At 41.3% G+C, this 576,716-nt stretch overlaps 2 protein-coding genes and 1 long non-coding RNA gene across 11 annotated transcripts; 1 reads left to right on the top strand and 2 right to left on the bottom strand.

Moving 5' to 3' along the window:
* Window positions 1-3,490: 3,490 nt before the first annotated feature.
* LOC130606340 (melatonin receptor type 1B) lies at window positions 3,491-32,613 on the bottom strand. The gene is made up of 2 exons (XM_057422595.1): window positions 32,279-32,613; window positions 3,491-5,640 (listed from the first exon to the last, which is right to left on the bottom strand). The coding sequence occupies exons 1-2, from the start codon at window positions 32,496-32,498 to the stop codon at window positions 4,772-4,774; spliced, it is 1,089 nt and encodes a 362-aa protein (XP_057278578.1). The 5' UTR covers window positions 32,499-32,613; the 3' UTR covers window positions 3,491-4,771.
* Window positions 32,614-32,663: 50 nt separating this feature from the next.
* LOC130606339 (uncharacterized) lies at window positions 32,664-36,102 on the top strand. Its single transcript, XR_008973953.1, has 3 exons — window positions 32,664-32,748; window positions 34,777-34,871; window positions 35,971-36,102. It is a non-coding gene; the product is annotated as an uncharacterized LOC130606339 (long non-coding RNA).
* Window positions 36,103-117,411: 81,309 nt separating this feature from the next.
* On the bottom strand, window positions 117,412-525,118 carry FAT3 (FAT atypical cadherin 3). 9 transcript variants are annotated; one of them, XM_057422594.1, is made up of 30 exons: window positions 457,479-458,052; window positions 433,313-436,624; window positions 337,425-337,739; window positions 251,594-251,655; window positions 224,974-225,288; window positions 222,874-223,084; window positions 222,386-222,454; window positions 213,103-213,242; window positions 203,274-203,549; window positions 201,733-201,943; window positions 194,313-198,386; window positions 187,014-187,210; window positions 185,888-186,041; window positions 183,780-184,013; window positions 169,590-169,979; window positions 166,903-167,117; window positions 165,736-165,873; window positions 162,417-162,560; window positions 161,690-161,887; window positions 158,408-159,206; window positions 150,524-150,658; window positions 149,388-149,545; window positions 141,330-141,798; window positions 131,425-131,578; window positions 129,719-130,374; window positions 127,509-127,622; window positions 124,199-124,258; window positions 122,132-122,207; window positions 121,702-121,737; window positions 120,976-121,078 (listed from the first exon to the last, which is right to left on the bottom strand). In XM_057422594.1, the coding sequence occupies exons 2-28, from the start codon at window positions 436,605-436,607 to the stop codon at window positions 122,137-122,139; spliced, it is 13,254 nt and encodes a 4,417-aa protein (XP_057278577.1). In that variant the 5' UTR covers window positions 436,608-436,624; window positions 457,479-458,052; the 3' UTR covers window positions 120,976-121,078; window positions 121,702-121,737; window positions 122,132-122,136. The 9 variants fall into 9 exon arrangements, with proteins under 9 accessions (XP_057278570.1, XP_057278568.1, XP_057278571.1 ...); XM_057422587.1 differs by lacking the exons at window positions 122,132-122,207; window positions 457,479-458,052 and adding an exon at window positions 525,055-525,118 and having other exon boundaries at window positions 117,412-121,078; XM_057422585.1 differs by lacking the exon at window positions 122,132-122,207 and having other exon boundaries at window positions 117,412-121,078; window positions 457,479-458,051.
* Between the last annotated feature and the right edge of the window lie 51,598 nt (window positions 525,119-576,716).

Here is a 576,716-nt window from a genome sequence, read left to right as displayed (position 1 = left end):
GCTAGGAATACTAATACTTGTAAGACACCACACTCTCTACTTTGAGTTTTCCATGGAGTCAAGAACAGTACTTCATGTTTTAGCTTTGTGTTATTAAACTATAAGGCATCCCATTCAAACTACTTATGAAAAATATCATCTAGGGAAAAAAAAGGAAACAAAATACTCCCATTTTATTCCAATTGTTTCTAACACGTGTCACATTAAAATTTACTGTAAAATCCTTTTCTGATTCCATGAAAATGAGCACATGAGGGAGAATCCTCAGGCTGCAAAGAATATGGGATGAGCGCCCTCTTGTAACAAAGCCTTGGGCCTCTGGGGTGGAGTAGGGATGACACAGAACTAAATACATCAGTAGCACAACAAATTCTTTCAAAGAGCACCGGGTTTGATTGAAAGGTTTCAGTTCAATCCATGCAATTTCTTTTTTTTTTTTCCATAGGAAAAGTTAAGAATGATGGCATGGGCTGTTCAGCAGGCAAGGGTATCTTCTGGAACAATAGATGGAGAATGAAATGGAGCAGAAAATTCCAGGATCTGTATACTTTTCCCCAAAGAAATGGTACTTGAGGCCTTCTAATCCCTTGCATGTAATGAATTTGAAAGATGGTCTCGATATACGGGACACTGTCACGTTGGGTTTTGGTTTTGTTTTCCTTTTTAATTGCTCTTCACACAAACAAAACTGGAAAAAAAAAATCTCCATATGCAGAATGTGCTTTAATACACATGAGTTGAGTGCCATAAAAATATATGATATACAGCAGAAAGGCCTGTTAGAGCCATTGCATTCACTTTTTACATTTCCGGCTGAAAACTGAGCATTGTAACCAGTGGCCCAAGTGTATCCAGAACAATTACCGCAGTAACTTTCTTATAGCTCATGTATGCCAATTATAAAATATACACTTAAATACTAAATATCTGCTTGAAATTTAGCAGCAGAACAGGCTTTTGTGGTGTTGCAATGACACCCAATTTAAGACTAGTGCCACTTCAAGGCAAAGGGAAATAAAGCCCATAAAATCTTTTGATGCACTATGTTTAATGATGTAATGTTGCTTGATATTCCTATTTCCTGCTGTGCTATTGGCTAAAACACTAGACTAAGACTAATTAACCCTTGCAAGAATCTAGCGCAAAACCACTGTATTTGCATTGATTCCAATGACAGCAATTAAAGCATGACAAAAAGGCTGCAGTTTGTTAAAGCCTGAATTAGGGTTTGCTATTTGAAAAGCATTGGGAAAACCAGTGCTTACACTCTTAAACTGTTATATTTACAATAAATACATGCAAACAAGTGGTTTGCCATGAGGTTTTTCTCCTAAGGACAAAACCTCACTGTTTGCAATTAAAAAACACAGCTGGCATCAACAGACCTCACTTATCACTGCTTATAATATCAGTTGTTATGATTTAGCTGGTTTTAATGCATGACTGTAGGTAAAAGGAAACCTCAGTAAACTGACAGATGAGTAAAATTATTTGGCTTGTATTTCAGACATGAAATATGATTTTAAAAAATGCTATTACTGTCAACAACTCTTCTTTGTTCTCCTAAAGAATGATTCTTTATATAGCACTTTCAAGGCTTTATTCTGAAGCCATTGAACTATTTGGAGTTTTGCCTGCTTAATGACATGAGATTAACTTGTTCTGTGAGAAGACACCAACAGTATTCCATAGGTTGTTCCCAACTATCCTCAAGGACTAAAGCAGTCAGGGTGAGCACAGAAATCTCTACAGCTAATGAATGTGACAATTCTACCTCTGTGACCGGGTCTGGTGGACCACACAGCAGGTCATATTCCTTGTGGTTTCCACCTCTAACTCCAGATGTTAAATTCAGAGTAGACACTTGTTGACAATGCATTTAGTGCAGTTCTTACCCCAGAGTAAAATTATGCCACAAAAATATTTATAAAAACAGAGTTTTAAAAAGTGCTTTTAGTCATTTTGTTTCTCACTACAGCTGGAGGTGTTACTAACAAGATGATGAACAGGAATCAGTTAAGTGTTCTGCAACCGACATCCACAGCAGTCTCATTGTATGCTTATTATATCTTGAGTCAAAATATTGATTATTATCATTATACATCAGTTAAAATAGCAGCGTATCAATAGATGACTGAAAGTAGTCGTCCACATTTTCCATTAAAATTTGCAAATACCTTTAAATGCAAGAAATTCTTCAGATAACCAAAATCTTTTTACATATGCATTAAGAATTATATACAATTTTCCGCAGCTGTTTATTCATTGGAAAATTCCCAGGCTTGTGAGGTTCTTTAAAAATACAATTGGGAAATAATAGTAATAATTTTTATCTAAATGTGTTCTTAAGTTTTGGGTTTTTTTCAATCAGGGCTCTACTGTAAGAACAATTCTAGAATAGATTTATTTCTTATAATAAACACAAAATACAACACTTTTTAATCAAGATAACTTTACATGCTTGAAAATGCTCCATATTTTCTGGAAACAGATTTTGTCCCAAGGCCCTAGATTTTTCTTTCTTCCTCATATTCTTAAAGTGTCTGTATTTGATATGCTGGTATAATTACTTTTCTATAATAGAAATAATAGTTATCTCCTCAAAGATGCATAAATCTACACAGAGCTGATATGTTGTTCCTGAATATACTTTAAACTCATGTTATAACCATATTACCTATTAATATGTAGGTTACATATTAATGTTGCTACTTTTAGCTACAATGCTTTTACTACCTACCATGAGCTTAAATTTGTCTCATGTCTTTCTTATCCCCATTCACAAAGTTTTCAGTTTTCCTCAGGCTAATACTCTATAAGTCCTAGGGTACTGAACTTCAGAGTTTATCAGAAATTATCTGAAGAGCAAGAAAGAAGCTTAGAAGAATTATCACGTTTGTTACTTTGCTGTGCTTTACACAGACTTTTGTCAAGCAAATAAAGCATTAAAAATACTGCGGTTCTTCATTTTTCTGTACGTGTAGCAACATAAGGGTGATGTTTCATGCATCTTTATGACTTCAGGAGCAGTATATTGGCTAACAAATAAACACTACTACAGAAATACTTTCCACAATAACCAGGTCAGGAAACCTAAACTGGAATGTAATATCGACCTGAATTTCTCCATTTCCTATTTTAGTACCTGACATGGATTTACCAGAAGCCCATCTCCTTTCCCATGAACAGCACTAGTAGGAATAATGTGCATTTCAGGTATAATTCTAAAATAACTTCACTGACTGTGTGTTTACACACAGATCCCTAATCTGATTTAGAGATAACACAAACTACACTGTGTAGACTACTATGATGCTGTGGAGTATAGCCCAGATTGGAATCTGCTCTATATGCTTACTATTACAATGTGTTACCAGAAAAAGAAGAAATTTGCTTTGAATTTGAACTGAGTTTGAAAAGAAAATGGGAAGTCATTGCTGTGGTTTAAGCCCATCCAGCAACCAAGTGCTGACTTCCCCTCAACCCTGCCCCATTGGGACGGGAAGGAGAATTTGCCTGTGTCAGATTCAAATTAACCATTTCCTAGAACGCCATGGATTAGAGTGGGAATTTAGAAAATACTTTGTGTGCAAACACCTACGCTGCAGACATTCCTAATCAGGCAAGGTAAATCCCTGTCCAGCTACCCAAAGTGAGATATTTAAACTCGAAATCAAAGCTCCTTCTAAAGCCAATGAAAGGAGACCAGCACCTCCACAAAGCAATTCATTTAATCCCTGGATGTGTGTTTATCATCACAGATGGAAGGAAACATATGTCCATTCTAAGGAACCTTGAAGGTTATCTTAGATTAGACACCAACTGTGGATTTTATTCAAGATTAGATGTAGACATGTAAAGTGAGTATCTCATCTACCATTATAGTCAAAAGGCCTTCTTTTTTTGGTTTAGCATAATGTCAGATGATCTAGGATATCCTGCCTGGTGACTAGTCGCTACTCCAGATAATTACAGGTCGTGCCATAATTTCTAGCCAGTTGCAAATGTGTAAAGTGTGCATCAGATGACATTGGATGTATACATTAAGGTAAATAAACGGAGCACAATGAAAATTCAATCCTCTCTAAAGGAAGAACACTGTGTAAAGTAAATATGTAAGAAATCAACCATTTGTACTATATTATCTACCATAAAATTGACCACAAAAGGTGAACAATGTAAATACACTGTATTCCCAATCTCAGGGTATGCAAATATGAAAAATCTGTGAGAAAAGGATCTAATGCTAATTGCTTTTACACAAATATTCTCTCCAATTTACAAGTTTGATTCAGAGATACTGCTACTGCCACCAGTACATGCACAGAAATGTGATGTTTGGTTTATGTGTGGAGAACAGACTGTATTTATCTGCTTCATCCTCTTTGTTCAAATACAGGAGGGTGGAAAATATCACTCCACAGCCTTGATGAGCTGCTGTGCCATAGACAAGTATCTGATGTTGTATAAAGAATGTAAAAGTCCCACTGAAGTAAAAAAATGACTCATTCATATGTCTGGGAGTAGGATACAGCTCCCAGAAGTCAAACAGCTTGTGTTCACCTGCTCCTTTAATTCTGAAGTGCATTTTAAGTTGATATCTTATATAAATCATGAGTTCAGAGCAATGTGCTTTATCAAGAAGGCAGTATTCCAGCCACAAAATGCCATCCAAATGGAAAGCCCCCAAAAGTTACCAAGAATGAACAGAACATAACAACTATATTCTTGGGTTTCTCCATAATCAACTCTTGCATTGACTATTACACGTTTACAAGGTTTCAGTTTTCACATGGTCATTGTTGTTTAAAGCAGGAGAAGGTTTGCTCTTCTGACCATCAGTTCCTCCTTTGGACGTGTCCTGGAAGAAAAGCCTTGGCATCCACAGTGACATTAAAATTCTTTTGTATTCATTCCGAAAATTCTGGTTAAGAAGTCCGTATATTATTGCATTAAGGCAACTGTTAAAATAGGCCATGAAGTAGCTTATAATGAATAACCATTCGGGAACTTTTGGTGCCATTTTCATAGGGTCAATGGCTACAGCCAGTCCAATGAAGTTTAGAGGTGCCCAGCAAAAGGCAAAAATCACAAAAACCACAAACATGGTAAGAAAGTTTCTGAAGTCACTTGGCTTCAGTCCTGGCTTTGTTTCTGACTTGACTCGTCTTCTAACTTGAAGCACTAAAACCCAGATTCGAAGGTAGCAGAAGCTCACAATGGTGATAGGGACGATGAAGTGTATTACCACAACAGCTATGGTGTAGTAGGAGCTTGCAGTCTGAACAAATGTGCATGAATAGATGCGTGGGTCATACTTTAAAGAGCCAAGAAAAAAATTTGGCACAGTTGCAATTACTGTTAATACCCAGATTAAGGAGACGTACAGCATCGTGTTCCAACAGCTGTACACTTTGTCATAGGCAAAACTATGACATATATAGCAATATCTGTTTATTGCAATTGCAGTGATGTTGAAAATAGAGCCTATTACACTCAGTCCCATCACAAAGCCACTCACTTTACAGTGAATTTCACCCAATGTCCATCCATTGTGGAAAATAGCAAAGAGCACCAGGGGGTATGGATACAAGGCCACCACCAGATCAGCCAGAGCTAGGCTCACCACAAATGCATTACCTGGGGGAGAGAAAAATGCAGAGATGTAAGTCTGAAAGCAAGCATAGCTTTGAATGAGAAGAAAATGTGATATTTTATTTCAGGTAGCTGTAATGCTAAATTATTGATAATGTCGGCAAGCAACAGGTATATAGAACTAATAGGTCTCTATGGAAAGTAATTTTACAGTTCAGCTTAGAACACCCCTCAGATGTCTGCAGCAACATGATGTTTCAAATCTGTTGGTGACCTAATTACAGCCTTCCTTCCTATTTTAATCTTTAATAAACATAACCATCAGCAAGCCATTGTATAGGCACGTGTTGATATGCTTCAGTGTAGCTAACTCCACAGCTGGATTGAATAAGGGGGAAAAGAAAACAAGTCTAAATTGTACCAGGTAGGCAAGCCATTATGCCTTTATAACCTGTAATGCTATCAGGCTTGACACGGGAAGGCTATACAAAGATTAGGTCTATAGGGATTGCAAGGATGTGTTGTTTCATGTATGTTCCAAATTGCTACACAATAGTCTATATTACAGATATTTTCTGGGTGAATGGCCTACCCATATTGCAGTTATTTTCCCACTGGATTGACTAAAGAAGGGTGAATTGTCTTCACCACCCTCTGTAGAAAGGCATATTTAATTATACAAAGGAAAAATGCATTCATGCAAGAAGAAGTATTTGAATTCATGGAAGGAGCCTTTAGATCCTTTGCAGTTGACGACATTTAAAGAAACTTTAGTGGTATGGTGGAGACTTATTGTCTCTCTTTAAACAGCATCCTTTTCATCAGTCTGCAATTTCTGGGTATTGTACCTATGGATAATTTACTAAAATAGTAGGATTGTCAACTATATTCCTGAAACATTAAATGTGAAATCACGCTTTAGGAACTTCCCAAGAGACAGAAAATAGAGGTACAAACTCTAGATTCTTAGAATTTAGTTAGCGTAAAACACACTTCTGGTTTGCTTATTAATTTTTTTTTTGCTTGAAATCCTTCACAGCATCAATAGATGTGCAAAATACCCAAGTAGCATTTAAAATCATGTGTGGAACATTGTTATTTTCTTAAAAGAGCAGTTAGAACCTCAATTCTACAAATTTTGAGCTTTCACATAGTATCACAGTATGCTAGAGATTGGAAGGGACCTCGAAAGATCATCTAGTCCAATCCCCCTGCCGGAGCAGGAACACCTAGATAATGTTACACAGGAATGTGTCCAGGCAGGTTTTGAATGTCTCCAGGGAAGGAGACTCCTGGGCAGCCTGTTCCAGTGTTCCGTCACCCTCACTGAGAAGAAGTTTCTTCTCAAGTTTAAGTGGAACCTCTTGTGTTCCAGTTTGTACCCATTACCCCTTGTCCTATCATTGTTTGCCACTGAGTAGAGCCTGGCTCCATACTCGTGACACTCCCCCTTTATATATTTATATACACTAATAAGGTCACCCCTCAGTCTTCTCTTCTCCAAACTATAGAGACCCAGCTCCCTCAGTCTTTCCTCATAAGGGAGATGCTCCACTCCCTTAATCATCTTAGCTCATGCCCTGCGCTGGACTCTCTCCATCAGGTCCCTGTCCTTCTTGAACTGAGGGGCCCAGAACTGGACACAATATTCCAGATGGGGTCTCACCAGGGCAGAGTAGAGGGGAAGGAGGACCTCTCTCGACCTACTAACCACCCCCCTTCTAATACGCCCCAGGATGCCATTGGCCTTCTTGGCCACAGTCCTCATCTAGGAAAGCAGTTCCCATTTAAGTACAGATATAGTGCTGTGGATAAAGACATCATTAGCTGGGAGCCATAAAACAAACGACCATGTATGATTTAACTCCTCAAAAAAATGACCTAAGTTCACCAGTGTACTGATGGCCCCTTCTGCTCTGCACCTGTAACTTGGTTAACCTGAATTAAGGAATGGGGAGCTCATCATCTCCCATTCACTTTAGGGGAAGACCTAAGTGTTTGCACAGCAGCTAGTGAACCTCAGGAACCTCACCAGGAAGTGTGATTGTCCATCTGTAGGTACAGAAACGTGGCTTATCTCAAGAGCTGTGTACAACTTATTTTAGACAGTTCCTTGTAATATACTTGTCAGCCTGTTTCACTTTTGTGCTACTTTAAAGGTCATACAAGTATTTTCATAGCTACAGTTTACTGACATGGTACTGAATGTAAGTCAATTCCATGTTATTTGTCTTAGAAGCAGGATGTAAGCCAATAGTACTATGCTGGGTTTTGTGCCCTCGCAGGCCACAGTCACTCCCTGTTTTAGGGTTGAAGGGGTCTATTTGAGTATGTTGTTAGAGCTACACAAAGAGATATTTCCTTCTGGCCTTATATGCCCTGTACTGAATACAGTTCAGGAATGCCATGATGTTGTGAAAAAAGTAAACGTAATTTCCAGTTGCAAAACCGCGTATTTTCTACTCAGGATTTCTAAGGCATTAGAAAAGTGTCTCCAGTTTGGGGCTTTGCACTTAAAGACAGCAGTGAACTTTGGTTAAACGTAATCTAGAGCAAAGCAAATATCTACCAGTTTCACGTTCTGTGAGGAAAGATTGAACAAATTAGGAAGACAATTGAGAGGAACATTCAGCTTTTTCAATCATATTTGAAAATTTACTGTAAATGCATTTGGCAAAAGGATTCCAAAATTTTGAGTGTAATTTAGTACTTCTTGAAAATTCCAGCTGCAGTGAATAAAGACAGTTAGCAATGAACTTGTCAAAACCATAAAATACCATTTTGCAACAGAAGAAGAATGGTGCAATATCTATAAAAGCCTCAAGCGATTTGTAACTTTTATGGCTTTTTCCAGAGTTGCATGTTCATATTGTGCACTGCAAAGTAAGGTCAAATGTTTTCTCCTTTCTACGTGGCTGACTGCAAAATGAAGTTTAATATTATATTAATGCAATGAATAATGTACAAAAGTAGAGAGAAACTTTTCTAATTCATATAAAATACATAAATACCATTTGAAGAAATAAAAGGTCTTTGATGTCAAGTGCTTGGAGAAAGGGAGTGTTCCTAGATACACCTGAGACATGGCATTTGGAGTGGTTATAATTACATCCATAAGATAACCAAAGAGGTAATTTTTTGTTGTCTGTGACAAAATAGAAACTACAGAACACTCATCTAGTTGGAATTATCATCATTATTTCCATAATTTACCTGATGGTATTTGTTCCTTGATTTTGGTTTCATCAGACCAAGATTATATTCATTTATAGGAAACAAATTTTCCAATTGGAATGAAAAGACCCCTTAATTACAAGTAGTAGCTACTAAAAGCAAGACATCTAGCCAGGAACTCAAAAGGATGCACAACTACTCTGTTTTAAACATTGATAGTTGGATGCTTGAAAGTCATGATATTGACTTTGGATGCAACAGAACTAGATCATTATTTCACGAAGCATTCTTGCACATTGGTTTGGTTACCCCAGTTAATAGAAAAAAGGGAACTTTCACACATTTTACGTGTCATGTAATTTTGATATGACTTAATATTGTACAATTTTAATCACAGAACAATCTTTTTGGTAAGTTCAGGACTTTTAAGGGCTAAGCGTCTGCCTTCTGAAAAGACAATTGACTTCTAGTATCTCTACCAAACCCAGAATTGCAATCACCAACCATTTTTCAAAGGTTTTGCTTCTTTCTTTGGTTTGCTAAAATGATTCATTATATATAATGGTGTTTTATTTGTTATTAGGTAGTGTTTTGGTTAGTACACATTAGTTTAACAAGTTATTATACATTGAATATAGGCACCACTCTCTTAGCTCTATTTCCTCCTGGCTAAAGTCATGTTTATCCTTGTGTACTCTTCTGCATACATTACTCTTGCTTTCTTTAGTATACAAAGGCCTAGCTTCACGACAGGAAAATTATTTCTACTCAGCCTATTTTGCAGACTGTTGCATTTTTATCTGCCCCCTCTTCTACTATAATGTGTTGGTAGATATTTCTAAATAGCAAGGCCTGATGACTCAGAATAGTTATTTTATTCTTCCATTTCCATATCCTAACCTTAAAGGAAACCATAAGGAGTTACGCTTGCAGATTTCTTAGTTCTTTATGTCTTCAGTTGGAATATAAATGGTAAAGATTTTTCTTTAGGCTTAAGGATTAAAACTCCTCTAAAAATCAGTACTGTTTATGATTAAATACCCTTTTATACTGACTCAGAATTATAAGAACTAGAGTTTTCTATGGTACCATTATGACAACTACCTGTAGATATCTGTATGAAAGGAAGAGGAGCAAGATCTTGACTTTAATGAAGTAAGTGCCCTGAGAGTCTGTAAAATGAAGACAATAATTCCTCAGCACAGTTCACAGTAACAGACATCCTCAAGATGTGAGACTGACAGACTGCCCGTACGCACTAGGCGTTTCTCTAGTGCTAACTCACACTTCAGTCCTCTGCCAGACTCCTGTAGACCCTGTATTCAAAAGGAATTTAAAAAAGAGAGTTCTAGAAGGCTTCTGATAGCTTTCTTATTGTGTTTGATGTACAAAGACAAAATCTGGGCTTAGCTTTAAACAGCCTTATAGTCAAAGACACAAGATATCTCTTCAGGGATGCATGGTATCACCCATTCTGTAAGGTACTTTTAGGTAAATACTAAACATACAAAATACTTTTTTTTCTCTAGTTTTTCAAATGTTCACAAAATACACAAGGAGGGTCTAATCTTTTAGCTCTTTCCTGCAAATCATTAAAGGAAGGAAAAAAAAGGTTTACAGCCTCAATCATAAAGGAAAAGAAAGAGGTTTACAGCCTCAATCATAATTCCAGATTTCTGTAAGTGATATGCAGCTTGCGTCCAAAATGCTCCCTCAGGTATGACATCACTTCTCTGTAATAAAGATAATCTTGATCCTGACACTAGGCTTGGTATGGAAGTTGCTGGAACCAGGCAGGCAGGGAGAACTAAAGACTGGTCAGGTTTTTGTTTCTCTTTCTAGAGTAGGTCAGTGAATATGGCTCAAATGGCACGCAGGAAGATGTTAGCTGCTCCTGGAGAAAGGCTGATGCTTCCTATTTCCTCAATACTAATTTTCATCTCAGTTTTGACTTCTTTGGTAAGTATTTTTTTATGGCATTTAAGCTCTTGTGCTTCTTGATTTTTTGCTGTAACAGGTAACTTTAAAAACAGTTTGAAATCACCTATATCAACTCTTTCCCCTCACAATCCATCAGAAAAACTAAAACCTGCTAGCTCAACTCAGATGAAACTCCATTCATTTCAGCAGGAATGAAACCATCAGAAATAGACACCAGTAGCAGGTGGAGCAGAGAATTGAGTCTTTCACACACTGACATTTGAATTCCCTGTGATACAAGCCAAGACCTAGGGTAATCTGGTTTACCGAGACACGATAATCTACTATAATGTTCAACAATGTGTTACTAACAGAAGGTTTAACATAACGCCTCAAACAAGTGCCAGATGGGTTTGTGTTTTCTTTGAATATGACAATTTGAAAGTGGTGATATGCTCTTTTGTAGTTATGTTTCATGATTTCAGATATTAGTAGGATATACTGCAGATGCTGATGTAATGGAAAGAGACAGGCAATATGTTTTCATTACAACTGCAGTATTTTAGGTACTCTAGTAAAAATAAAACAGACAATGAGCCAGGCTTCAATCTATAGAATGTTTAGGTTATTTCTTTTTAGGAAATGCATGTTCTGTGAAACTCTTTAAATATTAGTGAGTGTAATTATCCTATGGTATGTATAAGGAAAATTCTCTATCATCACTGAGAATAGAATCATAGAATCATTTATGCTAGAAAGGGCCTTCAAGATTGAGTACAACCATTAACTTAACACTGCCAAGCCCACCCCTAAACCATGTCCCTAAGCACTACACCTACACATCTTTTAAATACCTCCAGGAACAGTGATTTCACCACTTCCCTGGGCAGCCTGTTCCAGTGCCTGACCACCCTTTCAGGGGAGGAATTTTTCCTAACCTCCAATCTAAACTTCCCCTGGTGCATTTTCTCTTGTCCTTTCACTTGGTAAGTGGGAGAATACACCAGCACTTACCTCACTACAACGTCCTTTCAGGCAGCAGTACAGAGTGATAGGGTCTCCCCTGAGCCTCTTTTTCTCCAGCCTAAACAACCGCAGTTCCCTCAAACAGATCTGGTTTCCTCTGTCTCCAGATCCCTCTGCAGAGCCTTCCTACCCTCCCACCCAACTTGGTGTCATCTGCAAACTTACTGAGTGAGAGTGCACTCGATCACCTCATTCAGATCATTGATAAAGATATTAAATGAAAATGGCCCCAGTACTGAGCGTTTGGGAACACCACTTGTGACCGACCACCAGCTGGATTTAACTCCATTCACCACCACACTTTGGGCGCAGCCATCCAGCCAGTTTTTTACCCAGTGAAGAGTGCACCCATCTAAGCCACCAGCAGCCAGTTTCTCCTGGAGAATGCTGTCAGAAACGGTGTCAAAGGCCTTACTAAAGTCTGGGTAAACAGTATCCGCAGCCTTTTCCTCATCCACTAAGTGGGTCACCTTGTCATATAAGGAGATGTATTAGTCAAGCAGCACCTGCCTTTCATAAACCCATGTTGACTAGACTTGATCACCTGGTTGTCCTGTACGGGCCAGGTAATGGCACTCAAGATGATCTGCTCCATAGTGTTCCCCAGCTCTGAGGTCAGAACGACATGTCTGTAGCTCCCCAGATCCTCCTTCCAGCTCTTTCTGTAGGTGGGCATCACATTTGCCAACCTCCAGTCAAGTGGGACCTCCCTGGCTAGCCAGGACTGATGATCAATAATGGAAAGTGGCTTGGTGAGCACTTCTGCCAGCTCCCTCAGCACCCTTGCATGGATCCCATCTGGTCCCATCGTTTTATCTGAGTTTAAGTTATGTAGGAAGTCACTGACCATTTCCCTTTGGACTATGAGAGTCTCATTCCACTCCCAGAATCCTTGGATTCTACCTTCCAGCTCAGGGACTGGGTACTTGGAGAACAACTGGTCTTACTATTAAGGACTGAGGCAAAGAAGGCATTAAGTACCTCAGCCTTTTCCTTATCCTTTATTACTATGTTTTCCCTGCATCCAGTAAAGGATGGAGATTCTCCTTAACCCTCCTTTTGTTGTAATGTATTTATAGAAACCTTTTTTATTGTCTTTTACAGCAGTAGCCAGATTAATTTCTAGTTGGTCCTCGGCCCTTGTACTTTTCTCCCTGCATATCCTAAAGACATCCTTGTAGTCCTGCGTGGCCTGCCCCTTCTTCCAAAGGGCCTTTTTCTTTCCTGTGTTCCAGCCAAATTTCTCTGTTCAGCCAGGCCTGTCTTCTTCCCCACTGGCTTTTTTTGGCTCATGGGGACAGCCTGCTCCTGCACCTTCAAGAGTTCCTTCTTGAAGTAAGTCCAGCCTTCCTGGAATCATTTGCCTATCAGGACTGTTCTATATGCAGAGCAGAAGGGCAGTATCTACTGTTGCAGTTATTCTTGTATTGTGCAGCTTTGGGAGAGCTTTCTGTTGAGAAATAATCCAGGCCTAGGTACCGTGAAAGTTAGATTCCAGTGTTTTCACAGAATAGTCTGGAACCCAGACTAAATACGGGTTAAACCTTAGTCATCCACCTTCTGGATGAAAGCATTATGCTTTTATGTAGAAGATGACAATGGGAAGAGGAACTTTTCACTTTAAGACAAAACAAAGCGAACACCCCACTATGGGGTAGCTTATTGGAAGATGCTGTGTACACCCTTTTTTCAAGATGTGCTACAAAGCAAAGAATGCAGGGCTCACAGGAATAGAACTCAACATGCAAAAAGTAGCTTGAGTTTGTGGCTTAGTGACTTGCAGACTGCTAAGACTGGGACTGAGTTGCTGCTGAATTGGTTGCAGGAGCTGCGTAGCTCACAGATGTCAATATAGTCTTGCTGAAAAGAGGTGCCTAGGATGCACTTATTACTATTATTATGTTTTTGAGATCATGCTTGGCAGCTAGGTATGAATATAACCCAGTAAACAAAGCCTCCGGGTTTAGTATATGCTCAGGCATCTCTGGTTAAATGTGGGATCTTTGGTGCTTGCTGTGAGTTTGCTGCCGTGAGTTTTATGCTAGACTGGAGGAGCAAAAAAGTAGTTTTAGTGCTGTACTGTTAAAAACTTGGTAAAGGCTTGAGGTTTGTAACCCCTTGGTCTATGACTGCTCTCCTGTGGCTACTTCTGGCGCGAGTACGGACAGTGGTGACTCTCTATTGCCACCTAGTGCTCCAGCCACAACTGAGACAATACACCACACCGACTCGCAGGGCAGGAGGCAGAAAGCAAGGGGTTGGTTCTTCCCGAGCAAAAGCCTGATCACTAATCGGATAGTACGTTTGTGGTGTTCTTAATACTTTTCTAAACTTCTAATACTTTCTGAGATTAAAGGAACATTCCTGGTACTGGCTGTTTTCAGAGAAAAAGGGAAGTAGAAGAGACGAGACAGGCTCTTCTGGAGGATTCACCACCACCTAGTGATTTGAACACTTCCAGGATAGAAGAGCCTTTCCTGGGTAAAGGACTTGATCTTCTGTCTCCCATGGTCCCAAGAGAATGCCCTACTCACCAGCCCTGCTGCTCTTCTGGGGCTAGCATGCTTGTGTCTTTCTAGGTTATGTTCAAGCATTTCACCCTAGAACCAGACCACACAGGTTATCACTTCTATTGTGGAGTGTTCTTCATCAGTTTGTTTCAAAATAAAAACAAACAAACAAAAAAATCCTTCTCATGATTTAATAGGTGGGAAACTGAGATAGATGGGTGCAGGGACTCACCCAAGACACAGAGTAGGAAGAACACTCCAGGTTCATGAATCTTTCTCTTCTCTATTAGATAATACAACCTCTGTTAGGCACACTGGAGAAAATGATAATGCCTGTCCAGCTCACTGCTCCAAAATGACACCATAGTGTCATTCTAGTAGTGAGGGATGGAGCCAATAAAAGAGATAGAGCTATTAAGTGAAGCCAGTCAAATTCAAAGCAAACAAAAGGGGGTAGTTGCTGCAATAGGTAGTAAACAGATCTTACAGGTACAAGAAATTTTACCTGTAATTCAAGGGAAGGCTGGAAAAGTACTTGAAAGAGACATCAGTTGAAGGTTACCAGAGAGACATACTAATTTTAGGGAATAATCTGAGCTGGAAGGAATCACAAATTGAGAGGATGTAGAAATGTCATACAGGGTTGCTCTGTTCTCTTTTTTTCCCTGAGTGCCTGCTTACAACTACAGTTAAAGACAGAGTATGAGGCTATCTAAGTCCTTGGTCCCTACCAATATGACTGCTTTTGTGATGAGGACAGTTGGCTTCAGTGACACCATTCAGAAGCACAGCTCCTTCCTGGGCTCCGCCGTTGTGGTAATCTGAGTGGAACGATGTGACATTCTCCTTGCCAACACCTCCTCTACACAGCCAGCCCAATTTTGCTGATAAAATGTTCGAGTGGACAATAACCTTGTTCCGTATGTCCAGCTGAGCTGCGTTTTGCAGCAGGCACGCGGGTGAAGTTCCATTATGCCAGTGTCTTCACACTGAAATCAGGGTAGCCTAGGATGGCAAAAAGCCCCTCATGATGAGAGAATGTCTCTACTAAGACTGCTATTGCTTTTTGTGTACGGAATGAAGCCAAGACATATACTCTGAGCTCCTACCACTCTGGGCATTAGTGATGGCCCAGCTACAAACCTCCAGTTGCTGAGCACTATCACTAAATAACAAAAAAAAGACTCCTTTTTTTCACTAATTCAAGAAAGAAGTTGTATTTCCTGTATCTGTCAGTATATATCAGCTTAATTTTCTTCACTTGAAGTAATCACAGCTGTCGATTGCTTCAACCAAGAAAGAAAAGGAAACCTACATGAACAACTGCAACTGTGAAAACTCATTTACTTCAGATAAAGGGGCTAATATGAAAAGCTGCAAAACAGAACAGGCTCAATCTAGTCAGATCTTATAAATAGCTAGGCAACCTATTATTGCCAATAACATATTTCTTTTTCAATCTGCCAACAGTATATTACATTTCATAGAAAAAAAAGAGTAAAATATGTGGCATTTTGTAGGATGTTATTTTGTTAAAAAAAACAACAAACCCCCAACAACAACAGCAACAAAAACACCCAACAACATAAAACTTGGTTCAGAGCGACTATAAAAGACCGGAGTGTGGAAAGAAACAAAGTAAGTTAAAATCGCTGGACAAAACTTTATTGTGTCCTGACAGATATTAACTTCTGTTGTGTGCAAAGCTAGCTCATCTTCTATTACCATCACTATTACTTTCTATTACCTTCATCTTTACTACTCTCTTTAGCCTGAATTTGTTTCAAAGGAAATTATGTTGGTTTTTTTCTCTTTTAGAGCAACAAAACAACATTTGGGTCCTTAGAATAACTGATCTTCTGCCTTCTTTGAGAAAGCAAGACAGGAAATTGAAGAATGAAAATAAATTAATGCAAACAAAGAAACATGTTTTGTTTTGTTAAGCTTTTTTGTTTGTTTTGGTTTTGTTTCATATTCACCAGGAGATCAGTTGAATTAAAACTAATAAAACCCCCTAAAACACAAAGAAATGAACTGAAAAAAAACCAACCCAACCAAAATACCCAAGAGCAAACAACAAGGCACAGAACAGAAAAAAGCTCTATTTTGAAATGTAAGGCTCAAGATATTACAGAAGATACTAAAAATATCCAGCAGATATACCAAGTGAATAAAACTGGGACTGTTGCAGACTATGGGACATACTCAATGCCAGTTAGCCAGGAGATCTGATTAGCTACGACAAGATGCATCTTGTAGCTTTGCCCTGTACAGAATAAGGCATTTAAACAGAGCAGAACATTTTGAGCAGTACAAATGTTGAGATCTCCTCTTATGGAAATGCAGACACATAGGTCATAATTTCCACAGCGATTTACTCAACTGCTCTGTGGGGCTCCCGATGAAGGACGCAGCATGTGACAGCTACACAACCAGAAACAAGTACATGTAAAGCATGTAAACGCAAACTAGTTACAGATGCAAAACCAAATAAAATCTAAGCCCTTTATTGCTGCTATGTACACTTAGGGGCTCCTGTGCTCGATTCTGAAATATAGCAGGAGATCCTAAGACAGTCTTGGAGTTCTATAAAACTGGATCTGATGCACTGCAGTAAACACAGTATATGGGAACATCTAATATGGGGAACACTTATGTTGACAAGTTCCCAATGCTTCTAACGTTCTCTGGAGTCCCTTCATTATGATGTTCGTTTTCCTTCTCTTGTTTTCTGTTTCACCAAGGCAGAAAACAGATGATACTTGATGAAAATAGCCATTATAACCTCTCAGTGAGGAAGAGTCTTACCCCTTTTTTTCTGAGATTTTGGAAGGCCTCATCACTGTACATGCATAAGGAGATGAATGTCTTTAGAAGCTCTTGTCAGTCTGTGCCATCTGCTTCTTTTGGAAACAAGGTCTTAATGCAAAGCACACTGACATGATTCATCTTATAATGAAACTCACAGGTTTGTAAACAGCATGTAAACAGATAAGTAAATAAAATGCTTTTATAGGAAGCAATTGTGTATTTTCTTCTGAACTATTGGCTGGTTTGTGTTTCAGCTCACTACAGACAGTGTATAATGATCATTTCCTGGATTAAGGTATTTGCTGAGAGCCAGTAAAAGCCTTGCAAAATGACTAGACAAAAATCCTCTTTTCCGTCTGGGCCTGTGAGTCCAGCATTGTGATGTCCTGTGATGTCCAGCACTGAAAGTAGATTCTGAATTGTATAGTTAATGTTTCATGCCTGGGACCATAATCATGGTGAGATAATCAAAGGAAGGGTGGTAGGCATAGACATAACCAGTATAATCACAGGATCATTTATGTTGGAATTCATCTCTAGAGATCATCTAGTCCAACCCTCCTGTTTTTTCAAAGAGGGATCAACTACAGAAGGTTTTCAGGGCCATGTCCAGACAAGTTTTGACTGTCTCCAGCCCTGGAGACTCAACAGCCTCTCTGGGTGACCTGTTCTAATAAGAAATGAGTATACAAGATATTTATTAGGGAATAGGGGGAAGATGCTGATTTTACAACAGATGAGGGCTTTACTTGATCTAGTAAACAGCAGAAGGTATCTAAGATTGTACCTGCTACTATGTAGGTAGAGAAAAGACGTGCCCATTGACAGTAAGACAGAGGGTTTTTTTTGGTCAGAAGAGAAGGTCCCAGTGCAGATTAGAGTATGTGGGTCTTTGTTTTATTTATGTTTGTGTCTTCAGATTCCTTGTGGCAGCAGAATCTGAACAGTCATTGACTGGACATGATGGTCTGAGTCAAAGACAGAAACTGGACCAACAAACATTTACAGACCTGGGGGGCAGAGGCTGGAGTGTGGTGAGGGCTGCACAAAAAGAGGGAAGAGGCACTACATCCTAGCAAAAACAATGTTGGAAACTAACTGGCTTTAGCAAGGCCAGAATTTTTCTCCTTATCCACATACTCAAATACTAGCTTCAGCTTGCCCTTACCCAGGTTGCAGAATCCTTTTCCACATGCTGCTTTGATGATCTTTGAGAACTGTGATCTGCAACCAGCCATTCAGAATAACTCCTTGTGGAAGTACTAGCTGCAGCCCAAAGGAGCAATCTGGTAGTCCGTGATCCAGAAAGAGCAGTGGGTGACTTCCATCTGCATGAAGTACCGAGTCACATCTCTTCTACTGCATAAATAGACCAGCAAACTGGGTCAAACCAATGTCAGTTTTACTAAATCAGGATCAAATGGAAATCAGTTTTGTATATATTACATGAGAATGCTCTGTCTGAAGGTCATGTACTTCAATATCTTGTTTGTTCTCCATAAGCAGCCAGGTATTCTTGTTTTATATTTAACCAGGAAGCTGACCACGTAGCATGTTTTACAGTCTCTATGGTCCTAGCCTACCAGGTGTTTCATAAGAGTGACAAAGAGGATTACATTGTTTTGAGATTATCAAAATAAAGGTGTAATTACAGGATCTCAAATTAGCTCATTTTTGACGAGGTTGCAAGCTTTCTTCACTGCAAGGTCGCACTGGTAGCGCATGATCAGCTGCTTGTCTGCCAGGACTCATAAATCTTTTTCTGCCAAGCTGTTTTCCAGCTGCATGTACCCCAGCATATATCGGTGCCTGGAGTTGTCCCTCCCCAGGTACAAGACATAGAATCATAGAGTCGTAGATTAGTTAGGGTTGGAAAGGACCTTTAAGATCATCTAGTTCCAACTCCCCACACTTCCCTTTATTGAACTTCATGAGGTTCCCATCAGACCATTTCTCCAGCCTGGCCACATCCTTCTGAATGGCAACACGATCTGAGGCATTAGCTACTCAGTTTGTATCTTCTGTGAACTTGCTGAGGGTACACTCTGCTGCACCATCTGTGCAGTGAAACAGTACTGGTCCCGGTATTGACCTCCGAGGCACACTAGTAGTGGCTTGCCCTCCTACTGGACTTTGCACTACTGGTCACAAGTCCCCAGTCCCAGTCATTCAGCCAGTTTTCAGTCTACCTCACTCTCCACTTATCTAACCCCTACTTTGTCATGCGGATGTTAGAGGAGGTAGTGTCAAAAGCTTTACTAAAGTCAAAGTAAACAACATCCAGTGCTCTTCCGTCATGCTAATCATGTCATTGTAGAAGGCTATCGTGTTGGGTCGGCATGATTTTCCATCCACGCTGACTACTACCACTCACCTTCCTGTCTTCCATGTTTTTGAAAATGGTTTCCAGGATTAGTTACTCCATCAACTATTCACTACCTTATTAATGAATCAGAAGTAGTACCTTCTTATAACAGCCTGCAATTTTTTTGACTGCTTGTCTTCCAACCATTAATTAAGTTAAACTTTGCTTAGATTATGATATAATTAATCCAAAAGGCAATAGCCAAGAATAAGACACTAATTGGAAATCTGTCACATATTCTCATAGGCTGAGGCTATCCACAGACTTGTGATCCTGACTTGAAAATAATTTATACATGAAATTTCTGGAAATATTGTGGAAGGCATTTCAACTCTTCAGATAAGTTCATTTGGCCTCAGTGGCACTGGAAGCATGTGGGGTAAAAGAAGGAATACATAGCTGAATCTCTTATGGTACATATCTCCCAGTCCTTCCTTTGAAGACGATTTTTATTTATATTTCATGAGTGAAGCACTGACGATCTGAAAGACCATAACATTTTACTCAGAAAAGAATGCAAGATCAGCTCTGGTGAAGCTTTGAATAATGTAATTAGCTGATTCAGTGCAGTTACCATTTAGTTACCTGGTTAGTTACCTGGTTTAGTGTAGCTACCAATGAAGTTACCAATTTTATATGGCAGTTAGCTACATTTTAATAGTGTAGCTAGCTGGTTCCTGTAGGAAAGCTCCAGGAAAGTTCATCTCTGCTTTGGAACGTATACAAACACTCTTTGTGTAAAGCAATTCACATCTGTTTTTTGCGAATTCTAACTCTGTAGAAAATGGAATTCAGCAATTTTGCACATAGGTGTAAAGTGGGGGCTGTTTCTGAACAGCTTGATGCCCAGAAGATCCTTGGTGTGTGAACACTTTGGGAAATCTGTTATTTTCATTCCATGCTTATGTAGAAGTAATGGTGTGCTGACTCTTCCTGCATATCTCTGTATTCGGTATGGTGGGTAACACCCACTGCTCTTGGCAGATCTTGGATACGTGAAGGATGCAGTCCTTAAGCCTGAATTCAGAATTGTCAACAGTTTCAATGAATGAGAGCTAAAAATGCCCTCAGCAATGAATGGCTTCCCTTCAGAGCAGAGTAGTAGCATTTACTGTGTAGTTTAATAACATAATAAGGAAACAGAAGAATTTTATGTGAGAGGCTAAAAGGAGTGACAATCTATTTTAAAGGACAACATGGAAAGAAATACAAAGGTGTGTTAAAGTTGCATGTTGTTTCACATTTGCAAAATTTGGTTTGGCTGAGTGAAGATGGAAATTCCACCTGAGGTGCTTTGTGAAACTTCCTCTGTAACAATCCAGAAATTACACCCTGTGCATTCCAGTGAGTAACGCCTGATGTCAAACGAGTTGGCTTGAATGCATGGTCTTTTGAACATAGATTCCCAGGAGTCTTAAGAACCATAAGCTGTACTTCACAGAAAGGAAGGATGGGATAGCTCCCAGTTGGCATGTAGTCACTATGCCACCTGCGTGTCTTTGCTTGCCTTAAAGCAGTTTTAATATAACATCGTTCTACTTGTCAGTAGAAAAGCTGAATAGAGTTGTCAACTTCTAAGTATATCTTTAAAAAGTCCAAAAGACAATAACACTGATGCACTTCACCATGGGTAGATCTGCACAGCATGACTACCTTGAACAGACATTTTTTTAAAAGATATTTATTTAAATATATTTTAAATAATATTCAGTAAAAAGATTATTTTTACTTGAATAAAAAGTAGGAAGTAAAAATACTTTGATTGATTGGCTTACACATATTCATCAGTGATAGCCATCTGACATAAGGTCCTTTACCCTGTTTGAACTCAAATGAAATGCAGTGAGGTACTTAGAGAAATTGCACTGGCTTTAGAATGAGAGGACATTGAGAATTTCAGGCAGGACTTGAACAAATCTTAGAGTTGTGAGGGTACCATTTATAGATCCCTGTCTTTTTTGAGTGATGTATTTTACAATCCAATGATAGTTCCAACTTACAATTAGTTAACATAATTATGTTTACAAGGTTGATGTACTGAGCAGATATTTTTCCTGTTAGTCAGATTGCTAGCTCTAGTGGCTCTTGGTGGTATTTTCTGACTACAATTATTGCCCTCATTGTGCAAATATGGCAAGCTAAACCAACAGATGAACACATGTTGATCTACAGCAGAAAGATGATAATGTTTGTGGAAATGTCATGTTATATTATAATCTTCATAGAGGTAATCAACCATTGAAAATGAGCCAAGTCCATAAAAAAACACTGAATAATTGGTAACTGTGTAAGAAGGGTTGTTTTATCTTCAGATATAATTTAAGCAGCATTTATTAAAGAGTGTAACCAAATACCTCTGTAATTAATATGTAACTTTAAAAGAATCATAGCAATCAAGATCCTAGTCATATGATGAATGTGTTTAGGCTGTTGTTATCTGTTGTTATGTCAATACATGACTGTCCCACATGCAGCTGAAATGTCAGGAAAACGCTGTCTCTGTGATATAGCTCAGTCCTTATCAGTATTGAGACTGAAAATAAACCAGAACATTCCAAAGCACTTACTGTTGTTAAGGATGGCAATAAAGTTGCACCCAGAGCAATTAGACACATTTCTGTTGGCTTTTGCTGTCAGGAAATCTGTTTCTTGCCCATATCAAGGTGGGAGTTTAAAAACTAGAACAGCCACTCGGATTGATTTCTGGGTAGAAGAGAACTACCAGAGCATTTCTTCCTTTCAGCAAGGGAAAAAAAATGGTTTTGTTTTATCAGCTCAGGATAACATAGCTGTTCTCATGCATATTCTTGGGAAAAGGGCAATGTACTTGACAGTCTATATCAAGGTACCAATATGTGCTTATAAAGGATAACTTCTGAGAAGCTAAAATCTGGAGCATAAGTGAAGATACTGGCACTCAGAATAGATCCGAATTGGAGTAGGAGTAGAATTTACTCCTAGAGGCAAAGAACAGATTATCACTGATTCAATGAGATGAATGTAGTCTCCTATAACATCCTCAATAGAATGGTTCAAGCCATCTGGTGAATCTACATCTGCTAAAATAGTTTTTAAAAATAATCTTTTAAAACGAGCAGTCCTGTGAGTAGATCCAGTCTCTCTTAGCTCTTTGCCTGATTGTGAATCCTTGAATCAAGAATAGAACTCAAGAATAGGTCCACTCAAGAATAGAACTTTCCTGCAGAGAGGTTAGGCCTCATGCAGTCAGTGTGTCTTGCAAAATAAATTCCAGTCCAGAATCCAGGACAGAGCTGGCAGCAAAGGGAATGCTGCTAAGAAACATTAGAATTGCCATGCTACAGCTGCTAAAAGGTCCTTCTAATTTCCTGTATCAGGGGGTATGTTTTCTTTGGTTATTTGAGGGAGATGAAAGGAAACTTATTCATACTCTAAGCTGGGAAAAAAAAGAAAAGCTATTTGACTGTGTTAGTCTTGGACCTATGAAGAGCCTGGGTATGGTGGTGCAGGCAAAGCATCACACTAACATCATGCCTTGGTTTTCCTTTTGGATAGAGAGGACTTGTGCCAAATGAAACACACAATGTAAATATACCCTTGAATTCTTCCATTACAGGTTCAAGGAAACCTTTATACTTCTCCAGTCCTACTAAATGCTTATCATTTCATTTTCTGTCAAGATAAGCACAACCTGTGTAACTTGTCTGTTTAACAACATTATACTTTAAAATAAAAGGTTCTTGGAGTTGATCTTGGTGACATACTTCCTGTTTGCTTGTCAATATACTGATCACTTCTTCTACAGGATAAAAGAAAATTAAAATTTAGAGCTATTATTCAATATGATATTGCCAGGTGCTTCAAAGGAGGAACTTTATAGGTACCCTATAGCTGTAGAATAACCGGCTTCAGGTTACCATTTTACCCTAATCCTTAGTTACTAGAGTTTGTTTTACATCTGCCACTAATACATTCCATACTTTCTCCAGTTTTGGTAGCATTAACTATTATGACTGTGAACACTCTAAATATTTGCGGAAGAGCCAGTAATTCTTTAACTTTAGCAAATTCCTGGCTTCCACAGGTTATTTAGTGTTTGAGACAAAGTGACCTCCATTTTAGCATGCTCCATCTCCAGATTATGCTCAACATCTCCTTGGTCTCATGTCATGATTCTTTAGATGATGAGAAAATGGGTAATTCTAGTCTACATTCTCTAACACTATCCATTATCCTATATACAGTGTCATATAAAGCCATTTCTTATTGCTTTTGAAGAAACTATCTCCTCAGGATGCCGTGTGATACAGATTGATACAGAAGTTATTTTATTTTCCTTTATGATGTTTCTGTACTCCTAAATTCTTCTTTAAATTCCATTAGGCTGGTAATTTCCTTGCAAACTTTCTGCTTCCAAAATGTTTCAAAATCCGGTATTCTTTTCAATTTAGAACATTTTTAGGTCTCTGATTTTCACTTTTTCCAAACTTGCTTGTAAGGTTTACTTCCTTTTGCTGAGGGAGACTTTTTTTGGTCATTTTCCTGATTTGCAAATGAATAATGGTGGCTTTTCACTTTACTCTTTTACATTGGGAATTATTGAGAAGTTAACAAATTTTAACATTATTATTCTGTAAGTAACTTTGAAGATTTATTTTCTTGGCCGGTTACTTGGTTTGAACCAAGTCACACAGCAGAAGATGGAATTAGTGATGAACTTATTCTGTCTTCTCTCCAAGAAGAGAAGTGTAATTAGAAGTATGAGATGAGTCATGGGCACATGACTGAATAATTCTGGAAGTTATATAGAAAGACTTTGAGTATTGATCATTCGGAGATATTCTCTGAGAAGAGGTTTCATATGCTTCATGGACAGATTTCACCTAAGCATATGGGATACCAGCTTGCAATCCAAGCTGGCAGAATGAATAAAAAGAACTTGAAATTGAGAGATGGGAAAAGAGTCTGTGGAACAATCATTACATTTCTTCATTTAACACCAAGGCCAGGGGGAATTTTGGCTTCAGGAAGGTGGTGGCAACAAATATAGAAAAAAGGAGCTCAATGACAGAGGAGTTCAACTGGAGTAGTAATAAAAAATAGCAGTAGTTAGAAAAAGAACACCAGGAACCTATGCAACAAAATAGGGGATCTGAAATCAGTGAGAAATTAAAACCAAACTTCATGGAAATAATAATTATTAGAGTGGGATTGCACCAATAATCAAAGATGACAAATATGAGCTGAAAGATCATAGAGTCATAGAATCAAGAAGTATAATCTTCATTAAAAAATACTATAATATCCTCATATCCTGGTAAAAGCCAAAATTACTTTGGGAGAAGAATTTTCATAGAATCATAGCATAGTAGAATAGTTAGGATTGGAAAGGAATTCAAAATCATCTCGTTCCAACCCCACCACCTCACAGGGACACCTCACACTAAACCATGTCACCCAAGGCTCTGTCCAACCTGGCCTTGAACACTGTAGCTGTGCCAAAGGCACATAGTTTAAAGACAATGCTATGTTCAGGGATGTATGCAGAAATCTGTAGTAAGATATTACCTCTGTTTTAACAGGGAAATACTAATGGAAACAATTTAACTATGGGACATTACAGCTCTTTACATGCAAAGGAGATAATAAACACACTAATGGCTGTTGAGTTCTGGACATGTACCCTGTAGATTTCTCAATATAGACTCTATTTGTCAACATACCCTGGTCTTTGTTTTGATAAAGAACAGAGACATTCCTGAAGAGACTGTCATAGAAAATAAGGTTGTATTGAAAGCAGATGATACTATTTAGTTTAAATTAAATGGAAGAATAAACAAACCAGACATAACTTAGAAGAGGTTTTGAACACTTTGATAAATAGAAGAAGCTAATTAGGAAAGTTAAATCAACTGTATTGAGGAGCTTAGGGACTTAAATGAGGAATAAGCTTGGCATTTCTTCATATTAAAGATAGAAAAATATTCTCTGGAACTTGCTCCAAAGAGTGGGACAAAAAGCACTCAAAACAACAAAGTTCCTGATCTAACCAGAGAAAAAGTTGTCTTGGCAAGGATACCAGTGGCAAGAAATGAGGCTATGAGGAACCAGGAGAGATATGTCCACAAAAGAACACTGCTAGAGAAACCAAAACTGAATAAAGGGGGAACTGACAAAACCCCTAAACTTCATTGGCTTTGCAAAGACTTCTAAAATTAATCAAATGCCCTTTAACCACATTAACAAAATTAAAAAGGAATGAGGAGCTACAGGGGAAGGAGCCCTCTGAAAACAACTTAAAATGGCTGCTGGCCTGAAGAAAGATTTTGCTACAGTTTTTAATAAGGACAGTAATGCTGGGGACAAAGCAGGCTGGCAAGTGAGAAATTGACGTATCTGCAATAACTCATAAGGACCGGTAAAAAGGTCCCTGGTTCTGTGGTCCTCACTGCCAGTAGGGATGCGCTAATTTCTCTTAGGCTGTGTGGCACAGTGCTTGGCTTCCACATGCACAGTTTTGCCATGACTCACCTGCAGTTTTGGTGCTCTCACACTTTACTACTCATTCCTTCACTCTTGCTATGGCGCTGGCACAACTGCTGTTTCTTTTCGCATGAAAGGTGCTAGCAATAAATCAGAAAAATAATTAGTCAGGGAGTAATGACAAAACTAAAACAGTGTTGCCACCTCTGGAAGATTAATTTGCCTACCATAGAGTATGTGCTTTGGGTTGTATTTAAGGTGGCAAATCAGCTGCAAAGGAAGAATGTATTGAGAAATCTTCTGGCTTCTTAATTGTAGGCAAGGCCACAGGAAAAAAAATGGAAGAAAAATTAAAGATGCAGGTAAAAACAAATGGAATAAAATTCACTGTAAGCTTATACAAAGTGCCTGTACCAAGTAATCTGATCAGCTTTACTAAATAAAAGCTGGACTTGGACGTTCTGTACTTGGGAGGTTGCTCTAAACTGATCTAGCCTTGGAAGCACATATGCTAGGATACCACACACGGTCTGTTGCCACCACTGTCTGGATGGTGATGACAGAAAATTTTTGGACCAAAGGGAGATAACCTACATTGAATTAATTCTGTCTGGTTCAGAAGTATTATGTCACAAAACACAAAGAGAACTAATGAAAGTTTGGGATAATGCAAAGTTGAGAGCCCACACTGATATGGGGAAATGTCAAGATCTATTTTTCCTTAAGGACTAAAAGAGCAGAAGGTGGACAGCATATAACAGCATGAGGGGTGAGGTCAGGTACTGAAGGAATAATAATTGTGTGGACTGAAAAGACAAGAAAAAAAAGAGCTGCATTAGCAAGTGACTGCACCAAGAGAAGTCATCTACATGATTCTATCTCACTAAAGGAAAATGTAGCTTCAACGTATAACAAGTCTATTTTGTCCATCCAGGGAAGGAATGAACAGAATTGAATATTATTTTTCTTGAAGTTATTGGTGTTACTTCACCTGTATTACTATGAACAGTTCAGTTTTCTCTTGTCCAAGACAGATTAATTCAGCTGGGATTTAACTGAAAGGCATAAAACAATCAGGAAAATTAAGAGCCTTGTTAGTTACAGGGAACTAAAAGCGTTTGGCTTGTTCACCATGGAAAAACAAAGGTTGAGAGATAAATATGTGTTGATTCTTCATTAATATATCACAAGAGTTCTTACCAGATAGATAAATGATCCATCCAAGTTAAATGACAATTATAGGTCTACAAACAAAAATATCCACTATACATTAGCAACAAAGAAGTATGAAGTTCAAATAAAAAAAATGTTTGAACCACATTATTATTACAAAAGTATAGGAGAGCTTTATTTTAAGTGAAGTTCAATGAACTTCGTGAATGCTGAAGTAATGTTCGCATGTTCCATTTCTTAATACTAAGCAGCTTCAAGGCTCAATCCTGAACATGAGAGAGAACATGAAGGCCAAACCCACACAGTCCCAGGGTTGAGAATTCCACAGATCCAGGGTTCAAGAAGTCAGGAGTACAAAAGCTGAAACCATAACAGTGGGATCTCATGCTCTGCTCCTCAAAATATATTCTTGTCAGCACCACTACTGATATTAAAAGACAATTACATTGAGTGGTTTCCAGACCCAGGAAGCATATTGAACATTTAAGTTGTATCAGTAATGATTTTTCTTTTTCTCTCAATCTTATTTGAATCAATATGATCAGTTGGAGGACAGGCTGTGAGGAGGAGGAAAATATATACACTTAAAAATGCAAACTGACACGTTACTAGAAGAATGACATAATTCTGACTTCATATGTTGACTTCTTCTCACCCAAACATAGGTGATTATGTTGAGGTAGTCCCTCTTGATTCTCTTTGTTTTTAATGAAGAGGAATAAACACTTTCATGGGTTGAATCATGTCATCCTAATGTAGATGTCAAAAGTAAGTTAGATTAACTACTCCCTGAAAATGCTTATTTTTTTCAATTGATTATAAAAAAAGCCCAGGGGAAGAAGCTCAGAAACAGGTATCTCCACTGTAGTGTTCTGAGAGAAGAATTCCACCCCAGGAGACAGCTGTCCTCTACCCCAGAGGACAGGAATAATAGGGGAGGAATAAAGGAGAAAAAGAGAATTGATGCGGCCAAGGAGATGAAGAATAAGTGAAACCAGAGTATAGCAACGGAGGAAACATACCATTAGCTATATCACAGAGATGTGGAGTAAAGGTTATGGGAAGGGACATAGCATGGAAAAAGACTACTAGACTTGGTTATATTGCCCAACATGTTTATTTAGGAGACAGACAAATACTTTGTTACAATTCTATGTGCAGGAATGTTTTATGTTGTACAGATGTACATACGAGGAGTATTGTCCATCTCTGTAGCCATGCTCAAATTAGGTAGAAGCAAACATTAAACACAGTCATGTTCTTACAGGTAAAACAGAAAAAAAAACCAAACCCCAAATGATGAATTTTGACATATTTTGTGTTGCAACAACACATTGCCAAGGGAAATCAGGGTCTCATCCTGCTGTGTTAGCTGTTAGACATAGAAAGGAAAATAGTGAATAGAGTGAAAAGTCTTGATGCAATGCACTAAAAAGATCAGTTTCTGCATTCTTTGGCAGTGCACAAAGGTTAACATTAAGCCTTCTGATTAATGTTAAAGGATCTCAAGTCCTCACTGGTCTTTAAAATTATATTGAGTTAACGTGACTAATTTTCACCTCTCACCTGATTTTATCCTAGCTTTAAGGCAAATGAAATACAAAGAGTTTCCTTTATCTCCCACTTGCGGGAGATGCCCCACTTTCTGAAAAGCGTCCTACCTAGCTCTTACCCCAGCCCTTAATGTTATGCTTATAGGTATGGCTATACAAATGTATCCTAAAAAAATCTTAAAAGCATCTACTGGTTTTGATTGACTTGATGCACCTTCAGGATACTTGATCATCCAGCACTGGTTGTTGAGTACATGTAAACTTCAGCACTTCAAAAGTTTAGCGCTTTAAAAGCTGTCTTCAACTGGGCATACTCATTTGAAGACACCCAAAATCAATAGTTGCTTTCGAAAATTCATACCACATTTGACATTTCAAATAGAAAGACGGGCAAATTTATTTTATCATTTAGATATATAAAGTTTTATTTAATTTTATAGTGCTGGACAAAGTTACTCACCTCCCAGAATAGAAATTATGAAATCATTAATTTCTGTAAATTGAATCATTTTTAGAGATCAGAAAATTGCTCAGCCTCTCACAGAAAGACTGGGTGCAGTTGTGCAAGAGGACAAGCATGTTGATTCATACCAATTAGGCTATGCATTACTTGGAAGAACCTTCACAAATCTTCCCCTCCCCCTCCAAAAACAAATTTAGACGTGGGAAAGAAGATTCTGTATGCTATGAAACAATCCTTCCATTGGAAGGCTGGCAAAATTCCCACTGTTTGAGGAGTGAATGAGCAATCTTTAAAAGCACTAATCCTACCAATTCTGTTCTGCTGGGTTTAATACTTACCAGCATAAAGGCTAATGGGATATTTTATTTCACTCCATTCTTGTGCCTCTCATTATATAACAGCATTAAAATAGATTTACTTCTGATCGGGCTTTAATATTAAGGAGAGTGATGCATAATTACATTGTTTGCAATTATCAGATTTCTCTGTAAAGCTTACCTCAGAATAGTGTCGATAAATCCTGGAAACATCCAAAGAAAGCCCTGTTTTGCTTTCTTAAGGGAAAATTACTGCTTGTACTAGAGAAGTGGGCAGAGCTGCTTAATTTATTCCTTGTACACCTGTGGCTTACTTGAAGTCCCAAACTCTCATCCAAGAAAATCTCTCACTAGCTTCTTCAAGGAGAACTGAGTGTTTGTGGTGCTACAGCTCTTCCTTTTTTCTTTAGTCATCTGGACCTTGTCACAATCATTCCACTAGCTTCATCTTGTTCCTCTCTGACCCCCCTTATTACAAGTCTCCCTCCTTTCATGCCATAGTTCCTCATTATTTCACTTTCTACCACATCCACTCCTCCTATGAGTACAAACATGTTGTTTCTGGTTTGCTCAGAAAAGAGTCTCTGTAAGTCTACCGCCCTGTCCATCCTCTTTATCCTTATCAGAGGCTAAAGGCTCCCAAATGCTACCTTGGCTCCCCACCACCTCCCTATTCCCTCCTTCACTCTACCCACATCAGTTTACATTCCTCTCCCACTCTGATCCCTTCTTATGAAATTTTCTTATGAAAAATACTTCTGTGGACATTTACCAAACTGTCCTTTCAAGCTTCATCCCCAAGAGCCATCTCGCCCTGATGCAAAACTAAGAACTGGCAATTTAAATAGCATTTAAGTTTAGGAAGATTATTCAGAAGGACCTCCTGCTATCCTTCACAGTCCTTATCAAAGATGAAGAGATCCTAGGGTCAGTGACAGCACATTAAGGATGTTCCTAGCAGGAGATCAATTAATAGATATTTCAATTAGGCAAGACCACCACGTGTTATTTCAACAGCTTTTAGGACGCCACAGAGCACTTTGATCGGCATCCTGAAACATACACTTTGAGGCATTACTCCTCCAGTCCAAATTCTCCCCTCTGCTGCCGTTTGAACCAAGGAAACGGCTCAGATAAGAGCCCCACTCCGCCTCCCTTTTCTCCTGGGCAGAATTTGCTTCCTCAGGCTGATCGCGCTCTCCAGCGAGAGCCGGTTCCCTTGGCGATCGCCTCCGAAGCCCAGGAGCGAATCCCTCCGGGAACCCGCCTTCCCCCTGCCGGGAGGTGGGAGGCCCTGGTAACCCACATGGGTCCCGAAAGACGGAGGTTCCCCCCATCCCGCTGTGGCCGGCGGAGCTGAAGGCTCCGGCTCCCGCGTGTGCCGCTTTCCCCAGCTCGAACCTAGGAAGGCTTTACCGGCCCTTGTAGGGATGTCCTGCTCTCGTTAGCGCCTTGGTCCCTGGAATGTGCAGCCCAGGCACAAGCCAGAGGACTGTGCCCCTCACCGCTCCTTCCCCGTTTCTCCCCGGATTCCACTCGTAGCTCCCTCAAGCTGGTAGTTGCTCCGTGGGGTGCGATCGCTCACCCCCACGGATTTGTGACCCCCCGGCATCCCTGGCGTGCAGCGAGGCTTCTAATGACTAGGGGGAAGAAGTTCCATCCCTCTATAGACTGCTTCTGTTCCTAAGTATGATTTAATTTAAAACAAGGGCGAAAGAGTGCCTTCTGCTAACTGCCAGTTAGCTGGAGCTAGTCACTGCGCGGGAAACACGAAAGCACTCGGGAAGCGACACACGCACACACACACACACAAAACCCCAACCCAAAATAAACAGACAAACAAGAATGACCAGGGAAAGCCAAGTTCTACTCCCTCCCCTCCTGGGAGGAAGCAGCCCGCTGCCTTCGGGTGCGGAGCTGTGCCGGTACTGCTCGGAGCCCACTGGCTTCAAGCTCAGGGGACATTGCATGAGATTACTCTCATCTCTCAGCAAAGTTTGTTACCCCGACCTGCATGCGTGTCGCAAAACAGTGGCGTTCAGGATAGGAAGCAGCAGCAGCAGCTTCGGGAACTGCTTGGTGCTATGAGGACCTTAGTAGATACACCACTATTTCGAGAATAGCACATTACACCGAAGCGGTACCCAGCACCAGCCGAGCTCGGGGACGCGGGCAGTACCCGCCGAGCTGCGTGCATCAGATAAGAGCCAGCGGCATCAGCGGGACGGGGCGAGAAGTGAAAGCATCCCATGCAGCGGGACAGCCGGGAAGCGGAGCATAGGCTGACAGGGAGGCAGATCCGAGAAGATGGTGCTGACTACAGAGTTTTGTAGCTTGACGCACTTGTAACCAGCCCAGCAAAGACGAGAAGGGAAAGCAAATAAGTTTAGCAACTAAAAAACGCAGAGCCACATTGCAGCGCACAAATAAAAACTAAAGACACGGTTCAAGGGAAACACCCCCTTTATTTGCTGCTTTCTGGTTGAAGGATATTCGGTGAGGAATAAGGACAATTTTGTCAAAGACTATCGTAAACTCCGATGAAGAGCGGGCTGCGCCACTTTCCCACACAATCACAGCATCTTCAGAAGTACCTTAAGTTTTAAGTTCCTTCTTTCTTCCTCCGACCGTTCTCTTTGTCTCCGGGACTCTTACCGGATTGCACAGATTCCCCTCATCAGTAGCTCCACGGATACTCCCGGTGGCTCGTTAAGAGCCATTAGCAACCTGCACTCCCCATTCAAGAGCTGGGGCAGGGCAGAGGAGCAGCGTGCTAGGAAGTACCCTAAGTGCTGAGCGCTCGGAGCGTCCGCACACACAGCGGGGCACACTCCGACGGGGCCAGCCTCCTGAAGCGGGGCTCAGGACGCTCTTTACCGCTCAGGTGCGGGGCTCGGGCCCTTCCTTACCTGCGTTCCGGAGCTTGCGGTTCTTGAAGACAGAGACGATGACCAGCAGGTTGCCCAGGATGTCCACCACGGTGGTGAAGATCAGCACGCTGGAGAGCGCCGTCACCACCCAGGCCGGCCGCGGGGCTTCCCCCGCCGCCTCCTCCCCCCGCTCCGCCAAGCCGAAGCGGGCTCTCCCGCCCGGGTCGCAGCAGTTCCTCAGGGACCCATTCTCCAGCATCGCCGGTTCCCGCTCCCGGCGCGGCCGCCCCACTGACTGGGCGCGCGGTGAGGCGGGAACGCTTTTAACGGCCGCGCCGAGAGCGCTGCCCCTCCCGCTCCCCCGCGGGGCTGTGGGCGGGGCTAGCACCGCGGCGCCCCCCCCCCCCCCCCGAGGCGGTATGGGAGAGCCCAGGGGCGGGCACTGCACTTCGCCTTGGCCCCGCCTCCTCGGTGGCCGGTGTCGGTTGGCGGGAGCGGTGCCCCTCACGGTGAAGGGGGGGCCTGGCCGGCGGGAGGTGCTGGGGCCCGGACCAGGGGTGACGGCGGCCGCGGTGCTGGGTGATCCCCGGTGGCGGCGGGAGAGCCGCGGAGAGCGGCGAAAGGCCGGGCGGGGGCAGCGGCGGCGGCGTCCTCCTCCTTCAGTGCGGCTCCTCGTAGCTTCCCGCCTCCCTTCCCGCCTTCAGACGATCTGGGCGTCCAGAAGGGTTCTTCTGATTCGTTTCTGCCTTTAGTCCGTGCGATAGACAGGAAAAGGTTTGAAGGTCTCACGCTCACATTGCCGTGGTCTTGTGCTTGGCGATTGAGCAAAACGTTCTGTCAGATCCAGACTAAGGACAGCCCCTGCAGGGAGGTAACTGGAAAAGTCACGGGCAGGGCACGCTCCGAATGGATGTCAGCTTTGAAAACGTGTTTCAGAGGTTTCTCCTTTCCAGCTGCAGGAACATCGATAGACTTCTCTCTGGGATTAGGTTTGAAACACACAGCTTCATTTGGGATCACAAAGTGACAGATCCCATGTGCTCATTTGCATTAAATATATCAGATGCACACAACAAAGGACAGATCCTGCACGTCTCCATGCCTGGCTCCCAGCCTGGCTCCCATAGTTTCAGGTGCTGCTGGCAGCGTACCGGTGGGTTCACATAGCATGTGCTGACAATTAGGGCTGCTCATAGCAGACACAACTGAAAGGGTTTGTGTCCTACTCCACATTGTTTCCAGGCCAGCCAGGCCACACTGGATCATTATCCTGCTTCCAGGTTTTGCCCCCACTTCTGAGAGTGATGCAGGAGCCACATCCTACAGAAGAGGTTGCTGTGTACCTGTATTCTTTGTCTTTGTGGCTGTTCAACACAGAGAAAAGTATGCCTCATGGTTATCCAAGAATTAAATCTTGGAATAGGCTGCCTCGTTGAGTTAATTTATAAGAATGGGAAAGTTTCTGTGCTCTCTAGCAGTAAATAGTTTGCTATAGCACACTGATTCTTTGAGACTTTCCAACACACAATTGTGCACTGATGTAATGAAAATGCTGCATATTATTGTGTGTACTTCTTTTTCCAAATTAGAAATAGTTTATTGGTTTTCAATTTAAATGTATTCCTAATCAATTTTAGATACACTGAAGTAGTCCTGGTTGGAACTAACATAAAAGTGTGTATGTGGTTTTTTGCACCAGTCTTATTTACACTCATTAAAAAAAAAATCATACCTCAGATGCTTCTGATTAATGTAGGCAATATGTAAGGCATCATGATCCTTTTCAAGCTACAGATGGAGTTCTCATGGCTTCATGACTTGAACAAAAGAAGGACTTCTGAGAATTGTCACTCCTGAATACTTAATATACACAGTTAATATAATAGTAAATAAACTCCTGCCAATATTATGGCAGTTCTGCCGTAGGAAAGTAATAATTGCACACTTGACAGAATGGGCTTATTCTTTATGGAAGCAAAAGTTACTTGATTTTTCTTCTTTCTCCAGAAATTTGAAAGGGACTTTATCCAAGGAAATGCCGATCTTCTGTATTCATCAGTACAAAAAAAGGATTTTTCTCCAGTGAATAATAATCTACCTTTAAGAAGAGTGCGTTACAGTGTTGCCCTTTATCTACCCTGATCCAGTTTTCCTTTTCAGAAAGTTGGTATCCCCACTGCCCATTATCTATGTACTACTCTTGTCCTATCGCCTTATTATGGAAAGCTTATAGATATTATCATTTATTTTCATGCCTCAGGCTCTCTGGGCATCTTTCTAGTGTCTATATAAGTGCTTTTAGGAGAAATGTACCATTTTGCTGTCTGTTATTACTACAGGATTTATTATCTTTAACTGTTATTATCTTTAACTGTTTGTCAAAAGCTTAAACTGTCCCTGAGCACGAATTTGACTTTTTAAGTTAGGCTTTGCTCTTGGCATTCTCCAAGTTTGCAGTTCATCCATGCAAGAGGAACTCCATATATTTTCCCTGCCACACACAATTGTTATGTACCATCACTCATTTTGTTTTATAGCTCCCAAAAGTGTGCCAAGTGATTTAGGGAAAAATTAGACAGCTATGGCCTGAATTTGGCCTGAAGTGTGAGCCTGCTACAAAATGTGCAATACAGTAAGTGTTGCTGGCTTTGGAGGACTGTCTTTGGAAGCAGACTGTCTTTTGTGGCTGCACTGGCACTTCTCAGTGGGAAAACAAGTAGGTAGGGATCAGAATGGTAGTGTTATGCCTCAGCAACCTGTAAAGAGCAGGGTCTTCAACTGATCTGAATTCCCACTCTTCATCCATGTATCAGTAACATATGTCTGAATTTCTATTTAGTGTTATCTATTTAAGGATAAGTTATCAATGTTAAACTTTAAATAATCTGTAGATGTTCTTATTCAGGTTTTTAATAGCGTTATTTCAAATTAAGTGAATTCTCTTTGGACATAAAATGCATATTTAAACCTATTGCTTGTGACAGTTAATATGAAATAACTCATTGTTGCAGAAAACACTCCGCCTCAAAGAAAGGGTATATTAGAATCATAGAATCATAGAACCATAGAATAGTTAGGGTTGGAAAGGACCTTAAGATCATCTCATTCCTACCCCCCTGCCATGGGCAGGGACACCTCACACTAAACCGTGTCACCCAAGGCCTCATCCAACCTGGTCTTGAGCACTGCCAGGGATGGAGCATTCACAACCTCCCTGGGCAACCCATTCCAGTGCCTCACCACCCTAACAGGAAAGAATTTCCTCCTTATATCCAATCTAAACTTCCCCTGTTTAAGTTTGAACCCGTTACCCCTTGTCCTGTCACTACAGTCCCTAATGAAGAGTCCCTCTCCAGCATCCCTATAGGCCCCCTTCAGATACTGGAAGGCTGCTATGAGGTCTCCATGCAGCCTTCTCTTCTTCAGGCTGAACAGCCCCAACTTTCTCAGCCTATCTTCATATGGGAGGTGCTCCAGTCCCCTGATCGTCCTTGTGGCCCTTCTCTGGACTTGTTCCAACAGTTCCATGTCCTTTTTATGTTGAGGACACGACAACTGCACACAGTACTCCAGGTACATACTTCACAATACTCCAGGTATATACCTCACACTTGGATTGCTAAGACCTTTATATATTTAAGTTTGGGGAAATTTTATTCTGTTTCTAGGAAAAGTAACTGTTCTGTGTTTCTTTTTGAAAGCAATCTAAGTTTTCTATATTTGTATTGCAGGATAAGACCAGGAATTCCTGGATGGTGGAACAATCAAATATTCCATTCATCGCCCTGTTGCCGATGGCTGTACTCTCTTGTTTGCCTTTCTTTTTCTTTTATTTAATTTTCATTCTGAAGACAAATGGCTGCTTCCTACAGATACATTAATGTGCTTTGTTTTCTGTGTTTCACTGATTTGATTTTCTGAAGGGACTCATCTTTAATCAGTCACAGGTAAAAAATTTTCATGAGCTTGAATGACATTTCAGGACAGAAGCTCGTATTGGTGAAATCTCTTGAATTTGGGATATTACAGTAGATCAAAAGAAGAAATTCTGTCTCTTCTCTTTTTGTTATGGCAGCACACATTGCTACAAGGACCACATATTTCTGCAAGACCAAAGAGCAATTTGGTGACTAAGAGCTAAAATATAGAGTCTCCAAATCATGTTCCTAATTTTAACTGTCAGTGTTAGGTGCCTGTTTTCACAGTGTGCACCATGGCAGAGGCTGGAGTTTGGACTTCCATACCACTTCATTTCCTACCCAATTTTGATTTTAGTTTTTAAATAGCTCTCTATATTTTTGAGTCAACTTGAGCCCAACCACTGCTCAAACCTGTTTGGCTGTCCAATGCTGTCATGAGCCTGTACGGAAAAGTGTATCTCCTCTAATCAAGAAGAGTATCTTATCTATAGGAACAGAAGATTAATTTAGCAGCTTTTTCTGATCTGGTTTTCATTCTTTCCCATGCACTGTTAATATTTTTAAGTAAACACCAAAGCCTTAGTGTGGGAAGGGTTATTTTGCCCATAATTTTCCAACCATTTTTTCCTGCTGGTAATTGCCCATAAAATGAGATCTGTCATTCTATTCTCAATAATTTTTTGGTATTTCAGTAACATTGAATTTTCATGGTACATAACAGGATCCTTTTGCTGAGAACTGTCAATAAAAAAAGTCACCTGGTTTTCAATTTCAATAGATTGGGAAAAACAAAGATGGAGAGCAGGAAGGGATTTAGGTTGGGTATGTCTCAACCTCAGAGAGAGATATCTACTTCCAAAGGAAGGACTGTCATCACTGGATAGTTGTGAAAGGCAGGTGGAGTAGATAACCTTGTGCATGTCTTTCTGCTGAAACTGAAGAGGATCTTTGATGACTATCTTAAAGCAGATACTCCAATGTTAGTAATTAAAGGGGACCCTCGGTGGAAATTACTCTAAGGGGTTAAAACTAGACCTTAATCTCCTGATTTGGATTCAGTGTCAACATTTCAAAGCCAACCTATCTTTAAACATGCTCAGCTATTCCACCTTTCCTATTCTTTACAGTAGGTAGATATATGTATATATGTACTTTGTTTACTATATATATACACACACATTTTCTATGTATACTTTTATACAAGCTACTCTTGCTATTTTGCTTCTGGGACTGTTCTGCCTATTTGAATCATGGTTTTCTAACATATAAGTGCTAGGCTGGAGTGGAAGAAACAGGTTTTCATCCATGACCCAAACTAACATTTGAACGTACATTTTTCAGGGGTGAAAGGCTAATTCCATAATCATCATTTTTAAGGTGGAAATCAGAGCCAGCAGAAAACTGGTTTATACTATTGTCATGATTTAAGTCCAATCAGTAGCTCTCTCACTCCCCCCCCTCTTCCTCCCCCCACTTCTGGAGGGATGGGGAGGAGAATTGAAAGAATGTAACTCCCACAGGTTGAGATAAGAACAGTCCAGTAACTAAGGTATAACACAAATCACTGCTGCTACCACCAATAATAATACTGATAAGGGAAATAAAAAGGGAAGAGAATACAACCTCTCACCACCTGCCGACCGATATCCAGTCCGACCGAGCAGTGATCTAGCCCTTCCGGGTAACTGCCCCCCAGTTCTGCATCCTGGGCATGACGTGCTGTGGTATGGAATGCCTCTTTGGCTAGTTTGGGTCAGGTGTCCTGTTTCTGCTTCCTCCCGGCTTCCCCTCCTCCCTGGCAGAGCATGAGACTCAGAAAGTCCTTGGTCAGGGTAAACATTACTGAGCAGCAACTAAAAGCATCAGTGTTATCAGTGCTGCTCCCAGGCTGAAAAGTCAAAACTACAGCACTGCACCAGCTACTAAGAAGGAGAAAAATGGCTGCTACTGCTGAACCCAGGACAACTATTAAAGGGAGCTGCCACAATCCCTTGTTCATGTAGCATTAATATAGCTGTTACCTCTGTTCTTCAGCTTGTTTTCTCAAGCAGCTGCTAGTTTTGTCACAGCCAGAAAGCCAAGATGGGCTGGGGAGGGAGCGTTGAACTGACAATATAGTGGTGTCTGTCCCATGGATTTGCCACCACACTGGGGCTAACTAACTTAATTTGTTTGTCTCCTTTGTCACATTAAAGTGAGATAAAGGAAACTTATGCACTTCTTGGGAGAGAATTGAGAGTTAGTTAATAATTTAAAATATATTGAATTTTGCTGTGGAGCTTGTTGTCTTTTGTTTAAATTAATGCAAAGCTGTCCTGGATGGCCTGCATGGAAAACAGCCTGTAGTTCTCTGCCAATACCAGCCATAACAGATGGTCTGCTTCACAGGGTTAACCATGAGTTCAATGTGAGCTGAAATTTGGAATCAAGGTATAATTGGCTTTAGTGAGTCAAATGACTTCACATATTAAATGCAGCTTTTTTTTTTATAAAAGAGGGGGTCAAGTTTCTTTCTTCACTACCAGTTTCCACCAGTGTTATCCCAAACAGTATGAACTGCACTGTCTTGAGCTCTGTCACAGTGTCAAAGTATCAGCTGAGATATATCACTTGAGATCAGTCAGGTGGCAGTCACAACATGCACAAGACACAGAGTTACAGCTGCCTTTTTCCCAGAGGAGCAGAAGTCTGGTTCTGTCTCTTCTAGCCAGCTCCTGATTTTCACAAAGCTTCTAGAGTAACCTCAAAGCTTGAGGCCAGGCCATGACTCAAATTTGGTGGAATTTAACAGAAGTTTAAAATTGTTGGGAGAAACTAACAGAAGGACAGATGTGTTAATAGAAGGCCTGGTTATCTTCAGTCCCATTTCCATAGGAACCTTAGGTTACAGTGGCCCATTTCCTAGGGCGCTTCAATCTAAAACTACATGGTGTTGTACCCACTTGGTTCTTGTATGCCAAGGAAATAAGGACTGGGACTGGAGCTGGAAAGCAATGGACTCATGGGACTAAAAAGCTAGGTAGACTTGGTGATTGCTTGATTAGAATAGGTAATTTTCTGATAACCATCATCATGTGAACCACATCATGTTCTTAGCTGGATTTGTTTTTCCACTGTTACCTGTGATTTAGAGGCAGCAGTCTGGCCTTTTCACTTGGATAACTAGCAGGAGTACCAGTGAGTCAACAATGGTTGAGGGTGTGGTGCCATTTGGTGGCAATGTAAGGTGGATTATGTCTCTCAGGGGTGAGGAACAGCACAGTAGATCATGGTGTAAATTGGAACTTCTTGTCTGGATCCATTGCCTTGCCTGAATACACAAGTTGATCCACTGAATTATCAACCACCCTGAGTATAGCTGCTGTTTGGGGGTAATGCATTTAGAGCGACGTATCTCTTTTCAGTGATAGTCAACATGAATTCTAAACACCACTTCAATTAGTGTAAGAGTGTTTAAGAGAGAAACATCATTGTAGTACCTGAATGTGATGGTCTTCATTCCATGTGAGTTTCATCTATTAAACTCTTTGAAGTGAGGTGTGTTTTATGGGTATTAAATCAACCACTGCACTAGACTTTTCTACTTAATGTTGAAATTATGCATCTAGTTTAGGATTTTAGTTTAGTGTCAGTTTCAGAAAGGGTTCAAAAGAATCTTCAACTACTTTGTTGTGCAGTAATAATCATGCTTTTCTTCTGGCACTCTCCTAGCACAAAGGACAAAATCATATCAGAGGACAAAGTTATATTTATGGTAAATGTTAACCATTCATGCATAGACTAGAATTCATTAACTGGACAAAATGCCTGGAGGTATACTTGTGGAAATGGTTCAGAATTGTTTTTTTAACTCAGTATGATTATTAACTCAAACATTAAGAAATTAAATACTGCCAGACTTTGTTTTGCTGACATGAGGAAGTGACTGGAAGCAGAATGTCAAATGAAGAATTCAGGAAGCAATTTGGAACACGCTGTGGTTGCCCTATGTTTAAACCTGACATAGAGGAAAGAAGTAAGCTTATCTAGTTACATGCTGTTACATGCACTTGCTCTTTCAGTCTTCCACTTGGACTTTAGTTTTGCCTTGAAAAATACATCCCAACAGCGATGACCAGGCTAAGTGGCAGAAAGTGAGCAAAGAGGAATTACCATTTGATCTCAGAGAAGTGATGTAAATGTAAGCAAAGTGCTGTTTCTGTCTTCAGCAGGTTTCTGACCTGCTTCTTCCCTGTCAGTGAGGTCAGCAGTGAGCTGCCAGAGGGGATGTGTGTTGGGGAGTGCAACTGATGATAAATGGAATGTTTTCATGCATAAATATTTATGTGGCATTCCCACAAATTGCAAAGGAAGGTTCATTTTAGATTAAATTGTATTTCAGTGGAATACAAATCTGAAAAGGTGTTGTGAGACTTCAGTGGAATAACTGATATAAAAAAGTGAAGTTTTTGTCTGATCATGAGGCAAGGGAGTTTTATCACATTAAATCTATATGTTTTCATGAATGGCTGAAGACACATTTATTCCTCCATCAGTTTCAAAGCCTACTGCAGACGGGCACTGGTTACTGTGCTATTAATTATTAAATGATACTATAGTATCCCTAATGGGCTCGAACCATCACCAGAAATGTTTTAGCTTCATTTTTGCCCATGCTAATAAGTCTCACCTGCCTTATAGCATGCTAAAACTTTAATGTTTTACTTTCTGATGACTCTAGAAGCAGCAAAACTTATTTTGGTAACATAATGGTAGATATATATATACAGTTTTGATCTGTATTACCTTTTCAAGTGCCATTATACCAAATCCATTAAGTGCTTACAATAGATGAGCTGAAAACATGACTATCAGAATAATAAAGAGGTGCCATATTTCTGTCTCTCAGTGACTCAGCAGCAGCCTCTGCTGAGTTCACAAACAAATTTGAATTTTTAGTCCTGCCAACTCAGTTTCATCTCTGATGGTCAACTGGGCTCTTGACTGCTCAATGGTCACCATCCCTAATAAAGAAAACCCTTTGAAATGAACACCACCATGTTGCATTCTTTTTATTGCCTATAGAATTGCTCTGAGAGCCTCCTATCTGTCTTCTCTGCGAAGATATTTCTGAATGGATTGTGAGACTTTGGCCACCAAGGACAAATCTCACCTTGATTTTCAGAACCCCTGTTGGAAAAATAGGATTTGCAGTTAAAAAACCCCATAGTTTTAAAATTCAGAACTAAGCAAGTTGATACTGCAGCCAGTGAAAGAGTAAATTCAGAACTCCAATCACCGGGCAGGTTTCTGTAATACTTCAGTTGGTTTAGCACTGGTTCTAATCCAGAAAATCAGTGTTTACATTTGAATATGCTTTACTTTGACCATGTGGCTGAATACCTCAGCAAGAGGTAAGTGGAAATCTTGGTAGTGATGTGAATCCTTCAGAGCAGAGACATGAGCTCCAATGAGCAATTTTTTCCTCTAAATGAGCAAATTCATGAGGCTGTTTAATGGCACACTCCAAATTACATGTTCTGGATTGCTCTTTTGTATGCATTTTAGTATGCTAAAACGGTGATTTGTTTTAAATAAGCAAATTACCTTTAGGCAGGAGATCAGTATTGTTAATAGCAGAATTTATGCAATTCCTCTACATAATCACACATTTTTTCCCAGACTGATGCACTTACATGCAGTCTGTATAATAAAGCACATCCCCTATCTCCTAGCTGCAGAGGTTATACAGTAGCTGGTTCAGAAGAAAAATGTTTCTTCTAAAGCTTCTTTTCCTTTCAACAAAATGGTTAGGAGGATGGACACTGAAGGCTTTTAGTCAACCATAAGGTTAGGTTCATCATTACCAGAGTTACTGGACTTGTTAAGCTTTTTGAAGATAGTGTACAGATTCCATTAGAATGACAGCAACAATATCCTACAATTGCAATTGACAGATCTTTAGCTCAGAGGACACGTCAGACTTTGTGAGCTCCCAGCATTGTAGCATACTGCAGGTCCATAAACTACTGTTTAATATAGTTTTGCAGACTTCCTTAGACTACACACTACAGCTTCAAGTGTTTCAAAAAATTGCACTGCAATGTGTTGTCCAGAGAGGTTGTGGAGTCCAAGCATGGGGTTTCATAGAAGTTTTCAAGAGTCAAAGGTATAAAGGTCTGAATAACCAGGTCTGATCTTGTACCTGACCCTGCTGTGAGCAGGAGGTTGGAGTAGAAACTCAGTGAGGTCCCTGAATTATACTGTGATTCTATGAAGCTCTCATATATTTATTTTTAAGCCTCTCAGACATAATTCTTGGCTTTGTTGTTCTAACCCATGGCTACTTTCCCTGCGATGAAAATTTTTCAAGTACGAAAATGCACCCACGAGTAGTGCATTGCAGAACCAGGACAGCAACAAGCGTAAAACCCCAAACATATAATATGATAGTTACATGCTGTTCCACATTTGTCTTAGGCTTTCCAGATTTCAAAGATGTATCTGACAGCCAGAAACAAACTCAAAATCTTCAAAAAGAAGAAAAATGTTTCATTAGAATTTTGCTTTTAATCCATGAGAGCTGAGTGTGGGTCTCTCTTCATCAGCACACCAGAAACAATGCAGCTTAATTAGGAAAGGAAGATCTTTTGCCCAGTAAGTATTCTGCCATCTCAAAACCATGGGGGGAAGAACTCTGCAGTTGCAAAGTGATTTATTAGATATTTTCTTGTCTGACCTTGGTTACATTTTAAACATGCTAGAGATGCGTTTTAGATGGCTGATGTCCCGTTGTGATAACAAAGCTAGATTTAATTTTAAAAGGGAAGGTCAATCTGAGCCTTTGCTTGTTACCTGTATTGTGCATTTTCACCATAGAAGCAGTGAAAAAAAAAAAGGAACAGTGGAGAGATACTGATACTGCAGGAATGACTGAGGTATACAGTGTTTCATTTGAGTCAATGCAGAAAAGGTGGTGTCAACTATCATCGGGTACTTTATTTTAATGACAATGTAGAGGTGCGGAGCAAGATAGAGCAAGAAAGCATTAAAGACTTTTAGGTAAGTTAGATTCAATTTGTTCATAACTACTGAAATTCACTCTGAAGTCATTAAAGAGCTTAACCATTAAAAGTTGCGTGCAAGAATTTCTGTAGGTGAGGAGATACCAGCAGACTGCATGGAGCAAAATTTAAAATCAACAAGATTAAATTCAATAGAGGCAGTTGTGGAGAAAGAACATTAGGAAGGGGAGATCAAACACACAAGTATAAAAATAGTAACTCAGCTGAAGAGCTACAGAAGAAGGATTTAGGAGTGCAATAGGTCAGAAACAAACATATGAAAGAAATTGAGACAGTGCAATGCTTTTTTTTTCCTAAAATGCAAGAAATTCTGCATTAATAGAAAAGGAAATGATCAGATGGATATTTTTTCAGTCTATTAAGCATTTAGCTAAGCTAAGCCTTACTGAAATACTGTGTATAGGCTAAGCATCATAAATAAAATGCAGACAAGTTCTGATTGCTGTCAGAGTTCTGTCCAAGAATAATCAAGGATTAGATAGCATGACATAAGAGGAAGGTCTAAAAAAATTGAATATGTTAAGAAAAGAAACCATGAGAGAAAATATGAAGACAGAATTCTATTTGTGACAAGTTGCTATAAAATAGACAATGAGCAGCTGTTCTCCACGTTCACAATGATCAGGAGAGACAGGAAGCAGAAATCTGTTGTATTACAATGAAGAAAATTCAGTTCATATTCCAAGAAATGCTTTTAATTGGAGGTTAGACACAGATATTTGTGTCAAGATAATAAAAAATCTAGATTAGGAGAGGCAAACCAAGCTCAGGAAGAGGCTTACGGTTTTCTACCAGAGATCCAGGTTCTATGAACAAGTCAAGTTTGCACCCTAAAGCAGAATTTGTGGAGGCTCTTGAGTGTAAATCAAAGAAAGTCTTAACTCATTCATGTCCTCCCACAGACAGGCCTGCAAAATATGCAATTACTTATTCATGTGCCTGTCAGTGCTGATGTTAAAGAGAGTAACTATGATACTGTGTGACATGTGGGGTCTGATATGGAGCAGAATGAGCATTAAACCTTGAATGCACAATGAATGGAAATGCAGAATGCAGGATGGCACATCACTTCCAGCTGAAAATGGAAATATTTTAACATCTCTAATACTTTCTTCTGCATTGTAATTGTGTTCTCATTTTGTTCCATTTGCAGTTTACATGATAAGTCAGCCTGAGTAGGAAGGGATAAAGGCGGAAAAACAGGAAAGGAAACTGTTGAAGTTGACATTATATTTACGGTTGCACTTGATGGCAATGTGTGTGCCTGTCAAGGCAGGAAGGACTACGAAGCCATTACAGGGTCCTTTAATTTGAAATTATACTTTCTGTCAAATTGTCACCCATCCTCACCCCTTATGCCTGCCTATGATTGCATTTGGTATGAAATATTGCTATCAGGGAGGTTTACGTGACAAAAGATGCCCAGATTTATTGAGGAAAGAAGGGATCTAAGAGCAAAGGAAGGGACAGGCTCTCTATTTGCCCGAGTTAGCTGGTTTTGGTAATATCAGAACAGCAAGTGTTGGAAAAGATAATTAAGGCATGAAGTTTACAGTGTAGTGAAATACTGAAAACTGTGTTAGCAAAACACCTCTGATGTTCAGTGGGGAGCAACTCCATGCCAGAAGAATCTTCAGAAGTGTGAAATATGATGTATAAGTAAATCTAATGGATAAAATACCAATTAGCTCAAACTTTGCTTACATGAGGAAGACTGACATCCCTGTGAGAAAGGTATGTGGATCTCATATGCAGAAAGGATGCAGTTATGTTTGAAGAATTGCCAAGGTTTATGGAATCTTGTGTCTGATATAGTCAAAGGAAAATTTCCTCCAGAGTTGAAGCTGGTTTCTGTGTCTGTAAGTGTGCGTATGCGTATGTGTATGAGTACATTTTATTTCGTGAGTAGACTGCATTAAGAACAGTTGTAAAGAGCAGAGGAGTCTATCATTTAAAATCTCTTTGCATTAAAAAAAAGTCCAAGTTACTCATTTAAAGAAAAGGTAGTAGTGTATCTTTATGCACCACAGAACTCAATTCTTCCATCAACCAAATAATTTTTTCATATCAGTAAATTCATGAAATAATTTATGCTGATAAAGGAAATCATGTGTTTAAAACAAAGGGTGTTTTTTTTTATTCCATTTTGCTCTTAAAACAGATGTATCAACACAATTTTTCTTGGATTATTTCTTTAGTAATAGGTTGAGAAATGCTAAGAAGGGGTCTTTATTATCTTGTGAAGATGAGGCCTTGTGATTTCGGTGGAAGTTTACAATAGACTAGCGAGTCTGTATGTCCCAAAGTCTATCTACCACTGTCAACACGCCTGAATGCCCATGCATCCAGAATGGATGACCAGAAAATCTGAGGTCAGCATGATTAATCTCTTTCCTGAAGGATGAGTTTATGGACTCATAGTTAAGATGAGGAGCAGAATGATTCTTCAGTTTCATTTCATTCTTCTTTATTTTCCATCTGCTTTAACCTAAGTAGAGGTAACTGGTGCCAGGCTGTACACAGAGACCAAGCCAGGAGGGATTTCTGTTAATTCAATTTTGCTCATGCTAATTCTTTGATGCTTTGATTAGTTGTTCTTTCAGAATATCTGCAAGTTGATATGGAGTATTTATGAATACTTGCAGAAGTTATCTTGCTCATTGTAATTATGCTGATGCTAAAAGGCTGAAAGCAGCAGGTTCATTTGACATATCATTACTATGCTGATCAGTCAGTCTAGTACTATTCCAAAGGAGACTGCAACTTCTTTGCTGTCCCATTGTCTTGAAAAGGCTGTCAGTATTACACTGGGTCCTTTGAGCACTGACAGTGTTTAGTGTTAAGACATGAAATGTAGTTCCTCCTTCTAGAAATGAAAATTCTAACGGAAACTGGTATGCAATGAGCAAATCACTATGAAACACCAAAATAAAAATGATCACTATTTTCTATTATGCATTTCCATAGCTTTTATTGACCCTTTTCTTGAGGGCAATATGGATAAATATAATGAAACTAGGATAAAGCTTAAGGTAACTGTGTAATTCCACCTATCTACAGTTGTATAAGTTCATTCTTTAGCATAACAGGTGTCTTTTGCATTGAAAACAATGTGTCAGAGAAACCTAGGGCTGATTCATCTGATTAGAGTGATATTTTCAGCTATTGAACTGCATGTTCACATTCCCATTTACTGTAAATGACTGGAGTAGGCATTTCTTTGGTGAAATTCCTCTTTTTGCTAAAACAGATATTTAACATAACGCAAATGAACCACATATCAAGAGAGGCTTTCACCATAGACATCAGCAGTTGTGGTGGTCATTGATGGCCTGTTTATGATCCCTGGTGGCTTGCTCCAGTTGGGTGCAAGAAGAGGTATCCTGACATAGGATACCTTCAAAAAAAGAAGCACAAACCTTCAAAGAGCAGATAAATGGGAAAACTGTGAAGTAGACTGGCTTTTATAATAATGATTTCATACCAGATTTTGCTAACATTGATGATACATAATTAACTGCTTTCAAACTGTTGTGCAGGTACTAGAAATGAAGCCCAGAATAGCAGGTTTCTGATAGGACAGAAATACAGGGTGAAGAATATTTTGCCTAGTTTGACATCTACACCTGAAAAATCAGTTTCTCTCTTTAAAAGAAGCCTAATCCCACTAGCTGTAAAATTAGGCGAGATGAGTATGGCTCAGAGAGTGCTAAGAGATTATTGCAAACTTGTAAAACCTGTGTGACTGCGAAGATTAAATTCCAGTTAGATAAGGCATGAAGCAGAATAGGTGAGAAAGGAGGCATCTGGCCGAGCTGAGCAGGGAAGCAAATGTGCTGTGTGTGAAAAAATTGCATCTACCTTTGCTAGCTCTGCCCAGTGCTCTAGCTGCAGCTCTTCTGTGATCAAAGGGCACAACAGCCACCACCAAGGAGGCTTTTTTTCACTTCGCTCTTATTGCTGTTTCTTTCTGGAAAGGTATTACACATATCTTGCTTCCATATAAACACCACTTCTCCCCCCCCCCCAATACAGCATGTGACAAATATCACTCTTCACATATTTTTTTTTTCTATAAAAGAAATCAGCAACACAACTCTGCATGGTTCAGCTCTTTCCCATTTTAAAGACCTGTTCTGTTTTTTGCTGGGAAAGACTTAATTTTCTTCCTGGTAGCTGGTACAGTGCTGGATTTTGGCTTTAGTCTGGGGACAATGATGATAATACACCAATGTTTTAGTTGTTGCTCAGTATCACTTACCCCAGTCAAGGACTTTTCAGTCTCTCATGCTCTGCCAGTGAGGAGGGGCACAAGAAGCTGGGAGAGAGCAGAGACAGGACACCTGACCCAAACTAGCCAAAGGGGTATTCCATACCACAGCACGTTATGTCCAGGATATAAACTGGGGGAAGTCACCCTGAAGTGGGTGATCACTGCTTGGGTTGGGCTGGGTATCGGTCACCAGGTGGTAAGCAGTTGTATTGGGCATCACTTAGGTGTTTCCTTTCTTGGGTTTTACTCCTCTTACTCTTTTCCCTATTACTATTATTACTATTATTATTATTACTATTATATTTCCTTCATTTCAATTATTAAACTGTTCTTATCTCAGCCCGTGGGTTTCACCTTTTTCTGGTTCTCCTCCCCATCCCACTGGAGCAAAGGCAAGGGTAGAGCGAGCAGCTGCTTGGTACTTAGTTGCTGACTGGGGTTAAATCCTGACAAGACCACAGCCACAGTCTCAACCTTAGAGTATCTTTGTCAGACTGATGGCACATTGTCTTGCATTCAGGCATGCTCATACATGGAGCCTGTTTGTAGTTCTCAGGTCTCTCCAGAGCTTATTAGGGGTTTTGCTGGTATACCCTGTGAACTTAGGATAGAAGTTTTACAAAAGATTACGGCCAGTGTCCAGACATTGCTCAGTACACATGCATGGGTCCCTATACATATAGGAGCACAGGACTGGGGTTATCAAACTAAATCCCATCCTCTGTAACTGAGGTCAACCATGTAACATGTATTGAACACACAAGATCCCACGTGCCCTCTGGTCCATACTATTCCTCTCCCACAGTGCAAAAGTCCTTTAGTAGGCCAAATGCCCAGAAATAATGCAGTATGTCCAGGCTGATTCACCAGAGCAGGAATGGTTTGTCAGTACGTACCTGGCACAAATCAGTAAGCTTTTACACCACAGTCCATGTGATTTTGGCAGCTAGAGCCCCAGTAACATTTGTTCCTTGAAATGATGATGAGAAACATCTTCACATGACATACTGGGTTTATCACAAATAGAACTGAACTGAAGTCCATCCTGTCAAATTATAGTTATAATTCAAGCTATGTGGAAGGTGAAAAATCATTTTCTTTGATGACTTGCTAATTAACTTAGCTGACAGATATACACTGCAGTGAAGAGGGTGTCTGACTGGCAGTTTATTCTTGAAAACCAGAAATGTTTCTCACTGTCATTTTTCTTTTCTATTTTTCTTTTCATAGCTTTTAGTAGAAATGAGTTTTATAGTCAGAACAGCAACTAAACAATGCAGCTTGCAGCAGCTAGTGAATAAAAGTTAATGTAATGTCTTCTCCATTGTATAATGACTCATAGAAGTGTTAATGATGAGTGAGACACAACTCAAGATCTCTAGCTCACTGCGTTCATGTATTTCCCATTCTCTTTTTCAGAGTGTCACCAAGAGTGTGAGCGTGTAACGCAGTCACCACTGCTCATTACACTGCTTCTTATTATATCATATAATGGGCCTGAGTGTAATCTCATTGTCTCCTCTAAACACCTACTAGTTTTCCTTTCTTTTGCTTTAAGCATCATTGACTGTTCTAGGCCATCCTACGGTTTTCTGAAGTTGGCTAATCTTGTCCATGGCATGTGGGTACACCAAGCTTGGTAAAGTACACACCAGAGTTAAGACAAAACTGTGAAGGTTTCAGTTTGAAATTAAGTTCTTTAAATTAGGATATCTGCACAGAGATGTCTGTATGTGAACTATGTGAATTACTTAAAAATATTACCTTAGGTCTCCCTTAGGATATTTTAAAATACCCTAATGTTATTTGCGTTAATGTATTGCTTAATATCAATGAAATTGACTGGGTATTTACGAGGCTTAGTCACTGGAGTTGTTTTTAACGTTGATTTAATTAGGCTTTCTAAGTGCTTCAAGGTTTTAGTAACATTTTTGTTACTATATCCCAGCAAAAAAAAAAAATATATTCAAGCTCCAGAAACTGCAATAAAGCCATAAATAAAGAACAGCAGTAAACCAAATGGAATCCTCAGAGACTGGTACATATTTTAATGCCATTTGAAAATCACTTTTTCTTAAATTATAATTAATCACAATTAGTATTTTTCTCCAAAAAAGTGAGGATTTGCCAATGAGATATGAGAGGAGATTACTTTTAGCATTTAATCCACCAACATAATTTAAAACAACGATTATCATCTAGCATACAAATAACACTTATCTGATGAACCGTGTGTTGGTACTTAGTGTGCTTTTCTAGACTCTTCAGCGTTATGAAAATCTATAGTGTTGCAGAGGTTTTAAAGGCATTTAGCACTCAGCATTCAAAACAGCAGAAGCTTCTGTTAGCACATAATAACACTCAGAGCTATGAGATGATTCCACTTGTTTAATTTTTATTATCTCAGGAGGAATGCTAGATCATCTGCTGGCAAACTATTGGAGCTTAATTGACTTGTAATATATACCAGCTGGTGGTCTGCCCACTATTTTGGGTTTGTAGTGTTTAGGATTAGAGTATTCATATCTCAGTCCTAGACAACTTGAATAAACAAAAATTATGGCGTAGCTTTACAGTCTAGAATCATAGAATCATAGAATGGTTTCAGTTGGAAAGGACCTTAAGATCATCCAGTTCCAGCCCCCTGCCATGAACAAGGACACTTTGCACTGAACCATGTCACCCAAAGCTTTGTCCAGCCTGGCCTTTAACACGGCCGGGCTGGAGCATTCACAACCTTCCTGGGCAACCCATTCCAGTGCCTCACCACACCCTTACAGTAAAGAACTTCATCCTTATATCTGATCTAAACTTCTCCTGTTTGAGTTTGAACCCATTACTCCTTGTCCTATCACTACAGTCCCTAATGAAGAGTCCTCTGTTTTTAATAAGACTTAGCTCTTGGACTCATCAAGATTGATTCTGAAATGAAATTAAGGTGACTCTTAAAGTGTTCAGATTCAAGCTCTTTTTAATTCTAGGTCTCTTTTCCATGCTAAATTGTGCCAAAATCTTTCATTTAACTAAAGAATTTTTTGAGGAAGTTGAGCGTATCTATGTGTTGAGGGCCTCACTAAGTTCACTAGCATACTTAAGCACCAAAAGGCAATCAGCAGTTGTGTTCTCTGGACTCTAATAAGGGGAGCTGCAAGGTGCTTCTCAGGCACAGCATTTAATCAGTTATGAGATCATTAAAGAAACAGAAATGTTCTATGTTGAGTCATGCAGTCAGCTGAGAGTAGGATGCATAAGAAGGGGGGGTTGGAACTATATGATCTTAAGGTCCTTTCCAACCCTAACTATTCTATGATTCTATATATTCTTTAGCAATCTCCATAGGAGAAAATTAGCAATGTAGTAATGACAAAATTTAAAATAAAGACTGAAAGGAGCTTTGGAAAATAATGCACCTCGTGCAGAACTTTTATAAACTTGAGGTGTGCTAAGGCACAGATGTTTCATATGAGCTCACTAAACTGAAATATAGCTGTTGCCTCTTTTTGAACCTGCAGATCTGTAGAAAATTATATTAACCAGCTTTCATAATTGACAAGTGAACATCTTTTTCATAAACTGTCTTTCAAATTAAATATAAAAGGAATTGGCCTGGCTTATAAAAAAACTAAATTCAATAAGCGTTTTTTCCCATCGGTTGCTTTTAAGCAGACCTCAAGTTATGAGTAATACTGCTAGGCTGATTCTTTACTTCTGTGATCCTATCAGTGTCAGGCATTATCAACTTACACAAGTGCAGCTCAGACTGACAGATGTTTCAAAAATGGTTTTTAAATGGTGGGTCTTTTATTTATGTGTGTGTCCTTTCCCTTTATATGACACAGGTACTGGATTTGCTGCACTCTATTTCATAGGAAAAATTTGTTCAGAGAAAACAGGCTTGGTATAATTTCTGGTGTGAGCTCCATCAGGCCTTGCCCACTCAGATTCATTATTTAATGTATTCTTTCTGCATTCTAGCCCACATTCTTCTCCCTTTGTTGAAGTTCATATGAATCATTAGTAAGCATTTTTCCCCAAACAAAAATGTAAGAAACTTCTGAATACTTCAGCCTTCTCTGCATCATATGTTATTTTCCCTGCAAATAATAATAGGTTTTACTAGGCTTATGGTCTCCTTTATTTTTGGTATTTCACACATTTGTAAGAGCCTTTTGTTATTACTTTTATATAACCCACTAAGTGAAGCTGATTTTTTCTGATTTTTTGAGGGGGTTTGTTTTGGCTTTTTTTGATTTATAATTTTATGTAAGCTTATGGCATTCTTCATCCCTTGCCATAGTCATGCTCTCTAGTCACCATTTGGTGTGATTCTGTATTGATTTTCAAGTCCTTAAAGACCTCTAATGCACTCACAACAATCTCTATATTTTTCGTCTTCAGTACAATGTTTTTCTGTGGTATATCTATTTCAGTAACTTTCAGAACTTCTGCTGTCAGAAGTGGATTATCCCACCCAATTGTACCTCATAGCTCTATGAGTTTGACACAGACTGAAGTTGTTTGTTGACTGCAGGAAAACATGACAGCAGCAAAAGAAGCACAAAATCATTCTGGTTGTGAGGAACCTCAGGTGATCACTGGTCTACCCCTTGCCTAGAACGGTCAGCTAATGTATCAAACAAAGTTATTTAAGTTTTTCAGGTTTTTTTCCAGTTGGATCTTGAAAAACCATCAAGGATAGATATTCCTTTAACCTTTATTGACCACCATTTCCAGTACCTGACTGCCCAATAGTTGAAGATCTTATTGCATCCAGTTGGAATCTTTCCTCTTACAGTTTATGACCACTGTTTCTTGTCCTCACTCCATACACAGCTGTGAAAAGCCTGGCTCCATCTTAAAATCCTACTCACAGGTACTGGAAGGCTGCTGCTAGGCTGCCATGAAGCTGTTTCTTGTCCATCTGGAACAAGCCCAGCTTCCTCAGCCTCTCCTCACAGGTCAAGCGCTCTGTCTCCTCCTGACCATTTTAGTGACTCTATGCTGGAGTTCATCCAGTTTATTTCTATTTAGAGACCTGACAGCTTCCCTGAGTGTCTTTTCCCCTCAGTGCTGTCTCCCATGGGATCTCACTTCCCACCTTTCTGGACAAACTGAAGTCTGCTTGTCCAAAGTCCAGGATCTGTATTCAGCTCTTTGCCTTCCTCAGTCCCCTCAAGCCCTTGAAGCCCACTGGTTCATAGAATCATAGAATAGTTAGGGCTGGAAAGGACCTTAAGATCCCCCAGTTACAGCCCCCCTGCCATGGGCAAGGCCGCCTCACCCTAGGCCATGTCGCCCAAGGCTCTGTCCAACCTGGCCTTGAACACTGCCAGGGATGGAGCATTTACCACTTATTTGGGCAACCTGTTCCAGTGCCTCGCCAAAACTGTTCCAGTGCCTCACTGTCACTATAGCCAGGATTGCCAATGAGTGTCACATCCCCAGCCAGTTCTTCCTTGATAGTGAATAGCAGATCCAGTTACTCATCCTAGTAGGCTCATCCAGAGACCTGGCGCCCTCCAGAAATCTGGATTTCTTGCATCCCATTTCATTACTTTTCCATCAGATGTCAAGGAGATGAATGTTCCCATTAAGAAAAATGGGATCTCTGATCCAGAGACTTCTTCAGTTAGTTTCATAGTTCTTCCATAGGTGTAATGGTACTGATACAAAAATATATCTCTGTCATATTAATGACAAGTATCACTAAAAAGCTACAACCCTTCACTTACAAAAAGGTATATTACAGTTTAGATACTCTTTATATATCAACATTGTTTGCCTAAGTATATAAAAACAATGTTAACAGATTCTAGCTTATCTACATGCTCATATAATTTTGTTATGCTTAAATAAAGGCATGCATTTACATCTTCATCATCTTACTACAACTGGAAAATACATCAGTGTGTGAAAGATACATGGTATTACCTGAGCAATATTTATAATATTTATAGTTTTGGGGAAATTTAAACAAATGTATGTGTTAAGAAAAATACACAACAGCCTGATAAAACTGCATCTGTTCAATTTGTTAAATAACTTAAATGAGCCACATTTCAAAGGCTAAAAATGTATTTGGTAATAGCAAGATTAAAAGAGACCTGGGTTACTTAAACAAGATCTTGTTCAGCATCCATCTCTGAACATTCCCCTCACTGTTTCTCTTCTCTCTGTGGGTAACAGCATTACCATTTCTGACAGGGTAACATATGGCCATTCTGCAGAATTCCTGGAAGGAGATATCCAGAAAGATGACTAAGTATGGGCTTTCCCAGCTGCTCGTGTTTGAAACTGTAAAAAGGGACAGCACCATACAGTACCATTTGTCAGTGCAAATGTACAAGTGCATGAGCCAATGCAGCTAAATTGGAGACCTCACACAAAGCTGTCCTTCTCTAGTTACTTGTCCTCTATAAATACCCCATGTCAAGTTAATCTTACCACAGGCAGTCTTTTGCTTGATGACAGTCAAAGTCATTATGCAATCACAGGATTGTGGGATAATTCAGGACTGAAGGGAGCTCGGGAACACTATTTTGTGCACTGACGCCCCATGGGAGCAAATGACCTTTGGGAACACTGCTGACCCTTCTGCTGTCAGTGCAAGGGGCATTTCTGTGACCAGGCATTCTCCAAGAGAGCAGACACCAACACGCAGCACTGAATGACACATTACAAAGCAACTAAGCCTGCACACCTCAGCTGATAGAATTGCCTCAGATGGGAAGGCACTAAGAAATTACACTGATGAACACAGACTAAAAATTTGTCAGGAACCGGAAGAACTGAAATAGGACTTGTGTTTCTGCATTTATTTTGTCAGCATAGTAACTGTGTACTCAAAATCAAAAGAAATAAAACGTTCTTTTGCTGCTTTGTTTCAAAGTTCTGGCGTATCTTCTAGGAGATTGCTGATGTGGGGTGACGATATGCTATTTGTTACTGTGTTAGCTTTTAAAGTTCTATTTGGATAATTAAATTGACAACAGTTTAAGTGTTGCCACATTAAATCTCACCTGGTCAAAACAGCCATTAGATTGCTACAGCTCTTTTCTGTTACCTCATCTTAACACGCTTAAAAACACAGCCACCAACTAACCCCATTTCAACAGTGCGCCTCAGGAACTGGCTGGTGTACGGACCATATATCCTCTGGGTGCTGAAACCATGAAGATGGGACCTCAGTGTGGTAGTGAATTCTCTGGATTTCTCCTGAAGCTAAGAAGAAATACCAGTGACCTACAATTGGGCTTATGAAACCTAGGAAATAGAGCCAAACCACACAAGTTTGGGTCCACCGCAGATAATTTACATGTTTGCGTGGTATCACATGTTCAGAATCTCTGCTAGTTAACCTTGCCTTAAGAAGGTATCCAGGTGATTTTTACTTTGCTTTGTATTTCTGTTCATACTTCTGAATTATGTACTTATCACATAAGACTGCGTGATGGTCCTCTTCTTTTTCTTCTTTTACTAAGTCATAAAGCATTGCTGGTGTCTTTTTCTGCACCTTTTTATTAGCATACCTTTTTACAATGGGAATAGTAAAACATGGATTACACCTCCCCACTGTAGTGACAAACTGTACTGGTTTGGTATTCACACTTGTACTCACAAAACAATATGGGGTGAAGTCTGAGAAATGGCTGTACTTTAGAGCTTGGGTGATCTTTAGTCTAAAATTGTCTCTTAAAGAAGATGAGATAAATTACACTTTAGAAACACCAATTTTTCCCAGAAAATGGAAAATTTGTTCGCTGAGAGTTTAGCTCCTCTGTAGACTGGAAGCATGAGCAGTGAACTTGATCTCAGTGCTTCAAAATGAGCTAGTCAGCCAAAAGCTTGATGTCATGACACACAGAGCAATAGAGTGTTTTAGGTTGTAGAAGACCTCGGGAGATCACCTAGTCTGACCCAGCAGTCACTGCAGGGCTGAGTTCACAGTTAAATGAGGTTGTTAAAAGCCTTGTCCATAATTCAGTTTTTCTCATCTTCCCTTGCTTTTCCAGATTTTCTTGTGAGGAAAGACATGGAAGCAAAGTCCCAGCAACTGCAGACACCAAACCTGCTTCCACTTCTCTCAGCACAGGCTGCAGAAGGGTAACGTCAGTGCTCAGTCAGGATGAATGAATCACAGCTTGTAAGATCACTTATTGGGGATTATCTTCTTCCTTTCTCCATAATATTTGCATCAACTAAAATGCAAAGGTTTGGAGAGGTCAGAGCATTGATGTCTCATATCCAACTGCAGGCAGAAAGATTTTGGAAGAACAAAGGGTAATGATCACTTTCATGTACAAACCTGAAGAGGAAAAATATATGTACAGGCCCCATCAGAAGCTGAAAAAAGGAATTTTACAAAGGAGAAAGTACAACTGCAGAATGGCAGCAAATAAAGGAGTAGCCCCAAAGCAGTTCTGAGAAGCACAGGCTTCACAGGAGCAGTTACTACAAACAGTAGGAAAAGAATATAGGAGCAGTAAAACAGACTCACAAAGGCAGCAGCATACCCAGCTACAGCTCCAAAAAAACATTTAGCTGAAGACACACACAGGCTGGCCTGCGAAATTATATCATTTCCAGATAACATTATGTTTCAACATGAAAACATGAAGTACCCCTTCCTCAATGAGAGTATTTGAGCACTTCACTGCCTGGCAGGAAAGCAGCACTGCAGAACTGCTGAGGATGAGGGTGTCATGCTGTCTTAAGCAGTTACATCCACACCATAGGTACCACTTTGAGGGAACTTCCCCAAACAGTAAGTATGAGAGCTACATTATTGCAATTCAAATGCATCCAGGATTGGAGGGAGAGGAACTGGAAAGGCATTTTATGCAATCTCTGATCTTCCTTCACAGCTGCTCCAAATGTAGGGGTTGGGAACACCCAAAGATGGAGCCATGACTTCTAGCAAAGTTTAATTGATGCAAATGCCATTAATGACTGAAGAAACAAGGAGAAGCAATGAGAAACTGCAGCAAAACTCATCCAGAAAAGCAACCTGAGGTGAGCCATGTCCTTTGCTACCTAGTAAAAATTAGGTTAAGAATACATCAAATATGTCTGCATGTAAGGTATTTTAAGCAATAACAGATTGCACATTAATATCGAGGTTATGGAGCCACTCATTTGTGTGAACCCTCTTCTCTTTTGCATAAGCATGCACTCTGCAGCCATTCAGATTATATATAATAGACCAGAGTTCACCTCAGTTAAGATACAGCTAATTGCTGTATCTCTTTTCTGTGACTTGTTCAGAAGCAGTGGAACGAGGCCTTGTGTCACTTCTTTCATGCGCTATGGCACATTGCCCACTGCTCTGCAAGGTCATTGAGTTCTGCCAAAAGATTGAAGGCCTCAAATCAAAAGCACATTGCCAGACTTCCGCAGCAGACGATTAATTTATCTCAGCAGAGACACTTGATATTCAGTATTTGTTGACGGAATGGTTAGTACCACAGGGGGAAATACCTGTAGCATGTTTAACGTGCTCAAAGTCTTTCTCAAAATAGAGTTTGAACATAAAAGTGATAAGAAATAACCTATTGCTGAGTGGACTGGTGCGCTTAGCAAAATGCTGAGGCACATGTATTTGCTGCTTAAAATAGCATCTGAATGACATCCACCCTGGATTCCTGCCTTGTTTCCCTCCAGTTTCCCTTTTCTCCAGTTATTGTAGGTAATTCAGAGTTGTCTTTACAACTTCAAGGTATTGTGGAAGGGCAGCAAATGCATGAAGAACATTACCAGAGATTTGCACATCATCTTACCTTTACTTTGCATAATAGGAAATAATGACAGTCCAAAGAAAGCTCATTTAACACTTTCATGAAATTTTCAGTAAAATAGAAATAAAAGTAAGAATAACTAAGTCTCAGGATAGAGACCATTGTCCAGTTGACTATAAGCATTCATTTACATAGAGCTTTATAAGCTATATAAGCTACCTATGTATGTATATTCTACATACGAAATTCGGTATATTCTTTGAGTTGGATCTGCGTACACCATTCTCCCAAAGTTTACTATTTGGAGAAGTAAAGAAGAGTAGAAGACTGAGTTTTAGAAAGCTTATCGTGTCCTTGACTCTTGCTCTACTCATTCCTCCCTTATTATTTTGGGACATCTTGCCCTCTTTGTTCCTCCACTTGTTTTTGGGCAAGCAACTTCTTTTATGACACTGTGGAGGGGTATGACATAAATGGAGGTCCGTGAGCTACCCTGTTACAAAGAAATAGAGTGAAAACAAGTCTGACTAATCCAAGCCAAATAACAATTAAATAGACATTCTACAATACAAAAATACTTCCTGAGCACTAAGACACATCCAGGAGATGAGATTGTATAAGAAAAATCATATATAGCACTGGAAAAGTCACCTGGTGCTGTTTGCAATCATTTTTTATTTGTTCTAACATGGCAAGGTACCAGATCCAAATGTCACTGTGAAATTCCAGATTGTGGAATAGAGGCAGTTTGTATATACCACCTCCAAGAATGTCCAGGACATTTATAAGGCTCAGTGAAAGAAGAGCAGAGATATAGTATACACCAAAAAGAGTAATATATGTTCCTAAAAAAATAGATATAGCTTTAATATATGCAGGTATTAACTCCAGGACTAAAGAGGAGCTTAGTCATGTTTCATCTTCCTATGAGCAAAATAACAATTTCTCCTAAAATCTGGGATTCTTGTATATAATACATGTATTAGTTTTACATGTAAAGCTAATACATGTTCCAGAAGAGTAGCTAAAACCAGTGATTATTTTGTCAGAAATAAAGGCTTAAGAGAAATAGGTGCCAGTACATATTCATTCTGATGGAAAATATCCAAAATCTACTGTTCAATTGCTGTAACAATAGCCAGTTTAAAAGCATGACGTCATCGGCTTATGATTCATCTGTGTCCTTTGAGAGGTCAAAGTGTGGGACAGAACTGTCTGTGGATTTCATTTCTTCTTGGCAGGAATGGAGCCACAGGACATGATCAGCTGATACAACATTACAAATAATCTCCCAGACTTCATTAACAATTACTTACTACAAAGAGATAATGTCAGAAGAGTTGAAAACCCACTGAAACCTGGAAGAGGCAGATCATCAATGCTGGCACAAAAATATCATTGTAACTTTTTTCTTTGGCTTGATTTGGTATATTTCATTAGTATCACAGCATTTTCAAAAGGGAGCATGCCAATGAATAGCTGGACTACAACACGGACTTTATGGCTCTGTTGATATGCCTATGTAGAAAAGATATGCCAACAAAGTCAAGAAGTGATGACGAGCATTTACCACTTGGTCTAGAAGTGTGTATGCAGCCGAAGTGTGGTCTAATTTAACTTAAATATAAGGCATAATTTACACATTTCTTTAGTAAGTGTGAGAACATGATTAATGCTGTCAGCTCTGTGATCAAACACCCCTCAAAACCTTTTGGTGTCAAAGAATGATTTTGTTAATGGTCACTTTACTGAGTTCACTAAGTCTGTCTGGAATCCCCCATGTGAACACGACACACTTATACTCCCTCCTGGTTGTTTTCTTGCCCTGTGCTTAGAGTGCAAACTCTTCTGGTCTGTCTAGGCAGGACTCATCTGACCAAGTGTTTGCATTGCAGACATTCATATCTGAGTTAGTCACCCTGCTTTACCTCTACAGTCAATATTGAGGCACTTCTAGGGCATGATTCAAATCCAGAATCGGGATGCCTAAGCTATTACACAGTATTAAATGTTAGTTGTCATGGTTATACCTTATTCCTAAGAAGTTTATTCTTATTTTAATACTTGAAGCACTGGGTCATTATTCCTTTCAGAAAAAGGCAGTATTGATTCATGTCTATGGTGTCTTGGGTTTCTGCTGACCACAGACAGCAAAACTTTCTGCTTATTACTATAAAGGTGTTAGGGAAAGATTGCAGCTCTCCCTATTTTCAGACCAGTTCATTCTTAATTTGACTGTGTTCTCTTCTTCCTTCCAAAGAGGATCTTTTTCCAATTAAAATTTCGGCTAATTGCGACATTATTACTACAAGCCAAATATTTCCCTTCAAGCTTAATCTAAAAATACCATACAGTCTGTATGAAACCATATGATTGCAGTCTGACTAGATAATGCACGGACCCATCTTTGTGTGTGTCTGGGTACTCAGACCTTGTAATGTGAGCATTTTAGGTCAAAGGAGGTAATTCTGCTCTGGTGACACCACACCTGAAGTACTGTGTCCAGCCCTGGGGCCCCCAACGTAAGGACCTGTTGAAGCAAGTTCAGAGGAGGCCACAAAGATGATCAGGGGGCCGGAGCACCTCTGCTCTGGAGACAGGCTGAAAGAGCTGGGGTTGCTTAGCCTGGAGAAGAGAAGGCTTTGAGGAGACCTAGGAGCAGCTTCCAGTACCTAAAGGGGGTTTATAAGAAAGATGGGGACAGACTTTTTAGCAGGGCTGGTAGTGATAGGACAAGGAACAACAATTTTAAACTACAAAAGGATAGATTCAGACTAGACATAAGGAAGAAATTCATCACGATGAGGGTGGTGCAACACTGGCATAAGTTGCCCAGAGAAGTGATGATGGCCCATCCCTGGAAACCTTCAAGGGCAGGCTGGACAGAGCTTTGAGCAACCTGGTCCAGTTGAAAATGTCCCAATGTGCTCATTGCAGGGGGTTGGTCTAGATGACTTTTAAGAGTTCCTACTAACCCAAATCATTTTATGACTACGAATGTGGAAAGTTTTGTCTCCGTTGAATGAATAAACAATTTTCAGGCTGTATGAGTCTTCCTGTGGTGATTTTTTATCTCTTTCTCTTTCTTGTCATACCCAGGCAGAAAAAGAGCTACAAGATATCAAAAGGAGATTGCCTGAGAACCAGGCTAGGAAAATTGTCATGTCATTTTAACAATATCAGGAAACAACAAGAGTCTTGCAGCAGAAGATGACGGAAGTGCAATTAGGAAGGAATTTAATCTTCCCATTATATCAAATTTTCATGTCCTATTTCCTCCTTTAATTTAAGGGACTGAACCATGATGTTGTGATAAATGTAGAGAATCTTTCAGCAAAGAAACTTACTGAATAGTGTTCTGAGTGAAGAAAACCCCCTGGTTATGCTTCACATCCACAAAAACCTCCATCTGTCTGCTGTGATTGCATGGGAAGTATTACCCAACTGATCACAAGTCACAGTAGTGGGTTAGGATAGGGGGGTGTGACTGTACACGCTTCCACAAGTTAGCTGGCCAAGGGCTGGTGATTTCAGGAAATGGGGAATTGGAAACAGAAGACTGGATCTGATCTATCCCTAGTCCCATTCAATCCCGAGAAATGGATTCCAGTGACTTTGGTACATTACAGATATTTGTAGGTATCTCATCCTATGATGACTCTTGAACAGTGAACTTACCAAATACAAGTTGCTTAGATTAATTGCATTCTTCAGCTGCTCATGGGGCTGCAGTCATGGTACCACTACAGCAATACTTCTGGTGTGCTAATGAATCATAGAACCATAGAATCATAGAACAGTTAGGGTTGGAAAGGACCTTAAGATAGTCTAGTTCCAACCCCCCTGTCATAGGCAGGGACACCTCACACTAAACCAGGTCACCCAAGGCCTCGTCCAACCTGGCCTTGAACACTGCCAGGGATGGAGCATTCACAACCTCCCTGGACAACCCATTCCAGTGCCTCACCACCCTAACAGGAAAGAATTTCCTCCTTATATCCAATCTAAACTTCCCCTGTTTAAGTTTGAACCCATTACCCATTGTCCTATCACTACAGTCCCTAATGAAGAGTCCCTCCCCAGCATCCCTATAGCCCCCCTTCAGATACTGGAAGGCTGCTATGAGGTCTCCACGCAGCCTTCTCTTCTCCAGGCTGAACAGCCCCAACTTCCTCAGCCTATCTTCATACAGGAGGTGCTCCAGTCCCCTGATTGTCCTTGTGGCTTCCTCTGGACTTGTTCCAACAGTTCCATGTCCTTTTTATGTTGAGGACACCAGAACTGCACACAATACTCCAAGTGAGGTTTCAAGAGTGTTTCCCACAGTGCCACTGATAAAGGGCAGCTATTACTATCTTCATTTGTATGTGGGGAAGTGCAACATAGAAATTAAGTAAGACACAGGGCCAGAGGCAGAGATCCAAATGTATGTGTCTAGAGACAAGTTATGAGTCTGAGCTCCCACAGCAGTCCAAGAAGCTCAGAAAGCAGAGAAGCTCACCCTACCGCAGGCATCACTATATTCTTCTATAGCTTACATTCACTGTACTGTTCATTCACTGATTATTATTATTAGTTCATTCATTGGTTATAATGGGAATTTAGATGATTAAAATCGTTCAGTTATTTCCAAGCAGGTTTCTAGGGAAACCTGGAATTATCTTTGACCTCCAGCTGCTTTGCCAGCAGTACATGGTCCTATATGCCAGTTCTGTGCGAAAGTGTCAAGACTGTGCTTGAGAAGACTCATATCTGGGGGCAGAAAGATCAGGCCTAATAGAAGCAGATGGGGCATGTCATTTGGGGTTTGGTTTCTGTTTCTAGCAGCCTAAAGATAAATCACTGCAAACTGATATATTGGTTTATAGGAGCAGGCTCCACTTAGTGTTAGGAATCAGTTTAGCTTCCTAAACATCAACAGCTAGTAGAATGTGAGATGCTGTAGTCTTCTGACTAACTGCTGCCTTTTCCAGGTCCTGTGCCAGCCTTCATGGCTACACAGGTGCCCTGTCACATCCTAAATGACATTAGATGTCTCTGTGTGGGCAACTGAATAAAATGTTTCTTGTTGACTAAGACACTGGTTTGCCTTTTGTGTTGATAAGCATTTGGGCAACCACATATTGTGTTTGCTTATGTCCAGATCCCTGAGGTTCTGCTGCACTCTGCATGCTCATTAAATACAGTTTCATATTTCTACTCTAAATATTAAATAATAACTCACTGGAATTGGTGCTAGTGTTAAGCAGAGGCATTTCAGTTGGAAGCCACAACCCTGCAAATTCTTTTTACTTTCTCTGGCTGTTGCATTTATGCATAAGTGAGCCGGCCAAGCAGAACAAAAGTAACTTCTTCCTGCTTGTGAAATGTCAATGTGATATCGTGGGCATGGGGTATTGAAGTCCCAGGAGAAGCTAAGTGCTGTGAGTAACTTTATTCTCTCCAGAAGTAGAGCTGCACCCATTGGCTAGATGTGTATGACACACTTTCCACAGGCCTAACGTACGTGCTTACATTGGTGATGGGGCAAAAATGACTCATTACTGTGTGGGTTGGCTATCAGCTCAGCTGAGCCTTCTAACTTCAATGCAGCTACTTAATTCACTCTGACAAGTCCATATCTATCTTTTATATAATATTTTATAACGCCCTAAGGTTAAAGTTCTGCTCCTCTTGCTTTACCTTCTTTTACAGAACATTCAAAATATGGACTAAACCAGCTGGAACTAAATGTTATTTAGGTGAATGTACTGTACAGTAACATTTTGTTTCTTTGCTGACAAACAAACTCTGCAACAAATGGAATAACAAACTCTGTCAAAATCAGAAAACCTAAATTGCTTGTTAGGGAATCTAAAGCTGGTCAAATGTAATTTCCTGAGTGGATGGCAGGTGCTTTCATTACTGACTAGAGAAGTCACTGTTCCTATGTATGTATGTGAAACAACCAAAGTCAATGGCCACTGTTCTGTGGTGCATGGTTGCCCTAGCATTATGGAATACTGTAGCTATAAAGCGTGCTAAGGCTTAAGAGTTAGAGAGCAAACAAGTAGATTATGGTTCTAAAATAAAATCTTGTTTATTAATATGACACTCTTCAAGAGCTGGATGAACTAAGTAACTAGAAGCATTGTTTATCAGGAGCTCCTCCAATTTGTATTGCTCTGTTGCTCAGCCAGCAGGAGAAAGCTGTTTAGCAGAGAGCTTTCATGAGTACTCTCTTGATACTGAATTATGGGAAACACTAAATTCCACAGATGGAACATTATGAAAATAATAACCAGTGAAGGATAGGAATTGCAGATGCCCAGGCTCTTGAGATACTGTTCATCTATCTAACTTTACACATCTTGGTCTTGTGTGCCTCGGTCAGGCTAGTGATCTAGTCATCTATTATCCATGGGAAAGAGAGTGACTCATGTGGTACCTCGCAGTTAATTAAACTCTACTTAGACATCTCTTTTAGAATAGGATGAACCTCTCTTATAGGTTAGTCTAAGACTTAGCTTTTAGACAGCTAAAGTTAGAGAAGATTAATGCCATCCTCAGGTTTTATTTGAGAGGGCAGGTACGGGCCTTTTTCTTATGTTTGTGCAATGACTTGGTCACCAGTTTTGACAAGCAGGCAATGGTTTATGATGGAAACTCTCAAGTGCTATTGAACCCCACTCATTTTTCTAAAAATCTTACTAATTTCACTGGATATTGCTATACTTCAGTTCTTTTGGCTGATACTAAGTAGTGTCTAGCCCAAGATGAGGATATAGATAGATGATCAGACAGATAAAAGATTAGAAATGGTTTTAGGAACTTAAATAATGAAGATGCCTATATGTTATTCGCTGCAACATAGATAGATAGATAGATAGATAGATAGATAGATAGATAGATAGATAGATAGATAATGGAGGAGAGAGAGGTAATTTTTGTGTTACCAATGCATATTTATGATATGCTTCAGTTGCTGTGGCTCAAAAATGAAACCATTTATTTTAAAATAAGTAACATCAGAAAATTGCACCTGAAGCAAATGAGGCCCAAATTAAATTCTGTGAGACCACAGTGACATGTAAGTTTGAATGAGGAGAAAGAAACTGATCTGCTTTCTGGGAGTCTCCCACTAGCTTAATTTAAGGTTAATACAGTGCCATGCAGGCACCAAAATCCTGGAGGCTGTTTATTATTACTGTGCAGTGAAAGCAATGGCAAGCTTGAGAGCATGGCCAATAAACAGCTGGATAATGAGAGTTGCCTGCAGACCATTAAAGAACCAGTGGAAGACTGAAGTCTGCCACAAGGTTTTTGCAGCCTGACATGGATTAGGTTGTGAGGACTGGAGATATCCAGATCAGGCTTTAGCAGACAGGTAGTGAAAACTGAACACATGGATCTTGCATGCATATGTAGCCTGGAACTAATGATAGTCACCAATTAAAAATTTTATGATGAAAGATGGTGAGAGAAGGTGGAAAATGTGTGAGATAAGTACAGGGAGTAATTTAAGTGGCTGGGAATGTGCCAAAGATCATGAAAAAGTATTTCACTGCAGTGAGAGGTGAGAAGAAGCTCACAGGGGCTAAAATAAAGGCAACAGACCAGGGCAAATAAAGGGGCAGGGTGGGAAGGAGAATAGGGGGTACGGCTTTCAGTTAAGCAGAGGGAAACCACACTGAGAGGTGAACAGCCATGTGTGCTGGAGAGTTTATCAGACTTGGGGCTTGCTGTACCATCCCATCTGTACATCACCATCTGTGCAGATTAGGTGGGCTAATTCTGCTAAGAGCTTTACCAAATGGTATGGAGGGAACATGGAAAAGGACATGGGAGGGTTGGTGACACTGGGGAGTCAGTGGGAGATAAGCCTGCTTCTGGTGGTACATCTTTTTCTGGTTCCGGCTTTTAGTTCCCGTAAGGATATCACAGGTTTCATCTGCAGGATAAAAAGGAGACAGGGGGTAGTTCTGATCAAAACTTTGAATCCTGATGAGAGTAGAGGGGAAGAATGAAGTGCAGCACACAGGCTCAGTGATGATAGGGCACATGGTGGAGAGCATGAAGAAACTAATCACATGAATACAAGTTGCTTGCCCACTTCTCACCCATCTCCTTTTTGCCTGTTCTCCAAATGGACACCTTCAACCACTGCTTCCCAACCATTTCTTGACCTATTTGTCTGACTGCACTGGTGGTTTTTATTCTTAACTGTATGGAAAGACTGCTCTGACCATATAACCATATTTCAGGCTTTACTGGGCTACTCAAGTAATAATTAGCTTGCCACAGCTCTTCAGCACAGCACTTCTCCCATGGGGAAAGAGGATTGCTGGCTACTTCTTAGCCCCTTTAAGTGATTTAATAGGGGCCCCTAACATCCCTGCAGGACTGTGAGATGCTTTGCTGACACCAGTGAGGAACATGAGACAAGCCCAGAAATCTTCCTGCTTAGAGGCACCACCAGGATCAGAGCAGACAGTACTGTAATTCCATATATGATACATATGAAAATGATTGTCCAAATTCATTGTCCAAATGGTTCTGGTTCTGTTGGGTTGGTTTTGGTTTGTTTTTCATTTATTTGTTTACATTTTTGTTGGTTTGGTTTGTTTTTGTCTTTTATAACTGTATCAAGACTGTGTGAAGACAGATCCATGATAGATGAGGTCTCTGGCTGAGTAAGCTCCTCTAGTATGAAGATGACTGCCCCTAACTGACTGCTCCTTTCTGGGGCAAAAATTTTGCTCTTGTTTAAAAGTTACCATTTCCTCTGTTTAACTTAACAGATTTGTAATTACAGACAGATTTGGCTGTCTCACAGGAAATTTTGTTTTACGAACTCTTTTGTAACACAGGCTCTGTCTCCACAATGATGGACACAAGAAGTCTGTAATTTGAATATCATCTGATGGAAGAATTTTAAATCTGAAGTTGATGACAGTCATCCCTCCCAACAGGCAATAAAAGCACTGTTCTTTGTAACACACCTGGTAATCAAACATTAAAAACTCCCTCCCAGCCAGGCTGTGAGACCCAGGAGAACGTACCAGTAGGCAGTACAAGGGGTATTTAAAACATGAGATGACTGTATGAGACAAGAAGGCTTGTGTGGGCTGGCAAGTTTAATAAGCACTGCAATATTTGGTAAGTCTCCATGCTTAACAGCAGTTTCTTTATTGGAATAAGATATTCAGCAAAGTCTGTCATTACTCTGAAGTACACATTTATTTTAATCTGCTTCCATCCAATTGTGCGTTCTGAGTGCTCTGGAAACCCACTCTCTTACAGCATGCCTCTTTCGGAAGATCTCTGATTATTGCATGTTCAGCAGTTTCACCCTGGCAGTTCATGGTACAATGCCATTTGAAACCTGTGTTCTGTTTGTCCTCATGGATTAATGATTTCTCTCTACAATGAACTATTCCTTCAGTCAGCTTGACAACAAGATGATTAACATTCATTTCTGGGCCAGTAACTTGTTTCTAGTCTACCAGTTTCAAGGTCTGAAGCTTCATCGTCCTGTAAGACTGGAGACTGTATTGCATCATGGGGAATCACAGGCCTGGAGTTTCTGAAGGGGATGTATAATATATGTTAGAATTTTGAAGACATCAAACTACTGTCCTTCAAAGTGACATTTTCAATAGAGAAAAATCACTTTGGAGGAGATTTTATACATCCTTTGGAGCTTAACATCTTGGGTTAATGAAAACTGAGGCATCTGCACGTGTGAAAGGGCAAAAAATGTAAATATTTAAAGAATTAAAAATATTCTAAAATGTAAAATAATTTTTGTAACCTACGTAGCAAATGTATAACAGCTTCAATTCCATTTGCAGATTGCTTCCACAGACTTCAAACCTTTGTTTTCAAAATATTTGAGGGCAGAATTTCTCAGTGTGTGTTACTTGGCAAAATTTCTAAAACCTTCAGTTATCATCTTTCATGACAAAACTCTAACTTTCACCTGAATTAAATGGAGCTCTTCACGTGAAGAAGACAGGACCAAAAAAACCCCAATGAGAAGCAAGCAGACTGAGCAGGTACTTTCACAGGTCATTTATATATAGTATTTGCTTCACTGTAATTTTTCAAGGTAAGAACCAGCAACTGGCTACACAGAAGTTAATGTGGGTAATACGTCTGATAATAAAAATAAAACTGTCTTACAAGTAATCAGCTTTCAAAATCATGCACTTCAGGCTGTTTTATCAGGACAATCTTCTGAAATTCAGATAGTTACTGATTTAATATTTTGTTACTTTTTAATCTAATTAAAACTTTTTCTAGTGCTCATCTGTAGTGCACTTACTTAGTCTATGCAAGAATGACTTAAGTCCCAGGGAAAGTGCCAATAATTACACCTAGGTACATCACATTGTGGGGAAGTAGATACCTGTAAAACTAAAACTAAGATTCACAACTTCATAAAATACAGGGTTTATATGATATATACTGTAGGAATGAGGCCTGAGGCCTTGAAAGATGTGATGAAGAGAGTAATGAACTGCAAGATCCTGATACAGGTGATGAAAGCCAGATGGCCTGAATCAGCTGGGTGGAAGAGGGAGTGATGCTAATGTGCCATGATTCTGCTCTGTCCTTGGGTCTCATGGATGCAGTGCCTGGCGAGTCCTCGTCAGGACTCTCTTTACTTCTCATTTACACATCTAAATGCACCACAGTGAGAAAGTGGCTCCCCCCCCCGCCACCGCCTGTGATAGCAGTCAATAATTTTACTACAGTCTCACCTCCACTGCTCTAAAAGTATAAATTGGGCACTTTAACTTCTTCACGAAGGAGGGTGAGAATACAACCCCACACCTGGGACAATGGGCTTGCTCCTCTCTCCTCCCCAGACCAGGGATGCCTCTTTGGTAAGATTTGTGCCTCCAGCTGTGTCGGATGATACCCAGGTGAAACTAACTAATTAATTGCAACTTGGTTTATTTTGTTTTTCCATATGAGCTTAATTAATTGTTGCCTAGCTTTTGAATTGTAGTGCTAATGTGTTAGTGGGTTTATCAGTGAGTCTGTCTTTCTGTTGCTTCCATGAACCACGCTATTCATTAATCTGCAATAGTGATTGAACATAATCATTCATAGTGTCAAATTCATTTGAAATCAGAAATTAAGTCCAGACAACCCCAGTCCCTCTGATCTCTGAGGACCAGCTGGAACGAAAGGAGGTTTATTTTCTGCCACATCTCTATACTCTTAATGCAACACATGCATCTAGATACATCTAGAAAGACACTCTTGTCGGTATAAAATTTCCAAAACAATCTTGGTTATCTGTATGCACCACAACAACACTGATGGCATCTCATGGAACAGAGGTACTGTAACTGACTGGATGCCACTGCAAATGCATTTCCCCAGTAGAAGCTTCTGCTGCATCATCTTATGTGCAGTATATTGAAACAAATGGAAAACAAGGACCTTCCCAGTCACAATCTGTGCTTTATAAAAGCATGTAATGAAAGATGACTTCACTGTCCACACCACACCTGCTGCTGTGTTATCAGGTGAGATATAAAGGAAGGCAAGAAAGCATTTAGTTGAACACAATCTTTTGGAGCTCAAATACATTCAAATGTGCAAAATCTGGAAGAGCAGTTTGGGACAATTTACACCTTCAGGTAATCTAAGGAGGAGACCGGGAGTTCACTGAATTAAATGCTTGACAAAAAAACGAAGTTGTAAAGCCGGCTCTGTCATCCCTTATGAGTGTGGGATGTGTGGGAACTTGGAGTATAACTGGCTTTCGGCAAGCTGCAGTGTGGCTCTCTCCAAGCGCTGTGCTGGGAAGCTGCCCAGGGGATATTGACTTGTGGTTTTCTGGATCCAGGAAATAGTACTGTCAAGTCCTGAGGGGTAAAACTAATCCTTATTTAATTAAGAATTTTGATTAGCTGAGTTTGGGTAGACAGGATAGTAAAGTAACCAAAATATCTTGAAAGCAACATATTGGAACTGAGAGCCATATCCCTGTCCAGCCACTCATCAGTAAAGATACATCTTTTGTCTCCCTGCCCTTGCAGCTGCTGGGGATAAAAATCCAGCCTCCTGGCTGCAGAGGGATCAGTGTGAGCAGAGCTAGAAGATTTTGGTAGCATACATGAAAGGCATCTGTCAGCAGTGTTTTATAGCATTAATTGTGCTACTGACTATTAGAACGAAAGATGAACTTTCGTACTGGCTCTGCTTGGGATGGAGCTAATTTTCTTCATAGCAGCCTGCAGGCACTTTCTTTTGGTTTTGTGACCAAATCACTGTTGATAACACAGCAGGGTTTTATCTATTGATGAACAGTGTTTGCACAGTGTCAAGGCCTTTTCTTCTTTCCACTCTCCTCTTCCCAGTGAGTGGGCTGGTGGTGGGCAAGTGACTGGGAGGGGACACAACAAGGAAGCTGACCCCAACTGACCAAAGGGATATTCCACACCATATGATATCATGCTTGGCTATAAAAGCACAGAGAAAGACAGAGGAAGGGTGGATGCCTGTGGTTATGGCATTTGTCTTCCCAAGCAACCATTTCACACAATGGAGCTCTGCTTTCTGGAAGCAGCTGAACATTTGCCTGCTGATGGGAAGTAGTGAATGAATTCCTTGGTTTGCTTTGCTTGCATGTGCCACTTTGCCTTACTTATTAAACTCTTTATCGCTACCCATGAGTTTTTTGTTGCTTTTGCCTATTTGATTCTCCCATCCCACTGAGGGGGATTAGGTGGGCAATTGGGTGGGGGTTCACCTACTAGCTGGGGTCAGCCCCCCACAGCCTTGCAATGAGACCCTCACAACAAGTTCTTCCCCCACCTCTCCCTTTAGATCTTCAGCATTCAATGCTTTTCCCCTTTAACTTATACAAAAAATGCTCAAGTAATACCCAATAATGGGTAAAAGTAAGAAACATGTAAGCATGCTTCTTTCATGTGCACAACCGTGAGGACACATGCAAAGGAGTCACTCAGAAATGAAGACTTGTATCTCATGAGTGGGTTGCTCATTTGATTCTGAAACAATCATTTTCCAAATGTTATTTAATTTGAGTGATGTAACTGCTCTATTTCTGTGACTGACCTCCTGGAACACTATGCCAAAGGCTGTCCTCAAGTGTAGCCGTTCAAACGCATTGATTTCAGTGTGATTACACAGGCATGGCTGCAGAGAGCAGCTCACCTCGGTAGTGTACCTTCCTCTGCTTCGCAACCACCCATTGTGTAGGTCCTATTTTTGCTACCATAGCTTGCTTATGCTTGCATAATTAATGTGACAGTGTATGAGTGATTCTGTTTTCCAGCCTGTACAAAGGCACTTTGTCCTGAGCACACGCCAGGTCATCCTGGGAGAGCTTCCTTCTAAATTAGTTCCTTTGCTTCCTCGTTCATTAGCTTATCAGAATCCTCTTTGTATTTTACCAGATAAAATTGTACTATTATTTTGCTCTACAACAGTGTAAAAATGAATTGATTTAGAATAGCAATGATGGAGGAATATTTAGGTCACTACCAAAGCTCTCTGTCAAAATTAAAGGTGGATTTTTTTACGAGCTTAGTGTTGAGATTCTGCTATCAATACTGCTACTCTGTATTTCAAATGCAGATGAGACCATGATGGTGGAAGCAGACTCTCCAACTTTGCTAGCTCATTTTCTTAATTATCCTCACTGTTAAAAGTTGCCATCCCATTTCTAGTCCTAATATACCTATCCTCAACTTCCAGCTGTTGGATTCCATCACAGGCATGAATTTATTCCAGCAAGGTTATCTGATCAGGCACCTTGTCAACTAAGGGAAAAGGGGAAGCCAGAAACCAGAATATACAGAGACACAGATCTGACAAAGCAAACATGAAGATAATAACAAGAAACAAACCTTGCCAGTCATACTAATTGATGGGCTATCAGGAAAGTACAGGCAGCACTTCCAGGAAGATTAACCTGGACTTTGCAACTAAACTAGGACAGACAGCAGACACTGGGCTGGGAGGGCTGCAGGAATTCACAGGATAAATAAGTCCCTGCTCCAAGAAACTAATTGATTCTTAGAGAGAGTGACATCGGCCTCACTTCAAGCAGATGCATTCATTCATGGGGAGAGCTGAATAGGCTTCAGCTTATTCATTTGTATAGTGTGGCCAAACAATAGTATTTCATGCTCCTTTGTGGTAAGCGCTGCACAAAACCCAGGAAAAGGGAGGTTAGGAGTGTGAAACAAGCAGCACAGCTGGGGAGCAAAGTGAATTTCAAAGGTGTTTAAAAGACCTTTGCAGTCCAGTTTACACGCCATCAGTTATTGTTATCACAGTACGTGACCACTCTCAAGACTATGTCTCTTTCTTTTCCCTCTTGATGCTTCCTTATATCATACCAATGCAGTCTCATTTCCTGCTCCCGTTGATTCCTCCTGCAGTCAATCACCCATGTGAGGTACCATGCCATTGTATTTTTCATCTCTTTCCCACTTTCCTTTTTCAAAGCTTTCTGAGTAAGGATCCTATTCCAGAAACCCCCTTTTTTTTTAATCTTGGCAAAGTATGAAATTCTTCCCTCTTTGATACGTAACATGTGCAATCATTATACACAGCCATCACCTCAAAATGTCATTTCAGAATACACCTGAATGGTTTAGTTCACGGTCTGCAAAGAAGGACCAATTTTATAAATACCTTGATCTTTTCAGCCTTTATCTGTCACACCGTATGTCCTCAGCAACTTTAATGACCTGTTGGAGGCAGAAGGCAGAAGAATAAAAAACAACAGTGTGGTGATATGTTTGGTAGATAGACAATTCAAAGCCCATTTTGTCTGAGGCCATACATTAACATCTAACATCCACCTCATAACCCATGAGACACAATTTAAATGATGGATACTTTTATCTTGATCTTCATGGCTAGACTTCTTATGCACCCAGTTATGCAGAGTAGCAGAAATCAGTGCTGTCAGGAAGCTGGTTAATAGCATCTTGGTGTATTCATATGCTGGGACATAAAGTGCAGCAGACTGAAGGCTATTTTAATAAACTACTGGCACATTATAACTACACAATCTCATCTCCTTCAGCCCTGACAGTTTACTCCAGCAGGTATCAGGGGCAGAAGAATATTGGTACTGGCAATGCTGACTGTATGCATCAAAGCAATCAGCACCAGCCTCAAGGCCCTTCTGCCTGACAGGAGAAATGTGATCCTCTGTATAGCAGGATCTTAAAGGTGAGATGTGATTTGGTCACTTTGTCATCAAATCACTTCAATCAGGTTTTAGGGGGGTTTGGTGGGCTTCCTGCCTGCAGGATTCCTCAAGAGCACTCCCTTTTTCTCTCTGCCCCTGTATGTGCAAGTTAGGGTTTCTACAAACCTAGCTGAATACTGAAGAAATCAGATGCTGACTTTCAGTTAAAGTCACTGTAGATGAGGACAAAGACACCTTGTTCTCAGAGAGTAACGTGAACTGAGAGCTATATGAGAGTGCTGAAATTCCGTGGAAAAAAAAAAGAAGAAAAATAATGACTCTAACAGGTTTGTTGTTCAAAAAAGACTTGATGGTTTGAGTCAATTCAATCTGCCCAAAATCAGGATATTTATTCTTAGAAAAACATCTTTGTTAGATACTTAATCTAGGTGTCTACCATTTCACTTTTCAGAGGACCGTGGATGTCTCACTGGGGCTGGACAAGTCACTTTTAGGAAGTAGCCATAAGAAGAGAAGAAACCTGTCCTTGGAAGACAATAACTTGAAGATAAAGTTAGAGAATTTGCTCTGGTCGGAGTTAGGAAGACAAGTTTTACAAGACAAAAGTCAGGTGGCAGGTATTGTCTGTGTTTCTCCCGTGCTATGCTTAGCACTTGTGGATAATAGGTGGCAAAACTCCAAACTGCTCCAACATTCATGTCAACAAATGAAGCATAGGCACCTAGTGCATGACCCAGATGAACTAGGTCTCCAAGGATAATACTCAGAGCTAGTTACTGGCTCCTACCCTCAGCCTCCCCCCAACATGGAATGCACCTCTCTCTTCTTCCCCATCATCATAGGTTAAATCCACCCCTTTCTGTGGATTTGCATGGTCATAAAACTGTACCTGCATTCAGAAATTTGAAATAATCCAGATCATAAAAAAATCACAATTCTGAGAGAAGTCTATTTCAAGCCCAAGATCTTTTCACAGAAGCAGGAATGAAGGGGTGGGGATGGGCTGGGGGGTGGGAACTGTCTAAACTAGGTGTAATAAATTGAATAGGCTTTTTTTCTGTGTTCTCAGTCTTATTCCTTTGACTGAGACCTTGCCAGAATGTGCAGCTGGCTTTCTGTAAGAACAAGTCCTGTTTAAGATGCTGAGGTGAAGTATTTGCATGGGGTGGGGAGGAGGTGAAGAATTATAAGTAGCTGATCTCTGTTTACTATCCACATTAAACAACTGGGTATATAAAAGCAGCAGAAAGACAAGTTCCTGTCCCTGAAGAGGAATTTGGAAGACAAATACCAAAGTAATATGGGAGCTACATTTCATATGGCTGTGATTCTATTGCCTGAATAGGTGTTTAGGGACACATCAGTCACACAGGCTATTCTACTTGTCTTCCAGCTGCCCACCTAAAATAGCATGAGTCATATGTGTGCCTTATGCCATATTTATGTTGGTACAGATACGCTATAGCATCCTCATACCCTGTAGCATCTCCAGTGGACAAAAAGTAAGATATGAGTCACCAATGTGCACTTGCAACTCAGAGAGCCAATTATATTCTTGGATGCATCAAAAGAAGTGTGGTCAGGAGGTTGAGTGAGGTGATTCTTGCCCTCTATTCTGCTCTTGTAAAACCCCACCTGCAGTGCTACATTCGGCTCTGGAGTTTCTAGCACAAGCATGGACCTGTTGGAGTGGTCCAGAGGAGGACCACAAAAATGATCAGAGGGTTGGAGCACCTCTGCTATGAAGACAGGCTGAGAGAGTTGGGGTTGTTCAGCCTGGAGAAGGCACCAGGGAAGCCTCATTGCAGCCTTTCAGTACTTGAAGGGGGCTTACAAGAAAGAAAGTGGGGAGAGAATTCTTACCAAGGCCTGTAGTCAGAAGACAATGAGCAACAGTTGTAAACCAAAAGAGGTTAGATTTAGATTGGACACACAGAAGAATTTCTTCACTGGTGGTGAAACACTGGAACAGGTTGCCCAGGGAAGCTGTGGTTCATTGGAAGTGATCAAGGTCATGTTACATAGGGCTTTGAGCAACCTGATTTAGTGGAATGTGCTCCTGTCAGTGTCAGGGAGTTTGGACGAGGGGTGATCTTTAAAGATCCTTTCCAACCTAAGAAATTCTGTAATTCTATGATTCCTTCTAGTCCAATTCTCTTTAGGCAGCTAATACTGCCTTTAGTACAGATCCTGTGTTTTTTTTTGGTGGGGGAAGTGATTTAACCATAATTTGAGCCTTGGAAGAGTTATGAACACTGTAAAAGGAAAATACAAATTTGAGGACAGAGGAAGGGACACGACTATGAATGGAGTGATGCTTTCTGTGGATGCACATGGTGTGATTTCAATCATCTCACTTTAACAGATCCCATACTACACATGACACAGTTCAGCTGCCCCTCTATTCAATGCAATCACTTTTGGAACTGCTCCAGCAGGAAAACCAGAAAGGAGTTGCACCAGCTCTGTGTGTGGGGCATTAAGTTGTGTCTCAAAGGCAAGAATCAGTGACTACAGAAGAAACTTCATGTCTTCTATACCTCTGGAGAAAACTCTGTATGGAATTTCTTTATATGATCTCAGAATCTGGAAATCCTTTATCCTGAAAATGGACTTAAATGACTGTTGCCAGTGTGTTTAAGAATAAGGGTTATAAATGATCTGGTAGAAAGGGGGAATCAACTTGTATTTTACAATGAGAAAAAACTCTTCATTCTCTGTCTCAAGGCCAGTAGTCCAGCCCTTAGTGCAAACCCTTGTACCTCTCACTGCTGTATCACACAGGCATTTTACTGCTATTCATTACATGTAAATGTTTCTTTGTCCCAACACAAACTTGCAGCTGTCAACACAGCCAGCACTAACTACCAGGAAATGATCTGTCTGAGAAAGAAATGTTGCAAGCTATCAAGTCCCCACAATGTGCTAAAACATCCGTAGAGGCAGACTGCCAGGAGTTTATTATAAACTATGGACCATATGTTCTCTTGGCTTCCATAGGTTTGAACAAGGAAATGTGTCATCAAATAATCCTGAAGGGAAGGGAAGGGAGAATGAACTTTGCAGAAGGAGAATCATGATACTTCACTGAGATGGTACCCCAACATCTGCTTTCCTGAAGAGTGTGAAGGCTAAAAAGACCAATAGGGATATAAAAAGGGGGTTGCTACTAGAGTGTGGATAGGAATAAACTTGGCAAGAACTCCACCATATGGCAGCCTCAGGAGACGGGATAGATGCCTGAGAAAAACCTTCTGTCACTGATGTTGGTGTGAGAAACAATAACCTTCTAATGTATCTGTCTCTTTTGGCGGTAGTCAAGACAGGTATGTCAAGGCTCAAGGTGAAGCAGACATGTAACTCCACCATCCAGTCTTGCTGACCATGTTGTTGAACTAGCTCCACACATAGGCAGTGTAGATACGATTGGTGTAAAGTAAGAACTGAGTCTGGTAAGACAGACCACATAGGAAGGAAACAGAAGTGAAGCTACATCAGTCTTTACCAACCCAAGATGGTACCATTCCTTTCTAGGCTCATGTTTTTCTATGCTGATACATAGTGCAGGTAACACTACTTCTTCCACTCCTGACTCCTGCTATTGCAAAACACTGAGCTGCATTGGCTACAGCATATTTTTCTCTATTTACTTGATAGTTGATGTCACTAGCACCCAGAATGATTGTTACAGTTCAGTGCAGAGCCCTTCAGACCTTGGAAAGATATTGACAAGCAGGCGCCAAGGGTGAATCAACAGTGCCTGAGGTGGGGAGACCAATCGGTCCACTGGAAACAGATTGCAGGGCATGGTAGGTACCTTCAAACGTACGCTTCTTACAAGGCAAGGTTAGGGGAGAAGCTGAGTTTGTTCTTGCAAAGGAAGAGGTTGGCCAATTGATGACCTTTAAAGGTCCCTTCAAACCAAACTGCTTTATGATTCTACTATTCTATGTGAATCTCAGCTTTGTTCTTAGCTGCTCTGTAAGGAACAGCCTTGGCTGACTGTGCAGAGGAAGCAGCTCCAGCAGCACCTCCACACTCTGGGGAGATACTGACAGAACTGAAACTGGTTCTTTCTTCACTAAATATCTTTTAATCCCTTAACTGTCTTGAGGGGCTGGGCACTCTCTGTTTGCTTCCTAAGGTTAGTGAGAATTGCAGAAATTCTTATGTAGAGGATTACATATATGAAAGGCTCTTAAATATGAAGGAGTTCCCTTCTAGAAAAAACAGTTTCTATGAATTTTGGTATAATATACGTATTAGGGTTTATGCTAACTATGGCTGTCAGCACTTACATGTCCTTCACATTTAGCAGGGCCTGTTGTGATAAGACAAGGGGTAATGGTTTTAAACTAAAAGGGGAGATTCAGACTGGATGTGAGAAAAAAATTCTTTACAATGAGGGTGGTAAAATACTGGTACCGTGATCTGACCAGGACTTCCCTTGTCCTTTGGAACATACACTGAGTTCATGGATATAGTGACATGCCACACCTGGAAGTAACATGTACAGCTTGTAGTCAGGTGTTATCTGAATTTATAAGGTTCCTGTTTAAATTTTCTCAGTTCATAAACATAAAAATCACACATAGATGTTGTGTGGGGACAGTCCAACATGATGCTTTTATTTTAGCATTAAATGCCACAAGTTATGTATCTCCCAACTGGGACACAAGCACAACTATGCTGAGGAATTCCTTCCTGTGTCTTCACTCCCACTATACTCTGGCTGCGAAAAATGTGCTACTTCTTCATTTTTCTGAATTGGAACTAATAGAACTGACGTGGTGCAGCTGTGGGAGTGACTCAGCAGAATGTCTTTGCATCTTCATGCACATGACATCCTGCGACAAAAAAATCTCACATTTTCAAGGTAAAAAATGTCTTGGTTTCATTATTTTCTTCTTCAAAATTCTTTTGAAGGGGAAACAGTAAAACTGAGATTCCACTCCAGCAATCTGTCAAGATGGCAAACATGAGAATTAACTCAGGAATGTGTTGTACTTACGATTTTATTGGATTCATATTTCTTTTCATGCTTTCCAGGCAGAATTTAGGAGTATCTAAAGCAAAGCTTACAATGTGAAACATACGGCAGATGAAGTGATGCTGGATCAATGGGGACTAATGAGAAGGGAAATATTTTGCTAACAAGCACATTTTACCTCAGGATTAAGGAATAAACTTGGAATATGGTAGCTAGAGGAGAAATATGGTAGAAATCTTTCAGGATTTGAGTATTTGGCTTCTAAAAGTCCAGGGTGAATGGACTGTTATTTTCATTTAATAGAAAAAAAAACAGTAATGTGGGTCAATTAGTGGCTTGCAGTACCTGCTGTTGTTTCCAGCATGCAGATTGTGTATGAGAGAACCTTTGAATTGAAAACACATCTTGTGAAAGGTGAAGAACTGTCTCTGTGTATCCTCACAGTGAAAGCCAAGGGTAGGCTGAAGTAAAAGCATTTGCTTTGTGTGGGAAGAAACTTAGGCCAGTGATACAGAGTTACCTCCCACACTTTGGCTGGTATGTGTCACACTTTGAAAAGGGTATTAAACATTAGATGAGACAACAGAGAAACATTCAGTCAGCTGGCATTTTGTTCTGCTCTGTCTACACCCATCTGAATGCCATCCCAGTATTTCCCTTTTGGCAGAATTCTAAGTTTGTTGAATCTTCCACTTACCCATCGGAAGTTCCTGCAGGTCCTTTTTGCTTTCCAGGTGATGCCTGGATCACTCTGGTAGTGTCCTGTGAGACCACTGCTCTCCCCATCCCACCAGCTTCCCTTCGATGCCTGTCCTCCACCTTATCATGGATAGCTGGTGTGAGACGTGTATGCCAAGATCTTGTGATTGCAAACTTTACCTTAGCCTGCAGGTGAGTTCAGCCTTGAAACCAAAGTGCAATGTGTAAGGTAGAGAGTGTAAGGACATATGGACAGAGCCTTGGGTGACATGGTCTAGGGTGAAGCATCCCTGCCCATGGCAGGGAGGTTGGAACCGGATGATCTTAAGGTCCTTTCCAACCCAAACCATTCTGTGATTCTATGATTCTATAGTTCTATGACATAAGACATGCTCTACCTACATCTACATTCTGGTTTACTAATGCGCCTCAAGCAGCGCCAGTGAGAGATGATGATTAGGGAGAACATGTGTGCCTGGCATGTGCAGTCAGTTATTTAAGAGTAATCATCAAGATTCTTCATCTCGTTAAGTCCAAAGCTGAAAATTACAACAAGCTACTTCTTTTCTCAGAAAAACAAACTGTATCCCATCCCACAGGAAGAAAATGCACCCACACACCCTCCTTGCTTCTGAAATGACTAATTCTGTAAGCCCACAGCAGAGTACTGACCACGCTATATGGTTTTCTTTTTCTGGTTTTGGCTGGTCCTTTGGTTATTAAGAGAAAAGCAACAAAGAGAAATCTAAGCTGTCCAAAAGCAGAGAAAACTCACTTATGGTAGTGTAACTGAAAAAAATATTTGGACATATCCACCTATTTCTCCCAGCCTTATCTTTCCTCTACAACCAGCCTCCCACTTTTCTGTGTCATTTATCCTCTCTCTCCTCCTGCAAGGTTTTCCTTAAATAATGTCTTCCCTTAAGGCTTTGTTATGTGTCTTTCCCAAGAACATTTTTATGTTTGAATTCCTCTGGTGCATTATACTTTTCGGAACGAGGTACCACGTTTGTCAGGATACAGGTCCTGCTGCTTGTTATGAAGGGGAAATTTATAGCACTTTAGGAATTATTTACAAGTTTAAGCTTTGTGCTTCATTTTTCTCTTCCATAAAACCACTTTTTCTTCTCATTAGCATGTCACAGTTATAAACAATTATTGTACCTTCTGATTACACTTGCACAGCAGCACTTCCAAGCCAGGGGTCTCAAAAGAATTCTGCAGTCCTGTACTATTCCATTTAAGAGACAGATTGAGTTTATTATTGCTTTCAGACACTAAACTTTAGTGGTTTGCTCAAGATTTGCCAACAGCTGAACTAAACCCTAACCCAAACATCCACCACTTCTTTTTCTATGAGCAACATTCAGTAAGATTCAGCTCATCTCACACTAGTAATCGCATGATTGGAATGTGGCTTTTGCTGTTGAGCGCAGTGAGATGCTGTCATAGACTAAAGCCTAATATTTGTATCATAAAAGTCAGGTCTCTGATGAATTGTAGTGCTGGTTGCAATGTCATCAGTGAAACCTGGGAAGTTTATTAAGACAGAAAGAAAAATAAGACAGGATAAGGATCTGGTTCTGCCTATGTTATTGAAGTGGTCCAAGGTACAGGACTGATGCTGCACTGCTAGTGTGTCCACAGTCTGGTCTGGGGCTGTGCTCTCTGACATACTGCCCAAGTGCCTTAGGGGAGCAGCACATGGCCTGAGCCTATTAAACCACCTGAGCACGACTGCTTCAGTTTTGGTTCCCTCTGTCCTGCTCAGCCCTCCAACAGTGCCCCAGAGGCTTCCTTTGCAACACAAACCCTGGGCTTCCCATTGTGAAAACAGCTTCCTACAGGACCAAGACCCGCAGTCTCACATCATCTGTGGATCTGAACTTGGAAAAAACCTGCATGAGCAGGTAAGTAACAATTACCTGTTTAAGTAATAATTATTAAGTAACAATTATGGTAACAAGTAACAATTATGGTTAAAAAAAGTAACAATTATGGTTTAACACCTTCGAGGGAGACCTCACATTGAACCCAGAAGAGACTCAGGGCCTGGGGCTGTGCAGACTTTCTCCCTGGCCTCATGGCAATATAGTCTCTCAGCAAGATGCTCACTGGCTTCGGTTTAATATAGCAAGGAGGCCACGAAGATGATCAGAGGCTGGAGCACCTCTCATATGGAGACAGGCTGAGAGAGCTGGGCTTGTTCAGCCTGGAGAAGAGAAGGCTCTGGGAAGACCTTACAGCAGCTTCCAGTGCCTAAAGGGGCCTACAAGAAATCTGGAGAGGGGCTTTTTACAAAGGCATGCAGTGGTGGGACAAGGGGGAATGGCTTTAAACTGACAGAGGGGAGGTAGGAAGAAGTTTTTCACTAAGAAGGTGGTGAGATGTTTGAACAGGTTGCCCAGAGAAGATGTTGGAAGGGTTGCCCCATCTCTGGAAGTGTTCAAGGCCAAGTTAGGTGGGACTCTGTACAACCTGGTCTAGTGGAAGGTGTCCCTGCTCATAGGTGTTTGGAACTGGATGATCCTTAAAGTCCCTTTCAACCCAACCCATTCATGATTCTATGGTTCTATGATGAAGATGAAGTCTATGTTACAGCCCAGAGTATATAAGCAAGGCACAGAATTTCATACACTGATTCTTATGTCCTGAATGTAGCATCTCGTCAGAGGACCATGTGAAAACATGTTTGACTCAGCTCTGCTCTGCACCAAAGCTGCTGAAAATGACCAATATTTAACCACCCCAAACAGTAAAACTAAGGATATGAGAAGTAAAACATTCTCACAGTTTTAGAATAGTAATGTGCTATTTAAATTGAAATACTGTATTTTCATGCTTTCTGAGCTTTTCCTTCAATTTACAAGACATTTTCAGCCTGTACAAAAGTTATATGGATACTCAACCAAGAGCTGAACACTCAACAGTCTGAACCGGCATCGTTCCAGCTGAGTGAGTGGCATTATAGCAATTAAATTCAAGTACAAATCTATCCCAATAAACAAAAAAACCCCAAACATTAAATTGTGAAACTGTGTGGACTGGTAACTCATTAAACAGCATTCCATATTGTTAGGCCAGCACTAGCTGTAATGCAAATGAAATTGCAGGGTTCTTTAGAAATCACGTTAATGAATGAAGGATGTTGTTATCTCACACATGGATGATAATTCCGTGGCAAGGGAAAATTGCACATCCTTTCCCTCTGCCTCGCACTGCCAGCTAATCACTCTTAGCAGAGGGCACTGGGGATTCCCATGTGCTGGAGTGCCGCCAGCAGCAGGATAATGCAGATGAACTGGAATAGAAGGACAGGATTTGGGAAATTTCAGGAGGATATCCATTCTCAGCAAAATGTCAGCACTCATTGAAATTCAGGCAGGTCAAATCCTGTTCTCTAATGAGCCAAATGCTGATTGCTGCCATTGCCATAGCAGCACAATGATGTTCAGGCCCTTCCTTTGCTCCACATCAGATACTAAGTGAAAGACAGGCTCAATAGATTGTTAATATATTTGCTGTCCAGGCAGGTCAAATAGTAATTAGCCTCATGCTCATTGCTGCAACTTGGAGAGCTGATTCAGTATCTACCATGCACCTACAGTTTGATCTGGTAACTACCATGCAGGGGAGGTGATAAAGGTGTGCAGAGCATCCCAGGAAAGGAAGGAGACAGGTTGAACAGGCACCTCTGAATATGGTGGACCCTGCTGTAGGAAGCACCCTGCATACAGGAATTGCTGTGGGCAGTGAGGCAACCTAGGACAGATAAGGCAGACTCCAACACCAGCCCTGGCTTTGCAGTGTCAGCCAGACCTCATGTGCAGCTCCAGCCTTGCCTAATGGATGATTATAATTACTTCTTTCAGAGTTTCATTACTGCTATGGCAGCAATCCCATAGCAGTTTTCCTTTCCTTTTCTGGAAAGGTTGGAGTTGCCAGTTTGTTTTCTGCAGGGCTGCTTCTCTCTGGCAGAGACATGAAGATCCTCCGTGCCTTGGTACCATCCTTGATGCAGCACTATAAACTGGGAGAGAGAGGGAGGGCAACTTCCCCTCCAGGCAAAGCTGCTTTCTCTGTCCCCTTTTGTGTGGAAGATTTCTGTGCTTTTAAGGATGAGCTGATGGCAATTTTTGTTTGTGGAACAACTGGAGGCACTAAGAACATATTTCCCTCTTGCTCCAAGCACATTTTAGCCTTTAAGGTCTATGGTATTTTACAGACTGAGGGAGAGGAATTTGCAGCCCCATCCCCAGGCTGGCAAACCTGATACTCCTTTGTCATTTGAATGCCTGTTGAAAATCTGCTTGGCTGGCCTGCCTGTGGGATTAGGATTGGGAACTATCACTCTCCAGGGAGGCGAAAGGTGTGGAACAAAGGGCTTTTCCTACAGCCCTCCACAGGTCACTGTCTCAGTAACACTGGTTTGGCTGATTATATTATAATAATATAAAAGCAATTATATATATGAAGAGGCATTGAACATTAAGCTCTAGTACTGATCAACTTTAAAACTAGATACTCAAGGTAAATCTGGTCAAATTTTACCAAGAACATAGTGAAAAGCAAGCTTAGTTAACATGTGTAAATGTCAGTTAGTCAACCAGTAGTCAATGTTACATGTGATATTTTTGTTTTAAAACATACCATGTAACTGCAAAACACTGAAGAGCACTGGAGGGATTCTGGCACTAAGTTTTTCATGGTTTCTAACAGGAAGAACTGCCTCTCTTTTAAAATCTGTGTACAGGACTGAATGGGCACATTAAACATCTCTGTGAATGCTCCATGGGACGGGGTATAGGGCAGCAAAGCCATTGCATGCATTCTGAGCTGGAAAGGCTGCAGCTATATCTGGGCAAAGTACTTGGCTCTTTAGGCAGATATTCCTCCTCTGCCCTATGTTAGAAGATGCTTGCAAGATTTCATGGAAAATTCCAATAACTATTCCATGATTCTATGAATATTCTGCTGGCTTTCTCTTGCTGAATGTTTCTGTAAAGACAGGGACTATGTGCAGCAGGGGCCTGTTTTCCTTTGGCTTTGACAGCCCCTTGCTCTGCTGTCCCAGTCTCTTCAGGTGCTTGGTGGACCAAAGATGAACACTATGCTCTTAACTAATAACAATGGTTTTATGGTGACACGCTGGTGTTCACGCTGGCCAAAAAAGAAGAGAATGAAAACATGAGACTCGCTGCACTTTCATTCCCCACATCTCAATATGGATTATAATGATTTCCTTAGTGCACAAGGCTTCTCTTAATTTAACTCCACTTCTATTTTCTGAGGAGTTAACAAAATAAACAGCAGATTCAATAATAAACCTTCCTGCTCCCAGCTGTTGAAATGATCTGGCAGTCTGGAAGAGCACCAGTGGAACAGATTTATCTATTGCAAACTGAATTTCATCATACATACATAGGGTCTGGACTCTGTGATCAAGGACTCTCCTGATGCACAGGAGTTTAGGCACAGAGTTAGAGGCTGACAGCATAAATTGCACTTGACCAAACCTTGATCAAGACTGCAAACTGCCTCTCTGGACCCTGAGGCCCATATGTTTGGTCTGGATTCTTTATTATCTGCAAAAAACTCTCTTAAAGAAGAAAAGACAACCCTTGGAGTGATCCATGGTGGCTATTCAGTCATCATCTCCAAACCCATCACATATTGTCGTTCATTGAATGTTTGAAAAGCAATGTGTGTGAGTAGAGAATATTCATCAGTAAAGCAGCAAGTGGATTTTCCAGTCTTTCTTCCCCACCGCAGGTAGCTGGTATGCCTCATCATAAGAACAGCATATCTCCTCATTTTCTCTGTGTAATACATGTATTTTCTCTAATGTTTGAGACATGACAGTGGTCAACAAAGCAAATTTAGGTCACATGAGCTTACGTTAAGGTTTAACACATGGCCCTGTACCAGGTAAAAGCAATAGTGTCGCGCTGCAGAAAGCACCTCGGCATGTTTTGTGCAGTTAGGGAAGGAGCTGTACCCAGCCACAGGCAATCAGCAGGGCTCCTGCCCTCACTTTACATCGGTTCCAGTGAACAGCAATACTAATGTTCTGAGGCCACCTGCTGTTACTTTTAAAAGCTACATGTTAATGCATAGGGCACCGTCCAAGAGAGCAGTCTATTCCTAACGACCAGAAAGTATTCCTGGTGGTCCTTAAGGACGTCAAGATACATCACAAACAGAAATTCCTCTGCTTTGCCATTGCTTTATGCCTATAATAATCCCCAGCTTGTTAATATTATTTTTCATGGAAAATAATTATTACCATCTTGATAATTTTTTACTTCATTAACATCTTTTGGAATCTCTGTAAGAATGCTCTCACAAGCCCCAGATCCTCCCAGAGCTTCCACTTTCAAGTACTCAGGAGGAGTCTAGATGAACAGAGTGAAATCCTAGCTCCACTGACTCACAAGCAATTATTTGCCTTTGTATCAACAGAGCTAAGTTAGGTTTTTTTCTCTCAGTTCATCATAACTGGAATTTGCTGACTCCATGCTGTTAAACCCATCTGCTGCCTCAAGCCTGGGCTTTGAGCACAATGAATAAAAGAGGGAAAGGAAGAAAAAAAAGGAGGAAGAGAATCAGAAGCTGTTACCCACAATATGTCCTATGCTGAAAGCCTCAAGCTGAGCCTCTGGAGGTCAACCACTGCAGCACGAATGAAACAAAAGCTGAAACTCCAGGCAGGACAGTCTTCTGCCTGTTGCTAATAGCATATTTATATGTGTATATAAATATACATATGTATATAAATATATATATGTAAATATATGTGTATCTATATACGATATATACGTATTTACATATACTAATACCAGTGATTACTAATACTAATTCAGTTGGCTCTTACACAGTGACTTCCTTTCATTTACACATTTGTTAAACATTCTCAGCTGCTATTTGGGCATGGGCTCCCAGTTCTTGTGACACAGGTTTCATTTGTCTTCCCCTTAAACAGGGTCAGTTGGATGCTCACCCTTCTCTTTCAGTTTCATCTAGCAAGCAATGGGACACTGAAGTCTGCTAACACCAGTCCCTCTCACCAGCATCAGCTTATCAAGTCTCCAGTGAATCAATCGATCAATCAATCAATCAATTATCAATCAGTTAAGACATCTTTTTTTGTCCATTTTACTCCACTAAAGCACTCTTCTGCCTAAACCATACCCTTTAGAAACCTAATGGAATCTGTTTTCCCAAAGTTACCTCCCCTCAATTTGCTGTACCTCACTGGCAAGCTGTAGCTTGACTGATAGCAGGTCTTATACAGAACCTCTGCTGCTGGGTACAGCCTACAAATCCTAAGAGAGAAGTTATATAGCATGTTACACAGAGCTGCAATCACCCATCTCCAAGGAAGATGAATACAAACTGAGGCAGGTGTGTCGTCACATTCCTTTTAACATATGTAAAGTAATACAGATATAGAAAATAGTAATTTAAAACCTTATTGTAATGAGTAACCATATTTACTGAAGTCTGAGAAAGTCACTTTTAGGGACTGAAAATCTTAAGTTCTATATTGATTTCCTCACTGATTGTTAAACAATACCTTAATATGATGGTATAAGAGGCAGTGGTTAAGGAGTGGCTGGTTACTTTGATATATGCACTCACTTTCCTTACCATCAATGCAAAATGATCAGAAGCAGCTTGCCTTGAATCATTTTTCCCTTTTAGTAAAAATTGTTACAAACTTTCTCCCCACCTCAGCTGTGAGGATTTCCAGGATGATGCTGAATTCAGACAGGAATGGCATCTCGAGCGTGAATGACTGGTATTATCAAGTGTAAACCCATTGTGGTAGTTTAAGCCATTAAATTGCTTCATCCAGTCTCTGAACTCACTGCAGGGTGTCAAACTGAAGATCAACCTAGTCACCACAAACAAGAATATACAGACAGAATGATCAGGACTGCTTAGTATCCTTAACTCATCCAAGCTGCTTTTTAGCGCAGCCAACAGCAGAGTTACACATGTAAATCCAAGAACAAGGTGGTTACACCAGACAGGGAACACACAGAATGGGACAGTAACTCATAAGGAACAGTGGCTGGAAAAGTGTTTTACAGACTGCTTAGACAGACTGCTTGGACAAACAGATGGGGTGTTACAAAGAACCAACATCATGTCTGAATCTATAGTCAGGGCAATAATCAGTAGACATATTCAGACTGCATTTTTCCATTGCTTATTTGGGATACATTAACTCAGCACTGGAGTTCTGTACCCCTTCAGGATTACTTCTTACAATCTGTAAGTGATCAATAAAGAGCCACAGAAATATTTGAGGGCTGAAGGAAATTCTTCTCTGGGACCAAATTAATGAGCTCAGTATGTTTAGCTTGTTAAAACATAACCTGACAAATTTCTTATTTCCAATCTGTAAGACCATCACAGAGGAATACTGAGCTTTAAAGAATTAGAGAGAAAGTAATAAGAAGAATCAATGCCAGAAGATGGAAACGATCTTTGGCAAATAAAGTATTAGGCAGAACTTCTTATATTTTAGGTGATTAACAAAAGGAACGAACCAGCAAGGGAAGGAATGGGTTCTCTGTTCCCTGGTATCTTCATATTTGGACAAGCTGTCAGTCTGGAAGTTTTTCTTTAGTTTAGCACAAGGCTTGCCCATGCATACCTGGGTGAAATACAGTGGCCTGTGTTATGCAGGGCCTAGTGAATCACTGAGGATTTTGCCTTATACCCCTAGAATTGTGTCTTCTCTTTCCTCCATCTCCAGATTGCCTGCATAAACACTGAGTATAGGAAACATGAGCAATTCAGACCAGTCATCATTATTCATCTTGTCCACAGGCCCTCTCCTTGAGCGCAGGCTGCAGTGATCTATTTGAACATCAGGATGCAGCTAACAGACAAGATCTCCCTTATCTTACACTCATTTGGCATACACTTTTCACATGTTACAAAGATGCTGTGCAAGCGCTGTTGCAGACCTGAAAGGAAGCAACATTATAGTGGATGCACATTTCTTTACTGTTGTCCTTTATCCTCATTACACTGAAAAATTTAAACCATTTCATGATCACTGTGGTCAAGATATCCACCTACCATCATATCCCCGAGCAGTCCTTCCCTATTCACAAATAGCAAGTCTAGGAGGGCATCTTTCCTAGTTGGCTGAGTACTTCTGACAAGAAGTTACCTCCTATGATCTTCAAGAATTTCCAGGACCTGCTTATCACAGCAGCGTGATATTCCCAGATGATGTCTGAGAAGTTAAAATCTCCCATAAGGACAAAGGCTACTAATCCAGAATTTTCCCCTGTCTGTCTATAGAATAGCTCATCTGTGGTTACATCCTTGATGGGTGATCAGTAGTAGACACCCACTACCACACCTCCTTTGTTTTCTATCCCCACTAACTGTAAGGGCTGTGCAATCAAACTTCTCCCTCATGTATAATGCTACACCTTCTGCTTTGCCTGCCTTATCTATCCTTCCTGAACAGCCTGTAGCCCTCCATCCCAGCATTCCAATCATGGGGCTGGAGAAGACTCTCTTTTCCAATGGGAGGAGAATTTCCCATGTTTTTCTCATGGCTTTCTTCGTCTATTAACTCCAGAAGAAAGTAGAATGAAGGTTGCATCCATATATAGATTTAAATGCTTATACAAGTGTAACACAAATTACGTGTACGTACAGCCACATATTTTAAGTTCCTCTGTTACAGAAGGTCCAAATAAACCGCAATACACACAGTTGTGTTAACAGCCAAAATTTCATGACAAGCCATGTATAGATCATAAAGTTCTTTGATTGTCAGTTTCCTGCCTTGAAAACCAACTGTTGACTTATGGATGTCAAATTGTGCAAAGTTTGCAAGACAGCTAGTCTATTCAGTTTTCCATTTTAATTCTGCAGCAGTCTGCCAGTGAAGAGTCTTTATATCAGCTGTTGACGTAAGAACAATTGATGTTAATGAGAAATAACTTTCATCTCCTCATAATTAATACTCCCCAGTCATACACAATAGCACAACCAACAACCAGGCTGACATTTGCTTCAACCCATTTCCAAACTTTTTACCTATGATAATTATATCTAGAGAACAAACCTACTATCCATGGACAGTGTGTGTGCTATTTTACACAAGTCATTGCCAAACTAAGGGGGAAAAAAACCTATCAATCTAGCTTAGTTGTCAATTTACCATGCTCTTGTTTATTTTGTCAGCAGTTTAGTCTCTACTATAGTTAGTCTATGCATAAAAATAAACTTTTAATGTCAGTTCTTCTACAAGGAGGAATGCTGAAAAGAAATTTCACTTCTTTTTCAATCAGTTCGCATCTTTGTTAGAACATTTCCTAGGAAGCATTCATGCACAGTGTGCCTGGGTATGTGTGTGGCCTTTCAATATAAAAAATGAGCTTATAAGAAAGATAGAGACTTTTCACGAGGGCCTGCGGTGGCAGGATAAAGGGCATCGGTTTTAAACTGAAAGGGAGTGGATTTAGATTGGACATTAGGAAGACATTTTTTACAATGACGGTGGTGAGGCTACCCAGAGGAGTTGTGGATATTCCATCCCAGTCAGTGTTCAAGGTCAGGTTGGACAGGGCTTGGAGCAACCTGGTCTAGTGGAAGGTGTCCCTGCCCATGGCAAGGGGTTGGAACTACATGGTCTCTAAGGTTCCTTCCAGTCCAAACCCCTCTATGATTCTGCGGCACTCCATGTATGTGTGTATAAATAAACTAATCAAAACTACTTGCCAAGGGAATTGGTTGGGTCACCATCCCTGGAGATACTTAAAAGATGTGTAGATACAGCCCTTAGGGCCACAGTTTAGTGGTGGACCTAGCCTTGTTAGGTTTATGCTTGGACTTGATGATTTTAAAGGTATTTTCCAACCTAAATAATTCTATGAGTTTATGAATGCAGAATAAAGAGACAACAGAGCATTATTATTCTCTAAGAAAAGGGCAGTGTCTGTAAATGTGGGGGTGGTTAGGTGCAGCCTTTATATTCATGACTCCCACTAGTTTTTTTGCATGTTTATTTCAGCTTGAAAGTTGTATTCTTATTCTTAGAATGTGATAAAGTTCCCTTTCAGGTGAGTTGACCACTTGTATTCTGTGGTGATCATTACAGCAATTTTCTGCCCACTGCTGGTATTTTAACAGAGAAGGCCAAAACTGCTACCAATTACATCCTGTGCAACCCCTTTGACTTCAGTAAGATTGCAAGGACTATAAATTAGTGCAAAAATTGGTCCAACCTTTGTAGTCTTCTTTCGGGAGCATGTAATACATGCACCGGTACAAGAAAAAAGGCATGTATTTGGTAGAAGAGCAACCACCTGGACTCCTTAATAGCAGTATGAATACAATAAGTCACTTGAAAAATCAATGTCCTTGGATTTTCTTGCACAATTGAAAGTGTCATTGAAAGTGGCATGATTCATAACTACTCAAGTCCTGTAGTTCTGTAGTTTTACAAAGAGCCTTTATACATTAACTTGGAATAAGGGATGCTAAAAATGAATAAGTGCTGCTTAGGGTTATTTTTATTAGAATAGATCACAATAATTAGGCCTGATATGCAGGGGAGGAGAAGTTTCTCTTGAATGCTCCACTCTGCAGTGCATTATTAATTTTCTCATTCGTTCCTTTTTAGCTCATTAGCTTTCAAATGTTATAGTTTAATGCTGAGGAGAAGCTAGAAGTGTCTGTTCACTTTTCCATCCATTTCAAGCCATCTCACAATCATTGTCACGATTAATGCATATTGTCATGGTACCCACTCCATGGCTGGGGTGCTATTGCCACAGCTTGTGGTGATGAGAAAAAATGAACCCTTGAAGAGAGATTTCTTTCTGTACCATTTTAGGACATTTTAAGGTTAAAGTGAATTAAAAAAATTATTAAAACTCATGTAACATTCACTTTCTAAATGCAAACAGAGAGGATTGGGGAAGAAGTATGCAGTGGTGAGATTACAACATATGATGACTGACCTCAGTTCCCTCAGCTGGTCCTCATCACACTTGTGCTCCAGGCAGTCTCACCTTGTGAGATGGAGGAGCCCGACTTTTCATTCCTTTCCTCTGACAGCTAGTTATTATAGCACCAGGGCTTGGTTCACCAGGACCTTGAACCTTGTCCAGTGCTTTAGTCAACAAAAATGCATTAAAATGATAGAGTTTTAAATTTAATTGTTACATGAATGCATAACTAAAGGAAGAGCCAGACTGTGAATATCTTCATTGTCCAAATGCTGATATTTTATATGGAGCTCTTCATACTACAGTGCCATATTGTCTATGGAAAACACATGTTAGCAGATAAGACCTGCAATAAGCAACTGCATCTACTCTTTGTAGGCAGCAAACTCAAAAAGGAAGAGTATTGGAATACAAATGCAAGTATTGTGGGCTTGCATGCACAATACCAGATATCCCTTCAGGAACTTTGAGCTGTTACCTTCATTTTGCAGGATACCCCTTTGATTAAGGAATCACTAGGCTCACACTTTTGGAAGGGATCTCCCATATGAGATCGTACATTTTGTGGCCTGAGGCTGTAAACAATTTTTTATGCTGTTCTTTTGCTATACACCATGCACTGAATGTCACAGAGCTGTTGTCAACTGACATACAATTTCTTATGCATAATTTCTCAGCCTACCTGTAATACTCCCTACGTCAAAGAAGACTCTGTTAGAATCACAGCAGAAAGTGTCTCCCTCCACCACTGTGCTAAGGATTAGAAGTACCAGGAACTGTTTTTTTTTTTAAGGAGAAAGCTGAAATATGTCAATTGTCTGAGAGCACTGTGGCCCTGCGTTTATTTGTTAAGAGTGCACTGCTGAAAGTATTATACAGGATAAGGAAATATTTCCATGCAGGTAAGGTTTCTCCCACACGGTGAAAAGCGCATGACTCACTTCATGTTAATCACACAGTATTTTTGTAGCAGTACATGATGGCAATTTCTTCAGTTCTTGTCAGTAATTTACCTTCCTAATGATGTGAAGGTGTTGAAAGGGAACCAAGAATCAATAGATGTTGAAAGTCATTGAAATCTGAAATGTGAACCTAATGATGAATCTCTTCAGCTTTACACTTTCTGCCATGCTCTCCCCACCCACTCAAATCCCTTTTAGAAACCTCCAATTATTTTAATCCCTCCTTAACAGAGTTCTCATAAGGGCTTCTCTGCCACATCTACCTTGCTCACAAAGCACAACGCGAAGTATGGCTCTGCCCCTGATAACGCGTGGTGAGACACCACACTCAATGTATGGGATAGACACCATAGTGTCCTGTGCAGCACAGCAACTTTTTTCCCATCAAGACATAAACTTTACATGCACCGCATCGTACTGTTGGGGAAAACAGCTTATTTCCGCCTTGCTGAAAGCTGTGGAAAGTTGCAAAACTTTACACTTTTAGAAGAAGTTGGGGAGAAGGTCTGCTGCTTTTCTGGTCTACACCTTTCACTCCTCTTCATGTCTTCACAACAGCATTGCCGCCAGCAAGTACCCTCTTTTCCATGCCCAGGTTTTGGTTTTTATTTCTAATAAGAAAATATCTAACAAAATACCTTATCACCTGCTTCCCTGATCACAGACATCATGTCTGAAGTCCAGACTACTTGCCATATTGCACAAGTTGCCATAAAATCTGCACTCTATCCCTTTTCTCCAAAATAATGGAAAGCTTCTTAATGGTTCCTTTGGAGAGCTGATGATTTGGCTCCTGAGTCTGACTGTACCTGTGGTTTATCTGCTGGAAGCACAGTGGCCTCAGGTGCTGTATCAGATCAGATCAATATGCCTGTTGACAGAAACAAACCTGTAAGTATTGACATGGTTCTGTTGCCGGAGGCTTTCCTTACAATTTTATAAGCCGCACCTATTCATTGTCATCCTTTCTCTTCAACTACTGCTGCTTCAGCTTCATGGATCAGTCTTGAATAGAGCTATGTTTCCATCAGGCATAACAGTAACAGCTGATTGCTGCCAAAAAGGGGGAGACTCATTTCTTCCTCCTAGCCACATGTTTCTGCTGCTTACCTTCTGCTAGCCATTTCTGGAGCTCCTTAGCTTTTAATCACCCAGTAAACATGGTGGATATTCTTTTGCTGTCATGGCAAGCCGGGTGGATCACAGTGTACTCCAGTGAGCACACAGCCATTGTGCTCTCCTACAAGAGCGAGTACATGGTTTGGAGCAGAGGAGGTGAAACAAGGCTTGCCCTATTTGATGGATGTGTTTGAATCAGCTTGGACGTCTGCTGAACATCTTGCAAGTGTACTATGACTTCTCAACAGAGGCACCTTATTACATGACTTTGAGTCCACTACCTGGAGATGGTAGTCAGGATGTGTCTCTGGATACATCCTCGTTAGGAACTGGAATGCAATGCAGAGATACAGAGCAATGGATTTGCTACTCCATGCCAGGCACCAGCACAACCTTTCTTCCAGCATGCTGTGTGAACACCAGGGTACCTTGCTTCCTTAGAGTGACAGCGCATCTGTTTGCAAAGCAGCTGGCTTCAAAGAACACAGCTGAAGAACGAACTAGCTCCTACAAATATACAAATATACAAGGTCTGAACAAATCCTCCATGCTAAGAAGGCTGAGGTCCCACTCCTACCATAGATATGGCCTCTAGGAAGCTCTCAGTGTAGTATGATGACTTGCCAGCTCAAGTTCAGAAACAGGTCTGAATGGTGCCTCCCAGCTCAGTAGTTCAAGCATAGCATCACCCCAAAATACCTGTGCTGCTTCCAGTAATGAAACATTCCACAGACCTCAGCTTTGGGGTTAGCACTCAGCCACGGAGTTAGAGCTCTGTGTGCCTCTGACATAGGTGGTCTGAGTCATGTAACCATCGTGAACTGCTAGGTGACACTTGGAAAAGGAAACATTACACCTATTACAATGTTCCAGGGAACAAACTGTTCATTCATTTATATATGACCTTGTTAGCACAATTCTTGAATAATAATTATACTCTTTGTATGAAGATTTTTTTTGTCTCTTTGCTGTGATAAAAGTTTCAGTGAATTTCACTCTGGCCAATTAGAAATAAAAAGTTTTAATTAGAAATTAAAAGTTCAGCAGGTTTGTTTGAGAAATGTAGTGTGTGACATCCTAGGAAAACAGTGATTGTGAATCCATTAAGTTACCACTGTTACTGCCTAAAATAAATGGAAAAACACTATTTCCTTATAAGTTAAAACAGTGCATTTCTGTACCAACGGCTAGCTCAAGACAGATAAAAAAGGAGGTTGATGCAACAATGACACATAGGCCATGTGTCTCTGAACTCTCTTCCAGATCAGAAAGCCTCTTCGTTCTGAATGCTCTCTTACTCTCTTCCTGGAAATATCAGCTTAGTTTCTGAGTCAGCCGAGACCACACAGGTTGATTTAATCACCAAACCCAGTGCATCTCACTGACAATTTCCTCAGCACTGAAGGAGGCCAGAACCTCCAGCAGACCAATTGCTGCAGCCCCAGCTGCAAAATCTGGAAGGTGAGAGCTCGTCTCACAGTCAACAATATCTGGATGGTTCTCTTAATTGCACAAAAAATAAACCACTTATCTGAAATTCATACAACCTAGTGTTTGTAATATAATTTGAGATGTAACTGCTACAGCAAACCCTTGCATTTCCATGGCGTTGGCATGAATTCCTCCCTGTCCATCTGACCCCAGATCAGTAATCTGGTTCTTTTGATTCGTTTTTGGTTCTGTTTGGTTTTTGAAAGGAAATGTGTTTCTGAATTAAAATGAACACTGCTGAATTAAATGATGTACTATTTACCTGGAGGGCCAAATTCACACAACATGTTTCTTCTGAGATTTGTCTTTGCTGTGTGAAACAGGCATTCTTTCTATTTCGCAGCATATTGTCATTGAGTCTTCTTCACAATCATGTCCTCCTTATCTTGATTTAGAAAAGTGGTTGGAAGAACCCTACAGAAAGAAACTCTGCATTTGTAATAGACATAGAGAAATTCCTGGGTCATACAGCTGACTAGATGTTTAAGAGGTTTGGCCCATCTTGCTTTTGAACTGTGGCTTATTAGAGTTAATTGATGAGCAATCTGACACAGAATGAATCATGAAAATCCCTCCCTCTCTCTAAAGCTCTTCAGTTTTTATTCATTTATCTTCTTTTATATGGAAGACTCATCAGAGATATGTACTCTGAAGCAAGGTTAATGTGAATCATCACAGTAGCCACCCTGCGTGGTAGTAGTGGAAGTGGAAATAGAAAAGTGGAGGAAAAGACTTGAGAAACTGGAGCAGAAAGGAAACCCCCCTGAGGAACCTCAAATTGTCCAGAAATACTTCCAGCTGGAGACATCTCTGGCGACAGTTTTGTCCATTCATAAATGCAAATAGACCTTCTGGAAAGCAAAACATGCTAAAGGGAGCTATTTTAATTTTAATAGTAGTGGGTTGGACACACTAGATTTAATAGCTATATTTAAGTGAGGAACAGTATGACAGCTAGACAGTCATAGCTATTTAAAGAGTACTGTGTTTGGAGAAATAACAGTGCATTTGAAAGATAACAGCTTGATAGGAGAAGCTGAAAGAAAGGGGGGAACTCCTGCCTCATTTATAACAGATTTGAGAATGTGGAGACGAATACACAGTTCTGGATGCTTTTCAGAATCTGAGTCCAGATGGGGTATCAGGGACTTAAAAAGAGAAACAGAACTACCAAAGTTACATTTTTAAGCTGAGGAAAAGCAACCCGAATTTGTCAGGCAGCAAAAAATAGCTGCTCTGAAAGAAAACAGATTAATAATGAATATCTGAAGAGGGCCTACAAGGATGCTGGAGAGGGACTTTTCATCAGGGATTGTAGCAATAGGACAGGGGGTAATGGGTTTAAACTTAAACAGGGGAAGTTCAGGCTAGATATAGGAAGTTTTTTACGTTAGATAGAAGAAGTTTCTTACTGTGAGGGTGCTGAGACACTGGAACAGGTTGCCCAAAGAAGTGGTAAAAGCTCCATCCCTGGAAGTGCTCAAGGCCAGGTCAGATAGAGCCTTGTGTGACATGGTTTAGTGTGAGGCATTCTGCTGAAGGCAGGGGCTAGAACTCAATGATCTTAAGGTCTTATCCAGTCCGAACTATTCTATGATTCTATATATAGTGGACTGCAAGATCAGCAAGATCCTACAGAACGTGCAAAGGAAAACCAAACCCACATATTCTAGGAAAGGATTTGAAAGATTGAGCTTGGGTAGATTTGCAAGGAGATGCATGATAGCAAAGTGAGAGTTTACTTTGAGAAGAGCCAGCACGCCTCTGAGAAGCAGTTATTTTTCAAGACAGAAAAAAATGTACTTAAAGAAAAGGATCCCCAGTCTACTTGGAGAATCGGAAACCTTTGTGAGAGCTGTTCAAGATACATCAAGGTGCATCCAGTGTATAGATTTTACTTTAAGGACAAAGGAAACTCTCAAAGTAGGCTACTGGGGTTAAAATCTGTTGGGCATTGTGCAGAGAAAACTGCTCATGTTGGGATAAAGAGGTAAACCTCAGATCTTACAATGGGAAATCATTCTTTGTGATTGAAAGCCTCTTAGCTGTTAAAAAAAAGATAAAAGAAATAGTAAAAGCCTCTTAGCTGTTAAAAAAAAGATAAAAGAAATAGTAAAAGGCCAAAATTTGCAGTTCTTTCTGCAAACAGATTACCTGTTGATGAGTGGGAACACAGCCCACACCAGGGTTAGGAACAGTCTCACCCTGAGGTGCCTGCAGCGGACATATCTATACCTGAGTGATCCCACTGGGTCCCCTTCAGTGAAACAGAGAGGATTGCCTGAAAATAGTTTCCCAATAGGCTTTACCGTAAGTATTTAGGGTTCATTCCTCTAACAAGCCCCAGATAGGGTAAGGAGACATCAGGTATCCCTTTGTTCCTTCATGTGGCTGCCTATAACTGTATTCTATAGAGATGGGAGAATCTAGCTGTTAAGAAGCTGCTGTTTCTGTGTCAAAAATGTTTCGGCGTGAAAAAAAAAAACCCAAACAATTACTACCTTTAAATTTGAATGATAATTGAGGATCTAATTTTTTCTTTGTGAATGGAAATTATTTTGAGTATTCTCAGTCATCTCAAGGATTTTAGGCACATTTTAGTCCAAATTTTAATTCTAATTTGTAAAGTTTGTGGCTGAAATTAAACCTCTAAAGGAAAAGCTGTTTTTGCCTGATGAAAACCAAATCCAGCAACATTGAAATTAGATGTTTACATTGTCTAGATGTTCTCCTACAAGAAAAAACAAGTTTAGCTTCAGTAAATGGGCACATATTGATAAAAATACACTAATTTTCTGGCAATTCTTTTTTATTTTCATAAACAAAGTATTATGTATTTAATCTGACATTGACCATCTCAACTATCTTGGTAGAGTTTGGAGTGATGTTAAGCAGAGAAAGACCTGTCTAGCCTAACTTCCCTATTAGTGTTTTAGGAATAAGCAACTGGATATTTTGGCTCAATCCCAGTAGGAAAGACTGCAAAATCATTCAAGCTTATGATAAAATCTTTATTGTATGTCGGCACAGCATCCTGTCCGAAGGAGTTTTACTCTCAGCTGGGGTCTTGAAGCAGAATTCTGATAATAAAAGATAATGATTAACTGGAAAAGAAGGAAAGCAGAAATGCAAACTTTGGGCCTATGGGATCTCTCTCTTGCTCTGTTACACTGATGGAGGTGATTATCTGATTGGACATAGGAAATTTTTTCACTATGAGAACAATCAGCCACTGGAATAATCTCCCCAGGGAAGTGATGATTGCCCAGCACTGGCCACTTTTAAGATTCATCGGGACAGGATGCTGGGACTTCTAGTCTGAACCATGCTTTTGCCAAGAAAGGTAGGACCAGATGATCCTTGTAGTCCCTCCCAACCTGGTATTCTATGATTCTATGATCTGCCATGTATATTTTCAGGGAATAAAATGTGAAAGTATTCAGATAAAGAAATGCAAATTGTAAAGTTTAAGTAAGTCTTGTATCATCTTGTGCTGGATGCCAACTTTTTCCAGAACACATGGATGCCTTGGGAATGTCAAAAGGAGAGTCAGCGCATTTTAAATGGAAACACTTCTGCCTCAAAAGTGTCTTTTCAAAGTCCAAAATGTTCATGGAACACTTGAACTTGTTTTGAAACTGTGTGTTTTTCACCAAGGGGTTCATCAGAAGAATGATGATGAATTCTACCTGTACGTTTTCCCTCTAGCACAACAGATCTAATCCACAGTAGCTGTGCCAGTTTAGGTAAGCTAATTGCAAGTGAATTGGTGCAAATGATGAGCACTCACAACTGTTCAAGGCTAAGCAGTCACATGAGAATAACTGTTCCTGAAGAATTATCTGCATAAAGATGTTTACTTGGGAGTATGTATTCAAGCATGAAATAGCTACTGTCCTTTACCCTCATAACATATATTAATCTGACTTAACTGCTAGATGCAAAAGGACACACTATAAAATTCTCAATTTCCAGCCAAAGGTTGAATAGAGGATGGAGGCACAGTAAAGGCTTTAGTGAGAAAAGCAAAGCTTTCCCTTAAACTGAGCTGCTCCATCAGGTATATCCTCTGGCTTGTCCTTAGCTCAAACGTGCTGGTGAGTAAACTTGAAATCCCTGCAGAACCTCATCTCTGCTTTTTGTCTCTGGCCATTCTGCTTTGAACCTCCTATTGGTCTGGGCAACAAGACCACCCCTGTTCTGAATTGCGTGCTGCAGTCTTAGGGTAGAGCTCCAAAGCATTTTCCCCATCATCAGAGTCCCAAGAAAAGTGTTTTTTTCCTGATTCGTTTTAATCCCAGACCAAAGCATATTACAGACCCTCCTGATCCTTTTACAGCTCTGTTGGCACAACAGGGGGAAGGGAAACTGTGATGCTCAAGTGGCTACACCATGAGTGAGAGGAGGTTTAAAATTTGTAGGAACACTCATTTGAACCTCTAAAATCTTTTAAATATTTTTATCTCTATGGTCAAGGAATTTCTGTGTTCCCTAGACTGCAGGTTCTGCTGCTGTACATGGTTCATTGCTTTTTAGCCCAAGAAATGAAAATGGTCCCATTAGTAGAAAGTTATATTAATTTTATTAGATTGTTATTCAAGAACATTAGAAAATATTTATGTCTTTATATGGTTCTGATTCTTAAGATGCTTTCTATTTTATCTAACAAGGATCATTAACACTCAGAGAACAGTTCTGTTTTCTTGCGCATTGTGAAACAAGTCATAATATTTCAGGCATATTACACAGAACACATTAAAATGAAAGACCTCACCTTTAAAAACTCACAGTATTCTTATTGTAATACATGTCCAAATTGTGATAATTTTACTTACGATAAATATTAATTGAATATATTATTCTGGAAGCTGTACCATTAAAAAGAATCATAGAATCATAGAATAATGGGGCAGCTTACATAGTAATATACTGCTTGCCAGGAGTAGGGATACTTGCGTTGGTCCCTGCATGTTGGTGATAAAATAAAATGGGCTTATGCTAAAATAAAATATGCCATCAGACCTTATGTTTTGTGGGAAATAAGCCTGCTTTCTGCTCCTCCAGACTACTGTTAACCTTACCTTGTGGGACTAGCACATTTATCCTCACCTTTTCTTGCAATTTACCAAAGAGGTCACACTGCTCATCTGAGCAGGAATGGTAGAAGTCAGCCTGGTATTTAGGGCTAGGAAGGGATCTGAACAGAGATAAGTGGACACTTCATGAGGAGAAACATCCTGCTCTAGGCACATGTGTCACTTCTGTGCATGAATAAAAGAACCATAATTGCCAGCACTTTGTGTAATGGACTGTTTTCCATTCTGTCTTCAGCTTCAGAGACATTATTTTTCCTAAAGCTTCAACGATGTGAGAGGCCTTTGAGCTTCGGTGAGACTGAAGTGGTCCAGAGGCCAAGGTCTCCAGGGACAGTATTGTCTCTCTCCATTTTCCCTTTTCAAGCATGCAGAAGTCATATGCATATTATTGCTGTCCCTTCATTGCCTCCCAACCACGAGCTTCTTCTCATGCTGCCTTGAATTTCATAGTAAACCTCAAATGCCTTCAGCAAGTCCCTGTATAGACTCCCATGTGATCAGCAGCAGACCCAAATGTCCTTTGGCTGGAGAGGACTTTGCCTTAGTTAACCACCAAAGAATACAGGCTTTTTCAAACTGTACCCCGGGAATATGTGAAGAGATCTGTGGGTGACTCCACCTTCAGAAATACCAGCAGCAGGAGGCTAAAGAGAAACATGGATTGGGGAAAATTGTTGAATCATATTGTCATAGAATGGTTTGGGTTGGAAAGGACCTTAAAGATCATCCAGTTCCACACTGCAGGGACACCGCAGGTTGTGCAAGGCCGCATCTAACCTGGGCTTGAACACTGCCAGGGATGGAGCATTCAGTGTTAGAGCAAGCAATCTCTGCTACGGGAAGAACAGTTGGAAAGGGATTGCATTGAGAAATCTGAGCTAATACCTAATACCTAATAGCTGATACTGTTAGTCCTTACTGTAGTTGAGGTCAAAACCAGAGCCTGAATCACCAAGGGCATTATTAAAAGGGCTTTCTCCCCTGTTTTGAGATCGCTGCTTAATTCAACAGTAGAGCTTTAAACCCCAGTTACTTATTACTCATCCCCAGGTTCCCCCTCTCCTTGTTCAATGCAATTGCCTCACTCAAGTAGCCCTCTATGCCCAACCAGTGTGGAAGCCCAGCACCCCATGCTACGTGTAATGTGGGAGGGGGTCAGCACAAATGCCCTTCTCAGCAATTGAGATGCTGTCAGGAGCTCCTCTAATAACACACCTGATGTTTCAGCGTAAGCGTGGGCACAGTTGGCTCTTTTCCTGTAAGTGAGTGGGTTTTCGTCCACAATCAGAAGGTGACTTGACCTTTGATGAAGAGATCTGAGCTCTGTGCTTGAGAGCGGGACACAGGATGACACACTTGCTATTTTTATTCTGTGCTATGCTTGGTTTCTTTCTTTCTTTCACAGGTACATAAAAGAAGAGGAACTCACGGATTTGACTGACATGCTTTGTAATTGTTTTCAACCAGAGCTCACCAATATAGATATGCATTAAAAAACAAACAAAACCCTCCCTCTAGCCCTTACTGGTAAGCACACCTCCATGTCTGCCTTGTCCCCACTGTCCCCGTTGCCAAGGGCCAGTGCTGCTGGGGTGCTGGCAGTCTATGCAAGAGCAGGCACTAGACCCCAGCTTTCTTTTGTCATGGGTTCATGGCTTTCAGGTACTGCTAGCAGGTTCTTACAGTTTGCATCAGTTTTCTTTTAGGCACTGGAAACAAAGGGGGCTGCTGCATGCTGAGCATTGCCAATAAAATTATCAAACCTGATAGCATTTTGGTAAGTATTGCTCTTGATTGAAACAATCAAACACAAAACCAGAAACCTGCATGGTGGTTTTCAAACACAACTGGTCCTTTTCAGCAGAGAGCACAGAAAAGACAGGACCCACAGTGGAATGGATACTTGAAGGGGTTTTGGGAAGTCCCTGTCAGACTCATCATTATGACACTATCTGTACATGTTTGCTCAGACTATTCTTGTAAATATTGCAGTGATGGAGATCCATGGCTTCATTCTTCTACTGAATAACTCCTTAATATCTAACTCAAAATCTTTTGCAAACTCTAAATCCATAGATCTTGCTCAGAACACAAGCTTGCTTTCTTTGAACACATGTTGATGGAAAATAGGTACGTTATTGTGAAGCAGAACAAAAATATACAAATTAAAATACAAAGCCTGAAGAACAGAGGACCAGGTATGGTAGGAGCAGAAAATTGCCATTTTGATGTTTTCCAAATCACAGTCTCTTGTTTCTTTAGTAAAAATGACCACTTTCTGCATTTGTCTTGTTACTCTGTGGAACAGGTAACACCAATGAATCAGTCATATCTTTTCAGATGTAGTATGCTTAGACAATACCTTTCAAACAAGTCTTGGCAATTTTTGCAGTTTAGTTGTGAAGGAACCAAAATTCATTGTGTGCACACTTCTGACGTTATGTTGAGTCTTCTTTCATGTACATATGGTACATTCTTCCATTAAATGCTTTCTGAAAGTTGAGTTTTCCCCCTCTCAGTCACTTCCTTACAGAGAGATGGGCCTGAGATGGATGTGCATGTATCACTTGAGAGGAGAAATGACAATTTAGTCTGCTGGGAGGGACAGTATTACTCTTTGAGGCATCAGAATCATAGAATCACAGACTGGTTTGGGTTGGAAGGGACCTTAAAGATCATCTAGTTCCAACTCCCCTGCCATGGACAGGGACACCTTCCACTAGACCAGGCTGCTTGAAGCCCCATCAAACTTGTCCTTGAACACAATGGCATCTAAGTGGTTCAGTTCAGCTGTGACTATATATTGCTGTACAGAAAAACTCCTAGTTCTACATCTATCAGTCAATAAGTAGCTGTAAACCACCTCTTTGTGTCTGAACCCTGAATAAGATGTATCTCCACACATGTACTGCTCTTCCTTCCCTTCCCCTTTCAGTGAGTGCTCAGAAGCATATTGAAGAAGGAGGGTGAGGTAACTCAAGAGTCTCCTTTAGGAACTTTTCATAAACAAGCTTGAAAATGAAAGATTCTGGTTTTGTTTTTAAAGCAAGCTGATCCACTGGTGCAAACCCTTTAAGCATTCTTTTATTTTAGAATATTGTGCTGCCAAGAGAAAAAGAAATGAAGTGCATCCCTGCCTCCAGATACCTGCAGCATTTAATGAGTCATCTACTTAAATGTCAAAGCAGATGCTTGAAATCGGACTGTACTTGCATGCGGATGGGTGGCCTTGTAGCAGTCACCAATAGCACAGTGACTTGATACAGTAGCTGCCGAGTCTAAAATACCTTTCCTTTTGCACAAATAGCCAGACACCCTTGAGTAAAGTTCCCATTTTGTGTCTTTTCTGTCTTCGGATCCATCCTCTTATTTCTTTCAATGTGAAACTCAATGAACCTGTTTCAGACCCACCTTCCTGTGCATCTGCCACTAGTCCAGCAGCCTGATGTTTCCTTTCTTCTTTCAAAAAGAGATCCCTTCTCCTTGCACAAGTGCACAAGTACTCTATGCTCTGCTTCAAGGAGAGCTGGAACAGGTTCAATCAGCTGCTACTGCTAATTTTCCACAGCATCCTGATGCAGTGATACTTACTACTGGGGAAGTCCCCTCAGAAATACCTGAGAGTTTTCATCAAAAAATTTCATTTTAGCCATTTCATTAAAATTCATTAATAGCCATAGCGGGATCTATGAAACATTTCCTTTTTCAGCTTCATATGATTCTGTTCCTATTTTAATCTCCATTTATATTTTGGACTCCATGACTATTTAAGCAAAGAGTTTCAGAAGTTAACTACATGTAAAAAAAAATAAAATACTGCTTTCAGTTTGTTTCAAAATCACTGCTAAACTTCATGGGTCCCTGTAATTCTTTATATGTGGTAAAAAAACATAGTAAATCATTTTTTTCTAGGAATGTTCTCTGTACAATGTTCAATATTTCAAGTGTTTATAGATATATATCAGAAAACATTTTGCTATTTCTTTCTAAGATGAAATATCTTAATATACATTTTTTTTCCTGTATGGCAGAATACCATTAGTGCTAATCTTCTCCGCACCTTCTGCAGTTAAGTCTTGTGTGAGATGGAAGACCAGAACAATACACAAAATTGAAGATAAGGGCTCTGTATGGATTTAGATAGCAGCATATGTTTACCTGAGTTTTCAATTGCTTTCCTAATAATTCCTAATAAGAACTGTTTTTGAAAAATTTCTAAGCACTACGTTGATATTTTGAGAGAAAACCTCATTTTCACAATAACTGCTCACAATGACTCCCAGATTCCTTTTTCCTGAATAAAAATACACCATTAGAACTCATTATCCACATAGTTAGAGCTATTTTTTGTAATTTGCAGTACCTGGCATTTATTGACGTAAAATTTAATCTGACATTTTATTATACAGTTACCAAGAATTGCGATAACCTTCCACAACTGTTTGCAGTCAGCTTTGATTTTGACTATCCTGAACGACTTTGCAGCACTTGCACACTTTGATACACCACTTTTCTGGATAATTTGTGAATACGTCAAAGAGCTCAAGTAGATTTGTGAGAGATTACTTCAACCAACCAAATCAGTGCTAACTTTTCCCCAGTACTAGTCTCTGTCACACTTTCCAGTTACTTTAGTGCAGTGGTTGTTTTACTGGTCTGTATATACGGAGAGCTATTTATAAAATTTGGCATCACAGTTGCTGCCTTCCATTCCCCTGGTACTGTTATTAACTAAACCAATAAGTTTATCACAAGTGCAGCAAATTTATAACTGTTAGAACTCTTGAGGAAATTCTAACAAATTCAGATATCAATTCACAAGGGACAGTCCTGGCCCACCAGTAAATGTGTTCACCTTTAGCGGAAGTAAAACTTCACTTACTGACCATATCTAGGGCCATGAGAAATCACTGAAGAAACCTAAGTTGTTTTAAAGCCCCAATTAAATGAGTAGTTTTACCCCTGATTATATTTGCATGCTTTCAATAGAGTGGCACAAAGGAACTTCAGTTTTAATCCATCCCCTTACTACTTTGTTTATATTACACCACAAAGCAAAAGCTAAAGCTTTCCAAACTCTCTGTGATCAAATATTTTCATGATGAAAGAATGTAACCCAGGAGGATGAAGTGAACTACCAGACGCATCAGAGACAACACAAAGTGGCACCAGTATTTGTACAGCAATGTTGCCTCTGTACAAATAATACAGCTATAACCTTACTGAGGGTTACAAATGTCCAAACCACATCCAACTAAGTACATCTCCAGAGTTGAACATATTTAAAGGCCAAGACTACTAGTGGGAAGTGTCATACATGCTGTGGTGTTGTTGCTTTTCCCCGGGCAATCTGTATTGCCACTGAGGGTTTCTTTTCTTCTCCTCTGCACCACAAGTCCCTGCTCCCAAGAATTATCCCTCTTTTGCAGATGCTGGACAGAGGTTACGTCTTTTTGGTGACACTTATAATCTGGTGGCAACAGCCAGAGGTCAGTGTGCATTAGCCTTGTGTGGACTTCAAAACTAGAGCAGGTATCCATGTACCGGTGTTTACATTGGTGCTCCAAGTCCTCACACATCTGAGTCCAGATGCAGCTTTTACCGGAGTTATTAGAGCCTCTTCTACAGCCTTACATACCTAGGCAAAGCCCCAGGCAATAGAGTCTCTGAATGGACTCAAGTTTTACTCCCTTATTTCAGTCTATTTTTTCCTCTAGTGTATTGAATTTTATAACAATAGGTTTGTTGTCTTTTTTTTTTCTTTTGGAAAGAAAAACTCAAAACTTGATTTTTGGCTTTCGAGGGTAGCGTGCTGAACGGTAATACGTTTTTCAGCACTGGAATCTATCCCCAGCTTAGCTACAGACTTTTAGTATGCTCCTGAATTCCTGTTGTAAATAGATTGATTTGGTTCATTGAGAGTTAAGTATTTCCACGCTGAGCTAAATCCTAATTATCCCTTTACTGTAAGTACTTCATTTATTTTTGGGAGACAATGGTACTCAGCAAAAGGGCATCAAAATTATTGCAATATTAATAAAGATGCATCACAACAGTTGTGGAATATACTATTAGGCTTTAAATCAGAGAAGTAATTACAGGCCTATTATCCAATATGGCTGCAGCTGCTCTGTGTATTTATACACACAATTGCTTTCACATATACACCAGGAGGATTACAATGAAATAAAACCCATCAAAGAAAGTACTTATCCAGGGAATGAGAGTAAAAGCAAAGATTTCCTTTCCATACCAAGAAAAATGGAACCAAGCAGCTGTTCAGTTATTTTGGATTCTTGCTCTTGGTTGACAATGACTAAAGACATTAAGAGTACCAAAATGACATGTCAAGGTAATAAATGAGTTTTTCTTTGCAATCAGCCTCTGTCATCAGAATTTCTATTCCTCTCGTCAGTATTTGGCTACTTATCAGGAATTCCTTCTTCCAACAGAGATTGCATTCTATTTGTTGTTTCATGTCAATCTCCCCGTCTCCCAGGGAATATTGATATATTTTTCACCATAAAACTGGAAATCCAAGGAAAGAAATGAGAAAATGATCAGTAATAGGGGATCTCACAAATTGTCCATTTTAACTGAGGAAAATTTTCCCAAGAAGGCAAAATGTTCATAGGATTTTAGGAAATAACTACCAATACTGCCAGGAAGTCCATGTTGCCCTAGCAGCCAATTTCCTGTAATTCTGTTGTGGCCATGCACAAACATTTTTACCAGGTTTCTCTCTTCACTGTGGTATTCAATTGCCTTCTAGCCTAGTTCACAAGTTAAGTTTTCAAATGCTGCTTATTTACTGCTCACATTGCACTTTGTTTCGGGTCAGTTTCTGTGGGCAAAGGAGGATGTTGCAGCCACTCTAATCTGCTTTCAGAGAAAGCTTTAACAAAAGAAACTAACTTCTTTGAGGAGTCAAGTTTTTATGTTAGAGTCAGGAATTGAGAGAGGGCAAAAGATGAAAAGAGCCTGTATGTCTAGCGGCAGTTTCATCATCAGCCCACTGCAGAGTTATCCAGCTTTTGCTTGCTCTGCGTCCAGAGGATGGAGGAATCACCACCCTGTGCTTTGGGACGTGATGCAACATATACGTCTGGAATAACAAACCATGCTATCTCCTTAGGCAGAAAGAGCACAGGGAGGAGGAATGCCTCTGCTTATCACAGCCACCTCAGGCTCCTGACAGCACCATCTTATTATGTTCAGAGCAGTGGCTCCCAGGAAATTTGCTTCTCTCTCTGCCTAGATGATCAAAGTATCCTGGATGTGAAAATAGTTTGTAGGACAAAAGCAGGTGTTGTGGGATCCTGCCATGACAGAAAGTCATGCTATAACTGACACCATGAGCCTAGTCTGAAGACAAGAACAACCCCCTTGGCACGAGCAACAGAAACCGTAGCAATAGGTGGTGTTTTTTTGTTTTAGCAGAGGTTTTTCGTTAAGGGGAGAACTGAATGGAGAGGATGTGGGAGGGCATAAGGATGTCAAGGAAAGGGCATATTACAAGCAGTTCGCTGGTGAGCCACCTTGCATTTGTGCATTGGGCCCACATCAATGCCAACATCACTACCCTGGTTTGTACATAACAGCCCCCACTGCTATGACTCAGCCAGGTCATGGCCAGAATATCCAAGCAGCCAAAAAACTGCAGAGGAAAACAGCTCCTACAACTTGACTATTGTTTCCTCCTTGAATCTTATTTCAGTTAAAGCTGCCTTTTCATACGTAGCTTCAATGTGGTTTCCCTGGGCTATTCTCTGCCTTCATCTCATCCTACTTCTTTGTTTATATATTCTTCTGCTTCTTCATCCAAACAAGAAAGCAAAGGTTAGAAAGAGGATAACAAATGAAACAGGGACTGATGCAAGGTCCAGCCTTTCATGAGAAAAGGAACGAGAATACTGAGCAACAATAGACAGACACAAGTAACCACCGAAGCACAGAGATGTCTTAGTGTTGCATTGTACTGATGGCTTCTGCCTTGCTGCTTCCCTGGCTCCAGAGACTTGCTGTTTGCCTGTCAGTTTGCTCAGTGCTCCAGGTAGGAGGTCGGGATAATATGACAGCTCAATGATTTGCACCTTTCCTCACAGATAAAGAAAGAAGATGGAGTACTGTTTCTTCGTCTTCAGCCTTTGATATGATTCTATCACTTCAGAAGAATTCAGAAGGGATCTAAATCAACAGGGAGAAGGATGCTTTTGATTGCTACTGAGGCAGCTAACCAACAGAACAGCATTTCGTGGGAGACATTGCTTGGACTGGATAAGTTTGAGCTGAGTAAGTTCATGTATATTATTTTAGTGTTGCCTAACACATACTAGGTACTTGACTACACTTTCTGAAGGGTTTTACATAACTTTTCCGGTTGTGCATACTCCACAACTGGAAAGGGGTGTTAGCAACATGCTGAAAGACAGTTAAAAGGTCAGCTGAGAGATACTGACTCAGTTACAGTCAATTATAGAGCCATAAATTAAAATACACAGCTTGGATTTTTTTAAGTTTCTCAGGATGATTATGGAACCAGGATGAGTAACTCTGCATTATTTATCTGCAAGCCTTCAAGTGCTTATCAACACGTAAATGGATAGCTCCTCTTCTTCCAAATCCTTAAAGCCCACATTGACACTGAGCTTTTCAAGAGGCCATAACCTTGAAATTCAGTGACCTAACTTGATTCGTCTCTATGTAGAACTCAACTACTGGCATCGGTTGTTGAGGCCCACTAGGCTGTGGCAGTGTCTTTATGAGAGGTTACATAGCAGTTAGCACAATAGTTCTGTGAGAGGCAACAGGAACACCCAACAACAGTTTTCATTATGACAAATACAGAGATGTCATTGTCATATCACTTCAACACATTCTGATTTAAGGACCTAGCTGAAAGCCACTACGCTGTTGTCTTCTGTGCTGCCAAGAGCGTAGACATTATTCTTGCTCATCTATATGTGTATGGGAATATGCTGGAGACCTTTTTTGTTATCAAAACCATTCAGAGTCTGAGTTTCTAGTGAGTGCTTTTGACAATTTGAAGTTTTTGTCTTTTACTTAGTTCCTGTAAGCAATGAGTAATTCTCCTTAGCATGATAAACTCTACTGCCCCCTAAAATTCGTCTCCTGTGAAGAAACCACGTCAAAGCAGTGATCTAATGTCAAAATCATCTCTGGCTCAAGAAAACAGAGCAAACAAGACAGAGCAAAAAGAAGAGAAAGAAAAAAACACCTTCCTTGGCAATTTGGAAGACAATTTCTTTCTTCCTACAGAGTGCATGATGAGTAATTTCTTTGCAAATGCTAAATCCTCTCAGTAAGTGTTTCCGAGTGATACTGTTGAAGTTTCAGCCTTTCGATATTGCAGCCAATATAATGGAACATCCCTGGATTAAAAATACAGTTTAAAAAATTAAAAAAAGCAGGTGGTGAAGTAAGAATAAAATACTGCAAATGATGAATTAGTGCTCATAAATCACCCCCTTCTCCCTCAGGAGTTACCAGCAAAGTTCAGCATTGCTGCACCTCTTGTGCTCAGCTGCAGACCTTGGCCAAGCAGAGCAGGATGCTGCGGTGGTGTTCACAATGCAGACATGGCCCACGGGCTTCTCCAGACAGGGTTTGCTCAGCACCAAAGGGAATTTTATCTCAGACTTTTCATTTCCTATCTACGTGAATGAATGTTTGTTTTTAATAATAGAAGTGATCAATTCTGACCACATCGCCTGGCTTTGTGTTTACCACAGACCAAACAACTTTACCAGAGGTACTGTCAGTTTTGCAACTTTTACCTGAACCACTGGTCATTGGTTTATGGTTGGATGAAAACTGCTGAAAATTGAATTAATGTGACTTATGGAAATTGTAGAGAAGAAGGAAACAGAGAGATGACCGTGGCCTTCTTAGTCACCATGCACCTGCTTTCTTACCATGGTAAAAAGAAGAAAATACCAGGATCTCAGAGGGGAAGGAGCGAGAGGAGTTGCCAAGGATTGGCATTGCAGCCAAAGACAGTGTCTGCATGGAGGCGAGTAAGAGAGTAGGAAATGAAATGAGGGCGTTCTGATGGGGATAAATTTCGGGGTTTCAGTGGCATGGAGGTTCAGGGGTGATCTGTGTGGAAGGAGGTCAGTGTTAGGGTTTGCCCTGTGCTGGTAACAGCTGATGCCTTTCAGCTTTGAAGATGATGTGAACAACTGACCAGGTGCTAAAACTTCCTGCTCAAACATATTTAAGGAAAAGTGCTAGTTGTAAGGATTAAGGCACATGGGAAGAGACACAAAAGGAAACCTGTGGAAGATGCTGTTGAGGCATGACTGCAGATGGTTTTGGAACAAAGTGCTGAGGAACTGTGGCCATGGGCTGCCCATACAAGGACAGAGACACTCCTGCAGCTTGTGAAAGAGGTGTTTCCCTAGTTTTTTTGCTTAATTTGCTATGTTTTTCTCTCCTTTTTAAGCTTGCTACCCAAATCAATAATCAAAAGTTCTTATTAACTAACAATGAATTGAATTAAATAGAATTCCTGAAGCAGAGACTGCTTTGAAAATAACAGCCTCATTAGCATCACCAGCTGGAGCAAGGTAGCTCTCCACCCTCTCTGGACTCCCATTTGGGGAGTGCTGCCACCACACCTACCTCTGCGCAGCAAAGAGGATAACCTGACAGGGGGAGGCTGTAGCACAGTGGTGAACCATGCTTTGTAGAGGGTGACCAAGCTGCGGTATCCAACATTCAAGCTGAACAGGCCTTTGGGTACTTTTAAAGGTGAATGATTATGTTCCCCTGAATTTGTTTTTGTTTGCTATTACTTGCAAGTCAGTTTTTCATTAACTGGCTCCAATTCATCACTGAACAATAATAGAGATCAAAAGAATTAAACTAGCCTTACCTGTGGCCTAGGAAACAATGATGACATTTCCCAAAATGAAAGGGCTGTACAGCACAGACAAGCCCAGCACTGAACAGTATTATAGTGCTGTATTTTCCTGTGGTCTTGCAGAACTGCTGTCCTCCTGGTGCCTCTGTCTATGGCTCTGCTGTGTTCTGAAGAAGACCTGCATCTCTGGGAGGGCAAGGTAAGCTCACGTCCTCTTGTCATTCCAGAAGTTGCCCAATTTAGCTAATAGGAAACGATTATGGAAATTGTAAGAGGGTGCCAGTAGCTTTTAATATAAAAAAGGTGTGCATTCTTAGTTGCCTCCAGACCTTCTGTTCTTTGAATTAGACTCTCCACAGCTTAAGATTTCGTATGCTGACTCAGGACTTCTTGGTCCAGGATCTCCACTGTTTCATATTTGTACAGTAGCATCAGCTCTGTGAGTACATAAGCATACTACTTCTTGCGGTTACACTAGTTTAGGTTTGTGTAGATCCTTTATTCACAGGTGGAGGAAATACAGCTCTTTCCTGCTCTGGAAACATGAGATTTATGTAGTGAACGTCTGTCCAGGAACCCATACTACTTGGTTAACAACTGTAGGTCAGTGGAGAAAGAAACGTTCTTAAACACTTCCAGGTTTTTAAGAAAGGGAGGGAGGAAAAATTGACTAACCCTGACTGCTGAACAGGTCTCTCCTCATCAGCTTTATTGATGTACAGCTTTAGTATTGCTGGTTACATCAGGCTATGTGTAGATTCAAACAAAACCAGACAGAAAACCAGCATGTATTATCAAAACTTCGAAATGGAAATCAGGCCTTAATCAGAGCATTGCCTTCTTGCTTCAGGAATAACTTTTGGTTTTGTTAGTTTTGGTTTCTTTTTTCATAGAGTAACATGGTTTTGAGGTTTGCATTAATTAGCATTATGAAAAGTGAACAGTAAGCAGAGATAATGCAAGGTAATTTTCCCTGAGGATCTATTAAATAAGATTTCTGTTTACAGTAATGCATGAAAAGCAAATAATATTTATACATGGGCATGAAGGAATTTCAGTAAAATAGAAAACATACTTTATTTCTTAGCACAGAAATGGGTAGAACCACAGAACAGAGTAAGTTGGGTCCTTTAAATTCTTCCCATATGTCATATATTCCAGCCCCTTACCCTCTCGATGGCTCTCTTCTGACCTATCTCCAGTTTACTGATCTCTTTGTCTTGTAGCAGTAAATATACTTAAAACAATTGCATTAAAAAATTCCCAATAGAAAATTATGCACTGGGGGTGGAATCCATAGGACCCAAACAGAAGTTCATGACTGAGATTATCCTCTGGAATCCTTAAAGGTCACTGAAGACAAAAATCATCTCTTCCCAGATGGCGTCCTTCTAAAGTAGATATTAACAATAGGTATAGGTTAGATGACTTTGCATCCTAGATCCTTTCACTGAATATGAAGAAGCCAAGAATGACTGGCTTAGACGGAGGAACTATCACTGTGGATACCTGAGGGTAGATGTCAGGAATCCTTCCCCCATGACTGCATTTGGGCTTTACTGGGAAGGAAACACAAGGCACAGTTTTGCACTGGAAGCCCCACAGGCAGCAGCCCCAGTACTCCAGGTATTAATCTTTGACTACAAGATGTACATAAAGAGCTAACCCTGCTTTGCTCTAAGTGTGATGGAGAATGGCAGGAACTTGGTCTCCTTGTAACCTGTCAACTCACACCTAACTTCAAATAGCATATTTAAGTTTCCCGAACAAATAATTTCCAGGAGAAATCCTTCCTGCTTCTATTTAAGCAGTGGTAATGCCCCAGGTGCTGGGTTACAAGCATCCCATTCTCAGGGAGACCCTGTGAAATTAACTAAAGACAACAGGAGTGGACTTAAAACCAGCACATCAGCTTTTATGTGTTTCAAGGCTGAATTACTTGTGCTGCTTGTATTTAATTTTCTAAGTTATTTCAAGTAAGATAAATCCCTTAAAGTGACTCAGGGGGAAAAAAAAAGGCCTCTCACAGTTTCTTTTTTATTTGCCATATAAATGACCTTGCAAACCCTCCCACATAACTGCTTGGTAGGTTGCAGCAGGCAGCTGCTTTCTCTGTTTTCCCAATTTACAGCAATAATTTTCTCTTGGGAGCGATTCATGACATGTCTGAGCAAGCCAAGAACTAGCCAAGTGGGACATCTGGAATTAGGCTCTGTGCAGCTGATTCTTTGTACCTCCCTTCTTCACTAGGCAATAGCTTCAGAGTAGCTGTGTCCACAGAGATCTGTGGATTTACTCACAGCTTGTAAAGCGCATCTGATAGAGGTGCCTTTGGCTGTCCATTGCTCTAGTCGGAGCTCAAGTTAGGTGTGCTGTAGAAAGTTATTCCAAAGATGTTGGAAGCTAAAAGTCATATCAAGCTGGCAGCAGACTTACAATTCACATGCCTTTGAACTAAGACTCCCTTAACTGGCTTGGTTTTGATCATCCTTGGCCATACCTCACCTATAAACAACGTGGCAGCTGCCATGGCGACACTAGGGTTTTCCCTGCCAGGGCTGGTTATCACATCTTTGTGTGTCTGGCTCATTGAGTCCTATAAGGAGCCCTCCTAGATGACCTCTTTTCCAACCCCAGAACCAGGGGAGTGTGGGTTTCATATGCTGGAAGGAAGAAATTTAGGTAGTCTCTGGAAGCCTAGAAAAGCAAGTTTAACTGGGGATATAAGCTAAATATATGTATAGAAAGACCATTGCTACTGCTGGGGAGAATACACATCTGAAAGAGTTAAACTAAGAGCAGAAGAACTCAATGTTCACCTGCAGCTACATTTTCCTTGCCTCCTCTCCTATGAAACCATGCGTGTTCCCCTCTGCAGACAGGAGCCCTTTCTTCAGCAGGCTGACGTGCTGTCTAGAAAAGGCTTTCTTCCTTGCAGTGTATGACTGCAGGCTGAAAACAGGCAGAGGGGTTCTAAATCGTTTTCTTTGAACTTGAGAAAGTCACAGTCCTTGCACTGATTTTTTATCCTCACTGCATGATAACAGTGGAGGCAAGCAGGAGGAAAAGTGGAAGCAGGAAAGGTGTTACCAGCCAGGAAAGGTCTTTCTTTGATCTGAAAATGGAGATGCTCAGAAAGTTTGCAGATAGGAAGAACTGTCTCCCCTTCACATGCAGCAGGCTCATCCCTAGGATACTTCAGGAGTCTTACAAGGTTTTCAGAAGGGCTGGAAATGTCACAGCCAGGCACCTAACTCTGATTTTCACATTGTTTTGCATTACCGATGTTCTGTGCAATTAAAGAAATGGCTTCTGCATAAATAACTCCAGGTCCACTGAAACCACTGGAACTGTCATTTTTTTCTCATTAGATGTTTGGAGGTGGTTTCCACTGTGTTGGACAGGATACACTGCAAGTTTACACAACCTGTTACTGCAACATATTGAAGGAAGAGCGAGCTTATTTTTGGCCCAAGGGACAACCAGTGGCGGTGGTTCCATTTTGAGAAGTCACTTACATGCATTTTGACATGCTTGCCATCTCAATTCTCATCTTTTCCATCTTGAAAGACAAGCTGATGTCATTCCCTACCTCTAGTTTTGGATATTAACCAGACACAAGCATTTAAAGTCATTTATTCTTGACTGTTATCCAAGCTAACTTCCTTGTATAATGTTCTGCTCTGTCTCACTGTAACACTGAGCCTCACTGAACTGCTGTTCTCCTTCTGCTGCCACAAATATTACCCTAGGATTGTGTCAAAGTCAATTGAGGAAGGTGGAAAAGAAGAGCACCCCTACGATCAGGGAATACAGAAATAGAAAATGACACAGGAAACTGGCTAATGTAAGGGACCCATTCATTCTAGGAAAAAACCTTAGTATTCTTAAGGAAAGAGACATCTAATGTCGAGTTGATATTTTGCCTTCCTATAGCTTACACTTCTGTTTCAAGAATGTTTCTGTGATTCTATAATGTTGAGAAAGGGTGTTGGTGTCCCAGCTGGCAGTATGGCTCAAACACCGCTCTGAGTCCTACATGTTTTAATGGGATACTATGCTGTAGGCAGCATCCCTCCTCCCCAACAGCATGAAGCATGCTCCTGGCTGCATCATGGCAGGGTGTTCAAAGAGCTCTGGAAGGAAATTTCCCCTTCCTCTTACATGCAGCTAGGCACGCTTCAGTCCGGCCCAGCTGGGGCAGCTTGCACTGTGGAGCTGAACGGATGTGAGGAAGGAAAAGTAAATGGGGTATCCCTGAACGCAACCCCCTGAGCAGGCTAAGTATTATGCCTAGCCCAATGACAGCCCTTCCTTGGGGCAGTGCTTACACTTGAATTTGTCCCAGCTGGTCTCAGTGCAACAATGCTGAAGGATAGAGATGCCCATGGTAGGAGGCATATTTTCCCTGCTGCACTGTAGAGCAGGCTGCTGCTTTATGCACCCACCCCTTGTACCCCACTAGGCAGCTGGGCTGTCCCCATCAATGGAGCTGTCTATGGCTACACAATGTGATGACGCCTTCTGAATCATTTGAGTATGTCGATTTAATTAGGCAACTTCCTTAGCATACATACACCAGGTAAGCTCCTCTTGGTAAGAGAGCTCTGCAGTGCGAGTAGAGGCCCCTACGGAGAAATTGTCATGTAGTAATGAAATTAATTTGAAGAGTCCCAAAAAGTAACATTTTCTGCAGCCCTGTACATAGGGAGCCAACGTCACGCTACACTCCTTGCAGAACTGACGTGTCTCATCTTATTTGCTCCTTTGGAATTAGGAGAAAAGTCAAGAAATAGTCAACACAGCTGGGCTTTTCTTTTTGTTTACTTGGAAAACTTGTTTTAACCATCAACTTTAGCAAATTTTGGCAGTTACAAACCTGTACACTTTTTTTTTTGTTGTTTTGTTTTTATAGCAAAAGAACACAAGACAATACTGCCAACAGCAATTATGAAGGAACAATTAGTTTCTGAATGAAGGAATATACCCACTCAAAGTGATGAACCCTCCCTTTTGCATATGGTTGAATTTGTTGTCATTGGAGAAATGACATCTCTTAATACCTACTTGAAATGGCATAAAAATCATATCTCTTTTTTTTGTGCAAAACACATTCATTTAAAAAAAGTCAATAAAAACCATCTTCTTAAAAACAGAAAAAAGTTAAACAGAAAGAGCTGAACCCAAAGGAAAGTTACAGTACAGTCTGAAATGATTAAAAAGTTTTAAAATCTAAAACTTTTTTGTTTTATCTTTTTATTTTTTTTGCTGTTACCTTAAAAGTTTAAACCAACTTTGATGACTCTTTAGAATTATATCAAACAAACAAAAAGAAATTAAAGCGACCTGATTGGCATCAAATATCTACAAAAGCCTGGTAATTTGAAACCATTATATACATTATTTTATAAACTTCTTTTTAAACACCAAAACATACATCTTTTACAAACCAGCCTGCTTGCAACAGGTAAAATTTACAAGACAATCTTTCCGATACAGTGCTTTAAAGAGAACTGCTTTCACTCCTAAACATCTTTGTCACCTCCTGAAAAGCGGCAGTATGGGCTCCTTGCATTGTTAAGGAATAGCGATTCAGGTATTCCTATGACAGAAGAATGCTACAGTTCCAAGGGCTCCAATCTCTTTCCATAATACAGTTCAAGTGCACTCTTAACATTGGTAAAGATTACATATGGCCTTTTGTGTAACACGACATATTTGCAATTATTGCTTTTCATTATTACATAAAGAAATGAAGTTAATTTCATTTCCTCCCCATCCACCCATCCCTTGGATGATGCAGCTAATTTACTAACTGAATGGCCCCTCTGATAATGGAGATGTCAAATGTCAAGTTTATGAAACACAGGCTAAAAGCCATGGATAACGGGCAACAGTCTAAATTTCTAAGGCTCACATCACAGTTTGGTGTATTGAGAGGAACAGAGATGCAAACAGGCAAAAACCACAGTGTTACTGCATGATAAATGGTGGTAAACCATCAGAAAATGAACCTGAAGTTGTAGCTCTCTTGTTGGAAACTATGAAATGTCCATTATTAATTGACGAACATCTCCAAAAAAAAAACCCAACAAAGCACATAGGTACTTCAAATGGGTTTTAAATAGCTGTTTATCATCTCCATTATTAAGGATGCTTCCTTTTCAAATGAAGCTTGGCAGAACTGGCCCAGGGCAACTTCAACTCACTCTCCCATGACCACAATTATCGGCTGTAAGAATACACGATAGCATCCATTTAGCTTTTTCAAGCAGGAGTTCGATGAGGAGTAAAGCTTAAACATTTGTCCTGTCCAGCCCACGTTTCTCTTTACAACTGAATTTATATTGAACCATCAGCAACAATTTTTATGTCATGTTCTCATGCTTCCTCCCTGCCTGGCTCACAGGGGCAACAGGCTGCTGCCTCCCCGTTTATCAGCATCTCAGTGGCATACATTTTTTCACTGTGCTGCATCTATTCTGAGTGTCTGACTGGAGAGGGTAGCAGTCAAGGCTAAAAACATCAAGGCTAGTGCTACTTCAGTCTAGACTGCAGCATTTAGACACAGGGAGAAAACAATTCTGAGGACCAAAATTTAATGTGTCTGTGGGACATATAGAGGGAGAAAGCCCACTTGAGAGATGGAGCACACAGCTTTCTGACTTCAGGAAAACAGTGGTGCTGAGAAGCATTTGACTCCTTCCAGACTTTTACTGAAGCTGTAGGTTAAAGAAACCCGCGGGACAACTGAGGATCAAAGATGTCACTGAGCTTTAGGAAAATAGCTTGACTGCCTGGAATGGCAGTACTGCAATGAATCTCTGCGTTCCAACATCCTCCTGGTTCCCTTCATATTCTGTGCCCTATAGGGGGGTCCTAGAGGAAGGCAACTTTGTGATGGTCTTCTAGTGGGGTTGTCCATTTGCCCCCATGGTAGGGAAGTGATTCTGCAGCTCCCTGGTGTCATCTTTGGCCCTTTGCCCTGCTATACGATACTGGCTTAGGACAGCAATCACATCCAGTATCTAGGGTTTTGTGTTCTGGTTTGTGTTTTTTTTAACCTCTTTTTAGGATGTTTATAATACAAAGTCAAAAATTACCATATTTAATAATATAAGCCTAATTTTTCCTTTTGCACAAGGCCACTTAATGTGCTATTGGCAGCATAAATTGTATTGTCAGTCACTTCAAGGCTCTTTCCATTGCCCAAGTTATCCAAAAGGCTGTCAAATGTGCATGACATTCTCAACCTGATCACAACACAGAGAAGAAGCACCCTCAGACTCATACACCCCTGTTGAAGTTAGTGATTTCTGATACAAACATGTATTTGCATTTTAACAGGTTGCTTATTTCTTTTGTTGTTTCTTTACGAAAAACAAAGACTGTCTTGATCCTAAGAGTTATAATCCACTGATAACTCAAAAGTACTTTATTAAATCAATGAAACCTCTCCTACAGACGATTCCGAAAGGAAATACTGTGTAGTGGAGCCATCTACAGGAATATGAACTGAAATACAGACACGGGATAAGCGGATATGAGGGGAAGCTCTAACAGAACCAGGGACCAGGCAATGATAGCAGCACCGATATAAAAATCATCATAGTCAGAAAAAGAAATATATATGTGATGGATTAAACTGAACAATAATTCTTACAGTAGGTTAAGAATGTGTTGTTATCTTCCAGGTTAGATGATTATGACCTGTCCATGTTGAGCAGTAATTAAAAAGAAAAGAAAAGGGTCTGGATTAACAAGAAAGATTTTAATATGACAGCTTTACTCCTTAAGATGTATTTCACCTTGAGATCTGCATTTGGGTCTTATCATTATCAAAAATAGCCAGAACAAAACCAGAAAGGTCACAGAAGTGCCAGTAGTCACAGAGGGGCGTCTGCTTGAATATGGATTAGGCCCATTTGATTTGGAGGGGAGGAGATACTGAGGTATAGAAATCATGAGGGGGTCAGAGAAGGCGGAATGATCCTTGGCACCCTCCCACCAGCACTTTAATAAGTAGGTGTTCTGTGAAATGAAATGGCAACAACATCAAAACAGAAAAAGTACTATACATCGTATTTATGCATATTTTACTAGTAAAACTCACTACCAACAAGATATTATCGAGGCAACAAGCTTGGTAAGAAACATTGATTTTTCTTTTGTATGGCAATTGCTTGGTTCCCATGGTGTTCTTCCTCATGACACTTTTGATATGTCCCAGTAAAGTTTTGATATAGATGTCTCAGGCTTACTCAAGAACTTTCACTACAGAAAACAGATGACAGGTACGCATCCGAACTAGCTGGGGGCTGGACCAGAACTAATTGCACAGTGGATAAAAACATCTCACACCAAAAGTGAGTAGGAGCGAACCTCATGTAAACTGCAGCCCGATGCTAAGAGAGCTCTGAGACATTTTCAGAAAGTCATACCGGCTTTAAAAGTGCAGCTAAATTTGCAGCTTTGCTTTTCAAACTCAGGTGTTCCTACTCTTGAAGAGATATCAATCTAATTGCATCTGCTTCCCTGCAACATAGACTTCGTAAACAATGCAAGGCATCCTCTATCTGTGCCTCTAGGCTTGCCAAACCATTTCATGGCTTATTGGCAAATCCCTCAGTTCCTTGCAATCACAATGTAAATTCCCATATTTTTTCCTTCTTGAAAACACAGGGATAGTATCAGGGAAAAGGAGTCAAAACGTACCATGAGCACATTCAGAATATATCACTGTTACAGAAGCATGTTTACTTTGAGAAGACCGAGTGACATTCATAAATTCAATGGACAGGAACTATTTGCAGACAAGTACTTGATAATACTTGTATGTGCAGTACATTCTTTCTAAAAGTTCACTCAATTTATTCATGTACCTGTACAATGAGCTGTTTTTTAGTGAAGAATTGCTGTATGATCCCAAAGAAAATATCTGCAGTGATCTTTCACAGCTACATGAGCTATTGGAGGGAATCAGCAACATACGTTACCTACTCCGAGAACTTCAGAAATCCCGTTTTATTAAAAGTGTTACAAGCTGCAGTTATTTAAGATACATTCTATTAATAATTTGTGTTGGGGGGATTTGTGAATAAACACTTGCTGTATGTTAAGGAACGGCCCACATATTAATTTTGGGTGAAACTCAAGTCAGTCAAACACATGCCCTGGTATAGAACTGCTGAAACAATCCAGTTAAGATGTCTGACCAAGAGACAGGGCCTGGAAAGCAGCAGAGGAATGAATCTATTAATCTATAACAACAATTTATGCATTCAATAGCTTTTCAGAACAACTGAATTATGCCATGGAGGGAACGGATGAAACCCCAGCAGCAATGCAGACTGCAGACCCACATTTCACTATACAAGATACATAGATGCTGTAAAATGCAGTGGTAAAAACATTTTCATAGCACCAAACAACAGGTATGTATATTCTGCTTTAATACATTGAGTTAAACCCCCATATTTCCATATTGCACTTGGCTGATCAGGCCAAATTAGTGTGAAAGGCCATTTACTCCAATCAGATTGCATAAAAGCACAGAGATGCCGTGGTTTTCATCATCCCACCACAATATTCTGAAGTCTGCAAACAACTTTTGGAAGTCTTCAAATCCTATGAAATCACACATCCAGCAGAAAATCTAGGGCCAGATCTTTGGCTGCAGCCCATCTGTGCAGTTCCACCAACAGTCAGTCAGTTTACAGCAACTGAGAACTCATCCGGCAGACTAAGGATGAACATTTGCCAAATAACATTATGCTGACGATTTGAGGTTACAGCAGCATTATATGCAACTTAATTGCAACTAATTTCACTGCAATAATTGTAGCATGATGACTGCTGTTAAATAGGTGATTGCCCAAGCAAGGAATTTCAAGGAAGTCAGCAGCACTCTGTAGGTAGCTGGGTTTCCTGGTGTTTCCAGATACGTATTCACTTTGCATACTGAAGTCAAGGGAGGCTGTGCAAACACAGCTGGGGCAAAACTGGGCCACCGCTGAGCCAAAATCTGACATTTCTAGAAGTCCTCATGGGTGAAGTTATGCACATGTACCTGACATCAGGTTTTAAAAAACGGCAACCAAAACAGGCCAATTTGGAGTAAATATACGTTGTATATATGTTCCTCTATATGCATACAAAGTAGAATGAAATGCTATTATGTAACAAAGAAAACTATAGATAGATATTTATGGACAAATGAGTGGTCACTTGTCATTGATAGGTTAATTTGTAAGTGATGCTTTTTCAGCCATCTGACGTGTTGTTCACAGCAGCCTCAGCCATCAATCGCTTTCACTCTTTCGTTGACATAAAATGTCATGAACCAGGGTATCTTGGAATGATCCATACCAGTTCCTTAATACTGTGGGGAGATCATAACACTGTAACACTTTTAATAATACAATACAAAATAAAGATACAAATAATCAAACTTTAGGGGGAGAGAAAAATTATTTAGCAATTATTGTTTCCCCCTGCCTCAAAAGTGGAGTTTTACTCTTGGTAATAAATAGAAGGTACATATTCTCCAGATTGTCTGTAACAATTTTGTGATGTATAGTATTTAGCACAATTGGTCTCTTCTGTGTCTGCACATACAGTATCAATTCTGAACAAGTTAATAATGGGTTATACTGTATTTCTGCCTTGCCCAATATATATAGATACACCTTCAGGAAAATTTCTTCTCAATATTTATACTATTAATTGGACCAAATAGCAAAAAGAAAAACCCCAACAAAGACCCCAAACAAACAAAGAAGAGGAGGAAGAAGGGAGCTTCCTTTACACTTGTGTCTGATGCTGGGTCTCCACAAATGGAATGTGAACATTTTCTAGGTTGAGTTCCTCCACGCTTTCATAGTCACTCATGGCTACTTCAGAGTCATCAAAGCCGCAGCTGGCCGAGACATCAGAGGAGGACGCATCTAGAGAGTTGTGCAAGGATAAGGGCATCTTACCTGCACTAACGTTTTCTGTGTTCTGGTTTGGGCCAACAGCAAAAGTACTAAATTCGTTCCCGGTTTGAGACCCTGTGGTGTCCGCCTCATTGGGGAACTGATGAGGAGGGAGGTATTGGCTAGGGTGGAAGTGCGGCCGTCTCCTGCAGTCAGGGCTCAGTGTACTTGCCATTGAAACCGGCTGTGAGGGCGGCAGGGTTTCATATTGGTCTGGATAATCCCCTGGAAGAGGAGGTGGTAACTGGTCCTGGCTTAAAAACTCCTCTTCGTGGGGTGGAGGATAGTCACTGTCAATGTCATAGCCACCAAGGTAGTAATCTGTTTCCAGTTCTCTGGTACTGCCATGATGAGCCGAGCCTCCATCTGCCGTCTCAAAATTGGGCACTTCCTCAATGTCGGACAAGCGAGCACTTGGCATCCAGTCAGAGGTATCCCAATGATACGCTGCAGCAGGAAAGAGAACCACAGCCCTCCATTAGGATGGCACCATTAATGACAATGAAGTTTCCCGCATGCACTCGCCTCAGTCCTCACAGCACGTTCAAATCACAGCATGCGCCACAGGCCATCGCCACAGGTCAGCCATGCTCTAACTGGAAGGGTAGGGCAGGAGAAGTTGCATTATGATACAAATGCAAACAAGCAAAGAAACAAAGCACGGCCACTCTCAGGCATTGTGCTCTTTAGGATGCTACTGGGTTGTATTAGAAACTGTGAGTCCAAGAAATCAAAATGACAAAAAATCTCAGACTTCATGCTTTTCACAGTTAATTGAAAAAAACCTTAAGTGAAGTCAACATGCTTAAGGTATCACACCTAGTCTTCTCCCTTTCCACCTCCAATGACTTCATTTCAAGAAAGAAAGTGTGCAAGCAAATAATGTGATTGACTGAAAATTGGACCCTGAAACAAAAAAAAGTGGCTAGCCATTTTCATGCAGCATTTGAACCCAGCAGAATTCAAACAAAAGACGACACATAACACAGTTAAAGAAAAAAACCAGATCAAGTCAATGCCTTGCCCAGCCAGCCCAGTCCAACAGGCAGAAAGTGTCTCAGAAAAATCACCTCTGTTGTAGTTCTGTCCTTGATCCATAACAGACACTGTCAGATACAAAGTGAAAAGTAAAAACTGGTAACTTGGAGCTTGTTACCAGCACTGTATAACACGTGAAAATACAAAACTCTGCATGCATATTTCTAAAGTACAGCTGCCTTAGTGTCATTTTAATAGGATCTTTAATTGTCCTTTATTTTAGCGTACAAGATAAACTTGCCCAGCCAAATGCAGACATATATAAAGAAATCATTATGTCATGTCTATTATATTCCTTTTCTACCATATCTTAATTATTCACCCTCACTGAACAGATACGGAATTACATTAGAGCTGGAATTCTTAATACATAAAGGGCTATCCACCATCTCTACGGTTTATAATTGCAAAGTACATTTCTCTCTCACTTGTTCACTTTGAAACAGAAAAATAAGAATCTACCATTCTCAGGGCCGGTTCAAACAAATCTGGGCCCACCTGGGCTCAGATACCATGGTGATGGGCACGGTATAAGAACCTGAATAGAATAGAATACAAAGCCATTTAATGGGGCTGTCAGCTGCAATGCCCCACAACCCCATACCCACCTCCCACCTGCACTGCCATGCTAGCTGGTGGGGAGGGAGGCATTCCAGTATGGAGAGGGTGCAGGGGTGGGGGAGAGAGCAAGGAAAGAGGTTTTATGTGAGACAAGAGCGGGGGATAAGCTGCAGCATTTTCTAGATGAGATGCTCTTGTTCAGCCACATGTTACTGGGCTTCATGCAAGAAATCAGTGGGCAAGGTCTCTGGAGATAAATAAATAGGCCAGATAAATAGGCCTTTATGGCATTACAGCACGTAACCTCTGGGGCTCAGCCATAGATGAGGGCAGAGAAGACTGTTCTCCAGGCCCCCATCTACTAACACCACTCTTGCCCTTGCTTATCACCACGTGGCACATGTGGTGATGATGATTTCTTCATTAGCTCATTAGACAGACAGCACCTTTCTACCTGCTCTGAGTTAGGCTGGGGTGAGGAGGGTTGGGGCTACAGCTGGTTTAGCAGCAGTGTCTGAACCGGCCCTAACCACTCTTCTCCTTCAGTTCTTTCTTTGTAAAGCGGATTTTGCTGTCTTTTGGCCAGTAATGACACTGCACCCGAGATGCGTCAGGTCCCTCCGAGCTGTGTGGATTCGGGATCCAGGAGAACCTCGCTAACTTACTGACTCACACAACCCCTGGCAGCTACCTTGGGACCAAGCCTCGTTCTGCCCATCATACACTGGGATCTCCTGCTTTCACCAGCTCCACTGAAGATTCCTAAGTCGCATATAGGGAACTGGGAAGTGGGCAAAGCATTTTCAGTGAGAGCCTCTTGAAACTGCTGCCAGACTGGCTTTTTCTGCCTTGTAAAGCATGGTGGGGAGCCAGTGTGTTTGTTTAAGCTTTCCTTTAGGAAGGCAAGGCCATTTACTGTGTCTGTAGTTCCTTTTCAAGGTTATTTCCTTAGCTTTGAGTGGGACATTATTTTTGAATTAACCTTGGCTAGTATTGCATTGTAGTAGTTAAAGAAAAGAATGGCGCTCTTACTCTTCTGGAAATCAGTAAATACACTATAGACAAATACTCAGGAGCCATCACCTGGCAGGAGTAAAAGTGCTTTTCAAAATTACTGTGATATTGGCTCAAGAAAAAAATCAGTCATTTCACAGAATAATCTACTTGATCATATTTAAGCATTATGCAGACTGGATTAGATGAAGTCTGCAAAACCTGTCTTAAAACCTGAAGACAAATACAATTTTGGACTTGTGAATAACTGGAGTTGATGTTGAGTTGGCATTTTCCCATTTATAAATAAATAAAAGTAATGTTTACCTACAATACATCGCATTTCCTCAGTGCTTTATGGAAGAGGAAAATAGGTCACTGGCAGAGCTGAGTGTTGGGTCTCTGGACGGCCATGCTCTATTTAATGGGCACGTCAACCCCAGGGTAAGGTAGCGGCAGCAGGCTGCCTTGCTACATGGCACTCAGGGAGATGTGTCTACGCCTCTTCTATTTGACAGAGCTATGTGCGAGAAACCAGCCACTCGTTACCACCACTTTTCCATGTTGGCCTTTTGGAATGCCTAACCCAGCTCTACTACAGCCTGGGATACTTTACAACCTTCCTGTATCTTCTGTTTCCCACTCTCTGCAGCCAGGATAATCTCAATGATTTGACTCCATCATCAACATAATTCTTTTCTCTGAAAGCAATGGGAATAAGCAAGCAGGAATGTTGACTTGAACATAAGAGGATGAAGGCCTTGACACCTTTTCTACCACCTCAGATTACCCACAGATAGTTTGTGGTACAACCCTCTGGTGTTTTGGTGTTTGGTGGTGAACATGCTGATCTGCAAAACCCAATCCTTGCCACAGGTTTGCTGGTCAGTGTAGATTAGTGAGGTTCTACTGGAATGTTTCACAATGAAAACAGGAAGCATTGTTGCATAACAAGAAAGAAAAAAGTTTAAATACCTTCATTTTCTATAGTGTCAACTACATTGTTGACAAGCTGTATGACAGTCACTATGGAAGCTTTCAGGGGAGGGAAAGCAGAAAACAAAGGGAGGGGAAGGACAGCTTCAGGTTAGTATTTAAAACACACATCATATGTTACCACAATAAATTCTCTCAAACAGAACTGACATTGGGAAAAAAAAAAAAAGGCTGCTGACCAGTGCATGATTTATGTGGTGCCTTGCAGGACATTTCATTTCAGATAATCCCTTATGTTTTCACAGTGGTGATAAATTCCATACCAGCATTTCCAGAAAGGCACATGGGATGATGTGTATCACCTCATAAATTCAAGTGGACTGGCCAGCTGATTCAATTAACCAAAGCAGTATCTTGTCTACCTGACACTAATTTCTAATTCGTTCTGGTTTAAAGGTCTCCAGAGACTGTACCATGCGCTCCAAGGATCATTATCTTTTAGGCCATCACACCATCTGAAACGGCACTAAGCTCAGCCTATTTCCTACAAGGCATGTTTTACTTATTTACTGCTTGCGCTGTGCCATGTAATACCTCTGGGACATTAAGCAGTACTGTTATAATTAGGAGGACACATCCATGCAGGTTTGGTTCAAATTTTACTCTGTTTGACAGATCATTTTCACAAATGCAGGTGTTTTATTAAAACATACTTTTCCCTTAAAATAATTAATATAGACTGTGCAATTGTTTAACGTGGAGTCCAACAGGCCTAGAATGTGTGGTCCTCTAGATTATCTGCAATTTGCATCACATAACACCCATGTCCTTTCCCAGAGGGAAAGCTCTGGTTCAGCGGGTACTGGATCCATGCCTTTTCCTTTGTCTTTAATTATGAGAAAACCAATTGCTTTGGAGCAGGTTAAGAAAGGGATCAGAAATGTTGGTCCACACATACTTTTTTGCTTTGCACAGCCAATAGACTTAGAGGTCACAAGAAACAGCAGTAATAGTGCCTTTCAAACATATGTTAGATATTTTGACATCTTTGTTAAACCTGGGGCATGGGATCAAGGATCTCATCCAATTTCCTCAGTCCTTGTGAAGGCTTGGCAAAACCAGCCTTGATAAACCAAAGAAGCCATGTTCTATATCCATGTTGAGCATGTTTATGTCATCGACAGCATTGGTAATTGTACAAGGGAGGACTGTATTGGCCAATGCATAATAAACATTATGGAAAAATAAGTCACTCCATGTACTTAGCTACTCTATGGCTGGGAAAAGAGATGGAGGGCAGCTGTAAACTCTAAGAGGAGAACTGAAAGTGAAAAACAGGAGGTCAAAAATCAGGGCCAGCAGCGTCTTTACTGCAACTAAGGACTGGCTCTGTTGTGAGTTCATGGAAGGGAGGGAAACTTTACCCCAGGCAAGCTCTCCCCCAGCTCAGTGCAAGGCAATAACCAAATACAGCATTGCTCATGGGTAAAAACTGCTGTCATTGACAGGATTTCCCCGGACTTCCCAGCACAACCATCCACTGGCCCGAAGTGAAACAGTAACTTAAAAATATACCTTTGTCACATCTCCCCTTCAAAACAGGTTACCACAGAAACCTGTAACTTGCCTGTGAAGTGACTTCTCAAAATACTACTGCTGAAAGTGGACAACTTTTTTTTTTCTTTTTTTTCTTTTGGTATTTGCGACTAGTAAAAATTTTGCTTTTTGGTCACAAAAAATGTGGTTAGATACTCTCAGCAAGCCTAGGGGAGCAGAGTCATTTAAATGCAGTAGAAATAAGATGTCGCCCAAGGCTCTGTCCAGCCTGGCCTTGAACACTGCCAGGGATGGAGCATTCACAGCTTCCTTGGGCAACCCATTCCAGTGCCTCAGCACCCTCACAGTAAAGAACTTTTTCCTTATATCTAACCTGAACTTCCCCTGTTCAAGTTTACTCCTTGTCCTAATTTTAGGCTCTTTCACTGCAAACCTTCCCCGCTGCAGCAAGAAAACCAGAGGATGCAGACCTGCATTAACCTCAAACGACTCAGATAATTTAAGTTACTTCCCTTATTCTCCCTGAAGACAGAGATTTGTTTAGAGCCTGAACTAGAACTGTTATCTCTAAAGGCTGTGTTTTAAATGCAGCTTTCACAGAAAATGAGCAGGCACAGAAGGTCCAATCTACCTTTAGTGGGCACTGTGCCAGCAATTTAAATGGGGGCAGGATCAGATGCTTGTAAAGCCTAGTTAGAATTTGGGAGACAGAAAAAGTAACCATGTACAATAAATGACCACCTGGATAATTATTCTAAAGGTAATGTATCTAAGTATACATTATTATAATATAAATATATATTATTAAAATTATAATTGTAAAAAACTATTCTAAAAATCACTAAAGGCTTTGTTTTGAGTGTAGGGGCAGAAAAGCACTGAGAAGCTTGACAAAAATACTCATGATGTGTCAGCCACAGCTGAACCAAAAGGAACTGCAAGTACACTTTGCTTCAAGTGCTTTTTCCAACATTTAGGAGTACCTAGGGAAGAGCTGCATGGCATGACTGAGGAACTGAGTCTCCAGACAGTTCATTAACTGGCAACTGAGGAAACTAAATACAATTTCTTTGTGCTAATCTTTTTCTGTGTATCTGAATGAGGCCTCCCTGACATCCATCATCCCTTCCTGGCAGAAACATCTTGCCTTTTCTCAGACCCAGTGCTCAACATACATGGGCTGCAGGAACAAAGGTTTGCTCTGACTTTGCAGGCCTCTTTCAGGCTGTGCATGGCTCTGCCCATGTCACCCACTGAGATAATGATGTAGGACATGAAGAGCAGGAAACGAACATGCACTGAGCAAGGATTTAATGGTGCTCTATTATTTGATGAGCTGTGATTGCCAGGGAGAGGCCAAGCCACCAGGAACTGGCTCATCTGTTCAGTTGCTGCTGAGCACCAGCAGAGATTTGTGGGGATCATGAATGAAACCTGGCAAATGGCACAGACATTCCCTTCAATTTGACTGATGAAACATGAAAGACATCCTCTTCCAAGAGGCAAAATGACAGAAATTCTACAGTTTCACTTGCAGCCTATTAGTCAACTTACATCTTGGCAATGTGACTCTGCTGCATCATACCTCTAATCCACTGTAAAGACTGATACAATTCCAAGCATCAAGATTTTAATTACATTCCTATAACTCAGAACTTGGACACAAAGTAAAGACCCAGGACTAACTTCTAACTTCTAGCATCATTAAAAGGTGTCACCTAAATGTTTTTAATAATATTAGAGAGTTGAATGGCTTTTTCCTCAGCATAATAAACATAAACCCATTTCTTACCATTATCATCACCGGAATCAGACTGGAAGGAGCTGAGGGACTGTACTTCAGAGTTGCTGCCTTTATTACTTCCTGAAAAACAGGTCACTTCTTCAGCGTCATCAACCCCTTTACCTTCATTGACAGCAAAAACAAAGCAAAATGGTACTCTCTAGGTATGCACATTTGTCTATTTACACCACGGAGTCATTTAAAACTTGCTAACAAGTAGCCTTCTGTATTTTGTCTGAATAAAATGATTTTTTTCAGACAGAGAAAATGACCTATTCATCAAACAAGGTGATGAAGATACCTAGACTTCTGAGGTGTTTGAAGTCCAAAGAGTCTTTCAAGTGGCTGACACCACAGTAATCAAGGAAGAAACATCTGTACTCAATATTGCCTTTTTAGATGACACGGAGCAAAGAAAACGGTAACAAAAAATGTGGTAGAAACATCTTATACAAGATACTACAGTTACATTTACCTCTACTGTTTATTTCCTAAGTTGAGAGCCTCACTGAAGGCTCATTCAATGCTCAGTAAAGTTACTGTGCATCTTATATCAGTGGCCCTTAGATCAGATTTTAATGGCTCCACCACTGACATATAATAGATTATGCTTCAATTGCTTTTCATCAGGGGCATTCAGTCCTGACAGCTCTACAGTTCAGACACGTAACTGCAGCGCATGGTATAAATTCTCACATAATTAAACACGCATGAATAAACACATTCAGCTACACATTATATGAGTGATAATAAGGAACACAAAAAGTTATCCTCCTTAGTAATCACTGAGATAGATACCTGATGCTAATTATAAATGAACAAGCTCAGGTGCTGCAAACACATAAGGGCAGCTCTCCATCTGCTCGCTATAGATATTTCTACCCAGCATGGGGCACCCCCATACAGTAAGGGCTGATTTGCTCCTGCTGAGAAGCAGGGCATGTAGTAGGTGGAGTGAGTGCTGCAGTAATGATGCTGCACTGCTTCCCACTCCTTGATAGCTGAGGTCCATCTTCATGGCATGGCCTCATGCTGTGCAGAAAATCATACAGACACCAGCAGCGTCCGTGGCAGAAATAGGAGAATACAGAACAGAGCACGTATGGGGGATGGCATGCTGATGCATTTAATCAGCAAAACTATATTTAATAGTTAAAAAGGTCAAGCACAACACAACTTTGACATACAGCCCAAATACATGAAAAATAAGTCCTGTTTTTCACTAGCAGACCTAAGCCAGTGTGCTGCCATAGATAAAAATGTGCAGGTCAGGGCACTGGCATGGGGCAGTGCCAGATTCCTCTCTCTTTACATTCCTACGGCTTAAAACTACAGGACTGAAAGTTTCTGGATGATGTGGCTGTATTTGACAGTTTTGGTTCAAGATGAGTTGCAATGAGGTTGAAGATGCATTAAAAAAACTACTAAAAGATAAAATATCTTAACCCCCACAATATGCTAAAACATCTCCCAGTCCATATGACATATTCTAACTTGCAGGGATAGATGATGTAGGGCTGTAACTCTGTTCCAGCAAACTGATATTTCCTGCTATGACAGAATACGTGAAGTTTGCTGCATCTCCAGCAATTTGTTGTGGAATGGAGGGGGCACTGTGTGAAGAAACCAGGTGAGAAACCATCAGAGGACACATAGGGTAAGTGTGGGGATCAGAAATTTTGTGAACACTCTGATACTGAATGCAGACAGGACTGAAATGATCCTATAAGTACTACCTGATTTTCTGATTCATTTCATAGTCACTGGAAGTAGAGAATATTAGTTCATTTGTCCTTTGTTGCAAAACAGGACTGCATCTTGCAGGTGGTTTAAATGTTTTAACTCCCTCAGGACATAAACTGCCCAAACATAGCAGAGTTTATACCTGAGAATTCTGCCCCAAATTACTGTTTTTCCAATAGAAAGATTATTACAATACTTTAAGAATTAACACTCAGAGCACCTACTCATATGTGCTTTCTTAACAAGGGGAATAAATGCATTTAGTCATCCTTAATGCATAGAAGTAGAGATTCTTGTATACTTAGTTAATTACAGCCTTTCAAAATTAAACCAGATAATTTCTTGGAGAAATGTAACAATTGCAAATGTATTAAATTGGAGCATTAAGAGTACCTGTGCCGCTGTACCTGCTGCACCCTGAAGGCAACCCTTACTTATGGCAAGGAAGACTAAGACCAGCACACAGCAGTACTTACTTTCCATCCCGGTATCCCACGTGCTCTTCCTGATGGAGTCACAGTCGGAGCGACAGGGGGACACAGCGGGCAAGTTTGGAGCTACGCTGCACACCACCACCCCGCGCCTGGCTGTCAGGATTCGAGGGGACTCGGGATGAAATGTCGTCATCTCCTGGTGCTCCACACCAAGACCATCCACTATCTTGTCCAGGTTATTCCGTGAGTCGCTCTGGAAGCACGGGGTATAGGCCATTGGCCTCACTGGGACCTGCGGAGGCCCAACCTCTTGGTAGATATTTCGTCCGTCTCCACTGTTCCTGATGTTCTTGAACTGGACACCGTTGCTCTTGTTGAGCAGGGTGGCTGTAGCCGGGTCCTGTACCAGGGTGATGTTGTTGCGGGAATAGTTCTTCCTGAAAACTTTCTTGCGAAAAATGATAAAGAGGATGATCAACACGAATATGACAAACAGGACCCCGGCTATTCCTATCAGCTCCTCCTTGCCAACGTATGAATGCCCAGCTTGTATATTGGGCACCACCACAGGGCGAAGACCACAGTATTGCCCCACATAGCCAGGGGTGCAGTTACACAGAAATGAACCAAATATGTTGACGCAGGAGCCACCATTTTCACATTCTTCTCTTTCACACTCATTGATGTCTTCTTCACACCTTAAAAGAAAAGGAGAGTTTGGAATTAGGAGAACACCTAGGAAAAAAGCCCAGCTTGTACACAATGACTTATCTTGTCGAAGTGGTATCACCTTGCTGCTGCTTGGCAAATGATCTTAACATTATCATATAATTTAATAGCATTTATTTTTTCTACAGCATTTCCACGCCTTTTAAAGACAATAAAATAGAAACATCAAGAAGGAAGTAACATTTTTAAAGCATCTGATAGTAAAAAGATCCCTGGCCCTAATCAGGCTTACTGAATGTAATAAAGAATCTCAAACTTTTTATATTGTTTTTGGATGATCCCATGGGATTCAGTACAAAATGTTAGGAGGATTCAAGGAGAAAATAGTTGAGAAAAAATCAGAGTACTTATTTAAGAGGAAGATACACTGACTGTGTAAAATTATTTAGGCCTAGAGAAAAAAATGAGCAAATATTAGACAAGCAGGGGGAAAAAGAACAGGGACCTGAAAAAGAGGTGAATTGGAAAGAAGAAGGGGTGATAAAACAAGGCAGAACAGAAAATATAAACAGCAGACAAACTAGATGAGAAACAAGCACATTGATGGACAGGTCAGAGGATTTTCTGTTTCTACAACATGTCTACAACCAAGGCTGGGAGTTAAAATAAACACGAAGAAATGAATGCAATGAATTAGGCTTTTATGTTAGCACTCAAGTGATTAAATGACCCATTTAAAATACTCCCCCAAAACATTACATAGCAGTAATGTTTTGCTCAAATGCTCAAAAATGCTCAAAAAGCCTCTAACACTTACGTGCGCATATCTCAGTGAAAACTGTCTGCAGATAACATCCTGAAACAATAATTTAGGAGGCTGGGTTCAGAAATGCATTTCTGAATAGGCAAGTCTCATGCATTTCTCAGCTGTCATTAGCTTAGACTTGAAATAAGCACTAAGCCTTGGGTTATTCTTTTGCTAGGTGAATCATAGCTTTTTGGTACAAAATGTGCGATCAAAAAGCCCACCATCACGGAATTGAAAAGCTCCCACTGCCCTCCTGGGGAGGGTCACTTACGTTACTCCTGTCAAGCCATTTTTGCAGTTGCAGATGAAAGCATTGCCAATGGGATCGCATGAGCCTCCGTTCCGGCAGGGGTTTGGGAAGCAGGCTGTGATCTCTGACTCACAATTCCTTCCTGTAAACTGGGAGAGGCAGTTGCACTGGTAGCCTGGGAGGTGAGGGACACAGAGAAATAAATGAGAAGCCTACCACTGTATCTTTCTAGGAGCAAGGGGATCCATTTGGATACTTTACTCCAAAAAAAATATACTGTACTTTCAGGGAAGGCAGTATTTATACTCATTCTGGTATGTGTGGGAGGGGTCCCTGCCCATGGCAGGGGGGTTGGAACTAGATGATCTTAAGGTCCTTTCCAACCCTAACTATTCTATGATTCTATGATTTGATGTCTGTGTGGTCCACACTAATGCAAATTGCAAGTTCATTTATCTGGGATGTCTGGACAATTGGAGCTCATGTCTACAACTAGGGACCAGAGGAATCACTTCAGCCCAGACCACCCCAAATGCTACAGTCCAGGTAAGAATAAATGTCACCCATGAACAACTTTGGTTAAAAGAATTATTCTATATCAAGAATGCATCTCCCAGTGTTTCTGAAAATACAGAACATCTTTGCTGATAGTGGCAGCCCACGCTCCTTCTGGGGCTTTTCCAAGGAAAAATACATCAGCTGAGAGCTTTTCCACATCTGCTTTTCACAAGGACAAAACAGTAGGGATGTGACAGTGATAAAACACTTAATAGGAAAGTGATAAACCACTTTCATGAAGCGTATCATGCAGGCATGGACTATAAACTTCATAATACCAGCAGATCTGAGCAATGCTAGCCCTAGTCAGAGCTGTTTATATGCAGTGTGTACTATTAAAACACTGATTAATCACTGGCTGCAATACATCAGACATAACTCCAGTGAAGTGGAAGGGGACCCTATAGGGGATCAAAGTCCTACTGCCATGTTTCTTGCCAGCAGAAGAGCAACATCAACATAAAAAACAATTCTTTAACTCATCAGTTCACTCTGCCAAGTATCAAATGACAAATACCCCTCTCTCCCTCTTTTTTTCCTCTCCTTGTGATTTCATATGGCACAATGCCATTAATAAAAACTTTAAGGTCGAAAAGAAATCCTGTGAGGTAGTGAACTGGGTATCAAGACCTGACTGCTTTTTCACTCCAAAAGGGCAAGGAACATGTAGGCTGTGAAAGCCATGAGATAGCTAATGTAATCCCTGGGATGGAAGGACTCTTAGATTAGAGCTGTTGAGCTAGCAAAATTTTCCTGGACATCTGTAAAAACCTTTGACTGATTTTTAAAAGCAACTACTTACACAACCCAAATGTCCTAAACAGATGTTTAGGCAAGGCTCAAGCTCCAGTGATGGGGTTCACATAGTTACTGAACACAACGTATTAAGCAACTGGAGCAAGGAATCTTCCTGCCATTAATACTGCTGGAAGTTAAAACTGAAATGGTTGAATGCAACTCAGTTCAGTGTAAAAATTATTGAAGATCAAGCTGATGCAGCTGAAATACCATCCCTCAGTGGTGAGCCTTTTAAACATATTTTAAAAAACTTTCTATATCTATACATCTGAAAAAAATGAAAACTTATTTTAAAAGCCACTGTTGTAAGAACAAGGCAGGGATTTCCAGAACAGTTGGAAGGAGAAGAATTTAATGGAAACAATATGGGAAAACCCAGTGGAGGCAAGAAGCAAAAGCAATTCTGCATTGACTCCCACATCTTTCATGTCCTATGCATTCAAGTGTGCCTTGTTCTGTTACTCTAATTGAATTCTTTCATGAGGATGGGCTTTTGAGAATAAACTTGGAGCCAGACTTGCTGGCATATTCAGTCAAGAGTCCAATCCTATTTAATTGAAGATAAATGAAATAGATACTCAAATATCATGCTGTTTTGCTGTCTGCTACAAGAACAGAGATAGACGCACTGCTGTTTTCAAGGCTGCAGGGTTAAGAAGAGAAATGAGGATACGTAGAAAGCACGTTTGGTCAGGATCAGAAGATGGGACTATGTTTTGGTCACTCACAATGCAAACAACTTTCTGGACCTGCAGAGGTCAGGTTCTGAAGAAATACAGAACTGCCACTGTAGGTAGAAATCACAGCATGAATAAATAAGGCTGTTTCAGTGCTTCATTTTATGACTGAACAGTGACATCTATAGTTCAAAAATTTACTGTAATGTTTTATATATATTTTTATGGTTTCAATGAATTTAAGTGAAGTGAAAATGTTCAAGTATAAAACATTTTATTCATAAACAAATCTGTTCCCTTATATAATAGCAGAATAGGTATGTTCTTCTATTTGTTATCTGATGTTTTAAACCCTCATAACTTTAAAGGGACTCTAAAAGCCAACTTTCCGTACCTAAGTTGCTAGTTGCCAATCATTTGCAGGAGAAAGCCTTTGAGTTGCATTCTTTTCACGTCTTGTGTTTGTTTCAGCTGATTAATTCCTGGGTTCTCACTCTGTAACATATTCTGTTACGTTTATTACTGCAGAAAACTTGGGAAACATTGATTTGGTAAAAAGAAATAAAAATCCTTTTACCACCAAGTATAAAAGGAGCATGGATTTATTCATTATTATTATTGCCCAATGATTTTATTAAAGATGGAGTAACTTCAATTAACATTTTATGCTAAGAGCAGACGAAACTGAATGCTCCAGATGGGTTAGGCATCAACTGGGCAATGTATGAATAAGACCAAAATGAAAAGAGTGCTTTTGAGAGCCTGCATTTTTGACTGAATTTGATCTGGTGATGGTGGAACACAGATATTACAAGACTGAAGTATTCACTATAGACTCTAAGACTGCAGATCAAAGTTAGAAATAAAAAAGGCAACAAACCAAGGCAGTATTACATTACAATATTTATCGCTGACTTTTCCTGTCATTGGAAGCACTGCCATACACCTGCCAACTCTGAGCCTCTGGCAAAAGACAGAACTTCCCAACGACACACATGCTCAGAGCTGCAGAGCATTCACCCAGGAGGTCTCCAACACAGCAAAGCATATGTCAAAATTCATGGAGTAGGGATGTGGAGAGCTGATACAATGGCTCAGTACGCAGCTTACATCAACTGGGCCAGCAGATTTGCCAGACCTTTTTATGCTTGTCCAAACCTCTCAGAGGAGGCTGTAATTTTGCCTGCTTCTGCACATTGTAGCTACATTGCCATGAATTAAGCACAATCATAAAGAAAGCCCTTCTGGTCAGGAGTGCATTTTGGGTCCCACAAATAACTTTTAATTTAATTACACTTTTAATATCCTGCTTATGTATCATGCACTTCTTTGAACCCATTTAGCACAAGAATAACAAGCAAACTTCCACATCTGAGGACAGAGCTCTGTCCTCTCAGCAGGGGATGAAAAAACCCTTTCAAGCAACCTAGAGCTTGCTCCTGTGAACACTGGAGGTACTGGAAGTCTTGGAAATTCATCAACATTTAAGATCAATACAGTCCACCTGAGCTCCCTTCAAGAGACATGAATATTTCATTTTGCATAGTAATGCTGATCAAAATGTTGATCTGGCCAAGGCAGCAAATTTTGTGATATCATCATTGGATTTCTTCAGAGGGAACCAGTGGAAAAAGATAGATAGTGTGGTAAACTCATCTGCAGTGGTGCTGGGGTGGGACCACAACACCCTCAGCATGTGCCACAATAGTGTGTACCAACAGCTAACCTGAGAGCAACAACAAGCTATGGGGAATAGTATAGCCCTTTTAGGCTCTACATACATTAGCAAGCCCTGCAAAGCAATGGCAGTGGGTCTGTGGAGCAAAACAGATGGTGCTGAGAACCCAGCACCCCAGTGCACACGTTTCAGAGCTTTGGGATCATGTTAGATGTGCCCCTGGTGTCCATCTTCCAGCTCAGCACTGTCCAGAAAGAAACCTGGTCCTGACCTGACCTCTCCACAGTGGAAACCAAATCACTGCAAGGAGATGATCAGAAGATTCTCATAAAAGCTCATTTGTGACCTAAAACACTATGTAGACACAGTCCTTTCCTGCTTACACGCAGTCTTGGGCTTTCTGATTGTTTTATAAGGCTTCTCTCATTCTTCTCCACAAATTTGAGTCCCCTCTATGCAGCTGAGTCTCACCTTCTCTCTTTGAATCCAGCAGCTTCTCTTCCTGCCTTGTTGGCATGTCCCTGCTCAGAGCTAAAGGGACTTTTCAGCTCAGACCCTACTGAAGAGCAACATGCTGTAAGCAAGGACACTACACAGGCTTCCTGCCTATATCTATGTTTACTTGGCACTTAATAAGCAGAGACAGTGGCAAAAGGCAGGCATGGTGCCATCAGCAGATGGGATGCTGTTATGCAGCGAACGCTTCTGTTGGTAGCATTCCCAGCCTGAGCATCTGAATGTCTGTCTATCCTCAGGTTTACTTGGCTTTATTAAAGAGGATGCTCCGAACTGCTGCCAATTCTTTTTTTGAACATGTGTATGCTCCTGTTTGTATCTACTGCATGCAAAAGGAGCTGGCTTTTATCTGTTACGTGCTTTGGCCTTCTCATTTGATCTCCCCTTGTAGCTTCTTTCCCTGCTGTGTGCCTAGACCTGACAAACTCAATGTCCAGAAAGAAGCCTGGCCTTGGGCCTGCTAACAGCAACGGCAAGTTAACTGATGAAAAGAACTGAAGGTGAAAAGGACCTCTCCCAGCATTTGTATTTTGGTATGTTTATAGACATACCAGGCCTTCAAGAACTGTGTGATCATCAGCCATACATACTCCTGCCACTTCAGATTGAACTCATCCGTCTTCAAGAAGATGATTGCCTCTTGCCACTAGTTGGTAGGAAAATGAACCTCAGTCTTCATTAAACAGGTGCTTTCTATGAAAAGTATTGGCATGAATGTGCTTTGAAAGCGAGAATTTAGATCCAGATGTCTAAAAGCACAGCTATTAAAACGATTAAACCATCCCAACTTTCTAAAAAGCTTTTAAAAATTAACTGATGTGCATGTGGTGTTCTCACGTTACAGCATGCTGGTTTATTTGTGTGTGTGAGAAAGCGAGATCAAGAACATAAGTAAGAGCAGGTTAGTTTGTGACTATTAATACACCTATTTTTCCCTGATGTCATTCTTACAAACCACTTAATCCTCAAAACCACCCGTGTGTCGATTCTGCCAACATGCTTTAAAACATGTATTGAATCTGCCGTCTAAGTGCCATGTTGTGTTTTCTCCTCAGTTTGGATTTTAACTCTGTTCATTAAAAAAAAAAGGAAAAAAAGGAAAAAAAATGGGAAAAATGGGGAGAGGGAAAGCAATGACTTCCTGTCCTCACACTTTGCCCACAGTCCTTGACTCAGTAAATATTTCTGCTCAAATAAAATTGCCTACTCATACAAGCCATTTACTTCAATCAAAGCCAGATGTATATAGGACTGATCAAATTAAAAGGAAGTAACTATACTTACAATTGCAGGCTTTACAAGCACGAGGTTTCTCTCTGTGGTTGAAAACCTTGGCTCAGTGTTCGCATTTGATTACAGTAAAGCCTTCTATTGCTGTGATTGCTCATGTTGTTATTCATGCAGATAAACATACATTTACCATTGGCAGACGTGGTAACACCACTCTATTATTAAGATTGTGTGACATTTCCCATTCTAAGACCTCTTATTCAGCAGCTTATAGCTTAACCACACTTTAAACACTTGGTGGAATTTTCTTGGGAAAGTTCAGTCCGAAGAGCCAAGCTCTTTCTGAGAGTCATGCTGTTTGTCAGGTCTCAAAATGCTAACAGCTCTCTTTAAAAATAGCTTTACTGACCGTACTTATGGGTAGGTCTCCAAAAGTCTGGAAAAATGTGGCCTGTATGTCAGGGCTGTGGTTTCCAGTGTCTCTCAAGAAAATTGTCCTAAAGCTCTATGTAGTTCCTTCTGTCAGACCTAGTGAGTGCTCTTCTCCCTTTCCCAGCTTTTTTTAAGGATGCATGGGATCTCCCCATGGGGTCCCTGGATGCACAGTACCTCTCTTTAACTGCTGACAACTCTGGGCATACACTGCTGCCACAGAACTGGATTCTGTCCTGTGGGAACACACGAGTGCATGTCACAATCGCCCAGAAACCACATTTTAAAAGCAAGGAGTTTTTTCTGTGCTCTTGTGATTTCCCAGAGCATCTAAGTTATCCACGCTTTCCTACAGGCTGAGATCCTCAGACCAGGTTGGATAGGGCTTTCAGCAACCTGGTCTACTGGAAAGTACCTTGCCTGTGGCAGGGGGTTGAAGCTGGATGAGCTTTAAGGTCCCTTCCAACCCAAACCAGTCTGGGATTCTGTGACTGATTTTGTTCTCCCGTTCAGTAGGCAGAGGTCAGACAGAGTCAGCGTTACTAGCTCTGTGCCAACTCTCTTTTTGGGACAACACCTTTGCAATGAGTCCTGAGCTCTATGCAGCCCATGCACAGCACTGTCCCTGAGCCAGGTTACTTTGAAGATGTTCTGGATTTACCCATAGGAAACCTAACAGCAGGAGCATGGACGCACTCATAGTGCTTATGAAGCATCACTTTAGCAATTCTCCAAACAGAGTTGTAATATTGCCCTACTCCCATAACCACAGGATGAAGTGGAAGGTAATGAGAAGCAGCTTTTTATTGATGGTGAACAGGGCAGTAGGCACTTCTATTGAATGGAAGAACTCACAACAGGAATGCTACTACGGATCAATTTATGCAAATTACATGTAAATTAGATATGGCCCCTCTGATTTCTGGTATGTAGCCAGCAACTCTTTCCCATTATAATGTTGGGTAACCTTTGTTTGTTTTCTTTTAAAGTTAGCTATAAATCTGAGCTTTCTTTTTCTCTCTCTTAATTTTCTTATAAAGCACAGTAGGGTTTCTGTAAGAAACAGGGTGTTAACAGTATATGAAATCTGCTCAGTTAAATTCGAATTAGAGGCTTTATTTATTAAAATAAATCCTGTCAATATGCCAAATACTTTCTCTTTAGGAAGAGGAAACTTTATTCTCCAGAAACTTTAACAGAAGGATAATATCATGGAAGATATTAGTCAAGAGATCCTGATTCTACTGAATAGGACAAGGGGTAATGGGCTTAAACTTAAACAGGGGAAGTTCAAGTTAGATATAAGGAAGCAGTTCTTTACTGTGAGGGTGGTGAGGCACTGGAACAGGGTGCCCGAGGAAGTTGTGAATGTTCCATCCCTGGCAGCATTCAATGCCAGGTTGGACAGAGCCTTGGGCAACAGCGATATGGTCTTAATGTGAGGTGTCTCTGCCCACGGCAGGGGGGATGAAACTGGATGATCTTAAGGTCCTTTCTAACCATTCCATGGTTCTATGAATGCCTGGGATTGGGAAAAGGACCTCTGCACAGTATATTTTTGAATGCTTCCCCCAGAAAAAAAAAAAGCTGCCATTTTCTTTCTTAAGGTAAAAAATGAAGTGTAATTACTTTTTTTTTTAATATGTTAAATGAAAGTCAGCTGCCAATGTCTCTGTCAGCAAATACAGTGGCTGATGATTCTTAAATGCACGCTGCAATTTGTGGCTTCACAACTAACATGTGAAATGCTGTTGGGCTCTCAGCTCTATGGAATTTAATTACATGGCCTTTTTGCATATGGAGGACACTACCAACGGCATCGCTTTGCTGGTGGAAAGAAAAATGCCTTATCCTTGTGGGCTGGGCTGCAGAGCCACCAATGTACAGTCAGGGCCCACTGCCCTGGAATTATGGCTTTATAACAATCCTTTATTTACATATACTGCTGAGGCAGTAAAAACAGCAGACAGACTTTAGCGGCAGGCAGCTGAAACATCCCTGCAGGGCACGTGCCCCTCGCCGAGGCAGGAACGCAGGCAACTTAAATCAGTTCCGTGCCTGCTTTCCAGCAACGAATTATGTTGACATGAAAATGGTGCGTGCCATTCCGGTACTGAAATGGGTCCAATCTTCAGCACCGCCTGTTTCTCCCCCACCCCTCATCTCCCCTCAGTTTGAACTGGCATGTACGTGGCGCTGGGAAAGAAAGAATTACTGTAAAGCCTTTAGTTAGAAAGGTTTCAATTTACTCAACACGAGATTGCTGAGCAATACTGTAAATAGACTGAAATAAAATCAATAGAAAGAGCTGTTCTCATGCTTCCTAGGATGCCAGGCGAATGGTTAACCTCATTTATTAAGTATGGAGTCTGAATCAAAGCCATGTTGCATTCATGCACATATTACAGCTGTATTTCCTAGGGATTTAAATAATCTTGCTTAGCAATTCTCTCAGTGGCTGCAGCATCCTTCTGCCTCAGAAGGATTTACTTTTGCCCTTGCTGTGTATCACTCTCTTTTTAACTTCCTTTGGTAAATGAAGACCCTCAAAGACACACACAAACAGCAACATTTGTCCTTGTGCTGTGCATCAAATTCTGGCTTGCCAGTGCTGTGCTTCATTCCTCCCAATTGTCCTCCCATCTCCTTTCACCCACAGCAAAGCTGATAGCATTCCTGACGCACCATTTCCCTTGGCATGGGAGAAGATGTGGCTGGATGAAAGCCAAGGATCCAGACGAGATGCTAGCTGTGATAGCTCAGCATCAGAAAATCCACACTGTCAGGGTTTACCCTACAAGGGCTGGGTTATCCAAATGAGAAACTTCTGCCTGCCAGTTTTGCTCAGATCTCACTGGATTTCAGCCTGGAAAACTAAACTGTTCTCAAGTTTTAGGAAGTTCCTAAAGTTCAGAAAAATTTATGGGAGGAAGGGGGGTCAGAAAGAAAACGTGAGAGCAACACCTAAAACAAATAATATTTATGTGCAGAAGGGAACTGCATGGACACATTAAAGCAGAAAGCCCTGGGACAGTGGCTAAATGTTCCCTATAAATAAAAGAGCGTAGTAGGAACTTCCCTAGCGAGCCATGACCAAAACCATTGACAGTAAGATGGAAAGCTCTGTACTTGCAGAAGACTTCTCTGCTGAGCATCCTCCCTTTCAGAGGAATTTTCAGTCTATCAGAAAAGGTGAGCAATGCTGCTTGCTAATAAAATACAGAAAACTGGAAGGGAAACTTGTACACTGAACAGACAGAACAGCCCCAGAGGGAATCTCCCACAGGAATGCCATTTGCTTTTTTCCTGCTAAGATGCTGACTGTTATTACAGTCTGGTAACTTGTGCACTGAGTTACTGGGCAGCAAGTCACTCATACCAAATCACACAAGCCACTGCGTAACAACTGGATAGGAAACTCCAACACGAGCACAGTTTAAATCAATGTCCTTATAAACTCTGGATAATATTACTTAGACCTTGAAGCACTCAGGCCTCTGAGGAGGCCGTAAAATACACTTCTAGGGGGGGTTTATAATGGGGCTGATTCGCTATTTTCCATGTAGACATGTAATCAAATTACTCACTCACAAAAGGACCTAGGTGTTTGTGGACAGCTCAGTAATTATTTGTGACAGCTTCAGAACCAGAGAAAGGCAACAGTGCCATTGCATCTGTGATGGATGTTTGAAATCACCATCTTTGTGTACAGCCTTCGGTGCTGTAAATGAATCCTGAAAAATCCAAGTGAGCATTACAGTAATTTTAATTCTATTGGTTTCTATAGAAATAGGATTATCCTAACAGCCAATAAATCAATTTCCTCCTGGAACAGGAGAAGGGGTGCCATTCCACCGTTATTTATAGAGCAAACAGCTTTTACACAATTTGCAATACCTATCAGAGTTTTATGGACTTCATGAGATTTTTTCAAGCATGTTGCGGCATAAAACCATCTCCAGCAATAAATTATAGAGGAAAACGGGGACTGCGCGTGTGTGTGTGGGGAAATCCATAAAGTAATGCAAAATATTTACCACCAGATGGCACGCTGGTACAGGTGCCGCCGTTCTGGCAGGGATGCCTCTCGCAAGCATCAGGATACAGGACGCAGCCAAGCTTTAACTCGGTCAGGCCAACCACTTCTGCGAAGCTGCTGCGCTTGTTTTGGAGCGGCAGCTCGTTGTTATTGAGGACAACGGAATCCAGGCAGCCCTGAAAGCCGCTCAAGACCTGTGTCGTTCTCTTGTCAGTGAGGCTGCGGACGTTATCCACCTGGACCTGGGCGCCGAAGTAGATGGAGCTATCCGTGCTGAGAGTCTGGAAGTAGAGGGGGGCTTTGCGCCGCTCCACGTAGCTATCGTCCAGGGACAAGCTTGTGAAATTGCGGTTCAGCTCCAGGAAGACCGAATGCCAGCTTCCATCATTAACGGCCCTGCCAGAAATTCCCAGGATTCCCGGGCCACTTCCGCAGTCCAGCTGGAACCACAGTTTGCCATCGACAGTCTGTGGGGGGAGAAACAGAAACCAAAGTGCTTCAAGCACTATTACTTTTCCAGTAATATGTTGGCACAGAGAATGTGGACTTCTAGACAGTCTCTACACAGTGTTAAAGCTTCTCTCATACATGGCACTGAAATAGCGAAAAGCTGTGCCTTTATCATCACCAAAAAATACCTGAGAATATCAGCTTAGAATTCACCTAAAGCTGCTAAAGCAGGCAAACTGAAAATACAGGAAACATACAGATCCAGAACACAGGCAAGGACTGGGATATTGATATGTCTCACTGAACTGGGCATGAACTGCAAGACCCATGTTCAGCTCTTGGTTCTGCTGCTGAGCAGCTGCGTCTCTCTGAGCAAGTCCCACCATACAGCTGTGTGCTGTGATTCTCCTCCTGGCAGCTGATGCTACCAAAAGGCAAGGAACCACATCTGGGTGTTTGAGAAACGCTTGTAGCAAAGTCAGTGGCCACTGTTTTCAGATGGGGATGTTGGGTGCTCTGCTCGTGCACACATCCCGCGCCTCTGTAACCTCTTGGAGCACCTTAGTGAGGAGCAGATTTGTCCCTAAAATTAGTAAGTCCAGTTTCATTAAGTACAACAATAAGATTCTGCTTGGCCTTGAAGTCAGGTATTTTCCAAGTATGCTATACTTCATGCTCTGTGTGTATCTCACAGATGATATCAGATGGTTGTACTTTTCTTTCTTGCCTCATATTTATGCTGGGTTGATGACTTTAGGGATGATGTTAGAATTTCTCACACTCCCTCCTGTCCCTCACCCATCTGTAGTCTTCATAAAGGGAAAATCTGTGGTAGCCTGCTGGGGCAGGCAAAATACAGAGTGAGGGAATAGGTAAGAAGTGCTGCTTTCCTGATTAGCAGTTTTCTCAAAGATTTTAGGTTTCTCTAACAGATGGCAGATAAGTTTAAAATGGCTGACAAGGCTGGAAATAATTTCTTATGACACATTAACTGAATTCAAGCTCTCCGAAAGCTTGCAATTATTCTACCTTTATGTCATGCTCTAGGAACTATTTATTTCTGCAAACCCCATCTCGAGACAGTTCTGTCCCATTACTTATCCCCCTGAAAAGTTCAGGGGCTGTGTCCTTTCAAATCCCTCCCTGCAGCACACATTGTACACAACCCTACTGCTGTCCCCTAGCAGAGCAGAGTTGCCATAGCTGTCAGTGCAAGAACCCCTCCACTGAGCTTTGGTGGCCTGCTAAACTTGCATGGCTAATGCAGATGTGAGAAGGCTGCATTGCGTCCATTTCTCTTTGGCCCTTTTTGACCACTTCTGGCATGAATAGTCATTTGAAACTGTGTTAGGTAGAGACATCCCCTGGCATGTGTCTGAAATGGTGCTCAAACCATTCTCTGATGTGGCTCAAACTTCTCTGATGTGGCTTGAAGGTAAACGTTAACCTACAGAAGCAGACTGTGCTGTCGTGCCATTATTAACATTTTACTGTCCTCGGAGGTTCATAAAACTACTTGAAGAAAGGTTAAGGGTAAAATCTTGACTTCTGATGATCTCTGGACTTCCTTCTCCACTCCGAACCTCAGTCTCCTGACTGGCTATAACCTCAAGCCAAGTCACACTGGGCATGCAGGGTGTAAGCCACACTGCTCTGCAATCACTTGGATGGGGGAACACAGAGATTCCAAGCGTGTGATAAGGTCCTTATAAATGCCAGCTACCTACACATGGCATAGGGGGTGTTAGAGCGATATACATGAAGCCAGAAGAGCAAAAATTAGCCCCTGCTATGGACAGCTGGCTATTCTGAAGTCTTTGACCTGTAGGATGCACTGAAACCGGGAAGAAATTAAAACTATGGTTGTAATCCTACATGCTTGAGGGATGGATATTGCTTGGTACTGCTAGAGCTCAATCAAAAATGGCTAATGGATATATGGGAATATAACTTTGGCTTATTTTTCATTTGAAAATCTTCTCTTACAAGACCCAAATTGTTTACCCTCACCTGTAAACTATTTCTGTATATTGAAATTGGGCTATTAAAGCCTTGGCTCAGGAGGAAACAAGATGCCCTGACAAACTGAGCTGGTTTCTCTCCAGACATGGAGCAGTAGTTTCATTTCTCCCTGTGCAACAAAACAGTCCACAAACCTTGCAGGAGCTGCTCAGAAAATGTGGTCTGGCTCAACAGGAACACAAATCAATATTCTAGAAAAATATATGCCAACATATTACACTTTGAAAAGCAGCCATCTGATAAGCAATTAAACTGCTTCTTCCTCAAAAGGCTTTTTCCTATAGAAACTGCTGTACTGATTGTGTATAATATACATATACCTCCCCTAAGACTACTTATACCCTGAAGGACCTACAGCCTGCATGTGTGTTACCCTTACTCACAGAACATGCTTTTCCAATTATCTTTATAAAGACAACACTGCATGTGAGCACCTGGGGTAAATATTACACCATTTGTATGGGAAATGATGATCTAAAAGATGTGCCATTAAAATATGTTTTATCCATCTTTCTCACCCACTTTTATTTCTTTTTACCAGCAGATGATCTGCAATACACAGTAAATACAAACTGTCTGAAAGGCTTTGCTTCCTTCCTTTTATTAAAAAAGCACTAGGAACCCCACCTCAGGATGGAGTGAAAGATGGAAAGGATGGTCTGACGCTTACAGTACTAGCCTAAGGTATGATAGATATGCATAGGAATCCACACTCTGCAGCACTCTTCCTTTGAGATCTCAAGCAAGTCATTAGTTTCGGGTCTCCATCAGTAAAAGAAGGATAACGTCATTTCCCTACCTCAAATCAGTGCTTTATGGACACATACATTAAAGATTGTGACATGCCCAGATACCTCTAGCAATGGGACCATAAAAGTACTTTCATTAATCAGATGGTCACAGGCCTTGAGGTAATGGGGCAGGGAGGAAATATTTGCCCCTGATGGCCCCGTGCCTCTAGGAGGAAGAGGAAGGGCAGGAAAAGCTGGCAAAGAGAGGGTAGTGCAAAGGGCTGCTGTCCTTCCTCCTTAGGAGCAAGCCTGGCTGGGCAGGGAGAAGAAGGTTTCTCCACTCAACAGGTCAAAGCAATGTCTCTTTTCCTAAGCAAGGAGAATTCAAGCTTGGATCCCTGATTAATCCCTGGTGTTCCCGTCATTATTCATAACTGCTCTGATGTCAGGGACACTGTTCAATCCTCAGAGGGGGTTCTTCGACTATAGCCTGGCCGTTGGTACCGAGAAATGCTGAACATCAAGTTAAGCTCTTACTAAATGAGGTACATTTGAGCAAATAGTATGGGAATTCAATGAATGGTCAATGCTGTTGTCCAGACTCAGCAGTTATCTGGAAAGTAAACTCAGTGGGATGACTGGCTTGATTGAGGGCTGGTAGCATTGGACTCCTAGTTCAGGCACTGCTTTTTTTTCCATCTATGTGATGCAACACAGCAGAGAGCTTGAGTCACTCCATCTCACACCAGAGAGATCAAACTGCAACCCTTCACCAATGCAGCCAGAGACCTTCTGCACTAAGATGAAAGCAGAGAGATGCTGCTTCATCCTAGGGGGGGCAGAAAATTCCCACCAAGCTTCCACCTCTCAAAGCTTTCTGGGCTACACTATCTCTCATTGTAACTACTGGGACAGTGAGGTCAATGCATACCTAAGTGTGTCTGCTCTTACAGACACCAAATTCCTCACCTGCAGAGAAGTACAAAGAATGCAGAAGGCTCCAAAAGCTGATGCAATCTGTTACATTTCAACAGTTTCCATTCAATGAGAAAAATTGAGCCAAATACATATTGTAAATTACATTAGAATATTAGCCTGGCTAAGATGTTTGGCCAGCATCCATATTTGTGTATCAACACAGGTAATAAAATGATGAAATGTTCCTTCTGAGACCACGTTCGGCTCACACAGTCCATCTGCAGTCCCACACCATGGATACAGCATGCTGCCTACTAATCTATCTGGGGAAATATTTCGTTAGCTGAATTACATTTCAGGTTCGTTTGTGTAAAACGGTGTATTTAATTAAAATATTACTCGTTTCAACTCCAGCCATAACTGGGATCGTATCCAAACTTCAGTCTTATCCGGCATAAGCCATGCAGCAGTAATGCATTAAAATGTATAATACACACTTAACTAAACCATGCAAAGTTTCATGTTAACTGCCTGGACGGAGGAACATATGCTTTTTACCGTTTAACAGCTACATTTCTGGTTCGATAGGAAAGTCTTTCTTTTCCTATTTTTAATCCTCTACATTTCAAAAATCATATAATCATAGAATAGGTAGGGTTGGAAATGACCTTAAGTACATCTAGTTTCAACCCCCCTGCCATGGGCAGTGACACCTCACTCTAAATCAAAGTAAAATCTCCACTGTATTCCTTGAAAAAGAAATGAAATTAATTAAGGAATTCTCTTCTGCAATAGCTTTGTAATGCTTCGAATTGTCAAATCTTACTTTTCCCAGATAGATGCTACACAGGAAAAAGGAAATGGTGATACTGTTTTTTGACATACCTCATCTTTTCAAATAGAAAAAAAAGGCCATTGACCTGCATCTCATTTTGCTTCAATTGTCTTAAAAGCAAGAGCAAGCAACAAAAAAAATGGCCAACCTCTCAAAATCGATGGATGAGTTGCTTTATTTGAAACAGCTGAATAAATAACACCCTTATTATATTGTATTGCTGCAGTGTAGCTAGTACACTTTCAGCAAAGTAGTAGATGAGTGGTTTGCTCTGTGGAATTGATTATTCATCCAAGGAGGACATCGTGTTATGACTATGAAATATTTCCATCCCTGGAGTTATCACAAATGTATGAGCTCCCAAAATTAAGCTGGTCACTTAAAACACCGAAAACCATATTGCAGCATTAATTTCTAAATAGACTGCAATGGGAGACTTGCTTCAAAAAAAATCAATGCCACAATATGTCCCAATAGTGGTGGTGTTTTCTGCCTGTCCTTCTATAGGTGGGTCTAAATTTCTTCCACCTTTGCCTTTGTTTGATGCTCAGTGATGATGCTTGGCCCTCTGCTGCTAGTCCAGAAGATACTTAAGTATGTGCTTAAAATTAAGGTATATGAGTAGTTCCAATTGCCTTCAAATACGGGAAGTTAAGCAAGTGATTAAGTGCTTTGCTGGAGACATGCCAGAGTGCTCAAAAGAGCACAGGATCCCATCCTTTATCCTCTATTTGGAAAGCTTCTCCTCATGTTTAATTTAATTGAAAGCAATGCTCAAACGATAACAACTTCACATTTATAGACCTCTAAGTAATCTACTTAATGGCCTCAATTCCGAGTGCCTCCTTATCTCACAACATACGTACCTGGTTAAAAAAATAAAAAGCCCTACTTCTGGTTTACAAATGAGAAAACACATGCTTAGAAAGCCTAAGTGGAACTTGCTTGAAAACATCTGAGTTAGGGATACCTGAAGTACAGTTCATGAATCAGCTGCCATCCCTAAAGAGACCTGCTATGGCCACCTACATCTCTTGAGCATAACGCCATTCATCTGCCATAGAGCACTTTCATGAGACCTTAGTCTGATAATTTTCTGCTAAATGACCTTCACAAACAAAACTCTAGCAATTCCTGACCTTTTAAGTGATGCCATTTCTTCAAAAAAGCATGATGAATGTAACGAATTACTTTTCTTTAAGTAGAAGCAAAGGGCCAGACCTGGGGAGAGGACATATCCACTGCAACAGGAAATCCTGCCCTAACTAAAAGCTAAGTGTGAGGCTCAGGGAGGGAATTCCCTGTGTCCTTCCTTGCTCAACGCATGCAAGAAAACGGAGGCTTTGCATCCATTCACCACACTGGACCTCATTCATTGGACACATGAGTCTGAAGCTCTCTACTAAGTGCCTCTTGACATGGGTTCAGAGCTGGAAATCCTTTGGAGTTAGAAAACAAAACAGCATGAGCTGAAGGTTGGCCTTGGAGATCGGAGCAGAGCTGCCACAGCTCTTGTCACTGCTCCTTCAAGTATTATTTTTAGCTACTAGTATCTTTCAAGGCAAAATGGTTAAGATTGTGTGGAGCGCTGACTGAAAACACATAATTCCTACCCCAAAACTCAAAACTCAGCCTAAGTGACTGCAATGAGAACCTCTCTTACTTACAGTATTTTTCAAAGAGCATGTTTTTTTTTTTTCTCTTTTGGCAGCAAAATTTACCAGCTTCAACTGGAGTTTTCCACCCAGCAGCTGGTGACCTGACTTGCAGTACTTCTTAATCATGATAGTTTTATACACTAAACTCTAACAAAATAAATTCTATCATCATTCTAACTCCATTTCAGTCTGCCTCTGTATCAACTCCTATTGTTTTCAAGTGGCACCTTCCAGCAGGGCCATTTGTATTTTTTCCAAACTGAAGTTTTCCCTACTGATATATGCTAAAAGCAACCATGATGAAGACTTCAAAGGCCACCAAACCTCCAGTTTTGTTTTGCGTTTTTTGAACAACAAAAGTATACTGAAAAGTTCAAACCGTGCATTTCTATGTGCCTCAAAGCACAACTTAATCGTCTTGTACAAATCTGAACAACAGAGTCCCCAGTGAATGACAATACTCTTGTTCATGAAATATCTCAGTCTAACAGCTATAAAATTATTTCTTGCCCATTAATAACTCATCTAGCCATTTTAACATTATTTAAACGTTCAGCCAAAAGAACTCTGAAGATTGCAAATGCAGACACAAAAGGCTCTGTGCCATTTCTCCCACTGCTGAATTATAGGATATGGCTGAGTTACAAAAGTCAATGTCTTCATTTTGTACCTTAGAGGCTCTTGCAGAAATACTATATATCCAGGCTCTTGAATGAGCCTCACGCTCCCTTTCCATCCAGCAGATACTTGCCATTCCACAGAAATCCAACAAAGAACAAACATGGATGGAGAGCTTATCAATGAAATATCGATTAGGTATCAATCTCCAGCTACTCCATGCCTCTCTCAACAAATAATCTTAATTCACAGTGTGCGGAAATCATCACATTCAGTAGGAGACACGTTCTAAGCAGTCTGATAACAGTGAGGTATATCCTCTAACCATGGGCACAGACACAGAGGAAGAACAGCTGTCTCAGCAGGCATTATTTTGAAGATATGGTTAAGTGGACCATATAGTCGGTGAACCACAGCCTAGTAGAGGGTGTCCCTGCCCACTGCAAGAAGGTTGGAATGAGATGTCCCTTACAACCCAAACCAAAGGGATTCTATGATTCTGGGATTCTACGATTCTATGATACAAATGGCCAAATCTTAGATCTCCTGCAGACTGGCTCCTGCATGCAGACAAACATCATGTTTCTATAATGAACAGCACCCAATGGATCATTTTCCAAGTAAAGTACCATTAAAAATCTGCTTTTTTGATTGTTGTAGCTGCCATTGTTGAAACCATTCATTTTCCCTGTTAGCATGAAACAGATTAGACTTCATTTTCTCATCTGCAGCTGAAATGAGAACAGCATTCCCCAAATTAACAGCCAGCAGAATATACATAATCAAGAAAAACAACTGTGGAAAAAAAAAGTTATTTTAATTACCTTCAGAATTATACAGGGATTCGCTCTGGTGTACATTATAATTCCATTGCTTTGTAGGGTTCGCAGACGGAGAGCCAACTTGAATTCCTCTTTCTTGCTATTTTCAGAAACCCGGTATTTAATGTAGCTATTCCCAGCAAAGCTAAGGGAAGTGTGGCCTGAAATAACCATTTTCAAAAGACACACGTTCTTTTAGCGACACATGAAATAATTCCTCAACTGTTAAGTTAATTGCAGAATTTATGGAGCTAATGAAAACGTCTAGGAAGAAATAAATAAAACCCAACTGTGATGGGGAAGAAAGCTGGCACCTACTACAAAAACATATTGTACTTTTTTAAGAAATATTTTTTCATGGGATGGAGGAAAGTTCTATTTCTCCATACTTATAAAAAGAGAGGTTTCTCCAAGTGTTCAGCACCTTTAACACCCCTCTCACCTCATAACAGAGGGAGTCAGAAAAACCATGTCTCTACATCAGGCAGCTGACTTAAGGGTATGAAGTTAGGTGTGGGCAGATGCCAGCCAAAACCTTGCAATGAGTTCTCTTCAATCACTGCCCAGGACCACAGTTATACAGCTCAGTGTCTGCTGTGTTTTCATCAGGGAAATAGCACATGTCCTCTATCATGCAGCCCTGGATTCACTGAAGTCAACAGAAAGCTCCATTTCACTGGCTTTTGACCATATTTCAGGAACCACACAGCTGCAGAGGACTAACAAACATCCTCAAACTTTCTTTTGGGGGTGGTATAATGTTTTCATTAATAAAGATTGGAATTTCAGCAATCTAAATAGTAAGAAGAAGAGTTAATTATAGAGCTTTGCCCATGGCAGGAAAACATCTGGCATACCACTCTCTAGGAAAAGTCCTGTTTTCTCAGCAGCCTGTTTTACTGATCTGTGGTTCAATCAAGTCAGTGGGAATTTCCTAATGGAAACTGGAGCACTATCTTCATACAGCCCCATAAAGACAAGTATTGCACAGAGCTTATAAACAGATACACTGAGTGCCAGTGCTGAGAAAGGTTAAGTAGTACATCTTCTGTTGACTTCAGTGGCATCTCTACCGACAAAACGATAATGGCAGCATTTTGTTGCTCAAGTATATCCCCCTTTACTGCTGTAACAGGCACCTGAACATTCGCCAAGCTTCCCTGGTGGGCACTGACAGATGAAGGGTCTCCGGTTAGCTTCATACCCCACACATTGCATGTCCCCTGGGCACGGTTTTTCCAGACAGGGATCATTAGACCCTGGGCAGAGTCCTCCTGCAATAAGTTAAAATACTGTCAGGGATACACAGTGTAAAGCATGATTTGGAGCAATACAAGAGCAATGAAAGACATTTATTGATCTCACACTTCAGTACAAGCAAAGAACGGCTTAATAACAAAAACCCACCCCAATTTTCACAGAAAAGACATACTTTGAATAAGTATGTAGCAAAACCGATACAGTTCTTCAAAGGCTGCCCTAAAACCCATGGCAACATACTACGAAAAACAACTGTTATGAGCGGTAAGTGTCTTCTAATTGGTGTTGTGGCTCTTGGGCCATTCATTTTCTCACAAAGCCTCCTGGGTGGGGGATTTAGAGATATGAGGAAAAAATATTACTTGAAGATATGTACTCCTTTTGCTGCAGGACACCCACGAGAAGCAAATTTAAGGAGGTAGCGTTCCCTAGGAGACAGGAAAAAGGCATCCCTGAGCTACAGAATGATAGGTGGGCTGTTCATCCTCATACTGCACAGGACACACACACTACCAGCCTGACTGTACAGCTTAGTCAAACTTGCCCTGTTCCCATGTTCCTCCTGATATTTCTGAGGTCTCACATCCTATTGTGCATCTTGCCCAGGCTGCCAAAACCTATCCTCCTTTCTCTGTGTGTGACTGCACAAGTCCTGCTGTGTCTGGAATTGCATATATCCAGGGAAAAAAAAAAAAAAAAGAATCAAGTGGATGACTTGCTCTGGATGCTAAGAAATGAAAGTGAACAAATTCGGAAAATCTAGAATAAGTTGACTGTATTCCTTGACATTACCTAATAGAAGAAAGAAGCAGCTCAATATTCTAAATAGGCAGTTGCGGTCTATAATTATAAATAAGGTAAACCACCTGTCCTTTTGTATTTAGGGAAGAGCAGAATTTGGGTAAAATTATTTTGAATGCCAGTGTCAATTCTTTCCTAGAAATCTTTTATTACTATGGAATCTAATTTTACCCAAGAATAGGTGAATCAGAACTACTGCTAACTTCTGTAAGTAGAAGGAAGGAATCTGAAGGGATAGATGAATACTAAGTTTTAAATATGCTTAAAATATTTGCATGGCACAATTACATTAAGGTTCTTCAAAGCCTCCTAAATTCTAAACATCTATCAAGCTGAGTATGTTAAGGGCTTACTTTGAAGCTTGTTGGTATCAAAGGAACTTCTTTCATTCCATAGGGTTTGGCTGTAACTTCTATATAACTTCTCAGAGTGTCTAAATTAGTATGTTCTAAGTGCCCTAATCTGAAAATATCTGCAAAAAACAGTACAACTATTGCAGCTTAATATATGAACTTTCAGGAACAGATGACTTCCACAACAGTCAGACTTTTTTTGGTTGCTGTGTTTGGTCTATGTTGGGTCATCTTGTTGGACATCTGTGTGCAGCTGCTATGAGGGTAGCCTTTAAGTGCAGGAAAGAAGGCATTCCTGCCCTTGCTTCTGTTGATTTGCAGCCAGAGCTTCAGCAGTGAATGCCAGTTGCTGGGAATGGACAGGTGTCTCTCGCTTTGCTTATCAAATTCATTTACTTAATACATGCAGGTGATGATTTTAACAATGAAAAGTCAGCACCTTTCTAACCACCACTTTCTGAATATTGGCAGTACTTGTTTATTGCAGGACCGACCCTTATCATATTCAAAACTACTTTATGTTTTGAGCATATGTATTTTATTTACAATTTATAAAGGAGGAAATCAACCTGTCACAGAGTATATCTCCGAAAGTAATGAAAGAAAGAATCTTATTGCTCTCACACTTTCATACAAGCCAAGCAGGCTCATAGCAAGCATAGCTGAAATCACCTGGCACTGTATTTTCTGGAAAAAGAAAAATTACCACTTTAGGTTTCAAAGTGGACATGGGCTGACTACAAATATGGCAATGACTGTAAATGTCTTGCTTGATGTACAGCACAGTCAATTTAATCTTTAACATCCTCGCCTCCTTTGTCAAACATTTGTTTGAGAGGTCTATGCAGTAAACGATTTACAGTACTGCCTGTAGCGCTCTTAGAAAATGATGCATGGCAATCTTTATTAATCACTTTAGTAGGCAGCATTAACAGGAGTAACAGCTGCAATATGCAGTCACACTTTGAGCATTACAGAATCAAGAAACAAATGTCATTTAATAGGATTCTGCACTGCAGAACTATATTCTATTTAAATGTAAGATCAGCAGAATTTAACCAAGAATATGATGCCTTCTCCAGTTTGGTGGTTTTTTTTTCAAACAGGCTTTGCCCCCCAACATCCTTTGGAATTCAATGGCAAGTAAAAATTATTTATGAAATTGTAACAAGTGGTTAAATATCCTATAGGCTGCCTTGTATTTTCTATTTGTTTTCAGCTATTTTAATTCACTCTCGTGACAAATACGCATCATTCTGCCGTACAGATCTGAACACACTTAAGCCTTTTCTGAGGCTGTAATTCAAGTGAGCCTCTCCACAGCTGACAGATAAGTCATTGGACAAAAGTCCCACCGTTCATTAGTGTCGGAATGCAGAAAGGGACACTGAGATTTCCAAATGTGGCTTCACAAATCTTCACATCCCCTAACCTACGCCTGTATCTTTGACATTCAGCAATAAAGCAGCAGCTTACTTTGTTATCCATCTCTGCCAGGTTTTTTAGCTGATTCAAACTCTGATTTGCACTTCAGAGCTATCCTTCCACAGTCAAAAAAATATATGGAAAGGATCTAACATATTTAGTGCATCTGTGGAGATAGATACACTAAAGAACTGCTTATTCTGGCAAACCAAGAAAAGTTCTTTTGGTAAACTACAAGCAAATCAACTTTTTATTCATCCTGCTGCAGCAGGATTTCATAGCTGTCACAGACTCTTTTAAATATTCAGACTTGGGAGAAGAAATGCTTTATGTCTGCCTGCATGGCTGTAAGTGCAGAATCTGCGTTATTGCCTTGCCCAAGCTAACACACATTTTCAGGCTGATTTCACAACTACGTGGAGCAAAATTGTGAAATTGTTCAAGGTTACGTTGCCCACATCAAAGATTGATAGCGTGAGTTTAAATGCAATTATTCTAATGTCGCATTTCCACTCCAAAGAGCAGTCTATTTACCATCCAATAAGAGATTCAAGAAATACAGATTTGAATTGATATTTTTCTTCTTCTGCAGGCAAATCCAGGCAATCCATGGCATTCACTTGAAACTCACAGTATTAATAAAGCTGTTCTCTATCAGGTATCACAGAGACACATGAGGTAGCATCAATCAGTGCATGGCAAAAAAAGGTGGAATAGACCCACTTGATTGTGACGGATCATTGCCGTTTAATTCTCTAAAATAAGGTAAAAGTATTACAATCTTCCTACTAGTATACTAAGGAAGAAAACACTTTTCCCTTGCAAAATGAGACATTTCATTCCTGTCCATCCAAAGAAGGATCACTTACAGGACTACAAATATATTTTGAAAATGGGTGCTTCAAGAATTATAACTTCAACCTTGTGATACTCGGTGTTCTTCTCTAGGCCCATTCTCCTGAATCTGTATGAACACTTAACAAAGAGTCTGTTTCTCTTGCTTGCAGAAGAAAGTTTGAAAGATGACTCCTGAAGGCCAGTGTCCCAGAAAACACAAAAAGCAAACTCCAAACTGTTAATTTTAAACAATCTATTAACTAATTTAGTGGGGAGGGGACACTGTCAACTCATGAGCTGCAATTTGGAGCCTGGTGACCAGGTATTGTAAGCGATGATTACTGTATACATATCAGTGCAGATACCACAAACTTATTTCTGCACAGGTCAGTCATGGGCTTCAGTTAGCTGAAGTGCTCCTGGAAAACTGTGTCACACAGCATGTCCTAGTGAATCAGGTTCTCTCACAGTTTTAGAACTGAGACATTTGACCTCTTCCACCCATTCCCTGATCATAGCTTCCCTTAAGACCATTAAGTGATAGACAGCAATTCCCTCTTGCCCTGACTGTACTGTCATGCCCTCACTTCATGCTTCAGTTCTCCCATGTTTTATATGAGAGTGCTCACAGGCCTTAAAATGAGTGATATTCTAAGGGAGAAACATCTCTCCTTACACACGTGTAGTGTTGAACTATAGTGAAATCGGATCAGTCACATTTATCTGCAGATCTTTGGTCCCAAGCACAGGCACTTTTGTCTTCAGTTTTCCTGACTACCTTGCCAGGCCAACTTAAGGCCTAGGATGTAGACACATTCCTGAAAAGGTGAAAAGCAGTTTTGTACACAGAGGAATTGGGTTCCTGATATGCAATCCTGAAGAGCACCCAGGACTCTTTAAGAGGCAGTGTGCAGTTTGTGCTCTGTGGGGCTGAGTACACAAATGACCTCTGAAGGTTAAGTCCTGTATCAATAGCACATCATCACAGTCAGTGATGACACACGACAATGTTTTGTCAGAACATTCACAAAATGCTTGAAGTGGTTGCATAAAGTTAGAATTCCCTGGTTTCATAAGAAACTGGTCCAAGACTGCTAGGCTCTTGATTAAATAATGTGGATGTGAGTGTCTGCACTTTTGCTGAACACTTCTGTGTCTATTAGAAAAATTCTTTCAAACTATTAAGCCAGAACCATGTTAAACACTTGAAATGGAATTCATCTCATCTAACTTTAGGGCATGATTCATCCAACTGATTTTAGACATCTAGGGAGAGATGTATCACATCATTAAAAATACCTCATTCTTTCCACTGTCTGCAAATGGGGCCTGGAGTGACCAGCTCAGATGTAAATATATACCCACATTTGTCAAGATGATTTCAATCCAGCCCTTTCCTATAAACTTATTAACGTAACCTCATTTTTGTAAGATTATAAAACCAAACAACGCTACATCAAAGTAGCTCTGACAAGACCTGCTTCTTCCCTTCATCTTTGTCTCAATGCAAAAGAATTTACATCATGAAAAAAATAAAATCATGGAACAGATTTTTGCTTCTAAAAATTGAAAATGTCATGAGAACTATTTGTTATGAATACATTTCTTCCAGTCCTCCTACCTTTATTTCCCTCAAGCACTGAGAGATGTTGTGACAACTGCATAGCCGCTACAGCCACACTGAAACAAACCCCAGTTTGTTACAGTATTTTTCATACACACACAAGCAGATGAGCCAGAAATCGGAGAAACTCTGTTTTTGTAAAACTCTTCAGTTCAATTTTACTGATTTTAAAGGCTTAGACTGATGCATCTGAACTTTAGAACTTACCTGTCCAGACCTGAGCTGCTGAACCTCCCAAGTTCACCCACCGCCTGCTTTTACAGGCTGCCTGCGTTTTCACGTTAGATAACTCCGTTTGCTCACAAAGGTAATCTAGGTAAGTTATGCACAGCTGGCATGCATAAATTGTGCATATCTGTGACATCTGCCAGTGGGAAAACCACTCCAAGTATGATACATATTTCAAGAATGAGTGAATTAGTTCAAACTCAAGCTTTCTGGGTCATAATTGAATCAGATCTCTGGAAAACATATGCAATATTTAATGGCTTTCTCATGCAAGCTATGAATATTTACTGGACATAAAACTACTCTAGTAACAAAGGAAGTAGAATATTTTTATTATATTGATAATATACTGCTAATGCTGTCTTATTAAACAAGCCCAAATAGATTTATGCTAGTATTTTGTGCACTTTTTTCTGAGGTACTGCATTTATCTGCATGTGCAAGAACTACTGATCAAAGATTTGCATTTTTCTAACTTTTAGTGGGCCTAGTCTTTAGCCTTCATGAAAGCAAAACTATACACACATAATCTAATTAACATACCCTCAGAAGTCTGTTTTACATCCTATGTGATAAAACAGTGTGTGAATGTGTGTTTACCTAAATACCAAAACATTTCTTGTGGCTTCTTTAATTAAAAACAGTAGAAGAGGCTGAAGCATTAACTAATGCAGAGAAAGGCAAACCCCAGGGTATTTTACTTCCCACCAAGATCTCTTAGCTCCATGTAAGTAACAGGCATCAAGGCTTTCACCTCTTCAGTAGCTACACCAATCTGCACCTCTGGACAGGTTTTTATTACAGGCGGGATGATGCACAACCCCACCCTGCGTCCTGTGGATCACCCATGGGAAATCAGTATATAGTGGCTCAAACGGGACCTGTGGGAACCCTTCCAGTTTTCCAGCTGGACCAGGACAAGCTGCCTGTTGCAACTGCTCCCATACAGCAGTCTTGAAGGCCATGATAAATAGTCCAGAGGCCAGGGATCACAGGCAGTCTGCAGAAGCTCACTGCCTTCCGGCAGCCTGCCATGTGTTTTGTGGATTGGCTGGTACATGACGGGCAAATTTGGAAATCACTGTCCCAGCTGAACTGTTGGGCTTCCAGTGCAAACTTGCTGTGCAGGGAGGCAAAAGGGAGGGAGCTGCTGGATCAGAACTGTACTGCATTGCAAAGTCCCTGTTTTTTGAGTTAAGATAAGGGATTATGTGGCAGATCTACTATTAGTATCCGAAGGGAATAATACATCATTATTGACTTTAATAAGTAGTGAAATGAAATTATAAACAATGAAAATTTTGGCTGCCAAAACACCCATTTCTGACAGTGAGGGCTATCACTATCCCCATGGAGATGAAGATTTGTGATTTCTTGGTATGAAAATGAGACAAAGCTATGACTTGGGGAATATGAAAGTATTTTGCAGACAATGCTCCTGCACTGGCCCCTGAACTCAACTGAAAGATAGTGCATCACTGTCTCTTTAAGCTTGTGAAAATCCTTTATTTCAGAACCTTTCAGGTGTCACTTATTGTTGTTATACATCTGTTTGAAACGTGCAATGCTATTACTTAAAAATGGACCAGTCTGTTCCTGAACACACACGAAAATACCTCGAATACAGAAACCTGATACTTCTATAGGACTGAACATCTATGGCAGTATAGGTAGGACACCAAGTCCTGCTTGACTGCTGCAAAAACAAAGGTTGGTTACTGAGAGACATGGCTGTGGCATTCTTGTGCTGCTCTGTGTGTGTGTATGTGTGCATGTGCGCTTAAGATGAGGGAGACTTAGATGTATTGATTTTACAGCAGCTTTTCTCTCTGCTCTTAAATGAAGTGGAATGCGGAGCAAACAGCCTGGCAAACAAAAGAAACAGAACTATTATTGTAACTGCCTGAGGTTTTAAACTCCAAGTATGGAATCATGAGGAAGACTGGCTTTTGAGTCTATTTGTCATACATGCCCATGTGAAATCTCTGCCAAAATGTGGAGCAGCCTGAAACTCACCCTGTCACCTACTATAGCATAAATGGTCAGGCCTTTCACCCTGCATGGGTCAGGTCAGGTGTCCTTTTCCTTCGATACTGCTGGTGCATTGCTGCAGACCAGGATGTTCTGCTATGGTCACACTCCAAGGTTTATTCCAGTGGTGGCACCAACTGGGTGGGAAAACACATCTCTTCCTCTCCCCTCCCTTTCTCTCCCTTTCCTTCTTCCCTTCCCCTGAAGTTGGTTGATGTCTTTGATTACAGAGCCTCCAGCAAGGAGGTCTTTGTTGTAAAAGGCCAAAGTTCATCAACTTCCATTTACATTAGTAAACACGAACAATTCTTCCTGAGCCTGAGAAATCAATTCCCCCAGTACATCAGCCAGTCATGCTTTAACGGACTGAATTGAAATGCCCCTTCTAATCTGCATCAGAGGAATAAAACGGATCCTATCGCATAATGTGCAAAGATGGGAGGGGAAGAGGGAGCCGTACTCACCATTGCACATGCAGCGCACATTCCTGTAAAAGCGGGGGCACACAAAACTAATTCGTGCCGTGCTATAGGCCATCAGGGAATGTGAATCAATAGACAGACTTTGCTCACAGTGTTGCTCCTGACAATCCAGTCCAGAGCAATTCTTCTCCAAGATAGCAGAAATACGAATCACATTTTCCAAGTGTCTCCTTGCATTGGTAAGCTTCTGAATCAAATAGGCAGGCTTATAGAAACCACCGTTGTGCATCTGAACTGCAAACAGCATGTCAAGCTGATTGCTGCCTGCCACTGGCTGAATACTGATGATGTGTAGGCTGTCTTGTTTCTGGGAGAGCACTGCATTTCGCAAGGTGCGCCTGAACCCGTGCATGTGAAGGCCCACAAAGTCTTCTGGGGAAACGTTATCAAAACGGATGGTGACCGTGTTCTGCAGCATTTCTTGTAGCAATTGCTCAACATGGACCACAACATCAATGGGGACCTGGAACCGCCCATCACTGACAGAGACGTTCAGGACATACTTGCCGTTATCGAGCCCTCCAAGGGCAATGATCTTCCCATCATGGCTGTTGACCTTGAACAAACTTTTCTGTTCTGATTTTAATGTATATGTGAGGACATCATACACATCCTGATCTGTGGCATGAATTTTCCCAATGACTCCCCCAGGAAAATCATCTTCCATGGTGACAATGAAAATCTCCAGTGGAATGGCAGTTGGTTTGTGAATGCTCTCTTCAATGACCCTCACCTGAACATAGGTGTGGGAAACCTGCTGAGGCTTCCCAGAATCCTTTGCCTAATGTAATTTAGGAGAGAAAACACAAAACAAACAAACAATAAACCACACATCTAACACAGCCAGCAACCAGAACTTCTTGCTATACGTATCTTCACAGCATCAGTAATTCTGAAGACAGCTCAAAAGAACTTCCCAAATGGATTTGAAAAATATGTATGTAAAGAAAAATCTCAGTCATTTCTAGCAGCTGAACTTACAAATTCTTTAGGGAAGCACAGATATCTCATCTAAGTGGATTGCAGAGAGAAATGTGTCAGCAGAATGTCTCATTACTTAAACTGAAATGTTCCCAGGATCCCGCAGCTATCACCTGTCGTCTTCACAACAGAGAATATACCAACAGTGTGGTATATTCTGCACCAAATAGAGTCTGGGCTTGCTTCTACCCTGGAAAAGAGACTTCAGCCCAGTGAAATACCAGCATCAGTCTGTGCATTGCTTTGGTGTGCTCCAAGGTGCTTCAGACCCTGCCTAACTTGTGCGGATGTGAGAGACTTCAGATATTTTCAGAGCACTGTACTACTTTACCTGAAGCAGTCAAGAAATATACATGAAGTAAATGAAATTTATCACCCCCCAAAAACTAAATAGGGTGCTTGTGCTGTTACTAATGATAAAATATGAGAGCAGCACTGCACTTGGACAGATGACTGTACGACCAACAGCACATACGATAGCATCATCTGAACTTTTTTATAGAGAACAAAAGAGCAAGTATGACAGAAAAATGCAAGGCCATCTTGACAGAAAGGTGTGCAAACTTGAATCAGTACCCTTTCCTGCACTAAGGAAAATGCTTCATTGTAGTCACTATTAAGATATACTGCTTCACACATTCATTTGCTCTAGAGAAGAAAAGACCACTCCTACCACTGGGCTGAGATGTAGCACACATTCAAAGATCTTTGTATTTGGACATGGGGAGGAAAATTTACAAGCTGAATAACAAAACAAAAGCAGGATGGCATCAGTAATAAGGACATTACTAGGAAAGGATTAGTAACTCTAAGACATTCTAAAATCCATTCATCTTAACTCCTAAAAGGCCTGGCTGAAGTCCTTTAAAAACGATTTTATGTATACGCGGACACACATACACGCAAAGAGATTACTTCCCATTCCACTTTCAATTTTAACATTACTTTTTAATAAACCTAAGACAGAGGAGGATGAGAAGGTGAGATGGAGAAGGAGAAAGCAGCACTCCACATATGAATGGAAAGAAACATTTCTATGGTCTATACACAGCAGGAAACTATAAATTATATTTTCACTGCAGAAATCCCTAAAGAAAATAATATTGGGAATTAGGCCTCTGGAATCTAATAGCATGGTTTTCTGAACATGTTGGTGCATTTCGAATGCTGTGATCTAATATTTCATTTATATGACATACATACATCTATATAGCTAAAGGATGCGGCTTAAATGTAATTCTCATGCCAAATTTTGGCTGTACGGGAACTTTGGTTAGTAAGTTGCCCTGAAAGAAGGGTATTTCGGGATGAGGGCATGGTAAGAATGAAAGGTGAGGGTTGTTTTTATTTTCCTACAAGGCTCAAAAGATAGGTTTCAGGAATATTAAATGGCAAACTTGTAAAACTCACTTCAATTTCAACTGTTAATTAGTGTCAGAGCTTATAGTTTTTGAATTGCAGCTATCTGAGGATGTTGCTGGGATTAAATGCTGTTAATGCAAAGGAGCAGACAGGCTGTGTTTACAGAAATCAACTCTAGCAAAGCAAGTGGAGGAAGCCTGCATTTCAGACTTAGCTTATAGGACCATGTCCCATTTCAGCAAAGAGGTGTTGTTCATTCCTTAGACTTGCCTATTTAATGAACCCTAGTACATTTTCTCTGGCAGGCTTGAGAAACGTGGACAAATTCCTTTTGGATTTACAGTTTTCTGTAATCAAAATTACCCTGGTTACCAAGTTCCCCAACAATGACTCTAAAGGTAAGTTTGAGCTCGACTTCTATTGCATATCTTATTTTCACATTCTTTAAAAGCTAAGTTGACCTTGGAAATGTGATTTCATGAGTTCTTGGTAGGCATCCAAAATTTTATGATTGAATTTATGACTAAAAAGCAGAAGTGATTGTCCTTCCTAGAACAATATTTTGCTGTCGCTTGTTCTGTGGTGTATTTATCAGTATGGGATGCATTTTTGCTTATTTTCCTCACTTAGCTACAGAAAAAAAAAAAAAGATGAAAATCTTAAATCATAATGGCTGCTGCTCAGGAAATTCATTTCATGTGGAGGAAACTGGAAAGGTTGCTGGCTGCCTATTTATATTTATATGAAATTAGGTTTAAGGACTTCAAAGGAAATATACCATATTGTGTTCTTGTAAACTGGAATGCATGTTATTTACTCACAGAATACAGTCAATTAAAACCAACCCATATAGGCAATGTACAGATGAACTACCACGATGAGGGTTTTTCTTCCTATGCAGATGCAATAACCAAGCCATACCTGTACGCAGAGCACATATTCAGTTGCCACCATGTGCTTGAAGATGACTGCAGATCTTAAGACGCCGTGAGGGTCCAGCGTAAACTCCTCCTCTTCATTGCCAGTGAGGATGGTGAAGGTAAAAGGGGGGCCATTGTGAAAAGAGTCTTTGTCTGTCACTACCAGCTGCAAAATGCTTGTGCCCACTGGTTTATTTTCCTTTACACATATACACAGTGTATAAAGAAAAGGATTTAAATGACACATATATCACAATCATAAAATAACATGTTTCACTAGCAAGAATATTCAACTAAATGCTCTCTGCTCAATATGGCAGTTCTCAAGAAGCATTTATTTGACGCCTCTTGTGCCGCACGGATGGGCAGCAGAGACATCTCCAGGGACAGATGAGCTCTGCCTGATACTGTGTCTGATCACGACTGGCTAACCATTTAGTCTAACACCCTGAAGCAAGGTGTAAAAAGTGCAAACTCATCCCAGTTCAGACTTTTTGAGGCCAGAGTACCTGGCACAACAAGGATGAATGGTAAAATGCGTGACTGTTAAGAAGCCTCAGCAGACAGAAACTCACCAAAGACTTAAGAAAGACGTGTTTATACTTTCCTTTAGATAAGATCACTCAATGCATCTTTTGCAGATACATCATCAAAAGCTACTTAACTGAAACCAAATGCTTTTGTATTTTGAAATTCGGGGAAGTTTCTTATGTGCAGGATAAACTTACTTGAATTACAGCGGTATAGTTAGCTGGAGTAAATACAGGGCCATTATCATTCACATCGGAAATGTCCACATTGACCGTCACAGACGAAGACAAAGGAGGGGTGCCGCTGTCTCTTGCCTGGACAACTAATGAATAACCAGATATCTGCAAAAAGGTGAAAACACTAAATCATCGTGAAAGCAGTCTTAAATTTTAACTTATGTTCCTTACATCCAGCGCACCACCTACAACATTCTAAGTAAAGCTATTTGGCCTCATTACCTTCCCTGCCCTTAGTATAACATTATCCTGTTCATTGCTAGGGTGTCCCAACTTCTGTTTTATAAGGCTATCAATAAACAGAACAACTTTATGGTATTAAAATGACCATATCAGATGATGCATTCTTGAAACAGAGGCAGACAAAAAATAAATGATGGATAATATCCAAACTCAGCCATTACTACTGTAGCTAACATTTTCATCTCTCCTAGGTGTCAGCTGGGATATGTGACCTGATTCTATTTATCTTGTGGTTGGTTTCCAGGTTATTATACAAATTGCTTATTAGAGACAACCTCAGTTTGACACACAGTGTTTCTAACACCGCTATGGAGAACCAAGAAAAGTTCACAGGCAGTTGGCTTAAACACACACCGGAAAACATTTGGGACTACTAAGGGCAACAGTGTCTGTAAAAACAGGCTGTTATAAACCACTCAGTAGAAGATAAGGACTTGTTTGCAACCGACATAAACTACTCAGCATGGTGTGGGCAGTTCAGTGCATCACGCTTGGGCCCTCCACACACATATGTGCCTGAGCGTGAGGTGTGAGCATATGTGACAATTTGCTAAAGCTCGGTCTATGCACAGCTTATGGATGACAATTTGATTTTATGAACTGCATCCTTATGTTGGACTCCTTAGGTCTTACAACTGCTTCTTACTGTATATTGTTCCCATTTCCCAGGGATTGCTGCCGACATGTCTGCCTGGGAATACCTCCATGGGGGAGCAAGCAAAGGGCAAAACTTGTGCCAGATAAAATATCCAGCTCCAGCCTCGCCATGCAGAGCTGGTAAGGGGAAAAAGCACAACCCTGCAGAGGGGGACAGCATAATGCTAAAGTGTTAGAAAATCCAAAGCCATTAGATAAATAAAGGCCATTTGGGTAGGAGGCCAAGTGTACGAAACAAGGGGGCTCTGCTGGGATGTGAGACCGACCTAAAGAAAAGGGAAACAGGTTTTTCTTTTTGGTAATTGTAAGGAGGAGAAATACTGTGATTTGGTGGAGGCACAGTGATAGAGCAGGGAGGAAGAATCCTGAACTGTGGAAAGTTGAGAAACTGAGGCAGACAATACTCTTCCCCCTTCCCCCCAACTTTGGAGCAGCAATTTCTACTGCTAGCTAAGACTGACAGTTTAGTGGGATCTTTCCCCAATTTTGTGTGTGTTTGCTTTCATTTCAGTGTATCCCAGAAAGGTAGATGGCAAAAAGTCATGGTTTCTATGTGATTGCAGCTCTGGAAATGAGTTTCCTTAAACCGCTGAAACCTGAGAGTCAGCACTGCCTTTGGGGATCTACAGCAGATGGAGCATCATGTATCATTTTCCCTGAAGGGGTCAGAAACACCTGTGTCTAAGAAATGTGCCAAGGTAGCACAGAAAAAGGCAATATTTTATTTTAAACGAGGGAAACTTTGGAAAATGCAGATTTAACAGAGTTGGCATTAAACGTACACACGCTGGTGAGGGTAAACGTGTGTGTCTGAATGCAGTTGTACACGAGCACGCTTCAGAAACGAAATAAAATCATATTAAGAAATGAAGTCTCTACCATTTAAGAGGAATATATCAGAGCAATGTCACATGCACAGCCATTGTTACTTCCCTGTCCTTGTCAGTCTGTGGTAAAGTCATTCTCCAACCAAACCCTGAGAATTTAATCCTGCTTTTGTGATAATACAGAAAAGATATTTGCCACCGTATTAAGCAGTAGCCCTGCTTCCAGTAGAGAGCTTTTCCAGCTGAGCCCATATTCTGAAGACAGCAATCTTTAATGGATGTACTGGTCGGTGGCAGGAGGCATAGATGTTGCCCCCAAAGCCATGTAAAACTCTCCTGCCCTGCTAGTAGCACAGGCAATTGTGTTTGTTTTTTTTCCCCCCAAAAGCTGCTAATTGCTAGTTATGGCAAAACGGTGATAAATCACCCTGAATGAATAATCCAGGGAGCAAACAAAGCAGCAGAATCTGTTTAATGAAGCACTCCTTCACTTTTGGTACAGCCTGGACACTTCATAACATCACCTCCCCAGTGACATGTTTTGCAGTGCGCTAATTAATGGCTGAGGTCTCAGCTCGGTGCTTGGTGTATGTTCCAATGTGTATTGTCCTACAATCTGGAGTATGTTGTAATCACTGCGTTGCACACAGTGGTGCATGTGTGCGCTTGCACGCACAGGAGAGAGGAGGCAGCTCATTAACACAGCAATAGTGGCCTGTGGCAACACAGGAGAAATCCAGTGTTGCTTTTTTACCCCAGTCTGGCCTCTGCTGCTGTGTCGGTGCAGGATGGGAATGTTTGCAGAGCAGTTGGCTTGGAGATGCGGTCAGGATAGGTTTGGGGTGGGTAAGAAGTGGAACAACCATATCCTGGGCTGCATCAAAAGGAGCGTGACCAGCAGGTCGAAGGAGGTGATCCTGCCCCTCTACTCTGCTCTTGTGAGACCTCACCAGTTCTGGTGTCCTCAACATAAGAAGGACATGGACCTGTTGGAGCAAGTCCAGGAGGCTACGAGGATGATCAGGGGCTGGAGCACCTCCCATATGAAGATAGGCTGAGAGAGTTGGGGCTGTTCAGCCTGGAGAAGAGAAGCTGCGTGGAGAAGGGGGCCTACGAGAATTCTGGGAAGGGACTCTTCATCAGGGACTGTAGTGATAGAACAAGGGGTGATGGGTTCAAACTTCAACAGGGGAAGTTTAGGTTAACGAACAAGTTCTTTACTGTGAGGGTGCTGAGGTACTGCACAGGTTGCCCAGAGAACCTGTGGCTGTCCCATCCCTGGCAGTGTTCAAGTCCAGGTTGGACAGGGCCTTGAACAACCTGGTGTAGTGTGAGGTGTCCCTGCCCATGGCAGGGGGTTTGGAACTGGATGATCTTAGGTCCTTTCCAACCCAAACCATTCCAAGATTCTAACATTAGGAAGACCTGTTGGAGCATCTTAGCCTGATCACTGCAGAGTATACAAGACCCTTCTTCAAAACAAGCTAGCAGCGGAGTTGAGATCAATACACATCTGTAAGTCATTGCAAGTTAAGAAGTCCTGCATGTCTTACCCTTTCTCTGTCCAATTTCTTTTTAACCTTCACGAGTCCCAAAACAGGATCAACCGAAAATTCATTGTCTCGATCCCCACTGACAATGGAAAAATGAATCTGGCCATTGGATGGGCTGTCCAGATCTTCTGCTATCAACTTTATTGAGAAAAGAGTGAAAATCAGCAAAAATAATATTAAGCAATCTATATGATACATTAATTACTTAACACCCCCAAAAATAAGACTTTGTATTCCATCAGAATAGTTACAACTGAACTGCTACCTGTCCCTGTCCATGGCAGGGGGTTTTGGAACTAGATTATCTTAAGGTCCTTTCCAACCCTAATTATTCAATGATTCTATGATTCTACAGCATCAAGACAAGCATCAAGCCAATCAGTTTTTGACACAAGGCTCCCCTTGGGCCTTTTCAAAATTTGAGCCTTAAAAAATACACAATATTGCAACCTTAAGACTCTGTTTAATGCTTTCTTTTTGGATCCAAAAGTTCCAAGATAAGAGTATTGTGAGGTTTGGGTATAGCACGCTGCATGCCAGACTATGCAAATACTATGCATTTCACTGAAAAGCTGAATTTTCCCTTTCCAGTAAAATCCACTTGTTTCTAGATGACTCATGAAATGCAATTCCTTAAATATACCATTGCTCTTTGACAGCATATTGGGGTTAAAAAGAGACAGTTGGTACTACTACTACTTTATTTTGGGAGAAAACTGGTAGCAGCCTGGAAAGCAGTAGCATATGCAAAGTATTGGCTAGAGAACAGTTAGGGTAATTGAAGATGCAGTAGTTACCATTATTAACTAGTGTAGCAGTATTTTATTAAAGGTCAAGACTCTTATCCCAAGTAACAAGTGACAGGACAAGAGGCAACAGCCTCAAGTTGTGCCAGGGGGGATTTAGATTAGATATTAAGAAAAATTTCCTCACTGAAAGGGTGATCAAGCATTGGAACAGGCTGCCCAGGGAAGTGGTGGAGTCACCGTCCCTGGAAGTGTTCTAAAACCATGTAGACAAGCCCTTAGTGACATGGTTTGACTTGGCAGTCCTGGGGTACAGGCTGGACTTGTTGATCTTAAAGGTCTTTTCCAACCTAATTGATGCTATGATTCTGTGTGGCGGAGGCCTTCACCCCACCTAAGGGCTGGCCACAGCCTCACTCACCATTATCACTGACTCGCCAATGGCAGCGTCCTCGCTGATGACGGCGCTGTAGACCGCCTGGCTGAATTTCGGTGCGTTGTCATTGACATCTGTCACATTCACGTTTACAGTTGTAACGGCACTCAGGGCTGGAGTACCTCCATCTTTTGCTTCCACTACTAAGTAGAAATCCTTACACGTTTCATAATCCAAAGCATCCAAAATGGAAATCACTCCTTTGAAGCAAGGGAGGGAATGTCAACAGCCAGAGATAAACAAATAAGTGTTATGGACTAAGGAATTTGTAGTAAACAGTACACCATGCTATTTGTCACCATGGCACACATACTACACTAACACTGTCCAACACAGTAAAAATATTTGGTCAGGTTTCTACCTCTGTTGTTTGATTAAAGAATGATGCCAATTGCACTTGGGTTGCCTCTGCAGGAAAGACCATCACAAGCAATGAATTCATGAAGCAATGAATGGTTTCTCATGAAAACAGCTTTCACTGTATGAGTATTATCGATGGAGAAGTGGGGGCAAATCTACCCATTTAACTGGGCTTGTGCAGAGCTGTGGGAGAACTGGCTGCCAACTCTGGAAATCAGCCTTGATGAGTCAACAGAAATTCACTCCCATGTAATTAACTTCTCACAAATTAAATACAAATGAATGGGGTATGAATACCTTTGAGGAACCAGTTGTCTATCATTTATGTGATTAAACAGGGACTTCCCCACTCAACTAGGTTTTTAAATTTTGGGTTCCCTCACTACACAATCACAACTAAGATTCTGTGTAACTTGACCTGCTCCATGCACCTAGAGCCCCTGTAGGATAGAAACAATTTTTTGCAACCCTTCCACTTGTTTCCCATGTAACCTTAATAAGAAGAGGGAAGTGGGCTGTGTACAGATAATCAGTGATGCCTTGAAGGAGCTAGTGGTACTGGGCACGGCAGAAAAGACTTAAATGCAAATCCTTGACCCTGGCAAGCTAAATCCTTTCTGATATAGATCCATCAGGCTCAGGGGTGTAGGTGGCTTAAAGGTCAGTTAGTCCAACTGCTGCCCAACACAGGTCAGCTAAATGTAATCATTCTTGAATGTACTTGTATGTAATGTTCCCATAAACCTCCAATGATATCAGTTTCCTAACCTTCTTAGGAAATGCACTTCAATACTTAATAATCATTACAGTTAGGAATTTTTTCCTATCATTTAACTGAAATAATCCAAATGCAATTTAAGCCCACAAATGGGCAGGGAGCACAGTTTATTCTGCTCCTCTTCATTCACAGGCTTGAATACTAACAGCATGTCTTCTCTTTTCTAGCTTAAATAGCCCCAATTCTTTCAGTCTTTCCTGGTAAGCCATATTTTACACACCTCAGATCATTCTTAATCTTGTCTGGGCTCTCTCCAAATGAATCCTACCTTTCAGCATGACTTGCTGGAAGCAGAAGCCCTGAAGAGAAGCTTCCAAGTGGCTAGCAGAGAGTTCTCACTGGTAAATGGTGTGAAAGGCATTATTTTTCAAGCCCTGATCAGGCATGCTACATCAGCACCCGGCTGTCTGGAAACTGAGCTCCTGCCTCTAACCTGATAATAATGGAGCTGTCACAGATTAATGAATAATAAATAGTTTTGGTTTTTTTCTCTTTATGTGATTAAGCTTCATTATGTTTTTTTATTGATTTATCTCCTTGGCTTCACTGTTAAATGTGAAGTTAAGTATCGCTGTCTAGGCATATTTATGTTTAAATTTTGTTAGCACTAATCAACATTATGAAGATAACAGACAACACACAATTATGTTAAGTCCCTTACATGTAAGGCAGCGGCCTCTGCAGAGTGGAGAGAGATTTTTGCACACAGTAATATAAATGACACAATGCATCATTCTGAGATTTTGCAGGTTACTGGATATTACAGCTGCACTCAAACAAGTGACACCTCCAGCTTTCAAAATTCAGATTTGTACTGGCCGTCCTGAATGTTATGAAAGTAAGGGGATCCACTACAGGAAGCACAGAAGGATCACAGTTTACTGTTGATGGATTAAAACCTCAATAGGGATAAAGAATATATCCCACTAAGGCATTGCAAAAGAAACCGGAGAAGAATTGGAGCCATTTTCACCAAATAAGGTGGCTTTTCTTAGTATTTCTTAATAAGAAGCATCAGTACATTTTTAAAATTGTGATGTATAACCAAAAAAACCCAAAACCCAAACCATAGCTGAAGTCAACTGTTAGACAACACAAATCAGAATCATTGTAGTTGCATAAACAGCAATTACATGTTAGGACTGCCAGCTAATCATGTTAGGTCCTGATAGCACTGCCCTGATGCTTGCTGAGGTTGAGGCAATTGAGGCTGTACTTAGCTGGTAAGAGGGTAAATATTGCAAGTGTTCATAATGGTGAAGGTTACACAGTTTGGCTAATGGGTTGTCACATCTACATTGACTTCAACAGACATACTAATGGAGAAAAGTATTCTCTACTCGAGCTGGGGCAGCTGAGTGTGACTGCAGTTTACATCACCAACCTAAAATTGGTTTTTAACTGTGCAACTAATTCCACATTGACAAGCTCTAAGTCTGTTGTTGGAAATGTTTTGACCCAAGAGCTTTCCCCAAAGCATTCACACTTTTTGATGTTTTCATTTTGCATTACAGGCAAGGACCACCTTACAAACCTGTTTTTGAGTTAATCCTGAACTTCCCTTTCTCATTTCCCGATCTGATGAGATAGGCAATCTCAGCATTAGTACCAATGTCTTGGCTTGTAGCAAAAACAGAAAGGACTTCAGCGCCAGGCGAGGTGTCTTCAGGTACTGTAACAAGATAATCTCTTCTTTCAAACACAGGGGGGTTGTCATTAATGTCTAGCACTGTAATGGTAACGGTGGCAAACGAGGACAAGGTCAGCACAATGCTCTGATCTGAGGCCTTCACACTGATGTTATAGGAAGACTGAAGCTCTCTATCAAGTGGATGCTCCAAAATAATGATTCCTGATGACTGGTCAACTGAGAAGTAGCCACCTGCGGAGTCTGCCAGGGAATAGGTAACTTTTCTGTTCACACCTGAAAGAAAAGCATATGAAAGTGATAAAGTGAAGAAAAGAAAAACCTCTTCCTACCCAACAGAAACCCTAAGTAAAATCTGCTATCGCACTGATCATTTTCGGTGGGGTGCAGCACAGGGAGGCAGGCGTGCCTATAGGTACAGTAATGCTGAAAGTCTGGGAGACCAGGACCTGTTCTTCCAAATCCCTGCTCTTTCAAATCCCTTGCTTTTGTCAAATCCCTGTGGATAAGTTAAGTCCCTTCCCTCATCATGATATTTTTTTTTTGGAAAATCACCTTGCAGAACTGTTGTGTAATGAAACTGGAAAGCAGAATCCAGATATGGTCCTTGCCCAGAAAACCTACAATTGAATTAGATGAGACAGGCAGAATGCTGAAATTGGAAAAGTCTCAGAGCACATCTTGAAGGAATAGAAATGTACATAAGGGAAAAATAAACCCATAAAAATACATCAGGTGGCACATAATGTACTTTCTACCACTGCTGCCTTGATTCTACTGTTGAGCAGAAAAATATTATCATAAGACAGTATCTGTTAGACAAAATCTGCATCAAAGAACTCCTGCCATAATATGGACATTTCAGAAAGTCCCCTACTCCCCTGATTTGAGAGCAAAACTTGAGTTGTATGAAAGATGCCCTGTGTTTTTCAAATCCTGTCTGGATTGCCCAATACATAACACCTATCCACGCAGCTGCTGAATATGCAGCTCTATGCTAAGGTTGTTGTCAGTAATAAGGCTTGAGGGGAAGGTACTGACTTTGTTGCTTGCTGACTACAGTGGGATAGCCGTTTCAAATCTAATTAAAAGTGAACACAGATATGAGCTAATTCAGCTCCCTGGACGCTATTTGATTTTGTGATTTGGTCCTAGCTGCTTCACTAAGAGATTATAACTAAAACACAAAGATCTGCTAAAATGAAGAGTCTCTGCTTTTAACATCTCTCACTTGAGCATTTGCTGCCCTTTCTGTCTGAGAACCAACTTTACAACCCTGACATTAATCAGAAGAGCAAGAGCTACCAACCCCTGCTAGGCATATTTTGTTAATTTAGAATTAGTGGCAGTATTATTCTGCTTTCCAGCAGCAAAGCATTGTAGAAATATCTGATCAAAAGCAGCACAAATCACAGTTGTTTTCTGCTTGATGTAGCAGGAGTAGAGCATCCACACAAGGGGGAGCTGGGAGACTCTTTCTTCAATCACATGTACATAAAAGCTAGAACAACTACAAAGTTCCAGACCGTACTTGGAGAGCATTTGGAATTACTATTTGGCCCCTTCAGGGAGTAATGTTTTTATGCAGCACTTGAGACACCAGAGTGTATTTCATACATTTCATGTGTCTTTAAAATAAGGAAAATTTTAAATGGCAATATTGTAATGAACCAGGTGTTTTGCTTTGTTTTTATCACAGCAGAACCTCTCTATTCACCATGGCATCTCAAATGTGAAAAACACAGAGGCCCTCCTTCAGTAAAAACTGAGCAGCTGAGGAGGAGACTCCTATCCTACAGACAAGGAATTGAGCTCAGCCCATGAACTAGTCAGAGACTCTTTCATGTGTTGAAACACCTAGACTCTGAATACAGCCTGGTGGAGACCACACTCACCTCTTCATTTACTCTCTCTATAAGCTTTCAAATGCTCTGTGGGATGACAATCACCGAAACTGACAAAAGTGACAAAGGAGTAACACCTTGGTAAGTGGAAGGTTTTGAGGGACTAAATGGATGGAGGTGCGTCTACATTTCCAACAGGGGAACATCTCCTGCTGGAAATCCTCCTGAAACTTCCATTTATGAAGAGCGACAGACCTAACGAGAACAATTAAAGAGCTAGTAATTAGAACTGATCCCTAGCGATGCTGGAAAATGGGATTTTGCCTGATTCAGAGCATGCAGTTGATCACCCAACCTACATGAGTTTTAACTGTAAAGCTATTTAGTATTCTGTACTGGGCACTCTTGATGTTTGCCAGCTTCTACTCAGGATTAAATACTTCTCTGAGACAGGGACTTTGACACACACCTCCTTCACATATGTGTCTGTGACTGCAGAAGAGCCTTCGGGCTCTCTGGGTTCTAGTCTGGCACAAACACCCTATTTGATACTCACTGCAGCTTACCTGGGCACAAGACCAAATATTTAGATACCACAACATGTAAAGACATAAACTGCTAGAAGGGAGATGGCCTACTCATGACTTGTACTTTGAAATACCCCAAAACTTCAACAAGAGTACCTTGCAATGGAGAGTGTGCAAAGACAAAGCTGTTGCACCACATAGGGTGTGCTTACACAGAGGATGCAATAACTCTGGTGACTGCAATCTGATTGATCCATAATCTGACCACTCTCCTTGTATTCTACTTCTTAAAGTGATGTCCAGTAATTAACAAAATATTATTTTTTTTATAAGTGATTGCTAATGATCATACAGTGGGGACGGTTCAAAAAGAGATTGTGGTGTTTCAGTTTCTATGATCTCTAATATAAGGGACTTTTAGGCAGAAAAGGAGTTACTTCTTGAAGGGAAGTGCTTTTATTTTTCCTTCAAGGAAAACAAGAGAAGAATACAGAAGTTCCAGGGATGTGGGTTATCTTGTACTACTCTGGTTTGATGACAAAGCCAGTCTTATTTTTTTCACGGGACCTGAAGGAAATGCTCTTACAGGTGAAAATGCCATTTTATGCAAGGACAGAGAAGATGAGGGCAGAGGACCTGAGCTGAGACACTCGCAGATACCAGCCCTTGGTGGCTTTCAGCCTGAATGCAGCAGCAGAAGAGAAGGAGAAATACAGAAGCAGATCTCAGCTGCCTGCTAAACTTCTCCCACAGGCTGGAATTTAATGTTTGCTTGCTGGGAGGGAAATTAAACCACTGAAAAGGTGTGGCAAAACCAGCACTTTGAAGAAAGTGTTGTTATATCAATAGCTGTTTCCACTCAGCTTCCTGACCTGAGGCTGAAGACAAAATGGGCATGGGGCAAAGTTGAAGTAGGAAGTTATTTCGACAGAAATCCAAAATGCTTTAGTCCAGGGGCTACCATACGATGAGAGAGAAGTGTCCACCAGTGTGTGCCAATGGCATCCCTGGAGGCAATGGTAGATTCTGCTGTGGTTAAAAAGGAGAGGATTTCTGTTGAAAGGAAACAACTGCTTCAACACCATGGTTCCTGCCCTGGCAAAGAGAGCAATCCTCCCACATTGCTTGCCCACAGCTGTTCGGGGATTAATGTTTGCAAACTGCGTTGTATCTATTCACTTATCCACTTAAACTCCTCAGATTTCTAAGGTGCCAATCACAAACATAAGCTATTTGAACACGGAAAGCTTTGCAGGAATTACTATCACTATAAGAGGATTGCAGTACATTTTTTTTAAATAAAGGAATAAGCAAGCACATTTTCTATTTGGACTTGTATTAGCATATGATAGAATATTGCCCTTTGCCAAATCTCTGGTGTGAAGAGCTTGTACAACATACAGCCGTGTAGTACCTCAAATGCCAGCCTTCAAACAGGGGTTTTTCTTGTTTTCTTCTGTAATAAAACAAAGCGGCATGCACTGAATGTCACACACTGACATATTCTATGCCATTGCTTCTTTAAATAGCACTAGGGAAATAAAATAACTTCTCTTTATAATTCTGGAATATGAAATTTCTCTAACTCACAGAATCACTCAGGTTGGAAAGGAGCTTTAAGATTATCAAGTCCAACTATCAACCTAGGACTGCCAAGTCCACCACTAAACAATGTCCGAAAGTGCCACCTGTACATGTCTTTTAAATACCCCCTGGAATGGTGATTCCACCACTTCTGTGGGCAGACTGCTCCAATGCTCCACAACCCTTACAGTGAAGAAAGGTTAACTAATACCCAATCTATACCTCCCCTGGTGCAGCCTGAGGCCATTTCCTCTTGTCCTATCACTTGTTACATGGAGAAGAGACCAACACCCACTTCTCTCCATTCTCCTTTCAGGTAGTTGTAGAGAGTGATAAGGTCCCCGCTCTTTTTCTTCAGGCTGAACAACCCCAGTTCCCTCAGCCGTTACTCATCACACTTGTGCTCCAGACCCTTCACCAGCTTCGTTGCCCTTCTCTGGACCCACTCCAGCATTTCAATGTCCTTCTTGAAGGGCCCAAAACTAAACACAGTATTTGAAATGAAGTCGACTGAAAACAGTGGAGTTATAACACAGTTTGATCCAAACTGACACCAGTTAAAAGGCTGAGGTCACTAAACGCTGCCTGCATCACACACAAACAGCAATTTACATGTACCAAAGACCATACATAGTGTGTCTCTCCTTTCTCTTTTTATCTGCCTTCCTTAACTAATGATTTACTAGAGGGTAGATTTAGATTGGATATTAGGAAGAAATTCTTCCCTGTGATGGTGGTGAGGTGCTGGGGTAGGTTGCCCAGAGAAGCTGTGGCTGCTCCATCCCTGGCAGTGTTCAAGGCCAGGTTGGATGAGGCTTGGAGCAACCTGGTCCAGTGGAAGATGTCCCTGCCTGTGGCATGGGGTTGGAACTGGATGAGCCTTAAAGCCCCTTCCAACCCAAACCATTCTGTAATTCTATGATTTAATGTGTTTCCCCAAATATAGGTAGCCCACTCATCTGTGTTTATCTGGAAAATAATACTTAACTTTGTCATCTGCTCATTTTCATTTTGAAAACCTACAGAAAGAAAAATAATGGCAAGCATTAAAAATAAACAACCAAGAAATAAACTAGAAAGCTGTCCAGAGAGATTGCTGAAAAAAAAAAGCTATTTATCAATTTAGCAGTGATTTGCAAGCCTGGTATCTGATTACTGCGCTTCCTCTTGCCTCTGTCTTTCATGGTAAGACTCCTGACACTAGCGTGTGCCTATGGCACTTCCTGATTACCCAAATGTTAACCACACCAATTACTGGGAGTTAAAAGGCTTCATTAACAGGCTTTATTCACAACTTCATTAACAGAAAACAAGACGAAAGACGAATACGAAACCAGATTTTATAATACTCCATCATCTTGAAATGAAACAAAAAATTCTTGCCAGAAGTACCTTGCTGAACTGTAGAAGAATATATAGCCCAATAGGGAAAGATATTTCAAGTGATTTTTACAGCTTAAGCAGAATAGCTGGCCAAGTTCAATCCATAACACTGCTACCAAAACAGGCTTTCACTGCTGTGCCCCCTTTTCTGCTGGGACACTACAGCCTTAACCCCAAAGACTGTCACTCACACCACTGCTCCATGGTACCATGGGATGAAAGCAGGGGCACAGAGGACAGAGATGAAGATAACCAACCCCTTACTGAAGGGAAATGCTAGACAGAAATGGCAGGTGTAAGCTTTTAGTGGTGTGATCACTTCCTGCTTTCCATTTCAGCTGAGTCAGGTGTTGTCTTTTTTAGTGGGAAGATGAGACCTGGATAGTTGGCTCACCCTCCCTCACTCTTCTAGCAGATATTAACATAGCACAGGGTACTGGTTTACATGACTGGACTTGAATACTTGTTTCCATCAGTGCCCCTGAGTGATTCACTTCCTTATGCTGATCAGGCAGAAGATTATTTTTCTGCAGTGAGAAAGGCCACTTTGGGTACACCTGATCTAGGTTTACACACTGCACCTGAAAACATTGGTAATGTATCCTGAATCAATTGAATGAACACACAAGTAGATATATAAAAATAAATGCGTGTATGCGTGTATGCATATAAATATACACACACACACATATATGTATGTTTCAGTGATTCAGTTTAAATACAGGGCTTATTCAGCCAACATAATCCAAGAGGTACAATTCTCCTTGTCTAGTTCTTTGCCTCCATATTGTTAACAATGTCTTGGAAATCTCAAAAAATAAAGCAATGAATAGAAACGTCAGAGTATAACGACAGCAGGAATCTTGCGAGGTCATCTAACTTATCCCTGCACAAAGAAAGGATGGATGCAATTTATCCCCAAACACAGGCCTATCCTTTGATTGTGAACTTGTGTAACCTCTTCGGATAACACACTCCAGTGCCTCACTTTTCTTACAACTAGAAACCTTGTTCTAACTTTTTGTTGAGATTGAATAAGAAGAATAAAAGCCAAGGAGAGAAAAAGAACATAGGCTGACTTCCTTTCTCAGAGCTACTTGTCTGACATCTGAAGACTGTTATACTTTATCATCTCAGTTCTCTTTTCCTGGCACCCCCTCTCAACCATTTTAGCATTTCCTGGTAGCACATGTTTTCCAGACCTGTGATCTTTCTTTAAATCTCCATGTAGCTCACATCTTCCTGGAAGTGCTGTACCCAAAACCTGACACAGCCTTTCAGCTCAGGTTTTGCCAACACCAAGTAAACAGAAAGAGCTACTTCTGTTTTCCAGCATTACTCCTGTTTACTCATCTCATTCAAATATTTGACTTTTCACACTGCTATGAAAGTGTAAACATACATTCAGGCTGTGGTTCACCATAATACAGCTGCTTCTCTGCAGTTCTGCTGTCCAGCCAGTCGTTACCCAAACAACACGGATGCTCTTGGTTATTCTTGGCTAAACAAAGGATTTCACATTTATCTTGATGACTTGGATTTATTTTTCCATACCACTTTTCTTACTTTTCCATTGTTAAATCCCACAACTTTGACATTGACACTATCCAGGGTACTTGCAGCCCCATTCTGCTTTCTGACATGTAGCTATACAGATCTTATGCATACCGAACCATCCAGGAATGAAAGTAAGAGGAATGCTGAACCCATCACCTTTCTTAACTTATCCCTCCAGTGTAACAGTCATTACAGACTTACCTGACAACAGTTTCATGCAGACCATGTTTCCCTAGCTTGCTTATAAAAATAACATGTGGTACAATATCAAAAACCTCACTAAATCTAAGCCATACCACCCGTATTTCTTTCTGTACACCCTCTTTGCATGTTGCAGAAGGAAATGAGATTGGGTTGATGACTTCTGCTTGCTGAACTTGCTGAACACAGAATCTTAGTTATCTTGATACACATATACTCATTATTTCTATGCAAGTTGAGTGGCTAAGTTCCCCTGACTACCTATATGAAGCTTTAAAAATCTGGCCATTTGACATATCCTACAAGAGGGGTCATATAGACTGACTAATAGGATTAGGTCTCCTGCGTGCCTAGGCATGGGAAGCAAAATAAGCAATACGAAGCAGGGCTTGTTTAGGCAGAAACCTAAGCTTTCTATCACAATCCCCAAACACCTTGTTTGTTTACTTCCTAACACCAGGTAAATCTAAGACCTCACAGAGCCTATAAAATTTTATTTGGCAATTTTTCAGAGGCCCAGTGTGCTGTTTCTCCGCATTCCTAGGAGTGCTTCTGCTTTTATTGAGAAGGCAAAAGCTAGGTTTTCTCCTGAACAACTCACTGGGTGAACCTGCATCTCAGGAGTCCTCAGGACTAACCAGCCCACTGGGCGAAGTGGGGCATTGAACTCTCACGCTCTGTATGGAACAGAAGTCTGATGGTAAGGACACATTTCCAGGGAGAAGAAGTACAAGGGTACATTGACATAGACTATTACTTTTAATTGAGTAAGTCCTGGGGGACTTATCCACCAGGCTATGGAGCAACACAGCAATGCTTACTCCTGTCTTCTGCAAAAAAAGAAATTAATAATTCAGGTCGTTCATATCCTGCATTAGCAATCTAACCCCTGGACTATTTTAAAACTCAGTCAGGCAAAGATGTGTAAAGATATAGGAAGCTCTATGTGTGTTTTAAAGAGAATGAGCCATCCTATGCAAAGTATCTTGCAAATATTTATTTTAGAAGAACACAGACAATATCCAGAAATAACCTAGCCAGTGCTGGCATCATTGCCAATATTATCTGCCTATTAGCTGTTGGGTTTTAGTAAATCTTCTGCGCTATCATCTTTGTTACTCTTTTTATTCGTGTTTTGATCCCTGTTTTTGTCTTTTTCAGATCCTGAATGCCTCAGAAGTTTCTAAATCCATTTTAAGGGACCTGCCCAGCATAAATAAACATGCTAAGTGGAGGTTTGCTGTGTATTGGTTTTGCCAGCAAATGCCAGAATCAATATCTACTTCACCATTTCTATTATTCTGTTGCTTGCCATTATACATAATTCAGAGAACTGCTCCTTAATCAAGTTGTGACTGTCTTGCTTTCCTCTCAGACACTTCTGCAATCTCACTTGGCCCACCACTGAAGTCTGTACTCATTACTTGAATGCACAGGTTCTTGAAAGCAGTGACCCACTGAACAACCTAATGGAGTGATTTTCTTCTGAGCTGTGCTTACCAGCACTTTGATGCCACGTTCTACAAACAGTGATAAACCCTGGAGAATGACGCGTGTTCCTCAGCTGTTATTTCTGATAGATATTTAATTTTTATAGTTTTAATGGTTTCTTCATTTTTCCTACTGACACAAGGAGAGGACAAGAAGAAGAAGAAGATATAATATGCTTGCCTCACCACCCTCCTGGAGGTAGGTACAATCCAGACTGGATTGACTGAAACTTGAAAAAGTTATATTACCATCCTTCCCTAGAAAAGACATCTCTTATTTCCTGAGCACCTGCACATGAAAAGGGTTTGATTTTAGGAATTTTTTGACAAACCAAGTCTTTATTGAAAGATCAAAATCACTGAAGTCAAACCTCGCAGGGCAAATATCAGTTTTACCACAGATGTCTTTGAAATCCAACGTAAAAATTTCCATCAGAAGATGAAGGAAACCCTTCCCCACATTTGCCAGGTTCCCCATATGCTCACCAGGCCAATGATGTGCCACAGTTTGCTACCTTGTCCTTCTCTGGAGGAGTTAGGGAGATGATATCTGCTAGTGAGAAGGATAAACAGCTCCTCCAGAAGGCCTGAGTCTCTTTCACTGCGTCTCTACCACTCTGCGCTAGATGTGAGTAATTAGCCCCCCACACCAAGAACCAGACTGATTAGAGGCTTGATTGATTTAAACTCTCCACATTAAACACAAATGCACTAATCAGATGATTACAGAATCCTTCTCATAAATCTAGGTCCAAATACTATTTAACTCTATGCAACTCTTTAATAAACAACCAAATTTCAACCACAACTGACCTGTAAAACCTGGCTGTATAAACTTACCTGTAGGAGGGTCTCAAGTCTTATCCTGGCTCCCTGACTTAAGCTTTCAACACCCATTGTTTTCCTTCACACCATCTAAGCACCGAAGCTTCAGACACAGAGAGCAAAGAAGAGAAAAGCAGGGTCACCATTCAAATACCTCCACCCCCAAACTAGTTAAATAGGTTTTTTTTTGAACTGGCAAATAAACCTCTCACACTGTTGTCACTGTGCTGAGAGCCTACAGCAGAAGCTGGGAAGCTGCAGTTCTGGGCATCCTTGCACAAAAGTGACAAAATGCTTTGACAAAATAGCACACTGCTTCTTTTTCTAGGTTGCATTATCAGTGCTATTAAAACTGTTATGAGATATGGTTGGTAGAATGTTTCCCCAAACTAAATCTTGTCTGACAGTGATTCTTCTCTGAATTATGTCCAGCTTGGGAAAAACTGACAGTCAGAGAGGGCATCAAGTGTGGGTTTTCTGCCTGTCTGCACCGCTCTGCCAGTCACCAGGTCATGGTGAGGATGTTATGCTTTTGTCTGTATCCACAGCGTAGGTCTCTGGTTATTCAGAGGGCCCCTGTGGTGCCCACACTGCACAGCACTCAGGGAATATACCCAAAAGCCATCTGAACACAGTCCTAGACAGCATGCTGTAGGTGGCCCTGCTTGAGCAGGGTTGTTGGACAAGATGACCTTCCAGGGGTCCTGTCCAGTCTTAACCATTCTGTGACCGTGTGAACGCTGCAGCATCACACCTCTGTATCCACAAGCCCAGGAAACATGTTTCTAGCGAGGCCATCCAAACTGCATCACTTCTGCCTTGTCACCACACACAGCACTGTGGTCCTCACCTTCAGCCCACAGCAAGGGCTCTTCCTGACTCATTTGCTATTTGTACAGTCTGCAGAAATGTGGTAGGGGAACACATCATTCCTGTCAGGAAGCGGACTGTGAACTGTAACAGATACAAGGCATGGACAAAACTATGTCAAAGAACAGGGCAGGTGGCAAAAGAGGATGTCCTGGCTGGGCAAGGGAGCGGGTGCAGGCTTTTGCTATTTGGGGTGTGCTGCTATTCAAGGAAGAATCAGATCAGTCTCTGAGAAACTCCTAGATCTGGCTTGCCAGACATATCCTGTGCACCAGCTGGCTCCTTGCAGGCTGCACATCACCACACCTCCTCTACAATGTACTTCTATGAGCCCAGGGCTGAAGAAGTGGCGAGGCAATGAGGGATAGCTGGGGACAGAGGAGGGAGGTCTGCGTACAATAGGGAACTCTTTGCAACCAAATAATGGCCACTCCTACCAGTATGTGTCTTCTTACATGCCTGTGTTTTCCTGCACATTGGCTGCATGTAATACAAGGTGCTGGCTCCAAGACAACCTAGTCAATCTATATTGGTTGGTTGCACAGAAAGTGGGGAAAGGACCTGCAAGTGTAGGTACCAGTCATGGCTTTAACTATAGGATAATGCAGAGGCTGGAAGGCAGTCTCTCAGTGGCAGGCAAGAGAGAGCTGGCTGACAAGGTCGTCCCTTCTTTGAGCATAATTAGAACTCTATATTCATCATAAACCCAGAAAAAATCAATAAGTCAGTGAAATCACTAAACTGACAGCAAATGTGGATAGCGTAGAACTGCCAGTGCCCCAGTGGTGATGAAGAGGACTGCAGAAGGACAGGTGACGCACTGTTCATATTTAGTGCAGTGAATGCTCCTGCCTTTTGTAGACTAAACCATCAATCATCATGGAATCGGGCCTGAGTATGGAGGTCATTCGCAAGGCAAAGCTGGAAATAAGTCAGCACTTAACCATCACTTAAAGTGCTGCTGAGCTTGGACTATGCTGTCATTTATTCTTGTATTCTGTGAGCGAGGCCACAACACTGTGCAAGCAGAAACCATGAGCAGCACTGGAAATGAACATGCACCTGCAGCTCAGCTTTGGGCTCCAGGTTTATTTTGAAGTTCATAAATTTTTTAATGTTGTGCTAGCCACAAAGCCCTGTGTAGGTTTTCTCAGTGCTGCTGCTCTAGCACAACCCTAATTCTTTCGAAAGGGGCTGATGTTGCAGTTGCCTGATGGGTTTGCTCAGATAATTACACTCAGCATTCACTCAAACTCTTCTCATGCCTTAATTTGAAAAGGATGGAGTAATTTGGCACTTTGATTTGAAGACAGTGGGAGGTGGAAAATCCTGTGAACTTCTCTAAAAAAAATGTAAACCCAGCAATTTCCTTATATTTCTTAGTTTGTACATTTCCAATCCTAGTGATGAACTAGCAGGAAATACTACCTTCTGGAAATATTAAGAATTCTAAGCAGGGTGGGAGAAAAAACAGGTTGCCTAGAGGAGCTGTGGCTGCCTCATCCCTGGCAGTGCTCAAGGCCAGGTTGGACGGGGCTTGGAGCAACCTGGTCTAGTGGAAGGTGTCCCTGCCCATGGCAGGGGCTTGGAACTGGATGAGCTTTAAAGTCCCTTCCAGCGCAAAACATTCTATGATTCAATTTGTTTTATATTAAAGTTACTAATATATATCTTAACACAGGGACGTACATATATTCTCTGTCCTTCATGTGATCACTTAATGTGAGATACCTAACTATATGAAGAGGTTATGTAAAACGATCTTGTGTGCTACTACAGTTAAAGCCATTTCCTTCTGTTGAATACTGTGAAGAAGAATCACATCTCCCCTTCAGTGTCTCCATCTGTCACAGATAGTTTCTAAGCATGTATCCAAATTGCAAAGATATAAAACACCGATTTATGTTTCAGTCCTGAAATTCCCCAGGATGTTATGAGTTCAGGAATTTTGAGAGATATCAAAAGCACAAGGCAGATATAACACTATTTTCCTGTTAATTAGAAATGGTCTTAATTATCCAACAGCACCTGACCGCAAAATTTTCAGTTTTATGTTTAAATTGTGTTTAGTTTTAGACAACAAACTGACTTCTCTCAAGTTTGATCTCAGTGTCTTCTATACACATTCTTATCCTTACAGTACATGGCTCTTTAAAGTCCAAAGCAGAAGAATGGGAAGATTCTGAGACTGATTGCAAGATTTCTCATGAATGTTAAAAATTGATTTGTATGATGATTACTAGCTCCACTGATGTTTTCAGGATAACGCTCCACAAAACCTTACAGGAATATCATAGCCCACTGGGAATATCAATAATACATTTTTCTCTCTGATGGGAACATTACACTACCTGAACTCATTCAATATGCAATAGGGAATCAGTGGTTTTAGTATGGACTAACAAACAGAACAACAATGAATATAAAATCCAATTTTAGAGACCAGAGTTACTTTCATATGATATATATATATCAAAAGATATATGTCTTGCTTGATTTTCAGGTCTAATCATCAAGGAAGCACAGAGCTCCTTCCCATTCATCACAAACATCCCTTTAACTTATTTAGTTTCAGAAGGAAGATGTAGCCATTAGCTCATGTTATTTTAATCCTTTTTTTATTATTTTTTCCATTGTTAACCATATCATTATGTAGAGTTGGTATCAAGAACTTTTACTGACAACTTTTTATTCTAATTCTTTCTATCACCCCTCTCACCTTGAATGTCATCTCACCTATGAGGAAAATGACAATTAAGGCAACAGTGGAAAACAACACCACTGGGTCTTCACACTGTTCAGTAGTTTACTACCACTAATTGGCTTTTCACTGCATGACAGTATCATAATTTTAAATTTGATTTTTCAACCAAGGCGCTTAATCCCTCTTTTCATAGGTACATTGATGAATGCTTGCTGCTCCTTTACCGATTCCTGTATATTTACATTATCAGCCTTAGTAACAACTGAGACATCCAACATGCATTGTACTTAAAAAAAAAAAAAGATTTTAACGTTAAATATTTTTTCATTCAGTGAAGTTATTTTATGTGAAGTTATTCAGGCCACAGCTTTTACAAAACATCTCCAAAACCCCAGGAAGAAAAAATAAACTAAGGGATTTATTTATTCCAACTGAAGTGAATGTGCTAAAAAACCCCATCTGATATTCAGTAGGTTTTACCTCCCCCTTTAAATATTTATAATTGGGCCCAGATTTCAAGGCTAAGGTCCTCATATAATAAACTATCACACTTTAAAAGAATGCACAGTTAAATAACCAGAACATTTATAATGTACATTCACAGCGTACAACAATAGTTTTAAGCTAAGTTAACCAGCTGGAACAAATGGGAGTGATAGCGATATGAGACTCTGGAAAAGCTGTGATTAATCAGATATAGGTACCTATGGCACGTAACTGTATTATTTGCACAGATGCATGGGTATTCAAAATCATGGCTCAAGAAAAGAGATGAGACCACCGGAGTAAAAATGTTGGAATTTACCCCCAAAACTATCACATATCCCTAATCATAGCTATCGCCCATCAAGACAATAAAAGACTACATGTGGCAGCTATGATGCTTTTCTGTTTGTAATACCATTATGTCAAGCTCAGCCACAAGCATTTAGAATTAAAGAAATACTAGAGAAATACAAGAGAGAAAAGTGGGAAGGATGCAGTAGTAAAAGGAGGAAAGGCAGAAATAAAAAATATGATCTGTATTGCAATTCCATCAACCACAGAGTTTTCCTGAGCATTAATTATTGTTCACAGCGTTACTCACTTACCAACATCAGGATCCGTGGCTTGGACTCTTGTTAACAAAGCTTTAGTGGCTGTATTCTCATAGACACATGCGGTGTAGTGATCAGACGAAAACACTGGTGGGTTATCATTAACATCTTCCAAAATAAGATGGATTTCTGATTGGCAAAACCTGCCACCACCATCTGTGGCTCGGGCAACCAAGTTGTACGCAGGGATTTTCTCTCGGTCGAGAGGGGCCAAGGATTTCAGCTCACCTAAAATTAATTAAAAGCAGCATCATCATTACTACTGTAGCAGCATTGCTAATTCTAGATAATGTATCTCAAAAATATGTATTTCACAAGAGTAAAAAAGAGAAAAAAAATAACATTGCTTATTCCAACGAATGGATTAAAATCTCACAGCAGTGTCACTTCTCACTCTCTTTACCCAAGTGAGCTGCCAGTATGAGCGCATGGATAACAATGGTGGCTTTTGAAAGCCTGCACCTTCACCCGTATGAACACCACCATGTTTTTCTAAGACTGTCTTTTGATTACTCTAGAGTCCTAGGCACAGAAACATCCTGAATGTGGTGACAGCAGCCATAATGAACTCCGAAGTTTTCTAATGCTACTGTTCAAAAATAACATCAACACCCCTCCTCTTCCCCCCACAAAGCAATATCTAACTGGCTCTGAATTCCTATAGGTACCTCCAGCATCTCATTTGAAACAAACTTCTTATTCTCATACAGCGACAGGTATTGCAAAAAACATTAATAGCAACAAAAAGCCACCTTATTCAGACTGTGAGAGCTTTACCCTGATCCATTCTCCACTGTACAGATAACTGCCAGACTTTGTCATGTCAGCAAACAGCCAGTACTAGTCGGAAGATAAGTTTTGGATTAATTTTGTAAAAGGTGTAATTTGCAGTTAAATACAACTCTTGTTCTTGAAGAAGGCAATACTTCCCCTTCCACACACTGCATAGATCTCCAAACACCTCCTTTTTCATCAGTAACACTACAGAAATAGCAGGTCCTGTCTCCTGCTAGTCAGGCGGAGGAGGCATTGCACAGAGAAGGACTTAGTCTATCATTATGGAAAACAAATTCCCAAGAATAACAGGGGTGGGATTTTTATTCAGAGGAAAATGATTTTATTTAGCTTTGCTTCATAACAACCATAAAATCTAGATCTTAGTTGAGATCAGTATATTTTTCCAGACCAACTGCCAAATATGCAAGAACTGTGCCCACAAATACATTACAGACATCCTTTCTCCCCAGAAATATGTGTATACAATGAATGTCTTTTTTTTACAGGGTCTAAATACCTATATATATGGACCAAAGTGGAAGAAGTGAAGTCTAAAGTTGAAGGAGGACCATGTCAGCATCTTCCCCTCTTTTGTACCATAAAGATTCTTGGACATGCACATGGAGGGCAGAGACATGATTCAAGAAAGCCAGCATGGCTTCATCAAGGGCAAATCTTGCTTGAGCAACCCAGTGGCCTTCTATGATGGAGTGACTACATCAATGGACAAGGGAAAAGCTACAGATGTCATCTATATAGACCCTCAAAACATCCTTGTCTCTAAATTGCAGAGCTACAGATTTGATTTGTGGACCCATTCAGTGGATGAGGAATTAGACGCGTGGTCACAATCAGAGTAGTGGTCAACAGTTCCATGTCCACACAGAGATCAGTGATGAGTGGTGTCCCTCAGGGGTCCATATCTGGATGAGTACTTTTTAATAATTTCATCAGTGACACAGACAGTGTGATTGAGTGCACCCTGAGCAAATCTGGAGACACCAAGCTGAATGGTACAGCTGACATGCTTGGGGGACAGAATGCCATCCAAAAGGCCACAGACAAGCACGAGAAGTGGGTCCATGTGAACCTCATGAAGTTCAACAATGCCAAGTGCAAGGTCCTGCACCTGAGTTGGGGAAAACCCTAGTACCAATACAGGCTGTGGGATGAGCAGCCCTAACAAAAAAGTCTTGGTAGTCCTGGTGGATGAAAAGCTGGACATGAACCGGCAATGCGTAACACAACTCTAGTTAAGGAAACTAGCACCCACTGATTTTGAGGGATTAAGCGAACTATTCAAAAATGTTCAATTGTGTTCTTACCATTTTCTGGATCTAATAAAAATTTATTGTTCCCAGGACCATAGAGAGAATAGCGAATTTCACCGTTGGACCCAATGTCAGCATCTTTAGCACTGATTTTAAGAATGACTTTGTTTGATGGAATGTCTTCAGGAAACAGTGCTGTGTATGCAACCTAGAGACAGAAATAAATGTAAGCCATGCTATAACAGTATTTTATAGTCTTCGCACAACCTTCATTTAAACTTTCCATAGTTCATAATTCTACACAGAAAACAATTTTTCTTTACATAACCCTTTCCTAGAAATTCAAATCTCTGAGGTGTCAAAGCCAATGCCAAATTATGACTACCGAAAGGGCTCGTCTTAGGTGTTAAATGCAGTCTTGTTTTCTGTCTTCCATTTGTTTTATCAGCATCCATGAAATGGAAACTTTAGTGAGTGCGCTACCAAAAGGAACTGTTTTTATCACCTCACCCAGCAACGTCTTAGGGAGATACAGTCTGTGATTCCCCAGAGTGGTGCTTGAAGTGACAGTTGTCTATCAGTGACAATGTAGTGATGGGAATTATATGAGGATATATACACACACATATATATATAAAAGATACTGTGAGCAGTACTGTTAGGGGTTTCATAGTGACTCTTTCACACAGACCTTTCTATTGAAGTAATACCAATTCCCATCACAGAATAAGCTGTGGTCAGGCCACAGTGCATGCACACTGACAACATTAGAGCAAACTATATTCTCGCTTTTCCACTGGGTCTCTGGTATCTGCCAGGTTTAGGAAGGCTGGACTTAAACTAGATTGCAGACATTTCCACACTGGTTGTGAAGGGAAAGCACATCTCTTCTGCAAGGGAAGAGTGGCTATCCAGTGCCACTTCTCAATGCTTCATATTTTCCTAAAGCCAGCTAAGGCCACTGCAGACAAGACTCTTTTGTTGGCTTTATTAGACCATTATATTTCAGTCTTGGCTTTACAGGACTGCTTTATCTTGCAACTCACTCTGGATTCTTCAGTTAAGACCTTAAGGATGAAAATGGGCACCACCTGTGAATACCTGTAAACAGCAGGGACACCAATAGGGAAACTATCACTTTCAATGCAGTAGTTGGCTGCCATGAGTATTGCCAACTCACCTGTTCACAAACTGGACTGTTATCATTAACGTCAGTGACGGTCACTTCCACAGCAGCTTGGGTTACAAAGAGGCCATCCGTGGCGGTGATGTTCAAGTAATAAACATCTTGCTCTTCCCGATCTAGGGGCCTCTTAACATAAACCTTCCACTCATTCTGAACCAGTCCCAGAGCAAACTTCCCTTTGGGATTCCCTCCTGCAACAAGGCAAGCAACATGGAATGGGTTGGGTGTCCCATCAGAGCTCCCACCTACTTTAAACATCACAGAGGACCTGAAGTAAGCAGCTGTGATTTGTTTTACAGTGATCGGTGCTTTCAAACTCGCAGGCTCAGGAAATCTGTAATAAGATTACGCTCCGTGTGTTTATTGCCCCCCGAACGCCTTGTATGAAAGTGAACCAATAACTTTCGGTGGAAAGAAAATCCATTTAGCAGAGCTGAAGATGATCTCTTGTTTAGTTCCCCGTAAGGGCAATCAAATTCAAACTGTGAATAATCAATAGTCCTCTCAGGCTCGTACAATTGTCTTTCCACTTAGTCTCGGGAGAGGATGTAATACACCGTAGCTCTTGTTACCAAGACAATTTCATTAGCTGTTGATTATGCAATCAAGGACTGGAAGTGGGTTCTATTAAGGAATCCTCTAATGAAAGCTTTATCATACAGCTGTGTTGTTCTGTTCATTAAAATTCTAGTTTTAAAAAAAGTTTACATGACACAGGAAGACACATTAGTATTAAATAGTTCTAACAAGAGGTCATTTGAGGAGCAGTTGGAGGATAAGCAGTAGATCAAATGTATCTGAGAGTGAAAGCTGGTGAAAGAAGTGCAGGAGATGAAGCAGGACAGCTTTATATTGTGCTGTAACACTGACACTGAACCTGGCAATGCTGGTTTTCCACATTATTAAATTGCCTGGTGAAAAAAGCAGGGTGGAACAGAGTGAGTTCTGGTCCACATAATCCAAAGGAAAGAAGGAAGCAAGGACATGTTACATGCAGAAGGGTACAATAATCAAGGCGGACACAGTTAATGTTTCTAATAGGTCACTCTTTCATCTGAAATGCTACAGTCCCCTGACTGATTCATGAAGAAATCACCTTCAATCATCTTTCCCTGAACGCAGTCTCAACCCCCTGTCAGAGCAGACAGTAAAATCTTTTAAACCGACATTTAATGTGGCTTAATCCCAGTAGGCAGCTAAGCCCCACATGGCTGCTTGCTCATTTCCCCTTCCAGAGAGAAGGGGGAGAGAATTTGAATGGAAAAACTGTGGAAAGTTGTTGGTTGAGATAAAGTTGGTTTGATGGGTAAAGCAAAAGCCGTGCGTGTAAGCAAAGTAAAATGAGAAATTCAAGGCAGGTGTTCAGCCATCTCCAGGAAAGCAGGGCTCCACCACCTGCAACAGTTACTTGGGAAACAAAATGCCCTCACTCCGAACGTCCCTCCCTTCCTTCTTCCCCTGCTTTTATTGCTGCCCATGATGTCATACAATATGGATATCCCTTTGCGGTCAGCTGTCCTGGCTGTGTCCACTCCCAACTTCTTGTGCACACCCAACCTACTCACTGGTGGGGAGGGTGAAGAACAGGAAAGGCCTTGACTCTGTGTAAGCACTGCTCAGCAATAGCTAAAACATCCCCATGGAATTAATGCTGTTTTGGTTGCAAACCCAAAACACTGCCCCATGCCAGCTGCTATGAAGAAAATTAGTTCTACCCCAGCCAAAGCTGGTAAAGCCAACTACCCAGTATTCTGTGCCCAGCATCTAACATTACCTTGGTCTGTAAAAACATACCTGCACATTTAATTATTTCTAGCACTATAGTCATAGCAAACTACTGTGCTATAGAAACTTAGAAGAATAAAACATCACACTGCTCCACTGGGTGAACTTTCATTCCAGCTAACCCCATTTCCAGCTCTTTCCCCAGCTTATTAAGCTCTCTTATGCTCTCCCATGCAGAAATGCAATCTGGGAATTACTTTCCATGTTTCTCATGTTTAAAAATGGTATAAAAATATTAAGGGAATGCTTATTCTTTCTTGTAACAAGATCAAGAATGTAAGGCATGCTAGCATACTTTTGCTTAAAAACTTGTTCAGGGTTCTGACATGTGTCATAGGATCTATTCAAGTTCAATGGAAAGACCAGGTTCTTAACCTTGTTTTCTAGTACTTGTGTTGAATATTTGAGTAAATAAGTATTTAAAAATAAATCCAAAGCTGGATTTATTTGAGCTTCCTCTGCTGTCAAGTGATTAGGTGTCAATGTTGTTGCTTTTGCTGTCACAATTCTGTCAGTTCCCAGGGACCTTCTAACCCAGAAAGGCAGAAAAGATCTGAACTTGAAACTGATCTTAAAAACCAAGCAAGAAAGTCTAATTCTTTCTACATCAAAAAGCAGAAATGAGGTCAGAGGCTAATCTATGCCTTCTTCGCTAGCTACCAGTGACAAGATGCACTATTTTCTATTAATATGAAAACTAAGGCAGTTGAGACAGGCTGTGCAAATTTTTCTTGCAAAGTGTCACCATTTGTGCTATCTGTAGCTGTGTCAAAAAAACACATTGTGATTAGTAAGTTTCCGGAAAGTGTTCAGATATGCATTCTAATTATAAAAGACCCTCTAATCATACCAAGCATAAAACTGGTATCTCAAACATAGCTTTATTTTCTGATCGCAAAACCAAGCAGATCAGAGTTTTCCCACTGGTTTCTATGACATTCTGCAATAATCATCAGAGGACTCAGTTAAACTTGATTTAGTCCGTTGTGTGATAGAAACACACATTTCTCCTACAGAGGGTTTCACATTGTGTTGATGTGCACTACAGGACAGATCTGAATACAGTCCAAGGCAGTGAGAATCTGTCCACTGACTTGAATCTTAATGTGACTTCAAAGAAGGTAGAGCCCTTCTGACTGACATTAAATTCTCTCTATTCAGTTCAACACCCGCATAAAAAAGCTTAACTCTCTTTTATGAAAGGCTGTAATCTTGTCATAGTGAGTTTAATGTCGTAAACCATTAATATAAATGGTCTTAAATATTCTTATTTAGTTTCGTGATATCAATCAGTGCTTTCCTGCATATTAGTCCTTTTGTAAAAGGAAATGTTTAACTGTCACGAATAACTATGAAGCAATACACTCAAGGTATGGATATCCCATTGCTAAGAAAAGAGGAAAGGTAAAAGCTAATTAAAATCAGCTGGTGGCTTTTATAGCTGGCAGTAACACTAGCTTGGAGCAATTTTAAAATCACCATTGCTTTGTTGTTGTTGGAATGGCTTTTAAATCATACATAGGAATTTGGGGAATATGTATAAGAAAAGGGTCTTTGGGATCTCTTTTTCCACCCTTTTACTCCACTAGAAAAGGATCAATCTGAATGACCAATAAACCTGTGAAATAAGCAGCAAATGTGTAACTGTTTTACCTGCATGCATTATTCATCAGTGCTACCTCTCTATTTTTTTGCTTCTCAGGACTGGATGTACACTTTGTCAATGAAAGACAGAGGTGGAAGTTGTACTATAAAGTGTAACAGAAATAAGGAGATGTAAACACTAAAATACCATCAAGGAAATAGTCTTAAAAAAACCAGAAAGGCAAAAAAAATCCACACTGTGGCCCAGGGAACCATTTTCTAGCACTTATACATATGTCTTGACGCAGATCTCATTCTGCAGTGATTAATTAACTTTCTCACTAATATATGTAAGCAGATTCAGTTTCCTAGGGGCGTTCTAATTAATTAGTTTTTCACTCTGAATAATGTAGCTTTTCTAAATGGAAACCTCCTGACTCCATGTATTAATGGATTCTTTAAAATCTTCTGGCAGTTTTCTTATGCTCTGCTTTGAATGTCACAACAGTGAAGTGCTGGCTACAAAAAAAACACTCCAGTAACTTTTTAGAAAGGCTTTGAGGCTAAAAGAATCAGCATTATCTTTTATCTTTTGTTACTTCAAGTCTAAATAATGCTCGCCCTCCCTCCCTAGTCAGCAAATAGTACAAAGCCAAATCAAGCTCAAGTTGAAGTAAAGAAAGAAAACAGCCAGATACAAATGAAATGCAGAGACACACTGATCCAAAATAAACAAATCCTGACACACATCATTACTAAAGCACACACAGAGGGAATTATAACAGCTAAAAGGGAACTGAAAACTAGAAGACAACAGTATCAGTTTTCACTGCAATGTCCCGATCCGGGACGGTGAACTGAATATTTACTAACTTACTAATTTAGTTTCTCTCTTACATTTATGCATTTATTTAAGTACTTTTAATTCCCAATTTGCATTACATAAACCCAGTAGGTTTATCCACCACTCCCAGTTTCAGATATTGCATGTTTACTGAGCTGCTCAAAGGATAAACCCAATGCTCTAAGCTCTACTATCGTAAAATTGCAGACACTATACTTCAGCCTACACCACGAGTCCTCCCCAAACACTGAAACATCCATTTCTCCAAAAATCCAGGATTTCAGATATAAAATAAACAAAAACATTGCTCTATTCATACAGGAAAATCAACCCAGCAAAAAAACCTACTATGTTCAATACCAGTTCTTTCTTCCAAAACACACTATCATCTTCATTGTATTCAGCTGAATCAAGCTTAAACGCTATTGTCCGTACCTAGATTTATGTGCCTGATGGAGCCTAATTAACATCACTGAGGAGCACAAAACACTTTATGGTACCAAAGTCTTAGCAACTGACATTCTTCTGATGTCTTTTCCTAGTTTACCACTGTTAAAGCACAATAATATGTGGCTGGATCTAGACTGGTTGAATATTCCAGCAAAACATCAGCAGAGTCCTGGTTTTAGCCAATATGCCTCAAATGATATGGGCAATGACCTCAAATGAGCCTTCAAAAGAAAACTACTGTGCTCCCTAAGTGCATTTGTGTCATCTGCACTTCCTATTGATTTTCTATTAAGATTTATATATAATGCTTTTGCTTTGCGAACATCTGCAGCTGCTAGCAAACTACAAATAACAAAGGGTAAGTGCAAATTTCTCCCTCACCACCCATCCAATGCAGATGAAGGTGGATTTGAAAACGGTGACTACTTGGCAATAATCATGGAAACCAATCCTAAACGGAAAGAGTTAAAACCAGAATGTATTTATCCACCAAAATATATCTATGCCTTTCCAAAGTTAACCAGAAGACTGCAGTAAATGTATTTCTCAAAAGAATGCAAAGGACTCTTCAGTGATTACGCCTGACCCAGAATGTTTCTTTCTTTCATCTCCTAAATGATGATTTTTTCCATCTACCGTCTGCGTGCTACTTTTCTCCAGGTGCATTTGCAGAAAGCTCTTTTTTATGTATCCACCATGAGAATGATGTCATTCTCATAATTTATTTTCTTCTCCCTTTTTGTCAGCGTCCTGGTTTTCCTCTGAGTTTATTTATTATATTCACAGAAATTTCCATGGCACAAAATGCCTTCAGAAAACCACAGCACTTGAATAATCATCTCCCCAATCTGATTCCATGAAATATTCAAGAGCAGTTCCTGAGCTCAACTTCAGGTAAAGTGTGAATAGACTATTTCGTTAGTGAAACTATAATATGTTTTGACATTTTAATCAAAAGAACCTAATTTCTCCTTGTGTCCCCAAATTCAAAGGGTATATTCAAAGACAGTGGAATGTCTGAGCTCACACACTTTAGCAATTGTACAGAAGGCATTAGAGAAAGTTTTGAGCTTTGACATCTAATGTTTTCAGAAATTAAAATACCAGTGAAATACCTGACATATTTTGAACTATGACAGAAATTAAGGTACACAACGAGGTATCATTATTGAGACATGTGACAGTTATTATTCAAAAGTCCAGCTTTTGCTAAATTAATTGCACAGGGATGTGAAGAAAACATGATTAGGCAAATAAAAGCACAATTCATTGTAAGAGATGACTGAAAGACTTCAGAATACAGAGAAGAATATTACCTTCAGCTAATGATCATGGTACACCTTGTTACGAACATGAAGGGTCTGCATTTCCTTTAGTGCTTTCTATTCTGGGCTCCCCAAACTCCTTCAAATACTAAAAAATCTCTAGGATGAGGCATCGGCAGCTAATGCACCTTGCCTAAAGCCTTCAAATCCTGTGCTTTATCTACAAGACTATTTTTGTCTCTACTTCTAGTATCCTACAACACATCATACTATAAGCACATTGTCTTTGCAAACCTTTAAACTGACCCTAGACTTTCAAGTAAACAGTCAAAATGAATTTTTGGCTGCTTTGAAATGATGCTACTTCTGATGTGGAACACACGCAGTCTATTGCTGACCTCTCCCTACACACCACCCAACAGCTATTTCTAATCTGATAGCTAACAATGGGGTAGGAGACTTGTTTTCTAGAGCTAAATATAAAAACTGTCATCCTATTAGTTAAGTCCTTTTTGCCCATAGTCTGCTTCCTACATGCAGTTTTGTGTAATTCTAATTCTATCCAGTCAGAAAAAATGTGACTTTGTCCAATAAACCAGTTATTACTAGGTCGTTAATAGTAGCTCTTGGATTGTGCAGGTAGAAGGGAGTGACATAACTGTTCCCCAGTAAAATCTATTGAACAATGCAAACTGTAGGTAGAAAAATAACTGCAGCACCCCATCACTCATAACGTACACAAAAGCCAGTCTGAGTCTAGGAGAAAAGAATGATAATAAATATAGCACAACAGGAAAGAGCAATGTTACCACACTTTGAAAAATATGTTAGTCATGTAATCAAAACTGTTTTGTGCATGGCGCAATGCATGGCAGCTGACCAGTGCTTCTAAAGTGGGTCGCTATATCCATGGCTAAAAATCTCTGCTGATAAGAAATGACATTCCCTGCCCCCCACTCCTTCCAATGTAAAATTCATTCCTCCCCCCCCAGCCCCATAATGGTATTTTGGTTGAAACATTAAGTCATGATAGTTTCCAAGCTGAAACATGAATTATGATGGGCTGATGGGTCACACTACATTGCACTGAAGCAAATCATGAATCATTAATCTTGGAAAATAGAACATGACATAGACAGACACACACTCACGTCCATTCCCTCTTTTTAGCCTTGCAAGTTGCTGCACATTCTGTCCAAATTAAAAATAGATAAATAAATGAAATACATCAGAGAGATATGCAATTCTCTGATTTACAGTGATAATTTAGCTGAAACCCTTCTAAATGTTCACCTAAAACTGGACACAGGCACAGTTCTTCAGGAAAGCTTGTTTTGGGAAGAAAGCATGCAAGTGGCTTCTTACCTGTAATATGGTAGCTAACCTGCCGGTTGACATCAGATGTGTCTTCATCCCAGGTGCTAAGAACAGCCACGACTTCCCCTGGAGGGTCACTCTCCTTCACTGACCCCCTGTACACATCGTGCTCAAAGATGGGTGCGTTATCATTTATGTCTGTCACAGTAACTGAGACCAAGGTGGTTGATGACAAGGATAAAGCTTCCCCCAGATCTGAGGCCACCACTGCAAAGGTGAAAGCAGGATCCTTTTCGTGGTCCAGATCCTTCAATGTGCTGATCCAGCCACTGTTGCTATCAATGGTGAATGCTTCTGTGATCTTCTCCACCTCCGATTCCACTGCAAGCGTATAGGTGACCTGCCCATTGGCACTTGAGTCTGCATCAACAGCTTTAACTTGCATGAGTTTTGTTCCTATAGGCATCCCTTCCATTATTATAGCATCATAGCTAGAGGTTTCAAACATGGGCTTGTTGTCATTTACATCCAACACCTTAACCTCCACATCCACAGTCAACACAATGTCTACTCTGTCTAATTGAATGGTGGCTGCGACTTTGAAGTGAAAAGCAGAATTTGTCTCGTGGTCAAGTCTCTTATCCAGTTTTATGAGCCCTGTGTCCTGTTCTATGATGAAAACCCCATCTCTGTTGTTTTCAGTCAGCTCACCATTAACTGTGCTATACAAAGCACCTTGATTAGGCACCACATGCAGAATGTCAACAGTACTACCTATGAGGGTGTCTTCTGCTATGGTAAAAGAATACTGGGGTTGAGAAAAGGAAGGCAAAATAGTTTCTGGGGGTAAAACATGGATGTAGACAGGAATGAGGGAATGCTTTACAGGAATGCCACCATCAACTGCTTTGACAAAGAATGACAGAACTGTGTTTTTCAGCTGGTTAAAGCTACCCTTGGTGACCATCCATCCATTATCTGGATCTATTTCAAGCAGATCAGCTACTGAAACAGAGGCTTCACTATACAGAGAATAGGTAATTCTGGAATTCGCTCCATCATCTGAATCTACTGCTTGCACTTGGGTCACCAAGTAACCTTTCCCAACATCTGCTTTGACACTTGCTCTGTATTCGACCGTCATAAATTGAGGAGCATTGTCATTTTCATCCACTACTATGACTCTCACAGTACAAAACGTAGTCCTGCCACCTCCATCGAGGGCTCTCAAAAATATACCAATATCACTTTCCAGTGGGTTTTCCCGGTCTAACCTCTCAGTTGTCATAATCTGTCCATTGCTATCAACTAAAAATCGGTCCTTGGCAAAGTCGTTTATTATGGAGTAGCTTATCTGGCCATATACACCTGAATCCCCATCTGTTGCCTTCACATGGATTACCTTAGTTCCAGGAGCAGCATTTTCTCTGACCTCAGCAACATAAACACTCTGTGAAAAGACAGGACTGTAGAGGTTGGCCCCAAGGATCTGTATGTGCACCTGAGCTGTGCTAGTGAACAGCCCATCCGACACAGAGACATTTAAACTGTACATGGCCTCCATTCTCTGTTTGCGATGGTTGGAAAGGGTGATAATGCCACTCTTGCTGTCCATAATAAAACTGGTCCGATCATTTCCTGATAGAATGCTGTACTCCAGTCTGTCAAAATCAGAGCTGTCAGCATCAGAGGCTTGGACACAAGTCACAAAATGACCCCGAGGTGCCAGTTCACTCACATACGATTCATATATTAACTGGTTAAAAACTGGAGGGTTGTCATTCATATCTGTAATTGAGATACTAACAAGAACTTCGCTGCTTAGTGGTGGGAACCCATTATCAGTTGCTCGGACTTTCAAGGTGCACTGCTGTATGAGTTCATGATCCAGCATGCGGGCGGTCAGAATTAGGCCGCTGCTGCTGTCGATATGGAAATAATCTGTGCTGTTAAAGGTGTCCTGGACTATCTGATACTGCACAATTTTGTTATTCTCAGAGTCAGCATCAGTAGCAACAACTTGCAGTACAGGAGTCCCAATCAAAGATGCTTCAGACAAAGTAGCATTATAAGCTGTCTGATCGAAAACTGGAGGATTATCGTTAACATCATTAATGATCAAGTCCACAGTGACCTCAGCTCGAGCACCAGTGAGGGCATCACTGGCTCGCACCATCAGCTTGAAGAGAGAATTTATTTCATAGTCCAGTGGGCTGATGACACTAAGAACTCCAGTATCAAAGTCGATATTAAACTGGTTGTAGGGATCTCCATCGACAATTATATAAATTATACCCTGGCCTTCTGGACTGGTTGCATTTATACTTAAAATTGGTGTGTGCATTTCTACATCTTCATTCACGGAAGCTGTATAGAAAGGCTTGTCAAATACAGGCATTGCTTTGTTCACAATAGTAATGGGGAGCTCTACTGAAGCAGACAATGACGGGTTACCTCCATCTTTTGCAAGAATGACAACCACATACTCTATGTTAGACAAATCAGAATTGAAGGCTTCTTTTAAAGTGACACTACCAGATTCTCTATCAATTTCAAAATGTCCATAGTCTTCCTTCAGAAGATATGACACCTCACCATTTTCACCCTTATCTTTATCAATAGCTGTCACTCTATATATCATGGTACCAGGCTCAGCATCGACTTGCACAGCAGCATAGTATGGAAGCCCTATGAACACCGGGGCATTGTCATTTATGTCCTCAATGTAAACCCTCACCACCACTCGAGCTACACGAAGGTGATCCAGTTCACGGCTTGCTTCCACCACCAGCTCATATAGCTCTTGTTCCTCTCGATCAAAGGGGATGCCAGTTGTCTGAATGACTCCTGAGGTGGACTTTATTCTAAACTTGTTGCCTGGGTTTAATATACTGTATTTCAAAGGCTCATTGAGGCGGTTACCAACAGCATTCACCACAGCAACCTTTGTGATATTGGTACTGTTTTCTGAGATAGAAGTGGAATAAAAATTCTGCATGAAATGTAGCCCACTATCCATGGCTTCTTTGACCATTATTGTCACCATAGCAGTGCTGTAAAATTTCCCATCAGATACTCTTACTATTAGCATATAATGGTCTTTGGAGAGACTATTGTTTTTGATGGTGAGTACCCCTGTGGTTGAATCAATTAAAAAATGTTCCACATTGCCTTCAATTAGGCTGTATGTTAGTTCAGGAGGGATCTCTGAATCTGGGTCTGTAGCCTTGACTTTGAGAACCTCAACACCAACATATGTGGGCAGGAGCAAGACTGTCTCAAATACAGCCTGGCTGAAGACTGGTGGGTTGTCATTAACATCAGTTACCTCAATGGTCACTTCAACTGGGCTCTCTGCCGTAAGCTGGGGATTCCCACTGTCTCTGACATGCACGTGGAAGTGGAAGTGGGCTATTGTTTCATGATCTAAATTTGCAATTGTTCTGATTGCACCTGTGCTGGAATCTACAGTGAAATACTTTTTTGCAGTAGATTCAACAATCTGGTAGACAAGCAAAGCATTATGGTTGCTGTCAGCATCAGTGGCACGTATTACAAGGGGACTGTTACTTGCACTCCGGACTATGCTATTCACAGGAGCAGCTTCACTTATGCTGCCTGAATACTGAGAGAAGAGAAAAACTGGTGCGTAATCATTTTCATCCACAATCTGAATGTTCACAGTGGCATTTGATGCCATGCCTGCCATATTTGTTGCCTGTACGATGAGCTGATAGAAAGAAGAACGTTCATAATCAAGGGCCTTTTGACTGGTGATCACTCCGGAATATGGGTTTATAGTGAAGACTCCATCCACATTCCCATCTTTAACCTCATAAACTAACGTGGACTGACTGATTGCAGAAAGAGAGATGACAGAAGTACCGATATCCACATTTTCATTAACCTCTGCTTGGTATTCTTTGAGAGTGAACTTGGGGTGGGAATTATCTGCCATTGTCACAGATATCCGCACGATTGCTGTTGCAGATAGCGGTGGAGAACCTTGATCAGCCACTTTAACAGACAAAACAAACTGTCCCATTGTGGTTAAGTCTGGCTCCTTCATTAGTGTGATGATCCCTAAAACTGGTTCAATCTTGAAGGTGTTTCCTGTATTTCCTAAAACACAAATATTGGAAGCAAATTAGAAATAAAATACGATGCACTTGTTGGTATTTTGAACAAGGAGCAATTAGTTGCAATTTGTCAAAGGCAGTTAATGAAAAAAAAAAAGAAAAGGACAACAAAAGCCCAACACAAGGCCAAGGCCCTTCCAGCCTTCTTTTCTGAAAATCAAGTAACTCAGCACATGGTATAGGTGTTTAAAACTTCAGAATCTCAGGTGCTGCTATCTGTATCTTGATTCTGAATATCAACATCTGAGCAGCTGCTGCATGTACATTTTTCCTACTGAAGTGGGAAAAAACATTCCTAAATTACAGGAATTAGTCAAATACATGTACACCTAAGGCAAAGAAACTAGATCAGAAGCTAACAAGCCAATTACATGACAAATGGTTAACAACTCAGGCTCTTAATTGAAGTGGATATTAAGCAACTGTAGAGAAGATTACAGTAGTTCAAGACTCAAAGAACTGAATATAAGAAGGTTAAAGTGGCATTTAGAAAAATAAACCAGAGCAAATAGCATAGAAAAAGATTCAAGTATCTTGTGGCACAAAGGTTTATCACATGATCTCTGAGGAGGATGAATGAGATTTAGCAGAAAATGTCATGTGTTTGTTATAACATTAAAACAGGGATATCACTGAGTGCATAAAGGTGAAAACAGTGAGTCTGGATCATGGAACTTGTTTGGGGTCTTTTTTTCTTTACACTCTTTTTGCCAGCCTCTTCTTCAGCAAGACAGATTCAAAAGTTTTGATATGCATCCTTATCCTGAAATTAGAGATCACCTTTATTAGGCAATCTGTATTTTACTAGTTCGTTGTGTGCCTGCATAACATATAAGATGCTGCATGTATCTACAGCATGTATAAGCATACAGACTCTTTCTCTGAATTTGATTCTAAATACAATCAGCATGTATTGAGTTACAGTGATTCCAATAATTATAACGTGTTCTTGCTACTGTAATTTACATTTTAAAATCTAGAACTGCTTCCAATCTACAGTTAAGCATCCGTTCATGACCTGGAGAGAAATACAACTCAGGTAACTGTTGATAAACAAGAGATTTCTTTTAATGGTAATTGTTACAGGTGCTGTGCTCTGTACGTACCAACTGTGACAATCGTAACTGGAATACCAAATACACGGAAACCTAAATGCAAACTATTTTTAAGATATAATTCACTATACGCTGCAAATTCTGGGCTCGGAGGCTAACTTAAGCTACATACTACTGCATGTAGTTCAGTATATGACTGGTAATGCTTTTCTATTTATATCCATCCTTTCATATCAGTAAAGTTTACTAACTAAAACAAAGATTGTGCTATTCACTGAGGAGCTGAGACTCTGCCAGAGCTACAGCCTCTCATATAGATCACAGTATCTGCCATATTTACAGACACTACAAATGTTGCTGCAGTTATTTTGTCAGTGTATGCTAATGCAAATGATTTTTAGCCACTGAATGCCTCATGTAAGGCCAGAGCTGGTTCTTCTTAAGGGATTTCTTCTGAAATTACACAAAAGCTGCTTTCTTTACCAGTTGTTTCCTTCATACGTAAGGTGATGTAAGCAATTCCCTTGAATAAAAGGCCTGTGTACAATCTGAATGCTGCAGTTAAAATCAGTATCCTCAACTGCAGGTTTTATGGATCATAGAAACTACAGCAGCAGAAGACTGAATTTTTATGAATCTGGGATTGGAATACATGTGGATAATGAGACTGGGGGAATGTGTGGCTCACAGTAAATGGAAGTTTGAAGCCTGACACTGCAGGGAGAGCTCATGATGAAACAGAAACAGGCTGTAATGGAAGAGAGAGCCTCTAGAAATGAGAAAAAAATATAGATTAAAAAGGACTATCTAATAGCTAAAGCATCCTTTCTAATCACCATATTTTCTGTGTGCACCATGCATGATTCTATTAACAGTATACAGGAGCCATACTTCTAGCATGTCAGGTTGCTCTCTACATTGTGGTGGCACCTATAGGTAATTGGGTTGGAGCCCGTAATAGTAATAAGGTGTCAAGAAAAAGCTGGGAACAGTCTTGAAAAGCATTCCACCAGGAACCTGATCTGATCTGCTCTGAATCTGTTCTGTAAGGCACAGTGTTGTCCTGCATAGTCACGTGTAAAATTTCCCCTGATCTAAGTTAAAAGCCACTGGAGAATACTGAGAAATAACTGGTAAAACCAAATGCAGTGCACAAGGGAAACACTTGTTTTGTAGTGCTAAGGTCTTTACAGGACCACAAAGGTGCAAGTTCAGTTCAGCACTTTTAGATGTAAAAGACTTCACCTCCTGGTGTGCTTAATGGACTCTACTTCCTCAGAACATAAAGGATAATGACAAAAAATTTCTTCAGGTCTTCTGTTAGATTCTATATATATTACTTTGGCTTAACTTAAGGTGTAAGCTTGAAATATAGGAAGTTAAATCAATATGAGATGATGCAGATATTCTTGTTTCATTACTCATTTTTTGTCATTTAGCCTGTTTGTAATCGACCTAAACCATCCCACTGACAAGTCTTTAAAATAATATAGGGATAAATAATGATACTGTAGGACAAGAGCCTAATGCTTGAGGAAAGGCTTGTGATCTGATTAATATGGAGACAGTCTACAGTATATGAGACTGCAGATTTGTTAACAAAGGTTACAAATTTCTACTTCCTTCTCTCTTTTCCAGACACCATGTACATATGTTAATGGTTTATCTCAGAGATAACTCTTAACTTCAGATCCATACATGCTAGAGAAAGTTACATTCATTTGCATGTGTGGCAGAGATAATGCAAATTTCTTATGGCTATGCTATTGCACTTGCAGAAGAAAGCTTTTCGGTACAGATTATGTGCTGAATGTAAATACCCAGAGCTTAACAACAAAAGCGAGTTTAAGCTGGTATCACCATGACCTCCCTTAATTTCAAGACACCTTACTCCATTAAAATGCTATGGCTGTTCTGATTGAAGTGTTTAGCATAGCCCTGGCCTTAATCTCTATGTTGCTCTGATCTGAATATTGGCAAAGATGCCAGGATATACCAGCTGTGGTGGCATTTAATTATGGAGGGTCCACTGTGTACTGGACTGAAGCCAGCAACCTGAGAAGAAGTCACTGCTATAGCTTTCAATAACTATCACCTGTGATTGTTCTGAAGCAATGACTTAGCGGTAAAAGGCTCTGCAGCCATCTAGTGAATGCGAATGAGATTCTATTCTGGTAGGGTTTGGGTATAGTAGCTTCAAAATAACAAAACAGCCAACAGGAAGATTTCTCCTTTGCCCAGTTGCACAGTCTCATTTTCAGCCTCTGTTCTAACCTGCTTCAATCGTGTAGATAAGCTCTGCGTTTTCTCCTTTGTCTTTGTCCAAAGCTGTGACCTGCAAGACTGCTGATCCAACTGCTGCTGATTCAAACACTAAGGCTTCATACAATGGGCTGGTGAAGTATGGACTATGGTCGTTTGAGTCTTCCACATTTATGATGACTCTGGCCAGGTTTCTTCTGTAAGGGAATTCTTGATCTCGGACCTATAGAACAAATGCATAAGACACTTGATATCCATCTAGTGAAAATTTATAAATATTTCTTAATATTTGCTAAATGGTCATGCCTTTGCCTTGCCATCCCCTGCTTTATAGCAGAGAAAAAAAAACCTTACTCATTGTTCCTTCTTTTAAAGAGCCACAAACAATTCTATCCACTGTGATCAGTTGTGTGTCAGTCCAGTGCCTGTAGCTGACAACAGACTTATTCATCATTGTATATGCACATACCTTTTTGAAGAAGATGATACCAATAGTGAACAGAGTAGGAATTACTTCAAGAAGTGCTGAATATTCCTAACAGAGGTATCATTTACCCCAGCCCCCTCAATCCCATACAAAATATCTCAGCACCGCTATACTGATAATCTTGCCAACATGATCCCCAAAAGTTTGGGTCTTCTTCAATAGAACAAAATACCTGCTGTATCAGGTGGAGCACAAACCCAAGCATCAGGAAATGACCTCTGCCATCTATTTCTCTCTATGATTCAGTTATATTTATTTCTTAGCCTGCTTTGCAAAGGACTGGCAGCTTGTTACTCTGCAAGCCAAGACCCCCACTCAATTGCTGCTCACTGGATCTCACATTTCTAGGGTCCCTGCTCAAAGATGGTCCTGTACCTAACACATAATGAGCTATTCCTAAAAAAAGATCTCCTCTGGAGGTGTCTTAAAGCGATTAAATAGTGGATTACAATGTTTAATGTAACACAGACTCTTTTTTTTTTATTACCCTCCAGTCCATAATGCACAATCTTCACTTGAAAATACATGGATTTATGTTCTGTAATTTGTCCAGACTGAGCACAAAAGTGATAATTTTTTTTTCTGCATACCCAAACATTTGAAAATGTAGATGAAAGCTATTTTGTATATGAAGAGTTTATGTACTGAAATAAGTCCATAAAAGTAAACTACGAACAACGCTTCTTTCCAGAAAGGCTGCGCCACTCTCTATGGCCAGAAAGCAGTTTTCTCCCTATGAGTAACTTCTCAAATAACTTTCAGCCTCACTTTAGAAACTCTGAAAATTACCTTGAGTGAGAGCACCAGATGCCAAGAGATTAAATAATTTCCTGCTTGCTCTCCCTTGAGACAGCAAATCACATCATATTCCATGCAACGAGGTCACAGTAAGTTTCCCAAAAAACCCAAATTAAAAATGTAAAGTAAATACACAGCGGGGCAGGCAAGATGAAATTAATGAGTACTTACTGCACTAAGAGTCCTTTGCTTGTGCAAAGACATAAAGCATATATGCACCTGAAGCAGTAGTGGCTGTGTCTGTGCTAAGTGAATATTGCATTCTTACCATGATGTTAAGGATGTGCTTATCTTGAGCTTCGTGGTCTAGTCTCTCAGCAGTATAGAGTACCCCAGTGCTGGGATCAATTCTGAATTTTCTCATGCTGACTGTATCGATGCTGCTGTGAATAGTGTAGCTCAGCTTATGCTTTTCATCTCTGTCTATAGCTTCAATTTGCAGAATTTCAGTATCAGGGAGGATGTCCTCTGAAATGGTGACATCGTAACTTGGGTGAGAGAATTCTGGGCCATTATCATTGTTATCCAACACTTTTATAAGAACCTACAGTTAATAAAAGAAAAACATTTGAAGTTATTAAAGGCTAGTCAGAGTACTGAATAGGCACCCAGAGAAATGTAAGTTACTTTAGATGGCTGATGATGTTATGCTGCTGTATAGTGAGACTGAGAAACATAATTTAATATTAAGTGCTTACTGTTCAGATCAAAAGAAATAGGAAGGATATGACTTTGGAGGCAAAATGTTTCTAATTATAAGACCTCCTCAGACTCTGATGAAGTCCATATTTTCAGTATCTGTAGACTGGAAAACATTCCTACAGGAATGTTATAGGAAAGGTTTTCTCATCCATTGTAACTGCTCTGGTCTAGTAGACTTTTAGAGCTATTACGGGATTTCCTTTTCCCTTCACTATTAATAAGGCCATAAAAGAAACCTTTTAATGTTAAATCTGCTTTTTATACAATCAAGATTTGGCTAAATCCTGATTGTTTGCTGCCCAGTGTGTTGTGTCTGGACATATTAGCAATGTCAAGTCGTGCTAGCAGGGGAGACTTCAGGTTATGCTGTGTTATGAACTTTGACACTTGATGAAGCAAGAGCAGGAGACATGCCATCACAACCACGTAAGCCCACCCCACACAGATCAATACATACCACCAAGTACAGGTAATCCCAGGGCACTGGTGACTGGGAAGGATTATTTATATGGTTTCATCCTTACTCTTCCTTTGCCAGTGATGGCTGTCTTTATTGCCAACTAATTCACCTTCCCCTTGAACACCTATTTGCCTCCTTTCTGTTGCAATTTAACAGTAGAACTTCCACTAAAAATGTGAACGAATGAACAGTGCCATTTGCTTCTATAAAACCTCGGTATTTATCCTTACAGAAAATTGGAGAGGCAAAGGCAGCAAGGATGCCGCTGTTACTGCCTATTACACCCACTTCAATACACCACAATGTGACCCTGGTAACTAGTAAGAATCCCTGTTCTCCAATCTTTGCCTTTCAAAACTCATGTGACTATGCAATATTACATGTGTGTGGCTCTGATCAGGCTTTGTGTTTTTCACCACTGGAGGAGTCGTTCCCTGGAGAGAATTTACCTTCCAGACTTTGTATGCTATGGATTACTTAGGGCAGTGTGGCAGGAAACCCCTTGACAAACTACATCATACGTAATGCAAGCAGTTGCCTCTTTTTCAGCACTGGAAACAAAAAGTATCTTTGCAGAATAGGCCCGTGAAAGCACACACATAATTTTATAGTGAATGAAATGGAACGATTTTTATTCAAAGACTTTGACATGAGTAATATTCCAATGAATGACATTGGAAAGGCCATGCACAGGACTCTTCCCTCAGCTGAGGAGATGACCCATGTGCCATGGTATTTTCATTGTTTTTCTATAAAGTACTTGTTTCTTTTTTAACCAACTATTTTATGACTTTGCTTGATCAAGCCCTGTTCACCCATGCTTTCTTAAAAGAAGAAAAATGCAGTTATACTTTTACTGTAATGTTGCACAAACAGATGTTGGCCTCGGAGAGAAATGAAACTTTAGATTTCCATGATCTGTGGAAGTGTTTGCAGAACACATTACCAGAAGGAACATGAGCAATTCTAAGCAGCAGTTGTAATGATCTAGCCTGGGAACTGTTTAAAAGCTGAAATAAAATGCTCTGTAAGTTAAATGGTGGAGGACTTCAACTGTGCATTCCATATGATTTAATTTTCACCAGATTATGGTATGCCACAGTGAAGCAGGGCAAAGCCTATATTAAGTTATGCTTCAAACTTGGACAGATAGCAATAAAACTGGGAGGAAATATACACTGCTGAACCTGTAATAATGAAGAATAGTTACATAGCTTTTTATATTTTTGTTGTTGCTATACAATATATCAAGGCATGATTCTGATCTGACTGAGGGGAAAAAAAGCGCCGAAGCCATGGAAAAATATGTGAAGAAATGAGTTGTAATATATGAAAGAAAGCCTGAGGAAAAAATGAAAGACTTAAACTCTACTCTAGTGGGACACAGAGCCAGTGCTGAACCACATTTGTCGGTATAAGGAAGACACACTGAAGCAGTATGAGTTGCGGATAATCTGATTACCAGTTTTGATACCCTCAGTCCTTGCCATGTACTATTGTAACATGGCTGGATTATTTTACTGCTTGTTAACACAGACAACAACACAACTTATTTATTTTTTGTTAGTGGCCTAAAACTTCGTCATGTATCACTTTAGATAGTCTAATAGAAATAAAAACTTTTCAAATGGATTCAATTGAAAATACCAAGCATGCTTGACTCTGTTGATTCTGCTAGTACAGCACAAACTACCTTGAATACACAAGATGACGTGTGAAGGACAGGCTTGCTTTGTGAATTTAGCATTGCTGTGTGCAGGATCAAGCTATTCTGTAAGGAAATATAAAATATACAGATGCACAACAGTGTGACTTAAAGGTCCTCTACAGTGGTGATGTGCTGTTTGTTTGCGTGATGTGTGATTACCCCAGTGCTGGGGTTCACTTCCCATTATATTTAATGTGTTTTGGGATCACTGGCAAATTGGGAAAGCAGAGGAGTGCATAAAGCTTTATCCACAGCAAAGTTTGTACAGTGACTGTGCAAGCCTCAGCCCCATGATTTATGCCTTCACTAGACTGCAAAAAATAAGTAAAGTGGGTCTGGATCAGCATCAGAGACCAAGGGTAAGCCGTGGGGCTATGGAAATTACAGTGTGGATTCACAAAGCAGCATTTCCTCCTACTGAAAAAGGTATAACCTAATGCCCTGAGACACACTCAAAGATATGGATGATTTGGTGCTTGGGAAGTGGAAGGGATGGAAAGAGGAAAAGATAACAAAATTGAGGTCCTCACGCACTGTGGTTGTCAGACTTAGAGGGAACTACACACTTAAAATTGCTTTGATAGTTTCCAGAAAAGAACTTTTTTACTCTCCTTTTTGAATTCCTTTCACTTCATATCTACTGTAAAACTCTTCAAGCGCCTGTTAAAGTGGCAAGCATCCTCCCCAGAGATGACAGTATTTTAATGATTTGTCAAGTGATCCACGTTGAAATACGCATTATTTTATTACATACTCTGCATTTCAACAGCCACTTCCATCTGGAGATGGAAGACGGTGGGTTAGAGATGCTAATGAATAAAGAGGTCATTATTGATTCACAATTTCTTCTATTAAAGCAGTTAAGCTTATTTCTGATTTTTGTCATCTGTCCCTCAAAGTTCCCAAGAGTCAATTGTAATTTTAACATTATGGTCTCTCTTTTAACAGAGGGGGGTGGATTTTCCTTGCAAGAAAAGAAAGTTAGATTATATATGGGAATACTGATTATATGGAGCTCAGCTAAACCCAAAAGCTATAGAAAAGGAGAAAATGGAACTCTTCTGTGTTTTTAAAAATTTAACTGTCTTGGGAGCTACTTGAAACAAAATCAGGTAAAATAAAATGGAACTTGAATGCCATTTAAAATACATACTAGTCCTTCAATCCTTACAACATTTTTGAGGAGTAAATGACTATTATTATCCCCATCTTTTGCCCAGGAAAACACTCCCTTTCAGCAAGGTTAAATCACTTACCAAAGCCACAGGAGAAGTACAGTGGCAAAGCTGGGGAAGATGTTTTAGGTTTATTTTTGAGCCACCCCTATTTTATTAGATGACTTTAAAATGCCACCTTCCTATGCAGATTTCCTGCTCCAGATGATTTCTAGTAAGGTGTTACTTAAAAAGAGGGGGTCAACTTTTTCCTTTGATGACAGACAAATGTCACGCTGACACAAACACGAGGCTCATAGAAAACCTGATCCTACAAACATATGTAAAATAGAGTAAGCCAAATGCCACCAGATCATTAATATGAGGAAAGTTACTCAAATGCATTTAACGGCTGCCAAACTTAAGCATAAAATCTTGGTACTCCTGGCAAATTTCCCACTGACTTCAAAAGGACCAGCACTCTGCTTCTTGAAGCCTTAAGCTTTAGCCAGCCTGTAGCATGTCTTTGACCCAAAATGAAGTGCTATTATATTGAAGCAACTCAAAGACTCACAGCGTATTTGTAATTTAATACTTTCTTCTCATTTATTTCCAAAGGGAAGATATGGCAGGAATGAGCTGTGTTGCATAAATATCCTTTATTACTGTGTAGGTGTCTGGGGTGTTAAGCTGTGACAATGGCCATTGTGTAAAATCAAAGACAGGCTTTAAAAGTTTTCCAACACATCTCCAGAAGGTGATGAATGGGAAAGTTTACTATTTGGTCGCTGCTAAGTAGGGATTCCTCTGTGCTGAGGACTGTGCAAGGTTACTGACTAAACAACTTTTTATAGACAAACATTAGCTTGTAAGTATTTTTTCCACACTCATAAAGCAAACACGCAGCAAAGCAGTCTCTGCCTGGTTATCCTTGAAAGCTTGCATCTTTTCCTGCACGTTGCAGGCTTCAGAAAGGCAGCCTTGCCTCCTTCTGCTCCCATTGTGCAGAGCCTAATTTATAGTCCGAACAAGCACCCCGCTATAAAAGATCTGCTTCTCCCTGCTCACTTCCTATTTCCCACAGTTAAAGGAAATTTTAAATAAAGGATTCACGGGCCTCCAAGCTTACAAATTAGGCAAAGTAACACTCAGAGCATTAGCAAAGATTTTGCATTCAAAATAGTAAGTGAAAGGCCTAGAGAAATACAATCAAATCAAAGCAGAACAAAACCTAATGCAGGAAGTCTCTCCAAAGCTGTTTTTAATGTTGCCCATCACAAATACCTTTGGTTTAGGCACTAACTTATTTGAGTGAAAACTGGATAAATGCCAGGAACTGCTTTACAGACATTTGAAGCTGGAAGAATCTGCTTGGCTAATTGCTTGGTCTGGGCACAGTGTTGTAGTACAATCTATTAAGAGCCTGAATTGCTTAAACTCAGGTTACGCCTTTGTGCAGATTTTGAAAACCTATTTTGATTTAATATTGCTTTCAATAGTGTTACCACCCAGCTTTATTTGCTACTTCCTGACAGGTTTTTCTTGCTTCCAAACCCCAACCTTACCATAAAAATGCAAATAGTTTTCCTATCAACCTCCATGGCCTGTTATTTATACTTTACCATGCCTCTTGTGTTACATTAATATGGGGGGAAATTCTCCTTTTCACAGGCAAGACAGTGCTGAGATTGCTGTATGGGACAGAAAAAGATTCAAGGATTGGGTTGGTTCTAGTTTGGAGGAAATGTTCAACTAAGGAAACCTGAAAATTGAATTTAAATCCCATGTGCTTCGATCATCCTAGAATAATCCACAGCCCAGAACCTATTCTGGCAGGCTCTAATGTCTTTTCTACATTTTGGCCACAGTCCTTTAATAAAAGCTTTTTACCATTCATTTAAAAGAACCACCTGGGGTGATCTATCTGCTCCTTTTTGTTAAGAAACAATCTCATGAGGAAAAGGCGTTCTTTAAAAGGTGAGACCAAGCTTGGTATCCTGAAGCTCACAGCTAAAGGTCAGTTCTGAGCCACAGAATAAATGAAAGCCCACAGACAGACAGAGAAGGAGCAATGAGCAGTAACTTCTCCAGTCTGCTCTTCCAGCCTGGTTGGCTCCAGCTGAAGGTACTACAAGTGACACGTATTGATCAACAAAAGCTCAGAGGGAACCGCATGTTCCTCTCTGAGTGTTCACTCTACCAGGAAATATGAGATGATTTTGCAGTATGTGAAACTGAGGCATCTTTTGCCTTCTAGCTTGGAAACATCAGCCTTCATGTTTTAAAGCACCTTTTTATTGCAGTTAGGATGATGAGAAAGAAGGAGGAAATAAACAAGAAGAAAAACTGTCTTTTTCATATTAATGCCATGACTCCAGGAGTCTATTCTTAAAAAATTAATTATCCGCTAGTACAACATTCCCAATGGAAGTGAAAAATTATCATCATGTAGATGATTGCTCCCCACTGTACCCTACTTCTGTGGGTATTTTTTCTAAACTCAATAGTATGCACTACAAAGAAATAAGTCCTATGTTGTGCTTGCATGCAAAGGATCTGAGTTGTTCAGTAAAAAAAGGAGGCTCTGGGACAAACCTGACTCATATTCAAGAAAACCTCTTACATTACACAGTCAAAATTAGTCAAAATTGTGTCATTAATAGGTATTTAGCTGCCTTTACACTGACTTCTTGCTGGGAAAGTCCTTTTTATGTTCAAACAAGGGCAAAAGTCCCTTGTGATGGTGGCGAGGATCAGGGTTCCAACCCTAATTATTCTAGGATTCTATATGCAGAAGCCCCCTCCACTCCCCAAGGCCAACAGCTTGCCTGGCAGCTGTGGGAATCATGTTTCATAAGGATTTAGAGTCAACGTATGCCTTCAGCCTTTAATAAATTACCATGCGGCCTTAGGCAATCATGAGTTAAGCTAAGAGAAAAAACTAAAGCTCTCCCTGGCTAAGTCAGGAGGCAGTTTTCCTAGAAGCTTTATACCCACCCTCCAAATACATAAATCAAAGGAGCTAATATTTCTTTGTCTTTTGCCCCCTCCATCCCTCCCCATCATGGCTGGGGCTCCACGGGGTGGTCCAGCATGGTGAGTGGCAGTATCTCAACAAGTCCTAGTGCTTGGGTTCTTACTTTGGAGATTCCTTTCTGAACTCCTGATCATGCCCAAACCAAACAGGCTTTCAGTCACAGAGGAACTGTGTTGTTTTATTTGTTTTAAATATTTGTGATGCTCTTTTCACCACTAATACAACAGATGTAAATTTTACATCACAACGATTTCCTTCCTCTCACGGTAGGCTACTGAACCATGTGCACAGTAAGGCAAGAAGGAAGTGAGCAGTTCATCAGTCTGAGGCATGCAGAAATATTGCTGATGAAACTTCTGCAAGTCTGTGCCAGGAATCCTGTTACCGAAGCAAAAAATCTTTGGCATTTTTACGCTGCATTTTACCACCTCCAACTGTGTAACAGACAAAAACCCAGGAAGAAATAAAGGGAAACAGGTGGGATGGAATAAAAACCAAGACTATTCCATTTGGCATGGCAATGATCAGCTGTTTCATAACAAACTATCGCACTTTGAGGGAGGCTTTATATTATTTTATTGCTATACACAGGGATGAATTTATACATTTGCTTTCTACTCATTTCCTTTTCTACCATATCTTCTTGCAGTGATAGTTAAAAATGCAGGTGGTACTATGTGCATGAGACACAATACTTACAATGCATTTTATCAAAACTCAGAGCAAGTCTACTGAGAGCCATCAGTACATGCTTTTTTGACTCTATGACACGTTTTACTTAACCTATCGGTTTGATTTTTTAATCACTGTTCTAAAAAGGAATAAAAATTAATAAGGTAACCAAAGACTCCAAATACCATCAAAAATACAGTATGAAAGTTCTGTAAAAGGAAGAGATAATTAGGCAGGCCATACTTCTGGTAGCTTTGAGATAATGATCACTTTTGAAATCTCCATTGGGAAGACCAAAAAGAAACATATTCTCAGATGTTGTCTAGGCCACAATTAAAAACTTGAACAGTATCCACAAGGAAAGAAGGAGGTGGAGGAAAGAGGGTCTGTACCCATCAATGCGAACCTAATGCAATCTTAAATTACAATCTTACATTTTTAAATAGGGTCACATCACAGTTACAGAGAATGCTTACGCTTCTTTTAGAATGCAACAGCTGTACTGAAATGTGTTTTTACCATATGTTTTAATTAAAAATGTAGGATTTTCATCAAAATAGGCTTTGAAGACTGTCATGGGGGTCAATTTATTAAATCAAAAGCACCAAAAACAATAAACATAATATCCACAAGAAGAACATTTAGTTGTAGCTGTCATGTTTGAAATACTCTGTGCTTTTTAATATTTGTTTGGCTGATATGTTTGCAATAAAGAAAAGAAATGTTACGGATTCAACACCACATTTCTGAGATGTGGACTGAGAGTACCACCAAGATTAAAAACCAAAGCAAAACAAAAGAACTACTCAAGGGCTGAAGAAAATGCCTTATAGAAAGGGAACATGAAGAGGTCAATCATTCTCCTTCACTTGGCTTCCAGAAGACAGGGAGGTGATTTGACTATTCTGAGTAAGTGCCTTCCTGGACAGCAAATACTGTTTTTTTAAAGAGCTATTTAATTGAGTAGAGAAAATCATAACAGGAAATATAGGCAGATATAATCAAATTAAAAATAAGGGATGCTTTTAGCAGAGATGCAATTAATTACTGAAGCTAACAGGGAAAATAGCATATTTCCCACCACCTAACTTACTATCAATGGATATTTTCTTATCAGGAATGGATTATCAGGAGAAATTATCAGATAGGAATACTCAGGGAATTCAGGGAATAGGGATAAAGGAATTTTCAAAGGAAATTTCAAAGGAATTCAGACTGAGGAAGCACTCAATGCTTAACAGTCTTGTAGGAAAGCTGCTGTTGTGACTCACTAGTAGAGATTTACACCTGAGCCATTTGAGCAAAAAGGCAAAGTGAAACAGAAGCATCTGCATGTGCATGGATGTATGCAAGCATAAAAAATGTCCAGGCTTTCCTTCTGTATTATAAAGAAGCAAATAACATCACAGACCTATATTTTTCTCATTTCCTCTATAAACCACATTTAATCTGGGATTTGAGGCTGCACACAGGTGTCCTCTACCAGTATGTGTTTTTCCCTACGTGTCAAGTATCATCTAGGCATACTTTACACTTGGGCACTAATTCAGATGTAGGATTCCACGCCCTAGCAAATCCAAACCCCTTCAACTCCACCTCATATTGAAGGATTTTACTCTTTGGAGACTCCCTAGTGCCACCTGGACTGCACAGGCCCGCTCCCCTGAGTCAGGACCAGACTGGTTCCCACTGAACAGATAGCCAGGCTCCACATCAGGGTCTCTCTGACAATGATGTGTCAGAGCCAGCATTATCCCAGCTCTTCACATTTATCTGACCTGACTTTTTAATTGCTCAAAGGCACTGAGGCTGATAAGCAAGCCTAATTTTACAGGGTTCACAGGGGCTGTTCCCCTGAAGACAATGTAATTGCAAGCAGTGATACTAAAAGGAGAGATCCTCTGAATTTTAAGTTTTGCCTCAGAACAATTTCTTCTCTGAACAATTGATCCTGTGTCCCACATTTGGGTCGTAGGAGGATAAGAGGTATAAACTCCATTTAATACAATCAATAGCAATATTCCCCAATCCCACAGAAGCACTATTGTACTTTGGACCATTATGGGGTGGTACAATTGTCAAAATCTAAGCTTTACCGTCTGTGCTAGGGACTCCTTCAGCTGGAGAAAGGCAAATCGCTTTCACATGAGCACAAAGGGGACAAAAGGAGAAATAACACTTTGAAACCTTCGACATCAATTCTTCACAACCAGAAGGAAAGGCTTTGAAAAATATCCCTTCCATTAGTTAACAGTGGCCTCAAAGGATGAAGTTTTATTTGAATGGCAAAATTATGAATTTTTATAGCATATACGTTCCACTAACAAATGAAAAACTTGCCAAGAAAGGAATGTGATATTCTACCTGAGTCGTGGCAATGTTTGTTCCATCGGTGACTTCCACAGTCATATTATATATTGACCTCTGCTCTGCATCCAAGGGCTTTGCAATGACAATAGTGCCCACTCCCTTCTCCGCGTCGAAAGAACTATCGTAATTCCCTCCTAATTGTTGCACAAAAATACAATTATATTAGCCATCTCTGGAAAATGTCAATTGAAAATTTCCTAGAAGTGGGCATATCTCTTTCCTGGCATCCATCTTAACGGCTTGCCTTAGCATACACAGTACATCTAGTGATACTTCTTTGTTCATAACTCATTTATATTTCAAAGCACAGTTTGTATATTTGAAAGCAGATATCATTAAAATGCACTGCAAGAAAAAAAAGTCTAGCAGTATATTTAAGTGAACCATAACTGAACCTATAATAAGAATCAAATGGCTATAAGCCCATAAGATGTGTGCCCTTGTAGTACGGATAATGAACAAGCACAATTATCTTGTTGTACAAAAATCATTTTAAGAGGATTTAATTCTGCAAATTTTCTTTTCAGGAAATTCTCATGGATGCATGTGGGTACAAATACCATCAAGTGAATCTTTAAAAACCACAATTATAATCAATTAAAAAGAAATTGCAAATAGAGATTCGTCATGTTAATTTCAAGGACAATGATAATTACTGGCGGCAAAGGTCAAATTCTACTAGTCTTTTAGGAATTATTCAAATAGATCTGACAGGATACACATCCTAAATGCCATTAAAAAAACCCTCATAAAGCACTGTTCTGAAACCAATATCCCCTTATCCTATCACATGCCGAATGATGCAGCAGTGGGAAAACCCTCCTGAGTCTCAGGTGAAAGAAAAAAAAAAAGGAAAAATAAAATAGAAGTCTACTAAAAGTAAAAGAAAACCATGAATAATTTGAGATTAAAGGGTTACTGGATTTCTCAGCTACAGCTATAGTTTATAAATTACAACCACTTCTTATGTTCAAAAGTAAAGCACACACTCCCTGCTGCTAAGCTGCTTCCTACTCACTCATCTATAAGGTGGAATTTACTCTGAATTGAGTTTGCAATTTTTGGAGGCTGGTGACAGGGAGAGATGGAACACAACACTGCTGACAAACAAACTTAAGATATATTCATCACACAGCAATGCAATGGCACTAGCTATGGTCTCTAGCTAGAACTGTGTTCTAGCTAGAACAGTCCTACAAAGCAGAAAAAGGCTTTCAAACTACACTGGTTATAAAACTGGTGGAAGAGCTGCTCTCAAGACCTCTTATGATTAGATCCGCAGGTACAAAAACACCCGTTCCATTGACTTAGGTCATGTGTAATATAATATACATATATACATATTTAAAGGAGTGGTGTATTATCACAAAATGTCTCTCCTTTTAGGGCTGGGGACAGAGAAGCAAAGAGTATTCCTTGCTCTACCATCATCTTGCATCTGCATGGTTTGCTGACCAACAATAGGCATTATTCTCAGAAACAGCCATGTATATAGTGAGAGGAAAAAGGTCTTGGTATTCCAAGAAGTTGAAGATTAGGAGGAATCACAGTGCAATCACAGCCCCTGAATTTCTTGATGTGAAGAAACCCTCATTTCTCTCTACTTCTTGAATAAGGTATTGCAAAGAAAGGGTAAGCTAGAAGAAGCGCTGTTTTATACATATCTGCCTTGGAGGCCATTCAGGGATGAGGAGAAGAAAGAAGGAATAAGAGCGCAGGTGACCTACACCAAGGAAAAGCAGAATGGGTGAATTTATGCCCACTAGAATGATCCAAGGTTGCTTCTGATATGCCATCAGATTTCCCTATGCTGAATATATATACAGCTGTAAGCCTAATAGATGCAGCTGTAGTTTTCCAGGAAGACACTGGATCTGCTGTGAGTTATAGTGGATAGAAGCATTGCTTATTCCCTACCCTCATTTTGTAAGCTCAAACTGCATATTTTTCTCAATTGATACATATATATATATATATATGTATTTAACAGTATTTGACATTAGGAAAATAAAAGCACAACTGTCCTTGACATAGTAAGTAATAGCAAGGTATTTAGAATTTGATCATATCTTCAGTGATTCATTTATTTACTTAAAAGTTGGGCTGGAAGAAAAAGATGCCATCTCCAAATTAATGTTTTAAATTGATTTACTTGAGAAAACTCATACCATGAAAACCAACTCTGAAAAAAGCTTCCTTTGAAGAAAAGAGATGGAGATTCTTGCAAGGAAGTTCTCTGTTGGAATGAAGCTTAGCCTTGGGACAGCTGGTACTTGACAAAGAACGTTTCATACTGATAACCATGAAAACAAAATGAAAGCCTGTACTTCAAGATGCTTAATAACCATCTTAATGAGCAATCAAAAATTACATGCTATCAACTGGCATACACTTCCAAAGAAACCCTGCCCTTAAAACTTCCAAGAAGTTGCATGGAAGGAGTAGTAATAACTGCTTTAATTGCCCTTCCTCTTAGAGCTGGGTTTGCAGGGTACTATGTCGTGTATTGCAAATATGCTGAGTTCTTCAAGCCTTTTTCATTAAGTGAGATATGTTCTTCCCCTAAAATAAGAACTGAATGCACCATATGAGATTTTTTATGTTATTCACATCTTCCAAAATGGTCTAGTGACAAACAAATAAATCCTGGTTACCAGACATCGCAATCTAGCCTACACCTGTAACTAACCAGGCAACACACTTTATTTTACATTCCTTTTCTGTTAAACAAGGCAGAAACTGCATCAGACACTGAGAAAGAGATGGATCAGAGAACATCCTGCTGTGAGATTTGTGATTATAACCTTTTTTGGAGTGAAATCCTGATTTAATCTTGATTCAGTCTGGTACATTTCAACAGACCATGTACAGATGAGGAACCATTCAGACAGCTGAATGTCTGGGAATTCTGCCTGAGATACTGGGTTCTGCCTTTCACCTGGAGAACTATAAGCAGTTTGGAAATACTTTGTACTGCTCCTCAGCCTTCATATACCCTCAAAACAGGTCCTCATATGATGAATGCTTCTGAAGATGCACTTAAGCACTGAATAATAATTAATGAATTAGGTAAAAACTCTAAGAGTCTTATAAACATGTTATGTCTATGCAAGGCCTACTATCAAGCACCCAGAGAAGCACCCAAAGCACCTTTTATCTTTGAAAGGTGGGTGTTGGAGGGGTACAGGGAGAGAGAGAACATTCTTGTGTGAAAACAAACAGGATTCTTCTCTTAAAAACTCCTACAGCTGAACTACTCTGGGAACTCCTTGTGAAGTGAGCTCATCTGCAGTGCTGTAAGCTCCCACACTATCAGTTCTACAAATGTTACTATGGCCATTTAACATTTTCTTTGATCACGATCTTAGGATGAAAGGGGGCTAAGGATGATGAAATTTTGTTCAGCTGCTCAGTTTTATTAATGTGATTCCTTATTACTTATTCCATTTTCCAACATATGGCACACGCTTTCCTTTTTATTGTCTGCTAAAACCTGCTTTCAGATACAAGATATGTAGAAGCTGTCTTTGCTAATGTCCTTGCAATTGCATTAGGAAAGAAATATTTCAAATGAACCTAATACACTGTGAGTTCCTCAGGCACTTTGGGAAAATCAACAACAAAGAAGGCAAGATGATTGAATTGGCAGGTTGGCTAGATGGGTTGCCCTGATAAAGCATTTTACCATGAATGACCTCAGAGAGATGTGGATTAACTGTTGTTTGTAATACTATTGCAGGCTAAAATGTAATGCTGATAGATCTTCAATACAGATTAAATACTTCCTTTAAATTACTCTGATTAAACTGAATCACTTACAGTGGGATCTCATTAAGAGTCCAGGTCTACTTGCAATGCCATGTTTGTATTATGATGTTGGGAAGATAAAAATTCATAAACTCATTCAATTTTTCTCTCAAATTGACTCTTAATATTCCCAAGGACACCCAGCACAGGCCGTTATGTCTACACTTTGGGCATCTGAAGTTAAATGAGATGATTTCCACCCTTACTTTCTTGAGGTTGATCTTAATACTCCTGCCTAAGCCCTGCAAACATTATATTTCTACAATAGGATTTCTTTTTATGTTACCTGAAAGCATGTTATAGTTTGCATAGGATTTTTCAATGTAACTTTAGCCAATTCCAGCTGTTACCAAACAGGATGACTGTAGAAACAGCTCCTGATACAAAAGATCTTTTTAGTTGGGCCTCACTATAGCTTTGTGAGACATTTCTAGCATAGCCCTGATTTTCAATTTAACATATGTTATAGTATGATTGAGAAGGAGAACTCAGGAAAGTGAACCAAGGCACCTCGGAGCGAACGGACCATAGGTTGTGTTCTTAGTATGAAGTAGCATTGGTTACATTTTCTGGCTGAATTGCAAGTGCTACATTCATTCTTAACTTGTTTCATGGCTTTATGAACATATTTTTTCTCCTGAAAAAAGTCCTGACTGCTCTGAAAAAAAATAATTTTCTTTTAACAAAAAAGATACATATATATATATTAAAAAAAAAAAAAAAAAAGGGCACTGACCCTTGGAATCATAGAATGGTTTAGGTTGGAAAGGACCTTAAGATCCTCTAGTTCCAACCCCCCTGCCATGGGCAGGGACACCTCACACTGGACCATGTTGCCCAAGGCTCTGTTCAACCTGGCCTTGAACACTGACAGGGATGGAGCATTCACCACTTCCTTGGGCAACCCATTCCAGTGCCTCACCACCCTTACTGTAAAGAACTTCTTCCTTACATCTAATCCAAACTTCCCCTGTTTAAATTTGAACCTGTTACCCCTTGTCCTACCACTACAGTCCCTAATGAAGAGTCCCTCCCCAGCATCCTTAACAGGAGAGGATCTCCTGATGTAAAGCTTAACACTCATTTGGCTTAAAGGACAGGTCAAGGAAAACTTCCTGAACTGTTAGAAGGGGTTTCTAGATGTCAGCTGGAGAATTTGCCTAAGGCAAGATATAATGGAGGTCTTGCAGAATGTGGGCTCTGCATCTCTGTCGCTTTTCAATTTCATTTTGGTTTTGGGGTTTTCTGTTTATTTGTTGTTGTGTTTTTTTTGTTGTTGGTTTGGTTTGGTTTGGTTGTGGTTTTTTTTGTTGGTTGTGGTTTTTTTTGTTTTGTTTGGTTTTTTCCCCCAAACATATTCTGCTTACATTTTTGACTTTTGTATTTGCTGCAAGCAGAGATTTTTTTGTGTTTTTCCTAGATGGGGATCCTTTCTGGGAAGTTGCTGAGCCTCTCTATGTTCCCTATTAGCTGCTGATGCAGTTTAAGATTGGATTATGCTGCTGTGAGAACAGATATCCTCCTCTGAGAAGAAAATGTGTCAGCAAATCTGGAGGACTTATAGGCAAATGAGTCCCATGAGAAGGCCTTTCCCCCTCTTTTCCACTGGAACAATACAGTGGGATTGGACACACATCTCAGAAATATCTGACGACTGGAGAATGAGACTTGTTCAGTCTTAGATGCAAAGAAGGATCACACTGAACTCTGGAAGACATTTCCAAATCAAATACAGCTAAAACCCGGCAAGAGTCTTCCTTCAGTGCTAGACAGCAAAGAGCTGTTCAAACTTAATAAAGCCAAGACAGACTGAGATCATCTCACAAGTCTCATTTGGCCTACCAGGCCATGATGAATGAGTAGAGAAGAAGAGAAATACATTTAGAGAATGGTCCTCTAAAACATATTTTCTCACAGCAGAGACTTGTCTTGTCCCAGAGTAAACTAACAACACTAAGGACAGGGATGATAAATGGGGCCAATTGCTACAAGTCTCACATTGCTAAAAGCAGAGAATCAGAGGAAATGCAGAAAAGAAATTCACCCTAAAACTCCAAGACGAGTTTTCAGGATTTTCAGGAAAAGAAGCAAAGCCAAATTTCCAGGTTTTCTATTTTCAAAAAAGATGAAATAAACTTAATGTCTGCCTCAAGAAATACAAATTCAGCTACAGACTTTTGTTAATCATAACATAGTAAATATTAGTAATATGACATACAAATATTTATTCATTTATTTACTACATCATGCTATGAAGAAGTAATAACACAGACTAAATTTTCAGATAAAACTGTTGTAAGGGAGCCAAAGCTTTGAGTTTGCTGCTAAGAAGCTGAAAGTAAGGGCATAAAAAGCAGAAAAAAATCAGAAAGGTATTTTAGTTCTCAGAGAACGTAATTCAAACGAGGGCAGAAAGCTACAGGTTTTTGACATTAATGAATATTTGTAGCACTGTGAATTCAATGGACAATTAATTAAAATTAATAGATAGTAAAAGTATTGCCATTTAAACACCCTTGATAAAATGTTCTGATATGCTTTTAAGGTTTGGCTGCTATTATAAAGGCATAGGCTGGGGGAAGAAGGAAAGATAGAGGGAGGCCTGTTTGGAGAATAAGAGAGATGTTATGCAACATGCTACTTAAGCAAAAACTAGCACCATGCAGCTTAGCTCCAGTGTCAAAGTACTCATCACACCATTCCCACCACTAACAAAGAAAAGAGACAGTGAGGGCTCAATTTACCTGGGAGTAATAAAGATCTCTGACTTGTTTCAGATTTACCTTTGAATATTAGTTACCCATAAATGACTGAATAAATTTAAGACAACTGAAACCACCTATGTTCATGTCTTTCACATTGTGGGATCTGCATGAATTTAGAATCCTGCTGAATGCAGTCTGAAAACAGAAACCAGGTATGAAATCTCAACCACTCCCAATTAAACAAACAGGTAAGCATTCTGTTCCTCTCTAGCCCATGGAGGGAAGATGATCCTTCTGCCTGCAAGGCACCTTCCTCTCTTGGTGCTCAACAGCTGAGGAACTTACACAATTATTTAAAGTGCATATAATTTACGTGCAAATTAGATGCTGAAGTTAGGCAGACAGAATACTACATAGCCAAACTACATCCTCCCTCAGTCCTTTTTTTTTTAGCTGGGAGAAAGTGCATGTTATGCATTAAAACAGGGGTCCTTTGGAATTCCAATGCCCATTTAGTTTGAAAAGGTCATAAACATAAAGGTCAAGCTGCAAACTCTATATTAAACCATGCCTCTACATAAGCCTTCAGGGCTTTTGTTGACGTACTGTGAACTGTGCACACAGGTCCAAAATCACAAAATACAGGATCAGACCTAGGTTTTACAAGAGCACACAAACCATCTCTTGCATCAGCAGCTCCACACAGCTTTCCATACATGACAACTAACTTCTAATAAGCCAAGTCTCTCACTGGGCTTTTCAGCATTAGACCTCAATGTTCCCCCAAAGGAAAGTATTGGCATCTTTTCCCACATGATGATATTGAGGAACAAGGAGAAAAAGTGTTTTTTCATACTGACGTTGACTAATGGCAGCAAAGATAATCTAAATATACAGTGCTGTGTCAATATACTTCTTGGGGTGCACCTTGTATGCAGAGTGTCTGGAACAACCGGATCTTCTGCATGCCCTGGATTGTTGGTTATTCCTATTGCAGAAACAGGTGCTGTTGTTAGTGCTATTATTTATAACAGCAGTAATATTTAATGACAAGATTCATATGGTAACAGCACTGAACTGGATGGTCAGGGTCACAGATTTCTCATTAAGTCTAGGGAAGCTCTGTCTCTATGACCCCCTGCAGTGATGCAGCATCTTGCAGCAGCAGGAGCTACAGCCTATAGCAAAAACACTAGAGTTATTTAAATAGCAAAGCTCTTCTAAATCATTTGAACCATTTTACCCATAAAGGTTACAATAAATGACAAATTAAAGTATCATCTCAGTTTGGTAGGTGAAAAGGAAATATTATTATAAGGTGTTACTTGATTGCAAGTGACTCTAATAATGTAAAAGAATGCAGCAGAAGAGTGGGGGCTTCTCTCTGTGCTTAACCAGGCAGCATTTTAATGACAGTTGGTGAATTCATCAAGGAAAGGACCGAAAAGCTGCAAAAGGCAGAGGAGTCCAGCAAAAGGTTCAAATGGGAAAAAAGTGTCAAAACCATCAAGAAAGGTGGATTTTTCCTGGGAGGAAAGTTAGGGTCAGTGAGGAAGACAATGGGAATGTAAACATTAGCTAATAAATTGCATGTAGCATACTGAAAAAAAACAAGGGAATGGGAGGAAAACTGTAGGAAACATATGCTGTCTTTCCCAGGGGCTAGCAGGAACCCTAGAACATGATAATAGCTTTGGGTTTAATTTCAATGCGGTTGGCATATTGGAAGCCGTGCTACACATTCAAAGAGGAAGTGTTGCTGCTTCTGTCTGTCATCTGCACAAACTAGCAATAAAAGGTAGATAAAAATGACTCTGACAGACCCTTTCTCTTGTGGTCCTTGCCCTTCCTGTTGGCTAAACCCACCCACAAATAGCTATGCTGAAATGAGAGCCAAGCTCAATCCCAGTAAATAAAGACTGCTGAGGCACCCTTTCCACTAAGTCTGTGGCAAAGGCTTTTTGTTTCTTTATAATCTTTCGTGCAGTATTTGCTTTATAACCCTTCATTTAAATAACACCACTTTGTGCAGACACTGTTTTACATCCAGAGGTATACAAGCATTATGTAGAAGTATTTTCAAGTATTAAGTAGCACAATAACTTTGCAGGGTCATTGCGCTGCTGGGGAAAGCCTCATTTTGGAGATGTTAAATGAGTTATTTTAATGACATAACTGAATCAGAAGCAGAAGTGGGAAATAGATTCTTATGAACGTTGACTGTTTCTCCACTGCAAACACGTCAGACCCTCATCTCCCTGTCTTTTTAGCAGCTACATCACTACTGGCAGTTCCCTGTGATTTTAAGACTTCTAAGGCTTCTCCTCCTCTTTGCTAAGGATGTTTCCCACTCCTATTTTTATAAGCAATTTTACGTAAGGCAATTTTGTGGTTGAGATCTCACATTAAAACACATTTCTCTTTTTCAGCTTGCATTCAAGACAAACTTTTGGTGGCTCCATTTGTAACCCATATGTTGATGCATCCCATTCTGTTTCACAGTTAAATGGATGGCACTGGACTGTGAAAAGTTTGAATTAATTATTTGTGATAAACTGTGGAAAACCCGTGAATAAAATGATAATAATTGGACACAAATACAGTAAAAGCTGTCATAGAAAGAAACGCAGCACATCCATGTGTCGCATCGCATCCTGTCACAGGCACTTATGAAAGATGTAATATAAATTGTCTCAAAGAACTTGCAAAAATAAAAGGCAGCCTGGATAGTCGTATTTTAGCAAATGTGTTTGCACTAAGGGTACCTTCTGTTGAACAGTTCTGCCCACAAGCTGTCTGTAGAATATAGAACATCTCTCGAGCATGCTTGCCACCTTGAAGCAGGGCAGTCGGAAGCAGAAAAAAAAGAACAGAATGCAGAAAAAAAGGTGAAGAAAGAGAGAAATGAGGGACAGCAAGTCTAAGTACCATAAATACATTTAGAAATGAGATTAGCAAAGTATGACAATAGAATTTAAATGACAGACAACATTAAGATTGCAGTAAATAACATAGTATGAAAAAAAAACAATTCAGCCATACAGCGCTCTTTTTTCAGCTTAGCTAAGGAGTCATAACAAAAGCAGGAGTATTATTATTATTGTTATCGCTATATTAAAACAGCATTTTCATCTCAGCATTATGAAAGTGGGTTTAATTTGGGGCGGTGGGCACAGTTCATGGTTAGTTTCCTTGCTCTCAAAACCATACATACATATGCTTTGCTTCCTCACCCCACTGGTTCCCAACTTACCGACAATATCAAACCAGAGAGGAATGTTAGATGGTTGCACAGAGACCACCCCGACAATTTCTGTCACTTTATCACTTTCCATGATGGTGAAGTTGTAAAAGGGTTCATCAAAAGTCAGGGGCACAGGCGAGGGTGCAGGCTTTTTTATCCACTCAATATGGAGGCGTGCAGTTGAGGATTTCTGGGGCCGGCCATTGTCCACTGCTTTTATCTGGCAGGTACAAAGAAAAGAGGACTCCGAGTAAGCATCCCAGTTGGACAGTTCAGACCTAAATCTATTGCACAAACATGACATCTTGGCAAATGGCCTTTGAAATGCTGTATGTAAAATCCATGGAAAAAGATAAGCTCTTATTTCACAGTTCTCTCTTTTTTTTCTATTACATTTTGACTTTTCATTGAAAAGACTGATTTTAAACTGAAATGCTTTATTTTAGGCCAGGATGCCTCCCACTAGGCTATCTAGGGGGGGGTGCCTCTGCCCATGGCAGGAAGGTTGGAACTAGATGATCTTAAGGTCCTTTCCAACCCAAACCTCTCTGTGATTCTATGAACCTATGACCATGTTACTCAAGACCTTGTCCAGCCTGGCTTTGAACACTGCCAGGGATGGAGCATTTACCACTTCTTTGGGCAGCCTCACCACCCTCACAGTAAAGAACTTCTTCCTTATGTCTAATCTGAATTTGCCCTGTTTAAGTTTAAACTGTGACAGTGTAAGGCCTCCCGGAGATGCAACTCAAGACTACTCCACAAAGATCCTCCTCTCCAGAACCAGCTTCCTCTTCTGACTTCATCCTCCGCGCAACTCCCTCTTGCAGCAAAGCTGGGAGCTTTATAATGACCCTGTGGGATGCCATGCACTTGCAAAACATGCTCAGCCAGACCATATTTGATTGCTTTTAAATGGCATTGGTATTGCAGATAAGACTGGTATCCCTCACATTGCCTTCTTCAGGATCATTAATTGAGTTAAATCAGTTTCAGATCATTTCCCCTATTCTCCAAAACAAATATGATTTAATTCTTTGCCATATTTATTTTCCTTGCTTTCTCCTCTCTGTTGTGTTCATTAAGAGCTGCCCTGCTTGGTGCTAATTCTTTTTATTATAATGTCCTCTAGAGGGATGGACAGACTTCAGGTTTGGCGCTCTTCGTGGCTTTAACACAAGATGAGTAGCAATAAACAACTGGCTTAAGGAAAGGGAGAATATAGGTTACAATACCAGTGCTTTGGTGAATAACATCAGTGTCAAAGGGTTTTTCTTTTAAAACTAAAAGAAATGTGTCTGGCTACATAAGACCACTGGTGTAAATATGCTGTTACTATGTCTGTTAAAAATGGGAAATATTTTCCTGGCATTTCTTTCTCTAGAAATGTGCTTTGTGGGTTTGGTGCTAACAGTTGCCATCCTGCTCTGTTCAAGGTAGGCAGTGCCTTAACTACAACTTCTTTGCTTATTGCTGTAGATGAAGAGTGCACATTGAGGTCTCTTATTGCATTACATCAACACCACCATCTCGTATTCTTTCTTTCTTTGACCTTGTCTGTGTGGTTTGAGTTGAGTTCTGTCAGAAGTATTTTGACTGCGATTCCTTTTAATTGAAATTGATGTCATACTTATACACTTTAATGTGGTGAGAAGGGTACTACAACATGGACTACACAATATTTCTCCTCCCTGAGGCCACCTAACTTGGATGAAGATACAAGAAAGAAATTGTTTCCCCATGAGGACATGCAATTGGGTCCACAAAAAAGGTGAATAACCATTCATAGCTGTATCTGTCCAGTTTAACATGATACAACTTTGTGAGCAGGCAAGCCCTTGGTCTTCATTTCTGAGTATTTAAGGGAACAATTTACACCAATAGTTTGCAAGTTGACTGAACAGTCTGATAATAGTTCACTACAGGAATGCTCACTCAGACTCGAGTTTTTGGCAGGACTTGTATGTCAATACTAGACTTCTTAATACAGTCAGATCCTAGATATAGGTCATACACTGAACACATTCATGTACCACTCTTTATACTGGAGGGCCTATTTCTGAAGAAAAGTCAGATCATGGGTTTGTACATCAATGAATGGGCACTTACTGTTAAGATGTCGTAACTCCCCGCTGTAAACTGCTTTCTGGAGGAAACCATCCCTGTTTTGGGATCAATAAAAAATTTCCCATCGTCATTTCCATCCACGATGCTGTATGAGATTTCTGCATTAGGGCCTTCGTCTTTGTCAAAAGCAAAAGCTCTGTAGATTGGCTCCCCTCTTTTCTTACGATCCCTCTCTGGCAGTTTGATCTGATAGACTTTCTCCGGAAACTGAGGTTTGTTATCATTCTCATCCAGAACCTGGACCACCACCCAAACAGAGGACTGCTTGGGAGATGAGCCCCCATCTGAGACGGTTACCTGAAAAACAGCCGCAGTAGAGGTTATTCTGAATGGATACAGTGGGACTTCATCAATTCAAAAAAACCCCATCAAACGTAAGGAAACACCCTTCCCTTCCCAAACCTAACTTGGAGTTTACAAAGTCTGTGCACACAAGACATGCTCACTATGAACATGCTCAGTGCCTAGCTCAAATATTCCCACAATGGCAAATATAGGAATCTGGAAGATATTTTACTTCTGAGATGAACTTGGAATGGGAAACTGCCAACAGATGAGAAATTTATTTCTCAAAACATAAAATTCTTTAATCTCAAGTTCTTCAAGTTTACCTCAGAAGAGAAAACTGGGATTAACCCATTAAGCAGGATCCCTGCTTTTCTGGAAACATATATTAACGTTTCTTCAGTCAAGCAATGAATTTGAAAGACGCATTTTTTCTTCAATCTTGAGAGAATCTGTCACTTTTTTCCCATTAATTACTTAGACTTTCTTAAACAACAAAAGGATGTCTGTCAGTTCTTTTCATTCATTACCTGAGATGTGACAGCTCATTAATTCTAAGACTGCTTTATATGATTCTAAGGGGCACTGAGAGGCAGGTTAGCAAAAAATTTCTGCTGCGTTAAGCGTACTGTAATGCCAAAAACACATGAGAAATAAAATCTTTGAGACAAAAGTTAATTAGTAATTTAGCTGCTACTTAAAAAGAACTACTAATAATTTTCAGTCTGAAACACTGTGAAAATGAAATGATCCAAGTTCAACGAGATTTAATAATATGCCTTCAAAATGCAATCAATATGTTTCCAACTTCTCCCTCAATATTTCGATTGCATTTATTAAAGAGAAAGAAATAAGGCAGAAAGTTATTTCTGTTTGCATGAAAGAAGTTCAAATTTCACTTTCAGCTACATATGCTAACATGCCAATTCCCACAGTAGCAATTTCTGATGACAGTGAGCCAAGATATTACATCCTCTTCCCTGCTCATACCAATCACTGCACATCAATTTCTTTGCTGGGTAAGTCCTCAATGCTTCATTTTCCTTAAGTGTTTCTGTGTTCTTTTACAAATCATGCAGCCCTGATGTCCAATCCTCAGGCAAACCAGAAGTTTTCTGGGAATAATGTCCCTTGCTTTTGTCCCCTCCTTCCAAAAAGAAGTCTAAACTTAGCGTAACCCCAGTTAAGTACTGAGATCAGCGGAAAACCTACAACATTTTCTATAATAGAGGTAAAAGACCTTTTCAGTTTCCTGCATTTAACTACACTTTTAAAAACTGATGGAGTGGTACGGAGAAGACTGACACCCTTAGCGAGCGAAACCCCTTATTTACAGAAAAATCACTGGTAGGGCACTACATATTTGCAATGTAAAATCCCCCAAATTAGCCCATAACTCATATGGAGAGTGGAGCCTGTCTTTCCATAGCAACCTCAGGCTTCTCTCGCTCCTAAAACCGTTACCAGGGTTAGCAATTAGCACTTGGGATTGCCACTTCCTGATGGGGATGACTGTGTGCTGGGAGCTGGATAGGGATGTACCAACCCCATCCTGCAAAGCCACCAATGCACCATCTTCCAGTTACCATTGAGGCAGCTCATTGCCAGTGCTCAGCCGTCCAGTTCCCACTCCCCACACTTACCAAACTAGCATTTATAACGCTGAAAGGCTGCACACATGGTTGGGAATCTGCCTTTCCACCCACTGAGTGACTCCACCAGGGACTTGAACCTCTCCACTGCTCCAGAACTTCAGAGATTCCATCGCAAACAAAAAAGCCTATTCTGCTAATTCTCCTATTACAGGCTGTCAGCAATAAATACCTTTTGTCCCACTTAGAGGCTGATCCCTCCTATTTCTGTTTTACTCTGGTGCAACTGGCCAAGCTCTTTGCAAGACCATAGGTTAACAAAGAAAAATCTTCAGGATTTTTGCTGACTCCAAAGATACAACAATCAATGGTGCCAGGCATCACAGGCTTTAGTAGAAACAGAGACACACTTATTAAATACTGGTCAGCAAAATACTGTTCTGGGGGTTAATGTTTCTAATGCGCAGAAAATACTAGCAAGATTCTGGATGCATTTCCTGAACAGAACATCACTCAAGTTTTTTTTTAGGAAAAGATGTTTTTTTCAACCTTCCAGCATTAAAAAAAAAAAAGGGGTGAGGGAGATAAAAACTTTACAAACAATAACAATAATAAAATCTCTGAAAACCACAGTGGTATAGGCAGTCAGGCAATTATGGTAAAAACTTACTTCAGAGACTGCTCAAGAAGAGAAACCATCCTTCTCTCTTACCCCTACATAGTCTCACAGTTTGTTTGTACTGCTAAAATCCTGCCTAATACAGTGTTGTGGCATGTTAGTTAGCACTTGTTTTTGTAAGGCCAAACTTGTGGGAAACGCATTCAATAACAGAAAAGTTGCACTGACAGTATTTGCTGACAGCTAATTGAAAATAGCGATGGCTATAATGTGAAATGCCAGCTAATTAGAAGAAATTAACACAGAAAGCCTGAAGTTAGTCAATTTTACTCTGTCTAAAACTTTATGTCCCTGGAGAGTAAAACGTTCTGTACGAGCTAAGCTTTTTTCTCTGGGTGACACTCAAAACTTTTCAAAGTGACAGGCTCCAGCTCCCCTCGAAAAGCTCCAAGCGCCAGACACGGGAGCTGAAGCATGAGTTAAAGCTCCTGCTTTGCAAGCATGTACATTAATTAATTAACTTGCCCTCACACCAGCAATGCGGTTACTTCTCTAACTGTAAATCTGCGCCCCGGCTGACCCCTCTTTTCTGCTCCATCAGCCCGACCCCAGCCTGGCTTTTGAGCTTCCTGCTATGAACAGGGTAAAAGATGCAAAATTTCCTCTGTCCCTACAGAAAACACATTAAAACTGCCCCTCAACACATTAAAACAAAACAACAAATTCCTGGCAGTTCAAAATTGTTCCCAGACCAAAATGGGGAGGACCAGAGAGGTCATTTAGCACACTGCTCTGCAAATAGTGTCTCCACCAGGATACCGTATCACACCAGCACTTAGGAGCCCCTCTAACTAAGGCAGTTTGATTTAAGTATTAACACAGTTCTCAGCAAAATCCTTAAACAGCTGGAAATTACAGTGAAAAGTAACCAGGGAGGAGAGGGGGGCTGGGATGTTTGTACGACAAAGATACATGAGCTAATTCACAGCTGGTATCTCTGGAAATGTGAAAAGCAGATGTGAAAGGCACAGGAGATCTTGCCAGGAGAGAAGCTGTAATTCAGGACCAGTGGGGTTCTTTTGTTTAGAAACCTGCAAATGGCATGGCAGGGGAAAAAAAAACAAACAAAGGAAGGTGATACAGATGAATGACAGGTCGTCTCAATATATGCTTGTCAAGATGTGCCATCAAAACCCCAAGAAGACGTGAATCTTTCAGTAATCATGATGGGGAAATAGTGAGGATCAGAGTTAAAACCTTCCTAATGGAGATGAGGAATGGCTGCTTGATCAGCATGTACTTTTCTAAATGCTAAACACCTCCTCCAGTCTATGTGCCGAGTCTGGTATCCACACATGGTGGGTCCAGACATGCTGCTTCTGGCCCATGCACTGCTGGAGACAGACAAGCCAGCTGCTGTCCCTTGCGCCCTTTTGGTTAGGTACTGATGCTCATCCTATGTCAACACAGCCTAAGCAGAAGATATGACCTCTCAAGGCTGGGATACAGTCATGAAAGTAGCTGGACTTTGACTCTCTGACCAACCATACAAAGGCTTGGTCCTTTGACCACGGGTAGAATATCTTACAAGGAATGTGATGGCATGTTTAGTAGTGTCTGAGAGCAATCAGAGAGCAAGAATAGAGTTTTATATACAACTTCCATGGTGAAATCCTAAGCATCACTGCTGTTTCACCACAACTTACAGACAGTTCCACTAGAGTTTTCTTCATAAAATGAGCACTTTCTGCCAGGAATCTGCATTTATCCTTTGGCTTTAATGTTTATGATTTTACTGAACCATGTCAACCAATACATATGTAGGTACTGGTTACCTGGAAACTTCTTTGCTGGAGTAACAGTATTCACTCATCCCTTACAATGGTTCCTTCAGCTGGATAGACCAGCACAAGGACTCCGGAAATTCCCTTTACTTACATCAGACATATATTTTTGGAGAAAACCACACACAAATATCTCCTTCTCTAGGGTATAAAAAATTCAGCAAAATAACAGAACTTTCAAAATCCAAGTAAGGCAATTTCCATTTCTTCTGCAGGCTCTGCTTTAATAGGTTTGATCTACAGACATTAACACTATCTTTCCTACAGGACTGAGGAAATATTCTTTCATATTCATGTTTATTTTCAAGTCCACAGATCAACTAAAAAGGGAATTCCACAGCAGTGGACCTTCTCAGTGAAAACCAAGGTTAGCATTAACTGTTAACATACAGCATCCAGAATATTAGATGTGAAAATGTCTTCTCTTTATGAGCACGGAGAAGGCAGAAAGGAGATGTCTAGGGTGAAAATGCTGGCTGAAACACAATACCAGTCTAGCAGAACTCAACACTGGTGACATAAATAATTTTGCCTTGAGTTAGTCACTCCTGAGAATTGGACTGTGAAACTTAATTGGAGGAGGTTTAGCTCTTGACTTATTTCAGAATGCAAATGCAACTGTGAGGACCACCCTCCTGAATTAAAAGTCCAATATTGTGTCTCATTAACAAGTACTTCCAAGGTAATTATTAACTCAGCTGGAGAGAGTAGCTAGCGGGGATCTTACTTCAACAAGTATAACAAGACAATCAGCAGGTGTTTAATGCTAGTTATCAAGCCTCAAGAAGAATGAGAATCTTCTTCCATATCATTCCTTGGCAGAAGGAAGTACTCAGCCTACCCAATTTTAAGTTAAGAGGCACTGCCATGTTGCTGTCATTAGCATTGCTAAATGCTGAAGATGTCGTATTTGCTTGCTTATTTTAATTCGTGTGGTATCTGCTGAATGCAAAAAGAGTGAGCTGAGATGCCTGCGTCTCATCTGAAGATTATGCATAAATCAGGCTTTCAGGTAAAAGTCTTTCCCTTCCCTCAACCAGAAATGTCAATTTTGCCTCAGAAAACTTCAGAAAAGATAATATGGTTGAGTTATTGAAGACAGAAAAATGATCAGAGGGAGCCTGAGAGCTGAGACATACCCCTGCTGTTAGTGACTGATGGGTTTGTTTCTTCTGCCAATGTGCAAACAAGTCGCAATACCTATTGTAAGAGTCTCTGGAATTCAGCCCAAGTAAGAGAAATAAAAGATTATAAAGGAGAGCTCATTGAGGGATAAATGGAACTTTAAAGTCAAATACATTGAATTACTATCTTTGCCTACTTCAGAGAGCTACTGAATTCACAGCTAAATTCTTACAAGGAAATATTTTTCTGAAATGCATGATATTACTGAACTACATCTTGGATTGTTGTTACAAACCGAAGGCAGTGCAGCTCAAAGATATACAGAATAGAAGAGGAAAATAAAAGGTTTTTTGTTTTCTCAACACAAATACTGAGTTAGCTGTAGCAAACTAGGTGACTTTCATTTCTAATCCTTTATTTGGCACCTGTGGAAAAGAAGCAGGCAGATGTATCCTAATAAAATGTAGCATTGTCCCAAAAGACAAATTGTTTAAACACTTCTTGTAGGAAAGAGCGCCAATCATATCAGTATGACCATCTTTCCTTATTTTCTTTACAATGTGCTGAACTGGGAACTCTTGTTTTCAATCATAAAAACATTAATCCATTCACTCTGGCCAGCTATGAGAAATAAATAATTTAGAGTACATTTTAAATACAGATTATTACTGACACAAACACTCTAGGTGGCTGATTAGGAAAGTCAGTGGCTTCCAGCCACATTCAAACTAGAAAGCAGTGCATAATGGTCTGTTATGCCATTTGAGAATTAACGATGACATCAGGTAATTTCAGCACTCTGTTGCCAAAAGACAGGAAGGAAGGAAGGAAGGGAGGCTTTTTCATTTGGAGTTAAGTGCTCCCTGCAGTATCTACAAACCTAAATATTAGAAGAGTATACTGGAGAAAGTCTTAGAGGCTTCAAATCTTAGCTTTTGTCAGACTCAAAGTACTGAGACCAGTGGATGGCAATCAAATGATCTGGCAGAATGAAATACCAGAAAGAGTGACTTAAAAGCCCAGAAATATTACTACTACTACTACTACTACTACTGCTATTACATTTATACTGTGTCATACTTTATTCTACAAACTTTTAGAAAATTGAAACAGTAAACAGGGGTGAGAAATTCTGAAAAGCAACCTAAGCTTGTTTTTTAGCTTTAGTAGCAATACAAGGAAGGATGCGTAACTCTTGACAGTGACGCTCTAAAAAGAAAAGAAAAGTTATTTTCTGTGGGCACTGCTTTTAAAGTTCGTTGCAGTTTGGAGATCCTGGCAGCCTATAAATACAGCATGAGGCTGTATTTATAGTGTTCTATAATGGATAGATGCTAAGGTAAGTGCAGAACCAACTATTACTCTATTAAATTCCCAGGACACCAGAGCAGCCTGTCTTATGTTAAAAGAACCTCTTCTAGTCAATGTCAGAAAGTATCTCCCCCTCTTTTCACTTACTAAAAACAAAACTACAGTCCTCAGGAATGTCAAGCTCCTATAAGTTTACTTTTGACAAACTTTTTTTCTGGTGGTGTTCAAGACCAAGTTGGACAGAGCCTTGCGTGACACGGTTTAGTGTGAGGTGTCCCTGCCCATGCCAGGGGGGTTGGAACTAGATGATCTTAAGGTCCTTTCCAACCCTCACTATTCTATGATTCTATGATTCTGTGAAACCGTAGACAAAAATTTGCTCAGAAGTGACTCTAAGCTGATAACTTTGTAGAAGTCCAAATGTTCCCCCTACTTCCAGTGGTGGAGTTAAACACAGAAAACCTCAACCTGTAATGCCCAACAGTAGTGTCTAATCACTTACGACTCAGCAGAAATCATCTGGTAAGAGACAGCATTGCACAGCTAGGACTTTTCATGAGTTTCTAGGTGATAACACCACCATTGGAAGTGGTGCTTGAAACTACACAGAACATATCCCACGTTGAACAGTTTGCAAATGGGAAGTTTGAGATGATCATAATAGGAACATCAACCTCAGTCTCCAAACAACAACCACAAAGGTATTTTGAGTACATGAAGAACTTCCGTTCTTTCCTCATAAGGCTACAATAATGAATATGCTACCCCAGCAGAATGAAATTAATGAAAATTTGAAAAGCAGAAGAATATAGTCCAGATAGTCCTCTGATAATATCTGGACTCAGGAACCAAGGACATTTACCCACCTTCAGACGGACACCTTACAAACAAGATAAAGATTGATAGGCAATTGCTTAAAATAATTTTTACAGGCATATGAAGCCTCTTTAGGAACAATCTATTACTAAACAGAATTATAAGTACCCTCATAGCCTCTGAATGAGGAAGAAGATTAAAGTTCTGTATTGATCTTCACTGTAAACTTTGAAGGTGTTTAGCTCCTGCTGATAGTGAAGATTACAATCAGAGAGTTTTGTGAACAGAAAATGAGTAGTCAGATCTGAGAATATTTCACTTCAAGCAGCTTTAAATAACATAACGCTTGCAAATTAAGATATTTATACAGTTTAATGATGGTAGCAATCTCCATGTCAATTGTAATTCCATTCATACCTGGATATCTATTTCAGCCATTTGTGGATTTTGCTTTCTTGTGATAAGAAACACCTGTGATCAAATATTGATAAGTTCCCCTCTACCAGATTCACCTCTACAGATAATGCCCTTCTCCAAAATCTTATCTCAGCACTCAGGAAATAGAATAGCTCTCGGGTTTTGTGCTTCAAAAGAGGTGTGCTTCAACTTCTAAACTCACTGCACTGCTATTTTCTCAAATATTCAATTACCCTTCTATTTTTATTCACAAAAGTCACTTTATTCTCATTTTCACTATAAGCAGGAACTGCACCTTCTTCATTTTCCTCAAAATGATGAAGATTGTTCCATGTCCCCAACATTTCCCTTTTCATAATTAGACCAGTCAATATGTGTAATCATGTGAGAAAAACATTCTGGCTATTAATAAAGACATAAGATCTTACCCATGCTTCCAAGATCTTTCCCTAATATTAATAATTTATTTTATGTTTTAATTAACAACAGAAATGCCGTGCTCAAAAATATATGCTGATATATTGCCAGAATTTAATCAAGCTATAATACTAGTCGCAGTGGAGTTAATTAATCAAGCAGCAAAGCAATATATACTTTACATCCTTGCATTGGTGTGCAGCTGTATCAGTTTGTAGTATAGGTCCCCAGATATTCAAACTGATGTGAAATAAAGGCACAGCGACTCTTTGCTCTCAAATTGCATGCAGGTGATTTCCGGTGTGTGGCAATAGCCCTCCATCTATTTTGCAGTAAGTCAGCAGCTCTGCCTCATGCTAATGTGGTATGTGGTGTTGCGCTTCCTCTGAGAAAAGACAATGCACAAAGGAGCTTGCTCTGCTTTACCCTTTGGAATACTGTGTCATGCAGTTTCTATTACAATACAGCAATAACTTGAAGTAAAACTATCAGCCTTCAAAGTAAATACTGTCTTCTCTCCGAAACTATAATATTAAAACTTATTTCAAAACAATTTTTTACAGAAACATAGAATCACAGCATGGTTTGGGTTGGAAAGGACCTTAAAGCTCATGCAGTTCCACCCCCCCTGCCATGGGCAGGGACACCTTCCACTAGAGCAGGATGCTCCAAGCCCTGTCCAGCCTGACACTGAACACTGCCAGGGAGATGGAACTATCAGGACTCCAAATTTTTGTCATGATTACAGCCCCTGCCTTCTGATGTTGGATGAAACACCCACAGTTGAGGCTCTGTGATGGTCAGGTTCGAAACAATATTGCTATTACTTAGGCGGTGGCCAGATGAATTCCCCAATTAATCAATGAGACCTAAGATATACCCTGTAATTCCTTAAAATTCTTTACTTTATATGAAGCAGAACCAAGAATTTTCAAAAGACAGATAACACTTTTTTTTTAACGCACTAACAAGTAGCACTTGGTTCTGTTAACAGAGGATGACACCACCTTGTCTTCGGCAGAAAGGCAGATTAAGATACACCCAGCCCCATCTCCAGCTCCTCCTCCAGCCATTTGTTCTTCCCCTGTCATCAGTTTGAAGCCACCTTCACCTGCCAATAAACTGTTTGTGCATCTGTGCTACAAAGAGGGCTACTGAAATAACCAGGGCTTAAGATGGAGTGCCAAAAGAGAACGAAATCCCCCAGGAGATAAATGGTTAATGCTTGATGGCGGTGGAAGAGCAAAATGCAGAGCAGCTTGCCAGGTCCCCAAGTCAGGGTGGGGGCCACTGAAGGGAAAATCATTGAGTAACTACAGTTTTGGTGATGCATTCTGCAATTTCATTACAGACGGTAAATTAGTCTACTCATGCCCCTTCCCCCCCCCAAAAAAAAAACACCCTACCATAGAATCCATCACTCACCAACAAGCCCTTGATCAGTACCAAAGTAGACAAAGCAAGAACTCAAGGTAAAAGATTTTGTGGCCCATCAATAAGTCCTGAAAATATCAAAGTTCCATCTTAGGCTATTTTTTCCACAATATGCAAGGTGAATGCTCTCCATCCACACATACATGTAGAATGTTTCAAAAACAGCTTTATACCTGATAGTCTGATGAGTAGCCTCTGATATTTAAATGCAATTTAGCTTTTTCAGGGTAAAAAATGAAGCTCCTACAGTTTTACATTCAAAATAAAGCTTAGAATCACAGAATCATAGAATAGTTAGGGTTGGAAAGGACCTTAAGACCATCTACTTCCAACCCCCCTGCCATGGGAAGGGACACCTCACACTAAATCATATCACCCAAGGCCTCGTCCAACCTGGTCTTGAACACTGCCAGGGATGGAGCATTCACAGCCTCCCTGGGCAACCCATTCCGGTGCCTCACCACCCTAACAGGAAAGAACTTCTTCCTTATATCCAATCTAAACTTCCCCTGTTTAAGTTTGAACCCGTTACCCCTTCTCCTATCACTACAGTCTCTAATGAAGAGTCCCTCCCCAGCATCCCTATAGGCCCCCTTCAGATACTGGAAGGCTGCTATGAGGTCTCCACGCAGCCTTCTCTTCTCCAGGCTGAACAGCCCCAACTTTCTCAGCCTGTCTTCATACAGGAGGTGCTCCAGACCCCTGATCATCCTCATGGCCCTGCTCTGGATTTTTTCCAACAGTTCCGTGTCCTTTTTCTGTTGAGGACACCAGCACTGCACACAATACTCCAGATGAGGTCTCAGGAGAGCAGAGCAGAGGGGCAGGATCACCTCCTTCGACCTGCTGGTCACGCTCCTTTTGATGAAGCCCAGGATACGGTTGGCTTTCTGGGCTGCAAGCGCACACTGAAGCCGGCTCATGTTCATTTTCTCATCCACCAACACCCCCAAGTCCTTCTCCGCAGGGCTGCTCTGAATCTCTTCTCTGTCCAACCTGTAGCTGTGCCTGGGATTGCTCTGACCCAGGTGTAGGACCTTGCACTTGGCATGGTTAAACTTCATGAGGTTGGCATCAGCCCAGCTCACAAGCGTGTCAAGGTCCCTCTGGATGGCATTCCTTCCCTCCAGGGTATCAACCGAACCACACAGCTTGGTGTCATCGGCAAACTTGCTGAGGGCGCACTCAATCCCACTGTCCATGTCAGCGACGAAGATGTTGAACAAGACCGGTCCCAACACCGATCCCTTAACAGTTAAAAACCTAATAAATCAAAAATTGACTTCCTAGCCAGGTAAAAAGTATATAAAATCAGACCTTTAAGGGGTAGAGGCTGTTCCCAACTTTCAATCCTGCAGAGATAATCTAAATTTGCAGAAAGCAAGAAGGAACATTTTAGGCCTCAGAAATGTATGTGGCTTTAGCGAACAGTCACTAAAGAAGACGACTGCTGTGACCATTTTCATTAGTCTGAAGGGAAAAAAATGAAGACATGATTTTTTTTTTGTGATAGTCAAGTTATTTGATAGACGTTTCTTTGGTTAGCAATGAGGTGCAAAGTGAAGTCATATGCTTGTTTGAATAAAGTAACTTTTGGAGTCAGATGAGGACTGCATCTTAAGAAATCATATGAAGTAGCATAAAAAATGCTTAGAAAATCTGTATGGAATATAAGTAAAATAAGGTAAAGCAGATAAGTATGAAAAAAGAGGTTGGTTTGGCAGCTCTTCCCAAGGCGTTTTTTCAAATGACAGTATCATTCTGTTTTTGTCAGACCAGGTTAAAGGAAATCATATCAATAATTGCTTTGATTTTAGCAATAAAAAATTCTGCTTGACTTCTTGATGCCTACTTCACAACTTTCTGTGTCAAATTAATTTTAGACAGATAATAAGCATTAATTGGGCCATTTTAATCACACTTTCATCTAATAGGCAACACAGACAAGCCTTATTATCTCAATCTCCACTTGTCTAAGTGTCCTATAAATATCTACTAGTTTACAGTGACACAGGGTCAATTTTACAAGCTGTTTGAGAATCAGCATGGGATTATACACAGGGAAAAAATGCAGAATGCGATTTTGAGGCAAAACTCATATTCTTGGACTATCTTTTAACTTTTTCCAAACTCAGTTTTCACCTTCGAAAACAGATTAGAAAATGGGCTTAGGTATTATATGCCATGCAAAAGATGTGAAACTGAAATTCAGATAACTGTTCTAATGATAAAGGATGAGAGCAATCAGCCCTTTCCCTGATGGGTGCATTAGGACTCTGTTTCATCAGACAGTAAAATCCTTGTTTTTTTTTTTTTCACTAGACAAGACTGACACAGCTAAGTGACTGTTTAGGGACCACTTCACTTTAAGCCTGTTTTTCACTTAGTTTACTTCTCTTTTCAGCTCTGTTGAACCTCTATAAGCCTCCAGAAACATCTGAATAGCCTCTGCATTGCCATCCACACCATGGGTGGTGGATTACACACATGCTGCATGGATAGATACACACAGGGAAAGTCTAAAGGCAAGTGTTTCCCTGCTGAACTGAGCTCATGTTGTGTGAGCAGCCAAAGAATTACAGATATCTTCTTGGTGAAGGACCTGGCCAGCTGTGAAATCCTGTGACTTGGAAATCAATGGAGATTTTCCCATAGATTTTGGTGAGGGCATGGCTGCACCTAGAACTCAACAACTTCATTTTGGTAGCTTTTGTTTCTCATTCAGCATTTGCCCAGCCCTGGGCTTGAGTTAGATTCACAGAAGGGTTGGAAAGGACTTTAAAATCATATGGTTCCACCCCCCTGGGCATGGGTAGGGATGCCTCACACTAGACCAGGTTGCTCAAAGCCCCATCCAACCCTGACTCCAGCCCTGCCAGGGATGTAATATTTACCTCTTCTCTGGGCAACCCATTCCCGTGCCTCACCGCCCTCACAGCAAAGAACTTCTTCCTTATACCTAACCTAAATTTCCCCTGTTTAAGTGTGAACCCATTGCCCCTTGTCCTATCACTGCAGTCCCTAACGAAGAGATGAGTTCCATAAGGAGCACCTGAAAGCTGTAAGTCTTTACTAAAGGGCAGACAAGATTTTCACCGCTGCACCACCACCACTACCACTATATCCATTATAGGTGACTAGGAAGAATGTTACTGTAATACCCAGGGAAGAGTGAGATTTTTCTGTTAACTTTAAAGAAACCGCAATTTCCTAAGCAATTCTTTCCTTTAATGTGATTGTTTCCCCATTGTTCAGTCTGTTACAGATAGAGCCAGCAATCTTGCAAACAGTGATGTACATAAATAATTTTCAGAATGTGCCAAGACCATACTGTGTGTATAGCAGCAAGGTCACTTGGGGGTAACAATACAACAGGAAATTCTGTCCCAAAGATTTAAAATTTCAAATGTGTTGTAGGGAAAAACATAAAAAGTTCTGGCCCAAAAAGTTAATTTCCCTGAGTAACAGAACACATTAAAAATGTTCAGGTTATTAATATTAATTAATCAATTCATACTATTATAAGTAATTAATCGTGCAGTGCCTGGAGTCCTGGAAAGGGATCTTTATGTGTCTGAATAATAAGAAGATGACATCCTGCTCCTCCAGTGCACGTACAATTTTAAAACATCACAACTACACCGTGTTCAGTGCCGGGCTCCCCAGTACAGGACAGACATGTTGCTCCTGGAGCAAGTCCTGCAAAGGGATACTACAGTGATTTAGGGTCCGAAGCATCCCTCCTATAAGGAAAGGCAAATTAACCCTGCAGGAACGGAACGAGGTACTGAAAACACAGCCCACAGCTCCTAGTAGGCTAATTTGCTCTGTCAAGAAGCAGGATGAATGACTGCCTCATGCTGAGCACTGTGCTGCAGCAGCAAGGATTTCTTTTTGGGAGCTCAGCAGCTCTCAGGAAGCTGGGCATCCTATCACCAGTGTGATCCATCACCAGACAGCCTCCCAGTGCTGCAGAAAAAAACAGATCTTCTGAAAACTTCAGACTTCTTTTCATTAAAAAAGCCACAGCTTTCAATTGATACTTTCACACTGAGAGACGCGTATTATAAGTATTAAATGCCTGAAGAGAAGGCATTTAAACCCAATATTATTTTACCCTCTAAAATGTGGTTCCCTAGCTGTAGTGCTACAGTTAACACTGCACCCAGCAGGCATCAAGTGCTTTGCAACAAGAACAGTGAAAGATCCTTAACTGTGCATATATGTGGTAAATGACAAAGAAAAAAAGACAAAACCTGGACTACAATATTCAATTTAATCCCACAAACATATGGCCAAAGCTACCAGGACAGAGTTTGTGCAGATCCATCTGAACAACAGGATTTTGGTGAGGAGGATAAGGACTATATGACAGTGAACCTCACATGTCAGCTCATCTTTCTATTCCTTCTTAAATACATTATGGTCTTCTTTTGACACAGAGCTAATGGACTTGACTCACTGACTTCTGCATCTCTCTCAGTCAACAGAGGCCAGGCCATTTTGGCACACTATGACAAACCACACAATAAAACATCACCTTTGCTTAGCTAAAATGTGCAGTCTAAAACAACACTCTAGAAATATTTTGAATGTTCTTTAAACTGTGGCAGTGTAAAACCACATTTAAATTTTCCATAGTTTTTTTCAGTTATGCCTTTAAAACTGCTGTTTGGCTCTGAGGGTTAAGAACACATTTTTATTTACACAACACCTTATAAATTATCTGGAAGGACAGTGGAAGGAAACAAGATTCATAGGCAAAAGCAAATATATTTGAGGCTATGACAGAAAGTATTAAGCTATTTGTTGGTATCTGTATTAAGGAAACAGGCTGGTCCTCAGAGAAGTCAAAGCCATGAATTGACAGACTGCTATTAGTAATATTTGTATTTTTTACTTTCCTAGACAATGTGAGAAAAAAATAATTCATTATTTTGGTTCTGCTTTTTTGCTCCCAATTACTGATGTTAATCCTGGCTCTTGAGTATTTAGAATATCCCTTGCCAAAGAAAGTACTTTTTGCCAAAACATAAAATGAACTGCTATGATAACATTTTCAGTGTCTCCGTATCACGGGAGATTAGCAAACAGCAATATTACATTTCAGAATGAGGAGATTAATCTGTTTCCTGACAACTGAAATTTGTTTGCCTGGGATAAGAAAATTATTGCTTTTGAGGACAGATTTCATAGCACTTGATGCTTCAGGGCCTTTGCACTTTTCTGTTTAAATCATATCTTCATAAAAAGCAAAAGAATTGTTTGGTCTCTGATTATCATCAAGCTGAAGTCAGATGAGAAAAGCATCAGGATTCCTATGTTCCATGATAATATATTTAGGGAGGAAAAAAGTGTCAAATCTGCTTATTAAGCTGATTCTCAACGTGATTAGAGGTTTTCTTATCTCTAGCTGTCTAGTAAATACTTTAATTTGTGTCGTTATAAATTATGCTGAATACTCCAACCTCATTTCAGCACATTTCACACAATGATGCACTTTTGCCATAACAAATTATATTTGAAATAAAAAAAAAATGAACAGTGTTTTCAGACTACCATGTTTTTGCATGACATTTTCCTACCCCTTCCAGTATGTCTTTTTTGCTTAAGCTGAATGTTGAAGGATTATGTGGCAGAGGGACATAATCTGTGAGTATGATTGTCCTGGGTTCAGCAGTAGCAGTCATTTTTTCTCCTTCTTGGTAGCTAGTGTAGTGCAGTGTTTTGACTTTCAGCTCGGGAACAGAGCTGATAACGATGTTTTGGTTTGGCCAAGGACTTTGTGAGCCTCATGCTCTGCCAGGGAGGAGGGGAAGCCAGGAGGAAGCAGAGACAGGACACCTGACCCAAACTGACCAAAGAGGTATTCCATACCACAGCACGTCATGCCCAGGAGGTAACTGGGAGTTAGCCGGAAGGGCTGAGACAGCAGGGTTGGAGGAGGTATCGGTCGGAGCTTGGTCGGGCTTGGGGGGCGAGTTATCGGTCAGCTGGTGCTGAGGTGTTGTATTCTCTTCCCTTGTTATTTCCTTTATCATTATTATCATTGGTGGTAGCAGTAGTGATTTGTGTTATACCTTAGTTACTAAACTGTTCTTATCTCAACCCGTGGGAGTTGCATTCTTTTCAATTCTCCTCTCCGTCCCTCCGGGAGCAGGGGGAGGGCACGAAAGGGGGGGAAGTGAGTGAACGAATTACCTGACTGGGTTTAAACCAGGAGGGAAAATACATAATACTGAAACAACTTACAGGCTTTGGTGAGAAGACTGTATGAGATGCAATGAGACTCAAAGAAAATGTGTATTCAAGGTGTATTCAAGGTGCACACCAACTGCACGGACTGGGAATTTTGAGAAATGAAGAGTTTTCAGTACATCACTAATACTGGAAATTATGAGACCCTGGATAGGAAAAGCATTAACAAGATGGAGACAAGACCAACCAACCAACCTACTAAAAAATAATCAGAAGAACACTGATAAAACCCAGTGATGTTACTCTAGACAGACAGAGTAGACCTCAAGAATAAGGATGATCTTCACCATGATGGAGAAAAGAGAAGAGAGTAAAATCAAATAGAACTTGCAAAAGGAAAGAATTGTTCCAGTTTTTCCACTGTGGAGAGGTAGGATGCAAACCAAAGGGCTCACATGTGAAGATGATCTGGGAAAGGAACTGTTTAAACTGTGGCTGTCCTGGAAACCGTCTCCAGTTAGACTTCATGGACACTGTAAGAGCCTGTGATCAAAAGCCATATCTCAAACCAAACCAAAGACTACTGAAGTAAAAGAAATTGGAGATTTTGTGTTGGGATCCCTACTGAAGTAGGGATCATACTGAAGGATGGTTGGATTTAGCGTCTATAAATGATGGCTGTGCAAATATCCCCAAATTAACCTTTTTTTGAGATAACAAGCATAAGTTCCCAAGAGCCGAGTACAGATCACCCTGGAGGAAAGGGCATATGGATGAAAAACTTGTTTAAGGGCATGTTTCTAAATGATGGATTAATTAAAACGCACACTAGGATTTCCTATGCCCACAGAAGATTTCATTACAGATGCAATGTATTCCTAACTGAGAAAGAAGATGCTCCCCTGCCTTAAATGCAACACTCAGCTTGGTCTTAGCTAGGAAGGCAAGAAACAGACACCTCCACAAAATGTGTGTGTATGCATGTGTATGCTCAAACACTTACAGACATAAATTAACAGTCTGGCAGCTGATGGGTATTGCAAATGCTACAGAAAACATGATATAGCACTAAAGCAGACATGCTTCAGATAACACAAAGGCTCTGTACATCTCAAATAGATTCAAATCATGTGAAAGATTTCCTGCTGCTTCTGCAGAAGATTAAAACATTGGTACATTCATAAAACAAATGGGAAGATTTAGCAAAGCAGCGTGCCCTTCACAATGACCCTTTGTCTCGCCAAGCACGGAGCCTGGCAAAAGAGACACCCTGAAAGGGTATATCCAACCAATTTAAGCCTGGTAGGTGGGCTCTGGCCCATAAAAAAGAGAGCTACAGATCTTAAGACACATACAATGGAGAAAAAATCTGTTAACCCTGAGCTAATCTGTGAGCTAATCCCTCAGTGAGAAAGCAACATTAGACCAAATTCCTAAATCCTGACTTGAAAAGAAGAACTTGGTATAGACTAACCACAGAATTTGTCTACACAAGATTAGCATGAGGAGGTTAATAAAATGAGAAGACCATTAATATATCCCTCTCTGTTTCAACAGTATTTAACACTTGGGTGCGGACCTGATTTTCAAGCCACACAATAATGTTTGGTGTCTTAATAATGCATTCCCATCCCATTTGCACTGATCTAATGCTCTGCCACCTCATAGTTCTGCAAACAGAGCAAAAGCAGCAGGCGTTGGGTATATTTTAAATTGCTTTCTCTCATGTGTTCACCCACCCCTTTTCCAGACATATCTGGAATAATGCATCTATGGGTGCTGATGTCTAATTCTCTTGTCCTGGGGCTTATCAGGGATAAAACTTTTGAATGTTCCATCCCTGGCAGTGTTCAAGGCCAGGTTGGACAGAGCCTTGGGTGACATGGTTTAGTGTGAGGTGTCCCTGCCCGTGGCAGCGGGGTTGGAACTGGATGATCTTAAGGTCCTTTCCAACCCTAACTATTCTATGATTCTAACTTCAAGAAAATCACTGCTACTAAAGCCAGACTAAGCACACCATTCAGGGTAAGCAAAGGAACTCAACTAGCCCTCAGGACAATAAATAAGACTTTGCCCTCTTCACAGTGACATCACATATGTCTTAACATAATACTACTTACCCAAAAGGGCAATTTCTTGCACCACTTGACTTCACAAATCCAGTGAGATTTTAATTAGGTTCAGAGGGTCTAGGAAATGTTGATATGCCTCTCAGCTCCCAGGAGACGGTCACGGCCATGCAGGCTGGCAAACCACAGGCTGTATTTGTTTCCTGGCACAATCCCACCTTCTCTGTTACCCCTTTAGAAGTTGCAGAAAACACCTTGTAAGACAGCACACTAAGCCTATACACTTCATATCTCCTTCCATTCTTGCAAGCAATGAGGTGCTTAAAGACCTGCTGCTAGATTGCTGTGGGTCCACAAGGAAAATCCTAAAAGAGGCATTTGATGCCCAGCATGAAAAAAGCTGACAGCACTGTGCTTTATGGATTTTCATTTCTTCATTTCATGACCCATCAGTTCAGGTCAGTGATTCATGAAATCTGTAAAACAAGCTCCCTCCCCTCTGCAAACTTCAGCTATATGCAAATCATTCCTTAACTAAGGCGAAGCTCTAGGCAATCAGAGATGTGATCTTTCTAATGTGACACAGCTACCGTGGTAGACAGCAGTGTGTGAACCAAAGCCCCAGCCACGGACAACTTTGATCTTGCCATGCATGCTCTTCAAAACACAAACCTGCAAAATCATCTGTACATTTACAGTGTGCCAACTTTTCATCTAAATGGATAATAGGCTTGTGATATCAATTGCTCCCTGCCCATTTCTAGCAGACTCACTATCTGGTGAAACATGATTTTGGTGAAAATATACTTAGGGCTGCCTTCCACTGTAGATGGTGAATCTGTCATTGTATGTATCGATGAACTGGGAAAATCAATTCTCTTCCATGAGCTAACGGATGACTAAAGAATAAATGAGCTGTGCTTTTTTATTGTAATACCCAAATAAATTAGCAGAAGCCTATAATAGGTCTATAAAAGGTCTATAAACTATTTGATTAATTTCTACAATTGTCAAGCATTCATAACAAAACCTCAAAGTTTTGTGTATTGAGTTACAAAGAATTTTGATTTAGGAAGTTCATTAAACATAGAAAAGAGGACTGCTTTTCTTCATTGCTATTGGTATCCTGAATCAATAGAATGGATTAACCAAACAAGTGTGATATTTTTCAACGGTGGACCAAAATCCTGCAATGTAAGAACTTCCATACAGTACCAGATTAGCTGGCTGCCTTAAGCACTCTCCAAAAGAGGCCCAGATAACTTGGAAAAAAGTGATGGACTAATAGAGCTGTCACTAGTGTGTTTACCCTTGATATCATATTTATGTCAGCATGTGCAAAACATTTTTAAGTTAAACAATCTAATCTTGAGAGATTTAAAATAATTAGATGAATAGTACCTAAAAAAAATAAAGGCCAAAGTCAGCCATAAGCACAAGGCAAAAAGCAAAACAAGGCATCCTCAGGCTTGAATTAAAGTCCACAAATTTTGTGGAAATGTCATAGATGTTCCAGTCTCTCAAGGCTCAGTCGGTATTTCACTGAATATATGAAATGAGCTGAGGGCCACTGTTACTATTTGATATATATGGACCCATTCCTGCTCTTTGCCTTTGGTACAAATTATGTCATCAGAGTTGTGTGTACATTTCCCATTAGCTACCTGAATTTAAAATGGAACATTAAGGAATTTAAATGCACAAGTTTGTTGTTTTTTTTTTTTAATTCAAGCTCATTTTGCCCTATTATTATTATTTTATGAAGATCTTTTTCTTAATACAAAAACAAAATTAAAATTCCACATGCATGAAGAAAAATGTTATTAAATTCAGTTTTCCCAATGCTTAAGCTCTGTTGTTTGTGCTACTTCTCAAGTCCCTACCTAAATTAAAGGGACATCTGGGATCTATTGAGATTTGCAGTAATCAAAGAAGAGAGAATAATCCATGAAAATGCCATGCTTTAATTATTCTGCAGTTTACAATTCCTGTTCATATCTCTTGCACTGAGGCCACTCAGTTGACAACGGACTGAACTAGTAATATTTCCAGGGATGCATTCGATAATTCTTCAACTTACTGGATCACATTAATTAGAGACAATAGTTAATTGAGGAGACCACTTATCACCACAGACAGATGAATCACACCAGGCCTATTCCCATATTTTGCTGTGTAAGACTTTCTGCCTGAATACACATGAGAAGCAGTGTGCAATGTCATATGCAAATCTGACTGAAAGAGGGTTTTAACCTCCCGTCATCCCCTGCCTTTGGAAAGTTGTTGGCTGCTTCTGAAAATACAAACTTGATGCAGCCCCATGTGTCTCTAGGAAGATGGTGCAGATTAACAACTCCTGAGGAAGACAGGGCACAGGATGGAAATATGCAGCATGGGATGAGCGAACTCTGCATGTTCCTTCTACACAGGGAACTCAGATCTCTGGTAGAATCACCACCACACTGGCTTATCCCATAGGCAGCTTCACCCTTTGCTGATACACCCATGAAGAGGTGGTACAAGACAAACATGGGTCTGATTTTTTTTAGAACTGTTTATTTTAACCCCTTTCTTTTCTTTTTTCCTTTTTCTTCTACTAAGTAGGAGAAAAAATGACTGCTACTGCTGAACCCAGGACATCCCCAACTTTGAAACTGACATTCAAGGTCAATGTGTCACCATTCAAAGCTGACATGATGACACAGGTTTCATTGTCTTCTTAGAAAGTTGCATCTACATACCTACTGTTTAACTAAAAACCCTTTCAAGTGTCTTCAAAGTAATAAATAATAGTCCTTCTACTTCCAGCAAGCACAGCCAGTAATAATTTTTAAGTTCAAGCTTGAAGTAAGAGAGGCTTTTTACCTCTTTCTTTAATTTCCCTTGCATCATCTGATAGGCTTTGGTGGTTAAAAGGGAAAGGCATGTGCCTTTGGAGCCATTTAAACCTCAGATAAAATGTTCAATCAGACACACTGCCTCATTTTTACCCCATCACCAGCATGTCACTGAGAAAAAATGCAGCTTTCTCTGCCAAATGTGGGCAATGCTAAAGATCCATGAAACAAACGCTTACGCAGATTCGTAATCGAGGGTTTAAGCAATCAGTGTTCTGTGGAGCAGTATTCAGGTACATAAACCCAATGAACTTCATCTTTTGTACTTCTCCTGTAAAAATACACCTGCCTATATCCTTCAGAAAACGCTGCAGTTTCTACAAAGGACCCCTGACTTCAAGCATCCCCAATGGCAAAAGGCTACAGCCTCACTAAATAGGCTCAGAAGCAAAACAACATTAAATCTGTTAAATTCTTGTATGGGAGATGCCACAGGAAAAGAGGAGGATGGCAGAGAACACAGCGCCAGTCCAACGCTGAACCATCAGCGTGGTGTTTGTGGAAAGAACTGAGAGGCAGTGCTATTTTAAAATGCTACTTTTCGAGATTTAAAACCCACTCTTCCCTGCAAACTCTGGCTGTAAATTTCCAGCAGCAATTTCCCCTGTGATATTCCAGACCAGATTCCAAATGATAGTCCCTCCATCAGAACTCCCCCCACAATTACAATTTCACATTAAATGAGTGGAAATCTGAATTCTTTTTAGAAGGCTACAATTACAGCAGATTATTAGGCTTCCCTCTAATTACTGCATATAAATACACACCATGAAACACATTTTATTGTACCGTTAGTGTACTTACAGTAAATAGAAACCAATACGCGTCACTCAGCCCATGTATTTTGACACATCAAATTTAGCAATCTATCTTCATTACAACCCCTTGCACTGTTACTGACATCCTTCTCAGAGCTACACTCAAGCATCACAGCAGGAAGATTGATGAGGCTTGTATACACTCATTTGCAGGCGCTTGAAAGTCACTGCTACTATTCTGATAACACTAAGTTGGCTAAAAATTAGCTGCACTAAGCCAACACTTTGCTCCCGCTTCTCCTCCTCAATAATTATGGTGCACGACTCGGACCTTGAAAGGCTGAGGCTGTTGTAACGGTATTTTAAAACGTATTGTCTTCAGTTGCTTTGTCACTCTTGAAGAGATTTAAAGTTCTGACCGTGCTTACTAACACCTATTTTTATTCTTTGGAAAGGCTTTGAATGGACAAGATTTTCACCATGACAAATGTTAAAAGATTACTTCTGCATAAATCCACAGTGGTATATTTAAACAGTTTGGAGGTACAGAGAGACACTAAGGATGCAATTTTCAAAACTGGCTAAATAACTTAAAAGCCTGCATCATGTGTGCTCATCAAGGAAAAACTAAATAGCCTCAGCACTTTAGAAGCATCAACTTGCTATATACTGTTATCAAGAGGATGAAAAGGTCATCTCTCACTCAGGTAATTTATCCCTGCAATCATAAAGTTTCAATGACTGTTGCTACAATTGTACTCTGAAGCCTGTAGCCCTTTTGGCTCATTCTTTTGCTAAACACGAGTCTTGCCGTGCTTTGCAATTCCCAGCAAACTGAACTCCACAGCAGTGGAAGTGTTTTGCAGAGGCTGTCCGTGATGGAGGCATAAGGAACCCAGCATCCGTAACAGCATGTTGAGAAACCACTCAGGGGGAGAAAACATGTGCTCAGATCCACCCTCCAGGCTGAATGCGCAAGTTAGTGAACTGCAGCCCGGCTTCAACAGTCCTCTCGCATCAAACTATACAGGTATACTGGAAAGCAGAGCAGGAATTATTCATATTCTGGACATCTTATGATCAGCTGACACAATGCAAGGATGCAGATCCTGCATGAAATGGTTTAATTTTTACATTTATTACTCAATATCCATCACTCCAGCAGCTGTTGCATAAAATCACACAGCAAAACCACTAGTGTTTGTGAAGCTGTCAGACCAGGAGCTGGAGGCATCTACAAAAGATGTGGGCAGAACAAACCAGACAGACTATTTGCTGTGCTTTTTCTTTAGCTCAAACTCTACCAATATTCTCCACTTCTAGCTTAAGTAAATTAGCATAATACCATTGCAGATAGAGTCAAGTTTTAACATGAAAATTATTAGAAGACAACACATGTAGAAGAAGAAGGAAGTAAAAGAAGGAAAGAAGAGGGTCATATTGAAGGAGAATAAAGACAGATCACCTGAAACCTGCAACTGCACTTCATGGAAATGCATCACTATTGTCATTTACTTGCAAAGCAAGCAGGTAACTCTCAGAATTACATTTCTTGCTTCAGATGGATATGTAAATTCTTCATCCCAACTACAGAATCTTTAAGAAAGTCTGTGAAATAAAGCAAATGCTTTTGGCTTGCTTCGTGTAATAACTTAATCAAGCGGTCATTTTCCTCCCATTTCAGGCAGAACCATACCATTAGTAAGGATCCGCTAAAGCAAGAGACAATCCTGTATAAAATTCAAGACCATCCAATTTAACCCTAAGCAGAAAAAATTCTGCCTGACAGAAAACACTGAATAAAACCTGCAGCCATACGAGACATTATGAAAGTGCCAAAAAAAAAACACAAAACAACCAAATTAAGCTCTCAACTTGAGAGCTGAAAAAAAATAGCACTGAAAGTGCCACAACCAATGAAAAATCTGGGAGCCAAAATACTTTGTTTTTTTTAATTCTTCTCCTGCCAAAACCCCAGAAACCCCCAAAAGCACCCAACCCTCCCCAAACAACATCCCCAAAACAAACAAAAAATCTCAATTATTTTAAAAGGGTGTCTTGCTCATGCATCTTTTAACTCAGGGTCTTAACATGTTTCTGCACTCTCATTGGGACATACTTTTTGGTAAGTCCTGTGGCACGGAGTATTAAAAAAGTCATGTGGACACACATCCATACATTCAAATAAGATAAATAAAGGAGGATGGAGAAGAGATGCCCAGCTGACCTGGGCTCAGTACTTACTTTACAACAGACTTCTTGTGTACTTACAAGGTGAGTCACTTAGATTCACTTTTCCTAAGCACAGCAGTCTACAATATCCATTCCTTTCTGGTAATTAATGTTTTCTCCAGTATAGACAGGGGCAGGTCTCTCCTGAAGAGCCACCCTAAGCCATCACCAGATGAAGTGGAGGTCTGGATGAGCACTGGCACTACACACGATTACCATTACCACCAGACAAGGTGGAGGTCTGGATGAGCATTGACACTACACATTATTACCATTACCACCAAACCAGGTGGAGGTCTGGATGAGCATTGGCACTACACACAATTACAATGACTAACATCTGCTGTCTTATTTCACCTTGTTTCCCTAACAATTTCTGAGAAAGAGATGGAAATACTGTTACTAATGGAATTTGCTCAGTAAGTATTGGCTGCTATGGGTATAACGTCCCTGTCAAATTCTGGTAGGGAAAAGACAGGCTTATTAAAAGTAATTAAAAAGTTGTATCTAGGAAGGGTCTGTCAGTGCCTCAAACACGCACTGGGGAAAGGGGAGCAAGGGTTGCCAGGTCAAGCACTACTCAGAGCTTTTCAAAGGGAGACAAGTTTGCTCTCTTTTATACCAGACAGACTACGGGCAAAAGGGCATGAAATGAAGCCAGAAGGGAAATACTGTACTACTGGGAGACCACGGTTGTCTTGGCAATTAAGGCCTCTCCAGGGGGTTAATTACACACAGAGGGAGAGACAGGCATTTTAGAAAGCGTTTTCTGAGTGTGTCACAAGAACAAGCACAGCTAGGCCAGCATGGCTTCGGATCCCCAGCAGCCTATCTGCTCTGATCCCCGGGAACGCGCCTCCCAAGAGGCAGTGATTCATCAGCACCACAAACAGCTGATGTGCCCACTGAGGCCATGTCCCCACCAGAGTCCCATTCCCTTTCCCACACACCATTCCCAGATTTCTTTTACAACAGTGCGGTCTTCTTCATGCTTCCCCAGGACACCCTGCTCAGGTGTTTCTCTTCTCTGCAGCCTGCCCTCCACTTCACTCTCCATTCACAAGCCTTGGAGCATCCTATGACACCAATTTCCCTCTAGTTCCTCATGAGTCCTCAAAATCTTGCAGATGGTTATTTTCTCAAAAGAGATATAATTCAGGGGAAGAAATATTTTAACTTGTATTGATGAATAAAGCCTAATTCCTATAAGTGATTGTTTTTTAGTTTTGCCTTTAATAGTAAGACTTCCCCATCTGTATGGGAATCCTCTGGCAAATGTGGATTTGGCGTGGTCTCTGAGGCAAACACGTAACTGGAAAAGACACTTACAGATCTAATATTCTCATGAATAGATATATTTAAAAATCAATGCCAGTTTCATTCAGTTTGCAATCTTCTCTGACAGTATAAACTGTAAAGCTTGCAGTTTTTGGAACACATGATTATTTTACTAACTTTCCAACTTAATAAATCCTAGAAAAGGGAAAATCGTTTTATTTCCCCCAATTTATTTATGGCCTGGAATGTGCAAGAATCTGCAGTGAATTATCAAGAAAAAAGCCCAACAAACTTGTAGAGTAATAAATTAAACCTTGTCTCGTATTCTGCACTACCTAAAACAATTTGGGATTTCTAACAAACAAAAATAACCATGGAATATGTAAAAGTATATCTAACTACATTTTGCTGCCAGATAGTGATTACACTGGGAACTATTTTGTCCAGATACTTTTTTACTTGTATGGATTTGAAGAGAATTTCCTAAAATACATAGTAGGAATGGTTTTGTGAGATAATATGGTTATTTTTCACTTGTACCCACACGAATCAAGAATTCTTTATTTCACAAATTCCTTATTTCACAAGAGAACATAGTCAAGGATCTTCTATACCCAAAGGAAAAAAACATAGCATGATGTACAGCAACGTGAAGGAAAACACATGTAGTAAACCCAGTAATTTACAAGCATACCACTCCACATCCAACATATGTGAGCTACTTATAAAGACAAACATTCACCTAAGGGCCAAGGGAACGGTTTAGGCACTCATTTTAGAGGGCAACTTTTAACTTGAAAATTGTCACTGATGGTCCAAATAAGTGGAAGATGAGAAATTATTCATGAATTCTGATGATGCAGTGAATGTGAGCAACATCAAAGTTTGTGTTTATGCAGAAGAATAGTTCGTATGTTAGATCTGAGATGCAAAACTGAAGGTAAACATGTTTAACCTGACTGAAAATCTTGGCAGGGTTGTGGTGATTCCACCACTAAAAAAAAAAAAATTAAAAATTGCTCTGGATATCCTAGACTTCTGCCACAAATAAAATTTCAGGGTTACAATAAAAGGTTTAACTGAAGCAGATGAAAGGTGGAAAACAAGAGTTGTGCATATTTGGTCAATTTTTTCCTGTGCTTGAGAATTGCAAAATGTATTATTTCTTCTGTATAAGCAGACAATTCCCATCTTTGTGCAAGTCATATATTGAGAGAATGGAGAATACTACTCTCCTGGAACAGGAAGGAGTGATTTTAAACCACAAAAATCAGTTAACCTTTTAACATATATTTTCCACTTAATCTTACCTCCAAAAAATGCTCTGCTTGCTGTTCCCGATCCAATTTTCTTGATGTGGTTGTAATCAGACCTGTGAAAAAAGGATGATGTTTGATTGTCAATATCCACTGAAAAATACATGTCTCTATCAACCAGAAGCAAATTCATTTTTTTAACACTCAAAGGGAAAAAATCTATTTGAAGCTGTGTCAGACACAGATGTCAGACACAGATGTCTTGACATCTGTCAAGCATGTTGTTTCTCAGTCCAGCTATTATGAATTTCTGACTAACGATGGATCTTTAAAGAAGAATGATGTGAGAAAAGTAACTGAAAAGCAGTTAGCTCTGTACCTACAGTTAACACGCTACATTTAAAAACTTCCTAAAGAATCACTGTTTGTCTTGTGATTAAGTGCTTCAATGAGTCATTTGCATTTGACTGAAACCCTTCCATAAAAAAAACTCATTAAAGATTTCAGAGTTCTCAAACAATTAATGGGATAAGATGCTGATTACTTCCATGCCAAGAATACTTGACAAAGGAGGTTATTTCTGTAATAACTACTTGTATACATAATGATTTCCAAATGTAATCATTCTAATGCATTAAAGGTTTTGTACGACAATTTCATCAATTTGTTCCATGCTCAAATTGAGCTTTTAAAATAAAATACCCTTTTACATAAGGATGAGCAAGATATCTTTATTTTTTTTTAAGTAATGTACTTTCACAAATTATTAAAGTCTTGTGAGATTTGTACCAAGGAAAGAACATGAAACACAAAGTTCCCTCCAGGAAAGCAATGCGCATCTTCGATGAACACAGCTTAGGTTTTTTTTTTTTGGCTCTCACTAGAGATTTAAAGGGCAGATTTGAGTTCCCCCTCATACAAAACCTTCCTTGGGATCAGAAAATGCAACATGTGCTTGTTTTGTCATAAATTCTGACAAGCATAAAGGGACCAACTTTTCCTATAGATAAAGCTGGTTTTGCAGCGACTGCCAGTGAACAAAGCCATTCTCAAGAATTTCTTGTCTCTAAGATTACCAAGAAAGATAAGAAAATAATTAGTCCCTAGGTTACCTAATACACTTATTTAATCAAACCAGCCAAACATCTACACAGAAATTCTTGACAACCCTAAATTCTTGAAAAAAAAACTATCACCAACATCTTACAACTACGTAACACCTCTAGTGCTGGAAAGCTTCTACAGCTACAGCTTCTCATACACTGTCACCTTCTCCTCGGAGGCATCACTTTTTATCTATTTTGGTGAGAAGGGCTGGAAAGTAACAGGATGAAACCAGGAAAGGGAAGTCCACTCTGCTTCCAGTATACCAGACTTGTTACAAGATCTACTAGACCACAGAAGCGACACCCAAGGGGATGCCTCACACTAGAGCATGTCGTCCAAGGCTCTGTTCAACCTGGCTGTCATCACTGAAGGGCTTTTTTTCCTTTTCCTTTTTTCAACGTAGAGCCTTTTGGACCACAATAACGGTCAGAGTGACTTCAGACTCGAATTTCCTTCTAGAAGAGGTATATGAACACGTCTTTATGATAAAACTGCCTATATTTTAAGCATAGCAGTTCTGAACAGATTTAGCATGCAGACTTAACAGTCAGTGTTAAAGGGCAGGTAACCAGACCATGTTCTGCAGATCAGATCCTTAAGTATGGTGCTAGCACAACTAGCTGATTCTGCTTTAAAGGCAGCTCTACATACAAGTACCACTTCTGGGCAGTTTCATTAGCTTTTTACAACTCTCTATATAAATAATTGGTCATTTATGTGCAGTCATGGGGCCTCTAGTTGCCAGTCCTGTTCTCTGAGGAGCTCTCCCATCTAACACTCATGCTGGCCTCATTGCAGACTCCTGGCTGGATGTGTATCTGGTCCTTTCAGATTATAATACTGTATTTCAAGGAATTCTTTTTGAATCACCAAAACTGAAAACAAAATAATATTACATTTCAGTTATGTCTAAGACTACCCACAGCTTTAGCACTCCAGTCTCAAAGAAATTAATTTCATGGGGTTTATGAAAACTGTGTTATGTTTCTCCCTCCTGCATTCAGTACTCTATGCCATAGATACACAGTAATAGTATTATCTAGCAGGATGTAGAAATTTATTTTTGAGATACTGGGGCAACTGAGAGAAACTTGGCTTTGCACAAGAGAATATATCCCAGTTTTAGTTCTTCCCTAACTGAATTAACTTGTCATAATCTGTTATGGTGTAAAGGCTATATCTAAAGGAAATAACTTAAAGAGAAAAATAAACCCAAAGAAATGATGCTAGGCTGCCCTGCTGTTTATGATATAAAATCACAAGGGGACAGTGACAAAAAATGACCCTTTCTTTTTTCCCATCTTCAGTATGTGCTGCAGCTCTTCTAAACACAGCCATCTGGACAACTGTCCAAAGCCAGTTCGGAAATACAGCACAGATTTATCACAAAATAGTCAAAACCACTAACAGGCTTCAAAAGTCATAGCACAACTCTCACACACCTTCTCTCAAATTTCCAGGGAAAAATCATGCTCCTGCTAAAGAGGAAGAGATATTCATAACTGTGATAATTCTTAAAGAGTCATGACAGTGAAGAGGAAAACTGAACTCAATAGAAGTTATTTAAAATAAAACCATCAGCCCACAAGCAAGGTTATGTGATTCTATTCCCAGCATTTCATACTTTTCTTAGAGTTTCTGAATTGAAGCATCTCTCCACGCATCCTGGCACATCTGTTCCTCAGGACATATAAAAGAACTGCTTTGTGAAATTCTGAAACATTGCTTGAGGTAACTATATGCTCCTATATAACTTGCTTTCCTATAATACCTATCACTTTTGCTGTCAGAGAACTTTTCCCACTCTAACAAACGAACAATTATTGTTTTCCTCCCATTACAGAGTTTGTAAATGCTGGAAGGTGAATAAGCTCACCCTGCACATGTCCCATTATATCACAGGATACGGTGACAAGTCCCAGCTGACATGGACTGGGGAACATACTTCCAGCAGCTCACTGTACACTGGATAGGATCATCATTTTCTCCTGCATCATTCCCCTCTAAAAAGAAACTCAGCATGTGCACAGAGAAGAAATGGCAACGTCCTTCACCCCATCACCTTATAATCTGGATGGGAGAACCAGAGATGTGAGGTGGGCAACAAGGCAAACCTGCCCTACAGATTAGGTGAGTTACAGTGATACGGAAGAAAGAACAGGACCAACAATAGGAAATATTGACATTTTAACCAATACATCAGCCTATACAATCTTCAGCTGATGCCTCATCTTGGAAACAAATCACCAGCTATTTATCTTTTTTAATAATAAAGCCAGTAAACCTGAAAAAGAGAGCAGCAGTTTGTTGGTTCTATTGCGTCAGTGGAATATTGCGTTAGAAGTGGAATAATGCTCTGTCTCAAGTTGAGTCTTTTGTGATATAACGTATTTTTTATTTTAACAGTAGCTCTGCTTGGATGCTTAAACTTGTGGCTATGCTAAATGTCTTTATCTGAAGAATACCAAAAAGTATACATCACCCTCTGAAGACATCCAGGTAATAGGCTCAATCTAATGCAATTCTACTGCAATCAAATAAACTCTGTAAATTTATGCTAGGAATCTCTCTCAAATGAATGTAATCTTTGCATTCTTATTTTTAGTTAAGAATAAGTGAAAAAACCCACAGAAAATTATTAATTTATTTGAAAAACAAGGCAAACAAATTTATATTCAAATGTAATTTAAGGCCAACAGCTTTCGTTTTTAAAAGTTCAGTAACTATATTTCTATTTGCATACCCAAATTATTCCTTCCCAAGTAGGTTGTGATACTGCCATGTAATCTCACCAGCACTCCAATATTTAATTTGAATTCTGACATTTTTGCCAATCTTTATCAGAGTTTGTTTTATACGCTACTGGAAATATAAATATATTTAATAGGATGGCCTAAAGCTAATAGAGATACTAATGTTTCTGGCTATCTTTATTACTAGCTTAACAAGAAATGTCACTTGTTCCTTGGAACAAGTCCAGAGGAGGGCCATGAGGATGATCAGGGGACTGGAGCACCTCCTGTATGAAGACAGGCTGAGGAAGTTGGGGCTGTTCAGCCTGGAGAAGAGAAGGCTGCGTGGAGACCTCATAGCAGCCTTCCAGTATCTGAAGGGGGCCTATAGGGATGCTGGGGAGGGACTCTTCATTAGAGATTGTAGTGATAGGACAAGGGGTAACGGCTTAAAACTTAAACAGGGAAAGCTTAGATTGGATATAAGGAGGAAGTTCTTTACTGTAAGGGTGGTGAGGCACTGGAATGGGTTGTCCAAGGAAGTTGTGAATGCTCCATCCCTGGCAGTGTTCAAGGCCAGGTTGGACAGAGCCTTTGGTGACATGATTTAGTGGGAGGTGTCCCTGCCCACGGCAGGGGGGTTGGAACCAAATGATCTTAAGGTCCTTTCCAACCCTAACTATTCTATGATTCTAAATACAGGATAACATGCAAGCAAGGTGAGAATCTTGAGAAGTGCAGATGAAGTGTGGAGAAGTAAATGCAAATAGTGACTTTTCAAATCTTAGCTGATCAAAGTGGAGGTGATAAGCAAAGATGGGGGTAAATAATACCAAAACTACACCAGCCCAGATTGTCAGCAGAGGATCATGCACTATTGGAAAACACTGCTTTAGAATTTCCATAAATTATCACTAGTCATCCAGAGTAGAGCATGCACATAAACCTTAATTTATATGCTGGGAAGTTAAGCATGCATTTGTTTTCTTAACACTTTATGTTCTGGAAAACTCTGTGCATTTGCTACCTCTGTTCTTGCTGTCAGAAAGGCTGACAGCACCTGGACAAATGCAAACCTGTCTTCTAACTCTGCCTTCAGTGCTTTAATTAGAGCAGCCAATCGCCAATTAGGATTTTCCACCTCAATAACCCATGCTTGGCCTTCAGTTAGCTCTCGTTTCACAGAAGGGTTCTCATGCAAATAAAACCTCTGTGCCTGTGTGTGCTTAAGTTGATAGACCACGCTATACAAATACCTACATATATGCTGTATATACAGTCTAATATTTGAGTATGTGTATGTCTGCATGTGACCTTTTACATATACCCAATAAGTTGAATATTAAAAATTATCCCCAAATACACATATTTACAGAGATATATTTAGCTTTAAGGTTTACTGATATTCCTTCTTTCAACATATATACATTATATTAAACATTTGTGTGAGAAACAAATTAATTCATGGACTTTGAGAGCCACAGAAAAAAAACAATTCACCGAGGGCTGTTAAATGCTGTGGCTAATAGCCTTTTATGGCTATTAAAGGCTATGGTTAAAGAAATCTCTTAGCACTGGATAGCTTGAGCACTAGCACACAGAGGGAAACATTGCTCTGGGTTTGCTGCTTCTGATCGCTGCTCTCTATGCATTCAGAACAGCCCACGGCTGTAGGCGAGACAGCAAACTAAACTGACCTTTGGCTTAGAAGAAATTCACATATTTTTCAATATTATGGCACTTAGTGACCAAAAATCAGTTTGCCGCAGGCTATTTTCTAACACAGATTGAATTTGCCTAATATGGCTATGAAGCCAAGGAGAGTTCAATAGCCTTTTCCTTATGAAATTAAATTATTTTCATTCAACCTGTGGATGGATAACCTTACCTGATGTACTGTTTAAAAGATAAGAGAATCTGGTATGGAGAGACAGTAAATTTTACTGCTGTCTCTTGGAGTGCTGCAAATTTTATGGTATAAAGAATAAATTTAAAAAAAAAATTAAATTTTAAAGAACTCTTTTATTAATTCCTCATTTCCAAACTTTGTTTAGATGAAGTATGGAAAGAGTATATGACAGGTAACGAGCAGGCTAAAGCAATAGAAGTCGAATACCCTTTTCTGTTCTATGTCGAAGGCTGTCTTCACAGACTTAGGAAGGTAAGAAAGCAATGTTCTCCCCTTCCCCAGCAAAAGACTAAAAGGATTCAATTTACCTCCTGTTTTACTTTCCATTATTAAATCTTTTTTTTTTCCTGCTGTGCATATTCATAAAACCCATTTCATTAAAAAATTACAAGTGTAGCATGAGTTAGAAGAATGTATTGCCTGGCTGCAGATCATAGTGGTACATATACCCTCTTCACTCGCAGAACAGCCAGGCAGGACAGGGCCATACATTACAGGGCTTATACATAACTCCCATCTAGACGTGGTCTTGGTGGAGTAACTGAGGTCTTGTTTCAAAGCCCTCTAGTCCCTAGTTGCTGAGAGAAACTTTCTCCTCATTAAGATACTTAACTTCATCTTCAAAGAAAACATGTTTGAGATGGAAACAAGAATGTAAAATTCAAGAGCTTTCTCTACAAAGTTTTTGTGCCCCATCAGATGCTCTGAACATCCTGAAACAGTGACGCTATCCTGTCATAGTCCAAAGTAGATATGCTTCCCAGTCTGCCTTTGTCAAGGATACTTTAAGGAACAAGGATACGGAAAGAAAACCACATGAAGATATCAAAGGAAACGTTCTGTAGAGTTACCCTTGAAAGATCTGCTTAGGGAGAAAAATGCCTCAGGATTGTCTGCTGAAAATACAGGCCTTTAAACACAACATATTAAACAGACAAAAGGAATAAGTAAAACAAACACTGCTTTTCCAAAAATGTTCCATAAATTCAGTAGCTGGTTATACACACTGCTTGTTCACCAGAGCCCCAAGGCTCAATTTGCAGAAATCCATAAGGGAATGTATGGGTTTACAGATGAGTTTACTAGAAATCTCAAATATTTATTAACAGTACACACAATGGTGTGTACACACAGCATTTCCACGTAAACACGGAAAAGAGCACATATCCACTGAGAAATACAGCCATCAGCTGTCAACTGTCCCACTACTCATTGAAAGCAAATTTAGGACTTTACATAGAAAAAAAAAAGGGCAGACACAATAAACAGTATTAGGATTTCCACTGTATATTCAGGCAAGTAAAACTATCATGTATTCCTAACCACAGAAATGTTGAAATGAATAGCTATAACCAGGGTAATTTTATTACCCACAGGCAGTGAGAGGCGTTGTAAACACCCTAACAGCACATTCATCTCCTGCAATAAATTAGGGATCGACAAAACAAAATTGAATTTCAAAGATAAATGATAGAAAACGATGGACGTTTTACTTGGCGATGTAAACAAACATATCATTTTACACAATTACACATGTAAACCTCTAATTTAGAAGGACTGTATTCTGATCTAAATGAATGATACTCCATTGAACAAGAAGGAGAACCCACCAGGCAAGCCTGTGCAATTACGTGGAGGGCTGCTGCTTTATTGTTTTTCCTGAGGTGACAATGAAAGTGAAACGACCTCTTTGAAACAAGGTAGGTATAAAAATTGATTGCTTTTAAAAACAGTCATGTTTGCTAATGTGTGGTTATGTCTCGAAAAAAAAAAAAAAGCCAACAAACGAGAAGCTGAAGCAAACCCTTTTTCTTCCTCTTTGGTTGTTCCTTCTGTCTCTTGCTAAGAGTTCCCTCAAAATATCAAAACTCTGCACAAAATGCACAGCAAACATTCGCTTTGATGAAGAATCTGGGTTATGTTTTCCTTGAAAGGCAGATCCTGGCTTTTTTTGTTCCTAGAATCTGTTTAGAACGACAGTATGGTGTGCCAGTCTGTTCAGTGAAACAGGGGACTCACAGGGACTCCCTTTTGTCCCTTCAAAACTCAGCCAGCACAGTCCTCAGCAACTGTAGGCAAAGCCACCACTCTCCTAAGTATTCTCCATTTTAAAAGCAGCTAGTTTTTCTGTTCCCCACATTCCTCCTGGAAGGCAATTTGGGAACATGATTGCATAGCTGAAAGCCCTGGTTGCCAGACAGACTGCATTTACGAGCAATTTGCACCTTCATTTTGGTCAACTAAACAGGCCAAGCTCCACTGGCTTCCTCTTGCCCTCATCCCTCCTAAGTCTGATGGATGTAGGCTGAACAGTGCGCTCCAGATAACATCTACATAGCCCTGCTAAAGGAGCCTAATTACTGCTTTGAGTGGATGCATGTACAGCAGAGAGTGACAATCTTGTTATTAGTCCTCAAATGTATCATTTTGTCTACTCTGCTAATGAATTTCTACTCTTCAAACCCCCCAGGGATCCTATCTCCCCCCCCCCCCCCCCCCCCCAATTTGGATGACACTTGCTACCTCTGGATCAGAGTAATATCCCACTTTTGAAGCCAGCACCACTGAAGAAACCACCAAACAAAAAAATTTGCCTTGCCAATACTTGAACTAATCTGTTAACGTGTGCCCTTCAGCATGCAAATTCCTCTTTCAAGACTCATCATTTTTATTTCCTATTTAGCCAAACCCATATGCACATATCAATTTGACTATTAATATCCATGTCCTCATACCTCATAAATTCTGCAGTGCAACCGTATCAAATGCATTTCTGAAGTCCAAGTAGATGACATACAGAGCATTTCTTAGAACATCATTTATCTTATCACTGACATCAAGATAGGCTGAGACAATTTACATCTGGTAAACCCATGAGCACTTTCATCTCTTTTCCATTTATTTCCATGCTTTTAATTATACTGTCCTTCTTCAAAATATGTTTGAAAGCCTTGCAGATGACAGAGGTCAAATAAATAGTTCTGTGACTGCAAGGCTTATTTATTCACCCTATTTTTTATCTCCCAGTTGTATGGTTCAAATCCCAGATTTAATAATATCCCTTAATAATTACTGGCTAGGAGTTTAGTTTAATGTGGCAGTTCTTTCACATTTCTGGAGTGGAGAATATCATAGTTATTCTTACTTGCTATGGGAGTGATGGTTTGGTCTGGAAGAAGCCAAATCCCAAATAGCTGTGGACAGCAGGGTGAAGTCTACAAACCTGCCTGCATCAAACCATAGCCACCACCTGACTGTGGTCACTTTGGACTATAAAACTGCTCAAACTGCAGCTCCCCAAAGCCTACCCTAAAACATGATTTCTCAGGGATGGGGTGGTAAAGCCACCATCAAATACAGTGAAAAGATTAATAAAAATGAAAAGATTAATAAAGTCCAAGTGGCCAAGCTGCACTGGCTCCTCTAGCAGCACTGATGGACAGCTTCGCTGTGGTGTCATTGTAGCCTGAGTCATCTCTTAGGGCTGTGATGCTCTGAAACAACTGAGCAAATGCCCTGGAGGGACTGCCACGCAGGGCTTAGCTCTCTTCAAACTCTTCACATGGAAGTTCACAGTTTTTGGGATAAGAATGTTTTCAAGTTTAAATCCTTTATCTAAGCTCAAATGAGTATGTAAGAATAGAAATAGTGTTCATATCTTCTTTTGTTTTCTTGTGCAGCACCGCCTAAAAACCTAAGTGCTCAGCACAGATTTTAATGTCCCCCTGCATTGCCTTCATTTTCAGCAGAAATTACAGAATTTTATTTGGGTTATAATTAGCATATAATTACTACTGGCAGGAATAGCTATAAATACATGTAACTAGTGGCTAGCTTAGTAACCAGCACACATAATCATTATACAATTTCCTTTAATTTTTTCTGTGCACAAAGGCCTCATAATTCTGCACAAGTGACAATTGAGCCTAACTAGGCTCTGCTTATAATTTATGCTAATTCATTTCACTGTTTGTAAGAAAGAGGACTTTTATAATAGCATCCGTGGTGGTGGTAGGTGCTGCCACTTTTAGTGGAAAGGGCCTATGCAAATACTCTGCACCGTGGGCCTGAATACATCATGGACTGCTGTTCAATCTCCTTCTCCAACATGTTATGACAAAGGAAGGGAAATATAATAACAAAAATCTCTCCAATGTATGCTTTTGTACAACATATATACAGGTCACAGCGTGATGAAGTCCTGGTATTTTCCTTTCTTAGTTGAGGAGGAGGTGTGCAGGGTGCGCAGGGCACAGCTGTCAGTTATTCCTCCTAATCTAGACACCCTCATTACCTTTTAAAGAGAAGTGATTTTGCATTTTTCCACACACATACCCTCAACCCAAGGGCTGTTCTTGACAATAGAAGAACAACGCCGGCTTTTCTCCCGACTGCGCTCAAAAGAAAGGCGCTGATCCCTCATTACCAGCAATTGTCTCCAGCTCAGCAAAGACACAGTACTAGGAGAGTGGCTCCTTGTGCCAACCACAGATTCCCCAGGTCGACTCAATCTCATCTTCATCTCTAATAAAAAGAATGATTTATCAGTGAGGTGACCTTCCCGATCCAGAGGCAGAATGCAGGGCTGTGGAAAGAAGCCTCATAGAAAAGATACATGGCTGTTTTTCTTGACATGCATCTTACAGACAGACCTCAGCGCTGTCAAGATGCGTTGCCCTTCCCAAGGTGGTCTCCTGCCTAAGAAATTGCACTGAGACACCTCTGCTTGCTTTCCAGCTCACCGTCTGTCCTGCTCTGTAACCTTAAAAGAGACATTTTCTGTCTCCATGCTTCCTTTTTGCCTCCTATAAAACTGGGGTAATTGATATCATTCTTTGTAAAGTGCCTTGTGATCTATAAAGGAAAAAAATGATTTGTGCAGGGGTAAGATATTGTTATTAACTAACAATCTCATAAAGCTCAGCCATAACAGCACTAAGCATTGTCCAAAATTCATTGTTAAGTAAGTAAAGAAAATAAATTCTTTAAAGACTGGACTGAATTCCTTTGCTTTCCAGGGTTTTCTGCTTTCTTTTTTTCACTTCTCTATGCAGGGATTTATTTAAATTGTTATCAGTGGATAAAATACAGTATTAGCTCTGACCCCCCCAACTTCAGTGGCTCAGCATGTAACAAACAGCAAAAATGCACAATAAAACTATAACAAGAGCAGTAGCTGCTTTTCTCTGCAAAGCTAGTCCAGTACCTCAGCCTTGCCAAACAGCTATCAAAGCAGAGAGGCATGAGTGGCGCCTGGGTACCATTAACAGAGCAGAATCAGTTATTTGCAAGGAGCTCGCTCTTGTTTTGACACAAAGTGAGAGATGGGATCCTCATGCTGAGCTCTTTCCTTGTATACAGGCAGAGGGAGCAGAGGAAGAGCAAGACCTCCCATGTTCAGTTGGGGGTCTCAGCAGCAGCATCCTGAGTACCTTACCTGATGGCTGCTTTTAAACAATGAGACTGACTGATTTATAACTAACTCCTAGGGTGACTGGAGGAGAACCTGAAGGGACTGGGATAACAACATAGAGGGGACTGAGGAACAAGGAAATGTGGACTGGGGAGGATGTTAACATGCATCAATCCCAGCAAAGAAGAGGAGACTGAAAGCAGGGCATGTTACGTAAACCTTTGCCACTGATGGGGGCAAAGCAGCTAGGGCAAGCTATCACCTAATAAATGAAGATGGAGTGATGCTACTACATGGACTGCTTTTGGAACACAGGATGTATCCAGAGTCTGTGACAAGCTGCTGCTGGAAGTATTGCAGTGTAGGGACAACTACCACTTGTGTTTTACTTTCTCCTGCCTGAAGCATAGCCCTGCTGTTTTGCTCCATCACTGCTTATACACGTCTCCTTTATACTTTGAACCTTTTCCTTTCAGCTCTTGATTAGTGCACAAGTCCTCATATTCCACTCTTTCATCCTCTGAAGGTCCCAGATAATGATGCTCACCTAGCTGATAGGTGGATGTCTGTGTCTTGATCCAGGCCCCACCTGTTCTTCTCTCCTGGTCACACAAATGGGGCTCTGAGGTCCTCTCAGACCTGCATGGCCTAACTGTGAGGCCAAGGAACACCTGAAACTACTCCTCTATTCCTTCCTTAGTCATCTCAATTGAGTAAATCGAGTCTCCTTACCTGCTTTCCTCTTGTACTAATCCCTATCATCCCTATATTAAGATGGATATAGATCAAATAGGAATGTAAACTTATGTGAATGAAAGCACCATAAGAAACATCAGTCAGGTTTAAATGAATAGTCTATATTGATAAACTGAGGAGATGATTGGCAGCAGTCAAGCAGCTGAACAATGGGGAATGTGCTGTTTGCATTTGAGCAGTGGGCTCTGATAAGGTCCCAGCACTGATGACTTGTCAACAGAAGTCCTGTGATCAGGAACAGGAGGAGGTCAACAAGGTTAAAGCACGTCACATATACTATCACCCTAAGGGAAACAAAAAAACAATATCTCTAAAGATATCCAAGGTGAAGAAAGTGACCAGTGATCTACAGAGACAGAAGTAAGCAAGATTGTGATGCAAAGATAACTTTTATTCCTAAATGTTTTAAAAGACCTGTCCAAACTTCAGATCCTTGACAGCCAAGAACAACCCAAGAGACACAGTGAGAATCATGAGTTCCCCACAAGTCACCCAGACCACAGCACTTGGATACGCATGCCTTGGTGCGTAGAGTATGAGAGTGTGAGTAGGTAAAACCAACTTACCGAGGAAGTTAAATAGAAAAATGCCCTTCTCTCTTCACATGGTCTCACACTGAGTTTTTTTACACTTAACTGTGACACTCTAATTTCAGCTACTTTTACTCTAAATGACCGCTCAATAAAATGGATGCCACGTTTAAATATCCTGCTGACCACAAGCTGAGGAGAACCATGAGGATAATACACACACCCATTGTGAAACCTATTCTGTGCTAACCTATCATGACTCAAAAGCTGGTTGTTATTGCACTACTGGATACAAAGACTCTGAAGCAGAGTGGGATGCTTGGTGTGCTCATTTGCATCTCATTACCCAGCATGCTCTTCCTCCTCAGAGCTATTTTCATAATGGCATTGTTGTCCGAGCCCTGGGAACAAGTGGAAAGATTTGGTGACTTTGGATGCATGCAGTTCTTTTCTACTTCCTTTGCTCCCCCTTTATAATGGAAGGCTTTGCAAAGTGGTGAAAATGGATCAATTTTCCATTTTTTAAGGCTGTATGGGTGGGGTTTTCTTTTCAGCAGTTTAAGCTATCAGGAGCAAATCTTGAATAACAAATAAGATTACAGAAATGTGAGCCTAATGTTCCTCTCTACAAGGTGCTCAAGCATAAAGGTTTTGATCGGAGAGGAAGAAATGAGATTTAACTTCCTTCTGATTTAAGTTTCGTTTGTACAAAGAGCCTGTCCCAGCAAAATGTGATTGCAAGCTCATTATTCATTGAAGGGCAAATATCTTCAATTGCAATCCAGTCAGATCAGCAGCTTTCTCTGTGTGCTACAAACCTCAACGAAGAGAACTGAACATACTGGCTTCTGTCATTGTCTACATCTAAGGCTGTGATGATTTCACCCTGTCCAATTCATTTCAAAAGCTGTAGCTTTCAATTAAAAGTATAAGTTGTCAGCCAGAATAAGTGTCTATCATTTGAGCCAGAGCAGTTTTGGTTTCTGGCAGTTTTATTGCATCAAAGGGTTGATTTACAGATCAGTTACAATTTTTTCCTATTCATGTACTAAAGGGAATAAAACTGCCTGAGACACAGGTCTGAAAACAACGCTAAGTTCCTTCAGTTTTCCATAGTTTTTGATACATTTTATCAAGTTGGAAATAAAATTTCATTCTTCAGTGGCTTTACAGCTTTCAACAGGCACTTAAAAATAACACTAAAAAAATAAAATCCAGAAAAATCTAAGAACCTCAGCATCATGTTATTTAACAACACCTAGCATACAAAGGTTATACTGCACTTCATAAATGTCAATGAATTCAGCACCTAAAGCCTGTGTGAGGTATGAGGTTAACTCCTCCATGGGTTAAATTGATTTCTCCATCTTACCTATGAAACTACATGTTGAAGACTGCTGCAAACCAAAGCAGAAGCACATTTAAAACTCTTATATCTTCAGTCTCCCAGGTTTGTGTTTTAAAAATGTGAGCAATTTTGAGATTACTTCTAGGGATAAAAAACGGGCAAGTATAGGTAAAAAATAAAGTACAAATAACATGACAGAAGTCTCTGTAAAAGGAAAACCCACGAGTTTCTGGGTTTTTAAAGCTAAGACTTAGTTCCTTCTCAAAACCTGCAGAGCATTTGCTCCTTGTGCTTCATGTGGCAGGAGGCTGAGTGGCATTTCACAGCAGGATCCTGGGATGATGCTTGTGTTTGTGCTGTATAACCATTGATGAGTCAATTAAGCATTCTTACTCACCCAGATTATCCATTTTACTAGCAGTACTGTTTTTACAGCAATAGCACAGCTCTAGGTCTAGAACTTGGTCCAGCAGGACACAAAAAGACCATATCATACCTGCAGTATGTACCTGGAATGTGCCTGGTGAAATTAAAACAGCCCAGAGATAAAAGGCAAATGGATTAGGTATTTAGAACATTTTAAAATGGAGAAAATCACTGTCAGCTTCTGAAAAGCTCAACTCTACCACTAACACACTGCACTCAGTGCAGAGCCAGTGTGCTGGGGTAACATGCAGGAACTGGGAGCAGAGACTGAATCCTGTTTGGCAGAGGGGATGGGGTCCATTTGAGCCAGGTTAGGCACAGATCTAATCACATGAACACAAAACACAGTTTTCAAAAGGGCTATAATATCTGTTAACCGCAACACACAGAGCTGAGTTCACTGCTGGAGCACCTGTACATTCATGGTAGCTACTGCACAGTGGTGATGCTGGTGCAAAACCAGGGATACGCAGAGAGCTGCAGCAGCAGTTTCTCTTCCAGAGGCAATGCTTGTACGAGCAGGCAGAAATTAATCAAAGCAGCAATAGTGCAAAGTAACAAAATAATGAAAAACAGTTCATTAAAAAGTGAAATGAGCAACAGTTCATTAAATGTTCACTAAGACATCCTATGCCCCAAAATAATTCTGCTTTGTCAGTTAAAGGAAGGGAGACAAAGAAGTAAGATTAAATGCATTTTTAGTAAGTGGATTTCTCCAGGACTCAGTAAAGATTCCTCCAGCCACACCACCAAAACCCCTCTCAAACCCAAGGGTTAGCACAGGTGCCATGGACCAGAATGAGATGCTGGTTAATGAGTGCAGGTAAGACTCGCTGCACTCAGCTCCATTCTACCTTCTACAGTCAAAGGAGAGAAGCAGGCACTTTTTAAGCATGACTTATATATTTTACTTTAAATATCCAAGATAAGAGGAGATAAAACCATCCTATGATTCTATGAAAATGCAGTTTAGGGGTGTCTCTCTCCAATCACTATAAAGACAGTTTACAAAACTAGCTCAGGTGGAGGTAACTACAGTTTGATAAGGTGAGTCCCACCCTCTGTGTCCTAAGATATAAAAGCCAGCAGGCAGGCGAGGGAGGCAGAATGGGGTTGTCTTTCACTCCAGGTCTTTCTAGAGTTGGGGCTGCCAGCATGGCTATATGGAATACATTAGAGAAGCACCAGAAGGCTGTGAAACAGCTCTGAATTCCTTACTTGAAGCTCTATCACTCTCTTTTCTATCACTGATATTTCTCCAGGATCCTCTGCTGGCTCCTTTCCATGTCTCTATGCAAGGAGGGACCTGCTCTGTCCCATAGCTCAAATGGTTTCTTCATCCTCTGGCCACTGGAGTTCAAGGAGAGAGATAGCACCCGTGACCCCTATTTCTGCAGCTGAGATAAATTCAAATTTCCACTCCATTGACCCTAGGTCAAGACAAGAATGATAGATTAAAAACAAAAATAGCTGAGTATTCATTCTGGAAGAGCCTGCAGTGCTTCACTTCCCGCCTGCCGGACCCCAGACAGCCTCCTGCTTCCAACTCTGCCAGTTATTGATTTGTGTACCAAAACATTTACACTGGCACAGCCCCCAGTGAGTGCAGTTATATGGGTATAAAGGTGCTTTATACTAGCATAGATTATGAGATAAACACACTCATTTATACTGCTGCAACTGCATTCACTTCAGGGTATTTGTACTGCTTTAATGATACCAGTGCAGTTAAAGCAATACAACTTGTGTCTACAGACAAGACCTCAGCCTAATGGTAATTAACACAGACATTTTCAGCCACCCTGAGCAGCTGAGGTTTATGTTAGAAATAGCAACTGACCCATAACAATTTGCAACAGCATCAGAAACCTCTATAAAACAGCTCCACCTTCAATTGCTTTTGCCACATTTGCAGGAAGGATGTTTATTATGCCCCTTTTAGCAGGAGGCCCCAAGAGCTAGAAGTTGCTTGTGGCCACTTTTCTCTCCTGTCTGGACAGCAAAACAAAAAAAAATAATCAATTCAGCCACTGACATTTTGCTGTGAAAGAGCTAAGCCAGCACAAATACGCTGATAAAAGTGCCAGTTAACCCTGTGCTACCCTTATTGTTCTGCATTCACCAGCTCCGAGCGCCCGAGCGGCCCGTGGAGCGCGGGAGAAGGGGCTTTGCCATCTGTTGCTAGGGCTGACATCACCCCTGTTTACTCAAGCATCGCTTCTTGGGGCTGTGTTTGCATCATTAATCAGTGTTGGCCCTGCGCTGGCCCATTCAGCAGGGCCTCGGCTGTCAGCTCTCGAGCACCTCAATGCAAAAGGGACCTGCCAAAGTGCTTGGCCTCGCTTGGAGAGAGGTTTGGATATACATCAAGATTGCTTTGGACCGAGTATTTGTCAACTCTTACTGGGAGAAACTGCCCTGTATGGTACATAACTTGACAAAGGGAGAATAAACAACACCCCCCTCTTCCATAATCACCCTCTATGGGTTAAACTTAACTCTAAACCACAGAAAACCAGATTGTGCTTTCTGCTGAGACTGGATTTGCCAAGAGGCTGCTGAACCCATCAGTGTGATAATGGATTCACATTTTGCTTAACTTTGTATCCCTGGTTTCTTTATCTGTTTTCCCCAAATAATATTTAGAACAATCTCATGGGAAACTACAAGAAATTCCTGGCCCAGAAACAAAAAAAAAAAAAAAGAAGTTTAATAAAAAAGATGGGCTTCCAATGCAGACAGGCAGGAACGTTGCCCTTGGACACGCAGGAAACTGAGGCACAGAGGAGCGCAGTGACTTTCTTGTGCAGAGATATGCATGAGCAAGGAAAGACCAAAGCACTATCTACAAATACTGCAACACCACAGATACCAACTAGGCACAAAGGCTCATTTCCAGCTATCTTCTGTTTCCCAAAACGGTCATGTACCATTAGGACTAACAAAGGGCATGTCATGTTTAAAATATATAGCATAAATATGGAAAATGCATAACAAAACTGACATATATATTTAAGAGGTTTCCAGAAGCATGCAAAATTTTCATTTGGAGTTTTTTTTTCCTTAGGGATGAAGAGAGGAACACAAATACAACTTTCCCTTCTAAGAAGCAGATCTGTAATTTAAATATCTTCAAATGTGAAACATCAGATGGGACTCATCTTGAGACTAAGACACCTGAATTTAGGTGTCTGCTTGTGATGCAGGGAGCTCATCCGTATGTGTTCAACTCATACACATACACACCTAGGGCTCTGGGAACTTCTCCTGGCTCCCAGCCATTGCACTGGAGAGATGTGGCTCTCCTGCACATCTGTGGATGCCTGAGGTATCCCAGGGCTTCTCATTTAGCAGTCCATGCCCACATCTGGAATGCTTGTTTTCCCAGTTTGAGGGAGAAAAAGGAAATGTTACTTTGCCTGCACGTTCCTGCAATATGATGATGGGGACAAATCACTGAACAGTTTAGGTTCCTACTCTCCGTGACTTTAATTTCATGTTCATCTTATATGGCCTGTTTTCCAGACCCTACCTGACATTAAGCTGTGCTAATTAATACCTTCTTACACTGCTCAGCACCAATGATAGCCTTCCTCCCAAGTGTTCTTGACAAAATCGGGCATCAAATGAAGTGTTTTTCTCATTGAATCTCAGCTTTCCAACATTTGTGTTTTTTTTCAATTAAAAAAACCCAGACCTCTTCATTACAGTGGTTTTAATTTCCATTTTTTCCCTCTAAAATTAGGAGTTTAGATTTGAGGATCCCACTGTGCTGGCTAATAGTTTCTCTTCATGCCTTGATGTAATCCAAGCTCCCACAGCCTGCACATCCCAGAATCCCAGTGGGACAGACCCTGTTGCTCAGAGGAAGCTGTTTGAGTGGGTTGCCCAGCCCAGAGGACTAGGAGCTGTAGGAAATGCACTGGGTGGGATTCCTATTCACAAAGGACCAAAGAAATCATCTAAGGGCGAAAAATACTCATGCTCTCCTGTGCTTTATAAATGATATATAACTTTGGAATGCCACCAACTGAAAATCCTCAATGTAAAAAGGGTTTCTTGGTTGATACATATAAGGTTTTTATAGCACTGTCATTCCCTGACTGTGCAATATGCCCAATCTGGAAGAACTAAGGAGCTATAGTTAGGCCCCAACTAGCTCTTGAATGAGCTGGTGCCCAGGACTGCAAGCAGATGTATGTTTTCCTGCCCTTCTCAATACATAGCCAACACCAGCACCAGCACCTGAGTGGGTACTGCTCACTTTTTCCCTGCCCTGCTACCCCAAGGGAGGAGGCAAAGAGTTGGCTTTGGACAGGGGTCTACAAGATGCACCAGCCATAGGAGAGACTGTGTCTCCATTCTTGCACCGTCCCTTACACAGGAATGACACCACCAGAAAACACAGTCTTAAATGAAGCCGTTTGATAGCTCTATCGTAAAACGTCTTCTAACAGGGAAAGAAGAAAACATCTTTTGAGGTAAAATTATGAGAGCTACACCATGGCAGCCCCATGGTGTCACAGGAATAGGATTAATATTTTAACTGATACGATTCCAGGCACCACAAAGGGTGAAAAACTTGTCCAGTTTTGGCTAAGTGAGTCTGGTTGCCCTGTCTAAGCCTGCAACACAGGTTTCTGCTGTAAAAGGCACAGGAGGGGCTACTCTGCAGACCGGACCATCACCCTCTCCACTACCTACAGATGAGTCTGCATGTCTGGCTTAGCACAGATGCCTAACTCTGAAAAGGTGACTTTAAGTAAGATTAATCCTATTCTTCAGGGCCAGCACCACCACAAAAACTCTGTACTCACTGCTTCTTGCTCTTCTCCCCTCTCTCCCCATGCTCATTCAGATATATTCAATAGGTTCCTGGGCAGCAGCACACTGGTATTCAGAAGCCTTGGTTTCTTTTGGCAATTTAGTCCCAAGGTTTAGCTGTTTATACAGGAAGACTCAATGAGTACAGCTAGTTGTGTGAAAACACAAGCATCTGTGGTTTTGATTATGGCTAAATTCAGCCTGCAACCTCAGCTGTCAATAGTTTATTACCTTTCAAAAATTACAATAATATTAAATCACATCCCCTAATTATAAAGGGACTATTTTGAGAAGCCTGAGAAAGGTGACCTGGCACCTTTCGGGCAGGAGTGCGGGTGCTGGGTGACCTTCCCATCACCCTAAGCATAATGAAGCAGAAATAATTGGGAAATTCCCTCCGATGTCACCTCTCAGACTGTGCTTGCCGCTTCTCAAGGCTGTCATCGCGCTGCCGCCTGCTCGCAGTAATCGCTGCTGGCACAGGACCTGCTCCTACCACGCTGCATTATTAGCAAGCTGTCAGACACCGGCGACGCAGAGCCTGAGTGCCAACACCGAGAGTTATAGGGGTAATAATGTTGTTTGTTAGGTAAAAATAACTGAACTTTTAGAGTGGGGGAAAAAAAAAACAAACCCAACAAAAACAACACAACACAAAACTCCAGTCTTTGGTTGAATGCTATTTTTTTTTTCTTTCCTCATGCTGAGCTCAGGAATGGACTAATGTGGTGGATACAAGCTGATGTTTTTAAAAGCAGTAATTTACTTGCAGAGCTCTTTCTGCAAGCCTACAAGGGTTGCCGGGGGGATTACCTGCTATGTTTTAATTGCTTTTTATAGGCTGCATAGTGCCTGTAAGCCAAGCTCTGAGTAAAAAGTTGAACACAACCTGCATCCCAAGGAGAGGAGCTCCAGGAGGGGCACATATCCCTAAGCCCCAGTTATCCCCATGCTTCCCTATTGCATCCCAGAGGCAGATGCTTCCCTATGGCATCACCCACCATGGACCCGGGACAGTAACACAGCTTGGCACAGCTCCCTCTGCCCTGGCTCCACAGAGAGTCCAAAGGCAGGAGGAGAAGCTGCCTGCATGGTTCCCATCCAACTGCTCCTAGCACAGGGACAGAGAAGTGAGCAGCGACCCCCTACAAGCCTGGCCCTGTATTCTGAGCAGCTGGCAAAGGAGGGGGGGATTCGCACTCTCCTGTAAAAAATACCCATCACAAGTCAAAGTCCAGCTGTCAAACAGTTCATTCCTTTATACCATCTTCCCCTGCATAAGGAACAGCCTCTCAGTTCAGTTTTCAACCTAACACCTCATTCAAATCTCTCCTGGAGCCCATAAAAAAATCTGTGAAAGGCAGTAAATACTTCAAGAAGAACAACTCCAAGTTACTTCCCTCTTGCAAACTTCTCAGCATATCCTTTCCTCTGCTTCTCCTATTTCTGCTGTAAAGCCAGGATACAGGAATACCATCAATCCGCAGCAACGATGATTGTTTTGAGTATTACAAAGGCAACAGAATAATAAAGCAATTTACAAGTAAGTTGAAACACTTAACAGCTGACATCCTCTTTGTGCCAATGAAATCAATAGCCAATGTTTCCCCTCCTACAACTGTAGCTTAGGAGTTTGGTTACTGTACTTCACTGCCCAGTGCCTGCATCTGTGCATGCATACAGAGTGCAGGGCACGTAGCATGGGATGGCGTTTTTCCAAAGGATATGTGCTATATTAAATGGAAATAAAATATGACCATATATTTTCTATCCTCTCCAAATGAGCCAATGCCAGATTCATTTATAGACAGGATTTAGGAAACTGGACAAAATCTGTGACACTTCCATCAACAACTGAGAAATGTATTTCTGGAACATCTATTTCTTGCTTATCACCTGAGTTGAAAGCACATTTTAGCCATTACCATTGTCTAAACTGGCACTTAGAAGAAACAGTTTCACACATGGCTATCCTGAGATTGAAGACCTATTTTACTGTAATGAGTAAAGTCGGGTAGCTGCTGGACCCATAAGAGGCAAATGATAATTCTTCTTCCCAAAACATCTCTGAGAAGGAAGACAGTGAGCAGTACACTGGATTTGGGCCAGCCAAACTTTGAGTTCCGGCCTTGGCATATCAGTTCACTAGCTACCTGTCAAAGGAATAAATGATCAGTCACTCACATCCATTTGGACAAATCTCATCATGTTTCTTAGCACAGGTGTAACTCTTGATGTGCTGGTGAGGTTTCTGCCTTCAGAAATCAGAGCCAAAGGCCAGCAGGAGTGATCACCGGTAACCAGGGCCTGCATCTGCTGTGTGGCACAGGGCTCCATTCTCTTTCGCATCCACGCAAAGTCCACACAAACATCTAGAACAAGTTATTGCTTAGAAACTAGAAAAGGCACGTCCTTGAATGGAAGTAGAGTATTGGCATACTGGCAGTATCTCCCTCTTAGCCAGCTTGCCAAGCAAACAAATCTGCACCTAAAGGAAATGTAGGTAATTGAAATTAAGGCTAAGCACAACAATCCGAGTTATGCTCTTAGGCATAAGGGACAAAGCCATATTTCAATAACTATTTTTAATGTTTCAGATGTAATAACTTGGGGTGCTACAAATGGAGCTACCTTAAAGAAATCAGATCTTTAGAAGACTGAAAGAACAGCATCTTTTGAAATCACATTGCTGTTTAGTGTTTCATTTTGAGTGCCCCTAAGATGAAGGAACTATTCCATAATCAACTGTTTTCATAATCAGTCTGAATCTAACTAATGACTTTAAAGTAAGGATAGATAATACTTGTATGTAGAAATCTGGCACAGAAGCAGAACTCTTAGGAGTCAGTCCTACGTGCTAAAATTCCGCTTTCCATCGTGAGGTCAGGTACAGATTTTACCAGATACAGTGTTCCTCCCATTAACTGCTGAATGTAAGTTTGTGCTTTTTGTTTGATGCTTTGCAACCACATAGTGACATCTCTGGCTACATATCTCTGGCTCACAGAGATATTATATGTATACACATACATATTACAAATGCAATAACAGAGTTCTGAGGCTACAACCTATAAAGGTCTCACATGGAACATATTGGGCTTCTCTACTGAAAAAGGATGGGAGGAAAAGCCATGGGGATGGTGGCCTCTCCATGCATGAGGCAGCTGATGCATCAGATAGACTTGCCTGACTCTCCTATTAGGGAAATTTTATAAGCATCTGTACCTGATACACTTGTCAGAACATGATGGGTCCAGTTAAGCCAGCAATGAGGCTGACAACTGCATCAGTTTCTCCCTCGCTTGAGTAGCTCCAAGAAGTAATCAAAGTTGCTGTCAACTAGAAGCCATCATTTAAATTTGGGGATCAAGCATATCTTTTCTCAGTAGTTTCACAGGCACCCTCTTCAGTGCCTGTTTGCAAACGAGATGATTTTTTCTCAGCATAAGTTTATGCGATATCTACACTTCTGCTTACCCATCTGGTCTTATGTGATAATTCTTGGGGATCTTTTGTTCTCCTTATTCCTAATGCACTCTTTGCTTGTTCAGTTAAGCTGAGGAATAGCTCGATTTATTCTGCCCTCAAAAATGAGTATTACAGAAATCTACTTCTTCCTCTGAAGATGCTAAGCTATCCCTTTAATGGACAAGAATTACAAAGGTCATGAAAAATCCCTACACCATTAACATATCTTCACATGTATACTACTAACAGTCAAATTAGGAGGTGAATGTCTCATTTTGACAATATCAGGTTTTAGTGGACAACAGCTCTGTGTCCCATTAATCTCTTTTTCTACTAAAGGCTGGGCTATCAAGAGGAGTTACCAAAAGTCCATCCCCAGCCCTGGGGAAACAGCTTTCCGCATCTGTGGATGCAGTTTACACTGAGGACTGGAGCAGCATATAAGAAAGCACTATCATCTACCAACACCTTTAACACACCAAGGCAGGTCTTCAGTGCAATACAACATACACAGTGGACTAACAGGAAGGATTTACACAAATCCCCTGAGCTTTCATAACTAACTCCACACCTTGTTTTTCTCTCTTTGCACAGAATATTGTCTCTCACACATACTCGCAAGGATGTAAAAAAATGAGGAACTTGAAGCTACATGGGCCAAGTTTCTTTGATTTCTCAAGAGGACTTAAAATAATTGATGCTTACACCTACGAAACTGAGTATCTGTCACGGCTTGACAAGGTAGCTAGCTCATGGAAAGCTACTTTGGGGGTCTCCATTCAAAATTATCATTATATGTCCATCTGCCCGGACAGTCAGGAGAGGTGGAGAGAACCAAAAGGGCAAACTGGTGCAGATAACAGGCTGATTTATAGCTACACTGCAGATCTTTCCTGAGGCAAACCCTTTTGCAACTCTGTAAGGGCAGAGCCACTGAGCTCTGAAAAGGTCAACCCATCTTTCCAAACGGGACAGAACTAGGGGTTAGGAGATACTACTCTATTCATCTCTCTGAAGATATATTAATCTTCACATAATGCAGAATATAGTGCAGGTAATCTGTCTTGATTCAGGTCTAAAACGTAAGATGCAAGTTTGAGAAAAGCTGTGGTTGTGTCAGCATATTTAGGGATTGGACTCTGGGGCATTAAATACAAATCGTAAATTTAGTAAGAAAACCAATGGAAAGGTGATTGGGCAAAACAAAATACTTCAAATTGTTAGGTTTTGTAGGGAAACTCTTCAGTAAGGTCTACGATATGACGAAGTAACTGAAGACAACAGCACTCATGCTCCAATTTTGTGCTAGCTTAACTCCACTGACTGCTTTGTGACCACTTTCCATTCATGCTATTGTAACTTGGATGAGAATTAGACCAAGCATCCTAATGAAAATTTAATTAACCATTCAGCACAAGCCCTCAATAACATGTTTAAAGCTGTAGCAAGCAGAAGCAAGTACACAGAGTAACCAGTTAGGAGTGCTCTGAAGCTGAGACAAAGACACGTTGAGTCAAGCCTGTTTGTGAAAGACTGAAGCAGCACCAAAAAATACATCACTGACACAGAAAATTACCAAACATTTATAAATAATACAGTATGCTCAAACCTATCACACTGCAAACAAAACAGATCAGCAAGCCATCAAGCAGCTGATGAGACAGGAAGACACAAAGTCAGCCTGCAGTCAGCCAAATGATGACAACTGGTGTCAGCAACAGGGCAGGTGAATGGGGGTTTTAACAAGGGCTGTAACAAGGGGAGCTGCAATGGTGTGAGCTGCCTTCATGGTCCTGACTGTTCTTATAATGATTTTATAATTTATTCTATGATTCTATAACCACACCGAGATTCAGCTCCTGCAGCTACAATGATGGATTCCCCCATCAAAGTAAAGGGAGAGGGTTAGGGAGAAGAAAGGAAAAGTCTGGTGCCAGAGATTAACTCCAGCACCAAAGTGGAAGTGACATTGTAAGTAAGCTTCATGGATAAAAGACAAATGCAGTCAAGAAATCCTAAGTACTACTAAAAGACTCTGTGAATGGATACGTCTATTATGAGAAGCAATATAATTACTCTTGATGTCTGAATGTCACTCAAAGTGTTTAGCAAGACAAAGAAGTAACAAATTATATCTGCAAGGAGATTCTTTCCTCAAACCATCACTGAATGATAATGCTAGATAATAGGTCATAATGCTACAGTTTAGTGCTCCTGTCAGACAGAAATGTAGGTAAACTAGTATTGCTTTATTTAGAGGATTTGACTGCCAAGGTTAGTGCTCCTGTCAGGCAGAAATGTAGGTAAACTAGTGTTTTATTTACAGGATTTGACTGCCAGGGTCACATCACATCAAATCAAAATCGGTAATGAAACTTAATGGATTCTGGCTATATTAATTAAACAAAGATGTAAAATCCACTTCCCTTCTCTTGCTGACATACCAAATGCCACCGGCAGACTGATGCTCACTTCACAATGTGCCCTTAGTGAACTTCTTTTTCTGAGGCAAGATTCCCCTGCCTGATAAAAGCCCTCAATTGCTTTTATTAGGTAATTTTGACAAAATTTAACAGAGGGGTACTGTCTCAATGATACTAATTTGATATAATTTGTTATGCATTTCAGGAAAACCAGCAGCTGTAGACAGAAGAGATGCAGCAAGTTCAAGAAGGTGCTGGTGGATCTATCCTTAATGACAAGTAGATGTCTCAGTACTGGTAGACACCAGCAGGGATGGCCAGCCCTGAGCTCCTGGCTCTGCCTGAAGGATGAAACAAAAACCTATGTGCTACCCCCTCACAGAAGAGCCAACTCAAGGCATGTGTGCTGAAACACACAGAAAGCTCCTTGTTCCTCCTATGGGCACTGCACCACAGCAAACCAAAGTATCTATAATGTGTTGGCTCTGAGAGAAAGCTTAAACTGGATCACCAGTCTAGGAGCTCACTCATGGAGAGTCTCACCTTGGAAATCCTCCAGGTTTATGTTGGCTAGTTATATGTTGGCTAGTTTAATCCAATTGTGGTTCAGCAAGAAACACCAAAGCTGTCTTAACAGAATAACCACACAAGCATCACTTCACAGTCAATGAAGCCTGGCTCCAGAAATGCTAACTTTTTAGAGTTCCACATTAGGTTGAATGATCATTTCACACACAGAAACCAAAACTGAGCCACATTTTCTGCAGCCTGGAGGAAGTTCATGCAGATCTGATTACATTGAGGGGGAAGCAGGCACTGGATGCTCAGAGTTGGAACAACCACAGGAAGAAGTGGACAAGAAAAGGGAAGGTTTTGCCACACAGTCTGAATGTTCCTTCCCAGCACCAGCACTACCCTGAGGCACACAGCATGTACTTTGATCACCCTTGCATACCACAGGTCCATCCATCTCACACACACAACACTACTTCCAAGACTAATCCCATGCAATTTCCTACAGACAGTTACAAAACTCAAACAAGAATGATTCCACAATAATCCACAAAGCAGTTTTAGTAGTAAAACACTGTTATTTTTTTTTCCTGACAGTCTGCATTAGGAAATAAACTTACTTGTTGTGGCTCCTATCGTACTGCTTAACCTTTTGGATGCCACACACGGTGACAGAGATGCACCTAGTCTAGGTTTGAGAAGTCACACACTTCTATGCTGTAAAACTGTTGTTTTCCCTGGTCGCATCCTCTAGCTACAGACTCTTGGTGACTTCCAGGGGCTGGCTCTCTGGTTTGTGCTCATGCTTTATGAAAATGTGGTCACACAAAAGTGATGTGAGCAGGGTTCGACAGCCAGAAGATCTGGGTCATGGGGCAAGTAGATGGCTGTCATGTGAAAACACTGAGATTACACATGTAATTTTAGGACATTCAGTAGCATTTACTTAAGGAACACTGTCTTCTTCAAATCTGGTGTCTGTGAAAAGAAATGATGATGAGACCGTATCCTGGGCTGCATCAAAAGGAGCATGACCAGCAGGTCGAAGGAGGTGATTCTACCCCTCTACTCTGCTCTCGTGAGACCTCACTTGGGGTATTGTGCACAGTTATGGTGTCCTCAAAATAAAAAGGACATGGAACTGTTGGAACAAGTCCAGAGAAGGGCCACGAGGATGATCAGGGGACTGGAGCATCTCCCGTATGAAGACAGGCTGAGGAAGTTGGGGCTGTTCAGCCTGGAGAAGAGAAGGCTGCGTGGAGACCTCATAGCAGCCTTCCAGTATCTGAAGGGGGACTATAGGGATGCTGGGGAGGGACTCTTCATTAGAGAGTGTAGTGATAGGACAAGGGGGGAAGTTTAGATTGGGTATAAGGAGGAACTTCTTTACTGTGAGGGTGGTGAAGCACTGGAATGGGTTGTCCAAGGAAGTTGTGAATGCTCCATCCCTGGCAGTGATCAAGGCCAGGTTGGACATGTCCCTGCCCATGGCAGGGGGGTTGGAACCAGATGATCCTAAGGTCCTTTCCAACCCTAACTATTCTATGATTCTATGACAAGGGACAGGGGCTGTGGGGACTGGCAGAACATGATGCCATGGGCAGGGCAGGTTCAACCTTCTCTATATGGAACTGGGAGGCTGATGGCTATATAAGGTGTATGAATCTGGACACCAGGACTGCATGGGGTATGATAGGGCAGATGGCTAAAGCCTTGCACAAGCAGAATGAGGTTCTCAGTATCTATAGGCCAGGCTTTCCAAGACAAAAAGAACATGCAGAAAAGACATGAAAAATAAAGGGCATACATATACAACACTCCTGCTTACACTGCTTTTCCATGCTTTGCCCTTTCAAAACAGGACGTTCACACAGGCCTGAGTCTTGTTTGAGATTCAGTGCTCTGTAAATGAGACTATATGACAGTAACAAAACAGACCTTGCAGCACAAGAGATACCAAACTTTGCAACTCACAAGAACACGCTTGGAAAGAAAATCCTACCTCTTGCACAAAGAGAAGTAAAGGTACTTGGCATCAAAACACATCACTTTAACAAGGCCACAACTCTTCATGCTGGAGTTAAAACCACAGTCAGATTGAGATGGCAGGCTTTAATCCTTGGACAAGGCATCAGAATTAGTCCCTCTATTGCTGTGAAACAGCTTAGAGGCTTTACAACTACTTCAGCGACTGATAAACCCACTTCACTTTACTCATAAATTACTTTTGAACCCCAATGCTGGAAAAAGCAGATGGAACAATTTAGATTAAAACCCCACAATCAAACTCAGTTTGAAACACTGACCAGTTTGTAGTGCAAGTGGTTAAACTCTAGGCAGTTTTCCTGCTCTCCTAGAGTTAGCCAATGTCTTTAAAAGTAGGATAAAAACCCAAACCTGGCAACCAACAAAAAGCATTTACAGGTTATTCCCTAACCATGACTAGATGTATTGCATCATAAAATGTCAACATCAAAACAATATAGAAAAAATAATTACAGACAGTGTTAATGTTGTAAGCTGATAAGGACCAGATGGTCTTTTGTATTTATGGTTTGCCTCGTGCATACAAATGCTTTTGGGATCTAATTAGCCTTCTACAAAACTCAAACTGGGTAATTACTATCATTATCCCCTTTTCAAATAAATCTGAAGTCTAAACTGCAATTAAGTTTTTTATCTTACAATTCATATCCAGGCATTTTAAGAATTGTTCTGTGCTATCTTTTCACAAATCTTCCTCCAGTGATTGACATAAATAAAATGGAAGGGCTTAAAGTAATAAAAAAAGGGATGATTTTTTGCAAAGAACAGTTTTCAGTTAGCAGAGTTAAAGCATTTCTGAGAACCAGTACACTTATGGCGAACAGGTTGCTGATCTCCTGAGCATTTGATTCTACCCCCTTCATGGCTGTTGAATGTCCCATATTCCTAAAACAAAGAATGAGGCACAACTGGCTGAGCTGCTGACAAATGTGTGTATAGAGATATAGAAGTTTTCCTGTACATATAATGATCATCTTTTATAGGACACAAAGTGGCAGTCATTCTAATTAACTTTTGACTTAGGCAACACATAGGCTGATGATGGGCTACGAAAGGGCAGTGGTGCAAGTAATAAGCAAGAGTGTCATTTTTATTGGTTTCTTGCCCTCAGGACAGCTAATCACATGACAAAAGGTACCATGCCACAGAAAAGTATGACAGTATAATAATGCATACCACTGAATTCGTTTAATGGAGAATTAATGAAAATCTGTCCCAAAATAGATAGCAGATGAGATCATAATATTATAAACTAATCTTCTTCCACCCCCACCCCCGATAAACCATAATAGAACTGCTATTTCCTCCTGCAAGAAAGAAAGTAATGAGCTAAAAGCTGATGCTAAAATCCCCCCACTTTTGGGAACTAAGGCAGGACATATCAGGTGGCCAAGTTTTGATGTAAATTACTATTTTCCTGCTGAAATGTTTTCTTTTTACTTTACTGTTTCTGTGAAGTTCATAAATAAATGGAGTATCAAAATCAGCTCTAAAATTAGAGTGAAAGCTCTTATGGTTCAACCCTGATTGGCTTTCTGATAATAATACCACTGGTTTCTCTAGATAAACTTCTGCAAACATGACCTTCCTCTTGTAAACTGCTTAAACTCGGAAAACATTTAAATTTGACTGCCCTGTGAACAAAGGTTTAAGCACTGCACGCCAAATATTTCAGATATAGGACCACATGATAATTCAGGCTGGGAGACACCTCAGGAAGTCCCCTTTGTTGCATTCTCCACAGGGCTGCTCATCATCTTGACGTTAAATATGTGCTTCTGTGCAAATAAGATTCACATTTTCAGTATTTATTAAACTTTTTCTTTTTTTACAACACCAAACCTTGAAGTGTTGAGCTCGAAAATAAACACAGGCTCCCATGCTGATATGGAGAGAATCCCAATACTCCTGGCCCAGACACCTAAATTCCCATCACTGTCCACATTTCGAGGTCCGTATCTGTTGTGTGATGAGGAAACAGTTTCACACCTGTCTGAATCTTGATGTGACTAAAATTAGGAACCTATTTGTCTATCATCATTTAGCTGCGGCAGTGTTGGATAAGTGTGGTTAGAGCTGGCCTAACCATCTGGACAAGGACAGGTGAGCATGGCCATCTTACTTCTCCAACCTCCTTATCCACATGATAATTCCTCCTGCTAAAATATGTGAGATTGGAATTCAGTTCTTCCTCCTCCTACTGGATAAGGACCAGAGATCTGAATCCAGGCCTAAAACAGGACTGCAGACACCTGACAGGAGTTTTCTGAGACATCCTCTCCTAGCGCATCCCTTTCATTAGAGAAAAATACTCATGGCAGCAGTGGCAGAAAAACAGGTTTCTCTTTTCCCAGTTGACTGCCTCTATCACCTGGCTCCTGAGTCACTGTAACTCTTTGTGGCCTAATTCTGTAATAATTTCCATGACAACAGCGCTATTTGCTACTTGAATAACGTGAATCTGGGAAAAAAAAAAATCTTTAAAGATAATAATGCAAGGAAATATCAAAGATAATATTAAAAGCTGAAGAAAAAACGGTAAAACCAGACACTGCTCAGGAAGCAATCACCATCTCTGACTTCAGCAGGGATTTTTCTCTGTGGTTGCAGGCTAGCAACAGAAACTGTTTATGTACTTTTCTACCATAGTGAGATAAATGCATGCTTTTCTAATCTTCAGTTAAGAAGGCAAAAAAAAAACCCCACAACAAAATAAAACATTTTTGAGAGACCTTCCTCCTTCCCTAAATGATACATCTGTAAAGCAAACAGGCTGTAACTTGGAATGGCCTATTTCTTTTTACCAATTACAGAGTCAGAGAAACACAGCATAATTCAGGTTGGAAGGGACATGTGGAGGACATATAGCTCAATTCACCACTCAAATCAGGGTCAAAAAGATCAAGTGGCTCAAGGACTGGTTGAATTTTGACTGTCTCTACAGATGAAAACTCCATCACCTCTCCGGGCACCTGTTCCAGTGTCTGATCATTCTCACAGTGAAAATGACCTTTTCTAATATATATCTGGAATTTCCTGTATTGCAACCTATCAGTATGGTGTGACAGGGACACAGGCTGCAGATGTCTAAGGGTAGGTGAGGTGAATGCTATCCTGACAGGGCTTACACAGGTACAGTACAATGATTGTCATGACTTTCAAATAGCACAAGCTCAGCACTCCCAGGATCTATAATCTCAAAGACCAACAAAGTCTTCTGGTACCTTGACAGTGAAAATAAACACAAAATCAAGACAGGATTGTGCTGTGGTTCATTTTTCTATTCCCTTGCCCCTTCCCCTCCAGTTCTTCCAGTCTCATCCTTATTTTTAGAGTGCTACACCACCGTCCACTCTTCTTTTGGCCATGGGAGCCACTGAAAGAAAAGATAGGTGGTGAAAAAGAGGACTACAGTCCTCTAAGGGGCTTGCCAGACTTCTGCTTGGGCAATGCATGAGTGGCAGGCATCTACCACACTTCCTGACCATTCCTGCTCTCTGATGAGAGGATGGGACTAACTGGCTGATTGCTTCATGGGAATCTGTAAAACTGGACTTCCTCTTCATGCTTTCCTGCCAACCTGTTATGTTGGACTATGGATGACTACTCATCAATGGAGATGAGTCAGACAATCTGGTGATCAAATCAGAAAACAACTCTTATTCTATGGTGATGGAACATGAAAACCAAGTGGGAGAAGGATTACTGCGTAAAACCAATACATCCTTGGTGGTGTGATTTGCTTATGGAGTCAAGTCTTAAGTGGAAGGCCGGCCCACAGCCAAAAGAACCATCTTAAGGCAGGACATGTCTCCAGAGCCAAAAAGCTAGGAAAGGTGAGCCAGCAGCAGGCAGAACCAAAGGCTTAGGATCTTTTCTTTCTCCTGTGGCTTCTTTGGGAGGTGCTCAGATCTGCAGGAGTTAGCAGTATTATCAGTATTATCCAGTATTATCAGATCTGCAGGACTTAGTTTCCAGGGAGAGCCTGGAAAACACATTTTTGTAGGAAATGCAAATGGAGCAGAAACTAGGAACAGTTTCCACCTGGAGCTGGAAAGATGGGGAATTCATGGTTAACACTTCTGGACCAGACTGAAGCCTTAGCAGTGCAGTTGCAACTGCATCATTCATGAGGGTAGTTCTGCGAAATGAAGTGACATCTCCAAATCCATCAATATGAAGGACATGTCTATCAGTAAGGAGGAACAATATTCAGTGCAAGGCTACAAAGCCATGCTTGTGTCAGCCAATCTGTCACTCTGAAACCATGCTCTGGCCCTGGATTTCACTACAAGTTTGCACCCACTGAAGTTGCTGCATGCAGCTCAGTCCTCTGCTCACCTCTCAACATGTTCTTTCCTGTCAAAAAGGTGGACAATACACAGAGAGCTCAATTCCCACAGACACGGGAGTCCAACAAACAAGCCTATTGTCGAGAGACCTCAAGAGACCCACAATGTTGACCAAAGGAGGGTTTGAATCAGTTAGAAGATTCCTTATTTACAGAAGTCCACTGGTGCTTGGCAGAAGCACATCAGGTCTTAATCAAAGCTAACCTATGCCCAGCTTCAAGCGTGAGTTGGGCTAGGTAACCTCCAGGGGTCCCAATCTAAACCCTCCATGATTCTGTAGATACGGATAAATAAATTACCAAAACAAGTAAAAAAACGAACAAAAGAAGAGACCAAAGGAATAACAAGAACACATTCATAGGACATACGCAGGTTGTGAATGCTCTCTCTTGAATAACAGCAGACGAGAACAGCAGTAACTATGCAGTATCATCCACGCCCCCTTTGCATGGAGTACTTAAAGCATCTTCATACACACATGACAGATAGATACACTACGGAAAACAGTCTCGGCACTTGTGTACTGGAGGTGTGTGGAGGTCTGCAGTGCAGTGTGCATACAGACAGGCACTCTAAGGATAACTATATTTCATTCCCCAGCATAAAACTCAATTGTCCCAATAACGGCATGGCTTGCAGCCAACAGCACTGGTGTGTTTTGCTTCGAACGGTAATTGAGTTGACAGTCCATTTTTTCACTAGGGGTTGAAATATCAAATTTGATCAGATATTAGTACTGATGCTGCTGCATTTTGCCAGCTTGCCAGTTTTTTGGATGACAGGCAGATTTGTGATCACAGCACCATGTCTGAGAGCCACAGCTGTGGCAGGAGATTGCCTTGGCCATGGGTTCAGAAACTTGTGCTGCAGAATATAATATAGTGCAAGAGTGGGAAAATGGGTCAAACAGACAGGAGTCAGACCCATGAGTGACAAGTAACTGAATCCATAGAGTCACTGAAAACGCTGTGGTCTGTGATGCCTTTGCTGCAATTTCCCAATCAAACTCCTGCCCCTCTGGACTTCAGATGATTTCCTAACAAGAGGGAAACACAACACAGATAAAGGAATATTACAACCCGTGTCTTCTCTGTAGCTCTGTTAAACCTGAGCTGGTGATTACACTTGAACCTTTCCAGTCATTGGTTTTCAGATTATTTTTTTTCCCAGGATTTTATTCAGGGAAACACACCGTGCATATGGTTTAGTCTCCTTGTTTTCAAGAATATGCTTAGCTTTAGGAGTGTGCTTAAATGCCTTCTCAAACTGCTTTGTGAAATGTGCCTCGTTGCAGGCTGGCAGAACTGCTTAGCCATGTAGCAGCTCACCCAAAAAGTTCTTACTACCCAGATGGCTCATTACACCTCTCTCTCGCAATCTCTGCTGGATGCCAAATGGCGCCTAAGTGAAGCTTAAGGAGTGGTACTTGACCTTCTAATGCCATGTATAGTTAATCTTGCTTGGGAAGCCATCCTTCTTCCCCTTTATAAAAGCCAAGCAATCACACTCGCCTGATGCAATGGTGGTGAACAAAGTAACTCAGAGTAAAAGCTTCATGATCTAAAAAGGATGCAAGCAGGTAGGGAGTTCCTAAATATGTACATCTTGACGATGCTTCCTGGACCGTGAAATGCAGCTTCGCCCATCAGAAGTTACACCTGCTGACACACAGCAAACCTCAGAGAGTCCCTGGTCCCAAAGAACTGAGAGTTAAGCGAACACATTATGTGTGCCTGTCATTCTTCCCCAATAACATTTTCTTTCTTAGCCAATTTAAACCTTCTTTTGACAGAGAGAGAGTATTCTCTATCCAAGTTCCTATGACTCTGATGAAAACAAGCAGTCAAGTAGAGGATGGAGGCCCACGTTACTGCCTCCCTGTGCTCAAGCTGTAGCATGACTTCAGCTGACTTAGTGGTGATCAGAGAAAAAAATATTTTAGTAAAATCACCCATTCTTCATAATTATAACTCAGTTTCACCGCTCTGAAGCAGCACGCCTTCCTCACAAACCACTGTCAGGTATTGAGACTAGTTCATGTGTGTCAGTTTTGGGGGTAAGAGCAAGGAATATCAATAGGTTAGCTGTATGTACACAGAAACAGCAAGACCAATTACATTCTTTTATGGTATAAAACCATTAATCACTCCATTTCCAGCCCAGCAGATGGACAGTGTAATTGCACCCAACTGTTACCAATGAACGAAGAGAACCACCTCCCTCATTGTACATTTCCTCTGTACCTACCCTTTTTTGAGGAAACCTCTCCCAACAAGCAAGTTCCCAGATGATGCTTTCAGGCTTATGGCACTTTTTGGACTGAAAATGTATTTAATCCTCCAAGCTGGGAAAGGGGCCCTTGGGCAAACCCCCAGCATGTGCTCCTGATTCTGGTATAGAGCTGAGCCAGCAGGTCTTCCAGGTACTTAAGGACTCTGTTTTATTACAGTGCCCCACTCATTCCAATACAGGAGGGTATTAAGATGCAGTGTGCAATACTCTCCCCAACCCCAAAATGTTGGCACCCATAGCCTAACAAATTAAGCAAGTGCAAGCAGAATCTTAAACTGAATTTAAACAGGCAAAATGTGCACAAAATTCTATTTACTTCTTTTATCAACACAAGGCGCTAACATTTTCCTGTTGGTCTCATTGCTCTCATAAGGGATGAAGTTAATGCATGCCCTACTGGCTCCTGTAGTTCTTAAGGAAAAAACTAGGTTTGCATTCCAAATAATGATAAATTCACAAACATTTGCCCCAAGAGATCTCTTTGGAGGAGAGATGATGACACAATTATTACAAATAATTTCACTTCATTTGCCAAGCTGATTTGCTTCAGAGAAATGACTGAGAGATAAACTCAGCAGAGTTTCCATGGGACTTTGAGCTAGAGAGAACACAGGGAGAGCAAGCCGTGCATCAAACAGAGCGCACTGCTAATCCAAAACTGCTGGTGCTGGTTTCCCAGCAGTTCAAAGCATGGCTGCTTCTTAACAAATTAGAAACGACAAATTTAGCGCAAGTTCAAAGGGAATACAGCACTGATACAGGAGCCAGAGCACTACATAAGCTCTTGTACTAATACCATTGCTTTGGTTCAGTCAACACTCCTTACATATAGCGTATCCCACTTTGTCATTTTTGTTCTAAGCAATGGGTCCTTCACTCCTCAACACAGGATATTTGATGTTATGTGGCTCTGTCCATTTCTCCTGGCTTTTCCATTCACATGCCAATCAACCACTTGTCTACTTACTCCAATTTCCCCTGAAATTCAAAGTCAGTGCTAAGGTCAGAGCTCTGGCAGGCAGAAATCAGCTCTGCTTCAGTGAAATCTCTAGTCAACCCAAGCTGTAATAGAGCAGATCGACTATATAGCTCTGTTCAGAAGGGGTGAATCTCTAATCCTCCTCTTCACTCAGCCCATACTCCCTTCCAACTGCTACAAGCTTGACAGCATCTGCTACTACCAGTCTGAGAGCAGTTTTACTTCTGTTCTCCAGTTAGACTCTGGTTTTATATTTTATGTCCATTTACACTCTGTCAACAATTGTCTGTGTTTCAGTACTGGACCTGGAATGCGAACTGGAAGGACAAGGTTGCCTGTGTCTCTTCCCTCCCTCCAGTATGTCCGTTTGCAGACTGGCTATACAAAGGAAGCAGGGAGCTTTGAGTTGAAGCCAAAAGGCAAAAAAAAAAAAGGACTGGGAATACAGAAGCCCCTCCAAATGTTTTCCACTAAAAATGCCTGGCAATATGCAATCAAGTCTAGAACAGTGAAGTAACACTGTGTACTTCAAGCATGAAGAAATAATGTGGAAAGACTTTCAATGGGGAATTGTCTAAGACAAAACCAGGGACTGCCAAAGAATTCAGGTTCCTAATGGTCCTACTGCTTCATGATAGCAAATAAGCATCTGTATTCCACTAGATTATACTGTAATCAGTGTACAATAACTTGTAGGCAATAGATCTTTGTATTTGCAAGGACTCTGAACATGAGTGTATACAACCATGGGTACCGAGAGCATGTTGTCTGCACTCCAGCTTCAGAAGCTTCCAATCTGTTATAATACTACATAATACATGTCAATATATCCATGGAAAAGGGCCATCACACTTTATTACCCATCGTTTTCCATTGCCAGTCTCTTTTGGAGCCATGTTTCTTTGAGCATTTGTGTTTCACCGTGCCTTCATTTCCATCAAGACACCCATAACACATATTGCAGTCTGTTGCAGGCTTCTTTGTGCCCTGAGGGGAGAGAGGGGTGCGAGCTGCTCAATTCCAAATCCTCTCATAAACATTATGCAGCCTCAGAAGCTGAGCCCCTGCTGCCAGCGGCAGTCAATGGGAAAGCTACTGCACACCAAGCACCATTGGCTCTAAGGGTTTTGGGTGGTAATGAAATCCTGCAAGTAACACTGGTGAAGGATCTACTGTCCAGATTTAGCACAGGGAGAGCCACTGACCTGGGACACAGCTTGATGGCTGGGATGATTCCCAGGAAGGCAGGAGACCCATGCTAGAGACCTTACAGATGCAGGGGTGAACTAAACCTACTCTTTCCCTTTAGGAGGATGTGTTTAAGCATCAGGAAATCATGCTGCAGAGGGGTAATACTGTCATCTCCTTCTTGCAACTTGCTTTTTGTTGTAAATCAGTTCTTCCCATGCTCACCTTCTTGCAGTCCTGAGAAAGGCAGGACTCAAACTACCCCTCACAGCCAGAAGCCCCATGGCCCAGCCAGAGCCCTGTTGGTAAATGCTGATGCTTGTCCCATGTCTCAAGTTCTACAGTAATAATCAGCTGCATGTGCTATGCTTAGCTCCAAATCTTGTTAGGCTTTGCCTGGTCTTGAACATGTTTTAGCTTGTTTTTTGCTATACCTGCAAAAGTCAAGAAATTTTTGCTGTGCTTGCTGCTTGTTCTACAATCAAATTCCTACTGTCTAGTATGCCCAGCTGGGAAGTGAAATTACCCTGTGATTATTTGCCTTGTTGACTGTCTTGTGGTTTGGAGCTTGTTTTAGTTGCATCAATACCTAATTTACTTTAACTTCAGTTCTGCTTAGCTTTGTGGAATAACTGATTCTTTCCTTCCCCCAAAAAATAGATCAGGATTTATGCAGAGCAAAATTAGCAAAAGTAAGCAACTGGGGTACAACTAACCCAGGGAATCACAGGAAAGTGCAACCTATGAACTATTGTGAGGCTGAGCCACAGAGAAAAAGTAATTTTGAGTGAACCAAAAACTCAGGAGAAGGAAATCCCCATTATCAACATCGTACTTCTCTTACAAACAGCATGCAGCCCTGACAACTCAACCTACTACTGCATTGGAGGACGGAAATACAACATCAGAGGAAAGGACAGATACTTGTGCACACAGTTTTACTGTACTACTAATGATCCTTTACAGAAATCTGATGATCTAGAATCTTGTTAAAACTGGTCTAATAATAAGCAGTTGCGACGAATTGAATAAACTGGAAATACATTAATTAGAAGTAAATTTTGATTCTTATATTATTGTATTAGATGTGTTCTTTTGTTTGCTTATATTCTATGTGGAATCTGGAATTCTGTGTGTAGAAATATACACGCGTTTATACACATACTGTGATTTATGGGAGACTTTTATTGCACAGCAGTGCAGCTGTGGGAACTATCACAAGGTTGATTCATGAATTTAAAGTAAATCAAGGAAGTCAACTGCTGGAAGATCTGTACACTGCTAAGATCAGCAGTAGATAAAGTGCATAAAATACCTGTGGAAGTGATCCTCTGAATCACAGAGCTAATACACTTGTTTTTCAAGTGGCCTATCGGGAATTAGATTTTTTCCAGTAATTAAAAATATTTATCTACAATTTGTGTTGCCAAGATCACTTCTTCTTAGGAGAGATGATACAGGACAAAACAGGAAAAGCTGCAAAAAGGGTCCCTGTCAGTTCAGTGTTGTTCAGAATAATGGCAAAGCTCTGAATACCTAACCAAAACAGTATCTTTTTTCTTTATGTTACTCATAACTTATGTCACTACCAAAAGGTATGCTAGTTAGATGAAAACTCTTATTGAAGATTTTCACTGCTGACCCCTTCAATGCTCTTAATTTTTAGTGTCACATCAATCTCACTCTCAGTGTAACTATTATTATCAAGCAAAGATGATCACTCGTTATAATCAGTCAAAAGAGACTTCTGAGGGTTGCCAGCAAAGAGCAGTTAAGGGAAAACTTGCCCAATTAATAGACTATTTTCCTTTCCTTCTGAAGATGTAAGGTTATAAAATCTCCTTTAAAAACAGATTAAGGTGAAAAGAAGTCTTCGTGATTATGTGACAAATTTCATTTGAGAAGAGGTCAACGAATGCACTCTCAATTCACTATTAGACTGCAGCTGAGCACTGGATGGTCAGGCCCCAGCTCTTGCCACAACCATCTACCACAAGGTAAAATCAAGTCATTCATTTCCCCTGTTGTTTCATGTTGCACAGGGGGCAACATAACAACAGTAAAATCCTCTGCGTATTTATCCTTGGCCACCTCTTGCCCCCATAAGTGATTACTAAAAATACTATAGAGATACTCTGCTGAAGGATTTATTCAGGCTTGCAAAGAGCGTCCATTTTACTGCTTTAATCACCAATTAGTACACATGCTGCTGCTATTAACTCACTGCAGGTTTATCTAAAGTGAATAAAGACCATCAGCTTGTTTCTGCTTTAGAAAATATAATAGGAATGAGCAGCACAGGACTGGCTGAGCTAAACGGTAGCTCTGCTTTTATGAGGATAACTGTGTCATGGGTTAGACAGAAAGCAGCAGGCATTCCTAGTTTGTAGGGACTGGACAAATTGCTTCAAAATGCTTCAGGGTTAAAGATCTTTTAAAATACACTCCTGCCAAGCTCAAGACATAGCACGTTTTTTACCTTGTACTGTAAGTAATTACAGAGCAATACCAAAGTCATGATCTATGCAGACATAATGGTGAGCTTAAATCCTAAACCACTGGGGGTCATTTAACAATATATGGTACAGCTGGTTTTATTACACTTTCTGTCTTTGTGCATTGTCTGATTCCTACTTTATACATATCCTGGTCACTATTACAAATGTGTTTTCAAGCACACATCTGACTTCCTGCTTCCAGTCCTATATCATCTCTTTTTATAGATTCTTCTCCACTGACTAATTAACAACACAGAGAAAACTAATATTCCATATAGCTGCTAAACAATATGCAATCAGCATCTTCATCGTTAAATTTATGATAGCCAACTAGTGCCCTGAGCAACTCCTGTCTCTGCCACCTTCATTTTAACAAGGATGAGTACCAGATGCTCCTGAAGAAGTTACAAAAAGCCATCAGAATATGTACCCTGTGCACTGTGGAAGTTTCTTCATACCTCCCTGACAATTAACGGTTGGCTCTGAAGCATTAGGGTTTATAATTATTGTTTTTTTTTCTCTTTATCCTTCCTAGTACAACTGTGGATATTCTCATTAGCTGCTTTCCTATCAAGTCCCCTAACTTGAGGCCACAATTAGAACAGGTTCATCATCTGGCATTACTTTTAATTCTGATTAAAATTCAGTGCTTGAAAAAATGAACAGTAAAAAACTTCCAAATGCCTTAATGACATGAGATTTCTAAGGGTGCTTCTAAAGGGAAATAAAGCCATGTTTTTCACAAGGAATAAAGTATCAGTGGTGGAATAAAGCTTACCATGACCAACGATTGTTCCTTACAAGCCATACACATGCTTTTATGTTCTAAACATTTGTTCCATGGATACAGCTTTTCATCCTACATCTTTGCTGAAGATATTTCAAAATCATTTAAATCCCTAACAGCTTTAGTTTCTTCTTCTTTTTCTATTTTTACAAGCAAAGCATCAATTTAAGTCCACATAACAGACCAAACAGATTTTGCATTAAAAATATGTGACTTGAACACAAAAACAAAGAGCCTTTTGTCAAGCTCACTCTACAAACTGATGAATATACTGTACCTAACTGGGATGAAACATTTAATACTACAGGCTATTTGCAGTTCACATATAAAAAGCCACTGACAACTCTGAGGAAACTGTGAAAAACACACTAAAGAATTCTGCTGACGAACTACATTTTCAAAGGGAACAGTCACTCTTCTATTTTCCAAACCAACACAGCATTAAGAAAGTGCTTATTGTGACTCTGACAATACCCTCCTGTGGTTTTATGCTCACCTGCCTTTATAAGCCGTGTGCTTGTGACTGTACAATCCCAAGTACTACGCTGGGAACAAAGAATCACAGATGTCTGGGCAAAAAGCAGCAGAACATTTGGTGCAGACAAGGTCTACAAAGACTGTTTTTTTCAGAAGCTTATGCCAAGAAGAGTAGCCTTATTTCATACAAATCCAAACACAAAGGTTTCCCTCAGTGTTGTACCTCCAAATTAAAGGACACATGTGATACTGGGAGAGGAAGCTGAAAATGACGGAGGCAGAAAGGAAGGACTCAGGATGCACAAAAGAAAAAAGCTGTCCCCTTAGTAGCCAAAGTGAAGAGGCACAGCCAACATATTTTAGAACAGCACGGCTAGAAAGGCAGCTTAAATGAGATGCAGGGCTGCATGGACAAGGATTGCACCCAGCGATGGCTCAAGAGATGCAGGGGGTAGGAGCCCTCTAAAAGCAGGCCCATACAGTGAAGATCTCTACAGCTCACTTATCTCATTTACAGTCAATGAGGAATATCCTTTGTCTTCACATAGATGCCTGAATTTGGTCTTTGTTTTCAGTGAGCATTTAGGGAATCCTGGGGAAAAAGTTCAAGCACAAACATCTGTATTACTGCTTTCAAAAACTAGGTGACATAGAGTCTAATAAGTCTGAAATGGCTCAGCAAGGTAGCTGTTTGAAAACAGATACCTGTGAAGCTGTTGAAAGCAAAGTTTGGAAATTTAGAAAGTCTGTTTCCAACTAAGACCAATCTTTAAGAAATGTCAGTGAATTCTGAAATTTAAGACATCATATCTTCACAGTGGTACTTATAATTGCAGGTTCTTACTAAACAAAATTCCAGGATTCATCGGAATGCTTATGTAAATCAGGACAATATAAAATAAAACTTTAATGTGATAAACCAAAATTAATCCAACTACTAACACTTTATGCATACAACCAGCTGCTAAGAGCACAACTTATCACAAGCCATGATCACATGATAGGCAGATTTATCACTTTAGCTGTTATTGACCTGGACATTCAGCCTGGATATAATGATGTGAGTACCGGTAATCTGTCAGCGCCTTCAAATCGTTGATCTGATTTAACTTGTCACATGCCCCACTCCATCTCAGTTAAAACCCAGGGCCATGAGTGCAGTCGTAACAAACTTGTTATCCATAAGTACTTGAGAGCTGTAAAGAAATGGTGCATCAAACCTTCTCTTGAGCTCAAAGTAATTTAATATCTGAACCAAGACCATGGGCAGATGTAGACAGAGGTAACATCTGGAAAGTTACGGGGATGAAAGTTTGTGTCCCTGCAGGACCTGAATGAAAACTGAGGCTTGCAATAGAGATGATCAGGTGGAAGACTGCCCTAGTAGCTTAGCTCAACCTACCACCAGACAGCCCACAGCAACTTCCAATCACAGTGTCTACATAAGGCAGACAAGCTGACTCAGTATCTTTACAAAAGGGGCCAAGGCTGCAGCAAGACATCATGGGGTATGCAGGCCTCCAAGCTACGAGCATCCTGTGCAGCAGTAGGGATTTCTCAGCAGCAGGTCAAAGTCAAACCTCTGATCCAGCTTTGTGCTCTCTCAAGTGATGCAACACTGAGATTCAGACACTGAGGACAGGAAACCTGTCATCTGAGACTGGACATCTCATGCGGGGTTTTAGTGACACTGAAAATACAATACTTTTGAGAAAAAAAAGGATATAAATACAGGTTGGCATTTCATCGTCCTACCTGTATAGTAGTACTTGTGTAGTACACCTCTTTTGACTCAGCTTAGGTCAGGTATTGCCTCAGTCATCCCAAAATATCATTACTGAATTCCTCTTTGCAAGAAAAAAGCTTTCTACCTACATCACAGTTTGAGGTTTGATTTGCACACTTTCTTTTGTGGTTGAGCCTGAAGATATACATATATACACACACATAGGTACAGCTTTTACCTCGTCAATGGAAAGTCATCACTGCCTTTTAAAATACACCTTACTATGCTGTTCTTTTTAATAGGTATTTCATTGTTTGGGCACCCACATCCAGGGTGAACAGAATGTTCAGAATCAACAAATTTAATAAACAAATATGGAAGCCAAGACCAGAAGCACTTCAAGTTTTGTCCATCTCACAGCCCCAAAGATGGATCCACAATACCTAAACTCATCACAACACATATTCTCTTTACTACTCTAACTACTGTAGATATTCTCTAATACTCCTGAGGGTGTTTCATGGCATCTCATGTTTCCTCACTGCAATGCTTAACTATTCTTACGGCTAAAAAGTTCCCCTTGCAGATCTCTCTCATTACCATGACACTTACTGAGAAAATGAGCCTGGCTTTTCCTTTTGATCACAAGTCCAGTGAAAGGGTGTCATTTAAAACCTAATGTAAGAAAATCCCTTGGAAGCCTCCAGCCTGAATATCAAGTAAAGAAGAAGAACAGGAGTGATATGAGCTGTTCAGGCAGCGTACACTTACAGGCAGGGCAGCAGCATCACCATCTGGAAGGAGATGAATTTAGCTAACGTACCAGTTGCCACCAAAGGAGTGAGAAATGCCTTTGGCAGATAGGCAACATAATGAGAGGAACACGGAGACAACACACACTGCCCAGTTCACAAGAAGCACAAAGTCAAACGAGCTTCCAAGCCCCGAGAGCAGAATAAATCTACCCTGACAGTAAGAGTAGTTTCAGATGGTTTGTATTTTACCTATTAACTATAGTTTAGATAGAAAACCCAACCGCTTTAAAATTCACCTCCCTCCTGGCAGAGGCCATCTGCTCTGGTGAAGAACTCCTGCTCTACTCTGCCCAAGCAAAGCTGGAGCAGACATGCCATCAGTGAGATGGGCTGTTGGATCGGGGGGATCAGGCCAGCAGGCACACGTGTGCTTGAGGATCTGCCCATCAGTTTCTGAGGAGCCCAGAGCAAAAGGAGTATGAAAGGCTGATAATTGCCTCGGGAACAGATTGGGATCCTGCCGAAGAGGAATTTAGCACTTATCGGCAAGCACCGCCTGGTCAGATGGTGCTTCTTCGCGCTGCAGCTCTCTGCATGTGGCCAGGCAGCTACTGCTCACAGTGTCCTCCTAATATCTGTTCTCCTTCTTGCAACTGCTGTAATAGCTCCAGGGATCCTGAAAGAAGGGAATGGGAGACCTCCGTGCACAGTCGGGCATGGGACACCCTACAGCGGAGCTTAGGGGAGATGGCTGGGGAGACTCCTCCAGGGTCACTGCAGGAGCTTGGTGCTCTGCGGAGAGACTCACGGTATCAGTGATGATTGCAAAATAAACCAGGGAGAGGGCAGTGTCCCAGTGCATTTGGCTGCTAGATTTAACAGCAGTGGCTTGGCTCTCCATGCTGTCGTTTGAGACTTTCTGGAGGTTCATGCTGACAGGGCAATGGAGCCAAATTTCCAACGTGTCAACTTCAGTACTCTGCAGTGTTATTGCTGGTGGTGAGAGGCCAGGCTCTGAGAGGTGCTGAGCAGGGTTAGCAGATCAATTAATGTCACCTTTCACCACTGATGAATGGTGTTGAGAGTTGTGGTGAGAGGAGAGCCTATAAGACAGTCATCAGGGCTCTAGCAGCCACTTATTGATGGGTTTAGCAGCAAAAATGCCTGGGAATTGAGGCTGAGGGTAGGATGTGAATCGTCAAAATAGTCATTCATGCTGCATTGCTCACCCCTCACCCTCCTTTTATATCACCAAACCTTTCCAAAGCCATGGCTACACAAGCCCCTGCACCAAGCACCAATGATACTCACACAGGAACGCATACATTTTATCTGCAGGATAACCTGTGTAATTTATCCCAGTGTAGAAACAAAGTGGTGACAAGGCCTTTTGGCCACTGTGGAGGTATGGAGGATCACTGCTGCTTATCTTGCTAACGAGCAGCGCAGGGAGGCTGTCACCACCAACAACTTTAGAGCTAAGCAACCACTGTATGACAGCTGTCTCTGGGGAGAAATAGAGTAACACATCCAGCTTTGTGTCAGTGGAGATGTCCCTGGAGCCTCCTTCATACTCCTGACAATGCAGGGGAGGTTTGCAGCATCTTCTTCCCTGTGCCCTGGTGAACTGCCCCAGTCACAGCCCCATGGAGCTCCAAGCCAAGCAGCAACACCTCTTACTGCTCATCTGATAACACATTTCCTATCACAGTCACTTCCCTACTCTTGCCAGGGAAGTGTCTGTCAAGGAGCTCATTCCCGTCCTTGAGATCTAACTATAACAGTGCCCTTAAAATATTGTTGTGGTATTGAATAGCTGTAGGTATCAGCAGCCCACACTCTGCACTCTGCTGAAAAGTGTCTTTGAACTTCACCAATATCTAATACCAGAATTATTTTTAAGATACATTTGTTTCTTGCTGCAAGAACAGACCAAAACCTCACCACTTAATGCCTCCTCAGGGCCCACGAGCCAAACTGATTATCACTATGTGCCTGAAGTTGCTACGTTTTATTAAAGCTGGCATGTCACATCCAAAGGAACTGTAACAATCAGCCTGCCTCACGAATGATATTACGGTGGAATCACAACTGCAAGTGTCGCAAGTGTTATGAGATAAACCTCTGCTTATAGAAAACAATATCACTATCACCCTGACATGCTCGATTAGTATCCAAAAAGTAATGGTTAAGTATGTCAAAATATAGCCTTGCACATTCTACATTTTAGGTGATACTTTACATCTGTACTGTTAACCACTGGTGCTGTTACCCTCCTGTGACCTGTACTGTCATGGTGTCCTGAGCTGGACTGGCCCCAGAGGGTGCTCTGAGTGCAGAGGTGAGATACAGCAGTGCCCAGAAGTGTATCACTGACACTGTGAAGGGTTACAACAATGCCCCATGCCTATAGTACTGCTTAGCAGCTACCAGCTAGGCCTCAGGGGTCATGTCTTCTGGTAGATTTATGCTGGTGTCTAAGAGAATGAAAACCTGGCAAAACAGCCTTGGTCACAATATCTCAAGATCCCTCTGCTTTGCACTCTTCAACCTTTTGACCATCATGCAGCTTTTCCAATAAGTCACAAATTCACTGCACTTGCTTCTGTATGTTCTTTCCCCCTGTCATTACTCATCCTTATGTCACCTGAAAGAGCTTCATCATCTTTAAGATGTCTATCTTGCTGCCAAGGTTGGTGCTGATCAATGGATTAAGATAAAATAAAATATCAGGGGTACACTCAGCCACAGAGACAAAGACACAAATCAGATGATCATGGGATAAGTCAGGCTATAAAAAATCACTGTGTGGTGGAAATATTCTTGATTTATACCAGCAACAACGTCCTTCCCATCAAACCCTTTTTCAGAAAGCAGAGATAACTGATTTGAGAAATGAAGAGCATAAAAATCCCTTCCAAATGTTGCCACAGTATTTCTTTAATATAGAGGTTTGAGTGTATTTAGAAACACCTTCCAGAGCAACACTTTGTATTTAAGCAGGGATCTCCGGAGGGTGTTAATTCTGAAAGCAAGTATAGTATTACAATAGCAGGTACTTGTAATTCACAACAGCAACTGAACATGATCTTTTTGAGTATTGCCAGCTGCAGAAAAGCAGCACTCCAGAAATACACCTCAAGTAAGTAAGTACTCAGGCCTAGACTCTTGAGTTGATCTGTACCCTAAACAGCCACTGAGGACACTGAAAACGGGGTATTTATTGTTGAAAGCCTAACTGAAGAGCATGTTGCATTCATTTCACAACAGCATGACTGCAGACTGCTGGGCTCTGTGGCAAGTCAGGCTTAAACTGCTTATTCATTTAGGACATGGAAAGCTGATGCCAGTGTTCTTGGTTTGTTACTTTGTGGTTAAAAAGGCTCTGAAAGCCTGAGACCTTTGTCTGAAAATAATGTATTTGGCATTAGTTTCAATAATGAATACTTAGAATTAATTTTCTTATTTCTTTCAACTCTTGAAAGAAATTGCTTAATGCAGGTGTGACATTAAGCAATGCAAAGCAACAACACTTAAGACAGAAGGAGGAATTATAAACAGACCTTAAAAACCCCAAAAGCCACAAACAAAGTGATACAGAAATCTCAGGTAGTGCCCCAGTGAATATGCTATTCAGAATGAGAGTTGACTTGCAGAGGTATTTTTGCCTCTGAATATCCAGACAGACACAATAGGATATTCAAACGCACTAAACCAGAAATGCCAATCAAGTGTCTTTAAGACCGTGTCTGTAAGCACTGAAGTAACACCTTTGAAAATGCAGCTTTTAGGCTTTCCTGAGGTTCTTACTCACTATCTCTTTAGTTGAGCATAGCACTGGGCTGCAAAAGAGAAACCTCTCCTGGGGAAGTATCACCAGTTTTCAAATGAATACCCTGCCCTGATCACAAGGCTGCTTGGTGGTCACCATAACGGTGACAACACCTTCCAATAACTATGGTACTATGGTAAGTAGGCTGCCAAATATTCATGTTCTGATTTAAATAATTTTCAGTATGAATCTCTACTGGTATTGCCCCCCCCGCATGAAACAACTGTGCATCGTTACCTGAATCATGCCAACGAAAGGAACCAGATACATGATTTCAGTGTTCCCACACATCTGGGAAAGAGATTTAAAGAACATTAAAAAACAAAGGCCTAAATGATGTATCAGCTGGAGAGGAGAGACTGAAAAACCATGCAGCTGTTTTATACATTCAAGTAATATCAAATTTCTGCTACAGAGGAAATATCTTTCCATGTGGTAAGGCTGACCCAGCCTTTGCAATGCAGGTCCCTAGAAGGCAGACTGATCTCAGCAGTGCCAGATAGCTGAAGGTTTCAGCTCTTGCAATGGTCATTTACAGGCTGCTCAGCACTGATGAAAATTGAACCTTGCAGCCTGGTGTTCACAGACAGATAGAAGTGTCTACCAGTGGGACTACAGGTTTCCTCATCATCTTTTGTACAAATAAACAAAGCTCCAATCCCAAACCTCTGCCCAAGAAAAGTTTTTACGATGAGAAGGGAGAAATGTCAAAGAATTTGTGGCATCCACTTAGGACTTTTGCTTATGAAGCAGCTCCAACAGAAAACCTGCAACAGTGGTATGGCATCAAATTCAGAAAGCAATAACTGAGACCTGCCGTTGTCCAGGAATGCCAGGTAACAGTTCCTGTGCAATCCAGGGACAATCAGTCAACACAACACCTAAGCACAGCTTTCAGAGCTGGGGTTTTAATACTGCTCTCAGCATAAAGCCATGGATCAGCTCTGCCCAACAGACTACTTGAATTTTTAATCACTCTCTTGAATTCAGACATCAGAGCAGGCAACTAAGTTTGACACAGTAAATAAACTGAATATGAGCTATGTAATTGCTTCTGACTACACAGAAAAAGCTTGGATAACGCTGAGATGGGTATCAGAGACATTTGAATAATGTTGTATTAAAGTAAGTCAAACTCATAAGCAACAGAAGACACAGTGCTGGGAAAAAGCAAAATGTGCGATAGTGTCAGGAGGAACCTCTTCACCAGAGAGTTCACCAAGTCCCATTTGATTCAGAAGCCATTACCCTGCATCTGTATGTTAACGAAGCAGCTGTTCCACTGCTAATTGCTGCTCCGACAAATTGCTTTTTTCCAATTAAGATTTTATTATCAGATTTATCATTGCAAACCAAAATAGATGCATTTTGGTTTTAGAAAGACAACAGAATGGTGCTATTACCCAGGAGACTTCCAGACAGGCATAAATAAGGATCTGTAATTCCAAGGTTTTACAAGTTCTTTAGAAGTTGAGCAGATATCTAGATACATGTGTTTTCTGTGAATGTCTGCCTCCACAAGGGTGCCAGGTTAGCATTTTTAAATTGGGCTGCCTGGTTAAAATCCAGGTGTTTCAAGCCTTATCTAGACTTCTAGGTAAATGGCTTGATTTTTAGAAATGCTGATTATCTACAAGCCCATTTCAGTTTGGTCTTACACATTTGATGCCACAAGGTAAATTAATCTCAAAGTAATAGTTACAGTTTTCTTAAACAGTCCTCTACTATAAAGCTGCCTATCAAAGTGGTAACTGGACTTTCAAATGAAAATTAATAGACTTTTAAAGCTGAACTCAGCATTACTTTAGAAATATGAGGTCTGAAGAACCTCTTAATAAGAGTTCATCTCAAAGGTCCTGCAATGGTCCGCCATAGCTGGAAGTACACCACCTTGCTCGCTATTTCGAAATGTAGCAACTTACAGGAAGTAAATGAACACTGTGTTGACCACAGCATAAGTGTGGTCTCCTTGGATGGAAGATGGAGGCTTCACAAGCCTTTGTCCAGTGTTGCACCAAGACACCAGTTCGTGCAGGTACTTCCACTGAAGACGGTAGAAGAGCTCCTGTGCTGGGTAAGAACACACTTGAATTTACTGCATTGGAGGAAACTGTACAAGGATACTGAGGACCTTGGGGGGTTGTGAACAAAAAATAAATAAGGAGGAGACTAAAGCATTAGGCAGCAAAAATTAAGAAATTGGAAGCTTCACAGGCTCGGATGTGATTTTGGGAGTATAATGTTTCTAAGACACTGTAGTGGTCTCAGAAGCAGAGAAGAATATTTCTAAGACATCTGTTTTCTCTATTTCTTCTATGAAGAAACTCTGCTTTATAAACATCTCCCCAGCTTGCAGAGATTGCATAGAAAGTTCATGCAATATGGAAGAGTGATCCCAAGCTTTCTGATCTTTAGCTGTGTACTGCATGCATCTTTCAAAATACTGCTACCAGCCCCTAAGGCTGTGTCTTCAATGGACTGGATGGATAATAGTATTTTCTCTTCATAACAGTATTTTCTCTTCAGAGGAAAACCAAATTGGTACCACAAAAATAAAGTATTTATCAACCTCTCAGAAAGATCTGAGTATCGATTTCCTATTCAGAAATGGGGTCCATAGGCAAAAAAAAAAAGAATTTCAAGAGCACATCTGCTTTGTACTGCTGCTCATGGTAAACCTCTCTGAGACGGCAAACAGCAACAAATGGTAATACACAGTTATACTATAACTACACCAGGAATAGTCAATGCCAGACAGCTGCCCCTCTATCTCTGGTGATTAAGAAAGATTGCAGCTTTATTTATTTTCATATTAATTGTTTCTGCTGCAGTTTTCTTTACGAACATGGAACACATCTCATATTTTTTAATTTCAAGACACTCTAAAGTTCTCTAAAAAGATTTCTCTGGCTTTTTAGACAGCTGGAAATAATGGACAGCAAATTTATAACTGGAAAAAATAACTACTTCAAATGCAAGCAGGGCAATAACCATCCATCTATCAAGAATCAGCTTAGAGTAATAGATTACAGAGAAAAGCCACTTTAGTTAATCAGGTTGGACTTTGTAATACTTGTGTGTTCCATAAATAATATTCTAACAGGAGCTTTACTGTTGGAGACCACTTTGAGCAAATGGTGAAAATGAGTCTGTCCTTTGTCAGAAAGTATCAAATGAAACGACACACTGATGGCTATCTCTGCCCTTTAAAGTAAACTATTAGAAAATCAGTCTCGTTAAAGATGACCTGTGCCAGCCCCAGTGAGAACCTAGCAGCTTCAAAATCATACACTGGCTGTCCAAATATCAAGGCTAAAAGGGGTAAGTCATAAAGATGCAAATGTGGTTATTTTCACTACTTAGGAAAAGAAACCCACACTAAAACTTTCAAGGTCTTAGAGCCAATGACTTGCGAATACAATGTTCACCAAGGAACTTTTCTGAAGACTATGAGGGATATGATTGAGGAGTTATGTAAGAACAGTATGCCTGGGTCCTTTTATGTATTTATTTTTCACCAAAATTGCCAGTAATACATCACATTGAGGTTTAGTGTGGCAAGGCCAACTCTAGAGACTCTACAAAGTAAGTTTTCCTGATTAGGCAAACTCCTTGATTCCCTAGGAACATTCTCTTGAGCTACTCTTAGGAAACCTACAAAAAACGTATTAATACTGGGAAGTTAAAATGATGAATTCATTTATAGCAGAGGAATCTAGAAAGCTTAGAAACAACAAGCGGTTCTGACACCTTCAAGCTGCACATATCCTTCAGGAGGAACTAAGCCTATTATGATGATCAGAAACTCAATGTCATTCAATGTGATGCGCACTGCCAAAGAGGCATTCCCCTGATGGATAGCTACTACTGCGTTGAAGGCTGTAGGCAATTAGTAAACAGCACATCATGTAAGACAAAATTCTGTCTAAGATGATTTGGCAAATTTCTGCTGTTACGGAAAGTGGTAATGGAGTGTAATGGCCACATATATCAGATGGGGTCTCAGTCATTAAGATCTCATCCAAGAGAAGAAAACACAATAAAATGGCTAGTTTTTAATTCACATAACAGGAATAGATAAACACTGAGGTGATTCTGCCAAGATTTACATCTGTAGTTCCAGGAAATCAAGGTATTTTTGGCTTGATGGTTAAGGTTAACAATCAATTGTATCTGGCTATTCACATATCATCCATTTTTCATCCTGAAGTATTCTATAGCCCTTAAAAAATAATATACAATAACGATCTTTACTCATCGGACCATTCATTTCTGTTCTTCATGCTTTAAGATCTCCTACCACATGCAACAGAGAGGTAATAGGCAGAGGCAAATTGTCTTAAAGCCAGCACAGCTCATTTTCTGTCACTATTACCATTAAATAAACATACAGTCATCCAACCTCTTCCACCAGCAAGTAAACAAAAGTGTGTCTGGCTGTCTGGTTGCTGTAGTGTGCTTTCTCTTGCTCAAACTGCAGGCCATAATCTAAATGGAGACACACTGAGAGTAGGTTTAAATAAAAAGACAATCCTTGGTGAAAGAGCAGGACTGTTCTTGTGTGTTTGAATATTAGCCACTGCCATGGAAAAATGACAGCTACTGTGATGGATCTATTATGAAGGCAATTGAGGTTGTATGGAAAGTCCATGCTGTAAGATTAAAACTTCCAACAATAAAAAAAGATTAAACAGAAAATAATCTCTTCCATGCGGTTGGTTCCTATCTCACAAACCACAAATATCCATAGGCAGAAGCAATGAAGAAGTATGTGTTTTACAATAAGCAATGAGCCTTGCATTCAAAAGTACGTACAGTTTTAATTCAAGTAACCCGTATTCTGCCCTTCATCAATTTCCTCTCAGTTTCCCTGATTCGCTGGATATTATTTCCTCTATATAATTTTTAAGACAATAACAGTCTTATTTGAAAGAACAGAGTGGTTCACTGGGAGTAATATAGTATTATGCTTCTAACAATGTCCAATGTTGGATGCTTCCTGAAGAGGTGCAGTTAGGCTGTGGAAGCCTAATCTCCATTGAGGAAAACAGTCTTTTCAACTTTATCAAAGCATAGAATTATTTTCCCTTCTTCCCTAAAGTATAAAACCTTTATCATATCATTTTTTTATCCCACTGAGTGTAACAGTGACTGCAACACTCAAAATATATGTTTGTTTGCCTTTTTTTTTTACATAGTTCTAATTTAAATCACCAGAATTTCTGAGCACAACCGTAGGAAATTCTGGTACTATCACCCCTGCCTTAATGAAGCTGAAATCATCAAGAACCTATCAGTAATCTATGCCTTTTAAAACATAACCTGTCAATGGGGGTGCTGAGGTGCCCAGAAAAGCTATGGCTGCCCCATCCCTGGCAGTGTTCAAGGCCAGGTGGGATGGGGCTTGGAACAACCTGCTCTAGTGGAAGGTGTCCCTGACACCTGTAGGAGCGTTGGACCTCAATGAGCTTTAAGGTCTTTTCCAACTCAAACCATTCTGTGCTTCAACTCTCCCGACATAAGAAGGAGGGCTGCTGGTATTTAATAGTTTGATTTGGAAAAGCAAGTGACTGAGGCTCAGACTTGACTAAGAGACACTGTTAGTTTAAAATATATCAAAATTGTGGGACAGTGACTTTTTTTCCCTTGTTATGCTCAGATTATAAGAGACAAAGTTCTAAATTCCACTGAAAGTAGAAATTACCTAGAAAATTGCCTTGAAAATAGTTTGACATTTAATTCTACAGCAGAGAGGATAGACAGAAAATCACCTCTCCCCCAAATTCTGTTGCATCAGTTTAACAGGCAGCAAACCTGCTCCTATTAATGCAACTTTGCATCCAAAGCAACTTTCCTGAAATTCAGCAGGATTTTTATTCAGCAGGAAAAGCTCAACTGAACAGCCGTCTTGAAGAAGTTATTAATAGCTACAACCATGAGTTAAGGGAAATAAGCACTTTTCTATAAAAAATAAGTCCATATTCACACTAAACAGAAACCACGAGCTCAATGCATCTCCAGAAATGCTGGTTAGCACTACTGAACTGATTACCCATAGGCATTTCCACTGGAAAATGGACCTGGAAAGACACACTGTTTCAGCAGGCTCCAAGGTCAATGGAGATGTGTCTTTGCCTGTTCTGCATGCGCTTATGCCATAAGCAGCTTGAAAGCTCTGACACAGAATGGCTTTAGTAATCTTTTAAAATTATCCAGAAAAATCATCTTTAGCAGCAAAAAATAATGCATCTAAGGAGACACATCATGATTTTTTTTATATGTACCAGAGAGAAAAAAAGAAAGAAGAAAGCCAAGTAAACAGCAGAAGGCCTGAAGGCCTTCATTCCAGCTTTTTAACACAACTGAAAGATAATTCATCTCCTCATTTTAAATACATCAGGAAGAATTTGCCAAGTCTGGCCCATTTGGTGCTGTATTAATTCTGAATGGTCTTGGATGAAGCTGGCCTTTCTATCTCTTCCTAATTTTACTGCGGAGTTAGTATCTGAGATCCTTCTGCTGTCTCAGCGTAGGAGAAGGATGGAGGAACTGAAAATCTCCATGTGCTGCTTCTCTCTGATGCAGCAAAGCAATTCCTGGTGATCCCTGCACTTACTCTTGAATCTGATAGCTGCTTTTCCGAGAATAAACCGAACACCTCACCTAAACCAACCCTTCACTACAGTATGAAATCTAAGAGCACACACAGAACCCTCAGATGCAATAGTTGTCTGATGACACTTTTGAGAAAATAAATTATTTAAACTATTAAAAAAATGTCCTTTTTTTTGAAGTGAAAGTGCTGTGCAGTGTGAGACCCAACAAATCCTGCTCGCAGATGCCTGGGCAGACCACAGTAAAAGCTCTCCTTTGCCAAGGCACCTCCCTCCACCACAGCCAGTTCTGTGATTCACGAGACAGTAAACCATTGACTTCAGTGCCCAAATGCTACCTACAAACCTGTTCTGGAGAAGGTGCATAGGAGTTCTTGCAGTCTCATTAGCTTCTGAGAGATTGATTTCCTTTACTTATGCTTCCTTGCATGACAAATTGTTCTTGATGCAGAGCCTGATGGAAACATGAATCGCCCCAGTGCGGATTCTCTTTATTAAGGATGTATGAGAGGATACATGAGTTGTTTAGCTGAAGGAGAATGACTCAATCCCTTCTGACATTAATATAAAAATCCTTTAAAGTGTAGGTCAGTCGCTTGGCTTATTTAGGGACACCGGCAGCATAATATTGGTTCTTTAAGCTGCAAGTCTTCAATTTTCCTTTCTTTTTTTCTCCTTAAAAAAAAAAAAACAAAACAAACCAAAAAAAAAACCCTTTTCTTGAGGAAACTCCACTTCCTACTCCGTAGGACTGGATCCTGCTAAAAGGCTTTTTTCACAACCAAACTCCAGCCATCCTATGAAACTGCCCCACATAATTACAGTATGTAATGAGATGATAACCTTCTGAACGTCCTTAACCCCAGGAGTGCCATTACTGCTCTTTGATAGGTTGGAAACAGAAGTACAAAGAGGAGAGGACAGTGCATTTTACATTCCGCGTTCCATTACACATCACCAAATTTACTTATCAGAAGAATTATGTTCCAAAAAGAAAAAAATTAACCTTGGATGTCTGACTGAACAAAATCCTTGCATTTTCCACCTCTTTGAAGTCAGTCAGAGAGCTTCTCAGGTTCATTCTTTCAAGCTTTAGGCAACTGATATTAAAAAACCCAAAGATTTCATTATGATCTCTTGTATTTTCAGTAACGGTTTGATGGAGATTAACCTCTAGGTTACAGTGAAAGCTCTCATGTCTTCTGTTTGCAATGACTACGAGAACTCTCCAGCTGTGTAAGATTATTCCCTTAAAAGAAACTGAAAAGGTAGCACTAAACTTTTATCACATGAAGTCAGACCACACCACATTAAGCCATGCTAAACCATGAGCCAGGCAGCCAGCCATAAGAAAGGTGGGACAGTCAAACAAATGCTGCAGTTTACAGATTTAGCACTGAACAACCATGTGCATTCTCCTACTCTGCTGTAAGTGGCAAAAGCGAGCATGAAAACTTTAAACTACCCACACATGGCGATTTTTGCATTGGGCTGAGTCAAGAGCATTTGACGTCCACCCCCATGCTCTGCTGAGGAGTGTAATTCATTAACCACAGTGGCTTTAGTATTTAGATCTGTCGATATCCCCCTCCTCCAAGTGCTGGGAAGAGCTGTGGAGAAAGGCAGCATTGCAGCGAGGAAGGACAAGTAAAACAAAAGACATTTCAGACTGAAAAAAGAAAATCAATAGGTAGGTTGAATGAAGAGGCCAAAGGAAACAGTAATTAGATAACTTGTAATACAAATGAACTTTGTTTAAGCAGGGGGAGACAAAAACATCCTTGAGTAACTAGTGAAGGCAAGAGGACACCAAAATTTAATTGTGGTTTACTAGAGGCAGTTCTGTCATTCTGGGAGAGAAGATAATGTCTCTGGACTTGGATTTCCAGTCTTCAAACTGTGCAAAATGATATAAATAGAAATGACTTAAATCACCCATTTTAATCACGATTTAAATCAGCAAGCAGGAAACATTCATTTAAATAATCAATTCTAATCTCGTTTTGCAGCTGTACTTTTTAGTTATTCCCCTAAAATAAGTTTCAGTCCAGTGGTTGGTAATCATTAAAACACACTGAATTGTAACTAAACTGCAACTATACATTAAATTGGAAATGTTTCTCTAACCAGGACCGTACGTTAAATCTGCATCACTTTAAAGCATTTCCATGCTTTGCTATGCTGGATTTGTGATTTTGTTTTTTTTTAATTTCCTAGATTTCTTTTGTTACTTCAGGTTATGTTTTATTCCTCTATCAAAGAGCACAAGGAGGCTAACTAGAATTTGATTACAAAGTCCATAAACAATATTTTAAAATCATGTGTTACTTACTATGGAATGATAGATTAAGTACAGAAAACAATAAAACCTGACATATTAAATGAATGAAATGCTAGTCAGGGAACTGAAGCACTGGTTTCTAGTTACTGTCTCTCTGAAAACTGAAGATTTTGTGAATCTCAGTCTGTGCCTCTCCAATCTAGTCTGACATCATCACATGAAGTCCAACTTCTTGCCTTTTGGACTCCAGGCCTGTTTTAGCTGAACAGGACACCAACCTGAACTACCAAAAAACAAATAATAACAAACCAAAAAACCCATCTGAAAAGATGCTCTGGTTTCAGCTGTAACAATTATTTTTCTTCCTAGTAGCTGGTGCAGTGCTCTGCTTTGGCTTTAGTCTGAGAACAATGCTGACAACACACCGATGTTTTCATTGCTGCTCAGCAGGGCTTACCCGGACCAAGGACTTTTCAGTCTCATGCTCTGCTAGTGAGGAGGGGTACAAGAAGCTGGGAGGAAGCAGAGACAGGACACCTGACCCAAACTAACCAAAGGGTATTCCATACCACAGCACGTCATGTCCAGGATATAAACTGAGGGGAGTCACCCAGAAGGGACCGATCACTGCTCAGGTCAGGCTGGGTATCAGTCGGTGGGTGGTGAGCAATTGTATTGTGTATCACTTGGGCTTTTGGCTTTTGGTTAGTTTCTTTTTTTTTTCCCTTGGGGGCTAGAGTTTATTCCTTCCTCTCTCTCCATACATATTTCCTTCATTGTTATTATTTTATTGTTATTGCTACTACTACTACCGTTACTATTATTATTGCTATTATTGCATTATTCTCATATTTTACTTTTATTTCAATTATTCAACTGACCTTAACTCAACCCACGGGTTTTGTACACTTTTTTCTGATTCTCCTCCCCATCCCACTGTGGGGTATGGGGGAATCAAGCAAGTGGCTGCATGGTACTTAGCTGCTGGCTGGGCTTAAACCATGACAAAGGAAAACTAAGATAAAGGATCAGGATAACAAGACTTCGCCCCATTTCCTGCCTTGGTGACATCCACCCATTCCAAGATGCACAAAGCACTGACAATTGCATTGCATTTCTCTTGATCCAGTTTAGGGGCTGAAGTGTGCTCAGAGTCTTCAAAGCCATGCCTGGGAGAGCTGGCGTCTGTGCTTGGGCAGGAGTGGTCTGGGCTATCTGCTGCACAGTGGAGGCAAAGAGAAGGTCTGTTGGCCAATTAAACCAAGAAAATGGAGGAATCTGTAGCTTTATACAAGGGCCAGTGCTCAGGAATGTGAGCCCGCCTGCTAAGTGTGAGGTGCAGGGGAGAGCAGTGAGTTTTGTGTCTCTCCTAGTACTCAAGGAAGAGGAACAGCACATGTTTTAGTAGATTCGGGATGGATGAACTCATTGGGTTTCCCAAAAACAAGAATCACTATTTTGAAAGGTCTGCTGCTATACAAACATTACTGGATTGTTCTAGGAGGCAGTAAGAGGAAACTGGCAGTGTGATCAGTGTATAAACAGACTCATTATTCCAAAAATTGCTGTCCTTTTGTGACTGTGATCCTACATAAGGCATAGACAAGGATATTGGTTTTCAGGCATTTTTAAAATAGAGATGTGAAAGAGCATCAAAGAAATTTATTACTCACCATACAAGAAGCTGGCTGAATCCATACACTATTGAATATCAATATATCAGTTTCATAGATTATAAATAGACTGGGATCATGCTGAACATCAGAGTGACACTGTGTACATTACGTGCACCAATTTATTCTCACTTGAGCTCAGTGTCTCTTTGTTCAGAGACAGCAGCAGCCAGGAACAAGTACATCATCGATACAGGGCAAACCTCTTTTGGTGCCTTATGGGCAAGATGCAGCCCAAGGGACCCTCCCAGCCATCTCCACTGTGCAGAACAGGGTTGTTCTCAGGCAGAGAGCATCCTCTCACCAGCCAAACAGCATTGCCATGCAACTGTAGCCATTTAAAATGAAAATGTGCTTACTTTTACTTAATGATGCACTGTACTTCCATTTGAATCTTTACCATTTGAGTTCAAGGTACTTAGTATTTTATGCCCCTGCTCTGAGCACTAAGCAAATACAAGCAGTGAAACGTGAAGGGGCACAAAGGTTATGCAGTCTTGCTTAATGGGTGCTACTGAACAAATGTGAATAATTACTACTACCAAAGAATTAACTATGGGGAAAAGAAAAAACAATTCTCTTTCACGCATTAGTTTTATGTTGGAAATTTCAAGGGTTTTTTTTCTAAGTACGCATAAGGTTTTACTGTACTATGCAATAGGCAAGGATTCAAAACAGCTCTACAACCATTAGTAAGAGAAGATACAAACTATGCCTTATCCTAAGCTGCTGCAGAGAAAATGACTGACGTGAAGAAAACAACAACATAATAACGGGACATGACAAGTTGATGTTTCATGAAAGGCGGATTCTGCTCCAAATTTGGATCTGTGTTGGAAAAAACAACCAAATAAAATAAAGCATAATTGCAGAGCATCATGTCAAAATAAAAATTTCATATAGTTCTCTGCCTACTAACCTATTAACTGTGTGCAGAAGCAAGGCAGTCAGAAGACACAAACAGCAACCTGTAGGGTCTTTAAACATGATTCCATGGTGCAAGGGCTCTTTGGAAAATGTAACACATTGTGCTCAGCAATGCATCTCATAATGCTACTCATTATAATACTAGAATATCATAACTGCACTAATTCTGAAAGACAGTGGTAATTGCTGCTTCTCATCCAGGAATGGGACTAGTGAAGTTGTTAAACTGTGTCAGATCTAAACCTCTGGGTGGACTGCAGAACATAAACCACAAGGGAAACAGCAGCATCCTGGAACATTACCTCTGTTTTCAGGATCTTAACCTCATCGCCTTGCTTGTTTCTGACCAAAATGTGGTCACAGCTAAATAAAACAGAACGGACCAGTTCTGATAGTTTAAAACTCACTCTCCAGATGGCAAATCTGATTTTTAATAACTGTAAAACATTTAAGTTACATTTATCTTCAGTTATTAACTATACTTATCAATGTTCCCTTCCATCTACACTTTCTATAGAATACTCTGCATTATTAATAGAATAGAAAATTGCATTTTTAATGTAATGACAATATTGTGGGATTTTTTTGCACCTATTCAGAATTCTATATCTATACATTCAAAACACAAATTACAGAACTATACCAGACAGAAGTGTGCCAAATAATAGGTTACTTCCATTTTTTTTCAATCAATCACATTCATGTTTTTTCTTCTTACCTTACAAAGAAATGAGTACAGCAATGAAGTCATATATGACTTACACATATAAATACACATACACACATAGCCAGCAGGACTAGGGAAGTGATTGTCCCCTTGTTCTTGGTACTGGTGAGACTGCACCTCGAATATTGTGTCCAGGCTTGGGCCCCTCACTACAGCAGAGACACTGAGGTGCTGTCCAGAGTGTGTCCAGAGAAGGGGAATGGAGCTGGTGAAGAGTCTGGAGCACAAGACCTGTGAGGAGTAGCTGAGGGAACTGAGGTTGTTTAGCCTGGAGAAAAGGAGGCTCAGGGGGTACCTTATCGCTCTCTACAACTGCCTGAAAGTAGGATGGAGAAAGGTGGGTTTCGGTCTCTTCTAAGTAACAAATGATAGGACTGGAAGTAATGGCCTAAAGCTGTGCCAGGAGAGGTTTAGGTTGGAAGAATTTCTTCACCAAAAGGGTTATGAAGCACTGGAATAGGCTGCCCAGGGAAGGGTTTGAGTCACCATTCCTGGAGGCATTTAAATGACGTGGTGCTTAGGGACATGGTTTAGTGGTGGACTTGGAAGTGCTGGTTTAACGGCTGGAGTCAATGATCTGAATGGTCTTTACCAACCTAAACAATTTTATTATTCTGTGATTCTACATCACAGTATTTTTTTTCTACTTTTGTTATTCAGTTATTAATAATTCCAGGAACCAATTCTATGCTGTTTTTTAAGCAACATGATCCTAACTAAATCAACTGAATTACCCCGATTTGCAGGGCACTGAAGACCTCAGTTTTCAGGCGCTGTGCTATATTCAACCTACACTAATTGCACACTCTCCTTTTGCAATAATCAAATTAAAGTAAAAAGACAGATAAAAAGATTTAAACTCTAAGATTGGAGTATACAAATACTTTCCCACAAAATGGAGATTTTCACCTGGTTTTGAATTTTGAAACATTCAGAGGGAACTGCATTAGTTTCCTCTGCTGGTTCTTGTTTCTTCTGTGTTCAGCTTTGGCAACAAATAGGGACAGGACTGAACAAGGTGATGGGAAGAAATATTATTCCAGTGAAACAGATTACTCCACAGGACTTCGACTGAGTGTGAAATGGAGTATTCAAATCTAGAGGGCCTTGGAATAAATTCTCTCCCGGTATGAAATCAAGGTAAAAACTGAGACCCTGAGGACCTGTCTTCCAGCAGACAGGTAAGACCTAAATCAAAGATTAACTTCCTCCGTCCATCCCAACTTTTGCAGTTCAAAAATAAAGCTTAATAGTAAAGACATTGTAAAGACAACAATGACAGCTCCCCACACTCATTCTTAAAAAACTCTGAGAGCCCAACCAGTGCTTTCCCTTACTTGCTCCTAATGGGTGAGATACCAGGCTAGAGGTTCAGAAGAAATTTCCTCTTCAGGGTACTGTTTCAGTATCAATGAATGCACTTTGCTGCTCTGTTGCAGGGTGGACATGGCATTACAGACAGCAGTGGCTGCCTCTGAGAACCACACGATGGACTTTCCAGAGTAAGAATTAATGAAAATGAAAGAAAAATGAATGAAAGAAATGAATGAAAGAAAAATAAATAATCAGAAAAGAGGTTGGTGAAAAAGAATTCAAAGATCCTGCTGGGCTTCTCACTCTAAATACTAAAGGAGTCAGTGTAGTCTGCAATCCCACCTAGAACCACAAAAATTCTATTGTATTGCAGAAACCTTTTACGGTGACAAAAATATTGGACAGAGAACACTTCGCAACTTTGGGTTTCTAACAGATTTTGTTGAAAGGCCTTTTAGGAAGCCCTACAAAAACACAATATACTCTATCAACTGGATTTAACCAATTCATTCGTAGAACTCCAGAAGGTCTGGGGACTCTGATATCCTTTATAAAAGCTGTACTAACTGTAGCATTTGGTTTGCCATCCTGAAATTCCTGGAAGCACCTTTTGAGATGCCAAACACTCTAGGTTATGCAGAACTGAATTCTGGGTTGGGAAGCACAGTCTGAGTAAAAAGAAATAAGAAGTTTGTGATGCTGAGGCTTGTAGAAGAGGTACCGTGTACTACAGCAGGAAAAGCTATGAACAGCACTTCTGGTTTTGAAAGTGAATGCATTAGTGAAATTTGATCCAAAATTGTCCAATAACAGTAGCGCAGAAAAATATGTTGTAGTTGAAAAGAGCTTCCTTAAATCAAAACCCAAAGCAAATCTAAAATAATCCCACCATTTACTTATCTTGTTAATATGCAGTCTCAGAGATGTCACTGTCTTGCACAGACACCCACCTTTATTTGAAGAAAAAATAAAGATGTTTAACCTATGTGTGGAATACACAGGGAAAAAAACTGAAGTGACTTAACATGCAAAATACATTGTCTATCTTCTCTTGTACTGAGGAAGTGACCAGAATCCCTAATGAAGCTCAGCACACCTCTCTCTTTCATATGCTCAATGCCCTACTTTTCTCACAGTGCAGCCTGCACTAGAAACATCACCCGTGTAACCCAGCTTCCTGCACCCAGCGCACCATGCTCCTTTCCAAAAAGCCTTATCTACAGCAACAGACTCTGGTTTATTCACCCAACTGTTTTTATTGGATCCTTCTCTCCTTTATCTTCACGCAGGCTTGAGTTGAGAGTAATGCACATGTACTCTGTACAAATGTACATTTCTCACCAGAAGTGTTGGTACTTTCTACATGCTGACACTCAGGGAATATTGAAAGCCTCAGGCAAACTATCTCTTAGATTTAGGCATTCCTTTTATACTGAAGAATTTGTGCCTCTCCTTGAACAGTTCAACAACTGCAGTATAACGTATGTCTTTCAGTTGCTGCCTCATAGCAGTTAATAAAAGTAGAAACAGAGTATCTGGATAACATAAGAAGAGGGATTAAAATAACAATAAATGAACAAAGGTGTACATATGCCCTTTCGAGGTGTATGGAAATGAATTCAAAGTGGTGTCTCTTTTTCCATATAAAATAATTCAACACTACTCTCAGGTCTTTGGGAACAATGAATTTTACAAAGCTGTTTCTCACAAAATACAAGTGCTAAAACTTCTCAAGTGACATTTTGGAGCCACACTACCAGGTTCTTATCTTTCACCTTATGCTTATAAAAATCCTTTTTTTTTTTCTTTTTCCTGATCAAACTAAACTTTGATGACACACCTTCTAAGCACACTATATTTTCTGCAGGAAATCTCATCTGTATCTATCCACAGTTCTAGTGATCCTGTAGCCTTTTGGAACTGAAGAGCCACAGACTTTGTTGGCTCTGTAAAAGCAATGACCTATAGAAAGTTTGCTCTCAAAACCCAGATGGCTGCAGAGCTACAACATACACTGAAAACAGGCAGAAAATACAAGTACTGCGTACATTGTGACATCACTGACTTTTCACAAAATCAATGTCTTTTAACAATGAAATGCTTCATTTTCTCTCAGTTTGTTGTAGACTCCAAAGCATACATTGGGTGTCCAAAGACCGCCCAGAAAAAAAAAAAATTTAATCATACATATCAAGTTTCAAGTTCTCCTTCTATTATGAAGAATATATGAGGTGAAATGCTTTGACACTCCCCCCCCCCCGCATCTCTGGCAACAAAGAACACAGACTACCCACCTTTTAAGTTGGCTATTAAAACTGTGATGATCTTCACTACCCATCTTTTAAATCTGCTATTAAAACTGTGAGCATCTTCATTTCCTGATGTTCTAGCAGAGAAAAAACTCAAGCACATACTTAATGTGGACCAAAACCACACTGGCCTGCCCTTTGTAGCATGTGTGACAGGCACCACAGTGACAGACTGAGAAGCAGCCGCAGCCTCCCACTAACCCTCCTTCACCTTGAGGCTGAGACATTAATCAGGCTCTGTTCCTCTGCAAGGACTTCAGGATGCTTTGGTCAAGGTCAACACTGGGAAAACGGGAAGTCTGCCCTTTTGTCAAACTTGCCTTGCGAGACATCTTCACCAATTATATCCAGGGGCTGCTCAGAAGAAAGCTTGAACTGTACATGATTTGTATGAAGGCACTTGACAGCATACAAAATGACCAATGACTCACAGCGTTCCCTTTCGTATGTTTTACTGTCTCTTTATACCTTGTTCAAAAGCACTATGCAAAGCTGCAGTGTTCATCATAAATCCACCTCCTAACACGTTAGGAGCTGAAAAAGGTACCCAGGGCACTCTGAAGCTGCGCTCTTTGTTCTTTATCAGCCCAGAAGTAATTTTGGTCAACAGAAGTATGACACTGGGACTCTGGACCTAGAAAGTCATTGCAGGTTTTACTAGCATGAAGCAGAGCAGGTGAAATCTGCAAAGGATACTACTTCCCTATTACCAGTACTGCCAACCTGGGGAATTAAGAAACTATGAGGTTGCTCTAACCCGAATGAGATTTATAAACAAAACAGATGGGGTGGGCAGATAAGCTGTCTTCTCTTTTTCAATGATTTCTGATTACAGCCTTACAACATGAAGTTCAGCAGATGCTCCCCATCCCTCCTTTTCAGGCTCTTCTCCAACACAAACTTCATTCTGCACCACAGTGAGTGTGAACTGAGCCTTACGTGGATCTGATTCTCTTGCAGTGTGTCTGCTACAAGTTCACAGTGCTGGGACACTGTGAGTGAGTGCTACCACGCTGCTTGTGTATGGATTGGGAGGTTAAAAAGCTTCCTCTCTCCTCCCATCACTCACATCCCTCATCACCAAGCCTCCTTTCCCATCACCCATCCCCTGGCATTCTCTCGACACAGACACACAGAGCCAAAACTGAGGCACTTGCTCTGTATTACCTCTGAAAATGTTAAGCTCTGTTTCTAGCAGCCTGAACAACAGTAGCTTGTGCAGTGTCTGGTTTTCAGACCATCCCTTATGCCTACACCTACACAGCCATGTTTAGACAGGTTCTGCAGTGCTCCCCATATCTGTAGTTAAGTGCTGACTGGCTGGCTGAGGTTTAGCAGCATATGATTTAAAATGTTGATATGCACTTCATATGAGATTGGTAGAAGCTACGTTAATGGAGTCATTAAGTCAGAAGTTAAGACAATAAATATAACATGGAGAAGGGCTTTTGACAAGGGCAGGTAGTCACAGGATGGAGGGGAGAAATGGCTTTAAACTGACAGAGCAGAGATTTAGATTAGATATTAGAAAGGAATTCTTCACTATGAGGGCGCTGAGGCGCTGGCACAGGGTGCCCAGGGAAGCTGTGGCTGCCCCATCCCTGGCAGTGTTCAAGGCCAGGTTGGACGGGGCTTGAAGCAACCTGCTCTAGTGGAAGGTGTCCCTGCCTTGGGGACAGGGGTTTGGAACTGGATGATCTTTAAGATCCTTTTCAATCCAAACCATTCCATAGTTCTATGAAGTATTTTGTTTTGTTGTCAGAAAACCACTGTGCGATGCCTGACAAAGCTGAGGCTAGGACACAAGACAAGTGCCAAGCAGGACTGAAGTTGAATAGATGGTGCCTCCTTGGTCTGCCATCAAGATTCCCCCTTATTAGACAAGTCCCTGCTGTGGAGAGAGTTCAGAGAATGCAGTTGATCATCATCTACTGCAAATGCCAATGGGTTTTATGGCTTCTCCTTCAAACTACTTGTGTGTGGATGGTGTCCACCGCCTCGCCTATTTCCCCTCTTGGCTGCTGTATGTGGCCTCTGGACCCCAGCTCTGCTGCCTGCCTCTGCCATGCTTCCTCTGGGAAACACCCCTAAACTGAAGCCAACATGATCTAAGAGCCTTTGCAGCACAGAGAAACCCACACAGCCTATTTATATACACACTGACAGCTGCAGCAGAGGCAGAACAGACCGAGCACTTACAGACTCACAGCCTCATTTCAGCAGATCATTGTAATACACAAAATGTGCAACCCTTTTTGTTTACCTTTAAGGAAAAAAAGCTTAAACTGATCAATCTGCTCTTCGCTATGGCTACATACATGCTCCTCCTTAATGACTTTTGAATAGCGAGCATTAGCTAAAGTGCAGAGCAACTGTGGAAACAAAATACTGAGACCCTGATTTAAGAAATGATTGGCAATTTTATCTGCTTCAGTACCAGACTGGTGTATGTTTGCAGTTGATTAGTCACTGCAGATTACTTTTCAGCCCACGTGGCAACAGTTGTTTTATTTTTTACTAAAGAAAATGAGGGCAGAATGTGAAATTGAAGTCTAATTTTCCAGTGTCCCTACAAATATGAAATTGTCTGTTTACCTGCAAAAAATAGAGCTATGCATATTAATTATATGCATATTAAAAATACATATATTAAGGGTATTATGATAAAAGTAAGAATTGGTAATTAAGATGGTGCTTTTAAAATTATACTAGGATTCCTTTTTAACACACAGGACAAGGAAAATGCAACTAGAAACCCCACCAATGCCTGGTCCTGTATTCCTCTCAGGTTTGAAATCTAATCATTAAGTATTGTCAGAAGAATATTCTTTCTCTGGACACTGTGTTCTGAAAGACAATCTGAGTAATAACCGGATTTGCTATGTAAATTAAACCTTGATAAGTCTCACTCAACATCTTTTTTTCTGTGTAACCTCTTCAGAAGGATGCCTGCTCCGTCTTACATTTTTCATTAATGCACCAAATCACAGGAGGTTGAAAAGGTTAAAGATGTTTAATTGTTACTTGATGATAATCAGTCAGAAATTACATTCTAACATGTAGCTGGCTACCAAAGAGGTTGCATTTTCAGATACATCCCTCCTAATTCATCCTATCCCTTTGGAATTTATCATTAAGCTGCATTTATGTGTCTCACATGACACTTATGGTCAGGAATCAATCTGAAAAGCCAAATCTGAAAGCTTCTTGTCATTTCTCATCTTCTGCGACCAAGTGAGGGAAAAAACCTATATGACTTCTTTGGTGGAAGAGACCAGCTTTGTTACTGTCATCATTTATATTATGACAGCTCTCAGAGGCCCCAAGTGTAGACCAAGACTAATTGCTCCAGACCCAGGGCAAGCAAAAGATAAAAACAAGCTGGATGCCAACATATATATATACATCATTTCACACCTCTCTTTCCTCTCTCATTACTGAAAGTGTTGCTAAGCCAGGGTTAGAAATGAAAAGGAAAGGACTTCTCATGCTACTTGTCCCATGATACCCAGAAGTGGTGGGAGATGGGAAGAGGGCAAAGAAGTCAAAGGCACAGTAATTCCCACCCTGAAGCCTCCCCTTCCTTTTTGATCTTCACCTGGTTTGGAGCTAAATAACCTACCATGCTGATGGTGAGGCTCCAAACACTATGTTAAGGCACCTAAGCTCTTTCTGTTGGACCTTCAAAGAATTATTCACCCATTCCAACTAAAGAAAGGTAAGAACTACCCTCTGGAGGGGTTTCTCTCTCTGCTTTCATTACAGTGGGATACTGAAGGGTTTTTTTTTGGCCTCTTGTTTATACAAACTCTAATGCAACTTGGGTGTTGAACAGTGTATTACTAATATTTCTTATTTGGAACAAATTTGTACCTTCCTGGAGATGCCGAATGGATTGGTTAATGCATTTTTGGAAAGTATTTAGATGCTGTGGCATTAAAGGTTCACCTGAAAGTCTGAATGAAACAGAACAAAATCCAAGACACTACAGTACAAGCACTACACTATTTCAGGCACCAGTGTAAGTGGCAATGGTATTTTATCAATAACCTTACATCTGTCTTTGTGAAAAATAAGAATAATAATAAAAAAAGATAAATAGGTACAAGACCACAACAGTCCTGAAAGCTGCAAAATATACAAAAGGTCATAGAAATGGATGGAAAAAGGTCATTCAACTTGTAGGACACTTTGAGATTTGCTCTTCTGCAGATACTGAGAGATACTGCAACATCTGCAAATCTCTCTGTGAATGGGTACGAGTTGGGTCCTTGGGCAGGCTGGCAGAGACATGGACACAGAGAGCCCTGGGAACAGGCAGGTCCCCCATGGAGAGCAGGAGCTGCCTTGGAGGTGGCAGTCCCTCTGCCAGGAGCAGGGAATTGGTCCTGCGGGTTTGGGCCCTGAGGGGACAATGAAATCCCCATGCTCCAGCCCCTAAGGAAAAAGGGAAACTGCTTTTTTCCTGTCTCAAACCACAACAACTCCTTGAAACATCTGGCAGCAGGTATAGCTTCCTTCTCAGACTGAGCCGACAAGGCTGCAAGAGGTGACCATCACCTGAGAGTAAGGCCACCAAGAAGTCTTTGAAAGCAGTCACAAAAATCTGTAAATGACTGGAGTCAACCATAGGGATAACCCAACTAGTGTCATGACAGCCTCTCAGCATGGAGTGATACAAAATCAGGCACTGACAGAAACCAGAGGAGAAGGATAGCTGTGGTACCCCAAAGCAAACCACCTCTCCCTGCACCAGGGAGCCCTAAATAAAAAGGTCTTAGTGAAAATGATGGGTAAGGGCAACCACGGCTGAAACGATGTCCTAATGCAGAGCCAGGGGCTGTCAGGTCACCCTGCTGCACCTTGAGCTCCTCAAAAGCTGCTGAAGATGGAGCAGCAGTAATGCCAAGCGTGACTTTGTGAGCTGACTTTGGTGATGGAGAGAGCATTTACACTGAATGCAGATCGCATTTCTGGGAAACCCAGTGCTGCAGCATATTACATCCTTCTAAACAATATTATTAAACTGCCATAATCATCATCCTGCTCTTCAATCCAAGGTCTCAAAGCACATTACAGGCAGTAATGAAATAACTCACACAAGACCACTGCAAGGAAGAAGGGGATCGTTACTGCTGCTGCTCACAGTCATAAAGTCATGCTTTCAGACACAGAATTTCATTGCAAGGAGCAAAGTACACAAGTGTCACCATCTACTTCATTGCACTACAGTCAGGTACAGGCCCTGTCAAGTGACTTACCATCACTCTGTTTTGCAGAAAGTGATGATAAATCACTTTTTTGATGCTTAGTACTTTAGCTGAAGCTCCAGGTCTTGAGTCTCTTGTAACTACAAGAAACACTCAGCTTTCATTTACAAGAAACAAAATGCAAACAATCCCCAGAAAAAAGCTATATTTGTGGATCTGAAGTTGGAAATCTGTTCAGTCTACCCTAAGACAGAAGGCAAACGAAAACAACAAAACTGTATTCTCTTTTTGAGTTTCAGATATTCCCATTTTCTTAAGGAGCTGCAGTATCTTCTTGGGGGCCGAGCCAGGATTTCAGCCCTGCACCACTGGCATGAAGTCAACTGGCTGGGACACAGTTCTGACCTCTGCACAGGGGATGCTGCCCCAAGAGACACTTCCAGATTGTGCAAGAGCCTCATGGCAGAAGCTAAGGAGGGAATCCAGATCTTAATTACCCCATGCCTCACATTAACAAGCAATTGTTAATACACAAGTCGGTTAACTGGCAACTCGCTAGAGCAAACGCAATGCAGCATCTTGCAGTTCAGACTTGTAGCAGGAGCTCAGAGGAGCCAAGTTCAAACTCACAATTCCCCCACTGTTTTCCTGTGCCAGCTAAAGCCAAACCCTCACCCGAGATGCCCTATTTGCAAAAGCTCAACTTTGTCTAATTATTTCATTGGCTTCTGTGCCATTAGCAAGGTTTTACCAGAGGATAAGGAAGCGAGCATCATCCTGTATGTAGGAGAGAGCCACGACTGGATGGGAAAGCATTAAACAACAACCTGGACACTAGCAGTGGCTCTTTGGTGGGCAAACATGTGACCACAGTGCTAAGGTGATGGATCCCGCTGCACTGATCTTCTGCAGTATACAACATCTGTTGTTAACTGCGACAGATAAACCCACATCAGTCAGGTTTCACGTGTGCAAATCTGAAGTCAGTGGTATGAGAGAGGAACAAATGGGACTTTATACAAGCATCTGCTGTATGTTTCAGAACTTGGGCCTTTATCTTATTTCTGCTTTAATTTTGTACTGTGGAGTTTAGAAAGCTGACATCTGTTCAGATTCTCTACCGTCAAAATGCTTGCTATGGGTGGGTTTAGATGCGACACCAATCTTTTCAGCTTTTGACAGTAAAAGAAGCATTAAATGGGGTGCTATCCCCCAAGCCAAAAAGCTTTCATCGCTAGCCATAGAAACAATGGACTAATTTGCCCTTCGGAAAGGAGGGAATAGCCATTGTGGATGACAAATGGCTAAGCCATATGCATTCACTTTCTATCTACACCAAAAAGAAATTAAGCAGCTATGATATTATCATGGAAGCTAGAGCCACAAGCAATAATTTTTGCGAATGATAGCCTGGCATGTCTTCTCTGCTGCATCGGCAGCTGCTGTTGCTCATGCTGGGAAGATGCTTGGAGCTACTTCAGACCCCCAAATCTGACCCTGGTCTTTCCTGCATGCTGGGGATTTGCGGATGAAGTACTTTGGAGGTCACTGTTGGTCTGTGACCATGAATGGCTTTACCTAGGTAGAACAACCTATATTTTCCTACATATAAGTCAATGACAGTCTGGCACTAACAAAATCAGTGCTTCTTTTCCCCTCTCTGCATTAAAGAGCTACACTGTGTTTAATTAATTAATAATTGGATTAGTGCACATAAGTACCTGCACAGGGGGAAGTTACTAGGCAGTAAAGGGCTCTTTATTCCAGCAGAGAAATGTACCACCAAAGCAAACAGCTGGAAAGAAGAGGCAGACAAATTCAATGAAAAGTAAACCAGACATTTCAAAGAATGCAGGAGATAAACATCAGGAGAAAAAGAAAAAGGTCTTGTAGCCTTTAAATCAGTATCTTCCTGGAATACAGGCTCTAGTTAAACACAAGTTAGACATCTCAATATAGGAGCAATTAGATGACTTTCTACAATTTGAACTATGCAGGGGGTCAGAGTCGGTGATCTAATAACCCTCTGACATTAAGAGTATGAATCTGTTCATTCACTATCCTCTCACATTGCAAATCTCTGCAAAATCTCTGCTTTCATCTCTAAACAGAAAATATCACAAGCAGGAATAAAAGAGGAGCCCTCATGTAGTACGCTGGGAGGTGTAGGAAAAATCCATCAGCAAATAAAGAAATGTAACAGTATGTCAATAGTGAACAGCACAGTAATTTAAAAAACTGTAGTACAGTAATTGTAGAAAAATAATGGTATTACAACTATAAAGAAGGAACTACCATATTCAATTAATTATTTTTCTTCTAATGTTAAAATGTTTAATTCTTTAAATGAATCAAACTTTAATGGTCTTGTTGCTTTGTTTGTTTTTTTTTTTCCTATGTTACATTATAATCCCCTTAAAGGGAGGAGATGTATACTGGGGGAAAGGGTATTTTATACTCATTACATGATTTATGGTCAATAAGCCGGGCGGCCACGGAAATTAGCTCCAACTGTTATCTTAGATGAGAATTTGTCTTTAGTAGTCTCATATGAACCCAGCTAAATATATTTTCTCATTTCACACTCAGATAATCACTGAGGGTTCAATCCCACACCCATCTGCAGCAATGGCAGAAATCCCATTGACTTCACTGAGAGCAGGATAAAACTCATTCCTTGAAGGTGTTACAGCACAATTATAGTCACTTTTTCACAAGTAACCATGAGACAAAAGAGTGGGGTTTGTTGCTTTGTTTAAAAAGATTAAATGAGCAAAGAAAATGAAGTTGAGATTCTTCTGTACCAGCACTGATGTAGATCTGAACAAGCCGATGCAAGCACCAAGTGCACAGCACCAAAGCACTGAACCCAGGAGCTACATTTTGAGAGCAAATGGAAATCTGGAAAGTATGTATTTTCAAAGGAAGTATGTATTTTGAAGATTCTTAAAAGTCACTTCTAAAAATCATTCACAGGTATTTTTGATGATTTTACCCATGGTTGCTGTGCCAACTCAGTTTTTAGTGAATAGAATGAAAGACTGCAACACAATTTAAGGTAGGAGAGAATAAACTCTAAAGTAATAAGATCAGGCTGTTACTCATTTATGGTACTTTCATATCCTCACAGTTCTGCAATTTCTGGGAAAGATTTATCTTCTTCTAACAAGCACAGTCATTTCTCAAGTGTCATGACTCAAGTGGACCTTTAGAAGAGGCAGGGCTGGTACAGTGCTGTGCCCAGTTTCACACCATCAACAACATGGATGCAGTGATAGAAAGGGAATATCTCTAGAGGGTGGGAAAAGTGATCCTGTGGTGATTCCGAAACCACCTGCATGGAAAATACCACCAAATTGGAACAATTTAATCTTATCTTTAAAAAAACCCAAAGTATACACAACTTGCAATTTCAATTCAGTGAGTATTTCTGGCAAAGGCTAACTTAGGAAGGGCATTTTGTGGACTCTACAAACCACTTCTAAGGCACTCATAGTTGCATTTATACCTTTTTTTCTTCTTAAAGGCAACTGAATATTGAAATACACTCCTATATTTTAAATGTAATTTCTAATTACATGCACAATTGCTAATCCATCTGTTTACTACATACTGTAAATGTCTCTACTTATATATGCTTGAATAATTATTGAAAATTAAATATTGTAAACAGTCAAATTAATTTCTCTCAGCATACCAAATTGCAGGAAGGCTGCAAGGTGATAAAATATTACATGCCCCCAGAATGGAACAAGTCACTCCTACCCCACACCTCACTGAATGCATTTATTGCTGTTCTGTAACAGATAGGAAACTTTTTAATCCAAAAATTTGTAACAAGAAGAGTTCCGAAAAGCTCCATTACACTCTGCTATCAGCGAGAGAGTGATTTAAAAGGAATGTGGTCTGCAAATGTTTCAGCTGTGTTGGAACAAGAAAATTGTGTTTCTAATGTGAGGCAAGTTGGTGTTAACGTTTTCTTATTTCTATCCTGTTAGAATCACCATAGGAATATATATAACACAATTATTTCTTTTGCTGATTTATTTATGGCATTGCACAGCAATAATAGTATTCAAGAAGGCCAGAGCAGGCAAACATGGAACACACAATATTTGAATATACATTATCCATTCTCAGAAGAGACAAGGTCTTCCCTCACAGCTTTCTGTGCAAAACAGAGCTGTGCCATAAAGCCCCTCTACTGCTATGGTCATTTTTGTTAAACTGTGTTCATTGTGCAGTAATAGGTTTTCAGTCTAGATCAGATTGCCTATTTTGAGCTCTTGGATAAAAATGGACAAGGGAATTTAACCGCTCAGATCCTGTGTCTGGACAATAACTTTGGAAAAGCACCTTTACAGCTAAAATTACCCTGAGCCAGAAGAATAAGATCATTTCTAGTCTGAATTTCTCTAACTTCATCTTCCACTGACTTTTATGCCTTTTATCTGTTAGATGAAAGAAAACTTCTGTCAGAAATCCTATCCCCATTCAGGCACACACAAACTATGAAAGCATCACCTCTTAAATTTTTCTTGACAAATTACACAGACTGAATTCCTTCAGCTCCTCATGGAAAGGTAGTGCAAACCTTAGATTTTAACAAAGGCAATTGAGAACCCCAGTGATATGATGCTTCTAAATATACGGCTCAAAACAGATCCAGACATGCTTGGAAAGATGTGACAATCAGACTGTGCCTGACCTCATCATTTAACAGTGAGTTCCGCTGCCTACACAGAGGCAGCTGAGTAAAATTTAGGATCTTAACTCTGATAGATGTGTCTACATGCACACCACTCAAGTCTTGGAAGGCAGATGAAGGGACTGTGAGAATGAAGACCTTAGGCCCACTGTGGGAAATGAAAGTCCAAGATCATCTTGAGAACCTGAATGTGCAGAAGTCCATGGGACCTGATGAAATCCATCTGCGGTTCCTGAAGGAGCTGGCAAATGAAGTTGCTAAGTCACTGGCCATCATATTTGAGAAATCATGGCAGTCAGGTGAAGTTCCCGATGACTGGAAAAAGAGAAATATAACTCCCATTTTCAAGAAGGTGAAAATGGATGACCCAGGGAATTACAGACCAGTCAAGTCTCACCTCTGTGCCTGGAAGGACTCTTCATGAGGGACTGTAACGAAGGAAGAAGGGGTAATGGTCTTTCTTAAACTTAAACAGGGGAAGTTCAGGTTAGATATAAGGAAGAAGTTCTTTACTGTGAGGGTGGTGAGGCACTGGAACAGGGTGCTCGAAGAAGTGGTGAATGCTCCATCCCTGGCAGTGTTCAAGGCCAGGTTGGACACAGCCCTGGGTAACATGGTGTAGGGTGAGGCGTCCCTGCCCATGGCAGGGGGTTGGAACTGGATGATCTTAAGGTCCTTTCCAACCCAAATGATTCTATGATTCTACAATTCTATGCTTTTCTGGATCCTACCCTGGATGTAGACAACAGGCTTCTTTCTAAATCCCCTCTACAAAAACCCTTGTGCTACGGTGTGGCAGGAAGGGATGGACATGCTCCATAACTATTTTAGTTTTTAACTATGGTGAGGAGAGTAGCCAGCTTTATCAGAATACACAGGAATTTCACCTTTCGGGAGCACAGCTGAACATCATGTTTGAAAAGTTCAGCCTTTTGAAAAGTTAAGCCTTTCCCAGTGCCCCTGCTCTTATATCCCAATGAAACAGCAGGTAAAGCCTTTTATTGTAAGACTGTTGTCTTCTTTTCTCATGAAAATGGAAAAGAAGGGGAAGGCAGGGAAAAAAAAACTAAATTTATATTGTATATCTTATATCTCATACCTTATATCATATATCTTATATATATTCATACACATGCACACCCCCTTCAAAGAGCAGAAGGGAAATCTCCCTACAGATCCATAGATGCAGGATACCTATATCTTATATGCAATTTGGGCAAATCTTTGCCCTCTTTGCCTTCCAGCTCTGCAAGACACCTGGAGCTGCAGCCCCAGGATGAATCCCATGGCATACAAAGACATGCCAGAACCTTGCCAGCGAGTGACCATACTGCCCACTCCTTAAGAAGCCTGGTCTCCACTCCTTCTCACACCAAGAGTGCTCAGGAACAAACTTAGCACTGATCAATACTGCCTCGGTATTTCTGCTGCATCTCCATCTGTTTTTTCCCATCTGTTGTCTCAAGCTCCCATTACACCGCAAGCTTTTCAGTGTAGAAACCATCTTTTTACTCCACTTACCCTGCCAAGCACTGCGGGGTGCCGCCTCATGACTGCAGCGACGAAGGTGGCACAATATTGCAAATAAATACTACAAAATGAAGCCATCATTTCGGCTTACCAAAAGGCAGCACAGGTTTTGCTTTTCCTCACAGAGTTCTTAGTTCTGAATTATTTGTAATTACTAAATGAAGAACCCGCACATACACACAAACCACAAACAAAAACCAAACAAAAGAACATACAATCCCTCCTTCTTTTCTTGCATGACTCAAGGTGAAAAGATTAAGGTATCTTGAGGACATGTTTCCAGGTTGCTTATTTTTACTCAAAGGCACTATCAGAGGTGAGGGTGAACATTCATGATGACAAAAGCCAAGTCCATACACATGTATGAGAGAAACAGCCTTCAATACAGAATATTTTCTGTGTGATGCAACTGCCTTTATACAGTCAGTTCGACAAAATGTATGTTCTTTTCCTAATGTTTCAATCTCTTCCTCATGTTTGTTTATAAGCACAAATGACTCCTCTCTACACAAAAACTTTCTAATATTTTTGTTTTCTCATTATGTCTTTGACTACATTCTCATTGCTTCACTTCTGCTAACAAAGCAGACAGGTAAACAGGTCAGGCCGATAACTGCAAAATCCTGCTATTCTGCACAATGACACCAAGAAGAAAGTAGAAACAGGAGTTTTAGAGGTGGAGAGGAAGCCTCTTCCTACAGGCTAAATGAACAAAATGCCCTTGAGATCCTCCCTCCTTCACATCGGTTAGCAGGAGGAGAGGATGAACCAACAGACTGGAGCTGAACTCGATGGGGGTGAAGACTCTCCATCCAGCTGACCAAAAGAGGACTATATCTAAATCTTGCCTATTTACTGCTTTAATATTGAGCTGTGCATTGCTCAGTAAAGGACTCTGTCCTCAGCAAGAAAATCCAACTCATGCTAAGGAGTTTCCACACATAAAATTCAGGTCGTGTGCATCTTATTGAGCCAAAGCTGCAGTCTGCCCCAGTAGACTACTCCACAGTTAATGCTGGTCATGTGGGTGTTTGCTTTAATACATAACATTCTCTTAATCAGTTTGGATTACATTAAGCGTTAGAAGAAAGAAATAAAAAATCCAAGAGAGCTCCCCTAAGAAATTATAGATTTACTTGAAAAATATCTACAGCATCGTGCATATCTAAGCTGTTAATGCCTTCTAACATTCTTCCATCCCTGCACCTACTCTGGGTAATCTTGTGTGTATTTATTCTCTGTTTAGTCAGTCTAATTCACACCCACTCAATAAATTAAATTTAGCAACAATTATTCCTTGTGCCATTTGAAGTACGTTCCCAGGTCCTATCTCAAAAACTGCCTCGAACGCATAGAGTAATAAGGAAAAAGAGAAAATGCTCCATCTCTGCTTGCCTTTCCTAAAGGATCTTTCTGAATAATACAAGTGATGAGCTTACAGCATTTCTTCAGAGATTTAGTAAAACCCCACCTGTTCTCACATAAGCAAAAATAACTTGAGCATCTATGAGCAATGAAAGCATCTTTCCATAATATCTTTTTTTAAGGATACAATGGTCAAATTCTCAGGTGGCACAAATGTCTCATTCAGCTGAAGCTGTAGTACCATAAGCACCTGTGCTTCTTTAAGTAACTTCTTTGTTTTCATACTGCACATTTTTTACCATAGGGTCTGTGATTCATATGAAGGTCAGGATATACAAGCATATGGCGAATGGAAGCAAAATTAATTACAGCCAAAACACACTCTTGCAGAGGAGACATCTTTGGGTATCATGGCTACATTAAAAACATTGTCAGTGTGCACTGCTGTTCATACACTGTTGGTAAGTTAAAGTTCAGGAAATAATGCTACTTAGTTTTCAAACCAAATCTCTTCAAGATCTGAAAAGCTGACTGCTAATTATCATACAAATAGATCACTGCGGCACAGATTCCTCACACATAACTCATCTGACAAAAACATGAAATCTCTCTTAGATGGCAACAACCCCACAGCAGATCATGACATTGACTCATATTCACAGGATGCAATAAGCAAACGTGCCCTCGCACAGAAAGTACAAGCAAATGTAATACTGAGACAGAAAGAATTACAGGGGGGTAGTGTGGTACTTCAGGGCTCAGAGTTTGCTTCCTTGCTCCTTGACAGCATCAGGCAAGCTGCTTAGGACCACACCTGCATTAAGCTGATGGATAAGGGGGCAGCTTCACCCACTGAAAAGACATGCATCAGCTCTGCCCTTACATGCCTGGGAGGCTTCATCACAGCCATCCCTGTATCCTTGTCCCTGTGCAAACTGGAATCCTTCCTTGCCTGTAGGATTGCCTTTGGGCAAGAGAGAAAGCAAGGTGAGGAGGGGCTAAAAAGCAGGGATGGGAAATGGGGGTTAATTTGAAACAGGATAAGAAATAGAATGGGAAATAAGATGGGAAATAGGTGCTAATGTGGTTGTGAGGTGCCCAGATAACTTCTGTGCACATGGTGGAGAATAGTGGTGCCAGGTTTCTCCATTCAAGGAGAAACCTGAGCTGGATCTGTGGCAGTAAGGGTTAGTATTACAAGTGGCCAGTGGCTTTGAAAGCAAATTTAGACCAAATCTTTATTACTGGTATATGATGAGTTAGCTGCTTCCTCTTGCTCCAGTTCCCTGCTTCTAAAACAGAAATAATGGTGCTGCTCTATCTCATCATACACTGTGAAGGACTTAACTACCATGGGAGGAGAAAACATGTAAACACAACAGGTGAGGAAGTACAGGCATTGCAGAATCCACATGATGATAACGTAAAATCAAGGTTACAAGAGCAGGATCCCTTGTAGGGAGAACTCTTTCAAGATGCAACTTCAGAGCTCTTACAGCTCTGCAGAAAGTTCTCTACACTGTGAAAGCTGTGATTAGGGGGGTCTTCTGATATTTAACCCCCAGATACTGATTTATTTTTATACGTATATGTCTCCTGTTAAATGAAGCTCTGTGCATCTAGACATATGGCGGCACGATCTGTACAATTATACAGATAAGGTCACACACTTAACTGGCAACAGCACTACTATCTTCAAAGTTGTGTCAATCTTCCCAGGGAGAGGAAAGTGCTCTCATTAACATAAAGGGAAGGGGGAAAAAAAGGCGAGAGTAATTTCACAGAAAATAATTATCTTTGGTTATGACAGCGTAACTCTGATGGGGACACGGAGTCAGAGGGAAAAGAGGAAAAATAACAGAAATACGCTGCTAATTTCTGAACAGACTGGTTGGGCTGCACTGAGAGGTTATGAAGATTTGGAGGCTTGGTAGGTGCTGACACAACCTCCTACATGACGGAAGACAAAAAAGGATTAATAGTTGGTGATTACTGACATCACGATGGCTTATGCAAACACACCAGTCTTCACGGTTGCCTTCTCAGCCCCATTTCCCAGCTATTTTTTTCTTATTAATATTCACCAAATGCAGCATAGGTCAATTTAATTCTCCCAGACAGGAAATACCTCCATCTTTCTTTGTACCAAGGACTGGATGTTAACTAAGTGTAAACTACAGCTACAGTCCTTGGCTTTAACTTCCAATCCATAAAGAGATATTAGAAAGCGCTCACACAATAAGGTGAAGATACACCATTCAAGATACTCAGATGGCAATTTGAGTGCATTCATTGCAACTGAGCAAAGGGGAAAAATGCTGATTAAATATTGTCTGCTTGGGATTTTCAGAGACTACAGACACGTGTAGTACCTTAGCAAAAGCTAAATGCAACCTGATTGATTAGAAAACAGTAGGAAAATAAAAAGGAAAGGAATTCCATCGCCCAGCCCAAGTGTTCACCTCATCTGGGCTAACATCATAGTTTTGCTTTCCTTTCCAGCAGGTCCCTCTCCAGACCCCTGCATCATGCTCACGGGCTCCACATCTCAGCATCCCAAACTTACCAACCTAATTCCTTCTGCCAGAGTTCAGGCCTGGACCACAAGCCATTACTGTAACACAGGGCATTCACTGCTATTGTCATAACACTGTATGGCAGGATATGACAAGTATCTACAGCATATGCATCATGCATACATTTAACAGGGCTGTGACTCAGTACTTGTAGTACAGTTTCATGCAGTAATCTCAACTATGCTTCTGCCATTGATAATAATTTTATTGACAGTATTTGCCTACCCTTATTACAAATTAGTGAAGGAATAGTACAGCCTCTGAAAAAGATGCATGGTTTCTTTGCTGGTTCTGAATAATTCTGGAAACTTGAATAGAGAAACCAGACTGACAGATGACGTGGAAACATAGGTTTCACAGCTAAGGTGACAGCCAAATTTCTGAATAGGACAGAAGACATCGTCTTCTGGTGGCTTTGGAAATAATAAATGATTGCTGTAATGTACAAGATTGATGAGATTAGTGGCAAAATTCTTGCTGTTCCAGAACTGGTTCAGAGGCAGGAAGGTTATCAGGCGGTAACATTCTCCACCAGCAAACACCGATTCACTGACCCTTGCCTTGCTGTCACCTTTAAGATGTAAGTCTCTAGTGAAGTTAATGGGGAGTTCAGGTTAAAAACTGATAATGCAGTGAGTAGTGAGGACACAATGGTCCAGCCAAGGCAATGGGAACACTCCTGAAGCTTCTTTTTGTAAAAGAGAACTAAAAAAGTCATCATGGAGATCTAAAAAAACGTTAAAATTTCTATAAGCTGTGTTTAAATCTGCTGATTACAAAGAAATGGCCTTTACGAGCAGTATTGTATCTTTTAACGCCATTTTAAAAGAGGCACTTGATACCAGAGACATCCAGCAATCTCCACTGTATTCAGCGCTTCAGGAATAAAACCCCACAGGTAGCAAAAATCAGGTCTGTTCAAGAGAGATGATAAAGATGGATTTATTATTTTTTTTAATAGCAGCATTACTGTAGCCTCAACTAAGGTGCAGAAGCTCACGCCTTTATCCCTTCCACAGATAACACATATGGAGTAAGAAGTGAATCACTGCCATACAGGAGGGAAGAGATGGGCTGGGTGAGCCCAAATTTTCCCTTTTGCAGTGGAATCAGTATTCTGACCACCAGACTATACTTACTTAACCTAAAAATGTTTTATATTCCTCTTCTTCCTACCATTTCAGAAATGATGCTCCTCTTTGTTTTTATATGCCTCCAAACACAGGACTATGTGTGGATGTCTGTTAATGTCAGGAGGCCTAAAAAATCAATAGCTTGCACTTTCAGAGCCTATTTGATCTGCAAACTGTCTACTGTGAACTAATTTCCAGGACAATCACATGAGGTAAGAAAATATTTCCACTTGCACAATAAAAGGAAAACAGTGAGGTGAGGTGACTCACTCAAAGTCAAAGGAAGAGTTCATGTCACTGCTGGGCTGCAGCTCAGGAGTCAACTGAAAAGTTACTCTGGGGAATAAACGTGCCCTGGCAAGCAGATGGACTTGATGATTTACATCCTTTCCTCCCAATTTTTTCTTCTTTTCTTCTTTTTCTTAATTATTATTATTGTTACTGTGACAAGCTCCTTGAGGCAGGAACTTTGTCTAACACATTGTACAACGCCTAGCAGGCTTCTAGGTCCCACTGTGATTAAGGACGTAATTCTGACATCCATGGTGCTTTGCTTTGCTAGCTGCTAACCCTGGGCTCAAACCACTGGAAATACGGTATCTAGTAATGAATGAGCCATCCAAAAGCAGAAACTCAAGCTTTTTAAATGATCACAAGCTCAATTTTAAACAGTGAGAGTATTATAAATAAGTCACTAAGAGCTACGCTTTTAAATAAGTGAAAGAGAAGAGAGTAGATCATTTAGCATGTGTTGATACAACATAAATTACAGAAGGTAAAAGCCAGCTAATGCGCTAAGGGAATTACATTGTAAAAATCTGTATTGGTTATGGATAGTTACATATCAGTGATGGATGTATTGAGCTGGACTCTACAACTGTTGGTGAACAGCATTTGTACAAGCAGCATTAAAGACCATGGAGGAAGGGAGACCTATTCCTCAAATTCAGTCACCTTTGATTGGAGAGCCCTACAATCAATGCTTTTTTTTTTTCCCACTGCAAGGTCTTCTACGGTCTTGGACACATCTGTTGAACTGAAGGAACACCTACAGGATGAACAGCAGTGAGCATGACATGATATACATAGACAACTTACATTGCACACAGAGCTGCCAAACGGGGCTCCACAGCCAACACATGTGCCAGAGATGCTACCAGGCGCCTTCAGGAGCTTCCAGTGCTAGAAAGGTGATTTCCAGTTTAGAGAGGTACTAAGTTTAGCTTGATATTGTTGATCCAAAGTCCCTTAGAAATGTCATCAAAAAGTAATTTTGTTTAATCTTTTCAAATGTTCCATCATTTACCTTCAGTTATTACATGGTGGAAGGTTTTAAATGATGCTTGCATTACAAAACAATGTATGTTGTTCTGTATGTCCTTTTCCTCACCCACTATGCAAGGCTGTAGTAGGGACTAAGTTGCCTCAGTTTCCATTTGTTGTCCATATGGCCTTTTGCATCACCTACAGTACAACAGGAATGTTACTAACTAGATTATTGAGATCACTGAAGTTTGACTAGCAGAGCAAGCTGTGCCCCTTGAGATGATATCTACTGCAAAATCCCAGCAGAACTGAAAAAGTCTGGAGTATTTAACTATCCTTTTACTACTGCTGAAAAAACACATGACAAACATGGGCCTTGGAGAACAAGAATTTATTACAGTCCCAAGAGCGCTCTCCTGAATATAAAAGCCACTATTCTTTCTCTCTCCCCTCTGGCATACCTCTGTTTCTGGGCTGAGAAGAGGCACTGGGTGCCTCTTCAGGACACGATGCTGCAGCAGAGCACTGAATTTGGCTCAGCCTGTGAGAGCAAGGACGTGTGAGGATTTCTTGGGACAAACCAAGCAAAAGCATGCATAAGAATCAGTATGTGTGGCAGGAGGGTGAAGCATTGTTTTAGTGCGGCAGGGCGAATGTGGCATCCAGCTCCAGCAGGCTTCTATGTCAGCTGGCTTAGTGAGTACAAAAGAAAGCAAACCCCAACCTACTGAGAAGAGTAGCATTCATATCAATTAAGTTCTGACACTTGCTAACCCCATATGAGCTTATATAAATATTAATATTACTTCAGCATGAAAATATCCAGTCTCTTTCAAAATCTAAGTGCAGATGTGACAGTTCAGAGACAACTTCCAGAGGCAGAAAACTGCTGCTCTGGAAAGATGTACTGATCTACATGCACTATTTGTAAACCCACTAGTGCCTCCTGCCTTAAATACTGCAGCAAATACTATTTTGGGAGTGCCAGGGGTCTGCCTCTATTTAAAGATGCCAGCAAGAGACTATGCAAAGTGTAACTCGATTTTTCAGACACATTTCAGCTTAATTTTAGAGTAAATTCATTAACATCAATGTACACAAGAGTGAAATTTGGTTTGTTGGCATGTTAGTTAAAATATCTCTTCAACTAATCTATGTAAGACTGAAGAGAAGCTTATTCGATTTGTCCAATATATGTGGAACACTAAACAAAGTAATGTAGTGGCTTGAATTAAAATTCATTGTTTTCTTGAGAGCACAGAAAAGTAATAAATCAGTGCAGTAAATTACCCCTGTGCTGTGAAATTAACATCCGTATACATGCTATAAAAATAAGAATTTACAGCCCTAATCAATCAATTTTTTTTTATTAACTCCATCTTCTGTTTCATTTACCTCCTTTCACATGCCTCTCACCCCAAAATAACTCACTCGGCTAGGGGCAGCTGTGGCACTCCAATAGGTTTGGCTGGGAGACTGTCAGAGCAGCAGCTCTGCCTTCCTCCTCCTCCTCATCTCCATCGCAAACCACCCACCAAGGAGCAAAGCCCTGTGACCCTGTGCTCTGCCAAAGCAAACCTGAGCTCTCCCCACCACAACAGTCAGGTTAAGAGGGAAACCCATGACTCCCCCAGCAGCCACACTAGGGTTTAGGCTGACTCGTAGCTGCTGGAGATGCTGAGCACTGGGAAAGCCTCCATCACTGCTGTATGTACAACACAGCTAGGAAACAAAGGCAATGGAGGATGTCTTACCCCCCTGTGGTCATGTAACCCATACAGTCACTTTAAGAACATGTTACCCAGCCCCGCACAAAACTCTGCCTTGCAACACCTCTTTGACGACTATAAAGAAAAATCCCTATTTGCTCTCCTGGACCTGCTAAACTTAGGCAGCAGCCTCCACCAGTTTGCAGAACAAGGCGGCCTTGTTCTCCAGCGTGAATGATGTACGGCTTCACACGTACTCATGTGCTACATTATTCACTTAGTGCTTGTTCCTATGATTATCAGCTCACGAGACAAAAGTGTGGGGCCGAGGTGCAAAGTGATGTTCAGCTGTGTTTTATTAAAAATAATTAAGGTGAGAAAACAAAGACCTTCATGGGAGGTTGCCCACACTGCCTTTCCATACCTAGCCATAGCAAGGCTTCTCATGTTCCCATTCTCCTCCCCCAGAGCACCTATTTAAACCCCAAGCTCACAAATGAGAGCCCCCACCACACACGTGTACTTGCGCTCTCAGCACAAGCTGCCCAGGGTGACTTTAGTGCCAAAGGCTTGCTCTCAGCAGCTTTTAGCAGCTCTTGGCTCCTGCAGGAGCAACTCTTCCTCTCTCAAAAGCCCATAGAGTAAATTGCAAGTGATAATTGTGAAAGGTCTGAAGACTGCCTGCAAATGGATCCAAATGCATGCGATGTATTTGCAGTTTGATAGCACCTAAAATAGCCACCCAGAGCTGTGCCAGTCTATAAAACTGAGGGAAGTGACAGGTTGTCTACTAAAAGCTTTCTTCTACCTATAGACATTGCATACAAGGGGTATCATTGCTTCTGCTATTCAGATAATCAATTAAGATTCCAAGATTTGGCTGCAATTATAATCTTGTATCAAAACTGGAAACAAAACCTGGACTCCCTATCTCCCTGCTTTATGCCTTGATCAGGTAGCAACACACATAGTGGTACATGTGCCTCTGGGAATCTGCATGACCTGCACAAGCTATAAAACAGCTAAAAGTGAGCTTTAACAACACTGACAAACACTGTTGGAGCTCAAGTCACTGCTGAGCTCCAACAACCACTGAGAAGGAGCACTAGACTGTGCAAAGACAGAGAAGGACACGCCACAAGCAGGGTGCAGTAACACTCAGGGCATTCCTCTTTGTGGTAGCAAGGACTAAGAAGATGGGATTATCCACCTTTCCCAGGCTATGCTGTGTCCATCAGCATTGCAGATAACCACATCATCTGCAGGCAGGCCAGAAATGCCACCAGACACATGCCATAAGCCATGACATGCCTTGGGCACTCTGCACTTTGTAACATAACTGAGTACAATGCATCAAGTCCTAAAAATAAGAAAAGAGAGTACAGGAGGACAAGGCCTTATTCTCCAGCAATAGTGAGAAATTTCTTGCTGCGATAGAGCCAAGTAATCTAAGGAAGCGATCTGTGAACCATGATCCGTGCTTCTTTGCAGTGAAGGAAGCCAAACTCTGCTCCCACACCTGCCCTCCTGAGCCTCCGAATAATCTGCATTTAGGGGATGCTTATTTCTGACAGAGAGGTTTAACCCTGAGCACATTAGCAAAGCCCAACCAGTCAGCAATTGGAGTAACTTAGTACCTCAAAAGCATCCGAGCGCTCCAGCCAACTCCCTGTCTCCAGTTGAGGCTGACTTCTGCTGCTTCCCACGCAAGGATGTAAAAATGCAGGATACTGCCTTCAGCACCTGATTACTCACAGGAGCGAGATGTCAGTTTGCTGGCACTGCCTAAACTTCCAAAGTGACACAGAAAATAGAAGATCCCCTTTCTCACAAACGATTGTTCTACCCTGACGGCAGGAGCACGCTCGCTCAGCCCATGTATGCAGCAGTCGCCATATATTTGGGTTCATGTTAAACCTTTTAATCTCAATTATACAGCATGCTGTCGCATTTAGGGCTGCTGTGCTGTGCTGTGAGTTATTGCTCTGCTGAATTCCAGTGAGCATGCAGGGCAGGAATGCTATGAACCTCTCCTGTGTATGCAGAAGTTGCCTGCATCAAACAACTGGAGTGTGCATTGCTGTCTTAGAGAAACTAGTGCACTGCAGAGAGACTGTTGAAAGGAGCCTGGCCAGAGACCCCCAGGGGTACTTTCTAGGGAAATCATTATGCTTTTATTCCTCAGACATCAGCATCCCATCAGGACAAAGCAACCCAATGTCAAGGCCAGGCAGGCAGAGCTCAACATATGTCAATACTTTCCAAGGGAGGCTGAAATGCTTGTTGTTCACAATGACAGACTTTCAGGACAAGGCACCACTGTACACACACACTCTCTCAATCCCACCATTTTCAAAGGCAAAAATAAACCAGAAGAGGCCACCTTGCCTGGCTTTCACTGCTCTGCGTTTGTGTGGTAGAAGGGGATGGTTGTCCCCTCCATGACAAATCACATCCAGCCACTAGCCAGGATGTTCACTGAAAACAAGAGGGGCCCTTTGGGAGTTGCTCAAGCAGCAACACTACTTCTCCTAAAGCCTTTAAGTTTTCAGACAGCGATTTCTACAGCAGAAAATGAAGATGAACCATCGTCAGTGTTAACTGTGACAACAAAGACCGCTTCGTTAGGGAAAAGTATCCCTGCAAACTGTTCCAGTGGCATAAGAAGCCACCTCACAGGCTGTGTTACCAGGCTAGGGTGCTGTTTGGCTTCAGTGTGCCCAGCTCTGCCCTGATCATGGGCTCAGACCAGCTGCCATGTGGATAAGTAGAGCTGTGCTAAGCAGGTTGCTCTGCAGAGGAGCCAACAGGAGGGAAGCACAAGCATTAAAGACTGCAGAGTCCTAACTGCTACTTTGCCCAGATGGGATTTATGGGGTGGGGAGGGGGAGAAGAGATGCTGCAGATGGAATAGCCATCTTCGGCCATTTCAAGTGCTAAAAATAAGTGAGAGATATGCCTTAGGGCTCAGCAGATTGAACACAGTGATTATACATACTCCATGATTCTTCACCTGGGCTTATGCCTGAAAAGATCCTGACCCCTTCGTATGCCACACATTGCAATAGGATTGCCCAGCCAAATGTTGAAAGCTTATTTAGTTTATCATTTTCCTACACCAAATTAAAAATGTTCCCTCTCCGATTTATTCCTTCTGTTTTTTTTGCTAGTTAGAAATTTGCAGCAGATATAAATAAACTTTAAAAGACAAATCAAAACCAGGAGTGTTACAACCAGCATAAAGCTGTGTGAATCCTCTGAACTACTTTGACGAAGACCAGTTTGTTGCTGCAGAAGACCCCCTCTATTCTCTAGCTCCAGAGCATGCTGATGGGTCCCCACCAGCTAGATGAGTGAGGGACGGATGGGGACATGCTGGAGTGAGGACCACCTGCAGGCAAGCATCCATCAGAGCATCCACAACCTTGGGCTAAGCCTACTGGAATGACTTCTTGATCAACAAGACACCTAGGACACCTGGTTCAGCAAAGACTCTAAGGGTACAGAGATGTGCAAAGCCAGTCTGCACGGCCTCAATGCTCCACCACCAGCCAACAACAGCACTTTAACTTAAACACTGTATTTGCAACACTGCACCCACAGGCTACATCCCCAGCTGTTACAAATCAATGTAAACACATAGATTTTTTTATGTTTTTTAAAGGCCACAGGAGCTTTTAGGTCATTTAAACTGTCTTTTTGTATAGAACGAGCTGAAGAATCACATTCTGCTACTGTAATGAAGAGCCTAATTACATGCGCTGGACAACCATCATGCCGCTCACTTTCAGTGGTGCTACTCGAGGTTACAAAGGATGAAATACTGCTCTGTAAACTGCAACAGCTTGATTCTGTTTCTTAGCATTGCTCTGTGGACTCAGTGTAGCAAAGTCTCATTGCTACAGACACAGGGAAGAGGCAGCAGCCAGAAGCTATTTGGCAACCTACAGAAGAGTGATGGCTGCAGCAGCACATCTGCTACCTGGTTTGTGTACCGAAAAGAGGATGCTTTAGACACATACAAGATGCTTTAGATACATAACTTATCAGAACACAGAGCTTTGGAAAGCAATACAACAGCAGTGGATCCCAAAGGGGAGCAAGACTGATGAATATTTAAACTGCATTTTCCCACCACCCTAAGGCAGCAAGATTGAGTTACCTGTTTTGGGATTGATTACAAAGAAGTTCTGAGGATTTCCACTTGTAATCCGGTAAGTCAGTTTTTCAGTAGTGCTGGAGTCAGGATCCTGGGCTTGGATCTGAATGACAGACACATCCTTTGGGGAGTTTTCCATGACTGCTGGGTAATAGATAGGTTCAGAGGTGAGAGGAGCGTTGTCATTCACATCCTCCACTTCAATGTAGACTTCGATGGTAGTGTAGAGTGGTACGACACCATGATCAGTTGCATACACTGTCAACCAGTAGGATCTGGTTGTCTCCCGGTCAAGAATATCTCCTGTGTAGATAACTCCTGCAGAAAAACAGCAAGCAGAGAATCTCAGGAATAGGATTAATGAAATATCACATCTATTCTGAAATGCACTCAGCATATGAAAAATACTCCACCCTTAGAAAAGAGAAAGTTATGCAGAAAAATGAAAACAGAAACTTGAACTTGGGCATTTTTTCCTAAACCTCATTCAATGTCTCAATCCTTTGTCCCAAGAAATTTAGGGGGGTAGGTAGAAAGATGGATCTTCATAAGTGTCCTAATCTCATAGCCAATTCTTTGTTGGGACTGCAGCTGGTAGAGTAGCAGAAGAAACAATACAATTTTAACCAATCGATTAATCAATTAATCATTTTCTGATTTTCTAAAATCAATCATTTTATACAAATTCTGGTGAACCAGTTATAAACATCAAGGGATAAACAGAGGGATATCACCATTGACAATGAATTGCACAATAGAAAGTGACTTCTCTTTCCAACTTCATGCCAGCGCACTTGCTAAAGAAGAAAACTGTATGGCAGTTTAAAATAAATCCATTCCAGTATATAAAATAGATGGTAAATTTAATAATGAGATCATACACTGGACAATGCCAAAATCCTAGATAACAAGCAATTGAAAGCTCACATAGTAGAAGTTCTTAGACCACAATTATATCCTCTTTTATCATGGAGGAAGGATGGGTTTGACCACTTTAAGTAGTGGTTTAAGAAAACATCAGTTGGTTTCCTACCTGGTGCTATGAAATGATGAGAGAAAGTGTGTTTTTGTATAACAGAGCTGCAGAGTCGCATGGCATTCAGCACTCCATCCAAGCACCACTCCCATGCTCATACAGTTTCCACCATGAAGGACTTCACCCACCTCATTTCTGCCCAAAATGATGTAGAAATCCATCCTCCTCTTGACATGAACACCAAAATCAGGACAGCTTTTGTACAGAAAGATATAGGGCCCTTAAGCCACAAACACCTCCTAGTAATATATGACCTGCTCTTACTTGTGTAGTCTAAACCTTCACTGACTTGAGCACCAACCACAAATGCAGAGGACCAAATACACCAGCACCACACACACAACCACACCAGCATCAAAATAAGTAAAGGCACTTTCCCACCACACATATACCAAAAATATTTTCCTACCCAAATACAGCATTATTAAACTTGGGTGATGCATTAATAAAGTGGATCTCAAGCTTGAGATCTCAAACTAAAGACAGTTTGCAGAATGTCAAGTCATGTCATTAGTATATGAAAACCAGTAAAGATGTTGCAGGGCAAAACGATAACACAAGAAACCTGAATTTAGTCTCAGATGCTACTTGATGCTATTTAGAACAGCATTATCAGTTAATCACTGAGGAAAGAGCTGCCCTAAGATCAGTGCTAATAAGGGATGAGTGTGCCTTTTTGGTTTTGGTTTGGGTTTTTTTTTCAAGCATCAGACTGCACTGAAATTTTCTCTGATAGCATCAAGTCTTAGAAGGGCTTTCAAGACACTGGACTAGGCAGAGTGATGCTTTGGGCATACTTTGGGCACTGCTAAGGAGGGTGCAGGCTCCATGCTGACCCACTCTGCAGAGCATGTGCTGCCAAGAAAGGATCCTCCTTGCCAGTCCTAGCAGTAGTCCTTCTTAATGGGTAAGTAAAGTTCAGATGTAATTTATCTGCATTATTCCTTAGCTTCAGTCTTACAAATTATGCCTCAAATCTGGCTTCTCAGATTATACCGGCAATTAATCCCCTCATGACACTGGATTCACACAAGACCTTTGATTTAAAAATTAATTGCAAAATCTATCCTGTGTCTTGAATAGCAGCTATGAAAATGATGGCCCTGTGCTTGTGAGACATCAGTGGAAGGGATGGATTTGATGGTGTGATAGAGCTGCTGATGTTGAGCAATATGAACAGCCCTGGTGCAGGCCTCCCCAGACATTTCCCAGCAGAACACACTCTATACTGGAGTTTACAGACAAACTTACTAAATTGATTTTCTGAGGAGCAGCAGCAAGAGGTAACATTAACTTTGTCCTAAGGGAATGCCACCCCTGGGGTAATACAGAGAAGCCCAGAGAGCAAGAAGGGATGCTGCCTGTCCCCAGGGAATCAGGACGCGTTTCCTGATATCCCCATCCAACTCTATTCTGGGCATGTGGCAGTAAAGAACCAAGCACACAGGTACAGAGATGCCTGATGTACTTGCACTTGTTTTATAGGACATATTTATTTTATTTTTTACATATTTTTCCACGTTTTGGATTTTTTTTATCATGTTTTCTGATGCTAATTTGAACTGACAAGTATTTTCCTACCATTTAATCAACCAGACAGACAGGAAGGGGAAAAGAGCAGAACCAATTGCAGCCATGTACAGGCTTAGGACTTTCTCTAGCAACATTAGATCCACATCTTTCTTGCTTACATATATTCACCCAACAAAGATGAGCAACACAGCACTGGAGGACAAAGGAAGAGTGTATTCTAAATATTCTGGTCGGCAGCAGGCTGTGCTATGTAATGACTTTCTGTAGAAACATGGGTGAAATATGCAGTGAACTGTGATGAAAATGCCTTGAAGTCCAGAAGAGAAATTACGTCGCAGGGGTGAGAAGAGCCCATAATAAATGAGACCCTGTGGAAATAAATAAAGAATCACAGTATCACAGTATGCTAGAGATTGGAAGGGACCTCGAAAGATCATCTAGTCCAATCCCCCTGCCGGAGCAGGAACACCTAGATAAGGTTACACAGGAATGTGTCCAGGCGGGTTTTGAATGTCTCCAGGGAAGGAGACTCCACAACCTCCCTGGGCAGCCTGTTCCAGTGTTCTGTCACCCTCACTGAGAAGAAGTTTCTTCTCAAGTTTAAATGGAACCTCTTGTGTTCCAGTTTGTACCCATTACCCCTTGTCCTATCATTGCTTGCCACTGAGTAGAGCCTGGCTCCATCCTCGTGACACTCCCCCTTTATATATTTATATACACTAATAAGGTCACCCCTCAGTCTCCTCTTCTCTAAACTATAGAGACCCAGCTCCCTCACAAGGGAGATGCTCCACTCCCTTAATCATCTTCGTTGCCCTGCGCTGGACTCTCTCCAGCAGCTCCCTGTCCTTCTTGAACTGAGGGGCCCAGAACTGGACACAATATTCCAGATGCGGTCTCACCAGGGCAGAGTAGAGGGGAAGGAGGACCTCTCTCGACCTACTAACCACCCCCCTTCTAATACACCCCAGGATGCCATTGGCCTTCTTGGCCACAAGGGCACAGTGTTGGCTCATGGTCATCCTGTGTCCACTAGAACCCCCAGGTCCCTCTCCCCTACACTGCTCTCTAACAGGTCGTTCCCCAACCTATACTGGAACCTGGGGCTGTTCCTGCCCAGATGCAGGACTCTACACTTTCCCTTGTTATAGTTCATCAAGTTACTCCCTGCCCAACTCTCCAGCCTGTCCAGGTCTCGCTGGATGGCAGCACAGCCTTCTGGCGTGTCAGCCACTCCTCCCAGCTCAGTGTCATCAGCAAACTTGCTGACAGTACACTCAATTCCCTCATCTAAATCATTGATGAATATATTAAATAATACTGGTCCCAGTAGTGACCCTTGAGGCACTCCACTAGTTACAGGCTTCCAACTGGACTCCGCCCCATAGACTACAACTCTCTGGCTTCTCTCCTTCAGCCAGTTCACAGTCCACCTCACTACCTGATAATCCAGAGCACACTTCCTCAATTTAGCTGTGAGGATGCTGTGGGAGACTGTGTCAAATGCTTTGCTGAAGTCAAGGTAGACCACATCCACCGCTCTGCCATCATCCATCCACCGTGTTATTTCCTCATAAAAGGCTAAGAGATTGGTCAAACATGATTTCCCCTTGGTGAAGCCATGTTGACTGCTCCTCATAACCCTCTTATCCTTGATATGCCTTAAGATGGCACCAAGGATAAGGTGTTCCATCACTTTCCCAGGGATGGAGGTGAGGCTGACTGGTCTATAGCCACATGTGGAATAACCCACATGGGCAAGGATGAGGGAAAAGAGATGAACATTAATGCTCCTACAGATGGTGATTTATTCAGGAGACAAGAAGAATTATTTTAGATCTTTAAACAAGATTTGAAATAAGTAAGGTTTTCCCCCAGTGAGAGCACAGAAGGTTTTAGCCGATTAACCTGTTTATGAAGCTGAATTTCACCAATACTGAGCTGATAATAAATCTATCTTCTGAGTCAGTTTTTCATTTTATGACTCCTGGCAACAGTTACTTTCCATTTCTGTATTTTGGAAGAAAAGGATCATTGAGCAAGTGTTAGCAACTGCCAACAGGTCTGCTACACTAGTTCTTCTTTTTAGTTTTGATTTATAAGAAGGTCCCAGAAATTAATTAATTCTTTTTCCTCAATATGTCTTGTCATTTCACCTGTCACCACCACACAGCAGCTTGATAAATACAAAGAAGGTCTTTGCTCCTTTCAGGTTTTCCATGTGGAATCCATCCCATCGACCCAGGAAAATATTCTACCATGCTCTCAAATGTCCTGCACAAAGTGTTTCCTTGCAGTCTACCCAAATATGTGTCTAAAATTAATAGCTAAAAGAATACACATGCTCGCTGAATATTTAGCCCATCTCTCCATGTAGGTGACACCTTCCAGATGAATCACAGAATCATAGAAAAGTTTAGGTTGGAAAGGGCCTTAAGATCATCTAATTCCAACCCCATGCCAATAGGCAGGGACAACTCACCCTAGACCATGTCACCCAAGGCTCTGTCCAACCTGGCCTTGAACACTGCCAGGGATGGAGCATTTACCACTTCTTTGGGCAACCAAGTCCAGTGCCTCACCACCCTCATAGCCTCATTATATTGACACCAGAACTGCACACAGTAATCCTAGTGGGGTCTCACAAGACCTTACAGATATTAGCAGATACCAAAGAAACACAAAACTTTGTTTTCAGGGCCAGGAGAGCAGAGGAAAGGAGAGATCTTTAGCAGCAACTCTATAAGGCTTTTCTTGGACAGTTTTTGTGGTGCTCTCTTCCCAGCTGTCCGCTACTTAAAAGAGAAACATGAAAAAGCCACCTGAACTAAACGAAATCAAGAAGAAGCAACACCGTGAGAGATCCTGAAAATTCCAAAGTGATTACAACCCAAAAAAAATCCAAGCTTTTGCAGACACATTTCTGAATGAGACAGAAAAAAAAAACAACAGGTGTTCTTGTCCACTGGGATGGTACACCAGAGGCAGTAATGTGTTTTTACATGAGGCAGCTGAAATCCAACCGAGCAGTCTGTAAACCAGCTCTTTATGTTGTCCTCAGCCAGATTTTTCTGTATCCCTGAAGAATTGAAGCCAGCATTTCCTCAGGCACAGGGCAGCCTTAGAAATAAAGCCAGCCATCAATCCAAGAAGCAGTGCCACCAATATACTTGCCACTGCATTCCTCCAAGTACATTTGCCCTATGTGATTCGCCAAGCACCACGCGTATCTCAAACGCTGTAAGTGAAAAATAACAACAGGGTGCATTAACCTCTGATTAAAATCTTGGGCACATTTATATGTAAATTAAGTGCAGCCCTTGGGCATGGCAATGGGCCAGCAATGCAAAGGTTGCGGGCTTGTTTCTCTTAAAGACTTGTTTTCCCTCTTTCCCTGGGAAAATAATGGGATAATGTTTTCTGTATGGCTCCTGAGAGTGGCACACACTGAGATACTGTATTATGAAGGGCAAATGGAAGAATAAAAGGGAATGAGAAGCTGGTGGCTATTGAAATGGACAAAGAATCGGCAAACTGGATTTCCCTCATTGCTTTGCCACTGACTCGCTGCACTTTTCAGCAGACCACTTCAAATGATGTGGTCCACTCAAAAATGATCAGAGGGTTATGTATTTACTACAGTCCCGAGAAATCCGAGAGGCTCTTAGAACAGAAAGAGATTAGCAAGAAGCATTATTTCTTTCCTCACCTCCTTTTTGTCCCCTGTTTGTTTACTTTACACATTTGACAGTACTTTGTGTATAGGTAGCATGATAGATGGACCTGCCACAGCTCTGTAAAAGAGTGTTTACTGGAGCTGTCAGCCCGGGTGTTTACATAGGTGCCCATCACCATGGATATCTGCTTCACACATACGTTCCTTCTAAAAGTCAGATCACCCTTCCTGAATACTCTCAACAGCAGAAACATTGAAAGGAGTTTAATTCTGTTTAGTCTTTCTCAAGGCAAGATTAAAAGACAACTTGGTGGCCTGTAAGAAGCTGGGCATGGAAAGGACAGAATGGAGTAACAAGGCTCTTTAATCTAGCTGAGAAAAGCAAATCAAGGTCTGATGGCTGGGAGTCAACGGCAGAAAAAGGAGAGTGCAAATATGCAATGCAGAGGACATCTGGCAGCAGCAACTCCTTGCCAGGGATGGGCCAGAATTTCCTATCATTTGGCAACTTACTACTGATAAAACAATATAATCTATTCTTCTACCCAAGTTATTGGCCTACATACAAAAAACGTATTGTAGCATATGGTTTTTCTGAGTGATTCAGTAGCCCGACTTTTAGAACTTGCCACTGTAAGTAGTCATACTCTCAGCAAATGATGAACAAGATGCGGGAAATTCCTGCACAGACAGAAATAGGATTGACTTGAAACTATCTGCTACTCTTTCAGAAACTTCTATCATGCAGAAGTACCACTGGAAATCCCTCAATTACCTCCTTTTCAGAATACTGCAGTGGTTTTGCAGAGGAACACCTTCCTGAATACCATCAGCTCAGTTGTTCAGAGCCTCAATTACAAAATGATGCTTGTTCTTTTCATGCCTTTTCAGGAATATGAGTTAACTGCAGAAACCTGCATCTCAGATTGGGAAATTAGGAAAGGCCAGATAAGGTGAATGGCCCCTTATTCTCAGAGCCTGATAGAAAGAACAGGAGGGGTGGGGGGCAGCGAAGGCAGACCCTGTTCTCATCACAAGCTGCAGTGCAGGATGGAGGTGACACCCCAGATGTTCCCAGCTGCCAGAGTGCAGCATAACCCTTCCCATCCAAAGCTAGATTCTCACTAGTGCAACTGCAATGCTTATGGTAATTGCAGCTATTAAAACATATAATCTCTAAGGTGACTGGGGCCTAAAGGTGACGGATGCACCTTTCTGACTCCAGCCTCAGTGCACCTACAAAGTCACCCTCAATATGTGCAAGGACCATGTCATGCAAAGGGCTACAAAAATATATTTCCTGAGCCCTGAATCTGCCTCTCCCTCTTCCAGCTTCAAAACAAAAGGACTCAGTGCAAACCAGCCACATACAGAAGCTGGTTTGCCTCCAAATTAAAACAACAGGAATAAGGCAACCAGAAATGCCTACTGACAGCAAAGTACTTGGGGCTCTGTTTCATCCCTTAAAGGGAGAAAAGAAAAAATCACTGATTCCAAAATGCTAGTAATTATTCATGACCATCATCAAAGACTGGGAGTCTCGTGGCAGTAAACAAACCACCTTGCTTGTCACCGAGCCATCAGCCGAAGTTCCTTGCATTGCCTTGCTGGAGAAACAGTAATAAATAAATGCAGTTTTAGAAGAAAACTGTTGAATAATGACATTTTACCCAAAATTTGCTGGTCTAAAATACAGAGATGGGAAGAAGGTACTTCCACACCCCATCCAGCTGCAACAAGATGAAGGCTTTACATCCACCTACCCGCGCTCCTGCCCCAGAGCTCCAGATGGATCCTGCCCTGTCCTGGGTTCAGCAGTAGCAGTCATGTTTCTCTTTCTTGGTAGCTGGTGCAGTGCTGTGTTTTGACTTTCGGCCTGGGAACAGAGCTGATAACACTGATGTTTTGGCTTGGCCAAGGACTTTGTGAGCCTCATGCTCTGCCAGGGAGGAGGGGAAGCTGGGAGGAAGCAGAGACAGGACACCTGACCCAAACTGACCAAAGAGGTATTCCCTACCACAGCACGTCATGGCCAGGATGTAACTGGGAGTTAGCCGGAAGGGCTGGGACTGCGGGGTTGGAGGAGGTATCGGTCAGAGCTTGGTTGGGCTGGGGGGGGCGAGTTATTGGTTGGCTGGTGGTGAGGTGATGTATTCTCTTCCCTTGTTATTTCCTTTATCATTATTATCATTGGTGGTAGCAGTAGCGATTTGTGTTATACCTTAGTTACTAAACTGTTCTTATCTCAACCCGTGGGAGTTGCATTCTTTTTGACTCTCCTCTCTGTCCCTCCAGGAGCAGGGGGAGGGCAAGAAGGCGGGGGGGGAAGTGAGTGAACAAGTTGCCTGACTGGGTTTAAACCACGACATGCCCCTTATGTGCCATTGCACAGGGTGATCATGGAGAGATTTGTGAGTGTAAACGCAGTTGTTTGAGCTAATCCAGATTCCTTGCACTGAGCAAAGGTGTGACTGTTGAAGGACACTTAGCAGACAGCTATCATAGGCAGGAAAAGTTTAAAAATGCTGCAAGCCCATTATTCATCAAAGCTATGAATGTAAAATCAACCAAAATGCTATGATTTGTAGACAGGAATTTCACACTCTATTAAGGAAGAAAATTTACGATTTCTGCAAGCTAATATTATTTAACCCATTATATAACCCTTTTTTTTTTTTTTTCCTGTTTAGGCCTTTCACATCGAATGGCTCTGTATATAAAATATCTATACATATTGTGTATAAAAGCAGAGAGTGCACACCCCTTTCAGGAGAGAATTCATTCTGTTATTTCCAATAAGGATAAACTGTAAATATAACCCACAGGATAAAACAGTTTCAGGGCAACGAACACATGAACCTGAGCACCAATGCCAGACTGATTCAGCACAATGGGGCCACCGAAGCCAGTGGGAATCAGAATAAACCACACATTATATTCCCCCCCTTTTTAAGCCTTCTCGAGCCATGAATCACCAGTGCCAGTTGAATACGGATAGCGGTATCACATCAGCCACAAACTCAACTGGAGCATGAAGGAGACTTATCGTTCATCCCCCCCACTGCTCACAGCCAGAAGCTTTGAAAATCAGGCTCCTTACTCTGGTGATTAAATGCTACTTCAGCGCCTTCATTTAGGGTCCCCCATTGTGCAAAGTGTGGCCTCCCGTTTTTATTTTATTGCATAGATTTTGTAGGCTTTAATGCATATTAAAACACAAACCCGGCTCCTATTGAAGCAAATGAAAATATCTCCATTGACTTAAAGGGAGATTAGATCATGCGCAGGAATGAGTCCAAAAGCAATATTAACTTTGTGAGGCTGTACATACCTAGAACTTCCTAATATTCTTTTGTGTGGTTCAAATCGAAAACTTATATAATAAACCATGCTGGTCAAAAAACACAAGACAGGCAACAATCCTTTCGAGGGCTTAAATTTTAATTTTCTCTTTTTTGACTGATGTTCTGAATGTACAAATTTGAGATAATAAATTGCTACCTCAAAATGCAGTTTCTGCAGTGAATATTTTATCTGAGTTCCCAGAGCAGTAAAATAGAATTAGAAAGCCAATCCTCAGCAATGCCATTTCCACTGACATTGGATTACCCTGCAAATATACCTTTTACTGTGTTATTACACACAATATCATCAACATCACACCCAGCCAGGATTGTGACAAGGACATTCAACATGTTAGTAAACGTAATATATCCTCGTGTAATCAGTAAGTGGGTAGATAATGTGCAATTTATTACTCTTACGGGACATGACATGCCACCATGTGTTTCAGGAACAATCTCAAGTGTGGGCTCTTTCCAAAGGAGGGACCACCACTGCTGTTGTGCACACAACACTGAGTGTACAGAGAGGCTGTAAATCACTTCTGTTTATGGAAGAAACCACCACCATGCAATGGTTTAGACCAAGCCTGGCCGGTTGGTCTGAAATCCAGTTCAGGTACATGCGGAAACTTTCTCTGAAGTCTTGGGCCAGCCAACAGCCCAGCTGAAGTCTGCGATACTCAGGTGACTTGGATACACCCTACAGTAACAGATCAGGTCTGGCAGGGGTCATTCAATCAGGTACAGCCTCACCAGCACAGCTTGCATGGGCACAACCTTGACACCAGGCTGGGGATGGTGTCCTGCCTTAGCAGGGAACCCTGGCCAGCCTGTTTCAGGCTGCAAAACACAAATGTATTTATTTCATTTACTACAGGTAGAAGGGAAGTTCAATAATTGAATGCAATAATCAAGTTTAGGTCTGGCTGTTGCCTCCTCAAATCAAATAATTAGGAATAACTATATATGTATGTTTATATAGTTTTTTATAATCATATATATACAAATATATTAATATTTATGAATGTATCTTTTTCTAGCTATATATATGAATAACTGCAAATATGGAGTGTGTGTGTATATATATATATACACTTATATCTATATTAATAACGTGATTGAAAGGGTAGATGCTGCACACTGAATTAGCAGTGTCACCCATTATAGGGGTCTGACTGCAGCTCTCCACATGTCCGAGAGCAGACACCAAGGCTACAGAACTGCTGCCAGGCTTCCTAGAAAAGCAGCATTTTAATGGCACTGAAATACAGGCACATCTCAGATTAGGTTCTTCTAGATTACTTATATTTTGAGTTCTGAGATGACATTCCCTCTTCTTTACCTTCACATGACTTAAATTCAGTGCTACTGATTTCCTTTGCTTGCTTTATTTGGTGCAGAGGGAGAGGGAGAAGGCTTGCAACTTGACCTCAAAATGAGCTATCACTTAAATATCACTTAAATTTCACAGCATCTTTCAAGGTCACTTACACATCAATTCCAGAGCAATTTTCCAAACATATCATCAAGACACTGAAACAGAGGCTTAGTCAAATAAATTCTCTATCTTCTTCCATTTATGAATTAAATAAAATAAGATGTGTCAACATTTTTGCCTGACTAGGCTTTATTACAGTTTCTGCATCTTCCATCACATTCCTCTACTTATTTAAAGAAATACCCATATCCATCTTCCTTTAATATTTTCTTTTGCTTGGGTGTTGAAAAAAAGAGCAATCTTATATGGATAAACAAATAACCCACAATGGTCAGCTCTGGATGAACCAAATTGCCTTCAGAAGCACAAGTCCCATAAAGAGAGCCTCTCATTTATGAATAATCTCTTTCAGAGCTTAACTCACTCCATCACTGCCAAACAGTACAATAAAACCCTGCAGTAAAACCAGGCTGAGAGGAGCCACGAAGCTCCAGGAATGACTAAACCACTGCCATGCACTGTTTCCTACTCACTACAAGTGCCTGAGAACAACGGGACAATGCATGAGACAGTGCTTTGATCAATGGAATGTGCTGTCAACCTGCATGGCTTGAGCCATGCCATTCAACTTCTATGAAGGGGGATGCTGCTGGTGTCCCTTTAATGGTGGTAGGTCCCCCTCGCTCTTGGGTCTCAGAGACACAGCAAAATACAATGCCTGTTTATGGGATGAACCTTGTGCTATTCACTGGACATGAGCAGGATCAACTTTTCAGCCAAAGCAGCAAGGAAAACAAATGAAAAGTGCATTTTTGCAACTGCGGCAAGCGCTGCGCAAAATTCAGACAACTCAAGATTTTATAAATGCTTTCAGGAAGATCTACTGTGGGAACACATGCTTGATGCAACTCAGAAGAACAACAGTTGATGGTATAGTTCCACTCTATTGATTGCTCATTTATTTACCTTTTTTAAAGCACTTACGGCTACTGGTTTTCCAGCCACACATGAATTACAAACTATGAATTCTCTTCAATAAACCTCTCCGTATGTATTTATCCCTCTGTACCTGTTTGTCCCTACAGCAAACAATGAGTTCTGCCCTGATTTCTGAGCACCACCAGGATTACAAAACTCTGGCATTCCTTGCACCCACCTCTGCAGCCTTCCCATCCAAACCGAACATGGGGATGGCATCAGCAGAAATCCTCACGTTGCTAGCTCCAGTGATGAAGGCTGTAAAACCTCCATAATAACCTGTTTGTATGAGACGTTTTTTTCTCAAAGGGTCTGGCCAATGCCCAGTGTAACCCAGATTTTCTGTACATCCTCTTTAGTAGATTAATAGAGACCAAAGCCAGACCTATGTGTCCTCTGCGAGGAGGAGTGAGAAGCTGTTTTAAAAAGAAGGGTTTGCTCCTGGTTATTTTAAAAATGAGATCAAAAGTCGAGCAAAGCTGAAGCAGGAAGAAGAGATGGAGAAAAACAGCAAAGGATGCTTAAAAGGATTATGATAGAAGTCCTGGCAAAGGGACTTCTGTGCAGCCCTCTTCCTTTACATGGGGCTCTGTATCTTTTGTACTGCCTATGAGTACAATATGAGAGATTGTTTTGAGAACCCTTATACAAAATCTGTGCCAATCTGCTGCACGTGGTGGTGAGGAAGGTGAAGGGAAGCGGATGCAGCTCTGCAGGGAACCCTGGTTTCTTGGGGAGGCTGTCCTGGAGAGTAAGAGATCCCTCATACCAAGCAAGGCAGTGCCTCAATTACAACATAAACAGACACTGACTCTTCTGATGGATCTGAGCACCACAGTGTTTGCCTGGGATGGCTGACCAGAGCAGACAATGAGTGCTTTTTGTTGGGAATATTCAAGCTAGTAAATGTCTTTCACCTTTTAGTTATATATATTACACTGGAAATAGAGTATTATTATATATTATACTGGAAATAGAGTCATCCTCCCTTCCCTTTGTTGCTGTGTCTTTCAGCCCACAGCAAATGGGCAACCCTATGAAAAAAGTCACATTAACAATGAAATCTGTCTTTAACTTTCTCTCTATCCAGACATAAACCCAGAAGAACAGTCAAAAGGAAATAATACCTTTGAAAGGGGTTTAATAGCTACACTGCACTTGAACATGAACACCGCAGGGAAGAGGGGAGTGTGATGCACAGAGACAGCACCAGCGCACCATGTAACCCCCCTGCACAGCACAGCTGTGTTTCTTCTGTTTCCAGTTACCATGCATGACTCGATTCTACTTTACAAAGCATGCCAAAAAATTGGGGAAGATTTTAAAAGAAGAGCTCCAAAACCAGTATAAGCAGCAGAGACAATGATTTACAGTAAAGAGAGTTTATGATTTCAATCTGTTAAACCTATTAAAAAGATGATGGAAAGGCAACTTGATGAGAAAAATCCACGCAAAGTTCATGGGGAAATATTACTGGTAAGTAAAGGGCTCTTTAATCTAACAAAATAAGGTGGAACAACATGTAATGATTGGGAACTGAAGCCAGGAAAAATAAAATTAGCAATCAGCTTGATACCCTTCTTTATTATTTATTTTTCTAAAGCAGGTGATTAATTCCCGGAACAATTTCTTCCTATCTCTAGACATCTGCAAATGAGGGCTACAGTCTGCTGGGGGAGAAACGTTTGGTGGCTAATGTAAGCTATGCTTTAGTTAAAGAAAAATCACCCAGTAAAGGGGTATAAAAGTGATATACAACAGACAGAAATACTCCAACCCTAACTATTCTACGATTCTATGATTCTATATAAAAGGGTTTAAACCAAATGATCTTGTTTCTTTTGGCTTTAAGTATTACAGATCTGTGCTGTTATCTCTAAGGAGCTTTCAGCAAGGAGCTTCACTGGATAGTGCTGGGCTGCTGCAGCACTTCTTACCTGCCCATCTCCACTCCTATAGTCACTCTTGTTGCCCAACAGCCTCTACACTGCCATCCCCACAAAGGGGAGGAAACACACCTAATGAAGAAACAGCTCCTGGTATCTTCTCACATATGAGGACATGAAAGAAACCTAAAAGCCTGTTCAGGAGATGTGTGCAAGGCATTAGAAGCAGCACATCTGCTGTCTGTGATAACTTGTGAGCCTGAAGGAACATCCACAGGCTGAGCATCAGGAGGGATGTACCTGTATCACAAGGGTGGCAGGCAGTGAACAGCCTGGATCCCTTCTGTGCTTGAGGAGGAACCATTCTATGATTCTGTGATTAGAAGAGGCTCTCAGGCAGCCAACCTCATGGCTTTGTAGAAACAATCAATAGCCCTTGTGTCAATTTGAGTGAATTGTCCAGTGGATAAGGGCTCTCCAAGCAGTATGTATTTCGTCAATACTGCCCAAGATGCTGCAGCAGAACCTTGCTGTTTTCAAAGGCAACACGCTCTGTTTCCCTGCAAAATGCAGACTGGATGCACTAAAACCTTTAGTTTTATCTAAACCCATTTGTAGAACTCTTCCTCAGGTCCAGAAAATCTTTTTCCTCTGTATCACACTGGCTTTCCATACAGGGGTAAGGATACGAAACAGTCAGTATGCCAAAAAAGAGGTGATTTGTTTTGAATCAGGACTCCTGCTTTAAACTGCCGAGAAGCAAAGCATTTCCCTTTTTCCTAAGTATGCTTTCAGGTGTACTCTCTCTTCTCTAGAGAGGCTGAAGAAGACATCCCTTCCCTTCCATCCTTCATGCCCAGAAGGTGTAAAACCACTTCAAGCTGCTGCTTTTGCTCTGAGCAGATGTTTCAGTGGCTGCAGCAGAAAATAACACAAAAGATTTGCCTGAAGGCCAGAATTTTGTTCAAATCACCTGTCAACGTCAAAAAGATTTGGAGCATCTCTGGCTGTTTGCTTGAGAAGCTATGGGATTTCAGTTTCCTTTGTTCAACAGGTACAAGAGCAGGTCTGGTCAAACTCCTAAGCACAAGAATAGTTCTTACACCCTACACCTCTTTCACTAATGGGGAATTACCCTCTGCAAGGCAAGTCCCCTTTCCATAGATGCCGAACCTCTGCAGGGAAACCAAACTGGCATCATGTTTTCACCCATGCTATCATTTCATTATTAACCAAGGAGGGCCACAACCATCTGTGCTTGGCTAGTAACTGATGGCTGAGAAGCTGGTATCTATCAATTCATACCACAAACCACACAGCAGACTCCTGATGCCTTCACCTGAGCTGACAATCTAGAAGGCCACTGACAAAGTGGCCTTTAACTGAGACCTGAACATGCAGATCTGCAGAATGAGCCAAAAGAGGCAGGACAGATCAGTTCAGTCCAGTCCAGGCCTTGACTATATGCTGAATTTCACTGTAGCCCTACTGAAGTAACTGTGGAGTTTAGTCTCTTGAAGACAAAAGGGCAGGCAAAGGAGCCACCTACTAGAAATCATCAGCTTCTAAGCCAGTCTTTGCACTTCACTGGCCCAAAAATCCTGCCCTCAATGTAATTCTAATACTCTCACCATCCTTGAAAGTTAGGAGGGGGGTGTTAATGGTCTTCTTTTGTGTGGAAGACAGCAGGCTGCTCCCAAAACTTTCTCTGAACCTCTTTTTCTCAACATCTATCCTAACAGTATAGATCTTTCACCAAAGACAGACATAAGTATTCAAAGATCCCCCACAACGAAGCTGACTCTCTCCTAGTATAGCAAAAATATCCACAGAAATTACCAAGAGCAATCCTGAATGCTTCTAAGCATCTTTCTAATAGGAAGGTCTTAGAGACAGCTACAAGCTTTGAAACGTGTCCTTGTTTCAGCTTTAAACCATGATAGCATGGGAGTCGCCTCACTTACAGCCATATCTGTGATTGCAAATAGTAAAAGAGCTAGAATTCACTTCCATGTTGGATTATTTTCCAAAACCCCTTAAACAACCTTGTGGTAACTCCAGGAAAATACCTGCATGTGATCATTAAGCCAGTCAGAACTTTAATTTTCTACCTCACAGAGAAGAAACGGAGCTGGGGTTATAATGGCAAACCTAGCACGGACCCTACACAGACAGACCATGGCTGTACTTCTATTTCACTCTCCATACTCTATGTGATAATAAATCCAAGCTTCAGAGAGTATAAGGGAATATGCTGGAGTATATTGGTAGAAAGCACCATTCTTTCAATCTTGGGGAAGCATTAGTCTGACATGTATCTTCAAAAATCTTCCACCGGCAGGATACTCTTCTGCAGACAAGAAAACAGAAGGGAGTGGGAAGCTGAGATACACAAGGGACCGTGGCAAATCATAGCAGTACATAAGATCCTTAATGCGGACAACCCTATCATGATCACTGGGAACGGTGCCAGTGACTTGGTGGGTGCTTCCTTTTGGCTCTCAACAGAGTGAAGCAAATAAATGTGCTCTGGCTGCTGCTCTCCAAAGTGCAGCCTTTCATGTAAGACAGAAAACTCAGCCTTTATACCATCAGAGTCTTCTGAAACATGCTACTTTGTGCCAGCTTTCCCTGACCTGTTCCAGGAGATGCGGATCTACCCAAAAAGCTGGGAAGCACAGTGGGCAGCCTGGCACCCAAGGGGTGCTGAGACATCAGCATCCACCCATATGCTCCCTTGCTTATTCGGGGCAAGGCTCTGATGCACTCAGTAACAGTAAACATTGCATTCCCCAGCTGGTGCATATGCACATGCACATAAACTGCAGCAGCTCAATTTTAGAGTGTTTTATGAAGAGGCGGACTAAGCTCCCTAAAGAGGCGGGGAAAGTCATCGTCTTGATAAAGTAAATAATGAAATGCTGCAGTACCAATATACACTCTGCGATCCCTTGAGGGAAACCACAAGCATGAGCCCTAATGAAATAAGACACAGCAAATAAGGTCTTTGCTGTGGACACAACCCTTAAGTGCTCATTATGCACTGCAGTGACTTCTATCACTTTATCACACTCATTCATCTTGGTGAAATACTGTATATACATGCAGACAGATATGGTATATATAAAAACACATACACATACCCCTGCAGACACATATATTCCAAATGAAAGAGGGCAAAAGAAAAAAGTGACTTATTTTCATTTCTGTAAATAGCCAGACCATAAATGCATAATATGCTCTCTCTGCATGGATTGCCTTAAAAATCCATCACTGTATGCAGTTCAAAGCTTTCATAAACCTTAGCATTTTAATTTGCATTTTTGAATATTTTAACTTTTAAAAATGTCTTTGTATTTTATGCTTTAAGTTCTTAAACACTCAGAAATACCAGAGTGGGTATTGCCTAGGGCTAATCGATAAGCTGCACTTAAGATAGAAAAAGTCTATTTGTCTATTTATACACAATTTTGAAATGGAGATGGTATTTTTCATTGTTTGGAATGCATCAGTATAGGCAAACAGTAAAATTGAATTCAATTATTTATTTATAATGCAACTTTGCCAACTGTGGAAGCAATAAACCCAACCAAACAAAGCCCAGGAAATTATCCCAGATCCAGGAGCAGGAAAAAGCATGGCACCCTCTAATTGTGTTTCCTTTGCTCTTATCTTTTCAAGATCCCTTAGATTGTTTTCCAATTTTCATTTCCATTTCTTCCATTAAATGCCTCTAACCTATGAACTCCATTTACTGCCATCCATTTATCTTCCATTCTTAACTGAGATGTAACGTGTCCACTTGTCCACCACTGAGCACCAAAGCTCTGACAGCACGCTTGATAAATGCTGGCTCCTTCAGGAAAGCTTACTTGGGAAAGTGCAATTCAAAACTCGACTCCTGAACAGGTAAGTCAGTTCCATTACACTGTTAAGTCTGTTCCATTAAACCTTATAAACATACAGTGGTGAGGACCAAAACCCCAGTAACAAACACTAATATCTTTGGGTTTATTTGCTTTTTCTGCTACAAGATGGAATTAGATTTGCTTTGACCCTGGGAGGGTACAGGGTGACAGGGCCAGTGAGAAGAAAAAACACAAGGCAGCTTTCAGCAGTCGTCGTTTTTTTACTTTCAGATAGAATAATTTCCGATGTGGTGGTTTGCAATCAAACTCCCTCCCCCAGGACTCAGGGTACAGGAGTGCTTGAAGGATGGCATTGTTTAGAAAATAGTTACACCTTACACAACATCACTTCAGAAGCTCTTGACAAACATTAAGATAACTCCCAGCAGCCAGGTGCCTGGGCATTATTTAACGGAGGGGTATCAGAGAGTCAGAAATACTGGGAAAGAGGAAAGCTCCAGCTAGCAAACAGTCATTTTAATCTCACGGAGTAATGCTAAACTAAAGCAGGAGAGAGCTGAACGGCAATATCTTAGCCTCTTGGAGCAGTAAAGTAAAATTAATACAGCACCCCAGGCTACTATTAAATTGTAAAACTTAAGAAAACATATTGTGGTCAGGCATTCAACCTCTAAGAATAAACAGATGAATCACTCCATGCTTATTCTAAATGACTAAATGTTTGCACCACTGATACCAAGCAAAACACAAATTTTCTGGGATCCTGAAGGCGAACATTCAAGAGGAAAATTTGTCATTCAAAATCAGCATACCAGGGCCTAGGCTGGAAAGATCCATGGCCAAAACATCTGAATGGGGTGTACTCCTAGTTCATACTCCAGAGGTCTGACTGTGAATGGTGTTGATGTACCCCAAACAGCTTCAACTTAAGGTTAAGGCTTGGTATTGATAGTTGTGCTAGTAAGGTCTGGGGAAAGCTACAATGAACCGCAGCATGGCAGCTGTGCCCCAAGGCTGCCCAGTGGCAGCATAGCCACACACTGCATGAGTGAGCACCGGGCATCTCCCAAACACTCCCTGGGGTCATTACAAAGAGGAAACGGGGAACCAAGGAGGTTGAGGCAGTTTAAGTAGTGTTTAGAGGCAGCCAGGAACAAGAAATACAAGCTGCTCTATCCTAGGGTTGGAACTAGACTATCTTTAAGCTCCCCTCCAACCTAACCCTTCTATGATAAAGAAAAAAGGTGACAGACAAATTAGCTCTTCTCCCTGTTTTGCACTAGAGTCTCCAAGAGCTTAACTAAGGAGTATTTTGCTATGTATGCGTGCCATTGATGCACACAGTGACAATCAGGTATCCATGTGGCTCCCAGCTGAGCAGAAAATTAAACTTCATATTGCAGCCATGTATAAACTGAACACTACACTGGAACTAACTCATGGTGTCTCACTGTGTTTGGATATCTGATGGACACAATGACTCCCACCTAAAGACCACGTCACCATTTCCTGCATGCCCAAGTTGACTCTTGAAGGCTGCATCTGGATAGTGTTGGCATGGGAAGAAGTTAGTTTAAAGGATCTCTGTTATCTGGCACTATGACCATGCCACAGAACAGCAGTACGGACTTTGCCTTAATCTCAGTTTGCAATTCCAAGAGGAACTGCTGTCAAGGTTTCTGATCCTGCATGCCACCAGAGAAGTCCCCGGGAAGACAAAAACAACATTACTCTGGCTGATCAGTAACTTTCAAGCAATGCACTGTGGCACACAAAGCAAGGTCCCTGCAAGGGATTTGAAGGCACAGCCGAATAGTAAAGCAGAGGTTGAGAATGAAGAGAGACATACATTGCTCCAAGGACAAAATGAGAGGCAAAGCAGCAATGGCACTGTGAAGACATTGGCATTCCTGGCATGAGTACGCCTTAACTCGCTCGCTACCAAACAAGCATCTGGTGCCACCTAATTAAAACACCAGTTCCAGGAGGTGACACCCAGCCTCATGAATCAAATGGAACACCTGCTAATTCTTACAACAGCCGACAAAACAAGCCTAAAAAAGGCAAAACAAACAGGCACATATACACATTACCAACTTTGGCACTGACATCCTGATGCACATAAGAACTGTATGAAATTCCCACATTGTTAACCAGTGCATCTTCAGTTTCACTGATGGACTGCTCGAATTTGCTACAACACGTGTTCAGCTGCTCAACAGGCAAAAATGGTGCAAGTTTGACAAAAGTGGGTAAACACACTGTAGCACATACAGCACTGCACCGAGGAGGGGAAGCCTCCCCGGAGCTCATCCAATCTAATGGCACAGGCTATTAACTCAGATGATTAAAGGACTGGAGACTACAGAAATCTCAATACATGCATGGCCTATAATAGCACAATGCAGGGTGCATTTTCCCCAGTGACAAACAGATGCTTTATTTTTATTTTTGCTATAAATAATTGTGTGTGGTTTTTTTTTAAATAGGTATAGATAACCAGGCATTTACATGGTTTCCAGCAGAGTACCAATATTAAGCTACTAGGTTACAGCCATTCATAAACTGAATATTTTGCTGGAATTACTTTTTACTGTCATTATTCTCCAACAATCTCTACAATATATGTTGTTACCGCAGCAGTAAAATGATTAGATTCTGAGCATTGCTGGAAATCTGTAAGTAACACCACGCAGGTGAACCCTGAGCAAAATCAAGTATTTAAGGAGAACTCCAGATGGTCTCTTATGCTGAACTCTGTGGGCTCCTGAAAACAGAGCAGGGACACAGTTCATGGACTAGGTTCTGCCATCTTTTACACCAGCAACATTTCGTGTACATGGTTTGACCCTACCAATAAGCCTCCCATATATATGTGTAATGGCATTTCTCAAAGCACCTCATTTAATACACAATCACATTAGCCCTTTGTTTCTTCTTGACTTTCCTCTTCCCATTGCTCTTACACAACCTTGCTGCCTATCTTGCTTTAAGGTTGTCTTTTTTTGATGCACTCTACTGTAAGACATGCAGAGGTTGTGTTTAACCTAAATGAGCCCTCTGGATACAACTTGACTTCCTTGCTGTTACTGATTTTTAAGCAACATTTTGTATGAAAGAGGTCATCAGAAACTGAGCATAAGGATAAAAGATAACCTGCATCAACTTCAGAGATCATTAGGTCGACCATTAGGTCAATCTGGGGCTAAGGGCAGAGATACACAAAGGCATTTTGGAAGTGCTGCAGAAGGAGAATCCTACAGTAACCTCTAATAACCTATCTATGTTCAGCCAAATTAAAAGAGATGGGTTTGGGTATTTTCCCCCCCTGTGATGGAGAGGTAAATAGGGATTTCAGGAAGGGATAATACACAAGCTGATTGCAGCAACTTGCAAATGAACTAGCAGGGGGTGTCTGGGAATAGATACCAATTTTCATTCCAACCGGAATGGAAGCTTCTATATTAAAACGTATTATTTCTGAGCAGTCAGCACGGAAGGAGAAGCTGATGCAATATAACACATGAAATTTCTAAGTGATCAGGACCAGAAAGAGAAGGAAAGTAACTGAGGCTTCAGCCTTGCTAAGTATTGAGATGAGGGGGATATGGAGAAGACAGAGCTGCCAAGGCAGGCGCTGAACAACACACTTCTGAGATAAGAGGCACCAGCCATTCTTCGAAGCCATCGTAGCTGCCAAGAGCTACAGAGAAAAGAGTGAATTGAAGGGGACAGAGGGGTCAACTGCACTGAATATGAAAACAAGTCAAGGCCAAGGACATGCATGACGCCTTGGGATTTGGCCAGGAGGTGATAATTTGTGGGTTTAGTCAACTGCAATCTCAGTGGAGTAGAGAGGGCAGAAATTCAACAAGAAAAGAGAGAGTTGGCAGTGGGAAGATGAAGGCGGACAGAATACAGAGCAGGAATAAGGAGCTTGGGTAGGAGGGAAAAGGAAAAGGGGAGTCTGGCAGTGGAGATATGATTGCAGAACTGTGGATTTTTTCTCTGTCCAGGGACACAAAGGCAGATCTGAAAGCTGAAGTGATGCCAAGAAAGAAAACAGGGTTAAGTGAGGTGGCACAAACAATAACTGAAAGAGGTCACAAGGGATTGAAGTCAAGAGCAGGAAGAATAAGGTTTGTTCATGTGGATCTCACATGGAAGAGCAAAGAAGGCAATTTCCATCCCAAACCAACACTGGTTGCAAGACCTGGCCAAGGGGAAGAGCTGTGCCCTCCTACTGCATCCTCCTCAGCCCTCTGAGGCCTCTGCGGGTCAGCAGTTTGGAAAAAGGCTTTCCATAATTTCCCACAGAGCCACAGAATCCTTTGACATATTCTATTTTAAAATCCAAACTGCATTTACACAGCACCTAGGTTAAACAAGGTATGGTATACTCTTATTGTGTCTTCCTATCCCTTCTGGTTTGAGCTCTGTCTGGCTATAAGAAGCAATGACTTTGACTTGCTGCCATCTGCACTTAGTACATGGACAGAGGAGTAACAAGTACCATTCCCAAGAAGTCTATTTGCTTGAATTTCCATTAAGACTACAGTAATAACCTCTCAGCAAATGTTGCATGAAATCATAATGCCATTCACACCAATCTTAAATCTCTCATGCCCTTGCAAAAAAATCCAGTTCTCAACCTCTGGTTTTAAAAGTCTGCTGTAAGGGCAGCTATAAAACTTCTCCACTGGTCTGGGCAACATGTATGTGTCAACCAGATCACTGTTTACACTATATTTATTATCAACTTTGGGATACAAATTGTTATGGTATTTACAGACTGCAAAAATATGTCCTGACAGTTTATAGGGCAAAAACGTGTGCTAGGATTAGACAAGGACAACAGCATTACAACCACAATTACAAAAAGGCTGCACTTAGTGACCCCAGCAACAAAGGAAGAGTTGGAGGGGAAATCTGTGTAATATTTTATATCCTGAACTAATTAAAGATCGCATTCCCCAAGCAGCCACACAGAAAACATAAGCCGTGTCTCCAGATGAAGGATTCCTATTTTGATGGTTACTGTAATGAGCACATTCCCAAAGGAAACAGCCAATAAAATGCACCTCCTATCTGGAAGATGCTGAAGAGAAGTTGGACTTTTCTTAATTTTACAGCAATTCCTTATTGCATCATATCAGCCTCCACCAAAGGTCTGCGATCATTTCTTCTGTAATGAATTTGGAGGCTCAAAAGAAAAATTCCATCCTATTTATTGTGCTAGATTTCTCTCCTTGACTTAGGGCTGAGGCAAATAAAACACTGTTTTCACATAACTGTGTGCAGTTTTAATTAAAATTTATTAACTTGAGAGAAACTATCTCATCACCAACAGACACTAGAACAAAAGTGCCTTTTACTGTGTTACTAAGCTGATGTTTCAGGCAGAGCCTTCACTACAGCTCACTGTAGCTCAACTGTCTAGTGGCAAATTAGACTGATGTTTTCCCTCTGTCCCTGTCTTTCTTTTCATGCCCATTGTGCCTCAGGCAAAGAAGATCACACTATTGCCTTCTGAAAAATTTTATACCTACAGCCTGATGAGTCTGCTATATAACTCACAGCTTTCCTTATGAAACTGCTGGACCACTTAGTAGGTAAAAATTACCTATGTAATTGCTCACCTCTCATAATAAGAAAAGCAAATACCAGGAGCGAGGCTGTGATGCACTAAGCCCTGGACCTTGTGCACTTTGCAAGGATTTTTGCAGTCACTGTTACTGAAGTGACAGTTGAAATTAAAAGAGCCAGAGTGAGAGCTCAGAAAAGTAAGAAAATCTTCTTAAAGGGCTTTTAGAAAAAGAGAAAATGTAAAATGCCAACAAGCACCATGATAGGGGGTCAGGTATTAGGGAATGATGAAGGGAGGGGAGGAAGTAAACTGTAAACCAAGAGAACACAATACTCCCAAGTCCAAACAGAACAGTTGAACACGTTGGGTATACTGACAAAGAGGTTACTTGAGATGATGTGATGATTTACTAGTGACCTGCCTAGCACCTTCAGTGACAAGGAGACAGAAGAAATTAAGAAAATGCCTCAGAGAACCTATTTGAGAGACTTGAAGGGACGTGCTGCAGGTGTGACTGCAAATGAAACTCCCTAATCCAGGATAAGTGCGATGAAGAAGATGCCACCAAAGCAAGAATCAGACTGAAGAGAGAGACATGCTGGGGAGGAAGTGAATAAAACCCACCTGAGATTTCCCAGGTTAGATGGCAGAAGAGAGCCATGGGACCAAAGACTGGTCAGCCAGGCAAGGCAGGATGAGCCACAGCTGAAAATAAGAATAGCAAGAAACCAGCAGTGCTCTCAGTAGTGTAACTCTTTAAATACAATTTTACATGCATGTTTTATTCATCATGTCTCTTGCATGGGGTGTAAAGGAATGGGGACCACAGACAGAGATAAATACAACTATTGTGACCACTTAAACACTTTTTTTGCTTCCTAAAAGAGTAACACTGAAAAAAATAAAGGCAGAAGTGGCAAGGAGGCGAGGAGAAGGTTTTGTCTCCTTGGTGGGGAAGAGACAGGGTCTTAGTTTGCCACTGGGTAAAGCACAGTTAAGAACAAAAAGGAGAGGCTTCCCAAAGGAAGAAGGCTCACTGGGCTGAAGTAGTTAAAGAGGGAATAGAAAGATTATCAACAAAAGCCAAAGGAGGAATCAAATTGCTTCAGTGATAAAGGACATTCAAAGGTGAGAGACAGTATTCTGGAATAAGTACCATAGCGGATTGAGTGGAGTAGGATCATTTATGTGAGCTTTAAAAAGCAGTACAAACACAGCAAGCGATTACACTGCAATAAATAAACCAGTGGTGCCCGTGTAAATGAGGATGCCTGACACCGTGTGCACAAGAGATACGGCCATTGCCAGGAGACTTCATAATCACTCCCTGGGGCCTGACTCTGAGGGGCCCTGAGGGTGGAACAGGGATGTCATCTCCATCATGAGCAGGAAGCAATTGATCCCTACACAGTCCTTCCTCTGCTAATCTGCTGCACGCAGATACAGAACAACAAATGTCTGAACACAGGAAAAAAAGGATGTTTTCAGTTCCTTTTCTCACCTCCTTGAAGATAACGTACAAAGTTATGCAAACACATCGTTAGTTCAGGTTGACAATCATGAAAATCAATCCACCACCATTTAATAGGATATGGCAATTAGCCACATCCAGGTTCCAGTAATTTCTTATTGCTTCCCAACCATCTCTTAAACAATACTGCAAAAGCACGTATATTCTCAAAATCATAACCCTTCCTCCTGCAGCACGGTGTGTGTCCCACCATTTACAGCCAGTACAGGCTCAAGAAGACCTCTCAGCCATGGTAGAACATCTGAGTTTGGTCTCATAGAGTACAGCTATTTTCATTCATTATCTAACATCACCAATTCTTAACTCATCTTGTCATCTTGACCAAAAGCCCTCACCAAACTACTAGCAATCTCACCATCTATTCTGGCTGGTAGCACTCCACAACACATCAGTCCATCCCACCCCAGGTCATGCCTCTCTCATAGAGAGCACACTTCTGGTCAGGAAAGGCTGAAAGTGACAAAGGCAATCAATTCATCCTATTTAAGTAAAACCAGGAACAAAAACACAGCAACATGAGACAAACAAAACTCTCCTCTGTACCACTAACCCTAGTTTGAGTTCAGGAGCTCCCAGGTCAGGGCTAAAGCTGAGGATGATCTCAGGCACTGTAAACAGCAATTCTCAGTGAGGGGATGAAGTTTAGACAATTAGAACTTCTGTTATTAAAAATCCATTATTTTTACTCCTTTTTGACAAGGCTGATCATGGAATGCAAACCAAAAGTGGCCTTGATTTCATGGCATTCCTGGAAGTTTCTAAGCAAGTCTAAAAACTTCTTTTATTTCACTCCTCACTTAAAGCCCTTCCTTTGGCTGCTTACTGTCTGGGAGATAAATTGGATAGCTTTACGCCTAGCTGAAAAGAAATCACTTTGGACCCAAAAGATGGACTCAAAGTGACAATTCCTCAACCCTTGTTGATTGCCCCTTTCCAAGCGCCAGCTGAATTGTGGCTGTACAGTTGTGCTGGAGCCTGTTGCAAGTGATTGCCTGTCAGAGTTGCTCCAGAGGTGTGCAGCGCTTTGCCTTCACTGCCTGCCTCCCAGCAGCAACTTCTGCTAATAACCTGCAATTTATACTTGCACAAAGCACTTACCCACACAGCATTTCTGGGTCCCACATTTCATGTCATACTGAAAGCTGTCTCGAAAAATCCTATCGCCTAAATTAATAGCGCAAACGAGTGTTTGACATTAACAAGGCATCTTTTACCTAGTTTTTGCCCATTTATGATGAGTCTGGGGAAGGATCCTACCTTCCCAGAGATACAGCTTATACACAGCTACACTCACTGAGCTAAAGAAAAGCCTTTGTCTTCTTTACTCACAACCATCATGACTTTGACAAACTGTCGGTCTCAACTGAAAACAATCCACGTAGTGATTGGCACTGGGATGGGTTTTTAAAGCTGGCAGGAGAAAAAGCTCTTCCGCACTTGTAAGCTCAGTGAATTTGACAAAGACGTGTGCTTGGACAGCTACGACTCTTTTTACAAAGTCAGTTTTCAGAATAAAATCACCCAGCAAAGGCCTTTTTCCTGACAGTCACAAACAATTCCAGCAGCATAAAGTGTCTAAAGATGTTTTAACCTGTCTTGAAGAACCTGTGTGACATCTCTGGCTGTCACGCAAAGGACAAGGATTAAAAACATGGTTACCAGCACGAGGAGGTACTCTTGGAAGCTGCAATAACAGGCATACCAAAAAGATATACAGAAAAACCCAGGAAAAAGAAAATCCAAAGCTCCAGGAGCATCTCGTGGGGAGTGCCCAAAGCAGAGGCTACAGCATCTTTTTCTGACCCAGAAGCTGGGTGTTACGCATTGTCCCTATGACACAAAAAAAAACACGAGAAAAGATATGCTCCTATCCCCTCCTCAGCAACATGCAGCTGTTGAGAAGTAAGTGTCATTTTCTTGAAGAGAAATAAGAATAAACCACAGCAATGAACTTCTCCAACCTGAATACAGCTGGGGAGGTTATAGAGTAGGCTGCAAACTAGTCATGCAGTCCAAAAGGTAGTAGTTTGAACCTTTCATTAACCAGCACAAGTCTAAAAGCCTCTCTATGTACTGTCTTGCCTTTTTGCCCCTCCAAAGCATGCACCTCCGTGCTTACCGCTAATATACCATAGCCACGTAGCCACACCAAGTTGGAAATACACAACCTTTCAAATCACAAATATACAGAAAGCCTGCATTCCAGCTTATCATCATTATTTAATCACATGTTAAACAAGCTAAGAATTAACAGTTAAAACATGAAAAAAAGTTGGCTTTCCATCAAAAGCAATTATAATTAATTCCTAAGAAATGTATTTCTGGATGCCAAATCAGATGGAGGAATCAACTGGGGGATAGATACGCTCCTTCCACAGCTCCACTCGAAATTCTAATTAAGACCAGAAATACAAAAGTGGTTATGGTGGAAAGGTTAATAGAAGAGGAAGAAATCTCAAGAGAAACCATGCCAGATATTCAGTCCCTCTTTTTGGCTCTTCTGCACATTTTCCCCTTAATAAACAGTCCCTAGAGACACAGATACAAGAACACACACAAACTCTATCACATGGACATCACATGGAATAAGATGACCACAAAATAATGTGCTCTGCCATCCTAGAGATCTTGTAGACAAACTAGCTTTGAAATCTTGGTCTCTGATGTACTCAAAAATCAGCTGCGTCAGAAAAACAGATATCCTTGGGCTACTGGGGAATGGAGAGAGAGATCTCTGAGGATGCTGAGTGTGCAGTCTGCTCCCTGAGCACCAGCAACGCCGAACAATTACAGTTCAGACAACAGGATGACAGTGCACAGTTCAGAAAAGCAGGAAATGCTTTTCCGCTAAAAATCCCCTTTCTTTTGCACAGATTCCCCTGAAATATGCATAAGATAGAGAGAATTGGTACAAAGGAAAGAAGCTTTCTTGATGAAACCATCTGCAGATTGGGTTGAAAAAGAAAAATATAAGAAATGAGTGCTTCTAGCCATGTTTCTCAAAGTTTATGGTCTCCCGACAAGGAAGCTCGGTATACAGGAGAGGAAAAGATTTCCCTGACCTTCCTCAGACATACAACCCTTATAAAAACCTCCAAGCCTGGGCTGGGTGCCCCCCAGTTCGCAATTTCTGGCTAGGTTTGCAAATAACCTGATTGCAGTAGCTCTGAGGCATGAACTACCCACTCTGTTTCAACTGCAGGTTTTGCATATACCAGGAGCAATGCCTTCAGCATCACCGTTGTGAAAACCTGGGTCTCCTCACCTTGAGTAAAAACAGCCTGGTTAAAAACAGGCCTTTCTGAGGACAACAAAAAGGGGTTTGGGGGGAAAAACTACTAGAAATATTTTATTTTCCTTTTGCTTTCATTTTTCAACCTCTTCTCCCATTCATCAATGCTGGAGAAGACAGGGAAGAACTAAGACATTCAAACCAAACTCTATTGCCATCTCCCAAATCCTTGTATGTATGGTGCATGGTTGGGAAATCTCTTGGTGGAAAATACAGCTTTCAAAAGACCTACAAAACACTGTCCTGTGGGAAGGGATTTCCCAAAGGATCATTGGACCAGTGTATTCTTTTTTTTACTTCCATTTAAGATATTTTCCTCTTGGAAGAATATTCTCTGGCACATCACCCCACAGAGACCCACCCCATGAATGGTGTAAATGGAATCCGGGTTCACCTAACAACTCAAACTAATGTTGTAAAAACTCACTAGTCATATTTAATGCTCTTCTTTTGGTGACTCAAATGTCCTTCATCTGGAAATAAAGTAGCACAAAAGTTCCACTGCCTGTGATTTCCATAAATATTTAGCCTGCTTAACCAAAGCATTATGTGTAAAGGTATCTTCAGGATTATTCTACACTTGTCATCTTATCAGGAGAAATGCTTCCTTTCCTATTATTTATCTTACATAAAGAGATCCATAGTCCTGGTTGCTTTTTTCTTCTTTTTAAGGATTAATTTATTAGAAATTCTCTGTCTGCATTAAGATTAATTTAAGCCCACTAAAATTGACAAACTGTTGTTATTGGCCTCGATCCACACTACCTTTTAAATCTTTGGATTTTCACTCCAGGGCTCTGATTAAAGAAAGATTCATTCCAAGTACCTAAAGTAATCTCTGCTTTCTACTTTCTCTCCCACATACCACTCTTTTCCAGTATAATCCATTTTATGCTTTCAGTTATAAATACACAGTTCTGTCTACCTGGCAGATAGGTAGATACTTCAGATAACAAAGGTCCCCATATAGCATGGTCTACCTTGACCATGTTTAACATCAACCATGTGGACCTTCTCTCTTATTGATGCTGGTCACCTCATCCCTGGTGTAAAAGAGAGTGGGATGAAATGCTTCCATATTCAAGGCACAAAACCAGAAATCATGACGCTACATCAGGTCTCTGCACCTCAGTAAAATACCATAAATAAAATGCTACAAATCTACCAGTCTGGGGATCCAACCTGGTGAAAACTGACATCCAGAGAAATGGACAAACTTGACTCAAACTGTGGTTGTTTCATGCTTTATTTTTACTATTCTTTTAATTAACTGAAACAGGACAGTCAAGTGCTATATACAACACTTGCTGCCAATGAAAGCTATGAATCCAAGCGCAGGGTTTCTGTAAAACTACTTTTCCAACTCTATGATTTTTTATTTTCCTTTTTAAATTAAAAAACAGCACTCTGGAGAATTTCTGATGCCACAGGAAATAATTATCTGTAAACAAGAAATCTCTCCAGCTTGCAATACACACTAATGCACAGGCACCAACACAGTTATACACTGAGAGTTTTAACTTCATTGGGCATATTGTTGAATTTACATGTACGCAGGTACGTAATTTATGCCCAATAGGCACTAAATCTAAGCTAATATTTAGTATCTCATCAATGTAAGGCAACAAAAAAACAGGTCACAAACACAGAAATTTCACAATGCAATATTTATACCAATCGACTTTATTTTTTATGACACTTTGCAAAGGCATAAAATGCTTTAGAGGGTTAAATAATAAATGATGGGAGAGAAATGAGAGGGAGAAAGTTGTAAAGACTAAAATGTATATCGTCTGATGAAATATAAACCGACATGGACCCGCTGAGGGAGGAAGACACAAAGAAGCTGGCCCAGATAGGGAAACCTGCAGAGGCTCTTTAGTGTTAATAGAGCCTGTTTCTTTGTTTTTTATCTTGAATTTCATTTTCATTCTAGGATAATACAGTGTTCACAGGACATCTGTCAAAGGACAATATTTAATAAGATATTATCAAATACTCTCCTATTCATGTTCTGTGGTGTTTCCAGATCTTGGATCAAATTTAGGCTTTTCTAAGCAAGCTTTGCAGCTGGTGGGTTGTTTGTTCATTGTCAGTGCACAAAAAGGAGGACAATGGCACATGGGCATCTCCCAGACTCACAGGTTACAGGAGTGTGGTACCTCTGACACACTTTTCCTATTACTATCGTATAATTTATTATTATAACATTGATTATCATTTTATTCATTATTGTCTTTGATTTAGCATTATATCACTGATTACTAGATGATCTTAAAGTCCTTTCCAACCCTAAATATTCTATGATTCTACAACTGTATATTATTATATCACTGATTGCCATCTTTGCCATCAGGATCACAGGCTTCAGTGGCCCCAGAAATACCACTTTCACAGGCTCCATATTTCACTGACAATCAAACTCCAAGAAATACTGTTACCAGATCCCATGAATCACTTTACTACAATTATTACCAAGTACTAAAGGTTCCTACAGATGAGAGTATTGGGCTTCTCAGTGAAGTTTCAGCAAGATGGGTACACAACTCGTGCCGTGCTACCACACACAGCATTCACAAGGTGATACTGCATAAATAGCAAGTATTTTCTTAACTGGGTCTTTCAATTATTTACAGATACTTGGCAAATGCGATGCTAACAGCTGTTTTATAACAGATTTCATGGTACCGTACACCTGGTGCTAATGCTTCAGCATGTCTAAATGGTTTTCTAAAGATTACACAATCAAACATCGTAAGATAAAATCACAGTAATTGGAGCCCTCATCAAAGAAGAAATTACTGTTACACTTTACAAACCGTACACACTGTTTTCCAAAGCTTAGCAAAAGGTAATATTATGGTGGCCACAGAACTAAAAGGTCTCTCCTTGATCTTACCCCAAATTTAGAGATCCTATTTCTTTCTGTAATAGCCATACAGATTCCATGTTATTCTATGGAATATTAAAAACCATCTCTGATGCCCTTACTCCATTTTAAGAAAATAAAGATTCCATCTCAATGCCTAAAGCAGATTAATACCTTAAATGCTGTGTCAAGGACCCGTTTTACTTATCTGGTGGCGTCTCTACAAGGAAATTTATTAGTGACTTTTGAGTCATGCCTTAAAAACTGATTTCCTCAGCAGTGATACTATGCTGAAAGCATTTATTCTGATCCCTAAATACTACATAAACAAGTGGATAGCTTTTAGATGCTGGATATCCAATTGGTGCCAGATATCTTTTAGCTTCACCCAGGTGTTTTTAATAAAACAGGCTGGGTACAAGTAATGCAACACAGATCTGACCAATCTGGTGATGGCTTTAGGGAATTTGCTATTAAAACAACACATGGCAATCACACACCTATCTCCAGGATTACCATCTGAAATGAATACTAACTTTGCCTCTAACTTCAACAGGGATTTTGAACACAAACAGATTATGTTAGATGAGATCACATTAGTTTGCAGAAGATCTAGGACCACATTGCGCCAAATAGAAAGAGGACCACTGATGGGCAAAGCCATGGACATGTAGCCCTGTGGGCAGCATCTCCTCAGCTCTGAAAGCCAGCAGGGTCAACTGGGAGAGTCACCACTGTCCTGCATTAATCCCTATGAAAAAGACCATGATATTGGTCTACAAGTGAAGTAACCTCCTCGGCACAGACCTTTTCATCACCACCAAGATTAAACACTCAGTTTGTAGCCTGTGTGAATGAAACCAAATGCCCACCTGATTCTTCGAGTGGCTCACTAATACTGATTGAGTTAAAATAAAAGTTATTCTGATTAACCCCTTCTGTTGCCTTCCCCTTGGGGAGTTGCACTCCCACTCCAAAAGGCTGGAAATAAAGTGGTTTTATTAAATCACATTCAATTACAACGGTATTTATTAAAACCAATAACTGCAACTGGTAAGAATCCCCCTGTGCTTGTTTCTAGGTATTTAAATTAAGTTAAATGCACAATAAACTTTGCATTGTTTCAATTTACATGACCCCAGAGTCTTTAGGCATCCCATAGGCAAAATTCACAGACTTCTAAACTGCTATTAAACATGAACATATGGCGGACTCGGCATCCTGTGCCGTTGCTGATCTTACAGGAAGGTTGTGAAATGCCTTGCTGCCTCTAAATCCACTAAAGCAGCCTTACACCAAGCCAAAATCCCCCTTCAACCCAAGGAAATGTGCTTTATTTCTAGCAACAGCTCCAGTGAAACAGTGACAGTCCCAATGGTCAAATATTCACTTTCCATGTGTCCTGGCACATGCCAGGGTCTGAACGCATCACTGGATCTGCATTTTCCACAGCAGATTGACCAATATCCCTGTCACTGGGGCCACTTCCACAACTCACAAGCCTCAGAGTCCACCAGGGATATGGATTTGCATGACCTCAATGACATGAGAAACTCTCCTTACAGAAGGAGGTGTTTCTCATGGCTTCTTCCAGCACTGTCTCACTAACTGCATAGTTAGTGGTAGCCAGACTCCCTTAGCCACCCAAAAACCCCAATTGCTGGTATCTGAGAATAGATTCCTTGCCCTTCACTTGCCATCCCTTCTCACTCCTCTGTGAGCCACCGCTCTGCATCAGCATTGCTTGGGTTTCCAGTCAGAATAGACGCATCATTGAATTTCTCTGGCCAGTTCTTGACCCTGCCTTTCTTTCTTCCTCTCCCTTTCTGAGCCCCATTGCAGGATTCAACTCACATTCAAGCACATACCCAGTTTCATTCCATTGCCTTGGCAATTCTGCCTGTAACATTTCTCTCAGGTTCAAAGTCTTCTTGAGTCATTTTTCACATAAAATTCTAAGATTTTGCAGACCTTTCACTCTAGAAGTGCCACTTAGTTTCCCTTTTAGTGTAGAACTTTGAGCTCTACACTAAAAGCAAAGCCTAAACTATAGAATATACCACATCTTGCCTGTACAGCAGAAAGTTCAGATGGCATTTTCTGAGAACTCACAAATAGGGTCATTTGTCATTTTATGAACTAAAATCAATTGAAAATGTGTTGGTAGCAACCTTCCTTAGATCCTCCTCCAACCATATCTTGATCCTGCAGGTACAACTTAAGAGGAAAACATTATTTAAAAGACCAATTTAAAATATTCCAGGACTTGAAGAATAAAACTGTATTACTCACTTACTGTAACTATATAGATATTACATGACCCCAGTATAGAACACAGTTAAATCCTTTGGGTGAACTGATTTTGCATTTCTATTCTTTAACATATTTGATCTCTTTTAAGGTTAACCTTAATTCTAGATACACTGCATTTATTAAGTTTGTTTTGGAATAGCTGCAATATCCCTGTGTTGTGCCCAGCCCTAAATTACTTTCACTCTAATCCTTATCTGCCTTTTAAACAAACTTTAATTTCTCAATATGTTTTAAATTATCCCTTTGCAGAACACAAAGAAAATCCAAGTTCCCTTTGACTCTATGACTCTTAGAAAACCTTTACTTGAAGTTGAATTACCTTTCAGTGTGCTCATACATACCTATTTTGCTTTGCTAAGTCCCTACCTCACTTCCAGGGCTTGAGAGTATCAAGCCAAACTCATTTCTTCCTCTGCAAATCAGGACTACACTGTTCCTGCTTCATTCATCTGCTGCCTATGTGGTTTTGCTCTCCTCGTGAGATATAAAACCTTGCAAAAACTCATTCTACTTGTAGCAGTCAAACACCAGCACCATGATATTTGTGTAATATATGCTAGTACAGAAAGAACACTATTTATTCAGTCATCTACATGGTCGCCTGTAGTACCTGGATTCATCACTAATGGCCTCTCCCCAAGTGATGATTAAGTCACATTGCACTTATCTTCTGACAGCAGGCATTACATGGTAAAACTCAAAGAATGAAAATAATAATCCCAGCCCATCTCACAAGAATTTTAAAATGTCTGTGCCATTAATCACTATGTTCCTTTCAACAAACTTTATCTGGCAGCAAGACAAATCACCAAAGCCAAAGCCTGGATCTATATTAAAAATAAAAGACCTCAGGAAATTTCCCCAAAGAAATCTGGTACAAAGCTATAAAGTCAGATTCTATTTATTAATTTTGACATTTTTTTCTCCAGCCAAACAGTATCATAACCATGGACTCTGTGTAACAGATGTGGCCTATCCATAGCTGAAATGGATAATGGCACATAATAATAGCTTTTAAGGTCAAAAAGGATCATTAGATCACCTAATCTGACCTCTCAGACAACATAATTTCACTCATAATCCTTGATTCAACTTCAAAACCTGGGCTATGCAGCTTATGTATTCCTGATTTTCCCCAAGACACAGGGAGATGGGGCACAGTCTGTTCCAGTGTCTCATGCTCTGACATCCAACCTCCTCTCTTTCAGGTCTTTTCCCCTTTCTCTGTTGCAGTGAAGACACCCACAGCACTTTGCACTGTACTGGGTGAAAGCTTTTACCACGTTCACCAATCACTGCTTCATCTGTTTTGATAAATTAAGTACCATAAACCCTACAATTTTAAGATTTCTCTCCGAAAAGCAGTCATTATTACTCCCATGACTAGTCATTTTTCTATTTCCTTACCGGTTTATCTGACTCAGGTGGGAGCAACAGACATAACCTCTCCAAGACCCTGTGAACCATATTAGAAGTCACTGGTTATTTTTTAATCCTTTCCTTTTGCTGTCAGACAGCCTGATTATTTCAACCCAAAATTTAAATATTCAATTCTGTACAATATAAAAATAGTCATAATATAAGTATAGGTCTGCAGAAATAATTAGAAGGCCAACAGGCTTTTTACAGCTTGAGCCAAAAAGACTGAGACATTTCCAGACACCCAATATCACACTGTGTGCTACCAGCCTTCACGCTTGTAAACTTTACTATCCTGTTTGATTCTTAATCACCAAGAAACTTGGCAGGCTGCAGTGTCCAGCAGCTATGAAATGCATGGGAAAGCAAAGGAAAAGTGGACTGCTGTCAGCTGCTTTAGTTGACCTTAAAAAGTGCAAAAAATAACAGATACTGAGTGTTTCGTCCTATAACAATAGCTGTCAGTAGAGAAGGATGATGAAAAATGAAGGTTAATTTATATTTATGGCATGTTTCCTTTTAAGCTGCAAATGTAATAATTATACAAGCCCTCATTTCATTAAGTCTTAATAATCTGTGGCATTTGTTTTCTTACAGTCCTCTACTGAAACCTCTACATGTTCCCATCTGCTTCCAAACACTCATATACCCCCTTCCTTGGACTGAGCAATAATCTCCTGCTCCTGCAGGCCTTACTTTTCAGCCAAAGTCCAAATGAACACAAAAATAACAGCTAGCTATAATGACGAGGTGAGGAAAAAACATCTGCAAGCTTTTAAAAGCACACGTACGCACACAAACACAGATAAAACAAAGAAACCATTTCAAAGTGAAAGCTATAAGAAGAACAGTTTGTATTCAAGTCAGAAAAAAACTTATGGCAGGAGGCCTGAAACAACAAACAGCAAAGGAAAAAGCATCTCAATTGGTTTTTTGTCTTTTGATAATTTAGATTCAAATACAAATTTCTTATATATATAAAAAAGGAGGGTTAGCAATTGCTAGCTGCTGGGTGCAGCCATTAATCCAAGGGACTACGCTGATGTTAGAGGCAGCATTTTTGTCTGGTCTTGCTTCAAGGAGGAGGGAAGCTGCCTCTGCTCATTTAGCCTCCAGTTGCCGGAGGGTAAGAAACTCAATGAGCTGGACCAAAAGCAGAATTACTTTTGGGATGTTGAAGGAAGTGCATTTTTCAACCTTTTTATTGAAAATTCACTGCAAAACTGAGGAAATTAGCAAACTCTTGACTATGTCTATAGAATGACAAACACAGGATGCGTGAATTCACATATTCCTTGACTATGGAGACTTGTTACGCTAAAATTACAATAAATAATCCTACTGGTGAAGTAACCATGGACTATACACAACTGTTTTCCTTCATGTCGCTGATAACCTAGTGTAACAGAGCAGCAGGGGAGACAACCTAACCGCTCGGTGATACCCCTGGGGTGATCATCATGCCTGCATCCTGCTTGGGCTCACCCTGTGATTTCCCAAGTGTACAAACCCCAGCTGCTGCCCTGCAAACAACTGCCTGTTGTCCATATACAGTTTTAACGTATCTGAGTCAGCATGTGTCTTTTATTTGGGACTTTTTTAACGGGAAGGCTTTCTGAGCTTGAAGTCTGCCATAGAAAACCATGAAGATCCAGAAACATGGTCAAGGGTAATTGCCAGTGACTTACCTCACGGGAGATAAATGATTAATAATAGCCCAATTATATCTTACAAATCTTATCTTCCGCTCCTTTGCTTTGCCAAGGCAAGGCAGATGGTAAGTCAGCCTACAACTAAGACATGAAAAAAGGAAAAAAACCTTCAAGACAAGTAAGTGCAAACTGACCTACTTCCAAACAGGAGTTATAAAGAGTTCTGGAGTTTAATTACAGTTCTAGTAAAGCAATAGCTTCTCATAAACGTCTAAAAATATGAGAAAGGACTAATTTAAAAGCTCAGCAAAATAACAGGCAGAAGGATGGCTGGACTGAACCAAACCATGAACTCATTTCTGCTGCTGCTTGGAGCCAGATGGAAGGCTACTTGAGTACAGCGAGACCTGCCCAGGCAGACCATACCAGCTTCTGGCAAGCTAAAATTAGAGGATTCCTGAGCCATCAGAAGTAACCGTTTCTTGGTAGGTAATAGCTCTCAGAAGGCTTTTCATCCACAACTTTCTGTAGCCCTTTTGTGAACCCATTTCAGTCTCATTTCAGTGCAGAGCTGTGCAATCCAAACATGTGCTGCTGGGGAATAAGACAAGGAATGAGACACACTCCCCTTGTTTGCTCTGGTTATTTCATTTGACATCTGTAGACCTTTTAGAAGCACACCCATGAAAACTCACACCTTTCCACCTTCGCTTTTTACCACTGCAGAAAAAGCCACCTCTGGCATTTCCATGCTGTATTACCTCTCTACAAGTCACAATCCCCATTCATTTAATCTCCTCTCACACAAAAGCCACTCCACACATGAGCATCCCTGCAGCCTTGCTGCAGCTCTCCCCTTGCCACATCCCTATGATCTAGCAATGGGTGTATTTTCACATGCATCTCTCGTTCTTCCAGAGGCTCCATGTCTTGGCAAAGGGGTAACACTGATGACTCAGCCTCGCACAGTGCACATACAGACGTATGTATTTGCTCACAAGCTACAAAAGGGGAATGTGTGCTTCAAGTCCATTCACCATTAGTGTACATGCCTTTGGCTGCAGGACTCTGCTCTTTCACACTTTGCCAAACTTAAATGATTCAGCATTTAAACTTTCATACTGGAGATCTGTATCAGAGAAAATTAATTATCACCACTCTTTTGTTTTAGGCCAAGCCAAAACTATCTAATTTTATGGATGGAATACTTTGTTTTGCAAATTTGGTGAGGAAAATTGCAATTTTCATGGGATGAGTAGAGACACACTTGTGTTTGACTCTTCAGGATGCTCTTGGTATCTGAGCTGCAGATCCAGGGTGAGATGTTCCTGTAACTGCTGCTCCAGACCTCTTGCTAGTCATTGGGCAAGGGATATTTTTGTATGGAATATTACGTGGTGCATGATCATAGGATCATAGAATTGTTTAGGTTGGAAAAGACCTTTTAGATCATTGAGTCCAATTGCTAACCCAGCACTGCCAAGTCCACCACTAAACCATGATCCTAAGCTCCACATCTACACGTCTTTTAAATACCTCCAGGGACGGCAACCCAACCACTTCCCTGGGCAGCCTATTCCAGGAAACGGAAATCTTGGGAGCACTGTATTGGGAAGACAGAGATGGACTAGGACAGACAAATGAGAGGACAACGAAGCGTGAAGGCTTGTGACAACTCCTCTCTCCACACCTGGGACTGGAATCTGGAAATCTCAGTCTCACCAGTTCAGAGTGCCTTCAAGCATCTGCAAAACCCACAGGCATGTCTTACCCCCTGCTAACCCTGTTTGGCTTTCCAAACACATAGAGGAATAATAACAACAATAACAATCATAATAAGAACAACAACAATAATAATACTAATAGAAAACCACTAAGAATGCTAAGACAGTCAAGTCAAGTGGTCTAACTTGGAAAATGCCAGAAGCTGCCATCATACAAAACTTAATACATTCCATATTCACACATTCTTTTTTTTTTTCCAGCAGCTTGTGTCTTGAATTAGGCACCAGAATGTAAATCTGTTCCTAGACTTGGGTCCCACAGTATCATCCCACCATAAACGCATGTGTTCATTCACCACATACAAACTCAGTTTAAATAATCAGCACAGCAATTCACCCTGTTTACTGCCTAGCACACAAAGGCATCCTGGCTCCCATCCCCATAAAGAGGAAAAAAATAACAGGAAGAACAATAGAACAACCCTGTAAACCCTTTAAATAGTGCCTCTGTGCGAGAAGACAGCATTGTGATGCTATGCAAGGATGTATAGGAAAGGGGAACGGCGTACACACACACAAAGACCTCCAGATAAAGGCTTGCTCACAGGACCCAGCTGAAGAAAAGGAAAGGAGGCCAAGAAAGCAACTCCCTGCAAAATAAAAGCTTACCCTCTGCAATGCATCCCTTCTGCCAGAGCATTACAATTGTGTTGTTCCCAAGTTTTGGTTATTTTTATTTCTGTTTTGAAACTGGGGAGGAGATGAGGGACCTCATCTATAAAATGCTTCTGTGTACTAAATTAAGCAGCTCATTTGCACTTTGAAAATCCTGGTAGTGTTACTGGTTTGCTTGAACTTTATGGTGCAAAGCAAACGGGAGTCTTTCAACACTTCCAAGACTCAACTCTAATTCCATTAGTTTTCAATTAGCAGTTTGCCCACGTACATGCAAAATAAATTGATTTAGCACCTTAGGCCTGAGATACCAAAATCTAAATGGAGGGCTTTTTTCTTCCTCTATTGTATCCTGTCTGCAAATATTAGTTACCATAACGGAGTATCACGTAAATCAAATAACCTCCTCTCTTTCATAATCATGCTGGCAGCTGCAGTGCCATGTTTCAATGGCTATCCACTGGAACTCATTAAGAAAGCATTATGTATAGTAAATTAAAATGCAGGGTCTATGATCTGCAGACAAAGGGATGACAAAGCTTATCAAAAGTGTGCTGTGGACTTTTCATTAACTTGGGGCTTTAAACGGCATTGTCCTCTCCAGGCAGGTTACTGAGCTCGAGCATCGTTCTGTTTGTAATGAGCAGCCTGTATCTGGTCTCATGGAAATTGCTCTGAAGAAAAAGCTGTGCTCCCTAATGGAAATAAGACAAAATTCTGATTGGGGTAAGATTGCACTCTGCTTCAGCCACTAGAAATTGATCATTGCTGCCCATGCATCTGAAGAGCACCAGCAAGCAGCTCGAGTCATGGAATGGGGGCAAAGCAGAGACAAGCAGCATTTGTGAGGACTTGCTACTGCAAATCCTTATAACTTTGGGGAAGCAAGAACTGCAGCACAGCTGCAAATGCAAGGACAGTCAAGAGCCTGATCCCTCTGAAGCTTCTACTATTAAACCTCCCTGGGTCCATAGGAGGGTTTCTTCTCCATCCTTGCAGCGGACCATGACTAGAATCCTTTCTATTTACAGCAAAACAGGATTTGCTCTCTGTGTCTCCTAACACAGCTCTGGGCTGCTTCAGCATCACATTTCAGAAGTAATGCTGCAAGAGACCGATGCACAAGGCTTTCACAGCAGCCCAGGGAAGTTAGTCATACACTGCACAGAGTGAATTCCTTAAGCAAATCAATTCTCATCCTTGTCTTACAAAATGCCATGGGTTAGTTCCACATGCTGTGGTAATCTTATGTTCCCCACTCCTGTACAGGGTTTGCATGGCAAGGTTTCAGTAGCTGGGGGGCTATAGGGGTGGCTTCTATGAGAAGATGCCAGAAGCTTCCCCTGTCTCCAGTAGAGCCAATGAAGTCAGCTCTGAGATGGGCCCACCAACTGGGGAAGGCCAAGCCCATCAGTGGCGGTGGGAGCTCCTCTGGGATAACATAGTTAAGAAGTTGGGGGAGTTACTGCACAGGAGCAATTGCAGCTGGAGAGAGGAGTGAGAATATGTGAGAGAAGCATCCCTGCAGACACCAGGGTCAGTGGAGAAGGAGAGGAGGAGGTGCTGGAGGTGCCAAGGCAGTGTTTCCCCTGCAGCCCATGGTGCAGACAATGGTGAAGCAAGGCTGTCCCCCTGCAGCCTATGGAGGCCCATAGTGGAGCAGATCTTCACCTGCAGCCCATGGAAGGGACCCATGCTGGAGCAGTCTATTCCTGAAGGATGCACCCATGGCACAGACCCGCGCTGAAGCAGGGGAACAGTGTGAGGAGTCCTGAAGAGGAAGGAGCAGCAGAGACAGTGCGTGATGAACTGACCACAGCCCCCATTCCCTGTCCTCTTGTGCCACTTGGGGGAAGGAGGTAGAGAAAATCATGAGTCAAGCTGAGCCCGGGAAGAAGCGAGATCTCTGTGTGTGTTTTACGATTTAGCTTTTATTTCTCATTATCCTACTTTGATTTGGCTTGTAATGAATTGATTTTCCCCAAGTCAAGTCTGGTTTGCCCGTGATGGGAATGGGTGAATGATCTCTCATTGTCCTTATCTCAACCCACGAGACTTTCTTTACATTTTCTCTCCCCTGTCCAACTGAGGTGGGCAGTGATAGAGCAGTTTTGCTCTGTCCTGGTGTCCAGCCAGGGTCAACCCAGCACAGGTCTGATTTTGTTGTACAGATGATTGTCTCTTACATTATAGATGGTGCACAACGCATCTACGCCTCACAACATGGTGAGCTGTTGTGAAAACAACTTGAAACCCCCACAGCTGACACATATTTTCACCAGTTTAATACAGGGATGCACACATCATTTGTCACTGCATCTGACAGATGCATAATTAGCTTTGCCCATAAGCTTCATTATAATACCCCTGGACTTGCACTGAGCATGACAGCACAGACAACACGGGCGTGCTTCAGTACGTCTCTGATTTCCCCAATGACAGCTCTCTTTGAAGAACATCATTCATTCACCAGAAAATTAAAAAACACATCAACAAACTGCCCAGGCCCTGGCAACTGCTTAATTATCGACGACCTCTTTAATACAACCAGGGGCATCAACGTTTATGCTCCTTGCCTCACCTCCGAAAATAAGAAATCATTTATTAAAACTAGTCACTGAATACTCATCTGGGCTGCAAAATGCACGAGCAGAAAAAGGGAGGGAAGGAATAAGTGTTAGGGACAGAAAGGTTAATAGCTTCTGTTTAAACAATAACAAGCGAACATGTCTTAGACCTTAATAACCGAAGAACATTTGCTGTATTCTGAGGATTTTTCTATTTTTAATGCATCTGAGTAATTTCTTTTTGCTGCTTTCCGATGCTAGGCTGACAAGTGGTGCTACTTAAAATACAGCACAGCAGCACGAAAAATAGTACATGACACCGTCATGTCTTAAAACTACACAACACTTTGGCAGCTGTTCAGATGCCAACACAAACAGAGGTTTCCCATTAGAAAGCAGCCACCATGTTACCAGGAAAGCAATCTCTTCTTCTTTCAGCACCACCAGCCTTCCCAAACCCAGGTTAAAACAATGGCAAGACAAATGTATTCCTGTGGTTGCCCCCTTTCGATGTGCTAATACTTCCCTCCTGCAGGCTCTGCATAGCAGGTAGGTCACCATCTGAATAATCCAACTGGGTGCCCAAACCACCTGAGCTCTCCCTGTTTTCTACCTTCAGCTTTTCAAAAGACCCTGACCAGGCCTGATGCTGCTGGGAGCTGGCCCCAGGTGTCCTCCTGCATCACCTCCGTCTCTCCGCGTCTCTTCTCAAGGAGTACCATCACTCACAGGATGGACATCCCAGAGCCCACCAACACTGTCTTCACAAATGGAAATGAATAGGTAGAGATGACAGCAAAATCCTGATTCCTTTAAATTTGCTCCTAACTCCACAGTGTATTTAGCAATCATTTCTGTTTAACGTAAAGGCATCAGAGGCTCTCAGGTGAATGATGCTGAGCAGATGCTTCCTTGCTCCAGCCTAAGCACCACACGAGGTGGTGGGACAGCCCATGTAGCCCCAACTCCCCTGTGGCAAAGCCAACGTTGTCCTTTAAAACAGTTATCAGAGCCCTCCCAGAGTCAAACTTGTGGACGAGTGACAGGTTTGAGTCTGTCAGCGCAGAGGAAAGAGCTCACAGGTCAGATCACATCACCTCTTCTTCAGTTAGATCTTGCTTCATCTTCAGCAAAAGACTCCTACAGCAAAATCCACCTCCTCAATGCCATCTCAAATACCTCAACTGTGTATTTTGTTTCCCTTTCCTTTCCCTCTCCCCTCTCTTGGCTGTCTTCTACTGTAAGACTGAGAAGGTCTTTATTCACGTTTAATGGATATAACACAGCTGGAGCAGGAAAAAGTTAAGATCAGAGCCCCAGAGCTTTGCCAAATGCGTGAAGCTTATAGAAGCTTTATAGTTTTATTCACTGAGCACAGATGTGACTGAGGATATGGAGTCATTAGCGCTTTTAAATACTGGTAGGACATTATTTAACATTGACTGACAGCATGGAGGCCATGAGGCCTTACAGGAGCAAAGGCAGGAGAAATAGGGTTATGTGAGGCCCTGCTCCCACAGTTTGGTGTGTGCTTAACTACTCATATGCCCACAACTTTCCAAGAGGATTTTACTTTATTCCTGAATTGAGCCAAAAGATTCGAAAAACATCAGTAATAGAGATAGATTTAATAACAACAGCCCTGGAAAAAAAAAAAATAGGAACTCCTGACAGCTTAAAACCTTCAGGTTGGAAAGACCATGCATATAGAAAGACAATAAAAAGACCGGGTTTCAAAGAGAAAGTTTTGACAGGATGGACGAAAGAAATAGAAGAGATAGAAAAACTTGGCCAGCACTTGGTCAGCCAAGTTGAAAGCCATGTTGAAGTCTGTTTCTGAGTTGAAACAGGCTTTTTCATTTTCACAAGGCTAGTGAGCTATAAGCATCCCCGTGCCCCTGAATCACAGGCAGAGAGCCAAGCCATGTGCAAATCCCAAGCAATGCTCCCAGGGAAGGAGGAGAGGAGCCTGTCTGTCCTCCTTGGCATTTCATTGCCATTTGATGTAGTGGTCAACCCTTGCCTCCAGTGGAGAGAATGTCCTGTGCCCTGCATCACCCAAGTTGTTGCCCCGGGAGGACCAGAGGTTGCAAGCACGCCCCCAAAAAACCAGATACACGCTCCTGCTGCGATGCCCTTTGGAAGACCAAAAAAAGGGGAAAGAAATAGCTTTAGATAGATGGGATGAACTGAAGGACACCGCACGACCTGCATTCTGAGATCTCACAAATGGTTTTCAAGACCTCAGGCATTTAAGGACTTGGTTGGGTGCGGGCCTCCCCATGGATGGGGCACTGCTGTTTGGTCCTGCTTGCCAAAACACACAGAACAGGGCCCCTATAGAGTTAATTGCCAGGTGTTGACTCAACCTTCCTGAAAGAGTAAATGCTCAGACCAGTAAAAACACAGGGTGGTTTTAATCTGCAAAGATCTCCTTGCAGAGCTAAGGAGGCCAAAGCAAAGCTGAGCTAAGCTGAGCCAGGCTGTCAGACGAGGAGGACGCCACTGTGACCGAGGTGTTTCACTGGTTATGACCTAGGGTCATAGCAAGCAGCCTTTACAAATATTCAGATGTGGGAGCTGGTTTGTTTTTGTCAACATTTCCTTCTTTCTTGTGGGTGTCACTAGATGGCAGAGCCCATCATTGAGCTCCCTAATGACACATTCCTACAGCATTCAATATTTGGATTTCAATTAAGCTGTAAATTCCTGAGGTTTTCAGTGGCTAACTCTGGGGTAATCATAAAATCAATGTCTTTTAAAACAAACAAAGCAAGCTTATACTTTAATGATATGAATGATTGACCCATTTGAATACACTCCGTGTTTGGGATGAAGACATAAATTTAACCTTTGACTCAAAAACCATTTAAAATATCACGCCTGAAGACCAAGAAGCCTCTGAGAAGGCACTATTTGGTCTTACAAGTGTCCCAAAGCTCTGAACCGACACTCTCTGGAGCAAAGGCAGCCAGAGAGCCCAAGCTCCTCATGCTGGGAAGCTTACCATTACCATTGCAAAGTAAACCAACGCAGCCTTGACAGTTAATCTGTAGCTCATTTATGAGCTGAAGGTACTGACAGCAGATGAAAAGGAAAACTCACCAGCAGCAGATAACCTGGGAAGCAGCCTGCACAAATCCCAGTGTGAAAAGTTTACAGAGGTTCTGTCCTGCCAGTATTTAAACTAGCTGGGCTGACAACAGGTTTTAACAAAAAAAAACTGTTAATTTATTGTGCAAACTCATTTAAAATATTTATAATATGGAGACCACTTAAGTCAAGAGACCAAACCCCATCCTCGGCAAGTCCTGGCATCCACAGGGAATCCTACCACCACTTGGGGAAGGACCTTCAGAGCAGACTGAATGTCTCCTCTGGCTCCAGATTTGGTTTCCAACACAAGGCCAGGATTGACAATGACCACAAAATCTAAGTATGCACATAGAAAGACATACACAGAGGTACGATAGATAAACACGTGGGAACAGAAGAGAGCAGCTCAGCCATCAACTACTGCTAGGAACGACGGGTTGCTCAGAAACGGCAGACTCCTACTGTGTGCATCTCCGAGCCGTTTTGTGTTTGCCTCTCTCTGCTTTTCAGCAAGGTTCCCCTTCATAATACACTTTACTGTTGGAAGCTATAAATCAGCTGCTTGTTAAAGCTCTTAGAAAGGAAGACAGAGGCAATCCTTACGTCAGCCGGAGTTCAGCTGGAAAATTTTTGCTTTTCCAAAACAAAACAAAACAAAACAAATACCCCCCCCCCCCCCCCCCAATATGGGAAGTTGTTCTCCAGGAAATTAAATCTCTGTAACACCTTCATCCTATTAGTCTACTTGCTAATTACTTCCCATGATTACAAAGTGCTCAGAGACAGGAACCAAGCTGGAAAGCAACATGTGTTTGCTGTATGTGATAGCCCATCCATACTCTGCTCCTGGTGAGCCCAAACCCTCATGTTCCAAGAACAGCCTGCTGGCACAGTGTGCCAAACCCTTCTCACTCTGTGCTGCAGATGGCCAAGGGGCACCAGCAGGATGATGTTCTTCCTACCAGAGGACACCTAGGACTGCCTGCACACCAGTCTTCCCATTTTGGAGGAACTTCCTTCTCCATAGCAAGAGCAAAAGGGTCCCAAGGAATTCAATTATTCCCTATAACCCATCAGTTTTAATTAATCTCTCTGCTGCTAGTGAAAGTAGCACTATAGTCAAACCCAGGGATTATAGATCCAATGCTGAGCAACCCAGCTGATTCCAGAAATGTCACAACAGAAGCTCAAAGATATCCGACATAGAAAATAACACCTCTGAAGTGCAATCCTACATGAAATCCATCCCCTCAAGGTTGCCTACATTGAACCCTTCAGGATATGACCAAAATCAGTCAATAGCAAAACTAAATGGCAATATGGGACAAGTAATCCCAGTATCTCTTTACTGGATTCGGCTCTAGTGGTCAGCATTACAAGCACCCACATCAATTCCCACAGGAAAAAAAAGGCAATTTCACAAAAAAAAAAACAAGCCAGCTCTGTTACTGACTTGATCTTTCTCTCCTCAGAAAACTGCTCCAGGGTATTACTTTGACACTGTTTACTTCCAAGTGCTGACTTATTGATTCCACTTGCCCCAGAATTTCTTTTCCTGCCCTGGGATAGGCAGCTCTGGCACTGAGTACATCCAGAGCTGTCTGTGGTTATTTATTGGAGAGCATCATGTCTCTATAATGTCTCCTCCTTTCCCCCCCTCTTTTTGTTCTTATATTCAGCTCCTTCACAGAGCTCATTGGAAAAGCCTATGAGCGGTAATTAAGCATGTAAATCGCCTTAGTGAAGCAAAATTAAACAGCTCCTTGAATATGCATGATACACAATAGGAACAGCTTTGAAGGACATGAGGACAGATGACAGTATCTTGAGTTTGTAAGTGCTATGACCACAAGAAAAGCAGAAAAAAAGGTGTGAAAATGCACCTTCACCATTTAACGGTGTATCAAAACCTGCCAGAACACCAAGGAGCAGGAGCATTTGCTAGCAAACCCTTTGAGGAATGAATGGCTCCATGAAATGCATGAAGGTATTAGTCTTTCATCTTTCTGTCTGCTAGCCTGAATCCCCAGGTCAGCAGCGACAGCAAACACAGCTCTCATAGGTCACAGGTGGTAGCATCAGCACAGACCTAAGCTGAAAGGGCATGGAAGAAATACTGTTCTTTCTGCAGGCTACCCTGCCATGCCGAGTGTTGAAGAGAGAGCATTGTAAACATTTGCTCATTGGTGGCATGGTCTTATGTATGTGTGAGAGACTCTGTGAGTGGAGGTGTCCTTTTCCTTCAGAATATAAATTTCCTTTTATATCTAAATCCAAGAACAGAAGGAAATTGTACATGCAGAAGAAATCCCTCCAACCTGCACCCAGACACACTACACTTCCATTCATTTTCTCTCCTGATGCCTTTGTCACTCTTTTCTGGGAGCATGACTTAACATCCCCATTTCAAACAGACCTCACGCTACTCTGTGTGGCTTCCCCCCCCCCAGTCTCTCTCCAGTACGCAATCAGCCCATCAGCTGTGATTCCAAGAACCTTGAACCATATCATTTAATCTTTGCTACACCTCTGTTTAACAATAGTCTTTAAATTATAATACAAGACACAGTCTTTGATTGTAGTATCTGTATCAATGTGGTACCCTCAGCTAGTAATAAGTCTCAGTATTTCTTTGTGAGGATAATGGTATCAAAGTTATTGATAGCAACGGGGTTTCTTCCTCCAGTTCTACACAGCCATACACAGAAGCCTCTGCAAACAGACTAAAGCTAGAACTCTGCAAGCTGCCATTAAACTGAGGTCCCAGCTGCTCACCTGGCACAAGGAGATTCATCACTTTCCCTGGGGCTGCGGAAGTAGGTTATTTAAAGATGAGTTTTCTTTCTGTTTGCTCTGCAGGTTTGGAAGCTAAGTCAGACTCAAAAGGATCCACTGCTTTACAGGGGCAGGCAGTGCCAGGATCATCTGAGTGTAGCTGGAGAACAAGCATGGCTTAGAAAAGCAGCCACCACCTTGATTATAGCTCAGATAATGCAGTTTCCAAATCATCTTCCAATGGCATAGTCCAATGGTTGCAGATAGGTGTAGAAAAAACCCTGCTACTTTACAGATTTCTTACTAAGCAGCAAGACTTCTTTCTGAGCAGGAAGAAGGACTGTTGAGAGATGCTGATATATACATTTCAGATGATGTTAGAATCATAGAACAGCCGAGGTTGGAAAGAACATCAAAATGTCATCAGGTACAACCTTTCACGGAAAACAGAGTCTAGATGAAAGCCGTCATCAACCCCAGCCAGATAATCAGTTGTCCATATCCTTAAACTGCTGCTATTTAGCATTAGGAAAACTGTTAATGACAGTGATAAGACTATTAATCATTCTTTATTTACCTAATGATCATCCCTCTGACATACTGCTGGTGATAATACTCATCCAGTAAAAAGTAGCAGATGCTCACCTAAAATTGGCAAAACCCCAAAATTCAATTACACCCAAATAAACAGCATCGATACAGAAAAAAAAGAATAAAAAGTAACAGTAAAACAGTTCCTCATCCTACTAGATGAATAACAGCTTTTACAATCATTTTTGAATGGGACTGAATACAGGAAAATTATTTGAAGGCCTAGGAGATAATAGACTAATATCATCACCTAGAAGCAGGTGCAGTCAAGACCTAGTTTTGGCATGCTCAGCAATGCTGGTACCTCCCCTGACCTCAAGTCTGGACCTGCATGACTTCAGCCATTACCAGTCCCCTGTTGCCTCCGGAGGGTCCCTCTAAATTCTCAGGAGCTGCACACGATCAGGAAGATGGAGGAAAAACCTGGGCTAATAGTGCTTTGCTGAGGTTTTTACATTTCATTTGCACTTATAATTTAAGTCAAATATGAAGATGATAAAATAAGAAACCCCAGCAAACCACCTCTGCATCCAAACCCTGCTGAATTCAACACAAGTCTTTGCTTCTGGTGGGTTTTGGCATGAGCTTATCTGTGGTTTTAACCCTCCATTGGTCGCTGGCACTAACCCCTTCCAGCTCATGCGCACCCTGTGGCTGCTGTAGGCAGACCTGGTCATACCCTTGGGTGGTGGGGTGCAGGTGACACCCTCAACAGCACCCGCCTGCTTGCATTAAAAATGAAAGCCTCGATGAAGCTGTATTTAATGAAGCTGTATTTAAATAGCAACATATGGCCTCCACCTCAATTGTTCCAACTTTCTGTTATTTCAGAAACGTTGACATTAATATGCTGGCAGCAATTTTAGAGATTTTGGGTTGTTTCTTTTACCAACACTTAACCTTCCTGCAGTTTAACAAATTTCAGCTGTACAAGGTGCCTGAGCATGATGTCTATGCCATAAGCATCTCCCTCAGGAGATTTTCAGGTCAGCAGCAAATGCATTTCAGGAATTTCAGTTATTGGCATCATCTGACAAGTGCCTGACTGCTGGGCAAAAAAAAAGGGAAAGGTCATTTTTAGGAATGAAAACCATTCTTTTGCATTAATTTTTCCCAATGTTGCTATAAAGTCTCATAACTTCCATACAAAAATAAGGCAGATGAACTATTCTTTCAGCAAACCAAGCCAATTTTCACTGACAAATTTCCACAGACTAATAACTTTGAGGGTTATTAAGGAAGAACCTATTAGGAAATTATTAAGGAAGAAGTTCTTTACTGTGAGGGTGGTGAGACACTGGAACAGGTTGCCCAAAGAAGTCATTAACACCCCATCCCTGGAAGTATTCAAGGTCAGGATGGACAGGGCCTTGAGCAACCTGGTCCAGCGGAAGGTGTCCCTGACCATGGCAGGGGGCTGGAACTGGATGATCTTTAGGGTCTCTTCCAACCCAAACCATTATCACAGAGTACACGCATTTCAGTTCAAATCCCAGTGCATTTGTAGAAAGAGCCATTAAAGATTACAGAGGTGCTTGACCAATACAAGTTTCCATTAGGATCTTTGCAAAGATCCTTTTCTTCTTTCACACCAACAGCCTGTGCAGCAGACCTGTGCCTGGTCCATACAAGCTGGTCACAGCCAGCTTGTCCCAGAGAGTCCCAGGCATGGTGAGGGGACACCCTGCCAGCCACAGCCAAAATCCAAAGCAAAACCGAAACAAAGCTCAAATAAACTCAGCCTGACGGGAGCACAAGTCACCCCTTGGCATCATTCATGAAGCACCTTTCCAAGATGCCAGCTTACCAAGCGATGAGCTTGCCTGGGTGCAGGCAGCGATGATTTAAGGTTCAGGTGCAATCCATGCCTGATGTTGAACACTTCTGAGCAGTGTTTACTGTCTCCTGGTGATGATTTACGGGGTTTGATTACCCATTTTTCATTATGACCAAAAGTGAGATTAAAATGTTTCAGAGGCAACCGCTCATATTCATCTCTGAAGCAGAGGCTGGGACTGAGGCTGTCACTCAGAAAAGGGATGGCATAACAGCTGCCAGCACCGCTACAAGGCAAGAATCATTAAAAGCAAATACCTTCTCATAAGATAGACTGGAGACAGAGAAAACTGCAGCCAGCCAAAGAGGGTTTCTGAATGGTAGCCAACACACACAGAAACTCAGCCAAAATTCATTGACCATCCTCTGCCGATTTCATCTTGGAAAGACATAAAAAGAGGCACTAAAACAATACCAACACTTTGTGTAAGAATAGCACGTGCGTTTTAAATAGCTGTATTTAAATCACCTGTCCTTTTGTGCCTAATGAGTAAAAATTAAAGTGCAGGTGGGATTAATAAACTGGGTTGGAGGGAGATGCTTTGGTGAGGCACCAAGCAAATTCAGCTCCAAATAAGGAGCACTGAGATGCGAAGAAGCAGCAAGGGTGAGCAGCGGGCAACTGCCCCGCTCCCTCCCAACCCAAGCTGTCTTTGGCAGGGAGAATTTATCTTATCTTTCCAGTGTGAAGAGGCAGGAGAAAAGAAAGAGAACATCAAAGTGACTGCTTGCTAGACTTCAAGCTGCACAATAATATCCTCTCCACGTGGGAGAAAGCATTAAAAAAGCCCCAACAAACCCACGAACCCACAAGTAATTCTGTTATTTCCAAGGGATTTTGCAAATACCTGAACAATCACAGTTATTACCAGTAGCTGCATTTCAGTGCCTGATCCGCACAGTAAGAAATGCGGCTCAGAGGGGAGTTCCGTGTGCTGCACATCAAAACTAAATAAATCATAATTATAGACTGCTCTATTTCGTCGCAAGGGGAAACAAACACTGCTTTCCCTGTCTGCCTGCCCACCCCGTGCCTGACATCACCTTTTTTGTTCATTCCCAAAAATGAAAACATAAAAACAAAAGCGCTTACTGTAATAATTTACTGCTGAGGTCAAGAACGTGCTCCAGGGGTGGTAGTGGCAAAGAGGAACTACAGTGGGAATACAAACAGATACTTTCCCCCTAAGCTGCTTTGATGTGTCATTCCTAGCAAGACTGGCTTTCTTCCCTTTATAGCTTTGGGCCTGTGAAGACTTTACACTTTTTTTGCTCCTTCTTTCCTTGCTTTTTTTCTTCCTCTCAGATATCCTTAACGCAGGGCCCTTTCCCGACCTCACAGTAATAACAAACAGGAGATGAAAAATCAATGTGCCGCCTTATCAAAGCCATCTGCAGAATTTAAGCTTTCATTTACAAAATCAAAATTAAGCTGCTGGCCTTTAAAGGTTGTAGAGATAACCTTCTCTATGTGATCTGACCCACAGCCATCCTCTGTTTCTACTCTCCTTTGTCAAGTTGTCTTGAGGTCCACAACTGCTTCCAACAGTCAAACTGACTATTTGGGGAAAAGTGTTTACAGATAGTGTTCGTTTGTCTTTCCCAAGAGAAATAGCACTGGTTTCTCACTGCTGATTCATAAAGCTGATAAGCGAAGCAAAGCAAGGCTTTTGCTGGAATCTCCATAGATTTACAGGACCAAAACATGGGCATCTTTAACACTTACATACTCAACACCCATGATCCTCCCAGGTCTGCATGCACAGGCTCGCACTTCTAGGTGTGACTCTTCAGACACATTTCAGACATTGACCTTAGGGTGAACTGATCTCAAGATGCCTGAGGCTGAAGGAAAAACAAACAGCCTTGGTGCTCACAGCTCCTACTAGAGACATGGCAGCGAAATGAGTAGGAAAGAGATGGCAAAAATGATGGCCCTGGATGACGAATGAGCCCTGCTGCAGAGATGATTTTTTCCAAGTTCTCTGCTGATCATGCCATGGAGAAATCTCTGCTTCCTTCAAACAGCTATTGCTGTGATCTTGACCACAGAATAGAGCCTCCCTGGCCAAACTGACAGGACCAAGCATTCATTCATCATTTTCAGTCTCTTATCTTCAAATGAGGACCCTCCCTCCACAGGGAAGAGACAAGAAGAAAAAACTCAGCCAAACAAAGAAAAAAACAGACAAAGAGACCCAGCACATCCCATGGTAATCATGTGTTGAGAAAGAAAGCAGCGATTCATCCATTCTGACCCTGGCAGAAAACAAGTTTGAGAGAAGAAACACAGAATTGATTATATGTATCAGCAGCACAGAGAGCCTCAAGTATTAAAAACCTCCTGAAGGCTACAGAGGTAATCTTCACTCTCCTCAAGGGATATCAAGGGCCAGGATGAGCAGGTGGATAAATGACTTCTAGATTTCAAGGTCAAGAGCACAAAGCACAAATACCCAGTAATATATAAATGCTTTTCTTTTTCAGAAGTAACTAATCCTTTTCAAAGTCTATGAGCCATCACCTTCCTCTGCAACCATTCTGATATTTAGTGGCTTTCATTAGTAAGTACCAGTCCAGAGAAAAGATTTCTCACATCAGCTTTCAGTCACTGGATCTTGTCATGCTTTCACCAAGAGAACCACCAAGATTCCAGTCTTCAGTAACTCTTCCACATATATCCACATGGAAGGATGAAGACACCAAGCAACCTTCTCTTTGACAAAAGCAAATACATTCAGTCCTTGCTTTTGTATCTTTTTGCAGTGACTGAAGTCTCCTCTGGTCTCTGCTCAGTACCATATTGCCAGCATCAGAATGTTGTCCTGGCCAGTTCGGAAACAAAACCTCCTCTCACCTTCTTGGATGCATTAGAGGACTGAAATAGCTCTTTTTGCCCACACTGACAAATGATCTCCTCATTTTTAGCACCCTCACCTATCTTTATGTCATTTGCAAAGATTTTATTCCATACTGCAAATATTGAAATATTGAGCAGCATCAACCCAAGAACTGTTCCCAGAAGTATCTAGTGAGAAACAACTTCCTCACTGATATCCTTTCCCAACAACAACATTTTGACACACATCATCCAAACGGTTTTAAATCCCTCTATTATATGCTGTTATGTCTACACAGTTGGCACCAAGTCCAAAGCCTTATAAAATTTTAAGTACATTGCAACAGCAGACTTCATGTTATCAAATATGTCTCTCTATCCTGAACTGGCAGTAACCACCTTCATAGATGATGTAGTTTCACAGTGGAGCAATACCTTTGGCTTTACCTAAAAACCAGGTGAAGTATGGAAGAAGATGCAGACAAGTGAGTAAAAAAAACCCCATCCAAATAGGGCCAAAAAAGCAGTTGTCAACAACTGTGGGAATAAAGAAGAAAATGCCAAAAAATTCAGAATAGAATTGAACCCTTTATTCACAGTAAGAGCAGAAAGAAATCCATCATATTAATCTGTAAATTGATCCATTGTTTCCTAGGCCAAAATTGTCTAAGCTGTGTGTGCTATCATGAAGCTGAAAAAATCGCTGAGTAATATATTGATTCCATTATTCAAAAAGATGAATAATGGTCCTTTCAGGTCTTAAATTCCATGACTTTATCAGATAGAATAAGACTATGGATAGGCTTAAGATGCAATTGCAGTGTATCTGTACAGCACAGTAATGGGTTCTGAGGAGCCCAATGCCATCTTCTGTGTTCTAAGGGGCTGTGCTCCAGCCTGGTCTGATGGCTGCATACCCACACTACTGGAGTGCATCATGTGCATATGAACATTAACTTAGTTCAGTTTTCTGAAAACAAATCAGATTTGGGCCCTCTAAGACCATTCCCAACGTGAACCAAAGCCCACAAAGTGAGCACAACCCGATTTGCTTCCAAAAATCCCTCTTGATCCAAACATATCCATGTTCAAAGAGCTGGAGAAGAGCAAAAGGTGAGCAGAGATCATAAAAATTACCAGAATCTTTTAGAAGTTGGGAAAAACACTTCCTTACTAGGGTGACATTTGGGGGCTGACTCCATACTGACAAAGTTCAAAGCTATTAGTAACAGCCATAAGTAGGAAAACATCAGTAATAAGCTTTTCAGTAACACAACTGGCACTGGGTCCCACCATATCAGCCACTGCAGGAACACTGCCTCAAGGGGACTGAGCAGCTTGGTGATCTAATCTCAGGGCATTAAATAAAGGTACCTCTGCCTGAATATGTGGGAATTACAGTTATTTTTGTGTCATGCACATCCCCGAGGACGTGCATCTGCTCCCACAGCTCACCACCTCCTGTCACCACCGTGTAGGAGAGTAGGAGAGGCATGTGGTCACACCATAAAGCCCTCAGTGTAGATGAGAACAAAGCATAAGTCACTTTCTTAGATTAAAACTCCCACTAAATACCACAGTATTTCCAGACACTATTTTTTTCCCAGCTTTAAGCCAATTTTTTTCTTTTTTTTTTTTTTTTTGGTACTCTTTGTCTGAAATTGTCTGAGTTTTGGACAATATATTAGATGGTTTCTATATTTATCACAAACAAAAAGCACGATCCATGGACTTAGGCACACCCCCTCTTTTTTTTTTTTCCCTTTCCTTTTTGGCTTTCAAAGTATTTTCTCCATTAGATCATATTTGTTTGCTTTAGACTTCAGAAATAAATAGCAGATGACATTATGCTGCATTTACTGTACGCGTTTGCTTTATCCATTTTTGTATTTATTGCAATGAAAATTTCCATGGGTGAAAGTTTCCCAGAATTCTAATACCCCTCCCTATTTATTATACACCCTGGAAAGGATGTGCCCCTTGTTGCTGGATGTAACCCCACTCCATTCCCAAACACAGTGGTCAGCTGTAGATACAGCCCTTACAATATTTAGGGGTTTATCCTTAGTTTAACCCATTTTAATTCAAGATTTTTGTGAATCTGACAGTGTTTCTTTCGTCCAGTCTTCCTTATGGGATGGGAAAGAAACAGGACTAAGTTAGTGTAAGCTGAAATGTATTTAAACAATTCCCAAAGGCTTGCCCTGGAAAACAAAGGAAAACAGTAAATTCCACAAAGCTCAGGCTTGCCCTGCTACTAGTGCTCCTCACTGTTCTGAGACACAGCACACTATGGAAACCATCCCTGAAGAAATGGGAAAATAAAATGAATTAAAATTAAAAAATACCAAATAAACAGGAAAATCCCAGCACAGAACAACAGCCTGGAGGAGCCTCCCACTGAAAGTCACTGCTGGTGGTTCTGGCCATCCTCCAGACATGGCTTTCTGCCATGGCAGGTTTGAAGGCTTTGACTCAAAGCAGTCAGAAGCATGGGAAGAACTGAGGTTCAACTGATGGAGAAGACTGGGCAATTCCACAGCAGTCAAACACCTGTCTACTTCAGGCCAGATACTATTGTGTGTGATGGCGGCATCACCTTCTTCACCCTCCAGTATCCTACTCCCCATAGCATCCTGCAGGTTCCAGGCTTGTCCGTAGGAAGAGAGAAAAATGTGTCCTCTCTTTCTCTGTCTGCATGAAGCAGGACTGCAAAAGGAGCCCAACACAGATACTTCTCTTCAGACCTGCTTTTGTCTCTCCAGCAGAAGAGAAATGTCTACCATAAGGCTTAAATCAATCAGTGCGCTACAGTAAGGGCATCCTTGGGGCCCAGTCCAAGACCGCAGATTTAATTCCTCCAGGAATACAGGCATGGAGTAGGCATGCATACTTAAAAACAAAAAGCAAAAATGCTACCAAGCAAAACATTTCCCTGCACGCACACCCTGCTCCATGCAGGCAGGAATGAACCACACAGCACAGATTCTGGCCATCTCACTTAATGCCCAAGATTATAGTTGTGAAAGCAGGGAGGCAGTCGAGCCAGACTATCTAACAATACATTAGGGCACCATTGCTAAGGTTTAATACACACACAAGAGGACTGCATCTCAGATTGGAAGGAAAACAGTCTCACTACAGAAAACATAAGGCCATAAAATGGGTAATGTGCTATGGAGTTGAACTTGGTGCAGTATGTGTTTGCACGCTATATGATCAGACTAATGTCATCTTATAGCCAATATATACATTGAGGGCTTTGCAGTGGAGGAAGAAGGGGGAAGGGCGAGAAGAGTTCCACTCATTTTTGTTAGGATGCCTAATGGTGTTAGAGAAATATAAATATCAATATCACCACGAGGCAGAGATTAGGCCTAAATTCTTTGGAATGTGAAAAACAGATTCTTAGAAAGCTCTGTATTGCAGCATGTGGAATAAAGCCATTATTTGACACACTGCCCACAGAGGTGGCAGTTTGTGGAGGAAAGGTTCATGTGAGCATTCCTCTCAGATACAGCAAAGAACACTTTGAAGTGTTGTCAAGAAAAGAAACATATTACTATCTCACCTGGAGCAAGAGTGATTTCACTCTAATATGCATGTGAGAAGACACATAATTCACCCCTAAAAGTTTGCTTGTTTCCCCATGTAAGAAATGCCGAACTTCACAGAAACACATATTTGTTGTTGATGCAGTCTGTGTGTGTACCAGCATTTGTTCTCCTTTTTTTAACAGAACCCCTGTAATTATCAATACTAATTTTCTGCTAAGTAGTCATGGATCCATTTAATATCAAATGCTACAGGACAAAGCAGCCTTAGGATGGGCTTGTTGAACTTTAGCAGGTCTTTATGGTTCCTTTCTCACTTCCCCCAGTGCACCCTACAGCAGGATAACTGGCAAGTTGTTAAATAAACTGTTTATCCAGGATGATGAGTCCCAGTAAATAATCACAGTGAAAGCCCTGATTAACATTTTCTTCAGAATTATTGACAATTGCATTAATGTCTTTTAAAACCTTGAGAACTGCGTATCCCCTCTCCTATCTCACTGGCAATATAATGCCATTCTACAGCAGGATGGTGCCCAAACCATGTTTTAGCAGCAGAAAATGCCAGTCAAACAGTGTAGTCAAGAATGTCACTCATGTGTGGAATGAAGGAGGACTTAAATGCAGAGCAGAGCCTCAAGTGCTGGATACTTACAAAAAATGGCATTAACTGCACTGCTGTACCTGGGATCAGCCTCACTGTTGTTGACATCTGCTTCCCTTTTCGTTCAGCCAATGCATGCAATGAAAGAGGGTCAATTCTAAAAGCCCATGAACCCCTACCATCATGACAAAGTATATCCACTGCCTCCAGGAGAAAGGTTGATTTTGCAAGAGTATTCCCCTGGGGAGCTGATGTTTCATTGTCCCAACCAATTGCCTCCAACGAAAACACCATCGAGCCTCAAGTGTACTCTTATCCTGGGAGGGCTCTCATTTCCCTTGTACTGAAGGCCCTCATGACAGCTAATGCATTTATCATCAGCACCGCTTCAGTAAAATACACTTTTATCCCTGCTAGCACATAGAAGCATGAGTCTTGGAAATGCTCCATAGCAGGCTCCCTCCAAGATCAGGAGGAGCTGCCTATATACTTTTCAGGAAATTTGGACCTATAGATTCCCTTAAAATCTTCCAATATATCATTTGCAGGGTAAGAAATGGCACTCAAAACCCCCATCCCCAGCAGTTCACACTACCCAGGGGACCCACTGGATCTCTATCTGGTATGGGTGGTTTATTCCTACATTATCTATTTACTCATCATACTGCAGCAATAGAGCAAGGATCAATGGGTCCAAACATAAACATGGGAAGTTCATCTTAGATATAAGGAAGAAGTCCTCTACTGTGAGGGTGGTGAGGCACTGGAATGGGTTGCCCAAGGAAGTGGTGAATGCTCCATCCCTGGAAGTGTTCAAGGTCAGGTTGGATGGGGATGGGAGCAACCTGGTCCAGTGGAAGGTGTCCCTGCCCATGGCAGGAGGGCTGGAATTAAATGATCTTAAGGTCCTTTCCAACCCAAACCATTCTGTGATTCTACAGCCAAGAAAAGATGAAGAAAAAAAAAATAAAGACCATGAATAAATAGTTAATAGGGGTACCAAGACAGAATGCCATTAACTTCAGATCATGCTCAAGCTTGATTTATTTGTAGAAGTACCTGGCAGGTTATCAGTTCTCCATCAATAACTGTTTATACTGTATCTGTATTGGACTGTCAGATCTTAGGCTTCCTCTAAACTGAAAACACCATGTATACATATATATATATATATATAAAGCATGCAGCCAACCTAAATATCACATATCAGCTATGTGTGATACCCAGATAAGATGCCAACAGATATCTTGCAAGCAGTTTATGAAGTCCTCAAACTATCTGCTCCCAGTGGTGCTGGGAGATCTTTCCAATAAGGGAAAGCACAAACAAACTGAAGTATAAAGAACATTATTTTCATCATGTTATCCAATGATATAAAGTAGTGTGATTGATGGAATCATTACAAAATCAGCTCAAAAAAAAATATAGTTGATTCTCTGCAAGGGTTTTTTTTCCTTCTAAGTGAGCTGCAACAGACTCTTCAGCTGCTGTCTCCCTCCCTCCTTCACTTTTCTTCTTCTTTTTATTTTTTATAAATCTCTTGGGGCAGAGCCAAGAATCTCAATGTGCCACAATAACCACGTTTACTTATTTCCAACTCCTGTCTGTAGTATCATATCATATCAGCTCAACCTGGCATCAACATGGTGCTCTTCGCCGATGAGCCCAGTAAGGAACCCAATCTGTTCCTCATTATGTGCTTGGGAGATGCGGAAGGATAAAATAGAAACAGAAAGGAGAGAAGGGGGAGCTAACCAGGCCAGCAGTGGACAGAATGAGAAGTAGGAAGAAGTGAGGAATGACTGACAAAAGTGTGAAGGAGGAACGTGGTGCTGGGATGTAGAAGGAATGAGAAACAAAAAAGATGAAGTAATGAGGGAATGGGATGGGTGGGAAGGAGAAAAGCAACAAGCCAAGCCTGAGTCAGGCAAGTGAGAAACCCTAACGAAACCAAACCCTCCTGGAACAGAGTCCTGTCCCTCCATAAAGCACAGGCTTTCTAAATACTTCTTCCCTGAGCTTAACTCACTGATGGAATTAAAAAACCCAACAAAAACAACTTTCAAGGCAGGTGAAACATGCTCCCACACCAGCCCACTCTCAACAAGCTGTGATTTCCTCTAATTGCAAGTGAATAATCAGGTCCCCCCTGGGCAAAATGTTAGTGAAAAAACAGAACAAAGTGAGCAAGGGAACACCTGCCTAATGAGTGGATTTGCCTTTCCAGAAAGGCTGGTGTATAGGAGCATTATGCAGAGCCACAGCAGAGTTTAGGTGTGGGCATGATCTTACACAGTCAATTAACCACAATTTAATTACATTTAAATAATTAATAACAAAACATTATTTTAATTGCATGCAATTTCTTTGTTGTGCAATGCTATGCACCTTGCAAAGCCCAACTCACAAACACTCAGCAATGCCAGATCTCAGCATGCCCAGGCTATCTGCAGCCTCCTGTACCCCTGCCTTTGGGCACAGGGTGCAATTAGTCCAACACATGTTATTACTTCCTCCTCATCCCTGCTCACCGAAGGCACAGAATGGGCACACCTCCTGAAACAGCGTCACTGTTCAACATAGGTTTCAATCTGCCTTATTACATTGTGAGCCACCTAAAAGATAAAGGCAGAGGCAACAAGATTCTGACCGCCCACTTAAACTGAGCCTAAATTGGTGGTCAGGTAAATGCATGCATGCCATCCCAAGAGCCCAGTCCCAGGTACCGCCTAAACCCAAGAGGTTCTTCCTTGTTATCCCCATAAAGGTCCCTGCTCAGCTCATGGATTCAAGGATCATTCTCTTTAGGCTCAAACCTCTTTCTTTTTTTTAGCATACAATAAGGGAATCCAGATGCTTCATGTCATTCGCCTGCTGGAGCTCCATGCTTACCACCAAGGCTTTATTTAGCTGTCAGAAGTATGTAAGTATGGCTCTTGTCCCTGTACTTTAAAGTCTCCCAAAGCTTTTGAAAGCAGCTGCTAACTGGGTTTGCCATATATGGTTTTCACAATGGCGTGATTAATACGGGTTTCCTTGGAACCAACTCAGGTTGGTTTCCACATCTCACAGCCAATTCATCAAGAAGCAGAAGAACCCTTTTCAGGCTGGAGGTTAATACATACAGGAGATCTTGAGCAGAGTGCAAGATAAGGGCACTGAGAGATGCTGGAGGCATTTGCGTTATAGGGAAGTGGCTATTTCACTCTTCATATACACCATCACACTTCTGATATCACCTGTGCCTGGACACAGTGAGGCTCCAGATGATGCTAAAACCCACCAAAACCAAAAGTAAGGAGTTCTCTGCACCAATGTGCATGTACAAACAAGCTAGAAATCAAGGGAAGGAACATGGAGAACTTGAGAAACTTGAGAAAATTCATGGACAAGCATTCGCTGTTAAATTCCCAACACTTAAGTTCAGAAAACTCTATCAACACACGTAAACTGATCTGTATTTTACAGGTAAACATACACAACCAGCTACTCCTACACAGGTTCTAGTAATTTGTGTTCTCTGAAGCATAGTTTTGTTGGGCTAAACAAAGAGTCAGCAAGACACCCAGCCTTAGCTTAAGAGCACAAAGAAAAAAACAACACTTTCAATGATAATTTGTTCCAGTGGATTGTAACTCTGTTAAAAGTGTGTTTCACATCCCATGCACATTTGTCTGTCCCAGCATTCAGACACCCCTTTCGTACTATGCCTTCCTCCGTGAGACTGAAGAGCCCTTTAATGCTTAATGTTTTCTCTCCTCGAAGGTCCTTAATGCTTGCAGTAAAGAGCAAGCCGTTTCAGACAATTTTCCTTTCAAAGCCTGTTATTTCAGAGTAACCACATACCAAAGTTAAAAATCACAAGAAGTGTCTAGACTGAGTATTCCTTCTGATAATATGCTTACTAAGCAGGATTACTGGCTAAAGCTCAACTTAGCTGGTCAACTGTATAATAGTGTCTTGTTTATTTAATACTATTTCCAAAGGCTTTACAAATCGCCTGTATAAAGAAGTCTGCCCATCACTGAAGTTGTTCTCTTCTTGGTGACTGAGTGAGCCTGAGCAGTGCTCCGTAACAGGGAGCACAGGCAAACAGGAGGCTGCAGCCTGTCTGAATCATAGAGTGCGTCTACACAACACTGTGGACATCTCTATCTTGCTTTTCTAAGCTACTCCTTGAATAAATGATAACTATCACGTTTATAACAGAGGTTATTCTATTCCATTGGAACAGCTGTCCAAAACTAAGCTGGTTATTTTAACCTTAAAGCATAGCACTCCTAAGCAAGAAAAGATTTTGTTCATAGCCAACTGTATTAAATGTTATATGGAAAGTAACTGGTTGTGCTATGCAGGTGCATGCACAAACCCACGCTTGTTAGAGCTGGGGTTGGTGTCACCAGCTGGTGTTTTTGTTGCCTGAAAATGCCTCACACAACACTGGTTTTGATGGCTTACTTGCTACTTGTCCAAACTGTAACCTATAACTGGCTGAGATTTTCCATGCCAGACTTCTTGCATCATGGTAAGCACCTTTGAAATTTATTGAAGGCAGAACAACTACTTCATTATGACTGATAATAAATCAAAGCTGTCTGAAAATTTCTACTATCCATGTCTTTTGGAAAATGGACTTTCTATTGGCATGGGAGCAGCCCTTGTGTCAGATGTATTTGATTTTTCCACCTTTAAAATGCTGTCTGCTTTCTCTCCCAAATTATAAGCCTTCAAAAAACTGTCACTCACAAACACTTGCTGCTCTTTTCCTAAAAGCTCAGAGATGATCTGTGCAATATCCCTGCAAGCCAGGTCAAATCCACCCATATCAAATAGGATGCTATTGCTGGGTTTGGCTGTACTGAGCTTTGCTATCTGTTTGTCCAGAGCTGAGCTCAGGTACTTAGGCACACCAGTGCTCTCAGCAGTCTCCCAAGTTAGTAACAAAAAGGAATAATTCAAAAAACATACACAAATTTGAGAATAATTAAACCTGCAAGTGAGGATGAAGGGGACAAAGAAGTAGAAGAATAAGGAGGAGAGGTTATGCCAAGGATGCTGAGGAGAAAAAACAGGGAATGAAACCCTGAGAAGATGGAAGAGGAGACTGGAATTTAAAGTAAAGGAGGAAGTTGGGACTCCCGCAAAACCAAGACCATAGTTTTCTGGATCCTGGAGAAAAAGAGGCCTGAGAATGTGAGCCAAGGAAGGAAAAGGATGTAGTTATAGTGTCCCGCAGTGAATGCCCTGCTGAGGAGGATGGGACTGGAACAAAAACCTAAATAGTGCAAAGTACAGATTACTAGGCTGGACAGATGAGCCAAAAGAGGGGACAAAGAGGACAAAAGGAGGAGAGGATAAGAAAAAAGTTTCACCAGTTACAAAAGCCTGTGCCTAATGAACTCTCATTCAGAGCCTACAGTGAGAAAATTCCTGAATCTCAGTATTTCATAGGAAAAAAAAATGCAAAGTCTGATGGAAGAGTGGGTTGCACAAATGCCTAATGATGGCTTGTACTAGACTGTTACTAAATGTATTTGCCATTTATCATTTCCACACAAGGGTACTTCTTTTATGTTTTTCTTTCCAAACCAAGGAAATCACATGCTGAAAACTCTGCAGAAACAACACAATCCCTACTGCAAAGTCAAGTGCTGGAAAACAGAAATTAGTTTCCAACTTGTTTTAACCCTGAGCTCTTCCCCCCTAAGATCGCTTTCTCCTTGCCTATGGGCAATGAAGCTGCTCTCAGATAAGTCAGGACCACAGAGCTGCAAAGGACTTATTGTCCATGAGGATGCTTGTGCCACTTGCTACACAAGCTGGAAGGCAGGCAGGGAGAAGGAAAAGGGGTTGGAAGAACAGAGAAGCTCATTTGAAGGGTTCATGGGCAAATGCATTCCAGCCCTTCTCCTGCCATAGACACATACTTTGAATCAAGTGCTTAAGGGGCAGCTTCTACTCACACTCCAGAGGGTTGAAACTACATGATCTTTAAGGTCCCTTCCAACCCAAATCATTCTATGGTTCTATATTCATCTGATCTTAAAGTCCTTTCCAAAGCTAACTATTCTAAGATTCTATGATTCTCTATTCAAATGCTGCTCTATAAACTTCAAATTGAATATGGAAAAGAAGTTGAACAGTCACTCAAAGCCCGAGCATCACTAAAGGAGAGAACTGAATGAGGTAATCAGCTCATAGCAAAAATGACTGTGAGATTCTTTAAACTCAAATCTGTGTATACAGCGGGACACAGGAGAGGCAAGGCACCATGGGCAGCCTTCCCACCACCACTTAACTCTGAGCCCTTGCCTTCATCACCTTATTAATCTTTCAACATAATAGTTTGCAAAGCACAAGCAAAGACACAGTTTGTTCTCTCAGTGACAGGCAACTTGGCTCCTCTATGCCTGTGATAACTGCCTTTTTATTTCATTTAAACAAAGTAATAAACACCTATCACTGGTTTGAAACTTACCTGCCCAAACCTACACCTGTTGTATTTGCTTTTACTGTGAGACACTGTTTTCTAACAGGAAAGCAGAATTATCTGATAGGAAACAGCTAACATAGCACAAGCAACTTACTAAACGGAGTCCAACTGGGCACATGATGAGCAATCCCAAAAACACAATTCAAGGGGGTGAAACACCACCATGCAACTGAGCATAATAACCTGCTTGCAAGGCTTAGAGACTGTGTGGGATAGAAATAATTTTAAATCAATTGAGTTACTGTTTCTTGGCAATTTGATAGAAAGGAGAAACAGTGTAATTGGCAATCAAGTACTCCTTTGGGAGCTTCCAAACAGCCAGCTGGATTTGTAAATGCATGTTAATCTGCTGGGGCCAAATCCTGCAGGCGCTTAAAACGCTGGGGTAAATTGCATGGTGGGTGTAAATTACTCTAAACGGGGATGTAAGCAGTTAAGGAGTACAACTCGCATGTCAAAGGAATGCTGCTTTTGTCCCTAAAAGTAAATACAAACCTGCTTTCACCCCCCTGCCAAAACAGAGTTCAGTGAATGTAATCAAGCACAAGCCTACTCACCCTTTACTTGCTAAGCAGATACCAAATATAGCTCAGGAACAAACACGCAGTCTGCATGATTAATTAGCTGGCTTCTTTATCTAACTTTCCTTCAACCTTTACATGCTTAATAATATCTATTAAATCAACGAGCTTATGTATAAAACCAAGTCCATTAGTTTATTTGAAGTCACTATATATAGATGGATTTCACTGCAGGAGCAAACAGTGTGAGCAAACTTTAGCAGTCATCTGGATCAAGTGCTTAGGAGTACTGAGGTGGGACACAGATGCTGACCTCAACTCAAAACGACATGCATTTCTGTGGTCCTTTAAGGACTGTTTCAAGGTTTGCTCTGAAAAGAATAACATTCCAACTGAGCCAATAACCTGCTTGTATTCCCAGAAATAATTTCCTTCTAGTATTGATTGTCTTTATTTGAAAACCACAAAATTTACCTAATGTCCTACACTGTGAAGGCAGATGAACTAGAAGTGACCCCTCTTGCTTACTGACCAGACTGTTGTGATGAATGAATTCAAAGAGAAATATTCTCTTCTAAGGGAAAGATGCTTCTCCTCCATGACTGGATCTCAAGACCACACAACAAACCGTATCAGGTACTTGACTCAGGGGCGATGGCACTGTTTCCTGAGAGACTACTTCTATCCATTATAGCAAGAGCCCAGAAAACTGCCTAAAAATATGCATTTAACTTCCAGATGGCTAAAGTCAGGTGAGGTGAATCCCACCCCACTCTGGAATATTCCTGAAGAAAGGGCAGACCTTCCACAAAGCATCTCCAAAGAGCTTCCCTTTGGTGGATTACTGACAGAGAACCCAATCTCACATAAAATTAGTAAAGTTTTTTTCCATCCTTTTTGAATCCATGTATCTGCTCCAACTGTCCTAAAAAGGAGAGACGGTGCTGAATCCTACTCCCATTGCTGTCTTGAGAGGTGTTTGAAGTTACTCTAAAACCAGACTTTGTAACTGCAAGGACAGGCATCCTGCAAATAAATACCCCAACACTGCTCGGAGAGGCCATGGGATGCCAAGCCAGCATCTCCAGAAGGCCCCAGGCAGTGTGATAGCCCACTTATCCCTGCACTGAGCACAAGTGGTTTCTGGGGGTCTGCAAGCCAATACAGGTCAGATATGAGCAGTTTAGGGAATAACAGTTACTGTGGGACTGGTACTTTACAAGCAACACAAAAGGTGGGGAAGAGTAAGTTCTTCCCAAGTGAATATAACATATATCCTGCCCCATTCATTTCTCCCTTGGTAAAGAACATGCACTCTGAGAGACCAAATTTTCTTTGACCCATTAACATGCAGCAATTTGCTTTAAACAAAGCAAACTAAGGTTCTACAACTGCAAAATAATTCCTGGGGAAAACAAACAAAAAAAACCCAAACAAAACCCAAAACATCTTCCCCCAAAAGGCTTCACATCCTCTGAGGGAGCAAAAGCACGTTGCTGTGTCAGTTCCAAAGGTTCAGAGGGAAATGAGCTGACTCCAGGTGTAGCAATTCAGTAACACGGTAACTGAACATGACTTTTGTTATTCCTGAGCCATTTGAGGAAGGTCATCCTGCATCTGGCCACGGACTGTTATCCAAATGCCTCTCAAGCAAAGTGCTGTAATGTCCACAAGAAGCAAGTGGTTTAGAAATAAAACAGACTAAACAGTAGAAAACATAACGGGAAGTAAAATACAGCACGTTTTCCCCAGAGATGGCTCTATTACAGCCTTCAGGAGTGCAAAGTACCATAGGATTACTTCCCTTCTCCTGGTTACAACTAAATGCTAATTTGGAAAAATGTACCACAAAAAAAAAAAAAGAAATCTTAAGAGCTGAGAAAAGACTCCAATGGTCTTAAAGCCAAGGCCAAATCCCATCACAATTAACACAAGCTGCTGGCTTCCTTCGTTTACACTTTCTTTTTCTTCCTTTCCTATGTTCGTACCTTCTTATACGTTTCTTTGCTGGCAAGCCTCCAATTCGTCCCATCTGAGCCCGAAGCTTATTGGAACACCTCCAGCCACTCTTGCTTTACATCACCTTTCCTGCAGCTAGACGGTCAGGTAAGTAAATCTCCTCTGGTGTGCGAGGAGCAGGGCTGCAGGAGCAGCACCCTGGGGCTCTGCGCTTTATTGCCAAGGGATCCAGATGTGGGTGCCCCAGAGCAGCCCAGCTGGTCCCCACTGGTGAGTGACCATTGGCACAGTTGGATCAGGCCCCCAAAATGATCAGAAGGATGGAAAAGGGACATAAAAACAATCAGAGGAATGGAGCACCTCTCCTGTGGGAAAAGGCTGAGAGAGCTGGGTTTGTTCAGCCTGGAGAAGGCTCCAGGGAGACCTTATTGTGGCCTTTCAGTACTTAAAGGGGCCTGTAATAAAGATGGGGAGAGACTTTGTAGCAGGGCCTGTTGTGACAGGAGGAAAGGTGATGACTTTAAACTAAAAGAGGGGAGATTCAGGCTGGATGTGAGGAAAAAAATGTTTACAATGAGGGTAGTGAAACACTGGCACAGGTTACCCAGAGTGGTAGCAGATGTGCCACCCCTGGAGACATTTAAGGTCAGGCTGGATGTAGTTCTGGGCAACCTGATCTAGCTGGGGATGCCTCCAGTCACTGCAGGTGGGTTGGACTAAAAGAACTTTGAAGGTCCCTGCCAACCCAAACTGTTCTGTGATTCTGCAATTCACAGGGATGCAACCAACAAGCAGATGTTGAGGTTTGCCCTCTAGCCTCTGTTGAGCAGGGTGTAAACCTGCAGGCATTGGAGGTTTGGGATGAAAGTAGGGAAAATCACTTTTTTGCTCAGGACAGATGCTAAAGACTGAACTGCAGTACACCATCAGGAAGCAAAGCCTCTAGCATGGGTCTATTGCACAGAAACATGAAACCCAGGAGTCTCCTGAGATAAGGAGCAAGAGAAGAGCTCCCTAAAAGACATGGGAGAAAAAAAGGAGCAGGATAAGACAGCTTATTTTTGGCTATGACTAATAGAGCATTCCAAATAAATGCTTCACACCCAACTTGAAAGAGGAAGAAAAAGAAAGAAATTTGTTTGTCTCTATTAACAACCATAAATACAGCACTTCAGCTGTCCCTTTGAGTAACGCTGTGATTAAAAGGTATGTAAAAAGAGCAGGGAATTTACATTTGAACCTGAACAGCAGGGATGGAAATCATCTTATTTCAGCTCTATAAAGATTAGGAAGTCTATTGTAAGGTAATCATTTCAGTTCCCATTATAATTCCTGAAGAAAGAGGCCCCCTATGTGTGCCTCCAAACCGCAACTTTTTGACTTACGCGTTAAAATGCTATGGATACTGTTGCTGCCTACCTAAGAGATGATAGTGTGAAACAGTTGAAGATTCCCCTCTCACTACAGCAGCTATTTGCTCTCCAGAGAGTAGATGACATTTACTCATAGGAAGCTGTATGCAGCGAAGAAACTGGAAATAGCTTGGAATTTTACTCCAAAAATGTTTAGCGGTTGGACACACCTTTTTGTTTCTTTTCTCCTTTCTTTTGTTCTTTCTTCTTTTCCTTATTTTCTGCTAAACCTGCAACTAATGCAATAAATTCACAAGTTTAAACAATTCACAATTATAAGAACTTTCTACTTTGAGAGCTTCAGAATGAAAAATTCAGTTTCTCAGTTCATTGCAAAAGTTCAGCTTAAAAAGTAATGCAAACTACAACACGAAAAATTAAAACCCTCAACTGAAACAGTTGACTTCATCGTGTCCCAAATTTGCTGGATTCTTAGTCTCGGTTTCGGCTTTTTGGATCTATTCAAGAAAGAAGATTCTTCAAAATATTAAGTATACTCCCAGATGAAACTAATTCCTACCAAGAAGACACATTTGTGGCTCCTTGCCACTACATATTTGGGATTAAATTAAATGTTGACAAACAATATTCTTGCTCATTGCTTGACTTTCCACTTCCAGAAACTTTAGCAGAGGGATAAAATAATAAAACTAACAGAGCTCCTTCCCTTGCCTAATAGGATGTACCTGAGCAATCTCTGAACTCAGTCTTTCATTGTGCGATGCCAAATGGACTGCGAAATTGTTTACCTTAATGGACAGTGCTAGTTACTCTTAGAAACAGAATGAAATTTATTGGGTAATCTAAACCAAAACCCAAGGATTTTATTCATTTTTAGTGGAATTGCTTCTGTCATTTCTCTGTTCACACGGTCAATAATTCACTAAGGAAGGTGAAACTTCAGCAGTCACATCCGCATCTCTGTTGTGCACAGGCAGTGCCAGTGAAAACCAGTGTGCTTGGAGAAAGAGGAGCTCTCCAAACCTTTGGCACTGACACCTACCAACAAGGGCAACACATCCAAATGAAATACATGGCACAGCCTCTGGATTTTCATTTCTGAAACAAGAATTGTCATTCTTCAGCGGCTACACTATTTTACGTATTTAAATCTTAGACCATAAAAACAAAACCTGAAAGCAAATAAACATAAAACACAAACTAAAACCTGAAAAGTCACCATATTTTCATCTAAACAAGATTAGACAAAAAATGCCACCAGTTTACTGGCCTTCTTCAAGGACTGCATCAGCAGGTCCCTATAAAACCACATGGAATAATCTCTTTTGAAAGACTATGCATGGACAGCAGAAGTCACAAAATGGTCTAACCCAGAGCCACAAGTAGGGTTATGGCAGTGACAAGTGGGGTTATAAACCACCCAGAATTCAATCTCATTTGATATTTAGGTTATTATTAAAGTAACATAAGGCCACAACAGAAGATAATTCAGAACCCATTGGATGAAACTCTGAAGCACAAGACCCAATATCCCTTCCAAAATGGTTAACATCAATCATGATAAATCTTCCCAGCCTTATGAAAAAAGAAAAAAGCCCTTATAAAATACAAGATACCTTCAAATCACTTCCTGCAAGATACCAAGCTGACATCAGATGGCAACATTCTCCGCCCAGGGCTATAAATGAAAAAGTCTGTTACAGCAAACAACGCCATAAGCCCTTACACATTTCTCCAAATTTCTTTTTGGAAAATGCTGCCAGAAGCAATCCTGTAACATAAGACCAATAAGGAGACATGTAAGGGAGAAACCTCTTCCATAAATCTAGGCACTTCCCTAAAACTTCTAAAGCAGAAAGATGCAGCATTTGGGGTCTTCTTTATTTCATTTTACTCTTTGAGGAAACATAAGAGATAAAAGAAATTTGAAATTGCTACGACTGCTATAAATACCAGATGGAGAAAATAAGGCAAGCTGTAAGAGATGGAGGATAGAGACAGAAAACAGGGAAAACTCCAGGATAAACGCTTCTCTGATTCTCCATCCACCCTGACTGTCCGACACCTCACAGCATGAAAAATAATGAACATGGAGAGCAGATGATTTTCAGTGTAGTGTAAATGCCACAATTGATACTCTAACTTCTGAATAAATAAGTTCAAAACCAAGGAAAATTAGAAGGGAAGAGTTAAAGCTCTTTGTTATTTATTCTCATATAGTTCATACAAACAATTTACAGAACATATCTGAGCTGCTCTACAAGCTTTGTTTTAAATTCATCTTGCTTTCAAATTAAAAGGAAATAACATTCTTTGACTTCAAATGCATTTAAATTAGGGTTTTAACCTGAAATCAGCTATGGAAAAAAATGTAAGACCTTATCTTGAAATCTGCTGGAATAAAAGCTCCTCTTTACAGCTCACAAAATTCTGATATAATTTTGGGTTAAAGTGAAGGAGAGAAAAAGAATCCTCTTCTCCAAGGACACAAAACCATAAAATAAATCTTTTTTCGGCAAAGATACCGAAGTTCCTACAAAAAAAAAAAAAAAAAAAAGAAAAGACTAAAATTACCTGTACAACAAGCTCTTCTATTCTGACATAACATCTTTTTTTTTTTTCCTTAAATCTCAGAAATGTAAAATTGTTGCCATGTTTTTCTAAGATTAACAACAAAACAAAGAGTCCATAATGCACCTAAAATCATGGCAAGAACAAAATACAGTGCAGATGAAGAGATGAGGTCCATTCAAATGAGATGGCAGCAGAACCAGAAGCAGAACAGGAAAGTCCAGCAGACCTAAACATGGTGGGAGAAACAGTTGACACTTGACTTGATAACTCAAGGACTGACAGATGTGCATAATCCCTAAATCTCACCCTACGTGTCCAGAAGGTTGAGAAATTTCTGGATGATATTCCTGTTACTCCCATCATTTTGCCCCTACATGAGCTCCATAGGATGAACTGCTCATACTGTCTCCTCTCCAGCGCACAGCTGGACTCTCCTCCATGGACATACTGGTCGATGTGACTTGGCCACAGCAAAATAAACAAAAATTAACTAAGACTGCAGACCACAGAGCCTAAAGGCACAGATCAAAAGCTTCCTGGGCCTGGTTTCCTAATGAAAGAGGCAAATGTTAAGCAAGAAAATTGGCGTCCTTTTCTGTAGTCCTAGAAGTCAGTTTGTACTTGATTTAAGGGTACAATTTCTCCCCAACTATCCTTATGTGTCTCAACGTCTAGTCCAGTGTGGTCTGATCAACTGTGCAGCCAGTGGAGAAAGACATTTCCACAGGACAAACCACCTGCAGCATCTCAGAAGGGCCTGTTACAGAGGAAGGGTATCAAATACATAATCCAGAGTAGGCTGCAAATAAACCTCTTCTTGATGCATTCTTGTTCCTACAGCTAACAAAAGGTTTCAGCCTGCCCACCCCATGGGGCTTAGACCAAGCTTGTACTTAACAAAAGATGTTAATATCAGGCATCAGAAGCTCAAGAGTGGTAAAACCAAAGTGTGCTGACACTTTATACCACTGTGAAGAAGATTACTAGCAAATATGACAACTATTTCAAGTAGCTTCTAATAAAAACGAATCCCTCTGTGATTAACATATGCTGATTAACAACAACAAATCTCATTACAGGCATCACAACTCACCTTTTCAGTTAAGCGTTATCTTTACAACCATGTCTGCTTTCCCTGTGCAATCACTGCATTTCACAGCAATCATTAAATGTAGTTTATTTCTATACATAACTTAGGGAAACAGCCAATTTGCAAAACTGGAGTTCCTCTCTCGGTGTTCCTCTCATATCATAAAATAAGTGTACACATGCAATTTTATAAACACATTTTATTAGCCTGGCTAAAACAGTTGGGCTGTTCTACTGGCAATAAAATTGCTAGAAACTAATTTCAGAAGTATCTCTCTTCATTTGTTTGAAAGTTTGCCCTATTACTAAACACTTTTTCACTAAACCATCTCTATCACATACCTGCCTTCAACTCAACCTTTTTCTTATAGTTCAGTTTAAATTAATAACAAGAATTATACTGGTGAAAATGTTTTTAAATGTTAAAAAGCAGTAATATTTTCTATGAGGCCATGGCATTTCCATGATTCATACCTAGGAATGGCTCAGAAGTGGCAGTCAGGTACAGAGGTAACTAAAGTTATTGGAGAGCTTGGTCCAGGCTGCTGGTGACCGCTGGATCTCGCTGCCCAAGGCAGCATCAGGAAGGGCATCCCAACCTCACAGTGAGCAAAATTAACTCAGAAAGCAAAAGCCAATGTGAGGAGTTGCCAGCCAAGAAGAAAAAGCCTGCATATTTTCTGTCTTCATTTCTTTGGGCCTCTGCCCCCCATGTTCAATGTGTTAATAACATTAACATCAAGGCTGGAGTCCAAGTCCAGATTCAGATTCCTAAATGAGGTGTTTCCATGTGAGCCAAACACCTACGCTCACCTCATGCTCAATGAACATTCAAAAATCCAGTTCCCTCTTCAGTGGCATCCAGCGATATTGAAAGTTCCCCAGATGTTATCCGAGATCTCCTCAAGGGACTAGAAGATGTGCCAGAAATCATGCATGTACCGATACTCCTCTGCAGTTCTGGCAGGAGACTGGGCAGGCAATGCTGCGGGGTATGAAATAACTCTGCTAGCCCTTCAGCAGGCTCGTACTCAGAAACCCCTGACAACAAGCCCACATATCTACACTTGCAAGTCTCAGCCTGGGGCTGAATCCTAACCATAACTTCCACAGCCAATTAGGGTCCCAATGAGAAGAAAGACAGACACACAGGGAGGAGTAAAAAGCATCAAAGGAAGCCTGGTTAAATATAATGGAATTTGTCCTGTTGGAGAAGATCCTCAAGAATGTTTAAAAATAGTGAATCAGGCCCTAATGAATGACAAGGGGAAAGCAAAGTAATGAACAGTGCCCAAGAAACTGTGCTTTCAATCATCAAAATAACGCTAATATGCATTACTACTATTGATAGTATAATTACAGAGTGCCCAATACTGCAAACAGAGTGGACCACATTTGCACAGGCATTTCTCTAACTTGCAAGTTTCCTGACTTTGCAAACTTAATCATACTTTTAATGCACTTTCAGTCTGCAATATTGCAGGCAGAGTCATGAGTACATGAACACTAAAGGGTGAAGTTTTCAAAGACACTCAATGTTGGATTAACATTTCTCTCCCTGAAGACCAGGGTAATTTCTTTATGTTTCTGACATCTTCCTCCCACTCCTCCCCTCCCTGGCTTGAGATTTATAATGTAATTTTACACAGACTTACTTTTTCTTCTTGAAATCATTCCTGCAGCTTTATGAATTATGTCCATAACATCATGTTCTGAATACCTATTTTAAGGAGTTTCTTTTGTCCTAATAGTTCATACAGAAAATTGGCTGAAGCTGGCAACACTCCAATAAAATCCACATTCAGTTACTCCATTAAGGGAAAAAGTGAGTACTTTTGCATATGCACTACCCTGCAATATAAACTAGTGTGTGGCTGTGAAATACTGTCATTATTTTACAGCACTGATATAATTTCCTACTAAATGCCCTAAAATGAAAGGTTTCTTCAGAGTGCAAAATACAAGGATTTAAACTTGAGAAAGATAATTTGTCAGCACTTAATGTTTTTTAAAAGAAATTTATTTTATTTCCTACCGTATTAAATAACACCAACTAACAACAGCTCTACATGGTGAATGAATTCAGATATATTTACTGACTGTAAAGAATCAGAGAGATAAAATATGGCAAGAGACGGGTATTGTGCTCATTAGATCACTTAGCAGCAGAGCTTATAAACAGAATATGTAACTAGATTCTACAAAGATATTCAAATGCAGCTGCCAGAATGTACTTTGAAATTTTCTGCCTCATACAAAAATGCAAGAGATGAGAAATTATCTCCCTTTCAAGGAAAAAGTTCAAGGTGAATGTTACCTGATTGACTCACTTTGTTATTAATTAGATTCAATAAAAATCCCAAATATGGCATGCCATCCTTTATTAGCATTTCTGCAGAAATAAGAACCATGCTTATCATTCAGCTAACAAAATGTAGTCAGAATTAATGAAATATCATAGAGTAATAACAGTGGAGGATGTTCAAAACATGACACTAAAGGGAGAAAAAGCACTGTCTTCTACAGAGATTTATAAAGAACCTGAGGAAAAGTATTACTATGCAATTTGCATGCATTTAAACATATGTGAAATTCATATATATATATAAAATATCCTATTACATACTCTATATGTACTGCATACCACTGAAATAGTAATTTCTTTAGAAGTGCTTAAGATACTTTAAGGGCAAAAAAATGTTCATCTAAGAGCAAGAGGACATCAGAAACCTGGTTCCTTACTCTCCTTCCAGTCTCAGCTGGACTTTGGTTTTTGATTTAGTTGTGCAATGCTCTTACCATATGGTACAAAGATTCTTTTATCTGTACTATGAATTTGCCTGGATTGTATTTGTCTGTGAACCTACTCCAGTTTCAGCACTCACATTAGCCACATACCACACCTTTGCAGCAGAGCAGACAGATTTGTATCAGCTTAAAATGGAGCAGCATTGCCCTTTTCATTCTGGGCACAAGCAATGAAGTGCACTGATTAGCCCAGGGAATTTGACATCTCTCCTTTGGTCTTCTGTATCTTAAACCTTTTGGGTATAAGCAGAGAACTACAGCCTTCATAGCCATCTTTCAACAATACAGAAATGAACATTATAAAACATTCCATATAAGTCTATACTTTCATCAAAATGGAAAATAAAATTAGTTGAAAATATTTTTTTTTTTTTTTTAAGCTAAAATTACTTATTCCCCAAGATATGCTCCCAGTCGAAGGAAATTTCCATGGAACAACCTTCTTCTAGCATTACGACAAAGAAGGATGTCTCCAGGTATTTGGGTGGAAGAAGTAATACAGAAAGACTCACTTCACAATTTAGCAAGAATTAATGCCCACTTAATATAAAAGCATTGTTAAATCTCTGTCTTAACAGAAGGCTATAGCAGGTATTAATTGATGTCATCCGTACACAAGGAAGAATCCATTTGTGACCTAAATGTCATGAAAATCAGCATAATTACACACTTTATAGTTTGGGTGATTTTTTCATTAAATCAGGAGTTCAAAGCGTGACTGCAGCTTCATCATTTCATTACCTTTATCTCATGGTGAGCATTTCCTGCCAGCTAACTCCAGAGAGCAATGCTCCAGAGAGTTAAATATGTATTCCCGAAGTGTGAGACATATGAAGGACATTAAAAGCTGAAATAATGCCATTTTTTCCAGTTTAGGAACTGGTAGTCAACCAGAAAGGAGCTAAATGCTGCCAAATTATACCACATTGCTGGAATATAAGAAATAGGTAGCTCAGATAGAATAGTACCCTCAAAGGACCAAGGAGCCCATCACTAAGAAATGCTACTCCACTCCGCCTCAAAGAATGAGACAGTAGTAGCCTCCAAAAAAAGAGAAACATCCACAAATGTGAGATTTGATTCAATAACACAAATATGCCCCAAGCTAAACAGTTATGAAAAATGTTCCCGTAAATTTATCTGTGAGACAAATCCATCATTCCCATGCAGCACAAACCAGATCAGATTCGGGAGACAGAGAACTGCATTCCCTCATGGCGCGAGTAATTTGGGAGGCACCACAGTATTTACTTAGGGAATGACTAATTAGGTATGAAGACAAGGGGGGGAAGGAAGGGGCCCTCTAATGTGCTAAAAATATAATTATTTAAACAAATGCATGAACTTCAGCTAAAAACATGGTCTCAGGGAGAGCCCAGGGACACGTCAGGATTCAGCTTTAGCTCTCTGAACTAGTGGCGTGTGAAAGGGCTTATTTGTCACCATGCCAGACACTTGGACCTCACTGAAGTAACGACAAAGCTGAGGAAGCAGGTAGCAGAGTGGCAAAAAGGACATCATCCTTAATCAGTCCACCCTGCGCTGTGGAAAGAGGAGTAGGTATCTGTGCACAAAGTCTCCCCAAGATGGAGAAGGGAAAGTGCTTCCTGCACTTTGACTGAGTATCAAAAATACTTTTAAGAAAAAGCAGCATGAATTCCTATGCCCTGCCCAAATACAGTCACACATCCCTGCGCTAGTAATACAGATATTGCAGGGTGAGCATCCCCACATTTGGAGGGCCCAAGGTCAGAATGCAATGGGTTAGGAAAAGCATAAAATGACCACAGCGGTCAAAGTAATTCTGATCACTGACTTTGATGACTTCATCCAGTACTCAAAAAAGTCAGGAAATGAATTATTTATATTAAAAACAACACCCCATTCAGCAGGCTTCTGTACTCATGCACTTATCCAAAGTATTAGTCACGTACCACTACCAACACAGAATAAAAATACATTTTAACAAATTTTACATGAAGTCAAACCAATTCCTCTACAGGCATGTTAGTCCACAAATCTGCTCTTTCATTCAGCCCTGGCTGCCAGTCTCTTATGGACATCTATGACACAGCTCTGCCAAACCCATACTTCACTTCTTGACATTAAGCACTAAATTCATAATGCAGACACACATTTGTCCTTTTCAAAATTCAGCTGAAATATATTTCTTTAGATAAGAGCATGGCCTGCCCAAGTCACCTTCCAAAACTCAGAATATCTCCACTGAGGCACGTGCTCCAGTCTTCACGTCCTGGCTCCTATTGAAACAGGAGCTATGTACACCCAAGCATTTGACATTAAAGTAGGATTTATGACTGCTTTGCGTGCCATGGGCATGTGGAAGTGCCATTCATAAAGCAGACACTCATGGTGGGGCTCACTCTACAGGTGAGGACACCAAGATCTTTCCTGATCCTTCCTTCCTTCCTTCAGGATCCAAGATCCTGAAAATTAAGATTTTCACACAGAAAATATCATGCAGGATACTCCTGAGCCCACAAAGCTCTTCATTTGAACATGTTTAACCTTACATGACTTCTACTAGCCCGGAGGGTGATGGGTTAAACTAATGGTGAACTTTGCACTTTGCAAACAGACTCAAATTGACTCCTTAAATTTATTTCTAAGAACGAACATAATGTCCACATATAAGGAAATACCTGCCTCTGGACTGCTTAAAAAACATAAGCATTGTCTTTTTGGGGCTAATGTAGCTAGAAAGGGGTCTGTATGATACAACACTCCCTAAACCTCATGGATACCAGCCCTGTTGATTAGTTGCTTCAATTTTGTAGTCAAATGGAGGTCATTGCAATAGGTGTTTTTCGAAGGAAATTATGAAGATGGGGAAGGATGTAGGGAGCATTTGCAAGAGATGAAAACAAATGACACTGGCCTTGTAATAAAAATTCTGAGTGCAACAGGGAGGGGAAGATGTATCATCATTAGCTCATTTACCGGTTGTGAACTAGAGAGGGCTCATATCCATGAATCTTTCCTGGCTGCATGAGCATTTTTAAGAAGGCAATGAGCTCTAGCACGTACCCATAAGATCAGACCCAATGATCACGAGTAATATGCACACAGAGTGAAAAATAACAGTTGAAGTTTTCTATCCGGAGGACTAATGCAGTCTGCCACACTTTGAGCAAGAACCATGGCAGGAACCTCTGAAAAATGAGTCATGCTCTGTTGGAGGAACCCTTCCAATAGAAGAGGTAGAGAAAACGCCAGCTAAGGACTAAGCCTAGGACTAAGCTCAGTGAAGTACTTGGCCCTAGTTAAGGTCAAATACAAATTCTGACCCAGAAACACATAAAATTAGGTACAAGGAAAGCATGAGGACAAAGGTATTCTTGTGATTCTTGACCTTACTACCCTTATAGAAATAAGGCTGGATTTTCAAACCTAACAAAAAAGAAAGATTTAACAAATCTGACTTTCAGTGACTTGTGCTCCTTCATTACACGGGCTACTCTGAAGAACAGCAACAGCACAATAAAGTTGGTTAATAAAAGAAAGAGGAAACTCTAGGTCCATGCAAGGAGACATCCTTTCAGGGGTAGCTACCACTCCGTCTGCCACCCCCAGAAAGAAAAGCCTGGAGTCATTAGGAGAAGACAGAAAGAGGTCATTACAAGAGACTATGTGAGGGTCTGGCAATAATTCAACACAAAGATTTATTGGTCTTGTTTTGTGAGTAAAGGCAGAAGACATCACAATGCTGGCATCTTGTGTACAAGGAGTAATGACTTAAGGATCATGAAAGGAAAGAGAAGAAACAAACAGCAGCTGGGAAAGGAGGAGGAGATGATATGGAAAACAGAAATCATCCTCAGCAAGGGTATTTTCATGTTAGGTAAACTAAAGCATTGGTATTTACATCATGGCAAAGCTGGCCGTTAACTTCTTCCTCCATGCGCAGTCACTTCTCTTCCTCAGGTAGGAACAAGACTGTGCCAGTGAAGAGAAGATGGACCTAGCATGATCGGCCAGTTCTATGACTGGTTCATTGGTTTGAACTCTGGCAACAGGTATTTGGAATTACAGAGGAATTTGAATGCCTAAACCATACCAACAGAAGCTCGTTAGTATTCACTGGTTGCGAGCAGACTGAGAGAACGTCTTTCTTCTCAGTGGCATCTTCTCTCTGGTTCAGCTCTTCATTTTCACAACTGATGATGGATACTGAAAACTGCTTTCAAAAAGGGCTGAGTTCAGAAAGGCTAATCCCATTCCAAAACACTCAGACAGATATTTAAATCCCAATGGTTTCAATAGGTTAAAAGGACCTAACTGAATCAGGGCTCCATGCTGGTGGCAAGGACAATAAGAAACCCCAAGACAGATAGACAGAAGAGGACGTACATACATACATACAGGGTATGTATGATATTGCTGGAGAAGGGCTTGGAAGGGAATAAGACACCGAATTAAAAAAATGGGAGAAAGCTTTCTAGTTAATTGAAGATTAAGAAGAAGTAAAAATAGAAAGTGCAACACAGCTGAAGGTACAATAGGTTCACAGCAGAAGGCAGGAGATTACTTAATAGTTTTACGCAGTTAAATTAATTCCTTTTAATCTTTTTATACACATTGGAAACAAGATCTTTCTATCCCATGAAAATTACCTTTTAAAGGCTGGGTAAATACATTAACTAATCCTAAAATCCCAGAAATCCCAGTTTATTTTTTTCTCTGTTTTGAGAAAACAAAAGCAAAGCAGGGAAGAGCTCTGTAAACAGTTCTGACCTTCAGCAAGCCTGGCACTCTGCTGATTTATTCAAAAAATAAAACACTGTTTCAAGCAGCTAAGGATAAAAAAAAGGTAATTTAAATGGAAATGGCTACACCATATTTGTAGTAACCAAGAAGATGCACCCTAAACATTGATAATACTACACAAAACCAACAGAGCAGATAGCTGATACGAGCACCCAGAACTGAAGTCAGGTGGAAGATAAAACTCTCGTTTCTCTTTCTTGGAAAACAATTTAATAATCAGTCTAAAAGCATCAAGCAGCACACAGCAGCAGAAGTAATTCTGATCATAGAATCATCGAATGGTTTGGGTTGGAAGGGACCTTAAAGATCATCCAGTTCCAAGCCCCTGCCATGGGCAGGGACACCATCCACCAGACCAGGTTGCTCCAAGCTCTGTCCAACCTGGCCTTGAACACTGCCAGGGACGGGGCAACCACAGCTTCTGTGGGGAACCTGTTCCAGGGCCTCATCACCCTGGATAGGAAAAGAATTATTCCTTATATCTAACCTAAATCTCCTTTAGTTTACTATAAACGACAACTGAATTGTTACTATCCCTTCATGTGCCCATTCATTCCTGCTGATATTAGCACATACCTTGTACTTATGAGCCAGGTGAAACAGCAGCATCACAGGGGTACAGACACGATGGGTGCTCGTACGCTCATCTCAGATGTTACGGAAGGACCAAGGCCACCCTCAAGGTCCATCACTGTCACAGCCTGAGCAGCCAGGTCTAGGGGTGATCAACACAACCTGACCCCGTGCTCATGAGCAAAGGACCTTTGCAAAGGACACTTCCCAAGCCACCCCTACAACACAGTGATCTGAATTACCTCATCTCATTTTCACAGACTGCTTTTTCAGAGCAGAATATCCCAATGAATAATACAAATACACTCATTTCCTTCTGCTCATTTTATATACACATACACCAGATTTTGATTACTGCCTAAACACCCTAACATTAAGGGTGTAACCCATCACACTCAGCAATATAGAAATCTCAATTAATAGCAAAATAGAAACATTAATTCGTCAAGGAGTTTGTTCATGAGGGCAGAGATATCTATGTACTATACTGCCCAGTTCCCACTCAAGAGAGAAACCATATCTAAATACATAACTAGAGATGAAAAGGCCAGTGCCTCCCAGGGTGAAGAGCTCTAAAGGCACATGGCAGGAAGGTTACAGGACGCAGATATTGCCACTGATGAGAAACATGGTCTGGAGGATTCTGAGTTGAAGTTTCAGGACAATAAAACTCAAATTCAGCAGCTGCCGCCATGGTATAACAACTGGCAAGACAGTAATTTGTTGTTGGTTTTTTTTTCCTGTTTCTTTTTCATCTGCAATACTGTACATTTCGCTGCCATGACAACTAAACGTTTTCCACCCATCTGTATGATGACAGAATAGATATATACATCTGTTCATGAATCTTGTTTTTAAAAGACAGATAATATTTTCCCAACTTTTGTGTGTTTCTTAAAGCTCTCTTCAGAATGAAGCAGAATACTGCAGCTCCTCTAAAATACTAGTCCATAAATCACACCACACAGGCAGTATGGTGCCCAGGAGACACTCAACATCACTCATCACCACCGCAAATGAAAAAGTCAAACCGGAGGCTGGTGACAAGGACCAGGGGATATTAGCTTCAGCACATGTTCCCTCCCCGTGTTGCCTTTGCTTATCACCATTAGCAATATCACTACCTAGAGACCTACTTCCTTACTGGCTGATTAGAAACAAAATCCATTTTCACACAAAAAGAAGGACAATATATGAATGACTAGGGACAGGGAAAGACATCTTATTGCTGTGTAGTTTAAAGTCTGGGATCTCCCATCCCAAGTCTTCCACATCTATAAAACACATAATTCAATAAATAAATTAACTTCAGTGACATCAAGCAACTCAATCAAGGCTGTAGTACCACTAATCTTTGTGTTTCCCTAATCCTTAGGCACCTCCTCTTAGGCCCTGATCCCACAACCAGGCTGGGCTGTGTGCTGCAGAAAATATATGTACTCAGTCAGAGATCAATATGAACAGACCAAAGCTGTTTATTACAAAGCCTTCACTCCTTATATACTATTGCTTACATACACTTACAGTGATTTGGCATGTTATGATTGGATACATGTCTTGAAGACTCTTAGTGACTAACATATAATTGGTTAAGCACAGGTGTGAGAACGTGACCTCGAAAGCTTGCCAACAGTCCACAGTTCTCATAACTCGGTGAATCCCAGCTTCTTCTTGTCTAGCTTGCTTAAGCTTCCTCGGGCCTCTCATGGCCTTGCTGTATCTTTTGGGATTATTCAGAGTTCATGTACCAAATATCCATTCTCCTGTGAGAACACTGTGTCCACAGCTGTGACACTGGCAGATGAAATTATTTCCAACCACTATAACCAATAGATTCCTGATATCTGTAGGAAGATTTCCAGCTTGCGTTTTAGCTTCAGATTAGTGAAAAACTAAAACAAATAAATAAATAAATAGGTTCTGGAATTAAAGCACTGCAACATGGAGAAAAGGGGGGGGGGGGTGTGATAGGGAATAGCTTGAAATTTAGATTGCACTGGAAGGAAGAAGCTCCTATACACTGAAGTAAGAAATAAAAAACAAACAAAACCCTTACAAAACAACAAAATAGAACAAAAATTCAAATAAAGCAGAGAAGGTCAAGCATCACATGAAAGAAGGGAGAGGTCTGAAGCTCTGCTTTCGGGGTAGAAGTCAATGCGGTTATTGAAACAGTGGAAAAATGAGAGGAATATGAGGCAGCAGAGCATCCTTCCCTAAAAGACCCATTACTGTCTCTTATGCCACACAACACAGCAAATGCTTTGGCAAGGCAGTGAAGCCATGCTAGACACATTCCTTCAGCAAATTTTTGAGCCAAAATATCACGTGCTGCAGGCAGCATTAATGTGCTTCCCTGGCTTCAGCACGCTGCTTGAACCACCTGGCCCCGAGCCCAAAGTTGGGAATTAGTTGCTCGGATTAATTCCTGTCACCTCTCTGGTGAGCCTCATACTGGATTTAAAACAAGGACACCATGGCAGGGCTCCTTACTAACACAGAAACTACTCTAAGCAGGCAGGTTACCTACAAGCTGCTGAAACTGCTCATTAAGGGAAATGAAGAGAGAAGCAAGCTCCCAGTGTGCTCACCCTCGCCTGCAGCCTTCCCACCCAGCTATGCTCATGTTATGTGGATCAAGCCATGCCGTGGATGCAGAAGCTGCATCTCTCTGGCATGCTTTGCTGTTTGCTGTCCTGCAGCTGGGCACACCACTGGTCATGCAGGGCTGGAGGTTCTCCAGGGGATAATCTGTCGCAAAATCTCTGGTTCTGGTTAGTAGCAGAGCTCCATCTCACACTGTACCCTCCATAAATTACTTCTGGTTCACTGAAACAGTGCTGATGCTTAGGAACACCTAAGCATCCTTTTCCCACAGCGCCTGAGAGAGACCACAGTGGTCCAAAAACTCCCAAGTCCACCAAAACGGTCTGCCATTATTTCTTACAAGGAATGTTTTATGAAGGGGAACTTCCAACAGCCCTTTCCACATCTGGCCATCTCCACCATCACTGGACTTCCTGCAGCATGGAGCTATGGCCAAGCCAAAGGGACACAGTGGTTACAGCAGGCATAGAGCGACAATAAAGATTCTTCTCACTTGATCCTGAAATATATTCTGCATTTTGTTTCCACCCAACACTGCAGAAAATCAGATTCGAAGCATCATTCACCTCTGGAATACTGAAAGGAATGATTGGGCAATCTGAGCACACAGCTGTTGGGTTTGTCTACCACACTGAATGTAATATTTCTGTAGTTAATTATTTGGAATAAATGTAATAGCTTAAATAGGTCACCTTGATGCTACAGCTCTCCTTGGAGATTAGACTGGGAAAGAAGTGAGTCCCCAAGGGGCTTCTCCTTTAACACCCTCCAACTCAAAATACCAAGTGACTGCATTACACACAACTGCTGCAATGCATTTTTATACGTGTTCCCATCAAAATCACTCATAGCATTTTAAGCCATTAATCACGCAAGCATCATAACTGGCACAAAAATGCCTTTGACAATGTGATGATCATTAGATTTATTGTACAGACAGGTAAAGTGAGGCATGAAAAGGTTAGTCGCACTGCCAGGGGGATTTCATCTCTCTCTGTAACATGCAGTAAGTAGCTTTATCCATCCAGTCAGAGCAACTTGATAGTTGCTCTGACTTGTGATTTCAGCTCGAGGCTCAGAGGCCCAAGCCATAAACACCATGTAGCAAATAAGCATCCTAATCAGCTAACACACCGAATCCCTATCTGTGCACACATCCTGCCTGCTCCATCACAGCTTCTTCTTCCACACCAAAGCCAGGACAAAGCAGCAGCTCTCGCCACATGTTATTTCCAAGCCATCCTCCGTCTTCCTTCCAGTTTATTAAGACAACACTCCATCGAGCAACCTCTACAGAACAGGGAATTACAGATTTTCTATATAGGCAAGTTGTAAATGTCGATATATGGCTCAGGATGAGTTCTAATGACACGAGTTATACTTCTACAGCTTCATGCATGGATGCTCTCAAGCTTATAGGGTCGCAAACATCAAAAGAGCAACACAAGTCTTAGCTTTGTACCTGTTCTCCTTCTCTACCTCCACCAAAATACCCAGTGTTTGTGGGGCCCATAAATCCTATCAGGGAATTGATCCCCTCACTCAGCAAAAGAAGAGATTAATTCTTCTCTTACTGCTTTCCTGAATTGGCTCACCAAGTGGCTAGGTATAAAATCAGAGCCACTGCTGGGAGGAGGTAGAAAACAGCAGTCAGGAGAAGGTATGGGCTGCCTTCACTCTGATCAGAACAGATATATGCCAGGTTTAAAGGGAGCTGGGAAGAAAAGCCTTATTTTACTGAAAAGATGTGATTCTTCACAAGCAATTCAAGTTAATACACAAAAACCTGGTTTGTTTGTTTGTTTTTCTGTATTCATCAGCCCTTTAGGAACCCTGCTAGGGGAGGCAGTATCTCCTGGATCCAGGTGACTAGGAAAAGGGGATCACAGCTCCTTTGCCAGAGGTTCCCAACCCCCCCAGGAACTTTCCAGGAGGATCAAAACTCTCTTGTCAAAGTGGATTTAATTATGGCTGACAGTGTAAAGCAGCCTAGTAACCCGCCCTGTGACCGACCACACAGCTATCCCTAACCACATTCAATTTCTAGACACAGCTTCCAACTGGTACCAGAGGAGTTTTAATTCGTGGATACAGAGAAGGAGAAACAGATTTTCTGAGAATTAGCTGGATTTTATCTTTGCCAGTGACAGATTAATGTTCATTATGAAAGATTAAGCAATTAAAGGAAAACCTCATGAAAGAGCCGCAGCATATGCAAAAGGTTTTAAACACTGGTATGTTTACACAAAGACAACACAAACCCTTCTGTCCTCTGAACAATTCATACAGCACTTTGCATTGCAGCAATGGCTACAGACAGTGACCTCCACCAGCAGAGCAGGTTTTCTTCCGCTTTCAGCATCAACAAATTCAATCTTTATAGTTCATATAATTAAGACATAATTTAGGTATTACCTTCCATCTTTAGAGGGAAGCAACAATGGGTTTTGACAATACACTGATAGGGGCCAAACTCTAGAGTCAGAACTCCTAAATCCATTAGGTCACATTCACTAAACAGATTTTGCTATTTATCTTTCAGCCAGCGCAGCTAAATGCCAGTCCTGTTCCTGCCTAATAAATAGTCCCCATGTCACCTCCAAATGTCACTGTGAGCACAATCTTCCTTTTGGATTATTTTGCCTTTCTCCAGAATGACACTTTGCACCTCAGAAGCAGCTTGTTGCCCACACTAAACTACACGTTCCTAAAAGGAAGATACCTCATTAACGGCAGAGCCACACAGGGATGCAAAGGAGCCACACACTCACAAAAAGCACTTAATCTCATTAGCAAATGACTGGTGTAACTGCTCGTCATGGAGATGAAGGCACACCATTAGCTCTGCATGTAGGTATAGAACGCACTTCACCATCACTGGTGCTATGGGAATAAAAATCACACATCAGCAGTCTGTGAGGCTTCCAAAGGTAGCGGCATCAGTAGCTCAACTTGGGATGAACCTGCTGTGTTCAGGACTTCCTTGAAGAGCGGGATGAGGCGAGTGGCTCTGAACAGCAGCACTGAAAATGTTCAAGTGAAGAAGGCTGCTCCATCCCTGAGAAGGATGCTTTAGCTGCTCAGAGCACTGAGTGATGCTCAGAAGAATGAGCCCCAGAGTCCTGCTGAGGTTTTGCGGTGATTCCCCTCCATCTGCCATCAGCCCATAGAACCACCACAGCAGCCCAGGGACTCCAGCTATCCCTGTATCGGGTCATGCTGCTGCTGCTTGTGACAATCCAGGGCTCCTTCCCTCACAGATCATCCCAAAGGAAGCTGCACTAATCACTGGCAATGGCTTGGACTGCAATCTGCATCACCTGAGAGTTACTGCTTAATGATAATTAAGACAATGTTAAAAACCCACAACTAATATGGCCAGCAGAAGCAGTGCAGCACAAACCTGCTCATCCTTACAGACCATCTCAATCCAGTCCTTTTAAAACCAGTTCCAAGACCCTCTATAGTGCAAGAAAGGTGGTCTCACATGGAAAGACATGCTCAGAGTTGGAAAAATCTGTCCCATCCATCGCTGTATGCTATGGCATTCACAGAGATGCTGAACACCTCAAGTTCCCACTATTTTTAATGCATTTCTACGTTGCAATTTCCCCACTTCCCAAAGAAGAAGAATCAAACTATTAACTTATCTACACCTCTCACACCCTTACAGTAAAATGGGAAACTACATAAACGTTGTACATCAAAGAGCTTCCTTCATTAAAATGTGAAAAATAATTTGTGTACTTTAGATGAAAGGTGTTCTGGGACTGTGAAGTATTCTGGCAAATTTAATTAAATCCCATAGTTATTCTCACATAAAAATAAAGCTTTTGGGGGAAAAAATATTAAAATTTTAACTGATTCACAGTTAGGGTTTGTTTTCTTCTTTTTGCAAAATCTTTACCTTATAAACTGAACCAGTGATGAGAAGCAAACTATTTTTAATGACCTGTGTGTAAAGTTACATTCCCAGAACAGGAATTCTCAGTAAAAATTTCAAATGAAGAAGAAAAATCCACAAATAATTATGCATGCAGTTCATTATGGGCTGCAATGATCTAAAATCACAAATTAATCTGCTATGCAAATTTTAATAAAACTGAAAAATCTAAAGCTCCAATTGTGCAAGATGAGCAGATCTGAGCGCCTTATTGTGGAAGCAGAGAGCTACTGAAACCACATACAATCAGATTACCCTGAGGCCAATGTAAACACTTCTTCATAATTAGTCCTGACATAAATTAAAGCAGGAAGGTTTAATTTTATTCTTTACAGTTGCTAGCATGATTATTCATCAGTGGCAATGGCCACGAGCTCAGATTCATAACTAAACCCCGATTTTCACTGGCAAAAGCAGCCACCTACTCTGAGCCAGACCGAAACCTCAGCATCTCCTTAGCCCTAGAGCTGCACACCTCTCTGCTCCATCACCTTGGAGAAGTTTCACTTTTACATGTACAGTGAACACATTTTGCCCAAATCCAAGATTACAGTATCATCAAAGTAACTGAAAACATTTCCTAAGAGAAGCAGCTTCAGGCTCCCTCCCTCTTGAGTGGGTCTATGGGTAACCAAGCTGCAAAGTTGAGACAAAGGTGGCTACAAAGTTTGGTAGCATCTTCAGGACGTGGTACGGCCATCAAAGAGCAAAACCATCAATAAGCGGAGGGGGCAGGTAAGCTCTGCAGCATGTCCTGATGTTTCCAATCATTTAGATGGGGGACGCTCTGGAAGGTATCACAGCTCTCAGAAGACCCATGATCCCCATTTTCTTTCTTGTTCTCCCAGTGTAGAGAGCATGGAGGAAACCAAACAAAGTCCTACGTCTTCACACACTTCCTGCTCCCCAGGTACACTGCAGCAACACTTGCCTGAGCAGAGGGCAGATACCACTGGCAGGTCTCACCCAACCAGCTTCCATCACCCAGGGTCGGGCTCACCTCCCCTTAGCTGAGCACCATGTTCATACCCAACTTGTGTGACAAACTCCTAACCACAACTGAAGGGATCTACCCACAGACAAAACAATCAAGTCAATGCCAGCAGACAACTTAATTTTGAGAACCACAAAAAATGCATTAGCGCAAACGCCTAATGAAAACCAACTGCGATGAAAACTCCCTCCCCACATGCACTCCGTTTGGCTTTCTCTCAGTTATTTCTTATTGGCAACACTTTAATGCTAATAAGACACCATAAGTGTATGAAATGTAACAAATATGTTTACATTAAACAGCAGACTACACATTAAAAGAATCTGTTCCGTGAGCTATAGAAGCCCTTCATCCAAACATCTATTTTCAGGTAAGCACATACATAAAAATAGAAAGAGTGTGATTATTTTATTTCAGTTTTACCTTGCTGGCAAAGACCTAAAAAGTTCCAATTTCTCAACACTGAAATTAGCCAAACAGCCTTAAAATAGAACATAATTTTTCAGCAATGAGAGCAATGAAAGATTGGAAGAATTTTCTAAGCCAGTGCTGGATTCGCCATTACTTGTAGTCCTTGAACAGCAAACAGCTTTGTAGAAAGTACCCTTTAATCTGGCTTCCAAGGTAAATCCTGGAGCTTGCCTATGTACTGAAGCAGAGAAATTGGTACGTAGACTTCTATTTTTGATCAGTCCACTGTCACCACCTGCCTCTGCTCCAAACTGCTCCACAAATTCCTGATTAACTCTCTCTAATTCTACTGCTCCCTATAGAGCCCCACAATGTGTTGCAAGGGTCAGACAGTAGGATTCATCCCTGATTTTATTTGCCACTTTATGTTCCTCTCTTCTGGACTTGTTTCAGGAAAGGATTAGGCAGCACAGCAAAGTGGCTCCACGTAATCTTAAAACACTGTTGAAACCTGCTCTGTACATCCCAGCAAGACAGGACTGTTCATATTGCTCTCCACATGCTCATAAACTTGCAGTTTTGCATTAACAACATCACTTCTCCGTGCCTCTGGGCTTCCACTGGTGCCTTGGAAGAGCTAAAATGGATTTTTATCCAGTTTTCTCTGAAGTACAAGAAATTGCTCACATGGGAAGGCAAAACATAGTCTGAAGTGATGCCAGGATAAAGCTGGTGCTCAGATGCTCAGGATGAACACCAGGCACTGGAAGTCAATTTTCCTCTAGTATTATCTGACTACTTTGTGGTGTAGTTCCATCACCAGCACTTTGAACATAAGCTTTTCTGTAGGAGCACCTGGGTATAATATAAAGGATGATGATGATGCACAGGATAACACAGGGGCCACTCTGGGCTTACACACTCAGGGAGAGAATAATATAACACACAATAATGCAAAATACTCTTGCAAACAAATCTCAAGGGTGGTAAATGTTAAGAGGAAATACAAACTGCACATTAGTTATTAATAAATAACTTGAAGATTGATACAAAATGTGCCATCACCAGGAGCATTCTGAATAATAAGGAGAATCTCTAAACATTTTCCAAAGAAGGGAAAACATGAAAACTACAGCTAGCTATAAAACTGTACACCGTGAGCTCTTTTATGGGGTGTAAAGCCAAGAAAGCTGAACAGCTTGAATGGAACAATTCTGCACGACTGGCCTCACTTAGGAAACTTTGAAAGGATGTCAGAATGATACTAAGGGCCCTTTGAAGTAAGTGTTTTCATAAGCTGATGAATTGTTTTAGGGTTCATATTGCTAAATAAAAAGTTAAAACAAATTCACTCCAGTGGAACCAAGACAAGCCTTGTTCCTTTACTAATTTACAGCTACAAATGACAAGGACATTATAAACACAGAGAATATATAAAAAAAACCTCTTGTTTTTCCACCAAAACCTTTTTCTTTTTGCCTTTAAAGAAAAAGAAAAATGTTAACAATTACTTTCCTAAAATTGGAAATCATAAATTAAGGAAAGCTTGCACTGTTGAAAGCTGCCAGAGATAACTTGCAGAGCAATGATAACGCGGTACTGTAGATTCAGAAATAGCTGCTCCCAGGAATGCTTTATTCACGCCTGACACAGACACAGGACGACAGACCGCATTTTGGCCAGGACCATATGCTGTGATCTGCTTGGCATGCTCCTTCCCAGAGAGGCTGCTCACAGCCAGGCTGAAGACGGACAATATCCAGTCCTGAGTGGCTGCCGCAAGTGCCTTGCCATGAGCATCCCCCTTTCCACAGTCATCTCCCAGCAACACCCATTGACACGTCTCTTGTTGTATGGCTTGGAAGTTACTTTGAAAACTGGTTTTAGAAGGCTGGGATAACTAAGTTGCTCAAAAATACTGGCCCTGGACAATGAAATTTACCAGGAAAATGAAGAACATCTGTAATAGTAATGCCTCAAAACTGTACAATGAATTCAGTTCTACCAGTGAGTCTGCATGGTTTTGTCCATCAGCTCCTACAAGCTTTCGTAAAATTAAACAAGCAAGAGGCAAAACCATCACGTACCACAATCTATTTTCATTTTCACTTAATTTTGTTTCAAGGAAACACTAGTAACAGCCCCACATAAATACATATCAGACCACTCAAATTGTAATAAATGAAACTATCCTTCAACTTACATGCACAATAACTGAAAAGTATTTTAGAAGACAGCGACAAGATGGGAGAAGTCTGAAGCAATAAATATATCCCTTCTGCCAAATAGGTATAACATTGCAGGCAGGTCTGGTTTATTGTAAACTATATCATCTGGCATTTCTAGTTTCCATTATTAATTGTTTGAAGCAGGACTAGGGTTTTCCAACACCGACTGGCTTCTTTTTTAGACTCCAGCCACAGTTTGTCAGGAATTTCTATCACTCTTGAGGTACCTTAAAAGGTATCAAAATAGAAGATCAGACTACTATCCTTGGCACTGCAAATAAAACCATGTAGTCTGTAATAATTTGAACTCCATCTCCATTTAATAGTATCTGCAGGATTTCAGTGCTGTTGAAAGACAGGCTTAGCTTATTAATTTGAATTTCAGGGCTGAAAGCACCTAAAGATAACAAGTTAATAGGGTCATCTCCAGCTTGCATTCTTATCAAGAGAGCCTTTATCGGGTGAAAATTAGTGCTGGATAATGCCTAAATTTAAAGTCCCAGTGAAAATCAGGGGACTCAGACTCCTGAATAACCTTAGGAAATGAGGTTAGTAAGTTCCGAAAGCGTTGCTTAAGTCCCTACTTATGGGCTTTGCAAGAACATTAAAGATCCCCTAACCATTTCATTAACACCACTATTTTATCTCTGTGTTCAATTTCAATGGGACTTAAGAAGATGTTTCAATCCTTTTCTAAGAAGCAGCAGCAGACTTATTGCTTCAGTTTTCCCACCTATACAGGGGAATTAGTCATCCTGGAATACTGCCATATCAACTCCCACCAAGCCTACAGAAGTCACTGCAGCAGAACACGCTGAGCGTGTCTAGTCTCTCTGCTCCTCCAGAACTCGTTTTGTTCATTTGCTATTACTAGTACATCTATGGGTAGTGTAGGGGTAAATATAGAAACTCTTTGTAACGCCAGGCTGTTACATCAACCGTGCAGAAACACATGCCAGACTAAAGAGTGGAGCTTGAGTCAAAAGTGCTGTTTAGCTGAACCACAAATCATTAAAAGAAAGACTTCAGCATTTAAGCTAAGACTGATCTCATCTAATTTAACCTTTTGAGAAGTTAGGAAGTCCAAGTCTCTGCTGCAGCCAGAAAAGAGGTACTGCTAGATGGTATTTAGTCACCCAAGGTAGGTGGTATCATCATAAACACATAGCATCTGTTGGACTTACCACCAGCTCTTGAGACAGCAAAAATGCACCACTTTGCTGTAGTGTATCAGCACCATGAGGGATGAGCTGAGAAAATCAAAGCTTTTAAGAAGACAGTAGAGGACCTCTGACAGAGACCATTTCCAGAAGAGTAGTTATATCTATGAGAGCTATCACTATGATGAAAATTCAGAGCACACTGCCATCCCATGAAAATCTTTAACAGATCTCTCCTTATTTTGTGTTACAACAACTTGGAAATATAGAGGGTTTTTACACAATTATCTTCTACAGAACCATTAGCAGACTGGCAAGGAGCGTGGAGGAACATACCAGGCGGGAAGCACTACTAGAGATGAAGAAATGGCTTGAGCTTCTCCATAGCCTGAGTTGCATAGGGGGTAGGTTACCACCCACTTCCACAAGTAAGATCAAAGCACCAGAACTTGATGACTTCAATAGATAAAAGAGAAGGTGGGATGCTCTGTCTCATCCCCTATACTCTTAAAAACCTTCTTTCCACTTTTTACTTCTAGAAGTATATTTATGTGTGGGTATCATACTGAGAGATAACTTCCTGAAACTAGGCTGGTAGAGAGTAGTCATCACAAATTACCTTGCATATAAATCTGACAGTGTATCATAGAATCACGGAATGGGTTGGGTTGGAAGGGGCCTTGAAGATCATCTATTTCTAACTCTTCTGCCACAGGCAGGAACACCTTCCATTAGACCAGGTTGCTCCAAACCATGTCCAACCTGGCCTTGAACACTGCCAGGGATGGGGCAGCCACAGCTTCTCTGGGCAACCTGTGCCCATGCCTCACCACCCTCACAGGGAAGAACTTCTATCTAATCTAAATCTACCCTCTTTCAGTTTAAAGCCATTCCCCCTTGTCCTACCACCACAGGCCCTTATCAAAAGCCCCTCTTCAGCTTTCATGTCAGCAACTTTAGGCACTGGGAGCTGCTCTAAGGTGTCCCCATGCCTTCTCTTTTCCTGCCTGAACAACCCCAGCTCTCTCAGCCTATCTCCAGAGCAGAGGTGCTCCAGCCCTCTGAGCATCTTTGTGGCCCCCCTCTGGGTTTATTACAGGCAACAGGAATGGGTGACAACTGACCAAAACAAGGTATTTAGTGTAGACCTCTGTCTCTGAGCTAGTCATACAAAAGACCTTTGCACATTTTTAGGACATGATTTACCCAAATGATTTCCTACTTTTACTTTAGGGTAAAATGAATCATGTTTCTCAATTGCCCATTTCTCTCTGTTGACTACGAAGAAATCCTGCAGTGACTAGTTCTGACAGTGGATGATCATATTTCATCATATAGATTACATCTCTTGAGTCCAAAAATGAGAGGGATGCAAAAATAAAAAAGGAGGAGACAGAAGGAAAGAGAGAACCCATAAATGGTAGGATCATGTTATATGCTCCTCAGTGCAGGGATCTTAAATGGCAAGCTTGTGACATTTATACCAACACCCAATAAATAGCCCAATGAAGACAATTTAAATGACACACCTAGGCTCACAACAAACTCAATCTCCATTAAGGAAGGAATCAATAAATAAGAGTTATCAATGAAAGACAAAGTTTCCTTTTTTTAACTCCAGAAAAGTCTTAAACCAGATTTTTAGCTATGAATCATGAGCTGAGATGTAAACCCATGTGAAATTTAGTCTGCTGGCTAAGGTACTAGTGAGAAACTAGGGATGGAGTTGGAGGAGGTCAGGAACTGCTGCCTTCTATTTCAGGAGAGATTTCATCGATTTATAAATTTATACTGGCTCTGCCTCCTGGAAAAGGAAAATAAATTCACTGAAATAAATTTGGAAGTGATTCACAAGGCTGTGGGACCAAATTCAAGTAAAATTTCACTTCCTCAAATACTTCTAGCTGGCAAACACTCGCTATGCTTCTGGTTACTACCACATACGACTTGGAGCATTTAAGAGTGAATGCTGTAACACAACGATGACAATACTCAAAACCAATTCTCTATGACGCAAGGCAAAAAGCAGCACTGTGGGAAGGAAGTCCCAGGATCCCCCCCGCCATGTCACATCTCTTTCCAAACTGCCACAGCACCAAGAATTGCACATACACTCTATGCAGAGAGATCCATATTGGCCAACATGAAGCAAACTCCCAAGCCTGATCACCATGAAGACTGTTCAGGCCTGAATGAAGAACAGCCTGTTGTGGACCCCACACCAAATCCAGGTCAAGCTCAGTTAGATCACAGAATAAACTAGGTTGGAAAAGACCTTTAAGATTAGCAAGTCCAACCACTACCCCAGCACTGTCAAGTCCACCACTAAACCATGTCACCAAGGGACTTACCTACACATTTTTTGAACACTTCCAGGGATGGTGACTCCACCACTTCCCTGTGCAGCCTGTTCCAATGCCTGAGCATCCTCTCAGCGAAGAAATTTTTCCTAATATCCAATATAAACCTCCCCTGGCACAGCTGCAGACTGTTACCTCTTGTCCTATCATCTATTCCTTGGGAGAAGAGACCAGCCTCCTTTCAGGTAGCTGTAGAGAGCAATAAGGTCCCCCCTGAACCTTTTCTCCTTCAGACTAAGCAACCCCAGTTCCCTCAGTCTTTCCTCACAAGATGCACCTCATGTACCTATATACATCTATCGTGGAACAAGAACAAAGCCACCATGCAAAGTGGGCAGCAGCATGGTGTGGTGTGGATCCACCATGCGTGCCAGCTTCTCCTTGGGCATCTCTGCACCATATCCTCTCCTCAGGATTGATGTGCCTCAGGGAGCACAGGCACTTCACGCTCAGCACACGAGCTGACACCATTAAGATAAAATATTGCAGAAGAATAAAAATAATGTACTTGAGCAGAATTTTGCTAAAATCACAGACTTGCCTGGAATCCAGCCTGCTCACATAGCAGGATGAATTTGGCCCAGTTTATATCCTAATGATTATAATGGATACTGCAGTCTTCTTTTCATTAAGGCAGCCAAAAATATTGATTTGCTGTACTTCGTGCTCCTGCTTACCTTCACAAATTTCAGGAGAGACGATGCACAAGCCAACAGAGTGGGTCAGTTTAAAAGTGACAAATGAACTGCACTGAAACTAAATAAACAGCTATCTCTTGGTAAATTAATTCAGTATGTGATTTGAGTCCTCTCCTACAGCTAGAAAGCTGATTCATCATTCAGCAGCATTTAAGTTGCCACCAGTTCAATAGCAGAGTATTAATGTTGAGCCCTATTTGACACAGCAGGTCAAGTTCTGCACTGGCCTTACAACAGCATAACTTGGAGTAACTCCTGAACCTCCAGCCCCTGCTCTCCACATTGCCCTAGCTGCAGCTATGCACCGTGTTCTCCAAGTAGGTTTCAAGAAGGTTTGAGTTGTATTGGAGAGCTGGGGAAAACAGAGAAAAGAAGAATCCAATAGTCTTTTGATCTGATGGATTATCTAATGTCTTTGGAACAGTTTAGTGAAACAGCCCAGGCTGATTTTCATAAAAATACTTGTGAAAGTGTGAAAGGTAGACAGATATTTGCAACTTTTAAAGTTTGGGGATTGTGAGCTTTTTTCCCCACACAAACTAGATTACAGTTCTGGAAAGAAACTAAGTATATTTAATGTGGAATATTGATAATAATCCCCACTCATGTCAAAACATAGAATCATAGAATCATAGAATAGTTTGGGTTGGAAGGGACCTTCAAAGGATCTAGTCCAACCCCCCTGCCATGGTCAGGGACATCTTCAGCTAGATCATGTTGCGCAGAGCCTGGCCTTGAATGTCTCCAGGGATGGTGCATCTACAACCTGTGCCAGTGTTTTACCACCATCGTGAAGATATTTTTCCTCATGTCCAGCCTGAATCTGCCCTCTTTCAGTCTAAAACCATCACCCCTCGTCCTATCACAACAGGCCCTGCTAAAAAATCTCTCCCCATTTTTCTTATAGGACCCTTTTAAGAACTGAAAGGCCACAATAAGGTCTCCCGAGAGCCTTCTCCAGGCTGAACAACCCCAACTCTGTCAGCCTTTCCTTATAGGAGAGGTGCTTCACCCCTCTGATCATTCTGTGGCCCTTCTCTGGACCCTCTCCAACAGCTGCATGATTCCTGCTTTACTGAACAGGGCTCTTGATTTATTACAGGCTATCGCCCCTACTAACCCTGGTTCATTTAATAATGAGCAACATGCACTAACTTACTCTTCCCCCACCAATTCACTTCAGTTCAATAGATGTTGAATCCTGAGATTTCCAGAGCAATACTGCAGCAGTTGGACCAGTCTCCCATTGCTTTATAAGGAACCCGTTTAGCTCAAGCTGATGCTACTCAAAAAGCAGTTAGGCCAAAATTTTCAAATGTAAGAGCTTAAAACTGAAATTCATGTTCAAAATGGTAAATAATGTTGCCCTAATGCCTTCGATTGCTATTAGCACTGTAGGACTCTTGAGTTCATAACGTTTCTGGAAATTAGAGTAGGCGCCCTCTTGGCTTCTGACACTCAAGTTTGATGTTTCTGGACACACGACTTTGACTGTTATCATCTGTGCACAGCTGCAGTAGGGAGACTACGGCACAAATAAAAGAAAAATATTTTTCCCTGCTTACGCTCAGATGCGATCCGCAGCATTTGCAATGTCATCTGTTTTTCATAATGTTCAGTTTAGAAAGCTGACATTTGATTAAACAGTTTGAATTTGCCAAAACATACATTTTCATCTTATGTTTTAATACCACATTCTCAATTAAAAGCTTTAGAAAAAGACACACGAAGTCTGCTTAAACCACAGTAAACCCACAGACCTAACATATTTAATATAATTTCTGAAACTGTTGACTAATATTTTCTGTTTTCCTCACTAGTCCTAGTTCCACAGCTGCAGCATGACTCCCCACAGCTATCAGACATTTAAAAAGCCAGTTTGTCAAGTGGCTTACTAGATAGCCTTTTATACTTCGCATTTTCCACATTTTCCAATATGGTGGCATGGCAGCAAAATTCAGCATCTTCAAAATCTTTCCTCTATTAATAGTGTTTTCTAAGATCAATGTCCACCATACTATCACCACTAAAGGAAAGCTAGAACAGTTGGTTTACAGTTAAGCATTGTCCCTTGTATTTGTACCTGCTCATAAGCATGCCAACACTGATGAACACTGTGCCACAAGAAAGCATATTATACAGAATGGCATGCCAATTTCAGACTGCTAACTCCCATGAAAAATGATTCACAACAACAATAAGGACAAGACCACAAATAGGTTTCAGGATGACATAATTCTTGTTTCATGCTCCTTATTTCCTTTCGTTGCCTTTAACACTGCATTCAAGGTCATAAGTGTTGTGACTGTGGAGATGCCCTGAGTAATTTACAACGATCAACAGATAATACAGTGACTGGAAGCGAGTCATTCCGTAACTATCACTGCTTTCTAAATGGAGTCATCAAATAGCTGCTGAAAAGGACCATGTATTATTTCACACCTACAGAATGATGAGTGTAACCAGGTAATTAAATCATGTCATCACTGTACCTGGAAAATCCTTATTTATAATTTCAGCTTGCCTGTTAAGAAGAACTGAACTTCTTGTTAAAGGTAGAACATAATTATTCCTAAACTTTGCTTGTGCAAAAACCTCTACAAAGGGAAAAGGAAATCAGAAACTTACCAGTTTCTTCATCTATGCTGAATCTCCCCAGGCCACTGCCGTCCCTGATGGAATACTGGATCTCTCCATCCCTTCCGGAGTCCTCATCTCGAGCAACAACTTGCAAAACGCTTGTACCTATGCGGGAGTTTTCCTTTACAGATCCAATGACAGCAAAGTCAGGAAAATAGGGGGTATAGAGATTTTCGTTAACATCCACCACTTCAACTTCCACAAAAGAAACCGAAGAGAGAGAAACCGGGCGCCCCTTGTCCTTTGCACGCACGGTCAGGTTATAGAACTGCTGCTTCTCGTAATCAAGCTCTTTGTTCAAGCGGATGGCACCGCTCGCTTTGTCTATCTCAAACCGCCCGTTGTAATCATTCACCAGCGAGTAACGGACTTGACCTCCGAGGCCAAGATCTGGATCATGAGTTTCCAACCAAGCTATGACAGTGCCAACCGGCAGGTCCTCAAGGACCTTCACGTTGTAGCTGGATGGGATAAAGACTGGAGAGCAATCATTGACATCATCCAAAAACACCTTCAGAGGCACAACAGAAAACTGCTGGTGGCCACTCTCTGCTTTGTCCCTAGCCTCAATCTTCAGTGTGTAGTTTGATTTTGATTCCCGGTCTAGTTGATCGGCCACATACACCATTCCTGTTGAACTGTTGATAGCAAATTGCTGGGTATCTGTCAGTACTGAGTAGGTCACCTCACCATTAGCTCCTAGGTCTTTGTCTCTGGCTTCTACCTGGATAATCTCTGTACCAAGGCTTGTACTTTCTAAAATATTAACTGAGTAACTATCCTGTAAAAAAACAGGCTTGTTATCATTTGCGTCCTCCACAGTGACAGTCAACAGTCCCCATGCAGATTTCTGTGGATTACCTAAATCATAAATTGTAATATTAAGGACATAAAGCTCTCTTTTTTCACGGTCCAAGGGCATAAGAACATTAAGTACCCCTGTCTCCATGTCAATGTTGAAACAGCTATCTACGTTACCATCAGAAATTGTATAAAGTACTCTTCCATTGAAGCCTGAATCTGCATCATAGGCTTTTATCCTCAGGATGGTGGCACCAACTGGCAGATCCTCTGAAACCTTTATATCAGTAGGGAAGGATTTGTCAAAATGCGGTGCCTGCCTGTTCACCGAATAAAAATCAAGGAAACCATCTTCCAAATTCAGCTTCACATTTGCTTTTGCCTTTTTGAGTAATTTTTCTGCTAGCTTCTGAGCAACTCTAGTTTCTCTACAGCTAAAGGCCTTTGAAGACACTTTCCCATGAACTACCGAAATATTGACAAACATAGCATCAGCAAAGTTCTCTCCATCAGTTGCCGTTATCTTAAGGCCAAAATTACTGTTCTTTATGCCAGAATTAATTAGAGATTTTTTAAGTTGCAGGACACCAGAGTCAGGATTTAAATAAAAAATGCCAAGTTCATTTCCAGAGATTATTTTGTACTTCACGAGCTCTAACTCATCTATGTCTATTGCAGAAACAGCAGTGATGTGACCGCCAACAGGAAAATCAGAGGAAATCACTCCCTGACATGCCACTTTTTCAAAGAGGGGTTTGTTATCATTGACATTGCCTATGTATATGGTGACATTCACCTCGCTTTCGTGGCGGTAGGGAGAACCCCAGTCGGAAGCTCTCACAGTGAACCTGTAGCTTTCTGGTGAGGACTCAAAATCCAGCTCTTCAGATGTCCCAATGACACCTGTAAACTGGTTTATTGTAAATGGCAGTGAGTTCAGACTGGCAATGCTGTATGTTATGTATCCATTCTCTCCCCTATCTTTATCAACTGCTGAAACTGCCAAAACACTAGATCCCACAGGGACACTTTCATTGACGAATGCGCTGTAGGAGGGCTGCTGGAACTCTGGAGTGTGATCGTTGGCATCATCTAACCTGACAGTAACGTGTGCTTTTAAATCACTGCCTTTGTTCGTATATACTTCTAATTCATAAAGGTCCTTCTCAATGATTTTTAAAGGACGAGCAGTAGTAATAAGACCTGTGTTTGGATTGATCTTAAAATACTCAGCTTCCTCACTTGGAGATAGTCTATATTCCACACCCTGTGGCTCAGATATCAGCTTAACTACTGCAACCACCACACCAGGAGGTGAAAATTCACTGATCAAAATATCATAGGCTTCCTTTTCAAACTTCATGGGGACAGTTTCTTTCTTGGGACTAGCAATGTGAACCAGCTTGACCGCAGAAAATTTCTGAGGAGATCCTTTGTCCTTTGCTTGGAGAGTCAGGTTATAACCATATGGGAAGCTGTCCCAGTCAATAGGCTTTCTTTCTTTGATTTTGTACTCATTCAACCATTTACTGTCTTTAGTCAGAAAGAACTGCTCTAGTGGATCTCCAGCCACAATAGAAACAGATTCTATTTCTCCATTGGCTCCCTCATCTAGGTCATCAATATTAACAACTGCATAGGTAGGCTCCTTGTCTGATGGGAAGGGAATATGGGTTACCACAGTTATTATTGGTGCGTGTTCATTTATACGTTCAATGTGAACATAAAGCTTGGCAGTGCTGCTTACACCATTGTTTCCATAAAGCTTCATCCCACGGTCCACAGCCAAAATCTCAAGATCATATCTGTTTTTCTCATCGTAGTTTAATCGTCCACTTAAGGAGATAACACCACTCGTAGGATGAACTGAGAAGAGATCAACTTTGTTTTTGAAGTAATAATAAAATTCACCATTGGACCCAATATCTGCATCTGTTGCAGTTACCTGTGCAATGCTAGTCCTTAAAGGAGTGCTTTCTGCTATCGTGACAGAGTACGTGGTTGGTGAAAACAAAGGTCTTAAGTCATTCATATCCAAAACCTGGATGTTCACTTTTGTCCATGCTTCCAAGTCCTCTCCTCTGACAGACCCTTTCACCATCAATAAATAGTTGTCCTGGATTTCTCTGTTCAAAATAGCAGAATTCCCACCTTTAGTCCTTATTCTTAGGAAGCAAAAGTCAGCAATGATGACTTCCTCTGCTTTAAAAAAGCCTTCATCATCACCAGACACTATCCGGTACTTGATATCCCATGAAAGGTCAGCCAAGGTAATGCCCATCCTCGCTTGACTGTTGACGTAGGTCCTGGCTGCAGAATTCTCGTACACCGTAGCATTGTAAGTGGAATGTGTAAAGTGAAAGCCAAGTGGAGTGGTCCCATGAACAACCTGGCAAACAGAGGCCAGGAGCTTAACAATCAGAAAGGCAAGGCATGACAGAGGTGGCCGAGAGCCTGACCAGCGGCCCATATTCACCTCCATCACATCATTCTTTCACCCTGGGACAGAGAGAGAAAACACAAAATAGGTGATCAGGAAGTGTCATGTTAAAATTACTTATTAAATTCCTAATTAAAAATACATGTAACATCTAGTCACTACATATTTTGAAAACATAAAGGGAGAATATTATATATACACACATACACACTCACAACCACATCGGGTCTGGATTATATTTTTTCATGTGTGAGTGTGTAATATGTATGCATGCACATGTAGACACACATATACATAACTGTATACCATAAAAAACTCTGAGATCCTACCACATCTACACACACATGCACACACAGCCAACAACCACAGTGAAAAAAAATGAAAATCAGATGCACGCATTTGAATAAGTTTATATAAGAAGATGAACCACATACAGAAATTATTGTTTTTATTTACCAGTAGCTCCAACTAAGCCTAAACTTGTTTGTTTTCAGAGCATACTGAAAAGTCATTTTTAGTTCCAGTGTTTGGAAAGAAGACAGCATTTTTATTATGTGTGCAGTGCTGTGATAGTGAAATGTTACCATTTTTTTATGGACAGTTAAGAAAGATCACAAGGTTGATGAATTTTGAACCACCAAGAACAAGTAGTATAGGAAAGTCACTACCGAGCCATTAGTTTAACTACAGGTACCTTCAGAAAAAATCAAAATTAAGGAAGAATTATAGCTAATTAAATGCAATTACATATATATGCATACACATATCCAGATACTTAGAGCAGGCAAGATATAATTAAGAAAATAAAATTCCTCAATAAAACTCCCAGGTGAAGACTCGGGTTAGGAAACAGCACAGCTGATTTAGCCCACAGGATGTAACCCTACCCTTGCATATGTACCACAACGCATCTGTAATTATGGTCACTGCTTTTCACCAAGTAACACTGGGTAACATACCCTAAACAAGGCCATAGACAGAACAGGTTTTTCTGTATGTCCAATAAATGTTCTATTTGCTGGATACTATTGACATCCCAACCTAAGAAAGGTGAAGACCTCTCAAATCTAATGTCCTGCTGAACACAGGCTACCCTGACCAGCAAGAGAATGAATGCATCCTTGCTCAGACAGAGTGAACTCCAGCTTATACTGCATTTCACTTTGGTAACCCCAAGCAGAATCTGGCTACGGATAAGGCACACAGCTCCACTGGTCTCAATCCAGTCTGTCCCACTCCAACCACCTCAAAGCAGCAAGAGCCTTTCTACTGACTTCACAAGGCTCATTATAAACATAAGTATTCAAATGCAATTAATAAGCAGCCATTTGAGGAAGATTTGGAGTACCTCCATACAGTCCTGTTGTGAAATAGCCTCAGTGCCTCACTTCAGGGATTTAAACTGGGAGGTTAAACAGCGACAGCATAAGCAGAGACATTGGCTGAAGCTGCTGGAGGGTACAGAAGCTGTGAGCCAGGTCTTGCCTATTGCTTCCCACTGAAAGAAGAAAGGTGCCTGAGGAAACGAGCCAGGTACTTACAGTGGGGTGGTGTGAATAAGCTTCTTTGTTACAGAGTAAATTCTCTGCTACTCGTGAAAATCATAAAAATCAATTTTAAAAGGCAATTATTGAAAGACCCACTGCACACACACATTGTTCTCATTGTCATTTAAAAAGCTGCTCAAAAACATAGCTTTCTCCATGCTAGAATACATCGTGGAAAAAGATAGGAAAAGATGTCGATAATGACAGCAGTGAATTTAAATTTCCAACATGAATTCAGCATCCCCTAGGAGATTTATAAATTGCATGCAAGTTTTGGAATATGAATTCACGTTAGTTATTACCTCCAATAGAACTGAATGACAACTGCAGTTTTAAGTACTAATGACAATCAATTTACGTTATAGTGTCCACACAAAACACTTAACTTCCTGATCCCACAGTCTATACCCCATTGCCTAACACATTAATCGATTTAATCAATTCTCCCAAGTGTTTGTCAAGGCATTCATCTTCCAACAAAGTTGGTTTTGCAGTTCTCCCCTTACTTTGTTTTCTTCTTCTTTTCCTTTCTATTATACCACCAAAAAACAAAAAAAAAAGAAAAGGAAACTCTTAAAAAAGATAGTAAAAATTCAAGATTCTATCATCTCCTGGACCTCTATTCCCTAGTAACAGGCAAATCCCCACAGAACTACATGTGGCAGGTCCTTTTCTCAATATGCCCACCCAATTGTTGAGCATGTATCATGAGTCTTGTGATTAACATCTCACACAGTTTATATACCAAATATGCACAATTCTCCAATATTCTTTGTGTACGTGAGGAACCAAGTCTCCCTGTGCTTTCCCCATGCTCAGGGTTGATACCCAGGAGACTCAGGATGGATTTTTTCTACTTCAGCTAGGAAAGCCTTTTATATTGTTGTTGTCATTTCACTCAGCTAAAAGATCAGAGCAGTGACACCTTGTTTTTCAGCACAACAAACACTCATCAACTTTAATCCACCGGTGTGAAAATCTCAAAGTCCCTTATTTTCATGGGGCTTTATGTGATCACTTTGAGTACTGCCACTAAAAGCTTCTGCTTCAGCCTAGCGTGGGAGACAATGCTCTCAAGTAGAAAATACAACCAATATACAGTATGCTGCCAAGGAAAAGCCAGCCAAGGGGAATGAGAAATTCTAATTTGTAAAGAGACCCAACACATAACAAAATAAAGGGCTGCGCCTCTTCTGTGATGAGGCATTATTAAAATACTCAACAGACAAATCACTGTTTTGCTGCCTTTCACCAAGAGCACTTCAGCATCCTCCATCTATACTGCAATACCAGCCTCCCCCCAATGCCAAGAGAAAGTGATTTTTTTGTTGGCTTATGATGGAGACTAATGTTATGTTTCATATCAACACCCAGACTTCTTTTCACTGGAGCTCAACAGCTTCTCAGAAGTAGGTCTCTCTGGTGTAATGAAATTAATTGTATTATCCTATTTACATCTTATTTGGTGTTCTAGTTTCTCTTGTCCACATCATAGTTCAGCCTGACATGGCTTCTTTCCACCTTTCATGGCCATAAACATCAGGTTCCCAGGTCCACCATAATCAGAAATCAGTTTTCCTGAGTAATTCATTGCTACAAGCAAAAAATTATGTAAAACTTTACCTTCATGCTAACTGTACCGAAGGCTAACCAAGGTTATAGACTCTGCTGTGGCAGACAGGCTTCAAAGCAGATATTTACAAAGCTATGTGATTAGGTGAACCTAATGAAAAAGTTCTGTATATCCGAGGCAATATAACATGACAACCTTATGCTCCCATTCCATTTATCTATTTTTAGAGAAAGCCAGGGCTAAGACCTAATCTCAAACACACTGCTGTAAATTCAGTCATGTCAATAGTTTAAAAAGTTTTAGTGGTTCAGTGCAAACAGGATCACTCCTGAAACACCAAGTTCCACCTACAAACAACATAAGTATATATGTGTGTTTCCCTGAGCGCATGTTTTAGTTAAGTATACATATGTACACACGAACACACAGCTTCTGTATTTTTAGGTATAATTTCAAGGTTGGCACTGGAAAAATTGGACCTTCACATCAGGCAGCACTTTCAGAGTTTGATTTCATTTCAGATGTGGTATGCAGAGTTGTAACAAGCTCCTCATTGAAGTTTGTCATCTATCCATATATTTATATGGCCATCATCATTATATTATTTGAAAGTCTCAACGGATGAGCTATTAAACTGCAACTTGTGCGACCCAAGAATGCTTTATTCACTTACTGAACTCCTTTCTTCTGGGATATTTGTTTTTAAGAGCTCGTAATACATACATACTCAACACACAGGAAATGTAATGCGATAGGTTACAGAAACAAAGTACAAAGCAACCCACCATAAATTAAGAAGCACTTCTTTGAAGGCACTTCTTGTCAAAAAAATGTTATGGTTTCGAGTGAAGAGAAAGGTTGTGATTACTTTTGCCTGATTTTAAAATGTTTGGGCAGGAGCTACTAAAAAAATATATATATCCACTGGTACTGCTTAACATGGTTAGTCTGAAGAAAAGAAACCACACTAACAAGAGCACAGACCAAAAGAAAAACCTCCTAAATACCCAAGAAGGTGCCAAGACAGCACAGGAGTCCAGCATCTTTCCACTCAGGTTCACATTAAAATACTCTGGCCTTGAAGTGGGAAAGAGGAATGGAGAAATAGACCTGTGTGTCTTGATTTTTAATATTCTTTAAAATAAACTTGAACATCACATCACTCTATAATTTCACATTCAGTTCTCCACCCAGTCACTTTCCTTCTCTACTTGAGCAAAGATTAACTATGTGACCCAAACCTTGCAGAGTAGCTGCAGGGACTTGCAGGTGGCCAGTGCTTCTTAGAGGAATTGCAAGAGGTATTAGCATCATTCTTTTTTCTCATCTTTGCTCTGGCAACCTCTGGGCTGCATCCAAGCATAACACCCCACCAGACTGAGAAGGAAGATTCAAGTCCCAGGAACTTCCAGGATTCCTGCACACGAAACTCGTGCCTCTAATTCAACGTGCAGATATGAGACAAGTGCTGCGTGATCCTTTGATTCCCTCTCCCTAGGCTCCTTCTTCTAGCTCCAAAGATTTCCATACCATAAAAAAGCCCTTGAAAAACAAAACAATGCATATTCCTCTTGCATAAACATGAGCCAAAAGGACTTTTTATAGAATACAAGGAATACAGCAGGTAAACTTCTTCAACAAGCGGTTGAAGTAAGATTTTAGCAGGCCATAACAGGGGAAAAAAAAATCCTTTCTTCTCTTTCCCCGTTTACCCTCTAAGCCCTATTACACATAAGAGAAAAGGATTTTTCCAGTTGACTATCAGGTAAATTAACTTAGGCAACATGACAAGCTAATACAACACATCTATTTAAGAGTTTCTACAGGTTCTTTGAAAGGAGAAGAGGGAAGAAATTAATCCGTGCCTTAATTTCCATCTTCGCCAAATGGACCCAATAAAGATTTTACCTGCAGGGTCCTCTAGGCTGGGAGGAGAAAAAACAGTTTCTAAACTTCAGATGACAAATTTCTGAGAGTCAAGATGTATATGTGAAAAAATGGTCACAAAACCTTGACTTGAAGGTGTTTGTCCTGACTGATATCTCTCTTGAAGAAGCTGGGAAAGGGAGAGTGCCTTCTCACATAGAAGAACATGGTGACTCCATGGTATGGAAAAATATGTCAGTTCAGAATTATTGCTCCTTTCTCAGGAGAATTGCCACAATTCTCTCTCAAAAGGTAGTTATTTAAATTCTTTTACATGAGCAGCTTTACAGCAAAAAGCTATATTTGAAAATACAAAAGTCCCTTCTAGGAGGCAGAAGAACATTAACTTCACATGCACACGAAGCCTTAATAGGAGCAAAGCCATGCATTTGCAGCAAGAATAGAAGCTCTTGATTTTGTTTGAAGTGACCTCAGTCTTAGAAGTAACTCCTTCCTTTCACTCAAATGTCACCATTGGCAGTACCCTATTCTTATGGTCTAATCATCAAAACACTAAACTTACAAGCTTGTCACACAGGCAAATCCATGGAGCCTCTTATTCAGTGCTGGTTTCTATCAACAACAGGCATCTGCATCAACAAGAACTCCTGCATTACCAGGCTGTGGGGACCTGCCAAAAGGGTGTAATGAAGGTTACAAAGCATCTTAAGTGGTTTGTAGTTGTCACCTATTAAAAGCTTTGGTCAACCTGCATCAGTGATAGGACAAGGTGTTTTTCACAATCTGTTAACGATATGCAACAAGGAGGTGAGAGCCCACGTACATCACTGCCCTCTCTTGGAAGAAGTCTCTTCAATAGCACAGACCCATGGAAAACTTCCAAACTCATGGAAATTAGTAATTAAGGAACATGGAACTTAAAGACCAAGATGTCATTCTACCAGCAAAGCTCTGGCACAGACTAAAGACAGCCATGGATTTCATACCCTCCCCCCATTACACAGGCAGTATCACTAGCATGTTGTCAAAGGGGAATATGGGGAAAAAAACACACTTAAATGGTACTTCATCCAGCCAGACACCTTCCCTGAGCTGCACTCCACAGTAATTTACCCAGCTAGGAAAAGCTAACGATCTACTGACCACAAAAAGGAATCAGAAAATAGAATAAGAAATCAGAATTTGTGCCATACAGAAGTGAATTAAAAATGCCTGTTCAACTCTAGGCAGGAGGGGAGAAAAAAACCTGACACCAACAGATTTACAACAGGGGATAAACTCACAGGGCTACCTGCTCCCCGATGAGCACAAAGATCCGCTTTTCCATACATATCATGATGTGTTTATCCCAAAAAGAGAAGATGAACATAAAATGACCATTTCTGCAGAGTAAGTCCTTGCAGAAGACAGCGCTATAAATCCTAACTGTCCTTAGAGCTGCAAATCCTCCTGCTGCCTGCACATAATTCCACACAGGAGAAAGGCTGCTCAGCATGCATTGAGTGTAATTCAGGCCGTCCCTAGGAAGTGAAGATTTAACCAGCCGGCCGTATGTTATGAATAACTTTGTTTTGCTAGCAGGTGCTGGGATTTTTTCCATACAACACCAATTATTGCTGAGTATCAGTTCATGAGCAAATGCTTCCACTTGTGAGCAGGAGCCAGGCGTCGTCTGTCTGCCCAGGGAGAGGATGCAAAGGGTCTGTTGGACTCTCCCTTCCCCCTCAAGGATGAAATGTGGCTTGGGGAAGGGGGGGGGGGGGGGAAAAGAGGAATAATTCGCCTCCATGCGAGATCTGTTGAAAGCAAATTCCTGGGAGCCACCTTACAAGTGATTTGAGCTTGTCCCTTGGTGGTCTGCCCCCAAGGAAACAAAGGCTGATATCCAGTTTTCATGCTTTGTATATCTCCAGTTCCCCCTGGCTCCTGCTTCTTAATCACTGTAAAATGGGGAAGCTTTGGGCAGTTTCAAAATGAGCCAATTATTTTCAAGGGGGCTACGTGCTTCCTTATGAAACATGCTCAAGGATACAATTTGTGCTTATTTGGTGGTTTGGGGATGTTTTTCCTTCAGTTTATATCATAAATCTACTTTGACTCCCATACAAGGAGCCCTGCCTTGGAAGCTCTTTCTAGGTACAATAATATGAAAAATCTAGGACTGGTTAGTCACACTCCTGTCACTGCTGATTTTTCCCCATCTCTCCCTTTGCCACACATTAATCAGGATCCCCATAAATAGTTCTTTACCACGCTGTAGCTCTGAACCGCAGGGGCACAGGGCTCTCGGAATTGCTGCTGAGGACCCACGGGCAAGATCACACCCTGCCATGCAGCCCCATGGAAGGAGCACTTTGGATGGCCACAGTGCAGCACTGATGCAGATGTGTCCCTGCAGCTGATAAAGCATCTTTCATCGTTCCCATGCAAGGCTGTTCTCATACTGCACTCTTTTCCATGGTAGTTTTCCTGCAAACCCACTCCTGCTTGTCCCAGGCGCTGCCAAGGTGCTGCCACCAGTCTGCTCTATGTTTGGGATGCTGCACATGCTCCTTCTGACAGCTTGCACAGGCTTGTATAAACTATTTGGATATAGTTTATAGTAAGAAAGAAGTCTCTGTGATTTACAACTACTGTTTCCAGGGCCATAATAGGTATGTAGGTGTAAGGACTGGAGTAAGCTGTTACTCTCAGGGGGGAAAATACTATATATATATATATATATATATATATATATATATATATATATATATATATATCTCCCTCAAACACTCTGTGTGTGGAGGTAAGGCAGCTCAAATGGCCCAGACCTTTATATATGGGCAAAAGGAAGGTGTTCAAAAAAGAGATGAATATACAAAAGCTTCTTTTCAGTTGACAGTTCCAAGTAAAAAACACAATATAAAATAGAGACCAGGAGACTCTGGAGAACTAGATGATCTTTAATGGCCATTTTCAACCCAAACCATTCCATGATTCTATGATTACAAGATGCCGAGTCAAAATAATGACAGTTCAGTAAGGATTTTACAAAGAGACTGTAGAATAAAGCATTTCATTCCACACATGAACAGAGACAGAGAATGGGTCCTGATGAGGAGGGCTGGTGAGCAGCACTGTGGGACACAACCCACTAACCAGCACAGTGACAGTCACCATGCACACAGGCAGAGGCATCGTCTTGCCCACCAGGCTTGTTGTCCAAACGTGCAGCCAGGGTTGGTGGTCCTCGAGTTTCTACCATAACTTGGTTGTGTCTGGTCCATGCAGGAGCAACACACAAAGTGACCTGAGAAAATGGCATTGCCTGAGCAATACAGGAAGAAGTCTTGGAAGAAGACACATGGATGCATTCAGGTGCCATTAAGAAAAACAAAAAAAAGCATAATTGAACAGAACAACCACTTGGGAAAAACCTAAATCTTATGATTCTAGAGGAAAAAAAAAGAAAGAAAAATTATTTCTCAGGTATAGGAAGGGGATTGTTGGTTTTTCAATGTCATTCCTCTTCAAGATGGCTGTGACACACCGCAATACAGAGAGATCATGCTTGAAGTGCAAGGAGCAAATATTTTGATTGAGATTCTCAACAAGTTTGAGATCTGAGAACAAAACCCAGATTTAGCAGTGAACATTTTTCTCTTGACAGGGCAGGAATCTGCAGGGTGCTGGCACCTGCTGCTTTGCCACAGACTTAACACAGAGCCGCTTCTGCAGCAACCCACTTGAGTTGTCTATGATCGGCTAGAGATGCCCACATGGGTCTGCCCTTCCAGGCACTGCAGATCAACCACCTTTTTTAAAGGCAGCTCCCCAAAACCAGCCTCCCACTGGCCCTCTGATGAAGTAGCCTCTGAAAACTTAAGGAACCCTAACCTAACTGTTCACAAAAACACAGAGAAAAACAATCACTGATAAATACAGTGGTTGCTTTCTAAACTGCTGTGCAAAAAAAAACCCAGAAAGATTGCTGCTTGTTAAAACAGGCAGCGTTTCGAGAAAGAGAAAAGGTTATTGCTACTATTTCTTAAAATCACATCCAGCTCAGGCTATGGAAATTGGTTAGCCTGCCTAATACAACTCACAGATACATCGGGTCAAATACATCACGGTTTCTTTCAGGTAAGTGGAATCCACACTGCAGATATGTGGGAAACAGGTAGATGGAGTCAGCCTTAAACCAAACATAACATGACAGAAACCTAGAAATGTCCTTCCTTTCCAGCCCATGTGTTAAGGCCCAGCCACTGCAAGGAAGAAAGCTTTCTGATATCCACATTAGAAATACCTGAATACATACAGGATGCTGAATGCCATTACTTTGAATGGGATACTATAACATGCTATTTTTGATGCATACAAGGGAGTGCTGGTGCTGCTCAGACAGATTTTGCCTTGGCTGCACAACGCTGGCTCTGCTACCAGCTCCACCAGGCACCCATCCCACAGCGAGCAGCCTGCAAGGGAAAGGCATTAAAAGTCTTCTGCATGATGGAACTCCCACCACATCCATACTGAGACCATGCACGCTTCTGCCCTCCTCCAATGGCTGGCTCATGCAGAGATATTTGAGATGATAACCATTTTTCAGCTAACCATACATTAACTCAAACCACTACAGCTTCAGCTTTCCAACTCGTCCAGTTCAGCCGCCGCAGCTGGGAGCCCCTCAAAGCCTGTTGCGTGTTTGGAAAGGCTCAACTTTGCAGGCACAGCGCAATTAAAAGCTCTGCAGAGCAGAGATCACTACTTCAAGCTGAACTGTTCACTTTTTGTTTATTTATAGCAAAACCATTAATTGCTAATCACATATTTGTTTGCTGGAAAACCAACGCTCCAAAATAAACACCAAGTTTAAAGACCATTCCCAGAACACTGAATGGTATCAGCAACAGCACTAAAAATGTAAATCAGAAACATCAAAACACATCAGGACTTCAACTGGAGGAACAAACAGCCCATTATTTCTGTGCCAGAAAAGAGGTTATCCATAAGCCGCCAGCTACCCACACAGTCATCTACAGTCCAGCAGCTATTTATGTCCTGGAGAATAACAGACACCACGGTACAGTATCTGTTGAAAATCTCTTCATGGCAATCAGCATATGCTAGATTAAATGAGGTATATCTTAATACAGAGTTTCAATAATCACCTTGGAGAAGTGCCTTTAAAATGTTTGGCATTACAGGCCGAACCTCAGGAAGAGTATTGTTTCATCATGAGCAGTTTCATATGTCAAAATCATAATTGATTTTATTTTTCTTTTCTAAATAAGTTGAAAGGCTTTTTTAGCCCTCATCACTAACAAAGCTCCATGCTTCCCTTGGGAAAAACATGTTCCCTCAAATATCCACAGGATTCCTGCATGGAAGACTTGGGAAAATAGCTTTACAGTGCTATGATCTGCCCTTTCGCCATGAAACTCATTTTAAACAAGCGCAGCAGCCCAGTCTGTGTGGAAAGCTCCTTGCTCCAGGCCACATGGAAGACACCCCATGGAGAATCATAGACTAATTATGGTCGAAAAGGACCTTAAGATCATCAAGTTCCAACCGCCCTGCCAGCTCTTACCACCTCAGCACACTGCCTTCTGCACCTTCATGATGCATGGCAAAAAGGTTTCTCTACAAAGCAATGCTCACCAGCATCACTGTCCTGCATCTCCAGAACAGAGGGTCACACAGTTACATTTCTCACCACCATTGCAGTGGCAACCATTCAAAACTCATCATTTATTCACAGGTCAGGAGTTTGGGTTCCGTCTTCAAAATTATGTGTAGATCTTCGAAAGCTAATTGGAGGCACTGATTATTAAATGGAGGCTACTAAGGCAGGGGTAGCAATGATACCAGCCCCCTAAAGGGGCCCACAAGAAAGCTTTTACAAGGGCATGTAGGGGTAGGACAAGGGGAAATGGCTTCAAACTGAAAGAGGAGAGATTCAGATTAGATACTAGGAAGAAGCTCTTCCCTGTGAGGGTGCTGAGGTGCTGGCACAGGTTGCCCAGAGAAGCTGTGGCTGCCCCATCCCTGGCAGTGCTCAAGGCCAGGTTGGACACAGGGGCTTGGAGCAAGCTGCTCTAGTGGAAGGTGTCCCTGCCCGTGGCAGGGGCTGGAACTGGATGAGCTTTAAGGTCCTTCCAACACAAACCATTCTGGGATTCTGCGATCCCATGATGTCTGAGAATGGCAGCCAAGAGGAAGAACAGTCGCATCTCTTTAATGCCTCACCTTTCCCCACTCTCTGCAGTCTCTTTTCCCCACTCTCCTGCAGTCAGGATCATCTGCAGCCCAAGGTCAAGCTGCAAGCCTGTACCCTCAAATTCTGGACAGAAAGCAACAAATATTGGTCAGGGATGCCTCACATCACACAACACTGAACATCCAACTTGGCACTTGCCAATAAACAGGGCAGGCCGCACATCCCTGAGCTGCTCATCCATGGCCCTGAAACACAGCAAGCCACTGGCTCCACATCTTCTGTTTGTTCACCAGGAGGGAAAAAGTGCTGGCAAACCCATATCATGCCACCAGATCCCTCCAAATCCAGGCCTGGCTGTGCCAAGTTGCTCCATTGCTCCCACCTTGTGCCAAAGGTGCCATGCTGATGCACAACTCCCAGGGACTGCCCTACAAAAAGGCATGTGGATGCTCCTTCTTAGAGCATCCTACAGAAGTAAACTCACACCCCGTGCCTCCCAGCCACATGCTCACCATTTTCCTATCCTTTCTGTTCTGATAAGAGATGGTGAAAGCTGTTAGCTGAAATAAAATAGACTCCAGCCTAAATATCAACTGCTAGCCCAGTGAGGCTCATTGCTGCTGAATTTAAAACCTCAACTGGAAATGAAGTTTCACATAGCAAGGCACTACTTGCATATAGCTCTTCCTCAAGCTCTGCTACGCACTGATTGAAAGTCAGCTGCCAATTTCAATCTGACCCCTGAAAATCTCCAGAAAGGTAAAGAGGTGAAAGAATCAAAGTCATCAGGAATAACTCTGCCTTATTTGAAGCTGCACTACCTGTTCTCTCTGTATTTTTAAGATGAAAGTAGGGAACAGAAAAGGCAGAAGAGTTATAAAATAGCAATGCACCAGCTTACTAAAGCAAACCTAGCAATACTACACGTCCATACAGAAAGGGGAAAAAGGAAGCGTGCCTCACTTGTGAAACTATAATGGGTAAGGACAAAATGTCTGTGGATATAATATACTTCTATAGCACTTTTATAAGAAAAGACTCTGAATAGCTTTTGGCATATGAAAGCCACTATGAGGACTGCAATAAAACTGAGTGTACTGTAAAAGAGCCATCTCACATGTATCCCTAGAATTTATGGTCAAATGCTACTGTATTAAATTCTGTATTCGGTGGTTTTTGGAAAAATGATTGTATTTTATTTTATTAAATTAAATATACAATTGTTCCTCTGAAGAAAAAGTACTGGGAGGAATATAAAGTAGTTCTTTTATCAGTAAAAAAAAATGGTTTGAACTTAAAAAGCAGTTTCAATAAATGAGCACACTTGTAGTGGGGGGGTGTTTGCACACACACATACAGCCTATTCCATCATGCCCAGCTGCCCTCATACCTCATGTAACTACATAGCTTGTGACAGTTACAGTCATTTAAGAGTTTAAATCCTTGTTGCTGTGTTTCTAGGGGATATCCTGAGGTCCAATGAGGTCTCAGAGAACACGAAAGCATTAATTCTTTTTTGACATGCAGAAATATTGCCCCCGGACAGACATTCCTCAAGCACATACAAATGCATCCTTTGCAGCCCAGGCATCACGGCCTGACGCTCCTACAACCTTCTTCACAAGTGCTGCAGACACCCTGCACAACTAAGCCAAATTGTACTCAGGCACAGTCACTTCGAGCACAGCTTGGTGATCACTTTACAGCCAAATAAGCCACCATGGCCACCAGCTGTCCTGGGCTTATCCCCCCTCTCCTGATCCTTTCCCTCCTTTCCCCTCCTTTTTGGAGTATATTTTGTTGATTTTGTTCTCGCTGTGGATTGAGCTACCCTATTGCAAATATGCCTGTGAACAAAAGGGAGGGAGGAAGACGGGAACGGGCGCCTGGGCAGGCAGGAGGGATCCTTTTCATGTCCATGGCAGATCAAACTGTTTGTCAAACAACAGCCGGAGTTGAGGCAACCAAGATGGTGTGTAAAGAGCAGAAAGTACCTTCGAGAAACATACTGAGCACTATCAAAATACCCAAGTCTTAAATAGACACATGAAGTATTTAAATGCTTTCACACCCATAACAAATTTTGTTTACTGCCCAGCATTTAAACAGCTTTTTCTTTACTATTGTAAGATTGTTCCCAAACAGTGTGAATTTGATGTTGCAATGAACCACTTCAACTCCTATTTACAACCCATTCAGGGACATAATTCTACAAATAGCATATAGGATTTCCACACTTTATGAAATAAAACCTGTTCTTGGCTCAAAAGAAGTTGTGCAAATTAGCTGACAGAAATCACTTCCTTTTGTTTTTCCTCTTTGATATAGGAAATTAAAAGGAAAAAGAGAATCGCTAACCAGGTAGTACGAAAAATGTTATTAAAACCATTAGAACCACCAAGCATTGTTAATGCCCCTCTCGTAATTATATGCAAAACACTCAGTATCCAAGGAAACAGCGTAGTAATGAAGTTGGAAACTACTGTATAAATGCACCTTCTAAATCACCACCAAGAATGTCTATTCCGGAGGGGCTGGCCAGTTTATTAGTGTGTGACACCCTGATCGCTTAGACATGCTACAGCTTAAAAACAAAAAGCTAACAAGCTACTTTTGCATAAAGGACCCTTTTGTCTCCCGCATATGAACAGCCCCTTCTTAGCATCCAGTTACAGAGCTCCTCTGCAGTTACGGATTTCACTAAGCCCATATTCAGCTTCCTGAGAGTTGTTCAGAAATGTGTAATGATGGGCACTAATTAAACTGCATAACCAGCAACAAATGAAGCAGAGATGCAGCCCTTTGCTCCAACTTCTCAGCAGACTGAAATGTGCAACAGGGAAAATGCTGAAGCTCCACTCTTCCCCGGAGCCCGTTGGTCTGAAATCCATTTCATTAGCATCAAGCACTAACGCAAACTGACTTATGTCCACATTATTCAAATTAATTTAAAAATGAATGCCTGTGCTCCACTATCAACAGCTCATTCTCAGGGACATTTCCCAAGAAGACAGGCAGGTCTACAGCAAGGAGGCCAGCGCAAAATTAACTCCTGCTTTTTGGTGTTAGCACGTAGATAATCATGCCAAATCCCCAGCTTTTAGTCTCAATTTCAACAAGCATTCATTTATTCTCCTCGTTTCTGTGGCAGCTTATTCCACCCAACAGTCACTGAGTACAAAGCTGTTCCAGCAGGTTCAACCACCCCGTCACTTTGTGGATAAACTTTGGTATTCCTCCCTTCCAGCACGTGTGATAGCTTCATAAGAGCACATACCTCAACATCCCTGCTTCTTCCGTTGGATGCCCCTGTAATCTTTCTCTGTGACCTTTACATTCCCTTTGGCTCATTCTTTTCCATGACTGTAACACTTTATATAAAAGCATATAGCCTAAGCTACACAGAGCATTACCAGTGTGGCCTCAGGCAGAGACAGCCAAGTGCTAGAATAACCTGGCTGCCAGCCGCTGCCCAGTACATGCAGTGATACAACTTGGTCACTTTTTGGGATGCTTTCATGCACTGTGCTGAGTTGGTACAAAAGGCTCCATCGCCTTTGTGCCACCTCTTCTTTTGTGCCTTGTCTCTTCGGTTCTCCTAAACTTTACTCCTTTCCTGCTGTAACCCTCATTGCCTCTTTATTCAGACACAAAGGCAACTTGTCTGCCCTTCCTTTCTCATTCCATCTGCATACTGCTTTGAGGGTCTTGCATCATTGAAACAACATTGACATCTTCAGTAAATTCTGTCTCTTTTCTTACACCTCCCCTCTTCCAGACTGGGGTTAATCCTCATTTCTCACCAGCACACAAATAGCTTCATCTCATGAAACACCTCTCTGCTTTGTCTGATGCTTTCTCCTCTCAAGCTCTGAAGCTCACTTTCACACAGCACAATAACTGATCTTGCCCAATTAACCTTTTTGGCTGGCTCCTATACCTAAGACATTTTCTTGAAAGGCTGTAGAAATTAGAGCCATTGCTTTCTCTCACTACTGCTTTTTCCTCTCTCTTTGTCAATATATCCCAGTTGTACAGCACGCCCTAATGGAAACCTACGCATTGTATCCGTGTATCTGCAAACCTGCTTATAGTACCATAATTATCTGATGCTTCCCTGCATCCCCCTCTAGACTGCTTTCTTTAAACCCCCTCTATAATTACATAAATGAGTTACCAGACTGGGTAAACCTTTGTTTTCTAAAGGCATTGTCTGGTACTCTTGTTCTTGAAAGAACTGTGCACTTGAGGCAGTTAAGCAAGCGAACTTTCCCATTCCCACTCCATTCAACTGTACTGCCAGCTAGTCCACTTCACCAGCACTGTTTTTTTATTATTGCCTATGACCAACAGTGACCACATCAGTAATCTCCAGCATATCGATCCTCTCTCAAAAGCCACATCAGAGACGGAATTACTGGAAACACTACCCCAACGAAGTTAAAAGCACAGCAATTTTCAAAAGCTGTTAGCACTGTAAGAGCTGGCGCACCTTAGTCAGGGACTTTCCTCTTAACACAGAATGATACTTAAAAGTTATGATTCCAACCAAAGCTGGATAACTGAGAAAACTCAAGTCTACAAGGGAAAGAGGACATTTCAGTAACCTCCCAACATGCTGCTGCTTATACAGACTCACCAAGAACTCACCAGCAAGGAAACATTGAGGGGATCTGAACTAATTCAGCCTCTAAAAGGCAAACTCTGGATTGTAAAACTGCAGATATTAACTGCCTCCACAAAGTCCATCTCCAAAAGTAGCTCTCCAGCCAAGCCACCAGCGGCCTCATTTCCAAGGCACCTACAACTCCATTCAACAGGAATGTCATTGTTCACTACCACGGGAAAGTTGAGCTCATCACCTCTCTGTTTTAGCTTATTTACTGTGGCTCATGCTTATCTGCCTCACATGAACGTCGTGAAGTTTAATTAGTTTGGGTCTGTGAAACACACCGAGATCCCCCAGAAAAGCTGTATATGCATTCACAGTGGGATCCCTGCAAGATAATTTCCTTGCCATCCCCAAAGTAACCAGCACAAGCAGCCAACAGACAACTCCAAAGACAAAGTCCTTGAAGCACTAAGCTGCCTGCAATCCTGACCTGTATCTGGAGGATCAAAAATTTCAGGGGCATCACGTTGCTGCAAGAGATGCTGGAACTGATGTGGGTGTTAACAGTGGTGTTACAGAAAAGTGCTGGCAAAAACATTCTCATCAGCATCCTTCAGCAAAAATAAAGGAAGTCAAATAAAAGTCCACCTTAAAATGGAAATAATGGGGGGAGGAATGGAAATCAACAACACTAACATGAACAACGTATGGGTTTTTCAAATATCCCAAACAGCTTAAAAGTTGCCCAGACTTCTGTATTCATTAATTGCTCGGGACACAGATTTATTTATTTATGGAAAAGAATTCCCAGCTCTGAGGCTTTCCAAAGAACCCTCCCCAGTTCTGCATGGCTATCTCAGCCAACCCACCCTGCAGTTTCTTATTCTGATGCTAATGCAGTTCAAACAACCCAACCCTGCATTTTTATCTGTGCAATAAGCCTATCTCTAGGTCACTTGGTGGTGTCAGTTTAAATCACAACATTCCCATAGAGAAAAATCTGATCATTTCATTTACTTCTGGAGACAGAAGAGGGAGAAGAAAAAAAGTTCATGATAAAAATGTGTTTTTTTTTGTTGGTGGTGCCTAATTCAAGCCCCACTGAAACCAGCATTCATTTAAACAGCAGTTAAACTATGAGGAACCAGACATTTTAATTAAGACTTGCAAAGCTACCTTCTAGACAGTTACCCTGAAAATACCTGACCGTGCATAGGCATATCATAATTGCCTACATGATTCGGTCTTATCTGAAGTCTGCTGGAATAAAGGACAAGATCCCATTGATCTTTGTGGGCTTCAGATCTCTCCCTTTTGTAAAATAAGCCTGGATTCTGCAACTTCAGCTTCCACAAGCATCCTCACAGGGATATTCACAGGGCTTCTCACAAGAGAGAAAACCCACGAAGTCGAAGCCATCCATTGAAAGGTACTGGATTTATTCCAGATGTGGAACTGCTTTTAATTAATTTGGAAGCACTTGAAGTATTCTCTCATTAAATATGCTTTGCATTTCACACATGTGCATAAGAGAGTAAGAAAACCTAAAACTGAAGCCAAAATCATAACGTCTTATTAAAAAGACTCTGACACCACTTTCAGCTCACATGAAGACAGGAGTTAGGGCACTGCCGTAACACACTTCCACCAACAGCCAAAGCACATCGTTCCTGTGCTGCTCACCCACAGGAAACCTCACCTTGACCTGGAGGACTCCCACCTACACTCTGCCTTTTGTTTCTGCAGAGGATACTTCCCAGTGTGCCCATTCCCATCACTCAGGACAATACTTCAAGTTCTACAGAAGGATGAAACAATTTACAGTAAATCTATGTGGCAAATCATAATTATCTGTAAAAGTTTTATGTATCATAGAATTATAGAATGGTTTGGGATGGAAAGGACCTGAAGATCATGCAGTTCCAGCCCCCCTGCCATGGTCAAGGACACCTCACACTAGACCATGTTGCTAAAGGCTCTGTTCTATCTGGCCTTGAACACCGCCAGGGCTGGAGCACTTACTCTGGGCAACCCATTCCAGTGCCTCACCACCCTTACAGTAAAGAACTTCCTCCTTGTATCCAATCTAAACTTCCCCCATTTAAGTTTAAACCCATTGCCCCTTGTCCTATCACTACAGTCCCTAATGAAGAGTCCCTCCCCAGTATCCCTATAGGCCCCCTTCAGATACTGGAAGGCTGCTATAAGGTCTCCATGCAGCTTCTCTTCTCCAAAGAAGATTTAAGTAGCCAAGAAGGGAAAAAAAGATACTTTCTTTAATTTCTGAGGTCTTGAGCCAGTGCCTACCAGCCACCTCTCACCATTAACTCCAATTAAAGCAATCTGTGAGCATACCACTGTGATCTACAGATGTCGAAAGCAAACAAAAAGCGAGCAGCCTCCTGCTTTTGTCAAGTCCTCAGCAAAAAGTTCCTCTACAGAGACACAAGAGTGAATTTGGATGCCTTCAACAAGGCTGGGCTCACTACCACCCAAGAGGGAGGCTGTACAGGTCCACACACACAAAACAACAGACAAAGCACAGACACGTTTCTGCTATATCCAAACTCACAAGGGAGCACCATTCACCCCAGAAGCGAGGTGTTCCTTGAGGACAAGGGCTTGTATCAGCCCATGCTACACCCCACACAAGCACCGCTGGATGCTCCCAGCACGCAGAGGATGCGGGACAGGCTGGCTGTTTTCACACATACCACAAACCCATACATAGACATCGTTTCATGTGGTGCGCTGTGGTGACAGACGTTAACATAGCGCAGCTCTTGTCTCCCCTCTAGCGGCTGACCCACCATAACGGCTCACGTCTTCTGCTGCCGCTGCCAACGGCACCAAGCGCTGGAGCGTGTCCGGTGGCAAAGCCACCACCAGCTGAGCTCCTCATCTCCTGAGCCTGGGCTCGGTGCCATGGCCAGGCAGGGATGCTGCTGCACATGGGAAAGCCACAAGGCAGCAATGTGCACATCTGGGCAGAAGTGCTGCTCTTCTGCTTCCACGGGAGAGCAAGACTCCGGGTTCTGAGATGAGGTGAGCAGAATCACCTCTTAGGATGAAGAACCACAGCTAAGTTCAGTACACAATGGTATTTTTTGATTAGTATTTCTCTGAAACCCAAAAGGAACAGTATTTGGTGACTCTGAAACACTCAAACTTTCTTGCCCAAAGACCAAGTTTTGTACGGGACAACAATGGTTTTGTCACCAAGGGTCAAAATTAATTCTAATGATCACCACACAAGTCATTCTCTCAAGCACCTCTAACCAGTTTTACCAAGTGCTACCAAACTACGTGATGCCCTCCTGTTCAAAACCAGCATATAAACATTAAGAAAACCCACCCAAACTTCACATTTCTGTACAAGTCATCTTTTTTTCTTCCCCCCATAAAACAACAAGCAGGAACATTCCAGTTGCTTTCCTTTGGTTGCCAGTGCTAAAATATGCTAACAGCATTAAGGCAAGGGACGACTTGCAGAGCTCACAATCTGTATTCAGTATAATTAGCAGATGCCAATTTAACTTATTACTGCTTCTTCCTTTCTATATTATAGAAAGGATGTCAATGAAAACCTGTTATCTAAATAACTGTTTTCTCAGTGCTGATATAAAGCAACAATCATGGGAAAATAGAGTCACAGAGCATGTGTTAGGAAATAATCTGATTTTGAAATGACATTATAAACAGCTACAGTAAAGAAAGAAATTAATGCCTGCAGACAGGACTTTCTTCCTTCACACTTTGCATTTTTAGACTGTTTTTAAACTAATTATGTATTTGGTGCCATTCCTACTTATTCAAATAAGCAATGCAACATTCAAGGTAAAGCGGTATTATTAGAGAAGAGGTTGCTCAACTGTCTCAGCCACTGATCATTTCAAAGAATGAGAAATGAACACCCTGAAGATGCATTTTCTATGCAGAGAACTAACAGCGAAGAAGTAAGAACACAAATACCTGAGAAAGAAACCAAAGCCAGCCCTAAAAACTCAGCCTCCAAATAACAGGACCATGTCACAGCTAAGGGGACAGTCACAGAGTGCACTTCTGCTTGCAAAGCTGAAACACATTTTATAAAACAAAGCCCTCTTGAACTAAGAGGCTGCTGAAAGATGCGTCCAGCACACACACACAAATAATCAGTGCACACCAAGGTTGTGGATTAAACAGGTTTCTAATGCATAAATGCCATAATGATCCAGTCCAGACATCATTTGCTGCTATTTCTGCTTGCTGAAGACACCTTCCCACTAACATTTCTGCATATTACAATGCAGTGCAATAGAAAAATCACTTTCATAAACTATCTTCTGACTCTCAGAGCTAAGTTGAAAAGCCTTGTAAGGATATGCTTCTCTACAGCTTTAATCAATTTCAGCCACAACTTCATTACTTATGCCTAACGGACAGTGTAAACTTCACCCTTCCCGAGAACTAAGGGAAAAAATAACATCTCATACTCTCCCACAAGCAGTGCATGTAAAGCACAAAACAGAACCGCTGCACACATACCCCCCAGTTAAATCGGTCTCTGTGGAAACTAATAACTTTCCACAGTATGCACTGTAATCCAAGTAATAATTTTAAACAGGCATAAGCTGCAGTGTGCTGAACTAAGGCATTCTTACCTTGCAAAGAGTGTTTGAAGACGTTTAGTTACAGTAAATGAGGAGAACGTGCATGTTGCCAAGTATTTCCCATGTAAAGGGGCTATGCTCTACCCCACACATGCGCACGCACACACAGACTGGGTGCGTGTGCTGCTGAGGTAGAGAAAGAGCACCAGGAAAGATAAGCAGCAGCGATAATGCCCCGGCTTTATGTCTCAATCAGGAGCGAGGAAAGCTGGAGGAAACATTTGCGATGAAAAGGGGAAAAATTCCAAGAAACAAGATGTTTTTTTCCCTCCTATGATGCAAACAGCTTTTGCTTGGGTGACCGATAATACCTTAACACAAAAATCTTCATAACCCACCTTCCTCCTGAGCCAGTTAGTTGCACATGTCAAATGACACTGCACAAACAATGCACAAAGACTTTAACAAGGAATCTATAGAACGGAAAAAGAATCCCTTACCTTTTAGTCAGAATAAGTGACAGATAACAGGCATGAGAAACTCAGTTGGCACAGTTGCTGTACATATTTCTCTGCGGACTTGTCTTTAGTGGTCCCAAAAGCACTGAACAGAAAAAAACTCCAGCCTGCCCGCTTCATTCTTCAGCAACAGAGATACATGCTGTCACGGTAACGCGGAAAAGCAAAAGGAACTACAGATCTTAGACTTTTTAAAGTCTTTGTGCTTATAGGGAAGAAAGAGAGGGAGTGGGGAAAAGAAGGCACAAACACTTTTTTTCTAAGAGAAATCTGGTCTTGGCTGTGGTTGTAACCATAGCACAGAATCATGCAGTTTGAATTTCCCTGTTTGCAAGCTCCTTGGGAAAAAATACATATATAAAAATAACAGTCTTTAGGGGACAAAAAAAATCAAATGCATGGATGGGGGGAAGGGAGAGGAGGAGGGTACTGCTCCTATGTGACATACATATGGAATGAGCATTAGAACAATGCTGACAGGACAGCTAAGCAACTGCACTCTGGGGCAGCAGTTTTCAAAGCAGAGCTTTTGCAGCTTTGCAGAAAGGAGAAGAAAACAATAAAAAAAAAAAAAGAAAACGCTCTACAAGGGGGGGGGGGGGGGGGGGAAGACAAAAAAAGGGAAAGAAAAATAAGCGAGAAGAAAGGAGCTGTTAAAGCAAGAAGAGCTACCAGACTAAAAACAGAAACGAGTTGCCTGATTTCTGAAAGGGGGGGCGGGTGGGAAACGCCGCGACTGCTTTCCAGCGATGCAAGCCGAAGCCTTGATGTCTAGTGCACTTACATTTTATGCGGCGCACAGTGGGTCCCCTCCTCCCTGCCTGCCTCCCCTCCTTCCTTCCCTCCCTCCGCCCTCCCTGCCTAGGAAGCTCTCCCCTCCCAGGGGACAAGAATTCCAGTGGACCCAATTAACACCGTACTTTGCTGGCTCCTTGGTATGATCGATATTAAATAAGCAGGGTTTTAGCAGCAGTGAAAAATAAAGCAGCCATGTAATGTGTAGCTGATGGAGACGGCGGGTTTTTTTCTCCCTACTCCCCCAGTCTCCAAATGATCCAACACAGAGGAGAAAAAAATACATTAAAAAGCACGTTGCAGCACCAGTGATACAAGCTGCATCAGATTATTTGTTAAGAACTTGATGGAAGCCCAGCATCAGCTGCTCATTTCACTAGCCTGGGCAGTACTTTATTGAAGTGGATTTACAAATCAATGGAAGGAATCCAAAGGTTCACAAACAGGCTCTTTCATCAGGTCCGATGCCTGACCGTACCGGAAGTTTGCTGAAGGGGTCTGGGGGCTGTTTCACCAGCACACTTGTTTTCAGTGGCCTTCCAACAACATGACTTGCTTGGTTTGATGAAAGAAATGCAGTAAGAGGTTCACTGCTTTAAGGGAACGCAGCCCTAGTGTGTTTACTGCTTCGCTCCCACAGCACGTGCGACAGGGCATCCTGCAAATTGCAAATTATTTTAATTTGAAGGGGGAGGTGGCTGGGAGGCAGTAACCTTCTTTGGTCCTGTTTTCCCTGATCTATCAATCACAGATTGCCATGTAAAAACAATCTACTACGGCCTCTCTCTATAGAGGAAAAGCAATTACTAGCATTAACTCTTGCTGTTGCAAATTAATGCAGTGCAGTCCACAACTGATAGAGTCTGCCTGCAAGCCATTAATCTAAGAATAAATGGGTGGTTTGCTTAAATCCAACTGGTCTGAAATTCTCAGGTTAAGAGCTCCCCTTCTCCTTTCCATATTTCTAGCTGTGTTTGTGAAACTCAATAGAAAGAAAAGAAAGCCATATTTATTTGCTATAATTCCAAGTATAATAATAGTATAATAATAGTATAATTCCAAGCTAACAACATCCATTGGTGAACCTGCCTACAAATACAGGATTTCACCAACAGTACCTGCTTTTCCTTTTTTGTTTCTGGGGTGGCCATAATCTTCAAACCAGACCAAATAAATAGCACTGTGCAATATCCCTGATTGAACAGCTGGGTTGACCGGTGACTTGAATTAGTCTTGTTAAATTAATGGGAGACATCATTTCCATACAAATAAGATCAATTCAAAGTACTTGTAAAACCATACTACCAAAGTGAGTGGAGTGTTACGCAAAAAAGCCTCCAATTAAATAACACTAAGGTCATGGCTCTCCCTCTAGCTGAGGGAGGAAAAACCTCAACAGCAGGACAAAATACTACTAGTTAGTGACTAGTAGTGACTTTATGATGCCTAGTAACACCCTTCATAGTTAGATAAATATGGAGTATGCAGAAGTCCCAAGCAGTGGTCTACCATCCCAACAGGTATCACGAACCAAAGGCTCATTTACATGGGAAGACCCAAAAAAGCACAAGTGTGTTGCCTGTGCACATGAAATCCATGTTTCTTGAGCTACAGTAATTCCAGGCTTTTGTACTCAGGATAAAAATGCTGCACTTTACATGTATTCACTTCACAAATATAATCTAGCTGACGTGGTTTTGGCGCAAGAAGGGTCATTGAAGCAGTATCCCTGAGAAACAGCAGTAAGCAGGGCAAGGCTGGGTTGCAATTTGAACAAGAGGAAAACACAAAAACATTCATAGGACATCACAGAAAACAATGCAGATCTTTACACTTCATACTCACTACTGACCTAGCACCGCATACTGGATTTGAAATGAGACACAGAGATTGCTGATAATAACAACTGGATGGCCCAGAGTCTGCAAAATGGCATCCCCCTTTCAGCCCCCTACTCTTACTTAGGGGCCAACGTCAGCTGGTTAAAGTGTCCCTGAAAGTGGCCTCAGCCTTGTATAGAACACTTCTCTTTGCAAGGGGATCAAAGCACTTGGCAAGTTCTTTGGGATCCCATCTGAGTGAAAGAACACATACATTCCATCTGCTACAGAAAATGTGCCCACATTCCATGAACGCATGAAACATGAAGCCAAGATTCAGCCAGGATAGCTGAGGAAAGTCTTGAAAAAAAGGGAAACACCCTCAAAAGGCACCAGGCAATGGCCCTCTTTCCCACAGTTACAGTCAGGAACTGTTGATGACTTCAAGGCCCATCTGACAAAAGGCAGGGGAAACTCACTCTAGAAATCAAATTATTTACACAGAAAAACACTGCAAGAAGGACTGCAGTGATCCACTGATTATACACAGGCTGAAAAGGTCCAGTGGGTAGCTGCATTTTGGGAAAGGTTGAGGTTTACAGCTGCAGAGGGGATCGTAAGTACTCTTGGAACCCATAAATGATTCACCAGTCGATCTGCCATCTCAACACTCCTAGGCACTAGGAAAGTCTTTATTATCCCCATTTTAAGGATGATGATTTGAACACTGAAAGCCTAAACTGCCTCCCCAAGGAGATGCAAGAAGTGCTGGAGAATAGCAGGGAACTGATTCCAGGCTTTTCAAGTCCCTTTACTGCAAAGAGTGTTCTTGTTTCAAACACAAGCAACTGAATTTGACATATTTTGAAAGTCAAGCTATTTGTTCCTTAAAAAAAAAAAAAGTATCAGCATCATTCTAGTCAACTCTTAAGCATGAATCAAAGCACAGTTCACGGCATTTAAGGAGCTCCTGTGCTGCCTAAGAAATGCCCTCACGTGTATACGCTGACAAGTTTTATTCCAAACAAAATCTCATCCTTCACATTATTTTACTGGAAAATAATCTCAGTATCACTCCACAATTAGAATCACAGCCCCAGTTTGGCAAGACATTTCAAGACAGTGGGGAAGTGCATGGAAGGACACCTCATATGTGCAAAGAAAAATGCATAGAAAACATTTCTCAAAATAAGCAAGCATGCCAGAATCAGACCAAATTGTTGATTAACATCTAATTAAATGCATAAATCTTTGCGTGCCATAGTGATAGTCCTAGTCCCTAGCTGCCAACAGAACACACCCAGAGGGATATGTTGTTGCCATGACTTGGGCAAGAGGTTCCTTCCATTCACAAACACCCTGGTGAGCTGCCTGAAGTCCTGCTCTCCCACAACAGCCCTTAGACACCCTACCCCATGCAACGGCCCTCAGAGATCAGTATCATCCAATTCATGGGCCCACCAGTGCATACCCAAAATGTAATCCACAGACCAGCACATTTTTAGCCTAACATAATTTGGAGGAATTACATGTGCTTGCATTGTTCTCAGAATTTGCTTTATTCACATGAAAGCCAACTCTACGGAAGCTGTAAAGAGTACTGAACAAAAGTCCAGGCTGGAAAGAAGTATCAAAGTAAAGAGCTGCTACCAAAAGAGAAAGAAATCAGTATTTGCTGCTTGAAGGCAGACTAATGACTGCTAACGGGGCAGAACCGTATGATCCATAGGAAATACTATGAAGATTTTCTTGTTTCTCCTTCAAAAACTATATGAGGAATTGTCAGTATCTGCAACACCCTTTGTAGAACTACAATCTATCTGTGTACTCCCCAAGAACCTATGACCAAAATTGCAAACATGAGAGATTAGCTATGTAAAGATACATGGTTTAACACAATTTGAAACAGCTAATCCACTTTATTACAGGCATCATCAACTCTGTTCATTACCTAAACCTTCTGATTCAACTGTTCTCAAAGACTACAGCCTTTGGCACTATTTAAAATTGCTTACATTTTCCTTCTAATATAGTCATTCTGATTATTAAAAGGCAAATAATTTGGCAGGTTTTTTTCTCTCTTCATTTATATTTGGTTTCATATAGTGCAATAAACACTACAAATTACAAAATAAAAACATCTAATTAAACAAAACCTGGCTTCAAGACATCAATACTTAGAAATAAGGGTGAACACATGGTGATGTGGTCTTTGCTCAAGAATGTGAAAAAATGTTTGTGGATATTTCAAACATCTACCAAATGAAGGGGATGTATATGAGGTTGCAGAGCTCTGGATTACACACACTTCCAAGAGCTGATGATTCATGTTACTTTACATCAGTAGGGTTCGAGGTTCACTTTGTTCTTTTTAATTTGTAATTACATTTTAGTAGCAAAATAAACAGAAAGAACACATGAAGCCAGAAACAAAAAATAAAATAGGATAAAGGAAAAACAACCTTTTAAGGCACTTAACATCAGAGAAGGTTAGTCAGCCAATTACAATTTACAACTGCACAATAAACCATGGTGAGGTTCAGCTGACTAATGCCCTGCACCATTATGTAGCGAGTACCAAAGATAAAAGGCCAATTTCCTATTTGAAAATGGGGTTTCAGTAAATGTGCAGCCACCAGTCTGTGGGGCTGGGTGATTACCTCCATGGCAGCATCCATCACAGAGGCCCAGCAAACCTAAACAGAGCCATGGTACCCACTCCATCCACTTCCACGCCTGAGCTTTCAGGAGGTGTCCGTACCCCCCCAGCTAGGCACAAAGGCCTGACTGTACTCTGTGCAGAAACAGCCATGCTCCAAAGGCAGTCCTGAGCCAGCTGGGATTTGGGACATCTTGTTTCAACCCTCATGCTGCCAACACACTCTCCAAAGGTGAGATATGCAGAAAGGGCTTTTGTAGGTTGAAAACATGTCTGGAACGATTTTGCACCCACAAAACGTACAGCCCAGCAAGCACATTATGTCCCTCCAGCCACCAGCACCCATATATTGTTCCTGAAGCTTTCCTCCAGTCCTGACATCTTTTGGGGGTGCCTGATATTCACTCCACAAAGACACTTTATTTCAACTGACCAAGCAGTCTTGCTCGATCTAATTTGCACATCTTTAAGCAATTTAGTCAGTGGGTACAAACCATACTCTCCTGAGAGAGGTACTGCAAAATAACATGGAGCACAGATTTCAAGAGCAATAGCTATTTCTCAGCATTCCCACCAGAGATGCTCTTGCTCTGTACTAGCAAGGTGCTGACGCCGTACCCAAAATCTGACTGAAGCACAAATAAGCAAACCTAAAGTAATTTTAAAGCAGACTGAACAGCATTGCTGTTCACACTGGTGAAGCAACAAATAGGAGCACGGGACATATAAATCTAATCAGGATCCCGGAGACTGACCACTGACCATACCATGATAAAGCAACCACCCAGGCAAGCCTGGTAAAAGCTAGCTGGGACACTTTTCACACTTGTAACTGTAGCATTAGAAATATCTGCAATTTACTAGGGTGGATGAAGCTCCTTCCAGAATGATCTGAAAGCAAAAGAAAAAATAAAAATGAGGAGATTTAGGTTAAATATAAGGAAGAAATTTACTGTGAGAGTGGTGAGGCACTGAACAGGTTGCCCAAGGAAGTTGTGAATCTTCATCCCTGGAAGTGTTCAAGGAAAGGTTAGATGGGGCTTTGAGCAACCTGGCCTAGTGGAAGGTGTCCCTGACCATGACAGGGGGGGTTGGAACCAGATGATCTTAAGGTCCTTTTTTAACCCAAACCATTCTATGATTCTATGAATCTATAAGTTGGAAGAAATTCATACCACTTGATTTTAAGTGCTTGGTTGTGGTTCCCAGCGCACCTACAGATAGGCTCCCAGAGCATCTGCTCATCCCCATAAAGAGCATGGCCATCTTGGTTCAACGCTGCCTCCAGCTTGACACAGCCCATCCTACCACCAGTGTTTAGGGTTACACTATATATGTCCCATCCTTACCCTTAATCCTGCTCACACTGAGCACTAACAAAGGACAGCTCTTCTCAGTTTTTCTATACAATCACTTCTCCCAGTACAGACTGAGTCACTGTGCTTCAGCTCCTCCTCTGCGACAAGGAAACCTCCCCAACTACTCCAGCTTGGCAGCTTAGAAATGATGCTGGCTCAAAGGCAGAGAGATTTATATCATTACACGAAGACCAAAGAGCCCCTATATTGGTCAGGGCACACCAGTGATTGTCTACTGGAAAATCAACAACATGGGCCCCGATAGTGTGGAGGGAATGTAAGCATGAGTAAAAGCATTACAAGCACCTAAGTAAATTGCGGTGTAGTGGCCTGTGACTCCACTGAGGAAACCCAGCTTATATGATGATACGGCTCCACAACTAATTTTGGTTACTGATACGTCAGGCCTTTCTATGGGATATTGGCATACAACGTGGAATATATGCTAAGTGCCACTTTGCTTGGATATATACCTCTAACACATGCTAATAACAGCTTAAATGTAAAACCCTGCCACATCACAGCTGCTCACATCTATTACTTTTGAAGACAGAAAGTAACTGCTAAGCATCGCTCTTCAGAAATGGAGAGAGAATGTGGGAAAAGAGATGGATGAATTTGGCAAGAGATCACAAATGCCTAGGATTTCTGTCTCCCGCTCACTGCAAGCGTGTATACTTTACTTTCTCCAGTGTTATTTTAGCAGCAACTTTTCTGAGCATCTTTTGAAAGCCAGCTCAACCCAGCACACAGCGTGTTGGCACATCCCACCCCCACTGTGGTCAAGCAATCAAAATCCTCATCAACATATTTTCACAGAATATACACTACATCAGAGCAGTCAAAAGAAGTCGTGCTATATACATGGACAATCCCACCGGGAGTCTCTTTCTGGTGAGGTACAACTTGCAGGGGGGTTTCAGGCACACCAGGAGGGGATGACTACTGAGCTCACCTTCCCATTTCAGGGGCAACCCTGCAGGTCAAGCTGTAGCTCAAATATATTAGTCCCAGACTAAATAGGTAAACTGATAATTCTCTCCTCTAAAGCCTTGCTTCCTACTCTTTTGGTACTGCTTTTTTCACTGAAGCTCTTTCTTCTCCCCTCTCCCCACATATTCTACAATTTTAAGTACTTCTACTTGAAGGAACAGGGCTCAGCTACCCCTCAGAGAGGACGGGAGAGAAAATAAATAAAGAAACTACTGTAACAGACCATATATTTCTAACAGGTTTCCAGCATGGCCAGATGATGGGCCTGCTATTAGGAGAGGGTGGATTAGCATAACTGCCTCACAGTTTTGACAGTTTCTGTCATCTTCAGAACAGATGTTCTCAGAGTTCTGCCCTATTTGCTAAATGCTATCAAGTGACAACTCCCATCCCTCTCAGGAAGGACTCCTCAAGTGAACTGCGTGGATCTTTAAAGAGATTTGTGCTTAGAACTACTCTTTCAGATGCTGCAAAGCTGTTTGCTGTGGTTGCTGGAGTTTAAACCTGGCAGGGATGGTGTCTGTATCGAAGCCAGGCACTTGCTGTGGGAACAAGCCCTGAAAGCTCTGTATGATCCACAAAAGCAAACTCAGGTCCCGGCACAGGGAGCTGAAGGAAGCAGGTGAAAAGGGAAACTGGGATGCTGTAATCTTGGTGGACTGGTAGAAGTGAGGAACTTCCCAGTAAAAGGGGAAAATAACAAAGAACCAGGTATCCACTTTCAAATCAATTTCAATGGAGATGACTCCAAGTTTGGCGTAGTAATAGATAGGTATCAGCTCTCTTGTAATTCTGGGACTAAACAGTATCCATCAACATGGGCTTCATATCCCACAGGCAGGGAGGATGGTAACTCAGCAGGTGCAGTCTACTTCTCAAGGCAACCCTCAACCAACAACTTAGTAAACCAACAGTATGGAGGTCTCCGTCTCCAACAAAGATGTAAACCCAAAGCCTAGGGAAATCCATTATCCTTAGACAATCCCATGTTATTGTTACAGGAAGAGATGACAGTTTATAGCTTCATCCATTTCCCTAGCATGTCTTCAACTCCCTAAATCAACACAAGGAAGAGGAGAGAGAAGCAAGGGTGGATAAATTTAAGTCGCCCTTATTACATTTCGGTGGGAAAGACTGTTACCATTGTCCTAATCCATTTAGAATCTATCCTTCCTCAGCAAGTGGAAAGGCCAAAAGCAAGGCTGGGACATCCACTACAGGACAGCTCCAACGGACAGAGGAAGGACCAACACCATTTCCACCATGTCTGCTATGGCTCAATTGTGCTAGGGCTCAACAGCCTTTACTCCAAAACTCAGGCTGGGTCTTTACCTTATAAACCAAGACTTCATAGAATCACTGAATCATAGAATCAAGTGGGTTGGAAACGACCTTTAAGATCAGCAAGTCCAACCATTACCTCAGCACTGCCAAGTCCACCACTTCACCATGCCACTGAGGGCCTCATCTGCGAGGTATTTGAACACTTCCATGGACAGTGATTCCACCACTTCCCTGTTCCAATGCCTGCGCACCCTTCTCAGTGAAGAAATTTTTCCTAATATCAAGTCTAAACCTCCCCTGGCAGAGGTTATCACTGTTCCTGTCCTTTTACACAGAATAAAAATGTCAGAGCAAAGGACATCTACATCACTGGCACTGAGTCACTTCACATCCCATCTGAAGACAGTAAAACCCAGTGAAAATGTGACAAAAGTGAGAAGAACTGCTGCCCACAATATCCAACACTACACAAAAACAAGAACAGAAAATGACAGACTGATGGTAGAACATGCATATCCTGTGAGGTTCATGTTGTGGCAAACAATGGAGACAAGAGATGAGGATTCACCATATAGAAAGCACAGACTTCAGTTTAATTGTTACTAAACTACATGCTGTGTAATTTGGTTTATGGATGTTCCTGGCAAAGACAGAGGGAAACCCATCCTCTCAGGGCAGCTAAGTGCTTGACTTCTGTATGTTTTTATGTGTTTGTCAAACACTCAGACACTACAGGCACTTAGAATCCTTTAAATAAATAAAATGCATTGGGTTAGCTCAGCACAAAAAGGCACTGTATCAACATATGTTAACTACTTTCAATGGAAATTATAACAGGATATAGGCACATAAGTGCAGCTGAAAGAAAAACCTTATAAAAATAGGGTAGCAGGGAGAGAGAGTAGGAAATGTAAGGGTAAGGAATGTAAGGAACTGCAGCCTGAAAGAATCAGAACAGTAGATCTGAGAATAGCTCGTATCATAGACAGAAGGGGAGAAAAAGCACCTCCCGATTTACTACTATTGGGCCAGCTTACATTTTATTACAGGGAATTCAGGATAGGCAATTATGTAATCAAGAGCCAGACGGCTTTACTCATTTATAATTAATTCAGAGTACTTTGAAAGTGAGCTTAGAAAATAGCCAAGTGCTTCCCTTTAAGGAAACCTCTTGTAATGCTTCTGCAGGGCACCGCAAGCAAAGCAGAAGTTGTTTCTGCTGAAGACAAAAGGTTTTCTCCTGACATAAATGAATAAAGTGTTACCACAGGCAGTGAAGCAGAGAACACGGCCCATCTTGAAGGAAGGCTTTCATCCAAGTGCTGTGATTTTACAGCAAGAAACACTGTTCTGGACAGTTTTAGAGTCAAGAGAACTCTCAGTATGTTATGGACTGAGATGCAGACTATTCATCCTTCTACTTACTGTACATTGGCAACTGCTCCCTTACAGGCAACCATGATTTTTGGCTCCAGACCCACAACCAGCACTTCCATCTACTCACAGCACTTGCCACAAGAGTGGGTGTTAAAACCCAGTGCAGTTGCATTGCCCCCCACCTTCTCCAACCACCACACTGCGAGCCCCATGGAGAAGAGAGCCCTACATCCTGGCACTGCTCGTCGTGTTCAGATCCTCAGGTATTCATTAGCTGTCCTGTGCCCACAAAAATAATCCAGAAAGTTAAATGCCGCCTTCCGTTCTGCATAGATACTAATTTATCTACACTTAGCTTTTCATCTGTAATTCACATTGACATTAATGGAGAGACAAATATGTGCGTAACAGAACGGAGGCAGACCAAAATAAATGAGAAAAGATGCGGTCACCAGAAACCAATTACACATTCAAAGCTGCATAGTGGAAACCACTGGAGTGTTGAAATCAAGTGAGGAGGAAAATGCACCAACAACACACTTGGACTGGGGGGATAAAGAGGGTGCAGGGACAAAGTTCCCAGCACGTACAATCAGTCTTTTCCATGAGAAAAGAATATAAATATTTAGACATGAACAGACCTCTTAAAATACAGTTGCAGAGTCTGCTGGCACCTGGACAAACATACAATAAGCCCACCAATGTGGAGACACAAATCAGGTAAATCAGACATGAAATTGGCAGGCAGCATGTGCAAGATGCGCTTCGTAAAGGCAAAAATGTGTTTAGCACCAAATACAAAGATGAATTTACCCAAGACAACCTGAAGCTGCACTGTGAATAAAATAAACATTAAATATTTAAGGCTGTTCACCTATATGCTATCACTTGGGGCACATGGCGGCTTTTCCCTCCACCAGCATTCTTGCTCCAACAGAAAAATGAAGGCTTTAAAGAGAAATACTCAAACAGCCTTGCTACTTTGAAAGCTGAACATCTCCCCAGATGGCCCTGAAAGAGTTAATTGCTTCAGAGCTCAGATATTCTCCTTCCCGTGTCTCAGGATAAGTACTAGAAGATTTATGTGCAATGAATTTCCAATTACTGATCTGCACCAGCTGGGCTGTCAATCAGTCTGCCTATACTGTGCGTGTCTTCACCTCCCCATGTTCTCCTTGCATGTAGAGGCTCCTTCTTCCCTCAGGAACACACACAAAAGCATGTAATTCCCACATTCCTATCAACTGCAGTAGGTTAAACATTGCTTTGGACTTCCCTTGCTCTTCATACCTAAGACAGGCATTATTTTCTCACACTAAGTACAGGAGAACAATTACAGTGAAGACTCTGAGACATCAAATAGTATTTTAAAAGCAGAATGACATTTCCTCCAAAGCTCTTCCTATCAGCAGTCACTGGCAGGGAATGCAGGGTATGAGGAAAATCTGAGAGGGAAGCCCTGGGGTCAGGACACAAAATTCTCCTACAGTGGTGGACAAGGTCCAGATACAAGGACAAGAAAAAACTCACCACCTTATGGAAGTCTTTAACTATAATTCTGCCCAGGTAAAAAAGTACAAAGTTGTTAGACAAGCAGACTAGTAGATATGTAGATATTGTAACTTCAGGATCTCAAAAAACCTCCTCAGATTCACCTAAAAGGTGAATAATACTAAATTCCTTCACAGATGTCTCATAGTTTTAGCTCAGTATAAAGTATTCATGAGAAGAGGGGTCCTGCTCAAGGCCAATATCCACCCCGTTTGCATGGATCACCATTTATTTCTTATTTATTCATAGTTATCATTTATTTCTTATGTATTCATAATACTTGGAGTTGCTCGTAGCACCACCACCCATTCTTTACTTCATTTCTCAGCCACATGACTAAGGGAAATGCTGAATCAATAAGCCTTTGCAGAGCAACACTAAGCAGTATAACCAGTGATTAAATCTTGTTTTCAATGTAGAATTCAGCCTGAAGAAATTTAATTAAAAAAAAAAACTAACCACAAAGCTCAGAAAAACTATTTTCCTCTCCTGTTTTCTAGGATTTCACTAAGCCCTATCCCTGGAATAAAAAAAACTCACAGACATGGCATCATCTTTGAGACTTTGCCTGTTACAACATGGTATTACCCCAGGCTGTTGTTTTTGCACCTGCATTTCACTTCCTAACCTGGCTTACAGAGATGATTATTCTAGAGAGGTTAATTAGCAGCTATGCAAACAGCAAATGCTCTCTATGTATCACAGTGAATGTGGTTTACTGCAAAGCTTGAGCATCCCGCAAACGGTATGGCTCTCAGCTACGGCACCAAGCCAGATCCTCCAGTAGGACCCACAAGTTTTCTGTTCCTACAGAGGCCTTACCAGAGCTCTCTGGAAATTTTCATCCAGGCTCAACTGCCTATAAATAGAGAGCTGCAGCCCCCGGGGGCTGTGTGGCTCTGTGCTGCTGGTGTGCTCTGAGTTGCTAAGGAGATGGCAGAGCAAAGGCTTGTGAACGCGTGGGGGAACCAAGAGGAGAGCGGCACGGCTCTGGGGTTCGGCCAGGGAGGTTTCCTCCTGCGGGTAAACTCTGGATCAGAAATTAAAAGAGAGGAAAAATAAAGGATGGAGGTTCCCCCTCAGCCTGACAGAGGCCAGATGCTTGGAATGTCAGGGCAGACTTTCCCATCGACAGACTCCTGAGTAATTATTACAAACCAACTGTCTGGGCTCTTGCAGCATCCCTGTTTCCTGACTCCAGACCTGGGTTCTTTATCTCAGAGGAAAGTAATTATAGCTTATAATACACAGCGCCATCCAAAAGGAAAACCAATTTCTGAATCCTTTTATTCAGTGCTATATAGACTTGTAAACAAGACTGATACTCAAAAAGTCAAGCTCTGAACTGTAGCACTGGAACAAACTACCTAAAGGAACTGAGATTAGGATGACCCCTTGAACACAATCTTCTTTCAGATCTGAACCAATTCGTTTATCTTGGGCTCGAGGATGACAGAATGGAGATGGAGTCTGGTTCAAGACACTGGAGGAAAATAAGGGTCATCCTGAACTAAGGTTGTAGGTAGATACTACTGTCCATTTCAGCAAGTCAAATTACATTTCTAAATAGGAGATGACTCACATCACTGTGATGGTAGCAAACACCAGCAAGACTGCACACACACCCTGAAACGAGGAGGTTTTGCATTTCCAGCATGGAGATACGATTTTACAGGCATATATAAGGCTTAGTTACAGTTTATGCAGAAGCAGCTTTTCAATTGCCCCTAGTGGATTGGGAAACCGCCTGAAGATAAAGTGAACTATAAGAAAAAATCTAGAACAGTTTCTAAGAACAAAACCCTCAGGAAAACAGCAACAACAACGAAAAAGTGTAGGAATTCCTCAAAAGAAACAGGCAAATACGAAAAGAGCCAAGGTTGTTCCTGCACATGCAGCAGAAACGCTCTGTGGTGTTAGCCAGGGTTTCTCACAGAGATCATTCAGTTGTGATAGAAAATTAAATGCTTTTATATTTTTCCAAGACTCACCCACAGCTCAAATGATACATCTTAGCAGAACAAAGGCAGTATCTCTTGCCAGCAGTGTATAAGCTCATCTCTCACTGAAAAAAAAGACTTAGCAGAAAAAGGTGTATTTTTCTCTGCATCCGGTACCGTTCCAAGCCACGGAAGTATCAAAGTGTGTCTGAAAGTTGCTCATTATTAGTCAGGTAAAAGAGAAAATTGAACTTTCTTTTTTTCCCCCAAGACAGTAATGAAACCACATTATGAATATTTGACATAAAAAGCACACAGAGCAGCCGAACGATTTGAACTTTTCCTGCCTTCCATATTTTACAGACGCTAATGCTAACACTAACTCACTAGCAACAAATCGACAGAACATATGATCACGGCTTATTTCCCAGTGTACGTATTTCTTAATATAGAAAAGTGTATGATAGATCTGCCACCATCTGATCTTGATTGTTGTAAAACCAGTCATTCCGCCTTCATCTGCCAAAAGAGCTTGAGAATTACTGGGGATATTTTTGGCAGCCTTAAAGCACACAGAAGCACTAAGGCATATTCCCAGAGGACAGCTGAAAGTTTCTTATTAATTTCCATCTCTTAGATGCCACTTTTGCACATGACTTGAGGATTGTCCAGCGTGATTTTGAGTTATTTAAGGATGATCAAAGTGGGAAAAGCGGCTTCAGGTCTTATTGCTGCTACTGCATTTCTTTTTTTCCCCACGGAAGTTACTTTATGACAGTCTTCAAAAAATCAGAAATCTGATCTTGTATGTACTCGATTGCATGACATAATACATTCAGTGAAGAGACAACTTACTACAAAGATCTGATAAAATACTCTTTGGTGATAAATATAACCCTTAACCGGGAGGAAAAAAGAATTAACAACCCCCTCACATATAAAACCATCTGAAAAAAGGTCGGTAAGAGTTCTTATTCAATGACATACACTAGTCTTTAAAGACCTATCTTCACATTGTTATTTCTGCAAACAAAATTATTTCTACCCTGATTCAGCCACATTGCCTATTCAAAAAAATCTTAATATTTCAGGAAATTACAAGCACAACTGAACCAATATAGTCTGACAAAAGGCTGAATATAAATTATTCTTATGAGGAATATTATTATGGCCAAGAGGCAATGGAACCAACTGAAGTACGGGAAATTCCTTTTAAACATAAAAAAAATGTAACCCCTTTTCCACTTTTCCCTGCTTTCCTGAGTGGTCAGGCACTGGCACACATAGCCCAGAGAGGTTACAGAGTCTCCATCCCTGCACATATTCAAACCCCAATTGGACATGGACCTAGGCAACCTGCTGCTGCTGACGCTGCTCTGAGCAGGGACTTAAACTACAGGACTTCCAGAGATGTTTTCCCTTCTCAGCTGGTCTGTGATTCTCCAAATATTAAGCACAAAGACTAAAAATTACCAATTCTGTTAAGGCTGAATATCAAATTTAAGCCAATTTCAGCTATACAAGTAAATAAATTGGTTTTGGAAACATAGGTCATAAAACTGTTAATAAAGTGTCACTTTGAATGAACAGAAGTCTTAAGTGATCATTTTACGTATTTGCTAGCCGTTGGAAAAGTACATTCAAAAGAAAAACACCATTCCTTCTTATATACCTTATATTTCTAACACATGAAGTGCTGTGCCAAGAAATTCGCCGTTTCCCAATCAAAGGAACAGGTTTGCAACATGGATTCTGGATTTCGCTCTGCACATTGCTATAATAGTGTTGATGGCTATGACCTCTTTTCCTGTCAATCTTCCATATGCTATCTGATTGATTGTCACACTTCCTATGTTTCCCCTTATATTTCCTCCATTTCTCAAGCTTTAAAGCCATTTAAAGTTATTAAAGAGTAATAACACAATAAAGCAAATACACCATGCAGCCCCTTGCAAGAGTAGGAAGCTACGGAAGCCTCCTCAATTTCCAGCCTTGTCTGAAAACACCTTTCACATCATTAAATGATTCTCAGACCAGCATTGTCTGTGCAACTCTATAGTGATTACATCACTGCCAGTGACAAAGGGAGCTGGAATTAACTGACATTAGAAGTTTTGCCATCAATGCCACCCCTTCAGCACAGGTAGATTCACAGCTCTCCTAGGTCAAAGGGGTACAGAAAACACTGCAGGAACTCAGCCTCTACAATGAACACAGGCTGGAGCATGGACAGGCAACCAGAATCTGAAGAGCTAAGCTGAACAATAACAGCTGAACAAGCAGTATGTACACACACAAATCTAGAAGATAAAGAGTAAGCACAGCAAACACAATGGTGCAAGTCACTAGAGCGCAGTGTTAGAGAAGGCAAAGATTTGAGGGCCAGCAAACTAAATTAAAAATCACCTGAATTCAGGTATTTCTACAATGCCAGACAAAGAATGCTTTCAGGCAACGCAGTTTTCCTCTGATATGCAGATGTTAAAGATAATTAAAAATAGTGAAGGGTGGTGGGAAAGAGTCAAGTTAAAGTATATTCAAGATACCCACATACATTGCACAAACTCTTTCAACACTCACCACGCTGGTTTACTCTGCACAATCTCTCAGACAGGCTACTGAGAGAGAGGGAAAACGTGGCCAGACTCAATGGAACTTTCAGGTTTGCATGCATTAAGCACTGTTGCAACATCCAAGCTGATGAGATGCAAAGGGTTTATTTCTCTGCTGAAGCAAAATCTTTCACTGTGTTAAATTGAACTGAATTTCCATAAATCTGTGCATTCACACAAGCGTGTCTGATAAAAAGTCTAAGCCTCCTGAGCGTTCACTCCCATCTCTCCCTAAGGTTCAGCTCTTCATTGCTGCCCTGCCAAAGCAGCAGGGAAAAACTGGTGCAGAAAGTACTGCTTTGCTGAAAATGGGCTCAACAGTGCTCCCAAAAGCTTATTGCTGTGAGTGCAAAGAGTTAAACACCACAAGGCACTGCTCTGATCTCACACATTAGTGAAAAACCAGCAGCAGCTCTACCCAAGGCAATGCTGCAAAATAAACACAAAGAAGAATCAGACCCATAAGCTCTTAAAGAGAACAGTGAGCTAGATACAGATAGGAATTTTCTAAGGTGAACCCCTTTTGTCCCAGTGGGACCTCTGAACATTATTCGTTTAATCTTCTTCAGGATTTAGGCTTGATTTAGGGCTAAGAACAGCCATTTGGATCAGCCAAAGTAAATCTGCAGCACTCCCAAGTACTGAAACGAGATGCGAGAATCCACCTGAAATGAGTATTTTGCCAAACCTCTGCAGAGCTAAAAAGCAAAATTCCTGTCGGAAGAGATCAACTTCCGTTACACTCTTATTAATAATACTGAATGATCCATTTGCCACCTGAAGGTGATACAGGCTAAGAAATTAAATGGTGAAAACTTACAGGCACACCTTTCTTTATCCAAGGTGACAGTGCTGCTATTGAAACTACACACAGTATTCCTCGCAGTATTATCACTGCCCATCTGCAGTCCCCACAGGGTTAAAGCTGGAAAGCCCAACTCTGCTTCTCAGTTTGGAGTTTTTTGCCACTGTGACCAGCTGTTAGAGCTTAGGCATACCATCAGGAATCCAGTGACACAGCAAAGGTCTGAATGTGCACTTACATTTCTGACTCCCAGTGAGCAGAAAGCAGACCAAAAACTTATGCCCATGACTAACAAGTCCCATCATGCCTCCTAAGCCTCTTCAGTATAAACCGATTTGAGCATGTAACAGTCAACAAAACCGGTACCTTTTCTTACAGAACTTTTACGTCAAAGTGGGCTTTTTATTCTTTTTCAGCTTAAAAAAAATTACAGCTACTCCTCTGTATCTGTGACAGAGACACAAACACTGGCAAAACAGCTCAGTCCTGTTCTGAACCTTGCAAATACAACTAATTCTGCTTCCTGCATTGCTGTAAGGTCAGCGAGAAGTCAGAATTCAATCACTAGTGCAAGCAGCAGCACATTTTTCTCTCCAAAATAGCTGCCACCCCAGGGCCACGAGGCACAGCTTGGACATCCAGGTCTGCAAAGCCAGTCCATCTCCATGCACAGGCTTCTCCATCCACGGGCTCATGAGATGTGTGATGTGAAAGCAAGGGGAAGATCCTACTGGGGGTGGAAAAATGGATAAAAATTTACTATCAGTGAATTAATCTCAAGCTAGAGGCAAAGGTTTTCTTTTTTTCCTCTGTTTAACTTTAAAAGTGCTGCCAAGAGAAGGAAGGGGAACAAGTAGGATGAGTTAGTGTGCATGACAGCATCGCTGGAAGACACAAACTGGAAAGCTGGCATCCCAGACTATGCGCCGCAGCACAACCAAGGCAGGACACAGTGGTGGGTGATGGTCCCAGCCACTGGCCATGCTCTGGCATGCAGATACACCTTATAGGAGCTGACAAGGTCTCCTCACAGAGCTGGGCCAGGCTACACCACAACTGACAAATAAAATTGGGGTTTGAGTGTGAAAAGTGGGTCACGGCTACATAGAGGAGGATGCACAGCAGTGCATCCCGATTGATGGAGGAGCAATCAGCAGGGACCCCAAGGCCTTCATCACTGGACTTATTATGCAAATTTGGCAGCACCCATCAGCCTGTCAGCCCAGTAGCAGTGAGCTGCCCTCAGTAAATGCCATTATCGAATGCTCTTTCCCCAGCCTACCCTTCTTAATGCTCCTGTGCCCCCATGAAGGCCACATTCCTCCTCTCCCAGCACTGCACTCAGCCCCCTGCCTGCCCCATATGACTCCCACCACCACCACTTGTGGGTGACCTTCTCTTGCCAGCAGGGTCCATTTTCAATCCCACATCCCCAGACATCCCAAGTACTGAGCAGAGGGGCAGTCTGGGACAAGGACACAGGGGTGGGCTCTCTTGGTCACCAAACCCCTTTACCTCTTGCAAACCCTCTTTACTTCTTGCAAAGCCAAGAGATGGGTGCAGAGGAGCAAGCACAGGCACACTGATAAGCATGGACTCTTCTTTAAGCATTCAGTTTTCCCTCCAAACACTGAAGTCACCAGATATATCTGGCTTCAATGGAAAAGGCACAACCAGGCTTGTGAGTGCAAGCAGCACTGTGCACAGCAACCTTGACCAAACCATGAGCTTTCCCAGTCATTCGCTTACATACCATTATAATCTTCACACACAAAAAAAAAATCTGGACTTTTTAAACAGTGCTTAAATGATTCTCTCCCCCAAAGAATTAAATTACCATTTATATCCTATTCTTCCTATTAAAAATTTATCAATTTATTCATCACTTCTAGGACTTAGACCTTTCATTTGTTTTACAATGAAGAAACCTTTGATCTGCAATTCTCCAAGGCTACCATTTTTTATTCTTTAGTTCTTCTCATTAAAAATAAAATACCTCTATTCTCCAAAATGCCTTCACGGCACTCTCAGAATGCCCCTTTTAACAAGGAACTTTTTTTTATCCTTACCTTGTGATAGGCATTTTTTAATTTTCTTTAATTATAACACTATTTCACTGCAAAAAAATGGGGGTTTACACCTAAAAATTACCAGGCTGGAAGACTGTAACTAGATATTTACAAAGTGAGCCAGAAGAATGCCTCTCTCCCAAAGACAGGGAATTAAATAGCAAAAATAAGAGTTCCATAGGATTTCTCCACTCGGCGTGCAGAACCAGGCTAACCTGAAATGACTTTGCCTTCCAACACCTAACCTACACCCCAGCTTGCCTGAGGGGCAACTCCTAAACAGAGCCCAAGCCAGAGCATGTGTCAAGACCCAGAGGCGCAGCCTGGGGAAGAACATTTGGAAACCATACTTGAGCATTTTTCCCTGTTGTTCATCCTGTTCTCCACAGCTGGACACACAAAGACCCATCTCAGCAAAACAATCGTTAGCACTTGGGTGTGACTGCGACTGCAGAAAGCAGATTTACCCCTACCCAAGCTGCCAAACGTGTGTTTCACATCCACGGCCTCAGGCTGCTCCTACCAAGAGCAGGATAAGATGTCAGAGTGGATTTGCCTGACTGTACTCCTGGTACAACTCACATCTCACCTACAACAAGCACCATGCAATTTTTTTGTATTAGTTTACTCCATCAGGTTTTCTCCATTGAAGTTACTGGAGGCACACAGTTATACATTACCGATCAATAAAACATGGACAAGGACCACTCGCCCAGCCCCAGGCTGTGTGGCACAGCCTGGCCGTATCCAGCTATATAATACTTTGGTCCTGTACAAAGTGCTAGGACATAACTGCTATCTGGCTCTTGGGTTTCGAAATCTGAAATGGCCCGAGAGTTTTATCACCATTTCTTGGCAGAGAGGCATCTTCATGCCCTGGGGTCCAGCCTCAGCAGGGATTTGGTCTTGATGCTGTCACCCCATTACTGATGGGGAATGGCCCATGGGATGCAAGAGAGTACTAGCTAGTGTGGACTAGGCAGCAGGCTAACCTGTCTTCAAGCTTGTTCTTATTTAGAGGTGTCACAGTAAGGGTCACACTTTGCTGCTGATCCAGCCTAAAGCCAGCATGCCTGGCACCAAGCTATTCCCTGGCATAAGAGCATCTCGTGGACTGGTGCTGGTCCATCGCAAACAGTCATGCATTGTACCTCGGTGTGCCACAAGCTTGCAGGGCTTTCACTGCATAAAAGTTCCTGAAAGGGGATTTTTCAATAGACCTAGTCAAGGATTTTCCTTGAGAAGCATCCTTTCAGGAAAAACTGGATTTTTATTCCAAAAACACATTTCCCTGCATTTGCTCTCCACAGAAACTCTGACATCTGTCATGAAGAGCAGTGCTTGAAAAGCAAAATGTGCTGTTTGCAGTTTGATTTTTAACATAAAAACATTTTCTATAGAATGAAACCCTATTTTCTCTGCACCTCTGTCACAGCTGAAGAACAAGCTAAAGCTCCACTCCCAACAGAGACAAGACCCCATTCCAAACCTCAGTTCAGCTCAGAGGTAAATACTGAACCAAACCCACAGTCATATTCTGAGAGGTCAGGGAAAAAAGAAACCTAAACCACACAATTCCCAACACTTATCTTCAGCAACACCAAAGCAGAACGACCAACTAACTTGGTAGAGAAACAGTAATAGACTTCACTACCAAAGCAGAGCATATCAGAGGATCAAAACCTACTCAGTGTTCAAGCTTCTGTTTAGAGCAATGTAAACCCTCCAGCTGCTACAGGGAGAGAAAAGGCAGCTCTTGCCAGCAGACACATTTGTGTAGAAGCCCCAGCTACGACCACAGGAAAACGCCAAGTGTACCTGTGCTCCTTTCCTCTCATCCCAACAGTCACAGCTACCTGCATCAGAAGGGAGCAGAGGAGAAGGGAGCCAGTGGGAAGCACAGAAATCCAGAAAACCACTCCATAAAATAGCACGTGGCTAAGTGCAGCTAATTACACTTTTGTCACCAAATACAAGATGGACCAAAAATATTACTGTCTTGTAAGTCTCTTGCATATGCCAGAATATTTCCACTCTGCATAAATGGATTCCATTCAAATATTGTGAAAATGAATTCAGCCCAGAAAAACACAACAGGCCTAACTGCATGTCACCAGATGTCACCCAGGCTATGATACAGCCACTTGAGTATGCTCTTCACCAGTATCGCATAGGAGTCGTGAATGTCTGATGAGCCTCAGGAACGCAGGCTTGCCAAGCACTTGTCAATCTCCAGCCCATGTTATTCCTCTTCAGCAATCTAACACCGGCATCTTGTTCCTGTGTACATAAAAGCTTGCTCAGCGTGTTCAAATTGCTGTAATTCTGACAGCCTAATCATTTGGCGAAATGCTGCCATATTAACAGATAACAGCTTGCCCTCTCTGCAAACAGGAGGCTCTACTCTGCATCATTCGCTTCAGGAAAGAGGATGGACAAGGGGGTTTCACCTCCTGATCCTGCATCATTAATATTATCCTGACTGGATACTATTAATGATGCTTAATGCCCACTATACCCAAAGCAATGCTCAAATACACTGGGGGGGGGGGGGGGCTGTTTTCTTATGCCAAACAACGCAGAAAGAGAGTCATTATTCCCATTTTACAGAGTGCTTCACAGAGACAGAAAAGAACTTTATGTGACAAAAGAAACATATGGGCTGAGAAGGAAAACTGACTTCAACCCACCTAGTCGTTGTCCAAATAACCATAAGATTATTGAATTAGTGCTCTGCTTAAAATGAGTGGAGATTACAGGTCCACAAAGTGAGGTCTGCAGTTAACCTTTGCTCCGTGAGTCACAGGAACAACTGACAGAGGTCAGGCCAAAGGTTTCTCTAGCCCAATATCCTGCAACAGATGCGCACAGAGGAGTAAAACCAAGCAAAATGCATTGCAATAACTACACAGCAACATAACAATTTGCAGCTTCCACATTTCAGGAATTAGAGGAGACTTCTCTCTTTTTAAGAGCATTTGATGAATTTCTCTTCCGTGACTTTGTACAGATGCCATTGGCACGAAAACTTCTGGCATCCACAAAGTCCAGCAGCAATGAACTGCACAGCTTCATTACAGATCTCCATCAGGTCATTTTAAACCCGATGCCTCAGACTTAAAACAGCTGGGACAAAAAGTAAATAATCCTTAACTTTCCAGCTAAGCAAGTTTTCCTTTCTGACAATAGTTATTTTAGATTCCATTACTGTGCATACAAGGTTAAGGTTATTCTTTGCATAACTTTGCACTCAGGTCTGCCCTGTGGACAAAGCTAAATTCTGTTCAAAAAAATGCAGCAAAGTTTTATGGCAAATGGTACATTTTTATGTTTTTATTTGTTTTGGTTTGCTTTTAAAAGCAGGAAAGTATTAATGTCTTCCCCCTTCCATAGGGTATGACTGGTCAGGAATGACTCCCATCACAGGAGGAGTCCTGCAGCAGGTCTTCCCAATACAGTAACTGCAAGGAAAGCGCATGATTATTTAGGCCAATGGTTCCCACATGGTCTCTTCTGAAGTGTGAACAAACTTCACCCCACAGTGCTTCTTTCCACAGAAACCCCTCCAAGCATTCTTTCTTTAAATAGAGGATCAAGTTATTATCAACCCCTTCCTCTTGTTTCTCTTTGCATTTTCTCCAGAACTCAGACACCCATGTTAGTGCATACAATATTGTTTTCAAGTCCGAGGCCTCTAAAAGAGACCAATAAAGGGAATACCTTCACTATATCAACAATACATTGATCAATGTACAAGCTGGTTTGTACAGGAAATAAACAACCTCCATCCTGATCAAAGGTCCTGAACATGTATCTTGACAGACTATAAGGAAGTGTTTTAAACACTGCAGGGCACTATGTTTGCATTTAATCTTTTCTTTTTTATTACTTTCCTTTTTTCTAAAAACATTTTTTCCCCAACCTGTCAGTGTTTGCTTTCCAAGATTTGTTTATGCTATGTAAGCTGTAGGTTATTTCTGTTAGAGACCCTAATTTCCTCCTCTGCTGGGACTATGGCGATAGCCCCAAGGAAGTTTACACTGAGAGAGAAGAGCATGACAGGCAGTGAATTAAGTGGTTAGAAAGAGATTCAATTAGCTTTCTCAGTGGAGGAAAATGAAGATGAAAAAAGAAACTCTTGGCAGCTCTACTCTCCTGCCTCTTTCTCAACTTCAGCAAATGGACATCAAGAGACAGTCAAAGAAAATAATCATCAATATTTGAAACCTAATCTGACACGTGATTTATTGACACAGGGGTAATACCAAAATCTGTCCTTTTTTCCTTCTTTTTTTCCCTTTTTTTTTTTTTTTTGGTAGCCAATTCCCCAGCTGGCTGAGTTCAATTCATTTGTTTCTATTGAATGTTTGCTTTTCAAGCTGCTGTAAAATTAGATGGCAGGAAGCCTAGAGCTCCGGCGTAGGCATCTTCCTTACCATCTCCCAGGCCGCGAAGTGCAGAAATGGTGTGTTCGTTCCAGTGAAGAAAGCGTGGCCAACGTTTCCACAAGACTTAGAATCTGAAACCCAGCGCTGAAAGCTCCTGGGCTGATTGGGACTCGTATCCAGCAGAAGAAATCCCAACCTAACCAGAGAGTAACACCAGTATTGAGAAGGAGCCAGATTCTGAGAGGTGTTGCAGCTCTAAGTTTTGAAAATACTAGTTATTTCTAAATCTGATGCCTAAACTACTAAGCTGTCCCATCAGGCCTTAGTGGAGGTATTTATCATTTTTAATACATGCTGCCTGCAGAGGCAAAGTAAAAGAGAAATGACAAATGCCCCTTCAAAGGGACAGCCAGCTGAAACAAGAAAGCTGTATGTATAGTTCAGACTTTGTACTTTTGAATGCGTGTGCGCCTACAAGGAGAGACAAAGCATTACAATCATGCTATTCCTGACTCCAACCATTTCTTTGCACTTCAAAATACACAGAATGCCATGAACATTCATTATTCTTTAATAGCAAATTAAAGAAGCAACAGCAGGAAAACTAAAGACCTGAGTTGCTATTCCTTGGTCATGTCTTACCTGAAATAGGACAGACATAAAATTCAGATCATGTTAGTAACAGCCAAAGGCATGACATATGGCACATCCACTTCATGAAGACCCATCCATGGAGAAGGAGTAAGTTATTCCTAGTTAATCTGTTTTGCGCACCACAGTTTTGCACAATGTGTAGCACAAACCTCCAGGGACTGATGTCAAACAACCCAACAGACACCCAAAGCTGGATCTTGCAGCATCCTGAGGGCTCTGGAAGAAGCAGCAGCTCTCAGATTCCACTCTATTTCTATTGGCACACACAACCTCTAATTTAGGAAAACAGGCTACAGGGTGGCACACCCTCACTGGAAAAGAGCCAGCACCTGCTTTACAACAGCCCTTTTAAATTCCAGGATCTCTTCCAACCAGTTTCATCTAACTTCCATTGCATTTTATTTCTACAGTCTACAGCCTCTTTGCTCATATACCTTTTAAGTCATTATTTCCCAAAGTGAAAGATAATGTACCATTATTATCCTATAGCTTAAGAAAACGTGACACAATACTAGATCAGTATTCCAGCCTACTATTAAATGGCTGCACAGCCAGACACAAATCTTCCTGTCCTTATCACTCAAATAGTGAAACACTTTATAGAATCATGGAATGGTTTGGGTTGGAAGGGACCTTAAAGCTCATCCAGTTCCAATCCCCTACCATGGCAGGGACACCTTCCACTAGACCAGGTTGCTCGGAGGCCTGTCCGACCTTGCGTTGGTACCTGAAGTTCTCTCCCACAAAAAGCACTTAAACATTTAGTATTGTTTCCAATTAATGGCTTTATTCCTTGTTGAAGTCAGTTGTACATATTCTGACGATGCATTTCCTCTGTTACTCCTCCATCTGCAATTTATGTATTTGCATGAATCTATCTGTGGTGAACAATAAATCCAGAGACAGAAGGAAACAGCAAGCAGTCATCATACAAACTCCTTTGAATTCATCTGCCTTAGTTTTGGTACAAGAGCAATCAAGCATCTAGTGCTCAGTGGGGAAACATCCTCTGTTACAGCTGACATATCATAAAGTCTCAGATGATGAGGCCAATGAGAATAAAACTGTCATCTTGCTTATAGGAAAAGGCTCCCAAACTATTTCTGTGTGCCACTCATCTCACATGGGGCAGAACTGCCGCCCCATGTTAGCTGCCTTAAACCAGTGCTCTCCTGAGTCATGCTTGAAGTGGCCACCCAGGACTGAGCTGCCCTACCCAGATGGTATCATTAGACATGATATCACAAACTGGCTGGGGGAGCACATAAGTCACAGACCTATTTTATATACAGCTTACTTTCAGAATGGGTCCTTTGGAGAGGAAAGGTATGGAGAACATTTCCTATCGTAATACTATTAAAACAGTATCATAAAAAATGAAAACAGTAGTCACAAAGTATGATTCCTTACCAGTGTTACAAGATGCCAATACTTAACCTGTTTCACTTGGTAAAAAAGCAGAAATCCTCTAGATAAACTGTGGTTGTTTAAGTAAAAACATCTGGTTTCCAGACACGTGCATTTCTTTCCAATTGGAAGAGTTCTTCCACTCCTGGCCTTCTTTTTTCCTCTTGCTTTTTGCCCAGCTGTTTACAAAACCATATAAACACAGGGGAAGGTCAGCAAGGACTGAGAAAGTGACGGCTCAAGTCATCAGGTCATGAACCTTTCTACCAAATGGTCCCAGCAAAGCACAGTCTTATAATGCGTTTAGGAAACCTTCAGTTACCCCATCACCAACACGGGACAACTACTTCCATAGAGTTCATACCCCAAAACACATGAAAAAAAACCACTAAACCAAAATAAAAACAACCCAAATAGTTTGGATAAAATTATTAATGGATTTTTAAGAGATTTTTCTTTTTCACTATGGACTTAAAGGAAGGGTTGGGGTGGAAAAAATAAAAAGGATGAAGAAAAGGCCTTCCTCTTTGTGACAGCATTCAACCTGGTGAGGGCTCATGGTCCAAAGGCACCAGCTGGCTGGCCAAAACCTCGCCAGCGCAGCCATAACGTATGGAACCCTTCCACCTCATAAGGGACCCACAGTGGGTCCCACAGCCCACAGATGGGCTGCAGAGGATCTCCCACTCAAAATTTCCCAACCAGCACCCACAGTTCTGCAGCACTTCCAAGCACTTCAACGGGAAGGGCTCCAGCCATGCTGGAATATAGTCAATAAACAGAAACAGCTCAGATGGCTCCCTCAGCCTACCAGAGGATGTGGGGGATCCTACCAGCAATGATAGTAGGTGTGGAGAGAAGAGGAAAGGAGAGGAAGAGATTTCTGTTCTCTGGTGGATGGGTGTCAGTTTTTGCTCTGGGCAAAAGGGCAAAACCTTGGCTTGTTCCTCAGAAAGATACCACTATTCTCCATTAATTCAATGCAGTATGCATCCCCTGTCTCCCAGGAGAGTACAGGGGGTGACACAGCCACAGCCACATGCTCTCCATATGGATTTCAGAGATAGGAAAATGGGAAAGAGGAGATTCTCACACAGCTGCAGGAGTCAGGTCCTGATCCACCAGACCACCAGACTACGTCTGCAGCCTGGCCCAGCCACAGCCACATGCTCTCCATGTGGATTTCGGAGATAGGGGAGCGAGAAAGAGGGGATTCTCACACAACTCCAGGTCCTCATCCTTCTCCCAAGACAGTGGAGTTTCTCTTTGACCATTATTAATGCGCTGCACTGATTTCTAACTGCAGCAGAAAACACAAGAAAAATCCTGTGGTATCAGTAAAAAGCAATATAACATGCAAATATTCAGGTTTTACTTTGCCTGGGAGTGTCCATGTGGGCATCAAGGCACTGTAAGCAGGTCTGGAGCCCCCCTGCCCTCTCTTCCCAGCCATCCCATGCTGAGCCCAAGCACTGCCAGGAGCACAGCACGAGCTCTGCAGCCGACAGGCACCATCCAAGGCAGAAAACCCTCCAATTTGGTTTCAATTAAAAGAAACTATTTTGAAGACAATTCAATCCCAGTTCCAGGCACAGCAATTCCCAGCTCCCCGTTTTAGAAAGCTCCTCTCCAAACACTGCTGCTCTCTGGCCGCCGCACAAGCAAAGCTCTCTTTAGGCTGCGGACGTTAATCACGCTGCTCTTTATTTTTAGATTTTCTTCTTATGACTTTACACCAGAAGCTCTATTAACGTTATGTCTTGGAACATCAAAGTTATTCGCAGATCAATCAAAGTGACAGAAAACGTTCCTCCTGCTTTGGGAGAACTGAACTCAAGGCAGCCTTTTAATAGGGGAAGCTGAGAAAAGGGGGGAAAAGTATTAAAAATACCCCACATGCTATAAATCAACCGACTGGACATCTGACTATGAATGAAATTCTGAGGAGGAGGTGAGGAGGTAGGGAGGGAGCAGAGCAGGATTCTTCCCCCCACAGATGCCTGCGTGTGCAGGTTCACCTCTCATCTGTGCTGCAGGCAGTTTGACTTGAAGGCAGTGCCCACGGAGGACTTACCTCTGCATTTCCAGCCCATTTAAAAGCACGCTTTCTCTCCCTCTCATTTCCTTCCTCTGCCTCTCTCAACACACGGAATGATATCACAGCTGCGAGAAATCTCAACCCCCCGAATCCCCTGCAGCCCAATAGGAACCTTTTAATTCACCCAGTTCAAAATGCTGAATTATTCAGCTAATAGTGTCTGACCTAGGGCTGTTGCAGGTATGGTGATCCCTGCGGCAGGGGAAAGGGAAGGAATGCAACCTTACATTGCACTCCAGCCACCCATCTAACCCACACTGTACTCAAACTCTTCATTCTTCAATCCCCACTTCCAAGCAGGATTAAGGAAGACCGAAAGTAAAAAACACGATTACTTCAAACCCATTATTTTCTGTTTACTTTACTGAAGCCTGCTCTTGAAATCAACCCCACTCCCTCTCTCCAAAACCAGAAAGAAGTCACAGGTCAGCAACATGCCCTGCACAAGAGGTGGAATTTTCTTTAGGTATCCTCACCAGCACTCAGAAGTAGCAGGGAACCTCCTTCAAGGTAGATTTTTGTTGGCACTTGGAGGCACAGGTAAGCCCTTAATCAGGAAAATCTACTGCTGCACATGTCAACTGATGGGAGGGGGGAAAAAAAAAAAACTCTTGTAAATGCAAATTAAAGATATGCTGTCAGTTAGTACTGTGATTTCTGATTGGCAAATTCTGACCTCTTACCAGGAATACCTTATACTGCGTAAAAGAATAGATATTAGACACTCTTTTTTCCCTCCACACACTTACTCTGAGCACAAAAGCAGAGCCAGTGACTCTCCTGAGCCCCATGCAACAGCTCACGTTATGCCACAGGCATCCGGGGTGAGACACAAACCCAAGAAGGGAAGTTCCAGCTTCTATAGATATCAGCAGCTGTAGTATCATCAGAGGTATGCAGGGAGGTGTTAGCAGTTACAGGCTGCCTGCTCAGGGCAAGCAATACAAAGCCAGGCTCAGAGTAGCAAGACGCTATTTCTGCCTTTCAAAGCAAACATACAAAATATTACTATTTCTTTACATTCACTGGGAAGTACTGAGTACTTCTGCCTTCTTTGCACCCCTCAATGTGAGCCAGCTCTCTGCTACCACAAAAAAACCCCAAACAAAACAAACAAGCCCCAGATACAAAACAGCAGAAGGTGGTAAATATTAAAGACATTACCCCAATCCCTGGGTAAATTAACACAGGCTAAAATTTCACAGGGGAAAAAGGATACAAAAATTTGGCTATGGAAACCTTCCTCGGTTTTGAATTCCATGCAGTGACATGTAATTGGGTTAGTATTTTTGCAACTTAAATGGCAAGCTACAAACTCTGGGAAAATCCTGTCACTGGGCAAAGCAGGGTGACATCCTCCAGCATCACGTTTATTATGAAGGGGATTGTCCTCAAATTTCTCAGCATGAACAGTTTTACTGGCTAACCGCACTCCAGAACAATTCATCCCTACTCTAAAGGTGGTGCAACTGATCTCTGAGTTATCCTCTAACCCAGGGAAATGAACCAAAATCAGCAAGCAATAAGCTATATGTTCACACAGGCAACTCCTGGCAAAGCTCCAGGTGTGTGAAAGCTTCCACCCTCACTGCCTGCACCATCCTCACCCGGTTATCAGCAGGATCCTGCACACAAGGGTCAATCACGGCACCACTGACCACTGCCATGCACCAGGGCCCTAGGCAGCACCTCTAACTTGAATTCATCTTTTCCACATAGAAGAAAAAGTATAGTAACTGTTGGCAAATATGGAACTTTCACTAACAAAGCAACATATCTACTAACAGGAGGAGAAAAAAAGGAAAACAGAGAAGAAATCTAACTAAAGCTGGGCTTATGATTTAAAGCCACAAAGACGCAAGTTTAATCTGTGAGTATTTTCTGTCCCATTACCAATCAAGAATTACTGGTTCTGCCATGTCAAACATACGGGTTTCTGTTATGTTTTCTGAAGTGTTGTATTTACACATCGTGATGATATTTTTTCTGGCTGCTTCTCTGATGCTTAAGGAATGATACGGATTCCTTATCACATTAAAGGGGTTTAAAATGCGGTGCACAGCCAAGCAATTTGGGAAGCAATCGCTATGTTTCTAAAGTGAACTTTAATCTAGAAATGCTCATAAAATCATATGACGGCATACGGAACAATAATGTTAATTAAATAATTTGCATTTACATAGCAATCGGTCCCAAGGGCCAAGCATATAGTAGCACAAATCACATGAAGTACATCACATGCTCAGCAGCAACAGATCTTAAAGGTTTGACCTGAAGAAACCCAAGTGCATGCAGTATATCCTTTCCCTTGCACCTTCTACCCTAAGCCCTTACATGTCCAAAGGCAGCCACCAGTTTTTGGCTGCCTCTGATTACCTGTCATGGTTGGCGTTTAGCTGCACAAGAAGTACCCACACCTCTGATGCATTCTATGTTTTGTTTTACTAAGCCATACACCAGCACACAAGTGCTATTAGGTCTTTGTGTAGCAAGAAGATGCTCCACCCATGCACAAGCACCCTGCTTAACTTTCTATGCCAGGTCCTCTCCAGGTTACAAACAAACAGAGGACTGTCCACCCTTAAGCCTTCCTTTCTTTGTTCAACCCAACCAAAGATAACAGTGGAGATACTTAACACCCACAAGCCAGCTCTAATTCAATATTCTTGGTCAGACAGGATTTGTACATGACAGAAATAGAACTAACCGCATTACAAGAGAAATGAACTCTTTCCAAGATCCTGCCCATTTAAAGAGCAGTGCCAAGCTCCTTATATTTATGTGGGTCTCTCTCTTTAGGAAAGAATTAGTAGTGGCAAGAACCAGAAACACTAAAAGCACGCTATTGTTTTTAAATGAGGACAGTGTCAAGACAAAAATACACATATATACACACTCACACTTAAAAAACATGTAGACAACCTCATCTTCATTTGTGTTGCTAGATTTTCTGCCCCATTTATTAGCTCTGTCAGGGAAGCCGCGCTAGCTAATTTCATTATTTGTTCTCTGCCAATTTGACTTTTTGGCTTCTTTCCTATGCCCTAACAGAGTTGCTCTGTTTCCAAAGAAGGGAAAACAGCCATCGCATTACTAGAGACCGGATAGTTTTCCCAAATCCAGTCTAGCTCCGTGGGAGGAAAACATCCCATCAGCATCAGGGACTGGCACCTGCAAAGCCACCTCCAGCCAGGATAAGAGCAGGTCATGGTATGGGAAAGCTCTGGATCTGGAGCTGCTGGATGAGTGGGAAGAAAGAAAACAGTTATCTGCAAGACTAGAAAAGCTCTTGGTAAATCAGAAGGGCCAAGAGTGGAAGTACCCAGGATACATTTCAAATTGGAACTTGGCTATCAGAAATGATTTTGCACCATGGGATGGCAACCCTTCCCATGAAGGCTGGAGCCCCAAGGCTCTGCTGAGGGAATTTTTTATGTCCAGTCTACACCTTCTTCTGGCTGCTACACAAACACACCATAGACACAAAGGGGCAAAATGAAACACGTCCAAGCTTTCCTTGTAAGTCGACATTGCATGAAGTCAAAAGACTTCAGCTAGTTCCACATAGCTGTAGCTTTGATCTAAATCACCCAGTTCAACCCCATTTAAACCAAAAGAATGTTTTAAGTAATGCAGATCTTCATAAGCCTGAAGATCCCAATCTTCCATAACATACCCCTTTATCAGACTTATCTTGCCTCTTTGTTTCTGACCAGAAAAAAAAAGAACCCAGAACCCATAAAAACAAAATAAAGGAAAAAGGACTAATGAAAGGTAGGCCTAATCTAACTCCCACAAGTTTCAAAGGGCTTTGCATATGGCCCAGTGCTGCCACAGTGTTTTTCACATCTGTGGGGCATTAAAGGAAATAACCAAATCTTGAAATTAAAGTTGGGTGTCCCTCGTGGCACCGTGAGGAACTAAGCCTTTTTCCTTGCCCCTTCATTTTCTTTTCATCTTCAATTTTGTTTGCCACTGCTAACTTAATACACAGGAGTTAATTTCTTTCCTGACTCGAGGTACCACTAGGGGAATATTGTGTGTTACTGTGGCGGCTGGAAGTCATTACATCTATATAAAAATTAACCTGTGGCACCACTCTAATCTCTTGGTTTTTTTTCCTTTTTTCTCTTTTTATTTATACAAAAGCACCTGCCTTATTAATACTGGGGTTGGAGCAATTCCTAACGCAAGTAACTGAAACTCTAACTACATTAAATATGCAAATACAAACACCTAAGCATTTCCCTAAATCAATATAAATAAAATCCTAATACTTGAGCTGCAGAAGTACGAGTTGTCCTAAAGCAATGTGGTATGCACCAAGAAGAGATTGCTTTTCCATCCCACTCACCTTCACGATAAACCCTTCACATGAAATCAAATCTCCTATTTAAGCCAACCTCACAAGCAAAAAGAGAAACTAATATTTATATTTCAGAAACAGGTATAAGACTAAACCCTTAAGGAAACAAGTTAAATGGACTGAAAAAGAGGAAATGATGGACAGAAAACAATTTAAGTTGTTGAGCACATTAAACATAGTGGTTATCTAAATTCAGGCATTCAACCCATTAATCCTTAAACTCCTCATTTCTGAAACAAACTCTTCCATGCTCAAATACATTGCAGGTCTAAACATGGTAGGGGTGGGGGGAATCACCCCCCAAAGCTAGCTAATCAGAGTATTTTCATGTACAACACTTCTTCCAGAAGCATTATATCTGTGCTATTTTCCTAAATGTGTAGTTCTCACAAGCAGCAGGGAAAATTACCCTGTGCTGAGCTCCATGCTGTCACTGCTAGATTGCAGCTAGTGCCCAACGCACCATTTTAAAGCAAGCTGAGGTGTTCCTATATTGCAGTGTATTGTTGAGACTGCTGTGGTCATACCTATGAGGTCACCTGGTAAAGAAACAACACTTGAAGGCATGGGCTCATCCCAGAAGTGTGCAATAATTTATCCAGCCACTGTCCATTCAAAACCGTTTCATCCGTTCCAGGGACACAAAAGGCACAAAAGCATGTACTTCAAGATTCAGTGCCCACAAGAGATCTTATCAGGAAGCTTGGCATAGGAGATGCTGTGCATTCTCACCTCCCCTGACACCTCAAATGAACACGGTGATGCTAGAACATGGATAGCAAAAATGTAACAAAGGAAACCCCTCAAACATGCTGAAAACAGAACATGTTCTATATGTTAACAAATCATATGTGGTGCCATCCCTAAGGACTACAGCAAATTTCCTAATCCGTGGCAGAATGCAGTTTCCCACCTGAAGAACAGCACAAAGGAATTCCAGCCACTCCAGACAGGAAACTGGCTTCATCAGGGGCCCAACTTAAAAGCCTCCACACAAATGCACAAGTATCGGGAATACACAAGAAGAGTTAGAGATGTGCACTCACCTGCAAGGCCATGATCTTACTGGCATCACAGAGACGTGATGAGATGACTCCTATGCCCGGAATGTTGGAAAGGAAGCATACAAGCTCTTCAGGAAGGACAAGCAGGGGATATGAGGAGGGGGTGTAACCCTCTATGTCAGTGACCAGATGGAGTGCGTGGAGCTGCACCTAGGGATGGATGAGGAGCTAACCAAGAGCTTATGGATCAGGATTATAGGGAGGGCAGGGACAGTACAGTGGGGGTCTGGTAAGGGCTACCTGACCAAGAAGACTAAGCAATCAAGACCCTCTATAGACAGGAGCAGCCTCATGTTCACAAGCTCTTCTCCTCATGTGGGACTTCAACCACTCCAGTATCTAAAGGAGGAACAAGACAGCAGGGCGTAAGCAATCCAGGAGGATCCTGGAATGTGTTGATGTTGGACCTTATCTCACCAACAAGGAAGGAAAGCCAGAGCACCTCTCCTATAAAGACAGGCTGAGAGTTGGAGTTCAGCCTGGAGAAGAGAAGGATATGGTGAGACTTTAGATCAGTTTCCAGTACTCAAAGGCATACATGAAAGCTGGAGAGGGAGTTTTTGCAGGGGCATGTAGGAATAGGACAAGAGGGAATGACTTTAAACTGAAAGAGGGGAGATTTAGATTAGGTATTAAGAAGAAATTCTTGACTATGTGAGTGGTGAGACACTGGCACAGGGTGCCCAGAGAAGCTGTGGCTGCCCCATCCCTGGAGGTATTAAAAGCCAGGTTGGATGGGGCTTTGAGCAATCTGCTCTAGTGGAAGGTGTCTCTGCCTGTGGGAGGGGGTTGGAACTGGAGGAGCTTTAAGGACCCTTCCAACCCAAACCATTCTGTGATTCTATGAAGTATGTTCAACACCAAGGAACTGAGCAGCTTTTTCTAATCAGAGAGGGATTGCTTTTACATAAAATCAACCCATCTGAAGACTAGTCCCCAGCAAGGCTCCCACACTCACCAGCTGAAAGCAACCAGCATCTTCATAAGCGCTCCATCCAAAAAAAGATGCCTCAAAATATGTGACAAACCATTGCTGGGTACCAGCCTTTTCTCTCCACAAGCTACAGAGGGAGGACAGTGTGTCTGGATCACACTACACTCCCATCTCATGAATACTGATGTTCAGCAAGATGAAGCCCAGCCTGGTGGACAGCTCACCCCAGCAGCACAGCAGGATGGCTGTACTTTCCATACAGCTGGTATTGATTCAGGCTAGAAAGGAAAGCCCTGGGTCACTGGGGGCAGCTAAATGTTTTCCAAAAACTGGACATAATTAAAATTATAGCTGTGCAAGAATGTGAGGTAAGGAAAGGTGGAAAATCAGTGTGTTTCTGACTGCTCGTGTGTATTTTGCTGTGCTGAGATTAAAGGGCAGGTCACTTCCCTGCTAGCTCCCAGAGAGAGGGATATATATTTACCAAGGCAGTTAACACAGAGCAAGTTACAGCTGGGAATGTAACGCACTAGCAGTCACCACCTTGCTTTACCCTCTGGAAGCCTGAAAACTTACCTGACACTTTGGAACTGCAACGCACACATTTGCCAGCCCTGCGCTCCTTCCTCCTGCATCCTCCTTCACCGTCCACTGAGCTCACTTGTACAGACCTGTACCCTTCCTTAACAGGCAACTCCTCCAGCCAGGGAGCGCATCCCTCTCCTCTGAGCATCTTGTGACTAACACAACCGAAATAGAGCCCAGACGCAAATTTAAGTGTAGCCCAAAGGACATCATCAGATCTGCATGGAGACATGAGACTGCATCCCAGGCATCAGAGCCAAGCAGAGATGCTACTCTGGGGCCCTGCTGCAGGACAGGATGCTTTGGTCAGGGCTACAGGCCATGCTTCTGACCTGATCCCATTCCCTTGGGTGTATGGCTTGAAGGGAGCTTGCAGCAGCCTGCCATCATAAGCCTTAAACACTCTGAAAAGCATCATTACTGTTCTCCTCTAATGCAACCGTGTTCTTGTTATCACTTACAAATGAAAGCATCAGGCAGCCATTCAACACTATAGATTTTTTTATTGTTTTCTTAATTCCACAGGACCAGGATCTTACATGTTCTATTCCACCCTAAAGCTCTGGCTCATTCCCTGTCCATGGCATCTGTACTGCAGTAGCTGAGAAATCAAACACTGCAGCACCTAAGCACCTTGAGGCTAGAATCTGAACTTGAAGAGTTTTCTTCTCTGTTTTCTTCTCCTAAAGCTATTTCCAAAGAGGCTTTAAAAGTGAGAACTTTTTTATGTATTTAGTTTTTTGCATCCTCCACAACTCTACCTCCCTTCAAAAATATAATCCTTCACAAAGACCTTTAGGGATCCCATCTTCTGATTTATCTGAATAATACTGTAGTGCAAAGTAGAGTGTCAGAGTTTGGGGATATGAAAAATGATAGAATTTCTGTTCCACTGACTCTCCCTTTCCTGTAATAAACTACTGTTGCACTACCCAAAGATAATAAGACAGTTTTTCTCCTGCTATCCAAACTGTTTAGTATCCACCCACAAAAACTGAACTAGATACCACTTTTTACTATTAATGTTTGGCATCTTTCACACTGGCACGACACTTGATGAAATCCAAAGTGTTTCTTAGGTTTCATCCCTCAAGTTGCCATTAGCACAGTTTTGATAATTAGGTAAACTATTTATTTATTTATTTTTGCTAGGTTGGGTTCAGTTATTACACTCATTACAGCCAGTCTCCACAGAAGCAAGACTGCTACTGCTTGGACCCAGCCAAGAGGTAAAATAAGTGAAGCAAGGACCATAAGAATGGAGGGGAAGACAATTTTCGTTACACCCTGACAGCACTGGGGTTACTCTAGGGATGATGTTCATCAAACAGTTTATTAACTCGTAACTCTGTTTTCAAAGATACAGAAATTCAGTTCCTTAATGACTTCATTGCAATATGTGGCTCTTCTTCCTTTCAGAATAGGCCATCGTATTCAACATAACCTATCCAGCAAAAGTACTGTAGGCTGTGGCATCCGGTTCATGAAATTCTACTTTTGACAGCTTACAGAAAGCTGTGATAAAGCCTCTGCCTTTTCCCCTCCCTGGTTTTGACACAAGCTGAATATTTCTGACATTAGAGTTCAAAATGAAGCTATCCTGTTCCATATTCAGAAACTGTGAGCCTCTGTTCAGATGCCAAATCTGCAACATTAGCATCTTATCCTGCCTTCCCTGCTGCACATACCGGACTTACAGACTGCTTCTCTGGTCCATAACTGGTCCTTGTGCATCTGTAACATACCTGTGCAGCTGTGGCTGGGAATGGGAGTTCAATTTCAATGGATAAAACAACCCATTCCCTTTCTCCAAGAAAGACAGAACTTGCTCAGCTGAGAGCATGGTCCAACAGAACAGGACACACCAAATGCACACAATGGGCTGAATCTACCATGAAGGCTTACAGGCAGGAGTAAACCAGGCAAGCCAAAGAAGGTCAAACTTCAAGTTCTTAGCACACCAGTACTTCTAATTTCAATGAAATGTGCAACATGCAGGATGTACTAGCTTCCTTTTTCTCTCTAAAAACAACCTGCCAGTCTGATAAAAACTGCAGTATTTGTATTCAGCTCTACCTTTCAGGACATAAAAGCTTGCAAAATGGAGAAAAAGACTGATTTGCCCTTCTCTTTGCAAAATCCCACATTGCTCCCTCCAGGCCATGGAGACAGTGGTTTGTGCAGCCAGTGCCCCCCACCACTGGGGGCCCCTGGTCCATGGCTCACAGGGGAGACCCTCTGATGCTATTTCTGGATGCTAGAAGCTGCAAACCAAAAGCAAAGCCTGGGTCATGACTGAAGGAGAGCCATGCTGCTTGCCAGGGGAAGCACCTTTGGTGCTGCTACCCAAATATCAGGGAAGGCTGAAGTACACACTTAGTTTCCCTGTATAAATGATGTATTTTGACCTTGATGGCACCAAAGTTTCACAGAGGAACCAACTGGAAGGCAGTAATAGCTCTGAAATTAAAGCCTTCACCATCTACATTTAAGATCTAATCCCACCACGCAAAATTACTACTGGTTTTGAGAAATCATGTATAAAAAGCAGAAGCTCCTGGTGGGAACAGAAAGTCCGGCGTTCAGAATGGAGATGTGGGGTGAGCCTCATCCAGGGGTTATATGCTTTCTTTTTGTTGGGTGAGTGCAGTCTGGAGTCTGGAGTCACAACATCACTTCTGTGGGGAAAGAGCATTGCCAAGTGGTAGCTAAGCAACAGCTGAAGAGTCGTGGCAGTCAGAAAAAGCCACACTGTTTTGTTTCCTTGAAGTTAACTTTCTAAGTGATGGACAGTCCTCGGAACAGCCAGCGACATTCCCCACAGGAAGCCAGTTAAGGTGATTTCTTTTTATTTCTTAAGTAGTTTACGTATTTGAGCCAAATGAGGCTAGGAACTAATCTGGTAAAATACTGAACAAACACAGAAGAGCTACTTGAATTTCTCCCTGATAATGTTTTATATTACACCAAAAATTCCAGCTTCCATAAGACAACACTTTGAGGCCAGCGCTGTTGCTCAGAGGAGAGCCTGCTCTGTGCTCCCTTCTGTGCCACTTCACAGCACCCATCTGCTCCAGCCAGGACAAGAAAAAGTCAGTCTGTCCACTGCTCACATGGAGTTCTTAGGGGCACCAGCCCCAAACCCTTCTACATCACGGAGCACAGGTCAACGTGGATGGAGATCCTCCACTCTGCTCCACTCCAACCACTGCTGCATGAATGCAGATCACAGTTACAGCTGCACATTCAAGGGCGAGCCAAACATCCCTCTGATTATCTGAGTAACAACAGCATTAACCCAGTCTTTGGGAGACTTTGGGCACGTTAAAACCTCAAGCTGTACAATGACTGAAGCTAACTGCTATGCAACTTACTATTAATCATTTTCATCCTTTATTGCCCCTTCCAACGAACACCCCAAGCTTTGTTACAGGGTTGGGTTCCCACTTTGCTTTCCTCCCAACCCTTAGATCACTGGCTACCACAGCTTTAAATGGAGGCACAGGGGATGTCCACATGCTATGGAAGATCACTGCTGAAATGCAGGTGCTGCTGCGCTGCCAGTGCCTCTAGGGCTGGAAGGCCTTAAATCGGTATCCTGGAGTGCTTTCTGCAATTCAAGCAGCTAGATATTGAGCATACACTTCAGTAGCCAAGAATTTAAATGCTTTTGTGCTTCATCTGTACTTTGACTCATCCATCTGAAGTATTTGCTCTTTGGTGCAGCCTGAACAGCCTGCACAACTCCTGATGCCCAGTCATACCCAATCCCTCTGGGCCCCATTGAAATAGTAGTAACGATAGCAGGGAAGTCAACAAAACCTTCCAGCGTCTCTCCCCTAGTCAAATCCCATGCCAGGAACAGGGACACAAAGGAAAGGGGTGAGAAATGCATTCTGGCTGTCTGGATCCTTGCTGCCTCCAGCTCCCAGCGCAGCCCTGCAGCCATACAAGCAAACACCGTCAGGGCAGTCTGTGACCTACTTTCCCTCCCTCACACGGGGTACTGTGCCATTGTGAAACTGCCACTGGATTTCAGCTTCATAAGGATGACAAGAAGGGTTTCAAACGGCCACCTGCTGTGCAGCTAATGGTGCAAGGGCAGCCGCTGCCCCAGCTCCATGCCTTCCGCCAGGAGCCTCTGCATGGGGCAGAGGTGCAGCTCACACGGCAACCCACTCACATCCCTAGAACTGTTGTATCTCTCTCCTTCCCCTTAAGATCTGCCAAGAAAACTGTCTCTGAGTGACTGCACTGAAGTTTCTTGCACATCCTTTCCTGCCTCTGAAGAAGTTTATGCTGCTGAGACCACTGCCGCCTCCCTGCTGCCTGGAATAGAGATGACCATGCCATCACTGCCACAGGCAAAGAACCACTATTCAGATATGATCTATTGGTATGTGTTGCTTACAGAGGTCCCACAGAAGCCAGCCCTACAGACAGGCAAACAAGATATGAACAACTATCAGAGCAGTTTAAGTGGAAACACTGGTGCTTAGCACAGCTCAAAGTGACCCAGTGGGTGCCTAAGTGTGGATTTGAGAGCCTAACTTCAAGTACATGGGTTTGACAAGGTTGGATGAGGACCCACATAAGGATCTCAGAATGCAGCATCTGCACTGCATGACAGCTCACAGCAGACAGCCAAGCCTCCTTCAGGCACCAGGAGACTGGTCCCGCACAGGAACCCCCTGCCCCCTGTGCTCGTATCACCTCCAAGTAAGGCATTTTGGGGCAGTCATTGAGTAGTGCTACCCCAATGATGCATCCTCCAGACCAAAGCAAGTCCATTGGTTGAAGAGGGTGAGCTTGGCCCATTTGCACAAACGTGCCCCTGCTGCAACCAGTGTCAGCAGCTTCTGCATAGCAAAAATGCCTCTCCTTTGACAGGGCAGGCTTGAACTCAGGCTCACCGAGACCTGGCCATTTCGGATCCCAACTCTCATTCATCTATGGGAAGGATGAGCTGTCCAGGCTGCCTTCCCTGAGGGCTAATGACAGTGTTCCCCTTCGTTACCATTTCCCACTTATGCTTGCAGCCCTAGGGAAACGTTCAAGTCTATACTGGTTAAAAACCAGTTCAAGCAGGGGTCTATTATGTTAACTGAAGGTAAGCCTCATTCAGTGTCTCCATATAATATAGTGTTACATGAAAGGGGAATAAGGAAGGAATAGATTGATCCCTGGATGTTTTTCTTTTCCCTTCTACGATTAGAGAGTAAGAAACAGCCATAACTCCCACCAAACATTGCACCCTACTATCCTGGTCCAAATGCACTGAAAGCTATGATAATATTTTGGTAGTCTGATAGGGTAGCAATGTCCCCGAGAGCACTCCTCCTGTTTCTGCAGAGGGACTAGTTGTGCAGTACTATCTTGGTATTGCACAATCTGCTTCAAAAACAACCAAAACACAATGCCATTAATGTAATGAGCTGATTAATCTTTTGAGCCTCACTTAGAATGAAATAATCACCTGGATGCAGAATGCTTTCTCCACAAACAGAGTGCTCTTCAAGTGTTTATCCAGCACACTAATGCAAGGGATACCACCAGCAGTCCAACTGGTAGCCAAGAAGGAAAGCAAACAGTGCTGCTGAGCATGCTGGGGACGAGCAGGTATCGGAAAATATATCTAAACAAAAAACAGAATACTTGTCCCTTTACACTTACCACCTCCTCAGGATGACACAATTCTCATTTTCTAACTATAGAGGAGTTTTAAAGGACTATATTAAAAATACACACACAAGAGTGATTCAAGTGCCTCTCAGAATTTAAGGTCAAGAGCACAATGCTTCACTCATCAGTTCAGACCATGAACAAGTTCAGGCCAAATGGCACCTGCATCAAGTGTGCTGTTGCTAACTGAGCTACAGCACTTCTCCCAGAGGCACCCAGTTTTGAAAGCAGGTGACAGCCATGCATCACACTTCTGGATGAGTTCTTCCCAATGGGTAATTGGTCTTACTGTGAAAAGAAAAATTCAAGTGTGCCTTATTTCCTTCAGTTCTACTTTCAGGAACACTGGGTCTCATTACACCTCCACCTACCAGACTGAAGTACCACCTAGTCTCAGTAATCTTTTCCCTGTGAAGGCACAAACAGAACAGACCATGAACAAATACCTTTTTCAGTATTACTTTAACTTTCTTTCCATCTGAGAGTGGGTTGCAGGGTTGGTTGGGTTTTGCCGGGTTTCTTTTGGTTTCTCTGAAAAACAACGCCTACCTTCTGCCTTGCAAAATTACAGGGTTTGGTCATCAAGTGAACTTTCCTTAAGCTCCCAATTTTCGCTCACATTGCCTTCTCCAAAGCTTTTGTTTTCAAATCACTTGCTTATAAATGGTGTAAATGGTATGAGATGCCAAGACCCTCCTCCATTTTCCCTGCAACAAAGATGAGTGGAACATGTGCAGCAACCAGAAGGATATGGAGCAATATGCAAACAAGTGAGCAATGACTGCTACTTCTCTTTAATAAAATGCTTGGTTTGAGTATGCCTCCAGAGAAGTGAAACCTCTGACAGCTCCACCAAAAGATTTCCCTGAATCAATGCTCAGGATAAGGCCCTGCTGTGGTGTTTCAAAACTTAGTGCAAAGCTGTTAGGAACTAAAACAAGACAAAACACCACGTAAATGCAAGACAGCTAGAAAGCATACACATTCATTCTGCAAATTTACAGAATCATAGAATAGTTTGGGTTGGAAAGGACCTTAAGATCATCAAGTTCCAACCTCCCTGCCATGGGCAGGGACGCCTCACACTAAACCATGTACAACCTGGCCTTGAACACCACTAGGGATGGAGCATTCACAACATCCCCGAGCAAACCATTTGAGTGCCTCACCACCCTTACAGTAAAGAATTTCTTCCTTACATCCAATCTAAACTTCCCCTGTTTAGGTTTGAACCCATTACCCCTTGTCCTATCACTACAGTCCCTAGTGAAGAGTCCCTCCCCAGCATCCCTATAGGCCCCCTTCAGATACTGGAAGGCTGCTATGAGGTCTCCACGCAGCCTTCTCTTCTCCAGGCTGAACAGCCCCAACTTTCTCAGCCTGTCTTCATACAGGAGGTGCTCCAGTCCCCTGATCATCCTCATGGCCTCCTCTGGACTTCTTCCAACAGTTCCATGTCCTTTTTATGTTAAGGACACCAGAACTGCACACAATACTCCAGGTGAGGTCTCACAAGAGCAGAGTAAAGGGGCAGGATCACCTCCTTCGACCTGCTGGTCACGCTCCCTTTGATGCAGCCCAGGATACGGTTGGCTTTCTGGGCTGCAAGTGCAGACTGCTGGCCCGTGTTAAGTTTCTCATCAAACAACACCCCCACGTCCTTCTCCGCAGGGCTGCTCTGAACTTCATTAAGGATAGGTCAAGATAATTATTGTCAGTAATACGCTATCAGTGTACCAGCACCTTCCACTGTTTGCCACTCCTGGGCGATGCTACAATGTAACTCAAATGGCTCTTGTAACCTTAAAACAATCCTGTTTTCTACTTGTAACAGACTTAATAACACAGTTAATATTTCAGATGGGAAAGCTCATCTTGTTTCTCCTTTCACTGTCAAGGAACAAAACAAAGTGGGAGTTAAGTATCCTGCCACCAGGACAGGCATCACAGAGCATCCAGCGCACTCACACACGTCTCTCCACGCCCTGAGAATATGACACCATCAATTATCAACATTCTATTTAGCTTATGTAATTGATTTAGATACACACATAGGCCAGTAACAGTATCTTCAGAGAAGAATTTCCCCCCTGTCACTCATATAGGGGAAGAAAACAAAAATTGAAATCAATTTTATTATTGCATTTACAAAGTAACACACACCAGAACAAATAATTAAAGTTTTAGTAATGCTCAAGCAACAATTTTTCTCCCTCCCTCACCATTTTCTGCACTTTAAGCAAAACACAAACAAAATCACATTCTCCATCTTGTCTCTGGCTTTTGTTGTTGTTGTTAAGTTCTAGCAAAATCCCTTTGGGCATATTAGAATGCTGCAAGGGCATAATTAAACCTTCAACAACCATGAAGGATATTACCCTTCACAACAGGAATGGGAAAGAAAGTAGTCCTGTACCTCCTTAAGGACCAGATCTGCTAAGTATAACATTTATGGGCCCCTGACTTGAGGTTCCATTGTGTAAATGTGTAACTAATGGCAATTAATACTAAACATATGAGATGTAATGGAAACCTTCATATGCCAGCAACATCCAAAAGGATCACCAAGGTGTGCTACCACACATACACACATCGCTCATATTCTCTGCAGGAATTTCCTGAGTTTAACAGAAGCTCCCTCTCCTGTAAGAGATAACTTCCTATCCTTCTCCCAGACAGTGAATGGCTCAAAGACAGTGTATCACACTGTCAGTGCTTTGGTCTGTGTAGTTAGCACTGCACTGATTTACAGACTCAATATGGAGGCTTTTACACGATTTCTTGTCACCTTTACACGCAATCAGCCAAGGTGGATGATCTCGCACTATGCTCATGGCTCTTCCCTGCAGCCCAAGGAACCTGCTGGGCACCTCTTGCATCTACCCAAAAATCCATTCTCCTGGGGACCAGAAATAAAAAGTACAAACCAAAACCAGCTGACCACGCCAATGAGTTATTTATGAACTCATAAACCTTCAGAATTAGATCAATAATGAAGTAAAATAGTAACGATGACAGGCCACTGATGGCTGCTCCTGACATCCCTCTGCTAAAAAGATTCACAGAATCATAGAACCACTGAGGCTGGAAAATACCTTTCAGATCACCAAGTCCAATCCTAAAGCCACCACTAAATCATGTTCCTAAGCACCATATCTACACGTCTTCTAAATACCTCCAGGCGGTGACTCCACCACTTTCCTGGGCAGCCTGTTTCAATGCTTCACAATCCTTTCAGTGAAAAAATTTCTCCTAACATCCAGTCTAAACCTGCCCTGGGGCAACCTGAGGCCATTTCCTCCATCCTATCACTTGTTATCTGGAAGAAGAGGTAACCTCCCTCCATCCTCCTTTCAGGTAGTTGTAGAGTGATAAGGTCTCCCTTGAGCCTCCTTTTCTCCAGGCTGAACACTCCCAGTTTCCCCAGCTTCTCCTCATAAGACTTGTTCTCCAGACCCTTCACCAGCTTCATTGCCCTTCTCTGGCCTTGCTCCAACACCTCCATGTCTTGTAGTGAGGGGCCCAAACCTGAACGCAGGATTCAAGGTGCAGCCTCAACAGTGCAGTACAGGGGGATGATCACTTCCCTTTGTTACCATTACTAGCGCTGAAGTCTTTGTAGTCCTACACTTACTGCCAGACTAGTTCAGTCAACATGGTGGATATAATGAAGCACAATGCACTTCAGGGTTATCTCACCATGAGAGAGAGCCTCTGCTCCACATAATCACTGTGGCACACAGGCATATCTGCAACAGTGCTCAAACAAAGGAAGATCTAAAGGCTGGGACTCAACATATCCCCAGCTTCCATTTATACTATCAACACAAATCATCTGGTCATCTCTCCTTTTTTTTGACAGCTGTAATATCTGCAATTAAAATCTGAATCAGTGGGGGCTATTTTAAGAACAAAGAAGGTATTTCAGCTGACAGATTGGGTAGGATATGCTACAATCAGCATTCCAGCTCATTAAAACAGCTTTGCCATGGACTATTCATTCTGAAAGCGTTCTGCAACTGTATATACACAACACAAGAACCACTCAGCACCAGCGTTAGCTGAAACCCAGCCAGCTTCATGATGTCCTTATACATGAAGGAACTTTTCACAGCAGCTCTTTGGGGTCAGGTGAATAACTGGAGCCAAGGAGAATTCAAGGGAACCACCATGATTCCTTATTGAGGGCTGGGAATAATAATATCCTCCCTTCTCACACAAGGCATCATAGGAGCATTGTTCTACAAAATAGACATGGTCAGGAATTTGGTCCATGCTGCACCCAGGAGATACCATATGAGGTGCTCTTGCTTCTTCCCTTCTCTATGGCAGTAACAGTTACTGCTCTCCTCCTTCAAAGCCCTACACAGCATCTTGAATCCCCATTGATAACTGGATCCCCCATAAGAATGAAAACAAGTGATAACAAACTTCAGACATATTCAAGAACCTTGATTCAACTACACTCTAAGAGCTTATAATTCAGGATTTCAGACTCTATAAGCACATCTTCTCTGCAGAGGGAACCCTGAACAGATTCCCCAGATAGGGATGTGACATGAGGCAGATGTCCCCATCTCTGTCCTCTGAACACACCTTGGAGTTGTGGCAATGAGGGATTTAGCTCAGAGGATGTTGCTCACCTTGATTTGAATGGATACACACAGCCACACTGCTCAGACACCAAAGTGCCTATTCTATGTCTTCACAGAGATGTGTTCGCATAAGGCCAGATGCAAACTGCTTACCCCAGTGCCAGATTAAGGCATAGAGATTTATTATTTTTACATTCTTTTTTTTTTTTTTTTTTGGGGGGGGGAGGGGGAGCAAAAAAACCCAACACCGCAACAAGGAAATTGAATTCTTCTTCAATTCTTCTCTCATTTAGTGTTTGAGCTCCTTATTCCTTTCAGTTATTTTTCCAGCTTCCCTTTGCTAAGATTTATTTTAACAATATCCAGTTATTAAATGCACCAGATAGCAGGAGACTAGAGATAAGTTTGCAAGACATGACAGCGAAGAAAATTAAAACAGTGGAAGCTGTCAATGCACACCTAACTCCTGCGCAATGCCAAACCCCTGTCCTGATGCACTATGGAAGAATAAGATACAAGCACATCCCAATGGGATTTACCACAGGGAATTTGTTTTAATATGGTGCTATCTTTCAACTCATCTTTATTGCGCTTTTATCTAAAGAAAAATTCCAACTTCCTTAGCAATGGATATACTGAATGAGCATAATGGATCAGTATCACATAAATTTCTGGTTTGCCAGGAAAGAATAAAAAATAGTGAAGCACCATGCTGCATTAAAACAGATGGTTCTTCCTCCTTGCATAGCAAGCTATCTCTTAATTAATAGATGCATTCAGGAGTTTCAGCAGCCCAAGCACTGGGGCATGGTGGCATCTTAGATGCATCTTGGAAGCTAAGAGGGAGCCATGCCCTTCTGTACCAACAATGATGTGCTACCCTAAAGCTTCTAACATGGCAGAGGATTCCTCCGTTTAGGCAACCCAGCTCCAGCCTTCATGCCTATTTAGGCATTGCAATGCTCAGTGAGCACTGCACCAGCTGGCTTTGGGCCTCAGTCATTTACATGCTCTTCAAAGAGTCCAATGGATGCTGCCAGGACAATGGATACTAGTCAGAAGCTTTTAAACAGAGTCGAGATGGAAGAGGAATACAGAATGCATCCAGACACTCTCAGAATGATAGACAGCTGATCTGATGATTCCTTAACCCAAAGGAAAATAAAATACTCATGAATTTTCATACTGCATAAAGTCATTACAAAGAGCAAGGTTGGAAGTACGTGGTCTCTGCCAGCGTGGGTGTACTGTTTGGGTCCCTGTATTTGGCACCATCTACTGCACCCATCACTTGTCTTCTAGGAAGAGACTAAAAACTGCAGCTCTGAGGAGAGGCTTTCAATAGATTAGCTCAGAAATTCTCTTTTGCTTGCAGATCATATCAATTAAGCTCAGAGCAAAGAGAAATGTACTGACTTGGGATGCGGACAGCCCAAGTTCAAGCCCCTGAATCACTTAGTTCAAAGTAACTAGGACGAGAAAATATGCTTGAGTCAAAAAAGACATCTTAATTACAGTATCCTGACACTTCTGATTTCATGGAAAGGAAAGCAGAGCACATTCAGACTGGTACAGAGTAAAGCCAGATTTCAATCTCTGCAAGCTACTGAAAGCACAATTGCATTTTTCCAGTCAGCTCAACACTCCCCAGCAGAGTTAGCACAGATAAGAGAACCTGGGACTAACTCAGTCTTGCCAACCTGCCAACAGCCACATCGCCCATATGTCTATATAACCTTCTTTGTCATTCTTTGCCTTTAATGCCCCTGAGTGAATAATCACAAGGACTTCTTCATTGCTGGGTCAAGCACTTCTCTGGTTCTTTGCCAGCAAACCAGGAAATTCTTCTACTCTCTTTCAGGTATCCAGGAAAAACCCAGGAAGGCCCTGGAGAGCTCACTGGTACTCAGCTGGATTTTGCCCGAGTGTTGCTGGGAAGTAGGAGGGTTACCAGCTTGAGTGAAGGAAGAATAGGGGCTCAAAGCCACCACCCGTACAGTCAGCTTGAAAACATCACTTCATGCAAGCAGGGGGTTTCTCCATGGGCACAGGAGGAGGGAGATCGAGGATTACAAGCAAGCAGTAGGCAGCACATACTCTGCAACTCAGGCATGTTACCAGTGAGCTGGGTTAACCCTGCCGCTTCTCAGTACTGGTCATGGAGAAGCTGCTTAGGCTTGGTGAGCACAGGCAGTACCGCTGTGTCCCTCAGTTACATCTTGACTTCTCATCTCAGGACTAGAGCTTGAAGCCAGAAAACCCAACTCCAGCCTTACAGCACAATAGCTTAATCACAGCAGCAGTCCCATTGGCAGGAGGATAATAAATTGGCACAGGTGATGCTATATTCTCCATCAGAAAGCCACTAGCAAGAGAGGCCAACACCATCAGCCTGAATGCTATCCATTCATGGACAGCTCCTCATGTAAAATATCAGGAAACCATTTAAAGAATTAAAACAGTGAGAAAGAAAAGTGTTTTGTTTGTTTCCCAAAAGATAGCCCTCACTGATGTCAAGCAAATCCCATCTGATGCCCTGCCTTCTTCTAGGAGCAGCTTTCTCACCTCCAGCGATATCCTCTCCAGTGGCGCTTAAAAGTGAGGAATTAAGGTAACAGTGGCAATGTATAATATGCTGGTAACAGACCAAGCACTTGAACAGAGAATGCATGATGTAAAATGAGGAAAGGCTGGTTTTTGCATTACATTGTCTCAGGTTTAAAAATATGAGGTTTTATTCATAATGATGGCATGGGTAAAGCGATTTGCCTGAATAGCCTGTGTGTGGCACCCATTTACATGAAGCCTCTGAACATCCTGCCTCACTGCTCCCTTACCCCATGGAGATAACAAGACAAAATAACAGCTATTAATAAGTCATACACACAGGATATTCAGGGTGCAGAGGAGGAGAGGAAGAGGCATCACACTACACCTTCAGAGACACAAGTTCACTTCCCCAAAGCTGCCTCCTGTCAATCTATCCATAGCAATAACCACACTGCATTTCATCAGATTCAGAAACTTGTTTTAACTCCAATTCAGTGATGGACTAGTGAAGTTCAGGTGGTCCCAAGACCTTCCATTGCCTCATGCAAACAGGAGCCAGCACTTGCCTATTCAAAGACAACACACTGCGCACGCGTTCATTCATCTTTACAGGTGAAGCATCACGCACACCCCTGACAAAACTCATCAGGCTCTGTATCTACCATAGTTCCTCTGCTGGCATCAGATTCTCACACAGAAAAGAAATAGTTAACTCTCTTGCATTTGTTCTTGACAAGTGTTTTGGACTACAGTTCGCTATGGCACGCAATAGCCGACCTCTCCTCATCTTCTTAAGGCTGTAGTGATGGGCAACACAGTCACAAAACACAATTTCACTCCTAACTCTGGATTTATTTTCATTCAACACTATGCCAAGCTCAAATTTAAGGTTACAACGCTTTCTCCTGCACAAACAGAGTGAAGAATAACTTAACAAACTACAAACCGCAAATGTTATTGCACTTTCCCCCTCTCAAGTCTAGCACTCCAAAGTAACAAAAAGTCTGGAACATTTCCACAATGAATATATGTAAATTAATTACCCTCTTATGTTGATTGATGCAAGTTATTTTGGTTGAGAACAATGCAAGTCACCCACGGTTTACAAAACAATATGTCAATAAAATGAGCTAGACCTGCTGAAGAAAATATTTGTTGTAGCCTAAAGCTATTTTTGCACATGCATAACCTTGAGTTAGTTTGGGAACAAAAAAATAACACCACTTCCACCTTCTGATTTGCAACTGGTACGCTGAGACTTGCTTTCCCTCAAGTACTAAGGAATCCATTAATGTACCAGACAAAAATACACTGAAGAAGGTTACAGAGAGCATATTATCATCTTTCATGATCCCAGCAAATGAGAAGTGACAAAACTGAAAAATTCACAGGAAAAGCTTTTTTAATCAAGAAAATGAAAATGCTCCAAGGCACCACGTGTTACTCTCTCAACATGTTTTCTACTCCTTCACCCCCATTCCCCCAGGCATATTTGAATGAAGGAAAAAAAAAGTAACCTCTATAAACAAATATTACTACATATATAGAGAGCCTCATTTTCCATCAAACCTTTTAAATGCTTCATAGGACCTTCTGAAAAGGCCAGAGCTGCTTGCTGCTCCAGCCTGACCTGTTATATCCACATCTACTCTCCCTGGCCAAGAAAGAGGAGTCCTAGTCTTGGTCCAAGTCCTGCTGGGAAGGGCAAGAGGGACCCATCAGCAGTGTTGGTAAAAAATGGTTTAGGGTTGGAGATGATCGGAGAGCAGCAGTTAAAAGTTCCTTCATGTTGTTTCAGGTGTGATGTTACCTTTAGCTATCACTGAGATGCGAACAGGCAGGACCTGCAGATACACCACCTCCCCAGATGTGGGTAGGACAAGTCAGACCTTCGCAATGAGGAGCCCATGTACGTCTTGAAACCGCTACACAGCGATCCCATAAAAAAATAAGGGCCTTGCTGGTTTGCTCAATTTAAGACTTGGGCAAACTACAGTGAGCCAGAAGTACCAGAAAGCTTCAAATATGCAAATATACGCTGCAAAGAATCAAAACATTTACCCAACACCTGCTTGCTGGAGGATTTAACTCAGTCAACAGAATTCTCAGGCAACTCCCTGCTGAGCACCCAGCTTCTTGTCGCTATCTCAGCTTCTGGGAATGAAGGTTCTGGGATTTCTGTCAGAAAGCTGTCTCCCAGTCCTATTTCTTGTGTTAACTTTCAAGAGCGAGATGGGAGAAAACTGTAAAGTTTCACATTCCTCTGCAATCCAAGTTGCTGGAGAAAGCTCACTTTGTCACCTCCTCCCTCCCTGCTTTTCCTGACTCAGAGCTATAGGAAATCTGATTTTATTCACTCCCCTGAACTGGCAGCATCCTGTATTACAACAGCTCTTGTGGAATAACTCTGGCATCACTCAGTGCTGCTTGCTGCTCCCCAAAAGGACACCAGCAACGATGGGGAGCAGGAGGACCAACCACCACCCCTGCCAACCACAGAGCTCCCAGTATCAGCTGCAGAACAGATCGTGGGTCCTGATAACTTCACTCTCCAGCTGCTAGGAAAAGTATTTCAGCTGCCGATCTGCATTACATTAAGTTGTTGCCCTAGAAACATAAGTGATAGTGATATTTCAAATTCAAGTTTAGAAAAAAGAAATATCACATTTTGCAAAAACTTCACAATTCTTGCCATAGCTTTCCTGCTCCTCCCCTCCCCCTAAACTTCTTAAAAGGCCTAAAACCCAATAAATGCAAATAGAATCATGGAAACATGTGAAGAAGCCTTCCAATTGCAGACAGAGAGTAACTTCCAAGCTCTAATAATACCTGCATCTTACTGGACATCATATTGGGACCTAGCAAACTAAACCAGTTTTTGCAAAGGGGCTCTATTATTTGGGTCCAATTAATGGTGGATGCAAAACTGAAATGAGATAAACACCACTTTATGCTAGCAGTCTTACTGAGTCTGCAACATTACCAAAGATCAAAAGAAGCATTGTAAGCAAGCTATTCACACTGTAAAATAAATCACAGAATGGTTAGGATTGGAGAGGACCTTAAGATGATCTAGTTCCAACCCCCCTGCCATGGACAGGGACACCTCACACTAGACAATAAATACATTTTAATGAGAAGGAAAATATCCTGTGTGTCAAGAATTAGCAACTTGAATGCGGAGCAAGTCTGCCTGACTATAATAGAAAGCAGACCTTAGAAAAATCAGATTAGCTAGAAGCTTGCAACAACAGCTCACCCTATCACTTCTCAAAGCTCAAAATACAGAAAGCAATGTAAACTAACATTTATTCTATTTCTGCAGGATACATATTTTTTCTACTCACCTCTTTATAGACGGATATTACTTCCCCATAGTTGCATTATCTCTCTGGATTCCAGAAGGTAATAAAAGTATTAATCTGAGGCCAACTCAGAAACAGGAAAAAAAGTGTCCCTAAAGTCACCTCCCCGCTTCCTCCAAGCTTAGAGCAGATATATCAGAATGAAGATGCTAAATCAGAAAACCCCAAAAAGGCACATGTGACATGATGGTTTTTCATGACTTCTATAAAATAGGGAAGGCAAAGTGAAAAACCTGCAACCTCTTAAAAAATATACTGAAAATTTAATTCCAAGGATGACTGAATAAGTTCAAAGTTATTGGTTATACCTTTACTGGACAGAAAGCAAGACAAAAAAAAACCCAACCAAAATATATTTTGGGGTTCTTTTTAGCCACTGACTTGCTAAAGCTATGAAAGGCAAAGCCAGGTAACAGTCCCAGGAAGGAAGGAAGACTTCACCCTAACTACAACCTGAGCTTGCATTAGAAATACCCATACTACAGCAACCTAACATCCACACCAAAGCATATAATATATTCTTTATTCATTGAGCTGATGAGGACTCTCTCCTACAGTGGAATACTGGTAAGGAGCTGTGTTATCAACTAATGGTATTACAGTCTCCAGTTTTGCTTCCTTCATTTCCATGAGCATACCAAGTATTTTCCACTTTCAATTTTAGGCTGATATTTTACAGTGAAGATAAAATCTCTCTCAGACAGCTTCATCTCATACTAGATATTTTATTAGGTCACTTTTTCACTTGTATTTGCACACTGCCTCCTAAAGCCAATGTTTTTGCACAAACATACTTCCAATGCTTACAACTGGGAAAAAAAAAAACAACCTGATGCAAGAGTACCTAGCCTAAATAAGTTAGCACCATATAAGATGAGGGATGTTTCCAGCTGCATGCTACTACCCCAGGTTGAACACAAAGCACCCACAAAGAGGAAGGAAGAAAAAGAAAAAGGAAAATGTGTGTCCTTTTTATTGTAAATTTATTGCAACAAAGCCACCAACAGACAAATATGACACTCCAAAACATCAAGTTTATTTTGAGAGCTTTGTGCAATGAGGTAGCTCTAAAATCCCCCATAAGACAGGCTGCAGGGACAAAATCCAGTGGCAGAGACAGACTGCTACACCCCTCCCAAGGCACCTGAGCCACATCCATGCCTCTAATAATGTCTTTAATTTACAACTTGAATTAATTTATCCTAAAACTTCTGTGGATTCATTCAGTAACTTGAAGAAGACAGGAACTGTCTCTTAGTCCCACTCATTTGGTGGGTTGACTTTCATTGCTCCCGCAACTGATTCTCCCATACAACTGTGTATTAAATGAAGACCGATTTCTTCTCCAAAACTATCCACTCTAAAATATAACCCTGTAATACACCAAGGAATGATTTTAATATGTCATAATCCTTTAGTGCTGCACCACTGTTTTGACATACCTCTAGAAGATTCTAGAGATTGTGTATTTAAATTCCTTAGCCTGCAAAGTAACAGGACAACTAAGTTAACTTATTGACATCTTCTGTAATGTGGCATTTGAGCCCATGGAGACATTACTTTGTTGTCATCTCCACTCAAATTCTGCCTTGTTAGCGTCTAGAGAAATCAATGCCATGAAGCACTTTGTTTTTATAAGTTCATCTTCTTTCAACCTAGAGCTTCATTAATGTGAAAAGTAAACAAGTACGCAGCTTGCTGTTCCTCTCCATGTTAAATTTATACAGATATAATAAGAAAAAAAAATAGCTAAGAATGCTTGTTAATTCTGTGCATGTACACACTTATTTTTTTATTAGTGTCCCATTCAAGTTTGATGTGCAACAACCATCTTTTGTTATTTCTTTTGCACTTTGTCCCCTAAAGAATTGGAAAAAAAAAAAAAATATTGGAATAGTTGGAAAATCTGAGAAGTGCATTCTTAAGTTTTAAAATGTTCCTAAACTATTCCATTTGGGTGAAAGTCCTATTCTGTCAAAACCAAAGCAACCAACAAAATAAGTAATAAGGTTCCAAAGGTTCCAAACCACTTTCAGAACAATGGATCACTTGGGATTTCCTCATCATACCTCCACTGAAACAGCAGACTGGGCTCCCTAGGGTGCTCACAAGTCTCATCCCACAGCTTTGTAACCACCAGTCATCCCCAGAGCATTCTTGGCTCATCAGTACCAATGCTCATCCCACCTATTGCTGTCATTTCGTCAGCATCCCGCCCCTGTGCAGTAATAGTTCAGCTCTTTCAGTTGTTTCAAGTTCCCTATATTGAAATATCACTATTTTTATCCCTCATTTAATACACATTAATATGCATATAGGTTTGAATTTTTTCTTCCTAAAAAGGTATGGTTAATACTAATAAATTTGGTTCTAAGTTGTAATTCTGTATTTGCATGTCCATATTCTGACCCATAAATAACTCTCCTCCTCCTATAGTCCTAGCATGTTTCAAAAAAAGCCAAGATATAGTCACACCCCCCAGCAACCTGTTTTCTACACTACCTTATGTGATCCCCAGATACCATGATGATCGCCGACTCCTTTCAAGCACTTTCAAGAGCCAGAACTTCATTCATAACCACATAACTAATGAGGTCTCCCAGTACAAAATGGAAGCACGAGAAAGCTCCCGTTTTGCCCTGCCAAATTCCAGTCCTCCTCTTCATTATGTGCAAAATAATTGGACTCTTACCCTTGCGTTCACTGGAGAGAGGGAACTGGTGCTCATGGCACTAACGGCTTTTTGCAGGTCCCAAATCAGGGCTCTTCAATCCCTGCGCACAGCCTGTGACCGCAGCCCTACATAGGGGGTCCCACAGTTCCTCCACCACCCATGCAGTGGCATGGGACACACACAGAGTTGGTGCCACACACTAAGGTCAGCAAGCACATGTGCCATACAGTAATTTGGCACGGCCTCAATTAATGTGCTGCAGTCCCTCCATCCATAAAACCCAAAGACAACGGGTTTGTCTGTCTCTGCATGGGAATGCAGGGCTGACATCAGCTTTATCTTTATTTCCATAATCAGAATGTGAGATGGTTCCTGAAATTTTGTCTACATAGCCAGCGTCCTTTGCTTTACACCATCAACCCCTGATTAAATCACCGCCTCTGCTTCAGTATCTTTCTTCCAACCTCTCTGTGTGAGAACTGCAAGTCTGTCTAGGGTCCCTCAGCTCACTGACCTACTTCCTACCACAAAGACATGTATTAGTAGAATTTTCTTTCTCTTAATTTCAACTGTTTTCTCCTTTCTTATTGCTGCTTCCCAACTCGAGTAAGATAAGTGTGCTTACCTTTGTCAAGAACCTTCATCCAAACCCCACGTTCACAAAACACAACGCCCACATGCTCTCAAAAGCAGACATCTCCAGGAAAGCACATTGGCAACTGCTAACCATCATGGGGTTTCAAATTCAAATAAAGCTATTTTAGAGACAGCAGTGGCACTGTCTCTCTCTTCTACATTTTTATTTATTCTTATTTTTTTACCTATAAAGACTTTATTCTTTTCTTTCACCAGAATCCTTTTCTAACAGACACTAGTGAGCTGGTGCTACTAGAGTTCACGAAACCCACACAAGATGGTGAGTAATCTTTCCCATCTGATTTTAGCCAGCTGAATGTCATCTATCTAATCTAAGTTAATCAGCTCTACTGACTTCAGTCTATAAAAGCATCAAGAATCACCCATCCCAAGTGCCTTGCCTTACCTGGGAAGGAAGGAAGGAATCCCACCTGGAAGTGCTTATCATTTACCACAGACGGAGCCTCTGCTACTAGTCTGGGGCGACTCTTCATAAGTGGAATTCCTTTATCTTCAGCTCTGCTGATGGTAAGGACTCAGGAGACACTGGGGGGACACCAGTTCAGAGCCTGGACTTAGGTATACTGCCCCTCTATGAAGGCTCATGGGTGACTATTGACTATCTGAAAGTCTGGCTCTCTTTCCTCTAGAGAAATACCACTTAAGTACATTTATGCTGTTATTAAGTGCTTCTTAAAAGACAGGGAAAAGTAGGAGGGAAACCCTGAGTTAGACCAACATGCACAACATCCTAATCTGCATGACTTACTTTACTACCAGTGCAGAGCTGGGCTGAGCTCATGCAATGCACAGTCAGGAGGTAGCCAGCGCGTGCACTGCTGGAGGGACTTGAGAGCAGCAAAGCAACAAACTGGGACTTCTTTACTCTCTTCCTGTATGTACTCCCTGTTATACATATAAATACACACTCTGCACAAGCACAGCCCGAGACAGTGCAAATTAAATAAAATGACAAGAGGAAAGAGAACCCCAAAGGCTGAAATCACAAAGCTTTATTTTCCATAGAAAATGCAGGTGATTCTTTGGTTCCAGCCAAACTGGATTAACAGAAAAAATGGTGGCAGCAATGGAATCTGGACCCAAAACATCCCACACAAATCTCTGTGCCATTCTGATCCTAAACAAAACCAGTGGGCACATTAGATACTGGTTCAAATGGAACGAAGTGGTTTATCAGCCTACGGCAAAACAGAGAAGAGGGTTTTATCCAACACAAAAGGAGTTTAGAGGTGTGCAGTGCCACCAAACCCACCTCAGGACTGGTCTCCATATCTTAAGTAAAGAGCTCCCACCACAGGAAACTATGCAACTACCTTGTAATGCCTTCTTCCTCTTGGCAGAACTGCTGAGCATGGTCTGCTGCTCATCAAAAACCTGAAGGCAGCAGGGTCCCATACCTCACACAACCACTAACCCTTGTGTGGCCATGGAGCAAGTCAGTTCATCTGCCTCTGCCTCAATTCCTGCATTCCTAAAATGGAAACGAGCAAGGATCCTGTCCTTCCTCATGAAGCTTTTTGAAACAAAGTACATGTTTGTGGGCTGAAGCTGTGTCCCCAGCACGTAAGTGCAACCAAGCCCCTAGAAGCGGGTGGCTGTAAAGACCAGACCATACCAGACAGCAGCAGTTCAAGGCCATTTAGCAGCATTTGACTCATTATCAGTCATTCCTATCAAACTTCTCTATAATCTCTCTCCTTCTGAAGGTTCATCTTCTGAAACACCCACACACTAATTGCCAAGATGTACTAGCTGTTTCATGGGAATTCAGTAGAGAACTCTATCACTGAAATCCGAATCAGTGTCCCTGCAGTACCACTGCATGGTTCAAACTTAAACGGGAAGTTCAGACTAGATATAAGGAAGAAATTCTTTAATGTGAGGGTGGTGAGGCACTGGAACAGGCTGCCCAAAGGGGTGGTAAATGCTCCATCCCTGGCAGTGTTCAAGGCCTGGCTGGACAGAGCCTTGGCCAACATGGTCTAGTGTGAAGCATCCCTGCCCATGGAATGGGATGGGGTTGGAACTACATGATCTTAAGGTCCTTTCCAACCCAAACCATTCTATGATTCTTTGTGGAGCACAAGTCCATCCATTTAAATGACGCATGAGGGATTGTTACTAATCTCTCCCTAAGAGATACAGCTTTGGGACTTACTGCTGAAGGCGAGACGAACGCACCAGCCTTACACTTACATTGAAAGCTTGACCCCCAGAGATTCTGAAGTGTTGTACAATGCAAGAGCTGAAGATGATAGGCAATAACATCTCTCTCCAAATGAATTAGGGAAATATTCCCAAAACTTGTTAGAGTTTCAGGGTTGCCACTTTTCCCTTCAGTTTCTTGTTTCAATAGGAAGCACCCCAATACATGGTCAAGGATGGTAAAGCGGCTTCCCTGAGAGAACTGTTGCAGACTTACTTCTTCATTCCCTAACTACTGAGTATCTCTGTCTGGATTTGAAAGTCTGGGTATTACAGAAAAGCCAAATCTTTAATATATTCACAATACAGCCAGCAATGAAATCTGCTCCACTCAGGGTCAAAACCCTTAGGGACAAAAGAGTTATTGGTTTTGGAAACAATGGCAAAAACCACACTTCTCATTCCTGTTTGTTGCCCCAGCGACCCACCGTCAAAGTCAGCTCATGAATGGCCACAGAAGAGACACTAAGAACTAAAAGAGAATCAGCAGAGGAAAGCAACCTAGAAAAGGGTTTTCTTTAAAATTAACAGATTGACTGATAGTTTTAAAACCCACAGTCTGGTGCATTTTTAGCTTAATCCTGTGATTTTGTCTGTCTTGTGATAAAATAACATTACTTCAAATGAAAGGCTCTGACTGGCAATAGGGAATTACAGTCTACAGCATTTCTGCATCTAGATCTCAACAACCTCATTCCTCTCAGCTGCACCTGGGGTTGACCTGCTAGAATAAGCAGCTGAAGTACCTCCATTTGCAAGGCATGGCATCTGCATGATGGTTCCTTTTCAAAACCTGCTCTGTAAATAGCAGCCTCTCTGTAATCACTTTGCAAAAGGATCTGCTCCCATCTCCACCCAGGAGATAAGCTTCAGCCTTATGCTCATTGCATCACCCAAACAGAAGGAAGGAAAGAGCAAACCAACCAGCCACATCTCCCTCAGGAAGCACGTACAGAATTAACCTAACTTTGTAATTTCCACAGGATCTCAGCCCTATGATTTCTTAAAAGGTATGTGAAAGGGAGATAGATACACTCAAAGACTTGATTTTTCCTTTGGATGTAGAACCTCACACTGATTTTATTAAGGCATATTTGATCAAATGCCATGCCACAGGCAGCTCTGGCTTTAGAAGGCTGTTTTGATAGACCTACAGCTGAATATTACTGCAGAGAAAGCTGCCCTAAAATCCAGCCCTGAGCTGTCACTCCCATTATACTCAGAACTGTATAACCAAGTGAGGCCTTAAATTACAACCCAGGCTTACATTCTTAAATATTTGTTATAGTAACCCCTAGATACTTTGCTGTGAAACTTGATCAACGTGTTGATATATGCAGAGATTAAGTCATCCAGCCTCTACTGGCAGGGAAACGAACACTCACAAGAAGTCACTATTCTTTTTGTCTGAAATTCAAAGAATCAGATTCTAATCTCAGCTTCACTGAGGTGGATTGAAAACGACTCCATGAATGCCAAGAGCTACTTAACTAAGAGGACAGTACAAACTAGGACTAAATTTCAGCAACAAGTACAGTGATGCTGTCAGTACAATAAAGATAGCCCAAGCAAAAAGTGCACCCTGAAGGTGGCCAGTCCTATTATGAATAGCTTTAAAACACATAAATGCAACATTATTTAAACTCTGTAAGGATGCACCACAATAACAGCCACAGTCCTCAATGTACACAGGCACTGCACAAGAACTCCCACTCCACACAGGATAATGACCTACATAATTTCTGCTTAATGATTCCTATTAAAGCCAGTGCACATCTCCATACAACCCCTGAAGGGCACCTGGAAGAATGGCCCTGAGCACAGTGTGACTGTCACAAGCTCATTGCCCAGCCTGCCTCCTGCACAAGGCTGCCTGGGCAAGCCCTCAGCAGCCACCACATGTACTCTGGTTCACAAGCTCCTGACTCAGTGGAGGGCTAACCTCTGGCTCTAGAGAGCAATTTTGGTCCTGATAACAATATGCGAACAACCCTCAAGAGGCAGGGTTGACATACGCAACAGGACTTCCCAAATGAGTAATGATGCTCTTAAGACTCCAGCAACACATCAATCGGGAGACAGATGACTTTTGATGTAAAAGGCTTAGCTCTCTTCCATGCTGGCACTGAGGATGTCTCACTGTGGTTGAGCACACACTAGATGAGAAGCAACAGAAGTGAAAAAGGTAAATTACGTGCACAAGAGATCATTACAGGATGCTTCAGATCCCCTCCTCTTGCCCATGACGCCCCTGATACAGATGTGAGCCAGGCCAGTACGCTGGGCAGATCAGCCCCTTGCAGGGTGTAAGCTGCAAGCAGACTGTGATAGATCTGTTACATGTGCAGGAGTGATGGAATGCTGAATTAGTCTTATAAATACTTTGGCTAAGTAGTATTTGTGAAGACGAGAAATTACAAAGCCAAAGGAAATCTCTCAGAAGAGTCGAGTGATGTGATGTGCATAGAGCAAAGCAATGTGGATTTCTGCAACACACTCCCTGAGCTTTTCTCTCCCTATCACAATCATGATTTAGTCAAGACTTCTGGGAATAGGTAGTAAAATTGCTATTATTATTATCACCATCGTCCCAATTTTTACAGATAAAACACCAAAACAGTAACATAAGGGATGAAACATGCTTAAAGTTACCAACACTTTGATAAGAGTCAAATCTGCTTCAGTCTCAGCCAGATCCTACATACATCAGTGTCTCCCAGAATTTATGTGCAGACACACTTCCTGCTTACACATACAGTTAGCTAATGAAAAACTAAGTCTGAAAGCACATTTTAGGCTTGTCAATCTAAGCACACCAAAGAAAGACATTAACTATTTTGTTTTAGCCATGCTGAAAATCTCAGGTATTTAAGGGAGCTTAAAAAAAGAAAAACAAAACCAGCTAAAGTAAACACTAATATAGCTACAACTGCCTATCCATCTTTCTCCTTCTCCCCGTTCCCCAGACAGGTACCTAGTATAGTCCAGGACCCCAGAACTTCCATGTTCCTTTTCTCAGTCACCACCATCAGAAACCAGCACCCTCCCACTGTTTCTCTTCCCATCCTTTGCTCCTCAATGTTCACTAACCCATGCCCAGACGTGGAAGTACCCCCTCTACTCACTCCTTACTCATCTCAAAACCCTCTCCCACTCCCCTTCCAATTTCCCCTTCGCCTTCATACACTCATACCCTACAATTGAAGAAGTCAGCAGTGGGTCAACTCATATTTATTAATGCTCAAGAATCATTCTGTCACCAAACAACTCCACAGGGAAACAGCTCTAGGAAGGATGACCCAAGTTGCAGCTTCTGGAAACAGCTGAGGAAGCAGAGAGAAAGAAACTGAACTCTGCATCCCGCTGCTTTAACATATATATTTTCCCCTATACTCTACTAATCCATAGGGAATCACCTATGGATTAACACTTACGGGTTAATTTCCAGTAGGGCCCTTGAGGCTTTGTCTGTCTGTATTATCCATTGGCTTGCTCCAAAGCAGAGTCCAAGCATCTGTGTAAGCTGAGGACCAGGGCCCCAGCATGAAGCCAACTGAACCTCACCGTGTGAATCCACCCAAAGACGAACCACTGCCAAACAGATGCATCACATACTGGCACGAGACAATTCTCCAAGCCCTGTCAGCACCACACATGCCTCACCATCTATTCCTGACCTCACGATACGGCTGCAAAAGCACACAGAGTATTTGCTTATAGCCCTAATGATCTGTATCACAACTTTTGCTTTTTTACTAATGCAATAACCCACACCAAAGGAGCCTTATGGGCACCTTTAAATATTCCCTGCGCAAACCATACTCAGTAAAGAGCCTCCCAAAGAGATGCTGCCGTGCAAAGCAGAGGGAAGCGGGCCAGCAGCCTGCTGCAGGGCAGCAAGGCAGGCCAGCAATGCAACAGAGGTGATCCAAAGCTCACACATCATTTGGAGACAGCTGTGTCCACACATGGAAGGTCAATAACAAGCCTTTAAACCCAGCCTGCTCCTCGAAAATTCACAGGAACTCCAGCATTATCCAAGCTTCTGGCTCCGGGCAAATGACAGGAGGTGCTAGGATGCTTTCCCAGCATGCTGCCCCTCATGTCACCCTCCAGCTATACAGTATCTGATAACTTTGAGGCTTTTTGGCTGCTGCAGAGTAGCAGCTGCCTTTTCACTCTCTTTGCATCCTGGCCCTGAATGAAAACCTTCAGTTTTAAAATAACAATAGTAATAACTACTGCTACTGTTGTTCCACCCAGAGGAACATTTCCTTCTGGGCAGCAGAGGCTTTTTTTTTTAGGTCCAGACCACTACAATAATATGGAAACCCACTATCAAGGGCAAAGCAGGAACAGAAAATTACTTTTTTTTTCCAAAGCACAAGAACAAATAAACAAACAAACAAACCAACAAAAAGGCTGGTCTTTTCCAAAGGAAACCAGCAATCAGGCTCCCTTCAAGATCCTAATGGTGAAGAGTGATGTCTGGATTTCGACTGAAAAATACCACAGCAAACCTCTAGAAAAAAACAGAATCACAGATTCAACTGGAAAAGGCCTTTAAGATCAAGTCCAACTGCTCCCCTAAGACTGTCAGGTCCACCACTAAACCATGTCTCTAAGGGCCTTATCTATGTGGTTACTATAGAATCACAGAATGGTTTGGGTTGGAAAGGACCTTAAGATCATCCAGTTCCAACACCCTGCCATGGGCAGGGACACCTCACCCCAGACTATGTCACCCAAGGCTCTGTCCAGCCTGTCTTTGAACACTGCCAGGGATGGAGCATTTACCACTTCTCTGGGTAACCCTTTCCAGTACCTCACAACTCTCACAGTAAAGAACATCTTCCTTATATCTAACCTGAACTTCCCTGTTTAAGTTCCAATGTCCACAAACAACCTCAGCTCTGGGTCTACTGACTGCCAGTCTATCCGTCTCATATGCACTGCACTGTACTTTACTGAAAATCCATAAAGCCACATCATCCCCACACAAGTTGGGAACGCCATCTCATATGCAGTCACACCACAAAGATGCAGCCACGCAGGCAGTGACTTCACTCACCTGACTACAGCACAAGCTGCCATTATTTAATCACCACTTAGAGGATGCAAATGAATTTCAAACATCAGCTTTCAAAAAGAAACAAGAAAACCTCAGACATGTACATCTCAACATTATTAACTAATTATTTAAATATGAAGAGTCAACAAATAATTTCACCCCACAGCAGAACACACAGACATCCTCTTAAGACTCTGGGTGCTGTGATTTATTTAGGCAATATGGGACATAATCATGTTTAATATTAAAAAGATACCAGTGCAACACATCTGATAGCAAACCTGACATTTACATAGTCATTATATGCACTTGTTGCTAAATGTAATCTGCATTGTCATGAGAAGCGCTCAGATGGTTTGAAGGCAAAAATAAAATGTATGTTCAATGTTATTTAGCAGTATTAATCAGCTCCTTTATTTTAAGATGTGGAACAGTTTAAGATGTAAAAATAGTTGCTCTGAAGAGGGCTCACTTTTAACCTTTAACAACATTCAAGCTCATATAATTTCTATCAAATTGTTTGGATTTTGATTTCACTCAAGTCCTGAAGCTACTATTAAACTTGCAGCTACCTCCTCTCAGTAGGCTTCCTCCAACAGCTGGAATAACCTCTGGAGGCTGCAAAGACACAGAAGAAATGTTATTTACAGCCAGTTTGCACAGTGCAAGCAAAGACAAGTTGTATTGTGCATTTCCACGTCTGGTGACAGACCATTTCTCACCAGCACTACAGGAAGTCATTGAAACTATTTTTCGCTCTCCAGGTGCTCTACAGGACCAAGGTAAGGAGTTGGAAGTAGTGCAGGGCAAGATTTTAAGTGCCCTGAACAGCCCAAAACCAACTCCTATTACAGTCTGCGTTAAACCCCACCTGCTGCAGTAAACATAGAAGTGGGTGGTTGGAACTAGATGATTTTGAAGTCCTTTCAACCCTAACTATTCCAGGATTCTATGATTCTAACTCAGCTGTTTGATGGCCACCTGCCTGGAAAGACCAACACATCACAGGATGGGATGCTAACCCAGATGCCTTTTGACACAGACATAAATGCACTCAGACAGTAGGGAAGGAGAACTTCAGCCCAGAAGCTACCCCATGTGTTGATGCATCTCTAAACCCACCTCTGCAGCCAAGGGACGGAGCCATGAAATCAGCAGGAGCAGAGGGGCATCACCCCTGCACCAGAGGCTGTGCTGAGTTGGCATGCATGTAATGATCAAGGCAATGTTCACTGATGTTAAAGGAAGTTACACCCATGCACTGACAGCTGTACAATTAGTAGTGTCATCATCCAGGAGAAAAAAAAAAAGATATACTGCTTTGTCCCAGGCAAAGCCACACGTGTTTTCCATTTCTGTTAACTTGCTGTAAGTGCCTGCAGGGTCCATGCTTTGATTTACTGAGGATGATGGGCAGGACAGGCACAGACACGTTTAGGTGTAATTATTATAGTAGCCAGGCTCATGCACCAAGAACAGCAGCAAAATCAACAACAGCTCAATAAGACAACAGAGGATTTTCCAACACAAACCACTACATCCCTCACACCAAGGTCTGCTCTTGATTCTTTTGAGAAAAGAGTGAAACCAGGTTTTGAGATCGATGATAGTCTCGCTACTAACACCATGGCCATCAATTTCACCCCAAATTACTCTGTATTCTGCAGTTTTCATATGAAGCTGAGCAAAAAAGAACAAGCTAAGAGCAGTGTGTCCCTCAACCCACCACATGGTGCATATTTTAGTCCAGAATCCAGCAAGTCCAGCTCTCAACTCCACCATCAAATCCAAGCACTAAACAGAATACAGTACTTAGTGTCCAGACAACCCACAGAGCAAAGGCTATAATAACTGTTAGCATCAAGCCTTTGAATTGCACAAGAAGCAAACCCAGAAGCTGGAAGTGTGTGCAGATCCCAGAGGAGAGGTTTGAACAGCAGCCCAGCGGGGTTTGCTTGGATCCCTCTTCACAGCACTGCCATCTTTTGCATCCTGACAGTACTAACAGTGCCCAACACTTACTTGATCCACTCATCCAGATTTTACCATCTGACTTCAGAGTCTGACTCGATGCGTGTTACAGCATCTGTAGTTTTTTTATACTGGGACAAAATGAGGCCAATGCACTTATCTAAATCAAACGAGAATTAGGACTTTCTCAGTTTAGATGCATAAATTCTCATAGCAAACAAGCTAAGAGGCACTAACAAGGTATAAAACTGTTTAATATATTCTCCTTATTTAAGCCTCTTCAAGGACAGAAGGATGAACATGAAGACCCACATTAGTTTTTATTTTCATTCCTTTTGTCACCATACATGAGCAAAATACCTTAAAGTCCAGGGTGACTGTACAGTAAAAGAATGCGCTGTAAAAGCAATCTGTCTGCACTGGAATTACAGACACCAAAGTCTTTCCACTGTCAAAAAAAAAAAATAAAAATCAGAGTATCAGGACAATCCAAATACCTCAATTCCAGACAACACTTTTGTTGTGTATTAACAAATCCTCTTCTATGCCACTGACTATAATAAACTGAGGCAAACATTCCTGTTGTAAAGATCAGTTTTATTACAAGGCCATGACCTGGACCAGCTTTCAACCAGCACTGATTAAATGCAAATTCTGATATTCTCCATCACACACTTTCCATGTCATAAAAACAAGTACCAAAAACTTCCCATTTGTCACTGTCATTTCACATAAAACTTTATCTGGATGCCAGATATATAAAGTGTCTCCTAGAACAGCTCACTAGATCACATCCCCATAGAAAACTCAGCATGCACAGGCTAAGGAGGGTTGAATTAATGAATGTACTGTTGCTTCACATATTGAACATCTGTCACTAAACTGGTAATTTGCAAATGCAGAAGCAGGGACTGGGGATGCACTGGCTCCAGCCACTGACAGCTCCCTCCACCGCAATCTCAAGAAGCTAATGTTGCTCGGTTCAGAGTGCTTGATCCAAGCTCCTGGGAATGAGTCAGGACACGAACAACGAGACAGTCAGCATGTGTCCACATTTGGGGTTTTATTTCCATTCCTATTTGCCCTGATTTCCTTCCCGGGAATCCTGTGCCTGTGAAAGGCACAGCGTGACATCCTAAAAGACTTCTGTCTTCTCCGAGCTAACACAGTCTGGGTGAGAGCAGAAAAGCAAAAGCTTCCCCACGGCATACACCAGGATTACCAACAAGAAGGGAGGACTGCTTCTGGTCTGAGGACTTGGCCCATTGTCATCTATGGCAGAACTCCCACTGAAGTCAGCGCAGCCAGGACTTCACCTCTGTCACAGCAATTTTGACTCCCTGCCCATTCTGCCTTGGGACTTCCAGCCAGCACTGTAAAGGTCTGAACAGTGCCAGCAGCTTTTGTGTTATGAACTGCAGGCAGAAGTCGTAAAACCCTTCACATAAGTAACCAAATACTCATCAGACAGTTAAGAAATCTAAGATACTGCCGTTCTGTAAGGGACTCAAACCTGCATCCAGAAGTATGATGCTTCACATTGGCACACCATGCTAAACCAAACCTTATCCTAACCAACTTTCTGCCCTTCAGGAAAAGAGCGACTATAAATGAAAGTGGTATGAGTGTATTTGGCATGTGTCAGAAGACATTTGAGCCCTCAGCACAGAAATACATCTGTAGTGGAACAGCAGCTACAAACTGCTTCTAATAAGCAATGGCTAAATACCCTGACCCTCTCCTAATTGCTCACTTCATTGTGTTTGACAGAATCCATCAACCAGAGTACATCAGGTCACAATAGCACAACTTGATGGTAGGAATCATGACAACATAACATGATGGAATAGAAGGCCCTTGTGTCAGAAACAGAGCAAGCCAGCACCTAGGGATGCTGAGGAGTTATACCCCATCACTGCTCCTCACACATTGCGTAACAGCACAGCAACAGGACAGCATCCTGCGTGGTGCCATTGGCACACAGGTACAGAACACAGTCATTACGATGTCAGCAAATGTTATGTTAAGAATCAAGTTTAAAAAGAAGAAAGGAGCAAAAGTAAAGACTGTGATTTACTGCATCAAGGCAAGTACAGCCAACCTGCTGATTTCCTACAACACTAGCACCACCAAAGGATCAGGCAGAGGGATATCCATCATTTCCAGCCCTGAAGCACACACTGACTCCTACCTGGCTCTCTCAACAAGATTCCAGTGGTTTTGAACACAAAGATCACACCTGTAAACTCTGTCTCAGCAGCACTCTCCAAAGGCAAGCATTCAGGCTCCAGAGAGATCATTCCTCCTCTCCTTGCATCCACCACCAAGTCCCTTCCAAACAACACAACTAACTTTCTGTTCAACTGAAGGATAAGCCCTAGGCATATCAGGAGGAAGAAAGGAAGCAAGAACTATCCAGGTTATTTTGCCTTGTTCTGCTTTCTCAGCTAATGCTTATACCCTTCCCACAACTGCTCCAGACCAGGAATAAGCCCCCAGTGACAGCACACAGTCCGTGCAGCGACTAGGAAATGGTACAGCACTTCTGCTCTGCACTCTCCATTCACCCTCTCCTTTGCTAAGAGCACAAATCAATTTCATAAAGCAAAGCATTTGCTAAGTGAGAGACGAGTTAAAATGCCTGTGCCTGTGAAAGACATTTCTCTCCCTCTTTCTTTCTTCTGGACAGAGATTGGTTAAGAATCCGCGAAACGTCGATCAAATAATGCATCTCTCTAAGCCTGTCTGACAGCGCTGCAAAGGGAAAGCAAATGAGTACGAAGGAAAGCATTCATTCCCTCGAGTCTCTTCCTTTTAACCAACCTTGATGCTTTAGTGCCTCTGCCGGGATGCCCGCGCCGACTTCTCTTTATGTCCCATTTACTTGCATTTATTTTAATTGGATCTGGGACTAGGAACACTCGGCAACCCCTAATCCTCCCCAACAACAAAGCAAGGCCACGAAGCCACCACGAACAATAACCAAAAATAAAAGAAATAAAAGGAAAAAAGACACCCACTGATGCGTTTCTCGGGGCAGCGCGGCTCTCTTTCTTCTTCCTGTAAATAATCCAGCGGGGTTCAAGAAGTGGGCAGGGGAAACTGGATTACTGCCTCTAACAGCTTAAATTCAGGATGGGAAAGCCACGTTTAACTCCCCTTCCCACCGGAGCCGGTCCCCCGCAGGCAGGCACCTCACCGCGCACACACGTTCACACACAGGCGCTCACACACGGGACGAGTTCCGGGCGTCCCGGGGCCAGTCCCTCGGCAGCACGGCGGGGATGTGGGTGGACCCGGAGGGGTACATCCCGCTGCTGTCCCATGGGATCCGGAGCCACCACCCCGGGCAAAGAGCGGTGGGACCGGGGAAGGACCACGGCTGCTCCCCTCTGCCCCAGAGCCCCCTATGCGAGCGGCGAAGGCAAGGCGAGCCCCCCCCCCCTTCTGAAATAATTTAGGGGGGAAATACCTATGTAGATACATACATAGATAAAAATACGAAGAGGTAGGTCCTCCGGTAACATCCCTCCCTCCCTCCCTCCTCAGCCCCAGCAGCTGCAGGCAGTCCCCAGGCTCAGCCAAGAGCAACTGCAGCTGAAGAGCAGCGACAGACACGCACACCCCCTCTTTCCCTCGCCCGCTCCCTGCGACCAAAAAACAGGCAAGAGAAGGAAGAAAAAAAAAAAAAAAAACATTTAAAAAGCAGCGAGGGAAGCATTAAGACATGAAACCGCCGCTCCCTCCCGCATGAGAGCCGAAACCCGCTGCGAGGCGGGAGCGAGCCGGGGCCAGCCGCTCGCCGCTGCACCTTGCAGGGCAAAGTGGAACGGGAGCGGGGGATGAAGTAGGGAGCGGGGGAATGAAGCGCGAAGCGAGGTCCGCGCTCGGCCCCGCTGCTCTCCCTGCTGAGCCGCAGCAGAAGTTTGCCCCAAGCCGCGGCCGCAGCCCTCGGTGCCGAGTTCGACTGAAGGAAAGTTTCTCCGCCGCCCCTCCGCGCCGCTCTCCCGGTCCGCGCTGGGTACGCACCGGCCGGCTCAGCTCCGCGGGGCGCCCCGTCGCCTCCCGCGCCGGGTTTCCATGCCGCGCCGGGTCTCCATGCCGCGCCGGGCGCTGCAAGGGGCCGATGCCCACCCGGCCGCCGCGCTGCGCTGCACCGCACCGCGCTGAGCACAGCGCAGCCTGCCGGGAGCACGGCCCGCACCCGCCTCCAGCCCGCGGGGAGGGAGCGAACGAGGGAGGGAGGGAGGGACGGACCGACCGCCGCCCGCCCCGGCCCCGCCCGCCGCCGGCTCCCACCGCCCCGGCCTCGGGGAAGCCGCTCCCGAGAGGTCTCTTTCCTCAGGGACTGGCTCCAAGGTCACCCGCTCCCGGAAAGGCGCCGGGTGTCTCCCCCCCGAGGTCACCGCTCCATCTCCTGCCGCCGGAGGAAGACGCTGGCCGGGCGGGCAGTGGTGGCTCTGCGCTCACCAGCCGCGGTCCCCCTGCCCCGTCCGGCTTTGCGCGGGTCTGTGCGCGCTCGGAGCGGTGCCGCGGGAGTTGGTCCCCGCAGCCGGTATCCCCCTTAACCCCGGGGGGAGCCCTTTCCGGGTAGGCTCCCGGGTACCAGCGCCGTGCAACTTGCCTGGGAGCGCAGTTAAGCTGCTGAGCCCTGAATCTGGGGTTGCCTGTGACACTCCGCTGTCCAAGGCTCTCCCAAGAGCTGCTTCCTTTGGCTTTACTAGCGAGGAAATATATTTAGTGTCTTCAGCGCATTTGAACTGATGTCCAAGTTCCCATTCTGCCTATTTTAATAGGATGTTGTGATGAGACACCTCCTTGATCATCTGTTTGGTTCCTTCTCCGGCGATGGAGCCCAGGCCCCTGCCTGACCAGGTATCTCACTCAAGAAATAGAGATTCCTTTCACATAGTTCTCACTTTTTATTTCTTTTTCTTCAAATAATGTCTGCCTTCAGCTCTTCCGTCCTTTGCTGCTGATTTTGTTTGGTTTCTAGTCTGCTGCTCTTTCACTTTGTTGATGTCACCCACTCGGCTGCAGATCATTAAAACAAAGAACAGGTAAGAAGGTCCCCATGAGGTCCAGCAGCGTGGTGCTCTTCACCAGCTCCATGAAACACTCTCATGCCATGGTCAATCTGCTGCTGTAATACAGTGTGAAGGTGAAAAAGCAAGTGAGCAAACAAAACCAACCGGCAACTCCGCGCTAATCACAGAGACCAGGGTGATAATCACAAAGCATGGTCTGTGCTATGAAAAACGAGATGGAAAATAAATACAAAAAGTTCTGATAAAATTTACGAGCTGAAATTAAAAGTTCTGCAATGAAAGCGTGTGGCAAACACCATCTTTGTCTAAAATCTGCTATAGACTTAGCGATCGTATACCCACCACCTGGTTGCATTGGCCATGGAAGGTGATCTTGTGCAAGTCACCTTTTCTAGCAGGTTATCGATTGCATTAAAAAGCTATCTGGGAGAAAAGATCAGAGCCTCACTGTGTCACTCACTAAATAAACACAGCAAGGAGATGTCCTGTTCCAAAAACCTCGTAATCTGCAACGACAAGACAAATTTAGAGTGGGAGGAAAGTGTATTATGCTGCAGATGGTACTGAGAAAGAAACCGATTTGCCCAAGGTCATGCAGGAAGTCTGTGGCAGAGCCAAGAACTCAGCACAACTCTCCTGAAAACCAGCCTAAAAATAGTGTTTGATAATTGCACAAGAACTCCAGAAAACACACATTACACAGATAATCATCTTCTGACCAGTGTTTTCGAGGTACTGGGCTCCATTTCATTATAATTCTCCACTGCACTGATAACTGAATGGTCACATTCTAAATTTAAACCACATCATTTGAAAGTCCTCTATACAGAAATTGGTATCGTGGAACAAAAGGCACTAACAGATAGCATCTGGGCCAACACAGATGCTTTCTGTGTGTCTGCTTCTGCTGCCCCTTCCTAAGGGAAACCAGAAGGGTGCCCAAATCTGCACCGTGTCCTTCGGAGGGAGAGATCCTGCTCCTCAAAGTGTGTTCCTGAGGCTCCACAGGGCTGTGTTGTCCATACCCACACTCTGCCTGATAGCAGTTCCCTGGATTTGACTCCATATTCCAGCATCCCCTGTTTAGCCCTATCAAAATATTCCCTGGAATACAGCTTTCACTGCTTTTAAGGCAAACCTGCCTCAGAAGGTGCCTCCCTGTGTCCTCTTTCTATCCCGGCTCCCTTTCACTGATTTTCGTAACCAGTGCAGGGGCATTCCTTGCCATGCAAAGCCTACACAACTGGAAAACAACAGCAACATCATGCTGCACCCTTCAGGCACCCTGGCTTGTCACTTAGGAAAGCTATTTACACATAGATTTAGCAAATGTTGCGATGTATAAATGCTAATGAGTATTAGTAGAAGTAGTTAATGCAGTTTTCCTTATTAATCAACTCTACCAGCATGGTAATGATTTCTGTTGTTCTTCTGGAGCTTCCTCCAGCAGGGATTGAGCTCTGTTGATTAGCAAGACCATTTTGCATGTGTATAACATTTTTGTTCATCTGTAACAATCTCATTACCGTGTGTTTTTTTCTTCTCAAGGAGGTGAGCAGTTCCCGGTTTACGCTTAAGGAATAACTAGGGCAGAAGGAATTGCGTTGTCTCCCACACCACCATTTTCCAGTCGTGTATCCGTCAGGTTCAGTAGAATTTGCATCACTGTGAAAGAGTGGTGTAAATCCTCATCTGTGAAAGAGGACGGGGACAGGATGGCTGAGATTGCCAAAACCAGGTAACAAGTCAGGGATGGCCAAGAGCAAAGCTCTGAATACCTCAGAACAATTTGCCGTTTTCAGCATGTCCTTAAAGGTAAACAGCTTCAAATGACTACTGGAAAGAAAGAAACGTAACTATCATGCCTGATTAATAATGTCATCATTCTCTCCACATACTGATCAGGGAACAGCTTTTAGGTACCCTTTCCTGAGTAGCGAGAAGAGTTTCTCCTCATTTTCCTGCCAAGATGATCAGATTCAAGAAGACCTGAGTAAACCACTGCGACAACAGAGTATTTCTCTTTCTCTTTACTCAGTAATTTTCCCGGAAATGATAATAATTCATCCAGTATAAACAAAAATAAATCCCAGCAGAAAGAAAAGGCTTTCCCAAAGTTTCAAGGTTCAGAAGACAGGAAGACAGGTTTCAGACCTGATGTTAACTGAACCAGTAGTGAGCTATTGAAGCTGAATCTCAGCTTACTACCATAAATTATGAAACACTGACATTTCACTTTGAATTAATGCAAAGGACTATTTATACACTGTTTTAGAGACAGTTGCCTGTGCGAATTAATGCACTTTTTCCTTCACCAGGCCACATGTTAGCAACGCTGCTATTATTCAAAGTATCAAACTGTTTGCATATTGAAAATGTTTTAAAGCAATCTGTCCCCCAGGGCTGCTGTGTGAGTTACTTTGAAAAGGTGATCAGTCATAATTCACTGTCTCCTCGATCCAAAATCTAACTTGATTCAACATACTACTGATGTTTTTCAGCTTAAGAAAGCTTGCTTTCTATTTGTAGGGCCACGGGCCACCACCATGTGAAAAGGTGTCCCATGGGCTACATACACCTCTGTGGGCTTGCTATCAATAAAAGCTCTGGATCACAGGTAGCAATGGAAGAACTAGGCATCGGTACATAAAAATATTCATTGTGCTTGCCTGAAATTTGAACTTTGGATGTGATTGTGTAACAAAACATCAGCTTATTGCTCATACGTATTGGGCAATGCTTTTGTATTTTCCTTTCACTAAGGGCAAAAAAATCACAGTACTCCAAAGTGATTTTTTGTGAAACTACAATTCACAAATCAGTGTTTCAGGTGCCATTTCAGTAATGCATTGCTTAAGAATGGGATTAAAACCTGAATGGTTAGGGATTTGCAAACGGTGTTTAAGAGCTTCACCAAACTGGGGTTTAAAATAGTTAAAATTATTCTTTGAAATGTCATCTGAATGATTTGAAAATCACTAGTTACTTCTATCAAATTCCATGGGTTTCAGGTCCATCATTATGAACAAGATACTCTGGTATCTCTGCTCAGAGCCTTTTCTTTATCTCAGAGATAAAATCTCCCAAATCAGAAGTGCCTCAAGACTGATGTTAGCAAATCGTAGTCACACATCCCACAGGTGGGTTTCTCTCCGACTATCTGATTCCCTGTAGAGAAGCAGCATCCTGGTCATACCAAGGACTCCATATAAATTTCTTGCAGCTTTTTTGTCTCACCTCTCATCTCACAGTGTTAAGAGGCTTAAGAAGTGGCGACAGTGCTCATAGACTTCTCTAGTAATGTGATGGGGAAGCACAAGACAACTTAATTGTGATGACACCAGAAACGTGCTTTGAGGAGATTCTTGGGCTTTTCCTCAAAGAGATTCCTGCAAAAATGTTATCCAGGAGAATTGTGTGGCACTGCTCTGCAGGATGGTCAGCAACAGAGGGCCTTGCAGCCTGCAGTTGCTATCACAGGAATAATTAAGGGGATAGGTACAGCACATAGCTTACGGCTAGCTAGCAGTGCTGTTCGAGAACAAAGATCTCCTGTTAATGCAGAAAACATTGCACTGGGGTTTTACCACATCTCTCCATCTAATTTAGAGACTGCAATGAGATCACACATCAAAAAATCCATTTTGACAGTGTATATTGAAGCATTTGTCCTGTATTATGCTGTATTATGCCTTGCAGCACAAAACTATTATCATTTCTAGCAGCTGAATGTCAGACGTTTGACTTAAACTCCTGGAGTGAGGCCACCCCATGTAGACAGGGAACATTTGAGCTGGTGTGTCTGCAGCTTCCACCATTTGAAGGATACAGGAATATTTGTGAAGGACTGGGTCAGCTTTGATTGTTTAACTTTGATTATTTAAGTTTGCTTTTCTTTTTGCTCTGTTTCTCTCATCCCAGCCATAGCCTGGCCTCATTCGTAGCACTGACTCCAAGAGGAGTGGATCAAATCCACAGCATCCCTTTGCAGGGAACAGACCAGCCAGTCAAAGGGGGTCATCAATGAGCTGAAGGAAACATGGGACGTGATGCTGGAATGGTTGCCTTCCATCAGGGTAATAAGCTGCATTTAAGGGCTTGATCTGACATACCAAATCCTGCTTGCAGAAAATTGAGAGCAAGGTTTTGTGGCTTTTTTTTTCATCTTATTTCTTTGAAACAGATCTGAGAGAGGAAGGAAGTGCTGTGTGGAGCCAGAAGTTTCCCATTCCTCAGTTCTGCCAATGAGTTTCTAGGTAGCCCTTGACCTTTCCCTTAACCTCCTTGGGTTCGATTCCCCATTTTGAAAGAAAATGAAGAGAGTCAGTGGGGATCATAAGACAAGAAAAGATGAGCTTTTTGTGGATTTACCTGTCAATTTGCAGTTTGATTCCCTATTCTGCTATCCGTACCTTGTCAGACTTTAGAGAAATCGTGAGTTATCTTTGTGCCTCAGTTTTTCTGTGATGCAAAGCCATAATCACTTTTGGTCTGTCTCCTGTTTCTAGACAGATAAACATACCTATTGTTATGTATTTTACAGTGATTTACCTTCTAGAGGTCTGACTTGGACTGAGGTCCTTTAATTTTACATATCACACATAACAGGGTGTGATGAATAGTTCTGATATTTCTCCTTGGAGCACCCTGAGATCAGTGGAAAGATGCTGCAGAAATACATGATGTTAGTTAATACACAAGAAGGAATGAAATGAAAGAACTTGACTGTATAAAAAATGTGAAAGGTCCTGTAACTAGGCAGGAGAAAGCCCTAAGGATTCAGGATACTGCACAGCATAAGGGAAGGACTGATTTTACCCACAATAATTCTGGGATACAGTTTTTTCTGTTCATTGTACCAAGAGCCGACTCCAGCAGGCATTTGAACATGTGCTTAACTTGATAGACATGAGTAGCTTTTTGACTTGAATTTTAATGCACATTTAAGCTTAGGCATGGCTGTTTGCAGGGTGGGGATTTAATATGGGATTCCCTGGTCCTTTGCACACATAATTTCATTAGGTGTTGTCTGTTTCTATAGCACAGCCTCAGGGCATGAGCCAAGCCCAGCTGAAGTCGGGGGAATCTCTACAGATTTTGATAGCAGTTGGACTGGACCCTTTATGAGAAACAAAAACAGATTTTGTGGAACTTAAAAGCAAAAAAAAAGTCCTGCTAAATTTGTGGGGATGAAATACTCATTTCCTGTTTTAGGAATAGAGTCTCTATAAATCAATCTTCTAACCAGAGCAAAATTTTACCATCTGTACTATAAGCTTCTGCAAATAGGGGGAAGGTATAACGTACTCTGAGCAAACCCTTTGCTTTAACTGAACAGAAGGCATTGCTTAGGCTGTGCATAACAGTTCCGCAGGAAGTAATGATCGTGTTTATTTGGGTTCACAGGTTCTTTTGCTGTTGCATGCTTTCATGGTACCTGGTTTAGAAAAAAAAAGGGTCTATAAAGAATATATTTACAAATGCCACCTTATCTGTGCTTTCATGGCACGGCTGTCATCTCACATGAGGTGAGATATTTTTCAGTTGCCATGCCAAGCCATCCTAGCTTAACTTGAATCACAGCTCCAGTTTCTGCTGTTGGCATCAGCCTATAATAGAGTTACAGGATTAAAAACTTGTCATTCCTGAAAGGCTTCTTGGTAATGAGCAGAGTTTGAGACGTGAATGTGAGTCCTATTTGACTGCATTGTTATTCTCCCTCTTTTGGTGTCCACATTAATGACAGGTTGGCAGGTGTAATTCATACTTACAGTGCTGGCTTTGCATGCTGTCTTCTGCCCTCTGCTTCCAGCTGAATCATTCTATAACTACAATCCCTGGTGTTTGCACTCAGTGAGGTAGCAAACAGAAATGATGGAAATCAAGATGGAAAAAGAGGATAAAAGAGAGAGGGGAAAATTAAACAAATAGCTGGCCAAATAAGAACATCCAATGTTCCAGTGCTGGATGACTTCTGTAAAGGCAGGCAAGAAAGGTCAGCTGTCTAACAGGACATAAAAAGGAAACTAGAGACCGTAAGGAATTAAATAACAGCTGAAATGAAAGGATAACGTGGTGAAAGTAAATCAAGACAAATACAGCATTGCCAGCTTGGACTGTCATTGTGGTTTGAGTGCTTGTACCTACTGACTACCTGCTGCCTTACAGCTCCTTCAGTCAGAAGATCCATCTTTGGAAAGCCTCTATTTGTTCCTGATACCTTTTCCCCAGCTTTCTGGAGACAGCTGCAAAGGTTTCTGTTGCTACCAATTGCATGCATTGAAAGTTAGTCTCTCTCTGGGGGTTAAAGGAAGACCTAAGGGAAGAACAAGGGCTGAAGATGTTTTAAAATGCCTAATACAGGTGCTTCAAGTTTTTGGAGGGCAATTTACAACTAGAAAGGGACCTGGTTAATCATTGGCTGTTCAATACTCACTGAAAATCAGGAAGCTCTGTCATTTCCTTCCATCTGGGAAACTGAATCATGGTTGCAACTCTTATCCTGGGGCCGGAAGGGCAGAAATGGATTCTCTGGTTTCTATTAAGATGCAAATTGAGATCTTTTCCACTTTAGAGAAGTGATGGTATCTCTTTGTAAAGTGAATTCATTGGTATCTAGTAAGTCTGATTCAATCTTTTTTTTTTTTCTTTCTTGCAACATATTTTTATAAGTCTTACAGGAATTTAATATCTTTGAGATCCCTGCCTTTCTAAGCAGAGATTCAGAAGTTTTGGGAGCAGACTGACTGACAGAGGCAGTCAGATGCAGTGTGACTGAACAATGTGTTTCCTCATCAAACCAAACTGCAAACACGGAAAGCTTGGAAGGAGCACTGCATTGAGGTCCACAGTGGGTTTGAAATTTGTGATTTAACATCTGATGAAAACAGGGCCCTTGACTGAAGTTGTCCTGGTTTCAGTCCCAAGTCAGTGGTGAAATAACTACTGTTATCTCCAGTTAGACCGAGCTTTTGTCTCTTAATCCCTGTGGAAAAGGGCTTCCTATCATAGAGTACCTGGCCAAACCTATATGAAAGGCAATGTCACAAGAGGCTCTGTAAAACAAACCACACAAAACAGCAACTCTTCCCTTTCCCCCCACCCAAATATGCCTCACCCAGCCACCCATCTAGAGGCAACACAAACCAAGACTGATCCCACTCAACAGAGATCCCATCCCCTTCCCTCACCAACACCTTTTGAGACAGAAAGGTATTCCAACCTGTGCAGGTTGTGTGATGAAGTTATGCCTATTTCTGTCTGATGGGAAACCCATCAACCCATGGGAAACACAACCCCAGAAAGGAGCACCAGCTTCTGTGTTATATTTAGGAGGTTACCTTACAAGATAATCCAGTAATATCAATTAACAAGTGTGGTTTAGTGCAAACAGCAATCCTATTCCTGGTAGCAAAATTTCAAGCCTTTTTAATGTCTTTGTTACACTACGCTGTTACTCAAAATATTCCACAGGGCTTCTGGAGCCATTAGGGTGTGTGGCATGCATTCAGTAAGGTTGTCAAGCTACTCTTATTTCGTGTATGTCGATTAGGTGCTGAAATTAACTGCACTAGGGAGAAGCAGCAAGGGCAAAGGGAGAGAACCAGCTAAAGGGAAGCTTAAGACAACAAGAGAAAGTAGAGAGGGGAGAGAAAAAGAGGTGAGTGAAGGTTTAAGAAACACAGAACTGGAGAAAGTGGGAAAGAAAAGAGCTTAAGGAACACAGGTTGGGTCTGCCTGAGGAATGATGGGAATGACGCTTCTGTGAGAGACATGCTGAAAGGTTAAAACAACGTAAAACCTGAGAGGAGAGGTTGAGGCACCTGAGGCATGGCATTCCAAATGGAAAACCCAGCTGGTGGGGTTAGGAAAGCTGGAGGCTATCTGCAGGGATGTGTGCATCCTAAAGATTGGTAATGCAGTGTTGTGAGACAGGGAAGGCCCAATAGCTTTTACCAGAGTCACAAGGTCACAGCTGAGTCTGTGACCCTGTGGACTGCAGGCTCCATCACACTGTTAGGGTCCTCTTCACCATCTGAGAAACAGGAGCTTATTGGCATTTCATCTGCTGCTTGCTTGAACATAACACGGAAATCTGAACTAAACTAACACAAAGTTGAAAAAGAAGGTCTATATGGTTTTTCTATAAAGCATAAGTTTCATGTGAGAATTCCTGGATTGATCTTCACTGGAGATCAATCATTTGATAAAGTGCCGCACTTCATTTATGCATTGCAGCAAGCACAGGGGAGTTGCTAAGCTGGACCCAACCAGACACTGGGGGGATTCAGCAGCCTGTCTCTGAGTGTGTCTGCCTCCTGATGTCTTGCAGAGGAAGGCAAGAAATGCCCTAATAGATGATGAGGGAATAACTTGCCGACAGAAAGTCTTTTCTGGGTAACTCCAGACAGTCATTGATTGGCTTCTGCTCTGAGGCATTACAGTTTATATCCCTAATATCTTTTTATATTGCCTAATAAAACTGTTGGCTGTTGCCATTACATGGGTAATGGACATTTATATAAAACTCTTTATGAGCTGTAGATGGAGATCATCCTCTTCACCACACACATGGAACCACATCTGGAGTAAAACACAGTAGACTGGCACTATTAATAAGCCACAGTTACACTGAAGAGGAAAAATGGCTCCTCATCAAGTCAAGGCTGCATAAGAAATTTAGAAAACCGGATTTTCTTTCTCCCAGAAGAAGTTAGACCAAGACAGGACCTTTCTGTGCTTAACTCCAGGCAGTTTGGGTTGCTGTTGTACATTGCCTTTAGAAAGAAGGAAAACAATGGCATTTCAAGTGTACCATGAGGGAGTTCCTCTCCAAGGGTCACCTGCTGCAGTTTGAGAGGGACAGCATATTCCAGCATCCACTGAATTAATACAAATATGCTTCTTCAGTGAGATTTGATGTAGGAAAACATGCCTGCTCAAACACTTTTACCTTTAGTAATTTCTTATTTTGTGTTCTTCATCACTTGAAATAATGTTCTGTGATTTTCTTTTAATTTTGCTTTTGCAGATCATGAGAAATTATTCCTCTAGGAATAAATAAAAGCCCTTGTTGAAACTAAAGGTGATAACTGATTGCCATTTCCTTTCACAGGGCCATTATTTAATGTGAAAATGCAAAGTGAAATGCAACTGCAGAAGCTATGAAGTCCTTGGTCTTGTCAAGGGAAAGGACTGTCTGAAAGAAAATAGCTAAAATAGATTTTTTAAAAAAGCAACTGAAGCAATATTTGCAGAGTCTACAGAACACTTGAAGACTGTGAGAAGAGATCAATTTTTAGTTTGTTTGTTTTACACAGTATATAATACTTGATGCAAAAATCCATTTCAAAAAGAAATTGTTTGGGTTTTTTTTCCTCTCATTGCTTTTGTATACTTAATAATATCTAGCACTCATGTAAAGATTTCTATCTTCAAAAGACAAAGATTACTTAAAAGCAAATTAAAAAATTAATCTCCCAAGGATAAATATTCCCTTCCTGTGGCAAATGTGGAAACTGAAAACTGAGCTGAAGTGGATTGCTGGGGGATTCCTGTACCTGAACCTGGGTTAGAACAGTGGAGTCCTTGTCTCACAGGTTTTCTTCCTAAAAAGGTGGAGGGGAGTTGTCCCTATACCATTAATTTCCCTGTCTTTGTTAAATACATGCCATCATTATAACATATCTTACCCATTTGAGTTAATTGGTTATAAAACATTAACTTTTCCAGAGGTATTAGAGCTTCACCAAAGAGCACTTATAGATATTGCAGGGTAACATCAAAATTAACATGGAAGCAATTTAGTCCTTCAGTTTAAATGCCTTCAGCAAAGGATTAAGATTTTCCCATCACCACTCAAGCACTTCCTTACATATTCCCTGTTATCGTGCTCCCCTTACTTACTGTGCTAGTTACCTTTCTAACATAAAAGTGATGCTAGGAATCTTTCCTTTGGTTATGTAGAGTCTCATCATTCAATTAGAAAAAGAAAGTGCCAGTGCTTTTATCAGTGTATGGCTTCTGCTTTTCTCTAGATATTATCTACAATATCCAGATGACTTAATATTTGTGACGCTTCCCCCCCTTCCAGGGCAAAGACTGAAATTAAATGCTGATTAGAGAAGGATTATGGGATGGGAAAGGCAGCGTTCATTAATACAGCCCAATCAAGCCTAATGAAGAAGCGTCGCGTATCAATGATGTGGATTAGAAATGAAATAGAATAAACTGAACATTTTCTTGCTGGTAGAAGCGATAGTGCTGAAAAAGCTGAGGGAATTTTGTCTTGTAGCAAACAAACTCCTCTCTTCTTGCAGTGCCACAGGTGAAAGGAAGTTTCCTACTGAAAGACTACAAGATAGAGGTGGAGGTAAACAGCAAATCAAAACATGGAACAAGAATCATGGAATAGTTAGGGTCGGAAAGGACCTTAACATTATCAAGTTCCACCCCCCTGCCATGGGCAGGGACACCTCACACTAAACCATGTCACCCAAGGCTCTGTCCAACCTGGCCTTGAACACTGCCAGGGATGGAGCATTCACAGCTTCCTTGAGCAAACCATTCCAGTGCCTCACCACCCTGACAGTAAAGAACTTCTTCCTTATATCCAATCTAAACTTCCCCTGTTTAAGTTTTAACCCATTCCCCCTTGTCCTATCAGTACAGTCCCTGATAAAAGGTCCATCTCTAGCATCTCATCCGAACTGCAAGAGAAGTGCGAGAAGTGGGGAAGTAGATTTGGAGGGAGACCTGACATCAGAGCTAGGACTACTTGTGCTGTGTTGCTGACAAAATTCTACCCACTAAAAAAGAAACAAACCCAAACAATTACATATAGCAGCTTGAGCACTCTTTGGAGAAGAGTCCATGGTGATGTTGTCCAGTGTTGAGTCTGGCAGGCAGCCCTGCCTTATGGTTTATTGCTGGGTATGGGATTGCACATTGCTAATACTAGCGTTGACTTGGGCCTATGAGGCCAGTGCTGAAAGCTGGGGCTGCCTCCAAGGTACAGGTCAAGCTTTATATTTGGGCTGCTACCAAGGGGACTTCTGGTCTTTCTCTTGGGCTGTGCTTGTAAAGGTTGTTGAATCAAGAGTGAGAGTATCCATATGTGGATACTTTCCCATTTCTCCCTCCCCAGGTACTGTCCCAAGCTGCATGTCTCTCACAGTCAGATGTACTTTCTCAGTGGTGCTGACACCAACATGCAGTTCTCACAGTTTCCCACAGCATCATCATCCTTTAGTCTGGCACTGGGCTTCAGTGCAGAGCACATGGCATCCCTCCCTCGATGCTGGCTGGTGAGGTCTGCTGGAGGAGTACTGCTCTGTCATGCTGGGCTGTCTCCAGGCTGTTAAACTTGCTATTTTTTAACCCTACAAAAATGGGAGGCTGCCACCAAGCTGTCTGTTAGCCTTTGGTCCATGCTAACACCTGATATGTGGCTGGAGGAAGGCTCTTGGCCTGGGACGAGTGATGTCAGGGACTCTCTGGCAAGCTAACAGTGTAGAGAACTGAATTCCAGCACTTGGGAACATTCCTGGCGCTGTTTGTAAGCAGAAGTGTATATAAGTTTATAAGCATATGTGTAAGCATACTCTCTAACTACTGTTTCCCCACAAACCCTGTCATTTTTCAATGATCCTTCATTTATTCAATCCAGATAGAAGCTGGTTCATTTGATTTACATTTTTTACACTTTTTCATGTTCCTGCATATTTTAAATCTGGAAAGAGTGTTTGTGATCTTCCAGTCTGATTGCCCACGTAACACTGCATTTCCCCATCAATCGACAAAAAGTGATAGTTAAATGGTTAAGGCGTTCCCTTTATAAGCAAACAACCTGTTCTTTTGGCACTTCTGGTGCACTTGGAAATGTTCACTGATAGATTTAAATTAGCAGGATACCACTCTGAATGCAAGTATACCAGCTTTTAGTCTACTCTCATTTTGAAACAGGGCTTCTGTGCTCATATTCTCTGAGCATCTATCTGTCACTCTTTTCCCCAGGGTTGTTTTTTTTTTGGCTTGTGCACTTTCAATCACATTTAGCAATGGTCCCAAGGAGATTATTTTTTGACAAGTTCTAATATAACAGAGGGTGGATTGATGAGAGAGACACTGTTAATATCCCTGGGATAAAGGCCACAACAGGAACTCAAGTGTTATTAAAGAATCAGAGAGTATAGCTGCAAGGTACAGATCCATAGGAGACCAGGCTTCCCCAGTCACACTGCCTGCTGATAAGCATGTTGCATGCTTTGTCCATATTTACTAACTTGACCATGATACAGATCTCCTGGATTTTCTTCAGTCTTATTTTCAAATTCACCCCCAATGGGAGTCCCAGATGAGTGGGATTCCTGCTTTTCCCACTCCAAAGCAAATCAGAAGATATTCCTGGATCTGATCCAAACAGGCCTTTTTCTTTGGAAACTGAGTACGATCTGAATATGGAACCTGCATCAATAGGGCAGGAAAGCTAAAAACTGGTTTCCGTGCGACTAAGTAAGGATCTTTCCATAATTTTCAGCTTGTGTCTCTTCTGTTCATGGATCACAGCACAGGGGAAAAAAAAAAGGAAGTTAGAAAAATATTTTTTGGAGCTGAATTAGAAATTGAAAAGATGTTCCAGAAATCACCTCTGCATTGCTCACGGTCTCTGGTGCTGGCACACTGTGCCTCGGGTCTTGATGCTGAGTTTCTGAGCAAAAGCTGTAAACTGGAAAACTAAACCGGGTTGCGGCTCCAATTGTGAGATGTCTATGCACTGAACTGGATCCTAGCAAGATGGAACAGTCTTCTCTGGTAGCAAGTGGCATAATATGAAGCAGCTGGTAGCAACAACAACAAAAAAAAAGAAGGAAAAGCCGGAGGAAAAATTGGAAAACCTTCATGCAATCACTGGTGAATCATTCCCACAAGCTTTCTGCTTGCCCAGTAGGCTTCCTGAGTGCCAAGACCAAGGAAAATCACACCATTTCATTAAGGCAAGCTGCTTTCCAAAGGCAAGCCTGGCATCTGCATGATCTTTTTGAGGAAGGACATTGCAGTCTTAACCTACACGCTATGAAGATGTCCAGATGATGGGTGGCATGAGGTTCTTTGTGTAAGCAATGCTGACAGTGTGATAGAAGAGAGTTTACTGTCCTTAACACCCCTACTCTGATGACAAGTGACCTACAGTTAGATTAACCTGGCTGCAATTACCCTGCTGTTAGATTGACAAGAGAGCCCCAGCATGCAGCAAGCCTTGTCCTTGCTGTGTATGTGTGTGTCAGAACACTGTGCAGTTTACCCAGATTACCCTTCACTTCAACCTGTACCCGCAAGGTTCATAGCTGGCACACAGAGTGGCACTTGTGGGTTTTCAAGAGCTTATATCACCTAGTTTGGGCTGAAAAGAAGATAAGGATGCAAATGATAGCAGCAGATAGGGTGGGTTGTCCTACAGTGGGATTGATCTGGGAGGTGCAGAAGATGTTGCTACAAATCAGCTGCAACCAGGAAGATCAAGAATAGAATCACAGAATCATCATAGAATGGTTTGGGGTGGAAAAGACCTTAAAGCTCATCCAGTTCCAACCTCCTGCCATGGGCAGGGATACCTTCCACTAGACCAGGTTGCTCCAAGCCCTGTTCAACATGGCCTAGAGCACTGCCAGGGATGGCGCAGCCACAGCTTCTCTGGGCACCCTGTGCCAGTGCCTCAGCACCCTCATAGTGAAGAATTTCTTCCTAATAAATAAAAAAAGAAGGAAAACGCTGTTTGCAAGCTGGATTTGCTATGTTGGGCGAATGTGGAGATGGACTGAACTCAGACCAAGTCAGAAGAGAACCTAGGTTAAATTTCTGTCTTTCTACCCTAGCAGAAGTATCTTGAATGGAACCTGCAAAGGTTTGTCATCTAGCTAGTGCTGGAATTAGATTGCTTGGGAAAAACTTGTTATCCCAGGTGCTGTCTCTGAGGGCACTCAATTGGTTTCAAATGCCACAAGCACAAGCAAATGTAGCTTCAACCGGCATTCACTGGATCACCTTGGATGGGGATGGCTAAAATCTGGTTACTAAGCGGGTGTGTTTTATCACCGCTAATTGAAGTCGGTCATATTTGTTGACTTGTTCCAGCTGCTTTGTGTGAGCACTGATGCAAAGCCTGGTTAAGCCTTGACTCCAAAACATACTCCTTGTATGAAAGACATCATGGCTGGTTAAAAAGGATGCATCTGTGCTGCGTTTAAGAAACGTTTGTGCTACTTGTATGCAATGATGATTGCACTAGCGCCCAAATATGACAAGATTTCCCACACAAAATAAATCCTGAGAAAATTAAGTTCAGATTTTGGGACATGCGTTGCCAACAAATGCTACTCCAGGCACCAGAAACAAGTCCTGATGAAGTCAGCTGATACACAAAAATGAATATAGGGTGAAAGAAATAACTTCCTCTTTCATACCACTGCAGTTTGCTGGTAAATAGGTTCTCAGTTTCTAGAAATCAGTAGGCAATTATCCTGAAAAATCTCGATTCTTTAAGAGTATAAATATCTTTAAACAGCAATTAAAAAATAATTATAACTCAAAAGCAATCAACAGATTTGAGAACAGAGTCATGCTAGCTGGTACAGTACGTGCTGCAAACTGAGGAGAAAACTCTGTTTCAGATTTCGTGATAGTGTTTTAGTACCAATTTTGTCTACTGCTATGGGTTACATCTTCAATGCCTGCCTCTTGATTGTAAGTGACTCATGCCAGCTGAAAGGCTCTTGATGTACCCCTGACCTTTGCAGCATGGTGGAAGCACAGCCTGTTTTCTTGGGGTTCCTGCTTGTATTTTAGATTGCAGCTCCCCACAGTGGGTTTTATCTATGTCAGTGCTTTTGAGGAAGTTGGGTTTTTAGCCTGAAAAAGTGTTTTTTTTTCTGCCTGTCAGATTTACTAAATAATTTTTTATGAGCTAGACAGGCTTGAAATTAGAGCAACAAGCAGCGTGTTAGCAGGATTAACTGCTTAATTATGAAATTGGTAGCAAGAAGAAGAACATCATAGAAGGTAGCCCTTGACTATGCTTAAACCCGTGATCCTTCTCAGCTGCTTTAGTGCCTTAGCTAGGCACTAAGCTAAGAAGCTGCAACAGCATTGGATTGTACCCACCATTGGTCTGCCTTGGTTTAGGAGACCTGATGCTCCATTTGCCTGATTCCTTTGTTAGTGATAGACCCTGCTTTGCTTTTCCTATCTTTCTGCCAACTTCTGGTTATTTTAAATAGGAATATAGTATTAAGATTTATACCAGATATGATTGTGTTGACTCACAATTTCCTCCCAGGTGTCTGGGACTGTGTTTTGCTGCTGTATACTATTTTCTTTTAGTTGAATTGGAAAATACAGATATAGCAAGCTGGACCTCCTCTTTGCTCTCAAGGTGATTCTCCAAATTTACTTCTTGGTTATACTGCACAATTACCTAAATTTTTGCCATACCCTACAAACCCCACTAGAGTTTCACATTACAAAGAATTTGCCCTCAAACATTCTTTCCCCCTTACACAGGGTATGTTTTGCATCCCCAGGCTGTGGTGTGCTGCCTCTCATCCTGCTGACAGAGCTGTTGTGGGATTGTCCTGTCAACTGCTTTAGGAAGCTGGGTTTCTTTGCCTGTGCAACACCTTGCATTCTGAAACCACATCCTTACATGTTATAAAAACTAGCCTTTTTCAGCCTTTTCTAGTTGGTTTTTGCTTTTGTTCTTTGCATTTCTGTGATGGTCTGACAATCAAACGAGAAAAGATGGACTATGTTAAAGAACTTGTATGTAGATACAGAGCTAATTTGAAGTGCATGTAGGTACATAAACCCAATGTAGGTACCTAAACCCTAAAAATGCCTTACATTCTCCTCAAAACCTGCATGCAATGCTTAGTTTATTTATAGGGTAGGATGGGGTGACCAATACTCAAGATCAATTTGACATGCCTCATAATGCGGCATACATAGAAAGTAAGGAAGACTCAAGTCCTGCAGAGAACGGATGAATTATGCCTTATTCTTGAAAGTCTTTGAAATGGCCACTCTTCTGTTTCACACAAGTTGTGGGTGAAAGTGTTTGCAAATGGTGCTGAGATCCTTTCCACTCCTATTTCTTACAGTCTCTATTATCTCCTTAATTTCCCGATTTAACCTTGGCTTTTCTTTGAAAAGACACATAGTGTATTAATAATAGAGATGACAGATAAAGAATTTTGAGTAATATTTCTAAGTTACCTCCTCTCTCTGACAAGCACTTTCTGTCGGGTTTGGGGTCCTGCTGTCATGGCAATATGCTTCAAACAAGACATAAAGAATTGGTTCCAACTTCAACTATAGATGCCCTGAAAATATCTCTGAAGCCCAGGCTGCAGATATATGATGGCTTGTTTTGCTTTTGTGTCTGCTTTAGTTTATGTTGTGAGGTTCATTGTTATTTGGCCCCAGCCTCTGTCTGTCTGTAAGAGTGGTAGTTTACCAGGCTGTTGGGTACTGGGCAGGTGAAAGGTAAATCCTTGCTCCAGGATGATCCCAAAGCCTCTGGAGATGGCAGAAAAATATCTTGTGTTTTGTGCCATTCTCTTTTACAATTGAAGGCTGCATGACTAGTATGACACAATACAGCATGGAAGGTGAATTCCTACAGACTTTATACCCACATGTGTATACACAAAGGTAAAAAAGAACAGGATACTTTTCAACACGACTTAGTAATGCCATAGTTATGAGCAGCTGAAGGCTGAAAGTTGAATGCAAGGTGGGACCATTAAATCACCAAACTTCCTGCACATAACAGGGTATTGCATTTCATTTAGTTACCCTGCACGGAGCTCAAAACCTGTGTTTGTCTGGGGCACAGGTTCTGAAAGGCATAGAGTCCTGCTCCAAAGGCACCAAATGATGGGGAGTTCACCACTTCCTTTAGTAGTTTGTTCAGGAGGTTGAGCTTTCCCAGTGTTTTAAAAATGTGTGCCTCACTGGATTTTCATGTTGTATGTCTATTCTTTAGCTTCCATGTTCATATTTTGCTTATTTCTGCTAGGATGAAGAGGGTTTTTTATGGCTTATGTTGGGTGCCTTTAAGGAGCAGTGAAGATTTAAGTAATTTCCCAATGATTCTTTTTGATCAGTGTATTGAACTCTGTCATTCTTTCACCACCAGACATTTTCTCTGTCCCTCAGATATTTCTGTGTGGCCTTTCAAATTCACAGCATAATTTTGATATCTGAGCACCAGACCACCATCCAGGATGGTGGACGCTGCTTTGCTTGTGCAATGCATAGAAAGGAAAAGATTCCACAATCATGTCTTACTTCTCCTGTGCTTAGATTGGCAACATAAAGGTGAATTATTTTTGGTCAGTGGGCCCCCCATAACAGTTCCTTTCCTTTTGAAGGTGCTGGATAGTGTTGAACAAGGTCCTGTAAGCATAGGCCAAGCCCCAGCACGTTGCCATGATTTGTCCATCTCTGGTATGTCCAGAATGACCACACACCTCATTTAAGTGTTTTACTAATTCTTCTGGATTTTGCAGTTGTTCGGTAGTGAAATTCCAAAGTACTAACAGAGCCCGACCCTGCTTAGCTTCAACCACCCCCAGCCACAAGTACAGTCGCTACTCAAACCACAGTGATAATCACTGCAGCCAAACCAGAGGACCAATTAGTACCAATATCGGTTACCCCTGTACGCAAGAGAACAAGCAAAAAAGAGGCAAGAAGTGTGAAGCAAGATGAAGAAACAATGTATTCACCACCCCTGAAAGCCTACAGCACCTGGGATTCCCAGGCGGTCTCCCATCCAAGTACTAACCGTTATCTGGTCCATGATGCCAGGCTCCATCTCTTGTAACAGTCTTTCAGAGCAGGAGAGACTGTGTGCAGTGTTCGATCGTTGCCTGCTGATGCTGGTTTTGCCATAAAATGGAGTAAGGTCAAGGGACCTGCACAGGAGATTCAATTTTTGGGAATCAAATGGCAAGATGGACGTAGACAGATCCCCACAGATGTGCTCAACAAGATAACAGCAATGTCTCCACCAACTAATAAGAAAGAAACGCAAGCTTTCTTGGGTGCTGTGGGGTTCTGGAGAATGCACATCCCAAATTAGTTCGATTGTAAGCCCTCTCTATCATGTGACCCAGAAGAAGAATGATTTTAAATGGGACCCTGAGCAGCAACAAGCCTTTGAGCAAATTAAACGCGAGATAGTTCATGCAGTAGCCCTTGGACCTGTCTGGCGGGCTAGAACAGTTTAGTAACTAAGGTATAACACAAATCACTGCTGCTACCAACAATAATAATAATGATAAAGGAAATAACAAGGGAAGAGAACACAACACCTCACCACCAGCCAACCGATAACTACCCCCCCCCCCCAGCCCGATCAAACAGCCCCTCCTCCAGCCCCACGGTCCCAGCCCTTCCAGCTAACTCCCAGTTACCTCCTGGCCATGACGTGCTGTGGTAGGGAATACCTCTTTGGTCAGTTTGGGTCAGGTGTCCTGTCCAGCTTCCTCCTGGCTTCCCCTCCTCCCTGGCAGAGCATGAGGCTCACAAAGTCCTTGGCCAAACCAAAACATCATTGTTATCAGCTCTGTTCCCAGGCCGAAAGTCAAAACACTGCACTGCACCAGCTACCAAGAAGGAGGAAAATGACTGCTACTGCTGAACCCAGGACATTATGTATGGAGTGTTTTTTTTTATCAAGCATTTCTACAGCGAAGAAACCATGGCCCATAACACAGGGTGTAGAGTGGCTTATGTATACACATCTCAGGGTGATAATCTCTAGAGAGACGTCACATCCCTTTTGCACAGTGCTTGGTTGGGATCTCTTCTGGACCACATGAATTTTTCCCCTATGTTTCTAAGTAGGCTGAAGAGAAATGGAGAACTGGGGGGGGGGGGTGGGGGGAAAGAAGAAAAATAATAAAAAAAGAAGGGATTAATGCCTTCATTTTAAATAGGAAGGAAATACCTAAAAAACTATGGGGTGAGAAAACTTGACTTAAAGCCAGAGTAGATCATCTGCAGATGATCTTGAATAACGTAAGAGATAGATTTAAAGAACATCAAACTGAGCTGCAAGAAAAGTCAGTGGTAAAAAGTATTTTACTTCAAGTTTTAATTTCTTTAAATTAAAAGCACAGTATCCCAGCAGTCTTTCTATAGACTTTGGTCCTGTCAGTTCAGCTTTATCCTGCCTCTAGGCAGCCCATCACAAGTATTAATCTTTTCAGCTTTTGCCTTCTCTGACTGTTATAAGTTTAGTTTTCTTTAAGCTTCTTCCAGTGTAATATCACACCATGATAGCTGCAAATGCAAAGGAGTAGGATACCATTTCTACTGCTGCTTTCTGGGAAGTGAAGCAGCCCCATTTACCCACTTGTTTGCTGTATTGGGAAGGCCCATACCTCTGACAGTGATAGGGGCTGGGGATGTTTAATGGAAAGCCTTATAGATGAAGGAAAAAATTAATGTATCCTAAAAAAATGAAGTTAAGAATATAATAAGTGGAAAGCACTTCCTTTTTGTCTAACCTCTTGGAGTTACTACATCTTTGTGACAACTGGTGGGCCTTCTAGCCATGTAGTAGAAAGGAGACACCCTTGACACTCAGAAGATATACCAGGGCCATCTACCATAGGCCTGGAGGAGATCAGTGACCACACAACTGCGCAGTGCCCTGTCCATACTTTGGATGCTGGAAGCAGTATAACCAGCTTTGGACCCAAGTGTTTAGTGCCCCTTAACTGTGGATCATCTCTTCTAGTTCAGTTACTGTGTTCATGTATCTGAGTTGCTCCTGCTTCTGGAAAGGACTCAAATGATTTTTCCACCTGACTCAGCTAAAAGATCGCAGGGGATGGGTCAGTCCGGTTCATCAGCAGCATGTGTGAAGGAAAGGCTGCTCCTTTGTGAGGTCTCCTGGGCATTGCTGCAGGACAATGCAAAAAGTAAAGGCATTCAGCTCAAGCTGTGGAGGGCTTCACATGCTTTCTGCTACACTCTGATGGGCTATGAAACAGTTAACAATATAAGCATCTGAACTAGCATCTTTGCTGTGAGGAGTGCAGCAGTTTATATTTCTTGGAGCAATTGTTCCGGGCTCCTCTGCTGTTCCAAGCCCCCACCGCTGCTCCAGTGAAGCTCAGCTTGGGTTTTCTTCACAGTTGTGACAGCCAGAGATGTCTGAAAATACAGAGCTGAGATTCCTCAGAACAATTGTGACTTCTGTCTCTGCTTTCTCCCCACCTCTTCCTTCTGCTTGTCTGGGAGAAAAGCTGGGTTTGGGGTGATAAGGAAGGGGGTAATTTCTTTCCTTTTTTTTTTTTGCTTTAGATTAAAGCCCATTGTGAAGGGAATCATACTGATAGATGCACAGCCTATAAATATACAGTGAGCATGACACACAAACGGTTTGAGAGTTTTAATCTAAAGACCTGGAAAATTCTTGAATAAATATGTTGTGTTGGTATGTAGCATAATATATAACCACACAGCAATAAACCTGAAACATAATGTTATAATTATATAGGTCATATATATGTATTTTTAACTTTAGAGGGAAGAGAGATGCCTCTTTCTCTGCAATCCGTATTTGCAGAGATGGTTTCTCAGGCATGGAAAGATTTTTGCTCTGATTCTATGCACACCTTTGTTTTCGTTTTTTCTTCCCTGGGTGCCATATTGCCATAAGCTGCGAGCTTTGACTTGCTGTTTGAGAGTGGCATATGGTTCCTCCCTTCAAGAGTTTTCATAAGCATATCACTTGATCTTTCATGTTTAGTAGGAATTCGTGAAACAAAAGAGACGCCAGGATGCTGGTTGGTTACAGAGAATCTGTTGCTGGGTCACTCCTGTCAGTTTATTATCAGTGTTGTGCTGTAAATAGTTCCAAAGGCAAAAGCAGAAGGAAAGCAATAGAGGCACAGAGTAAGTGAAAGGGACTGCCCAGCCAGTTAGAGGGAGGATGGGTAAAGTAAATTCCCACAGGGTTTAGTCCAAGCATACTGACGTTCGTGCTCTGTCATCATTCGTTAATGTTAATATTCGTACTGCTTTTGTGGCAATTGTTACTTTACACATTTCTAAGCCATAAAAAGAGACGTACTTAAAAAAATTGTCCACCCCCAAGCAAAAAAAATTGAACAGTTGTTTGCACTTAATAATCACTAAAACTTGAAATTCTAAATTGGATTAATTGTGTCTATTATAAACTGATGGGGGAATAGCTATGCATTAGCCTTGAATTCTGATTACCTGAGAGGTTCCACTTGTAGTATAATTAAGAGCAACTTCATAATAGTGGTAGGTGTATGATTGAATAATACATGCATCCCCTGCTGATGAAATTCAAGGCAAAGTGCTCATAAAGAGGTAGAGCTCTTTTTCTTGTTCCTGCACTTAAAATGCTGAAGGATTATTGCAATTACAGCCCATGTTTACACTATTAACAGAGACATGCCAAAGTCCTTGATGCAAACACCTTTGAATGTAGGAGGGATTGGCAAAAGAATCCCAGTTTTGTGGCTCAGCCCTTGTTCTGCATAGCATCTTGTTCCTGTGTGCCAGTGGTGACTGGTTTAATTGGGAACATACATAGATTAAAGCTTGAAAGAGGCACACTTTCAGTAATACAAGGAGCACCACTTTGTTGACAGCTCATGGCTTAACACATCTGCCCACTAGATGGCTGTAATTGGTGTGGTCATTTATGAATTATAAAATATTGTGCATGTTCCTGTCTTCGAAGCCATTTATATTCCTGTCCTTCGATGGTTTCCTATGCTTTCTCAATATATAAATGTACCTTCTTAATGTATAACCCCGCGCTAACCTACAGCCATTTACCAGATTGAAGCTGAATATTCATAGGCTCCAGGACTGGATGAGCCCCCTGGGTGCTCCAGTCTGACCTCTTGTAACACAGCATGAGGTTTCACAGCACCATACCCACAGGCAGATATGATTTAAGCCTTCCATCATTCAAAGGAGGCAGCCCAGCTACACATGTGCTTCACCTCAACTGGCCAAATAGTTTCTGTCCCAGGTGAATCGGCTCCTGTTCGAGATGTCAAGCTGAGATGAAGGGTGTTGTAGTTCAGGAGTAAGGACCTGAAGTGATGGGAGAGGGGAAAACTGAACCACGAGAAGGGGCCAAATGTGTGTGGTGGCACACAGAGGCTGTGCCGCAGGTGCACCTGTAACATGGGACAGTCCGTTCCTCAGTGTCATGCTCTGAGCAGTGCTTCTGGGACTTCTTTTCCTGCTGTTCTGTCTGTAGATGTTTAATTTTGAAATGATCTGTTTGTCATTCTTGTCACTCCAAAGGCTAGCTGTTCAGCTAATCTCTTCATTCAGCATATATCATCATGGCGAAGGGCTTATCATTTGTGTGAAGACACATCTAATCGTGTTTCACTGATATCAAAGCAGGGGGACGTGGGGCAATGCTTAGCAGTTTTGAAGGGGTATAGAGAACTTACCTTCATATTGCTTCCAGTTTCAGTGTCAGAATCCATCTTCAGCAGTGATGCTGCAGGTTTTGTGCTTGTTTAATAATCCTAAAATTGTAGTGTGGTGATCCAAGGGAAATAGCCCGCTGACACCTTTGGCAACTGTTGTGAGCAGGATTTAACACAACTGCTTCAGCCCAAAGCTGAGTATAATGGCATATGATCCCCTGCAAGGGTTTTGAGCTGTGTTGGCCCAGAAAGTTTAAGTACCACCACAAGTGTTTATAAATATATATTTACACTTGCTGTGTGTATACAACAAATGATCACAGAAGCCTGCTTCGATATTTGTGAGTTCAGTAGGAAGAAACTAAACCCAGCCTGCTGTTGGTCAGTTTTGGTGGACAGTGTTTCAAAGTGCTGATGGCGTTAACCTTCTGTGACCCTCTTGGCATTTGATGGCACTCCTGTCCTGTCTGCACAGTCAAGTTGACAGCACTAAGATTGCTCCTGAGGTACAACACCAAACACCTGCACACCCAACACCTGATTTCACTGCAATCTATCCTAGGTTACCACTGTCTGTTTTAGTGTGGGTAAAGTAAAATATTGGAAGGCTCTGACCAGCACCTGAGCCCTGAGTGACCCTGCTGAAGATGAGACAGTTGTTAAGGTGAGCAGCAGTACCTGAATGATCACTGCACCTTCAGACACTTTGGCACCACAGTGTCAGTAAATACCATATTTTCTGATTTGCTTCTCTCAGAAATCTTCCTGGTTACTCTCTCGGGGCTGAAATCGCAGCTGCATCAATGGCCTCAGCTCTAACATCACCCAGGGTTCAAGCACGGTGCTTTGTGGACAGACACAGGATCCTCATAATCCTTGGCAAGTCAGTTTTTCTCCTGTATACAAAGCATAGTTTTCAAAAGTACATTTTGACGTAACCTAAAACTTTCAAGTGGTCTGTGCCCTGAGATTACCTTTTAACTGCTTGTCCCTTATGCTGCTGGCCATATATTTCATGTACAGAAATGAAACAGAAAATGAACAAACAAAAACCCCCTAATTTGAAACGTTTCCAGGGACTAATGCTTTCATTTTGGTTTAAGGGGCTGAAGCATTTATTCTTTGTGGTTTGTTTTTTTTTTTTTCCTTCCTTGCTTTTTTGGCTGGAAATGTGTAATATGCCTATCATGGATACTGTGACAGAAAGAGCCAGTCAGCACATTTTCTTCAAACTGACTGGTTCATAACCCAGTGATAAGTTTTCCTGTGTTTTTGTCTGAGACGTGAAGGTTGAGATTTGCAAACAAGACTCTCTGTATCTTCAGTATATGAGGATAGAAAACAGTAGAATGAGTCATCAGCAACTTGTTTGTGAGAGACAACGTGCCATCAAAAAATCCTCACTGTCTGCATGCCTGAAAAATGTTGTCTTGATACTCTTTTTACCACAATTGTGATATGTAGTGAAACAAAAATGTGGTCCCAGTTTTCTAGTATGGAAGAAGAAAGAGTCCCTGTTCCAGGGAATATCAGGAAGGGATTAGAATGCCAGGTCATAAGGGACCCCAGGGTCATCTGGTCCATCCTTTCCAGGCAAAGCATGATCTAGACTGGACGTCCCAGCACCCTGTCTGGCTGAATCTTAAAAATGTCCAGTGTTGGGAATCCATCACTTCCCTGAGACATTATTCCAATGGCTGCTTGTTCTCACTGTGAAAAATTTTCCTCTTGTGTCCAGTCGGAATCTCTCCAGGAGTAACTTGTGCCCATCACTCCTCATCTTTTCCATGTGGCTTCTTGTAAAAAAGCAGTCTCCATCTTTGTGGCCACCCTTTAAACACTAGAACATGGTGATAAGGTCTTCCTGAGCCTTCTTTTGTCAAGGCTGGACAAACCCACTTCTTTCAGCCTTTCCTCACATGGCTTCCTAGTCCTTGAACCATCTTTGTGGCCTTTCTCTGGACCCTTTCCAGCCTGTCCACATCTTTTCTGTGTATCAGGGGCCAAAACTGAACACAATATTTCAGGTGTGGCCTTTTCTTAAGTCCAGCCCAGTTAACTGACTTGCCCACCATTGCACAAGTAAGCATACACAAGAAATCCTGGAATTAGACCTCTCATGTGCTAACTTCCCCATTGGCCCTGGTTCTCCTGTCTTGGAAACCTTGCACAGCACCTGTGCATCATTAAATCTCTTTTATTTCCCTTGCTTTATAGAGGGAAGCTCAGTAACACCACTTCAGTGGGATTTTTCTAGAAATGTGATGAATTAACTTTATTCATTGACTATTTCAATGAATAATTGAAATAAATTGGAATAAAGTATATGTCATCCAAAAGATGTCACCCATTCCAAAGCCAGAACATTGTCATCCTTCTCTATAAAAAGGCTCATGTTTCCCACCCAGCTTGGGCCCACTAAATTTTGACCCAACACACACTTTCTTTCATAGCCATTTCCATGTTCTCAGGAGAAAAATATCCTCAGTTGGTGTCTGGGGTTTGACTGGGGACATTTAACTGTGAGGATCAGGGATCCTGTTGGCTGGTTTAAAGTGGGCACTTTTCTGCCACTTTCTCCTCTAAGCAGTTTCTTATGGCAGTGAGGAAGCATGACTGGCAGGGGTCCTCCTTATCTCTAAACCCAGTAGGAAGAATGGAACAAACTCTTTCTTGAGGTATCTCCTATGGCCCAGTTGCATCTGGGACAACTGTTCCAGAGCAGCCAGTCTTTTGATTTGGTGATCAGCTCTTGAAAACTGATATATCTTAAGGTCCTTTCCAATCCTATCTATTCTATGATTCTATGAGTCTACGATACCTGCCCATTTTAAGTATGCCAGTATCTACACAAACAACTAATGTAACAGTAAGGGAGTAGGATTAAAGTGGGAGGACTGTTTGGCTTGTTCTTTCCCAAACACATCCAATCTGTTTGAGTACCTGCTTAATACCGTTCTCCCACCCCAGCACTGCGCATTCTGCACATTGAAAATCTAGGATTCACAGACATCCTCCCAATGTGTGACATAAACGCAGGAGGCTGGCAGATCATTGAAACCCCAATTTTTCCTCCCACCACCCACTGTATTTTTGGTTTCCTTTTCTACTTGTCTTTATACTTTTCAAACTTCAAGCTTTCTTCTCCAGCTGTAAAAAAATAGAAACATTCTTTAAAAATGAAAATAAAACAGACATATCGTCACCAGACCCAAGAAGCTGCAAGTTTAAGTAAATTAGTAAATATCTGAAGCCTCAATAAACCAGCAAAAGTTGGCAGCCCCGGAGCATTAACTGTGCAACCTTATTTATTTTCTGTTACTTCTCTATGCATGTGTCCAGAAAGCAGCACAGCATGCTATAATCAGTGAAGAATTCTTAGCTCTCCAGAACCCTCTCTGTGACCCATTGCGATCCCATTTCCTTAATATGCAGATGTAGAGAGAATCACGTCACTGACTGGGTCAAGAGCAGAGCAGTTTGGGTGCCTGAGTCAGAAACAGCCGTGTTCTGGTTCTGCTACTGTCAGCAGTGGGGTAGGTCATTTTCCTAAGATGTTTTGTACGATACAGAAGCACATATGTATAGGGCCAAGAAACACTGCATTTGTTTTGATCAGCAAAATACAGAGGTACTTTTCCTTTACTCTGCCTCCATGATGCCTTCACAACGTGCTGGCTATCATATTTCAAAGCATATGCTTTTTTCCTAGCATAGACAGAGTTGAAGACAGCTTTGACTTCTGAGTTCCTCCTTGAACTTGTGCATAAGCATGCATTTACCCTGGGAGAGGGAAAATATGAGAAGCTACTTTTATGTTCTTTCTGCTTTGGAGACACAAGGATTTTCAAAGTTTCATATGCTGAAAGGTGATGTATCGATGGTAGAAAATGTCACATCCCTTGGCATTTGAATAAGCTAATGGTAGTTTCCCTTGGGCTGTCTAACATTGGAAAAAAAGCAGGAATTCTGACATTCAGCTTGCTAGAAGTGGAATTACAGATGGCTGCTGAACTCGTTTCATTGAGTATGAAAATTGAGGGCAGGGGGTAAGAAGTAGAATGGCACAGCAGCTCCATATTTCCTGCTGATATAGTGGAAGTCAGATCTAAATGCTATTTAGCATAGAAATCTGCTAGGATGTAGAATGGAAGAGTCATCCTTCCCTTTCACCCAAAAGATATTAAGGTAAAACAGTTTTGGAGGTAACGGGGTGGGGGGGGAAGGTTATATTTTCCTGCTACAAAAAAATGGGGTAACCTTTGCTAAGCGGGGACAACTGGAAGGTACTCTATTGTATTTAAATAATCCAATCAGTCTTCTGAGGAAAAACAATGCCAATTTATTTGAGCAACTGCCAAGTTTTAAGAGAATAAATTGAAGTAGCCAAAACCGCAGTTTGTTTATAGAAATGTTGCTGTAGTTTTCCTTCCTGGGGTAGCCAGGGGCTAATGACAGGACCATGTAAACTTATTTCTCATTGCAACTTGGACTGTACAGGTTTATTCTTAAAGGATTAATTTTATGTCTTTCAGTTTCCACAAATCTTCCAGGTAAGTCCCTGACCTCCGACCTGTAATTCATGCCTTTGTAAGGAAAAATAATAGCACAAAAAGGTACTTGCTCTATAATAGCTTGTTATAAAATGTTTATGTCACTTTGAGGAGCTTGGAGAAATTGTACCAGGTAAAACTTCAGCCTCAAGGTGTCTCTTGAAAGATCTGCAGTTCTGACAGTAGTAGGATGATCTTGGCAGTGGTATTAGCCCTACTGCATCTCGGCCAATAGGCACCGATTTCTGTTAGATTAAAATCATAAGGCAAAATCTGTTTCTGATAATGTTACTGGGTTCTGTAGGGTTGAGAATACAGCATCACTCTGCATCGTGCAGAGTGTGTTGGCCCTGATCCAGCAGCACATGAAAACCATGTTTCTATAAATATATGCTTAATCCCCATTTTCAAAGGAGTTGAAAGGCCCTCGTTATCTCTCAGCACTGAAACTGAAGGGAACAATCTTACTGCTGTTGAGGACAGTAGCAAAGTGCTGCAGACTTAATGGTGAGAATGGAGTCTATGGTCTAAACTTACTATGTACTGAATGGCCCCAAATGTCACCAACAGAATAGAATAAAACTAGCCATTAAGAGCTTTGTAGTACTTAGTTCTATCCAGGATTTATCTGGAAGGGATTTATACTTTCCCATTTAAGCTGGAAAATGTGTCTTCTTAGATGAGGACGTAGATTGCAATGATCTGGTGCACTTTTTCTTCCCAGTGGGCACTTTCTTCAGCTGCCCTGAACAAATCCTCCTAATGTCTGGGGCACTGGGGCAAGTTAATGCTGTTAGAGTATTCCCAGATGTGAGCTGCCAACCTTTGTCTTGCATTGTCAAGTCAGTCTAAGATTGCTAGTTCAAAGTCCAATAATAATATAAAAAAATGTTTGTCCTTCTTTGAATAAATTTTTTTTTTTAATCCAAGGGTAAATGTGAATTGTGTGCTTGAGCTGTGTAATTGAAATCTCTTGACTGAAGAACTCATATTGTAGACAGAAATGATCATTTTGTGGTGAAGTGAATGGGTAAATACTCGGGAGATTTGCTGTCTATTCCTGCTTCAGCAACAGATGTCAAGAATGGTTTGAGACACGTTACTTAATATCTCTCACCAACCTCTAATATCCTAAATCCAGGGTGGTGGTGAAAGTATTTGAAGAGGAGTGGTTGTTTAACTTGCTTATGGCAAGTTAAATGTAAGCTGCAACAGTGCAAAGTGTTACTGCTATTACTATATTTATTTTGATATGTTGCTCCAAAACAAGTCTATGCAGAAGAAAATGTTATTATGAACTGGGAAGAGGATATGGGCATTTCCTTCTCTTAGCCACTAAATATCTGCAATGTTGAGTTCAAGTTACAAATCTTCAATTTAAATGCTATTTCTATCCTAACATATGGATAAAAGCTGGACAGTCATCAAAGTTACAGCCATATGCACATGTGTAGAAAAATATTAGGTACTAAATGGATTTATAAAAACGTGGAAATTCATCAAAGAGTTCACTGACATCCTTATCTTTATTAAGGTTATCCACCCAATATCTGGGACATGTTAAAAATGAACCCAAAGTCTCGGTTGTAGGAGACATGCTGGTGCACAGCTGAGAACCAGAGGGAAAGAACTTCCTTTGATTTCCTTCAGAGAGAAATGTCACAACAGTAGTGACTTGCAAGGTGTGTCTTAGAAGTGATTGGCATGACAGAGTCTTTCTGTCTTGTGCAAACAAACTCCTGGTGAGACATAATCTCCATATGTCCTCATCTCCTCTCTCCTTCCTCTATCTCTATTTCCTTCCTATATCTCTCTTCTTCCTAGCCTCTATCTCCTTCCCTCCTCTTGTATCCCTTCTTTCCTCCTGTGTCTCAACTCCTCCTGTGTCTCTTCTTCACATCATGTTCCATGTGCTTCTTTCGGTTCCTACCACTACTAAAGGCTTAATGTCTCTTTTTCTGGGTGTTATCACAGAATAGTTAGGGTTGGAAAGGAACTTAAGATCATCCAGTTACAACCCTCCTGCCATGGGCAGGGACACCTCACACTACACCATGTCACCCAAGGCTCTGTCCAACCTGGCCTTGAACACTGCCAAGGATGGAGCATCCACAACTTCCCTGGACAACCCATTCCAGTGTTTCACCACCATCACAGTAAAGAATTTCTTCCTTATATCCAATCTAAAATTCCCCTGTTTAAGTTTTAGCCTATAACCCCTTGTCCTGTCACTACAGTCCCTAATGAAGAGTCCCTCCCCAGCATCCCTGTAGGCCCTCTTCAGATACAGGAAGGCTGCTATGAGGTCTCCACGCAGCCTTCTCTTCTCCAGGCTGAACAGCCCCAACTTTCTCAGCCTATCTTCATATGGGAGGTGCTCCAGCCCCTGATCATCCTCGTGGCCCTGCTCTGGACTTGTTCCAACAGTTCCATGTCCTTTTTATGTTGAGGACACCAGAACTGCACACAATACTCCAGGTGAGGTCTCACGAGAGCAGAGCAGAGGGGCAGGATCACCTCCTTCTACCTGCAAAAAAAAAACCCAAACAAAACCTAATCAAAAACATGCAGCAGGGTTTGGATGTATTTATTGTTGTGAATTCCTTCTTTTCCCTTTTTACAGGTCTGTAAGCAATGCCTTGTCAGGCAGAAGGATCCCAGTTCCAGCTCTGTGGGAATTTGTCCTCTGGAAACATTGGTAGTGTCATGATGAACTTACTGAACCAACTGAAGCTATGCTTTGACTCCAGCAAAAAGATATTTCTGACATATATAGGAAGAAATTTTTGCAGTTAAAACATACTTTACTCTGTCACACACATTTGTGAAACCTGATATGAAAAGGAACTGATGTAATTTTCTATTCTAACATCCCTACAAGATAAACCACAGACCTCTTCTGATGCAATACATGTTCAAACTAGACATCTTTCAAAGGTCAGAAAATCCACTTTTAGTTTAAAAACCACCAGTGCCTGAAAGCCTGCTGCAGCCACAGCTACATTGTATGAACCAATAATTGCCCTTGCTAATGAAAACATAGTCCCTGTATTTGAGTTCATCTGCTTTAACGTTTCAGCCAGTGGTGTTCATTGTATAAACGCCTGTGGGACTGAGAATGCGTTACCAGTGTTTCATGCAGATACGTGTAAGCTACAAACGACTCACCCTCTGATCTTCTGATCACAACACTGCTGTTACAGACAGTCCAGGTTTCCTTTAATTAGAGCCACCATCTCATAGCTAGACAACTTTCAGATCTAACAGAATTATCAGCCTAATCACTTATTATAGTCTCTTATTTTCTGGTTCAGATTTTAGCAGTATCTTTAGTAGTATTTCATAAGATACTGAATCTAATCACTCAGAAGCATTTTAGTGTTCAGTTAGTGAAAAGGTTTTTGTTCGTTTCTTTGCTTTAAATAAAATCAATAGTTTTGATGCCATTTGCAAAAGATTGTGTCTGGAACGGATTGAAAATTTGCAGTCAGGAAAATCTTTGCAGGAAATCAAGTTTTAACGAAGCAGATATTTTTATGAGTGTTATCTGCTTTCCATAAAAGTCATGCATGTGTTGTAGTAAGAACACTGAACCATTGAAAACAAGTCCTGAAACACTGTGGATCTAATTGCTTTTGCAGTTCAGACATCTCCTATCCTCCTGTGTGTGCACCATGCTTCTTCACTGGGCTTCATTCCCCAGTACCCAAGAGGATCATTTTACTCTTAGTGAGACAATCTTTCTTCCCTTTACAAAAAATATAATGGTGGTCTGAGGTGACAGATAGGCTTTTTTGGGCAGTTTAGCTGCTAAGGAAATGTGCAAAGTTGAGGGCGGTGAACAAGCCCATGAAGAGTGTGTCCAGTGTGTCCAGGGTTTGGTTTCTGGAGCACAGCTGGACACCAGCATGCAAAATACAGTCAGTGACATCAGACTGACTCTCCCCAGTGCTTCTGTTTTCCAAATGTGTTTTAAGTGGCACCCAGTGGCTGTGAGTACTGCTCCCCAGGACAACAGGCTGATCTGGTGCCCCTATACAACATCCCAATCCCTTAAACTAGGGTCCACAGCCAGTTGTAATTGTGCTTAATTGTTGATTCATATGGCAAGGAGTATGGTGTCTCTGTGGCAGTGTGGATGTGAATAGAAAACTTGGAAGGGGTATTGTAGACTCCTTGGAGGCCAAGGGACATATCCATAATGTTTTTTAGAGTGGGGAAATACAGTTTTGCCTATGCTTATTGGGGTAGCCTCTTCATATAACAAAATCCTGTCACCTTCTTTGGGTAATTCTTGTTTGAACCGGAGTAAATGTTTCAGAAAAAAGCCTCCAAAAATAAATGTAGTCTTGATTTCAAAATTACTAATAGGAGAAACTCACTCCAACCATTGTAAACTCTTTCAGGTACACTCATCAATGAAACGAGGTATCTCACTTCTAGCCTGAATTAATCTGTGTTCAGCTTTCAGTTGGTGATGACCAGCTTCCTGCTGTCTCTGGGACTGTGTGCCTGTCACCTAGGCTTAGTTCCATCCAGGTTTATTTATAAACAACTTCTATCTCACAGTTTGAAGCCCATCTCTGGGGATACAGCTGCTCAAAGCAGGAAGACTGCAAGCAACGTGGAAGAAAGCTTTCAGACACAGCACCGGCAGTGAGCAAGGCTAAAGAGCTGTTCTCCTGAGTTGTGTGAATGAGCTGCAGCGGTGGGAAGCTCCATCAGAATACAGCCTGAGTGAAGGGGCAGCTTGGTCACTGCCTGGTATTCACGTTGTGTGGAGAAAGTGCACCAGGATCTTTGGAAAGTTTGGGGTGTATGAAAGACTTCATCAAGGAAAACAAAAGTTTAAGGGGAGCAGAAAAGATAAATATTACCAAGCTTTTATTAGCTTGTCTCAAACCTGAGAGCAGCAGAACATCGGGACACACACTTAACTTAAGTGGAATTCCTTGCCTGGGGCTTAGTTATGTGGGGAATGTACTCACAGGCAGCAGTGGAGACTACCCAGATAAATAACAAGTGGAAAGCACTGGAGGGTGGCATGAGAGAGACAGCTGAGGACTTTGATTCATCCTGGCACTTAAGCACCTATGTAACCATGACTGCTAGAAGAAAAGTACTCATGCATTTGGATACAGTGCTCAACGGAAGGTTCAATCCAAGGCCAATCAGGAGAAATGGTGGTGATTTACTGCATATATCACATGTACAATTTTCTATATGTTACATATACATTTTCTGTTTCTCATTTCAAGATCCCTTTATCCCATAATTGTTCATGTCTCCTCCAAGTCCCACATCTGGTTTGTAGCAGAAGGTAGGGTTTCTCTTTTTTGGGCACCTTTCCCCTTTAGCAAGGCTCGGTGTTTGTATGGCTTTGGAACATATGATGCGTCATGTGTTACTCTGATGCTTCAGTTTGGTTCATTAATTCCTTTGTGGTTTGCATTCTGCAGTTTTTGTCTTCCCTTTTATCACTTTCCACACACCTAGAAAGCAGGATTGTAGCATTTTTGTTCCTCACCTTTAAATAGGGTTTGACAAATAAATAAATACATTATTAAAGTGCTTGGGACTCAAACTTGGCCTCTGAAATGTTTTCCCACTTACCCTTTTTTCCAGCATGAAGAGAAAAGGTTCACTTGTGGCTCCTTTCTGCGTGTTTAGTGCTTCGTGCAGCCAGTTTTTGACAGAGCCAGAACCAGCAAGTTCTCCTGCCATATCCATTAGACGTTAACCTCACAAGGGGAACCTTTCTGAGTACATACTTGAAGCTGAAAGGCTCCAATGGCTATTGCAACACTTTTGTTTGTTTTTAACAGGGCATTCACATAGTTAAGAAGTTACAGCATTTTGCTGGGGTGGGAAACATTCTGTTGTTTACTTTGCAGGAGTAATAGGTTTCTTTCCTAATGGTTTTTCTTGCCATGGCTCTGCTGCATTTGCAGAGATGAGGAGATTTCTTGGGTTGATTTTCAGAACAGTAGTTCCAGCATCCATCCCAATGGGAACCAATAGCTGCAAATGAAACCCCAATATGCAATCATAATTAACTGGACATGTGGCTTATTTTTAGATTTTTTATTTTTTATATTATTTTATATATTTTTTTATATTATTTATTTTTACGTCCTTTGCAAAAGGAAGTTATTGTATATGCACACCCACATTTCTTAAATGTTTCTTTGAGTGGAAGGCTTTTTTTTCCCCCCTGTATGAACAGCCTTATCTTGTTCAATCAATGCTGTTTGCATGTAGTTATTATACCTTGCTGCTGAAGAAGGTTAAAGACAAAAGGCACCACATTTGTTTTGATGTTAGAAATTCACAGGTTTTGTGGGTTGTTTTTGTTTTCCTTTTTTTTTACCCACAGGAACAGGAATAAGAGAAGTTGTATTACAAATAACACAAGGTTTCTATTTCTGGGCTCAGAGACAAAATGCACATTTTATGAATAGCAGAGTTGAAGAAGAAATTACGAACTATCAGGCAGGCAATAAATGAAACACTTGGTATTCCGTATTCTTCACCTCAAGTGACCAATGACATCTGCATGCTAAAGAGGGTATTTAAATTGCACATGTAGCCTCTTCTTCCACCACTGAAATGCCTCTCTCTGAGGGGAAGCTTCTTAAGTATTTGACAACAGTATTTAAAACCATCAAAGAAGTGTATTTTAGACATGTAATACAACTGGTTAAGTAGGAATATGATCCAGAATTAAAATGGAGGCTTTATTCTTGCATAAAGTAGTCAGAGATCTTCAGTGACAATTGTCAGAGCTATATATTAATTTCATATATGAAGAATGGCTATTTCATATCTTGCTTTCTCCTTTCCTGGAGCTTTCAAGTTTACTTTGGAAATGCAAAGAAAACCAAATCACAAAACACTTCACAGGTGATGAAATAAAGGCACAAACTTGTCCTGCTTTACATTCCATTTACCCCACAGCACTGTTTACACTTCAAACAAGTACTCCTAACCTGGCTGTTCTGATTTAAAGCCCTTTTGCACTGAACCTCTTTGTTATGGCACAGACAAGGCACAAAGCAGAGGAGAATACAACTTTTTTAACTCCAAATCCCCTGGACCTCTGGAGAAGAAAATTAGATAGCCAGTTCTCTGGCTTACAAGGTATGGTTCAAGAGCATCCTTCCCTTCTTCTGGGAGATCCAGGTGTCTAAAAGCCCATGCAGTCTTATCTGAGGATCAGGCAAGTGGCAATTTCAGCTGATGTAACCCGGCAGCTAATATAAATAAATAAGAAAGAACAAACTCTTCTCCCAGTTTGAAAGTCCTCTTCAAAGTCCCACATAAGCTCATGGGATATGTAGCGCAAGTGCAAATCAGAGACTTAATGTGATTTCCCAGTCCTCTCTGTAGATATGTAGGTGCAAATGGGTAAAGGAGAAGCCTAAACTACTGAAAAATACAAAGAGTCCCTGAGCATTTAGACATTTCCCTTTTGGGGGAAGGGAAAGAAGTCCTTTCAGAGCTACTGAGAGCTGCAGTGAGAAATAATGGTTCTATCCTTTCTGCTCATGTATGAAAGGTAACCACGCAGAAAATCAGCGGAGTAAGCCTGTTGCTGAGAGGTGTTACTTTCTGTTTGTTACATGTAGACAGATGGTAAAGATGAGGTGTACGCTGTGGATTGATTAAAACATATCTTTGGAGGCGAGATTTCCTTCTCCCTTTTTTCCTTTCTCCCCAATATCTGTGCCTATAATTCAGAGGGGTGTGAGTGATTTAGGGATGCAGTGTCCCAGCTGATCTCTGTCCCAAGAGTGGCTCAAAACCATCTTTTAGTATCAGAGAAGATGCTGTGCTCCGTGCACGTATGCGTATGCATATGTGCAGTGTGAAATCCAAATTTAAATCCAAGTTCACTTCATCCCATCTGTGGTTTTAACTTCTTTGGATGCTCTTCAAACCCTACAAAAATGAAAGTCTTGAGCAAAGTTTCAAGTAGCAGACGGGTTTGGCCCTTCCCCAGTCTGCAGGGCAGCCCCATTCTGTTCAAATGGTCCCCAGAGTTTCAGCCCCATGGGTCGTCATCGCCCCCGAGATGGAGCAGTGCAATATTGCCAACACCTCCAGCTATCTGGTCTGGCTTTTTCAGCCAGCTAATGTCTGTGCAGAGGAAGAGTATGTGCACACCATGCTGTTTCAAAGTGTGCTACATCCCCTGCCAGAGCGCCTGCTGCTCTGTGCTCCCCAAGGGATCTCTCTGAATCATGCTTCTCACCCAAATATGCATGGGCCTCTACTTGTGAGAAAAGCAGAGCAGTGATTATTTACACAGGGAACTTCATTTCAACAAGAGCAATCCATTTTTATCCTTCTTCATAGATGGCTGCAAACAGGAATGTTATCAAATAGTGCACCAAAACACCCACAGTGGGAAAATATGCATGATCTTTCTTGGAAAGAGCTTCACTTGAGTTCAGTGATGTAGCTGCACAACTGTTGAGGTCATGGCCTGCCGAGCAGTGTCCCTTCTGCAAGGGCTCCTTTGCAGATGGAGACCTCCTATGGGAGGCTTTTTCTTCCCAGCTTCTGAGCAGCGTGTTCATTAGAAGCAGGAGTTAGTGGCCATCATCCTATTTTGAGATCCCTCATTGTGTACAGGGGAAATTGATGCTGGGAGTCGCAGGGTGGGAAAGAGGCCCCAGAGTTATGTTTCTGCTCTGTGGGGAGAAATAAAGTGAGGATTGAAGAGGAGGAATAAAGGGAGAAATCAGGAGCAGCGTAGCAGTTCCTCAGCCCAGCTTTGGCAGGCCTTCACGTGTATGTGCTGCGTGGCTGTGGCTGCGTGTGCCTGCAAGGATTCACTATTTGGCAGGCATGATTTAGCTCCCTTCCTCTGAAAATCTGACTCCAATTTTCGAGCAAAAAATAGACAATTTCTTTTTTCCTTTGGGTGTTGCATTTTATATGTTGCTACCAATGCCAGATGACAACATTCCCCCCTGCCACTGTGCAATGAAATGAAGCGTGAAATGTGGAGACAAAAGAAAAAATTAGTTTGATCTGGAAGCATTTGTTAATGATTCCCCTTTGGTTCCAGGCTGGGCTGGTTTTCTTCCTTCACTGATTTACATGTATCTAGATATGAAGAGGCTGCATCAGGCAGCCTGAGTACCTGGGTTGCCATAATTTCAGACGTCAACATTGCAGAGATACCATTAGCATTCATGATTATCAAAGATGGAAAAGAAACTGTCTTACTCTTGTCATACGGGTAGATCTATTTCCCAACTCTTTTGAAGGCAGATACGAGGCAATCACTTGTAAGGCTGGAATTTTAAGTTTTACTACCACTCTGCCCTATTTTTATCTGTCACTGGAGACATCCTGTCCCCAAGAAAATCAAGAGTTGCAAGATGAAACACAAACTCTCCATCGCTGCTGAAATGGCCTCATATCTAAGTGTCAGTGGGGATGTTGCATCACTGATAAATTCAGCATTTAACATCTTCAGGGTTGGTTGCCCGGGGGGGGGGGGGGGGGGGAGAACAGGTTATTTCACCTGATACCATCAAGTGATGATTTATGGCCTACTATCTTTTCTCTGACATTTACCTAGAGTTTTAATTCTTCATAACCTTACAAAATGCTTATCAGTTTCTCTTGCTCTTCTGTGGGTGCACTAGAATTTTAAATAAGAGCACAATTATATGGAAAGCTGATTTATAACCAGCAGGATGTTCACAATAATCCAGTACACCGGGGGGCTGTGCAATATTGGTCTTCAGATGTTTCAGTGGGAGATGACTTAAAGCCAAGCTTCTTTATAAAGGTGCAGGTTTTTCACTGAAACCTCCCTTCGATTATAAGGGTGAGTTGTGCCAGGCTCTAGGCTGAAATAATTAGTTCTGATACAAAACAGAAGTTTAAGATTGAAAAAAGTATCTGCCTTGATTGTTACTTAACTTTGTTAATGACTGAGCTCGGTTGGGTGTGACAATTTCCACTTGTTCATTACCACTGAAAAACATTAAAAAAAGTAACCTAAGACCACAGCCCTCTTCAATTTAGAAACAATTCCAGGCTGCAGGCAGAAAAGGAGTGAGGAATTAATCCATGCAAAGATGTAGATGGTTTCACAAGTAACGTACTTTCTACCTCAAAACTGAGAAACTGCCAAGAAATAAATTGGCTGATGCAAACTGAGTTAACTCGTCTATATAAAGGCACTAAACTCACATGCACAGATATTAGAATTCACACATTTTCTAGATTTATTCCTAAAATGTTGGCACAGCCAATAAAGGAAGGAAAACACTGCACATCATTCAGTGTAAATCACGCCTAGGGCACAAACTGCTGGGTTTTTCATTATAGTAAACCAAACAAAAGGTAGGGCATCATCTTTTATTTTCCAGCCTTTGAGGTGCAGGTCAGGAGATTAGTGTGCATGAAAAGAGAGTCCCTTGTCTTTACAGAGATGCAGCATATAAATTGTGTTGTAACATATATTTGTAGAAGAGGGAAAGTAAGGTGGGGAAAAAATCCTCTGCCTGGGTATAGACCTTTCCAATAGGGATGCCTGGGTGAGCAACGGTCAGTCTGGAATCCCTGCCTAATAAGGAGATGAGCAGGAACCTCCAGGGTGTGATTCATCTCTTTCTCAGGTGGATGTCTAAAATAGATGATATGAAGCATACCTTGGCAGGGGCAATTTCTCTTCCATTTCCAAAGGGCTTTTAATGTGTGACCACGGAGTCATTCATTCATCCATCCACCCAGTGCATCCTTCACTTACAACACTGGGTGACGACCTGTTAAGTCAAACGTCAGAAGTATTCATGAATGTAGTCATGAGACCCATGGCTACAGAATGGACCTCCAAGGACTAGCTCAGATGTGGAAGTCTGAACAGCAGAGGACTAGAGGGAGATAGATTGCATCTATGTGCTTGTGGACAAAAATCTTGGTGTGAAATGAAGCAGTAACCTTCAATCGCATTTCTGGTAGGTGAAGATCCAGTGAAACATGATGGAGACAGAGGTGAATTTGGCTTCCTTTTCAAAAAGTATTTATGAGTTTTCCTTGAATTAGTTTAAAAAATGAAAAAAAGAAAAAGAACTGATGACGGTACCTGACCTTGTTCTGTTCCCCAGTGTTGTTGGAATAGAAAAGCATTTATGTTCTCTCCATGCCGAGAGTACATTCAAGACTTTCAATTGCCAATGTCCCCTAGGACTTAGGAATTAGGAGACTATCCATCTAAAGATGCCAAAAAAAGAGTGATGGGGAGAGAATCTTAAATCTTTTTCTTTCAAGTGGAACTAAAGTATTAAAAAGAGAGTAAGTTAAAAAATGGGCCATACCCATTTTATGGAGTCCCTCATGATTTCAACTGAGTTTAAAAACGATTAATAAAGTGCTTGCAATGATGAGATCAGAAACAGGGTCAGGGCATCATATTACATGGAATCTAATCGGTCAAATGTCCAGACTTACAGTATTTTGATTAATCACCTCACTGCTGGGTACTTCTTTCTCTGCCTAATGTAGATGCAGATCAACAGCCCCTGATGCCCAGCTGCAGCTCCCAAGGTTCCCTTGGGGTCCCCAAAGTTCCAGGTATTTTGACCAAGAAAAGCAGCATGAATATCTGCTGGATTTCATTCAGGAAAAAAGTCATTGGCCTGTAAACTTGGATGGATGTTGGCACTGGGAATCCACAGATTAGGAGTCTCTTTCTTGATTTCCAGGCCTTTTGTAGACATCAAACCTGTCTCTGTACACCTCTGATCACCTCTGTTTCTCCGAACCACGTTTGTGAATGATCTTGTCTGTCAATGTCCTCTACAAGATAAAATTACCTTGACCTTGTGGTACCAAATGCTCTAGCAGGAAGATGCCATACGTAAAGTCCGTTAATACCACTTCATGATGGGGCCACTCCTACCACACATCCGCAGTTCAAGGCAGGTGTTTCCTGCCCCATGAATGCAAACATACAAAAAGATTGCATATGTCAAAATCAATCATCTTGAGCAAATCCTCATATATTCCATTAAGAAATGGCAAGATACAAGTCCACCACATAACCAAAACTCTGTCCTCTTCTGACACAAGATAAGAATGAGCTAGCCCCTGTGACAGGACACATGGGCAGTCTTTGTTCACCTGGTCCAATGTCCACAAGCACTTCTGTGTGCCTGGATGGATATACACTCACCATATGTTGAGCTCTTAACAACATATGCTAACAGGTACTTTGGAGGAATGGATGAATCTACAGTCACACAGCTGAAGATGCTCAAAAGAGCCCTCAGGAAACAGAATGATGAAGTCCAAGCTGGAGGCTGCCTATATAATTACCTTGGCTTGCAGCTCAATCCTGGTGTATACGAAAGCTGTTTAGAAAGATGGCAGCTGGTTTGGGCTCTGGGCAGATGGCTTGGCCCTCTGACAGCTTTGTGGTGGTACTACTGGAGGCTGCAATGCTTCTTGAGTGAAAACTCAAAAGGCTGAAGTCTTGGAATGAACTAAGGAGGTATTTCAGAAATTACTTTGGTGACAGAGTCAGATATTGATTGCTACTTCATATACTATGGGAAAGATCTGCATCAGTAGTTGGGGTCAAGACATAAATCCAAGAACTAGCTACCCTACAGACCTGCAAATATGTCTTGTGTCTTTTCTTTCCTTCCTCTTCTGTACTTAAACCTAGAACAATGGATGATCCTGTTAGAGGTTTGGCTTTACACGTTTTCCTGAGACTTGACAAATTGCTTTACACAGGCTATGGAAACTGCAATACCTCACTCCTGAAACAGGCTGCAAAATTTCCTGGAGTAAAAGCCAAAATCAGCCAGTTCATCATCTAACCTGACCTTTGCTGTATCCATCCCAAGCTAATGCATTTCATCCAGTTTCCATCGCACAGTCCCAGTGTCTTGGCTTAGAGTTATAAGCAATTATTTCTGGTCCGAAGGTGAATGACTGCTCAGTGAAGCTGCGTTGGTCAAGATTTTCTGTTTTCTGAGTAACTGTGTGATCCTGATTTATTTTGCTCCACTCCAAAATGGAATGAAAGCAATGTGCTTGTTAAAATAATACCCATGAAACTCCTTAAAAAAAAACCATGCTTCAAGCAAAACATTCAATACAAAGAACAATTAAAGGATTTGTTTTCATAACAAAATGTAAAGCATTCAATTATTTTAAACTTTTTTCACTTGCTTAGTATATAATGCAAAAGTTGAATATGGAAACAAAATGTCATGGGAGGTCAAAATGTTCTGTTCCTTTCTTGAAGTCTCACTGAAATCAAGATGAAACATTTTCTATGTAGCAGAGAACACAGAAATCTTTTAACTCTAGGTGCATAATATAATTAGATGGCCTCCTCCTGAACTTTTTTTGGTTCTTGGAATAGAGATGAGTCAGAGATCAGAATAACCTGCTTTTCCATGGAGTATAGGCAAAGCTGCAGTGGAAATTATATAGATAAATTGGCCCAAACTTGGGTGCTGTGATTACTCCCCTTAATGGTATTTTTGGATAGTAACCCAATCACTAGAAAATTCCCCATCAGTTCATCTGCTGAGCTCTCACATGAGAAGTTCTCAGAAGTGCAGGAGCCTGTGGACATTTGGCATAAAAACTGTGTAGGTGGCAAATCTCCACAAGGTTTTATTGCGTGATGTCTTCTCTTTCCCAGTTAATGAGATTTTCTCATAGGTCAAAGGGAAGGATCACTTAGTGGTTAACAAGGGTGGTGATCCAAGTACATCCAACATATGGTCTGTGACTTAGTCCCCATTCCCTTCCCAGCCTATTGACTCAGCCAAACTGGTGAGAGACTGCCTCTCCCAGGGGATCATGAGAGTTAGGGTCTATGTTCAAGAGAAGTCCCAGTGACAGACCCAGACCTTCCTTGATAAACTGCAGATTGTTAATGAGAAGTGTAATACGATGAGACCGCATTACCCAAATTGCATTAATGAAAATGCAGCATGTTATGTGACATTAGAGGACTGCAAATGCTTCCAAGAAGGATGTGCCTTTTAAGAATTTACATGTGCCTAGAAAAATGAGGCCACACAAGGTAAATCACAACAATGTTAGCATCCAGACAAGAAGAGCCACCATGAGTCAAGGTTTTCTTTGTGGATCATCATCCCGAGTGTTGTCCTAAGTTATTCTTTATAGGGGTGCATCTCACACCAGGAAATCACTCTGAAAGGGTACCTAGGGAAGTGTTCTGCTGCTTTTTTCTTGTTGGAATATTGGCATTTATGCAAATTGAACACTTTATTTCCCACAAATCTGCATTTAATATTCCATCTTCCTCTTCATTCAGTTCTGAATGAAAAGGAAGTCAGTCCTGAATAGTATCTGAAGATGCCTGGTGTAGACCATATGTCCTATGACATTGCAAACCATTGAGAGCACTTTAATAGTTTTCAAAGAATCAAATATAATAATCTGACTGACTACCAGTGTTGGTCATTCCATAAAGTCAGTGTTTTGCTGAAAGACGCCATAAATGAACAGCAAAAGGATATTTTCATTAAACGGGTCTGTGTTCCAGAGAACATCTGTGACTGTGTTTAAGTTGAAATATTTTATTTTCAATCTATGAACAAAACCAACAAATGCTCTTAGAGAATTCCCGTTTCACACAGCTGTCTCTGGTGCTGCTTCTGCTGCTGTTTGATTTGGAGTCTCATCCACAGCTCAGCTGTAGACTGCAAATCAGAAGCAAAGCACCATGAACACTGATCCAGGCAAATCTGGGCAAAGGAGTCATAACCTGCTCCCTGGTGTCCTGTGTGTGTCTTTGATCAGTTTTTAGCTGGGCACAGAGTGTTTCCCCTGTGTAGTAATGCATCCCTGTGGGCAGGGTAATGATGAGTGAGATTAGACCTGCTGTACTGCCAGCCCCAGATGTTCTCCTTGCCACAGGGAAACCCAGGCACAAAGTGGCATTTTGAGGTTGGTGTTCAAGGGGAGGTGGGTGAACCATAATTAAGAGGTGTCTGCCTTCGCAGGAGCTGTATGAAAGTATAGGCTATGTGGTTGAAGGTCTGTAGGAGTTGTATGAGAGTATAGGCTATGTGGTTGAAGGTTACATCGGTAAATGGACTGGTTAGAAGGGGCCCTTGAATTCTGAGTATGTGCCTGACAACTCTATTCTATGGGGCTCTTCGTTTACAGCCCAGTCCTCTAAATATCTTGGTTCAGACACCACCAAAGGAAGAGCTGGATGAACAGCACTGTGCAATTTGTTGGTGCAGTTTGTTTTTTCCTTCCAATGAAACCTAATTCTTTTTGTTGTGACATAGTGTCATTTTGCTGGACATATCCATACAGATGATTTTCAGCTTGCTAATACGAGAAGAGGAATTCCTGGCTGAAGTAAGCATAAATTAAATTGTTCTAGGTGAAAGAAATCCATCCTTCTACAGACGTTCAGCACAGGACCTATTCACCTCTTTCTATTTATGGTAGCTAGTGGGGTTTTTTAAAAGCTTGTCATATATAGGTCAAAGAATAATTTATGAGAGTGAGAATATAATTTTCCCATGTAGAAATGTAAAGCAGCAGTGCAGAGTTTTAACATCTTAGAAATACTGATTCAAAAGCTCACATTTCTGAATTTTAATATGAGGACCTTGCCCACTGTGTGAAGCAAGGCCTCAGGTTGTGCATAGTGATATATGAACCATTTGTTGATCTTCTGTAATGGGATGAATTTTGCCTATCAGAATTAATTCAGAGCAGTCCAAGTTTTCACTCAGTGTCTCATCTGTGCCCCTAATTTTAATTTCATTATTACAAGCAGTTTGGAGTCTGACTTGGTTTGGTATTAACAACAAGTATTTGTACACTAGTCTTCCTAATTAAACTGAAATGTCAACTTTATGCCTGTATGTGAATTCATTTTGTAATTTAAAGTTCTGTTCTGCAGGAAATGCTTTAATTTAAATAACTCTCTTTGGGGAAATTTATTTCTTTTGTGACTTTCAAGTAAATTATTGTGTTTGAAATAAACAAGCCGTGCAATAGAACTATATTGCCTCAAATATATGAAATGGAAGTTGGAGTGTAGCAGAGGTGCAGACAAAGGATGTCTCATGGCCTAACTAAAGGGCAGCCCTCCAGATGGGCTACTGCAGACTCCATAGCTCCACTGGCTGTGAGGCTGGGGATTTTAGGACTTGCTTTGATACTGAGTCCATAGATTTCTCTTTTGCAGACAATTTTAAAATATTAGAACTTTTTTCTGGCTTTGGATGGAATTTCAATGTCTCCGCATGCCCTGGTGAAATACAGTGACCTTTCAACACAGAGCTCTGACAAACACACACTTAACTGCTTTTCTGAACCACGACTACACAGGGAGATGCTGAGAGAGCCTGGACTGCTCAGCCTGGAGAAGAGAAGGTGAGGAGGAATTTTATCAATGTCTATGAATATTTGATGAAGGAGATTAAATGATGGAGATGGACTTTTCTCAGTAGTTCCCACTGAGAGGACAACAGGAGATGGACATTCACTCAAATAAAGGGAATTTTGTTTAAATGTGGGAAAAAAGCTTTTCCACTATGAGGGTGGTCAAACAGTGGCACAGGTTGCCCGGAGAGGTTATCTCCTCCATTTGAGGTATTAAAACCCCAGGTGGACACAGCCCTGAGCAGCCTGCTTTTACTGACTCTTCTTTGAGAAAGTGAGTGAACTAAGTGATGTCCAGAAGTTCCTTCCTACCTGCGCCATTATGTGACCCTGAGAAACTGGAGGGAGCTTCGTCCTTCCTCACCCATTCCCAGCTGGCGAGGCTGCAGGAAGGGAACTTTTGATCTGGAAGCTGATGTTCAGCCTTCATAGCCATTCCAGCATGACGCTGAGGATGGGGCTGTTGCTTGCATGATGCTTTTGAAGTGGGTCTAAGATCTAAGCATTAGATCTTTTTTTCAGTGGGGGATGTGCTGCAGTTCCCAATGGTCCTGCATGAAAACAGAATAAATAATAGTTGAAATACTGGCCCCAGACAGGTCAATGGCAAAATTCCCAGCAACTTTAATGGAGCCAAGAATTCACCAAAGACAAGGTATTTGTAACAGCAGTGCATTTACGTTATATCTGAAGCTTGTTTACAGCCTTCTGTAGTTCTTTGATAAACAATCTTTACAGAGCATCTGAGTGTCTGCCTTGAAGCAGAGCCATTTGTAAGTGGTTACTGAGGACAGTATTTAAAAATAAACCAATATTGGGACTATATTTACAGTGAGAAGAAATGCACCAGACATTCCAAAAATTACAGACTTTCCCATCTTTGCATAACTGAAACACATAAGCAGCTTGGGAAATCTGAAAGACAGCCCCAACATAATCCTGACAGTTGGATGCTAATATGGCATCATAATAACAAACATATTTAAAATAATAGTAATGAAAAGTTTATTCTTTTCTCTAATTTCATAATTGTCAGTATTGTGCCAAGTTCTGCATTAAATGTTTCTGAGAAAAATGCTATAGGAAGTACTAATATATTGTCACTGGTGAGATTAGCTGTGTTTTTCAAACTGAAGGTTAGAGACAGGATTCGCATATGTATTGTAATTTCAGGTGCAGTGATAATGCACATGTGCATTCAAAACAGGAAGTTCAATGAAGTGTAAATGCGTGTCTTAATTGGAAGCATCCTTTGGATTTCAGGGTCTTCAGGTCCTAAAAGTGAGATGCTCAATGCATGCCGAGAGCTGAAAATCTAATCAGCTTTAAGTCCTACTGGAAACATGTAACCCAAGCATAACCCAAGCATACTTTACTCTGAAAATTCAGTGTCAAGCATTTACTAGATAACGATATAGAAAGGATCCTTATCTGAAAAGGCACAAAATTTACTTTGTTTTAACTCTTTCAATTCTGTGACAGTTCATTACCAAAAATTTATTAGGAAATATTTAGGAATAATAGGCATTAGAATAAATAAATATAAGTGTAAAAACTATATTCCACCTTGAACTGTATAAAAGACGAAGCTCAGAAGCAGCAGAAGTTTTGCCACAAAGTTTGTTTCTGGCTGCAACTCAATGAATCACCTGCGGAGCTGCAGAGTACCCATGGTGTATGGTGAAATGCTGCTCTCTGTTACCCCATCTGCACTGACATCTCCTCTAGCGTGGGCAGAGCAGGCAAGCCATTTCATCTCCCTCCTAGCCTTTTGTGTCATTACAGCAGCAGAAAGAGGCTGAATCACAAGCAAAATCAGGCCCTTTTTGTTCCACTTCCAGACATGTAATATTTGGACAGGTTTTAATTAACTTAGTTGTTTTGAACCATGTTCAGAGAATGAATTCTGTATTAGATAATGTTTAGTATTTCCCTTTCAGCCCGCCACATCTCCTTGAGATGTGTTCCTAACACTCATTTTATTGTTGGGAGTGGTAGGGAGATATAATCTGTTTGATTGATATTTTCTTGAGCAAGATATTGAACATCCATAACAATTCTTCGCAGTTATTAAATTTAGCCATTTCCAAAGAACAAAGCATTAGATTAAGCTCCTAGTTAATTTGTCTTCTCTTTAATAGCTTCTAAGATGTTTTTTCATTCCAAGTTTAAGAAAAACCCACACAACCCTCCTGTGTTCTCTAAGTAATATAGGTAATGTTGCTCCTTACAACAGCGACAATGCCAGCAGTTGTTCCTTGGCTGTGTTCCCAGCAAGTATAATTTAACAGGTGAGAAATAAAGTATGTGAGTGAGATAACAGTGCGAAACTCCAAATTTAGATGATGTTGGGGGCTTTTTTGTAAATTGAATGATTCTTTCTGTTTTTCCTCAGAAGGCATGGAGGGACTTATTGTCATCTTTATTAAAATTGAAGAAGGTTCTGGATTTTGACTGAAAAGAAAGTTCTGGCTTTTACATGTTTCTATAAATCAAAGAACACTTTTTTTCCCTTTGTTTGTTTCACAGCCTTAGTATGAAAGATAACTCTTTTGGAGCTAGTGTTAAGAAGAGCCAGGGTGTTACTGTAAATGATGCTCTAGACTGTACTTGATTAAATTCCCATTTTAGCTGGCTGAAGTGTGTTTTCTGCTCTGCAAGAAATCTGGTGATGGGTAGTGAAGCCACTTAGCTTTCTGCCTTGACTCTTGTCTTGGACACATCCAAGAACATTAGGTCTGCCCAGTAAGTTCTGGAAAACCTTGCTACCTAAATGCCAAGTTTTTTATTATTATTGTTTTTTTTCCTTTTCTCTTTCTCTCTGTGCTTTGATGAAGTTTCTGGCTGTGTGCTGGGATTCTGTGTTACCTTGATTTTCTCTAGCCTTGGTAATAGCATTTTGGAATAAAGGAACATCAGGTGGGATTTTGGCCTGCGGAAAAGCAGAGGGTCTGTCCTTGTGTTCTGATAAATGGGCAGCAGATGTCTGCCTGGTAGGTTTCTACAAAGGAGCACGCTGAGGTTATGGTAACAGTAGGAAAGCTTGTTTGGATGGCTCTTACACAAAGTGACCCTGGAAGTTCAGATCATTTTCCATGAAGATGAAGAGTTCTTTCTACTTGAAAAAGCACATTTTGAGGCACAGCAGAAGGCTCTGTTGTATCTAACTGATATGGCTAAAGGTAGGTGTAGACTTGCTGAATTTAGGATTCTGATTCTGCATTCCTAAAAATGCAACAAGAATGCTTATCATCAGGGCAAAACTTGGTGTTAAGCCACAAGGACTTACAGTCCTACATCTTGTAGATACTTTTGAAAGCCTTGTCCATTGTATCTATGACCAAGAGTAATTATACAGCAACTGTGATTATCAGATTTTTCCATAATATTAATAGAGTCTATTCCTAAAAAGATAATGATCACTGTTTTCCAAGACTGCAAGAATCAATCTGATCTTATATGTAAAATTCTAATTGTCATTGCTTTAGAGAGGAAGTAAAATCTCCAATATTTTGCATCACTCCCAATTTTACTACAGTGAAAGACAGGATGTAACTCTTTGTGAAGAGTATCTGTTCATTTCCAAAGGCCTTTAGATGCATAACAAATTAAAAGAGTCTCTAAAAGATGTCTCCCTAAACTTTTTTTAATGTTTCTGCATTTTGTTAATTTATTTGGAAGTGAGTTTTTAAAGCCTGATATTATTACACTATAATGTGCAATATTGAGCTTCTTTGCTTAAAGATATGTTATTGCTTTCAGCCCATTAAAAAAAAATTAAACATCTCAACCTTGGAATTTGAATTGAAATATGTAATGATCCATGTATTCTCTGCTCTGAGCAGCCTGTCAATAGATATGGGTTTCAATATTATATTTTAATAACTCCCTTTCTTACCTTTTGTTAGTGTTTGTCATTTTGATGGTCTCCACAGTTATCTTAAAACCTAAGCACCTTCTGCAAGTGTTAGGAGTATAATAATAAAGCTGAAGCAACAGGAAGTCATAAAAATAATATTCATGTTTTCTTTCCATTTTAATGAGCTAAAGTTTCATATTCTCTCACCACTATCTCTTTACTTCAGGAGTGATCCCCCTGGTTTCAGTAAGAATGCTTGGAGAATACTATTCAGTGTCAATAAAATGATAGAATATAGCCTCAGAATGCAGCTATTTTCCAGCAATAAGTATTTCCATTGTAAGTCTCTTTAAAAACAGAGAGAGAGAAAAAGGTATAGGTAAATAAACTTCCGTTCATATTCATGGAGAAGCTAATGGTAGCAGAGAAGTTGATCAGTAGACGATGTTTTCAGTACTAGCCATCTTTCACATTAAAAAGAAACAGGGGGTGCAGTTTCACAATCTAAACTCTTCTTTTGATGACTCCTGCCCATTCAATTTAGAATATAAATTACTACATATTATCCAATCCATCACAGTTACTGAATTTAAATATAAGTAGAATTATATGACTTAACATTTCAAAATCCTTATAGTCCATTAGTGTTCTTTGTACACAGTGACTGTTTATATGTCATGCTGAGAAGGAAGCTAGATCAAAGCTAAACCAACCTGTGGATATGTCGACAATGCTGCTCTGATGCATTCAACACCAAAATAATCAGTTTTGGAAATTCTATACTTTCATGAAAGCACCTTAAGCAGAGAAAAGCAAAGGACCTGAAGCTTTGAAAAGATATGGATAGATACCACTCTGGATTTTGACCACAATGCTGAATATCAGACACAATGAGTTGTACTCATGTCACACATTATTATTGTCTGTGGCTTAGAGATCTGTGCTTCTAACAGTGTGATCAGTCTTTGTTCTGACTGCTGCAGCTTTCCGTAGGTGGCTACATTTTATTAACTGGCAGGACAATTGTCTGTTTCCTTGGAAGGGAACAGAAGAAATCACTCAGCTTTTTGACACTTCACACTGTCATCTGGAAGGAAAACAGAGTATAGCAGTAGCAATAAGTGTTGAAACCTGCTTTCTCTGAGAACTGGCCATGAGAATACAGTGAGCTGGTATATTGACCTTGCTGCTTCTCTTGTGGAACGATCTTGTTTTGTTACAAACTACCAAGTCTTCCATCTACATACGTCTGTCATTGTGTACCTAAGGTTTGCACTGGATCATACAAGTGCCATGTAACCATAACATGCATTAAACAACTCATCTATAACCTAAGGTTGGTTTCTGATCCACTAAGAGGGTTCATCTGGCCTGTGGCCTGCTACTGACTTCCTTGTGAAGGTCTCCCAAAGATACGCAGATCTGTAATTTGGTGTATGTCTATCCAAAGCTTTTGGGAAAGAAAATGAGTTATTTTACCTACAGAGGTAAGCTGCTCATTCTACATACCTGCCATCACATGGCAGGAAATTAGGTTAAGGTATACGCCATGGCAGGGATTTTGAACACTGCTGTCCTTGCACCAGGTAGATGAGGTCTCCTGGATCTGTCATAATTCAAATAGTTAATGTCACAGCTCATTGCATATATGACCTGTAAAAATAAATATCCATAAAGCTTACCACAGAGAAAGCTAGGCTGTCAAAGGAAAGGTTCAACAGAACTTTACTTGAAATTGCAAAATCAGCATGATAAATGGCTCCAAAATAATGCAGCATAAGACACAGGATGGTCTACCCATGAAATAAATATGCAATCCATTGACAGCAAGCAGGAGTGAGAAAAACAAGTGTTTAATACACAGAAGATTTATAATTCCTCCTTAGAAATCACTGGTAAGTTGGAGGGCCTACAGGAGAAAAATTAATGCTTTTCAGGAACTGAGTTTCAGAAAAGGTCCTGAGGCATGCTGATGGGAGTTTCTGCATGAACATGTTCATTTAGAGCAGAACGCAATATAAAGCTGTTAACTCCAGCTAGTTATTTGTGCAGAGGCTTGTTTTCCTGGTCTTGATATTGGAAGATGTCAGCTTATCTCTCATTCTTCACATCTCTGATTTGATGTTTCCTTTCAGTTTATGACATGACAAATGTAAGTGGCCATGGGGACCTGGGCTCCAGCTATCTGCCTTCTGCAGCTCTATGTATGAAATATCCGAGCCTGCAGTGGTGCCCGTCCAGGCAATGGACATAGTGTCCTTGCTCCTCAGCAGTGAGACCAAAGGCACTGCTGCCAGGCTTCCTACCTCACTGGAAAGAAAAAACGAAGCTGACAGGAGCTTATAGGCTTCAGAACCACATTGGTTTCATGTTGTTAAGCTTGCTGTGACGGAAGAGGGGGGAATTTGTGGGGAATATCTTTCAGCAGTCAGCTTTAAGGTATAAAGAAACATTAAAAACATAGTTTTGTTGAAACTCTCTAGTCTGGCTTTCAGGATGGTGATCTTGTTGTGATGTCAGTCTGAGGCAACACAAATACTGGGGTATAAAACCAGTAAAATCTCTGCTATCACCAGGGAAGGAGTTGTTAAGGGACAGAGGACATAGAGTGGCTGCAGCCCACCTCTCTTAAAAGGTAGATATTCTCTTGGTCATGGGCTGGAGAAGCAGCTGAAGGGCTGGATCTGGTCCTGGTGTGGCTGCTGCAGCAGTGGTGAAGCCTGTCTGTAGCTGCAAAGACTTTGGAAACATTTCAATTGTACCATTTCTATCAGCTTCACATTTTTCCTCTGTAACAGTAAACAAACCAAATGTTTCTGTGTATAAAGGCAGATCACCTGCAGTGAGGAAGGCCTTCTGTGCCAGAAGTTACAATTAAAAGCAGTTTCTTTGCATCAAGAAGAATGTCTGAGCAGTGTATCCGTCATCTCTTGGGTAAATTTATAACGGTTTATTTCACCATTAGAGATATAAAAGACATATTGAGTAAGCTGATACTAAACAGAGTTATAAAACAGACAGAAACCTAATCCAAGGGGCTGACAGCAATAACTCAAACCCAGATCTATCAGGGAGCTTGAGGGACAGACAAGTAGGCAGCAAATCTCAAGGACAACCGAACCATCCATCTCCTCTGGGGGCTTGTCTGGGGATATCAGCTGCTCCCCGTCCATATGTGCAAAATCTTTTGCCCAGTCCCCTTCCACCAGTATCTCTTGCCCCACTGTGGGTAGACAGGATCCTGCAGGTGGGACCCCGTGTTTTCTCCCTGCTTCATTCAGCCCCACAGATACCTTTCCTTAAA

This window comes from Pezoporus wallicus, unplaced genomic scaffold (genome assembly GCF_028554395.1).
Source record: "Pezoporus wallicus isolate ANWC-B61680 ecotype Strahan unplaced genomic scaffold, APGP_CSIRO_Pwel_v1 contig_8388, whole genome shotgun sequence".
In the NCBI taxonomy this organism is placed as follows: Eukaryota; Metazoa; Chordata; class Aves; order Psittaciformes; family Psittacidae; genus Pezoporus; species Pezoporus wallicus.
The sequence above is the reverse complement of the archived record's forward strand: the minus strand, read 5'-3'. Positions and strand labels throughout refer to the sequence as shown.

Coding starts and splice junctions, on each gene's coding strand:
- FAT3 (XM_057422587.1), bottom strand. CDS start 436,607: ATGGAGGTGAATATGGGCCGCTGGTCAGGCTCTCGGCCACCTCTGTCA. Junction 159,207..161,689: donor AATATGTGCTCTGCGTACAG/GTATGGCTTGGT, acceptor AAATTACATTAG/GCAAAGGATTCTGGGAAGCC. Junction 131,579..141,329: donor TACCAGCGTGCCATCTGGTG/GTAAATATTTTG, acceptor CTCACCTCCCAG/GCTACCAGTGCAACTGCCTC.
- LOC130606340 (XM_057422595.1), bottom strand. CDS start 32,498: ATGCTGGAGAATGGGTCCCTGAGGAACTGCTGCGACCCGGGCGGGAGA. Junction 5,641..32,278: donor CCGCAAGCTCCGGAACGCAG/GTAAGGAAGGGC, acceptor TCTCTCCCCCAG/GTAATGCATTTGTGGTGAGC.